The sequence below is a fragment of the Myiozetetes cayanensis genome, unplaced genomic scaffold, assembly GCF_022539395.1.
Source record: "Myiozetetes cayanensis isolate MyiCay16 unplaced genomic scaffold, myiCay2020 scf22, whole genome shotgun sequence".
NCBI lineage: Eukaryota > Metazoa > Chordata > Aves > Passeriformes > Tyrannidae > Myiozetetes > Myiozetetes cayanensis.
Window position 1 is genome coordinate 61,996 of NW_026087434.1, and position 430,312 is coordinate 492,307.

At 52.5% G+C, this 430,312-nt stretch overlaps 40 protein-coding genes across 93 annotated transcripts; 22 read left to right on the plus strand and 18 right to left on the minus strand.

Moving 5' to 3' along the window:
- The first annotated feature begins 867 nt into the window (after positions 1-867).
- Positions 868-35,171, plus strand: CCDC57 (coiled-coil domain containing 57). 7 transcript variants are annotated; one of them, XM_050319412.1, is made up of 11 exons: positions 868-939; positions 5,724-5,830; positions 5,997-6,051; positions 8,405-8,564; positions 13,146-13,323; positions 14,155-14,255; positions 17,755-17,983; positions 18,436-18,572; positions 24,672-24,791; positions 25,006-25,228; positions 32,175-35,171. In XM_050319412.1, the coding sequence occupies exons 4-11, from the start codon at positions 8,460-8,462 to the stop codon at positions 32,396-32,398; spliced, it is 1,317 nt and encodes a 438-aa protein (XP_050175369.1). In that variant the 5' UTR covers positions 868-939; positions 5,724-5,830; positions 5,997-6,051; positions 8,405-8,459; the 3' UTR covers positions 32,399-35,171. The 7 variants fall into 7 exon arrangements, with proteins under 7 accessions (XP_050175369.1, XP_050175368.1, XP_050175367.1 ...); XM_050319409.1 differs by lacking the exon at positions 5,997-6,051 and adding an exon at positions 1,972-2,016 and having other exon boundaries at positions 937-1,001; XM_050319406.1 differs by lacking the exons at positions 868-939; positions 5,997-6,051 and adding exons at positions 941-1,269; positions 1,972-2,016.
- Positions 35,172-36,164: 993 nt separating this feature from the next.
- On the plus strand, positions 36,165-81,051 carry FASN (fatty acid synthase). Its single transcript, XM_050318948.1, has 43 exons — positions 36,165-36,330; positions 42,324-42,470; positions 43,537-43,689; positions 45,228-45,401; positions 46,266-46,466; positions 46,899-47,021; positions 47,716-47,831; positions 48,073-48,207; positions 50,498-50,957; positions 51,642-51,829; positions 52,437-52,626; positions 54,658-54,752; positions 55,151-55,285; positions 55,565-55,768; positions 57,298-57,413; positions 57,872-58,047; positions 58,400-58,591; positions 58,871-58,951; positions 59,049-59,234; positions 59,546-59,725; positions 59,944-60,147; positions 61,388-61,698; positions 61,843-62,232; positions 64,015-64,179; positions 64,381-64,499; positions 64,607-64,761; positions 65,097-65,300; positions 66,488-66,638; positions 67,102-67,280; positions 67,860-67,979; positions 68,125-68,247; positions 69,056-69,279; positions 69,557-69,758; positions 72,233-72,384; positions 72,890-72,981; positions 73,131-73,282; positions 73,571-73,813; positions 75,456-75,644; positions 76,164-76,391; positions 76,798-77,018; positions 77,544-77,642; positions 77,844-78,095; positions 79,172-81,051. Exons 2-43 carry the CDS (start codon positions 42,344-42,346, stop codon positions 79,307-79,309), a joined length of 7,545 nt encoding a protein of 2,514 aa, XP_050174905.1. The 5' UTR covers positions 36,165-36,330; positions 42,324-42,343; the 3' UTR covers positions 79,310-81,051.
- Positions 81,052-83,616: 2,565 nt separating this feature from the next.
- DUS1L (dihydrouridine synthase 1 like) lies at positions 83,617-98,458 on the plus strand. 3 transcript variants are annotated; one of them, XM_050319595.1, is made up of 13 exons: positions 83,617-83,972; positions 87,264-87,372; positions 88,282-88,332; positions 89,996-90,108; positions 90,821-90,903; positions 91,067-91,170; positions 92,549-92,693; positions 93,285-93,381; positions 93,731-93,819; positions 94,593-94,759; positions 95,305-95,342; positions 97,731-97,806; positions 98,126-98,458. In XM_050319595.1, the coding sequence occupies exons 1-13, from the start codon at positions 83,736-83,738 to the stop codon at positions 98,275-98,277; spliced, it is 1,461 nt and encodes a 486-aa protein (XP_050175552.1). In that variant the 5' UTR covers positions 83,617-83,735; the 3' UTR covers positions 98,278-98,458. The 3 variants fall into 3 exon arrangements, with proteins under 3 accessions (XP_050175552.1, XP_050175553.1, XP_050175554.1); XM_050319596.1 differs by having other exon boundaries at positions 83,721-83,972; positions 90,056-90,108; XM_050319597.1 differs by lacking the exon at positions 83,617-83,972 and having other exon boundaries at positions 87,372-87,516.
- Positions 98,459-101,654: 3,196 nt separating this feature from the next.
- GPS1 (G protein pathway suppressor 1) lies at positions 101,655-112,075 on the minus strand. 3 transcript variants are annotated; one of them, XM_050319591.1, is made up of 14 exons: positions 111,968-112,075; positions 109,753-109,845; positions 109,228-109,409; positions 108,264-108,428; positions 107,944-108,079; positions 107,715-107,792; positions 107,287-107,347; positions 106,817-106,902; positions 106,256-106,350; positions 105,034-105,139; positions 104,596-104,676; positions 104,330-104,467; positions 103,944-104,078; positions 101,655-103,207 (listed from the first exon to the last, which is right to left on the minus strand). In XM_050319591.1, exons 1-14 carry the CDS (start codon positions 111,998-112,000, stop codon positions 103,133-103,135), a joined length of 1,464 nt encoding a protein of 487 aa, XP_050175548.1. In that variant the 5' UTR covers positions 112,001-112,075; the 3' UTR covers positions 101,655-103,132. The 3 variants fall into 3 exon arrangements, with proteins under 3 accessions (XP_050175548.1, XP_050175550.1, XP_050175551.1); XM_050319593.1 differs by having other exon boundaries at positions 111,983-112,015; XM_050319594.1 differs by lacking the exon at positions 111,968-112,075 and adding an exon at positions 111,571-111,587.
- Positions 112,076-112,248: 173 nt separating this feature from the next.
- On the plus strand, positions 112,249-120,253 carry RFNG (RFNG O-fucosylpeptide 3-beta-N-acetylglucosaminyltransferase). Its single transcript, XM_050319598.1, has 8 exons — positions 112,249-112,626; positions 113,409-113,457; positions 113,957-114,059; positions 114,435-114,588; positions 115,616-115,704; positions 115,795-115,960; positions 117,385-117,470; positions 117,699-120,253. The coding sequence occupies exons 1-8, from the start codon at positions 112,249-112,251 to the stop codon at positions 117,763-117,765; spliced, it is 1,092 nt and encodes a 363-aa protein (XP_050175555.1). The 3' UTR covers positions 117,766-120,253.
- Positions 120,254-120,626: 373 nt separating this feature from the next.
- DCXR (dicarbonyl and L-xylulose reductase) lies at positions 120,627-124,070 on the plus strand. Its single transcript, XM_050319599.1, has 8 exons — positions 120,627-120,813; positions 120,891-120,988; positions 121,083-121,237; positions 122,457-122,499; positions 122,769-122,868; positions 123,041-123,105; positions 123,195-123,312; positions 123,780-124,070. The coding sequence occupies exons 1-8, from the start codon at positions 120,627-120,629 to the stop codon at positions 123,881-123,883; spliced, it is 870 nt and encodes a 289-aa protein (XP_050175556.1). The 3' UTR covers positions 123,884-124,070.
- Positions 124,061-129,157, minus strand: RAC3 (Rac family small GTPase 3). Its single transcript, XM_050319600.1, has 6 exons — positions 128,990-129,157; positions 127,003-127,074; positions 126,628-126,745; positions 125,923-125,985; positions 125,269-125,428; positions 124,061-125,167 (listed from the first exon to the last, which is right to left on the minus strand). The coding sequence occupies exons 1-6, from the start codon at positions 129,022-129,024 to the stop codon at positions 125,037-125,039; spliced, it is 579 nt and encodes a 192-aa protein (XP_050175557.1). The 5' UTR covers positions 129,025-129,157; the 3' UTR covers positions 124,061-125,036.
- Positions 129,158-129,699: 542 nt separating this feature from the next.
- LRRC45 (leucine rich repeat containing 45) lies at positions 129,700-140,823 on the minus strand. Of its 4 annotated transcripts, none has more exons than XM_050319322.1 (17): positions 140,598-140,823; positions 139,957-140,018; positions 139,023-139,093; positions 138,522-138,700; positions 137,896-138,024; positions 137,213-137,325; positions 136,599-136,657; positions 136,419-136,496; positions 135,373-135,508; positions 134,995-135,072; positions 134,711-134,822; positions 134,468-134,538; positions 133,478-133,570; positions 132,807-132,899; positions 131,737-131,907; positions 131,497-131,644; positions 129,700-131,101 (listed from the first exon to the last, which is right to left on the minus strand). In XM_050319322.1, the coding sequence occupies exons 1-17, from the start codon at positions 140,821-140,823 to the stop codon at positions 130,905-130,907; spliced, it is 2,016 nt and encodes a 671-aa protein (XP_050175279.1). In that variant the 3' UTR covers positions 129,700-130,904. The 4 variants fall into 4 exon arrangements, with proteins under 4 accessions (XP_050175279.1, XP_050175278.1, XP_050175281.1 ...); XM_050319321.1 differs by having other exon boundaries at positions 131,737-131,910; XM_050319324.1 differs by lacking the exon at positions 140,598-140,823 and adding an exon at positions 139,289-139,383 and having other exon boundaries at positions 131,737-131,910; positions 139,957-139,993.
- Positions 140,824-140,885: 62 nt separating this feature from the next.
- CENPX (centromere protein X) lies at positions 140,886-142,334 on the plus strand. Its single transcript, XM_050319404.1, has 5 exons — positions 140,886-140,981; positions 141,077-141,128; positions 141,215-141,268; positions 141,547-141,635; positions 141,771-142,334. The coding sequence occupies exons 1-5, from the start codon at positions 140,943-140,945 to the stop codon at positions 141,783-141,785; spliced, it is 249 nt and encodes an 82-aa protein (XP_050175361.1). The 5' UTR covers positions 140,886-140,942; the 3' UTR covers positions 141,786-142,334.
- Positions 142,335-144,096: 1,762 nt separating this feature from the next.
- On the minus strand, positions 144,097-188,208 carry ASPSCR1 (ASPSCR1 tether for SLC2A4, UBX domain containing). 4 transcript variants are annotated; one of them, XM_050319384.1, is made up of 16 exons: positions 188,133-188,208; positions 181,171-181,226; positions 180,443-180,554; positions 176,653-176,753; positions 170,259-170,316; positions 169,367-169,440; positions 168,162-168,600; positions 162,824-162,963; positions 161,324-161,405; positions 160,460-160,526; positions 159,522-159,584; positions 159,167-159,219; positions 148,414-148,465; positions 147,617-147,686; positions 147,100-147,287; positions 144,097-145,770 (listed from the first exon to the last, which is right to left on the minus strand). In XM_050319384.1, exons 3-16 carry the CDS (start codon positions 180,479-180,481, stop codon positions 145,757-145,759), a joined length of 1,440 nt encoding a protein of 479 aa, XP_050175341.1. In that variant the 5' UTR covers positions 180,482-180,554; positions 181,171-181,226; positions 188,133-188,208; the 3' UTR covers positions 144,097-145,756. The 4 variants fall into 4 exon arrangements, 3 of the variants coding, with proteins under 3 accessions (XP_050175341.1, XP_050175339.1, XP_050175340.1); XM_050319382.1 differs by lacking the exon at positions 188,133-188,208 and adding an exon at positions 181,887-186,160; XM_050319383.1 differs by lacking the exon at positions 188,133-188,208 and adding an exon at positions 181,298-181,407.
- Positions 187,493-194,288, plus strand: NOTUM (notum, palmitoleoyl-protein carboxylesterase). Its single transcript, XM_050319385.1, has 11 exons — positions 187,493-187,818; positions 188,126-188,178; positions 188,330-188,425; positions 188,929-188,989; positions 189,849-189,907; positions 190,952-191,054; positions 191,825-192,016; positions 192,358-192,458; positions 192,556-192,703; positions 192,953-193,000; positions 193,111-194,288. Exons 1-11 carry the CDS (start codon positions 187,508-187,510, stop codon positions 193,415-193,417), a joined length of 1,479 nt encoding a protein of 492 aa, XP_050175342.1. The 5' UTR covers positions 187,493-187,507; the 3' UTR covers positions 193,418-194,288.
- Positions 194,289-194,503: 215 nt separating this feature from the next.
- MYADML2 (myeloid associated differentiation marker like 2) lies at positions 194,504-201,123 on the plus strand. The gene is made up of 3 exons (XM_050319393.1): positions 194,504-195,846; positions 196,270-196,395; positions 196,782-201,123. The coding sequence occupies exon 3, from the start codon at positions 197,186-197,188 to the stop codon at positions 198,092-198,094; it is 909 nt and encodes a 302-aa protein (XP_050175350.1). The 5' UTR covers positions 194,504-195,846; positions 196,270-196,395; positions 196,782-197,185; the 3' UTR covers positions 198,095-201,123.
- Positions 201,124-202,193: 1,070 nt separating this feature from the next.
- Positions 202,194-205,293, plus strand: PYCR1 (pyrroline-5-carboxylate reductase 1). The gene is made up of 7 exons (XM_050319392.1): positions 202,194-202,315; positions 202,477-202,547; positions 202,641-202,820; positions 203,414-203,635; positions 204,096-204,188; positions 204,571-204,734; positions 204,831-205,293. The coding sequence occupies exons 1-7, from the start codon at positions 202,249-202,251 to the stop codon at positions 204,979-204,981; spliced, it is 948 nt and encodes a 315-aa protein (XP_050175349.1). The 5' UTR covers positions 202,194-202,248; the 3' UTR covers positions 204,982-205,293.
- A 725-nt stretch (positions 205,294-206,018) lies between these two features.
- On the plus strand, positions 206,019-211,282 carry MAFG (MAF bZIP transcription factor G). Of its 3 annotated transcripts, none has more exons than XM_050319399.1 (3): positions 206,019-206,160; positions 209,692-209,753; positions 209,842-211,282. In XM_050319399.1, the coding sequence occupies exons 2-3, from the start codon at positions 209,718-209,720 to the stop codon at positions 210,292-210,294; spliced, it is 489 nt and encodes a 162-aa protein (XP_050175356.1). In that variant the 5' UTR covers positions 206,019-206,160; positions 209,692-209,717; the 3' UTR covers positions 210,295-211,282. The 3 variants fall into 3 exon arrangements, with proteins under 3 accessions (XP_050175356.1, XP_050175357.1, XP_050175358.1); XM_050319400.1 differs by lacking the exon at positions 206,019-206,160 and adding an exon at positions 206,584-206,777; XM_050319401.1 differs by lacking the exon at positions 206,019-206,160 and adding an exon at positions 208,040-209,536.
- A 146-nt stretch (positions 211,283-211,428) lies between these two features.
- SIRT7 (sirtuin 7) lies at positions 211,429-217,433 on the plus strand. Of its 2 annotated transcripts, XM_050319394.1 has the most exons (10): positions 211,429-213,992; positions 214,069-214,206; positions 214,692-214,796; positions 215,454-215,524; positions 215,629-215,701; positions 216,135-216,233; positions 216,682-216,918; positions 217,004-217,077; positions 217,162-217,242; positions 217,367-217,423. In XM_050319394.1, exons 1-9 carry the CDS (start codon positions 213,897-213,899, stop codon positions 217,166-217,168), a joined length of 900 nt encoding a protein of 299 aa, XP_050175351.1. In that variant the 5' UTR covers positions 211,429-213,896; the 3' UTR covers positions 217,169-217,242; positions 217,367-217,423. The 2 variants fall into 2 exon arrangements, with proteins under 2 accessions (XP_050175351.1, XP_050175352.1); XM_050319395.1 differs by having other exon boundaries at positions 217,004-217,242; positions 217,367-217,433.
- Positions 217,434-217,592: 159 nt separating this feature from the next.
- Positions 217,593-228,635, plus strand: PCYT2 (phosphate cytidylyltransferase 2, ethanolamine). Of its 2 annotated transcripts, XM_050319391.1 has the most exons (13): positions 217,593-217,610; positions 218,342-218,430; positions 219,222-219,383; positions 221,211-221,277; positions 221,771-221,855; positions 222,915-222,959; positions 224,171-224,309; positions 224,928-225,010; positions 225,193-225,270; positions 225,878-225,943; positions 226,196-226,261; positions 226,694-226,782; positions 227,426-228,635. In XM_050319391.1, exons 2-13 carry the CDS (start codon positions 218,349-218,351, stop codon positions 227,514-227,516), a joined length of 1,053 nt encoding a protein of 350 aa, XP_050175348.1. In that variant the 5' UTR covers positions 217,593-217,610; positions 218,342-218,348; the 3' UTR covers positions 227,517-228,635. The 2 variants fall into 2 exon arrangements, with proteins under 2 accessions (XP_050175348.1, XP_050175347.1); XM_050319390.1 differs by lacking the exons at positions 217,593-217,610; positions 222,915-222,959 and adding an exon at positions 217,802-217,912.
- Positions 228,636-230,233: 1,598 nt separating this feature from the next.
- ANAPC11 (anaphase promoting complex subunit 11) lies at positions 230,234-230,855 on the minus strand. Of its 2 annotated transcripts, none has more exons than XM_050319403.1 (2): positions 230,678-230,855; positions 230,234-230,604 (listed from the first exon to the last, which is right to left on the minus strand). In XM_050319403.1, exons 1-2 carry the CDS (start codon positions 230,784-230,786, stop codon positions 230,459-230,461), a joined length of 255 nt encoding a protein of 84 aa, XP_050175360.1. In that variant the 5' UTR covers positions 230,787-230,855; the 3' UTR covers positions 230,234-230,458. The 2 variants fall into 2 exon arrangements, with proteins under 2 accessions (XP_050175360.1, XP_050175359.1); XM_050319402.1 differs by having other exon boundaries at positions 230,234-230,512; positions 230,605-230,855.
- Positions 230,856-230,906: 51 nt separating this feature from the next.
- On the plus strand, positions 230,907-234,668 carry ALYREF (Aly/REF export factor). The gene is made up of 6 exons (XM_050319396.1): positions 230,907-231,176; positions 231,336-231,467; positions 232,964-233,111; positions 233,272-233,335; positions 233,457-233,634; positions 234,392-234,668. Exons 1-6 carry the CDS (start codon positions 230,949-230,951, stop codon positions 234,404-234,406), a joined length of 765 nt encoding a protein of 254 aa, XP_050175353.1. The 5' UTR covers positions 230,907-230,948; the 3' UTR covers positions 234,407-234,668.
- Positions 234,669-234,962: 294 nt separating this feature from the next.
- ARHGDIA (Rho GDP dissociation inhibitor alpha) lies at positions 234,963-242,006 on the plus strand. The gene is made up of 6 exons (XM_050319397.1): positions 234,963-235,081; positions 238,492-238,701; positions 239,035-239,118; positions 239,604-239,680; positions 239,845-239,908; positions 240,338-242,006. The coding sequence occupies exons 2-6, from the start codon at positions 238,512-238,514 to the stop codon at positions 240,535-240,537; spliced, it is 615 nt and encodes a 204-aa protein (XP_050175354.1). The 5' UTR covers positions 234,963-235,081; positions 238,492-238,511; the 3' UTR covers positions 240,538-242,006.
- Positions 242,007-244,544: 2,538 nt separating this feature from the next.
- On the plus strand, positions 244,545-252,245 carry P4HB (prolyl 4-hydroxylase subunit beta). Of its 3 annotated transcripts, none has more exons than XM_050319389.1 (11): positions 244,545-244,732; positions 244,938-245,144; positions 245,920-246,053; positions 246,248-246,385; positions 248,626-248,730; positions 249,003-249,128; positions 249,354-249,554; positions 249,738-249,858; positions 250,068-250,249; positions 250,682-250,768; positions 251,239-252,245. In XM_050319389.1, the coding sequence occupies exons 1-11, from the start codon at positions 244,570-244,572 to the stop codon at positions 251,323-251,325; spliced, it is 1,551 nt and encodes a 516-aa protein (XP_050175346.1). In that variant the 5' UTR covers positions 244,545-244,569; the 3' UTR covers positions 251,326-252,245. The 3 variants fall into 3 exon arrangements, with proteins under 3 accessions (XP_050175346.1, XP_050175344.1, XP_050175345.1); XM_050319387.1 differs by having other exon boundaries at positions 251,151-251,403; XM_050319388.1 differs by having other exon boundaries at positions 251,154-251,403.
- A 2,425-nt stretch (positions 252,246-254,670) lies between these two features.
- On the plus strand, positions 254,671-256,479 carry PPP1R27 (protein phosphatase 1 regulatory subunit 27). Its single transcript, XM_050319280.1, has 3 exons — positions 254,671-254,887; positions 255,892-256,042; positions 256,234-256,479. Exons 1-3 carry the CDS (start codon positions 254,671-254,673, stop codon positions 256,355-256,357), a joined length of 492 nt encoding a protein of 163 aa, XP_050175237.1. The 3' UTR covers positions 256,358-256,479.
- Positions 256,480-256,857: 378 nt separating this feature from the next.
- MCRIP1 (MAPK regulated corepressor interacting protein 1) lies at positions 256,858-258,696 on the plus strand. Of its 2 annotated transcripts, none has more exons than XM_050319514.1 (4): positions 256,858-257,016; positions 257,088-257,206; positions 257,293-257,391; positions 257,479-258,696. In XM_050319514.1, the coding sequence occupies exons 1-4, from the start codon at positions 257,009-257,011 to the stop codon at positions 257,505-257,507; spliced, it is 255 nt and encodes an 84-aa protein (XP_050175471.1). In that variant the 5' UTR covers positions 256,858-257,008; the 3' UTR covers positions 257,508-258,696. The 2 variants fall into 2 exon arrangements, with proteins under 2 accessions (XP_050175471.1, XP_050175470.1); XM_050319513.1 differs by having other exon boundaries at positions 257,501-258,696.
- A 4,017-nt stretch (positions 258,697-262,713) lies between these two features.
- On the minus strand, positions 262,714-272,362 carry GCGR (glucagon receptor). Of its 3 annotated transcripts, none has more exons than XM_050319110.1 (14): positions 272,231-272,362; positions 265,963-266,121; positions 265,574-265,670; positions 265,270-265,377; positions 264,998-265,119; positions 264,804-264,910; positions 264,560-264,713; positions 264,274-264,433; positions 264,137-264,197; positions 263,868-263,937; positions 263,629-263,717; positions 263,411-263,549; positions 263,262-263,303; positions 262,714-263,195 (listed from the first exon to the last, which is right to left on the minus strand). In XM_050319110.1, exons 2-14 carry the CDS (start codon positions 266,011-266,013, stop codon positions 262,902-262,904), a joined length of 1,494 nt encoding a protein of 497 aa, XP_050175067.1. In that variant the 5' UTR covers positions 266,014-266,121; positions 272,231-272,362; the 3' UTR covers positions 262,714-262,901. The 3 variants fall into 3 exon arrangements, with proteins under 3 accessions (XP_050175067.1, XP_050175069.1, XP_050175068.1); XM_050319112.1 differs by having other exon boundaries at positions 265,574-265,655; positions 272,231-272,361; XM_050319111.1 differs by having other exon boundaries at positions 265,963-266,104; positions 272,231-272,355.
- A 1,994-nt stretch (positions 272,363-274,356) lies between these two features.
- SLC25A10 (solute carrier family 25 member 10) lies at positions 274,357-281,241 on the minus strand. The gene is made up of 11 exons (XM_050319126.1): positions 281,097-281,241; positions 278,143-278,262; positions 277,895-278,009; positions 277,767-277,815; positions 277,412-277,453; positions 277,065-277,108; positions 276,498-276,568; positions 276,325-276,417; positions 276,030-276,107; positions 275,865-275,921; positions 274,357-275,394 (listed from the first exon to the last, which is right to left on the minus strand). Exons 1-11 carry the CDS (start codon positions 281,184-281,186, stop codon positions 275,293-275,295), a joined length of 861 nt encoding a protein of 286 aa, XP_050175083.1. The 5' UTR covers positions 281,187-281,241; the 3' UTR covers positions 274,357-275,292.
- An 874-nt stretch (positions 281,242-282,115) lies between these two features.
- Positions 282,116-285,734, minus strand: MRPL12 (mitochondrial ribosomal protein L12). The gene is made up of 4 exons (XM_050319616.1): positions 285,327-285,734; positions 285,161-285,241; positions 284,904-285,035; positions 282,116-282,413 (listed from the first exon to the last, which is right to left on the minus strand). Exons 1-4 carry the CDS (start codon positions 285,732-285,734, stop codon positions 282,297-282,299), a joined length of 738 nt encoding a protein of 245 aa, XP_050175573.1. The 3' UTR covers positions 282,116-282,296.
- Positions 285,735-285,767: 33 nt separating this feature from the next.
- Positions 285,768-295,198, minus strand: HGS (hepatocyte growth factor-regulated tyrosine kinase substrate). Of its 4 annotated transcripts, none has more exons than XM_050319125.1 (21): positions 295,126-295,198; positions 294,703-294,787; positions 294,238-294,313; positions 293,717-293,809; positions 291,737-291,860; positions 290,785-290,837; positions 290,264-290,332; positions 289,932-290,056; positions 289,614-289,692; positions 289,428-289,526; positions 289,147-289,242; positions 288,766-288,804; positions 288,538-288,681; positions 288,187-288,397; positions 287,838-288,010; positions 287,559-287,699; positions 287,303-287,480; positions 287,093-287,226; positions 286,730-286,846; positions 286,470-286,565; positions 285,768-286,363 (listed from the first exon to the last, which is right to left on the minus strand). In XM_050319125.1, exons 1-21 carry the CDS (start codon positions 295,160-295,162, stop codon positions 286,241-286,243), a joined length of 2,292 nt encoding a protein of 763 aa, XP_050175082.1. In that variant the 5' UTR covers positions 295,163-295,198; the 3' UTR covers positions 285,768-286,240. The 4 variants fall into 4 exon arrangements, with proteins under 4 accessions (XP_050175082.1, XP_050175080.1, XP_050175079.1 ...); XM_050319123.1 differs by having other exon boundaries at positions 288,187-288,400; XM_050319122.1 differs by having other exon boundaries at positions 289,428-289,692.
- Positions 295,163-296,439, plus strand: ARL16 (ADP ribosylation factor like GTPase 16). Its single transcript, XM_050319127.1, is given in 6 exon segments — positions 295,163-295,317; positions 295,320-295,433; positions 295,436-295,530; positions 295,610-295,723; positions 295,833-295,948; positions 296,097-296,439. Coding segments are annotated over 6 exon segments (645 nt in total). The 5' UTR covers positions 295,163-295,283; the 3' UTR covers positions 296,269-296,439.
- Positions 296,440-296,699: 260 nt separating this feature from the next.
- On the minus strand, positions 296,700-304,282 carry TMC6 (transmembrane channel like 6). 10 transcript variants are annotated; one of them, XM_050319372.1, is made up of 20 exons: positions 303,868-304,280; positions 303,671-303,789; positions 303,242-303,364; positions 302,969-303,127; positions 302,748-302,853; positions 302,553-302,649; positions 302,211-302,480; positions 301,758-301,948; positions 301,539-301,677; positions 301,232-301,387; positions 300,873-301,048; positions 300,642-300,723; positions 300,222-300,319; positions 299,981-300,070; positions 299,756-299,831; positions 299,368-299,501; positions 298,842-299,018; positions 298,585-298,714; positions 298,377-298,455; positions 296,700-297,287 (listed from the first exon to the last, which is right to left on the minus strand). In XM_050319372.1, exons 1-19 carry the CDS (start codon positions 303,921-303,923, stop codon positions 298,384-298,386), a joined length of 2,451 nt encoding a protein of 816 aa, XP_050175329.1. In that variant the 5' UTR covers positions 303,924-304,280; the 3' UTR covers positions 296,700-297,287; positions 298,377-298,383. The 10 variants fall into 10 exon arrangements, 8 of the variants coding, with proteins under 8 accessions (XP_050175329.1, XP_050175328.1, XP_050175330.1 ...); XM_050319371.1 differs by having other exon boundaries at positions 296,700-297,292; XM_050319373.1 differs by lacking the exon at positions 296,700-297,287 and having other exon boundaries at positions 297,912-298,455; positions 302,211-302,465; positions 303,868-304,229.
- Positions 304,283-304,875: 593 nt separating this feature from the next.
- On the plus strand, positions 304,876-307,024 carry SYNGR2 (synaptogyrin 2). Its single transcript, XM_050319380.1, has 4 exons — positions 304,876-305,012; positions 305,190-305,427; positions 305,655-305,794; positions 305,896-307,024. Exons 1-4 carry the CDS (start codon positions 304,908-304,910, stop codon positions 306,091-306,093), a joined length of 681 nt encoding a protein of 226 aa, XP_050175337.1. The 5' UTR covers positions 304,876-304,907; the 3' UTR covers positions 306,094-307,024.
- Positions 307,025-307,341: 317 nt separating this feature from the next.
- On the minus strand, positions 307,342-310,214 carry TK1 (thymidine kinase 1). 2 transcript variants are annotated; one of them, XM_050319139.1, is made up of 7 exons: positions 310,139-310,214; positions 309,923-309,954; positions 309,718-309,831; positions 309,544-309,637; positions 309,122-309,211; positions 308,918-309,037; positions 307,342-308,806 (listed from the first exon to the last, which is right to left on the minus strand). In XM_050319139.1, exons 1-7 carry the CDS (start codon positions 310,202-310,204, stop codon positions 308,651-308,653), a joined length of 672 nt encoding a protein of 223 aa, XP_050175096.1. In that variant the 5' UTR covers positions 310,205-310,214; the 3' UTR covers positions 307,342-308,650. The 2 variants fall into 2 exon arrangements, with proteins under 2 accessions (XP_050175096.1, XP_050175095.1); XM_050319138.1 differs by having other exon boundaries at positions 307,342-309,037.
- Positions 310,215-310,503: 289 nt separating this feature from the next.
- Positions 310,504-313,231, plus strand: AFMID (arylformamidase). Of its 2 annotated transcripts, none has more exons than XM_050319456.1 (11): positions 310,504-310,618; positions 310,707-310,797; positions 310,876-310,980; positions 311,064-311,112; positions 311,264-311,349; positions 311,428-311,500; positions 311,774-311,871; positions 312,043-312,121; positions 312,284-312,413; positions 312,626-312,730; positions 312,967-313,231. In XM_050319456.1, the coding sequence occupies exons 1-11, from the start codon at positions 310,589-310,591 to the stop codon at positions 313,072-313,074; spliced, it is 954 nt and encodes a 317-aa protein (XP_050175413.1). In that variant the 5' UTR covers positions 310,504-310,588; the 3' UTR covers positions 313,075-313,231. The 2 variants fall into 2 exon arrangements, with proteins under 2 accessions (XP_050175413.1, XP_050175414.1); XM_050319457.1 differs by having other exon boundaries at positions 310,505-310,618; positions 312,845-313,107.
- Positions 313,232-313,576: 345 nt separating this feature from the next.
- LOC126642107 (uncharacterized) lies at positions 313,577-316,243 on the minus strand. 6 transcript variants are annotated; one of them, XM_050319455.1, is made up of 7 exons: positions 316,095-316,243; positions 315,911-315,994; positions 315,533-315,621; positions 315,088-315,273; positions 314,792-314,929; positions 314,446-314,638; positions 313,577-314,123 (listed from the first exon to the last, which is right to left on the minus strand). In XM_050319455.1, the coding sequence occupies exons 1-7, from the start codon at positions 316,159-316,161 to the stop codon at positions 313,786-313,788; spliced, it is 1,095 nt and encodes a 364-aa protein (XP_050175412.1). In that variant the 5' UTR covers positions 316,162-316,243; the 3' UTR covers positions 313,577-313,785. The 6 variants fall into 6 exon arrangements, with proteins under 6 accessions (XP_050175412.1, XP_050175411.1, XP_050175409.1 ...); XM_050319454.1 differs by having other exon boundaries at positions 314,756-314,929; XM_050319452.1 differs by having other exon boundaries at positions 313,577-313,666; positions 313,757-314,123; positions 314,756-314,929; positions 315,088-315,621; positions 315,911-316,237.
- Positions 316,244-327,667: 11,424 nt separating this feature from the next.
- On the minus strand, positions 327,668-330,214 carry SOCS3 (suppressor of cytokine signaling 3). The gene is made up of 2 exons (XM_050319512.1): positions 330,103-330,214; positions 327,668-329,518 (listed from the first exon to the last, which is right to left on the minus strand). Exon 2 carries the CDS (start codon positions 329,449-329,451, stop codon positions 328,822-328,824), a length of 630 nt encoding a protein of 209 aa, XP_050175469.1. The 5' UTR covers positions 329,452-329,518; positions 330,103-330,214; the 3' UTR covers positions 327,668-328,821.
- Positions 330,215-331,420: 1,206 nt separating this feature from the next.
- On the plus strand, positions 331,421-347,712 carry PGS1 (phosphatidylglycerophosphate synthase 1). Of its 3 annotated transcripts, XM_050319076.1 has the most exons (10): positions 331,511-331,861; positions 335,349-335,538; positions 335,883-335,960; positions 336,831-336,930; positions 337,596-337,785; positions 338,108-338,286; positions 339,183-339,716; positions 343,199-343,347; positions 345,379-345,521; positions 347,246-347,712. In XM_050319076.1, the coding sequence occupies exons 1-9, from the start codon at positions 331,686-331,688 to the stop codon at positions 345,496-345,498; spliced, it is 1,716 nt and encodes a 571-aa protein (XP_050175033.1). In that variant the 5' UTR covers positions 331,511-331,685; the 3' UTR covers positions 345,499-345,521; positions 347,246-347,712. The 3 variants fall into 3 exon arrangements, 2 of the variants coding, with proteins under 2 accessions (XP_050175034.1, XP_050175033.1); XR_007629314.1 differs by lacking the exons at positions 345,379-345,521; positions 347,246-347,712 and adding an exon at positions 341,207-342,598 and having other exon boundaries at positions 331,421-331,861; positions 343,199-343,329; XM_050319077.1 differs by lacking the exons at positions 345,379-345,521; positions 347,246-347,712 and having other exon boundaries at positions 331,421-331,861; positions 341,207-343,327.
- DNAH17 (dynein axonemal heavy chain 17) lies at positions 346,966-379,758 on the minus strand. Of its 2 annotated transcripts, XM_050319075.1 has the most exons (80): positions 379,414-379,758; positions 378,510-378,703; positions 378,056-378,248; positions 377,864-377,963; positions 377,704-377,789; positions 377,441-377,566; positions 377,050-377,205; positions 376,887-376,970; positions 376,378-376,545; positions 376,006-376,122; positions 375,631-375,899; positions 375,313-375,508; positions 375,043-375,189; positions 374,660-374,768; positions 374,419-374,522; positions 374,175-374,315; positions 373,902-374,045; positions 373,527-373,709; positions 373,161-373,421; positions 372,884-373,053; positions 372,415-372,637; positions 372,219-372,335; positions 372,014-372,100; positions 371,634-371,786; positions 371,022-371,270; positions 370,685-370,807; positions 370,113-370,460; positions 369,941-370,032; positions 369,673-369,799; positions 369,321-369,473; positions 368,816-368,941; positions 368,553-368,660; positions 368,301-368,432; positions 367,848-368,008; positions 367,602-367,758; positions 367,233-367,337; positions 366,652-366,809; positions 366,075-366,213; positions 365,330-365,557; positions 365,040-365,177; positions 364,348-364,480; positions 364,047-364,174; positions 363,807-363,955; positions 363,245-363,527; positions 362,983-363,156; positions 362,159-362,366; positions 361,898-362,063; positions 361,712-361,814; positions 361,416-361,563; positions 361,199-361,290; positions 360,858-361,019; positions 360,588-360,752; positions 360,256-360,447; positions 359,577-359,843; positions 358,943-359,104; positions 358,207-358,440; positions 357,850-358,014; positions 357,660-357,755; positions 357,351-357,568; positions 356,919-357,126; positions 356,591-356,706; positions 356,123-356,315; positions 355,775-356,010; positions 355,366-355,482; positions 354,690-354,894; positions 354,213-354,377; positions 353,957-354,097; positions 353,647-353,817; positions 353,367-353,489; positions 353,034-353,227; positions 352,770-352,918; positions 352,511-352,638; positions 352,022-352,249; positions 351,316-351,507; positions 350,557-350,736; positions 350,061-350,243; positions 349,215-349,397; positions 348,863-349,006; positions 348,123-348,348; positions 346,966-347,427 (listed from the first exon to the last, which is right to left on the minus strand). In XM_050319075.1, the coding sequence occupies exons 1-80, from the start codon at positions 379,756-379,758 to the stop codon at positions 347,180-347,182; spliced, it is 13,392 nt and encodes a 4,463-aa protein (XP_050175032.1). In that variant the 3' UTR covers positions 346,966-347,179. The 2 variants fall into 2 exon arrangements, with proteins under 2 accessions (XP_050175032.1, XP_050175031.1); XM_050319074.1 differs by lacking the exons at positions 366,652-366,809; positions 367,233-367,337; positions 367,602-367,758; ... (32 more) ...; positions 378,510-378,703; positions 379,414-379,758 and adding an exon at positions 366,312-366,491.
- A 1,413-nt stretch (positions 379,759-381,171) lies between these two features.
- On the minus strand, positions 381,172-397,225 carry CYTH1 (cytohesin 1). Of its 2 annotated transcripts, none has more exons than XM_050319209.1 (13): positions 397,140-397,225; positions 388,655-388,737; positions 387,828-387,892; positions 387,108-387,174; positions 386,812-386,930; positions 386,417-386,497; positions 386,198-386,310; positions 385,979-386,127; positions 385,753-385,865; positions 383,247-383,325; positions 383,077-383,148; positions 382,573-382,727; positions 381,172-382,352 (listed from the first exon to the last, which is right to left on the minus strand). In XM_050319209.1, the coding sequence occupies exons 1-13, from the start codon at positions 397,165-397,167 to the stop codon at positions 382,274-382,276; spliced, it is 1,203 nt and encodes a 400-aa protein (XP_050175166.1). In that variant the 5' UTR covers positions 397,168-397,225; the 3' UTR covers positions 381,172-382,273. The 2 variants fall into 2 exon arrangements, with proteins under 2 accessions (XP_050175166.1, XP_050175165.1); XM_050319208.1 differs by lacking the exon at positions 397,140-397,225 and adding an exon at positions 393,324-393,479 and having other exon boundaries at positions 383,247-383,323; positions 385,754-385,865.
- Positions 397,226-397,305: 80 nt separating this feature from the next.
- On the minus strand, positions 397,306-407,829 carry USP36 (ubiquitin specific peptidase 36). 4 transcript variants are annotated; one of them, XM_050319414.1, is made up of 20 exons: positions 407,590-407,829; positions 406,971-407,259; positions 406,659-406,883; positions 405,843-405,953; positions 405,484-405,586; positions 404,778-404,845; positions 404,359-404,429; positions 403,907-403,989; positions 403,462-403,582; positions 403,059-403,199; positions 402,657-402,757; positions 402,224-402,362; positions 401,354-402,016; positions 400,674-400,759; positions 399,553-400,083; positions 399,173-399,312; positions 398,615-398,779; positions 398,218-398,333; positions 397,996-398,128; positions 397,306-397,909 (listed from the first exon to the last, which is right to left on the minus strand). In XM_050319414.1, the coding sequence occupies exons 1-20, from the start codon at positions 407,590-407,592 to the stop codon at positions 397,905-397,907; spliced, it is 3,294 nt and encodes a 1,097-aa protein (XP_050175371.1). In that variant the 5' UTR covers positions 407,593-407,829; the 3' UTR covers positions 397,306-397,904. The 4 variants fall into 4 exon arrangements, with proteins under 4 accessions (XP_050175371.1, XP_050175370.1, XP_050175373.1 ...); XM_050319413.1 differs by having other exon boundaries at positions 399,553-400,224; XM_050319416.1 differs by lacking the exons at positions 406,659-406,883; positions 406,971-407,259; positions 407,590-407,829 and adding an exon at positions 406,201-406,555 and having other exon boundaries at positions 397,308-397,909; positions 399,553-400,224.
- A 437-nt stretch (positions 407,830-408,266) lies between these two features.
- On the minus strand, positions 408,267-417,126 carry TIMP2 (TIMP metallopeptidase inhibitor 2). The gene is made up of 5 exons (XM_050319318.1): positions 416,783-417,126; positions 410,724-410,824; positions 410,533-410,641; positions 410,072-410,196; positions 408,267-409,668 (listed from the first exon to the last, which is right to left on the minus strand). Exons 1-5 carry the CDS (start codon positions 416,907-416,909, stop codon positions 409,468-409,470), a joined length of 663 nt encoding a protein of 220 aa, XP_050175275.1. The 5' UTR covers positions 416,910-417,126; the 3' UTR covers positions 408,267-409,467.
- A 3,232-nt stretch (positions 417,127-420,358) lies between these two features.
- Positions 420,359-424,035, minus strand: CANT1 (calcium activated nucleotidase 1). The gene is made up of 4 exons (XM_050319509.1): positions 423,925-424,035; positions 421,761-422,400; positions 421,306-421,509; positions 420,359-420,886 (listed from the first exon to the last, which is right to left on the minus strand). Exons 2-4 carry the CDS (start codon positions 422,377-422,379, stop codon positions 420,516-420,518), a joined length of 1,194 nt encoding a protein of 397 aa, XP_050175466.1. The 5' UTR covers positions 422,380-422,400; positions 423,925-424,035; the 3' UTR covers positions 420,359-420,515.
- A 709-nt stretch (positions 424,036-424,744) lies between these two features.
- C1QTNF1 (C1q and TNF related 1) lies at positions 424,745-429,804 on the plus strand. 2 transcript variants are annotated; one of them, XM_050319504.1, is made up of 5 exons: positions 424,745-424,882; positions 427,334-427,472; positions 427,705-427,878; positions 427,996-428,123; positions 428,461-429,804. In XM_050319504.1, exons 3-5 carry the CDS (start codon positions 427,739-427,741, stop codon positions 429,009-429,011), a joined length of 819 nt encoding a protein of 272 aa, XP_050175461.1. In that variant the 5' UTR covers positions 424,745-424,882; positions 427,334-427,472; positions 427,705-427,738; the 3' UTR covers positions 429,012-429,804. The 2 variants fall into 2 exon arrangements, with proteins under 2 accessions (XP_050175461.1, XP_050175460.1); XM_050319503.1 differs by having other exon boundaries at positions 427,725-427,878.
- Positions 429,805-430,312: the final 508 nt, after the last annotated feature.

A 430,312-nucleotide genomic window follows, 5' to 3' on the forward strand; every position in this document is an offset into this window, starting at 1 on the left:
CTCTATCTTCTTTAAATTAGTACTTCAGATATAATATGGATGCAACATTCAGATTTCTGAAAAGTCCTCAGGCAAATCTTTATATAATCTAGAAAAACAGAAAAGTGAGAGAGTATTACAGGAAGTTTGCATCATGACTTCCAGACAAGCAAGTCATCTAAGTGACTAATGGAAAATCATGCTTTAGGTCCAGCTCATGTTTTACGTCTCCATCTGTCTCACGTGGTTTGGTTGATGGATACATTTTTTAATAATTAAATGCCTTGATAGCAAATTGTATTTATCTGTGCTGCATGACATCATGTTGCAGTTGGCCTGAGCTTGTTATACAATCTTTTTAAAGTTTTTCACATAATGCAGTGGAAGTTCAGAAGATGGGAAGTTTGTTCCCATCCCTAACAGCTGTACTGTAAGGGGCCAAGAATCTCCTTTCTGATCTGCACTATGGAGAAATTGTTTAATACTAAACAGTCTGATAAACGAAATGTGTGGGAAGTCAAGTGAACAAGAGAGTGAGATCTGAGAGTATAATACAAATATTATTTGTGTTTTGGGGAAAGGGGGTGTTACTAAAAGAGGCTGGGGCTGCAGAGGAGCGTGCCCATCCTCACACGATGCAGAGGAGGAGCTGCTGTGCGAGAGTAGCGAGGATGGAACGGGGAGAATGTGAGGAAGAGAATATGCTACCGGCTGCCTGGAAGTGAACGCAGCACGAGTAGCCGAGAAGCGCCGGCTGGTTGATCAGGAAGGGAGGCAGAAGGGGAACTGGTAACGCCTCCCGGAGCGAGGGCCGAGAGGAGGTGGCTCGGCTGAGAGCAAGGGGAGGAGCAGGCCCCCCCGCGAGGGATGACGGTGGGCGGTGTCCCCCAGGGACACGGGCCCGCCCCTCCCCGCCGCGGCTCCCGGGAGACGCGTCGACGTCCGTGAGCGGAGGGACGGGTAGGTTCGTGCCGGGAGGAGCCGAGCTGCGGCTGGTCGCACAGCATTTCGTCGTGCCGCAGGTGTTCTTTCGGAGCTCCCGACGCGTCGCTTGTGCATCTCGCGTCCTTTTCTTTCTCTGGGCACACCGTCTTTTTGCACCCCTCCTGCTAAGTACCCTCCGTGTGCAGTCCCTGAGTCCAAAGCATTATCTTGTGCTTCTCTCTACTGCCTTCCTCTAAGGAACTTGACCTCCACAGTCTGCCTTCCATCTGCTCTTCTGCCTCAGAACATCTGACCCTCTGGGCCTTCAATGGAACCTTCCTTCTGGGATCTGCTTCCTGTCTGCAGGTTCTGTTGGCAGTGTTTTCTCTTGCCCCTACTCAGTTGTCTTTTTCTCCCTTTCTGCTCTGCAGGTGTGCAGACCTCTAGTCCTGGAGAGTACTTGATCCCTGCCTTGCCAATAGCATTCCCATCCTCCATCTGTGTGGCTGTCCCTTCCTGTCATCCCTGGGCATATTTACCCTAGGGACTCAGTGCTCCTCATAGTGTGTTACCCTCTATTACATTCCTTGGACACTCCCTAGAATATGTAACCATGTCTCAGTCCTAGAAGCAATTGTTTCTTCTCACCATACCTTGCAGCCCATTATGCCTCCTAGTCTTCTATCTGCCCTGCGGAATGGGCCTGACATCATACCCCATGTAGGGTGCAATGTACCCTGCAACATAGCCCACCACATACTCTGCCCAAGTTATGTCCCTGCTACCAGGTTTCTTTTGTTTGTTGTTGGGTCTTTATCCTATCCCTCAGCTTCTGCTGTATTTTATCTATTTCGATCATATTGTATAATGCATGATGTATATTTGCTGTTTCATATATCTGACCTTACTTGAAAGGTAAATGGCAAACCTGCCTCCAAGGAGTAAAGAAAGAGACAACACACAAGTGATGCTAACTTGTATCAGTGATGGTCATAATTTTTTCGAGGACCTATATTGACTGGAGGTCACAAATCAGTGTCTATGCTGACTGCTTGTTTCATCTTGCAGCACGCTGTGAAACAGCTAGATATAAGGATAGCAAGGAAGAGAGAAGTGAGTTCAGTTTCTTTATACTTTGAAGAAAATTGTAAAGCTTTACACTTCTTTGACAAATAGGGGTTGTATGGAAGTCTGAAGGTTCTCAAGAATTACTCTGTTCTTCAGCATCACCTTGCTCTTATTTGATTGAAAGATGACTAGCTCAAACATGGCATTTTAGTAGAAGCAATTGCAAAGTCTCCACTGAATCAGATATGCCAACCACACTCCGTTGTGTGTGATTTGCAGCCAAGTTTGTGAGGGGGGGTGATTTTGTTTTGGTTTGGGTGTTTGTTTCTTTTGTTTTGGTTTGGTTTGGTTTTTTTTTTTTTTGGTTGGAGCTTTTGGTTTATTGGTTGTTTTTTTGATTTCTTTCTTTTTTTTTTTGAAGAAACTGACATAAGTCCCGTTAGGCCCTTATGAGAGTGAGCAGAGTACCTATCAATCTCCTCTTTCTGTATATGCTGAAGTAAATGGTTGGATTGCAATGGGTAATTTTGCTGGTTAGGTTGTAGGGGTAAACTGTGCTTGTTATAATATGTTCTTTCTTACGTGAATGCTGTTTCCTGAGTCATCTTTTGCTATCACCATATTTTGGTTTACTGTTCTTCTTGTGACTACAAGACATCCAGGCAATTGGTGCAATTTATATTTAAAATTACACTGTTATTTACATAATGGTCGTTATTGAAACCAACTTGCAATTATAAATATTGCTGCTCTCAAAGGCAAAATGCCCTTTTTGTCCGCATTACATTGCATTTCTAAGAAATACTGTTCTTTGTGATGGAAAACAATGTTTTAAAATTACAAGAAGGGTCATTAATTTATATTTTTATAGGGAATTAATGATTCCTATGTTATATGGAACCCAAACTTGCCTCAGAATACCTCTTTCAGTTTAGCATTAATTCGAGCTATGGAGATTGAGAGGAAGATTGTTTTTATAGGAAATGGTGTGATGCTTTTTAATTTTAGGATAATTTTAGAGAAAGATTGTAAAAGAAGTATCGTTTTTCTTAATCACCTCTTTCCAAGAAAAATTGTGACTTTAGTTGGATAATTTCAAGGAAGCAATGGGCTGGAGCTGTGGTGTTGTTTTTCATTCCTTGTGCAAAGGTCGTGTCTAATAACGTATTGTTAATTTTAACTAATAAAACATACATCAGGTTTTTAAAAGGCACTTGTAAAAGTGTTTTGATGCCTTAGTGGGTATAAACTGAGTATAGTATCTTTCACTGCCTGATGTCCAGAAAGCATCGCATAAGCATTTTTTATCTTTAATGTCTTTATGATCATGGTGGAGGGAGGAAGTCAGATTTAGTTAATCTTTTTAACTGTGGTAGCCATCAGATGGATTTGGAGCAACTGTAGCTGAAAGGATGAGACAGAAAGAACATATCTTTCTTAGTGTTGCATGTTATAGGAAGGGAGACATGAATATCCACAACAGTGACTTTTAAAAAAAACATTTATTTCTCCTTACCCAAAGGAAGAAGATATTACTTATACTATTTGTACATGGTAGCATGATTTGACCATTGCCAACAACATGCAGAATATGAAGAGAAAACATAATTTTATTTTAATTGTCTTGGGGAGAAATGTGAAATCTAGGCTGGCAGAATTGAAAGGCCACCAGATCATTGTGTCCTTTAGCAGGGTTTGTTACTCAGTGTATGTACTTGGGAAAAGCAAGTTGAATTCTTTTATACTTATCACGTCCAATGATCAGAGACTAATTTTTTTATCCTAGATAATTAGAATTGTTTGTTTGTGAAAAAAATGTTATTTAAGTTGTGGCATCCTTTAGCAGAGAGATACTGCATTATATTTGCTGATCTGAAAATCTCTCATTTAAAGAGATTAAAGAGCCACTGTTTGAAAGGCATACTTGTCCGATTTGTTTTGTGCATCCTGTGTTTATCCAGAAGGGATTATCTATAACCACTGACACAGAGTAATACTGCACAGTGAGAGAAGCTATATTGACTCCAGAGATTTTCCCAAATCTCTGGAGAGATCTGAGCAGAAATTACCATTTTTTAAACTTTTTTTTTAACCAATCATAGTGCTTAGAGATAATGTGGAGTTTTTTTCTTCTGCAGAATTTACAATTAGATACGAGACAAATATGGAGAAAAAACAACAGAAAGAGATGGAAGTGAAGCAAGTAAAAGGTTTTGCCAATAACAGCACAGGCTCCCTGTTGTTTATTTTCTTTTTAGTTTTAAAACTAGGAGAAAACAAATGGGACGTGGCAGTTAATATTGCTGATAAAAAAGAAGGCTGGACTGTGACTTGACTCATCATAAATGTCTTGAAGAAAAGAGAAATAAGTGTGCAGTTTGTAGGGTGGAGGGAATAAACACTGTTCTTTCGTTTTGTCTGCAGATCATTCTTTATTAATGTAACTAATGTCTTCAGTTGTAACGGTATCTTTGGGATTATTCTCAGCTTAAAATGGTAAACTGCTGTAAAGTGTTGTAAACCGTTTTGGGTCAAACTACATTTATAATGTAGAGGTGGCTGGGTAAGTTTTAAATAACTTTTTTTAGTTATTGTGAGTGATCTGGGCAAGACTCTGGAATTTGTCAAAGGTCACTAAATGATGTTACTGTGGTTCTGGAATATATGCAAATTCATTTAAAGCCAGTTCGGGAATTTTTCCCAGAGCATATCCTTTGGGAATGGAAGGAGGAGCTTGAGTCTTTTAGACCCAGCATTGCCTCTTTGCCAGGCTGAGCTGAATACTGATCACTGAGCAATACAACAATTATTCTTCTGATCTGCCTTGCCCTGAAGAGTTTTGGGATGAACAAGGGAGTTGTAAAAGTACCTGTCTAGACTACACTGAGACAGCATTTCTTATAGATTTTATTTGTATGCATAAGTGTTGACTATAGCATTCAGCTTAATTCAGGTGAAGTGTAAATTTAAAAGCAAAATCTAGCAGAATAGGAAAGTGAATATCCATTTAGATATTTGTGACTCTCCTGTTCTAGTTCACAGTTCTGTCTATGTATTTATATGATCAATCTTATCTCACCAAATGCAGTGGTCATTCAGCTACATAAAATAACTGTAATATCGAGTTGAAAGTAACCAGAAGGTTGCAGAACAGCATGATATCAATAAATCTTGAGGGATGATATCAATAAGTCTTGCAGGGATGAATACATAACTTGAAAAGGTTCAGTGTATCATTACTAGTCACATAAAGTATTAGTAGCAGCTCTTCGAATTTGTGTGAAATCCTGACCTTACTGGTATTCTTCCACTGTATCTCAGAGAAACTTTTTTTTCATAGCAAATAAAAATACTGTAGGAGGATAGGAAAAGATGTGGAGTTGTATCTAAATGTATCTAAAAGATCAGATTTCTGCTGGTCAGCTCTTGTTTTGCAGTTTCTTCTTATGTAACTGAAATTTTTGGGTGCAAGAGGAACTCCATTATACTTAAGCAGAAGTCCTGCACTACTTTTCAGCAGATCCTCCATATTTTGTATGCAACTTCTGAAGCATTGTTTTGGGATATAACATATACTGTTATAATTGGTTTCAGCTGATGAGAAAGAGATGTTACGGTGACTCTTTCTTTAGGAAATTATAGCATCTTGTCTTTATAATTATGTGTTATTGTTAAAAAAATTTACATATGGATGCCTCATTAGTTCACCAGAGATGCTTTTTAATGTAAATTTGTTTTATTTTTGTTTATAGCTCTAGGAATAGTTACAGAGGTCATCAGCATGAGGAGTATGTGAACCTGAAACTTCACATGGAGCAAAAATTCAAGAACTGGAAGGAGAGATTGATGTCAGAAATGGGTATAAGAATGTTGGAGAAACAATATTGTATTGCTGCACTGCCATTTAGAAATCCTTTTTTTAATTTTATATTTTTTAATTAGCTTGTTCTGGTTTAACATTGCTATAGTCATATAAGCTTTTTTTCCTATTTCTTTCTAAAAATTGATTATATTTATGATTACAGATTATGCCCTGCTTGTGTAGCAGCTGCTGCTTTGCTTGTCGGACAGCTGCCCCTTGTAAGGAACTGCTGAGAATGTGTTTAGTAATCTGAGATTGTGTAAGATTATTTTATGTAGACAGCCCACTGCTAAATTCGTTAACCTTGAATTTGCAGGAAAGGTCAGCATCTAGAAATCAGAGGTAGACTTAGGCAAGATGGGTAAATATACATTTTTTATCATACTCCTAATTACAAGGGTTTTTTTTCCCTTCTACCTCTTATATTCCTGTCATTTCACCATAAAAGGATCATCTGACTAACAGTGAAATTTGACCTTCAACTGTGATACTCTAGGGCAGAATTATACAACCTCTCTATATATTACAAACTTTAAAGAGCAACAAAACCTCCCTTCTTAGTTTTTTTATAAAAATGTGTTTGATACTGAAATCACTTTTACATATTTACATATGAATGTGTTTAATTGTTAGAACTAGAATAGTTAATTTTTGACCTGTCAACCAAACCAATATATAATATAAATGAAATGGTATTGTTGGACAGTTGTGTCTTGCAGGCAGCACCTGCTGATCCACATCTCGCTGCCCTCAGTCCTGCTAAAATAACATAGCTTCATCCAGGGCTCTCTTGCCCGTTGGTTCTCCAGAGGCAATTTATGAACGTACCCAAAGAAGTATGGGCACTGCTCACCTGAGCAATACTTGAGAGCTGGCTTGGTTTGGAAGTTATTGTTGTGCATTGTGCGGTTGAACTGTAACGATAAAGCTAATTAGCTGCTCTCTGCAAGCACAAGGGTACAGCATCTCATACACACAATTTTTCTTACTCCACTGGAGGAGGACAAAAGTTATCTCCATTGTTTATGCCTTACAACTAAAGAAGCATTGCCATTGGATCTCCTTGCAGTCATTCCTTTTAATCTAACACATGATGTAGTATCAATTAGCAAAAATCCCTTGTGATCTCATCCTCTTGTTTTCAAATTTCAGTTGTGACTTATCAACTGAACTTGTCAAAGTAGTATCTCTCAAACACTTTTTTCATTACCTTATCAGTTTAGCCACCTGAATGGCAGCTCACTGCAAGAGTTTAGTTTTCTGGAAAATCCGTGCCTTCTTTATGAATAGTTTTTCATACACTTACAAGACATAGGTGGTGTGAAGCATAAGTGTCACAATTTCTCAGTGGTGTCTTTACTGGTGTTTCCATGTGTCAGAATAACTTGCAGTATTACTTCGGAGGAATTTCACGGCAGAATGACCATTATGTAGTATTGTTCTTAGTTGGGATTGAAATGTAAAGTCCTTTAACAGCAGATTTTTGTTTTCCCAAAAATGACAAACCACATGACTGTTTTGATTCTTTTCATTTAAATTGAAATTCAGGGAACAAGTTGGGGAGGGAGGGAAGAAGTTTTTCCCATAGCTTCCTGTCTCCCAGCAGCCCCCTTGTCACTTTGTTTCTAGAGTAGAAAACATGGTAGTATTTTTCTAACAACTTTTCAGTAATGCTTTATTTTTCTAACTCTTTAGTAGTTCTGCAAGTATACAATTTAAAAGCCTCTTGAATGCAGCCAAAATTTTCCTTTCTAATTCTAGTGAATAGTTTTGCTTACCTTAAACAAAAAGCTTAGACTAGTGAACACAAGTCTCTACAGTGTACCTTTAAATTTTTTTCGTGAGATTTGTTAGTGACCACTTTTTGCACTGTTTCTATTGTCGTCCTGCAAAACCAGAGGGAAACAGTTAAATGTTTATCAGCACTACTTCCATATATATATGCATGTATGCATAAGAAGATGGATGTTCTAGCTGCTTGTAGTAGATTGTACATAGTAAACAATATCCCTTCATTCGTATGCTTATAATCTAAATTTAACTTCTGTTAAGATTTTTTATCTTATGTTTAAAATTTTTCTTTGAACTGTGGCAAAAAAAAGCTGAAATAATTTCATTTGGTTTCTTTTTGTATATCTCAAGACTGTTCTGCCCCATTTGCTGAATGAAGTGTCCAGTTTAAAAAAATAAAGAAGTGGAAAATACCCACAACTTTTAGCACTGGAGAGAGATAGCACTTTTCTGCACCTCTAAAAGTTAAAATGAAGATCAGTTATTTCTGTAATGCCTAGTCTTTGACGTATTACAGATACTCAGATGGCTGTAAAGGAATTGAACTTTTAATGTCTATAAGATGGTGGGGTTTTTTTGTAAAATTAACTTCTTTTTTTTCCTCTCTCTGTGATGGTTATTGAATCAGATCTTATTTTGCAAAGGATACGGTTTGGCTGACGTGTTTCTTTAAATTCCCCTGTGCTGTACCTACCACATTAGGGTATGTCAAAAAACACCGCAAAACGTCCTTAGTTATTTATTCTGCTGAAATCAACAGCTTTGCTCTTGGTATCATAGATATAAGCAACTGCCTCTAGCAGCTGATCAAGAATGGATTCTAGAACAGAGTAAAATGCAAACAGAACTAAACTGGCAACAGCTCTGTGAGAATGCTGAACATAATCGGTATCAGAAATCAGAGGATCTAACACAAAGCCTGTCTTCGTCAAGAGAGGAGGTGAGAGTTTCAAATTAACACTGTTTAAGAATCATCTGTTGCAGAGAGACCTATGGAGTTTTTTCCACCATGGTGTTTCTTGGGGAAGTATGATTTTGGTCTTCTTTCAAAAATATGTAAAATAGCAATTCTGTATGGAGCACAGTAGTTCACCACACATATCTGATCAGAGACTAGATTAATTTTCATGAACAATCTGTAATAGTGGCCTTTTCTCCCTTTTCATGAAATCAAGTCATCTTGAGAGATGTCACTGCTTTTGTCTTGCCATTTTAGCAAAAGAAGAAAGATCTCTCTTAGAGCAGCCCCAGGCCAAAAAGAATTTCAGGTCACAGTACCACTTGAATTCTGTCAAGGGAACCTGAGAAACTGAGTATTTTTGTATGGGGGAAAAAATCTATTTTGTGTAGTGTACCAGCTTCTGTTTCTGAAAAATTAAATGCATTTAATTAAATACATTTTTATTGTTTAGAGACTATTACACAATGGGCTATCAGCTCTTCATGCCAGATTGCCTAGTAAACTCATGGGTACAGAGGAAACACTTGTTTATGAAGTTTAGAATGCAGGCATTTACTCTGGTGTTATTTTATCATTGTCTTTCAAAAATGATTCATAGGCATCAATAGCTGCAGCACAGGAACACGTGAGAGATGAATCAGCATTGTCCATTTCACATAAAGATGAGACAATGAAGCTAAATTATTTGTCTGTGAAGGCGGTTTTTGACAGAGCCAAAAGGGATGTGCTTAAGTCCCTGTGCTATGATTTAAAATATCTTTTGATCTTTTTCTTTTTTTATTTCCTTTTTTCCTTTTCTTCTCCCTTTCCCTTCCTTTCTTTGCCTTTTTCTTTTCTCCATCCCTTTGTCCTTGAGCTACTGGCATTCTCTGCTTTTTGTCTTTTCCCTCTTTCCTGGGTTGAAGCTGATCTACAGAAAACAGACTGCAGGTTGCATAAAGTGAAGACTGTTCTTTCTGCTTTGGCTGCTGAGAAAGAACAGACAGTACAAGCGTCATTTAATCAGTATTTTACCTGAAGGGGAGAAACAGATTAGACAACACTTAGCGTTAGACACTAGTGCAGACATTCTGAGATGTCAACTTTATGAGCCTTGATTCCACTGGATTTACTGTAAGCAGTTCATCTGTTTCATATATTTTATTCAAAAGATAGACATATCTAGCCTGGAATGCACATAGATTAGATGTCACAGGCTCAATTATGGCTCTCATTTATTAGTCACTGGCAAAAGGCGCAAGCTGGATGTAGACAGTTACTCCAAAACACGACAATGTAGTGTACCATCGTGGCACATCAGAATGGGAAGAATTAATTTCTGGAATGTTCCTGAGGTTCTATGTCAGTTGCAGTTCAAGGTAGATTTTAAGTTGTAAAGTTAAAATTTTAAGGCAAAGCTTCGAAATACTAATATGCCAGCGGTATAAAATAATGTCTTATATTTCAGTATCACTGTTTTTCCTTTCATTGCTACCTATTAAAATCCATATATTTTAAATATGCATTCAGAATTGCAAGCGTAACGCTGGTTTGAAGCCATGCTGAAGGATAATGCATTATAAGTAGAAAATTGTCTTTTGTAAATAAATGAAAGTAAAGAGTGCGCTGCAGTGCACTCTACTGGGCAGCTACAGGTGCTCAACAGTGAGCAGTTCAGAGCATGTTACCAGAGCTTAAAGAAAGAAAGAAAAAGAAGAAGTAAGAAAAAGTAGTGTTAAGCAAGCCTAGTAGTTCCTGAATGCAGGAGTGTTGTATTCAGAAAGATACTTTCTGAATTTTTATCAGACAAAAGTAGACTGCTAGCATAAAAAACTTGCTATGGAGCAAGTTGTTTTTCCAATTTCATTTCAGACTGTACTGGTCTGTGAATTGATCGTTGAGATACTGAAGGAAGCAAGGTTGGGCAGGGGTTTTTTAGCTGTTCACATTTGCTGTTGTCTTCAACTGTTGTTGACAAGACTTTTGTTTTCATTGTCACACTTTTCTTTCTGTTGTTAAAATACTCTTGTTTTTGCACTTTTGGCCTGTAGGATAAGCAGTACCCATCTCAGCAAAGACTTTTTTGGTCTCTGATTTATGGGAAGGGCCAGTGTTTAAAAAACTAAATAACAAAAAAAAGTCTACTATTCTGAACTAGAACCTTTTCCTGTAATTTTTCTATACAAAGTGAAGTGTAGTAGTCATTCTCAGCCTTTAATTAAGCAACAGAGATGTGAAACACAGCAGTCTGGAAAATCTTGCTTATAACTGATTTTTTTAGTATGACTTAGGTCATATTTGTCTAACTAGACCATGCTGATAATACCATAGGATTGCATAGATAAGGAAAGATTACTTACAGTAATTCTGGATAATTATGTGGTGTTCTCCCTGGACCCTTTTCCACTTACAAAAATCTGGAACAGCTGTATTTCTGGTTGAAACTGTGATGGTTCATGTTTTTGTTGCAAGTTGAGATGAAGTCCAGGGCCCCAAAATTCAGAACACATCTGGGTGATGTATTGGTACCTCCTGGTGCCTTTCCCCTCCTCACCTTAACAACCTTGGAGAGACTGTAAAAGCAGAATAGACTATCCTCATCTTCTACGTACCATGTACTGTTAGGGCAGAAAGAGCCCCAAGAGAAAGAAACTCTAGGGCAGACATTGCCTTTATGATAGGGAAATTAATTTGAAGGCTATTAGCATTTCAGGTCACACTCACAGAACAGCCTTATGACTGGGGAAATAAGGGGACTGAAGGAAAGAGGGAATAATGGAGAAGATGGAAAGGGAGTAGTGTTTGAGGCTGTACAAGGCATAAATGTTGAGACTGAAGTAATTTGCTCACACGTGTTTTACATACAGTGCCTCATGAATTGCCATGCCCTCTGAAGAGGCAGAATTGCTGCTTTGCAATGATTTAAGGTTAGGGTTGAATTCAAAGAAACATTTAAAATTAGCAACATTTAATACAAATGCTCCAAACACATTTCATAGTCTTTTTGTTTTCAAAAACATTTGATCTGGGTGGTCTATGAATTAGGATTTCTTTAGTGACTGGAGAAATGTATATTCTGCTGTTGCAGAGCTTTCCAATACTCCTGTACCAAATAGTATCTGCATTTCTTAGATGGATGATGACAAATGTTTCTATGTCAGTGAGAGAGGATTTTACATGAGTGGAAACTAAAGTATGCATTCTCTGTTTTGATAAAACCACAGTTAAAATACACCGCCACTAGTCTAATGTAACTTCTTTAAAAATGTTTGCAGACACACTTTGAATGAAGAAACAGCAAAAGTAAATACTGTCAAGACCCTAATATCATGGTCCTTATATCCCAGTGATCCTACTAGATTTTTTTTCCCTGAAGATTGTGCTGGAATTTCAAGTGAACAGAAGACGTGTTTTCCAATCAATATCTGTGTGTTTTAGTTTTTGAGTTATTTTTGTTTTCCTTTCTTTTCCATCACCAAAAGCTGCAAATTTGGAAATTGAGGAGGCATGTAAGAGGAAGGAAGCATTTTGGTATTTGTCCTTTTTCCTAAACATATGTGGCTGACTATTGTTTGGAGCTAGCAACCTTTGGTAGAACAGACTAAAGCAGTTCTTCTGGCTTGTGATCCAGAGCATCTCACATTTTTGCCCTGATTAAGCCATTACTTTATGCACATAGGGCTAGATTTCCAAACTAAACTCTCCAAGATAATCTTTAAGACTATATGTGGCCCATGAAGAAAAGGGAGCAATTCTCCATCAAAAATTTTTGAAATAGAGTGATTCTGTGATATATTACTCTGTAAGCAAGCTGCTCATATTTTACTTATATAAATAAGGTCTTCTATAGTAAAAGGCAACCTTGGCAATCTGGGGTTTGTCAGCCTCTTCAGTTCTGGAAGTCTATTGCTTATCCATTCAAACTTCCACCAAGTATTATTAAGAGAAGACAGGCTTCAAGGCCTTTATGAAGGTAGAGGTTCGATCATTATCTGACAAATGTTCCTTTTACAATGCTTGTTGTTAGCTTATCTAACATGCAATGGAAGGGCATTGCTACTTACTTTAAATTGAAATGCTTGGAGGTTTTCTAGATACCGTCAACTGTCCAAGTTATCTGGCTGTAATCCATACACTCCTTCCCCTTTTTCTGTTTAGCAAAGAACATCCAGCCTCTTTATGTTACTGTGAACAGATGATCTCCAATGACACTTTCAAGAATTTGACAGGTCAGAAAGGAGACTGCTGGTGAGCCAGTAAGCTCTTTAAGGAGATGGGTCCATGGAAGAGACAGAGAGAGCACAGTTACAGAACAACAGTGACAAGACAGAGCCACCTCTGTGCCCATGGTCCTCCCCAGTTATGCCGCCTCCTATGATGTTCTCAGCATAGCACCTTTTTCCCTGGAAAATCCTCAATAACCAGATCTATTTCTTTTTCTCCTATGGTTCTTTTCTCCCACGTATGTTCATGGGTTGTAAGTTTTAGGATCTGTGTGTGTGGTGTGTAAAGACAATATGGGTTGCTTATCAATGAAGGGTTTTTATTGTGTTGTACTTTTTTTTTTTCTGGGTGTTTCAGTATGATGATAAAACTTCCCTGTGCAAAGATATTCCTACCTTGGAAATAAAAAAGCTGCAGAAGCAGAATGCCAGCCTTCGTGCTGCTATTGCACAAATGAGGAAAGAAATGGAGAGTCTTGATGAGCAGATGTTGTCCTCTCTTCCTCTGACAGAAAACAGACAACTTGTAGAGCAAGGTAACAACTCTTGCCAAAGACCTTTAAATTCTGTAAGGAAGTGTAGCAGTCACGGTCACAACCTATGAGGGCTATCCAGCCCTTGGGTGTGTAAAACTCGTTGCTGTGGGGTTCTCAAGATTGCACAGTACATAAGTACACAGCTATCTGAGATTCTTCATTACAAATTACTACAAAACTATTATTAGTAAAAACAAATGCACACACACACTATAAGTCACTACAAAATTACCACTAGAAAAGCAAATGTATATATATATTACATGAGTAAAGCAAATACATGTATATTACAGGTTATGACAGAGTTCCTGCTAGTGAAGCAACAGAATGGTTTGTGTTGGAAGGGACCTTTAGAGATCTCCTAGTCCAAACCTCCCTCCCATGGGGTTTACAGTATATCTACTGAAGTGGTGTACAAAAGGAGGCTCGGGGGGACCTTACCACTCTACAGCTACCGAGGTTGTTGTGAGGTGGGATCTGTCTCTTCTCCCAAGTAATAGGCAACAGGACAAGAGAAATGACCTCAAGTTATGCTAGTGCAGGTTTAGATTGGATATTAGGAAAAAGTTTCTTTTCGGAAAGGGTTATTCAAGCATTGGTGCTAGCTGCCGAGGAAAATGGTTGAGTCACCATCCCTCTAGGGCACTTCAAAGACATGTAGATGTGGCACTTGATAACATGCTTTAGCAGTCAACTTAGCAGTGTCCTATTAATGGTTTGACTTGATGATCTTAAAGGTCTTTTCCAACATAAATGATGCTATGATTCTAAGCATGTATATTCATGAGACAATGTTCTAAAGCAGCTGTTGCTTTTATACTCCTCTTTTAGGTTCGGTGAGCACAAACAAAATTTCAACTGCAACCACTTTGAGCAACATCAAAGTCAGCTCAACTAAGCTGGACTGTATAGTAAACCCAGACACAGAAAAGGTATGAAGAGGTTTAAACTACCTGAAATATCTCTATGTGTGTGTGTGTGTAATTAAATGCAAAGCACATTATTTTTATTTGAATGCATACTATAAACTGAAGTAATATATGCTTATATGGCCAGTTAGATGAGAGCCAGCAAAGATTTTTTTCAACCGAATTTTTGCTCATTCTTTCTAGGCAATAAATTTTGACGAGTCACTCCTTGGCCCAAGTCACTCTTGATCTTTCAAGCTTGTCTTGATTTTTTTTTCCTCCCCCTTTCAAATGCTTAAGCTACTGTGTATCACCTCCTAAAGTTTTCCATTGTAAATCCATTCTTGTAAATCTAAATGTGACCCAGTATGAACAGGAGAAAGTACCAAGCCTCACTGCTGTCTTGGAGCGCTCACCACCCATGAAGGAAAAACCCACTGGCTCTGGGAGTATGTTTTGCTCAGTTCAAGGGTTTGCAAATGTCATTCCCACTGTGTTATTTGAAGAGTAGCAAAAATATCAACATTAATGTATGACAGTGGCATCTCTTGAGAAAAATTAATAATGGAATTGAAAACTGGGACAAATATCTAATACTATGTAAGGAGTAGGTCACTGTATGTTCTCCTCTTCCTGTCTCCCAGCAAATTCATGGTGCAGTAAACAGTCTGAAGTAAGATAGTTTAAAATACAATTCAAAAATAATGGGTTTCTAATTGTCATAAAATCTAACAATATCTGTTTCATGCTTTAATCTTATTGTTAAGACTCACCAGTAACCATCTAAGTTCAAGAAAACTGAAATAATAGATAAGTAATAAATAAGCATGAGAGGTGCTGTTTACATTAAAAACTAAGAGCTTAAAAAACTGAAACAATATCAATGTTTAAATAAAACTTTGGAGCCCTGGGAACCTTGTGTGGAAAAAATGCAAAACCTACCAGGATCATGCTTAATCTTTGCTGAACATAGAAGGGGATTTGTTTGTTCATGCTGTCAAATCATATTTTGAAAATCATTGTGTGCCAGTATAGACAGCACAGATTTATTTTTTCTCTTTGGCCACTTCCAGAACTAGGTGAAAACTGAATTTTATACTGATTATTCTTTTCTTGTTGCAGAAAATGTTTTACAAACTACTCTCCAAGACACATTCTCATTTTCTTTGTGTTTCTTTAAGTCGGGAAAGAGCCTTCAAAGAAAAGTAGAGAGTGACTTTGCCTTGGAGACTGTAAAATAGGAAATTAACATTTTCTGTTCCAGAGGTTAATCCTTTGCTTCATTATGCTAAACTATAATAGAATGCTTATGGCCGAATATGAGAACAGGAACATTTTTCAGGCAGATGTGCACCTTCAGCATGAAATGCTGAATTAATTGTGCTTTGTATGTATGGACACGTGCTAAATAGTAAATGTGCAGGCCAAAACTTCAAGTGAATAAAATGCTGGATTTGTACTTAATGCTGTCGTCACTGAAGTTGACCTATTGTTTCCTGGCTATTTCTGCTGTCTGTTGCATTTTTTTCTTTCTTAGCGCATAATAAGCCTTCTTAGACAGGGAGCTGGCATAAGCCTGACATAGACTGGGAGCTGGAAAGAGTTCTGAAAATATCTTAAAAATAATGGGCAAAACTTCATTAGAATTTCTTACTGGATTCTAGAAGTGCTTATCTTTAACTTTCTTCTATACTGTTTCTGTACTTCTTATGTTTATTAATTGCATGCTAAGGATGTACTTAAGGCCATGAAGAAATATAGGCAAAAATATTTCTACCTCAGGGAGTCCAGAATCTGTTGAGCAATAATGGTAACTAAACAGGGGTGTGCAGATGTGAAGAGAACCATAGCAATGGTTTTCTTTTTTCCACTTAATATAACAGAGGTTCTGTGACCATAATCTAGAAATTATAGACTCCAGGGCTAAAGAGGAAAGTTTATTGTGGAAACTAGTAAAATAGGCATGTAAACTTCTGTGTGTATATTTTTCTTTTGTATCAGCTCTGAGAAGAGTTTTTCCTCCCCCTCTTTTTTAGTACTCACTTTATCAGTGTTTTCTCTCTTTTGTACTGTGGAGTATTGCTCTGGAAACAGATCTAAAAGTAAAAAGATCTGAGTTCCAATCCTAACTCTACAGTTTACAGTCTGTCACTTGACAAAAAAATTTCCGTGTAATGCTTTTGAATGTTTTTCTGAAAAGTTCAGGAAAAAGAGAAGTTTAAGCAAATGGTATTCCTTGCCCCAGCCATGTGATGTGCTTTTGCCTTTTGGTCTGGTGAAGATGGCACAGTGTGACAACCAGTGGGGCTGTAATGAGTCATTACCTTCACCTCTCTTTATGCTGAGCCTTGCTTGTTAATTTCACTGTTCGTATGATGAAGGAGAATGTAATAATTTGGGGCTACTTATATTGATTTCTTTTATATAAATTGCCAAATGTGTCTCAGTGATGTTCCTTTTTATTTTTTACTTTGTTGTCTTTCTTAGTATTTTTAGATTCTAGTCCTGCACTAATTTCTCTACCATTTTCCCCCACAGAGTTTGTAGAACTGTGTGCTTTCCATGTACGTTCTCAAGAGCCTTCCCTTTTATGGTAAAACTCTCCAAAGGAATTAGGAAAAGGGAATTGCATGGCATGCTAAGGCAATGGCGGTTGTTTTTTTTTTGCCAGTATGAATAATAGCTTTCAATGTGTACTTCTTGAATCGTACTGTACAGGGTGATTTACTTGAAAACTAATTGGGGTTGTACAGTTAGTGTAGTACACTTGTAACTAGTTTATGTATAAAAGAGTAAACATACAGTTGAGCAAGAGTTTTGTTAAATGATTTTAATGCATGGGATATATTTAGATACTTGTGGCAATGTGTGAAATTTAAAATGTCTGTAGGGAGATGATTTGTTCAGTGAATGGTGAGTATTTAAATGGATATCAAAAAATGCCCTTTGTGGCGGCTGCAAGAGGCAAGTATATAGCTCTTGAAAACCAAGGATGTTATCTTTTGAGTAAGTACTTTTATCGTTATGTATATGTGCAGGTGGACTCAGTTTTGCAGAGACAAAACAGACTGTATAATCTTTGCTTTTCTTTGGCAGCCTTTTCTCTTTAAAACAGTATTTTAAGTCAGATCTACCCCCTATGTGTGTATGTACACGATGATTAAACAAAGAAAAGTTTGTGCTAGATTGCTATTTGCTATAAAGTGGGTTTTTCCCACATTTTATCTTAAAATTAACTGCTCTTTTGTTTACAGTTATGTGGTGTTTATCCTGTCTGTATTATTTTATACTCACAATTAACAGTATTTGTGAGGATGTCTCAGTCTGTTATAGTGTTTTGCTCCACAGTTTCATTTGCCATATATTGCTAACAAAATCTTGGAAATTGACCCTAAAAAATGGGTGGTAGACTTAACTTTACACTTCTTCTTCAACTGGATTCTAATGCGTGTTTGTACAAATCTCTCAACCTGCAGACCACACTTTCAAAATATTCATTACAAACACTATCTGTTTTATTCAGGGACCAGAACCCACAGTTCTTGAAGAAGAGATAGTAGATCTTGGACAAGAGTTGCCTGATGTAGGTCCCGGAGTTGAGCTTCAATATGGTGTCAGACATAATCTGCAGGGAATGGAAAATAAACTGAAGGAAGCAGCAAGAAAAATCTCAGTCCTAAACCAAGAGAGGTGGCAGTTGATTGAAATGGGAAACAGACTCAGGGCAGAACTTGGAATGATGTTAAAGGAAGGTAAATTTATTCTACAGAAGAGTGCTAACATATATTTAGAATAAAATCTGGGAATCCTTTGAGCTGGGGAGAACTGGGCTTTAATATGAAAACAAAGTGCTGGACCTGACTGATCCTTGATCTGCATAGTTTGTGTGAGACTGTGGTGCTAATTGTTGCAAGTAAGATTATCCTGTGATAGGCGATGCTAATATAGAACAATGAGAGTCTGTATGTAGTAACTTTTGTTGATTAACATTGTAGATATTTATGTTCCATGTACAGTTTCTCTGGCAATGAAGCAAAGGAGAAAACCATGAGGCCCATTTCTGCATAGCATTGAAACCATCTGCAGTGAGAAGGCCTGTGTTCTGTGGTTCATCCCTATCTGCTGTAAACACTTGCTGGGAATGTAATACTGATACAAAATAACAACCAAGAATGCGTTCCTTGGTATTTTCTCTCCTTTATAGGACTTTGGCATCCTGTTGGCTCTAAACGCTGCACAGTTTGTATTGCCTCTGGTAGTCTGCTTCCAAGAGAACTTGTCAAAAGAACACAGTGTCAGCTATCAGCTCTAAAACATCTACAGCACAGACTCACAATGCAGGTAATTATATAATTAAAATTTAGTGATAATGATCCATTAAGCCAGTTCGAATTTCATGAATGTAACTTTCCTTAAAATTCCACATTTAAAGGACTCTTTCTGACTTTAGCTCAAATCTATCTTTGGAAGATTTCATAGAATCATAGCATATCCAGAGCTGGAAGGGACCCATGAGGATCTTTGAATCCTGATGCCAGACAGGACAACCTAGAAGTTAAACCATGTATCTAAGGGCATTGTCCCAAATTTTTCTTGAACACAGACAGGCTTGGGGCCATGACTGCTCTCTGGAGAGCTTGTTCCACTGCTTGACCACCCTCTCAGGGAAGAACTTCTTTCTAATATTCAGTCTGAATTTCCCCTGATGCAGCTTTAAGCCATTGCCCTGCATCCTATCACTGGACACCAAAAAGAAGAGATCAGCACCTCCTACACTGCTCCCTATCTTGAGGAAGTTATAGACAGCAAGGAGGTCATTCCTCAGTCTCATCATTTTTAAGCTGAACAAGCCAAGTATCCTCAGCCAGTCCTCAGAAATCTAGCCCTCTGGTCCTTTCACCATCTTTGTTGCTCTTCTTTGGGCACATTCTAGTATTTCTATATCCTTCTCATATTATGGAGCCCAAAACTGCACACAAGACTCAAGGTGAGGCCACACCAATGCTGAGCATAGTGGGACAGTCACTTTTTTGGTCGTTCAGCTGTGCTGTGCTTAACGCACTGTGGACACAGTTGGCATTTTTGACCACCAGGACACACGTGTTGACTCACGCTGAGCTTGCCAGCAACCAAACTCCCCAGATAACTTTCTTCAGGGATACACTTCAGCCTCTTGTCCCCCAGTGGATACAGACCTCCAGCATTACACTGTCCTGGGTACAGAATCCATAATTTTTGCTCTTATTAATTTTCATGCAGTTGGTGATTGCAAAGTGTTCCATTCTATCAAAATCTCTCTGTAAGGTCTCTCTACCCTCAAGGAAATCAGTGAGTCCTCCTAATTTAGTATCATCAGCAAACTTTCTTAGTGTGGACTCAAGTTGTATGTCCAAGTCATTGATAGAAAGAGTGAAGAGAACTAACCTTAAAATTGAGCCCTGGGGAAAACCACTAGTGACTGGCTGCCAGCCAGATGGGGTTTCCCCAGGTGCTTAAAGAGTTTGGGACTTCAAAAGTAATATTTTTAAACATGATCTTCAACCAAGGTATTTTAGAAACACTTGCAGCAACAAATGCAATACTAAATTGTGAGTTTTATAAAGCTTAGTTATAAGTAAGTGAGGAAAGGCAATTTGACATATTTGCAGTATGTCCTAAGATAAATGTTAAAATTATTAATCAGTGAGAATATTTTCAAACATTCACAATGGTGGGATTCTAAAGCACCCATGTCCAAATTATTGTAATTGCACCTTTCCCATATATGAAAGCAGGATATATAGATAACCTGTCTCTTTTCTTTTGTAATTGATATACAACGTTTAATGGTTAAATTGAAGCTTTCATCAGAGAGACAAATGGATAAATCCTGGCTCCCCTAGTAGTTAGTGGCAAACCTCCCAGTAACTTGGATAGTCAGGATTTCACTATGTACTTTACTTAATTGATCAGCGGATTTGTTCCTGTGAGGATTGAGTCAGAGCAGCTGATTGTCGTCGTAATTTTGAGGGCAGTAAACAGTGTTCTTTCAGAAAGGATGAGGTTGTTGCTCCAAGGTATAAAACTCCAGTAGAATTATTAACCAAGTTCAGTTGGGGAAATACTTCTTTGGGAACAGCTCCGGGCAAGTTGTTCCAGTGTTTGGTCACCCTCCCAATAAAAACACTAGCATTTGGTTGAGGTTTTTTGCCTTCCTTACACTTCAGCAGGGTGTCCTGTACTTCTTTGTGCCCATTGCCTTGCTCTTCCACTGTATAACACTGGGAAGAGTCTAGCTCAGTCATCTTTATATCCTTCCACCATCCTCATCAGATGCTCTGAAAAGATCACTCCTGACCTATCTCTTCTGGAGACCAGCAAGGCCAGCTGCCCCGACCTCTCTCTGATGTAAAATATTCCAATTTGCTGGTCATCTGTGCGGCTGTTTGCTGTTTGTGGTTGTTGCGGTATGTCTATGTCTTTCTTGTCCCGGGGAGCCCAAAAGTGGACACAGTACTCTAAATGTGGTTGCACCAGTGCTTGGTAGAGGGAAATAATCACCTCCTGTGACCTGCTGGCAGTGCTTTTCTTGGTGCAGTCAGGATGCTGTTTGCCAAAGGCTTCACAAATGTGCTGCTGCCTCATGTTCAACTTCTAGTCCACCAGGTTTCTTGTTTCTTTTCTGCTGAGCTGCTTTCCAAACAGTCAGCCTCCAGCATATTAGATTGAAACTGTTATCTCCTCTGCCTTTTGGGTTAAAAATCAGCTGAATTTAAGCTAACGTCCTCTGTAGGATCCTGTTTATTTTTAATTCTCCCTTTATGTATTCTTACTTGTCTTAACTGAAATCAAGAAAAGATTTGAGAACCCTTTTGTGGATTATTAAAGTTCATCCATGAATATGTAGGAGGTTGAAATTAAATGTTTATCTTTTTACATACTAAGATCTCTAGTATTATCTCTAGATAATATGAAACTACACAGAAGATATTACTATCATGTTGTCAGGTTACACTAAGAAATCACAAATTTAAGTAACTTTCTTGAAAATTTTTACCATCTGAATACATTCTAAAAATGTCTTAAACATTTTTACACCAGACACATTCTAAAAAGATAAGATGGAATAACTACACATTCATGGTGAGCATGCCATCCTGCCGGGGTTTTAGCCTGAAATCATCACTAATTCTTCAGATGTTACCTAGTTGGCCTAGGTATAATACAAAGTATATGAACGATCTGGTCAGACAGTTTGAATGACAAAGGTGAGTTTCTTGAGAAAGAGCCACTGGAAGTAAATTCTAATTAATATTATATTTTCTTACAGTTAAGAGTGGTGCAGAAAAAAAAAAAAAACAAAGCATATTAACCTATGTAGTTGCTTAGAATAAGTACTACAAATTACATAAATGAAGGTTAAGTGACTCAGCTGATCCAATCTTTTTGGCAATTTAGTTATGCTGAAAACAGATATATCTTTTTTCCTGAGAAGTAAAACAGCACTGCAGATTGTACCCATGAGAGATATTATCTGGACTAATTACAAAAACATCTGGGTTAGTAAATCTAAGAAAATACTGTAAAAGTTTGAAATGCAAAGATCATCCAGCAATTAAATCTGAGAACAAGTACTGACAGGGTCAAGTTCTGTGTTTGGCTATCAGGTCTTTAGGCAGACAGGCAGCTTCTGCACAGGATTGCTATTACCTTGGGTAAAGAATAGTAGTAAAACCAGGTAGTACTTATTTGAAGGGCTCAAACATTTGAGTATGAAAAGAAAAGGATCTCCAAGCATCTAAAGTATGCAGCAGTATTTCAAACAGAAAAGGCATATTATTTGGTGAAAAAAACAAATATGTATGTTTCTTGGCTAAGGTGAATTTGTCAGATTGAATCTATGGCAACATTTTGGAATATGTTCTAAGGGAACCTGTCAGGGAAGAACTCTGCATTTGGACATCTTGTCCCAGGTATTTGCATTTCTCTTAGCTTCTTCCTAGCAGAAGGTATCCAACAAGAGGGGCTCTCTGGTCCGGTAGAGGAAGGTTGCCTGAAGTTCAAAGGGCTATGCTGTTAATAGTTGATTAGAACCAAATTTGACAGGTTGCTTGAGTGAAAATAAGTCCCTGTTCTTCTTTACTGCCCATTAGTCAATGAAGAAGGTATAAAGGTTGCAGTGTGAACAAACATTGTAGACCATTGATCTGACAGTGGTAAACTGAGAATGCCATCTGCTGTACCATTCCAGAGCTAATGGAGACTTTTTCTCCTTCAGTTATAGCAGATAGTCTAGACAACAGAAATTGGGAACTGTAAGAGGTCAGCCAGGTAAGCACAATGTGTGCTGGAGAATCTGGCATATTTTAGCAAATTTATCTAATCAAGTTTTGAAGTCAAAAGTACTAGTGAGGGCATGAAAAATACGATTTGAGACATAACATAGTGAAAGCCATCTGGGTTTTGAGCTGGGAAGATTCAAATTACTTGAGCTCTGTGAGAACACATCTGGTAATGCAGCACTGTTTTTCAACTCTTCATTGACAGTCTGAGGGCCTGATCAAGAGCTGTCACAACAGCATTGCCACAAGTATTAGCATCTTGTTGTAGCGCAAGGAGGGTCCTCAGAGAAAAGAACTGAGCATCAAATAAATAGCCTTGCCGACATATCAATGACACATCTTATGGGACAGTGGTATGAGCTACTTCTGGAGCAGGAAATCTTTAATTTCTTGTAAAACTCCAAGGTGGAAAGTTCAGATCTGGTCCTCCGTAACAGTCCTGAGCATAGGATTCTGATCTTTCTCTGTGACTTTCAGAAGGGAATAGGTGAGGCAGCTGTTACGGTGTGCAGAATGCCTGGAATGTGGTCTGCCAACAGAAGAACTTACTGTGGAATGCCTCAGCATGCTTGTGGATGGATCATTTGTTTAGGATGCTTGTGAACATCTTATTAACTTGAAGTCACAAGCTTGGCATCCTTTGTTCACTTGAACTTTCAGTTCACCGTTTCAAAAATAGTGATCTTAAACTCTTAACACTGAAAATAATTTTTACATGGGAAATTAGGGTACAGCAAGCATTTGAGTAGACCTCTTGTAACCTGTTTTTTCCATCTGTGCACTGCTGGGATTGAGTCTGAAAAAGACTAGCTAAATGCTTACACTAGCTAAAGGTGATTTCCAGATCTGTGCAAAATTCTCACAATTCAAACCCATGTTTTTTACAACTTTTTTTTATTCAACTCTTTAATTTTTCTTTCTTTCACAGCTCATCTTAGAATTTAACTGACTCTTAAATTAAGACCAATGAATTCTCATTGCCCATTCATCCCAGTCTTCTGTGGTTTTATTTTTAATGAGCTAGATACTGTGTTTGTATTTTTCTACACATCTTGTGTCTCAGGTGTTCTGTTAAAAATCATTAAAGATCATTCTTACTTTTGTAAGAATAAATAGATATTAAAAATACAGTATGTCCATGGCACTTGGAGAGGTAGCATTTGACTGTGAGTTTCCAGCTGGTGTGCTAAACTCTGGGAGTAGTTGTTCAGTCTCTTCAGCTGGTGGCTTGCTTGGAGTGGCTGTCACTGAGGATCTTTCCACCTCAGGAACATTTGAAAACGTGATTTGTCCAGACTAGAAAGTATAGCCCTTCTTATATCCAAGCTATTCAGTACTCTAATTCCGGGCTGCTCTTTACCCAGAACATACCTGCTGAGGCTTCAGCTCCTGCACTGAAGCTGAGCTCCAGGCTGACCTTCAAAAACTACTGTTATTCTAGGCTGGGTATTTTTATTCTAGCTGATCACTCTTACTAGCCAGGCTACATTTGCTCCTGTGTTCAAAATCATCATCCTTACCAAAAACTGAGAGAATTTATTACTGTCGTAGCTACAGGAATTTCACTGTCAGTTATTTTATATAATGGGCTCACATTTTGTTTCTTTAGCCTTAAATATATAGCAAAAGACTTCGATGTTTATTTTCATCTCCTTTGACAGGGCTGAAGCAGTTTGCTTTTCATCAAACCTCACTTTAATTGCTACATGTTGAAAGTTGGTGAAACTTTGTGGGGTAAATTAGTTTTTTTTAGTTGCTGACAAATTACTTTTCCATAGCTGCCTTATTTTAATTGGGGTTTTTGGTATTCTTTAGGACTTTTTCTTCTGTAATTTAATTATGGGAAAAGACAAAAGTGAAGAATGATCCTGACAATATGAACCTGAGTAACAAGCAGAGTGATAGTAAAAGCATCAGGAAATACAGATTTTGAACAGATTTAATACAAGGTTTATTAGGAGGGTAGTTTGGCCCTGTTGATCTGAAGGGAACGTAATTTTGTTCAATATTATTTGTAACTGATTATTTTAAATCTAGCAGTGTAACAGCAAACTGAACTATAAAGGTATTATTTTTAGAGACCATGAGTTATTTGTGTAAATGTAATATTTCATATTAGAAGCTGCAACATGCAAGGCAACAGCATCCCTCGAGGTTCTCTTCTCTAGTGGCCTGCCCTGGCTTAAAGGAAGAAGCTCCAAGCAGCTGTGGGGAAGAAATGGAATTGCCATCTGCTGAGGTACAGTGCAGTTTTATCATCAGTGTAATCACCTTAAGTTGGATTTTTCAATTGAAATTGCTCAATATCTCCTGGAAGACTTAAAAATCAATGTATTTTTTAAATTATTAATTTTTCCTGTACAAAATAGCATTTGTTAACACTAAATAAACTAGGGTTTCTCAATCACTGTCATGATATTGTAGTTAATTTTGTACAACCTTTCAAAAAACAGGTTCAGCTAGATTTCTCTATTGGAAATCACGGGCCAGAGCAACAAAAGGCAAATGCATCCTCAAAGATTGTTCAAAGTGAGCTGCTCAGGCAGAGTCCTAGTCAAGTCCAGCAGGTCCAGCCTTCTTCATCTAGAGCACCTAATTTCTACCAAGGTGTTTGGCAAACATTAGAAATGGGATCAAGCCTTTCTATTCTCAGTCCTCAAAAGAACAGCAACCAAGGTAAGCCCACTTTGTAAAGTAGTCACAGTATTTGACTCTTCTTGAAGAGTGGAAGTATGGTAGTGGAATTGTGTCCCCTTCCACTAATTATTTTACATGACTGCTGCTGTTGTTACAGTCCTATCATCAGAATCTGAATGAGTCACTTGAAGGGAATTCCACTTTGCCAGCAGAAGTAAGAATTAAGAGGAATGTCTATACAGCTCTTTGGTTTTAATGCCATTGTTCCAAATACTTCTCCATTTTTATTAAGTACTCCTGGAGAATGCAAATTCTGTTTTTACATAGTCTAAAACTTAGCTGGGACAGATAGGAAAGTGTCTGTTTGAGAACTGCACACTTTATGTATTGCCAGATAATTAAATCCTTGCTTAATTGTTATTTTTGTAGCAGGTTAATTGCTACAATACTGCTTAATGTGCTAAGACCTAAAAGCCAAAAGTGACATCACGGGCATAATATGGTATATGCTGTGGGCACACAGTGAACTAGGCATTGATATTCATTAGAGTTTTATAGTCCAGTGCAACAAATTGGAAGAGAAAAAAATAAAAGTAGACACACATTCTTATATTTGAGACAGCATTCAGACCTTACATGTGAGACAGCATCAGGGTTAGGATGAGAGGCGAAAGTAAAACCTAGGTCATAGACTGAACATTAATCAGTGTTATACTTCTACAGGAAGCACCATGTTTTTGGAATATTTGGCAAGAGCACCATTTGTAAGATGTGTGCAGTAAAGTGGAGCTTCTTAACAGGCAAATTGTAAAGGAACTTTTTAGTGGTAGCTATTATGTTGAGCAGTGTATTGCAGATTAATGTTACGTCTCCCAAACTGTTGGCCTGTACATGGAGTAATCCTTCATCAGCAAAACTTTGGGAAACTGTTCTAACACCTATTGTGGATCGGACAAAAAGTAACAGACTTACAAACTTCAGGGATAGCTTAACAGCAAGATGGCTAATAGCAGACTGTTCCCTAGAGAGATTGTAGACTCTTCTTTATTTAAGGTCTTTATAAGTAGACAGACAAACATTTCTCCAGAATGTTCCAAGTAAAGGTGATCATCATTATTCCTGAGATCTGACAGCATCTGTGGAATAATATGACAGCTATTTAGCCTTTTCAAACGAGCTTTATATTGGCAATGACCTGTTACCATTACATAGATACTCATGTGCCATTAACCACATATAAGACTACAGGAACAAGAATGCAACCACTGAGTTAAGGGATTTGTTCACTTCTATTTGCTACTTGTGAGGCCACATCTAGAGACAGCATCCAGCTTTGGATCCTCTGGTACAAAGGATTGACAAACTGGAGTCCAGTGCAGAGTCACTAAATTGCTGGGGCACAGGAACACACTGCATGAGAAGAGGTTGAGGGAGCTGTATTGTTCAGCATGGAAAAGAGTCAGTGAGTAGTGTGATTGCTGCTTTTTTTACTACTCAGAGAGGGATTTTGGAGAAGACAGAAGAAGAGCCTTAGAGGTGCACAGCGAAAAGAAAAGAGGCAATGGACACAAATTGTGTCAAGGTATATTCTGAGTGGGGAGTGATAAGCACTGTGACATTTCACCCAGAAGTCCTTTCCAGCCTATGTTACATCTACTTTTAAATCAGTAGATGGATGCAATGAACCATCTTTAGCAGCTCACAAGAAAAAATAATATTTTAAAGGGCTTTCAAAATGAGGAGTGGATTATAAGTGTATTTACTCACAATAGCAGTGCACTGCAAGGACAAAGTAATGTGCATTGATAGACCTGTAGGACTGGAATGGACACAGTGCTTTCACGTGCTTTTTTTGTGAGGCTAGGACTGAAATAGGAAGAGTTATTTCAGGTCAGGCCTATATTGACAGGATAAGCAAAAGGATGTCTTTGAAACATTACTGATAGTGCCATGCAGTTTCGTGCTGTTGTATGTGTGATGCAACAGCTCTGGCAACCTTACAAGGACATCAGTTTCTTAATGTCTAGAAATTTCCAACCACTGTTGCAAAACTTAATGTAGATTTTTGGGGATCTAGAGAATAGCAAAAGGGAAAGATGGTACTGCCAACGTGAAACATTAGTAAAGGCTGATATTTTCCTGAGAACAACTTTAATTTTATCTCTGGATCCAGATTTATATGAAGAACACCAGAGTGGAACTTCTAACTCAAACATGAAGGCCCTGAAATACTGCATTGCAAGAATAAGATTTTTAAATGCTCTTTTTTGCTGCCTAGCTTTCTCTTCCAGGAAACCAACCAAAAGGTGTCCTTAATTCTACTAGAGTGAATTCTGCATTTCAAAAAGATTGTGAAATAAAGATTGTGAAAGCAAAATTTTTCCTTTTTGGAAGAACATCCCCTTAGAAGCAAAATATACTAAATTTTCAAGTTCTGATTTTTAGCAGAGGCTTGCATTATTTTTCATGCATGAACTATGAAAAATTATTTCAGTCTTTCCTGTTTAATTCCACTCACTTGAATTTAGTACATTCATCAAACACATGGTTAGATAAAACTGTCATTAAGATAAAGTGACTCAGAACTGGGCTTTCAGGTACAAGTGACACGCACAGAGACTTGGAAGCTCAGTAACAAGAACGATTTGCTACAGAGCAAGCAAGTTAGTTTGCTTATTCAAACTTTTTTATTCCCTTTTTTATTCTGAGTTCACTCTGTTCAAATTGATTCTACCAGTAGCTATGTTTTAGGGACATTTCTGGTGAAACAGAGAAAGGTAGCATGAAAATTATTTTTCTGAACCTGTTAAACAGTTTGATTCATTTTTTTCATATACAGAACAGCCTATTGGCACTCAAAATGGTTGGCATGTCAAGTAAGCCCTTTGATTTGCTCTGTTTCCAGCATATGACACAATGCAATGACTCAGTGCTCAATGTGTTTTGAAGTGTTAGACTACATCTTAATACTGTTACAGACTTTATTCATTTCACCATCAAATTCAGAACTTGTGTAAACTTCCAAGCAAGTCAAAACGCTATATTTTAATTTTCTGTCTCTTTACTCTGCTTGCTAGTTTTCAGTTTGTACTGGAGAAATGAGATGGATTTAATAGCTTGTATGTTAATTCTGTAGATAACTAGAGAGCAGGTGTTTAGAAGGAACATAGGTTCCTGCTGATGGTGTTTTTCTTGTTCCATATTATTAAAAGGAAAAACCTGCTACAGAGGTAGACAGGTACAAGCCATGATGATATTAAAAGGCTACATAAGATACATAGGCTGTACTAGTAAGAAATACGCTTCTGTATTTCTTTGCTTTCTAAATGCTCTATACCAGAGGCTGAGAGCAGGTGAAAGATTTTGGTTGGTGATCCACATCATGTGTGCCTTGAATGCTGATGACAAGCCACCCTCAAAGGAAAGTTGCTTATCAGAATAGTTGTCTGCTTTCCTCTGAAAATCATGGCACACATGTAGAGCCAGGTGATCAGGTGATATATGTCTGCTGGAAGTTTTCTCCATTCACCAGTGGGCTATCGGGCCTTTTTAGATTTCAGAGTAATTGGTAGGCAGGAGGATGTTCTAAATGTTTGTAAAACATTTAGAAAACTGAAATTTATTTTCTTTGAGTAATTTAGCTTAATAAAGTTATTACTTGCTGTTGGAGACACTAGTTTTTTGGGGAAAAAAAGGCAAACATCACTATTAAAGTTCAACTCTAGGACTGCATTTAGCATAAAGCCTGTATTGTTAAGGGCCCTGTGTGGTACCATGTGAACAGATCAGTATCAGCTGTATCTCCTGGGATCAGCAAAGGCTAGGGTCAGTGCAGAGGGAATAAGGGCATAAGGCAAGCTGTGTTCTCATTAGTCACTGGATTTATATATGTTTGGAGTAGATGAAACTTTGTGTTTTCATGTCCCACTCCACATTTTAAGAAACCGCACCTCCACAGGTACTCAGTACGTGTCCTGGGTTTACTCATTGGCATTTACATTGTAGTTTAACAAAGAATAGGAATGAGTTGCTTTGAGCAAAGTAACTTTTCTGGTTTACTACTTGAGCTTAGGGGAGTTTCTTCTACTATAATTCTCATTGTTACTTGCAAAGCTCTGTGGTCTGAAATGCTACACTTTATGGATCAAAAGTTATCTTAAGTGTTTCCACACAAGACAGAATTTCAACAGCGTTGACATCACTGACAGTTCTAAGAGCAATCCATGGGGGTAAAAAGCTGGCCAGAGAAAGAATCTGGTGAAATATTAACAAACAGAAAGAGTGCTCTGGCTCTGGCTTCATTCCGGCTCCAATCAGAGAAAGACTCATGATCTCTTTTCTGCGTTACATAAAACTTCATCTTTGAAGTGTTTCACAAATATTAACTAATCTCCAAGTTACATTTTCTTCACTTACATGTTCTTCTCCTGAATAGGAACTTGTTTGAGTTCGTGTTCCTTCAGAAACACTGTTAGCCATAAGCAAATATCTAGTGACAAATTTATTAAATGAAATTTTCCATCTGGGGAAATTTCAGTTTGCTCATAGAACATGTCTACATATATCTCTTTCATCCTGAGAAAAAAAAAATCTGTGAATATTAATCTGACTGAAGTTAACACACATCAAGTTGAGGAGATGTTAAGCATTTCAATACACTAAACATTTACTTCCATTTCCAAAAGCAGGTTAGGTGCTTAACTATGATCTTGCTAGCTCTGGTTGCCAAGGTCACTTCTGAAAGTAAGTTTCAGGCTTGTAAATTAGGTGTGTTTTTTCATTGGTGTGAAAACCAAGCTACTGCATTCAGATTTTACTGTACAGTGCATATTCATGCTGATCTTATTCAAGGTTCCTCACAGATGTGAACAGTCCCAAGCAGAACCAGCAATACAGTAAGGTCTTTATTCAGTATTCTCGTAGGATATTTCACTTTAAATAGCATTTGTCACTCTTGGGTATTGATTCTTCATCTTTTTCCATTTTTGGAAATAACTGTACAAGTTTGCAATGGTTGGTTTTAAATTTCTGTGTTAGCACACATTTTTGGCAGTTCAGAATAGCCTTATAGAATGCTTATGTCCTGTGTTTTTGTTCCAAACACCTAAATTAGCCTCTACTAGTTACATCTGTAGTTTCTTGATGAATGACAGGAGACAAGCATACAGAAGTCGTCAGAGGAAGGGATGCATGGTGATGCATTGGTGCATGGTTACTTTTCCTTTGGATTTACAGGATTAGGGCCTCCCACATTAACTTCTGAAAATCAACCCCTTTACTGAATGCAAAAGACCCTTGAAAACGGAGTATTTAAAAAACCAGACTGTCTGTAGGCAGTGTTAAGTGTGTGCTATTTATGGATCTGCTCATTGCTGTTATTTAGACCACAAGCACAAACTAATATCATTCTGCTGCTGTTCCTGTTCAGGAAGATAATCCTTGAAGCAGTACCTTTCAGACACAGCTGCCTGTACTGTTCTAAACGGTTGATGTTGTGATGTTCTGCATTATTATCTGTCAGATGTGGTAGAGGTACTATAATGAATAAAGTCCATTTGCCAGGTAGGAAAATACACCCAAAGATCTTCCATGGGTTCAAGCATGCTTCTCCATACCTTCTATATCTGTAGGAAGCCACTAGGTGGCAAGCTGGACAACAGGATTTCACATCCACAGTGCAAGAGCCCACTGAGCCTTTGACAGCTGTGATAACAAATGCCACTAAGCCGACTCAGTGCAGTGATGACACACACGAGTGAACAGCTGGTTCAAGCTAAGCCTGAATATAAAAATTATTTTGAAAAATGTCATGTTTTGACACTAGCTACAGTGTCATGCTTTGCATAGAGCTATAAACCTTCAATAGATCAATTCATTCCAGAATTCAGGAACATTTTTTATTTCCTTCCATGCTGAGTTTTGTTTGAACTTTTTACCATGTCCAATTGACTTTGAAAATGTATCTTTTTCTACTAATAACTTTTCTTTGTCAATTATTTGTGTGCCTTTTTTTCTTGCTCTGTGATTGAATAGTCTCTGGGACTGCAGCCTGTGGTGCTCATAATTTAAATTAGTATAGAATGCTGTAGTGTGTGTTATCCCAAGTTTATTATGACTACTCCTCCTGTCTCCTTTGGCTCTTCATAGAAAAAGTGAAGTCTTAGTGCCTTGAAAAATAAGGATTAAGTGGCTGGAGCCAAACACCTGTAAATATTACCTATAGCTTACAGTGAATATTTTGATTGACCAGTTACACTTAGGTTACCTAATGAAACCTGTGACAAGACTAAAGTTCAGTTAGTTAGAGATAATGGTTTTCAGAGAATTATGTGAGAAGCTGCAGGATGGACTCCAGCTGATATTAGGACGGGTCCCACTGCTTCCCATCCAAAGATATTATTTTTTTAGTTAGTTCTCTCTATTACAGACAAGATATTTTAGTCTACAAAATCACAGATTTCCTCGGTAAATGCCTTCCTCTGTGAGAGAAGATTGAAAAAAAGCCCCAAAAGGTAATGGTAGTACTGCAGCTTTGTCAAGCCAACAGAATTGCCTCTGAGCCTTTTGTATCATGCATTTCCAAACATATTCTCTCACAGTGGAGAGAAGGGTAAACTTGTAAAAGGTGATGTTGAAAAACAGCCGAACAGATAGGTAGTGCTTAACTTCAACAGCCACACCAACCTCCCAGCTGTCTTCCTCTCTTAAGCAGTCTGATGCTAATGGAGATGAGCAGCTACAGATGGAGCGAGGATTTGAGCAGGAGATGCTGATGTGTTACACCATCAGTAGAGCAAACCTTAATGGACAGTTCTGGGCCTCCTATGTACAGAAATTATTCTGTTAATATAAGATTGTCACAATATGGCACTGTGGCAGCAGTGTATTTAGGGGAAAAGAGTAAATCAGTTCTCTTCATCTATCCAGTCTCATTATTAAATACAAACACAACTACAAAGTATTTTTCTGTCCATTTTTTGAGCAGTGGAATTGGAAGTTATACATTCAACCAAGCAATCTGAAGAATCTCAGCAAAATGTTAAAGCCAAGGATAAACTTGAAGTGCCAGCTGGAGATCTGACAGTGAGAGGAACAAGATTGGAAGTTCAGCAGAAGTTAAAATCCAGGAATTTATCTTGTACTCATCCATTAAAACCAAAAATCTCTTCTAACATGGCAAAAATCCGCAACTATAATATTAAAGACTGATTGTTATGTTGGCAGCAGGTTCCAGGTCCACGGTTGCTATTAATTTACTTTGAAATTTCTAAATGAGATCTAAGTATTTGCTTCATTTTTGTATGTTGAGTTATTTGCAGCCAAAAGAGAGAACAAATACCCCGTTTCACACAGCGAACCCTAAAATAAAGAGTTAATGTGTTTACATTATGAGATTACAGTCTTCACTGTTAATACCGATTTATTTTAATTATATGTGTTAAATTTCGCTTGCATCATGGATTTAGAAATGCCCAGTTAACACATAGGTAAAGCCTTGTGCCTTCAGGCAGGGCTTCCAGGTCTTTAGCAGATTTTTTGTTGAGAAACTGTAGATGTGATTTAAGCTTAGCAGTGGGATGCCTCAACCTACTTGTTTTCTTATAATTAACAATGCAACCGTTAATCCTGTGCAGCTATCTTTCTACTTGAAAGAAAAGGGGTTGAAAAGATTACACCTGAGTCTGTATTGTTTCTCATCTTCTGTAGCTCCTCCCACTTGTTCAGACATAATGAAAGAGTATAAAATTAAATTTCTATTGTCACACCAGTAATTATATTTTTCCTTGACATGAGATTGCATGGACTTTAAAGCAGTGAAAAACACTGCTAATGAGTTAGATTCATACCCTCAGAATCATACCAGATGCATTGTAAGATATAAGTCTTAAAACATGAAACTAAAAGGAAACTTGAATTAGGTGGGATGTAAGAAAGGATTTCTCTGTAGTAATGAACACACCAGGACATTGAAACAAGTGATGAGTGTATTTTTGTAACATTTCCGGTAATGCTGAGTTGTCTTGGGATATTACAGTGATGAACTTTATGTAAAGGAAATACACATGAAGAATTCTATAAAAAACTTTTTTTATGGAGTCTCTGTCTATGGAGATAATCAAAACCCAAATAGATGTGGTCCTGGACAGCCTGTTCCAGATGAGCCTGGAGCTGAGGGTTTGGACTAGGTTATCCCAAGAGGTACCTTCCAACGTAAGAGATTCTTTGAGTCTGTGAGTGGTATCACTGAAGTGAATAATACTTCTCAGTTGCTGCTAAACATATAAAATCCAAACAGGATAAATGAAGGAAGAGAGCCTCTTACCCATGAGCATCTTTTTTTTTTTCTGTAGCACTTTTCTTTTTAGAAATGCTTTCCTGGTACCCTTGCAAACAGGTGCTCTCCTTGGCATCTGACAGTGTGGTAGAAATTAGTTTGAGAATTTGAATAATTTTTTCTACTACCTGTTGAAAATGTTTTGCTTTAGTGCAAAGGTGCGATGATATTATAATCAGATGCTAAATCTGCAATAAATTTCATGAGATGTTACCAAGCCAATATAAGGCCTGAGAGACCTTGTGAGTGTCTTTCTAAGTCTTTTTGTTACTCAAAAATCCTGTCGTTGGATTCAACATTGTTCATGAGCCAGAACAACATGATGCATTCCCTTGAACCAGGCCCTGAATAAGCTCTTTCTGTAGCTCAAAGCATAGTGGTTTCTAACAAGCAGAGGAATTTTGGCCCTGACCATACCAGTTAAAAGACTTACTGGTTATTTTTAGAACTCACTGTATAAATTCTGAAGTTTTGAATAGCTGTACATTAGCCTGAAAAATTATTTATTATTTCCATGTTTAATAACTGTAGAGGTGCACAACAGTTCAGTTGTAGGAGATTCTGTGCATTTACAGGTGTTAAAAGCAGTGTAAAAGAACAGTTTGTTCCTTAATCTTTGTAACACTGCATGTGGGCCTGGAAAACACTACTCTTTATTCCTTACATCGATGATACAAGCTGCAGACTTCAGAAATGCTTTTGTGTAGGTTTCTATGCAGGTTTTTTTCTTTGTTCTCTTGTTTGAGGGTTTTCTGAGTGTTTTTTTTTCTTTTTTCTTTTTTTTGTGTTTTTGTTTGTTTGTTTGGTTTGGTTTGGTTTTTTGGTGGTGGTGGTGGTTGTGGTTGTTTGGTGGTATGCCCCCCTTCCCCTGACCCCAGTATGTCACCTGGCATGCCTGGTCATGCAGACCTCTTGCCAGAAATGCATCTTTAATATATTCAGTTTCCCTGAGAAACAGGTTTCCTTAAGTCAACTGTAGGTAAGTGAAGATGATAGCTCTCAGGTCGTTAATTTTATTTTACTTGTGATAGAAAAAAAAAAAAGCTGTTCAGTCATTGTACGTTTGTTTCAGAGTAACTGTAAGAACATAGTGTGTAAGTATGCTGAAAATTAACAAAGTATGCATAATAATAAATAACATGACCACATTGCTTGGATCCTGCATGGGGAGGTTGTGCTAAGGGTGTACTGAATACAGCAGGAAAAGTCTCATATATTTCTCTTGTGATCAAAATATTTAATAAATTGGGCGTTGATTCTTAAGAACCAGATGAGAAGAATGGAAACAAGGTACTACTGTGGATAATATTGAATTGTACAAAGAAAGGAGCGCCTACAAAAAAAGAGAGTTCAGGCTGATCACAGAGTACTGAAAAGGTAAAAGAGTAAATTATTGATTATTGTTCTTATCGAGCGGCTAAAAACCTGTGATGCTGAGGAATATATGGATAAAGGCAAAAGGTCTGCCCCGAGAAGGTCGGAATGGAGCTGTATTGCGAAGTGGCAGCGCAGGCGCCACTGGGAGCGGGGCCTGTGCCCGGAGCCAGATCTCCCCCTGGACTACTAGGGGTGAGGCGGGGGCTTTCGGCGTCTCGGTGCTCGGGCCCGCGTTTGCTGACCGAAAGGCAGGAAGGCTTTTTTTGTGTTGGAGCGGCAGTCGTAGACAATAAAGAAGAAAATTGGAATTCGTTGACTGTTTGGCTTTATTTGAAGGAGTGTAAGTTACTGGGAAAGTGGATGAAAGGTGCCCGCACGCCGAGCGATCCGCCCCGTTCCGTCGGAAGAAGAGGGGCGTACCGAGGATTCGGCGGGTAGGGAGCCCCTGGCCCGCCCGCCGCCTCCGGACGCGCTCCGCTGCCGCCAGTGAGGGCGGCGCGGCGGTCCTGGGCACGGGGCAGAGCATCCCCAGCCGGCGTGCCGGCTGCCCTGTGGTAACCCCGGCACCGCGCTCCGCCGGGGTGAACGACCGCCGCTGCCGGAGAGCAGCGGGCGCTGCTCACTCTGGCGGCGGCCCCGAACGCCCCTCCACCGTCACCACATCGCCTTATCGCCTATAGCAACGCCGCGCGGGCGCCGCGATTGGCAGGGCCGCGCCCCCGCCCCCGCGTCCCCGCCCCCGCATTGGGTGCCGGCCCGGGATTGCGCGTTCGGCCCCGCGTTTCTTTGTGCGGGCGCCGCGCGATCCGGCCGCGCTTGGACTGGCGCCCGCCGAGCCTCCGCGTCAATCGCCGAGTCACGGTGCCGGCGCGGCCGTACCCCCGTCACAGTGTGCACACCCGCGGGGAGGTGGGAGAGGGACACGAAGAGGTCCGCGCTCGCGGTAGGTCGGCACTGCCTCGCCCCCGGCCAGCCCGGCTCGAAGCCAGGCACCCCCGCAGCGCCCAGCCTTTCACGACCTCCAATGCGGGGCGGGGCGCGACAGCTTGGCCCAGTGCCGCGGGCACGGGGACCCGCCTGTGTCCGACTCGAGAGCTGGTCAGGGTCCCCTTCTCCCGTGGAGTGACTCCGGCGGGCAGGGGTTGGCATCACCCCGGGTCCGACTCGGGGCGGCCCTGCCCCGGCTCTCATTGGACTGCGGCGAGGAGTAAACTGTCAGCCCATGTGGCGTGGCCGCTGGAGGTGGCGACTGCTTAAATAGCGGTGGGAGCTAGAGGGAGACAGTGAGAAGAGCGCGGAGTATCGGCCGTGCGCAGCTCGTCACCGGCCGCCGCAGCGTCTGCCCGCAGAGCCAGCCCCGCAGCATCCCGACCGCTCTCTGAGCTGACGCCAGAGTCTTACCGACACGAAGCCTTCCGCCCCGGTGCAGGTACTGGCGGGACGGTCGGCGGCGTGGTCGGGAAAGCGGCAGCCTCTGCTCCCGCCTCCGCGGGCCGCTGCGCCCGGCGGGTGCGCCGGGAAGGCTCCATCTTGCCCCCGACACCGGGCGGGCGGTGAGGGTCCGCGGGCTCGGATGGGGTCCGCGGGCTCAGTCCGCGCGACCGGAAGGTTCTGCTCCCCGGCGTCGGGGTCGCCGCGCCCTGTTGCTCCGGCCGCTTTCCCCGGACCCAGCGCGGCAGCGCCGAGGAGAGTCCCCCGGCTCAGTGGCTGGTACCGCGCAGCAGCCTCCCGCTCCGCCCGCCCGGCGAGGTGGCTGCATTGTGGTGCTGGCGCTCGGCCATCTTGGTGGCGGGCGGGGACCGTGCCACCGCCGCGACCCCTTGCCGCCGGGCCGGGAGGGATCGGGGACGCGGCCGAGCCCCGCTGCCCGCAGCCCTCGTGCGCACTCGGCGGCAGCGCGAGGGGCCGCGCCTGGCGCGGAGCTGGGCCGCCGACCCCGCGCTGCCGCATTTCAAGCCCAGTACTGCCCCGAGCGGGCGTCGGGGCTGCACGGGCCGCGCGGCGGCAGCGCTTCGTTCTCTGCGAAGGCACGGCCGTGGCAGGCTGAGCTCGCTCACACGGGAGGAGATCGGCGTTCGGTATTGCGAAAGGACACTCGTCAGTAGGTACTGGGAATCGAATCGCAAAAGAGGTGCCAAGGGTATGCTAAACTATTTTTTTACCACTTCGGTTCAAAACAGTCGCCCACACGAAATAACTCGATGATCGTACGCCAGTGTGGATCTGATTATGTGATTCTGTCAGGAACGTCATGATCGTCTTTTCTCTTCTGCTGTTTTTGCACCTCTTTGGTTTTTATTCCACATTCCTTCCCTGGCATACGGCCCTTTGCGATACTGAATGCATATATTCCTAGCAAAGCTGTATTTGGATGCTTAAATATAAACAGGTGGTATTAAGGCTGTGTAAGTTAACTTGCATACTCCATCAGACCACCGTTGGGAGCGTTTCTTATCTTAAAAAAAGGGAGAAAAGACCTCAAGCCCCAAGAGCAAATTGTTCACCTTTTCCTGAAGCCTCTGCCCTTCTTGAAACAAAGTGAAAATAATAGAACATTGTGAAAGGCTGCATTTAGTAGGTGAATTGAGAGGATGAGGGCAATTACAAACAGATGTTTTGCAAACATGGAACCAAGATTTTTAACCAAATCATTTTTGTTTCAATGATTCCCTATCATGCTTGGGAATCAGCCAAGCTGTGTTGATTGTATGAGCAAAATTAACTTTTCTGCAGTAACAGCTTTGAACCATATTGCATTTCCCACTAAGTAGTAGCATTTTAAATACGAATGCACACTACCGTTTTTCGTTTGTCTTGTGGTCAACAGGACAAATACAGCATTGAAACAGACATTTGAAAAGTCTTCGTTAGATTGAAGCTATAGCACACAGTGATAGTAGCAAAATGCTTTCAAAAAATGAAAAGCAAACTGTGTTTGCCTCTATTTTGTGAAGGGTTTCTTCACTTGTAAAGAGCATTACAGCTCTTTACAAGTGAAGTTCCTATGTAAGGACAGTTTTTATTACAGATTTTAGAAATTATAGAGATGAGGAAACCAGGGTTATGATGTAATCATACTGAGAAACAAAGAAAGCAATCCTTTTGTCAATATCTGTGCTGAAGAAAGCTATGAAGGAGTCATGAGTATTTCATTTTACAATAATAGGAGCTCCAAAAAAGAGGGAGATTTGGACTGTCTAGAAACAGTAGTTGAGTTGGCTTTAATGATTCTGTCCCACTGTGATGACAGCATCAAAATACAAGTGAAATAAACACTGTACTCTTGTCTAGGAAAAGGAACTGTGTGCATCAGGCAACACAAGATTTGGGTTTTATTTGTTGTTTCTTTGCAAACAGCTGTTTCTTCCCTCCCTCTCCCCTTCCTTTCCTCACCAAATCCTATGTAAACAAGTTAGAGCAGAATAAGTTGTCTTTGGTGGTTGGCAAGTCAGGTATGAGCAGGAAGAAATCAGGTTTTACCTTCACTTTTTTATTTTCCTTGTATTTTGTTCTCTTTTCCCTTATAAGCTTGCAAGCTTAATGGTCACAGAGTTATTTCTGTAGGGAAACAGTAGATAAAATTATTATTAAAAAGTTGTACAGCTGCCAGGCATGGTGGAAAACCCTGATTAATACTTATTTTGATTGATTTTTGGTGCTGAATTAGGGAGGGACTGAAAAACAAATGTTTGGATGCAATAGAGAACAGTATTTCAACTTAAGAGTAGCTTTGATAATAGTATTATGATAACATGATGCCAATAGTTATTCAATACATAGAGAACCAGGTTAAGAAGGTATAACATGATTGGAGAAAGGAACTGACACCACTAAACAAACCAACCTTGTCCAAAAGCTAATGTGGGAGGTAAACCAGAGCACAGGTATAAAGTGATGAAAGTTGTTACTAGTCAGTAATACCAAAAGGGATTGTTAGTTATTACCAGTCACAAACTGAATGAGTCAGCAACACCATATAATTGCTAAAAACTGTTGTGTAAATCCAGTGAGATGGTAACTTATGCTTTACTGAGGTGTCTCCTGGACTGATATTTTGGCGATGGGGTGGGTTGTGGTGTGTATTTGCTTCTCTCCCCTCAGTTAAAAATGCTAGCTGTCTGAGGAGAATTCAAGGAACTGAGTTTAAGCAAAAGCAGGGATAAACTGAGGAAAAAGGATGTTAGATGTCTAGTTGGATTCAGCAAAATACAGCCTTAAAAAATAGGCAACTCCTGTTTATCCCTTTGTATCTTCTTTGTCTTCTGTTTTAATCTGTTGCTTTTGAAAACCTTGCTCATCCAAGGTAGCAGGAGCAGTGTCTTCTGTATGTTTGCTGTAGTCTAATATCCTTTAGAGCAGCTGTAGAAATAGCTTGCTTTCTTAATCTATGCTGTGTCCTGTACTTGAGAATCTGTCTGTGTAGTGTGCTACTGTGTATAGTCTAAAAATGCTCTACAGCAAAAGTCTCTAATATGGTAGAACAACACAATACACCATTTCAGGGCAAAGGCAATCAACTTTAACTTGGTTTAGCTGCTTATTATCTGTCAAGGAAGACCGAAGACGTTGGTAGCTATAACAGCTATTTAATAACTGTTTAATCAGAGATGACTTAATATTCATGATTTTTCTTCTTACCACTCTTTGTTTTCCAACAGCAGATCATCCCTTCTGTCTGCTACTAAATCTGTACTTTGTATCTTATCTTAGATGTACACGTCCAGAGCTCTTAGTGGCAAGTTTAAGTGTTTCTGGTTCTTTGTGTATTAAAATCTTTAAGTTGTGGCTCTTCTTACCCATTCACCCTGCTAAAATTAACTTCTTGGCTCTTGTTCTTCTGATTTTGATTACTACAGCATCTTTTTCTCCACCTTTGACACAGTCTTGCTCAATTACATTCATAACATGTTGGGCAGAATTGCTTTGCTTATGAATTCCATTACTTCACTGTCTCAGAGGAACATTTTGTCAATTGACCATACCTGGATGGAGTTTTTCTGATATTCTAGGGAAAGATGTGGGATGGGAAGTAACAATCCCAGAAGTGTTCTCTCAGTTCCCTGAAATAGAAATTATATTTATCTCCCTAGAGATCATCACCCAAAGAGCTGAGGTATAAAATTTAATTGTAATTAAATTTTCATTCTGTATATTACTTGTCTTAAGCTTGAATTGTAAGCTTTGGGCATGAGATCTGTTCATTCCCTGCCCCTAGCACAGAAATTCCAAATGTGTAGCAGAGTTATTGCACTTGATTGGGTTTTACAGGTGCAATGTTAAGGTCAGTAATACAAATCACTGACTTGTTTTGTGTGAGTGGGGCTTCTCTTCAGCACAAAGTGGACTGAGTCTGTTACTACCAACTTAAGTTTTGGGGACTAGTTTCTCAGTAAGGGCCTTGCTCAATTTGACCCTTAGTGTTTCCCTTTTTAAACAAACAACAAGAGTGGAATGAAATTTCTTTTGTTTGGGTGTTTAGCACAGGACCTAGAAATCCCAGATGTCCTTTTGGGAGCACTTCTGTTTCTGCTCCCAGAAGGAATGGACTGGGTGAGGTAATAACCATCCCTTCTGCTTCAGTGTTAGATGTTGCATAATTCCACAGTTACTCCACAAATCTGAATCAAGATAATTGCTGAAGGAAAGAAGAAGGGTGAAAGAAATCAGGCGGCCTCTGTGGTGGTGTATTCTGGCAGAGCCAGAGCTCAGCTGAGCAGAGTGCTTTGCTTTCCCTCTGCACACCCCAGCAGTCTCTTCCAGCTACAGGAAGGCGTTACATTTCCTGAGCAATGTAATGTGTGGATGGAAGAGAGGCCCATTTCTTGCTCAAAAGCATCAGAAACTCCTGGAAGAGCTGCAAAACAATGCCCAAATGAAACATCTTGGGTTGGAAAAACAGTTATGAAGTGCTCAACAGAGAATACCCATTAGTGCTGTATTTTGGAGAAGATGATCAAGCCCCAGCAGCTCTTTAGCAAGGTGTCTGCATGGCACCATGAAGCATAATATCTTGTGGAAGTCAAACTTCAGGTCACTCATAGCAAACTTTTCCGTTCAAAGTTAAGACAGACTTGTAGGTGTTTAAATACATAGTTTTCTTTGTGGTTGTTACTTGGTTAAAATTCTACACATTAAAGAATATTTTGCCTCTACTTACCAAAAGGATTATTTAAGGAAGTACTGTGAATGCTTACTACCGCTTTGGTTCCTGCAACGACACTTTTATTTATTTTTATATTAAAAAAACCCCATATATATGGTTATTTCCTCCTTCCTCCCCTGCTATAATTTGTCTACATAGGATCTAAAATTATAATTTGAATTTAACTGAAACATCAGGTTAACTTACCTTCTCTCTGCGTAGTTGTTAATATATTTTTAGTGTAATAGAATATAATGGAGTGTAATATATGAACTATCATTTGGTATTGTGGTCTGGTATAGGTACCCTGCCATTCTGTGTTATGCAGCATGATGCTCTTTTGTGGTGTTTGAGGTTGGGGTCTTTGAACACAAATTTCTTGGGACAGCAGCTGAGCTTTTTCATCCCATCTGTAATCCAGACCTGTTCTGCCAAGCTCTACCTTAAAGCACCGCCCTCTGTCATATGTAGTCAGTGCCACATTCCCAGTCCTCTAAATGTGCAGTGTGGCAGTGCAGGGTCTAATTAGCAAACACTTTACATCTAAACTTACTTCTTTGGTTTGGGCATTTAAAATTATGCTAAATTGTGCTGTAGTCTTTCTGCTCTGTGTTGGGTTTTCTCCTCTCTGTGTGGGCTTTTTCTTTTTGGTTGGTTGGGGTTTTTTTCTGGCCTTTTTTTTGTTCTGTTTTTGATGGGGTTTTTTTGTTTGCTTGGTGTTTTTGGGGTGGTTGTTTAAGGTTGTGTTGTTTATTTTTTGGGAATTTTTTATTTTTGTTTGTTTGAAGTTTCTTTTCCCCCCTCCAACAGATCTTGTGAGTATTGATTCTTAAGTTAGCATTTACCTTTGGAATGATTGTAGAACTTGTTTTGCTACCTGTTAGGTTTGCCTTGTAATTATGTATTTTATTATGTACATTTCATAATTTCTCCACCCACCTCTGCTCCAGCATGTTAATCTTTTTTCTCTGCTGACTTCATAGAGACTCTGCATTTAGTAGAGGTAGACTTATTCATTTTCTGGTTGTCATGTAGAAGCTGATGGTTCTCAGAGAGCCTGATATTCCTTCAGGATCTCAATCTCGTGGATCTTACAGTCTGTTTGATTAGTTGGGGTTTGTTTGTTTGTTTGTTTTTAATAGTAGAGACTCCATGGGCTGTTCCTGTGTGGGTGTTTCTCCTGCAAATACACTTGTTTGTCACAACATGTTAGGAACACTAGACACATATACTTTGCTCTGTGTGAAATCTTACTAGTCTTACTGCTTTGTGCATATCAGCAACAGGGAGAAGTTAAGCGATGGAGGACGTGGTGATTGCAGGCATAGCAGGAAAGCTGCCAGAATCTGAGAACTTGCAAGAGTTTTGGGAAAACCTGCTTAATGGAGTTGATATGGTCACAGAGGATGATCGAAGGTGGAAACCAGGTGAGTGCTTATTGTCCCTCCTTTGGGAACCCTGGGTTCTGAGTGTTTTAGAGGAATTATCCTATGAAAAAAAAGGATTTATGAGATGCAAAACCCTACCAGAGCTGAACTAACTTCTGATATATCATCAAGAAATTCAAGAACAGAACACTTTAGTGAAGGTCTCACACAATCTGTTTTATAATGTCATGTCCAGTGCAGTAGTACCATACTCTGACAGAGCAGCTAGGCAACGTGAATCCTATACCTGCTGTTGATAGCTGTGACAGTAAGACGACTCCGGAGCCCCTGGTGGTCTAGTGGTAAGGGCGCGGCGCTGTCACCGGGGAGGCCCGGGTTCGATTCCCGGTCAGGGCCACTCCCGGGCTGATGGAGCTCGTTAACCCTTAAATAGGCAATCCATCTACATCCTAAGGACCTCGCTGCCACCGTCCAAGCTCGCTTGGCCCCGGCAGATGAGCTTTAGGATTAAAGGGTGGGCTCAGTTCCACGCACACTGTGTCTCACCTAAAAAATCCAATGCGCAGGCTGGAAGGTGTAAAGTCCTTCCCCAGATCTTTGCTCGCGAAGACTGGCCATTATAAGACGACTCTGACATTTTTCTAGTTTCAGAAGTAGCACAGGGACTCCAGTGCTGTGATTTATGGCTTTTCACAGTGTTGTATTTTGTGTGAATGTCTTTTTGAAGTGTTTGGCACATGTCTACCCAATTCAAGCTAATGATTTACAGAAGTCAGAAACAGCTTTTGTTTTTCCTCTAACTGGGGACTGACTGGAACCACTGATTTGAACGCTATATGTACTTGGTACAACTTGCCAAAGCAAAAGTATTTAAACTAGATAGATGTCTTTTGCTGCTATATGCAGGAGAGCCTTAAAAATTACAATTGGTTTTGTTAATGCAGCATTCTCATTTCCAGATGAGGTGGGTTGGTAGGTGCTCATGCAGCACTCTGACTACTGCACAGGGCAGTGAGGTTTCCTGTGTAATCAAGAAGCAACGGTGGTCATTCTGTACTGTCTCTCAGCTGTATTCTGTGGCTCAGTGTTGAATTTTTCTTCTCAGGAATTTATGGACTGCCCAAGAGAAATGGAAAGCTCAAGGACATAAGCAAATTTGATGCATCTTTTTTTGGGGTTCATCCCAAACAAGCTCATACAATGGATCCTCAACTTCGCTTGCTGTTGGAAGTTTCGTATGAAGCTATTTTGGATGGAGGTGAGAAGATGAATGACTGAAGAGGGAGAATTGTGCTGTATTGTCTCTGTGCAACAGGTGTAGACATGCAACTGTATGATGAAAACACTAACAAGAGAAAGCTATCACATTAACGAGGAGACCAAAGACCTGGTATGGGGGCTAGAACAAAGCTGTTTTCTCTGGAATGCAAACCAGGAAATCTGTACTGACTGCCAGCAAATCTGTACCAGCATTGTGGTGCGATACAACCAGTATGACAGAATCACTTAAACAGTCAACAGTTCTAGAGCTTTTCTGTGTTCTGCTCTACCCTAGTATTCCATAAGAATTCCTCTGTAAGAGGCAAATTTGTAGTGCAAAAGGAAGGTTACTTGGTTAGTATTTACATCCATGGTTTAAAAGAATGACAGATGGCCTGATGTATTCCTATCTTTTGGCCAGGTTCATCTGTTTCTATAGAAGGTTTTCCCAGGAAGTGTGCTTTCCGAAATAGCAACCTCTCTTAAAACACTGGCAGTAATAGAAGAGCTTTTGAGTTACTTATCCACAGAGCCAAGAAGTTTATTCTTCCTGTTAATCGGTTTCACGTCAGAACATAAGAAGCACATGGGGGGAAAAGTTGGAACCACCACACTAGTACTGACTATTGATGGGTACAAATTGAAAGAGGGAGAATTTAGATTAGATATCAGAAAGAAATTCTTTCCCGTGAGGTTGGTGAGATACTGAAACAAGTTGTCCAGGGAGGTTGTGAATGCCCCAACCCTGGCAGTGTTCAAAGCTGAGTTGGATAAGGCCTTGAGCAACCTGATCTAGTGGGAGGTGTCCCTGCCCATGGCAGGGGGGTTGAGACTAGGTGATCTTTAAGGTCCTTTCCAACCCTTGACATCCTATGATTCTATGACTTGTTAAAATTAACTCTTCCTCCTATGCTGCTGAGCCTCAGTCTGGAGATTGAATATTCTGTTTGTCTTCAGGACTCCTGAAGTACAGAGAAGAAACAACAGAGATTTCTGCTAGTTGAGCTTGCTATGTGGGTTTTTTTTAAGCAAAGTTGTTTCTTGTTCTGGTTGTTGGCTTTTTTTGTCTTTTTGTCATATACTCCAGATCTGGGCGTTGTCTGGCTAGAGGTAGATATTGATGTGCTCACATGACATTCCAAGTGGTGTAATTTTTCTCCCCTTCATTCTCCTTTTCTCTGTATTGGAAGTCGGCTGTTAGCGTCTCTCCATCATCATTTTTGCCTTTCATAGTCTATACGCTTTTTTCCACAAGATTCTGGCACTGCCCAGTTGGGCTGAAAAGCTTTGTCAGGGCACAATATGTTCTGATCAAAAGCCAGTACCGAAGTTCTGATGGACTCCGAAGTAAGACTTCTAAGGTCTGCAGTTGAAATGGGTGAAAAGTTACTAAAGGTAGGGAACAATGCTGCAGGCCTACTGGAAAGGGACAATAAGTAGTATTTGGTGAACTGGTGCCAGTGTACCTGATATCTCCCCACTTTTCCCCTCATTATAAATTTGTTTACTGTAATCTACCTTCCAATGTCCCCATAGGTATTAATCCGGCCACCCTCCGTGGCACAGACACAGGTGTATGGATTGGTGCCAGTGGGTCAGAAGCTGCTGAGGCCCTTAGCCAAGATCCAGAAGAGCTTTTGGGATACAGTATGACTGGCTGCCAGCGTGCTATGCTTGCCAACAGGATTTCCTACTTCTATGACTTAACAGGTTAGTGCCCCCCAAACCTGTTGATGCTGATCAGCAGTTACAATTTCAACATGATTGTACCACAGTTGCTGTAGAGGAGTGGGATGGGTATGATTGCATAGACCCTTTTGGAAAGAGAAAGTAGCATGTAACTATTGTAAGGAGGCATATGAGAAATAAAAAAATATATTGTATCTGTAAGATAAGACTCATTGTAAGGCCTTGTAACTCAGCTACTGCTGCTGGGCATAGCTGGTGTTCACCTGAAAGACAGTCATGTCAGGAGGCCTTCATAAAAAGATCTAGGTCATTTCTGACCTTTAGACTGCTATTTGGTATCAAGGTATGTAGAAGTCAGCTAGTCCAGAGACAAACTGACTGTAGCAGTTGACTCCTTTTGAGTAAAGTGGAAGAAGTAGGAGAGCCATCAGAATGATGTGATTGAAAACGTAGATATGGCTCAATCCATGTATAGTTTTGAAGAGAGTGGAGGGATGGGAGTTGATTGGAAAAGCAGCAGAGAACAGAGATGATGGCAAGGGTAGCACCAGGAATAGCAAGAGCTTTGTATTGTGAGAATGGGGAATTAGATGAGAGACCTGCCTGTGAAGCTAAGATTTAGTTTTGATGGAGAGACAGAATTTTTAAAAATACCCTTAAGGCCAATCTGTTCATGATTTTCTCCCACCTTTCTCACACGTTACCTAGTAAGCAGGCAACGATGGTGGTTCTTGTCTCCCATTGCATCAGGTGTACCTGTTATATTCTGAAGCAACTCTTATTTAACTTTATTTTAATACGTTTCTCTTGTGATCACATCCTGTAGTCTTTGGAGAACAATCTAGAAAATTAAGTGGGTTTTTTTTCCCTTTTCTGTTCCTTAAGGACCAAGCTTAACTATTGACACAGCCTGCTCCTCTAGTCTTGTTGCTCTGGAAAATGCTTATAAGGCAATTCATCATGGACGGTGCAGTGCAGCCCTAGTAGGTGGTGTCAACCTCCTGCTGAAACCCAACACATCTGTGCAGTTCATGAAACTGGGTATGCTTAGTCCTGATGGTGCGTGCAAGGCTTTTGATGTTTCAGGTAAGGCATTAGTACACAAGCTTGTCACACTGTATGAGAGAAACTTATTCTGGAGTCTTTGACTAGCTACTCTTTCAGTACAGAGTTGACCTCATAGTTGTTCTGAGGTGCCCTGTTTGGGACATACCCTGGGCCTGATCTGTGTTACATGTGGAGAAGAAACCGACACCGTATGGTTCATTCCTCTGCCACTGGGGAGAAGAAATAGCTGTCTGTTGATGGAAACTTTCTACTACCATTTGTGATGAGCCCTGTGCCTTTTTTCTAGGGACATGAAATTTTTTTTAAAAAATAAATAGATATGTCATATTCTCAAAGGAGTCTATTGTAAGCGGTAGCTTAGGAACGAGATAATCTTACTGCAATAGTGTTTTGCAACATTTTACAAAGCAGAGCAGACTTAGAGACTCATTCTTCTCTCTCTGCTCTCAGGAAATGGATACTGTCGCTCTGAAGCTGCTGTCGTTGTTCTTTTGACCAAAAGATCTATGGCTAAGCGGATCTATGCCACAATAGTAAATGCTGGAATTAACACTGATGGCTTTAAGGAGCAAGGTAGGTCTTGAGCTGCTGAAAAAGTAAGATACCAAGAGAACTGTTCAGTTGGGAGTCTTTGTCATCCAAAATAGGCGGTTGTAGGGTTCTCCTTTAGATGTGTAAATGTTTTTTAGTGTTTGTACGCTTTTTTCTTTTTCTGTTTTGATACTGCAAAGTTTGGGGCCCTATTTTGTAAAGAAGTTGAAGAAGAAAAGTGGTAGTTTCTACTGTATGAAGTAACAACAATGTTCTGTTGCTAGGTTAACCTTCCTCAGGACATGTCTATAGTAACTTATGCACTGATGGTAGAAATTTAGGTAGATAAGAGCTTTACAGTTGTGACTGTAAAACTCTTATCCTACTGTTGTCCAACTTCTCTCCAGTTACGGAGACACCAAGGTTCGCATGTTTTGCTTAATCTACACATCTCCTAGTATTCTGTTAGACTAGGGTGGAAAGATACTGGTTAAGGTTTTTTTTGGTCATTGCTTTAGGTTTATTTCTGGCTCCTCTACTCTTCTTACAAAGAGCCTGAGAGGCTTATTGTGTTTGGTGTTAAGGACATGATGTAAATTCTGAAAAAGTCTTTGTAGTTGTTTTTTGGTTGTTTTTTTTTTTTTGGACATGGTAACCCCAAGCAATTGAAAAGGTGCTAAAATCAGAACAGGAAGTACCTGATAGAGGGAGGAATTGATGGCAGTTTTGATCCTAGGTGTGACATTCCCATCTGGAGAGATGCAGCAGCAGCTGGTCAGATCTTTGTACACGGAATGCGGTGTCAGACCTGAAGAAGTGGAGTATGTTGAAGCTCATGGGACAGGGACCAAGGTCAGCATGGCTGTGCTTGGGTTTGCCGTGTTTTCTTCCCTTGCATCACTTGCCACACTTTTCCATTTAATTATTCATTGTTTTCCCAGAATGAAATCATTTTCCCTTCTACCAGTTTGTAGAATACGTTCTGTTTCACCACTTTTGGATTTCACCCAAACACCATAATCTTTCCGATTTCTCTTTTGTGGTATGTTTTGGAAGTGCTACCTAATAGCCATTCTGATTCTTTTCATACTAGGTTGGAGATCCACAGGAAGTAAATGGCATTGTGGATGTCTTCTGTCAATGTGAGAGGGAGCCACTGTTGATTGGATCAACGAAGTCAAACATGGGTCATCCAGAGCCTGCCTCTGGGCTTGCAGCATTAGCCAAGGTAACAGGGGGCTTGAGAAAGAAAATATGGAAGAAACAGTGTGGGGGGTTTTAAGGTTTTTTGGTTTATGGAAAATTTGCAGTGATTCAGGCTAAAATACTCACTTGTGATGATAGGAACTTGAGTGTTTCTTATTAACTACTTGTTCCACATGCCAATACTTCCAAAAGCTCAGGTGGCTATTCTGCAAACCATGAATGCCCAGGTGGCCCTCTGCTGTGTGCACACACACTTCAGTTCCCCCTTCCTACTGAATTCTACAGGAGCATAACTGCTCAGTACAAAGGCTTTGGGATCCCTTTGCTAATCCTTATTTATGATTCATTTATCCTTACACTGGACCTTCCAACGGAACTCTACTGTGAGTCATTTGGGTTTGAGGCGCATACAGGTAGAGAACATTGGATGTTTGGAGTAGTTGACAGTGACCAAAGATGAGAGGCAGTGTGAGCTTTCAGTGCCAAAAGAGCAGCTGATCCTTCTGGCTTTTTGCTGGGGTTGTGTCATTTCTTCCTCTTCTCTCTTAGGTTGGCATGAAGCCAGATGAGTTCTTTGGGATGAGGCTACCAGCTTGAATAACTGTCTATCTTAGCAACCAGCCTGCTATCTACTGCTCTAGGCAGACAGTCATCTATTCGCTCTGGCTGCTAAACTGCTTAGCAGAGAGCTAACTAATGTTCACACTTGTTTGTAAACCTATTACCACAGAACCACGCAAACTGAAGTCACGTACACTGCCACTGCTACAATTTTAGGCTCTTCAAAGTGGTTACTGTGACCTGAATACATACAACTTCCTGTGAGTAGCCTCATCTGCAATGATGGAGACAGCAGTGTCTGTCTCTCTGTAGAGGGAAGTTAACTTTTTTTTTTTTTTAGCACCTTTATCTCTGACTGACACATTCTTCATAGAAGGAATAATAACTGAGTCATAAAATAAACTTTTCAATCCATACTGTTGTATGTTATAAACAGTTTGTTTAGTGTGTTCCTGTGATCTGTCAGGACAGGATAAGTTTGAGATACTGTTTCCCTCACCTCTACACCACAAGCCCAGTGTCTCTTAGACAGTAACTGTCTTGGGAAGTCTGCAGTTTCTTTAAATGTTTTCTTCTAGAATTCTATAAAATGCTCCTATGTGAAATGTCAGGAAAATAGATCTTGAAAGTATCTGATTTCAGACTTGAAGAGAATCCATTAATTATATGGATAGGTAGGAATGAAACTAGGGCTTGCCAAGGCTGCTTCAGTCAAATTCTGTTAAAGGAGGAAAAACTCACTGTACTGTACTTTCAAACTTACATAGAAACCACGGCAGACTTAAAAGTAAAAATATGTGTGCGGTGTAAAGCAACAGCAAGTTCAAAATGCATAAGATTGTAAGTATAGGACAGTATGCATGAAAACACTTAGACTGCAGCTTTAACCACCATGGCTGGAGTTGAAATGGTATATTTATGCTGGTTTTCTCCCAGGTAAACTGCCATGTCTGATAGTCAACCTGGAAGTCAGTTCCCAAACCAGAATCTCTTTCTCTTACCATTTTGGGGTGATGAAGGAACTGCCAAATATACAGAGCACAGAGTAGTATTTGGAGCTGACCTTGTAGCCTGTGACTTGCTGGTCCTGTGCCACAGAGGAGTATGGGCTTGGTGTCATGGGCTGTATGTAGAGATGCTGATGAGAGAAGGGAGCTCTTGCTTTTTTGGCACAGATACTCTGTTCTTTATGCTGTTTCTGTACCTACCTTTTGCTCTGCCAGTTCTGACCAGTCTGCTGTTCCTGCTTTTTTGGATTGAGAAGACAACAAATGATTGTAAAGCACCATGCAAATTCCTTTACCGGTGCTTCAGTTTGATTCTTTTGCAGCAAAGGCAGAAATAGAAGTACTTCATTGTGATAAGGAAGAGCATTTGTGACTGTGTGTGACTGGGGAGGGATGAAGTGGAATGTGATGAAGGAATGGGATCTGAAAGGGGAAAATTAGTACCCAGGCTGCTTTTCCGGCAAGACTGCATGGCTTTCCAGTTAAAAAAGGGTCTGGAAGCTAAACTGAAAGCTACTATGCTCATCTTCCCTGCTGATTTCCTGCATGGACTTAAAATGTGCCTGGGTGGAGCAGGTACTACCGTAACAACATCAATAATGCTATTGTCTGAAATGTCTCTTTATCCGAACATAGAGAACTGCTTTAGTGTATGCTACATGGTCATCTGTAGGAAAACAATAACAACAAAAGAATGTTTGTCATAAGACAGTGTGGAGCACAGAACTCTGTTTTTCCTTTCAGGTCATTCTCTCTCTGGAACATGGGCTGTGGGCTCCAAATCTTCATTTCAGTATCCCAAATCCAGATATTCCTGCCTTACAAGATGGCACTTTGGAGGTAGTTTGTAAACCAACACCAGTGAAAGGTGGCCTTGTCAGTATCAACTCCTTTGGCTTTGGAGGTGCTAATGCTCATGTCATTCTGAGGCCAAATAAGAACAAACACCAGCCTCTGGAGAGTTGTGACATGCCAAGACTGGTTCAAATTTCTGGCAGAACCCAGGAAGCTGTGGAAATACTAATTCAAGAGAGCAGAAAACATGGAGGATGCAGCCCATTTGTAAGCCTTCTTAGTGATATCTCTGCAGTTCCAGTGTCCTCCATGCCCTACAGGGGCTACACGCTGGTTGGCACTGAGAGTGACATCAAAGAGATTCAGCAAGTTCAAGCATCTGGTAGACCACTCTGGTACATCTGCTCAGGTAGGTGTGCAGTACTGCATCCAGACTTCTTTCCTCTGTAGATCTGAGGCTTGAGCAGCCGTATTCTGTGCTCTAATGTTGTTTTCCACTGGGGCATGAGGAAATATTTTGCAGCTCTATGATGTAGCTGGGAGACTTGTGTTTCCTGTATTTTATCAAAACTTTACAACTTAACTATCTTCTGATGATAGCAAAGTCTAGAAAAAATAATAAGCTGTGCATAATGTGGAGGATATTAGAAATGTGCAATGTTTTGCTCTTGGAGTTCTTTAATAATAATAAATAATGGCCAGTCTTCGCGAGCGAAGATCTGGGGAAGGTCTTTACACCTTCCAGCCTGCGCATTGGATTTTTTTAGGTGAGACACAGTGTGCGCGGAACTGAGCCCACCCTTTAATCCTAAGGTTCATCTGCCGGGGCCAAGCGAGCTTGGACGGTGGCAGCGAGGTCCTTAGGACGTAGATGGGTTGCCTTTAAGGGCTAACGAGCCCCACCTGCCCGCTCCACCTGCCCGGGAGTGGCCCTGACCGGGAATCGAACCCGGGCCTCGGCAGTGATAGCGCCGCGCCTTTACCACTAGACCACCAGGGGCTCCAGGAGTTCTTTAACTGCCGCGGCAAATGTGTGATGTCTGCTCCTGTTACAGTGTTACTAACGCTCACTTTCTCCATGCCGCTCCTGCAGGCATGGGAACACAGTGGAAAGGCATGGGCCTCAGCCTTATGAAGTTGGATTTGTTCCACCAGTCTATACTGCGCTCAGATGAGGCTTTGAAGAACACAGGCCTGAAGGTCTCAGACCTGCTTCTGCAAGCGGATGAGAGCACTTTTGATGACACTGTCCATGCATTTGTTGGACTAGCTGCTATTCAGGCAAGACTCAAACGGCTAGTGGAAGGGGGTCATGGACTCAATCCACATATCCATGTTCTGCTGATGTGTCTTTCTGGCTGGTAACACATTATACCAATTAATGGAAGCTTGTTTTGTGTAATCAGCAAATGGGAGCTGTTAGAAATATCTCTGACAGTTTCAGGCTCTGCCATTTGCAAGATACTTGGGCTAATATAGATCTGAACTGATTTGCATGTGTATCTGTGTATATGTAGTGCAGTTTCTTCTTTTAAGAGACTAAGGGATGTCTTTAAGTTTTATGTAAATGTTTGTGCCAAGGAGCAGTGTTCCATTAAATGTCGTCTAAAATTTGTTCTGCAAATTAACTAAGTGATGCTTAACGAAGTCTCTTTTTAATTCTGAGTGTTCAAACAATAGTGGAGCTGCATAACGATTCTTGGGATTACTTTGAAAGTAGGATGGAGCTACAGTTGGGGGGGAGGGGGCAGTGGGAGGGAAGGCAGTGAGGCCAAGAATGTCTGTACCAAAAAGCCGTTTTGTTATGTACTTGCTACTGCCGTGTGCCCTTGAGACCTGACACCTGCTTACTCTGGCATGGAATCAGTAATCCTACTTTTCTTTGCAGATTGCTCAGATTGATATGCTGAAAGCTGCAGGTCTGCAACCTGATGGGATTTTGGGCCACTCAGTGGGAGAACTAGCTTGTGGCTATGCAGACAATTCCTTAAGTCATGAAGAAGCCATCCTCGCTGCTTACTGGCGGGGACGATGCGTCAAAGAGGCCAAATTGCCCCCAGGAGGAATGGCTGCTGTTGGTAGGTATCCCCTTACCACCACAGTGATATGGGAAAGTGCATCTTTTTTCTGTATGGCATTGGGATAAAATTGGTCTCTCAAATGTGTTGATGGAAACTATAGTTTCTGTAAAATTTTGGGCACTGTTGCCTCTTCTTTGTTTTCTTTTGATGCAGAACAGGTCATTAAATATTTAAGTTGGTACAATGGTAGTGATTTGTGTCCTGGAATACATCAGAATTTTGGTAATCCGTCCAAAATTTAAGTGGAAATGGAGGGATTCATTGTCAGGTGACCAATGAAAGGTCATCATTAAAAGGTGAAAATCTAAAGCACTGGTGGTTTTGGCTCTTGGTAGACATATATATCATGCACAAACAGCTGTGTGCATATATGTATTCTATTGCATTTAAAAAAAATATATTTCTGCTTTTCTGCAAGAGGTAATGAGATGTGAAGCTAGTAAACCACTATTATGTAGTGGGCAGCTGTCTAGTGGAACTTACTAAAACCACTTTGGGCCTAATAACACTTAGGCATAAGCTTTCTCCTGAATAAGCTTTGCCTAGTATTTCTATAAGTCATATAGTTTTGCCCGCTGCTGGGTGAAATTTTTTACACAGTAGTTTGCATTTTGGTTTCATAGTGACTTACATGTTTAAAAGTAAAATTATTATTGGTAGCACTGTTGTTGTTCTGTTTCTTATTGAACATAGCTGTATGTTAAAAACTGAAACACTTAGGAGAAAAGCTTTTGCCGGTATGATGCAGTATGTATGTTGGACTAGCTCACTTGTTACAATCCTAGATTTCCTAATTTAAGTAATACTGCAAAGGACTAAGTAAATTACACTCTTACCAAAGAACTTACCTCGGAGTCCTGCATATAATACGTTTTTCATAATCTGATGTTAAGTTCAGGAAGCTGAACATGAGCCAGCAGTGTGCCCAGGTGGCCAAGAAGGCCAATGGCATCCTGGTCTGCATCAAGAACAGTGTGGCCAGCAGGAGCAGGGAAGTGATCCTTCCCCTGTACTCTGCGTTGGTGAGGCCGCACCTTGAGTATTGTGTTCAGTTCTGGGCCCCTCAGTTCAGGAAGGATATTGAGGTGCTGGAGCGGGTGCAGAGAAGAGCAACCAGGCTGGTGAAGGGACTTGAGCACAAGTCCTATGAGGAGAGGCTGAGGGAGCTGGGGTTGTTTAGTCTAGAGAAGAGAAGGCTTAGGGGTGACCTCATCACTCTCTTCAACTACCTGAAGGGAAGTTATAACCAGGTGGGGGTTGGTCTCTTCTCCCAGGCAACCAACAACAGGACAAGGGGACATGGCCTCAAGCTCTGCCAGGGGAAGTTTAGGTTAGATGTTAGGAAGAAATTCTTTACAGGGAGGGGGATCAGGCATTGGAACGGCCTGCCCAGAGAGGTGGTGGATTCACCATCCCTGGAGGTTTTTAAAAAGAGATTGGACATGGCCCTTAGTGCCATGATATTGTAATTACAGTTGGATCAGGGGTTGGACTTGATGATCTTGGAGGTCTTTTCCAACCCAATCGATTCTATGATTCTATGATTCTTTCTGTGACTTGTGTCCATGTACTGTATGACCAGGTGCTACATGTGTTAAACTAGCATGCTAGTAGAGTTGTTGATTTCTGTGGATATTTTGTGGGTCTCAGCAATGCAAGCTAGAAGAGGGGAGAGAACATGTGAGCTTGACTCCTAGAAACTAAGGGCAACATGAGATAAAACAACCAATTCTGTAGCTTCTTTGAAAGTGTGAGTGTTACCCCCCCATCCATTCATTAATGGGATGGTACAAAGATTTGGCCTTCTGTCCGTGTGTTCAACATCACTGTGATAGATGTCATGTTAAAGCTCTAGGATAAATATCCTTGGCTTTTGCAGCATTGCTTTTGGGGAAGGAGAGGATGCTTGTCCTTCCCAGTTTTACAAAGTACTGGATCGACCACAGTGACTGTGCAGTTTAAAGTTACCTCCCTCATGAAGCGCAGAGCTAGAAATACTTTTGTTGTCCTGTGGTCTTCCTTCTGCAGGTCTGACATGGGAGGAATGTAAGCAACGCTGTCCTCCAAACGTGGTACCAGCCTGTCACAACTCTGAAGATACTGTCACTGTTTCAGGGCCTCTGGTGAGCATGGAACTGATACAGTGCATACTGGGATTGTGATTGGGATCTGTGAAGTTGAGGCCTGAAGAAAGTGTGAAGCTCAGTTAGAGCTCAGCTGTTCGTAAAGGGGAGCTGGAGTGAAGTGATGGAGAGGACATGGTGCTTTGTGTAAACTTGCACACTCAAATACTCTGAGAGGAAGTGATGTTAGTGCCTCAGGAAGCTAGTAATAAAACATCTCTTATAACCATGGACGTAGTGGGTGATAAATTGTAAGACTGAGAAGGGCAATAACCTCATCCCAGCTATGACTCCCCCTTAAGTGACAAGTGATGAAGGGCGTGGGCGGAGTACAGGGACTCATACAGATCCCAACGTTGCGTGCTTTTCTCTTATTTCACTTATATTCCTCTTCTTAGACCTCTGTGAATGAGTTTGTAGCCAGACTGAAGCAGGATGGTGTGTTTGCAAAGGAGGTTCGCAGTGCTGGCGTCGCATTCCACTCCTATTACATGGCCTCCATTGCCCCCGTGCTGCTCGGTGCCCTGAGAAAGGTAACGTTGCCAAACGGGCTCACAGAGCTTGTGCTTGGGCACCTGGGCTGAGTGTAGGTGGTGTTGAGCTTAAGGGGATTTCTTTCTTCAGGAGGAGGAGAAAATCTCTTGAAGAGCAGGTAGACCTCTCTGAGACCTAATGTTTGAAATCCTGTGGACCCAAGGAGACGGATGTCCTAAGCAATCAAGTGGGAAAAATGACCTGCAAAAAGGAGGAGCTACTTGCTTTTGCTTGTCTTACTGTTCTCTATTCTGTTCCCCTTTCTTGTCTGTCTGTAGGTCATTCCACACCCTAAACCTCGCTCAGCACGATGGATCAGTACATCTATCCCTGAATCTCAGTGGCAGAGTGATCTGGCCAGGAATTCCTCTGCAGAATACCACGTGAACAACCTAGTGAATCCAGTGCTATTCCATGAAGGTTTGAAGCATATTCCAGAGAACGCCGTTGTAGTAGAAATTGCTCCACATGCTCTTTTACAGGTATTGTATTTGATTGTGTCAGTACAATACTACATTGATATGGTGCTGCAAGAAGGAGTTTGGGGATCTGACGACTAGGGAATACTGCTGCTTTTCTCTTTTTTTCCCCTCTAGTTCTGAGAATGCTTTCTTCCTTCAGCAGTACTTTTGAGCCTTTCCTAGTTTTAAAATTTTTTGTTATGTTTGTTTCTTTGGGGTTTTTTAGGGGGTGGTATATGTTAATATTTTTTTAAAAAATTAAAAAATCCCTAACACACTACACTTCCTCATCTAGATATTCACATTACTACTTTATTCATTGCTATGCATTTCAGATAGCTGATAGCTTTCTAAACTGCACAGTGAGTAAGAAAAGCATTTCATTGTTTGGATCTAATGGAGAGTTGTATGTGAAAATTGGGGTAGAGTGAGACATTCAAGACTTAACAGATTTTTTCATAGAGAAGACCTGTTACCATCTGTAAACTGAATTTGGTTGGACGTTCCTGTCTTACAGGGTGGTGACTGGTTAATGGTGTTTTCCCCTCTTCTCCTAGACCGAGTAGTGTGAGACCACAGGAGCTTGCCTTCTTCTAAACTCCTTTCTCTAATGAGCTGTGATCATTATTCCTTCCTCCCCAACAAATAAGAATTGATTCTTGTGGAATTATCTCCATAGCAGAGAATGCAGAACATGAGGTGCATTAGGATGTACTTGCTCCACAGAATCAGTGGTGTGGTCTTATGCCTGTCCCTTAAGTCTTAAGGACTGGTCTTTTTTATTTGGTCTGTGGCAAGCAAGAGGAGAAAAGTCTTAAGAAGAATAATAGTTACTTGTGAATCAATATTAATAGTTATACAATACTTTTGAGTTTCACTCCAGTGTATATTTACTATGTCATGTTATTTATGCTTTGAAAGTGACTTGAAGCAAGAATTGGAGCAGAGTTTTTAAATTGGACTGATATTTTTCTCTATGAAGAGACTATTTACTTCGTGTTAAAATCATTGAACAATTTTGGACTCTAATGCAAGTGACTGAGATTTCATCAGCTGGGTTTGAAAGTGTTCTGGTTTTCTCTTCCCTTTTTTTTCATTTCTCATGTAAAAATCATGGGATCAATTGAAGAGGAGATAGAAATTGGATCAGGTGTTCAAGGCTGCATTTTTTGGTCTAATGGCTTTTGTTTGGAAAATGCTTCAGACTACAAAGTGCTGCTCCTGGGAAAGGAGTGTGTGCGAGTGGGAGGAATGAGAAGTTGACTATGCAGTTCTTCAAGTGCAGCTTTTCATGTCACTTGACAAACTGCTTGGGAAAAAGATATTTGTGTTTTGGCAGAATTACATTAATATTATATAGGTTCTGCTTTACCAGATGTGCGGCAGCTTGGGTTGCTGGAAGGGCACTCTTCCCCGTTGCAGTGGTTTAGCAGCTAGCACAGAACTCTTGGCACAGAAACATAAGTGGTTTGAGATCTGTAGAGAAAAATTCAGAGACAAAGTAATAAGTAATGCCTTCCACTGGTGATTTATGGACTCTACTTGACCAGGCTATCTTGAGGAGAACTTTGAAACCAACTTGCACCATTCTACCTTTGATGAAGAAAGAGCACAAAAATAATTTGGAGTTCTTCCTAACACAGATTGGAAAGATTCATTTAACTGGGTAAGGAGACTAAGGGAGGAGGGTGAGTGGGATAATGGAAGGCAATTCAGGTCTCTTCTCTAGCATGCATGTCTTCACAAGGATTAAAATACTCCTTCAAGAAACCTGGGGAAAAAATGGGGTGTACATTTGTGCTTTACATGTTCACTTATGAAGTGTTCCTTTGGGTTAGAGACTGCTTGGGCTGGGAAGGTGCTTTTTAAGTCCCATTTAAAGGCCTAGGAAATCTGGAACTAGCTCTTGGAAATAAACTTCGCATCTTGTAGACTATTAAAATTACAAATGTGGCTGCAGTAAGTGTTCATGGTACTCTTGGAGACATCTCAGACTTGGAGTCCAAGACCAATTACTGCTTGACCTCTAAGTATTGTGTTCAATTTTTTTTCCCTACTTTTTCTCCCCATCCCTTCTCCCTGCCCTCCCTTCCCACATTGCCTTGATTCTTTTTGTCTTCCTAGGATAAATGTTTTTGGAAATAAGTTGTTCCCGTCTGTGGAATACCCTGTCCCTGTGGGAACACCCCTTATTTCTCCATACATCAAATGGGACCATAGCCAGGACTGGGATGTTCCAAAAGCTGAAGACTTTCCAGCAGGTTCCAAAGGCTCTGCATCTGCTTCAGTCTACAATATTGGTGTGTTTGTCTATTTGGGGTGGTGGTTTTTGTTTGTCGTTTTGGTTTTTCTTTTTTTTTTTTTTTTTTTTGGTAAAACTAAGAAAAGGATACTCAAAGCAGCATCCTTGAAGCCATTATCTGAAGTTTAATGTTTGGTTTGGATTGAAAAAAAAAATAGATCTACTTCTGAAATAGAATGAAAGAACATGAACAGAGCAGAATCTGAATCAGACTAAGGGCGGTTTTGAGGGCTGCATTTGTCAGGCAGGATAGTTGGGCAAACACCTAGAACCTGTTGTAGACACTGAGGGGAAAAGATGTCTTTATTAATGTTTTTATTATTTTTATTCTGCTCTTTTTTCTTTGACAGATGTGAGTCCTGACTCTCCTGACCACTACTTGGTTGGTCACTGCATTGATGGCAGAGTTCTGTACCCAGCAACTGGGTACCTGGTGCTGGCTTGGCGAACACTGGCACGATCTCTCAGCATGGCCATGGAGCAAATGGCTGTGATGTTTGAAGATGTCACAATTCATCAGGCAACTATCCTTCCCAAAAAGGGTGAGTGAGAAGTGCTGGCACAATTGTGCCAAAACTGTGTAATGAATATGAAAGGAGTGGGAGGAAAGGAACACATGGGAAAAGTGAGGAGGAATGCAGGAAAGAGACTATAAAGAAGAGGGCAGCATGACTGAACAAAGAAGTGAATTTCTACAGTCAAGTAGTTTGCATTATAGTCACCTTTATTACATGTTGTGAACTGGGAGTCTGGAGATAGTGAAAGGGAGTTCTGAGTGTAGTAGCAGTCTCTCACAGTCTTGTCTTCAACGTTTCTTGCAGGATCAGTGCAGCTGGAAGTAAGACTCATGCCTGCATCCCACTGTTTTGAGGTGTCAGGAAATGGGAATCTGGCTGTGAGTGGTAAGTGAAGGAAGCAGAAGTGTATACACTGTCTTAGTAAAATCCATTATTTATGAACAACGATAATGATTGTTATTCTTGTTACTGTGCCCATCAGGGAAGATTTCCCTCCTAGAAAATACTGCTCTGAAGAACTTCCTTAACCAACCAGATGACTTTCGGACTCAAGTAGACATGAGCTCAAAGTCTGGGCTCTTGAAAGAAGATGTTTATCAAGAGCTGCATCTGCGTGGATATAACTATGGGCCAACTTTCCAGGGTGTTCTAGAATGCAACAGTGAAGGTGAAGTTACTTTCAAAAGAAGCACGATGAGCATGGATATTGTAATGATGACTACTTGATCTCTTAGTTCCATTTGTGCTAACAGTTCACCTGACTGTGCTTTGTGTGATAATTACGCTTTTTGTGATAATGGAGAACAACCAGGAATTCTGATAACAGTTTTTCCAGTGCTCTGTTTCCAATGTAGAACTGACTGTTGGAGTTTACAGGGGAAGCTGGGTACATACACCAGACTTGGCATGTAATAAGCAGTGACATTTTGGCATCTGTTGAATGACCACATAGTGAGGCTTTCTATTCCTCTTCTGCAGCAAGTGCAGGGAAGGTTCTGTGGAATGGGAACTGGGTGACCTTCCTCGACACTCTGCTACATGTGCTGATCTTAGCTGAGCCTGGCCGCAGTCTGCGCTTACCCACCAGGATTCGCTCAGTCTGCATTGACCCAGTGCTGCATCAAGAGCAGGTGTGCCAATACCAGGACAATATAGAAGGTAACATCTCATGCTTGAGTTTTGCTTGTTGTTTTGACTGCCGTGTGGGTGAATGGATAAATTCCTAGGTAGTAGGATGGACTTTAAAGGGCCCTCTTGGTCTCCAAGCTATTCTGCAGTTCTGTAAGCATATAACAGCCTGACATAGCACTGTTCATCAGATCACTTGGAACAAAATACTTGTGTTTTCAAACTTACATTTCTTTCCTGACTTTCAGCTTTTGAAGTTGTTGTGGACCGCTGTCTCGACAGCCTTAAGGCAGGAGGTGTTCAGATCAATGGCCTTCATGCTTCTGTGGCACCACGCCGACAACAGGAACGGACACCTCCCACCCTGGAAAAATTCTGCTTTGTGCCCTACACCGAGAGTAACTGTTTGTCTTCCAGTGCCCATCTTCATGCCTATCTGGAGCACTGCAAAGGTAGAGTGAGACTGGTTTCTTGTCACACTAGGGAAATCCTCCAGCCTGACAGAAGTGGCTGAGAGGAGCTGTTCATACTACGTGAGAACATCCAAGAAATGAGTGTTGGTCTCTGTAGAAGACTTCGGCAGGGGTCTTGTTTCTGTACGCGTGCTAGAAGCTAGAAACTAGTTCTGCCTGAGATATCTAGATGTCGGTAGGAGTAAAAAGCTGTGAGGAGAGACATCTTACCTTGTATAACAGTCATGGTGTCAGATGGCACAACCCCCTCTGCAAGTAGAGAGACACATCCAGCCTAGGAGAAATCCAGCCTAGCTGCTTCAAACACTGACAGGAGAGCTTACTTCAAGTCCTTAACGTTGTTTTGGTTTTCCCTGTGAACTGCCAAGATAGGTAAGGTGACATGTTTGTTCCCCTTTGATTGTGGGCACAAGAGCATATCCAAACAGAGAAAGTGATTTAGTGAAGCATGCCCAAAAAAATTGTTTGCTATTAGAGTAGAATAGGAGCAGTTCAGTCTGTTGTGAAACTGGTAGCTAAATCCAGTGCTTTTGGATGGGGAGACACCCACTCAGCTCATCACTTTAAATGCTCTTTCATCAAAGGGAAAAAAACCCACTTTTTAAAAAAAGTTTTTAATCTAGTGATGAATTTTGCTTTATCTTGAGACAGTAATTTTGTCATTCAATGTTGGTAAAGTGTCTTCATGTTTTTTCTTAGATTTGGCAATAGATTTTAAAGATTTTCCTTTTTTTTTCCCTTAGTTTCTCCTGCAGTGTCCAAATACTGTCCCAAAAGTTTTTTTACATATGCTGTGGTAGAAATATTTTATTTTTTGTAATCCTGTTCCTGATCTTAGTCAGGATGAGCTATTTCCCATTGATTTATAAAGCAAAAAAACATTTTAGTATTTTTATATCTGCAGAAACCTAAAATTTCCCTCCGCAGGCTCCCTAAGTCAATCAGAAGTTTTCTGTTAGTGGCCCTCTTACCACAGGTAACTTTAGTGGTTTAGTTTTCTTGCCACAAAGCCTACTTGTTTGGGGCCTGCCACTACTGCACAATACATAACCATATGAATGTCCAGAGGCTGCACTGTACCTGTGTGACTGGGCTGATGATGAGGAGGATGCTGTAACTTGTGGTGCTGATCAACTGGTGTAGCAAATAGAGGCAAAGAGGAAAAGAAAAATTCTTTGAAAATCTGACTCCTCCTTTCGTTTCCTGTTCTATTCCATAGGTCTGATTCAGAACTTACAGTCTAAGGTGGCAGTGCATGGGGTCAAACTAGTCATCCCTGGACTAGACACTGCAGTGGCTGCTACAGTGTCCTCACCCAAACAGAAGGGCCTTCAGCATATCCTTGCTGAAATCTGCCGTCTGGAACTGAATGGGAACCTCCATTCTGAGCTGGAACAGGTTGTGACTCGAGAGAAAATGCACTTCCAGGATGACCCTCTTCTCAGCGGATTGCTCGATTCTGCAGAGTTGAAGACTTGCCTGGATGTGGCAGTGGAGAACATGATCAGTCATAGGATAAAGATTGTAGAGGTTAGTTAGAAGCCTGGCATAGGACAGTAGCTAGTGCTTCTAGGCCTTCCAGTAACCTGATTGCGTGCTTCCGTTCTGGATATCATTCAGGTAACATTCAGGTTTTGACTTGGTTTCTCCTTTACCTTCCTCTTTTTCTCACAGGCTATTGCAGGAAATGGACAGCTGTTCTCTCGTGTCAAAAGTATTCTGAATACTCAGCCCCTGTTGCAGGTGGACTACATTGCCACCGACCGTGTCCTGGAAAACCTTTCAGCTAACGAAAAAGAGCTACAAGATGCTGGTGTTCTCTCTAGCCAGTGGGATCCATCTAACCTTCCCTCTGGAAATCTGACCAATGCTGACTTGGTGGTGTACAACTGTTCAACAAGTGTTCTAGGGAACACCCCTGAAATCCTCTCTAATTTGGCAGCTGCAGTGAAAGAAGGAGGGTTTGTTTTGCTACACACCCTTCTTAAAGGAGAAACTCTTGGGGAAGTTGTCGGTTTCCTTACAAGCCCGGATCTGCAGCAGAAACACAGCTTCCTGAGTGAGGTAAGCCTCCTGGGAGGGTAAACACTTCCTTGGTGGGTAGCCTGGAGTCCCCTGCCTTCAGAGGCACTGGCGGTGAATGTTGAGTAGGTGTCACTTCCATACTTTCCATTGAGGCCTTCTGCAGAAATACCTAATAAAAACTTGTTCAGAAGACAGGACTTGTGAATTACTACATATTAGGTTGAGAGAGTAAACTGTTGGTTCAGTCAGGAAAGCTTTTCTTAATGCACTGAACATTATTTGTTGTCATTGTTTTTCTGTCTAATCTATGTGAAAACACTGGCCACGACAATTCCTTTTTAGTTAAAATACTGTGCTGCATTGTTGGGTGGGGTACAGCGTTATCACTGTAGGATCCTAAAATGCTTCAGGATCAGAATATCCCTCCTCCTTTTGATATCGCTGCTAGGAGTGAGACTTTACAAACTAGTTAAGTTTTTCTAACATTAAAGTGCTCCCAGAAGGAAGACTTTTCTCTTGTACTCTTCTTTTCATCTTTTCTTCCCTTCCTCCTTCTCACTTTATCTGATTCCATAATGAGATACAGTAAAATAAACCCTGAGAAGTTCGGAGAGGGGAAGCAGGGTGTCTGTGTTATATCTTCAAACCAGTATATTATGCAGATTAAGTAGTGGTAAAGCTGGCACAAGAGGGAGGAGAGTGAATGGCAAGAGTAAGGGTGGACAGTGGGACATCACCTTCTCTTGGCAGCTGTTAAACCAAGCAGTAATGGGGAATTGTTCCTCTGCTAAACTTTCCTATTATTGCTGATTTGAGGGCATGTAGCTTCTAATAGTTTAAGTTTTTGTTTATAATTCTGGAGTGGGGCAGTTGGATTTTGAATTTTTCAATTATATGGATTCTAGCCCTTCACTTTCTGCGAAGGTTTTTTTAAGGGGATTTGAGAAGAAAGGGTCATCCTTTGCTTTGCAACTTTCCCAGTAAAGGAGGTAAAAAGACCCTGAGATGCTACTGAAGATGAAAACATAAAACATAGATCTGTCATAAATGTCAGTAGCCTGGTGTTAGCAAATCCCTCAGATAAGACATGTGAGTTGAATGCACCTTCCCTAAAGAAAATTATACAAAACAGGCAAGAGTAGGCAGGACTTAATATAGTTTTCTAGGTACAAATGCTATCCATAGCCCTTGATATAAGGGATCATACTTCTGCTGGTTTGTGCCTAGCATATGAAAAGCAAATGGATGCTTTCCTGAGAACCTGCAGTCATATTTCTTTCATTCACATAGTAGAGCCTGAAGTGTTTCTGGATATGCCATACATGCATTTTCATTCTTTTTTTCTGAAATACCATTTCAGTGTAACTTAGGTATATAGGTGCTTCTTCCCTGCTAGTGTTTGGTTGCTTTTCCCCATCTCCTTGCAGACAGGGCTTATGTGACATAGACTAGACACAGTCAAATACCCTGTGGGATTTGGACGGCATGGTCACCGCTCTGGGTTTTGCGTACCTGGTAGTGCTAAGACTAGTTCCCTAGCAAGGGCTTTGATATATTTGTACTCTTGCTTTTTGGAGATCCTTTAGGGACGAAGGAGTAGTCTAGATGTGGAAAATATACTGTTATGTTAATTAAACATATATTTGTATCAAGACAATACAGAACAGATGCCAAGTTTTCAAGCAATAGGAAGAAAGAGGTGGACACCTCTTGTTTCTGGTGAAGTTGTCTTTGAGTCTCGATGTGAAGTATAGATGGGACTTGTAGTTTTAATTGACTCTTGACTTTGCTCTTAATTTGTTATTTTGCTTGACTTAACAGGCACAGTGGGAGGACTTATTCAGCAAAGCCTCACTGAATCTAGTTGCCATGAAGAAGTCATTCTTTGGCTCAGTTATTTTCCTGTGTCGCCGGCAAGCCCCTGCCAAAATACCCATTTTTCTGCCAATAGATGAGACTAATTATAAGTGGGTTGAATCCTTAAAGGTAAGAATTCCTGTGTCCTATGTATCTGAATTTCCAAATCATTATACTTTCTAAATGAGATATTTAGTAGTGTTAAAACAGGAGTGTGTGTGTGTGTGTTCAGTTGCTTTTAATAAAATAGAAGTTACTCATCTCTGCCAAGGATATGAGGGCTGTTTTCTTTGTGGTTCCTGGTAAAACAGTTTGGGGTTTGTCCTGTAGGAGGTCTTGACTGACCCATCAGAGCAGCCTGTGTGGTTGACTGCCACCAGTTGTGGGAACTCAGGAATTTTGGGAATGGTGAACTGCCTCCGCCTTGAAGCAGAAGGCCACCGAATCAGGTATGTAAGCATGCCTTTGAGCTTCATTTGGGGGATGAGGTATTTCTGTGTTTGTTTCTTTCTAGGCCTTTACCAAAATAAACAAAATGACAACTCATGTCTTCCAGGTGTGTGTTCATTTCCAACTTGAACTCTTCATCAGCTGTCCCACCCACAAGTCTTTCTTCCCTGGAGATGCAGAAGATTGTTCAGAAGGACCTGGTGATGAATGTGTATCGTGATGGAAAGTGGGGCTCCTTCAGGCATCTGCCATTGCAGCAAGGTAACTCCTTTAAGGTCCAAGGATCGCTTGCAAGGTCTTGAATCTAAATGAACTTCGAGTAGGAAATGAGTAGCTATTGTTCCTACAGTTACCTTTTATTATTATTTTAATGGCTAATTTTGAATTCCTCTGCTGCAGCACAGAGCAAACAGTAGCACACTGATATCAGGAGGAGGGATAGGCTATTTAGAGTATCAGTAGTATTGCAGAGTAAGAAAGAGCATTCTGCAGAGCAAATGGAGGAGGAGGTCGCAGTTACACAAGAAATTTTCTCATTCTGGAAAGCACATACCTGTGTTAATGTATGTAAGTTCTTATTGTTCCTTCTTCTGCAGCACAACCTCAGGAGTTGACAGAATACGCCTATGTAAATGTGCTGACTCGTGGAGACCTCTCCTCTCTTCACTGGATTGTCTCTCCACTTCGACACTTCCACACAACTAATCCCAATATTTTACTTTGCAAAGTCTATTATGCATCTCTCAACTTCCGGGACATTATGCTGGCCACAGGGAAGCTTTCTCCAGATGCTATCCCTGGTGAGTTAAAATTACACTGGAAGGAAATGTATTCACATATTGTTAGTTTGGAATTAATTCACATAATCTCTTGAATGTTAGTTTGGTACTGAACTAAAGTGTTATGTCACTTTAGCAAGAAGGCATGCTTTTGAGAAGGACATACAGCCCTGTTGCAAAACTCCCAAGTTGTACTTCCAGTTACAGTTCCATTTTTTTCATATGGCACAATTGACATGCTCTGAGGCAATGTTACTGAAATCATTGCATAGATACCAAGTGTGAGGTAAAACAACTTGATGGAGGTTCCAGAGATGGACATCATATATACCAAGGTGAGAATGCTGAAGTTTGATGCTGCTGAACATGCTTGGCTTTTAAGGAAGAAAAATGCTCAATGAAATCATTGCCTGGCAGCAAAATGGAGGTGATGTTACCTTGCTTCATAGAAGTTAAGAATTAATGTAATGTCTATGAAATGGTTTTAAAAATCTATTTCAAAGAGAGGGGGTAGAACATGTAAAAATTTAGTTAATTGAGAGATTCTTATGGGTGACTTGAGTAGGGATGGGTTCCCCTTAACGACTGAGCAACCTGGCCTGATTTGAAGGGTGTCCCTGCCCATGGCAGAAGGTTGGAACTGGATGGTCTTTAATGTCCCTTCCAGCCCAAACCATTCTGTGATTCTGTGGGTGACATAAATGTCTACCTCAAATATGAATTTACAAAAATTCAGGTTTTGCAGTATATATTTGCTGTGATCACCCTTTCTAGTTTGTTTCATTCTTTGTCAGAGGAACAAAGTTGCCTCTGAAACAAGATGTTTTTATGAGATTTCTCAAATGAAAACTGGAAACTAAAGCAGTCATCATCATGGCTAGGCTTCGCGAACGAAGATTTGAGAAGGGCTCTACCCACGCTTGCTACAAGCACGCTGATGGCTAAAAAGGCCAATGCGAGATAGACAAGTCCGGTTGCAACTAAAGCAGTATCAGCAAGGGTAAAAACTTAAGGTTTAATGAGACAAAGTCCTTTCCTGCTACTCTTGGAGCGAGACGTTAATTGTGGGGACTTATGAATTGTGTACATAGTAGATGACTCCTAGCACTCTTTCTGTCTCTGGGGTTCTGACTTTCAGGGACTGCTGTTGTAGTAAAGGGATTTTAGAAGATAAATTTCCTTTATAAAAGGTACTAATGTTTTTTCAGGTAACTGGGCTTTGCAGCAATGCATGCTGGGCATGGAGTTCTCAGGACGGGACCTGGATGGAAGAAGAGTGATGGGATTGCTGCCAGCAAAAGGGCTGGCCACAGTGGTAGACTGTGACAAGAAGTTTCTATGGGAGGTGCCTGAAAACTGGTAGGTCAACTTCTGTTTTCTGGTTAAGGTTTGCCTTCCTGCCTGAGGCTGATCAAACCCAAGTGCTGCACAATTGGAGGTGATAACAGGGCTATAGTGTTTGGAGCAACTGTAGGATTTTGGTTCAGATTCAGTGCAGGAGTTCAGTTCTAGTTTTTGTACAGTGGGTGGGTGGCTTGCATAAGGTTCTCATTTCTTTCTCGAGCTCTTAGCTTTGTGTTTCAGAATACACTGGGCTTTCAGTGTTGGTTATGTTACTGGTTAGTTACTGAAATATTTTTGTAGAATGATGAATCTTGGCTGTGCTTTGAAGCTGTGGTAGTCTGCCCTATGATAGATCAGAAAGTATAAGTGGTTGTCAATCTCAACAGCTTAACTTTCCATTGCAGAAAGGCAGATTTCATCAGGAGACTCTACTAGTCTTTTCTCAGGCTAAAGATACCTCTTTCACTTTGCTCTTTAGGACTCTAGAAGAAGCCGCTTCAGTGCCTGTGGTTTATGCCACTGCTTATTATGCTTTGGTGGTTCGAGGTGGTATGAAGAAGGGCGAGAGTATCCTTATTCACTCTGGCTCAGGAGGTGTGGGCCAAGCAGCCATTGCCATTGCCCTGAGCATGGGCTGCCGTGTCTTTGCTACTGTAGGTGAGTACTGGGGACCCAAAGTTATGGGGAAAAATACAGAGTTATAAATAATAAATAGAGAAAGCATGTGTGTGCACGTGTGTGTGCACACATGCATGCATATGTAAGTATACACCTTTGTAGGTATATACTTATTCCCCGCAATATGACCTGGTGTAGGTTTTATCTACTTGCCAGGCTGAGAACTGGATACATTATAAATACAGTTACTGACTGTGTGCTTAAAGCTTCCACAACACAGTTCAAATTTATCTACCCCTGCACGCTATATAATCAAAAGTACGGAAAAAGATCAAGGCTTGCTCCTTTTGATTCGGTAATATAAATCCAATGCCTATGCATTGAAAGCTTTTGGTCTGTTTCTGGTCCTTGCTCTACCTTATTATAAATGAGCAGTACCAACCAGACAGCCTTTGTCTTAAGGTTTGACATCTTGAGAGACTGAGAGCTTTGAAACAAGTGATTGATGGCTGCTCACACTTCGGGAAAAGATGTGCAGAGGAAAATGGGCTGTTTCATCTTAAAAAAAGAAATTAGCATAAGAATACTGACTTCTTTCAACCTATTTTCTACTTCCAGGCTCCACTGAGAAACGTGAGTATCTCCAAGCAAGATTCCCACAGCTGGATGCTAATAGCTTTGCCAGCTCCAGAGATACTACCTTTGAGCAACATATACTGCGAGTTACCAATGGAAAAGGTGAAGTTCAAGAAACATTTTTCCTTTTTTTGTTAGCTGTACCACATTATGCAGTTGGACATTCTAAAGACAATATGAGTCACTAGAAGACAGGGTTAGGCTCTTGGCAGAATTTATTAAGTAGTTGCTTCTCCTTTCATTGCAGGTGTCAATCTTGTGTTAAATTCCTTGGCGGAAGAGAAGCTCCAAGCCAGTTTGCGTTGTCTTGCTCGACATGGGCGCTTCTTGGAAATAGGCAAATTCGATCTGTCTAACAACAGTCAGCTTGGTAAGATGGGCACCAGGAAGTACATTTCATTAGGTTTTAGCTACTGACCTATACCCCCAGATCCCTCTCTGCAGGGCTGGTCTCCAGCCAATCCCAGTTTGTACCTGTGTCTCACATTACTTGGTCTCAGGTGCACAATCTGGCATTTGTTAAATTTTATATAATTGATGATTGCCCAATGTTCGGGTCTATCCAACCCCTCTGCAAGACCTGTTGTCCCTAAAGGCAGTCAGTGGCGTCTGCCAGTTTTTGAAGGCACAGGGGCAAGATTAACCTGATTTCTCTCGGTTGGAAAACAAATTTTTGAATGTTATAATGTGATGTGTTAGTGAAAAATTGCAAGAATGTTCTCCTGTTGTAGAATGATTGCATATAGCAAGTGTTGAAAGTCTGCTTCCTTGTTCTAATTAAATTTCAAAATTATCATCTTAGAAAACCTTGCTGTGAGAAAGAGTCTCTTGTGGAGATTGACAGGATGCATTAGGATTCCAGCTCCTCTGTGACTCTAACTCAGCTGTCACTGGACAAAAAAATGTCCTTTTTAATATCAGACTGACCATGATATAGCTTGTCCTCTCAACACACAATTTTTGTGAGTGGAATTTCTGTTAAACTGGTCTGCTTATAAGAGAACAACCCAATGCATATAGCATTTGGAGAGTGTATGCAAGAATGAGTTTGGAAAATGTACAATTCAAGCATCTGAGTGCATTACTCCTGTGACTTACACAGAAATGTTTCTGAAGCAGAAGATAGATTGTTTTGAAATGTCAACAGCATCAGATCACAACCAGGTTGCTTTTTCTAGGAATGGCTCTCTTCCTCAAGAATGTGGCATTTCACGGGATCCTATTAGATTCAATATTTGATGAGGGAAACGAAGAGTGGGAAGTAGTATCAGAATTGTTGAAGAAAGGCATAAAAGACGGTGTAGTAAAGCCCCTGAAGAGTACAGTCTTCGGCAAAGAAGATGTAGAAGCTGCATTCAGGTTCATGGCACAAGGAAAACATATTGGCAAAGTTATGATCAAGGTAACGAGATAATGACTTTGATTCTCTGATGCATCTGGCATCCTCTGTAGGTGACTGTATTGGATATTTTGATCCGTTTTGAGTTGAAATTGTATAACTAGGACAGCGCACGGTCAGTTTTTACTGCTGACACTGTAACAAATTTAGCTGTCAAGTCTCCATGCTGATTTCCCATTGACTGAAGGAGTATAGCGTGGAAAGATAAGTGTATTGTGTATCTGATTGTAACGACTGTTTTGTTTGTTTTGGTTTTTTCCTTTGCGGGGCTGGGGGGTAGGTCCAAGAAGAGGAAAAGGAATATCCTTTAAGAAAGCTTGAACCAGTGAAAATCTCTGCAATCTCTCGTACTTCCTGTCCACCCACCAAGTCTTACATCATCACAGGGGGCTTAGGAGGATTTGGGCTTGAGTTGGCACAGTGGCTGGTTGAGAGAGGAGCCCAGAAGCTCATACTGACATCTCGTTCTGGCATACGAACTGGTAAGCAAAAATTGTAAGGGAACAGGTAAACTGACTGACTTTCAACAGACCTCAGTTTGTAGTTTCTCTCCGTTTTTAAACCTTCTGTTGGCAGATAATAATGTCTTGATTTCTTTTCCCTTTTCTCTATGTATTATCTCACTTCAAACAAACTGTTGTCCCCTTTATTCTAAAGGATTTTTTTTAACTGGATCTTTTTTCCAACTACTACTTTCCCCTTTTTATGCTTCCTAATTCTATCAACCCATTTTCTCCCTCGCACAAATTTTTATGCAGCTTTATTTACCTTTACTTCCTCTGCAAAGTCTGTATCTGGCTACCTCACTGACTTGTCCAGTGGCTGTAGCATGTTGGATCACATGCCACAAGGAGGGGCCTATAAACTCCTTTCTAAAGATACTCTCTCTCTCAAATTACATGTGTGGATGCTTGCTTTTGCTCCTTAGATAGCACATTTGTAAAGATGGACGCTTACTATCTGATAACATCTGTAAGCGTTTTTACTCAGTTTTAAGGTGTTAGTTTGATTACAGTTGCAAGTGTTGAGATTTCTTATCAGTGATAGTCTTCAGTATTTCCTCATACGATCTCTGTCTCTACAGGTTTCTTCTTTCTTTTGGCAAGCTCACAATTGCACAACTTGCGCAAACACGTTGATAAAATATTTCTCAAGTTCAGGCTATGCTCTGTAATCTATTGCCTTGCTCTAATCTAGGCATTCTTTCCTGCCCCAGTACCTGCATTCTTGTTCATTTCCCTTCATGGTTGAACTTTTTCTTCCTTCCCGTACCACCACCCCAACCTTATCACAGAATCATGGAATATACCTAGTTGGAAGGGACCCACAAGGATCATCAAGTCCTATTCCTAGTGCTGCACCCATTCCCAAGAGTCACACCATGTGCTTGAGAGTATCGTCCAAATGCTTCTTACACTCCGTCAGCCTTGGTGCTGTGACCACTTGCCTGGGGAGCCTATTCCAGCATCTAGCCACTCTCTCAGTGAAGAACCTCTTTCTAATATCCAACCTAAACTCCCCTGACAGAACTTTAGGCCATTCTCTCAGGTCCTGTCACTGGTCACAACAGAGTAGAGCTCAGGGCCTGCCCCTCCTCTTCCCCTCACAAGGAAGTTGTAAATGCAGTGAGGTCTCCCCTCAGTTCTCCTCCAGCTGAACACACCAAGTGCCCTCAGCCACTGCTCACACGGCTTCCCCTCAAGTCCCTTCCCCATTTTTGTTACCCTCCTTTGGATGCTCTCTGGACACTTAATATCTTCCTTACACTGCAGTGCCCAAAACTGCCACAGTATTGCAGGTGAGGCCGCCCCAAGTCAGAGCAGAGAGGACAATCCCCTCCCTGGCCCGGCCGGCAGTGCTGGGCCCGATGCCCCCCAGGGCATGGTTGGCCCTCCTGGCTGCCAGGGCACTGCTGTCTCATGGCCAACTGGCCACCAACAAGGCTCTTTCCTAGCACTGCTTTCCAGCATCTCGTTCCCCAGTCTGTACATACACCCAGGGTTGCCCCATCCCAGGGGCAGAATCTTGCACTTTCCCTTCTTGAACTTCATACAGTTGGTGATTCCCAGCCCTGTGATCTGTCAAGGTCTCTCTGCAGGGCCTCCCTGCCTTTGAGGGAGTCAACAGCTCCTCCCAGTTTTGCATCATCTGCAAGCTTTTGTGGTGTCTCTTCCAGTCCCCATGTCCAAGTCATTTCTGAAGATATTGAAGAGCACAGGGCCCAAGACAGAGCCCCGTGGAATCCCACTAGTGACAGGTTAGGGTTACCTCATCCACTGTCATTCTCTGTGCTCAACCTGAGAGCCAGTTGCTCACCCACCGCATGATGTGTTTATCCAGCTCTGGACCGGACAGTTTGTCCAGAAGGATACAGTGAGAGACAGTATTGAAAGCTTTACTGAAATCCAAAAAGATTACATCAGCTGGCTTCCCTTGATCAACCAGGTGGGTTACCTTGCCATAAAAGGAAATTAGGTTGGATAAGCAGGGCCTTCCTCTCATGAAACCGTGCTGGCTGTGACCAACAATTGCATTGTCTTTCGGGTGTTTTTCAGTGCCTCCCAGAATAATTTTCTCCATAACTTTACCTGGCATTGAAGTGAGATTGACAGGCTTGTAGTTTTGGGGTCCTCCTTCTTAACCTTCTTGAAAATCATAACAGTGTTTGCCAGCTTCCAGTCAGCTGGGACCTCTCCGCATTTCCAAGTCTGCTCAAAAATCGTTGAGAGAGGTTTTACTGACTCTGTTCTCCACTTGATCTATTTAGAATATTTCTGAAACTCAAGTGATTTCTACCTATGGTTTAAGTTTTGGCCAATTTTTCTCTTGTAGCTGAATCAGGAATTATTTAGCTATTCAGTCCTTATCTAGTCAGAAAAGAATAAGGAGCAGGTTAACCAAAGCCTTATGGTTTGGATGCTTCATCTCAGGCACGGTCTACCTTTATTTTTTGTAGGCTACCAGGCTAAACGTGTTAAAGAGTGGAAGGCACTGGGAATCCAAGTGTTGGTATCTACCAGTGATATTGGAACACTAGAAGGAACACAGCTCTTGATAGAAGAAGCTTTGCAGCTTGGACCAGTTGGAGGCATCTTTAATTTGGCTGTGGTAAGTAAGAAAAATGCTCAAGACTTGTAAGAAACAGCATCCATTCAAGTGACTTTTTTACTAAAGGCAGGCAGGCTTCATACAGTTTTAGTTTGGTTCTCTGTGTTTCAAAGGACACACCCTGCTTTGGTTTTACCTGGTGACTAAAGGCTTTTGGGTCTGGCCCCTTGACCTGAGAAGCAACAGTATTTGTCCAGCAAGTTCAGTTTTGTGGTAAAACAAATGTTGTCCAAGATCTCTGGAGACATGAAAAATCTCATTTAGAACTTGCCAAAATTGTTGCAGTGGCAATTCTGAAAATATACTGAAAAAAAGCAGACTTAGCAAAAGCCATGTTGTCATATTTGGGGATATCAGAATATGTCTGTACTGCAAAGTTACAAAAATACATTGTATGGAGATATCCTCTTATATCTGAAGCCTTGTGCCATATTTAAACAGAGAAACTGGAGATACTGAACCTGCACCTTCTTTTTTTAATCCCTCCTCCCACCCCCCGCCATAGGTCCTTAGAGATGGCATGATTGAAAATCAAACCCCCGAATTATTCTGGGAGGTCAACAAGCCCAAGTATTCAGGCACCCTTCATTTGGATTGGTAAGTGTCTGTAGAAGGGACAAATAATAACTGCTGTTATGGTCACAGAAGTGATCAAACTTCGTCGTTTTAGTCTTGCACTAGCCTTCCTCAGTAACATAGTTAGCAAGTTTTTCTGATGAGGTTTCTCTCTCCTGCTCTGCTCCAAGGGTGACTCGTAAGAAGTGTCCAGACCTGGACTATTTTGTTGTGTTCTCCTCTGTAAGCTGCGGAAGAGGTAACGCTGGGCAAAGTAATTATGGCTTTGCCAATTCTACCATGGAGCGTATCTGTGAGCAGCGACATCACGATGGACTCCCAGGTAAGATGACTTTACTCATTGCGCAGAATAATCTCTCTCACCAAACATCCAGATGAGAACCATTTCACTAGAGACTTGTGCACTTACCTGGAGCGATAATAAATGTTGAAGGCTGTTTTCCCCTCCCAGCTGTTATCCTGAATCATTCAAATGTGAATGAACACTGACCATTTAACAGCACAAAGGAAATGCAGGCCTTAGCTTAGCTGGTTCTTAACTCTGTTTTGTTGCTGTCATGCGCTTTAGTTAGAAGGCTTAGTGTGTTGTTTGTTCTCTTTTCTCCTCCAGGCCTGGCAATCCAGTGGGGAGCCATTGGTGATGTGGGTATCTTGCTGAAGACAATGGGAAACAAAGACATTGTGGTGGGGGGAACGATTCCCCAGCAAATCAGCTCATGCCTGGAGGTTCTCGATATCTTCCTGAATCAACCTCATCCTGTCATGTCCAGTTTTGTCCTAGCAGAGAAAGTCTCTGTGAAAGCTGAAGGAGGCAGTCAGCGGGATCTTGTAGAAGCTGTTGCTCACATCCTGGGTAAGTGCTTTCATTCAATCACTGCTGAGCAGTGTCTGCCATCCGACTGCTTTTGGAAAGCAGTGGTGCTGCTGTAGGTGCTCTATTCAACATCTCCTCCTGATTTCCTGTGGTGTGGGTCTGTTGCTGTTGTAGGACTGTTTGCTTTTTTTTTTTTTCTTTTTTCATTTACACTGCTTCTCCTCTCCAGTTATCACTTGGTTTCTTGTATGGGCTTTTCTCCCTTACTGTGTTTACACACAGATGCACATATACTCCAATGTCTTGAGTTTTATTTAAAGTGGACTGGGACTTCTCTCCAATGGGGAATCAACAGAAACAGCCCCCAAAAGCAGACAGCACATAATAGGGCAAATACATGACTTACTTTCTGAGTACTGTTCCAGCTTTCAAACATTCATCTTGGGATGTCCCCATGCTGCAGAAAGTGCCTTTTCTGTACTAAGTGGCGGACCAGTAGTGTATTCACTAACCAGCTGTCTGTCATCCTATGTGAACATCTAGTAACCACAATTTAAATATGTGTTACAGTTGCTGCGTCTTCCTGTCTGTATTGAACCTGCTTCCTTTTACCATTGTGTCTCCTATTTCTGTGTTGAAAGGGAATAATCTCTGTCAACTCCATCTACTGTGTCCCTCTTCAGTTATCTCTTTTGCAGACAGAAGTGTGTATTGATCCTTTGTTTTCTACCAAAAGAGGTACTGATAAATGAAAGACAGTCTCTTGAGTGGTATTTAAAGAATTGTGTGCAGTTCACTGACAGCACATCTGGCCTCTGAGAGCAGACATGGCTTTTATAACCAGCTGTAGGGTTAGTTTGGAAGGAGAAAGTGTGAAGACAACAAAGAGAGAAGCTAATAATAAAGCCTAATGGTGGGAAGGGTGGCATCATGGGGCAGCACAAGGGGGACAACAGAGCAAAGAGCTGTAGGTGCAGGTGTTAGTCTAAGAGGCTTTTTACAGGTAAGGCCTGTATTATGAGAGACCTTTTGCAACTGGACTTGTCTATCTCGCGTTGGCCTTTTTAGCCATCAGCGCGCTTGTAGCAAGCGTGGGTAGAGCCCTTCTCAAATCTTCATTCGCAAAGCCTAGCCACGATGATGATGAGAGGCCTTTTACAGTTAGGAAAGGGTGAGAGATTGAACAGTGTGAAAATTGAAGAGGAAAAGGCAATGAAGGTTAGAGGAATCATGTCGTCCTCCAGTGTGAAAGACATTGTGTTGCAATCACCCATCATTGACACTGATAACTTTCATCTCATGTTGTAGATCAGGATTGGTTGCATTAAGTTTAGGACTGCAGTTTCAGTTAGAGCCCCCAGTATGTGACATTTGTCTAGCTGACTGACTGCTCAGGACTTGGTCTAGAGCTGATGTGAAAATGTTCAGAGCTATTTTTCTGGGACTGATGTATCCCTTGTCATAAATCTGAGCACATTTAATGTGTACTCTAAAGACTAAATCCCATATGACAAGATGTGGGTAGCAGAAGAGGTGACTTGTGAAAGTATTAGATGATCCTGAAAGGTAATTCTCTGTAGCTGCAGTTTATTGAGATTTTAGGAGAAAAAAGGAAGTGGAAAAGGCTGCTAGAGAGGCCTAGAGCTGAAAAGAAACTGCTAGCATGCTTTTTTGTTCTCAGGTGTCCGTGATGTGAGTAGTCTGAATGCTGACAGTTCCTTGGCTGACTTGGGCTTGGATTCCTTGATGGGAGTGGAGGTGCGCCAGACACTGGAGAGAGACTATGACATCGTTATGACCATGAGAGAAATTCGACTCCTTACAATCAACAAACTGCGTGAACTTTCTTCCAAGTCCAAGACAGCAGAGGGTACAGTGTCTGGATTAGAGTTGCTATCAGTCACCCGAATCCAAATAATTAAGCTTGCAATCCGTTGCTTTAATTTCTAGTGGCATAAACCTCAATCAGATCATGAAATAAGGTTATAGCTGAATGGCTTTCAAGTGACAGACATGTCACAGGAGTGTATTGACCACTGGGTCAGGCCCATCATTCCTGGGGGCAGAGTGTCAGAGCAAATGTGAAAGCTGCTTTCTTGCGTGGCTAGCATCTGCATGCACAAATACTCTTATGTGGCTGTGTGCACGATGCAATTTGAGACCTTTTAGTTCTCTGGGGGATAAACAATGTAAGTTCATACTTACAGTAAGCTAAAAAGCATGTGCTGCAGAGAAACTGACAGTAGGAAGATCCTTATGTCTGTGTCCTGATGATGTGCTGAGCCAATGGGCTAATCTTGAGCAGCCCTGAGGTTCTCCTTTAGGACTATGGCTACGTGACCAAGACTGATCCTGAAGCCAATTCTGTTTGGTGTGCTTTCCTTCAAAGATCTGAAGTCATCCCCACTGACGAAGACAGGCCTAGGCGAACCTCCAAAACTAGATTTGAACAACTTGTTGGTGAACCCAGAAGGGCCAACGATCACCCGTCTCAATGATGTTCAGAGCACAGAGCGCCCTCTTTTCCTTGTTCACCCCATTGAAGGATCCATTGCAGTTTTCTACACTCTTGCCTCCAGACTTCACATACCCTGCTATGGACTCCAGTGCACAAAAGGTATCTCAGTTTTTTTTATATTCAGCATTTTGAATTTGCAAACTTAACATTCTGAACTGTACAGAGAGGGCTTTGTTTCTAGACTGTTAAACTCTCAGGGACAAGTATCAGGGCCTATTAGTCTGCATAGGGTCATGTCAAGCATCCCCAGGTATCAAGAGGAATAATAGGTTAGATTGGAGAGCTTATGTGTGGGAAAAACAAGGCATGCTATTCCACCCATCCTTGGAAAGCAGGAGTATTACTATTGCTTGTCCAAAACACAAGTTTTTAACCATAATTTAGTAATTTTTCTGCACAATAACCTGAATGTTTCCAACAGGGTTGTTTTTGAGTGCACGAAAACATATTTGTCTCTGACAGTGTCTTTTCACCAGTCTGTTTCTAACTCACTTCTGTGTTCTAGCTGCTCCCTTGGACAGCATCCAGAGCCTGGCAGCCTATTACATTGACTGCATGAAGCAGATCCAGCCTGAAGGGCCTTACCGCATTGCTGGATACTCCTTCGGTGCCTGTGTAGCCTTTGAAATGTGCTCCCAACTGCAAGCACAACAAAATGCTTCCCATGCACTCAACAGTTTATTCCTCTTTGATGGGTCTCATTCCTTTGTGGCAGCATATACTCAGGTAAGGGGCACAGAGAAAATCTTCTGTTTGGGGACCATCCTCTCTCATCAGGACTCACATTCTTGGAGCTAAGTATTCTAGATATGAGCAATCTGAAAAGCTGACAGCCTTCTTTGACAGGGAGGTTGGGAGACAGCTGTAGACGGTGGATGCTTTAGAGATGTCTGAAAGGTAGAAGCATATGGTGGGTGGTCTTCATTAAATGGCAAGAGCTGAGGCACAAGTGTTGCTCTTGCTATGATAAATCATAATATTAGTCTTCTGGAAGATTCTGGTGTCCGCAAGTCAAGATCCTTGTGTAGTGGTGCTAGGAAACCTTGCTTAAGGCTTCCCTTCCATTTGCGTTGCACTTTCTAGAGAATACTTGGCTCTTGGCAATTGCCACCCCGGATTTGCTTTCTAATCTCTCCTCAAGGGACTCTCCCCCTCCCTTTTTTCCCCAGTTCACACCCTTTGTTCTTAATTGCTTTTATTGGACTTTCAGGATCAGGTTTCACGTTCGCATTGTGTTCTTTTCTTTTCCAGAGCTACAGAGCCAAACTGACCCAAGGAAATGAGGCTGCGTTGGAGACTGAAGCATTATGTGTCTTTGTTCAGCAATTTACAGGCACTGAATACAATAAGGTAATCTTTCTTATTTTTTTTATATATGTGTGAGTGTGTATTTATTTTTATCTTAAAAAGTGTGCATGTATAAATATATATATAAAAAAGTAGATACATGCATTTCTTAATATTGCACAAGAGAGGTGTGGTTTGTTGGCTAATGGAGATGGATTCTCAGCTATTGAGACTAATGTAAAAAGAAAATGTTAATATTTCCAGCTGCTGGAGGTTCTTCTGCCCCTGAAAGATCTGGAGGCTCGTGTGAATGCTGCTGTAGACCTGATAACTGAGATTCATACAAACATCGATCGTGAAGCACTCAGCTTCGCTGCAACTTCATTTTACCATAAACTGAAGGCTGCTGACAAGTATATACCAGACTCCAAGTATCATGGGAATGTGACACTGATGCGGGCAAAGTCTCACAATGAATATGAAGAAGGTCTGGGTAGAGACTACAAACTCTCAGAGGTCAGTGTCAGGCCCACTGGTGACTGTTAAGTTTCTTCTGATATTTGGGGGATCCAAAGGAAAACATGGAAAATCGTCATCCTTGCTGAGGAAAAATGGACAAAACCAACCAGAAAGAAATTATTACTCTGCAGCTATTGCATTCTAACAAAAATTAGAAGTCCCCAAAAGCAAATGCATTGGTTGGTTCCAGGTATTTTCTGTGGATAATGACGGTCAGAAGGTTAAGGCTCTATAGTGGATAATGTTTTCTACAGCTGATTCTTGCACCCTCTAGAATTACTTTGGATAATAAAGATGTTAAAAGAGAGTAACTTTTAGTCTTCTTTCACTATAGGTCCAAATTTTAGTTTGGACCTGTAATGGGGGAAGCCTCCTAAAGAGCAAGTGTCAGCCTTCTGACAATAAAGGCGGCTTTTTCTCAGTTGCCTTTTCTAGACCACTTATTAGTTAGCAGCGGGTTTCTTGTGGGCTTAAAAAAGTAGAGTTGTGGCCTGTAGTGCAGGTCACTATTCTATAGCGCCTACTCACATACAAGGCTTAAGTGTCTTATATTATGGTGCAAATACCAGGGAAAAAGAAGTGATTTTCAGAATTCTCTTCCTGTTTCTGGCATCTCCTATCCTTTCAGACTTCTAACTTAGTCATTCCAGACTAATTTACATGTTATTAAGGTTACATAATGACCTTAAAGGAAGACTTACGGTCGTGGGAGAAAGACAGTGGGGAAGGGGGGTGTTTATTTGGTTTTCTTAAGGGCTTGGAAGTAGTTACTTTATTCTTTGATATTGTAGATAAATTATTCTTTTGGTACCAGATTGGTTAATTTCCTGCCCAGATTATATTTGAGTGGAGTGCCTGCCAGGCTGTCACACTACTGTGCTTTAAAACACTGGTTCCTAACAGTGCCCTGCAGCCAATCTATGAAAATGTGTCAGGTAAAAATGGTGCTGTTTTTAACTGAATTTAGTAGAGACAGTGGGGTAAACTGTGAGTAACTTAAAAGACTGACAAACCCAAACCAGCTAGATGACCAACTGGTGGTAAACTGTGAATGAATTCTTGTATCTCTGCAGGTATGTGATGGGAAAGTATCTGTCCACATTGTTGAAGGGGATCACCGCACCTTGCTGGAGGGAGTTGGCGCTGAATCAATTATTGGGATCATCCACAGCTCACTGGCAGAGCCACGTGTCAGTGTCAGGGAGGGTTAACTTCTGCTTACTCACTGTCAGTGAAGAAAATGCCAACAACATTCCTAGTTATGACAGACCCCAAGGAACTCTTCCTGGTTCAACATCTCATCTGCTCTGCTGCCAGAACTGGGAAGTCCAGCTGTACTCAATTGGTCTTTTTCTTTCTCTTTCTTGCTTATCTTTTCCCAACTTTTACGGGATTTATATCTCTTTCCTTTCCTATGCTGTTTTCCCCCTAGTAACCTTGTCCATGTTACTGTAGTGCTGTGACTCCGTCACTGTGCACTACTATGAGGGTTCCCCCCGATGGTTGCTTCCTACACCCTTGGCAGTATGAAAAACAAATCTAGGAGTAGATTTCTTGTGCTCTATATTGTTTTTGTCTTAACAGTATTCCAAAGGGTATGTGATAGCACTTGTTGACCAAGCCTAGTGAGCAGAGAGAGGAATGGAGCTGCAGCTGATTTTGGAGATACTTTTTATCTGTGAAGAATCTGTCTGCAGTTTAGATCAGAAAGAGAATTCCATTGAGGGTTTTGTAACTATATTTTTTAATTTGCTATATTCTAAGTATTTATTGTGTCAAACCAGAGACTTCTTACTTGGTTTTAATTTATCATGGGTTATAAGAGAAAAGAAACATCCCTTTTTGGAAGGGAAGATTTATCCTAAAAGGGAGACTTGCCCATTTGTTAAACAAAAGTGCATCTTTGGAATAGTCTGGTTTCTTGTTTGGTTTGTTCTTTTTTCTCCCACTGCCCTGCCCTGCCCTGTTCAGAAAGGAAAAGGTAGAAGGAAAGATTCTTGTCATCACCCACTCTTCTGAGGAGAGAAGGGCCTGGGGGTATAGGGTGGATGGTTTGACAGATACCCCTGTATTGAACAGCCTTAACTTGGGCATGATAAAAACAGGCAGAGGTGTTCCTAGGCCAGTACTTTGTTTATATTTGTGCAAGGTTCTGTGCCCTCCTGTATCAGAACCTTAGTAAAAAATTATTGCTTTACCTTATTTCCTCCCACCTCCAGTCTCACCACCCAACCAAACATTTGGAATGTGGGGGCAGGGAATAGAATTCCTTAACAACTGAATTAATCCCCCACCCCTGCTCTCATATAACCAAAGCTCAGGCAAACATACAAGTATCTAAGAAGCCCCTGTATATTTTATTTAGCACAGGCCTTGTATATTCATTTTCCTTTCAGTAATGAGACTGGAGATCCCACATAAGTTAGCCAAGTAATCAGTTTGATGGTATGATTTTAAAACATAGTTCCTTTTTAAAGGAAACTTGCATAAAATTCAGTTGAAAAATTTTTTTTCTTTGCTATGGTGAATCTGTCCTTTCCGAAATCAGTAAATCCTTGCTACACTTATGATACAGAGGAGACCTGGCTAGCAACAAAGCACCAACTAGGAGGAGCCTCTCAGAACTGCTGTAAAACCCCAGTTTGCTCCATCTTCATCCCCCAGTGAAGCATCTTGGTAGTACAGGAACATTCCAGTGACAGGAACAGATGGCTCTTCACTGCAGGCTCTGACCTAGTGTCTTTTGCTTATACCACCCTCTGTTGATAGTGGCTGGGTTAACTGGTTTTAGTTTTATAAAGTATTTCTTTTGTGAAATCTGAAATAAAACAACATAATGTCAGCTTAAACCATTTTGAAATGTTCTTTTTTTTCTTTTAATTAATACTTTTTGGTCTGAAGAGTGTCTTTTTCTCTTTGGCTTTCCTGGTATTAAACAGAATTGATCACTGGTTGGCTTTTTGTCTTATTTCTACCACCATTTCTTAAATTTGTGTTTCACCTTGAATCTCATTTCTTGGTATCAAGGAAAAACTGCTGCTGGCATATCTGATTTGGAGTCTAGAGAAATAATAATAAGGAGTATACTGGAGTATGCTTTTTGGGGCCATGATTTTGGCACCTTAGATACAATTAATATACAACCACACTATTGAAGTGAAAACTCTCAGCCTCTAATTCTGGCTCCTGTCGTATTGGACAAGCCATAAATGCTCCTGCCTCGGTTTCCTAATCTGTAAAATGGGACAACAGCATCTACCCCAGGGTCAGTGAGAGGGTTAGACAGGCAATCGGTATAAATGCTGTCAAGTTTTAGGTGTGAGGACTAGGTGTTAGTAGCAGAATGGGGACGTGCCTTACAGCTGCAAAAAATCCAGTGCTGGAGTGGCTATGAACTGTGTGCATTCTATGGGGCTTCATCAGATCTCCACTACCGTCTCTGCATATACTGGCACAGGGGACTACATAAAACAGATGGGGACTGATTGATTTGGTTTAACTACGGGCAGTTGTAGTGAGCCTGAAAAAAAGGAGTTGAAAGAATCTCACTTGTCTTGGTTGTATTGAAAACCTAGAAGGAAAAATAAAGGAGTAATTAAACTTTGGGCGAACAGGTACAATATTTCTCTACTAAAGTCTTTAATGTCTCTGAATGAGTTGTTTGGAGGGAGAAAGGACTAATGGTGTCCCATCCGTTGCAGCAGGATTTGGACAAGTTCTCTGTATAAATGTGCACAGTTTCATCTAAGCAGAGCTTGAAGATACTGGTTTAGTCACAGAGGATCAAGAATTACTTATGGCTTATATGCTCTCAGTGTTCTTGTGGTTGTTATTTGAAAAGCAGAAGGTTGGTTGGTTGGGTTTTTTCCCATAACTGTCTAGTTATGAGCTGCTGCCCTGTTAAACCATTATATAATTGGCTGCTGAATTCAGTGTGCCAAAAAATAAAAACTTTATGAGTGCTGGTACTGCCTGTTGTTTTTCAGTAGTCCATCAGACAGACAGATATTATTCTGATAATAATATCAGAATGCAAAATCCAATACTGCAGTTGCTTGTTTAGAGAAGACAAGGGCAGAAGTCTTTCACACCTGCTCTTCTCTGTGAACGTGAAGTGGGGACTCTTGTCAGCTGATACATTCCATCTTCCTTTTCAGCTACCGTCTCAAAGGTGAAGACCATGCTGTTGTTAATCTCAAGACTGAAGAACAGTCGTCTGACCCTATACACTTATTTAGGCTCACAAACTTACACTGTCTTTCTGAAATGATGGGCCATATATCTTAAATCTGCAATAGGAAGAGTAAGAATGTATGGCACATAGCATATGTTGTCATCGGTATTAAAGCTATTCTTTTCTATCACCTTCCTGAAGGCAAAGAAATACACCTCTCTTGCTGAAGATAGTAGTTTAAAAAAAAAAATGCAAGAAAGGGTCATAGTTCAATAGAACTCGTGAGCCTTTAAATAGCACTAGACAGAAGAAGTAGAGAAGTTTTCTGGTGCTGAGATGGAGGGCAAGTAAAACCCAAAAGATTTAAGGTAGAATAGTGATAAAGGAAGTAGGTGTTTTGTTTCTCCTGCGTTTAGTTACCATAACTGAAGATCAGACATCGTGCCAGCATATTGGGGTCAAACGAAAGAAAAAATATCCCTGGAGCAGCTGCATGAGAGGCAGCTGCTGAAGGAAGGCTGGAGAGGCTGTGTATTGAAAATAGCAGAACTGGTTGTTTATACTGCTGAGGGCAACAAAAGATGGTAGAGAAAAATTAGAAGCTTGCAACTTAATTATTTCTTGCAGCAAGTTCACCATAGCCACGAGTGCTAGAAAGTTAGGGACAGAGAAAAGCGTAGGCTTTGACAGGGAACTTTGAACTGTAAAAGGCTGTGAATGGACAGACTCTAACAAACTTACTGAGCAATTGGAGTGTACCTGTTTTCTTACAGTATAATGATTTTGAGTTTTTCCCTTTTGAAGAAAGAAAGCCCTGTGACTCAAGTTACATTGATGTTTTGACTGGAGTAGAGATGCAGCATTTTTGATGTTCTGGAAGGTATTAGCTGAGAAAAGTGGAAATCCTCCACTGTGCTCGTCCTGGTGATGGTCAGTAGCTTTATAAAATGATGCAGAATGAGCGGTTTTGTCGTGATTGCTGTTATATTTGGTTCAGCCGGTTCGATCATTTCCACCTCTCTGCCCTGGACACCAACAACAGGGCAAGCCCCTCACTCAGTGACGGCCCTTTCCCTCGGTTCCTGCTGGGGCAGGGGCCGAAGGGCCCAAAGAAACCGCCCTCGGGGCCTCACGCTCTGCGGAGGCGGCCTCAGGGACAGGGGACGGCGGGTTCCTGCGGGGCTCACGGTACCGCGAGGAAGCCGCCCCTCAGGGGCCGCCGGGGCGCCGCAGCCGGGCCTCTTCGTGCGCGGCCCCTGCTGCCAGCGCCGCGGTTTCCGGAGGGGACGGCGCGCGGCTGCACCGCTGCGCTGGCCGGAGCGGGATGGCGGTGGTACCGTCCGGCAGCGCTGGGGCCCGGCCCGGGCCCAGCGGTCGCGGAGCCCGCGGGCCTCAGGCCGAGCCCCGGGGCGGCGGCGCGGGGCGGCGGCGGCCGCAGCGCTGCACGGGCGGCTGCGCGGGAGATGCCGAAGCTGCGCGGGGAGGCCTTCTGGAGGGAGACGCTGCGGAGCGCCCATTACGTGGTGGCGCCCATGGTGGACCAGAGCGAGCTGGCCTGGAGGCTGCTGAGCCGCCGCCACGGCGCCCAGCTCTGCTACACGCCGATGCTGCACGCCCAGGTCTTCCTCAGGGACGCCAACTACCGTCGCGAGAACCTCTACGGCGAGGCCTGTCCCGAGGACCGCCCGCTCATCGTGCAGGTGAGCGCGGCCCCCGCTCCGGCTGCCGGAGGAGCCGCCCCGGGCTCACCGTGACATGCTGCTCTTGGGCAACGCAGCGAACGCAAATCAGCATTGCCAAAGGCGCCCGCGCCTTCCTTCCTGCTCGTGTTAACAAATCCAGGCGTTTTCCAAAAGTGCGTGAGTTGAAGCTAGTCAGGTTCATTCAGATTTTAACGTGGTTGTGTAGGACGACAGAAATCTCATTTCTTCACCTAAATACCCCTGACAGTACTTAGTTCACAAAGGTGTGTGTTTTTCTCTTTATCTCATGTGTACGAGAGGATTTGGTGTCTTAACCACAGGGACCTGGAGCACCGGACTTCTCACAGGGTTTCAGTCCCCTGCACCTCATTTTTAGAGAGAGATTACAACTGGTCTTGTAGAGTCGAGTTGTGCCCCAGATTTGATACCACTCAGGGAGGATCACAGTTTTTTGAGTAGTTCTCTGAAACCCCAAGCTCGGTTCTTAGCTGCAGAGGAAGGATGCAAGGAAGATAGGAAGGCTTAAAGGAAGCATGTTTTGCTTCTGCTTCCTGAGTACTATGTGATGTTCAGGTACTTCACTCTGTCCCAAAGAGGGAGAATGGATTGTGGAGCTGGAGAATAATGCAGGGAAAGACAGTTGTCATGAACAGAGGAATGGCTGATTTCCAGATGTGGAACAGTTAAATGGGTCACCGTGGAAGAGATGAGAGAAGTCAGTGGGAGTATTACTGGCTTGAAGATGACACATGGGAAACAAGTAAGTGTAGTGATAAACTGCAGAATTCATTACTGGATTCTGAAATATTACATGAGTTTAGAAAGTAAATGAAGGAAAATAGTTGAGGGTCTTTAGGTGCAGCAAACACACCTGCTTTCAGAGTTCTTAAAGACACTTTTCAGCTTCTGCTGTTGCCATCTGTTTTTGACCTTTATAAGAGCAGGATGAGGTGGACCTTTGATCTGTCTCAGTACAGCTTTCACAGAATGACATAATACTCTGAGTTGGCAGGGACCTACAGGGATCATCAAGTCTGTCTTTTAAGTGAATTGCAGGGATTGAACCCACAATCTTGGTGTTATTCACACCACGCTCTGACCAACTGAGCTAATCTCAGGGTCTGGTGTATTATTCATGTGTGGGAAGTTTCTTTTGCCACAGAAAAATACGAGAAATTCAAGTCATCTTAGAAAGCTGTAAGTCACAGATCTTCAGCTTAGTAAACTGTGTGTTCCAGGGGCGACTGCCTGAAGAGGGTGACTTACTATGAGCTTGCTGTGTTATCTTTCTTCCCACTGGCCACTATTGGACATAAAGTACAGAACTAAGCAGAGTAATCTTTGGATTGACCTAGTGCAGTAATCCTTACAGATTTGGTCACAGACTCTTGGGATTAGATTAGGCAGAGGTACAGCTGAGCTCAGCCTGCTCTGTAGGCTTCGTTGATATTGTAAACATCCCCACTATGTGGCTTGAGTTGGAGGCTTTCCATTGTTTCAGTCATCTCAGAGAAAGCGTGTTTTTTTTTTTGTTTTGGTTGGTGTCAGCCATAATTTATGTAGTGCTATAGGTTTAAGTAACACCTTCTGCTCAGAAGTGTTTGAGTTCAAATTTTGTTTCTATTTTATTTAAAGATGTGATGGCTTTGATTTTTGTTAATAATGAATTTTAGAAAATCTGTTTGAAAGCACAAATGAGAAGAATAGTCTGGCTCTGTCCTCTTCAACACAGCAGTTTCAAATTAATCTATTTTCTCTTAATAATTTCATTTTTGCACTGTGCTTTAAATGTAGTGTTAATTATATTTAAGACTGAGCATTTGACTAATAGTCCATGTGTCTGTTTCACATTCCACACTAGTGGGAATTCGGTTTAGACGCAGTAGTGCTTATTGGTATCTACAAAGTTTGAGTTGTCTGAAGACCCAGGGACACTACAGGTAACTCTTTTCCTCTGCACCACCTTGATGTAATAAAATGCTGCAGCTGTTTGTTCTACAGGGAATTTTAAGAGTTATTCCGGCTTATTCTAGAGTACCACATGTAAAATATTCATCCAATATTTCTTTGCCTCTTGAATGCTCATTTTTCGCACTTTGTCATTTGAAGGTTGAGGATCTTTAGCTGGTAAGTGTCACAGGTTTGGTCTGGTTTTTTTTTTCATAGAATACCCTGAGTTGGAAGGGACCCACTAGGATTATCAAAGTCTAACTCCTGGCCCTGAACAGGACACTTCCAGCAATCCCACCCTGTGCCTGACAGCATTGTCCAAATGCTACTTGAGCTCTGGCAGCCTTGGGGCTGTGACCACTGCCCTGGGGAGCCTGTTCAGTGCCCAACCACCTTCTGGGGGAAGAACCTTTTCCTGAGATCCAACCTAAACCTCCCCTGACACAGCTCCAGCTGTTCCTTGTCACTGATCACCAGAGCAGAGATCAATGCTGTCCCTCTGCTGTCCCTCTGCTGCTCCTCGTGAGGAAGTTTTGGACTGCTGTGGAGTCTCCCCTCAGTCTCCTCTGGGCTGAACAAACCCCTACAGGCCCTTCACTGTCTTCGTAGCCTCCTTTGGACTCTCTTTAATCTTGTTTATACTGTGGCACCCAAACTGCCCCCAGGACACGGCTGGCTCTCCTGGCTGCCAGGGCACTGCTGACTCATGTCCAACTGGCCACTGACCAGGATCCCCAGGTCCTTTTCCTGTTCTCCAGCATCTTGTTCCCCAGTCTGTCTGTACATGCAGCATCACCTCATCCAGGTACAGGATCTGGCATTTGTCTTTGTTAAACTTCATATGACTGGTGATTGCCCAGCCCTCTGATTTGTCAAGGTCTCTCTGCAGGGCCTCTCTGCCTTTGAGGGAGTCTGTAGCTCCTCCCAGTTTAGTATCACCGGCAAAGTTACAAGTCATTTATGAAGATGTGGAAGAGCTCTGGCCTGAGGATGGAGCCCTGCAGAACCCCAGTAGTGACCAGTTGCCAGCCTGATGTCACCCCATTCACTGTAGCCCTTTGCACCTGACCTGTGGGGCCAGTTGCTCACCCATCACATGATGTGTTTATCCAGCTGTGGGTTGTGAGAAACAGCGTCAAGTGCATTACTGAAATCTGAAAAGACTGTATCAAATGGCTTCCCTTGATCATTTTGAGAAATGATGTTTGCTGTTATTCACTGTGCATATTATGCCTGTTTTATGTAGCCGATAGTTGCTTCATAACTACATCACAATGTGTTGTCAGTACCTGAAGAAAGCTATTGCCTGATTATTCCGCTTTTCTTTGGTTTTCACAGTTCTGTGCCAATGATCCTGAAGTGTTTGTTCAAGCAGCGCTGTTGGCTCAGGATTACTGCGATGCCATAGACCTAAATTTGGGTTGCCCCCAAATGATTGCAAAGAGAGGTACGTGCAAACCTGAACCCCGAATAAACAGAGAAATGGCATGTTCCAAATGTGAACATTGGCAGTAAAACATGAAGAGGGACAAGCCTTGGGGAGGAGCTGCAGAACTGCTGAAGTCAGACTTAGTTACACCCACTATACCAGGTAATGCTTTGTAGTACCTAAAGCAAAATTTAGATATACTAATAATTAATTCCTATTTCTTTTAAGTGCTAGCTCCTGTGTCTAGAATATTCTTCACAAAAAGTGTTCTTAGTGAGAGCTCGATTTTCTTTCTGATTTCAGTTGCTCAAACAGCCTAATTTTGAAAAACTACATTTAAAATTACATCATGCAGGCACTTAGCATCTCCTATTTCCTTGATACTTGCACAGAGTTTATTCACAGTAGTGTAGAAGAGGACACCTGCTGAATCCCTTAGAGACACTGCATGTTTGAAAACCAAAGTCTGTGTTTGGAAATTTGGGATCAGTTAGGATGTTGAGGAAGATGTGTTCAGTAAATGCCCATTCCTCTTCTAAAATGTCTTTCAAACACTAGTAGGAAATGATCAGTGGTGTACAGAGCAAATAGATCTTTCAGTCTTACCAGCTTTTATCCTGACTGGATTTTTTTTAAACATCTGATATAAACCCCTGAAAATTGGACTTTGAGCTGCCCATGTCAACACACCAGCCCTAGGGAGTACAAGTGAAAGCAGGGTGTGGGGATTCCTTGTTTACCCTGTAAATCTAGTGTGGCTGGGGGAACAGAATGATCCAACTTCCTGTTGGGGCGGGACAGAGCAACCCTGTTTCTGCCAGTGAGGCATGTGAGTGTCTGGATCTTTGTATGCCAGTGTTTATGAAAGCTGTGTGCTTTAGGATCTTACTCCTCTGCACAGGTCTGTCTTATGCTATTTTATCATAGGTCACTATGGAGCATTTCTGCAAGAAGAGTGGGATCTTCTTCAGAGAATGAGTAAGTATTTAGAGAGGGAATCAGAAGAACACATCATTGAGAGGAGCTTTAGGGATTTTTGGGGAAAGGAGGTTTCTTTGGGGAGGGTTCTATTTAGGTTTTGTGAGGTTTTTTGCATTTTTTTTTTTCTTTCTTTCTTGCTGTAATACAGTGGCACCCTCAAGATACTTGGTGGTATCCCACTGCAAACTCATACTAGATCTGTTAAAAGACTTAAGTACTTGAAACAGATTTCAGGTGAAAGTGAGTCAATTAAGTTCCAGTCTCATAAGAGGGCTCAGTGGCTCTCCAACTCTAGAAACAGCAGAACTCCCAGTGCCTTACTTTTTCACTTTGAAGTTCTCAAGTGCCAAGAGACAGGTTTCTGCTTGAAGTCACAATTGCCCTTTTCTGATCAATTCAGTGTACTCCTTCTGTCCACAGCATAGCAAATTATGCCTTTCTTCTCCTAATTTGTGTAGGTTGTTTTCAGGCTCTCAGTAGCTATTGTGAACAGTATCATATTTTTTTAAGAAAAATGTTTGTAATTGATGTAAAAAGCAAGGTTTTGGTCACTGTGTAGAACTGAGAATGTGCGTCCACTTCCCTGGAAGCAAGTGTCTAAACTATGAAGTTAGAGAGTCATTTCTGTTTGCATTCTCTGTGATCTGGGGAATCCTGAGTGCTGTTTGGCACAAAGAAACTGCCGAGAACCTGGGAAGAGAGACGAGGCTTCCTTGTCCAGCATGTAATGTGGCTGTTGTGAAATATGCAAATCAGAATAGGCTTAAGATGTGAAGAAAACCTAGGTCATCTAGTTGGGTGGGAACCCAGAAGAGTTATCTTACACTGTGGTCTTCTTTGTCGTTCCCCCAGCTGCCTTTAAAATCTTGGAGTTCTCTTTTCTACCTGAACCAATATACACCTTGCTTGTCTGCTCCTTTGAAAGGGTGATAAGGAAGTACTTATCACTATAGCTTGTAGGATTTGGGTTAGAAGACAGCAAGTGACTTCTTACATTGTACATCCAAACTCTGGAAGAGAAGAGAATTTCAGAGATACCCTTACTCAGTGTTTTCCTATTGGGCCTCTTTTTTACTATTTTTGTGATTCCATGCACTGTGTAAGGATTATGGGAGTTTAACATCTTCTAGATTTCACCTTGACTCTGTGATCTGCATTTCTACTTAATTGGGTCCACAGTCTACCTCAGTTGATAGGCCTCTGCTTGCCATGGACAAGACTCTACTTGTCAAGATTATTTGAGTGATAATTTGCAAAGAAGCAAAGCGCCTTTCATAGGAAAGGTGGACAAGCATGTGTTAACATTGGAGGAGTACAATAGCATGTGATAATAATAAACTTGTATCAGTAATTAAGTTTTGAGGGGATGGTCATTGAAAGTGAAGGTTTGATGTGGTGGAAACATTAGGGCTATTAAATGGTGACTATTTTATGCCACCTTGTTAGAATGCAGATTTTGTGCTTTATGTTTTACTGTTACTTGATTAACCTATGCAATAAAGATTGCAGAGGACACTGCTGATTTTCTAAGCTGTGAGAACTACACAGCATGAACTTCTCAGGCTTTTTCCATACCTCACGTGGTATCAGATCTTGAGGAGAGTAGACAGTTTTCATAGCATTGTGCAGCCCACTTACCTGTCCTTTCAATCTTTCTCAGTTTTACTGGCTAACGAGAAGCTCTCTGTTCCCATCACATGCAAAATCCGCGTTTTCCCAGACATTGACAAGACAGTGAAGTATGCACAGATGCTGGAGAAAGCTGGCTGCCAGGTAAGGAGGCAGCTGCTCCCTGTATTCTTGCATTGGACATGTGTTTGTGTCAAGTATCTGATGACCAGTTTTTCATGTACTGTGGAGATGAATAGGCAGAGATACTGTTTTGCAGACAGAGCAAACAGGATACAGTGAGTATGTGTTTTTGCAATGCCAGGCAGCAGGTCAGTAACATGATACAGGAGACATGATGATTTCGGTCTGTTGTAATCTCTGCATCCTTTATTGTGCTTGAGCATCTCAGTTTTTACAGTGATGCAGGAGGCAGTGTAGGACTGTAGAAAAAAAGGATATCAAAGATGACCATCACTGCTGAAGAAAGAGGCAGCCTTCTAGGCTGGAAGAGATGGTCTGTAGTTAGAGCCAGTAGTGACAGTATTTGGACCTTCTGCTGATGAGAAAGCTAGATCAATATATCACAAATTCCAAAGCGAATCACAAATGGAATCCACTGCAAAAGGAAATCTGTAGGTTCTCCCATGATACAATCTTGTCATGCCATGGAATAGCACACTGAAAGGAGCCCAAGACCATGCCATGCCAGGTGAGCTGCTGACATCTTTCTGTGATGCTAAACTCCCTGCACTGTTGAAATAGCAGTGGGAATTCAGCGCTTTCATGAAGTGTATGGGGTGAAAGGAAATTTTTGTCAGTGGATTTGTTCCAGTGTTTCATACCTGTGAAAAGTAAATGTAGTTTTGTGTTCCAGCTGCTGACTGTGCATGGCCGTACTAAGGAACAGAAAGGACCACTTGCTGGCGTGGCGTCTTGGGAGCACATTCAAGCTGTCAGGTTAGTGAGCAGTACCAGTTTTACTGGATTCCTGCTAACACACTGGATTTTAAGCAGAGGGTGCAGTGGCATTGAAGAGCAAACAAATTTGTGTGACAGGAGAAGAATTTGTAGGTTGACTCAAATTCTCAGTTTTATGCATCTCTTTTATTCACTGCTATAGAAAAGCTGTAAACATTCCTGTATTCGCAAATGGAAACATCCAGTGTCTCAGTGATGTGGAAGAATGTATCCGTAAGACAGGAGTACATGGCGTCATGACTGCAGGTAAAGAAAATGAACTTTTACTCGTAACAGATGAGAATACAAACTGTTTCTTGTTCTCTTAGCAGCCTCATATACATTTATTAAAAGCTTATGTCAGATTGACTTGGTAAACAGCTTTGATTGACAGCTGAGTGGCCATTCTCTCTCCTCTTATATTGGCCATCTCTTACCAGGACCAGGAATCACTTAAGATCTGTAAGAATTGTTATCCTGGATTTGCAGTACTGGACAGCTCAAATCTAATTACTTGGCAAAGGCATATGGGACTCCTGTTTTCCTGGAATATTTTCATGACATTTGTTAGTCAATGGAGCAATTTTTGAATTGTTCTTAATTAACTAAGTGGGTCTGTGGATTAATATTCTGCAGATGGTTCATGTTGGGTTGGGACAAGAAAGAATTGACATAACTTCCTATAGGAAGAACTAGGATAGGCATCAGAAAGAGATTCCAATCACTCACACATTTACAGCAATGAAGGATATTTTCTGGGGGGTTGTAGAATCTTGGTTTTAGAAAATAGTTGTTAACGAAAGGCTTGTGAAGCCAGTAGAGAAGCACAGTAAGAAGCTATATCTGTAAACTTAAGCCAGACAAATGTCAATGCAGACATAAGGTAAGACTTGTTGTTTAAGTATTTAACCATTGGGCAACAAAAGCAATGATTTCTCTATTTATTAAATTTTTTACTGTTTTTGTGTCAAGATTAGATGCCTTTCTAGAAACTGTGCTTTAATTAGATTGTAAGGTAAAACGTACGCAGGTATTCTTCCCAAAAATGCCAAGACAGTTGAAGGATTAAAAAAAATTTCAAATGCAAGGACCACTTCTTAACGATGCTGCACACACCGGGACCCCTGGAAAAAAAAGGCAACGCCCCGCCTTCTTCAAGGCTTTTTGTATCTTCTCTCTTTCCTCCTCCTCCTCCACGCTCTCTGGCCTGAGGAGGCCTTGTACATGTATGCAGACATGTTATCTCTCTGCATACTAGGGAGAAAGACAGATTGCTCACAGCTTCTTCCTGCAACTTTGTCTGACATGGAGAAGGAAGAAACAAAATATCTAACCCGTTTGAGAGGGTATTTTGCATCTTCCTGAGCGGAACAAGTTCTAGCTTTCTGTTACAATTTCTTGCACAATTGCACCTATCCCGACATAGATATGAGCAGTTTGGCTCAATTAAGAATTGTATAGTGAAATATAGTGTCCTGAGGTGAGGCTAGAGTTTTACGGATCTTGTGTCCCTCTTGTGAGTACACGGGTGATGTGTCTGTGACTGGCTGGTAGAATTACAACAGATAGAGCTGATCAATCCGCAGATTTTGTTTTTTGTCTAAATCCTGAAATGAAAGTTTGAGTATTTCTTTTTATTCCCTAGAAGGTAATCTTCATAATCCAGCTTTGTTTGAAGGCCGAAACCCCTTGGTGTGGGAGATGGCTGAGGAGTATCTGGAGATAGTGCAGAAGTACCCTTGTCCATTGTCTTATGTTAGGGCTCATCTCTTCAAGCTCTGGCATCACACGTGAGTATCTGCAGAGAACTCTTAATGTTTTTAGGGCTCATCCTGCTTATCAAGTGTCTAGGTTTTCTGGGCAAGGATTTGTTTGGCCAGAGTGAGTCTTCTGCAAGGTTTTCTTTCCTGGACCTGGCTGGAGAGGATGTGGGCTGAGGCCTTTACCCATCATATCATATCTGGGAAACAGGACATGGGGAATGAACAAGCTGCCCCAAGACAAGCTGGGGTGTGAACTCACAGCACAGCAGCTGCCATGTGCACATATGCCCTTCATGGCAAGCATGAGTTAACTCACTTCATGTTTACTGTGAAGCAAAGTGCTCTTGCGTTTGTTGTGAAGCAAAAGCATGACCACGGCCAGTTACTCAGTAGCAGCTGATGCACTATACATTCATGTGAACTTATCTCAAAGTACCTTGGTTGTATTCCAAGTATTTATCTGGAAAAGAGGTATGTGTGCTTCTCTGGACTTACAGGGAAGAACATAAGCTTTTACCAAAGGCAAGTGCACTAGGAAAAATCTATAAAAAGCTTTTATAAAGATATTTTTAGTTGATCTCAGTCTAAATATGACTTGATGTTTGGGATTTGCCTCAGGCTTCAAGTTTACCAGCAACTGCGTGAAGAATTAGCAAAAGTGAAGACGCTAGAGGGGATTGTAGATGTCAACAGGGAGCTGAAACTGCGATGCCAGGTACCAAGATGGGCCCCAATCTCCCAGAACTGTCAGCACTTGGTGGGAATCTACCACATGTCATGCAGTTGACACCCATTAGTCACTTTTTCTGGAACTTTGTGGCTTTACCAACCCTGATACTGGTAGTCTACTGCAGTAGCATCCCCTTAAGCCTGAACAACTTTACATAGGATAAAGCTGATTTAGGAGTTACAAGTATGCTTCAATTCACCTGTCTTAGTACAGGGTTTTTTTGTTTGTAACTGTCAATAATTGTTAGCTTGTTTGTGATTTCCTGGAGTTTGAAGTGTTATTTAGCATATTGCCTGAGAACTCCAGGAAAAGTGACTGTAACTCTATGCTGCAGGAAGAAATAGCTAATCAGAAAGAAGGAGAAAAGCCAAAAGAAGGGTTGCCTTTTTTCCACTGGATCTGTCAGCCATACATCAGGCCAGGGTGAGTCATCTATTCTGATACTTGGAGGTATTCATAGACCTTTCACACCCATTCCATCAGTTATCAGCCACTAATTCTGTTCTAGAAGCTTACATTCATTGAAAAAAAATGAAGACTTCGAATTATTTTTATTCTGTTTCTGTTTTTTCGTGGTTATTATTTTGTTCCTGGGGATGTTGCTCATTGTTTGCATCTTCTTTAGATCCTCCTCAAATTTCTCTCTCTCTCTGGAAAGTAAAAACCATGAATTCCACTGTAGCTCAAAAAGAGAACCTGATGTGCAGCAAATATGCTACCTGACAGTGCTTTATTGTTATATGCAGCAGAGATGTTGCTGGTAACTACCATGGTAGCAAAGATGGAACTAAATTGCATTCTATAAAGGATGCTTGTAGTGTATGGACACTTTTCAGATAGGTTATTCCCTTTCTGCTGAAAGTTGGGCTGAAGAAGAGAACGAAGAGTGTCAAGATTAATACTTAAATAAATACTTAAATAAATGCTTAAGTAAAACCTGTGAAGCATAGGCTAACAGGTGCCTAATTTAACTGGCCAACTTTAATTGACTTTCCAACTGATACATCTGACAGTGTGTTTGTTATTAACTAAACAAAAGGTAGGTTTTTCTCTTCCACTTTTAAGGGTAATGACACTTTCTTGTAGCCATGGTAGAAAGGTTTACAGTTTACCCAGATTTCAGTAAAGCATAATAGTGACCAGGGAACAGCTACTTCTTCCCTCCAACCAACTTATGATGGAATTCACTATTTCAGGCCAAAGGAGAGGTGCAAGGAGAATGGAGCCAGTGGAACTGAAAAAGGTGTGCGAGGGAAGCGAACTCTGGAAGAGGAGGAGGATGGAAATTCTGAGCTTCTGTCAAAGAATAAACAAAAAAAGAAGTTAAGAAATCCAAATAAAAGTTTTGATCCATCTTTAAAACGTAAGTTCCATTTTTTTAAATAAATGCATGGACAGTTGCTGATATCACCTGTGACATAATTGCCACTATTTATTTTCCTTGCTTGTGAAGTTGTAGAAACTTTAAAAAGAGGGGGAATTGTTGGGAAATTTCAGTAACAGGCAATGTGATTCAAATTATGTTAATTAATAAAGAAAACAAGGATCAAAATAGCAGGTCACTGATTCACTATAAGCATCTTTTTAAGATCGAAATGCTTTGCAAACTGAATTGTAGCTGTAACTAGTATTTGAAATAGAAATTTTGTTTGCATTTCAGGCAGATGTCCTCCTGTCTTAAGCTTGACTTGAGGATTAGAATTTTCTGTGTTTAGATTTAGCTTAGAGGCACTTAAAAATTCAAAGTATCTTTACCTTGGCACTGTTATTTGAAGTACTGTATTTTTATTTCAAAAAGAGTCCGCGACTAGAAAAGCAACGAACTTTGTCTGATCCTGATTTTTTTTTAACTTACTTTTTCCACATAAAAATGCCATTGCTGAAATCAGCTCTCTCTCATCTTTCCAGCCAAATATGCAAAATGTGATCAATGTGGAAACCCTAAGGTAAGTCAGTACGAGTGTTCCTTAAATGGAAATTAAATGACCATGTAATGGTCAGTGGCACAAAGTCTGGACGGAGATCAGTGATACATGGTGTCCCTCGGGGGTCTGTACTGGAGCCAGCACTGTTTAATGTCCTCACCAGTGATGTGGACAGCGGGATGGAGGGCAGCCTCAGCAGGTTTGTAGAGACATCAGGCTGAGGGTGCAGTGACACACACCTGAGGGATGGGGCCATCCAGAAGGACCTGGACAAGGTTGAGCAGTGGCCCATGGGAACCTCTGAGGTTTAACAAAGCCAAGTGCTGGTGCTGCACCTGGGTCAGGGCAGACCTCAGTATGCATCCAGATTCAGACTAGATGTAAGGAAGTAATTTTTTTATGCTGAGGGTGGTGAAACACTGGCCCCAGAGAGGTTGTGGATGCCCCAGTCCTGGAATTATTCAAGGTCAGGTTGGACAGGGCTCTGAGCAACCTGATCTAGTTGAAAATGTCTCTTCTTTTTGTGGGGTGTTGGACCAGATGATCTTCCAACCCAAATTATTCTATAGTTCTATTCTGCCATTTGAAATCCTGAGGCAGGTCTGTGCCAGTGCCCAGTAGTGCAGGAGCATGCCAAGTCGTGCTGATATGTGGGGGCAAAAGTCCATACTCAGGAAAAAACCTCTCAACCGTTAACTAAGCAATCTGGGCTTGATGGTGCTACACAAAAATAACTAATGTGTATAAGTTCTTTGAGATAGTTTGCTTTCCTGTCCAAAAAAGTGTATTCTTACTGCTTCTGAGGATATTTACTGCTAAGCGAGTTGAGTTAGATGAACTTCCCAAGATCTCTTGGATTTGAATCACCAAACTTCCAGTAATGACACATGTACATTTTACTGTGAAATTAAAAACAAAACCCCCTCTTACTATATTTGGTGGTGATGGAGTTTTTCTGCAAAGTGAGAATTTGAATTTGCAGAGTGTGGTTTTTAGTGTACTAATACAAATACTTTAAATGTCATCACAGTACAGCCTGTAGTGAGTCAGGCAGCACCTGCAGCTCTGGTTCTTGTTGGATTTGGATCTAAACCCTTATCAAAACAAGCAGCTCTGTGCTTGTAGCAGATTAACATTGGCTTTCACCATTAACAATGTGAAACAAGGCAGCTGTTTTCCACGTTGTGCATTGAAACTTCAAATATTTGATATTTGCAAAGGTCTGTTTTGCTTTTATTTACCCTTGGGGAACATGGCTGTTTCCTTGACAGGGAGGTATTGCTGAGCTGAGTGAGCAGAGTGCATTTATTGCTTCTAATATACTTGTAAAGCAGCATGTAAAATGCAAGACATAATTTTCTGTTCTTGCTTAAAAATTAGCATTACACCTCAGAGGTAGGGGAGGGCCTGGAACACAAGTATGTGATGTTGCTTACTATTGAAACAGTTACCACAGCAAAAGCAGCCAGATGGGGCTCAATTTGGAGCTGCAGCTACTGAAGAAAATGTTTTTCTTGCTGTGTTCACTATTGGGTAAACATTGAGCATTGGTCTGGCCTGCTTTTAAAGCCATCCTGTTTCATAGCTAATCCTGGTGACATTGCTTGGTGTGTCAGCAAGGATTGGTGGCAGCTGGGCTTAGGCTCACTTCTGTTTTGCTCTTGCATCACTGTAATGTTGCAGGCAGCGCTTGAAATCTTATGAGTGGACCTCTTTGGGGTTTTTTTCCCCTCTAGATCATGTGTTTCTGAACTATGTCATGAAATTTGGGGGAGGGGGGTGGGGTGGGCAGGGGGGCAGTGGGACAGGGAGAGAGGGGGGGAAAAAGGGACTCAACCAAGGCCTCCCTAAACCTGAAGGGATTTTTAGCTGGGGTGGAGGGAACAAAGCACCCCAGACACTCAAGCTGGCATAGCCACATTATCAGTTAGCCAGGATTCAGCTGCTGCTGTCCCCTAAGGGTCATACATTATATTTTAATAAATACACAGATATATTTTAAGCTGCATATAGGGAAGTAATTCTTTGGTAACATGTATTTTAGGCATAGCTACAGATGGTACCAAGTATGTCAGGCACTATGTTTCAGGGTGTTGCAGAGAACTGCAGCAAACTCACCTGCATGAAATGGGCTCATGCTTGTTACAGAGGGCTTATGGCAACTGCCTGCATGTGGTGGATAACTCAGGCTGCCCAACAGGTTACTGGGGTTGCATAAGTTGAATGTGAAGCTTTTATTTGTTTACTATTTATGTTGATAACCAATATGACATCAACGGTGTAATTTCACTAGGCTTTTTTTTTTCCAAAGATCTGGATGTCCAGAGCTGTATTATTGCTTATTATAGTAAACAGTAATAATTTTCTTTTCACTTACACAAGCTTCTTTACACTCCCATCCCAACCCAGGGCAATAAATGTGTGTTTAACATGTGCCGAGGATGCTGTAAGAAAAGAGCATTCAAGGAGACAGCAGACTGTCCAGGTAATTGCACCTGGCCTTACCAGACACCAAGCAAACATTTCATCTCCCATGTATATTCATTACTTCAGTCTTTGGGTTATGGGTTGTGGGTGGGTGTTAAAATCTACATACATAGCTATCTAAAAGTTTATAGTATAATTTTAAAAGCCTGCTCTTCCTTTATGTATGTTACTTCTTCTGCTTTCAAAGCCTTGGAATGCAGTTTCCAGACTTTAAGGACACGTTCCTTATAAGGAATGAGGTGTTCCATTTACCTGTGCAGTCATCTCATTTCAGGTTGTTGGTTTGGGTTTTTTCTGTCCCTTCCTTTCTTCTTCAGGTCATGGATTACTTTTTAAAACCAAGTATGAAAAATCCCTTTCATGGCAGCACAGTCAAAGAGGAATTCAAAGCCCAGAGATGAGTCAGAGAGGAGTGGCAGAGGTGGGGGAGGCTGTGGTGCTGAAAGAGGATGGTGACAGTGCAGTGTGAAGCTTTGGAAAGGAACAGTCCAAGAGCTCCTGCCAGGCCGCTGCTTCCCTGGGCCAAAGAACCATCAGCTGTGTGAACTTGTTCCTCATGATTCAGTTTTGGAAAAGTTTTATTTAAGTAAAAAAATGCTTACTCAGGGAATTATCCTGCATTTGAAATAAAAAGGATGCAATTAACGGTCTCATGCTGTGTTTTAAAGACTGAAAATGCTGCATTTTTGGGTGGAGGGCAACCTGTATAAGCTGCCCTAACACTGCCTCTTCTGTGTTCATTAACCCTTCATGCCCAGTTTTTAATAGTGGGAAATAAATTTATTTTAGTAGAACAGCCTTCTGGCATACTAAAAATAACATCAGTGACTTCCTCACTAACAGAAAATGTGTCACATCTATCTGTGTTTTAGCAGGCCACGCTTTCAATGCAGAAAGGAATGCATTCGGAAACGTGAACATAAAACTGTAAGATGTTGCTATAACCACATTAACAATTATTAGTTTCTTATGGTATGATAAAACGTAAGTCTTCCATAAGCCAAAGGTTGGAGGAAGATATAATCTTTTACCAGAACAAGTTGTCTTAAAATTATGTGGTAAGTTGGAACCGAGTTTGTGAACTTCCCTGCTCAAAGTCTCATATTTAATTACATGATCATTGTTTCTCCTTCCTGCCTGATAAATTCTGAGGAAGTGTGTCAAAACCAGGTCTACACATGACTTTTTTAAAGACAGGAACTTGAAACCACCTCTCCTACCATCTTGGGGAAACAGTCCACCTCTTCCCTCAGACACATATAAAGCTGTCAGGTATTTTGAGTTTCCTGGTCTATTCCCCCTGAGAAGAAGTAAAAAAAGCTAAATGTTCATTATGCCTGTATTTCAAATGGCTTAAATGACCCCTTCCCATTTACAGTTTCCCAGAAACATCAGAAAGTTATCATTCACCTCCTCCCTGTGCCAGAGAAAATTTATGAAGTCTGGAAAGACGATTGCATGCAAAACCACCAGTTTAGCACAGGAGGACTGGGTTGGGAGAGAGGTTCTGTCATCATGCACACATTTTTAGAACACATCTCTCACAAATACAGTCCCATCACAGAATCACTTACCAGCGCAAAGGAACGATCAAGTTGGTTTCAGACTCCTAAATTCAGGAAGTGCCTTATACCTGAGAATACTAATTGGAGACATTTCTATACAGAATTAGTATTTAAAGTAAGTTTGTGCCAACCTCTCTCCCAAGGCATTTCTTAACAGGTACAAGGGAGAAATGCAGACCTGTCCTGTGGCAGGGCTGGAGAGCTGCTCAGCTCAGCACTGCAACACAGATCTCCCTCTGTGCATCCAGCTACAAATCACAAGGCTAATGGAAAAAAGTTTCACCTGAACTTTCAACAGCCATTCTGGAAGATGCCAACCTTACAGTTACCAAGGCAAAACTGTCCAGGTGGCCCCCCGGGTCACTGACCAGTGCTTGTGAACTCAGAGGCCCAGTTACAAAATGAGCAAAGTCAGGTGGGTTCCCATTCACACCAGATACACCTGCACCTGCACTAACAAGGGATTACTTTCAGACAAGGCAATACACTAATTATCCTGTTTAATAAAAAAATTGTAGTCTGCCAACTCAGTAAGGTAATGGCCTATTTCGTTTCTATTTCAAAGGTCCTTAAGAAGATATACACTTTTTAATGGAGTAGGGGAAGGAAAAGGCAGTGCTCTGCATGTAGAATGATGCTGAAAATGCTGCTCAGTCTTCAGGTTTGAGGGAAATTGGATTTTCATATCTAAATCTATTTTCAGAGGCACACAAGAAAATGTAATTAGTTCACCTGACAAAAAGAAAGCCAACTGCCTTTATTTGGCAAACAGTTTATGAGAAAATTTTTTTTTAAAAAGAAGACAAAAAGTGCATCAAAACAAAGACTGAAACCCCCATATCTTAGCATGTATTTATAGGGTACAAACTATATGCACACAGAGGCTTTACAATTACATAAACTACAGGCACTGGGAGTACAACAGTCAAAGCTAGAGCTGCAGAACATTTAGAGAACTGAAACCGGTATCTGTGGGGCCAGGGACAAGAAGATTACCCATCCTGATCTATCATCTAAGACAGATTTTCAGGTCTTGCCACTTGAGTTCCTGTTTGAATTAGACCATCTCTTGCTAATGCAGCTGCCCTTCAGTCTGTAGTTTTTAATAGGCCTGCTGAAGCTTGAATTATTTCTTTGCTGTCAAGAAACTTACTTGCATTACGAATTTACCAAACTTCTAATTACTGAATCTTGAACATTTTTATTACAGCTTGACATACCCTATTAGCCATTTTCTGTTCCCATTCAAATTAATTTAGCCTGATCAAGTTATCCTTTGAGGTGGTCTAAAGCTACAACAGCAACCCCATAAGATGTTGAATCGAATTCAGAGATCCATAGGAACACAGAAGCCAAAATAGTTGAAGTACAAAGCTCATTTGAAAAGCAGATAGTAATCCTTTCCCTATTCCCTAACAGCATCAGAGGAAGCAGAAGTCAGTTCCGTAGCAGTTTGGTACTTTTCACCCCACTGCAAATTCAGTTGATGGACTACCAGAAAAGTGAAACACTGACTTGTCTCAGCCTCAGTCCTCACCAGCAGATGGTGTAGGGAAATACTAAGAGCACTGTCCTGTGGAGCACACTGCTCCCCCACTGCCATCTGCTTCATAGAATAACAAAGAAAATGGCTTAAGAATCTTGAACAGTCAAATTAAATTCACTGAGACTTTAATCTTAAAAAATAAAAAAAAAAAAATCAGTGCTTGACAAGCACTTACTAGCTATGCATGATGGGTCTTTTTCAGAGGCATTGTTGCTATTATTAAAGTTTCCTCATTTATTTCTTCTGAAAGTTTATATTGCATTCCAGGTATCAGAACTAATACCTTCTTCAGCAACAGTTTTAGGAGCTGTCCAGAGGATGGTACAATGTTGAAATTTCAAACTGGACAGCAGACACTCCAGCCAGCTCACGACATCACTGACCACCGAGGAGCCCTGCAGCAGAAAGCTTCCAGGGAGGGACAGTAAAAGTACAGAGAGCCCCCTGACATGATGCACTTCACCGAGATGCAAAACAATCTTTTCAAGAACAGAGCATAAGATCTTCTCGTTAATAAATATCAGTGGCCCATCTGGGGAAGAAAGCAAGAATGTTTAAGCAGCATTATAGGCCTGCAAGGTTTACCTTCTGCATGAACAGAAGGTATTGCAGTAGATTCCCTGCTCTTCTTTAAGGATTTAGAGCAATTTACCCGAGGACTCAACTTGCCTTTCTCACAAAACTGGCCATCAGTGATGCCCAATGCAAAGGTCTCCCCTCACTCACAGGAAAATCTTTCCATGGTAAAATGGAAGACATTTAATCAAAGACCTTACAGGAACTACTGCTTCCATTTTCAGCACCTAAGTAATAAAAAGCATGGAAAGCCTAGAGAGAACACTTTCCCACAGGAATTTTGCTGTTTGAACATTCCTTCACAGTTCATCCAAGCTACATCTCCAACCAGATGAGAAAGCAAGACATAATGGCCTACAAAATATCATGACATTTAGCAAAAATCAATGGCTTGAGAACAAAATACCCGAAACTCAACTTTAACACAGAATTTCAAATACTCAGAAGCTTTGTAATCCTGCTGTTTAATGCACTAGATATAGCAACTTATTAAAAAAAAAAACAAACCAACCAACCAAACAAGCATGAACGCATTAACAGTAATGTCTGTAGTCAGTTGCCAGACCACTCAGGGCTGGATCAAAATTCTCAGTTTGTCTTATGGATTAGATGTATACAAGGCTGCAGTGACTTCAGAAAATTCAGTGCATAACTCCTTTCATGAACACAGGATGAACACACACACACACACACACTCCGGGCTGCCACTTTTAACCCCTTTATAAAAGGAAAAGCAGAATAAATGCATCTGGAGACTGGAATACTCAGACTGACTGTTTTCAGCACTTCCACAAGACTTGAGTCGTGTTTTATGGCATTTATCCATGCTACCCGAAACAACAGTTGCATATGTGGGGAAACCATCACACGCTATGGCAGTAAGACTGGACAAGCAGCAATATTTGCATGAAGTAGAGATTTACTGCTATGGGAACACTGGACACCAAAGCCAGGCCACACACAAGTGGAAAATGCATCAGGAAACAGGTCTTTGAAAACACAGACCAGAGAGAGAGAACCTGGATGCAGGTAAACATAAAACCCTAAAATAAAGGCCTGTGAATACCTGAATACATGGAAGTGATGCCACGTTTTCTGGTGCAGGTGAAAATTCACTCCGTTTCTCAAAAAAAAATTTCTCCCATCAGAACTCTAGCTCCATAACTGAGAGCAATGCATTTGTAAGTTTATCTGGAAAACAGAAAACTCAGCATTGCTCAAAATCAAGGCAACACTTTCAGGTCAGCAAAATTCATCTTATACATGCCTGTCCATTCAACTAACTATTTTTGCAGCTTTGAAATAAGAAAACTAATAGCAGCTGAAAAACTCTCAACTCAGCATCTGTATGAATAACCTGACAGCTCTTTATGGAGTGGTGGAAGGCAAATGGAGGAAGATGTTCTACCAAAACTGAAATGATGACCCATTGCAGGGATGCATTTTTTAGACAGAATTTCTTTTCAAGGAGAATTGAAGTTATTGGAATATTCGTATTATCCACCATCAGCCCTGACCCTCTCAATCTGAGCAAGAAGTGAGGGAGACAGGGACAGTTTCTGAAGCTCAGCAGTTAGTGGGTGAGACACTGGGTACAGTCCTGAGGGACCATTTCTGTTGGTAGTGCATGAAGTTTTTCACATATTGGTGCTCATCCTGGATTGGCTGTTAGCTGGAGTGAGCTCTCCTTGGCTACCTTCTCTCGGAGGAGACTGCAACAAGACCAAAACACATCCTAATGAGTGATGTGCAAATATCCCACACCCTGGTTCCTGAGAGACAAAAGGAAGCACAGGTGAAGCACAGCAGGATGGTAGCAGGGGGAGAGCATACCCCCAGTTTATAAATAACGACCGCTTTGTGTTTACAACTTCTACAGTTCACAAGAACTTTTCCTAAATAAGTCGAACTAGAACTTTTAAGCCATTAGTATTTACTATAGACAAGGTGCTGCTGGCCCCAGTTTAATCCTATCTGCCATTTAGTTATCACAGGGATTAATATACTATAAAAATGAAAACATTCTGTGCAGACGACCTATCCTTCCTAAGGGCATCCTTTTGGAACTGCAACCTGGAAGCAATGCTCCTAAAAATGAATGCATTTTTTACTTCATCTGCAAATAAAGTTACTTGAAATTGTTGATAAGATAAAAAGTATGTCTATCAAGAATTAGACAAAAGGAATTAGTCAGAATTAAGCCAACCGTATAAACTTCAAAGGACATTTTGAGTTGTACAAGAGGTTAATGTATTGGTTAGAAATACTTGTTCCTTATGTATTTCCTTAAATATTTAGTATTTACTATTTTAAGAATTTATCCAATTATGAACACAAAAAATTCATTCCCCTCCAGATTCTTCAATTAATCAACTTTTATATTTTTAGTCAAAAAAAAAAATTAAAACCTTAACACTGTCTCTAAGTGCCCTTTTGACACAGCCATACCTTGACGTGTATCTGGTTGCGCAGGACGGCAGCGCGCAGGATCATGGCCTTGGCACGGCGCTGGAACTCTTTGCCCATTAGTAAGGACTTCTCAAAAGTTGTGCTGCGCTGATCAACATCTCGAGCATAAAGAATCTGTAACCAACACTGAGAACTGTACACGGGAGCTGTGTGAGGGTTCCACAGCAGGAAGCTCTCTTTGTACCAGGGAACCCAGCTCAGGCATTATGGAGCCTGAGTTCGCACACAGCTCACCCCTGCTGAACACACCAGTCCTGACACATGAATGCCCCTTCCAAGTGTCCCAGTAATGGCGAGTTTCTAATCTTAGTAAATAGTAGTAATAACACATCTCAGTCCATAACACGTGACTGAAATGCACTCACCTTACTGTGTGAGTCTATTCTGGCATTGATCAGTCCCTCCAGAATCAGCTGAGTGAGTTCATCTTCCAGAGCAGCCACTGTGGTGTTAAAAGCAGTGGCCATCTTGCGCATGTCTGCCGACACATAGGGACTGAAGTACTAAGAAGAAGAAAATACTCAGTTGCCAAGAGTACTCTCCATCCTCTGAAAAACTGGGTGGGAAAAAAATGCAAAGAGATGGCCTATCTCCCTGTTCATCCACCTCTTGGGATAACAGGAACAATTACCTGGATAAGGGCACGATTTCGAATCTGGGTATAAAGTGTCCTGACATGAGGTGCAAGGTACATATCCAGCAGCAGGTTGTCCTGTGCAAAACAATAAAACACATCAGAAGTTGAGAAGCAACCTGGAAAAATGTACTATTCTCATTTTCTGTAACATTTATGTGTATATACTTAAACCTTAAGGATATTACACTACTACAAAGCAAAACGATAAAAGAAGAATGAATAAAAGAACTAGCAATATATTTAGAACCTTTATCATTTCTCCCACCCTCTACCAGCAAACTGCTCCCAATTTCCATTCACCATGTCAGGAGACAGAAGACACAGAAGAGCTGAACACTTTAAGTAGTTACTTTTGACAATCACCGCTTCTCACAAAAGGCTAGGCAAACAGAACTTTTAGGGTCTGTTCTACACTGCTCTCCTACAACTCACCTTCATCTCATCCAGCATCTTCAGGCATGAAGCATATTTAGATTCATAAAACTTGAAAATGATGTCACGAACCTGTGGCTCCAGCTCCAAAAACAGTTTGAAGGAGCTACAGATAAAGATGGCAGTGATCAGACATTGAAACTCATCACTTTAATACCCCATAACCTCATCAAATCAAGTTGCAAGGTTACAAACTCTCACTATCATTTTAAGATTGCAATAATTTGCTCTCTAATGGACCAGAGAGCCCAATTTCAGCACAGTTGGGCGCCTGCAACACAGAGAAAGGCAGCACAGCATCAGAGCTGTGGTGAAGGAAGGCAAGAGACTTCTGTCAAACTAAGTAGTAGAAGTGTTCATCCACACAAACCAAAAACAATGAGTAGGAATAGATCAAAATCAGGATACATCACCAGAAAACAAATAGGTCACATCTGTGTATACACTGTAGTCTGTACTGGTCAGTTTTGTGTTCCCTTTCAAAGCACAGCCTCTGTTAAGTACAGCATGCCAAAGGCAGGTCAAGCACACCACCATCTCAGAGAAATAACCCATCGTGAGTGTGGCAGATCTTTGGGATGCACGCTCTTTCTCAGCACATTCCCAGTTTTCCATCACAGATTTCTGAACTTTGGGATCTCACCCTATAAATCAATCCATAGAAAAGGGTAACAACCCCTTTTCCACATTAATTTAAATTTACTGCTTCCATACACCTTGCTGGCAGGAATTCAGTGCCATTGCAATTCAATCTATGACACCCAAATATCCACTCTCTTGCAAAGACCACAACTCTCTTAACCTAGCATATAGCATAGTTAATTACAATGCAAGGTGTTCTAACAGTTACTAAATTGTTTTAACAATTAACATACACCAGAACAAGGGGCAACATGAAGGAAATTATCTTAACAGCTGCCTCTGAAAAAGGGTTGTGTCCCTCTGATTTAATATCTGATATGGACCACTGATGGAGACAGACAACTGGGCTGTGCAGATGCTGGATCTGACCTGAGTTGGAAACTTATACTACGAAAATTTCAGCTGTGATCAACCACTGTGTTTTAGACAGTGAAACACCACTTAATGCTAAAACCAAACTAAGGCTCAGTGATTCTTTCTCCCCTGTATAAGAAAGCTATTCTGCTGCCAGAATTCCCTCTCAACCAAAGTCCCATATCCTAAAAGATGTCCAGTACATACAAACATCATCCAAGCTTACCTACTGGAGATAACATTTCGTTGCAGTTCCTGACGGTCAAAGGTAGCAAGGGCACAGAGCCCACCATACACAGCCACATTGCTGGGAGATAACAGCTATGGGGAGAGGAAGAGACAGAGAGAGCTGTCACTCACTACTAAAATGGTGTAAGGTTGGCATTAAGTATTCTATCCCAGGCCTTTCCTTCACACAGTGACAGGATTAGTCCTTGTCAAATGCAGTGGAACCACTCAGCTTGCTCTCACCCAGTGTGTGGGGTAAGAGGGCCTGAGCAGTGACACTGCTAAGAGAGTAGACATCAATTCCAACAGCTTTTTGACTGAGCTACACAAAAATACAAATCTCACAGGTAATTCCTATGCGATCTACAGTAGAGCATTTAGAGAACCCAAGAACAGAGACTTTTTGTTAAACAAACCAACCAACCAGCAAGGTGCACTGCACCACCAAACTATACAGGAGTGCTGCAAGGATAACTACAATACCTGAATTTTACAACCTAATACTTAGAAAAGTTACATCCCCTCCAAGACCTGCACAGAGCTCCCTCTTAGTCCTCACCTCAGGGAAATCACAGTGATCAAATGATGCCAACAAGAAGCACTTTGCTGCCTGTTTGTACTTCCGGGCAGCTAGTTCGGCCAAGCCTAGGAACCAGAAAAAGTTAGTCCTTTGTTTATGATAGTATACAAATCAGGAGAAATTGCAAAATCTGGGAATTAGGAGAGGTCCCCATATGGTTGCTACTGCCTTCACTATGAAGTAAAACAAGATCCTCAGACTCTATCAAGCATCCCTTGACCTACATTGACTCACACTTCTATCCTCTCTGAAGAAAGAGAAGGCAAAAAACAGCCAGCAGTTCTATCTCATCAGCTTCATTACATTTTACATGTCTAGTGCAGAAATAAAAAGTCCATCAAACTGAAAGAAAAAATAAGCCAAGCACACACTGTTGCCCAAGGGGCCTATGGACAGCTAACAAGCAGAAAGACAGGTAAACCATCCAGGAAGTTGAAGGACTCACTCACCTGCTGCACATTTCAGTTTGGTGAGAATTGCTTGTGTCTGGCTGTCTCTTTCTCCTCTTTGCTAAAGCATAAAACAAAGCAGTAGTGAGCAAGCAGTAAAAAAACTATTTTTCTTACAAGTGTCCTCAGGATATTTCATCCTAATAATTAACTTGCAAATCTCAATGCCAAGATAACTTCATTGTATTTGTCTAGGAAACATGGCAAGAACTGAGAATGGGAAATATCTGTTTTTACCACGAGTCAGACTTTGTACACATATATCATGGGAGAAAAGCAACAATTACCTCAAAAGGAATAGTATAGCAGCTGAGAAGGAAGTCTTATATGGAGCAAGTCATAAAGGGGAAAAGGAAGAAATTGCTTTATAAATTTTAGACACAGAAAACAAAGGGAAAACTCATGCAAGCTAAAAAGCAGGAACTTACTTCTGCAATTTCTGGTGTAGACTCAGCCTTGCTTACGTAGCTCAGAACATGAGACCAGTTCTGGAGGTAGACACTGACCTGTAAAGAGCCAGAAACAACGTGGGGTAGCCATGGATAAACAGTGTTCCTTAGATAAGCCTCGTCATTGCAGACACAGGACCAAAGTACAGGGGGATATCGCAGCAGGTATCAGAAAGAACCAAATACCATTTCCTGCAAACCCTCCTACCTTGATGACATTGAGACACATGTTGATGACATGTTTAGCACTGGTGCAGTAATCACGGGCTCGTGAATAACACTTGAGAGCGTTGCTGAGGTCCCCACAATCCAGGTAATGATCACCTAAGTCATCATGGCCTCTCCTGGAGCACAGGAATTAAAACATCAATGAACTGGGTGCTCAGAAAGGGACGAAGTCAGTTTGTTCCAATCAAGTAACTCAACACACTGACCTAATGCACTGAATGCCTTAGTTAACATTCTATGTTAAGTGCATGGAGGAGAAAAATGCTCTTTCTTGTTCCAGCAGAGCCTTCCGCATCTCACCTGATACTCTCCTTGATGGAGTTCCCTTTGTAATTTTTCAGATCTGTGTCAAGTTTCTCCAGTTTAAGAAGAGCTTTTTTGCGTGTAGCTTCGACCCAAGCTGTGTCAAGAGGAGGGGGTTCAACTCCACCATCGGGGACAGCATCCGGTGTATTCTGAAGTTCTCTGAAAGCATTTGAACGGAGCTTAATATTAGGCTGCAAACTTTTCAAAACAGAGGTCTACTAAGTGCCTGGCCCTGCAACCCTAACAAACACTACTGCATACACAAAATAGATCAAAGAGAAAACAAGGATAGTGAGGAAAAAAGAAAAAGATTGATAAGATTTCCAGTACAGACAGTAACATAAGCATCACAGACATTTACAAATACTTCTCAAAATTATCCTATGATCTTAGGATGAACATACTATCACACACATATGCTAAAGATTCCCAGGGCAAACCAGATGAAATCATCAAATAGGTATAGCAACGAAAATAATGCAAAGATGAGAAATACAGATGGATAAGTCAGGTGTCAATGGCTATTCTCAAGAGCAAACCTCTTGTTAGAGAGGGAAAATGCTAAAAACAAACCAAACCAAGGTAAAGAGTTAGGTTAGGTTTAACTTATGACCGCAAAAGCATCTAGAAGAGGTTTTGTCACCATAATCTACCGAGGGAAAAACAACTATGGTCAATAATATTTGAAGCAGTTGCAACAACTAAACGCAACTCAGTATCTACCTGCAGCTTTTAAAAACACTATGATTTCTGAATTAGATAATGTCTTCTGTGCTTTATCTTTTAGAAAAGCATGAGAATCTTAGGCCTGAACACACATTCCACTGCTATTAAATTCTAAGGGCAAAGACAACTTCCATTAGGAACATTCTGGTATTACATGCAAAGTCTTCCACTGTGGCACATCAGTTTAAACTCTTTCAGGAAAGCTCCCCATATTCCCATGATCTGTCAGTACCTGGTGGCCTCAGACAGCTTTCTGTGGATTTCTTCATACACATCAACATTGAAAGTTCTCTGGACAAATGACAGAGCCATCTTGAGAGCTTCCACCCTCAGCTGTGGACAGTGATCAGCAATGAACTGCAGCCGCTCGATTCGCATCAGCCCGCTGTAGCTGGATGCATACTGCTCCAAATCCTGCCAACAAAGCCTGGTCTCAGAAGGTGGAGATGGACACACCATATCAGGCTACTGCACTGTGACCTGCACAGGTTTTCCTGCAGACTTGACTCCGTCAAGGAGGGCAACATGACTCAGACAAATAAAAAAAATCAGGTAAGATTAGTCCATGTCTGCTTTCTTCGAATATTAGTAATATCCTCAGAAATATGCAGTACACTACAATTTACCTTTTCTAAACTTCAGTTTTCTGTTAAGATTAATCAGCTTTAACATTTTTCAAATGGGATTTTTTTCTAAATCCTTAAAGGAAGAGGTCACACTCAAGAAATGCACTCACAGCCCTCAGCAGAGCACATACCAGTGTCGGGTTTTCCACCACATAGTTGATATCAGGTGAATTTTGCTGATCTTCTTGTGGATCTACGTCAATCTGCATGGGCTCCACTGCACCCTAGAACAGCAAAAGGAAGTCAAAAGTAGCTTATTACATTTGAGCAGGAAACAACTGTGTGATTCAATCTATTAAAGACCTGTTTAAATACATGTAAAGTTTTAAAAATGAAAAAGCACTCCTCAGTCTTTCAATATATTTAGGATTTTTCTCTAGCAACCCACTGGTCAGCACAGCTCAGTGTTCACAAAGAACCCTTTATTTGTCTTGCCAGATTATCAAGCAACAAAGTGAAGGGGTCAATAAATCTGATTCTACAAAGTATCTCAGGTATGTATGCCAAATTCCAAGTGACATTCCATTTCTCCTCCTTGAGCAAGAGCAGGCATTAACACTCAGTTCAAGAAGTTTCAAAAATCAAAATATACCAACTCACCAGAACCTTTCAAAACTGCTTTAATGTTTAAAAGTAATATTTTTTGGGAGAAAAAGGGCAACAATTGTTACACTTTTAAGAAAACTAAAAAAAGTAAAGAGCAGAAGGCAGACTGGCAATTTTACAGTTTCCAACAAATACTGAGGAATAATTTGTCTGCACTGCAGAGATCTGCCATCAGCTGAACTATCCTGTTGTAGTGTCTGAGTACATCTGCCTAGGTAGAGCCTCTTTCTCAGAAACACCTTAATTTCATTCTCCCAGTATATCCTGCTTTGAACACCCTGAGGACTCACAGCAGTGCAGTGACCTCAGCACAGCAGCACCGTTACAGCCCCTATGTGTGTGTACCACGTAAGACCAGCCACCCCGTGCCACAAACAAAACTGGTTTGGTGGCAGTAAATTCTTTGCCTCCTCCTAGTTGAAGTATGTTGAACCTTTCCTCCTAGGAATTACCCATTTAAATTGAGGAAAACCAAGCTAAATGTCTTACGAAGTGCTGATTTTGTCCAGATATTATACCAGCAACACTTGACTTGGTGTAAATTACACAACTGGATCTCAGAAAAGACAGAAATGCTCCCATCAACACCAAATGGTTTCCATGTTTTTATTGATTTTGCTGTCTGCTAAGAAATCAAAAACTTTTTTTTTTATTGGACTGATGCTTTTTTTGTTTGCAGGTTTTTTTGTGAGAAGGAACAGGGCAGATCCAGATTTCCTAAGTCTAAAAATTACATTCACCCACAGCCTGTTTATTCTTTCACAAACTGGTATGTACCAAATGCATGCACATCTCAACACTGATGTGGAATTGCCCAAAATCTGAAGTAAAAGAAAGTGAAACATATAAAAGTTTGTTTCCTAGTACAGTAATCTTTCCATGAAGGAAAAGGAAAGAGGGTGCAAAGAAGAGTTTTATTGTCCAGATCACAACTCAGGAAAAATGTGCATAAAAACAGTTAAGTCGCCATAAATTGAGACCATTACTTTTTCCATTTGTATCTCCCTTATCTTTTTTCTCATGTAAACACTAAGTTCCAGGGCTGCTTTGTTTAGGCTGTGTATGCCTACCATGGTAGGCACCCTGTTGAAGGCACCTCCCCAGGCTTCTCACAGGCTGATAAACTGGCACTTGAGCTGAAGTCTCCTGCTGTACTCCGGAGGAAGAATGACCTATTGCTGGAGGGGGGCTCAGTACAGACCTGTCACTGACGAAGGGGCAGAGCTGGAAGCTGAACTGTCCCTCATCCTATGCCTCACTTCCCATAAGCCCATGCCCTGACAGAGAACTTGCTACTGCTGAAACCCGCAAAGGACCGCCTGCGCAGGTACCGTGTCACCGACCCCTCGGGGCTCCCAGGGCTCTCCCCTGCACTGCAGACTCTCAAATTCTCCTCATCGGCAGCCTCACCGCGCCCTCCTCGAGCGCCCCGGCCCTGCCTACGGCGCGCACAGCGCGGGTCCCGACCGCGAGGCCGCGGCGGGGACCGGATGACGCTCGGCTGAGCGTTGCTCGTCGCGAACGGCGGCGGAAGCGACACAGCCGGACCCGACGGAAGGGCGAGTGAGGGCCCAGGGCCTGCCGACAGCGGCCCCTTCCCGCGGAGCCCACAGGGAAGGCCATAGCGCGCCCACGGAGGCCGCGGCCGGGCCAGGGTGCCGGCCCTTGCGCGGAAGGTGCGCGGGACGCGGCGAGGCCGGGCCGGGCAGGTACGAGCCGGGGGCGCGGCTGCCCCGTTACCTGCAAGTTAAAGACCTGGACGGGCAGCGGCATCGTCCCCTCGGCCGCCGCTTCCGGCTCCGGCTCCGGCCCCGCCTTCCCCGCTCCGCTTCCGCTTCCGGGCCGCGCGCCGCCGCCGCGCCGCGTCTGGCAGGTGAAATTCTTAAAGGGGCCGCGGCCCCGCTGAGCCCCTTCGGGCGCTCCCTGCACGGGCCCGCCGCCACCCCCCGGAGCGCGAGGCCGCCCAGCCGCGGGGCCATGAGGCGGCCGCGCCGTGCGGCGGGGGCCGGCGGGGCTGCAGCATGAGCGGTCCCTGCCTGGGGCTGCGCAGGGCCGGGGTCCTGCTGTCCCTGGGCGCCGCCGCCCTCCTGCTGCTGCTGCTGCCGCGGGGGCAGCGCCCGCCCGTGCCCCGTGCCCCGCCCGCCGCCGGGCCCAGCGCAGCCCCGCCGGACCGGCCGGGCCCTGCAGGCTCTGGCGGGCCCGGCGCGGGCGGCCGTGGCCGAGGCCTCGCGGGCAGCCCGCAGCCTGCGCGGAGGGGCCGCCCCGGCGCTCCCGCGGGCCCCGCCAGGGAGGCGCTGGAGCTGAAGGATATCTTCATCGCGGTGAAGACTACGAGGAAGTACCACAAGAGTCGGCTGGATTTGCTGCTCCAAACCTGGATCTCCCAGGCGCGGGGACAGGTGAGGCCTCGCGGCGGGCGGGGACGGGAGCCTCGGCCTTGTGTGTCCCGGGGCGGCTGCTGCACTTTTTCACCGGGTATTAAAAAGCGTGTGTTAAAAGCAGATTTCCTTTCAGGACTGAGGAGCCCCGTCTAAACGATTCTTCCTCTAAACAGACGCTGTTGATTAAGCTACTTAGCTGCAGTCTGGCATCGGTGGTCCAAGCAGACATAATTTGCTGATTTTTGTATGACTGAAAAATGCTACACAAGAGTGAAAGAACCCTAGTGCTGATGCATCTAAGCCACTATTTTGGACCAAGAAGTTCAGCCGCTTATGTTTTTCTACAAAACAACATAAAATTAGTTCCCTTGTGTCAGAATTTCAGCCCATTCAAGCATAGTAAGGGAATTTTATCTAGCAGTTGGGACAGGACAGCATTGCCGCCTGCCACTTACCACACTGACTTGCATTCTTTCCTTTTGACCTATTTGACAGTTGTGGATGACTCCCAGCCAGAGAGAAGAGGTACTACCAAAAATGACCAAAGTCATTTCTATCTGGAAATTGGTTATCTGTACCCTGAGACTAGAAGAGTAAATTGTAGGATGCTGTATTGAAATGACACTTTTCTGGCTTGCAGTGAAAAAACGAACAAGGCAGGGGTTGAAGTTGCTGAAGTGGCTACCGTAAAACAAGCCAACAAGACAGACATAACGTTCTGAATTCTGAATGAACTGAACAAATTTTAAATTAGTTTCTGAAGTTCTCAAATGTGGACACACCCTTTTTGTCTCCCACAGACATTTATATTCACAGACTGGGAGGATCAGGAGCTACGCCTGAAAGCAGGTGAGCTGTGTAGCCTAGTTGCGTGTTATCTGTTGTAACTGAGTTTTGTTTCTTTCATGCTTTTCCTTATTTCATACTGTACAAGCAGTTAGGGAAGTTAAGATGGAGAAAACAGAGAAAACTTGTCTCTGCTTACCGCCTGAACAAGATGCCTGGAACATCCTGAGTACTGGGTTCACCTTTGCATCCACTTTCTTCTTGTTAGTAAGCTTCAGTCTATGTGGTCCAGAGTTATACTAGGTATTTCCTTTGCACACAGTCTCCTACCGCTGTTTATATACCCTCATTTTTATGCACTCACACAATTTTATGACCTCTGCAGCTTGCACGCCAGATGCATAGACCTGTGAGCCCTGCCTTTCCTGGAGTTTGCTCTCCATGTATGCATCATGTGCACCTCAGATGTACAGGATTAGTGCCAAATGTGCACTTCTTTTGTAGTCCTTTTTGTATGACACATGTCTCGCAAACCTGGAAGGGCTGGTCTTTATTTTTCCAGGGGATCATATGATCAACACCAACTGTTCTGCTGTCCATACTCGGCAAGCTCTCTGCTGCAAGATGTCTGTGGAATATGATAAATTCCTGGAATCGGGGCAAAAGTAGGTGAAACACATTGTTCTGATTGACTTTGTTTCTTCCAGTACTGTGTTCACAGGAAACTTGAGTAACCATCTCTGCTCCAGTAAGGAATGCAGACTTAGCTAAAATGTGGGGATGAGTGCATGGAAGGGAGCACAGCATAAAGCAGTGCTTATAAACAAGCGTCCTTTGGAAGGTGGGAAGGATTATGATCTAAAAGGGGTTATTCTTTTCAGCCTCTTTACAAAATTAGCATCTGTGGGTGCTTTTGGCTTTCCAAATCTGTAATTTTGGGCAATAAGAAAGACTTCCTGCTCCAAAGCCTGAAAGACTCAGTTGTAAACCTATAACTCATTTCTTTATCCCTGTAACTTCTTGTTCTGTTTTGTGTGAAGATGGTTTTGCCATGTGGACGATGACAACTATGTGAACCCTCGAACTCTCCTACATCTCCTGTCTGCCTTCTCACACAGCCAGGATGTCTATGTGGGGCGACCGAGTCTAGACCATCCCATCGAAGCAGCTGACCATGTCCAAAGTGATGGATCGGTAAGCAAACAGTTTGTCTGAGAGACATCCTGAATTTCTAAACCTTTTAAACGTTGACAGTTCATGGGATTCCTCCGTAAACCCAAGTGATTTAATCTGTGAGAAGTGAACCTTGCACTGGTCTTTTTCAGAGGCAGGGTGCTGAGTTAAAGGAACCTTTGCTCTGATGTTGTATACATATGTACAGCGGAGTTTGTCTCCTGGGTGGGTGTCTGTTTCTGTTCCTTTACTCATGCATGTTGTGATATCACTCGCACTAAGCTTAGTATGGCCTCCCCACCTTGACTCTTCCTTTTCCTTTGGGTTATGGGGGCAGTGTTCCTTGTTTTAGGGCTTGGGAGTTTGGGTTGGAGTTGAGGGGGGGTTTTATTTCTTTGTTTTGAGTGCGGTGTCACATTGTCATCATCTTGAACCAACCTCAGATGGGTGGCAAAGGCTTTCTAGATAAATAAAGCATTTTTAGTTCCAAGTGGTTACTAGGTTTCCAAGAACTGGAAGCAAACATATCTCAATCACAAGATACACGTGCTAAAGGACAAGTCCTAACCAGGCCACCTGTACTGACAGGTCTAAAGATAAATGAATCCATTAACCAGAAATTCAGTTATAAAATAGCTTGTTAGGAAAGACTGCACAACCAAATAGTCTCCTTGGACATGGAACCAAGTGTATAATTGACTACCTTTGATATCCTCAGGAGCACTGAGCTGGCTGTGACCCTTGGCTAGAATGACCAGGGGACAGATGGAACTGGGTAGGAGTGGGACTGTAGTTTTCCATTTCATATGTGCTACCTCCATTATGTTAATTTGATGGTTCACCTGCTGTGTGTTCCAAGATAGAGTTTCGTTTGAGAGAACAGGTAGCTAGGCTTTCAGCAGCCTAAACAAATAGGGATTCATCTGTAGCCTTGTTCTAAGTGCAGTATGTGATATCCAATAGAATTTCAAGTTCCCTTCCCTGCCCAGCCAAATGCAAAAAGTTGATTATCATTACCTACTGTGTGTTTTTTCTTGTTGCTCTTCAGAAGACAACCGTGAAATTCTGGTTTGCCACAGGTGGAGCAGGGTTCTGTATCAGCAGAGGTCTTGCCTTGAAGATGAGTCCCTGGGCCAGGTAAGCAATGTTCCTAGCTGAGCTCCATTGATACATGTTTGGGCGGCTTTAAAATACATTTTCTCTTGTCTCCCGCACTCTGTCTCACAGCCTGGGCAACTTCATCAGTACGGCAGAAAGGGTGCGTCTTCCTGACGACTGCACCATTGGCTATATCATTGAAGGGCTGCTGGAGGTAAAGCTGCTGCACAGCCCATTGTTCCATTCCCACCTGGAAAATCTGCAGAGACTGCAAGGCGAGTCTGTGCTGCAGCAGGTAGGGCTATGCCTCATGTCTTATCCTTATAATTATACCTCAGTCTGATCAGAAAGAGTATTCTGCATAGATGTAGCACTCTTCAGCAAAGAAGGATGTCTACAGACTCACTCAGAGCTGTGTTCTGCCCGAGTCCTTCATTTAGGTAAAAAGCATGCTTTCATCCTAGCCAACTAGGTCATATGGCTGTCCCCTCGTTTGGGGACACATTATGCTACATGAAGTCCAAATAGAGTATTTCCCATCTCCTTCTAAGCCCTGACTTTCTGTAAGTGGCAGTAGCAGTAAGTGTAGAAGGAGGCAATATTTAGTTTGCTAAACAGTCTTCCTGGTTTTGCCTAACAAAGTCTCAGTCTTAATTCGTGCTGTTTAAAAATGTAGCTATAGCAAGTACTTCTTCGATAGCTAAGACTATTAATGTTCAATCATTTTTAAGAATAATTTGTCTGAATCTCAAGAAATTTAATGTTTCTTAGGAAAAATTAAGTAGTTTTATAATTGCTGAGATATGTTTTTCCTCCTGGGCAGCAGATGGAGCCAAAAGGCCATCCATCAGCTTTGCTTGCCTCCTGCTGCTTGGCACCATGAGAAAACGGGAGTACTTTTTTGCCCCTGCAAGCTGCTTGGTTATATTTTCCTGGCAATTGTATTAGGCAGCAGAAATGTGCACTTGGGGCCAAATTCCACTGTGATGTAATCTCCTTCACGTTAGTGGGTTGGACTGTAGGCTTAATACTGTGTTTCATTGGTGATCGATGGCTTCCTGAGATGGTAACAGCTAACCCAAAATCTGTAACCATCTCTGCTCCAGTAAGGAATCCAGTCTTAGCTAAAATGTGGGGATGAGTGCACGGAAGGGAGCACAACATAAAGCAGCACAAGATGTCCAATTAGAAAGAAAACATAAGTCTTCTTGTACCTGGCACCTGAAAATTTCTTAATACAGTGCTTGTGTGGAAGAATAGCACTGAACTGAGGTTCCAGAGATCTAAATTGTGTTCCAGGTTTTTCACATGACAGTCCTTTGTGTGCCATTTAACCTGCAGATGTTTCTGTTTTCCCTCTATACTAAAGCATCGCTATTACAGACTTCAGGCAATGGCTGGTGAGGATGAACATGTGTTATTTAGTGAAGGTACAGACAGGAGCAGGATTAATGTCCTCACAAAGCTTACAATGGGAACTCATCCTTAAGGGCAATGCAACTTTCACATCCTCTGTGTATTCTCCCACATTGCCTTTAGTGCCATTCAGTGCCAATATTGTTTATGTCACAACTAACCACTGTCCTCCAAATGTGGTCCATGTTCAGATTAATCAGCATCCTTGGAGACTTTCTTGGTATCTCGCTAATAACCCTGCTACCTCCACTCTGTTTTTCTGTATTAGTGTTACCATTTTGTAATATTTATTTGTTTTTACAGGTAACCTTGAGTTATGGGGACCCTGAGAACAAACACAATGTTGTGAGTGTGGGAGGAGTGTTTGGCCTTCAGCAAGATCCAACCCGGTGAGTGTCCACTTCCAAAACAAGATCTCCATACCTTGTTCATGTTTATCATCTGTCAGATGATCAAACCCACTAATGGGGTTATTTTCTCTTGTCAGCTCTTGTTGCTGTGGTAGAAGTGGGTAGACCCACCCTCTCTGCTCCGTCAGACTGCTGCACACTCAATGCTAGTATGTTCCATGTATGGAGAATTCCAATCTAATACTGTCTTTTTTTTGCCCCCCTTAGGTTTAAATCTGTCCATTGTCTGCTTTATCCTGACACTATCTGGTGCCCTGCTAAGAAGATGTCATAACTCTTGACCAGCCACTGACACCTGTATATTACCTAGTTTGCATAAGGCAGGAGTTGTGGTGGACTTTTTGGTGGTTTTATTCTTCTTCTGGGAGACAACCAGTGTTACCTACAAAGGAGATAGACAGACTATTTAGAAAAGCAATAAGGTGTGGTTTGTTCAGCTGCAGCATGGAACATTCCAGAAAGAATCTTTGTTCTTTCCTTTGGTGGCTTTTCATAAGATGACCACAGTGCTGTGTGTACGAGTCACTTTACACTTTCTTCTGATGTCATGTGAACCTCTGCTTGGGCACATCTGAGGGAAATGCAGTACTGGGAGTGAGACTGTTCGTACTGCCCTTAGAGGCTTTTAGAAGCCGTTGTCTTGAAGCTGGAGTGCTAGAGCAGTCTGTAGTCCCCATGGTGACGAGAGGGGAAGTTTTCGCTCATCTTTCTTGGGAACAGAATTATTTAAGAGCTTCATTGGCCTGCCAGATTAAAACTCCGCCCTTGGGCCAGAATAGGGTCTGTTCTTAGATACAGAAATCCTGGAATCACTAGGGTGAACAAGGCTGAAGGCCCCTGTAATGAGAAAACTGTGTAAGGGTAAGCTTACTCAGGACTGGATAAGAGTTGCTTACAGTGCACATCCTCCCCTGTTGTCCACGTGTACCTCCTGTGGAGGTGATTGTCAGACCTGGCTCGCCTGCCAACTGAACTGCAGTGGCTGATGATTATGATGGTGGTCTGCCAGGTGCGAGACTATTCCCTTGATGTTTACAGTGAAGAAATATTTGCCAGACAAGATGATAATCTTTTTTGCCGCATTGGCTGTAGTCGGTCGCATGAGCTGGCACAGCTTGGGCTGCCAAAACACACCCTGTTTCTGAAGCTGTCTGAGGGAGGAGAAATGCTAGATAGCTGCAATGTGCTGCAGAAGGTCTTGATGGTGTCATTTGAGAACCTTTAATTGTATGACCACAGTTACTCCAGCTTCTTCAGATAATCTTCCAATTAACATAAGGTCAAGATCAGTGCTTATTTTTTTTTATTTATTCCTTAATGTTTTGATAAATAGTTCATTTAGTCACTTAAAAGAGCACATTATGAATGTGGTCATTCACACAGAGGCAGAAGTTCAGTGCTGTAGCAGTATCATCTGCTACTGCTTTTTAAAGAAAGTAAACAGTTTTGAAAGTGCAAGGAATGGGGCTCCATATGTTTACTTTTCTGTTAGCCCAGACTTTGGCCATGTGCAATCCCCACCTGACCTGAGGAACAGCATGAAATATGACTTTGCGAAACCACTGTTCATTCTTTCAAACTCTTCAAAAAATACTTGCTGGTTTAGTGCTAGAGTCTGAGGCTGAATTAGGGGGAGAATAATGGAATTACAGTGTGTGATTGGAACTATGATTGCTGGCTAGAATGTGGACCTAGCAGAAGTTTCAGATTTCTAAACAGCTGTGCTCAGCTGTACTGTGGACTTCAGCTACTTACTTAACTTCCTGGCAAATGCCTGCAGTGTATTCTAGGATGCCACTTTGCAAAGGTGTCAGCCTTCTGAAATACACTGTTTCCTGCATTCTGCTTTTAACACAAAACTTTCAGCATTTACCTCAGTACATTGTCCTCTTTGCATGATTTTAGTTAGTTCTACTGAGGAACAAACAAGTTGACTTCTGTTACAGTCCTGCAGTTCATTTTTATATTTCTCCTTTCTGTCATATGTCCTAAGGTGACTGTGAGGTATGGGAGTAAGAATACTGCAGGGAATTGGCTCAAAGTCAAGCCAAGCACAGTTGAACAGTGACTGTTCCATAACAGGGTTTCAGTGTTGTAGGTGTGCCTGGCACAGAAAACAGAGGAGGACTCGAGGAACAGTAGGTTCTGCCTCCTTATTACATCTTCTGCTAACTAGAACTGAGGCACCCTGTGGTTTAATGATTGATCATTAATAGCTCTGGAAATTCCTGGTATGTCTATAATTTTTAAAAAGCACTTGTTAGGTTCTTGGTTTTAACATCCTGCAGAAGAAAAATGAAACTTCGTGACCTCTTGAGGCAATTTTGTCTTCGAGCACTGATTCTGAACTCTTCTGTTGGAGCTTTTCTTCCCCTTCCGCTGGAAGCAGCCTTTTCTAAGATAACACAGACAGCATGGACTGGGCAGCAATTGTATGGCAAACTGCAGTTAAAAAATTACAACGCTTCATATTGATGGCACCAAAACTACGTAGAAGCTTCACATTGTGCTCACTGGTCAACCTAAAATAAGTGTGCCAAAGAGGCGGTGCCCTCAAAGTGGGGAGGGTGTTAAAAAGGACCATGTTCTCCTGCAAGGCAACAGGGAACTAACTAACTGTTGGGTGTGTTCAGGCTCCTTCCATGGTTTCCTGTGTTGAGAATACAGTAAGCTGTGTGGATCGATCAGGATGCAGCTTTTTAATAAAACTTTTTCATACATAAAGTGATTCTACAAAAATAAATATTTAAATATGCAAATGTCATGTTTCTTCACGTGTGTTCTATACCAAAAATAGACCATAAACCCTCTAATCCAGAAATCTACAGCCTTCTGTCAGGCTCATGTGATACCAGTGGCCAAAAGCAGGTGAGATAAATGACTTGGATGTGTGGGAGAGCAAATAGGGATGAGAAGAATCCTTCCAGATGATAATTAACAAAGCCAAAGAATTGAGATAAGGAGGACATTAGTTGTCATCTTCATCAGCAAATTCGAATGGGTGGAGTAGGCAGGTCTTTTTCATCAGCCGCTAAAAAGCCCGGTTTGCTGTGGACGCTCAAGGTGATACTTTAGTGAGACTCAGTCAAGAAGCTTCAGCTCTGCGAGCCTGTCTCTTACTGGGTGAGCCCCGAGATGGCTCCGCGCTTCGTTCCGCCGGGGCAGCGCGGACGGACCCCGCTGCCTGGCCCGGCCCTATCGGTCCGCCCGCTCCTGGGCTCCTCCTCGGTCGCGGGCCCGCCCCGGGCACAGTCCGCCCGCAACATGGAGCCATATCCCAGCTTCCGCGGCCGGCGGGCCCTGGTCACTGGGGCCGGCAAAGGTGGCCAGGGCTGGGGGCCGGGGGTCGGGGCGGGCCGGGGTCCGGGCAGAGCCGGGTATGACGCCGTGTCCCCGCAGGGATCGGACGCGCCGTGGCCGTGGCGCTGAGCAGGGCCGGGGCCCGCGTGACCGCGCTGAGCCGAACCGCGGCGGACCTGGAGAGCCTCGCGCGGGAGGTACGGGCCACCCCCCTGTCCCGCCCGGGATAAGCCTCCCCGGGCCCCCTGGCTGCCACGCGGCCTCCCACCCACGCGGCCGCCCTCGCCGCAGTGCCCGGGCATCGAGCCCCTCTGCCTGGACCTGGCGGACTGGGACGCGGCGGAGGCGGCGGTGGCCACGGCGGGGCCCTTCGAGCTGCTGGTGAACAACGCGGCGGTGGCGGAGCTGCAACCCTTCCTGGAGGTGACGCGGGAGGCCTTGCAGCGGTGAGTGCCTGGCCCCGGCCTCCCCGGCGGCTCCACGGGAGGCTCTGGGACCGAATCTGCCCCCCCTCCAAGGCGTCACACAGCTGTGAACGTCAAAAACGGTGGCAGGACTTTTCAGAAAGGGGGATCTTGAGAGGGGAAGCAACAAGAAAGGACAGCAGCTGGTGCACAGACACCAGACAGGCTGACATGTACACTTTTAGAAATGCCGATTGTTGCTTGATTGTTACTCCGTATGCTCTACGTCCTTTTTCTTTACTGTCTGTTCATTCCTTACATAATCACCTTTCCCCCTGTAAATAGCAAAAGGAAACCAAGCACTGGGTATTACACCTGTTTCTCAGTAGCCAAAACCTGCAGTGTCACCTCCGGAATGGTGGGATGCACCTGCCATCCCGTGGGCACGAGAGGAGAGTGCCTTTGCTGCTCATGAAGCTCAGAGCTTCCAGTCTAGTTCCAACTCGGCCCCCGTGAAACTGAAAGGCAGTCATCACTAAGACAATTCAGAAATAGAGAAGACAAAGGCAGGTAAGGGAGCATAAAACAGTCATGGTGGGAAATTAAATTTGCTTACTACAATAACATGATGTTTTTTCTCTGAAAAGCTCCATAGTCTGGGAGCGAGCTTTAGGATACAGGCTATGTGTGAGTCCACGTCATTCTGAGAGGATGGGTCATGCTTTGTCCCTATGTTAAAAATGTCTTGAGAGTCTCTAATAAAGGATTCGTTTGCGACTAGAACATAAAAAGCGTGGATTCTGCTGAGACTATTCGGTGGAACTGACCTGACAAAGGACGGACAACGTGGCAAACAGAAGAAACGCTGCCTCTACCTGCCTTACAGCAGATTTGCTCTTTAGAGCTGGGTGAAAGATTTGCTTGACCTAAGAGTTGCCACTGGCTGAGCCTCAAGGGCTTAGTGTTTAAACTTTGTCAGAGGAAACTCCATTAGGCTTATGAAGGACAGAGTCCTGAGGGAAACGTACCAGTGCACAACTGCACCTCCCTCAGCAGCGTCTTGCCTGCGGCTGATGGACTGTTCACTGCCGAGAGCAGACCTGAACATCCTGGCTTGCCCGACAGCTTGGAATTTCTGTGTCTTAGAGCATCACCAGTGTTTCCAAGAGACCAGCAGCATTTGTCCTCTGCTGCCTCTCAAAACAGCTGTCTGGTTGGGCCTACAACACTCTGTAACTTTTAAATTTGATTTTATTTGTAGGTCTCTTGATGTGAACTTTGGGGCTGTTCTTCACGTTTCCCAGGTGAGGAAGAATTGCCACTGCAGCTGTCTCCATGAATAGCAGTGACTGCTGTACATAGCACAGACAGTTGTCCACTATGAGGACTAAAGGGAAGCAATCCAAAGTCACCCTGACAGCCTGCATGTACAGACCCTTCACGCTTTGACTCTCCTGTAAGCAGGAGTCAGGGAGGACTTACTTCCTTCACATGGTTTTGCTCTTTTGGCTACTGTAGATTTCTCCTTAAGATTCTGGCATTCCTTTTTTTTACCTCTTCTTCCCCCTCCCAGATCGTTGCTCGGCAGATGATCAAGCAGGGAGTGGCAGGGGCTATTGTGAATGTCTCCAGCCAGGCCTCGAAGCGTGCCCTGAGGGATCACGCTGTTTACTGTAAGTATGCACGCAGCTTCACACGTGTCCCTCTTGAGCTTTTACCAGCTGAAGACCCACAGCCACCAAGCTGCCAGCTCCCAGTTCGGGGCAGTGAAATGTCCCAGTGTGTTCCAGAGCAGGTGCTTTTTTAGGCGCTTAAAAAGGCTCCTGTTCTTCCCTTCCCTTAAAGGTTCCACAAAAAGTGCTTTGGATATGCTGACCAAGGTAATGGCAATGGAACTGGGACCCCACAAGGTAGGAGTCTATGAGAGAAAGTGCGAAAGCTGAACCTGAGCGTTTCCTCAGAGGAGCTTGCTTAGATTGACTGTTGCTTCTGGTCTCAGATTAGGGTGAACACTGTGAACCCCACCGTGGTTATGACTGACATGGGGAGAATTAACTGGAGTGACCCTCAGAAATCTGCTGCCATGATTAATCGGATTCCCCTGGGAAAGTTTGCAGGTCAGTGGGATAGGTCTGTTCCCAGGCTGGGCTCTTGTGTTGTCTCAAAGCCTTCCCTCTCACTGACGTTTAACAGCCAGAGTTACTTTGCTGCTTTTTTGGGCAAAGTCACAGCTCTGCTGAATGCCTTTTGGCTGAACTCCTGAAGTATTCGACGAGGACAGGGTGAGAATCAACCTTCTCTTCCCCGCTTCTACAGCCTCATCTTGGGACAAGTGAAATGAACTTACTCTATTGTTCATAAATCTGACTGGGTGTTTGCTGTGAACTAGGCATCTTTGATCACAAGGACTTTTTAATGTCCAGCTCTCAGCTACACTGTCCTGGGCACTGCATCAAGCACACTTTGGAAGCAGAAATACCTCCCTGCTCTAATCACATGTAGAGGTCAAAGGCAGACCTCTTTGGGTGCTTGTTTTTCTGGTACAATTTGAGGTGTGCATTAGATGTTCTCTGTTTGATTGCAGAGGTGGATGATGTGGTAAACAGCGTTCTCTTCCTGCTGAGTGGCAAGAGTGCTATGACAACTGGCAGCTCACTGATGGTTGATGGGGGCTTCCTTGTCTCCTGAGATGGCAACTGCATTTCACCCCAGCCTTAATTTTCATACTGGTACTGCATAGATGTAAGCTGGATAGAAAACAATAACACAGACATAGTCTCGCTAGAGGGGCAGCAGGGCTGGAGCCTGTAGGAGAAGTGAGGCAGAAAATAACCTTTGGAAGGCTGGTATATAATAAAGCTCAAATACGTCGTCATGGAGAATGTTTATTGCACCAAATAAGGTTTTATCTTGTCACTCTACATGATGATTAGAAATTGGACCTCTCTTCCAACCCTCTTCCCCCCCCACAACCCTTCAGAAGCTCTCCCTGTTCCATCCAAAACCATAGAGCCTGTCTGCACTTTCAGTGGGAAGGGAAAGAAGTTAGCAGGCTCCTCATTGCTTCCTTTCCTGTCTTTAGTAGAAAAAAACCAAAATAGAGGCAAGAACCCCAGCCCTGCTCTGCAGAGACTGGATTTTGGGGGGAGGCCTGGCTAAAGACTGATGGGGGGGAGCAGCACCATGCTGTCCTAGGGTGTGCACACACAAAAAGGCAAATGCATTGATTGCACAGAGCTGTTTCACTCACAGAGTTTGGCTAGTACCCAGTAAAGCACCTAATGATTAGTTCTTCAGCTTCTCTTTTACTTTGACCCCTTTCAGGGCTGGTTATGATTTTTTTTTAACAGTCTCAGGCACGTTCTGCTAGAGCACCAGTTTGTTAACTGTTGGCCACAGCAGGCTGGGCAAGGAGACCCTACCACCCTCCCAGCTGCTCTTGTCTTTCAGCACCATTGAAATCAGCTCCCTCCCCACTCCCACCAGGATATTCACCACCTGTTTTACCTGCAGGTTTAAAACAGGTGTTTCCAGGACAGGATAGATGTCTCAGGCCTTTCAGCTTAGAGTTCAGGACAGCCAAAACAGCCTGCTGCCCAAAGGGGCTACCTTGCCTTCCCCACTGTACCTTCCCTGGGGGCTGTACACCCCCCAGTTGGTCTCCTGCCCCCACTGCCCCTTCACATCAACACGGACGTTAACTCAAAGAGACATTTAAAAAACACTGACTTCGTACATGATGAAGGGCCCTACACCTTCCAGCCCCCTCCAGAAACACCCAGCTAATATGCAATCTGTCAGAGGACAACAACATGCTGAGCCAGCACCGAGGCCACAGCCCTCAAAACACGGTGCACTTTTTGCCAGGCTTCTTCACGGGCGGTGGGCAGAGCACAGCCCGGATGGCTTCATCAAAGACCGTCTTCAAGCCCCTCTGTGTCAGGGCAGAGCACTCAAGGTACTTTACTGACCCTGGGGAAAGAGAGCTCCAGTTCAACCACTCTGGTTCTACCACCACACACTGTCCCTCAACCCCTCAATGCCACAGAGCTCTGCCAGCACATGAGACTCACCGATCTCCCGAGCCATGGCCAAGCCTTGGGGGTAGGTGATAGGAGCCAGTTTCTTATCACGTAACCTTTCAATGGTGTCCTTATCATCTCTCAAGTCCAGCTTGGTGCCCACCAGGATAATAGGTGTATTTGGGCAATGGTGTCGGACCTCAGGGTACCACTGAAACAGAGAGGCATGACAAGAAAAGTAGCTACAGCAGTGGCCACATGAAGATGTGTTCCTACGATTGGGAATGAGGGGTTTACTACTAGCTGACATGGTGTCAACACTTGCAGACGATACTGCTGCCTATAGTCCTGAATATGCTCTGCAGAAAGAGATTGGTGCAGATGTAATAATGAACACACTGAGACACAGAATCATGACAGACAGCACCCATCAGTTCTGCACACAGTACATCCCTTAACAGCATTTTAGTTTCTAGGACACAGTTTCTAGGACGTCCATTAAGATGCAGATTCAAAAAGGCAGTAACTTAGCCAAAGATGTCATGAATAAAAAGCAGGCCCCACTTAAAACCTGCAGACTATGACCTTCCCTCACTGAGACATGACTGCTTGAAATTTTTGGCTTGTAAGTGTGGTGCTAGGTGGGGCACGGGACCTCACTTGTGCTTCCCTTCCAGTGTTTCACCCAGGAGGAGAATACTTTACCTTAGCTCTGACATTCTCAAAGGAGGCTGGACTCACAAGGGAGAAGCAGATCAAGAAAACATCCTGTGCAGAAACAAAAAGGGTCAGCTGTGCAGAAACAAACAGCTAAAGAGAATGGAGGGAGAAGGGAGAGGGATCCTGAGAGAAGACAACCTCCTCTCACAAGCAAGGACTGTGGCTTTAAGAAATTCTTGCCCATTAAGGGTGTTAAACTAATTCAGAGAGGAAAGGAATGGACCTTGAGTGTATGACTACATCTTCTTTCACAATGCTGAGCTCTGCATGTTAAAAGCATGCAGGCACAAACATCTTAACAGTGCTAAGGGCTTCACCCCAGCAGCATGGCTACGTAGGAACTACTACACCCAGGAAAATATTTCTAGTGCAGCACAACAGTGAGCCATCCTGCCAAGGGAGAGTGGGAATATGGAACTGGCTCAGCTGCACAGCAGTCTCATGCCATTCCTTTCACCTGAGCCTCCCTGGGGCACCCATAAACTGTTCAAAGACCATTACAAAGCAGGGACTAGAACAGGACAATCTCTTTGGAGAAAATCAGCTGTGATACTTCTTAAACCACCAGAATTATGGATGCAGCTGCAGCAACTTAGACTTTCCTCAATGGAAAGAAGCACGCCTGTCCTTGGGAGGCCCCCCCATCTCCAAGAGGGAGCAGTTACAAGCCAGTCCAAGCCCAGCACTCACCGTCTGTGGATAGGAAAGAGGCCGCAGTCGGTCATAGTCCTCTTGCCCTGCTGTATCCCAGAGGCCCAGGTTCACTGGTTTTCCATCTACCATCACATTGGCAGAATAGTTATCAAACCTGTCAAGGAGGAGTCCCTCATCAGTGACAATTTTGTGGTGACCTTCACGTCTCTATACGAAATCCAAGGGGGCAGTGAATCAGGAAAGGGTACTGCAGCACAGTTCCAGTGGGGACAGTCTGCCTTCCTTACGTACACAGCCACACCCCCAGCATCATCACAGTCTGATTTGGGACAGCTACCTCCTCACTTAAAAAACACCTTTTACACACGCATACAGATCAAAAAGCAACTGAAGCCCAAGGTTATTACTCACACAGTGGGGATGTATTCTCCAGGAAAGGCATTTGTGGTGTAACTGATGAGCAAGCAGGTCTTCCCAACAGCTCTGCAGAGGATAAGAGTGAGGAGAATAAAGAAGGGTACAGCAGGGAGCACTGAGACAGTAAAACTCACCCTTCTGCCCCACTCCAAAACACAACGTTAGGTACGAAGTTACTGTGTGAGAAAGCAAACCTGTGGCAGGCTGGAATTCCCTACTTGTCAGGGGCCAGGCCTGAACTCTTAACGTGCACCCTGCCTGAGCACTCACTGACCCTGCTCTCTCCCATTCCTTTTCCCCACCCATTCAGCCTCAGCAAGACACCAGGCAAAACAGAGTTGTTCCAGGAACCAAGAGAAGGAATAAATTAAGGCTGTGTGCTGGGCTCAACAGATCCATAATGGTCTAGCAAAATGGGTAAACAGGTGAAAAAAGGGTAAACAGGTGAAAAAACATGCAACAACACAGAACTCTACAAGCTCCTCAGATACAGGAATTTAGTATCAATACAAAGGAAAAACAATAAGTATCCATAAACAAAAATGAACTTTAAAATTGACCACTGTCAGTTTGGAAAGAGATCAATTTAGAGGGCTGAAATATCAGCTCAGGGCTTTGCTGAAGGCTGGTAGCAAGGGTCAGGCCTGGCTGGCAAGAGCATAAGCATACAGACTTTAGCCATCCCTCTACATTTCCTAAGGGAAAGCTTTGTTGTCAGAATGGAGGAGTACCAGCAACGTGAACAACTTCTTTATCACTGAGAAAGTTGTGAACTGCAGACAACCTTCCAGAAAAGGCATGAGTGCCAGGGAAAGCTGGTTGTGAAGAACCTGAAAGAAGATGAATAGCCAGCAGAGTTGCATATCCCCTACCCAATTCTGTAATCAGAGTGGCATAAGGAAAGACTTCAGGAGTAAGGGAGAGACTCTAGCAGAGTACACAGTCCTTTGGATGCACCAGGATGACTTAGTCTACACTGTCGATTTGGTCTTAAAACACAAGACAGCAAACCTTCAGCTGAAGTCCATTTACAACATCCTGTGCTCCCAGTTGTTACTCTCTCCTCCACAAGAAGGCTGTGCTGTTTTGGTGGTTGGCTTTCTCCCGCTCCCCTCTTTAGGCCCCACAGACTGGAACCTGGAAGGCCTCACCCCAAATGTGTATTTGAGGTGGCAACATGTCTGGGAAAGGGGAAAGACCTGTCCCTGCCTAAGACCAGTTCACATTTAAGTCTCAGTACCTCAACTCTGTGCTTCCTGTGGTGATCAGAAAAGTAAACTGAAAATGTGAGAAAAAATATGCAGAACGAGATAGGAAAGCTACAAAGCACCATAAATCTAGTGCATGCCTGCATCTTGCACACAGATGTGTTTTAAGAAAAAGGAATTAAGGAAGAGCCTAAAGAAAAGAGCAAAAAGGGTGACAAGGGGCACATGATGAAATCAGAAACAGCAACACACTTCACCTCGGAACAAACAACAAAAGTACACATGAGGGGAACCTGCTAAGATTTTCGGGAGGACTCTGTGATGAATCAAACATGTACAATGAAAAACAGCGAACTACAGGCACCTAAAATACGAGGAGATAGACGTAAAACCCAAGAGAAGACGGTGTTCGTTATCCAGGCAGACCGATGAGGCTGGGGAGCGCCTGGGGACCGAGATTCAAGTTCATCAACTAAGTAGGGAGCGGGGCAGGAATGCGCGGGCCGCCGCAAGGCCCCTATCTCCCGCCGGGACACAACGGCGGCTCGGCCCGCCCCGCCGGCCCCAGCCCCGCCCGAGCCAGGCCCGCGGCGATTCAGGCCGGGTCGGGCCTCGCCGCCCGGTGCGGGGCCTCCCGCAGCCGGAGCGGCTCTCCCGAGCAGCGGGGCGGAGCCGAGCGGCCCTCCCTTCCATCCTCCCTCCCTCCATGCCGCCAGGCCCGGGCCCGCTTCGTGCGGGGCTGCGCGGGCCGGGGCAGCCCCGCCCGCACTCACCCGTCGCCCACCACAACACACTTGATCGCCTGCATCTGCCCGCGATGGCGGCGCCGCGACTGCGCCGCAGTGACCGCCCGCGGGGCGGGGAGGGGCGAGCCGAGCGGGGCCAGCCGAGTCCAGCCGAGCCGCGCCGAGTCCAGCCGAGCCGCGCCGAGTCCAGCCGAGCCGAGCCGAGCCCGCACCGCCCAATGGCCCCGCCCCCTCCCCCGGGGCTCCGCCGCGGGCGGGGGGAGGCAGAAGCGGCGGTCCCGGGCCCCGCCCTGTGGAACACGCAGCGGGGCTTGCTCGGGGCCGCCTCCCGCACCGGGGGCCACCGGCTTAAGGACGAAGCTTTGATAGCTGGTTACGGTGTAGATTTCACTGTCACCCACCAGGAGCTGCAGCTAAAGTTCTGCAGGAAGACGGCTTTTGGCTTCCTCCGCCTCGAACGGAGGTGCCCACTGTCGTGGCCCTGTCTTAGAACAACAGGCTTTGCTTTTCCCTTACAGATGATGTAGCTCTCACTACAGACTCGCTCTTTGTGATTAGGGAATGCCTTCCCAGCTTCTTTGCTTTTACCTTAGTCCAGAACCAAAATCTTACCCAGCTCATCCACCTGTAACAGACTTTTAGCTCCAGGAGAGGCTGGCAGGGTTTTCAGGAGAGTAACACAGCAGACGGCCCCGCCCTCCACATCAGCCAAACATCCAGCTCATCATTGTCCAATCTTATGGCAAAATGCAAAAGCTCTTTATTAGAAAAGCAGAGCAAAATCCAATATAAAAAATCATAAACACAAACCAACCAGTCCACACATAAACGCTCATTTTCCATTTGTCTCCTAAAATATGTACTGCAAGATCACTGCTCCTGCCCCAGACTCATTGAAGGAACGCACAGAAGGTTCTCAAGACTGCTGGCCCCTTTCTCCAATTCAGACTCCCGCAACCCTTCCCTTTCTCCAGGTCATGCAAGGACTCGTGCTGTCAGGAGAGGAACCACCTTCTCTGCCTTTGTGCTCTTAGAAGCGACTCCTCTGTTTTGAGACAGAAGCACTGCTCCTCTCCAGGGTAAGGCCACAGCACTCAGCTTCAGGGGCCTGAGAAGCCATGAGGACAGTTTTGCCATTTGTCACAGTGAAATCAAATCCTGTTGCATATTGGCTGCAACATCTTCAGCCAAGGGCTGCAGTTCACAGTGAAGAAGCACAGATGCTGATCCCTAACCACCCACTGGCCCCTCCCCTGCCAGTCGGTGTTGTAGAAGTTGAACCACAGCCAAAGCCCAGCTGTCCCACAAGGACATGAACAGCATTGCACCGCAGCCCCTCTAAACAGCTGTTTCTGTCTATGCTGAACGCAAATCTACTGCCCACCAATACAGCCAGAGCCACAGCATGGAGGGTAAATGAGCCAGAGAGGGCCCAGTCAGACTTTGCTTCCATCTGTAAGCACTGGGTGAAAAAGAATGGATGCATAATATATGGTGTTTCCAGAAGTTTCAGGACCCCATGAACAAAGTGTGAACTGCTGTCGCCTTTTAACAGGTTTCACTGTGAACAGCCATGGCATCCAAACAAATGCTGCAGAAGAACTCTGCCAGGGAACATACAAACCACCCCCTCCAGTAGCAACAGGGTGTGCTGACAGGCTGGTGCTGTGTAAAAGGACACAGAAAATACTTTAAACACTGTGGCAGCTCAGTGGAAGGGCTCCACATCATGCACTCAGACCCACGAGCCTTGATGGTTGCTCCCTCCTTCCCTTTATGTGGTCAGGAGGAAGATTTACGAAGAGCGAGAACAATTTTCTGTGTTTGCAAGCCTTTGTGTCATCCCGCTCTGATAAAACTGTCCCATCTAGGAAGAAGGAGCTGTATCTGAGTTGCTCACCCTCTTCTGACAGCAGGTATTTGGATCCTTTAAGCCATGCTCTCATTTCCTAGAACTCTGGGTTCCAAAGGGGGGTCCCTGCACATATGCCATGATGGCATTTTGCAAGAAACTTGCTCGCTGGGCCTCCTCTTCCCTCACCCTGGAGATCTCAGCCTCTTTCATTCTCAGCTTCTCCAGCAGCAGAGAGATCTCACCCTCTTTGTCCAGCAGTGCTTCACGGTGATTATTTGATAAGGCTGTAAAAGAGCAGCATTAGTAAACAAAAGTAAGGTGTCCCCAGAATAAATAAGAACATGTTACAGGCACAGCCACAGGCAACTGAAGTGGGATGGTCAACAAGAACGTGAGAGAAGCTGCATGAAAGGTTTTGCAGAGACAGCATGTTACACTTCATTGCGCAGGAAACCCAAACAGTTTGCTTGCTGTGCAGCTTTGGGTAGTTATCTGAGTCTTGGTCTCTATAAAATGAGGACAAGAATCCCTGCAAATACACCAGCATGGAGAGTACAACTCACAGGTGTACGCACAGGCAGGAAGCGCAGGTGTTACTACCTATAAGCACAGCTCAGTTCCAGGCCCAGTGCAGGGTAACTCAGCATTATCATTTGAGAAGCATGAAAGGATCCATCACCTTTCAGCTGTCTTTCCAGAGCTGCAATCTTCTCTCTCAGTCCATCCTGTGCTGTGCGTTCAGCTTCCAGGTGCCCAATCTGCTCCTGTAATTCCACCTTCACCTTATTCACTTCTGTCACTTTCTCCTCTTCCTTACTGTTCAGGTCCTGACACACAAAGACAAATCCATGAACAACCAAATAGCTTTAGCAGCTTGTTCTGTCCCTGTGGTGACCATCTCTACTGCACTCCAAATTACCTGCTGAAGTTCCTCCAGCCGCCTTCTGAGTCCATCAGCATGCAGGCTCAACTGTTTGGCTCTGGCCTGGGCTTCAGCAGCCATTTCTTTTTGCTTAAGGTAGCAGTTCTGAGCTTCATCCCGTGACTCAGTCATCAGCTGCAGCTTCTCTTTTAGGTGTTCTAGTCGTTGCTGCTGTAAGACACAAAGGAAAATGAAAACATCAGTCTCACTCCAGTCCTGTGAAGGGATTCTCCCCTTTTTGTTCCTAACACAGTGAACCCTTGGCTGAGTCAACTGGCACTGAAGAAGCCCGGGACTTGGCCATAAGACACAGCCCTGCTCCTCTGCAGTCAGGAATGACCCCAAGGTGTTGCTTCTTGCCAGGGAGGACACTGATGGAGACTCTGAAACACCCAACTGACTCACTGAGAAAGAGGCAGGTCCTGGGCAGAAGCACTCGACGCCACCACCAGTCTTCATAACCAATGCTCTCCCTTCACTTCCTTCATACCCCAGACGGCTCTGAAGCACCACTGTGTGCAGCTAAGCAACTGCTGGGTCCCACACATCAGCTTTTCTAAGTCTGTAACTCAGTGAAGCGTTTTCTTTTGTGATGTTATGTATAAGTAATATTCTGATAGTTTTTTTGTGTTTTCTTCATTCCTTGTTCTCTTTCACAGGATATTAACTTCATTGCCATTTTCACTAAGTTCAATTCAAACAGTGACCTTTTTTTTTTTTTTCTGTCCAGCAGCAGTAGCCACCTGAAATTTTTCTGAGTCCAGAGAAACAGGAGCACCCCATGAAAGCTGCCATTAAACGGAAGGATCGACATCTGGCTGTTGGCTTCAGAAGCTGGCAACTTAAATGAAATCGGCTTTGACAATATCCACATCAGTTCTGCTCCTACTGGAGACAATTCAAATCAGACTTTTCAGGGCTCCTTCTTCAGTAATCACACCATTTGCAGGCCAGTGAAACCCAGAGAGGGGAGTTACACAGCAGTTCCCTGAGACTAAATCATAGGCTAGGCAGCCAGATCGCTTCTTTCGCACAGCAGCAGGGCTACACACAGGTCTTATCCTCACCTCCTCCAAGCGCGCCTGATTCCGGGCTTTTATTAACTCCTCCTCTGCTTGGCCTCGCTCAGCAAGTGCAGCTGCTTTGACTTGGCTCAGCTCCTGCCACAGAAGCATGGAAAATGATTCCAGACAGAGAAGCTGCATCACTGCAACACTGACCAGAAAACATTAGCAGCTTCCAGTCGCAGGCTACAACATGACAGATCTTCCTCTCACTCATGGGCAGTGAAAGCAAGCCAAGATGACAAACCTTTTCTTCCCCCAAGATTACCATCACAGTTCAATGAGAATTTCAGTTATATGAGGGCAAGTCATAGGTAAAGCTTTCCACAGCAAGGTAATGTAGCTGGGAAAACAGATACAGAGAAATATGCTACACTTCTTGAGATCACTTCTGACTCATGAAGTCAAATCTTGGTAAAACTCTCACTGTGTTAATGGAATCCTTATTTCTGTTCAATCTGAATTTAGAAGTTTCTCCTTGTAACTTTCTCCTTTCTTAGTCCAAAGTGGTAAAAATAATTTTAAATGGTATACTGCTCTTTTCTGTTCCTCTCTAGACCACATGACAATCTTTACAGAGGTCAGCAATGGAAGACTCCACAAAGCTCCCCTGGCAGCCTGCTCTTTGCACTGCTACATGAGTGTTCAAACATGCCTGCAGCATCCTTTCTCACCTCCTCCAGAGATATCCTGATGGTCTCCAGCTTCTGGATCCTGTCCTGCATGGAACGTTCACTGGCCTCGATGTGCTGTGTCATATGATCCACCTGCAAAGCAGTAGAAACCATTTAAGCAAGTGCTAGAAAACTATTCCCATTTCCAGGTGTATCAGCAGGGCCATCTCTCATGAGAGAGAAGCATCCTCCCAGTGACCCACCCACCACCTAAGAAAAACTCTTACCTCTCTAGAGCTCCCTTAGGAAACTGTAATACAGATACAATCTGCCATCTAGAAACTGGGAACTTTTAGGCAGAGATCCCTCCCAGACCACGACAAAAGATACAGAGGCCAAGTTCTCATTGTCAAGCGGTACAAAACACCACAGATTCATTTTCCAGCTATAGTGAGGCTAAAATCTTCTTGGCATGTGTCTTTTCTTAGAAGATTTCAAAATCTTCAGAGAAATCTATTGGTGTAGTTTTATTTTTGAGAGATTTCACGCCTCAATAAACACTGCAAAGAGAATTGATCATAGTCTCTTGTCCTGTCCACACTCAGAAACAACCCCCCTTGACATAACAGGGAAAGAACTGGCATGCTGAGCCCCGTTAGAGGATTGTTGTGTACAGCATGTATGTCTCAATTTCCTCCATCAAAGCATCTGTATTTCAGAAGAAGGACAACACTGCTTATTCATAACTACCTCTGTGGGTAGCAAGACTAACACAAGGGCCAGCTCCCAGCCTCTTTTGGAGCATCACATGCCACTCTGGCCCATACTCCTGCAAGCTACAAAATCTTACTAGCTGGCAGAATGTCTTGTGACCTCTTAAGGCAGGCTTTGCTTGAAGAAATGGCCCATTATTCCCACAGTAACTCTGAGTTCACTAACTTGTCAACCTTTTTAAAAGCACCTGACAGCAAACAATGACCTCCAGTGGTGCTTGTATGTCAGGACCAAAGAAAGACTAACCTTGGGATGCTGCAGAAACCCCATCCTTACCTCTTTTACCCGAAGGGATTCCATGTCTTCAAGGCTTTGTTTAAATCTTCTCTTCTCCATTTCCAGACGTTCTGCACATTAAAAGCAGGTGTATCACAATTCTGGCACTCCTGCCATGCAGGCTGTATTCATACTTTATCACACACTCTGCTGCCCTTCCTCTGTGACTGTCCTGTGCCACTGACTCATGGACAGTGATCCCAACCATAGGTATCCACTAGCTGTTTCTGTTCCTCTACTCACCCTCAGCCTGCACAGCCCGAAGCTTCAGCTCTGCAGTTGTGTTGGCCAAGTCTTGTTTTACCTGGAACAGCTGATCCTGCTGAACTTTGCACTTCCTCTCCAACTCATCCACCTACAAGAAAATGACCACCAAAAAGGATTTTCTTTTCCTATTAGCAGAGAAAGTTGGCTGTACAGGACGATGAATAGAGACAGAACCAGGGATCAAAGCACAAAACATATAGACAGAGAAGAAGTTACATTTGTCCAAGTTCCCCTCCTCAGCCTTGGACTTAGTTTCCTACCTGGTTTCTCAGCAGCAGATTTTTCTCACTGGCAGCAGACAAGTCATGCAAAAGCTTGCCTTCCCGATCAGCACTTTCCTGCAAACAAAATCAAAATAAAAACCTGTACTCACCTTAGTTCCTGCACCATCAACCTATGCCAACCAACACCACACCCAGTCAAATCCAACCTACCCCATAAACACCAGGGCTCCTCTTCACACCAAGCACTCGCCTATCTAATTTACACAAGAATTTATGTCATGGTGGCTTGAGTTAACCCATGAGTAGTAAAAAAAATCACACTTCTCTATCCCTTGCAGCATCTCCCAAATCTACACAAACCACTTATGACCTGGAGCCTTGCCCTCAAACCTAACTAGAACTTCTTCATCTCACCTGCTTTTGTTGCTGGAGCTCCCTAAAGTGGCACTCAGCCACACTGGTTTGTTCCTGTTTCATGGCATTCAGCAGCTCTCCCAAGTTGTGCACCTTCTGCTCAGACAGAGCCAGGGCAGCTTCAGTCATCTGCAGCCTATAAAGAGAAACACTTTCTGGAGTCTTTTCCAAGGCAGACACTGCAGAGAGCTCTCCACGCCATCTGGTACAAGGTGCTAGCATCTATCTGGCAGTGGATGAAATCATGCTAAGGCAATTTTTGCCCCTAGAAAAAGGACACCACTGACCTCTGTACTCAGCAGCGTCTGCAAAAAGTGACCTGGGACTTCTCAGGGCGCAGTGTTCTGGTGCCCATTCCATTTTCCCTGTGTTGTTTTCTATGAGCCATTTTCCCTGCCCCGAGCACTCCAGAATTTGCTCACTCTCACAGAACAAAGCTGGCTATTTTATACCACTGCAACATTGTTTAAAATTAGGGACAGAATTGTAAACGCGAGTAGCAAAAGCAATTTGCTTATTCTGTCCATGAGAGGGACATGTCCACACCAGGGCATGGCATAATAAAACTGCCTATACCTGGCATAAGTGAATTAGCCCGGCTCAGGAGAGTTTGAAGTCTAACCCCTGTCATGGGCATGACTCTGCACAACCTAGCAATGCTTTCGGGAAGCTCCACCCCACTGTTCCTCCACATCTGCAGTGGTTCTCAGAGAATGCTGCCAGGGGAAGCAGGCATAGCCTCCTGCCAGGCTGTAAACCACGCAAGGAACAAGCCCCCATCCCATCCGCACAATCATTTTTCTTCCTTTTCACCCTCTGTAATTCACTTGCTCGTACGCCAATGCACTGTAATTTTACTTAAAAGCTGGCTAAGTATCTAAAGTGGCCAACTCAAAGGCGTGATCTGACCCTAATTTCTGGATATTACTGCAGAATTAAGCAAAACAGTAAACCAGCTACTCTACAGAATTATCCCCCTTCTTAGCAGCTCTGCTCAGTATTGTGCATATAGCATAGACAAGGGGAAAGGTTTTCCTCCTCCATACTTGGCTTTCAGTGAATTTATAATGGAGTGCTGCTCATCCAATGCTTCCTGCAGTTGGCTGACTCGTGCTGCGGACATTCTGCATTTCAGAGACAAAAAAAAGAAAGAAAAAAAAAAAGGTGGGTAATTTCTCCCAGGAAATTACCATCAAAGAGAGAAAGCATTTAGAAATCCAACCCACCTCTCACTCTTGGCTTTTTCTTCTTTCTGCTTGTCTACAGTGTCCATTAAATCCAAGAACTGTGAACAGGGCAAAATTCAGTGAGAACACGAACTGCATCAGCTTAAAACATACACTTCTCATGCTTCTCTTCCCAGAAACAGCTGAAGACAGCTCAAGCTACTATTGGAAGCAAACTGGAGGTATGATGCATTTATTAGCACATCTGAATGAGATTATCAGCTATAGGGACTCTGCACCCTGTGGTGCCAGAAGGAAAACAGACTCAGATCTCTAGGTTTATACTACTAGGAAAATATCAAAGTAGAAGCAAAAGAACTGAAATTATGAATTATAGGTAAAAAAAAGTCACCAAAACTCCTGCAGAATCCAGAGTGAATATGTTCAGCAGGGGTGTGTCCACACCCATACTGCTATTTGATTTGATTCCTGGTCAACCTAGCTCAGAGGAAGGACATGATGTACTCAACCATGCTGTGTGCCTGCCCATAAAGATGCACGTGCAACTTCAGATGCACAATAATACTGTCACTGAGTGTTCTGTGGGGGCTACAAGGGGAAAGCAAAGGATTCCAGCTGCCCTATTTGAACTGCCAACACGTAAGGTTGCTAACCTGCTTGTTCTTCTCATCCTTCAGATTCAAAACCTCTTTGTTGAGGATGTACACTCGGTTCTGGGCCTCACTCAGGATAGCCTCACGGTCTTGATTGTGATCCAAGGCTTGTTCTGATGCAGAGAGCAGGAGAGCATGCACAAGTTTCTAAAGCGACAGAACAGCAAACACTGCTGGAAGAAACAGCACTCAGGATGACACCTGGCTATAAGAAGCACCAGGACAGCTTCCCTTCTCAGGCCAGCCCCTATAGAGACCTCTCACCTTACACCAAAAGGTGGGATGAGATCTAAGAGAGCAGTGTGTATTGGGTAATCAATACTCCAAGAATAGGAAAGCTGTTCAACTCTGCTGTGGGCAGGACAACAACACACGATGTGCTGCACAAGCCACATCAAAACTTGGCTACTCAGAGGCAAACTAATCTCAAGTTCTCTCACATTCACAGGGCACACTAACTCAACCCAAATTATTTTTTTGCTCTTGCTGGTGAAAGTGACACTTCCCATTTGACCAGCTCTCACTAAGGGACAAGAGGAAGTGATGTAGGGTACTGTAGAAATGCTGTTGAGAAAGGGAGGAGAGGAGGAATAGCTCTCTTCTGGAGCAGCAAGTGCCTTATATCTCTCAAGTGCTGAAGTGGGGAGTTAGTGATTCATTACTGTACAACACATCATACTTACCCACAGCTTTCAGGATGTCACCAGGAACGTTGTTCCCTGCCAGCTCTAGCCTCTTCAGCGTCTTGTTTCTGTGCAGGCAGTTCAGCAAAGCTCGACCACCCAGAAGCCCAATATTGTTCCATCGCAAATCTACACACAAAGCAAACTTTCACCTTTGTAGTCACACATCTGCTGAAAAGCAAAAGGCCCAAGAGAACCCATGCTCTTTTTACATCTACAAACATGGCTAACTAATCCCAGATGGTCTTAGCATAAACACAGGTGAATACTGTCTCCCCTTTCAAGATGAATGAGAGGGAGGGAAAGTAACAGACAAAGCAGGAAAGGCAGATATATCATTTTTAAAGTGCAGAAAGCCACTACAGTTCAAAATTTACATAAGTCTGCCTCTTGCAAGCCTTCCTTCTACAGCCAAAATCTGTGGATGAGAAAGAACTTTCAACAAAAGCCATGGTCTCCTGAAGGAAATTCCACCAAAGTTCCATATAAGGACAAAGCAGGTGTGAAGTAAGTCTCCGAGTCTGTCATGAGGCATGCCAACAGCATCTACAGATAGGACCGAACACACTCCCTCCTCTGCTAAGGACTGTGTGCATGTGTAATGTACGTGGGCAAAGAACTCTTACCCAGCTCCTGAAGACATGCGTTTTGTGTCAGTGCCACGGCCAGCTCTCCAGCCCCTTGATGGTTAATCTGGTTATTGCGCAGATCCAGCCGCTGGAGAAAGTTGTTTGCTGCCAGTCCTTGGCAGAAAAAGGAGAAGCCTTCCTCCCACATGCCAAGGCTGTTCCACTCTAAGGTTAGGCTAGGGAAATCAGACAGGATTAGAGTTCGTGGAGTAAATGAACAGCCGCATGAGCTTGAATGATATGTGGATCACAGTACCCAGTCAAACACCCAGTTCCACGAACAGACTTGGTTTCAGAGAGCAAGATGCTGCCAGGACCCAGCATCCTTCAAAAGGGCACCTCCAGTTCTCACTCCTTCACCTCTCCCACCCCTCACAAGAAATTGTACCACTTGACGTTCCTCCTACCCCAACAAAAACCACCCTCAGCCTTTTTCAACTGTTGTGCTCCATCTAACAGGAATAACACAAAGAGAGGTAGATACATTTTTTTTTTTACCTCCGGATGGATTTGTTCTGCCTAAGAAGTTTTCCCAAAGCCTCAGCTCCCATGCTTCGTAGGTTATTTCCCTGAAACAGAAGTCCCAGGTTATGAGTAGGCTACACCTGTCCCAGTCCACCTACCCCATCAAACACCACTAGGTACACCCCAGTTGTAATGCCGATTTCAGCTGGACAAAGATGGTCCAACCACCATTTGTTTCACGTATCAGTCAGCTTTCCACAAAATTAAAAGCCCTCGAGGAACAGGGGATGCGTACACACCTCTGGTCTTGTGAGGCACCATGACTGAGAGCTTGCAAAATTCACAGGATAGCACAGGATCATCATGGGCCACAATGGGACAGAAAATGGTGATTCTAGATAAGCAGAACCATTTCAATATACTTCAATAAAAAGGGCTCAGTTAGGACTAGCATAAATGAGAAAGGTGCAACTGTATATTCAAGAGGATAGCTGTATGTCAGAGGAATACAGACAGAAAGCCACTCTCAGTAGAGTGACCATCACATCTAAAGGCAGATGCCTAGTGCCAAGCTCAGGCTAGCTGAAAGGCATTGGCAAGCTGGATAAATTCTACAGAAGCACAAGTCAAACAGTAACTCACTGATCAATACAGAGACCCAAAGAAACCCTTATATATGCCTCATCTGACCAAGCAGCAACGGACAAAAGATATATAGCTGTAACTTCCTACCAAAACAGACTAACCAAATAAAATTGGATAAAGGTGATCTGCAAAGTAACTTTGGAATGTTCTGACATGGTGTTAAGGACACAAGGAACAAATCACTCGAGAACAAAATCCTTACAGAAGTATGCATCTTTCTGAACAATCCTGCACCAGGACTGTCAAGTTCTAACTCTGACTAAGCCCGTGCTCCTTTTTCCTTGTCCACCACTTTGTCCTAATTCTATTCGAACAGACTCACCTTCAGATCCAAAGATTTGACTGTGGTGTTGGAGCAAAGACCATGCAACAGAAGTTTTACACCTGAGTGGGAAAAAAAAAAGTTGTTCATTTCATTCGTGGAGCCCTTTGCCCAAGCCGGGAGTGTATCGTCCTGTCAAACAGCCAGCTCAGGAGACGTGGCTGCAAGAAACGAATAACTTGGTAAACGACCACTGCTGCTGGAAAGCGTGAGCCTGAGTTTTTGGGGCAGGAGACTGTTTGCACATTCTCAAAGAGGTGTCCGGGCAGAGCTCTCTGCACGTCAGCTTGTGCACCTGCCTGACCCAGCCCTGAGATCAGCCCACATCTGGAGAGGCCCCACAGCCACGACTGTGCTGCCCCCGGAGCGCCTTCGCTGCCGGCTGCTTTAACCAGCCGGATTGTCCCGTCCGTCCACGGCCAACAGAGAGCAGAGCCGCCTTCGAAGAGGGATGGAACCGAGGGGTGCTTGACCACCCACACTGTCGCAGAGCAGACACCCTCACCGCCCTGAGACAGGAGCGACCTCCCGCCCCGCCGCCCGGTCCCGCTCGCCGCCGGCAGAGCGCGGAGCCGGGCCCGTCCCGCCAGCCCGGCTTGAGGGGGCGGCGGGGGCGCCCCCGGCCCGAGCCCGGCGCTCACCTTCCTCGCTCAGGCCGCAGTCGCCGAGCGCCAGCGCGGCGAAGGGCGCGGCACCGGGCAACAGCCGGCCCAGCGCGCCGCACGTCTGCAGCGACAGGCTCTGCGCCGTCAGGTCCAGGCGGGCCCGGGCCCCGCCGGGCTCCCGCAGCCGCCGCAGCACGGCCTCCTGCGGGGCCGCGCCCGCCGCCGCGCACAGCCGCGCGTACTCCCGGCGGAACCGCTCCATGGCCGCGGCCGCCCCGGAACCGCTCCGTGGCCGCGCGTACTCCCCCCGGCACCGCTCCATGGCCGCGGCCCCGCCCGCCGCGCCGGCCTGCGGGAGGCGGGGCCGGTGGCGCGCGAGACATGGAGGAGCGGGACGGCCGCGCCGGCGGCTTCAGGAAGGTGCGGCGGTTCAGGGTGGGGCGGGGGGTCAGTCCCGAACTCGGCCGCGGCCGGGGGGGGTTCGGCCCTGCTCATCCCGTCCTCTCTCCGCGCAGGACACCGTGGACCGGCTGCTCCGTCTCCATTTCCGGGACGGGAGGACACGAGGTACCGGGGCAGCGGCGGGCGGTACCGGGAGGGCCCGGGTGCGGCTAGCTGGGCCCCCGCCTGCCGTAAGCGCCTTGTCGTTGCAGTGAACGGCGACGCGCAGCTGCTGATGGCCGAGATGCTGAACGTCTTCGTCCGAGGTGAGCGCACGGGGTCAGCCCGAGCCGCCCTTTGGGCCCGTTACCGACCTGCGGGCCGCCCCCCGCCCCAGCCTCCTCCCCGAGCACCCAGCACTTAGTCTCATCCCGTGCTGCGCCAGCTCAGCTGTCTCCTGTGCAGCCAAAGCCCAGACACCGCTTCCTGCACTCCTCCGGGCCACCTCCCTCCCAAGCAACCAGCTCCGGCCCCCCGGGCGGGACCCCCTCCCTAGCAGCTCCCAGATCCCTCTCACTGCCCTCGGCTTTCCCTTGTCCGGTAGAAGCGGCAGCACGGGCAGCGCGGCAGGCTCAGACAGAGGACCTGGAGAAGGTGGATATTGAGCATCTGGAGAAAGTGTTACCGCAGCTGGTATGTAACTGTGGGCTTGAAGTGCACGGGAGCAGGATGAGGATGTGAGCTGAAAGACCTTAATGCTCTTCCCCCTGGGAGATGTTTCAGAAATCTGGCCTATGTGCTGACTGGCTTGCTGCTCTCTCCTTACAGCTTCTGGATTTCTAGAGGCCTCCTGAAGCACATTCTGCCTGCCAGCAGATGGTCCTGACCTGACAGCAAACATCTGTCTCAGCCTCCGAGTCTAGCTCTGGGAAAAACAGTTTCAACTTTTTTTTCCTCTGTTGTTTTGCTTTTGTTTCCCCTCTCTTTACCAAGCACAGTACAGCCCATAGCAATGATGCTGTCAGATACTATTTTTGAGAAGAGGCTGTCAAAGGCTTGTTTTGTTCAGCTGAGAATGTAACTGGTTTCCATCTTGCTGCTTTACTCCTGTAACAGGGGCATGTACTTCACAGCATGGTAAGATGCTCTTGCTTTCTCAGCTAATGTGAGAAACAGGTGCTGCTTCACAGAGATACATGGAAAGACTTAATGACTGGAAATACCATCCAGCCTTCAGGCTCTCCTTGCCTCAGCAGGCAGCTGTGACAGCAACTCTAGGTCCAGCTCCAAGCCTGTCTAATGAATAGGTTGTTAACAGGAGTTCAGTCACAGGCTCTTGCCAAGAGCAGGTAACTGATCTTTATTTTATAAATAAACAGTGTTTGTCTCTCACTACCTTCCAGTATTTCTCTAGGGCTGTGACATCAAAGAGTACTTGGAACCTTTTAACCACTTGATATTCTCAGAAGCTGCTTCCCCTCTGCTATAAATTTGTTCTCACAAACATCAGTAAGTTAAAAACCCGTCTCCCTCCCTTTGCTGTAATTAATCATCAAAAGTCAAGTTGCTTCAAAGACTTGAAGAGTTTCCCCCTCACTCACCCTCTTCTCTAAGTCTTTGTAGGACGAAAGGAAAAAATAACACACAGCATGTGTGAGAATCCCACATCACGGGACAGCCTGGCTCCTCTGGCAGTGGGGGGAAGGAAAGGGGGGAGCAGGGGGGTGCTATGAAATAAGAAACCTTACACATGTGGGCAGGACCCACACAACCCAACTGGCTTTGTTGCGAAATGCATGGCCCCTGCAGGAGCACCACTGATGGGCCATGGCTTGGGGCCTGTGCTCCTGCTGTGGGATCAGCAACTAGCAGTCCTGTTCCCAGGGACAGCTGTGGCAGGCAGAGGCTCGGTAAGTCCCTGTACTCTTTTCAGCCAGGAGCTATCAGGGTCATCTCTCAGGACAGCAGCCACTTGGAAACTTCATTAAAACCTCAATTTAAATACACATTCTTAAGACAGTACCAGCTTAAGCAGTCCCCAGCAGCCCTCTGCCACTCGGCCAAGACAACTGTTTGTGCAGCTGTACAGTGCACCCTATGAAGGAACTGACCTAGTTCAGCCTTCAGCCCCACAACCATTGGTAAAAAAAAAAGCAAGAGCAAAAAAATGCAACTAATGCTACCTTTGAATGCCCCAAAACCCCAGGGATGAGTTCAGCTGTTATAGCAGAAGTGATACTGAAACAAAACCAGCTCATCCGGTACCTGCAGGTACTGTTCTGCAGTAGGACCGGAATCCTTGTAGCAAGCAGCTTAGTGAAGAGCCTGCAGTTTTAAATGTCAGGGCATCTCGTTCCCCTTAAAGAATGCAATCCTACTTTCTTGCCTTTTCCAGATTTCAGATCTTCATCTCTCCCTCCTCTCTGACTCCTACTGACACAGGTCCCACAGCTGCTGCTGTAAAAAAGGGTCAAGTTCCCTTCGCTGACACACACAAGCATTGACTCAAGAGAATTGCTGATGTGGACATTGGTAGTAAAGCAGCATTTTAATAGCAGCAACAGCTAAAACTAACTCTTCTTTGCATAGGGAAGAGGAAAAAGACCTCTGATCTAGCTGTTAAAGGTACTGATTTTTCATTCTTGTGCTTATACTGGGTTAGACAGCAATATGAAGTCTAGTCCTCATCCCTGCATCCCCTTGATCCATGAAACTGCCCCAGGAATACTGATATTGCTGCTTGTATCCCTAAACTTCTTCTGTTTTCCCATCTCGGGTAGTTGCAGGTGACTAACAGTTAAGAGTGCTTGCTCTTTATGAACCTGGCAGAATCAGAACAGCTAAGCAAATTGGCACTATTTGACGTCTCCTGTGCTCTTCAAAAGATAAGGACAAGTACGCCTGAAGGCACACTGCAACTTCTTCCAACTACACTGCTGCTGCTTATTCTAACCCTGGGAACTGCAAGTATTCCCCCACCTATCATTAGCAATGGCTTCTAGTTTCCCCCCAGTATATCCTGCATAAATTCAGCAAAGCAGCTCCAGCTGCAATCTGCCTCTGGCTTGTGTGACATGAATAAGCCTGACACAGCACCTGATACAGACAGTCCTGTGGAGGGTAGGCTCAGTCCACACTTAATCCACTAGAGCAATAAAGTTTAAACATTATTTTAATGTTTTTTTGCGTTGCTGTGGTATGCGTTTTATAGCCTGTCAAGGGCCAGACGGGCTTGCTTTCCACAGGGAGGATTTAGAGCAGCAGCCGTACATAGTGCTCTCACATTCCCCACTGCCAGTGGCCGCACACATTCCTGTTTACGTTTGGGTGTCATATAAGAATCAACTTTTTTGGTAAAGCATTTTGCTCCCTCTGCTTTGAGTCTCCTTTTTCCTCTTCCACCTTTCTTTCATGCCTCTCCCTCCAAGTTTCTTCAAAGCATCTAGGAGCATTTGGAAATAATTAGACCTGAAGGGAAATGTTGGCCAGGCTGGGAGACAATGACAAGTGCCAGGAACCCTGGGTGCCCTTTCTAGCCACTTTGAAGTTCATTCAGATGGTACAAAGCTCCGTTTTGCTTTGTTGAAAAACATGGGAGGAAGGGAATGAGGCATGACAGGCCCATTGAAAAGGGAGCAGGTTCCTGTGAACTGACAGAGACCAAGTGCTGGGGCAAGAAACATTATCAAAGGGACCGACTAAAACGGCTCCCACGGCCACTCTGCTTTATTACATATACAAATTGTGCAGATGTGCATGTAGTGCAGGGAGGAAACAAGGAAAACAGGAAGCATGGTATTACCATACCATGGAACCCCAGCTCTGCATAGGTCACTGATCCATGGAGAAAACTCCAAACAGAATCCAGCACCATGGCTGCCGTGGCACTACAGAGTTCATCTCCAGTGTAATGGCAATTCTAACCAACAACATTCATCCCCACATGATGTCTGCAGAAGGCAACAACCCAGACTGGGGCTTTCCCCCAGTACAAGCTGTGGTGCAGGGCACGGCCACCCTGTTCCAGGAACACTCAAACCACCAACCAACTGGCATGGGAAGAGACCCTTTAACTGGATGGCTTTTTCCTTGTTGTAATTACTGGTGTTAATTATACAAAGTGAAAATAGAACTAGAGCTTAGGGCAGAAATAATCTCAAGAGGCATTCCATGAACAGATACCTGTGTTCTTTGTTAGTAAGATTCTGGCAACTGAACACAATACAAGTGCAGCAGCCCAATAGGTTCACAGGAAAGGCTAATTGAACTGGTTTAAGTAACCTAAGGGCTTCCTCTTCATTTGCTTTCCAGGCACCTATATCCAGAATTATCAGCAGCACTAGCCCCACCCAGCAAGAAGCAGAGAGAAGTCTTGTTTTAGGCATCACTTAACAATAGTTAAAGCTGAACTAGATCGTATCTTGCTGCTAGAATCCAGGCAGATAGACTCAAGTGATCTCTGAAGGTAGAATTGGGAAGACTGAATTTAAAAATATGGACAGAAACAAAGTTCTTCACAGAAAGTATATAGAAATTATGTCCCCCTTATTTCTCTATGTTATTATTTGCATGCAAGAAACCTTAAATTTAACTTCTAACTTCTAACCTTGCTTCTGTAGTCACAAAGACCATATATAAGCCTTCCACTTCTCCACCAGGTGCAACTGGCATCTGAAATAGCAATTCTCTTTTTATAACTAATGTTCATACAGATGAGCTCTCCAGAGCCACCAACAATTTCTTATGCATTCTGAGTAAGATCATCAAGACAGGGGCCCAGCTGATTGCTCACTGATCCAGCAGCCCAGGATGCTTCATCTCTTTCCACCTACAAAAAAACCCACAGGAGCATTAAAACACTTAACATGTAATTTGCACTGTCTCATTTCTCAATAATATGATCTGGTGGTTGAGGGTTCTGGACACTGCTGTGCTCAGGCAGCATTGGGGATCACATGGGAGCACTTAGGGAGATGGAATGGTATATACATCATAACTTTTGGAGCAGGGAACTTCATCCTTCATGTTATTAATATGCATGTTAGAGCATATTATTAACCTTTCATACTAGCTGTTAAATGGGAAACCTGCATGGGTAGGTGAGATGATATTTTGTACTTTGTCCAGATAATCTTTACTTGGGAAAGAAAACTCTACAGTGCAATGCTTCAAACATACTGGAAACAGGAAACAGTGAAGATCTTGTTTCCCACTGCATCAGTATCTCAGCACCAATCTACACCAGAACAGCCACAGCAGTGAATATACCAACCCACTGTTGGCAGCCTTCAGAACTTATGGTCTACTTGCTGGAGCTGAGGGCCCCACAGTATCCTCCAGAAACAAATGCTAAAATTCTCATCCACAAAGTTAATATTTGGCATTATTAGCCAGGGATTTCCATATAAGCATTACTAGTTTTGATGCTGTTAAGGGGGCTGATTTAATGTGGTTTTTTTTTTCCCCCTTGATTTCCTCTCTCCCTCTTGTCTTTGCCACTGAATCAAAAAGTGAATACTCCCGACTGTTTAATTCAGGAATCCTTCTTCTAATTACGTCATATTTTGTATAAATTCACACATAAGTTATTTTTCTGGGACTAAAAGAAAAACTGCAGTTTTCTGATGAGGATAAACCAAGAAAAAATTAGTAATGGAAACTTGGTTGCAATCTTAATTATGGAAAACCACTACTGGTTTGCAGTGAAGATTTAAAACAGGAAGACCAGCTAAAAAAAAAATTCAAGAGAAAGAAAAGTACTAAAACAGACTACAGAAGCAGAAGGGAAAATAATGCCAGAGATTTAACAGATGACATTGGCCTTTGGTATGTAGTATGTCCTGCCTATTAATATCTGAACAACACTGGCAGAGTTAAGAGCTCAGTACATCAAACCAAAAACACAGTTAAGAATGCTGCAAGCATATGGATTAGGCATCAGACTCCCCAGTGTTCAGAGCCTGCACTTAGATACTTCTCCAGTGAAGGCTGAGGTTCAAGTCACAAACCAATGCGTGACCAAGCAGTGAACCAAGTTCCTGCAAGCACAAACTGACATCTGCAACAATACTGTTAACATCCAACATACTTGGCAGAGAGGAGCCTGCCTTTTGGGGCAGTTTAGAGTGAACAGAGCTCTCCTCTGATTTCATGATACCTGGCAGCTTCAGCCATTTGGGGACTTTCCCAGGGGTCCTTCTCAAGCCCTGCGGAGCTCCCTGTGTGGTGGCTGCTTCCGGAGACCCACTGGTCTTTTTGTCACTTCGGGCTTCTGGTTCAGATAGGGTTGGAGCTCCTGATGCTACAGATGATGAGGCAGAAGGAATTAATGATCTGGAAAAACACCTGAGAAAGAAAATAAGCAAGAATTAACCTTTATTTTTCATAATAACCCCCGTACCACCACCTTTAAATTTTTTTAAATTTTTCAGATTGAAAAGGTTCTTCTTTTTCCACAATAGAAGCACTAGGATTTACTTGATTTGGTCACTGAAATCCTACTTTGCAAATGACTCACAAAGCTATTAAGTTGAGTATGACAGTATGACTGTTTCTGGAGAGCAGGAAGCCCTAGCATCTTCAAAGAACCCTTCTTTGTAGTAAGATGAGCTCATTTCATGCTTCCCATCCCTGAAATACTCAGGCATTTGCAGCTCTATTCGGTTCCAACATACCTGGCTACTAATAAATCAGCTGCAGAAGGGGAAACTGCAGAGCTCAGCAGGTCCGATTTCAGGTAACAAGCTGTTTAAAAATGAAACCAAATCACTCGTTTTGTAACATAATCAATGCAACATCAATCACCATAGTATCACATAGCTCTCAGCTCAACAAATACCTGCTGTATACTACAGTAGATCTCCATCACCCTTGCCCCAAATGACACAGGACACTTTTTAACTATGAAAGTTTTCTTTCACAACTCAGAGGTGTCCTATTTCATCATTCAAACCTTGAGATCTTGACATTTCCTTTCAGTGCTCACTGCATCTCAGAAACTTTTCTGTGAAGCCAGAGCTTGTTGTTTTGATCTCTGGCAGAAACAGGGATTCTAAGCATAAACCAGAGATGTCAAAGAACCAAAGATTCAGATCTGTTCTACCATCTTCAGCCAATCCACTACCACAGGAATGTTGCAAAAGTGTTTCATAGTAATTTGTCTAGTTAACATTTTGAACAACAGGATTTTTTTCTACAGAGCCATTCTTCTATCATTATTGCTCTCGTGGCAGACAACGCCTACTCCCTAGCCTAATGAATCCCATAAAAAAGGTACTATGTCTACATTTGTGCTCAAGCTAACTGACCAAGCCAGCTCTGAAGAGCTTCAGCTAGTTGGAATGAGGACATTCATGAGTATTCTCAAGGACTGCAGTACCTTTCGTCAGAAGGACTCTGATAATAAGGATGTAATTCTGGGTCTACTACAAGAGCTATACAGTCAGCTGAAGGAGAGAGGCAATGCACTCACCCCTGCACTCCTCAGATCCAAAATGAATTACAGCAGTTGGAAAGAGTTTAGCCTACAGCAAAAGGGGAAAAGAAGGTATCACTGAATGTAATGCTTTCACAGTTCACAGCGAACATTAGACAGGTACAGACAAACTCATGGAGTTCAAGCCAAGGTCACTGAACCATCTATAATTCAGAAAAAGTTAGACTTGTGCAGAGCACAAGTTGGAGTACAACATGAAGCAAAATTTTATGATCTGTTCTACCACACACAGGTGATGAGACCTGTACAACATGAGCTCACTGTGCCAGTGTCGTGTCCTGCCATTCCTTCTCCTCTGTCCCCATGTCTCCTGCCATTGTATTGTACACACATTCTCCACTGCTAAGCAGATAACACAAGAAGAATCTTCTAAGACCTGAGTGACTGATAGCAAGAGAAGAAAAATCTAGCTATGCCCTCCAAAATCTATTCTAGATCATTTTATTACATTTACACCCTAGGGTATCTATGTCTATGGTCGAAATTTGTCACTGAAATTTCACCAGCTTTCCAGGGTGCAGTATTTCCTTTTATAAATCCAGCCTGAATTCCTAGTTTCTACTTGTCAGAATAATCGCTATATTTGAACACTTTTTCAATCTAGTGGGTTTGGTTGCTATTTTTTTCCCTTATTTCAAAGGTAGTTCATGTGATTGGTATCCCATTTCCTCTTTTCTTTCACTGGGCACCGCTGGGAAGTCTGGCCCATCTCCCTTACTGTTCCTCATCTCTTTCATTGCATACATTGACAAGCCCCCTAGAGCTTCTCTTTTCCAGGCTGAACAACCCTGACTCTCTCTGCCTCTCCCCATGTGTCAGACGCATTGGTCCCCCATTATCTTTTGGTCCTTTGCTGGGCACCGGAGAAACTGTAAAACTGGACTCACAGTCCCCTAGTTCAACTAAAGAATCACAAATGCACCTGTAGGTAAAGGAGGGACCTACCTATGGAGGTTGCTCTGCCATCTCCAGTGACCACAGTGTCACACCACACCTTCATAAAACCCAGTGCTGGAACTAAGCAGTACATTATGTAGCACTACCCCACCATGTCCAGATGGTGTACCCAAGTGTTCCCAAGGGAAACAGAGGGCACCAAAGTCAAAATTACTGAACTTTGAACTAGAAACAGACACTGCTGCAAGCACAGGCTTGGATTTTTAAAAGGGCTTGAAGGTGATATGCAGAAGATTAATATGATATGGTATAACCAGCTGTACCAGAAAGGATTCTGAAAGAAAAATACTGTATTTATTACCTGCATCACATGTCAGTATAATACCACATAAAGAAAAACTAGCTGAAACAATTCTGTTAAGCTTTTAGGAAGCCTTGTACTAAGAAACAGGTAAATAAACCAAATCAGAGTGTAAACCAGATAAAAGCAACCCACTGCCTCACTTGGTATCACTCATGTGTACTTGGAAACCGTGCAGGGCAGACTGCCTGCTCTAAAGTTTTCCTGAGCCTCTGTTGCCACCATCAGCCCAGTCTGGATACTGGAATGACAGCCCTTGGACCTAATCCAGAACAGCAGTTACTAGAACTGTAGAAGAAGTAGAAGATCAGCGGAACCCTGATCTTCACAGAGGACACTGTGGACTGCTGCCCTATGCAGAGACTAATAAAACTGTATTAACTTAAGGCAAAATGAAACAGCTTCGCCCATCTTCCTGCCTACAAGCTTTAGATATGCATGTGGTATTACACGTTTTTTTGACATTAATCCAAAGGCTGTGGGAGACTGTCTCACACAGCATGGCCGACATCACACTAGACTGAAGCAGGAGACATTCGTTAGCCTACTCCAAGTCTCAACTCCTGATAAAGCATCCAGGAAATTTCATATCCTTAAACTGACATTTTAGCAAAAATAATTATTTATTAGGTCTTTTAACATTTCATTCCTCAATCAACAGGGCCTAAGGTTGCCTGCTCCAGTCACAAAGACGGCTCTCCATAAACTTTTTTAATTAAAAAGTACCAGACATGGTTTAAAACCCCAGAGAAAACTCTCACCAGAGCTTTGATGTTTTTGCTGCATTCGTCTATTTAGGAAATGGGTGCCTTAAAAAGGGCCCCCCCAACACACATACACTCAAGCCCTTTTACGCACAACATCCTTTTCATGCCAGCTGCAAGTTGGAAAATGAGGTTTTTGTAGTGTGTTAGTGTTGGAATTTTTTAATAACCTCCCCTCTCTTTTTTTCACCTCCTGCCCAATTATCTTGGTAAATAATTAACATTCTGAAGGAGATAAGTAAGCACAGCATCTCAGAGCTCAAAGCCCTTTAGTTCAAAGCCCTGCCCTTTTCTCTTAGTTTCCCTGCTGCCGCCACTGAAACTTCCTTGTCAATCAAGCTCTGGGCACACACATCAAAGCCTCGTGTGGGAATGGCCCCAAGGGGTCAGAGAAAATTCATGGCAAGGCCTGTGTGAGGCACAAAGAGAGAAAGAGAGTGAGAAACACAGAGCTAGACACACACTCAACCAACAAACACAGACAGACTGTGCCCCAATATAAACCTCTACCCTATTTACTCACAGGTTGTCAAATAACCATAGTTCTCAGTTTCAGGATCCACGTCCACAGCCATTTCCCACTGCTGGCAAAACATCAGTCCAAATGTTTCAGTTCAAAATCTTAATTGAAAGAAACTCAGAGGAGCTAGACAGCAGCCCACAAGTACACAGAACGCAACCTCCTTCCCATGGCTCCTTTCTCTGCATCCCTATCCCTTCCTAGGGGTCAGCCAACACAGTCCCCTCTTGCCAAACTTCTATCCAGTAAGTTCTTTTTCTTCAATTCAAACAGACTATTGGCTCATGCACAGAACCCTTGGTTCAGCTTCCTTTGTGTGGAATTCTCAGGTACCAATCCCAGCACTTCCTGAAGGCTCAGTACAGAAGGCAACTGCACCTCACTTCTCACCCCAGGAATTCTCTAGCCAGTCACTGGCAGGACATAATGCTGTCCCAGAGTTTCCTGAAAAACAGAAGTATTTAAATCAGCAGCAATTTTACTTTAAAAACAAGCAGGCCAGTGGAATGATCCCACTCTCCAAGGGCTGTCTTGGCACAAAGAAGAGAAGGCTTCAGTAGATGCCATGCAGGAAAACATGCAAGCCCAAAGTCAAAACCTCTAACATTTTCTAACACAGCTAAGAATGTAAGGATCACACACTGGCTGTTCTAATGGTTGCAGTTGTTCTAAGGCATCTGTCAATGTTTCTATAGGAACAACTCTGCAGTTCTTAACCTCACTTCATAGGATCCTTTTAAGATTATCTGTGAATCAGAACAGATTTTGAAAACTCTTAGAATCACACTAAGCCTGTCAGATTGAGTAAAAGAATCAAAGGCTGTCCAAAACAATTAAGTCAAAAAGCTCCATTCACTTATATGCGGAGAATTACCACAACAGGACTGAGCCAAGAGCCAGTTACTACACTCAAACACCCAGCATTTATTTTCCTTGCTGCTTTGATTTCCAAAGAAACAATGCCATTCTGACTGGGGAAACAGATGCTATTATCTATTGAATTATAATGTTCAAATCACACTGTGCAAGACATACTTACAAGATACAGTCAGATTTATTGTACCAACACCTAGAAATCGAACTGAAAATGGTGTTTCACTGTGCAATTGTATAGATGCAATATAGATGCAATTGTACAGCAACATGCAATATAAATAAAAATGCTTTGTGCTTGTGGGTTGGGCTTTTTTGTTGATTTTTTGGGCAGATAAAAAACTGAGACCTAATGAAATTAAATAACTTATTCAAGGTCAACAGGATGGCAGTAGATGAAATGAGAACTAAGTATGCGAGTCTCTAGAGCCCCATCCAAGGCCATAATCACAGGACAGCTTCTTCTGAAAGGATTAGAAAGCCACTGAGGTAAGGAGAGAAGGAAGTCAGTGTCCTGCGTATTGCTCGTCCTGTTTAGGAAGTATCATTCCAAGTGACCAACTTCTCAGATTTTAAAAAGATCTAACACAGCTTCATCCATTTGCTTAGTTAGAGTTGCAAAAGTTTAAATGAATGCTTTCCATTTCAGAGATCTGAAGACCAGCCTGTTACTCATAAGGCCACATTTAGTCTGAAACTATGCAGCTGAGTAACTTCAGTTTTACTCAAGAGAGGCAGCAAACAGTTACTTGGACACTGCAATGGTGAGCGCGGTTTGTGACAGCACGGCATCCTGGCACAGTGGGGCTGCTGCATCTTGCATTCTGTGATAAAAATATACACACTAGAACAACATTCCTGGGTGAATCCAGCTGTGATACAGCAGAGAAACATTTCTGCTTTGTTTCAGTGCATGTTTTAGGAACTTGTTCTCTGGAACACAGAAAATATTTCAGGCAGAACCCTCCCCAAATAATGCCTCAATACTTCCTCCTTCACAGACATACACATGCAAAAAAAAAAATCCTAGAACAGAGCACTGCAGACAATGTACATTATTCCCAGCAGTTGTTCTATTCTCTGACAGAGCAATGCTGTCAGACCAGGCAGGGGCTGCTGTCGAAGGGAACTCACAGCTGCCAGAAGGAGCAGCATTCTTTCCGTTACATGATCTGAGAGGATCTGCCACAGGTCTGCTGCTAGTTTGATGTTAGAAGATGAATAAGAAAATAAGCACTTCAAAGGAACACGCGAATGGAAGGAGAAACCCAAGCTACCAACATGAAATACTGCATAGTACACACACCCCAAACACATAAACTAGCTCTTGGAAAATTCAACTGGAAAGTCAGTGGATCAAAAGTTTCTCCAGCAAGACTGCACAGCATCGCTGAAACAGAAATAAACACCACAGCTATGGTGAAAGTGGCAGACCAAGTGGTTCATGTTTATAAGCTGAGAACAAAGCTGCCCAATGTAGACAGCAACTGCCAAAAAGGAGGTGGATATCCTGCAGCCACCACAGAGGAGTCTGATCCAGCTAAGACAGGGGACCTTTAAAATTCATAAGGCAAAGATAAGATTTGAAAACAGTTTTGAGAAGGCTACTTAATAAGGAATCCAGGTATAAAGACTATTCATTGAGCCCCTGAGCTGAGATCAGAAAGATCTGGCCTCCAGACCTGACAGTAGTAGTGAACATTTTGGGCAGGATTTGCACTCTGAATTCAGTTGTCCAAGGAAGCTCTCACTGGGACCAAAGCACCCAGCCATACTTGAAGCCAGCATCATGAAGCAAGCATGGACAGCCTCTGTGAGCGTGGGTAACAGGCCTCACCACAAACAGGAGGTGAGATTGCTAGTACATGCAGTCAGATGAGAAAATCCTGAATGGAGAAGTAACGGGCTAAGACTTTTAGGTGAATACCATTACCTGTGCTGGATGAATTTCAGTATTAACTGCAATTCTCTTTGCTAGTGAGTGCAATAATCAAAAGGCCTGCCACTGGAAGTGCCTCTAACAGACTTAACTCTGATGAAGTAATTTTTTCTGAACTTGCATTCAGACTTTTGCCAATAGAGAAGGCTTCGCACTGACCGTAGTTGGCTTCACTGAACAGGCATGCCAGATGTACTGCCCAAAGTGGTATTAACAAATAGGATATGGAAACCGAACCAAAGGCAAAGAAAGGAACAAACAGCTCGTCTGGATTTTCTGTCTCATGGTACGTGCCAGAGGAAACATTCAGTGCACTCTAAGATCTGATTAGAAGACCTAAATACTTATGTGGAAGCCTGTGGATTCCTTTAGCATCTCTGAAGACAGAGGATGGACTCCTGCCCTCTCTGCTGCCTTGACTTTTCCAGTGGTTGGTACTCCTACATTCTGCTAATTCTTTCCTAGTATTAACTCAGCAATCAACGATTTTTTTTTCCACTAACCCACCATAGATACGCACTACACAAGTGCCTGTTTCTGGAAGGAGAAAGAAGTTAAGAAGCAACTTTGAAAAGCTCAGACACAAACAAGCCAATAGAGCTATAAGGAATGCAAAGACAAGTGCTACAACAGGGAAGCCTGTGGTTGATCAGCTCTGGAGAGCAGAGTATTATAAAAGACTTCAAGGGACATGAGAAGAAAGCGGCCAGCAAAAACAGCAACAACAAAAAATCAAAGCAATGCCTTGAAGTCTTTATGGGTTCCAAAAACTCCATGTTGCTGCCAATCTGTGTGTTCACTGTACTGTAAATACACACAGATTTGGGGAGAATTCACTTCAGACAGTTCTTTCAATCCAAATATCTTGGCAAACAAGTCGACAACATTTATCTTGCTTCTTGGTTTTGCTTCCAGCGCAAAGGTTCTCCCTTCTCACTGTAAGTGACCAAATTAAATGAATGTGGTGTCAATCTTATCGGCTTGAATGGAACGAGAGGGTGGAGAGATCAGAAGTATGGATAATACGGTACTCCACCATCTGTAGTCACTCCTGTTACTGGCTCTGGAGCAAACTTGAGTAATTTATAAGTATCTGAATGCTCAAATGTGGTCACATTACTGCCTCAGACACCATCCCCTCCTCCTTACAGACAGCATCAAGATAATCTGTAGAGTGGAGGATAGCCCACTGCTAACTTAGGACCTGGGATAACGTGAAAATTAAATGTTGGAAAAAAATCCAGAATGGCTAGATACACCATGGTAGTACCCACTTTGGAAAAATCAAGAGTCAGGTTATGCACAGGTATCTCTGCAAGGGAACCACATTACATGCCAAGCATCCCACAGATGGCACTTTGGGCAAAAGCAGCAAATTTTGGCAGTTACATGATACAACCTGACAACCTTAAAGAGATGTACTACTGATAAAGACAAACTTCCTCCTGAGCCTTTCACACATCCTCCAAATACAACAAAAGCTCGAGCAATTAGCCATTCCGTGACTTTACTCATGGTTCCCTTTTCCCTGTGATGTCTGAAAGAACTGTGCACTCCACAGCACTTCATTCACGTTCGCACCCTATATACCATAACACTGTTATTCCAGAACAACCTTTCTCACTGCAGGGGTGCTGGGTACTGTCAGGTTACCTTAGAGCAAAAGCCCCTCTTCTCCCAGCCCCAAAGCCACATATTTTACAAAGCACCTTAACCACCTGCCTACTATCTTTACAGAACAGCTTTTTCTTTTCATCTCCCTCCTTCCACATAACGGAACAGAAGGGGAGCTCTGACTAAAGTCCAAAACCTTTCCCTTCCATGGATCACAGGATGCCTGAAAGGGAAAAGGTCTCCACTGAACCCCTCTGCACAGAGCCCAACCCCATCTGGGGCAAGGCCAGGACCCACAGGCTTCTCTGCAGCCCCCAGCCCTGTGGGGACTCTGGCCCATGCAAACCTCTTCGCAACCTGAAGATTTCTCAGCTTGGAAGGCCATAACATCAGGTGAGAAGCAATGAGCAGGTCCCCATCCCCAGCACTGCCCCAACACCACACACATCCCCTCTCTCTCTCCTGGTCCAGGTCAGGGTTTTTTTTAACAAGAGCCCTGAGGCTCAGGCAGTGCAGCCTGACTGGGAACAGACACCTCTACAAAGGGCATCCAACAGTGACACAGTGGGCATGGACACAACAGCCAGAGTGATTTCCGCACTTGTTTCCGCCCAGAGAAGAAAGGCCCTTCAGTCACTGCCAGGCACCCAGATTCCAGCAGAAGGGAAAGCCTACCTGAGCAGGAGACATTATAGCAGAGGGTCTGCACTGACATGGTGAAAGTTAAAGGGGAGAAAGGATTTACACCTGCAGCAGGAGCAAAGCTTCACGCAGAATCACCCAATCCAAACTGAATGGCATGACAAATCTCAGCAGGAACCGATTATTTCCTGTTTGATGCTCGATCCAAGTAAAATGTTGATAAACACACAGAAGCATTCCTTCCATAACAAGCCATGACCTGAAAGGGACACAGGCTACATGTTCACTGGCATTAAACACAGTTCTTCCAAGGACAGAAGAACCATAGGCAGAGCCAAGTCCATTCAATCCAGCCAGTATCCTAACAGTGAAGAACAACCAGATACACAGAGAAGAGTAATCTTGTTTATATGTGACACTTTCCCCTAATAATATTAGTTAGCAATGACTTTCAGTTCAGAAGCTTCCTGAGATGGTTTCTATATATTAAGACACTCTCGCTAAACATCTTTCTTGAACTTGTCCAAATTTGTCTCAAACCAGTATACACTTTTAGTATATAGCACCCTGTGACAAGGAATTCTACACTTCAGTTTTCTGATGCACAAACAACTGCCTTCTTCCATCTATTCCAACTCCTGCTTGCCCCACTTGATGCCACTTACTCATACGAGAGAGAAGAACTCAATCCATTCCAGCTTCTCCTTGGTCTGTTACTCCTTTTCCAGTCACATCTTTGGCAGACTGACCAGTTTTAGCCTACTCAGTCTTTCTTTGGACAGGAGACATAGAGACCTCTGATGATCCTTACTGTCATCCTCTGCAGCTTCACCACTTACTTTTGAAGATGCAAGACCAGTTCTGCACAAGTTATTCACGCAAACCCTGGGTCTATACACAGTGATGCTCTCTATTTTGTTCTGAATACTTTGCTTTTGGGAAGGAGACTTTTGTCTTAGTTTGACTACTATTCAGTAATGAGCTGATGATTTCATCACCTTAAGACTTTGCTCCACAATGGTGGAGTAAAGAAAAAAATCAACACAAGAGCTCACTGAGCCATGTATGATGCTCTAATTATTGTTCCTGTACATGCATCCCATTTACCTATGCTGAGCCAGCTGGGTAAGCCAAAAATGCCAAGTCATGTAACTGTTAACTAATGTGATAATAATCTCCTTACAGTGTCATGTTACAATCCCTAAAAAATATTCTAAGCATAAGATTTTACTTGCTTTCCACATTTTGTAAGTAATTGTAATGATTTTGTGTCATTAAGACTGTGCTTAAAAACTTCATTTTTACTTTAATTATATTCAAATTCTCAACGTAACCACTTCCTAATTAGTTTGACCATGCTGTGATCATATGTGGCATGAATAAAAACGTTATCTTAAATCAACTTTGGATATTATACCCTTTATCTTAGTTGGACACTATTCATCTTTCATACTGAGAGGATATGAGAAATAAGAAAATATCCTTCCTTAAAACAGGCAATTTGCAAATAATTTTCAGCTTTCAAGTACAGTATCTCTAACAGTCCCAGTTGTGTACCAATGTCAAGGCTTCGCACTGCAGTCCAAGGAAAGCCACTACACCTGGAGATGCCTGACATCAAAATCAACCAGGTTCTTCACCAAGTTGTGATTTCTAATGTAGTCCCTAAGACTGGGCTGTAAGGCAGCTCCAAGTCTTTACAGAGCACTAATTTAACATATTTTTATGTTTCAGGGAGCTGCCACGAGGACCGAATTCCACAGTAAATGTCACAATTAAGAAACTGGGAAATTGCCACATATATAACAAGCACCAGTAATGGTGCCAGGTACGGAACAAAGGCTTTAACCCAGCAAATTAAATAAAATTCCTGCCATAAGGTTTCTTATTTCAAAGACAAGAAGGTGTAATTATTCCTGCGGTGTTTCAATGCACAAGTCATGTTTCAGAAGACATCCAGAGAAACATGAGATGTGCACTGAGAAGGAGAAAATAAAAGAACAGTACTGCAGGGTGGGGGAGGCAGGGAAGGGGTAAATAGAGGTAAGCAGAGGATTGCAAACTTTTTAGAAGACAGATCAAAGCTAACAAGGCACACTATAGCCAGCACCAGGGACTGGATGAACAGGAGGCAGATATACAGGCCTGAACATTCAATCGTCTAAAAGCAGCTGCACGTGTATCTCTTCCACATGGCCTGGTCAGGAAGTTGTGGAATTGGAAAGCTCCACTGCAAACAACTTCAGAGGCATGCTAATTCCTACCTAATTCACCATGCTGCCTGAAAAGTCTCTTTCTCTATTTCTTTCCCCATTCCAGCCCTTCTGCTCCCCTGGGTTATCTAGCAAGAATTCTCACTGCCACTGCGTGAGCCTTTATTCTGCAGGATCTCTGATGCATCAGTCTGGAAAGGTCCATGGAATTCTGAATAACAGAACATTTTAAACATGGTGAGTTTGGGGCAGTCACTGGCAAAATCACTCGATCACTCTCTTAACATCTGTGATTTACACAGCCAAGAGTCTCTGGCCAGAGACTTCAAGGCCAATTTATCTGACCCTTGTAAAAAATCTCCAGGAATCTGAATTTGAAAACCTGTACTTCAGCCCTTGAGAAAAATTACACACAGAGACTCTATATTCCTCAGTGTACACACTGACTTAAAATAAATTCTCACATAGTGATTTCAAAAAGGTCAGCTTTTTGTCTAATATAGGCTCTAGCTCCTGCTGTAGAAATTGAAAACAGTTCCCTTTCCACATCCAGTCTCAAATCTCTTACTATCCTAGCCCAGTTACAGATAGAGCAAACTCAGCTCAGCTCTTGCAATACCAGTTCCAGGTTAAATACAGCTCCGACTCCATGTGGTACAGAGTGTGTGTACAAAACAATGCGACCCCCCACCCCTGCCCCAATGTGCCCGTGCCTATTGCTGCACAAGGTGGACCTCTTCTGGTGAAGAGTTTGTGCTCCAAAACACCTGGTTCCATTAGCCTTGGCTGAGCAGAAGCCTATGGGGATCACAGCATTACACAGCTTCTTTTGAAACTAAAGCCTGGGGCAGGGTTAAGGGGAGCACAAGCCAGAGAGAATCACAGAGCACATGTGTGACTCCTTACCTCAAACAGCGTCAGGCTTTCATCGTTCAAGATGATTCTGGGAGGTGCAACAACTGAAGTTAAAAAACAAGTTACAAACCAGGACCACCCAGCAATCAGAACAGCAAACAGAGCAGGTATGGGAAGCATCCCCAGTCTCTGAAGGGATGATATGTTCATGTGCCCACAGAGGCTGCTTCATAGACAGAAGCATAACATGGCTAAGGGAATAGGTTATACCTTCTTTGCTTCCTAAACACAGCCTCAGAGTGCAATTCCTCCCCCGGTCCCATCTCAGGCATCAACAGATCCCATACATACTACAGCTAGGAACAGGTTTTGTAAAGTAAGGCCAAATATTACCAACAGCACTCACATAAGTAAAATGGCAACTCTGCATCGGCAAGGTGGCTTCTTACAAAGTCTCTCAAAATGCCAACTGTGGAAAAAGGAGAGAGAGGTTTGCTGAATTTCACTTGTTTCTTCAAATATTGGACAAAAAGGCTGAACTGTAACAGCAGAACTGCCCTCTATAATGTACGGAGATTGCCTTTTCCTCCAAAGTACACTGTTGCTATTACAAATCTCTTGGAGAAAAAACAAACCAACCAACCAACCAAACAAACAAACCACTTGGAAATGCTGGTCCCTTATCAAAATCTAGGAAATCCAATAGCAGCTACAGAGAGCAGCCAAGTGAGACTCTGGTAACTACTTATTAGTTAGTGTTCCACGGAAAATTATCCAAAAACTTGTGCAGGTAACCAAGGCTGCCACCTGAGAGTAAGATCTCCAGTAATAACAGTAAGAGCTACTTGGTGCATGGCCTAATCGTCTTCTGTGAACTGACAGAACCAGAAAGGTTCATCCCCTCTTAGTACAGTAGCTAACGCTTATTTTTCTTCTTTCTGCTTTTTAGGGCTTGTTTTGGATTGGGGAAGGGGGTGTTGTTTTTCCCCCAAAACATTAACACAGAGGAAGTGTGCAAATGCATCCCAGTAACACACTTGCTATCCACCTTGTTTGGGCACAAACACGGTGGATAGCAAGTGGGACGGCTTCCTAAGCACAAATATTTTGTCATGAAGCAGCTTGACAGTCTCCATCAAGTAGCCCTTAACTAAGTGAATTAGCCCAAACGCTTTTCTTATTCCATTCAGGGGCCCTACAAGGACAGTGTAACTGCCTACTGCTGCTTTTTCAGAGCAGTTTTACTTCCCTGGACAGCAGAAACACCTGTCCAGAGGCCTCTCTCCTGTCATAGTGAGAGCCATGAGCTGCATCTGCACAGTCTGAGGGGGTGATCGGTCTTACCGGTTTCACTGGGATGGAAGAATCCCTGTAGAACATGGCGGTCTGGAAAATGAACTCTCAGCACCACCTAAACCAGAGGCAAAGCACGTTAGGTCAGTGGTTTATCGCTGCTCTGTAACGCCTGTCCTTGGCTTAGAATCTGTAAGTTGGTGGGTTTGGGTTTGTTGTTCGGGTTTTTTTTAATGGCTAATGGTGCTGTGCAACTCCTTGGGGAACAGGGGCTGTCTGGCTTTCAAAGCGGGCAAGGAGCTCATCTATCAAAGCACTGTGATGTACAATGAAGCAGCACTCACTCAGACAGTAGGAGCTCCCTGTGCTAAACAGTGCACAAACAACATGGACAGTCCCTCTTGGACAGGTACAGACAGTGTATCAGCATCCTAAAGTGTCCACAGCAGCAGGAATCCTCCTGCCATACCTCTGAAGTAACTCAGACCATTTCAGCATTGGTCAGAAAGCACTTAACTTGGGAACTGCATTAGGATCATGTTCACAGAATAAAATAAATCCACTTGTAACATCAAATCATTTAACTTTCAATGAGACACTAACAAAATATCTACAGAGGAGAGGTAGGCAGGAAAGCTCAGTCATACAGACTGATGTGTGCACAACAGAAAGGTTTTGAAACATCTGGAACAGAACAGAAGGAGCTATACTGCCTGTCACTCAACCATGTGATTACAGGATAGCTGAATTCACAGGGCACAACTGTTATGCAAGTCCCACAAACAATCAACAGGGACAGGAATTTAAAAAGTCTTCCTATAAGCAGCTTAAGAGCCTGTTGATCCCAACTGAATCCCAAAGTTACTCCAACTCCAAGTCTGGAGTAGCCAGAGAGGGAAAAAAAACAAATATTACCTTTGGGTAACGCTCCAACTTCTCCTTCAGCTGAGATTCCCTCAAAGATTTTGTCATTAGTGGAGCCTCTTCCAGGCGTTTCCTAGAGACATGGGAAGAAGACAAGTTGTCACTTCTGTAATTTTATGACATATTTTTATTTTATTAAGATAGTGTTCTTAAGGTCCAAGCAGGGCTGATGAGAACTGCTCAACTGTTCCATGCATCTCTCATAGCATTTTCCCCACCTCCTGTGGTTCTTATCCCAAAATCTCATATATGAAACTATTGAGCACCAGCACCAATACTGAATAAAATTACTTTTACTGTACAAGTTTGAAAATAAGTTCACCACAACAGCTGCCAGAAAAGATCTTAAGAAGAGGAGGGGAAAGTTTGTTTAGACTACTCAAGAAGAGATTAATCAAATAAAGCAGAGAATAAGGTTGGACACGATTATTCCAGGGAGGGAGAAGAACTACTGAAGCTGAAAAACAATACTGGCACAAGAAATTAATACATATTACTTAGCAACAGGGAAACAAAATAAAAATGAGAAGTTTCATTCAAGAAGATCCTTCAAAAACTGGCATGTAGACTGGTGCGTTAAAAGAAATAGTGGGTGCAAAATAAAAGTCTACCTGTATTTAAGATGAAACTAAGAAAATAATTACGTATTTTCCTGTAAGTAATGAAATTAGCTTAGACCCAACAGATCTCATGTTCAGCTTTAGTTCCTTCTCTTTGCACTTAATTCTGAATAACCAGTGTGTAATCTGCCTTTATTTTTATCGCTGGTTGTAAGGGGAAAAGGGATTACAAGCATCAGCATATGTGGAAATTAGGTGTTTTTTTGAGGGGCCTGTATTCCAGCAACCCCCAACCAAACTGACTCTACATTTGTACCATTAAATACTCCAGAACCACAAGCAGCAGAGCAATTTCCAGGCCAATCGATATACTCGCGTGGATTTCAGTGGCCTATGGGAAAAAATGTCAGCTTCAAGTAAAAAGTTCAACTCAGACTAGGTTACAGTGTAAAGAAGACTGTTCAAAGTCTGTTTAAAGGAATGCTATGACCCACTTTAAATACATTCATTAATTTCTTTAAGGAACATATAGACGGCAAAATGCTGCTGTAACTGGAAGGCCAGTTTATCTTAATCTGAGTTTTTACCAAACTGGAGTTCAATAAAGTAAAACCATGAACATTTGAAAGCAAGCTACTTGAACAGTGAGATACACAGTCAGTCAGCTTCCTATACTTCCTCTGTGTGTATGTTTCTGTTCCAAACATTTTCAGGTCTTGACTTGTGGCTAAGTCTGATTTTGCTTTATTTCTTTTTAGGTAATGTCTCAAAGTTGGTCTTTCTGATGAGGTCTAATCAATGGTTAATTCTGTTACTTAAAATACAGGGTCCTTCTTACTGGCAAAAAATGCAACAAGCTCTGCTGGTCACTGTTGCTCTGCTCAACAACAAGACACAGCACAATCTCATTCACAACAGAAAGGGAACTTGCCTCTCACTCTGCAGCTCTGCCAAACGTTTCCGTACATCATCCACTGTGACTTCAAAGAATTCATCAGGAAGCTCTTCTGGGCCATCAGGAAGTTGTTCCAGTAGGTCTAGGTGACACACAAGGGGCTCTCGTTCTACAAGCTATAGAATAAAAATGAGCTTAAATTAGTTTAAAATGCATTATTTTGCACATCCTATAAGGTACCTGAAAAAGAGTAAAAGGACAGTATTTGCAAACTGAAATACAATCACCAGTGTGGAGTTCCTGGCACTCAGATCAGACAGATAGAGGAGTTGTCAGCATTGTCATTCTTTACAGATGATACAGCCCCGACAGCAGCAGGAATCCCTATTGTCAGGTGACCAACTGGCTGCTCTCCACTGTCCATACAGGAAACTCAGAGTAATAACCTCAGCAGTCGCCTAAGGTACGGAGAGAGAACCCTTTCCCAGGAAGTGCCTGTGGAATCTCTTCACCTACAATACAACGGTACTCTGTGGCCAAACCACACTTCTAGCAAGTTACAAGCACTCAGAAATTACTCCTATCCCAAAACCCTACCTGACCTTTCTGCTCTAATCCAAACCTCTCCCAGTACGTAACCACTTCCTTACCACTCTACAGGCAGCACGCAACTTACACAGGTGCTATCCTTCCTTCTATGGACTATAGTGCCCTTTGAAGCTTTTCCATCCACCACGCACTCCTGGCTTGCATTGTGTCTTGTGTTCTCTTTGCTTCACATTCTCTTGCCATAGAGCCAACAGCACTGGTTCCCATCCAGCGCCCACTCCTTTTCTCCTTACTCTGGAGAACAATCCTTTGCTTTGGTAAGACAGTTTTTGACCTGTTCAGCTCTCTGAACTAAACCACTGCACGGATCCGTTGCATACCTTTCAAATTTTTACCCTGGTGTCTGCTGTGCAGAAGGGTCCCCTAAACAGTAAACCCCCCTTTTGTTTTGCACTTACAAAGTACTTAGCACTGAGATCAGCCTTTGGTGCAGCCAGAGCACACAGATGAGAGGGGAGCAGTTGTCTGTAGGCATCACCTGCAATAAAGGTACTTAATACTGGTAACTTTCCCTCCAGCCCAGAGGATCCATGCCACACAGACACCCCTCTCCCCTGCCCAGCAGAGCACAGGTAGCCTGGCTGCCTGCTCCCCCGGCCTCCAGAGCCCAGAGCTGGGTGTCATGATGGCAAACCTTCCAGCAAAACTATGGCCTGGCCTAGGACTGTGGCTGCTATGAAGAAAACAAAACAAAATTAAAAAAAGCCAACACCAAGACCCACAACACCACAACAAACCAAATGAAAGCCCCAGCCACTTAGACTAAGGTGTCCTATTTGCCATCTCTGCAGGCAGCAGGACATTAAGGATCCCTCCACAGCAAAGGTTACGTGCTTGCTCCTCTTCTCTCTTATGCCCAAAGGAGCAGCTGTGCCTGTGTTTGAATACAAACCACAACCAGAGTCAAGCACACAAGAAGCAGTTACACCTCCTGGCTCTCACACAAGTCAAGTTTTTTAAATTCCAAAGTGATTTAAAGGCACAAACATACAGAACGGCACACTGAAGGCTACAGGAGATGAAGGGAGGACACAGCCCGTGGCTGAAGAGGCCCAAAGGAACAAAAACTTGGGTAGTTAATCCAACATTTCTTCCCAGTCAGCTGTCAGCCTAACATGGTTGTAGGCTCTGTGAATGAACCCACTGCCCATTTCTTCTCCCCTCATTCCCTCATACACTCTTTCCAATCCTAATTAACACTCAGATGTCCTCCATCCATCCACTCTCCCTTCCCCCAGGCCCCTTGGGAACAGGAGTCTTCTCAATTGTCAAAAGCACAACACAAATTACAAGGCAATGTTCGCTCTACTTGTGGGCACTAAAGGGTAATTTGAGAAATTAAAAGAGTGAGGTTGTGTGGGTGGGACTCTTGGCTACTTTTAGAAAGTTGAGCAGGGTCAGCCCTAACCAGTGGGTAAAGGAGCCTGATTGCAGCTTTCCCGGGGCCTGGGGTAGGGGAGGTGCCCAGTGCTGCAGAAGCGACGCCAAGCGCCCAGGACCACCCTCTAGGAAGCAGCCTTGCTGTCCCATGATCCAGTGAGGGTACATCTACATCAGAGGCCAGGGAATTAATCAGGCCTCCCCAGTAATCAGGTATACTTTAATCTCATCAAACAGGTTTAAGTTTCATTCTAAACACCTCCTGAAACCGGACTTCTCCCCAAAAAAAAACCCAAACTCAAAAGACTGAGGAGGCATATCCTACGGCATGTTGTGAAGGGTGCTGGGATATGATGGAGAGAACTCCCAAAATCTCCATTAACAAATTCTAAAGTTACTGTTTAGTAACGGTTCTAACAAGCTCTTTAGCAAATCCCAACAGCAGTAAGTATCCACAAGGAAAAGGCCAGCCCCTGCTCAAACCATGGTGACAGCTAAAGACTGCCACCAAGGCATAGACAATCATGCCATGGCCGAGGGCAGACATACATTCCAGTCCTAAGTGTTCACTCCTCTTCCTTGCTGTGGGCTCCAAAAGTCCTAAAGTGCAGAGAGAATCCAAAAACTAACTTCCCACAACGATTACAAAAGAGGTTCCAGGAACACCAAGCCACTTCCCAGCCCACTGCAGAGCCAATGTTTTCTGCAACCATAACGAGAGGTGAGCATTTCCTGTAACAATAAATGGCCACCACATGGATGTTCTACCTTCCATTATGTAACCTGGAAGAAAGCAAGCTGTGTCCTTTGCTGTTGTATCTTTGTCAGAGATCCCTTCCAAGAGCCAAAGATGCTGCGTTAAGGTTTGGCAACTTCCTTCTTCAAAGTTTATACTTCTCCTACCAAAGCTGAGATGTCAGGTGCTTTTCATGACAAGGCTGAAAGCCATACATTCACAGCAGTGTCAATGTAAGTGCAGTCTACAAAACAAAACCAGGAAGAATGCAATTCTCTCTGTAGTCACCACTCTGGACCCAAGGAAGCACGCAAGCTGAGGAAAAGTTTTATTTCATTTTTGATGAAGTAGTGGCTATAATGCTTCCCACAGCAGCAAGCTCTCCCCAGCGACCCACCTCCTCCCCACCACCTCTGGGAGCCCTAATCTCACAGGGAATCTGGTGTAAAGTTACTTTCTAATAATTAACGTTCTGACATCAAAGTCAGCACGCAGCTGTCTGTAAACCATCTTTAGCCCAAGAAACGAAGGGATGTCGGCACAGATTTTATCCAGCCTCTCTCTTCAGCTTCAAAAACCACACACAGGCAAGCATTAATGGGAAGATTCCTTTATAAAAATGGCCCTTTGATGTTTAAAAATAATTTGTTTTGTTTTGGGTTTTTTCCTCGGGACTGAAAAGGGACAAAAAGCAGATGCCATGTGGCTTGCCCTGCTCGACTGTTGCCGCTGAGAGCAAGGAGAGCAGAGGATGGCAGGAATGGAGGAGGGAACAAAATGTAATCAATCAGCAGCAAAAGCACAAGAGATCAAAGGGCTTGAAAGCAGCCGTCAAAATCACATGCTGTTCAACACAAGGACAGAAACCTCCCCCCACAAGAATCCGCAGCTGCTTCCAAAGCTGTTTTCTGACTGGAAGGGCAGCTGGCTCCAGAAGTGCCTCCGAGTGGTTTGAACTGGACTATGATTCTGAGAAAGACACCAGTTCATCAGAGTCCTTCAACCACCAGCACTCAGCCCGTGCCCAACACCACAGCTCCACGTCAGGCTGTGAAGTCAGTGAAATGATGGAGGGAGTTCTGCCCCTCCAACCAGCGTGCAGAGAACCATGGGCAACAAGACTGGTGAAGTATACCACCACAAACCCTCACATTCCTCCCTCTCCTCCCAGACACAATGGAAACTCCTCCTTTACAAATCCCTCATAGGTGAGAGTAACACTGAAGCAAGCAACATGAGACTGGACAAACCACCCAGCCTACTGTTTAGTTTTCCAAGCTCAGGCTCTGTTCTAAAATGTTAAATAACACTGATTAGACGGACCCAAACATGTTTCTAATATACCGAAATATTCACCACTGGGTTGGCGAGGCCTCTTTCTGTTACTTGTGCAGTTTGTAACTGCTCCAGAGTCCTTCTAGGGTCTGGCTTCTATTCCTAAACAATTCAGAACTCATCAAGAATGAACTGCAACCACAAAGAAGTCAACCAAGGTGGAGTCTTTATCAACAAGAAAGCATCCACCGTCTTGCTAAATTGCTCTGGGACTGAGCTCCCTTTGAAGCTCCCCAGGCATCCTTTATTTCTACTTACAGCTTTTCACTGTTCGATCCTGGCTGGAGCAGAACCAGAGAAGAATTCAAACCTCCAACTCTACAAGGTACCAAAGAGGCAGAAACAAGGAAGGGGATCTCCGAAGACAAAAGTAGCCACAGGAACGATGTGTACAGTGAAGGAGCAAGGAAAGGACTGGTCACTGAGAATCCAGAATGTGAAACTCATAGTGCACAATAACGAGGAGTAAGTTATTAACTGAATGGCTCCTGTGCTTAATTTTATGTTACTTTCCAGACATATCCAACCTTGCTGAAGGCATTCAATTCCATACAGCTGCCCTACAGAAAGCACACCTCACATCATTCCCAGGTCACCTTGGGATGGTATCACAGCACTCTTCAGCTATCAGTTCTGGTATCTCTTCACGGGCTCAAGCATTTTAGTTTTCAGAAACACAGTTTTACTTCAGAGACATCAACAACAGAGGTATGTTCAATTTGTCTTTCTGGGAAAAGGGTTAAAGAGAGGTAGACTTCATATTTAAGAAGCAGGATATTTTAGATCACGACAGAAAACACTTCTATAAGCAAGCAGAAATACAGAAGGAAAAGGATGAAAGGATGCTTCATGTGCAATATTAAGAAAATTAAATTGAAGACCAAACTCTGCTCATCTTTAGCAAAACTACACATCAGATTTTTAAGAGACAAACAAGTACCTAGGGCTCAGGTGACAAAGTGGGCGTTTGTTCATGAAATCTGCATGAAGTTCAAGGCATAGAGGTGTAGGCTCTCCTGGACTGTGATTTAATGCAGCTGCGTTGTTTCTATTTGAACCACTCATCAAGGATACCTAAAGGTTCAAAGTTCTGCCTGCCTCTGGACAGCAAATTCTTAAGCTCACATTCTTCCTATTTCCTACTTCCTTACTGAACTAAGGTAGAACTGCATGTCATCAAGGCACCTAACCCTATGACATGGGGAAAAAAGTCTTAATTCTAGAAACATCTTTTTCCTCATGCAGCTCAGTCTCAGGCAAGGCAGGGTAAAGAAAAGCCCTCATTGCTCAGATTGCAAACACGTTTTCCCTTACCTGTTCTCGCTCCTTTTGAAATTCTTGGTTGTTCTTAGACTTCTTTGGCTTAGAAGGGCCTCCAGGGCTGGAAAAAGTTGTTGGCATCTTTGAAGATGGCATATCTAACCCAAAAGATGGTGCAGCTACAGAAGAGTCCCCCAGACGCTCTCCATCTCCAAAAAAAGGAACAAATGGGGTATGTTCGGGCTCTGAGGAAGGCCACAGCTCCTCCAAGCTAGCATGAGTTTCTTTAGTCGAGTCTTGCTTGTGTGTGATGCTGTTTAAAGACATGGCCACATCCCTGTGGTCCAAGTCCTTAGGGAATGTGGTTGCTTGAGGTAGGAGCACATCCTCTGCTCCTTCCATAGAGCATGGCCTCACTGCTGGCTCATTACAAGGCACCACGGCACCCACATCTTCCTCCTGACCAGATGAACTGCATTTCTTCATGAGAACTCTTTAAGAAGACACCAACAGGAATAAAAATAAAATCACAATTCCAAGAGTATTGCCCTCCCCATTCTCAATGTGATGACACAAAGGCAACAGCTGACTCAAATGCACCCCTGATTTAACAATTTGCTTCTTCCAGATACAGAGCACAACCTCCAGTTGCTGTGAAGGGAAGAGTAGGGGGCCAGGGGGTTGCGCAACAAAACAGAACAGGAACCTGCTCCACCAGAAGAAAACTGCCTTCCAGGGAAAAACACCAGTCAGTTGTAAAGCACAGCTTCTAATCACTCCTGCCTTCTGTAAATATTGCAAGGAGCTGGCCAGGAGATCGTAGAAAGGTTGCCCCTGTCCCCACCTCACCCCCCCAACACACAGCAGGCACTGTAGGGGCTGGGAGGTCAGTGCCTGAGATCCAGAGCAGGGAAGAATGAAATGGTAGCTGACTGCCCTCTCAGAAAGACTTTTAACTTTGAATTGTCTGTTCCACTCATAGGAGGAAAAAAAAAAAAAGAAGGAAAAAAAAAAAAAAGAAGAGAAACAAACAAGCTCTTTTAATCTGCACATGACTAGTCAGTGCCAGCATCTGCAGCTGTGGGAAGCACATCTGGGTAGCAGTTTGAGATAAACAGGCAAATGCAATAATTACTGAATGCCACAATGTTTGTAGTTTTCAAATTTTTTTGCCCCTTTTTTTTGGTATTTGAAACAAAATAAATTCACCACCAGAATGGAAAGAAAAAATAACGAGGCCAAACTTTGCTCCTCCCAACCTGACAATGGCACTGCCTCCAGTCAGGCCAAGCGACTTCAGTGTTGTCTTCTCCAAGGCATCTTTTCCTGATATCTGCAACGAAACCAGAGGAGAGTAATTGTGGCCACTGCTTGCCCAGAAGAGCACACATAGTGCTCTTTCTAGAAAGAAGCCTGTATCAAAAGCAGCACAACACAGCACCAGAAACAGATCAAAACTCATTCTGTCTACAGTTCTAAAGCAGACCTGAATCTATATTCACCTATACTGTTTTACCAAATTCACAGCTTATTAAGTGACCTCAAGGGAAGATGACCTATGTATATTTTTGTCCCATACGCACACCCAAATGGGATAAAACTTTACTTTAAAAGCATTACTTTTATGTCAGAAGTCAAACGAGAGGCAGCACCTCAGAGCTGCGAGACAGCCGACTCCCTTACATACACCTCTCATCTGCCTGCAATGATCTGTTCCAGAATAAAGACAAACTGTCCACAGAGGTCAGTAGGAAGTGAAGGGGACAGCCAGGGAGAGCAAATTCCATAATACGCACATACAAAATATTAAACAAAACTTTAATAGCAGAAGATCAAAACACAGAGAAAAGCAAATATTTATTAAAATGAAACCACTGTTTTGACTCAAGCTTTAAAAGAAGTTGGAAAGAAAAACACAAACACAGCATTGAGCTCATTTTATGGGCTCAGAGATCTCAACGGCCCAGGGTTCTGTTCCAAGAGAGCTTTTTTCCATAGAGACACGTCATGCTTTGAAAAGACCAACATTTTTCTACCTCCCCTCTCAAGAAAGTTCAAAAGAAACACTTTCCAGGTTGGAAAGCAGAGCTAAGTTGTTGGGTTTTTTTATTTTTTTTAGAGTGGACAGTTGAGAGGCCTTTGCTGCCTTACCTCATCTCGCATGTAAATACAGACTGGAGAGAATTCACCATGCTGTTCCATCAACTCCCTGCAAGAAAGAGCAAAACACTGCAGCATCTGGACAACAGCCCACCCCCTCCAAAACCAGTGCAGAGTAACAGCACAAAGTGAAATCAGCTGGCAACACTCTCGTCCGTTTTCCTCCAGCAATAACCATTACATAGTTCACAGGATCTCTCTTAGACATTAGGTAAAGAATTTTCTCCAATGCATTCACTTTTCCTTAAACACAGCCTAAAAGTTTAAAAACAAAGCAGAAATAATTAAAGTTAATTCATAAATTAGTTGATCTTACTAGATAAATTTGAGCTCATCATTCTTCGTGTGCCTCATTACCAAATCTGGACGTGACTCAATTACACTTGCTCTTTTTAATCCCTTATCTAAGTTAAAGACTTCAATACTGTTTACACTGAACTTTCCCTGGGGAGAGGTCCATTTCTTTCCACATATGCACAGCAAAAAACAGAATTAAATACTGCTCAAAAGCAAATAAACTGTGGACAAAGAATTTGCCTTAGTGTCAGTTTAAAAAAGAAAAAAGAAAGTAAACGAACAAAAAAGGAACAGCAGAAACTTTCAGATTCTGGAGACCATGGAGAAAATAAAAGCAAAGGAAAGGCTGCCACTCTAGACAAAGTGAAAATCAACCCATATTTAAGCATTTCAGTGACACAGGACAAATATTAGCAGCAATGCAAACTCCTGACATGCCATCTGCAGAGGAAGACATAAGCGAAGATCACCATTAAAATGGGGAAAAACCAGTAAGATGCTGCTCTTTCCATTTTCCTCCAGATAACAATTCCAGGCATGAGGCACTCCAGTAAAAGAGAAGCCTTATTGCATATTCACTTGATCAGACACAGAAGATGGACAGGGAAAAGACAATCACTGCCTTTCAAAGCAAGTCTCAGTTCTCATCTAGCCAAGATGATCTGATTTCAAAAGGAAGAAAAAAGGATTGGCACTTTCAGCAAGAAAACCTCGTGTGCCTGTAGAAATGTAAAACGAACCTGAAAGAATTAACCGGTACATTATGCTGAGACACAGAAATCAGTGAGAGTATTAGATCCAACATCAGAAGAAACTCTCTTTCGTGTTGGTCTCCACTTCAGCAAAGTGAAACTCAAACTGAAATCAGCCAAGAACATGGTAAATCATGACATTAAGGAGAATACTTTGCTTCTCACTCCAAACATACCAATGGTAAAAGGTGACTAGGAAAACACTGTCCACCCCGAGACAGTGGTGGTTTGGAAAGAGATTTGGCTGAATTCTCACAAGCATTTTTTCAGAAGCTTCAGATTCAGACATTTCAACCTAGCTCAGCCTAGGTAACTACAAAAGGTGAGAATGTTGCCCCTAGATATTCTGTATCAACACAGTGAGAACTGATGAGGTTTATCCTTCTCCTTACACCCTACCAGCTCTTGTTAGCACATTCTGTCCCAAGCTCCCTGTCCTTGTAGTTACACCAGGATATCCCTTGGTAAGAAGCGGTATGTACCATCTGCACTGCAACAGCTAGTTTATCATCAAACTCCAAAACACCTGAAATTCCTCCTCTTGGTAAATTTCCCTTGGTCTTACTGATCTCTGCAGTCCAGTCTCAGGGAGGGAATGGCTTTCCACTCAGTCCACCAGGAAACCATCACCCATCATGTGTGACTTGAAGAGAAACCACCTCTCTGCAAAGTAGCTGAGGAAAGTCCCCTGACAGCCCAGGTACATTATACATCCTTGCTCAGCTCCTGAGGCCTCCGGAGCCAGTTCCTGAGGTCAGCTTGCCATTTTATGCTTGACTACACCAATGTTTGTTACTGAACACCTGAGGAGCTCTGCAAATGACTGACAGGGTTATGTGAACACTTCCACTTAGCTTCCTCTTCAGCTGCCAGATTCTAAACTTTGCAGTGAACTTCACAAGAAAAAACAAAACCTGCAGGACCCTGGCAGCCTGAAAAAGAATCCAGTATTTTTCACCGAAAATTAGAAGTTTTGAAAAGATATTTCTACTTCAAACATTACTCTGCACTGTTAGTAATTCCCCAGTAGCAGTAATAGCCACACCTTCTCCTAAATATATCTGCAAAACATTGATCAACTTGGCATTCAAGTGTCAAAAACTGAAGCAGGAACTCAGACTGCTTGTATCTAGTGCATCACTTACACCTATACTTGTACCTTCAGGGTATATTCTCTATCTTGTGCTTAAATTTGTGAGCACTGTACCTGGGGGATGGAACAGGGAATAACTGCATGAACAGGATATCAGTGATCAAGGTTGACTTCATCCCGAGTTTTCCCAAAAGGAGTTTAATTAACAGAATCCCACTACTTAAAACATTCTGCCTTCAGCATCATGTAATTTAAACATGTATTTTGAGATGCAGTATTACCAGACACAAAGTTATCTCAGGGGTTTATGTCAGAAAAGGATCCCTTAGGAACAGTCAAAATCCAAGCAGTCCATGAGGCGTCTAGTTCTGAAGTGACTGTACATTCCATGGTCTGTGCTGTGGCCACACTGACTGCTGCTGTTAGGCTTCTGCTTCATAGTTGGGAACTCCACAAACAGGCATGTAATAAACCCAACCATTAGGGAAAGACCACCTCAGGACAGGGATAACATTTTCTGTTCAGGTAACAAGGAAATAACCCTTCCCACTTCAGCAACCTGCTTGCCCAGCAGAAGACCAGAGTCTGCATAGCCCAACACATCTTACTGCTCTCAGTGCAGTGCTTTCAAGAACCTTAAGTATCACCGTAATGTTCAGTTACTTAACAACAACAGCTTTGTCAATATTGTATCACTTAGTCTTTCTACTTCACAAAGAAGCTGATTAAAAGAATATATATATATACAATCGATGTCTTACACTGTATTGGCACACAGATCTATTTAGCCCAGCGCAAAGTGACAAATGAAACTGAATGGGGAAGGAGTCAACCAGCCTACAGAGCAGAAAATGAAGGGAAGTAGCCATTAAATTCCATGAAAATTCATCAAAGACATTTACACTTAGATTCAATACTCAGCTGCAATAATATATAAGTGAAACAGCTGGAACCAGAAGTCACTCAGGACCGAAAGAACCACTGCAAAAGTATGATACCCAATCCTTGAGTAACTCTCAAGAGCAAAAGAAGATCAAAGATTTCCACATGAGGGAGCAAACCTGTTAAGCACAGACCAGAACTAAGACTTCTGTTTGGTTTAATTGTAGCAGTCTATATGCCATTTTAATCAAAAGGTTAAAACTTAAAAGCTTGCAACACCATGGTGGTATGGGACAAGGTGAGTCACAAAGAAACCCAGAGGTAGCAAATCCAAACTGAGCAACCTGCAAAACCAGTCCTGAGGGTCAGATCTAGTTTAGGAAAGTCAGGGGCTGAGAATACTTCCACGCCAGCTGCAACACATCCCAAGGAGTTTATAGTCCCAAGGCACCAGTCTTTCAAAACAGTTCTCCCAGCCACAACAACAAATTCTATTGTGCAGAAAGTGACAGATGCACCAGTGCATCCAAACTACTATATTCAAGCTTCAGACTATGAAACACAGTCAACTCTCCAACTCAAGGTGAACAACCAAACCAACACTAGAATAGGTCTGCCTCCATTTGTGGTTCCACAATTAGTTATTCTCTGTCAGGGACAGAAAGCCTTATGCAATGCTACGCTCGAATCAAGAAATTAAGTTTCTTATACAAAGGAGCACAACATAATGATTCAAGACTCAGGCTCCAACCTCCCTCTCTCCTCTGGCAGCAGTACCCGAGTAAGTTCCCAAGGTCGATGCTTGATGATGAAAGGCAGAAAAAAAATCTTGTCTTGATTGGAAAATTGGAACAAAAGATCACCAAAGAGACTGGCCTTTAGCACACCATAGCAGGCTACTGTGCTCAGAGTTCTCCAGACAACCCAGGAGAGATACTCATCTCTACCTTATTTTCAATGGGTTTTGCTTCCAGTTAGGATCAGCTGTATACCTACAGGAATCCTCAATAACTGTGCACAAAAGATAAAGGACTACTGAAACACGGAGAAACAGTACAGAATCACAGAAAAGGCAGACAGCACAGTCCAGAGGAAAAAAGCTTGAACCTCAAGCTGCCTATCAGGAAAGGCGCATGATCACCATTCAGGAGAAAAGAACCTGAGGCACAATGGAACACACCTTACCAAAGACCCATAGGAGAGCAAGCCAGTTTGACTTACAGAATCTAGTTTCATTCATTTTTCCAAAAACTGCTTTCCACTTCAATCCAAAATACTCTTTGAAGAGTCTTCTAAAAATGTATGGAAAATATCTAAACCTAATGAATGGCACCACAGAATTAGTGAAGAGTCACAATTACTATCAAAGATGTCTCTGAGTGTCCAGAGCGCAACCGCTCCCGCATACAAGAGCCCCCAAAGCTGCTGAAGCTGCCAGGCATGCAAGAGTGGGAGACAGAAAGGCAGCAGCTTTCCCAGGCCTCACGCTCAAAGAGCAGACAACACTGTGCACTCAACCAGCCTCTGCAGCACAGACTCAAGAAGATCCCCCGAGACTTGTTTTTGTCTAACTCTTGGAAGCTCCTCCTCCAGCTGCTGCTAATCCATTACATGCACCCATGAGGGGAAGCACACACATCAAACACACTGTCCTCTCTTTGATGTGCTCCTCTTCAGAAGGGGAACGGCAAGCAGATTAGATTCCTTCATGTAGTGATCTGACAGGGCCTGTAAACATCTTGTGCAAGGACTGCTGCACACTGAGAGGAGGAGCAACCCTACAATAGCTTCCAGACCTTCTTCAGATCCAATTAGCCAAGATGGACACTGGAAACCCAGGGGAAATTCCAGTGGATTTAGAATACTTCCCCTCACGCACTGAGAGCAGCTGAGCATTCCAGGAAAATGTCTCCAGTTGGAAAGTCCAAGGAAGGATTCAGCAAACGTCGACAATTAGCTGACTAGTCAGTCTAAGTGAATCCAAACACACTGAACAGCAGCTCAGCCCATGAAATCCATAAAGACGGCTGTAGATCCAGCTTGTTCTGTGTCTAAGTCACACACAGCACCTTTGCTGCTTGTTGAACTTAATCAAAAGTCTGCAAAGTCCATCCAAACATCTCAGCTCAGCTTCAAGAGGGCAGAAAACAGCAGCTGTGTTCTGAACTGGTTAGGAATGCACAGCACACTGCAGCAGTTAGAAGCTTAAGAGCAGTATGTATATTAACTAGTAGTATTACAATAACATGCAAACAATAAAACCACTTCAAAAGAGCAAAATTATATAAAAAGCTCAAAATTTAAACCGAATAAATAGTCAACTAATGTGTGAGAAAGCCACATAAAGGCTGTTTGTCACTGTCAGTTATTAACACTCCACCAGTCTAGCAGTCCCCAAACTGCAACAGGTACTCCTCTCCTCCAAGAGGGCAAAAAGGATGTAGTAAGGGACAAGAGGGGACTTAAAACACTTCGGAAAATCATACCTGTGTTTTATGGCCTACCTCTTTCCTCAATTAAAAGAATTCTTTTCTCTCTAGCATTTACATGAAAACTGTTCCTTTTGACTTTTACTCATAAGTCACAATGTAGACCTAGTCCCTGACTATTAGAAACAGAATGGCCATCACAACTTCAAGGCTTCATCTTCCAAGCCGTGAGAAAAGAACTGTCTTTCTTTGAGAAAAGTTTATCAGCTTGACATTTCAAAACAATACAGTGTTTTTAATTCAAAACTGAAGACAAGAGATAACACTGAATGTAGACTGAACTCAAATAATAAGATTTCTAATCCATGTACATACTCAATAAATGTAGAACCAGAAATTCTTCCATTTAAGCAGGATCTAATCGGTCTTTTGAGGATTCCACATTAGCCTGCTGAGAGCTCCAGATTTCCCTGAAGAACTTGCACAACAGCAAGCCTCAAAAGCAACAGCACCTCATTTAAGAACCACCTGTACTACAGGGAACCACAGCACACAAATACGGGGGATTAAGATCATCCAGGCTGGCACCTCACCTCTGGCAGTAACTTAACTTCAAACACGTTTGTGTAAAAGGCAGGTGGGGCAACATGTCCCAGTTTGGCATAGTTGCTTCACAGCCTTAGGAGTTTGTTACCAGTTTATGCCCCGAATCAGGAGTGCTACTGCAGAATTAAAAAATAATAATAAAACCATAGAGTGTCAAATCTGAAAGAGCAAGGAAAAGGCAAACATATCTGTTATAAAGGAGAAACCACAGTCAAATAATGCAAACTCTACAAATCTGAAGGATTTAGGTGGATCACCATAACAACAAGCAACTACTGCCATGCAGAGATCCATCCAAACAAGAATTTTCTCACTGCACTGCTCACCTGATTTTTGCAAAATGATTGAGAAGTTCCCACAGAGTCTGTTGGCAGAGGAAAGTGTCTTGCAAACGGGAGCCATCATCTAGTTGTAATGCTATCCGAACCTATCGGAAAAACACAATGAATTCATCTGACAATTGAATGAAATCTTTTTTTTTCTTCACAACTTTTTAAAGTATTTCAGTGCTCCTTGTCCATATGTGCAGGCATTCTGGCCTCAGTTCCAGTTTGTTGGGATGGACTTCTCCTGAGCATAGGGGAGACCATCCTGGAAAACTAACCAGCTTTCAGGGGCCCCTCTTCCCTGCCATATCTTGAACTGGAACGTATTCAGAGAAAAGCCAATGCAAACATCCCAAATAATGTGTCACCATGAGCAACTAAGATGTTCTGTTTTACACCAGATGAAACTTTACAGAAAGGTTCTTCACACCTACATAAAACAAATACCAGTAACGCAGAAAGGACTGATGCAGCTGCACAACTTAAAACGCCAACACAGAGCTCTGTCCACTTCAGCATCAGTTTGCAGAATAACTTCCCTGGGGCAAAACAGAGTACTTGCACATCCACAGAGAGAAACGATGAACACAGTCCCCATCGACCCCTGAATTATTGAAAATCTAAACAACAGTTACCAGTCCAACAAAACAATGTTTGCAACTCATTAATGCTTCCTAACCACCAAATTTTGACATGCAATACAAGAGCAAAGTAGCAAAAAAATCTCAAAAATAATTCTGCACGGTCAGTTATCAAGTCCTTGAACACCTGCAGAAAAAGGCAAGGGCCAACTAGCTGCCTATTTTAACAGGCTTTCTCCAACCTGGAATGTGAACATCCATGTTCATTAGCAGAGAACTGCTTCCCCACTTCTCTCAAAAAAAAACCAAAAACTAAATATTTCTAAAATCAACACATGCTGGGTTCAGTCCTGAAAAACTTCAAACTCCTGACTGTCCCAAGGGAAAAGTCTAGCAGCTGAGCAAGACATGGAGAATGGTAGTGCACTTCAAGTGCTTTTTTTTCTTTTTTTTTTCTTTACTTTTTAGAGAATACTCAACCTTATCCAGAATGTCTAACTCTTAGGTTTTCCCAATTAGCTCATTTGCCTAAAGAAAAATCCTAAAAAACTCCATAGCTGCTAGATGGAACCTGGTTTCTCTAGTCAGCTGAAGTCCACAGAAACTGGCCTTATTCCAAAGCCTGAGAAGGACACTAGCCCAGGACACTTTCTTTCATTCTGTGTTTTCATGTGTCCCTACCAACACTTTCAGTCAGCCTTGCTGTGAGTACAAGATGTGTGTGCCAGCAGGAGGGCAGGGGGGGAGAGAAAGAGAGGGAGTGGGAAAACAGACACCACACACTCCAGCAATCGACTTATTTCCACGGAGGAATATGTTTGTCATCTGCCTCAGCTCCCACCAATCCTCACAAGACTGCAAATGTTGATCTGCTGGAGACAGGAATTTTCCTACATAAAGGAAACAGTGGCATCATTAACAATGAGCCAACAGAACAATGTCGTTTCATCCCACCACTAACACAACCTCCTGCCTTCTCCTACGTGGGAGACAAGCCTTAGATTATTCTCAGCTACAGCAGAGTGATGACAGCTGACATCACCATTCTGGAAGAATCCAGCCCAGAAATTGAGACTACCAGTTGCATCAATTCTTGAGCCACAGTTCAAAGCTAAACATGTCACAAGAGTCCCATTCAGTCAATTAGAAAAGTCTCTTTAAAGACTCCAAGCGCTACTTAAAATAATAGAGACCAGTGCCAATCATCACCTAAGTTTACAAACATTTAAACAAAAAGCTGACAACTTTAACACAAGAGCTTTACTCAAGGTCACCTGCCATCACAAGGGGAATTTGCTCCATTTCTCAATAAAGAACTGTCTTATGGGAAACAATGTTTTCTATATGCAAAGGCAAATCCAAAAGCTTTCCATTTTTAAAATATCAAATTTGCTGAACAAACTCATAATTTATCAAAACCTGTATTCTGTCTCCAGGGTAACTGCTGTCACCAGAGGGAAGCACACCTCCTTCCATGCACATTATCTTAATAGGAGATACAATAATAGAAAACACAGAATCAGATTCATCCCAGTATTACTGTAGCCAGCCAGAATGACCAACTCTGCATCTCAACTGATACCACTGGCCTGTCACAGCCACCTGGCTGTTTTAAATTCCTTAGTCTTTGACACATAATCCCTGTGACAGAGAATTCTTTCAGTCAGTTGTTCTGTACCAAGTCTTTTCTTATACTGTGAAATTCTCCCAAGTGAAATCTCTGCTCAAGTTTGTGGGACAGTGACTCTGTTCAGGCTCCATCCTTCACACACGCATTCGCTGCATCCTCTCACCTCCAGAACAAAGCAATGAGCGCTCCGAGAGAAGACTCAGTTCTGTAGATTCTTCTGCTGAACTACAACTAAATAGTAACAACTTACACTTCTGTTAGCTCTTCTCTTTTGGGACTTAAAGCAGTGATTCCATGCTATAACCCCTCTCCTACAGTGCACTGTCTTTCTTATCCTTTCTCATAATATAACTTCAGGGGGGGGGAAATAAAATCACTGTGTTCCTTCAGTACCTCCCAACCTTCCAAACTGGACGCAAATGTCAGATAAAGTCATCACTGCACTATTTCAACAGAAACACCTTCCTCTGGAAGACAAACTCCATTCCATCAAACCTTTCACTGAAAATGTTAAGCAGATGCTCCCAGTTTGTGGTATTTTTTTAAGTAAAGACGTCATTTGAAGCACAAACTTCTTTCTACCACAAAGTCAGAAAGAAGGCATTAGTACCAAAACAAAGAACATAGAGGTTTGACAGAGAAAAACATCAACACCAGTGACCCCTAAAACTACATTGCACACACACAGTGAACTAGAGCAGAGATTCCAAAGCCACCTCACAACACAAAGTTCACTTTTCAACATATCAGTTTCTCTCTGTGACAGCAAGAGCAACTTCCTACAACAAAAACCACTAACTTGTCAGTTTGGCTGACAGACGTTAAGAAATCAGTACCAATAGACCTGAAACTTTCATAAAAATTGAGAAACTCCCCCTGAGGAAGTCAGCAAGAAGAGTGATGATTTGTCAGCAATAGACAAATTTTCATTCATTCCTAGGGTACTTAAATAAGACATCATTTTTATAACATAAAAAGTTCATGCTCATTAACACCTATAGGTCGCTTTAACAGTTATGCCTCCAGCCCTTACAGTGACACGTACAGATTTTTACACTCCTAAATGTGGCAATAATTCCTAGAGAACACAGCATCCATAAGCTCTTTTCAAATCATACTAAATAGGGACATTTGGTAACAAAAGACTCTAAAGCTGTGTGAACACACTGTGAACAGCAATGCTGGGAAAGCAGCAAAAGAGAATTCTGTAAGAATTTGAGATTTAGTCAAAATCCTGAGGCAGACTACAGCAACTGAAACTGAAATTAGGAAAGGGAATTGAGTTAGTCATCAGTGATGCTTAAGTTCCTAGGTATCCACGACTACTAGTTTTCCAGTTCCCCAAATGATCCCACTCTCCTCCAGCACACAGTTGGCACCACATGCTCATGTAGAACATAAGCAGAGACCTTCAACTACTAAATCACCACTTTCCACTGCGTTCCAACCTATCTTCAGCTGGTCTCCAGCACGGGTATTGGCCACACTGAACTCTGCTCTTGCTCACTAGATCTGATGGGATCATAGCAGCAGAACTGGTAACTGAACAAATCAGGTCATACTGCATATACAAACATACCGTGGCTCCAGCTTCTGCTCTGTTACTGACCGGCACCATCTCCAGCTTGGCATTGTTGGGCAGCCTGGCAAACCTCCACTGCAAAGACAGGTCCAAAACACTCCTCTGAAACCTGAAGGAGAACATAGCCTGAGAACAATACAAAGTCCAGGTACTGAGCAAGAGAATCCCCAAAGGCTGACTAGAAGCCATGGAACATGGACAACTGGTAATTCAGAAAGCAATCATCAACAAAAGCTATTTTGTTCACCAAAACAGCTGCATTTTGCAGAGGTCACAGAGAAGATACCCAAACGTATGTTTCTTCTCAGGTCTTAAAGAGACAAATAACAACTGACTAAATAACCAAGCCTAGTAAATACCAAGATATTCTTATTTTAGCGCCACTCAGAGAAATGGCCTCTCGATTACGACACCATAAAGGCAGAGGGTCAAACCCCCAGGTAAGAAGGGAGACAGGTGCTGCCACTGTGTAAGCTAGGTGAGGTGCATGCGTGGGGCCGTGTCCGTGGCAGTGACACGGGGCCTCGCCGCCTGTCAGCGGAACGTGGCACGGGGACATCGGGAGGCCCTGACCTGCCCGCCACCGCCCGCCGAGAGTCTGCCGGGGCCGGGACACCCCCGGGCGGGCCGCTGGCTCCAGCAGCACCAGGCCCGGCCCGGCGGGCGGGGCCTCTCGCAGGACCGCAGGCAGCCGGGCCCGGCCCCCCCTCCACGACGAGACTCACTTCAGGCCGTACTCGCCAGGACTGCCGCCCTGTTTCCTGCACACCTCCTCGAGGACCTGCGGAGAGAAAAGAGGCGTCACGGCCGGCCCGCGGCCCCCCTCCCCTCCCCGCCCCGTGGCGGACCCACCTGGAGCAGGACCGTGCCGGGCCCCACCCGCACCGTGACCCGCCGCCCGCTGGGCGCCAGCACCGACACGGCGGCACCGCCCCCACCCGCCGCCGCCATCTTCCGCCAGCGCCGGACCCGCGCGGCCGGGGCGGAGCCGGCCCGGGGCCGGCCTGCTGTGGGCCCGCCCCGCCGCGCGCGGACCACGGCCGAGGGAGGCGAGCGGGGGTACCAGCCCGGTCGGGCGGCTGTGGAAGCGTGTCCCGGGCGAGTCCCGGTCCGGCTGAACCGGCCGGCGGCGGCACGGGCAGGCGGCTCTGGAGCCGGGGCCGGAGCGGAGCCGTTCGCCCGCGACGGGCGGCGGTTCCCGGAGCGCGAGGGGCTCGCAGCAGCGGCCCCTGGGCAGCGCAGACACGGGGCGGCTCGGGCCGCTCTCCCGGCGGGGGGCGGGGGCGACCCTCGGCCCTGCCCGCTGGGCCGTGGGGGGAGCGGCTCCGGGACCGCCGCCGTCCCGCAGCTCCGCGGGGAGCGGGAGCAGAGCAGCCGCACGTCCCGCCGTGGCTGACGGCGCTGTGTTGCCCCTTGGTTTTCCAACGTCGGGATCAGTCACCTGCTCCGAGGAAATAAAACACTTCCTCGTTGTACCGGGCCCACCCCCCGGCAGCGTAGGGGGCGACCCCGGACCGAGAGCACCGGCCCTGCCAGCCCCGCGACCACCGCAGGCAGCGCCGGCCGCTCCGGCCCGGGCACCGCTGCTGGCCAGAACTGCCTTGGGCTGATGGATTCCTGGCTGTCTCCCGAGCAGTGATACCGAAAATCCCTGCGCGTACAAAAAAGGTTCTCCTGTGCCAAGTAACAGGCCTGGCGAACCCCGCATGTCAGAGGGGAGCGTCCTTTAGGATGCACTGCCAGTGCCACGGAAGTGTCCGGGCAGTGTCACAATCAGGGCATCGCTGGTCGCACAAAGCACTGCATCCTGCTGCCCTCGAAAGCCATTTCTTCTCGCCAAAAAAAAGAGAAAAAAGTTGTTTGGAAATCTTATGGCCAGTGCTGCAAACTCATCTGGTCAAGTGAGATGGCTGTAGCCAAGGAACTAAAATTATAATACATTTTACAATACAACATTTCCCAGAGACTTTATTTTATTTATGTACTTCCCCTTCGCTCTCAGCATGGCCTTCTCCAGTCAAAGGCACTGTCAGATTCAATGACAGTCTGTTTTGTTTACTATCATTAAAAACCCCCAACCTTTTAGTTTGAGTAACCACTGGAATTTATTTAGCCTAAGTTGTAACCACATGCCAAATACTTTCTGTACTTCTATATTTATCATATATGTTAAGCTTAAGTCCCTACTGCTACCCCCAGCACTCAGAAAAATGTCTGCTTTGCTTGGCTTATAAAAGAAAAAGATCCCTTTTAAGGAAAGACACTTTTGTAAGATATAACCCTTGCTTGTTTTTACCATATCAGCAGTGTGGGAGAAAGGAGAAGAGTGGATGGGAATTTTAATGATGGAGAGACATGCCCTTTCTTATGCAAGTGGATTTCTAAGTCCGCCCAACACTGTAACTGTTCAGTGAGACACAGCAACAGTAATAAAGGATGCCCAGGTCTATAATGTTTAAAACAACACTTTAAAATGTCTTTACTTTTGTTCTTTCCATTCCATTGGGCAGCATCACTGCCACAGCACTTATAAAGTGTTCAGGACATATTATATGATTCCCTATCTTTTCAACTGTTTTTTGCTTAAAACACATGAAGACTTAAGGGCAAAATTGTTCTGAAAGTTGACATACTTTTGCCTAAAAAATGTTCAAGTCCTTCTTAGTCTTTAAAACAGGGCAGAGATCCAAAGCTCTTTTAGCATCTCACACACAATGAAGATATCCTGTCCTTCCACTAATTAATACTTTTATAGAAGGTATGAAGGAGAAGAAGAAAATAAGATGGCTCTGTTAACTGCAGTGATTATCTTGCTGCTCAGGCAGAGCAGCCATTCCATTTTAAAATAAGCATTTTGGGTTACATATCCCAAAACACTGGTCTCATTTCTGGGTGGGGGTAGCTCCTATTTGATGTCTAAAGCAGGCAGCTGTTTCCTATTTTGCATTTGGAAGTGACACATCCCTTAAAGAAATGTTGCTCCTGTTAAAAAGATACCAATGTAATTTGAGCTGAACACTTCCAAGTTGCGGGTTTAGAGGTGCTCTGGTTATTAATGGCATGGCAGAAAGTTGCATGGAGGTGAAGGGTCACATTTCATACCCAGAGCCACTTTTAATCTCAAATATTTCTCTGAAATTAGAAGCATCAGGAGAGAAAGAAGAGGGAGGTAACTACAACCTGGAGTTCATTAAAGTGCCACAAAGAAAGAGGAACTCATTAGGGAATGGCTGAAAACACCCTTAATTCAGATTTCTGCCACTGGCTGAAGGATGCCTGCAAATCTATCAGGTGAGCGCCAGCCAAACAACGTCCTCAAAAAACTTCTCATAAATTGCATTTCTTTGGTAATTAGAGTGGACACACCACAGAATGACCTTCCTTAATCCCACCTTTCAGGCAGCTGGTGCTTTGCATTCAATATGTAGCCCTGGCACTGTCTCCTTCTGCATTCAGTCACAGGCACACAGGGAGAAACACACATTTGCTTCTTCATAAAGCAGCAAAACCTCCCCCACACTTTTTTTTCTTTCTTCTTTCAAAAGGAATAGGAAATTAGCTGTGAACATCTAGAAACATGTAGTAACCAGCTCCAAAAGAGGATGCAGAACAAGCTACTTATCACAGTAACAATGATTCTGCAATGTGTTTCCTGCTGCCTGTACAAACGTCACTGACCGCGCAGAGTCCTGGAGACGTTCAATGCTCGTTTCTCACCCGAGCATTGCCCAGCACGTCACACTTGTACCCAGGCTATGAGTGAGCTCTGCTGCTCTCCCAGAGTTCTTTACACCTCCCAGCCCCAGGGTCAGAGGAGGCAGCAGTAGCATGACTGTGCAAAACTGCAGAATTGTTCCTGTTGGGGAGTATTGTTCTATGGGGTAATGGACACCACACACACACACACACACACACACTTCTGATCAACACAAGACCCAAGAAACAAACCAGAGAACTTCCACTGAGCCAGGCTGCAGAGTGGCTCAAATGAGGCATTGAGATCTGGGCTACAAAGAGGAACCATACCCATGGCATGAGGCCTTACACAGGACTCCAGGTGTAACCCTCTTGATTCCAGACAGGGTAAACACCCAAAGGGCAAGTGCTCGGCCTGCCTTGGTCCTGACAGCGTATGAGGAAACTCAGAACCGTCTCATAAGCTTTTGCACAGCACAGTCCAATATACTGAACATATAGAACTATCTTGAGACATAGTGGAATACATTATGCAGGACATTTCACTTTGGAAGGTATTAAATGAAAACAGCATCTCCCTTAACGTTATTCCCAATCATTAAAAGTTTCTTGCTTGCCTCTTACATGCCTCACTCCTACCAATAAAAATGCCCAATCTTCAGTGCCTGGAGCAGGACTCCAATTTTTTCAGCTTTCTCTGAGCTTCCTTTGGTCTGAGCCTCATCTATTCAATGGAGGCAGTCTCTAATAAAAAGATTAAAACTCACTGAAACCCTCATGCTGAAGGAGAGTGTTCTAACATTCTCTAAAATCTGTATTACTTTGATGTTCTTTCAAGTTTAGTATGTCAAGGAGTTGAATGGTACCAGATTTAAATGTCTAGAAGTCAAAGTCTGTGATGCCAGACCCTCCTACAGCCTTACACTCTTCCTCACAGCCCCTTGCTCTGCCATGACAGGTAATAAAACATTTTACTGGGCTTTGGAAGGATAACAAGAGTGCTCTGAAAGATCCCTCCTAAGTGACCTGAACCAGAGCTAATAAAGCTGAGGTGGGCTCATTAAGGACAAGCCAGGCAAAATTTAAATTTTTTTGCATCACCTCTTGGGACAAAGATCTGCAACTTTAACACACATTCCTCTCCACCCCTAGGTTCTTCTCTGGTGCATGATACTTAGTCACCTCTTAATGCACCCACTGGTACAAGGCCTTATGGAGTGCAGGGATTCAGCCCTCCCCAGAGAGAAGGATCACAGGCACCAGAAGGAACACAAGCTCAGCATCAGGAGGCACGGCAGTTTTTCTCTGACGGATGGAGTTCAGCAGTCTTATCCCTCCCAGTTTCTTGCTGTAGCTATTGGACTATGAGGTCCTAGAGTTGTTTATAACAACTGTTCCAGTGATCCCGGAACACTCTGAGGACTTACTGCTCTATCTGTTCATATTTTGCACCAACAGAGCAGTTTCCACCTGCGGCTATACTCAGGCTGACCAACGAGCTCTGCAACTTGCGGCACCTAGTCCCAGTGATCCATTGCTCAGACCTGGCATGGCCAGTGAGGAAAGGATATTTAGGTCAGCGAAAGGAAAGAGATGATAATACAGGAATGTACTAGGACCAAACACCTATCAGGGAGCGAATGTAGTGCATTTGTGGAGGGGTATGGTCAATGTAATGGCTATTCCTGGCTACAAAGTTACCAAACTTTCAGATGTTTACATGAAACATCTGAAGGTAAAAATCTGAGTGAGGACAGAGCAAGAACTTAGAGTGGGTAAGAGTAATTGAAAGATAAAAACCCCAACGTGGCAAGCAAACCAAAACAACATGTAGGAAAATCAGAGCTGAGGACATACTCAGAAAGTCCAGACATGATAAGGTAAAAAAATGTAGTTGCAGCAGCTGAACAGCCCTAACTTCCGCTTGACAAAAAGCCCTTCAATGTACTATTTTAAGATTGTACTATTTCAAGATTGTACTATTTCCACCTTTTCTGATCCCAGATAGATTATATTTCCCAGTAAAGACAGCATCCCTGCTCCTTTCTGGAGGGCTGTTGGAAGAGCATGAGCTGTCCCATTTTGTATCTACATTAATAACTCAAAGCATAGCATTATCTCTGTTTTTCCTCGGTTTTCAATTCCAAGGTCGGAGATAGAGGCAGCATTTTCGTGGATTCCCTCTCTCAGATGACCGGCACTCTGGTGACAACAGGGCTTTTTCTCCAGGATTCTTCCTGCAATCACTGGAATCTTTCGGGACCCCGGGAACAAGCGGGGAGAGCTGCCAGCGGTAAACCTCGTGAGTTGCCGAGAGCACCAAGGCGAAGCCTCGGCGGTGAGGAAACTCCGGCCCCCGGGAAAGCCGCGCCGCCGGCCGGGGGCTGCAGGGGGCCCGGGCCCCCCCGCCTTGGGCCTGCCGCCCCCCGGCCTCCCTGGGGCCTCTGCATCCCCTCCCGCTCTCGGCAGCAGCATCCTCCGGTCGGGGGCGATCCGCCGCCCGCCCAGGTCACCGGCGGGAGCTACGCGCAGGAGACGCCGATGTCTGGGGCCAAATGACCGGCCTCCCGCTGCGCCCTGCGAAGCGAGGCAAGGCCGGAGCCCAGCTCCGCGGCCCACCCCCGGGCCGCCGCGGAGGGCCCCACACCAGGGGAGCCAGGGGGCGCGGGGCCGAGCCCCGCCGGCGGCGGCGGCACGTCCCGGGGCGGGGCAGGCAGTGCCGCCCACGCGGAGCCGGGGAGGAGCTGCCGTCGAGGCCGCGGGGAGAAGGGGGGAGGGGGAAAATGGGGGGCGCTGCCGTGGGGGCTGCCACGTGCGGGGCCACGCTCCCAGGCGGCCCGACCTCCCCCCCGGCTCCGACGAGAAGCCGCCCCGGGCCCCCGCCGCCCAGCGGGTGAGGCTGGCGGCCGCTGCCACCACCGCGGCCCCGGCGCCGGTAGGGGCGGCGATGGCGTCGCCGTCGGGCTCGGGGCGCGCCCCGACGGAGCGGCCCGCCGCACCGGTGCGGCGCGCCGCAGACCCCCCGCTCCCTCCGCCTCGCTCCGAGGGGGCGGAGGGCAGGGCAGGGCGGGGGCTGGCCGGCTGCTGCCCCACGCGGCGCCCGGGCTGGCGGCGCCCCCGGCGCGCTCCCCGCGCACTCCGTGCCCCTCTGTCATGCTCGCCGCCTGGGAGCGGGCGGCGGGCTCCTGTGCCGGCAGCCGCGCCTCCGAGCCCGCGCCGCCGGCGCTGCCCTCGCCGCCCGCCGCCGACCCCCGTCCTCGCGGGTGGCGCGGCGGGGCGCGGCGGAGCGCGGGCGGCGCTGCCCGCCGCCGAGGGCTGGCTGCTGCTGCTGCCGCCGCGGCAAGCGGCGGGTGGCGGCGGGCGGCGATGGGCACGGCGGCCGTGCACCTCCTGCTGCTGCTGGGACTGCTGCACGCCGGGCCCGGCGGCGAGGGCAGGAAGGGCTGGCGGCGGCGAGGCCCGGCGACCCGCGAGCGCGGCGAGGCGGCGGCGGCGGCCGCCGAGAGCTTCCCGTTGGACTTCACCGCCGTGGAGGGCAACATGGACAGCTTCATGGCGCAGGTCAAGAGCCTGGCGCAATCGCTGTACCCCTGCTCGGCCCAGGCACTGCCGCACGACCTGCGCCTGCATCTCCTGCACAACTCCTCGGTCACCTGCAACGACGGCAGCCCGGCTGGGTGAGTCCCCGAGCCGCGCCGGCCCCTCCGCGCGCCCCGGGGCTGCCCCGCGCGGCCGCCGGCGCTCCCCGCGGCCCCGGCCCCGAGGGCTGCGGCGCCACCGCGCGGCCGCGCGCGGCACCGCCGGCGACAGGTGCAACGAGCGCCTCCCGGGCGGCGGGCCCGGCGCCTTCCCCGGCCGGGCGCGACCGGCGCCGGTGCCTCCGCGGCTCCCGCCGCCTCGGCGCGGCTCCGGCCCGGGCGGCACCAGAGCGCTGCGGCCGGGCCCGGTTCCCGCTCAGGCGCCCCTCTTTGTCTGTGCCCGCAGGTACTACCTGAAGGAATCCAAGGGCAGCCGGCGGTGGCTGCTGTTCCTGGAAGGTGAGCGCCGGCGTCCCGTCCCCCGCAACGGCGACCGCGAGCGGGGCGGCGGCCCGAGGCTGCTCTCGGTGCCCCGACCCCCGCGGGCTGCCGTCCCGCGGCCATGGGCCCCCGGCCCCTCGGGGCCGCCTGACCCCTGTCCCCTCGCCAGGAGGGTGGTACTGCTTCAACAGAGAGAACTGCGACACCCGCTACGACACCATGCGACGGCTGATGAGCTCCTGGGAGTGGCCCGCGACCCGCGTGGGTGAGTCGCTCCGAGAAGCAGCCCTGAGGGACCGGGGCCGGGCCTCGGCAGGTGCCCGGTCGCTGCCCCGTGATGCTCCCACGCCACGGGCACGGGCAGGCATTTGGGTGCACAGGTATCGCCGGTACTGAGTGCTGTTCTCTTCACTCTCTCTGCTTGTGCTCCAGCCACCTGGATACTCAAAAACAGATCGCTTAATTGCATGTAATGGAATTCACTTGCTATCATTTGTTTTTTCGGGAAGTATTTAAGTAGGCATCACAGGTCTTTTCTGTACTGTAAGAAGCTTCTAGACAGGCTTCATCTGTGGCACGAATCAAATTCTCAATGTCACATCTGCCTAAGGGCAAATTTAGAAATGTTCTTTCCACTTCCCTTACTGATGTTTTTCATCATGAATGTTTGTTTCCTGTGTGGTCAGAGGAGTTGCATGAGGCTGATACGGTTCCTCTGAAGTCACAGACTAATCTGTACGTTTCTTGTTTCTTTGTGCCCATCTGCAGGAACTGGGATCCTGTCCTCGCAACCAGAAGAAAATCCCCACTGGTGGAATGCAAACATGGTGTAAGAAGGGACAACGGAGGGAAGTAGCTTTATACTTAAGCAGCATCTCCTGCCTTTTAGGCTGGTAAAAATGCTGCAGAGATGGGTTAAAATTAATACTTGGGAGAGGAAACTGTGTGTTTCCTCATTTGATGTAGTTCAGCTCTCTAACAAATAGGGCTGCAAGGTCCAGAGAAACTTAAGTTCAGTCTCCTTAGGGTTGTGGGGTGATCTAATGGAGAAAAACTGGGGATATCCTATAGAGCCTTCTCAAATGGCTGCAGTGGCAAATCTGTCACAAGTGGTGGGCTGATTGTGTGTTACACATCTGCCAATTTGAGAGGAATGTGGAGCAGCTCTCTTAGTTCAAAGAGAAATGAGAGAGACCAGTTTGTATATGCATCTGTACAGAAGGGATGTTAATTTGTGTCCTGCAAGACGGGGAGACAAAAGTGGGAAGCTAATTCCTTCAAAAACTTTCAGTGGTTGCAGTCAGAATTTATACTGCACTGACAAGAGTCTTCTCATTTTCCATGTGAAAAACTGAAGCATAGAGAGTTTCCCTGTGGCAGACCATCCACCATGGGATAGCTGAGAGAAAAATCATGGCCCATCATTCTGTCTCCTGAGCTCAGTGCTTCAATTAAATTGATAAGAGACATTTATTGGTTTAACTCAGTAAAACTAGTAGTATTCAGCAGAAAATTCAAGGCAGTTGCAAATGTCACTTGTTTTACGGGAAGGTAAGTTGTCAAACTGGACAGAAACTCTTCCCTTTTCCTCTTCCCAAGGTTTAATTTTCTTCCAGTTAGGTGACCCCATCCTCACCCCACTGTGCCTGTCGGAGGCACAGCAGGACTCACACAGCTCTCTCTTACAGATTCATCCCATATTGCTCCAGTGATGTTTGGAGCGGTGCCTCCTCCAAGTCTGAGAAAAGTGAGTGTTGCTGATGGGCTGTTGCTGCCCCAGACATCACACATTAAAGGATGTGGCCAAACTTCTGTGGAACCACATGGATGAAGAACAGGCTTTTTCTTGCTGAAGGGCAGGAAAGAATATCAAGCTACTTCCAGATAAAACATCCTGATCTCTTTAGCTCAGGCTGTGTTGACATAGTTCAGAGCCACTGCTTGCAGAGATGTTACACTGATCCAGTATGCGAGGATTAGAAGAACAAAATTCCTTTTAGATGAATCTCCAGGTTCTAGCACGCAGCAAATTAATTGGTGTAGCTGAATGACCGTGGCCTGTTGCATGTGACTTTGGTGTGGCTTACCTGAGAGGAGGGACTGTGAATTTAGTATCAGACTTTAATCAGGAGGATATTTGGCCTTAGATAGGAGCCCTTGTGTGTCAGGCTAAAGCTGTCTGCAGGTTTCTTGGGAATCAGAGAATAGTTCATATTCATACATGCATTGCCATTGGCTGTCATTCTGTTGATGTCACAGGTACCTTTTCACTTCATCCTAGTTCCTTGGAGCTGTTCCCATGGAGCAGTTACACATCAGTAACCATGGCTGCTGGTGGTACCTAGGAAGTGGTGTCTGTGTAGGTGTAACACTTAGTGAAGCATTGCTTGTCTGAATTGGCTTGATGAATGGGGAAAAAGGGGAAGCAGTGAGTTGGAACTGAGATTCCAGGTGGTAGAAAGGTGTGTGTGTTCCTCCTGTATGGAGATAGGGTCCCAGCACCTTCTTTCTTGTTTGCCTTCTCTGAGTTTACTCATTTCTAAGCACTGTTGTAGGAAGGTACTTGTGTAATTGTGTGTTCAGATCACTCTATTCACTTTCTTTCAGGGAAGCAAGTTTTTTACGGGGCAGGGAGAGTCTCTTGTTAGGTGTAGTTGGTACAGGTGGATAAAGTGAACCTGGGTTTTGGTTCACAATCCCTTTGTAAAGTTTTTAAGCATTTTTGGGGAGGAAGTAAAAGTCTGAGCCTGGACAGAAAACAATTTTGTTGACACTGATCTGTCTCTTCCAGATGAATATGCCTTCATGGGAGCACTGATCATTCAGGAGGTTATAAAGGAGCTGGTAGGAAAAGGTCTGAGCACTGCAAAAGTGTTGCTGCTAGCGGGGAGCAGGTGGGTATCCACAAGATTCTCTCTGGTGAGGACAGGAGATTTTCACAGTAGAAATTTGTTAGGAAAAGTTGCTTCTAGGACTACAGTAAGAGTAACATAGCAAACCCTGTATCTCTTCTCAGTTTTCTCCTCTAAGGGGTACAACAGGGGATGATACAATATTATTTCCACAGCTTCTGGTCCAGATAGAACCAGAATAGTAATAGAAATTAGTAACAGATAAAAGAGTAACAAGGCAAAAGCTTGCAAGATAACGAGATAAAACCTTTGTGTTCTCTGCATCAAGAATGCTGGTTCCTGCTGGCACACATGATGAGACACACCCCTGCTGCAAATTGATTCAGGACACCAAATTCAAAATCAGACTTGCCTCACATAGGTGCGCTAGATCGTCCTGTGTTGCTCTGGTACACTCAGCATATGTTACACAGGAGTATAATAGAGAAGCTGCAAAAGGTGAATTTGTCTCACTTCAGAGTCTTTCAGTTTTTGAGCAGCCAGTGCAAATGATACAGAGCACGTGTATCTGCCAGAAGAGAGAATTACAACAGGACGTGGTTTCTGAGGTATCAGATTGTTACTCAGCACAGTTACTTTATTTGTGAGTGTTTTGCAAAGCAAGGAAATAACGTGGTGACTACCAACTTCGTGGTGAATGGTTGGGTAGCTCTGCTGTGGGTAAGTGAAGGTGTTTATAGTATGTCACTGCTGGCTAGGTGTGTAACACCTGTGTGTGCCTCATGACTGCAGTGTTGATGTTGCTGTTGCAGTGCTGGAGGGACAGGAGTGCTCCTGAACGTGGACCGAGTGGCAGAGCAACTGGAGGAGATGGGTTATCAAGGGATTCAGGTTCGAGGCTTGGCAGACTCTGGATGGTTCTTGGATAACAAACAGTATCGCAGAACTGACTGTATCGATACCATAACGTGTGCTCCAACAGAGGCCATCAGAAGAGGAATAAGGTACAGTCAGATACTCTAAAGTACACTGCTGTAGGAGGCTGGATTGTGGAGAAGATGTTCTCCTTCTCTATCTTCTTTCATTTTGATACTTAAAGAGTATTTATCCTCTACATCAGTGGTTTTTCAGTAACTTTATTGAAAAAGACAATAATGTAAAATCTAGACATGTAAAAGAACACATGCAGTTGTAGGTGCTCTAAAATGTGTTGATGGGACAATGTAGCCAAGAGAGAGGTGTGCTATCAGTTGGAACTCTAATCAGAACAGAAATAGATGGCCCAGGAGAGGCAGTTGTTAGGATTGCCCTGTGCCTCTCATTCTGTTATTGCTTTGTTTCCTAGATACTGGAATGGCATTGTTCCTGAACGCTGTAAGCTGCAGTTTAAAGAGGGAGAGGAATGGAATTGTTTTTTTGGATATAAGATTTACCCCACTCTTCGATGTAAGTTTCAGAGGAGAGATATAAAATGGATTCTGAAGTTTCCTCTGTATCCACAACTATCTTGGAGCAATCTTTTTCAAATTTTTTGTCTTCCTAGGTCCAGTCTTTGTTGTCCAGTGGCTCTTTGATGAGGCCCAGCTTACTGTAGACAATGTACACCTCACTGGCCAGCCTGTTCAGGAAGGGCAGTGGCTCTACATCCAGAATCTGGGTAGGGAGCTGAGAAACACCTTGAAGGATGTGACGTAAGTGTTTCATTGAGGAAAATATGGCACATCTGTTTCTAAGGGACATTCTTATCCAGTGTCCTGGTATTGTTTCTCAGATGTCTGCTGCAAAAAGAATGTTGTAAGTTTGGTAACTGTTAGCACATCCGCATCAAGCATCTTTCATTTCTGGGTAAAATTCCATCTTCTCCCTAGTCCAGAATATTCTGTTCAGCAGGAGTTGCTTTGTCCTTCAAGATGTAATCCATGTTTCCTTTCTTTCTTTAGTGCAAGCTTTGCTCCTGCCTGTTTGTCCCATGAGATCATCACACGCAAGTGAGTTCTTGTGCAGATCCTCTGAGAGGTGAACAGGGACGTGGCTGGGGAACGAGCCCATCCTGGCATCCTCACCCCTCTGATGAGACCTGTGTGGTTTGTCTTTTCAGTCACTGGACTGACATCCAGGTGAAGGGGACGTCGTTACCCCGTGCCTTGCACTGCTGGGATCGGAGCCTGCATGAGAGCAACAAAAATGGGAAGGCCCCTCTGAAAGGCTGCCCAATTCACCTGATTGATAGCTGTCCATGGCCTCACTGCAACCCCTCATGCCCCACAATCAGGGACCAGTTCACAGGGCAGGAGATGAATGTGATCCAGTTCCTCATGCATATGGGGTTCGATGTTCAGAAGATGGCACAGCAGCAGGGCCTGGAGCCCAGTAAACTCCTGGGGATGCTCAGCAGTGATAACTAGGAAGGGCTTGTCATAGAGGCGGGGCAGAGATTAGATCAGGAGGAGAGAGACTCTCAGCCCTTCTCCCACACTTTCTAATCTTCTTCCTTGCACTCCTGCAGGCAGATGCACGCTCACATCCATGCACGCTCACACCTGTGCACACCCATGTGCTCCCACACTCTTGCACACTTTAGGGTGTGTCAAGAACAAAACAAACAAAAAAGCAGTTTCTTGCTTACACTGGCCGGAACTCGTTCCCTCCAAACTCCAGGGTTGAGTTTCAGCCAGTCACATCCTCTTCCTGTGTTACACAAGGCAATTGGATACAGGGAGTAGCAAAGCCATAAATAGCAGCGATGAGAACCTTTCCCAGATCTGAGACGTCTTCCCTTGCCATGAATTTTACATCATAGACTTTATACAAGTGGTGTAAAAAGCAAGCACTGGATTTCTTCTGTCCAACTAGAAGTGAAGGAGTGATTACATGGTTTCCTGGAGGTCAGCATCTCGTGCTGAGTCACAGTATACAGACCCAGGACACGTGCTAGGGATGGACACTCTTGTACTCAATTTATTCGTATTATTTTATAAAATGACTTTTTTATTACTTTTTTTTAACTAAACAAGAAATATAAATGATATTGTTTTGTAACATATTTTTTTTTAAATAATGAAGAAACCTCTTGCTACTTTGGCAACGTGGACATATTTATTTTAATGTGTAAAATGCTATTTATAAGGGCTGACCAGAGAACCATACCTATGTCTTTGTAAAGTTGTATATGCTGCTCATTTGGATGGGTTATCCTGATGGTCACTTGTACCTGGGAGAGGGCTAAGGGTGGTGTTGACAATTTTTTATTAATTAGATTTCTGTGTTCCCCTTGCAGTGTTCCTTGTCATTGTTTCTCTGATGAAGAGTTGTAACATGAGGTTTAAATACAGAGACTTTCACCCAGCAGACTTCCACAGCGTTTTTGGCTTGGCTGTGATTTCCCAGGTACTCCAGGGCACTCCACTGGATGGTGCAGGGAGATCTGGCTTTGCAGTAAAGACCTGTCTTCCAGTGAGGGAAATATTTGATCAGACTGTCAAAAGCATTTGGAACAGCAAAGACAGCACAAGACAAGCATCAACATATTTCTCTTCTTGTAGTCATTTGGGAACACACCCACTTCAGCACAGAGAATCCCCTTTGATGACAGGGGGAGGAGAGCAAGAGAGGGATTGGGAATTTGTAGAGGAGACCATTCCTGGGGTGGGAGTTTCCCCCTGCAGCACAGGGTGTGGGGAGACTTGCATGAGGAGTATGCCTTACTCCCTGCTGCAGGAGGTTCTGGGACCAACTGTGTGTGGTTACACAGTGTGTAGGCTACAAAGAATTTGGGCCTTTTTTTAGAAAAATTCCCTGCGCTTTCAAGATGGACCTTACAAGGTTAGAACGGTGGTGTTGTTCGTGAGATCCCTTGTCTTGGGTGAGTAAACCCCAAGAATGAACCAAACTGTAGGCCTTTGGTTCCTTTTCATGGACTTCAGGAAAAGTCGGTCAGGAACACAGAGGGAATCAGCTGTCCTGCTATGCGTGATGGGATTAGCACATATTGAAGATAAAAAAGTAGCTAAAGAGAAAATGACTGGTACTGCCAGCAGAACTGAAAAACAGGAAAACATCATTGGAGTTTCCCTATGATCAGTTGGGTGATTACTGATATCCTTTATGTTTTAATGACTTGGGTATAAAAGTAAAATTATCCTGATTATGTTTTTCATCTGTTTTCTGCTGTGCAGAAGCCACTGACAAAAGGGCAAGGCTGGAAGAATTTGGTACCATGTGTTAGTGCTCTAAGATCTTGCAACTAGATGAGATTTTTTTGTCTCAGAGGGAAAGTGCCTGTGGTCCATTTGGTGCACTGCTCTGCTGGTGTGATTTTGGGGACCTTTGCCTTCTGCCAGCACTGCCTTCAGCACTGAGGGCTCTCCAGAGGGCACCACTTCCCATGGCATAGCAGAACCTGAGCAGCAGGACCAGCTCTGCCCCCTGAGCCCAGTGTCACCGATTGGTCACGGAGTGCAGGGCAAGGGGGGATGTGTCCTCAGGTGGGCTGTGACATGGAGTGATCCTGTGCTCTCTGCTGGTCCCTGGGCAGGTAGTAAGTGATGACCAGGATATGCCACAGTACAGTCAGTAGCACACTGGCAATGAGGCCTGGAAAACTTCTAGAGGTGAAGAGAGAGTCAGGAAGGGCAAGACTTTTCAGGGGAGAACCTCATCACCTGGAGCTCCTCTGCTGTCCTGCTGCATTTCCTGGTTGTTGTGATGTTAATTGTGCAACTTCCATCCCAAATGAATACAGGTTTTGTACTTTTAGCACCAGAGGTCTTAAGGAAAATTGGAGGGACTTGAATGAAAGAGACGCTGAGGTTACAAGACAGTGTCAAAACTGAAGGTAGGCACATTTTATCCTAAGAGCCACAAAAACTGTACTGTTCTTAGGTGAACTATTCCATAAAGTTACCCTGCTTCCACACTGGGATAGGCACTGAAGGTGAGGAGTCAGCAATGCTGCTGTGGGGTAAGGGAGGAATTTTTCTACTCTGTTGTAGTTTTCGTTTTTCCCATTCTGAAACTACATCAGAAATCTTCTTCTGGCCTTTTAGAGTTAGAATTAAGAGACTTCTAGGTAGAGTCAAAGTTTTGGGCATTGTATACCAGGCACGGCTCCCTGTGGAAGCTTTGATCCCACAGGAGGGAGGGTTTGACTCTATATATTGAAATCTGTATTCCAAAACAGAGCTAAGAATATCAAAGCAACTTTTTTTTTTTTTTTTTTTTTTTTTTTTTTAACAACTGTATTTGTTGTGGCATTCAGAGATACAAGAATAACTGGTCTCCACAGAAGTAAAACAGAGACAGGGATGAGTTTAAGGAAACAGCAAGGACTGGCGCGGTAAACCTTCACAGCCACAAGCTCTCACTAAGGCTCAAAGCACAGCAGGTAAATGTATCACTGCTCCAGATCTACTGCAGCAAAGTGAGTCAGCTTTTATCCAGCCTCTGGCCTAAATCCTTTCTTTTGTAGGGTTTGTGCTGCCTTTGGGCTTGTGCCCCGACTCTTGGGTCTGCAGGACTGAGCTCCTGTTCCTGCAGTGTGGCTGGATCACAGCCTACTGCCAGTCAGCCCCCTCCCTTCAGTGCGGGGGTTGCGGGGGGGGTGGAACGGCAGCGTTCCAGTGACCCCAGAGTTTCTAGAACAGCAGAAGGATAATCAAGAGCCTCTGATGGAGCTCGCAGCTTCAGTGTTAAATAACACCGGCTCCCAACAGCTGAGGGGGGGCAGGACTCATTCCAGAACTATTAATAAAGCCCCTATTTATACTCCAGGTTCCTGCAAACGATGCAGCAGAAAACTACAGCTGCGGAGCTAAAATGGAATAAATGTCAGCCTCCAGGGAAAGCACCATCCTGACTGAGGGAGAGGAGACCACAAAAGGACAGGACAGGGGCAGGTTTCAGACCTGAGGAAGCAGACTGAGCAGACGGCAGCACCCTGAGCTCACAACCAGTGGGCAGAGCCAGCCAGTCACCTCCCTGCAGCTGCAGGTCCGTGCAGAAAGCTGACAGAGACGTGGCGTCAGAGGCAGCTCCCACTGATGCCGGCAGAGACCAGCAAGATTTGAGCTGCCACTCCACTGAGTTGGGACCAGGTGTGACTCGGGGCAAAGGAGCAAAAACCTGAAAAGACATTTGAGGGGGCTTTTGCCTGCATTGTCTGCTGGACTGGAAAGATGATGGAGAGCACAGGAGGGCCATATCTAAACACAGCTGCAGTGACCTCTCCCGTTGGAATAGCTCGATTGCTGCAGATGACCTTTGGATGCACCACGTTCAGCCTGGTCGCCCACCAAGGTGGGTTCAGCGCTGCATACGGCACCTTCTGCATGTTTGTCTGGACCTTCTGCTTTGCAATCACCGTGTTCATCATCACCTGTGAGTTCACACACCTGCACAGCTGCCTGAGTCTTTCCTGGGGAAACTTCACTGCTGCTTTTGCTATGCTCGCCACGCTCATGTCCGTCACGGCCGCAGTGATCTACCCACTCTACTTCGTCCAGGTGGGCTGTTACCCCATCGGCTGCGAGGTGAGAGACTTCCGCATCGCAGCCAGTGTCTTTGCAGGCCTCCTGTTTGTCACGTACGCTGCCGAGGTGTTCTTGACCAGGGCCAAACCGGGACAAGTCACCAGCTACATGGCCACCGTCTCCGGGCTCCTGAAAATCGTTCAGGCCTTTGTGGCCTGCATCATCTTTGGGGCGCTGGTGAACGATAGCCAATATGGCAAATATGTGGCGACGCAATGGTGTGTAGCTGTCTACAGCTTTTGCTTTGTGGTGACGGTGGTGGTAGTGGCCTTCAGTGTCACAGGTAAGACTGCCTTGCTGTGGTTCCCCTTTGAGCGCTCTGTGGTCATCTACACCTTTGGGGCCGTGCTGCTTTACGTGAGCGCTGCGGTCATCTGGCCAGTGTTTTGCTTTGACAGCAAGTACGGCTCCCCGCAACGCCCCAGCCTCTGTGCCAAGGGCAAGTGCCCCTGGGACAGCCAGCTGGTGATCGCCATCTTCACCTATGTTAACCTGCTGCTCTACGTCCTAGACCTGGCGTACTCCCAGCGCATCCGCTTTGTCTCACACCTCTGAAACGGGTCAGAGCTGTCCCAGCGCTGTGGAGCCGCTGCGGTTGCAGAGGGATGGGCCGTGAAGCAGGGAGGCACTGGGCAAAACCATCAGCCAAACTTCAAGGTTAAGACTGACTGCATTAACGAGTCAATGACCTGGAGTGGGTGGGCTGCAGCTGACACTAGGCACAGTCCACCTCCCCCAGGGTTCTGCCCCACCTGCCTGGTGCCAGCACGAAGGAATGACGCAGCTCCACGTGCATCTGCCGACAGCAGGAATGCTTGCAGCCAGGGCTACAGGCTACCAGATTACTGATCCAAATATTAGGAAAGACACCAAGGATTTTGAAACTGCTACCAGCACTTAACAGGAACCAACTGACTACCCGGGAACTGGGAAAGTTAAAAGCTGCATCAAGGAACACCAGTCCTGGAGATGAAAACCAATCCCTTGGAGTTTGGGTTAGTTTGGGCAGTGTGGTGAGACATGGAATGCCTGCAAGTGTGAGCAGTCCCAGTCGGGCCGTTTATGAGAAGAACATCATAGCTGTAATAGTATTTTGAACGTTACCAGTCCTTACCCTTCCTCTCCTTCACTGTCTAGCACAGAAAAGGAGTAAACTCAAGCATGTACCTTGGAGGAGGCCTGGGTATTATTTAGCAAACACTAAGTCACTACAGAAATTAAAATTTGCAAAGCTGGGGCTCTGCTGCTGAGAATCAAGGTGCAGAGCAGAGCCAATCTGCAAAGTGACTGCGTGTGACCTGCTGTCCTTGCTCCAGCAGCACAGAAGGTACCTTAGCACATGCTCTGTGTTGGTTCATGGGCTGCTGTTTCTTTATACTGATGTCAAGATTCTTTTTTTCTGGAAGCTTAAAGATAAATTCTGGGGAGATAGGAAAAGGAAGGCAGAGATTTATTGATCTCATAGTGCTGCACAAGAGACCAAATTGGGCAGGGAGGGGGCATGGACAGGACAGGACGTGACAGAACTTGCACACAGTGGTAACAGATTGGGACCACTGCCCCAGAGCAGCTCAGGTGCAGGATTCCCAAGCCCTCTGCATCACTGAGGAGCCACATGTCTTGGACCCATTCCTGACAAAACACTCACTTTGAAGTCTAACACTGTTCAGCTCGGATTTCAGGCTCAATAGGAATCTTCATTTGTTCCAGGGAGAAGCCAGAATGTCCGAGTGCTTGTGCAGCACATGCAGACTCAGTGCTTTGATTAAAATCTCCAGTAGCTGCCTGTGAGAAGCAAGATTTATTTTTTAACCAAATTAAAATAAAGCTGAATGGCAGATGTACACATCTCCTGAGATCTGTATGCTGTCACCCTGCTCTCCACACTCCCATTGCAGCAGAGCCCCTCTGCTTTCTGCCCAAAAGCAGCGCTCGATTTATTTTGGTGTATGAAGCCTGAACACAGACCAAGAAAGTACAGACATGGGACAGCTGAGACCTCTGAGTGGATTCTTTGCAGCAGAGTCACTCAGGAAAAAGGAAGGAAACTTACTTTTTATCAGTGCTTTGTGTGGGGTTTGAAAAGCAAAAAGGGAAAACTTGTTGGGACAGATTATGTTAGATAATTCTGTAGTGAGCAAGGACCAAGCTTAGCAGTGGGAAGCATTAGTCAGGAAACAGGGCAAGAATTGGGATCCAGTAAAAAGGGAATGCATGGAAGAGCCTTCCAAGGGGGTTTTCCCTTCTGCAAGTCCCCATGAAGGGCAGGCAGTCTGGAAGATGTGGTCCAACAGGAGGCTGCTAAGGCAAGACCCAAGACTATCTGCTATAGATATAAATCAGGAGCTTTATTTCTTGCCACCCAAAAGACTTACAGGTGGTACAAGTACAAAATGCTGATTTGGGAGAGGAAATTCACTCGTGTTGGAGGAGGCAGTTTACAAAGAACCACTGCACACGAAGGGACCTCAAGCCTTTACAATGTATTCCTGTTAAACCCACCAATGTGAACAAATTAAGCTGTGTCGCTCTTTAAAATTACTTGTTTTTTGTTATTACAGAGCACTAAAAGCCAAACAGATGCCTGTGAAGCACCATGGCTTCTGTTATAAAATTCAACCCTGCAAGCCCAGGCAGGTTGCTTAAGGAAAGCCCTGTCCTACAGGCTCTGGTGTGGCTCAGGAGGCTGGGAGGGCCAGGGAGAGGGTCCCCAGCAGTCAGTGCCTGCAGGCTGGGGGTGCTTGGCCCCAGATGTGACATTGCCAGTCGCTAAGGCAATGGCAACTGTTGGAAAGCCCCTTGGCTGGTAGCTGTGGTTCAGCCAGGCACTGCTGGCTTCTTGCTGGGAAGACTTTACACCAAGTAGGAGCAGGAGCAGCAACATGATAAAATCTGACAATGACATGGAGTTGATGTAACTTACACTGAGCCAGGGACAAAGAAAGGCCAGAGAGAAACAGGTAAGTAGGAAACAACGGGGATAAAATTGAATGCCTTCACAATGAGGAGAAAATAGAATTTAACATGGAAATCACGATCCCACTGACTGGAAGAGTGAAAGACAAGTCATTGCCAAGAACAGCGTGTTCAGATTTAGCTTTCTCATCTGCCAGCCAAAGACCGAGCAAAAAATGTGAGCATGGTCAAAATGGCAAAAAAAGATTGTGTGGACAACAATCCTTTATTTTAGGAGAAAAAAAAATAATAAAAAAAAATCAAAACCTCATGCTTTAGTGGTTAAAACACTCCCCAACCACTGGAAACTATGAGATTGCCCAATCCAGGGCAGAGGACATCCAGTATTTGCTCAGCAGGATTTACCAATCAGCTGTGTCATGATTCAGTTCATCAAACCCCCTTCATTTCCAGAGTGTATCTACCCCCTTAATTAATAGATAAGGATCAAGTAGGTCACCGTGAACGGGGCTTCAGGATACATCAACCATCCCCAAGGTTTTTTGGTAAGCTGATGCCAGGATGTATGCGCGTTCATTGAGCATTACAGACTTGTGTTTGCAGCCAATCTCTACAGCGCCCAGAGGATTCCAGCCTGGACAGATTGATATAAAAATCTGAATCGCTAACACGTTGGGTTTGGTTTGGTTTTTCCCTTCTCCTTCTGAAGCCTTTTGGTTCCGTATGGCCAAAAGACAGTGTTTAGGAACATTCACTTGCAGGAAAAACACTGAGATTTATTTCTGTCAATCAAGGAGCAAGAAAAAAGCCATAAAAAAAGAAACCAATGTGGTAAGATGACATTCAGGAAAAAAACCACTGCCCGTTGCCTGGGATTTACAGAGACACTTCACACCGTTCCGGTTTCTCCACAGCCCAGGGCCGCGGGGCTCTGGGCGCGGCCACCCCCGGTGCTCGGGGCAGACCCCGAGGTCACACTGCCCCGGGTCCGGCTGGGAATCGGGCGACGGAAACTGCCCCGCACCTCACGTGGAGGGAAATCCCTCGGGAAACCTGCAGGCAACTCCCAGAGCACGAGGTGCCGCCGCTCCGGGACCAGCGGCCGCCGGGCCGCTCCCGCAGGGCCGCGTCCCGGCCGAGGCGGGTGGCGGGGAGGGGGGAACCTTTGGGGTACGGAGCGGAGGGAGTGCACGGGAAGCCCAGAGCCGCTTCTCGTGCCAGCTGCGCCCCGGCCCCGCGGGGAGGGCGGGCCAGGCCGGGGGGCGGTGCTGGCGCGGCAGCCCCGGGAGCGGGGGGGTCGGGCCGGAGGGCGGGGCTGGCGGGACAGAGCGGGGGTCGGGCCGGAGGGCGGGGCTGGCGGGACAGAGCGGGGGGGTCGGGCCGGAGGGCGGTGCCGGCGGGACAGAGCGGGGGGGTCGGGCCGGAGGGCGGTGCCGGCGGGACAGAGCGGGAGGGTCGGGCCGGAGGGCGGGGCTGGCGGGACAGAGCGGGGGGGTCGGGCCGGCCCCGCCGGACGCTCCCGCGAGGCTACGGCGGGCGCACAGCGCCACCTGGCGGTAGGGCGCGTGCCCGCGGGCGGCGAATGATGCAACACCCGGGTCCGGTTGCCCCAATAGCGGGCGAGGGCTGCGCCTTTGGCCCCGCCCCTTACCGCTGAGTGGCCGCAGGGCCGGCGTGGCCCCGCCCCGCCCCCCGCCGATTGGCTACGCCCCGCCACCGAGCCTGGCGATCCCGCCTCCCTGCGCGCGCGGCCACGTGGACGGCGGCGGGGCCGTGTCCGCATCGCACCGATCATGAGCGTGGGCTTCATCGGCGCGGGGCAGCTCGCCTTCGCCCTGGCCCGGGGCTTCACGGCGGCAGGTGGGCGCGGGGCAGCTCGCCTTTGCCACGGCCGGGGGCTTCGGGGCGGCAGGTGGGCGCGGGGCAACTCGCCTTTGCCATGGCCGGGGGCTTCGGGGCGGCAGGTGGGCGCGGAGCGGGTGGCGCCGATCCTCCGCGCTGATGATCGGTGCCGTTCGCAGGAGTTCTGGCTGCGCACAAGATCACAGCGAGCTCCCCGGACACCGACCTGCCCACTGTGAGCGGGCTGCGGGTGAGTGCGGACGGGTGACGAAGTCCCGGTTGCGGGGCCGCCCCGCGGGCCGCCCCGGACCTCAGCGGTCCCGTTTCTCTCCAACCGGTGCAGAAAATGGGCGTGAACTTCACGGTGAGCAACAAGGACACGGTGAAGAGCAGCGATGTCCTCTTCCTGGCCGTGAAGCCGCCCATTATCCCCTTCATCCTGGAGGAGGTGGGCCCCGACATCGAGGCCCGGCATATCGTGGTCTCCTGCGCAGCCGGCGTCACCATCAGCTCCATCGAGAAGGTGAGGGGGGGCCGGGCCGTGCGAGGCCGTCCTTGAGCTGGCCCCACTTCTCTAGCCTCCAGGAACCGATGCAAGGGACAGGCATTACCTGTGCTCAGGACTAAAGTCACGCAGCAGGAGCCAACTGGTTGCTTTTGGTCACCTTTGCCTGTCCTCATTAGAAAACGCTATTAGAGGTTTTGTCCAACTCTTCCTGCACGTGAGGTGCTGTCTGGTCATGTTTCTCTCAACAGCAGTGGTCATTACCCCTGAATTTCTGCCGACTTTATGCTAAGTGTCTGGAGGAGCTGTTTTGGAGACCTGTGGGTTGATGTGGGAATGAGGCCTTCGGGATACTGTTCCCAACGTGGCTCTGCCCAGCTCCCTCTTCGCTGGTACTTCCGAAGGCTTCACGTTCACATATGGGCTGCTGTGGCTCAAAGCACGGTCTTTAGGATACCCAAGTCTCTCTTTTCCCTTTGCTTGTGTTGTTCTCGCCCGTGGGGGGTTCTTTCTAGGACAACCTGTTGATGCTAAATAGGCACTAAAGCTAATTTTTTTCCCCTTCTTTCTTTTTTTCTTACTTTCTATATGCAATTATTTTCTGCCTTAAGAAACTATGTACCTTCTGCCCCACACCAAAAGTGATCAGGTGCATGACCAACACCCCTGTGATTGTCCGGGAAGGTGCTACAGTCTATGCTACTGGAACTCATGCAGATGTGGAGGATGGGAAGCTCTTGGAACAACTGATGGCCAGTGTGGGTTTCTGCACCGAGGTGGAAGAGGACCTGATCGATGCTGTAACAGGGCTCAGTGGCAGTGGCCCTGCGTATGTATGTGCTGTTTACTCAACTTGTGACAGTCTCGGGCAGAGCAGTTGGCTTTGCCCACTGTAAAGCCTGTGAAAATTCAGCTTCTTATTTCTTGGTTTTCTTATCACTCACATTTGCAATGGGACATGTAGTCTGGGTATCCAGTTTACAACCATTTTGGGTCAACTAGAAAGGTCTGTTACCAGTCAGATGAGTCTGAAGTCCATAGCCACTGGGCAGTGTCCGTGTTGCAAAACATCGGCCTGTAGTTAGCATGATGCAGAAGCTGAACTTCTCCCATTCCCCCCCAGTGGGAGGGAAGGCTGACATGGCACCCATGCAGTAAAGGGGGAGGCTTTTGTCAGGTCTGTAAGTGGTAGGAGTCATAATATGATCCTGGAGCTCTGGATTCTCTCCTGCCTGAGACTATGAGTCCCAGAGCAGAGGATTTCAGTCATCTTCTTCCTCTGTCTGGTCTTAGGCATTCACTGCCCTGGATGCTCTTGCAGATGGGGGAGTGAAGATGGGCCTTCCCCGCAGGCTGGCTGTTCGACTCGGAGCACAGGCTTTGCTGGTCAGTATTTCCTCCAGAACAAATATGAGTCTGTGCTTGCTCTGTGCAGAGGATTCTGCATGTCACAGTTTGAAATTATCTCAGTCCCCTCACTGAATCTGCGTTAAAGAACGTGTTTGGTTTGACTGCACACAGGTTCCTGGTGAGGGACCATAGGAAGTGTCCGCAGCAATCTGCTGGCACTGGTGGTGATGTGGGAGCTGGGGCCTGGGAAACTGCAGCTCCTCTGCAGGCTTCTTCAGCTCTGAAAAGTGTTTTGGCAGCCTGCAGGAGCCAAATTTTGCCTATGTGAATGTTGGTGCTGCTCTGTGCAGTGGAAAATAGGAGCGTGTGACAGTGGCTTCCTCAGTCAGAGCTCTGCCAGGTGTTTTCCTTGCTACAGGGTGCTGCCAAAATGCTGTTAGAGTCTGAGCAGCATCCTGGTCAGCTGAAAGACAATGTCTGCTCACCTGGGGGAGCCACTATCCATGCCCTGCACTTCCTGGAGAGTGGTGGCTTTCGCTCACTCCTCATCAATGCTGTGGAGGCTTCCTGCATCCGGACAAGGTGGGCACCTAGGAAGTCCCAAACAGCCTTAAAAACTTGCCCCCCACCCTCCCCACGTTCCTTTTACTGTCTTCTTCTCCCACCACCCCATTGCAGAGAGCTTCAGCATTTGGCAGACCAAGAGAAGATCTCCCCGGCAGCCATAAAGAAAACTTTGCTGGACAAGGTGAAGCTGGAATCTCCTTCTCTGTCTGTGGCATCTGCTAGCAAAGTCAGTCTATTTACGAACAAGAGCAAGAAGAACTGACCAGGCTGCTGTAGTCTGGCAGTGCTGAACATCAAGGTGCTGGCTCTGGCCAGGGCAGGGTTAATTTTTGCGGTAGCCAGGAGGGGCACGGCCAGGACCCGAAGGTTCTATACCACCTCAATACATTGTGCAGGGGTGGGGGGAGGGACAGAAAGGTCCCTTTTGGTGGTAGCCTGAAGCGAGCGGTAATTTCACATGGTAAAAAATCATGTGTGGATCGTTCGCTTCTCCTGTACACTCTATTAAATGTTGTTGCTGTTGCTGTTTGTTTCTTATCTCACTGCTGTTTCTAGTAAATTTTTCTTATCTCAACCCATGATCTTTACGTTTTGTGCCGCCAATTCTCTTCAGCATACTGCAGCGGGTGGAGGGAGGAGTAAGTAGTGTGTGGTTTGGAGTGCTTAAGCGGAACACTAAATTGGGGAGTAGCATTACTAAACAGTAACAGTCAGTCTCCTCCATGCTATTTCTCTTTTGTCTTAGAAAAAATGCTTACTCTGAATGTTGCTGTCCCCAGTACCAGACTTGTGGCTCGCAGCAGCTGTGGGGCAGCGCTGTAGCAGAGGGTCTTTAGCCTATAGTGGGGTTGGTGCAGACTGTCTATGGCATTGCTGTTCTCTTGGGCAGGGGTGATACTCTGATCAGAGCTTTGTCGTTTGTCCAGAAGCCTCCCGGGACTCAGTGTTCGTGGTGTCCAATGCAGAAATGGTTTCTAACAGGATTTTTAAAGATGTTTCAGAACTTTTGGTTTCGAAGGTTTGAAGGGATCCACCCTCTTTCCCCGTCCCGCACCTGCTGTCAGAGCTTGTGTCTTGTCTCCGTCGTTATTGGCTGCAGCAGCCGCTGCCCCACAAACCGCGCCCTATGGGTGCCTCGGGGGCTCGGCCCCACTCGCCCCTCGGGCGGGGCGGGGCGTGGCCAGGCGGGGCGTGGCGGGGCGGGGCCAGGCGGGGCGGGGCCAGGCGTGGCCAGGCGCACCTCCCCCCGCCCCCCCGGGCGCGCGGCCCCCTTAAGGCCCGGGGCGGTTGCGCCGGGCGCTTCATGAATGGAGCCACGTGACCCAAATATCACGTGACGCGTCCGTGAGCGGCGGCGGCGGCGGCTCGCGCGTCCCGGTCCCTCCCAGCGCGGCCTCCCCGCCCCGCCCGGCCCGGCCCGGCCCGGCGGCCCCGGCAGGAGGTGAGCGCCACCGGCGGCGGGCGCGGCCCTGGGGCGGGGCGGGGCGGCGGGCCGGTCCCGGGGCGGGCCGGGGCGGGGCGGGCGCGGCGGGCCCAGGATGGCGGGCGTGGCGGGCGCGGCGGGCCCAGGAAGGCGGCCGGGGCCGCCGCGTGTCGGCAGGTACCTCGCGGGGCCGCTACCGCTGACTCACGGCGGGGTTTCGGGGCCGCGCCCGCCTGGCGCCTCCCGCCCCCAATCCCCCCGCCCGGGCCCCGCTCCGCGGCCGAGCAACAGGTGCGCGGGGCCGCTGGCCCAGGGCCTGTCCCCTGCCCCACCCGCCCGCTCCCGGGGCCACCCGCGGACATCCCTGGCGCGTCCCACCCCTCCTGCTGCCGGCCCCGGTCATCTTGCGGACCGGCTCTCCTCAGGCTGAACCTGTCCCTCCGGTGCGGGTGCGACCTGGTCCCCGGGCGCCCTCTCCCCGAGCCGCACCCGCCGCGGCTGCTCTCCGTGGTCGGTGATTCTCCTGCCAGGGAGGGCAGGTCCGGGAATGTGAGGAACCACCGAGTCGTCTCGTCCCGTTCCCGGAGCAGGGGCTGGGCCACAGGCAGAACAGTCCCCATCCCTGCGTTTGGCTGGTAGGTTCTGGCTCCTGTTCCGTGGAGGCTGCCCGGTGCTGCAGCGTTCCCGGAGGGAAGCGGGTTTCCTCTCCCGTGGGAAGCAAGCCGCTCCTGTGGGACTGCAATTCCTTATCGACACGGAGGGTCCCGTGGTGTGTGTGCATGGGTCCAGAGCTGGGGACATCTCTGGTGGCCCGGGATACCTGAAGTTCGGGCTACTTGATCGATGAGGGTACTGTCATGGGCTGGAAGGGGTCTCTCAGAGCTGGCTTTCCTTTACTTGTGTGAGCAGAGTTAAAGTCAGCTGCATGGGCAGGTCCCTTGAGGGAAGAATTGTTGTTAAAGTGCCCAGGGTTGGATAAGATTGCCAGGGGCCCCCAGTGAGTGGGGGACACGGGAGAGGCACTGTCCTGACTTCATAGGTGATTGGGGGAGTCATCGAAGGAGACTATGTGAGCTAATTTGCCAGAAAGTCAATAAGCGGAGTATGAGATCTACCCTGCGAGAGAGCATTGCCGTGTGCTGTGCCTGCCTGGTGCCGTAGAGCCCATGGAGGCACAGCCCTCGCTCAGCCCACGGGCCTCCTGCCTGTGCTGGAGCGGTGACGTCGCCGTGTTTACAGGGGCTCGTGGCAGGTTCCGCATCAGGAATGTGGAGAAGGCTCTGCGTTGAACCGTGCGTGGTGCTGTCAGCTCCCGTGTGCAGCCGCTGATCTGAGGGGAGAATTGGCTGCACTTGTGCTGAGTTCAGGCTTTTTGAGCTTGGGAGAAATGTGTCGAGACTGCAGTTTCTTCATTGCAGTCATAGTGTTTGGCACTTTTCAGCGTGATTTTTCTTCAGGAAGCTATGCTGAACCATCAGCAGTCTGGAGAGTTATGCCAAGTTTGGTCCCTGCTGTGGTGCCAGTTCTCTCTGTGACCTGCCAAACAGCCCAGTTCAAATGGGACCTGGGAAATAGCCAACAACTCTCTGGATTGTTCTTCCTATTCTTCTGATTGTCTCATATGTTGCTGCATCCCATTTTGCTCCCCTTGGGAAGTGGGATAAGGAGAAGTGAGGTCACTGGGTGCTTTTGGGGACAGTCCTATTGGAGCTCTGATGGCTGTTGTGGGAAGCTCCTGCCCGAGAGGGTCTTGCATTAAGAGTGCAGAGGCAGGAATGAGTCGCTGCCTCTGCTGTGTCCGGCTCTGCCATTTCCCAGCTTGCTAAGGAGCTCTCTTCCCAGTGCCCTGCCTGATGCATCATACGTGTGCCCTGTTTATTTTGGGTCTGCTGTAACGAAGGCAGGGTGACTGCTTGCCAGGCAGCTGGAAATTCCTTAGTGCCACAAGGCAAACAAATTCCCATGGTCCTGCTGACCGCACCTGCCCTCAGCTCCTGCTGATCAGAGGATGGTCTCCCCAGCTATTCCCTTCCTTCTCCCCTTTTCCCAGCAGCTGTATTGTTTACCAGGTAGGAACAGAGGAAAGAAACACAGCAATCTGAGAAAGAGGGAAGAATTGATTTCTATGTTGCTTGTATGCTGCCCATCCTGCCTCTTTGCAGCTGGCTTCCCTGGGTGGCAAAGTGACCCTGCCTGTGCTGGTGTGGTCGGGTGCAGCGGATATCTCATGGAAGGAGCATTGTCCTCTGGCTATAAATAGCCTGGCTCCTAGCAGGCCACAGGCTTTGGGAATAACTCTGCTGGTGTCCTGGGGACTTCTGGCCCTGCTCGCCTCCCATAGGTAGAAGATGCACTGTGGGGTGCCTGTGCCACTGCTGCTGGAAGAGCACAAAGTCTTATTTGCTGATTTGTACATCTGGTTCTGGGCTGTAACTGGACATCAGCGCTGCTGACAGCAAGGCAGGGGCAAACCATTGTTTTTTGACACCTGAGAGATGAAAGGAACAGAGGCATCTGTAGGCTGCACAGGAACACTGGCCAGGCCTAAGGGTGTGAGGGGTGCAGTCTGGGCTGCTGAAGGCACAGCCATGTCTGTCAAATAGTATCTGTATGGATCAGTTCCTTGGTAGAGTGTAGTAGCACTCTGAACTAAAAAGCCTAAGGGGAGGAGGTATGTGGGGAAGAAGCAGGAGCCCGGGTATAAGTCTGTGTAAAATCAGCCTTGGGAATTGCTCTTACCTGTTCTGGAGTCCTGTATTCCGTAGCAGGGAAGGAGTCTACTTTCATCTGTTTTTGTCACCTTTATCTTTGTTTTCTTGTGAGCACACCTTGGCTCTGAAGATAAGGAGGGAGAAGGTTGTTCTGGGCCCTGGCACTGCTAGGGACCAACAGGGACTTTCTCACAGAAAAGACTAACAGCTAGAGACAGCTTTGAATGACTGGGAGAGGTGAAGGCTGCTGAGGCATCGGCCCAAATTTATGATGGGACTCTAGCGTGTCCAAGGCTTCCCCCTGCCCAGGGCCAAGTCTTTTTGAACCATACTGATTGCATTCTGGGTGACAGCTGGAGTCTGGTAGGACTGAGGAACTTCTGAGCTGTGGTTAAGAACCTGTTGGAAGGGCGTGCTTGGGTGACAAGGATGAGGCTGGGAGCAAGTGGTGCGGAGTGCCAACCTGCTGAGTCAGCGTGACTGGCCTGGAGCAGCCGTGCTCTGGACCCTGCCTGCTGCCTGCCAGGCTATTTTTAAAAACGTAGCTTCCGTGTATTCTGACTCCTCCTAGTTTTTTAATTTCCCCCACCACAAGCGGAAAAACTATCATTGCCACAAAGTCTCTGTGGGAGCAGGGGTGTGGAAGGGCAGCAGTTTCTGCTCAGGAACAGAGTCTGCTGCTCGTGAGTCCAACTCAGCTGGCTTCTTGTCAAGTGTCGTGCGGGGAGGGGGAAGCAGGATGTGCAGCAGCGTGGGCCATTGCTGATGGACCCTGCCAGAGGAATGCCGTGGGCTCTGTTGTGTCCCGGGGGCTAACCTGACCTTCCTTCCCTTCCAGAACCCGACTGTCAAGGCTGTCGTGTTATGACGACCCCCAATAAAGGAAACAAGGCCTTGAAGGTAATACAGCGGGTGGAGGAAAGGGGTGTGCGGGCAGGTGTAGGCATCTGCCCCAAGTGTCACAAGTGTGTGCTGCTTTCTCTCCCAGGTGAAGCGGGAGCCAGGCGAGAATGGGACCAGCTTGACAGATGAGGAGCTGGTGACCATGTCCGTGAGGGAGCTGAACCAGCATCTACGGGGCCTGTCAAAGGAGGAGATCATCCAGCTGAAGCAGCGTCGGCGCACGCTGAAGAACCGGGGCTACGCAGCCAGCTGCAGAGTCAAGCGTGTTACCCAGAAGGAGGAACTGGAGAAGCAGAAGGCAGAGCTGCAGCAAGAAGTGGAGAAGCTGGCCTCTGAGAACGCTAGCATGAAAATGGAACTCGATGCTCTCCGCTCCAAATACGAGGCTCTCCAGAACTTCGCCAGAACCGTGGCCCGGAGCCCCGTGACCCCTGCGCGGGGGCCTCTCACCTCCAGTATGGGGCCCCTCGTCCCTGGCAAGGTTGCTACTACTAGTGTCATCACAATAGTGAAATCCAAAACGGACGCCCGGTCTTAGTGAAACGAGTGCTGCCTGAGCTTGTCTGTGCAGGGCAATTAGGCACAAAACCAGCCTGGAATCCCCAAAGCACAAACCCTCTCCACATGGGTCCGGGTTCCTTCGACTTGGCCCAGGACTGGCCCGCTGATAGCTCCAGTTTATTTTGTTGTGTCCAGATTGGTATGAGCAGTGGTGATGCGTCCCTTGTCCTGTGCAGACAGAGCCTTCACCCAGCCGTCTGTAGCCCTCGGGTGCCCTGGGGACAGACTCTGCGAATTTGGTTTTCTACCCAAAGAAAGTCTGTGCAGCATGGCTAAAGGAAGGGCGGGGAGCAGCCCAAGGGAGGCTTTCTTCCTGGGGGCCAGGAACCCTAATTTTGGTCACTTCCAAAGGCTTTATTTCATGACTATTCTGGGTGGTGCATCTCGGCACATGAACCTGCTGCTTTTGTCTCCTTTGGTACCCGTAGTTGCAGTCGGGGTGTTCTGTGTCATAGGTTTTTAGTCCTTTCTAGGTGTGCCTCTGTGCCCTAACCGTGGGTTTCCCTCAGATGTCTGTGGCGTTAGCTGTGTAAACTGGCAGTGGTGGGAAGGATGACACTGCCGTGCTCTGCAGCTGCAGCCCCAGCGCCGGGCCCGAGCAGGGCCCAGCACCCTGGGGAGGGAGGGACGGTACCGTGTGGACTGCAGGCCGGTTTTGTGCCTAATGTGTTGCACTGAACAAGACCAAAATCACTAGTTGTTCCCGTGTTTTGAGGGTATCAAGTGTCTCTAGTGTGATGGTTTACACAACCAGTTTATGTGGTTAAATAGCCCTTTATTTAAAGAGAGAAACATCATTTTAAGAGTTATTAAATTATCTAAGTTTAAAATTGGACAGAAGAAAGAGCATATTTATAGTCAGCTTTTTTTACCTGAGAAGGAGAGAATATTTGACCATATGAATGGGGAAATATTCTCGGAGACTTTGCTAGTTAAAAGTTAATAAATAAATAATTTTAAAGTTTCTCATGAACCTCCCGCAAACTGTTTGTGGCTCTGAGGTTAGTTTTTATAAAGAGTTCTCAGACTTTATTTATAAAACTTAGAAAAAGACAAAAAAAGAGGCAAGTCCTGTTTGATATCTTTTTGCAATTGTACCAAAAGTGACTTATTCTTGACCTTGCTGGCTTCTGTCATGTCCCCTCATGTTGGGTGCTCTGCTTCCTGAGCTCTCTGCAGCACTGTGCTGGTGCCGGTGCCTTTGCCGTGTGCTGTCGTTTCACACTGTTTTCCTTAAACTCGACTGAGAGATTGAGTTGGAATCTCTCCGAATTCTGCAGAAGGATTCTGGTGCACAGGCAAAGGTGCTGCTGGTTTTGAAAGCAAGACTGGCTGGCTGGTGCAGCGATGCCTTCCCAGAGGTGTGCAGTGGGAGCATGGGCAGCTCCTGCTGAGCAGCCGACACCAGGTAACTTGGTTACCTGGATAGGGAAACGCTGCACTTTTCTTCCTGTAGCAAAGCTGGCAGAGGAGTAACGTGGGGGAGATTTGTCCAGGTTTAGAAGACTGATGAGATCTATCTCTGGAATTAGATCCTGTGGTCAGAACTTTTGTTGCTCTGGTGGCTCCCCTGAACAAGAGAGGCAGGTCTTCCCACTGGGCAGCACGGGACTGGCTGGTCCCTGGTGTCTGTGCATTGCTGGCCAGTGAGCTGTGGCAGGATCACTGTCCTTCTGGGGCAGCTTCTGCCTGGGGGTTGGGAGAGTGCTCAGACTCACAGCTGTGACATGGCTGAGAAGCTGTTTGTGGCAAGGCTCCATTTCCACAAATACTTTGACCCCCTTTTCCCCTTCCCAAAGATTTGGGCTGATGTACTGAGTTTTAGAGAAACAGGACATGAGGGTGAAGCCCATGTGATCTCCTGGCTGCTGAGGGTCATCTGAGGGGAGGGGACAGACTGAGATGGCACAAGTGAAGCTGCAGTCTTGCGGGGAGGCACAGCCATACCAGGTGGGTTTTGGGGATGTTTCTCATGTTGCTGAACTGATACTGCTGTCCCCTGGGCCGAGGAGCAGGTCAGCCTGAGAAAAGCTGCAGTGTGGCAAGAGAGGAGCAGGTAGTTGGCGGGGATTTCCTGCTGGAGGAGGAGATCAGCTTTGCTCTGAATGAGTGGGAGTTCAGGGAGTTGTTTGGGATTCTTTCCCAGTGAACTTCCCAAATGGGGAGCAGGTTAGAACATTGCCTCCAGACTTCCCCCTTCCAGCCCTGGACTTTCTTTTCTCTGAGCTGAAGTATCTGACATGCCACTTCCAGCTGCACCACAGGGGCCATGCGTTGTGCAGCACTCAGCACGGAGCTTTGGGCTCTGGCCTATGTCTTCCCGCTGGTGGTGCAGTGCCTGGAAGAAGTGAGATTTTCCAAAACACCATTTTGGAAAAAAATAGTCCTGGGTTGTCAGTCCCAACCCTCTCCCTCCTGGACCCGGTCCGGGACTGAATCGGCCAGAGCGCACTTCAGAACCTCAGCTGAGGCCAGCTGAGCTGGCTGGGCTGAGTGAGCAGCCAAGGTGTGTGAGGCTGGTTCAGAGCTGAGCTCCACAGCTGGAGCCTCTGGTGTGAGGAGGGCCCCATCAACACAGCAGGCAATGATGGGCAGCCCTGAGCCATGGAGGGCTTGCTCTCTTTGTGCTCTGCGGCAGGGAGCGGATCCGGTCCTTCCCTGTGGTGCTGCTCTGCTCTGAGGCAGGGCAGGACAGGGCTGGCAGCAGCGCTGACTGCATCAGATGTTAATGCCATTGTTCCTCCTCCCCTGCACTGTCCTTGCTTGCTTGGAGCCCCAGCCTGCTCCAAGTGGGCCCGTGTGTTCGATGAGGACTCGCCACGTGGGGAGGAGCTGGTGAAGGCCATGGCTGAAGGGTCTGGGTGTGGTAAACAAGCTCTGTGGTGCTGGGCTGGATGTCAGCGAGGCCATGGTCCCCTCTTGAGTGCTGCTTCCCTATGGTTTTGCTTTTGATCTCAGTGAAGTGTAGGACCCTGAGTGCTGTATTTCTGCAGTGTCAAAGAAGTCTCCAGTCCCCTGCCAGCTGGCTTTCTGTGCCCGTGGGAGGCGGCCCTTGCCCAAGCCGTCATGCTGACTTCTCTCGTATATAGTGTTCTGGAGTGTGACAATTCTTGTTCCTGAGGTGCTAGTCCGTTTGGTTTCCTGCTGTGAAGGCTGTCGTGTTTTCTTTCTTTTCCTGGTGCTGTTCCGGGGGGTTGGGGAAGGGTCCTGATCCTGCCCCAGCCGGCCCAGGGAGCGCCCCAGGCACCCCCGGGATTTGTGTATCTTGTGAATTGTGTACAGTCGCTCCCGGCCGGGGCTGGCGGACGGCGGGTTCAACCCGGAGGGCCCCGGGCTCGGTGCAGGCGGTATTTATTGCTAAGTTATTGGCGTTATTTATTCTGTACAGTGTCCGCCGCCTTTGTACGCGACAATAAACCGCTTCAACAGCCGCGCCTGCGCGTCCTTTGGGGGCCGCCCGGCGCCAGGGGGCGCTGCGGCGCGCGGGGGCGGTGAAGGAGGCGGCGCGGGGCGCTCTGGCCGGAAGGCGGAAGCGGCGGAGCCGAGCCCGGTAGCGGCAGAGGCGGCGGCTCCGGGGCGATGGCGGCAGGCGGCAGCCTGAGCCGCTCCGAGCGGAAAGCGGCGGCGCGCGCCGAGATCCTGCAGCAGGAGGAGCAGCGGGACCGGCGGAGACAGGTATAGTGCGGCCCGGCGCGGCCCGGCGCGGGCCGCCGGCGCGGGCCGCCGTGAACCACCTGTGTGTACCGGGCAGGTGTCCCGCATCTGGAGGAAGCCGCCGGCGGAGCGGAGCCCCGAGGAGTGCCAAGTGCTGAGCGAGAGCGAGGATATCGTCCGGGAGCTGGAGCGGCGCCGCAAGCGGCGCGAGCGGCTGCGGCGGCGGCAGGAGGAGGTGGGCGGCGGGCCCGAGGGCCCGGGGTGGCGGTGGCGGGGAGCGGCCCCGGCCGCGGAGAGGAGCCCTGCGCTCTGGGCGGGGCGGCAGCCGCCGGGCTGGCCATTGCGAGGGAGCTCTGCAGCCGCAGCGGGCCTCGGTGAACAACTGCCGTGCCCCAGTACCGGGAACGCGGCTGCCCTCCCGGGGCTGCCCTGCGTTTGTCTCCGGTCATCCGTGCTCCAGCGGCTGCCAAGAGTGTGGCTGTGTGGGCGCGTCCCCCGGAGGGTGGATCAGCAGGTCCTGCTCTCCAGGAAGCTTTTTCCCATGATCCTCCATGAAAAACACCCATGTCCTTTTCATTTGGAAATCACTGCTGATCACGTTTTGTTGCTTTTCCCGGGCCAAGCCCACCTTCAAACGTCCAGGGATATCCCTGTTCCCTCTGCTTCAGTAGTGCAGTGTATCTCCGAACCATGGGGACTTGCTCAGGTATGTTTTTTCAGGTGTGTGACGAACCTGAGGAGCTGAGGAGAAAGGCAGCTGAGCTGGCGGCAGCTGTGCGGAGCGCCAGGCACCTCGTCATCTACACAGGTGCCGGGATCAGCACGGTGGGTTTTGGGGGGAGCGGCCGGAGCCCCTTTGGGCCGCAGTGTTGTCTGGACTGTTCTGTGGTTCCTGAATGGTCACTGAGCAGATGTCTGTGACGAGCCAGGGATGCTGCGTGAGTCTGGGGCCAGCACAGTGCCCAGGCTGCATCCTGGGTCATTCCTGCTGTCCAGGAGATCCTACTGTGTGCAGTACATGTGGCCTGAGCAAGAGGACACTGGTCATGCCTCACTCAAGTCCCTTCAGTGACTTTTGGTATAAAACCTCCAGCCAGTTAGCTCAGGAACATTGTGTGTTATCAGACATGCAGGGACAGCTGGGGGGTTATCGGAACTTAAAAACAGCAGTTTGAGAATCGTTTGGTTTCAGTGGCCCAGGGGAAAGCAGAAGTTTGGTTCTGCCTCTTCTAATGTCACATCTGTCACCTTTGTGTGAGCTGTGAAACTCCAGACGTGCAAATGAGAATTGTAAGGTAGAAGAGAGAGAGAAAACACATGAAAAGGTTTTCTTGTGATTAGGGAACCACTCTGCTGGAATGAATGAAAAAGCAGCCATAGATGAGGTGTCTGTGGTTGTCCTGGGTGGGCCCAGGTTGGTTGTGTTTGTGTACAAGAGCTGTGACCCCCTCCATCAGGCCTTGTGTTCTCTCCTGGTGACAGGCAGCTTCGATCCCAGACTACAGAGGCCCCAATGGCATTTGGACACTGCTGCAGAAGGGCAGGAGCATCAGGTGAGGAGCCAAATTCTGAGCTGTGTGGCAGAAAACTGAGACTGGAAGAGGTTAATGGCAATTCCAACTTTTTGTTTTTATTTTTTCCCCTTGCTTCTTGTCAGGGCTGCAGACCTGAGCGAGGCAGAGCCCACGCTCACCCATATGAGCATTGCTTGCCTGCACAAGCACAACCTGGTAAGATATTTTTTCCTCACCTCCTTCATGTTCCTCTGCCTAGGAATGATAAAGCAGGGAAGAAAAATCTATTCAGGAGATTGCCTGACTATGGTTTGACTCAAGTGTAGTGTACACATCCATATAGGAAAATGTCTGAGTCTTCCTTAGCGAGCTCCAGGCTGCAGCTCTGGCAGTTTTTTCCCCGGTGCCTTTTCTTTAACGTTTTATTTGTACCTGGTGAGGCTGGTCTGGCCACAAACCAGCCAGCCCTAGAAAAGCTCTGTTTAGCAGGAGGAGGCTTTCCACTTAGGTTTCACAAAGGTCTGTTCTCCACTCTCTTATCCTGTGGGTCCCGCTCTGATGTACAGGCTGTTGGTGTGATTTGGGACAGCACATCACCCCGCAGACACCTGCAGGGTCTGTGTGAGCTCAGCATTTTGTTCCTTTCAAGGTGCAGCATGTGGTGTCTCAGAATTGTGACGGGCTGCACCTGCGGAGCGGGTTACCCCGAGCTGCAATATCTGAGCTTCACGGGAACATGTACATAGAGGTGAGTGGCCAGAGCAGGACGAAGTCACTGTTCAGTGGCCTAACAAGAAGAGGATGTAAACTCTTGATCCGTCACTAGCTCAAGAGGAATTAGTACAAGGGCTTAGCTTCTGCACAGTTCCCATCTTCAGGCCATCAGGTTTGGAGTGAACTAGTTAGTTAGCAAGCACCAAACCCATCTCTGTAGCTCTTTCTCTGTACTCACTGGAGCCTTCTGTTTCTGACTCCTCTTCCTCAACCTTTCTCAGCATGTAGCCAAAGGCAGCCTGCGGCTCCACGTGCTAGCTGAGGTTTTCCAAGTTGGCATCTGATCCCTGATGATCCCATCTACAGCTTCCAGCATGCTGTCCCCAAAAGTGCTTTTCTTTCGAGAGAAGTGGCTGGCTCCTGGCCTCTCGTTAGAGGGATGCTGATGATGTGATGGGTTTTCTGCTTTCATCCTGCACCAGGTCTGCACTTCCTGTACACCCAACAGAGAATACGTGCGAGTGTTCGATGTGACGGAGCGCACAGCCCTGCACAGACATCACACGGGCAGGATGTGCCACAAGTGTGGGGCACAGTTGAGAGATACAATCGTCCACTTTGGGGAGAAGGGGACATTGAGACAGCCCCTGAACTGGGAAGCAGCAACAGAAGCTGCAAGCAAAGCAGATGTGATTCTTTGTCTGGGTTCCAGCTTAAAGGTAACTTTAGAGACTCGGTGAAGATTGTTAGCAGCATTCCCTCTTGGTGACACACCTTGGTGCTGAGCGGTTTCCTCCCAAACAGACAACTGTAAACTCTGGTGTCAGGATTCGCCCACCATCTGTGATAGTCTCTCTTCCTCCCTCTTTCCCCTCCTGGTAATACATTCCTTTTCCTCTCGCTGATACGGTTCACAGTTGCGTGTGCCTGTGGCTGTGCTGATCTTCTCTGCTTTATGGCAGGTTTTGAAAAAATACCCCCGTCTGTGGTGCATGAGCAAGCCCCCACCACGTCGGCCCAAGCTATATATTGTGAACCTGCAGGTGAGAGAGAGCCCTTGGCACTGGCCATGAGCTGTGTGAGGCCGAGCCCCTGCCTGGCCCCGGGCAGAAGCCCCCACTGCTGCCCCGGGGAGCTGCCTGCAGCCGTCTCTACTATGGTCCACAGTGGACCCCGAAGGACGACCTGGCTGCCCTGAAGCTGCACGGCCGCTGTGACGATGTGATGCGGCTGCTGATGGCAGAGCTCGGGCTGGAGATCCCGCGCTACGACCGGTGAGCGGCCCGGGCCCTGCGCGGCGGGAGCGCCTGCCGGGGCCGCCGGCAGCGCCCACCGCCGCCCTCTCTCTCCCTCCGCAGGGCACGGGACCCCATCTTCGCGCTGGCAGAGCCGCTGCGCCCCGGGGAGGAAGGCACGCACTCGCGGAAGCCGGTGGCGCCGCCGCGGGAGGAGGCGCGGGAGGAGCCCCGCGAGCAGCCCCGGGAGCGGGAGGAGGCGGCGGGCGGGCGCACCGGGGGGTGGCTCGGCCGCGGCTGCGCCAAGGGCGCCCGGCGCAGGAAGAGCCGCTGAGCGCGGGGCGGGGCGAGGCGGGGCCGCCGGTGACGGGGCCGCCGGTGACAGCGCGGCCATGCTGCGCAACGGGGCGGCGGGCGGCGGCGGGGCCGCGGCGGGCGGCGGCAGCCACCGGCCCGTGCGCGTCTGGTGCGACGGATGGTGAGTGGGGCGGGCGCGGGCCCGGCGCTGTCGCGGAGCCGCAGAAATAAACCGTGTTGGCTGCACTGGTGCCTCCGGCTCCTCTGTCACCGCGGCGGGACGGGAACGGAGCCGAGCCCGCGAGAGAGCGGCGCCCTCCCCGCCGAGCTGCCCTGAAGCGCCGGGCGAGCGGCAGCCGCCGGGAGCGCCCTCGGGCTCTGGCGCCGCACGGGCCTCGTTGGGCCGGGCCGGTTGCCCCGGGTCGCAGCCGGTACCTGCCGGGCAGGTCACTGCGGCGGGAGGGAGCGCTGCCGCGGCCCCCGTGACCGGGCGGTATCGGCGCAGCCCAACCCGACAGCAGAGAGACCTTCAGCCCCGGGGCAGGTTGCCCGCGGGCCCCAGCGATGTGCTCCCGGTGTGCCCGGGCTGACCCGGCCCTTTTCGTTCCAGCTATGACATGGTGCACTATGGCCACTCGAACCAGCTGCGCCAGGCACGGGCCATGGGCGATTACTTGATCGTTGGGGTCCATACAGATGGTAAGAGGTTTTGCCAGGTTTCACCCTGTGAAGCCCCTCAAATCACCCAGCAGCGTTAGCCCTGAGAGAACTGAGAGCTGATGTGGTCAAGTTTCTTCCTACATCTGTTCCAGGAGCAGCAGTGTCCAGTAGAAAAATGTCCCTTCCCTGGGTGAGGGAGTAGAGTAACCCCTCTCATGCTTTCAGAGTGAGGGTTAGGTAGGTCGGAGCTTGCAGGTTCTGAGGGGTCATCTGCGTTCCATGCTGTAAAAACAATTAAACCAGTTGAAAATCAGTCTGGTTTGGCTGGTATTAGCTGCAAAATTGATGTTCCAAAAGAAGCTGCTGTGTGGAGAAAACTCATTTCAAGCCCATCTGGAATTTAAGTGACAGGAACAAATTCTTGCACGTGAAGATGTATTTTAAATGGGTTTATGGATGCAGAATTTCTAACATGAACTAAGCATTGTATGAAACTACTATTTAAGAGGGGAAATTCCCCTGGAGGGATGCCAGGATGCCCAGCTCATCCACCCAAGAGGAAGTATGTGGGTACTGCAAAGCACTAAGACTTTTGCCCTCCAAGTAAATTCCAGGGCCCTTGTTACACGTTTAGGAAATGCAACTAAATCAAAGTCTTTTCTGATCTATCTGAGGTTTCCTTGTTACCAGAGACCAATCCCAAGCTGAGGATAAGCCTGCAGTGAAGTTCACTTGCCCATGGAATGAGTGAAGCTGCTGTGGCTGAGAGTCTCTGTAGCTGCAGCACATGCTTCTAACTGGATTTTAACTGGATTTTTTTTCTCCCCCAGAGGAGATTGCCAAGCACAAGGGCCCCCCCGTCTTTACGCAGGAGGAGAGGTACAAAATGGTGCAAGCCATCAAGTGGGTGGATGAGATTGCTCCCGGAGCTCCCTATGTCACCACGCTGGAAACCCTGGACAAGTACAGCTGTGACTTCTGTGTGCACGGGGGTGAGTGGTGTTCGAGGCAGTGGCTGTGCTGACGTGGGCCCTCAGGGTGCCTTGTTGCGAACCAAGTGACATCCCAGCCGGTACTGGGGTTTGGGGGTACCCGGAGTGTGCAAAGCTCTACCTTCCCAACACCTGCACTGGGCAGCACAGCTGCTCCTGGCCTGGTGATCTGGACAAACATGTTGGTGTGCTCAGATCTTGAGAGTGGCCAGAACCCTTGGTTTTAACCAGCCCTTTCACTTACCAAGGTGAAATATGTTGTTTGGCAATTATCTTGAGGTTGCCCTTAGCACCAGCAGAAATTTGTGCAAAGGGGAAAGCCATTTACAAAACTTAAATGTGGAAACACTTGAAAAGGTAAGCGTGCAGAAATACAGTGATGTTTATATCTACTTATCCTGGGATGAGATCAGATTTGAAAAGCTTCTCTCTTTATCTGGTTAACAAGCTGTTCAGGGGCTTAGCCAACTGTGTGGCCAGAGACCTAGTTCTTACTGTGAACACTTCTGGTGTACAGTTGCTGGAGACAACCAGAGTTCTGAGGAAACATTCTTGCTGTGGGACTCTGTCCCTTCCTGTGCTGCTGCTGACGCTCATTCAGCCTCAGCCCCTCCTTCTTGTCCCTCTGAAGGAATTTTGTTAGTTTGGCCAGGAGTAATCTTTGACTCATTTTGTATATCTCTCATCTGATCCCAGCCACCTGCTATCAATTAGCTAAGTGTTTCATTAAATGTAAATAAATCCTTAATCTTTACAAGATAGATATGCTTTTTCACGTGGGCAGGGTGGTTATAAAATTCATCATTAACTTCATTGTGTGCTCTGAACGTGTCTGCGGTACGTGACCCCTTCCAGGGCTTGGTGAGGGGTTGTGGCAGTAAAGGAGTGCTCATGGTCTCTACTCCAGCTGCCCTTATTCGTCCCCTCTGCCAAATCATTCCATGTTTCTCCCTGACCAATACCCTTGCTCCTGCAGTTTTGCCAGTTGTGTTTGTGCAAAAGCTGAGTTTGGAAACAGCTGAGCTTACCTGGGAAAGTGACAGCATCCCCACTGTTTGTGCTTCTCTCCTGGCACTCTGACCTGTGCTGGCAGTGCGTTCCCTCCTGTCTCTGTGCCCTGAGGGGAGGGTGTGGGGTTTTAGGGGAACTGAGCAGGACTGAGCCACCTGACTGTGTGGGAGCACTTGTGGGCTGCCAGTGCCTGCTCTGCCCTCCAGCTGTTTTGGCAAAGGGAAGCCAGCTTAGCTTTCACTTGTGAAGGTTTTGTACCATCACCAAAGTAGGTGAAAGGTGTTTCTGCAGAGGAAGTTAGGAGCCATATACCAGAGATGAAACAGAATTACCTCTGTGGAAGGGTCACAGAATGTCACTGGAAGTGCCATCATTGAGGGGCAGAATTTTCTGTTGGATGATTGTTTCATTGACTGAAAACTTGTAACATGAAGGCTAAAACTAGTCCTAGAGGAGCTGAAAGGCGCTTTTTAGCACCAAGGCGGATGGCGCCTGTTTATTGTCATTCAGACAAAAATCAACTGTGCCTGCTGCTGGAACAGTGCAAGGGCACCTGGCTCACATTTTCTGGACTCTCTAAAAAGCAGTGGGCCAGATGGGTAACGGCATTTAACATCCAGGAATATCCTTATCTCCACAGACACAGTAGTCTTACAAACCCCTGGCATTTCTGTGGGGCACAGGATGTGTCCCTAGTGTATACACAGGGATTTGGATTGCAGAGTTCTAGTCTGGCTCATATGTGGGACGTGCTCAGCTTCTGCTTTTGTGCAGGAGGGCTTGGGGCACAGTTCTGTGGCTTTTCTCTCTCTGTAGATGACATCACCTTAACTATTGATGGCAAGGACACCTATGAGGAAGTGAAGACGGCAGGGCGATACAGGTAACCTATTGCTGCTTCCCTTCTTATCCTGGTTTGGGCAGAGTTTCTGGGATTTCGTGGCTTGGAGGGAAGTCAGATGAAACACAGCTGTCTTCAGGTCACACCTGAACTTGGCTACATGTGTCAGAGCTTCAGTTGCTCTGAGCATTTTGGCTTCAGGGAAGTGGGGCAGACAGCCCTGCCAGAGGGGGCCGTCCAGTTCCTGGCAGATGCTGGTTCTGGTTTTGAAGCCTCACCAGGACTTGGCTCTGTTGGGAAGTCTGGCCAAGGGAAGTGTTCCTGACATGAGCAGCTGCCATGGCGTGAAGGGAATGCAGATGCTCAGCAAATGAATGCTATACTTGATACTAGGAGCAGGGAGAAAGAAGGCTTTCTCAGGACAGCCCCTGGTTTGGATTATCAAGTGTCATAAGTGTTCCTGTGGTAATGCTGGGAAGACAGAGGCATACACTATCCCGTGGCTTCTGCTTCATCCTTTGCTTGTCTCCTGCAGGGAATGCAAACGCACCCAAGGTGTGTCCACCACCGACCTCGTTGGCCGCATGCTGCTCATGACTAAAGCTCACCACAGCAACATAGTGAGTCAGAGGGCTTTGGATGGGAGGTGGAGTCCAGGGCATGTGCCAGCTCTTCCCTTTTGCTGACCCAAACAGCAGTAGAGCTCCTGGGCCTGGCTCCCAGGTGCATGGAGAATGGGCAAGCTGATTATGGGCAGTGGCAGCAAAACAACCTGCTTGTGTTTGCTTAAGCCTGTCTGAGATCACAGTGTGATCCCAGCACGTGCTGCTTTGGGAAGGTGTGGCAAGATAAAGACTGTGATGCCTCGTGATCGGTGTGGGCTTTGGGAACGTGAGGGGAACTGCAGGCTCGCCGATGGCCTCTCCCAGCGTGAAACAACACAGTGCAGCCACATTGATCTGTCAGCCTGGTGCTGCCAGAGTTGGAAACTCCTCTCCCTTCCCACTGAGCTTCATCCTTCTGCCTTCTGCTGTCTCTAGTCTGATCAGACCTTTCTTGAGTCTTGTCAGCTCACTCTCTAGTTGGGCCCAACCTAACCAGGGGAAAGTAAAGGAAGTGGTTTTATGTTGGTTAATGAGTCGATTTACTGAGTAATGAAGCAATCCATGAATGGAGTCACCTGGATAACTGCAGGGACAAGATGAGGGACCCACAAGAGAATTCAGGGGCAGAGGGAGATGTTTTGGCGTGCTGAGCTGTTAGATTGGCTTAGCTGTAACGTGAATTCGCACCGAGATCTATCGAGTGCTGCTGGCTGCTGCAGAGACCCAAGCCTGGCACTTGTGAGGGTCTTCGGCAGGAGGAGGGATGCTGTCCTGTCAGGGGCTCTCCTGGCTGAGGGAGGATGCAGGTGTGCAGCACTGTTGGGCTGAAGGCCAGGCAAGAACCACCTTTGCTGGTGGTACCAGGCTGAGATCATATAAGGACACATTTTCTCTGACTCATGCTGGGACACGACTCTGGTTTAGGTATTAACCAGTTTGTCAGCGAATTCAGTGCCACGAATCCATGGGGTACAGTTTGAGCCTGGCCTTCCCAGCGCTTCCCACACACAAGCATATCTTGGTTGGATGAGCTGTGTGAGTGCTTAAACATTTTGACTCTTTATCTCCCTTCAGGATGAGGACCTAGACTATCGGAAGCACACTGACAACTTTGGGAAGGTAATGTGAGTTTTGGTTGTGGACGTCTGGTTGTTGTCCTGCCTGAGAAGGATTTCCAATGTGCTTTCTGGCCTATTGCAGGCTTGTTTGTTCCTCCACATGAAGCAGTAATGTCTTGGTGAATGTCTGCTGCCCCCATAAGGCAGCACCTGCCGTGGGTGCGATGGGCAGGTGTGGCACAGGGCAGCACCTGAGCTGTCCTTCAGCAGGACCTGCTGAGCCTGTGCTGGGTTCTTTCCTTGCTTGTCAATTCCTTTCTGCCGCTTCTCCTGGGACCCATGTGCCCGAGGTTCCAGCCCAGGGACAGCCTCTGTGGATGCTTTTTCCAGTGGTCGTGTTGTTTTGGAGGTGTTGCCTTGGGTTGACCACGCTGTGCTGCAGAGCTCCAGGGTCCAGCTCTGGACTCACAGTGCCTCTAAAGAGCCATCAGCCCAGTTTGTTACCCTGGAGGCTGGATTGTCCCTGGTTAACGAGCTGCACCTGCAGCTTGCGGCAGTCTTTTTTACTCACAGGGTGTATGCTGGCCTGGCTGAATCATCCTTGGTTCCCCACCACATTAGGTTCTTTGAGCAGGTAGTATGGGGCTTGTTGCTCCAGTATGGCCATTTCCTGGGACTTGGATTTGGGGAGAATGGATCAGGGCACTGGGTACCCTGAATGACCCTGAGAGCTGAGCTGTCTGCATGCTGCCCTTTGCACGGCCTGCCCTGGCCTTGGCTGCAATGTCTGCATCCTGCCAAATCCCGTGGAGTAGCTCTGGGGAGCAGAGAGGGTGACTTCAGTGGCTGTTTGCACAACTGCCATGTGGTGGGGACCGAGCTCCATCCTCGGAGCTGAGGTGGTCCCCTCGCAGCCTGGCCCGACAGGTGTCCTGGGACTTGGCAGAGCGTAGGTAGGTCGTGTGTGTTTCCTGAGCATGCCTTGCCTCTCCTGAAAATTCAAGCCTGCCCTGTTGCCTTCCTCCTTCCTGAGCTTTCTTCTCAGCACCTCCTTTAGCTGGCTGCTGAGGGGATGATTTAGTCAGAGCATAAAGGGCTTTTGTGAGATTGCCTAAATATTTGATGCCAGGAATGTAGAAAGTCCAAGCCGCTGGGAGCTGTGACAGTTGCCAGAAACTCCAGGCGAGCAGATAGCCCGGTGCTGCGCTCTCAGTTTTCCAAGCCCCCTCATGGAGACCGAAAAGAAACCATGTCTGGTGTGTGTTTCCACAGGGGCCCAAAGGTCACAGTCCTTGGACTGGCGTCTCACAGTTCCTGCAGACGTCCCAGAAGATCATCCAGTTTGCGTCGGGGAAGGAGCCACAGCCAGGAGACACCATCATCTACGTGGCTGGAGCCTTCGACCTGTTCCGTATCCTTGACTCTGTTTTGTTGCGGCATTGGTCTGTCTTTGATGCTTTCATGTTAGGAGGCACCTGCCTGGATATTTGCCTTTTTTTTTTTTTCCCCTTTTCTGTAGCTGTATGTGAGGGGGAAAAGGCAGGAGGGAATTCCTTCTGGCAGTTTCTTAGTCACAGGACTCTGAGAAAGGAGCTATAGCTCTTCTCTGGAGAGATCTGTGGCTATTGGAGGATTTCAGGATGGCAGTTGGGTACTCTCTGTGCTCTAGTGATTGTGGTGAGGACTGGCTGCCATAGACAAAGGCACTGCAACAGGGCACATGGAGCTGACACTCCATCCCTGGGACAAGCTTTGAGGCTTTGTGTCAGAACATCTGGAACAGGTAGAAATTCTGGACAGAGGCAAAGCTGAATCTATGTAAGGTGGAGCTGGAAAGATCTCTGGGTTTTGCCCAGAATCCATGGAGCCTGTGGAGAGAGGTGGCAGCTGTTCTTAGGACATAGGCAATGAGTAGTGCAAGAGTTAAATCCTTGGCATTCCTGTCTCCCACTGTCATTTTGCCCTGACTGTTTCTGTCTTCCTCTCCTTATTTTCCATGTGAGCTTCAACTCCTTAAACAGATCTACAGATGTTGGGCATGTAGATTTCCTGGAGAAGGTTCACCAGCTGGCAGAGAAACCCTACATCATTGCTGGGCTGCACTTCGATCAGGTTTGTGTAGAGCCTGTCCAAAGGCAGAGCAGCTTGGCCCTGTTCTCTGAGCCAGGCAGGCTGTGCTCTGGGAGACAGGACAGGGATGTATTGGCCAGTACAGGAATTTCATTTTGGGAGAGAGCGAGAGGGAAGGGTGTTGCTCTCTCTCTCTTCTGACTATGCCTGGTGCTTTGCCACAGGAGGTGAATCGCTACAAAGGGAAGAACTATCCCATCATGAACATCCACGAGCGAACCCTCAGTGTCCTGGCCTGCAGGGTGAGTGGGTGCCTCTGTGCTGTCCCAGAAATTCCCTGGAGCTCAGCGGTGTTCACTTGTGCCCAGTAATCTCACATGAGTTCCTTGGCGTGCACTGAGAAGGCGCGTCTGTCGTGGGTCATTTGAGGCTGCCAGAGGTACTGATGAGCTCTTGGGGAGGCTCTGCTGAAATCCTGTGCTGTCCTGGCTGACCTGAGTTTGTGACCTGCCTGGTTGCTCTGCCAGGGCAGCAGAGGCTGCATGGCTCCTTGCAGATAGACATGCTGGTAGAAAACTCTGCTCCCTGCAGCAGGGGAGAAAATTCCTGAGACAGAAACATGGGGAGCCCCAGAAATGTGTGCCCTGAGCAATTAGCTTTTTGGATTTGCTCTACAGACATGGAGAGGACATTTTTTAGGGGAACAAAAAGCTGCTGAGTGACAAGCAGTGCCTGCTGAACCTACTTTCCTGTTCCCTTATTTGAGTTCCTGACTGTATAGCAGGTGACCTGCTCAGGTCTCTTTAGGAAGCAGGTGGCCTCTGGCTTGTGCTTGGGTTTTTTTGTTTGGTTTTTTTTTTGTTTGATTGGGTTGTTTTCAAATCTGGATTCTACCTGGTTCCTTTCTAGTACGTCTCGGAAGTGGTGATTGGAGCTCCCTACGCTGTCACTGCTGATCTGCTGGATCACTTCAGGGTGAGTCCTTGCATACAGATGGACATGAAGATGCTGGTGTGTGATGTCTTGGGGAGGTAAAGTGATGCAGGACAACACAGGGGTGTAAGAGGGAGGTGTCCTGCTCAGTGGGTTACAGGGAGCTCCAGAGGCACTGCCAGGCTGGTGCAGGAGGGTGGCTTTGCTGGTCTCCAGGCTGCGTTTAGTGGGAGCAGTGGCAGGGAACGTCCCTGTCATCTTTTGGATCTTGTCAGCAACTTTGTCTTTCTCCAGGTAACACTTGTGTGTCATGGGATGACTGAGGTGGTGCCAGACAAGGACGGTTCTGATCCGTACGAGGTAAGGTACCAGCTGCTTTGTCAGCATTTGGTAGACCCAGGCTGGCCCTGGTTGAGTTCCTGGGCTGAGAAGGTGCATTGCAGAGGATGCTGCTTGGGCAGGGCTGTGGCAGATGATGCTGGTTTTTATCCACCCCTGAGGGCAGCTAGTTGGAGCAGTGTGTAAATCATTCCCGACATCTCCACTCTTACAGGCACTGTTTTGCTCTACTTGTTTCTGATGCCTTCATGGCAGGGTGAGAAAATCTGTGTGCTTTGCTCTGTGCCAGACCTGGGCAGCTTCCATGTACATGTTCTGCCTCTAAGGAGATCACTGTGCATCCTGCCTGGCTAGGCACTGCAGGACCTGCCACGGCTCGGCTCAGCTGTCACTGCTGAGCTTCACACCCAGGTCCCACGTGCTTTCCCAGCCCAGTGCTTTGTCTGTTCACAGGAACCGAAGCGACGTGGCATTTTCCAGCTGGTGGATAGTGGCAGCAATCTCACCACAGATCTAATTGTGCAAAGAATCATAAAGAACAGGTTGGATGTCTTTGTCTCCCAGTTCTGTCACATACTGTTCTGTCCAGAGTGTCTGGAGATTGATTAATGGGATCAAACAGGGAGAGAAGGGGTTATCTAAAGGCACAGAGTCAGCGAACTGGTCCTTCCTCTCGGGCAGGCTTTAAGTGTGGATATACCAGTCTGTACAGGGAAAGGAACAGCTGAACTCTGCTGTGTCAGAATGTGCTGAACAGCACATTTTTTGGTTTTTCTTCTTTATTAATGATAAATTTCCTTGCTGTATCCTGCAGAAAAGAGCATGTTGCTTCTTTCAGAGCTTTGCTCTTTTAGGCCTGAGCCCTTCACCTTCAGCAACCTTGGCTCAGATCAGTGGTAAACTTGATTTTGGTGTTACAGCACTATTTGAGATGTCTCAGGACAGACCAAGAACAGAATAGCAGCTTTTTCCACTGAGGGAGAAGTAGTGTGGGAGCCCAGGACTACAGAGTCATAGGAAGCTCTGGGAGAGGCTGTGGAAGACTCTGGGTGCACCAGGAGGGTTTCTGAAGTGCTCTCAGAACAGAGCAGCATAGGAAAAGGCAGTGCTCTCCTGCTCCAGGTGCTTTTGTCTACAAGAGGTGTGGATGGATGGGAATCTCACGGCATTGTGTGGTTGATGCAGGCTGGAGTTTGAAGCTCGGAACCAGAAGAAGGAAGCGAAAGAGCTGGCTGTACTGGAGGCCATGAGGAGGCTGGAGGAGGAGAAGCACTAGGCTGCAGAGGGTGGATGTGTGGGCCACAGAGTGCTGCAGCCTCACCCTCTGCGGGAGCAACAGCTCTTCAGGAAGGGACCCCTGAGGGGGAGCAGCGCTGCCAGCACACAGGATGTGCTGTCCTACCCTCTACTGTCCTAGCTCCTCCTGCACTAACTGTGCAGACGAGTTGGGATCCCGCTGCCTAGTTCTATCTCTCTTAATCAGCCCCCATTCCCTTTCCCAGGAGAAGATTTGACAAAAAAAAAAAATGGTTTTAATTATAACTAATGTTTTAACATGTTGATGTGCTTTTACCTTCTGCCATTTCTGGCTCTTAGTAGGAGGGAAGTGGAGCAGTTGCCCAGGCCCCCTGCCCTGCCAGACTTGGCTGTCCTGACTGGGGTCTGCATTCCAAAGCAGCCCCTTGGGCAGGGGTGGGGGCAGCCTGACAGACAGTGAGAGTGGCCTCTGGTTGGGGGGATGTGGCCCCCACAGTCCCTCCTGCAGCTTTTACTTAGAGCCATGGGGCCGTCAGTGCTGGCTGCTGGAGGTGTTTCTGGACTCTGGGGTCCACTGTGCTGCCTCTCCTCAGCTCCTGCCCCTGTGCAGACCCAGAGTTGCTCCAGGTTGAGCTGGGTAAAGGCAGATCATTTGCTGCTTCAGTGACGGGCAGGGGGTGGTAGCTGCTGAGGGGGCAGGTGGTGCAAGGACCCTCCATTGAGGCATTTCTCCATGTGAAAGCAGGGAACCCTGGGAGCTTCTCCCAAAGGCTCTTCCATTTGCGAGGCAGCAGGACCTGGTGCCTTGTGTGGACTGTGCTCAGAGCCCCCCTTGTTGCTGCTGCCAGAGTCCACCTTGTGCCTGAGGGGTTACATGAAGGTGGGACCTGGCCAGGTGAAGTTTCGGGGTGGTTTTCTGAGGGCTGATGTGCAGCATGTGTGCCCCGGTGGTGAGATGCAGGGCCTGAGGGGGATAGATGCTGGGCTGAGCCTCTTCTGCCTCTTACATTCCAGGGTGCTGTGGTGGGTGTCCTGAGCTGCTCCCTGCACTGGGCCAGACAGTCCTGCCAGGCTGGGTCTGGGTGTCCTCACTGTTGTAAACTTTTGTTGCTGATCATTAATAAAATGTTGAAGAGTTGTGCACTGGTCTCTTTAGGGATTGAGCCCAGGTAGCAGAAAGGGGGTACAGGGGATGTGTGCTAGGACCCCACAGTGCTGGGACTGAGTGTGTTCCCTGCATGGCAGCTCCCGGTCCCGGGGCTGGCACAGCAGCTCCTCACCCCGCAGCAGCTCTGACTCTGAGCTGTCGGGCCCTTCTGGTGGTCTGCCAGCTGTGGAACGCCCAAATTCGCCCTCTGCAGCGCATGGCCCCCTCCTAAGGGCACGGCAGAGGAGTTTGCCCTTAAGGACAAACAGCTCAGCCCAGGTTTGCCCCGGCCGAGCAAACGCTGAGCCCCCCCTGGAACAAGGCAGGTACTGCTGGGATTAAAAAATGACAGAAGCATTGAATTGCTGCTGTTGCCGGGTGGGTGCTGCAGGGGTAACTCATTTGTTGGGGACATCAACCCCACTGGCTCAGCTGGAGCTGCTGCTGAGTTTACTTTGAAAATTTTTGACATATGATGTCCCTTCCCCCAAGTGCCTCTGGGCTCTTCTGCTGAGCTGCTTACTGACAGCCCCTGAGTCCCAGGGGCACAACTGAATATGGAGTTAAAATTGGAGAGGGGGTACAGGAAAATAGCCTGAATTCCAAGTTTGTGACTTTCTTTTCTGTGGCTGGTTGTGGGGGTTTTTTGTTTTGATTTGTGGGGTTCCCCCCACGGCCCCCAGGTGCAGATCAAGACTCTGGTTCCTGCACTCATCCCTAGGCAGCCCCCCTTGGATGCAGATCGCAGAGAGTGTTCCCTGTAGGCAGTGCCTGTAAGCACAGCCCTGACCCTGCTGAGTGGAGCAGCAGCTTCGGCCCAGACCCCCCCAAGCAAGACTGCAGATCAGCCCAGGGTCTGCACGTGGGGGACTCCAGGCAGGAGCTCAGCACTGGAGTTGAGTCAGTGTGTTATGGCAGAGCTCAGCAGCAGTGCCATGCTGACCCCTGGGGGTCTCTGGGCCATAACCCACCGCGCTGGCCTCCCCCTGGTGCCCACCAAGGTTCCTGCACAGGTGCAGCACCAGCAGCCTCACCTGGGCTGGACTGTGCCAAGGATGGTACAGCAGCTCAGGGCCTTGGTGTGTCAGGTCTGCAGCGAAAGGGGGAACTCCTTGGCTCTGTTCCTAATGAGCATGGTGGCCACTGGGGTCAGCATGGCCCTGGGCACCCTCCCAGGGCTGGGGACTGTGGCCAGATTGGGTGCTCTGCTCCTGGCCTCACCCCGGGGGAGGAGGTGCCCACTCTGCTGGGGGGCTGCTGCCACCCCCCTCTCATCACCGAGCCCATGTGTTGTTGCTGGAGGTGCCCCAGGATCTCCTGCAGCAAAGGGTCAGCAGGGACAGGAGTGCCATGCCTGTGGTCACTCCCTGTCCAGCCCAGCTCCTGTCCCCACACTGTGCCCTGCGGCCCCCAAGGCCTCGGGCTGCCCTCAGGGCTCAGGGATTTTGTTCTGCCGGGTGTTTGAGCAGCCTCGGCACCGCCAGAGGGACCGGGCGTGGGGGGCTCAGCAGCCCAGAGCTCCCCAGATCCGGGTGGGCTCCCCATACCGCACAGCACCTCCCTGCCCTGCAGGACAGATATGACAGAGCCAGCCCAAGCATGTTTATTGTTTCCCCAGAGCCACCAGTGCCAGCTCAGTCCCCCGCGCGCTCCACGGGGTCCCAGGACACGCTCACATCCGCACCCGGTGCGGCGGCGCCGCCGCCCCTGCAGCCCCGGGACGGCGCACACGGCCACGCGAGCGGCGGCAGGGCGGTTGTTAGGCGGGCCCGCGGGGGGCCGGGACCGGGGCCCCCCCGTTCCCGGTGCCGCCGTCACTCGCGGAACTTCCACTCCTGGCGGCACATGGGGCAGTGCTGCTGCACCTGCTGCGAGTTCAGCCACTTCAAGATGCAGTGCATGTGGAAGCAGTGCGAGCACTGCCCCCACACCAGCGGGCAGTCGTCGCCGGGCACTTTACCTGCAGCAGGGACACACCGTCAGCCCCGCCCGGTGCGCGGTGCGCGCTGCGCGGTGCCCGGTGCCGCACTCACAGTCGGGGCAGCAGCCGTTGAAGGCCATCCGGCAGATGCCGCAGTTCTCGTCGTTCGCCACCCAAAGCCAGGACGCGACCCCGTGCCAGCTGCGCACGCGGACCCGCATGGCGGGCCCAGCCCGGTCCCGGTCCCGGTCCCGGCCCCGCCGGAAGTGCCGCCCCCCCTCAGCGCACCGAGAGCCCGCCGGGCCGCGCGGCCGCCCCGCCCCTTCCGCTTCCGGCGCGGGCGCAGCGCGGCCGGAAGTGCGGGCGGGAGCGGAGCCGCCATCATGGCCGACAAGATGGACATGTCCCTGGACGACATCATTAAGCTGAACCGGAGCCAGCGCGGGGCCGGCCGGGGCGGCCGGGGAGGCCGGGGCCGGGGCGGTGCCGCCCGCGGGGGCGGGCCAGGCCGGGGCGGCGTGGGCGGCGGGCGCGCAGGCGGCGGCCCCGTGCGGAACCGGCCGGTGATGGCTCGGGGCGGCGGCAGAAACCGGCCTGCGCCCTACAGCCGGGTACGGATCGGGCGGCCGGGGCTCGGGCCGGGGAGGCGAGACGGGACGGGACGGCGGGTCCACGCGAGGCGGCGGCGCGGGTGGCCCTTTGTCCGCTCCCGGCGCGGCTGGGGGGCTGCGGCCCCGGCGCCGGTCAGCGAGGTCCCGGTCTTGTTGCAGCCGAAGCAGCTCCCCGAGAAGTGGCAGCACGACCTGTTTGACAGCGGCTTCGGGGCGGGGGCCGGCGTGGAGACCGGCGGGAAGTTGCTTGTCTCCAACCTGGACTTCGGCGTCTCGGATGCGGACATCCAGGTGGGGCTCGGGGCGGCGCCGCAGGGGTCCCAGGAGTTTCATTCATTCCATCGGGGTCGGGTGCCCGCGGGAGCCCCGCCGGCTCTGCTCCCTCCTGCAGCCGGGGCCGAGGATTGCCGGGTGCTTCCCCTGTGACGGGGTTTGTGCCGCGGGTGCCTGCCTTGGCGCGGACCCGCTGCTCCCGAGAGGGGCTGGAACAGCCTGTTTATAGATCCTTTGTGAGGGGCTGAGCCGTGGCACATGCGGGAACGTGGCACACGATGCTGCACCTCGGCTGGATCGAGCCGAGACTGGAGAATTCCCTGTGAGCTCTGAGCTCCTCTCTGTGCAGCTGCAGCCGTCCCTGAGGCGCCGTGTGCTCATCCAGGGCTCTGCTGCTGTGCCGGATCGTGTCCTGCTGGGTTCCTTGGATCCGTGGGTGGGGTGGCCGGGGAGGTGTCCCGGGGCTGTGTCCCGGTCAGAGCCCGCCGTGCCCGCGTGCCTCTGCCCTGGGCGGGGGGAACACATGGCCCCGCGGGCCCTGAGCTGGTCAGGAACTGGGTGCCAGGTGTGTACCCCGGGGGCTCCTGGCCTGGGTACACTGCAGGGCACAGCCATCACCATGGGCTCTTGGCCTCGTGTCCTCACCAGGGAAAACAAAACCCCTGCTGTCAAACCTCCCTCATCCCTCAGTCTGGTCCCTCCAGCACCGCTCTGGCTGTGCCTGGGGAATGAAGGGAGGGGATGAAGGTTGGGTCACCGAGGAGCATGCTAGATACCACTCTTTTCTGTGTTTCCATTCCATTCCTGCAGACTGAGTGTAAATAAGTCCCTGCTGGGAGCACCGTGCCTTGGGCATGGGTTGGCACGGGCAGGGCTGGGCAGTAATGCCCAGCAGCAACTCCCCACGGGACAGCCCTGGTGGGAAAATCACCATGGTGAGTTGTCCTTGTTGACTTCCCAAATCTAGCACCTGGGAAGTAAAATTGGTGGCTTCATTGCTGCCTTTTCCAACCTTTCTGGCAGCAAAGGACAGACCTCAGCAGGGGACTTTGCTGGTCTCAGTTTCTGGGGTATGTTCCCAATGGGCACAATAAAGCACAGTGCAACTGCCATCATCTTGTGGATTCCTGTGCTCACACGGGCCATGCCCTGTGGGAAGGGTGTCTGGCATCTGGAGTATTTTCAATAGTCGCCCCTTTGACTCGGCCTCAACAAACACCCTCAGTTTCTCTGGGGAAAGAAACAGGTTGGCATCCCTCGACTGGCTGTAAACGTGCTCCTTCAGGAGGTGAATGCAGAGCCCTGTTTGGTTTTGCCACCTGTGGCAACTGCTGGAAACCCCCCGGTGGGCTGTGCTGCCCTCTGCCATTGGCATGTACCCAAGCTGGCTGTGGTGGTTGAAGAGGCACCGGTGCTCCCCAGTCGTGGCTGTGTGGGGAGATGCTGTGTTGGCAGCGCTGACAGACGGGCACGGTGCTGACGGACAGGCACGCTCCTCTCTCTGTTGTTCTCAGGAGCTCTTTGCGGAGTTTGGGACCTTGAAGAAGGCAGCTGTGCACTACGACAGATCCGGTCGCAGCCTAGGGACGGCAGACGTGCATTTTGAGAGGAAGGCCGATGCTCTGAAGGCGATGAAGCAGTACAATGGGGTCCCCTTGGATGGTGAGTCTGTGTGCCGTCTCCATGGCCTGTTTCTGTGGCTGGAGTGAAGCAGCTGGCACACTTGTCCCTTCCTCCCTCCGCCCTTCCCTCCCTCCCTCCCCCCCTCCCTCTCTTCCAGCCACATCCTGCACAGGCTCACAGGTGCTCTCCCTCCCTCCAGGGCGCCCCATGAACATCCAGCTGGTGACATCACAGATCGACACTCAGCGGAGACCAGCACAGAGGTGGGGGAGCCCCTGCCCCAGGCACAGGGTGGGGACGTGCTGGGCCCCTCCCCAGTGGGGAGCGTGGGTCCTGTTTGAGTTCACTGAATGCACTAAAACAATTGCTTTTTAAAACTCACAGTGTAAACAGAGGTGGCATGACCAGAAACCGTGGGATCTCGGGGGGATTTGGAGGTGGAGGCAACAGGCGAGGGACTCGTGGCGGGAACAGAGGGAGAGGCAGAGGAGCTGGAAGAACTTCCAAACAGCAGCTCTCTGCAGAAGAACTAGATGCACAGCTGGATGCTTACAATGCCAGGGTAAGTGCTACTCAGGCACTGTCACAGGCTCTCTGCAGCGTCTCATCCTCGTCCTGGGCAGCACTGGCAGCCTGGAGCTGGCAGGAAAGGGAAAGTGTTTTCAGGACCTTGGACTGAAGCAGTCTCTGAAGCTGAGCTGTGCCTCGGCCCAGGCCTTGGCTTCGCTTTCCATACCCATTGTTACCTGGTGTTGCTGATGGCTAAAGAACAGCCTCTGCTCCTGCCAGGCTAGGGCATCTCCTCCAGAGCCAGAACAGCTGCAGAACAAAACCCGCAGAGCTGAGAGGTGCAGGAGTGGGAAAGCAGAAAGGAAAATCCCATGTGGAAGAACTGTGTGGGGTGCTGCCAGAGGAAGGCTGCAGTGCTGGTGGCAGAAGTGAGCCCCAGTGTAGGGGGGCTTACCTGCTTACCTGTGCCTGCTTACCAGGCACAGCCTTCAGACCTCGCTCAGCCACCTGTGCCTGGCCGGGTCAGAATCCCAACAGGGCCAAGGCGAGGCCACCACGACAGCACAGTCGGTGCTGGGTGGGACAAACCAGGGTGAGAGCGTGAAAGGAGTGGGATGGCCAGGATTCCAGAGGCAGCCATGGGGCAGCGCAGGGTGCTGGGGCACGGGGGGACTGCCAGGGGCACTCGAGCCTGCCCTCCCCGTCCTGCAACACTGGGCTGCACCAGGGCCAGGTGGGCTGCATGCAGGGGATGCTGGGGTGGTACAGGGGGTGCTGTAGCACGTGATGATGGTTCCCTCTCTCTCCAGATGGACACTAGCTAAAGCAGCAGTGGCAGGCGCAGGGAAGGACTCCGATCTCGCTCCACACTCCCGGCAGGGGCTGCGGCTGTGGCTACTACTACCGAGGATGGGATTTGTTTTACTTTTATGTTCTGGGATAGGTTTTAACTCCTGTAAAGGTTTTTTTTAATTCTGAGCAGACCTGTTTTGTACCGAGTTATTTTTGGGATAAATTTTTCTGGTTGCCTGTTGGGCCGAGGTGGCTTTTTCACCTTTGCCATAATAAAATAGAACTGTGTCTAGAGCTGTGGCTGCTGCCTTGCCGCATCGTGCTGGACCCTGTGTCTTCCACCCACCACCGCGCTCTGCGCCGTCTCAGTCTCACCCTGCCAGTCCCGGTCCCGTTCTGCTCTGCGCCATTCCCGTTCTGTTCGCTCCCCGGTCCTGCCCTGCCCCATTCCCGCTCCTGTCCCGCTATGCCCCGGTGCCGCCCCCTTCCTGCCCCACGCGGGTTCTGCCGTTCCGCTGTCCCGTCCCGTTCCGTTCCCGCCCCGGTCCCGCCGTGCCGCGGCCCCGCCCCGCGCGCGCCCCCGGGCCAATGGGCGCGTGCCGAGGCGGTGGGTCCCGGGCGCGCCGGGCGTGTCCCGGAAGTGCGGGGGCGCGCGGGCCTGGGCGGATCCGCGGCGGTGTCGGCGCAGCGCGGAGCGAGCGGGGCCGGTACGGCGGGGCCGGGCGGGCGGGGGCGGCGGGGCGGGCCGAGCTGGGGGCTCGGGCCGCGGGAAGGGCCGTGCCGGGCGCGCCGCGCTGGCTCCGGCCCACGGGAAGGGTCGGGCGCGGCCGAGGGTCGGGCGCGGGGCCCCGCGTGCCCTTGCGCGACCTTCCGAGGCCCGGGGGAGCCGCCGCCCCCGGCGGGGCCGGGCCGGAGCCGAGCGCGCGGAGCTCGGGCCCGCGGCGAGGGCTCCGAGGGGCCGCGGCGGCTCCGAGTCCCCCTGGGCTTCCGCCGGTGCCCGGGCCTCGGGGCGGGGGGGACATTGCCGGCCCTCCGCCTGCCGGGGCCGGCGGGGCCTCTGGCGCACGCGGGTTGTCCATAAATGGCCGCTCGGTACGAAATGAGGAACCGGGAGCGCTGTCTCTGGTGGGGCCGCTCCGATCGGGGCAGGGCAGGGCCCTCCCACCCCTGGGGGGGTTCCCGCACGGCCCGGCAGCCCCAGAACCGCGCCCGCCGCCGGTGCCGGTGAGAGGAGCCCCCGGCCGTGCCCGGGAGGGTTTCAGGTCCGCGCCGTTGCTCCAGCTCTCCGAGCGATCTCCCAGTACGGGGGATCTTGTCCCGTGGCTGCGGGGCTGCTGCGGGTTCGGTGCCGGCCCTGCGGTCCATGGAGCCGGTTTGCATCCCGGGTGCAGCACTGCCGGAGGCTTTTCTGCTTCTGGAGTTGTTTGTGGGCGCGTGGAGCTTCTCGCACCCTCGGTCTATCTCTGCACAGCTCACCGTGTAGGTGAACTGCAGGTCGGGGTTATGTCAGAGCAAAATGGAAAAAGAAAAATCCTCCGTGCTCGGACTGCTGAGTCCCCACGGCACAGCAGCGCATCCCCGTGCTCCTGGAGTTCTTCCTGCCAGGGGCGGGGATCAGGTGGGGTGAGAGGTCCCTGGGATACTTTTATGAAGCGACTGGTGCAGCAGAGGCACCTGGACGCGCCGAAATTCCGTGCAAAGTCCCGAGGGCAGCGCCCAGCTTCAGAAAGTGTTGGCGAGGCTCCCTTCCCTCCTGTGCGGGTGTGTCTCCCTGCTCCGCTGTACTGCCCTGGGAGCCATCCGAGCTGTCCCTGTGGAGCAGCCGGGACGGGCCGTTCTGGCTCCCAGTCCTGACAGAGCGAACTGGGATAGGGCCCTGCAGAAATGATTATTGCTGGATTGCATTCCAGCCAAGTTCTCCGGGTAGCTGTGCAGGCTTTCCCTGCGCCGCGGGGGAAGAAGGAAGGGTGGGGACCGCTGGAATTGGCACTGCTGCGTGTCCACGGCTGCGCCGAGGCCCGATGGACATCGGAGCTGATTAGCTCATCTGAAGAGACTCTGACTAACACTGCATTCGCTGGGGCCGTGGGATTGGGATCCTGGGGTTCCCACCGTCTGCCTGGACTCAAGCAGGGATATTCCCTGAAGTTTTCCTGCCTGGCAGGAGGCGGGGCTCCTGCGTGCACTGCTGCAGCTTCTCTGTCCTGCGCAAAACATGCTGAGAATACGGGAGGAATTGCTGGCTTGAGGGAGTAGTGAAGGCAGAGTGAAAATTTCCAGGTGGGAAGAGATTCGGCCTCCTACTGCCTCCTGCAGGCTCCTGTGACCCTAGGGATCCACAAGGTGGAGGGTGTCTGTGGATGCTCACCCACGGGAGGGTACCCAGCACGCCTGGGGATACATGTGTGGATGCTGGTGGATCCTCTGACAGGTGTGTGGTTAGTGTGGGCTGTTGGGGCTCACTTCTGTAAAGCTGTAAGTCCATCCCTTTCACTTCCTGGAAGCTGCAGGTGTCCTCTGAGCAAGGTGTGGGAGTTACAATGACCTGTGGTGCCTGGGAGGCGGAATCTAGCCCAGAGGAGAGCCCAAGGACACCAGGAGGGGATGGATGGAGCAGCGCAGGGTGTGTGAATGAGTGTTTGCCTAACAGCTGTTTGGGAGAAGTGCTTGAGGGAAGGGACTGGATCTGATATGGAGACACCGGGGTGAAATCAGTTGTTCATGTGTGACATGAAATTAAATGTCCTTTTGAAGACAAACTTCCACAACATTCAGTGCGAGGATGTTGGAGGATGCCATGTGGAAGGGCCAGCTCTTTGCTGTTCTGTGCAGGGGTGTTGCCAGTGGCTGTGGGAGCTGCAGCTGCACAGGTACAGCAGGACAAGTTCCTGGCACAGACGCTTGTGCTGTGCAGGGCCAGAGCCCTGGTACAGCTCCCTGGTGTCCCACTGTCCCCCAGTGCCTTTGTAAAACTGTGCCAGACTGTTCTGCGTCTTTAGAAAGTCCAAGTTGATATTTGCCATAGAGTGACCCTTCAGACAGTGTGCCCTATGGAACACCAGGAATTCCTGAGGGTGTCACTGGTTTTTACCGAGGATTTCAATGGGGTGTTGGCATCACCTTTTCCCTACCCCTCAGTGGGAGCCCCTGGTGGTCTAGTGGTCAAGGGCGCGGCGCTGTCACTGCCGAGGCCCGGGTTCGATTCCCGGTCAGGGACACTCCCCGGGCAGATGGAGCTCGTTAGCCCTGTAAAAGGCAACCCATCTACGTCCTGAGGACCTCGCTGCCACCGTCCAAGCTCGCTTGGCCCCGGCAGATGAACCCTAGGATTAAAGGGTGGGCTCAGTTCCGCGCACACTGTGTCTCACCTAAAAAGTCCAATGCGCAGGCTGGAAGGCGTAAAGACCTTCCCCGGATCTTCGCTCGTGAAGACTGGCCATTATTATTATTATTATTATTATTATTATTATTACCCCTCAGTACAACCGGGCATTTCCTGGGCAGAGTCCTGGGCAGCTGAGCCAGGTTCTGCACCTTGTTTGCTCCACTGCCTGTTGCCCTGGTCGTGTGTGCCACAGATCCTTGGAAAGGGCTGAGCCAGGTGTCTCATCCTACTCCACTGAGGCACCTGGCACAGAGCACTGATTGAATTACAAACTGTGAGTGCCAGATCCCAGCAGAGGCTCCAGCATTCATGCCGGTGATGGGACAGGGGCCTATTCTTAGCTGGAATCTTGTGTTGTGGAGAGCATAACTGGGTTTATTCTGGAGTTGGGTTTATTTTGGGCTTGGGTTTATTCTGGAGTTGGGTTTATTTTGGGCTCAGGTTTATTCCGGGCTCAGGTTTATTCCAAGTGAAAGCCTCACCTGATGGATCTTGTGGAGGAGAGGGTTTTTCCTATGGCTTTGGGGTATTTACCTGTTCCAGCTTACAAGCAAAGCAGAGAGATTGAATTTTTCCTCTCTCTTGCCTGGGCCTCCATGAGCTGAAGACGAGGCTTGGCCTCTGGAGGGTTCTGCAGGTGCTGGAGGCCCCTGGCAGGGTTGCATACTCCTGGGGACAGCGGGAGCCTGTGGAGGGCGGTTGGGGCAGTCACACCTCTCCTCCTCCCTTCAGTGTGGGTTGTGCGTTTGAGGATGGCAGAGCAGGAGCCGACAGCAGAGCAGCTGGCCCAGATTGCAGCTGAGAATGAGGAGGATGAACACTCTGTCAACTATAAGCCACCTGCCCAGAAGAGCATCCAGGAAATCCAGGAGCTGGACAAGGATGATGAGAGCCTGCGCAAGTACAAGGAGGCGCTCCTGGGAGCCGTCACCGTGAGCGCAGGTGAGCCCTGGGACGTGCTGGTCCCCTCCAGCCTTGTTCCTGCTCCCACCTGGGAGCTGTTCTCTCAGCTCTGTGTTTGGGCAGGAGCACAGCCGGGAGCACAAAGCTGTCTTGCTCCCCGTGCCCATCAGTGGCTCCCTCCCAGAATGGGACTGAGGGGTGGGGGTGGCACTGCCTTCAGGGGCACTGTGGGCTGGGCCTGGTGCAGCAGGAGCCCTGACCCTCACAGAGTGGGAGGTTGTTCTCCCACTTCCAAGAAGTGCCCTGGAAGGAGAAGGAGCCCTGTTGGATGGTGTAAGGACGGGTGTTTAACAGCCTTTTCACTTGTCTTAGATCCCAATGCTCCAAACGTGGTGGTGACCAAACTGACCCTGGTCTGCGCTACTGCTCCAGGCCCCCTGGAGCTGGACCTGACAGGTGAGCTGGGAAGGAATTCCAGCCCTGCTCCCGGGCAGAGCTGGCAGGAGCACTGCTGGCAAGGTGGGTGAGCCTTCCTGTGTCAGAATTGTGTGTGCTGGAGGCAGAGCAGAGCAAGGTGCCTGGGCCCTGGGGCGTTCTGCACCTGGAACCTGGCAGTGGTACCACAGCACCCGGGTGTTTTGTAGAGGTGTGAGGGGCTGGATGGGGCAGGCCGGTTCCTCCAGCCTGCACAGTGGCAGCTTTGAGATGGTGGCAGCCTCGGGGTAAATGTCTGCAAAGGAACACTCTGGAATTGACTGAATGGTTGTGCTACAGTGTCCTGTTGCAGGGCATTGCTCACCTGGCTCCAGCAGCGTGGAGGGCCCTGCAGCAAAGGCCACTCCCTGCTCCTGCCACTCCTGCCCTGGCTGCCTCATGCTGCAGAAATCCATCCCAAAACACAGCACAGAGGGGTTCTGAGCAACCTTCTCCCTTCTTCACAGGTGACCTAGAGAGTTACAAGAAACAGGCGTTTGTGCTGAAGGAGGGTGTGGAATACCGGATAAAAATCTCCTTTAGGGTAAGGATTCCAATCAGGGAACCGACCGAGCGGATCACCGGATCCCAGCCCGGGGAGCACCTGCACCCCAAAAGGGATGTGCTGGGGGAATGGGCTCCTTCTGTGGGCAAGGTGGGCAGTGTGAATGGAGATGTCCTGCACAGCCCCTGCTCCTCTCTCTGCAGGTGAACAGGGAGATTGTGTCAGGGTTGAAGTACATCCAGCACACGTTCCGGAAAGGCGTGAAAAGTAAGTGCTTCTCTGTGACTTGGTGGTGCCTGGGGTGAGTGAGGGCTTCCTGCACGTCCCACTGGTGGGACAGGGGCTGCCTGGCCCCGTTTCTCACGGGAGGAGACAGCCCTTGGTGCTGCTGGGCCCATGGAGCTCTGTGGAGGTCTGTGGTCCTGCAGTGGCAGGGCAGCTCATGGTCCTGGCTGCATGACGTGGGATCCCCCCTGAGCACAGCAGGGAGGAGGTCACAGCTGACAGTGGTGCCAGCGCTGGGGGTTCGCTACCCACAGGAGGGGTTGTCCTGGAAGGAATGGATCTCTGAACATGTTCTCACAGCTGTTCTATGGATTGTCGTGGCAGTAACAGACCTTTGCTTTGCTTTAGCCTTGCCCTAGATGCAAGGGAGGCTCCTGAACAGCCTCCATACACCTCTTTTTCTCCTTCTAGTTGACAAGACTGAATACATGGTTGGGAGCTACGGCCCCCGAGCAGAGGAGTACGAGTTTCTGACCCCCATGGAAGAGGCCCCAAAGGGCATGCTGGCCCGGGGCAGCTACAACATCAAATCCAAGTTCACAGATGATGATAAGACTGACCACCTGTCCTGGGAGTGGAACCTGACCATCAAGAAGGATTGGAAGGACTAGCCCTTCCTGAGGCCAAACCCCAGAGAGCGTGAATCAGACAGTGGCTACCGTAGAATTCCCCCCTGTACCAAAGTGCTGACATTGGAACCCTCTTACCTGTCATCCCCTTTATCACTTGACCAGAGCTCAGTTTTGTACGTGCCCCCTCCCCAGAGAATCGCCGAGTGCATTGACCAAACCATGCTGTCTGCATCTGGTCTCCAGCTGCCCGTCCTGGGGCTGTGCTGCCCCAGCACCAAGGGGAGCGCCCGCTCCCTCGCCAGGTCCTTTCTTCTTCTCACCTTCTTTTGCCCAGAAGGTGCCAAAGGGGAGGGGCTTCTGTTAGGATCCCTTGCTTGGCTTTCCTGTGCACAGCTCAGGGTAGCTACTGCCTCCAAGTAGCTGAAGAATTTTGGTGCCAGGCAGCTGTCGAATCGGTTTATTGGCTTAAGTCATGTCTGCCTGCCCTTCTGCTCTGTCAGAGTCCTGGGAGCACTGGCAGCTTCATTTGTGGATTTCCCCTGTAACCATGATGCCTTAAATGTGTAACACGTATCCTCTAGGGAGGGGGCCCTGCCCCAGTTACACTTTTTAAATGCCACCCGCCCTTCCCATCCGTTGGCATGGGCTCAGCTTGGTCATGCCTCTCATGGGTTATTAGGAAAGATTCATAACTTCCCGCTTTGCTGCTGGTCCGTTCCTCACCCGAGACGGGACATCTCCAGAGGGGAGGGGGTGTGACATCCTGTGTGACACCTGGCCACCCCTCCCAGCACCCTGAGCAATGGCCTGGCCTGACCCTGGCCCAGCCTGTGCAGAGTCCTGAGCTCTCTGGGTGCTCCCATGGCATGGAGGGGGCTGCAGGGAGGGGGGTTGGGGGTCACCAGTGTTGCCATCACCTCACACTTCTCATTGCAGCCCAGGCAGCTGCAAAGCACTGAAATTCCAGGACAGCACCTGCCCTCCTGGCTGTTTTGGGCTGAGGGTGGACGAGTCTCTCTGCAGCTGCTCCTGACGCGATCAGCAAAGAGCTTGCGATGGACAAGTGTTCCAAAGCGGTTAATGCCTTATGTATCTGTTCTGCCTTTAAAATCTGTGCCTGGCCTGTCAGTAGTTATTGCCTTGACACTCGGCTCCCCGTGCCTGCTGCAGACCTGCCAGCCTCCACCCTGGCTGCACGGCCACAGCGCTCGGGGCAAAGGAGCCCCCGGGGCCCCGCGAGTCCTGGGGAGCTGGGCAGGCACACGCCAGCTCCGCAGCCTTCTGATTTGGATCTACCACATTGAGGTCATATTAGAACTGGGACCAAGTACATGTGGCTTTCTCGTAGCTACATCTTTGCCTCTAACTCCCCTCACCCTGCCCCTAGAGAGGTTTTTGTTAATTTGATTTGGTGCGTATTGTCTGTAAGTCCTAGACCCAGGTTAACAGGTTTGGATTCATCGTCTGCTTCTCCTTTTATGACAGTTAAATAAAATCTTTGAACTGACTGTGTGCTGTCCATGCTGGGTCTTTGGCAGAAAGTGGCCAAATGGGATTTCTGCAAACACCTGGAGCTGGAGAAGAGCACGACCCCTGGGCTTGAGGGAGGAGGGGCCCTGTGGCATGTGTGTGCAGGATCTGTCCCTTGCTGTTTGCCCTGTTCTGCATTGCTCACAGTGCGAGGATTGAGGATGGGAGTGTGAGGGGCTGTGAAAACAGGGGGCTCTGAGCGGGTCTGTTGCCAGCAGAGCAGCAGGCAGGCTCTGTGGCCTGTTGGCATTGTGCCTGCTCTAGCTGCAGGAATGAAGAGAAATCCCTGTGCAGTCACAGGAATGAGGGAGGTGTTTGGGAGAACACAATCCAGGGGAGGCGGTGTGATAAGAACCTGCGGATGTTTGCAGAGCATGTGGCATGTTTGCGTTAAGGATAAGAACAGTGAAGCCACGAAAAGCCCTTTACAGAATGCATGGTGTGAGAGAAGCTGCAGGAGGGGGCTTGGCCCTGCTCCTGGTCAAAGACTCAAAAAGGTAACTGAGAACTCTGCAGGCTCTGTCTTGTCTTGGGAGTTCACAGCACAAGGCCTTTGCCTGGGCCCAGGAAAGCTGCTAAAGGAGATGGTGGGACTGGGAACAGGCAAGGGCTGAAGGCAGCAGCTTGGGCTGGGTAGGAGCTGGTGTGTGGCCAGTGCCCAGTCCAGCAGACACTGCTCGTGGCACTCCCTGCAACCAATGGTGCCCGTGCGCGTCCTCCGGGCCCTCCCTGTGGCGTGGGGCCACGGAGGGCAGCACGGGAGTTGGAGCAGGAAGAAGGGAACTGACCCCCTCAGCATGTCAGTCCGAGCGAGCCCAGATGTGCCAGTAGCAGGAACAAGGGCCCCCTGCGCTGGCCCCCAACAGCCGCTCTGTGGGCAGCTCAGGGGGAGCGCCAGGCTGACGCAACCCCAGTGCTTTGGCAAGAATTTCCACACCCTGGGTCTCAGGGCTTCTGTTGGACCGTTTGTGCCATGGTGAGAGGCCTGGAGGGGCAGAACAGCTGTGCCATGCTCTACCTCTGGGGATTCTCTGCCTGTGTGTTCCCTGGCATGTTGTCCCTGCTGTGGGGTGACAGCCGGGCTCTCCTGCCTGTCATGAACCCACAAATGTGGCTCCAGTCACAGGCTGGGTGGGATGGATGATCACCTAAATCGTGGTGCCCAAAGTAAAGCCTCGTTCTCTTCCAGGTGACACACCCCACAAACCTCGGCCAGAGGAGCAGCCTGGGCTGTTCCCATTGTCCAGTGCTGCAGCAGCTGCCTCTGACACCGCAGCAGCTTCCACTTGTGTCTCCCCAGGGCAACCAGGAAAACCAGGGCCAGGGACAATTTGTGAAATAACGTCTTGCAGAGCTGGAGGGTCCCGGCTGAGCGCCTGGGCCTGCTGTGCTGGTGGCTGTGGGGGTGACCCCCTGCCCCAGCTGACAGCCCCCAACCAGAGATCAGAGCCGTGCTGGCACCACGGTGGGCAGGCTCTGCTGCACAGTGATGTTTAGGGGGATTTTAAGAAAACCGGAGCCCAGCGTGGTGTCCATAGGGTGTCAGAGGGCAGGCAGGGGGACACTGAGGGATCCCCAGCCAGCACCAAAAGCAGCCACAAGGGAGTTCAGCACCTGCACGGCACCAGCTGTGCCACAGCCCCGTGGCGGGCACTGATGCCCCCACCCGTGTGACCCGGCCAGAGCTCCCAGCCCCGAGCGCCAGGAACGTCCTGGCAGTGGGCTGTGCCCCTTCCCCCGGGCGCGGGCTGAACGCGCCTCGCCCAGCGTGTCAGGGCAGGGCTCGGGCCAGAAGCTCCCCGGGGCAGAGCCATCGGGCAGAGCCCGGGGCGCGGCCCCTGCGCGGGGCAAAGAGCGGCGACTCCGCAGCAGCTCCGGGCGGGCGGAGCCCGGGGCGAGGCCGCAACCGGAGCGGCCCCGCTGCGGCACTCGGGGGGTCACCGTGCGCGGGAGCCGCCGGTGCCCGGCACAGGCAGCGCCCCGGGGACCTCCCTGCCCCGATGAGCCCGAGCGGCTGCCGGGGCGGCCCTGTCGGGGTCGCTCACGGGGGAGGCCGAGGGGGGACCGGGACCGGACGAGGGCAGGGCCCGGGCCGGGCCTCGCGCGCCCGCCGGTCACGTGTCCCGAGCCCCGCCCGCCGGCGGGTCACGTGGAGCGCGCGGCCCAGTCAGGATCCACCACGCGCTTGCGGCCGCGCGCACGCGCAATGCCACAGCCGGCGCTTCCCGAGTGCCACGTTCGAGGGCCGCGACCGCGCGAGACGGCGGGGTCGCCCAATCGCCGGTGGCGCCGCGGGCACAGCGGCCAATGGCGGCCCGGGGGCGGGGCGCGGGGCCAGCCACCAACCCGCGGCGCCGGGTGGGGGCCCAGCCCGCCCCGCCGGCCAATGGGAGGCGCGCGGCGGCGCGGGCGGTGGCGCCAGCCAATGGCGGGCGGTGACCCCGGCCAATGGCGCGCGGCCGCCGGCGGGGCGGGTTTATAAGCGGAGGCGGCGCCGCGGCCGCGAGTCTGTCCCGTCCGGGCCCAGCGCCGCCATCAGCCATGGCGGGGCTGCGCGCGCTGCTCCCGCTGCTCCCGCTGGCCCTGCTGCTGCCCGCCCGACCCGCCGCCGCCCAGGACGAGGAGGAGGACGGCGTGCTGGTGCTGCGTGCCAGCTCCTTCGAGCGGGCACTGGCCGACCACCGATATCTGCTCGTCGAGTTCTGTGAGCGCGGCAGGGCCCGGCCGGGGGGAGCGGGCGGGTGGCGGCCCTGGAGGCCGAGGGCGCGGCCGGGGGGCGGAGAGGTCGAGGCCTGGAGAGGGGCCGAGTGAGCGGCTCCCCCGGGCGGGGGTGGGGCCGGGGCGCGGGGCCTGCGGGGCTCCGGGAGCGGGGCGGCGGTCCCGGCTGGCACTGACGCCCCGTCCCGCAGACGCCCCGTGGTGCGGGCACTGCAAAGCGCTGGCGCCCGAGTACGCGAAGGCGGCGGCGAAGCTGAAGGCGGAGGGCTCGGAGATCCGGCTGGCCAAGGTGGACGCCACGGAGGAGTCGGAGCTGGCGCAGCAGTTCGGCGTGCGCGGGTACCCCACCATCAAGTTCTTCAAGAACGGCGACAAGGCCGCGCCCAAGGAGTACACGGGTGAGCGGGGGGGCAGGCCGGGCCGGGGGGCAGGCTCCGGCCAGCCGCGTGCCACCCGGGTGCAGAGGGCAGCGACGTGGCACCGGGTCCCTGCACCTGGCCCCGTGCTCGGGCTGTGCTGCTGTGGCTGGACAAGGTCCACTGTGACAGCGACCCGGGAGCAGCGCTGGGCTGTTGAGGAACGGGCCAACCTTTCATGGGCTCCCTCACCCGAACCTGGGGAGATCCCTAATGCCAGCTAGAGCAGATGGAATTGCTTTTGCACGGAAACCAAAGCGATCTGAGTTTGTTTTATTGCGTGGCTTGACTTGATTCAAGCAATGTGGAGCCCAGAACTGGAAACATGGCTCGGCCATTGGGTGAGGGGGCAAATGTGGAGTGTGAGAGAGCTGCAAGGAAGGCCACAACAGAATTCACCTGAGCCAGGCCAGTGCTGGGCACTGAGGGTAACATCCAGAATAGTAATCAGGGAAGGTAAAGGTGATGTATTTGCGTGAGTAATACTAAGGTGAAGTGCTGCGTTACTGGTCAAAGTTTAAGGACTCGGGCTAGAGGTGAGAGAAGAATGAATTCCTGGGAGGCCCTTGTACCTTGACTTATCAATTATGGATTAGTTTAATTACACCAGGAGTGAAAGGGAAAGGTTGCGTAAACGATATCTCAATTCCTGCTGACCTCTCGACCATCTGCTGAAAGGTCTCTGAAAACCTGAGAGTTCTGTGGTTTTGAACTCGGTCAGCAGGGGAAAGTGACTTGCTGTTATCTCCTGGTGTAGCTGGCAGGGAAGCAGATGACATTGTCAGCTGGCTGAAGAAACGCACGGGCCCGGCTGCTGCCACCCTGAGCGATGCGGCTGCGGCGGCGGAGCTGGTGGACTCCAGTGAAGTGGTGGTGATTGGCTTCTTCAAGGTAGAGTTTGTGCTTCCCTTGGAGACACTCTTGCATGTGTCGAGGGCCTTCCTGCTGGCTGAGGAAGGCCCTGTGCCTTGTGCAACACTTGCTGTGCTGCCTTACTTGATCTTCCAGTTCTCTGGGCTGAGCCCTGAGATGTGAATGCTTCAGGTGATGTTGGCCTGTGTGAGACACCTTTCTTTACTCTCCAGGATTTGACATCAGAGGCTGCAAAGGAGTTCCTGTTGGCAGCAGAAGCCGTGGATGATATTCCTTTTGGGATTTCTTCTAGTGCTGATGTCTTCTCCAAGTACCAGCTTAGCAAGGATGGCGTTGTCCTCTTCAAGAAGGTACTGGCTGGTGCCAAGCCCGAGCACCACACTGGGGTCTGCTGCCTCTTTCCTTCTTTCTAATCAGTCAGACTCAGACAAGAGCAGCCCTAGACAAAACAGCAAAGGACTTGTGCTGTCATTGTGGCTGTGTTCCCACACCTCAGAGCCTGGGGGGAAGAGCAGAGCCTTGGCCCGTAGGATGGGAGAGCGACAGGGACCTGAAGAGTGCAACCTTGTCGATCTCCCAGGCCTGTGCTGCCCTCCCAGAGCTGCTGGGCTTTGGGTCCAGGCTGTTCCCTCACTCGCTTCCCTGTTCCTCAGCTCCCTGCAGTGCAGCAATAGCCACACAGTGTTTAAAGCACTTGTGGCTGTAACTGAGGAGGCCCCTGGGACTTGCACAGGCCCAAGAGAACGGCAGCTGAGCCTTCTGGCTGCTGTGGTGCTGTTTGGTTGTGGCTCAGGGTTGCTTTTCCCTGCTCCCTGTTGGCCTCTGCCATCAGTTCCCGCTGTGTCCGGGAGCTGCTCGGTGACAGCGCAGGGACTCCAGAGAAACTCCTGAGGTGATCTGCAGTTCCAGCTGACTGGACTGGGGCAGTGTATTATGTGTAGAGGGATGCTGACTACCTAGAGAATCACAAATAAATGTACTTATGAAGGCACGGAGATCCAGTCACTGGGATGAAATTCCAGGTTTGAGCAGACAAGGAGAGGCTTGGTGGCTCTGCACCCTTGGGTGCTGTGAGGCAGGACAAAGCTGCTTTGGGTTCAGGCTTACTAAACCTGTAATCTCATCAGTCATTACTCTACCCAGCATGACCTAGGACAGCATCAAGACTTTCATTCTTTATTCAGTTGAAATAGTGTTTTATTCCACTACATCTCTGGCACTGTAGTTATTTTTACGAGGCTGGAAGCTTGTAGACTTAAATTCTGAGTCAGAGGCCCCTTGGGTCACTGTGGCTGAGGATGCAGGTAATTCATCTGACTAATGAGCTCAAAATGCATAGCAAAGCCAGGAGGGAAGGGAGCAGTGTATTGTTCTTGGCTCACTTGGTATCTGTGCCTTGCTTCTGTCATGTGAGTAGCTTTGTGTGCCCCACTCTGGGTAGTGCTGGGCTGGGCAGAGCTTTGGGCCTGGCACCCCTTCAGGCGTGTTGGGAGCAGGAGTGACTGTGCTGGGCTGGGCTGGGATGGGGCAGGAGTGCTGGGCTCTAGGGAAGGAGCAGCTGTGGCGATTCCTTCCTGCTCCAGTGCAGTGGCAGAGCAGTGCCATGGGAGCTCTTGGACATGTCCACTCCCAACCAAGGAGAAAAAGAGCACCCACCAAACTGGGGCAGAAGAACCTGATGGCTCATTTTGTCAACTGTGTTGTTTCTGGGCTTGGGCTCAGCTCCCTACAATCAGTTGGGTCTGAACTGAGAGGATTTGGCTCGTTGTTACTCCGTGTGACTTGTCCAGACTCACACAGGTCTCTTGCAGCTGTCCTAAAGGCCCTGAGGTGACCTGCAATGCTCCTCAAAGTGTTTGCAAAGTTATTTTCCAATGCTAAGTGTTGTCCTCAGCTTTTCTGCTGAGGCTGGTGTGCTTTCCTTAACAGAAAGTTATCTGAGTCCCCTCTCCTGCCAGCAACCCAAGCGTGGCCCTGCCAGTGCCCTCCTGCCCATCCTCTTTCTAACCTTGATGGGCCTCTACAGCTGTTCCTGTTCCAGGCTGCCAGAGGGTTCTGAGAATCCTGGTCAGGGATGTGGGTGATGGCCCTGTATAAAACAGGACCTGGCGCCTCTGGTATGATGTGCAACATGTGCTGTTGCTTGTAACAGAGACTGGAATGACCTCCCAGAGCTGAGGAAGTCACTGTTTGCTGCAGGCTTTGCTGGCAGATGTTCCCAGCACTGTCTGGCTGCAGTGTCTGCTCTGACACCACTGATTCCTGTGCAGCAGAGGCTGCCTGTGCTGCAGGGCTGGAGGAGGCTGCTCAGGGTCCTTCTTGGTGACCTGCTCCATCAGTGGTGGTGCAGAGCAAGGCTGAGATCAGAGTTGGCTGTTGTTGCTGCTCACCTCCTGCTGGGGGGTGATTTAAGGCTTTGCTTGCCAGGAAGGTTGACACCTTAATCCAAACTTTATATGGATATGTGGTGACCTTGTTGAGATGGAAGTCTGAATGAGTGCAGCTGATATTCCTTGGGGCAGTGACTGGTGTGAAGACTTTGAGAGATTTGTATGGGAAGTGTTCTAATAAAGGATTTCTGTTCTCGCAGTTTGATGAAGGCCGAAACAACTTCGAAGGGGATCTCACAAAAGATAATCTACTGAACTTCATCAAGTCTAATTCATTGCCTCTGGTCATAGAGTTCACTGAGCAGGTGGGTCTTCAGATACCTGGTAAGGCTTTTGCCGTGGCTGCTGCAAGAATATACAAAGCTCCAGTTGTAGGTTCCATGGGCATGTTTTGTTGTGGAGTATTGAGGGTATGGAGAAGTGGGAAGGACGCAAAATAAAGGAGGTGTGAGCTTGCTGTGCAGAGCTTTCTGCAGTTTTAGAGGCTCCTGTGGGTTGCTCAGAATAACAGAGTCAAACTGGTCTGGACACTGATTTGCCTCTCTTCCAAAAATAAATTTCATTTTCCACTCCTCAGACTGCTCCTAAAATCTTTGGAGGAGAGATCAAGACTCATATTCTGCTCTTCTTACCAAAAAGTGTGTCTGACTATCAAGGGAAGCTGGACAACTTCAAGAATGCAGCTGGGAACTTCAAAGGGAAGGTGAGATGGATTTCTTACATCGTGAGCTGAGACTGCCTTCTGCAGAGGAGTGTAGCCCTGTCTGCACAGGGAGCAGCTGTGGAGGGGACTTGCAGCTAGTTCTCTCTGCTGGGACAGGGCAGGAAGAGAACCCCATTCAACTACATTTGTGTGACTGCATGTGTGAAGTGTGGTAGCCATGAGGTACTTGTGTTCACCTCCTGCCTTTCACTTTTTCCTCCCAAGATCCTGTTCATCTTCATAGACAGTGACCACAGTGACAACCAGAGGATTTTGGAGTTCTTTGGCCTAAAGAAGGAAGAGTGTCCAGCTGTACGTCTGATCACCCTGGAGGAAGAGATGACCAAATACAAACCTGAATCTGATGAGCTGACAGCAGACAAGATCAAGGAGTTCTGTAACAAGTTCCTGGAGGGCAAGATCAAGGTATGTGCATAAATGGTGCCAGTGGTGAATGGGCTGGCTGAGAAGGAACAGAAACGCTCTCTGGTTGCTCACAGGCTGTGACAGAGGCACCAGGGGGGTGGTTAAACCTGGGTTTTCCAGGATATGTGATCACATGTTCAGTCCAAGCAGCAAACAATCTCTGAATTTCACTTCTTATTCTAGCCCCACCTGATGAGTCAGGATCTTCCTGAAGACTGGGATAAGCAGCCTGTCAAAGTTCTGGTTGGGAAGAACTTTGAAGAAGTAGCTTTTGATGAGAATAAGAATGTCTTTGTAGAGTTCTGTAAGTATCTTCCTACAGCTGATTCCAAGTAACTGGTGTGTGAAAGGAGTGCCAAAATGCTGTGTGACCATGATTAGGGAGAAAGCCTTTTGCAGAGTCTAGGCCCCAAAGGCAATGCCTTGGTTGCAAGGATGTGGGTGAACTGTCTGGCTAGGAAGGGGTGGTACCTCATTAGTTTGTTGGTACAGCTCTGTCTCTGTAATTAACAGATGCCCCATGGTGTGGTCACTGCAAGCAGCTGGCTCCAATCTGGGACAAGCTGGGAGAGACCTACAGGGACCATGAGAACATTGTCATTGCCAAGATGGACTCCACAGCTAATGAAGTGGAGGCGGTGAAAATCCACAGCTTCCCCACACTCAAGTTCTTCCCTGCAGGCTCTGGCAGAAATGTAAGCAGGAACCACGGTTGGTGTAGCCAGGGAGCACGGGAATACTCAGCTGCCTGCTCGAGTTGTGTCTTGGACAAGGCCTTTGGGAGGGCTCTGCATTCTGCTGGGATAGGACATCGAGTCTACAGGACACCTGAGACCCTTTCTGGGGGGCTGTGCTGTAGGAAAGATTTTGGGGTGGGGTGGGAAGTGGGAATGGGGAGAAGAGGGAGCATAGAGGACAGTGTGCTCATCTGCAGGCTATTTTTTCCTCGCAGTGATCTCTGAAGTCTAGTGGCTGAGCTGTTTTCCTTCGTCTCATATGGGTGAAGGTGAATTTTTAAATTCCCTTTTGCTTGGCATGTTCACTGTTGCTCAGAAAGAGAATTCTCCTCTCCAGGGGTGTGGGTCAGTAGTGCCCATAACCAGTATCCTCATGTTTTCCCTCTGTAGGTCATTGACTATAACGGGGAGAGGACATTAGAAGGCTTCAAAAAATTCCTGGAGAGCGGAGGTCAGGATGGGGCAGCAGCTGATGATGTGAGTAATGTGAATGGAGCACTCTGGTCTTGGGAACACTGAGCATGGGTCAGATCTGGTGCTGTGCCTGAATCCTCAGTCCTAACTAAGATCCTGGGTTGTTATGTGACAGGAGAGGATATTACTGGTGAACAAAAGTGCCCACAGTGTGATCTGTTCAGGTGCTGCTGGGCTGGCTGTGAGCCTGCAATGGGCTCCTTTTCCAGAGAGCATCCAGTGGGTGTGTGAAGCAGCAGTGCTGTGGTTGTGCACTGCTGGGGCACTGAGGCCTTGTTCCCTAGGGAACTCCTGCTCAGCACCTGGAACTGGGCTGTGGGATCAGTGCTATACACCTGTGTATCTAGCTGGAAGCTCCTCACTGGATGTTTTGTTAACATGGCAGCAGAGAGCAGTGACCAGCTGTGGCTCTGTGCTTGGTTCTGGATCTGCCTCATGTGCCAGAAACCAGGAGCTGTCTGTAACCTCAACAGGATCTGGAGGACCTGGAGACAGATGAAGAGACAGACCTTGAGGAAGGTGATGAGGATGAGCAGAAACTCCAGAAGGATGAATTGTAAAGAGAAGACTGATCTACATCACCCAAAAAATCAGACACTAAATTGGCTGCTGTGATGCAGCCAGGGAGTCAGAAACCCATTAAGATTTAAAGCAGAAGGTGAATGACTGGAAATCCAGGGATTGGCTTTTAAAGTAACACTTTACCCTCACTTGTCTGTACACTTGACTTTTCTTTCTTTTGGCTTTTGAGAAGGGAGCTGTCACTAGGGAGCCAGCCCAGCCAGCTGGGCTCTTTTTTTATTGTGATGTACTTTTTTGTACACAGCTTTTGTCTGTAGTATTCTGTTCTTCTGGGCAGCAGGAGGTTGTGAGGTGTTAGCAGGAGTTCAGTGGCCTGACAGTCTGGAGCCTTGCCACTAACATCTTCCAAGAAAGCTTTTTTCTTTTTCTCTTAAAACTAAAGCCCATAATTGATATCTGCACCTGGCAGGGTCCTTAATGGCCTCAGCTGTTCTTTCCTGGGATAGGCCTTCAGCATATGTAGGGGCAGAGGGCTGATGGCTTCCCGGGGAAAGATGGATGTGAAAGTGGCCAGATGTTCCTTTCTCCTCTGCTTTAAGACACTTGGAGATGACAGTTCCAAATACCTGGAAGGTGGAATACTGTATGCACTGGCTGTGGCAGGCTTTGGGGTGGATGTGGCCACTGGCTCACCAGCATTGTCTCCATCCTTTTGATCAAATGCAAGACTTGCAATCCCTTTCCATGAATTATTTTGGGTGGGTTGACGTGGCAGGTGGGTGGTGGGGGAGGGCCTGATAAACAGATCAACCAGGACATTAGCAATTATTGGGGTTTGGGAACATGACTGGGGGAGTGCCTCAAAGGCCTGAGCTGCATCAGCCTGGTTCTTAGCATTCTGCTACAACAACATTGGTACTGAATTTGATGGCCAAATAAAGTTGAAATTTTAATACTATTATGTCTCAGTCTTTATCAAAGCATAGAATATTTGAACGTGGCTTGCAAAGGGATCAGAGTTGTAGGATGAGTCTTGAGGGACTCTCCTACAATGGGGTGTGGGTCAGCTTTCTCCACATAATTCATAAAGGAAAAAAAAAACAACTTGCCCAAGCCCCGTCCGGATTCCATGGTCTTGTGCAGGTGCTCTGTTAGGGGTGACTTGGCTCTGGGAGCGTGTGGCCCCTGGGCCAGCTGGCTGGCATGAGAGGATCTTGCTCTGGACCAGTGAACCAGGGCATGCTGGGGCTGCTGTGGCTCTGCCAGCTGAGCTCACATGACCCTGTGAGCCACACTGCTATTTCCAAACATGCTACTTGCTGCTGAAGGTATTTTGGTTTGAAAATATTCTATAAATGTTACAGGGGAGGGCACAGTAAGGTTAGAGGGCAACTGGGAGAGCTGTTGGTACCTGTGACTGAGGAGGAGTGTGCTGAGGCGGTGGCACAGACAGGGGTGTTGGACAACACTTGTCTCTCTGTCTCCAGCTCTAGCCTCCTCCCGTGGCTCCCCAGGAGCTGAGCCCTGGCAGAGTCCTGTGTGGTGTCCCCAAGCCTTGGGCACAGCAGCACCAGGGCTGGGGCTGAGCGGGTACCTGCTGACTGAGGGATCAGGAAGGGTGGTCCCTGAGACAACAGCCAGGTGTGTGTGTGACCTGTACCTGTGGTTAGGGCCAGGAGGAACTTTGAAGACACCTCCCTCCTGGGCTGTGACCCTGCATGATTGAACCTGGGCAGGGCCCAGCTGCCAGTGCTGCACCCCAACAGAGCAGGGAGTGCTGGGGGCCTGGGCTGGTTGGTGACAGATGCCTTGTGTTTTGGGGTGGGGAGGAAAGGAGCCCCACTAGCAAGAAGTTCCACTGGAAGGTGCTGTCTTAGGACTCAGCTCATAAAGGTCCGTTTTGTGAAGCCAGTTGAAGTGTAACCAGGGCTGAGCTCTGCAGTGATTCTCTCCTGTTCCTGGACTGAGACTTGCCATGCTCAGCTAAGAGGAGGGGGCTCTTCTAACGCAAAGCTCCTTGTGGCAGAGCGGGACTTCATCAACCATCTCGTGTATGTGGCTAATTGCTGTTCCAAGAAAGCAGGCTGGAAGTGTTCTGTCCCCAGTGCTGTGTTCTGGCTGATGTAACCCCGAGCAGACGTTTGGCCAAGAGATCGATGTGTTTGCCAGCAGATAAACAAGGGCAGGAGTTCTCAGGTGCGTGGCTCACCAGGCTGCTGGGGTTGAGGCAAGGGTCTGCTGCGGAGGGGCAGAGTGAAATCCCTGACTCCTAAATCAGCCCAGGGATTTTTTCTGACATATCTGCCTGGGCAATCCCCATTAGCACAAACCAGAGAACAAAATGCTTGTGTGTCTGACATGCCCAAACTTTAATGGGTAAAAGCAGTAGTTGCTTGAATGCTTGATGGACCTAAGTGATTTGTCTGTGGCAGATGGTTTGTTTTGGGCCTGTGACAGTGTAGCTGGAGAGTACTGGAGGCAGGAATTGTCTGACGGTGGTGCTGTTCTTCCACTGTTCCTCTGAGGCTGCTCAAAGCAGCCTGTCCTCACCAGCAGCTGTTTCCCAGTCTGAAGTAGGACATGGAACACCAGGGACCAGCAGTGCAGGCTTCTGGTTCTGCAGCTGCCTCGGGAGCATCAGCAGTACCTCTGTCCTCACTAGAGCACAGAGGACACCTGATTCACTGGTCACATTCTCCATGCTGGGCTGTGTGCTGTTGCAGTCATGCTGGGCAATGCTCCTCTTGCTTCTTTCAAGTCGTCCTATGCAGGTACAGAAGGGCGAACAGCTCTGGATGCTTTTGGCACCATAGCCCTGGCCTGTCCGCACTGCACTGGCCGGTCAGGACACGAGCAGCCAGTTCCCTGTGTTGGCAATCGTGCCTGTGCCCCTTCTCCCAGGAGGGCTTGTTGCTGGGAAGTTTCTTCCAGGGTTCCCTGAAGGGCTATCCATGCAAGAGTAGATTTGACCCCTTGGATGGGCACATCAACAGGTGGGTGTAAGATGAGACACCAACTTCTGCCCAGAAGTGGGAGGCTGTGGGCCTGGGCGGCTCAATTACGAAGCATCATGGCAAATAGCATGAGCTGCATGTCCCCAAAATAGCCCAGGGGAGCCTTTATAACACGGTGCTCCAGAGAACCATCAGTCCTGGGCCAAGGGCCTGTGGGTGAGCTGCAAGTGCCAGGTGCCACCTCCTGCATGCGGCTTGGGAGTGTAGGAGGGCACGGCGGCTGCCACTTCCCTGCGGTGAGGGGACACGGACACAGCAGGCGCACAGCAGTGGGGGGAACAGCACAGCTCCAAAGGAAGGAGAGCCCTGAGAGGCAGAAAAGGAGAGAGCAGGGCAGCAAGGGGCTGGGCCGAGCGCTAAGCAACCCCGATGCCACTGTGCCTGAAGGCTGCTGTCAGCATGAGGGACTGCTGCCCCGTGTCGGTGCCCCCGTACGGGCGGTACACCCCGCGCCTGAGGGCCTCGCGCACCGTGCGCTTCCCCAACGACGTCGTTTTTCAGGACCACATCAAGCAGGGGGACCTGGAACAGGTGGGCAGGTTCATACGAGCCAGGAAGGTGACGCTGGACACCATCTACCCCTCCGGTGAGTGCTGCTGGGGTTGGCAGAGCTGGGGCAGAGTGGCGGCACAGCTTGGTGGGGCCCCGAGGGGAAATGGGTGCCAGGCCGTGGGCCACCTTCAGCAGAGCTGCAGTGAGTTGGGTCCCTCCCTAGTGAGGAGCAGTGCCCTCAGCATGGCCCAAGAGCCAGGACCCCAACATCTCCCCTCAACAGCACAGTCAGCGCACACTGTGGGAAGGGGGGAGCTTGGCCCCAAGGTCCCTCCAAAGCATCTGCAGTGTGATGAGACTTCGAAGAGCAGCAGCGAGCAGAGTCTGGTCTGTGAGCTCTGGGCAGGACTTTGGCTCCTGCCTTCACCCCAGCTTGAGGATGAGCAGGGAAAGACTCTGCATTTGTTCCTGGCTCTGCCCATTTCTCACAGAAACTGCTCCCTCTTGCATGTCTGGCTTCAGGGACTCATGGGGAGGGCTTTGAGTTCTGTTTGCACCCAACCTCAACAGCAACTGTTTATGGAATGCCTTGATCCATATGGGCTGGTGCAGAGCCCAGATTTGTCCTTTTCGTGTGCTTGGCTTCAGCTTCTGCTGTCACATGGCCACAGAGAAGCCTGGGCTCAAATGACCCCAGGCTTCCTCCCGTCCACACTGATTCTTAATTAGTGAAGACCTTCTCAAACGCCAGCAAAGCAGGACCACAGAGACTCTTCTTGCGCCTGTGTGTGAGTCTCAGCCAGGACTCAGGGCAGTTGCTCTGAGTACAGGGCAACTCCTTCTCCCTCCCTCTGTCCTGCCTGGCCAGGGCAGTGGGTGCTGCACCATCCCAGACAGGGTGTTTATATTGCAGAAGGGGAACAGGAATCTGCAGCAGCTCCTCTGGCTTCCTCAGTCTTTTGTTTCTTTCCCTAGAGTCTTTTCTCTGAGCAGGAGGGTTCCTGGCACCCCTTTCCTGGGCTGTGCACAACGTGCACTTGTGAGCTCAGCATGGACAACCCTTCCCCAGGCCAGGGCTAACACCTCCTGTCCCTCCAGGCATGGCAGCTCTCCACGAGGCCGTGCTGACAGGAAACCTGGACTGTGTCAAGCTCCTGGTGAAGTACGGCGCCGACATCCACCAGAGAGATGAGAACGGCTGGACACCCCTGCACATGGCCTGCAGCGACGGCTACGCTGACATAGCCAGGTGAGGGGCTGCGAGGGTCCCCGGTGCTGCAGAGCTCCAGAACCGACAGCGCCGGGATGGAGCAGGGTCTGGGCGGCTCCTCGGGGGTGTGCCTGGTCCCTGCACTGTCCCCAGGACTGCTCGGGCCATGCTGTTCCCGGGGCTGCGGGCCCGGGGATGCCCGGCCCGGCGGTCAGCTCCGTGTCCTGCAGGTACCTCCTGTCCCTCGGGGCCAGCCTGGAGGCCACCACCGATGACGGGGAGAAGCCCTCGGACCTCATCGATCCCGAGTACGAGGACCTGGTGCAGCTTTTCGGAGCCACCGCGCTGCGCTGAAGCGGGCGCGGTGAGGAGCGGCCTGGAGGGCCGGGGCGGCGGGGCTGCGCCCGCCCGAGGGCCGGGGCTGGGCCCGGGCTGGGCCTGGGCGGCGGCCGGGCAGCGGCGCTCGGTACCGCGAATCGGGAACCACTTTGTATTTTTCCAATAAAGCATCTCGGTCACCGCATCCGCAGGGCCTTGCGCCGGGCATGGGCCGGGGCGGGGTGGGGCCTGCACCGGGGCTCGTTCGGAGCGGTACCGGTACCAGGACTGGGCGGGGCGGGGCCGATACCGGGGTTGGGCGGGGCCTGTACCGGGGCTCGTTCGGAGCAGTACCGGTACCAGGACTGGGCGGGGCAGGGCCGATACCGGGGCTGGGCGGGGCCTGTACCGGGGCTCGGTCGGAGCGGTACCGGCACTGGGCGGGGCCGGTACCGGGGCCCAGGCGGGGCGGGGCCCGGACGCGGGGGGCGGGGCCGCGCCTGCGCGCTGCGGCGCTTCCGTGCGGTGTCGCAGGCGGGCCCGGTGCGGGCCGCGCGTTGCCCGGCGACAGGCGGGGCCCCGCGGCCTATCCCGGCCTGGCGCCTCGCCTTCCTCCCGCAGCCCCGCCGAGCGCCGCCGCACCCGCCGAGTGCCGCCCGGCCCCGCCGAGCGCCGCCGAGCGCCGCCATGGCCAGGTGAGCCCCGCCCGGCCCCGGGCCCAGCGCGGCCCCGGGCCCGGCTCAGCCCCTTCGCGCTCCGCCCGCAGCTCCCCTGTGTCCCGAGTGGTGTACAACGGGAAGCGGAGCGGCGGCCCGCGCTCCCCCGGCGCCGGCAGCGAGATCTTCACGCCGGCCCACGAGGAGAACGTGCGCTTCATCTACGAGGGTGAGCGGGGCGGGGGCCGCGGGGCGGAGGGGGCGCGGGGGGCGCGGCGCGGCCGAGGCGAGACGCCACTGTCCCTGTCTCCTCAGCCTGGCAGTGCGTGGAGCGCGACCTGCGCAGCCAGATGGGCTCCGAGCGCGGCCTGGTCGAGGAGTACGTGGAGAAGATGCCGAACCCCAGCCTGAAAGGTGCGGGGGCTGGGGTCACCGCCCCGGCTGTGACGGCCCGGGGGCTGCGCGGGCTGGGCGGGGGCTACACTACCTCCGCCGCCAAAGTCTCTTCCTGTCTCCCTTGCAGCGTTTAAACCCGTCGACCTGGGTGATCTGAAGAGGAGGAACACACAGGATGCAAAGAAGTCCTAAGGCGTGTTCTCCCTGTAGATCGGCTACTCTCCTAAGGTCCTCAAGCAGATTTAAGTTGAAATTTTGTGTTGATTTCCTCCTCTGGTCTGTGCTCCCAAAAGCCCATGTGAGAGCCAGTCAGCTTTGGGGCTGGCTTTGAAGCTGCCTGAGGTCAACGATGCTCAGTGGCTTACCAAGGCTGCCCAGAGCCTGTTGCAAAGGATTCCAGCCCCCTACTCATAGCTTTCTCTGGCCTCAAACTGTCCTTCCTCCCTTCATACCGAGCTTCCCGGTCTCCTGTTCCCCTCCTGCTGCTGCCCTGAGCGCTGGGCAGGGCTGGGCCGAGCGGATGGGCAGCACCAGGTCTGTGCACCGAGGCCCTGCAGCTGCTGGGGCGGGATGTGGGCAGAAGAGACAGTTGGGTCTGTCTCTGTGCCTCATCCAGCCTGCCTGTGCAGCTGAGGGATGGGCAGGCTGCAGCCAGGTTGCTCCTAGCTCCATTGTGGCAGCAAGTTGCTGCCTGGGCTGCCAGAGCACACGAGCCACATCCGAGGTTGGATTTTCCATGTGCTTAGAGCAGGCCAAGATCCCTGTGGTGCTTGAGGGGTATTGTTCCCCTCCCTGCAGATGGAAAGGGGTGGGGTTCCCCACCCCAGGTGCCTGAGAGGTGCTCAGAGGGGCCCGAGCTCCCCCTGCGTGGAGCGAGGCTCGGGGCCCTGGCCCAGCAGCGCCGGGGTTTTGTACCAGCGTTCTCCAGACACACCTTGGAGAGACCTGGCTCCACAGCCCCCCTGGGGCCCGCGGGTGGTGGGACCGTGCGGGGGGCCCTTCCTTGAGCCCCTCGCTCCTGGCAGGGCTCGTGTCGTTCCTGCACCATCACCTGAGGCGGGGAGAGCGACTGTGCCACCCTTGCCTGCCTGAGCCGCGGGGCCACTCCCTGGGGAGGTGGCAGCCCCCTGCTTGCCCATGCTCCAGACCAGTGGGGATGGGGCTGCCGGGCCTGCCCGGTGCCAACAGCTGCAGGAGGGCTGCAGGGACTGGGGGCTGCCAGTACCTTTCCTTTGTTGAGTCTTTGAGCTGTGCTGTTCCCTTTCCTTTCTCTCTGTGGTCTGTCACTTGAGGAGTGTTGTAAATAAACGCTGGTGTCCTTTTGGGGCTGCCTCGGTGTGGTGCTGTGGCCTGGCCCTGCTCCCTGTGCTGGGGATGGGGTGCAGAGAGCAGGAGCTACCTCTGTTCTGTGTTTATTTTCCGCAAAGGAGCCCTGGCCTCGCACTTGCTGGGGCTGTTGATTTCCCCATGGGCAGGTGCAGCGGGCACTGCGTGCTGGCAGCACAATGCCCTTGGGCTCAGGCAACACTCCAGGCACCCAGCATCCCAGGAGCTGTTGCTGCACCCAGGATTTAAATGTTGAGACTATTAATACCCTTGTATCCTCTTCCCTCTCCTGCTTTAATGGCATTTAAGCTATACTTAGCTTAATTGCTAGAATTTCTGCTCACGTGCATCTCGACACTTGCCATGACCCTGTTTACCTCCCATCACCAAAACATTCCCGGGACGCGCTGCCCGATTCCAGCGCGGCAGGATGAGAACTCAGCCCCTGCTGCCACTGAAGCTGCCTCAGGCACTGCCTCCCTGCAGCCACGGACAGCGAGGTCGGGAGGTGACGGTTGTCACTCTCGTGACCCCTCTCCACCTGTTCTGGTGAGGTACCCTGTGTTTGGGGAGCCTGACAGGACAGCAGAGCCCTGCGTGTGTCCAGAGCCATGTCCATGTGTCCCGAGGGGATGGGAAGGGGGACCCATCCCAACTGAGTGTGGTGCCCACCCCTGGGCCAGGCAGGCTACTGTCCATCTGCTACAGAGCCCAGCACCACCCTTTGTCTGGGCACTCACCTGAGGCTGTCCTAGGGGCTGCAGTGGGGCCCCAGGGGCATGTGTGGGTCCTGCAGCCTTACCAGCCTCTGCCTTGTTTTCCTCTCAGCTCAAGCACAGTGAAGCCAGAGGCGAAGCAGCTGCTTGAGCTCTAATGACATGTACAACACTCATTCTATAAACAGGAGATTTTTATAAAGACTGATACCAAACACAGGGTGAGGGCAGTGACAGTTGGGGGAGGTGGCGGGGGTGTCCCTGCAAGGGGTGAGGCCGCAGGCCAGAGAAATCAGGCTGTTTACCTATAAAAATCAACCTCGGCAGGGTTTATTTCCCTGTGCCTTGGACATGGTGCTCTTCATTAGATTAAAGGGTGGGAGGAGGAGAGGAACGTGTTTGTCATTGAATTAGGCAGTGGGAAGAGGCCCGGCAGCAGGCAGAATCGACTTTGGAGACCAATTTGTGGTGCTCAATTCCCTTGATAAAGTGGGTTTTCCTGTGAGGCACCGTGCCCTGGGGTGCCCAGTTGGGGTGGGGGGCACTGCCTGGGGTGCCCGTCTGTTCCAGGGGGGTAATGGCTGGGGTGGCAGTGCCTGGTTCGTTGGCTCAGGGGCGAGGAACTCCTCTGGCCCTGATCGTTGCCCTGGGCTGAGCCTCACAGGCAGGGACTGGCACTGTCGCCGTGTGGTCTCTGGAGGAGTCTGCACTGAGGGTGGTGAGGCAGGGGCATGGGCTGCCCGGAGAGACGGTGGATGCCCCATCCCTGGAAACAGCACCAGGCTGGACAGGGCTCTGAGCAACCTGCTCTGCTGCAGGTGTTTGTGCTCACCGTGGGTGCCGGACCAGAGGACCTTTAAAGGTCCTCTCGTGCCCAGGTTGTACCCTGAGGGGGGGAAGCCCCTTGGTGCTGTCAGGGTGGACATAGGTGACACTGCTGTGGGCACTGCCAGGCCATGGCAGGGAGGGGTCCTGTTCCAGAAGTGATGAGAAAGGACACTGTCACAGTCCTGTGGGAGCTGGGTCCTTGGGCTGGGACTGGACCCACTCCTAGGGGGATCCTGGGAGCGGGGCTGCCTCCCAACCCAGCAGTCATGAGGGGTCTGTGGATACTGGGAAGCTGCTGGCCAAGTCATACGGTTCTGTGGGAGGTGGTGGGTGACCAGGGCACAGGGCTGCAGGCTCAGCCTGCAGAGGCAGTGCCTGGCTGTGGGGCACAACTGGCTGGTGCAGGTGCTGTGGGATGTGCCCTGGCTCAGGCAGACATTGGGTGCTTGCACCAGGCTCCCAGCCACCAGCAGACACTGTCCCTGCTCAGGGCTGATGGGCACCGGGCACCGTGGGACACGGGGCAGTATGTCATGGGACATGGGGCTGTCCCTCAGCACCAGGGGACACAGGACACCCCATAGGCTGGGGCTGGCTTGGGGTCATTAGAGGGTCCCATCATTGTGTAGCACATGTGGAACCACCCTTCCTGGGCAGGGTCTGGAGGTCCCCCTGTCCCCAGTGTTGTGGGATGAGCCTGGTCCCAGTAGGGCACTGGGGGTGGACAGCAGGGTGTTGCCACAGCAACGCTGGAGCAACAGGCGCAGGGCCCGGCACTGCGCCATGGCCATATTTACCTTCCCAGAAACCGCTTCGTGCTCCAGCAATTTGCCTCAATTAGGCTCGTTACCACATCAGGAGGCCGCAGTGACTGCAGTGGCCATTGGGGCCAGTGGCTCCACGGGGGCTGCTCTGGCCACTCTGGCACAATGTCTCTGAGCAGGGTGGTCACTGTCCCCCTCTCCATCGCTGTCCCCATCCCTGTACCTGGTGGCCCAGGCAGACCCCAGCTCCTGTGTTGCCCTCACCCTGCTCACTTCTCTACGGCCCCTGTGTCCTCACTGCCCCACAGTGCTACTGCCGCCCTCCAGCCCCACAGCCCAGCCCCTCTGCCACCATCCCTGCTGTGCACATTCCCACTGCCAGTGCTGCAGCGGCCCCCAGGCGCCGGGTCCCGTTCAGCTGGGACAGACAGTGAGTTGTCGAGTAAACAGAGGAAAATTACTGCGTCCTGGGCTGGGTGCTGCCGCTGGAGCCAAGTGCTGCGTGGCCCGGGCCACGGCTGCCCTCCTCATGTCCCACCAGCCCCAATGACGCCTTGCTGTGGACTGGGACCCCCGCCACTCCCCGCAGACAGTGTGGCTCCTGCTGTTCCTCGTGCTGGCTGGCGTGGGCGGCACTGCCGTGGCCATAGGGTATGGGTGATGCTGAGACAGGGTGGGACTTAGCGAGAGGGCAGCCGCCCACCCAGAGCTGCTGTTTACTGTGTGAGGCTGCTGAGGCTGCCACGGCACAACTCCAACTCTCACCCGCCACTCAGCATATCCCCTGCACCGGGGCTGCGTGTGGGGCCTGGAACCACAACACACTCGGGGCCAGGTGAAGCAGTGTCATGGGTGATGGCCAGTGCCCGTGCCCAGGGCCGTGGGCAGTGAGGGTCACAGAAAGGTCACGCAGTTGTCCATCCCACTGCCACCCTCAGGCACAGTGACCCAATCAAGGGAGCAGCACCTGCCTAATCCCCACACACCAGGCGATTGTGGTGCCCAAAGCTGTGGCATCCGGGCTTAGTGCTCATATGCACGGCACAAGCCTCTTAGGGCACCACTGTGCCCCTTCCCTGCCCTGGCCAACCCAGCCCACTGGCACAAGGGTCCCTCAGCCCCACACTCCGCTGCTGCTCAGGGCACTCAGTGCTGCCGGTGGCTGCTGCCCGGCCGTGGGCTGGGCTGGCTCGAAGGAGAGGGGGGGGTGCCGTGGGCAGAGCCAAATGATTTAATTAAGGGCTCCTGGCAGCGAGAGGACAGAGCCGATTAGCGGCCAGAGGAGAGCGCGTGCTGGGGGAGCTGGAGCCTCGGCCGGCAGCACTGAAGTGGCTGCTGCTGCGTCTGCCCTGCTCATCTGTGCAGGGTCGTGGGGCAGGCAGTGGGGCTGGAGGGCAAGCAGCGGGGCATGCAGTGGGTCTGTCTTCTGGTGCAGCTCATCCCTGCCACGTGGCCCAGCTCCCATGGCTGTGTCCTCACCCGTGGATGCTAGTGGGAGCATGGCTGCAATGTGTCTGATGTCCCTGGAGTCCCCACACCCCACACCCCACACCCCACAGAGAGGCACACGCGGAGCTGGCCCTGCAGCCCGGCACGGGCCCACACCTATTTACAGACAGGACAGATAAATTACAGCACTGTGCACAGGGACTCAAAGGCGCACGAGGGCAGCACCACAGGACAAACTCCCACCCCCAGCCCTCCCAGCCCCACAGATCCCACCCCAGAGGTCCAGGTCCCACTCGCCTTCCTCATTGTGTCCATTGTCCATGCGCTCAGCGCAGCACCCGCACTAAGGCGGCAGGTCCCAGTGCCTGCCAGCGCCCGGGGAGGACAGGGCAGGGGATGGCGGCACTCCAGTGGCTCAGCACGGCCCTCCAGCCTGGCCGTGGGCTCAGAAGTGGCTCTCGGCTGTGGTCTCAGGAAACTCGTAGCAGTGGTGGCGATCTCCCAGGGCGAGGTGCTCAGCGGTGCTGTGCCCGCTTCTCTCGGGGCGGTGGGAGCCGGGGTGGGGGGCTGGGCTGTGCCCCAGCCCGTTGGTGCAGCCGCTCACCAGCTGGTGCTTCTCGTAGGCACTGCCAGCGCCATTACGGGCGCTGGGTGCGTGGCTGTAGGTGTGCCTGTACTCCTCAGCCAGGTCCCTCCCCAGCTTCCAGCGCTGCCACCGCTTCAACAGCTCTGCCTGCACCTGCGGGTAGAGGCCATCAGCGTAACCCAGCGCCCCTGCTGCCCCTGCTCCCGCTGTCCCACTCACCTCCTTGTTGACAAAGCAGTAGAGAATGGCCACCAGCATCCCCTGGGTGGAGGGAGAAGAGGTGTGAGGCACACAGCCAGACCCCAATCTGGTTCCTACCGAGAGCAAGAGTCCCCACAGGGGGCTGGTCCTGCAAGGGCTGGGCTCACCTGGAAGGAGCTCAGGAAGAGGTCGAAGAAGAGCTTGACATAGCGCAGCGTGCCTTGGGCGTGCTCGTCCGTGACAAAGGCGAAGACCACCTCGTGGATGCCCAGCAGCGGGATCAGCGTCAGCGTGGACTTGGCCAGCCTGCGGGACAGAGGTCACGGGGTGGACGCACACGCGTGTGTGCTGTGGGCATGCGGGGCGGGCCGTGCCCAGCACCCACCTGAACTTGTAGTCAGTGTAGCGCATCTGGTGCGCGCGGAGCTTGGAGACGAGGATCTGGATGATGCGGATGAAGATGAAGAAGTTGATCTGCAACGGAATGGAGTGGGCCATGAGGGGTAGGGGCAGGGGCAGGCAGGACAGCTCTGCCCCTCTGCCCTGGGCAGCCCCTCTCACATCTGTCTCAGGGCTTGCAAAAGAGATGCTGAGATGCCAAGCGAGAGGCTGCAGTGGGCTCACCAGGATAGCCAGGAACACGGGGAAGCGAAGGATCCACCAGAAGCCCATGTTGTTGTTAGTGGACCAGCACCTACAGAGGGGAGGGATGGGGACTACCAGTAAACCCCTTGACCAAGTGGCTGCTGGAGTCTGCCTGCTGGGCAGGCACCCTGCCCTTGGCATGGGCAGTGGTGTGGAGCCTCTCCGGGGCCATCACAACATCCCCACAGTCCCACACACATCCACTGTGCCCTGTGTCCCCTCAGCCAGTAGCAGGTGCTGATACTCACTGGATGTTTTCGTAGAGGAACTTCACAACGACCCACGGGATGAGGAACAGCACAGGTGCCCCTGAGGGGAGGTGGGCAGGTGGCAGGTGAGGCATGGCAGGGGACAGGGTCAGGGGGGCCAGGCCACACAAACTCACCCCAGCCAATGCACAGGTAGAGGGTGAAGTAGCTCCTTTCAGAGAAGACAGCCACCACGAGCAGATTGTGCAGGTAGATGCCCTCCACCAGCAGCCAGCAGTAGTTGGCCACAATGCCGTACTGCATGAAAACTGTGGCTGCCCTGCAGCCTGCGGCTGCCTGTGGACAAAGGTCAGGGCTGCATAACTGCCTGTGCATGTGCCTGTGCCCCCAGCCTCACCAGTGCCACGAGTCCCCAGCCCCACCAGCACCACCGGCCCCCACCCCTGCCCTACCGGTACTGACCTCGTCACTCAGCCAAACTTGCACACTGTAGCCGTCGATCTTGTCGCTGTAGTGGGTCTTGAGCAGGGCGTCAATGACCAGCACGGAGACACCCTTCAGGATGAAGGAGGCGAAGAGGTTCATGTGGATGTAGTTCCTCATGCAGTGCAGCTTGCTGTGGATGCAAGGACTGCTGTCAGTGCCCATGCACAGACCCCCAGTCTCCACCTGCACATGCTGCAGGTAGCCGTGCCCACATCCCCACCTGAAGCCCAGCAGCAGGGCCAGGGCGAGCAGCAGCGCGCACAGGGACATGGAGTAACCCACGGTGTACATCATCTTGAAGCTGCCATAGGTCTTTGCAAATTTTTCCTAGAAGAGGAGGGAGGCAAGTAAGGGCAAGGGCAGGCAGGGGGGCAGGCAGGGATGCCTGCACCCCTGCTGCCCAGCTCTGCCCACCTGCGCATTTATCTCCTCATCATCCTGCTGGCACTGTGTGGCATCGCGTAGGGACTGTCCCCGTGGCCCCGTCACCCACTGCCCGTCTGGCCCGCAGGTCTTGAAGACGTGTCTGTGCTTCACTGTGAGGGCAGGGGGTGGTGGGGTGTGCTGGCCCCAGATCCCCCACGAGCACCGTGCACCAGCACATCCATGAGCACCTGCAGCAGCACGTGCACACACGTCTGTGCACACACCTGTGCACACGGGAGCACGTGCCTGCCAGCTCTTACCTTTGTGGTACCAGGGCAGGAACCAGGGGCAGGGCACACTGGCCGTGCTGTTGGGCGCGGTGTCAGGCCAGCACGAGAACTTGTCGAAGGTGCGGTTACAGACCAGCTCTGCACAAGGACAGGAGACGGCGGCACCTTGGCCTCAGCCTCCCTGGGTGCCAGGATCCCCCATAGCCCCCTGCTCTGTCCCTGTCCTGCTAGAACCCTCTGCTGCCTCTTCTGCTCCATCCCCATCTAAGAGGGACGCCCTGTCAGTCTCTGTCCCCATCCCACCAGAACCTTCCTGGCCCCCGTAGGCACTGACCTGTGGGCGCAGGCAGGAGACTCATGTTGTGCTGGCACTCCTCTCTGTACTCCGTCCATTTCTCAAAGAGAATATCTGTGATCTGAGCAGAGGGACCCTGGGGGCACCAGGAAGTGTCACCTGTCACCCGCATCCTGCCCACAGGACCTGCCTTGCTGTGACAGGCAGCGACCCCAGCTTTGGGACAGCTACACATGAGTGCAGGCTAACAATTTGTGCCATGCCACATCACGTCATGTGGATGGCAGGGCAGGCAGGAAAGGGCATCAGCTGCAGTACACGCCATGGCGAGGGGCTGCAGTGGGCAGGGATGGATCAGTGGTGGCCCGGGGTGGGCAGCGAGCTGGGCACGGAGCAGAGCGCTGCTGTGTGGGACAACCCATCCTTACCTGGCAGCAGAGCAGCAGCAGCGGGAGGGTGAGGAGACGTGGCTGGGACATCCCTCCTCTGGGCCACGCGCATGGGGTGCAGTGCGGGGTGCCTGGCTTCCTACCAGCCCTCAGCAGCTTCTCCACCCTGGTGGTGATGGCCCTGGCACGTGGGTGATCCTGTGTGAGACACCTGGTCACAGGGACTCTCAGGGTAGAGCTGGGGGACATGGGTCTGGGGGCATGCAGGGTGGGAGGAGGCCACACTGGCACAGAGCTGGCCCAGCCACGGCCCTATGCCTCTTCCCAGTCCTCGCCTGACCCTGTCTGGCATTCACATTCAGCTGCTTGTTCCTGCATTTTCCCGCCAAGTACCTGTTTTTTCCCTCCCCAGGATGGCACTGGGACTGTGACTATGTTGACTCTCTGTTCATCAAGCCAACCCCAACCCCTGTGCAGTCAAAGTGCAGCCACATGCAGGACATCACAACCTCTGAGCAGGGCAGACCCTCATGCCCCTTGGCGGCACTGCCTCCCGACCCCCAGGGGTGACCTGGGCTGGTGCCACCCCACACTGGAGCTGGTGCCACCCCACACTGGAGCTGGTGCCACCCCACACTAGAGTTGGTGCCCAGCTGTACATCGGTGCTAAGCTCTTAGAGTGCAGGACACCTGTGGCAGAAGGACCCCTCCTCACACCTGAGCATGCTCTCAGGTGGGGGCCAGCACCTGGGATCCCCCCTTCCCATTGACTCTCGTGCTGCAAGGCGGCCCTCAGGGCACTCAGCCATGGCCTTGCAGCAGCACCTGTCTGGGATGGAGGTGGGCAGGGAGCCACCAACAGCACGGGCCAGGTGGGGATGGGGACAAAGGTTGGCTGTTAACCCACAGGGACCCTGGCTTGTGGGGCTGCCTTTGCTCTGAGACCAGCTCAGCTGGGCTGTGCCACTCTGCCTTCATCACCCCCAGCTCCTGCCAGCGATGTAGGGCCTTGTCTGACACAGCGCCCAAGTGCTCTGCCCAGACCCCGGCTCACGAGGTGCTGTAATTCCCTCCATCCCCCTAAGCCGGTTATGGGGCTCCTGAGCGTTATTTCAGCTCTTCCCACAAGGGGCCATTCTGGCAGCATCCCCACGGCACGGCACGGCTTTGTGGTGGGAGGGCAGCTGAGCTGTGGGGGACGGAAGAGACAGCAGTGCTGGTGCCACCACAGACAATCCGGCATTGCCCGTGGCCCCTGTGCTCCCCCTGGGCACCAGCCAGAGCATCACGCTCCCCGACCAGCCCTGCTCCCAGGGCTCGCCGCTCTGCCTGTGCCTATTTTTATCCCTGGGAAAGTCGTGTTTCCTCCATCAGGGCAGACCCACTCGCCATGTCGCAAGTGGTTGCTGGAGCAGCTCATTAATCAGCACATGGAGCTCCAGATGAGGCTTGGGGAGCAGAACCTGCAATGGCCTTATTTAGCCAGTCCCAGGACAGAGGGAACTGTCTCCTGGGACAGTCCTCACTGGGTGGCCTCTGGGAACAGTGACCTTTGGTGGGTGCCCACTGGGCACCTGACCATGTCAGCATCCCTGTCCTTGTGTCATCCCCCTCAGCCCCTACCCACCAATCCTGTCCCCACACCAGCATCCCTGTCCCAGTCCTCCTCCCATCCCCACCCTGGAATCTCTGTCCCTTTTCCCCGTGCCAGCATCCCTGTCCTTGTCCCACCCTCAGCCCCACAACATCAAGCCCACCTACCCCATCCCACCACTGCTCACGTGCCGACCCCATGGGACGGTCCTGGTGCCCGTCCTTGGCCGAGCATCCATCCCTGCCCTGGTTTGGAACGCTTCTCCAGGCGCGTGGGTTACAGCAACTTGCTGCCAGCCCCTCTGTGTGGCGGGGGAGCAGCTTTGGGGCAGAGGTGTCGCTATTTTTAGCTGCTGCAGTGGGATTTAGCAGCAGGGAGGCCTCTGCCCTGGACTCCCCCAGCTGGCAGCCACTCCCCAGCCCCCAGCCCTGCTACGGCCAAGCCGGGCAGACTGCACTGGGTGAGGGGTCCTGGCACGAGGGCCGGTCACGCTCCTCTCTGTGGCACGGGGCTCCCCCCTCACCCTGCCCAGGCCCTTTGCCCCAGCTGCCCACAGCACTGTGCAGCCACAGCACTGTGCTGGATCCCCACTCCCCATAGGGTGGGGAGCCCCCACAGCTCCACTGCCTTGTGGGGAGCACAGACAGGGGCTCTTTCCAGCAGAGACATAGGTGTGCATGGACTAGCTGTCCCTGGTGCTGTGTGGTGTGGCAGGGAGGGAGCAGTGGCTCTATGTGGTAGAACAGCAGGGTGTACAGAGGCCAGGAGCACTGGCAGCACCTCCTGGGAACTGGTACTGCCCAGCAGCAGAATGCACAGTGCTCGGAGCAGTGGCTCTGCCAACTGCACATGCCATTGCTGCCACTGCCAGAGGTTCCTCTCAGTGACCTCCTGGGTGCCAGAGGTAGCACCACAGGAGTGACCTGGCCCCACATCACCCACCACTTTCCCTCATCCTGCCATGCCCAGCTGGCTCTCAGCACCACATTCCCTGCCTTGGTACCGTGTTCCCAGCCAGGGCCAGGCTTTGGGGAACCCCCACCACAGTGGGCCATGGGTACTGGGTGGAGGGTACATGCCATGGGAGTGGGTGCCTCTGAGGGGCTGAAGTGCATGACAGTGTGTGTGCAAGGGACTTCCACCCCACACTGGTGTTGGACAATGTGGCGTGTTCCCGTGTCACAGCTCTGTGGCTGCTGACCCCCGTAGAGCCTGGGCTGCAAACACCCAGCACAGCTCCACCGCTGCAGCCACAGAGGAGAGATCTGGTGCTTGCAATGGCAGAGCAGGAACAAGGAGCCAACACCGGGAAGGCTGAGCGCAGGCAGGGGAGGGGCTGTGCTGGCAGCCCCAGTGCTGGGGGCCAGAGGGGTCAAACATAGGCATCATCATCTGCCCTCAGGGTAGGGGGAGTGGGGCTGTCAGTGGTGTCTGTGTTTGTGCACTGAGCCCTTCCCCTGTCAGTGGTGCCAACCTCTGCAGTTGCAGGGACAAAGCAAAGACCCCCTTTCCATTTAACTGGTCTCCCTGTGATCCCTGGCTGACCTGTGGCTCATGGTGGCCACCATTGGCCCTGGGGTGCTCAAGAGGCAGGGGCCAGGGCATGCAGCCTGGGCAGGTTAAGGGGCGAGTGGAGGACCTAGGTGCACTACTGCCATGACATTGCACTAAGACAGGGAGCGGATGGGAAAAGGGGATTTTGCTCCCTGCTGGTGGATGTAAAGCCCCCGTGCTGCCCTGCAGAAGCTCTGTATCACCATGGACCCCTACAGCAAGTTGAGTGCCCAGACCTGCCTGGGGAGAGACTCTCTTCTCATCCCACCCTGTCAGCTTCCCCTGGGATTTTGCCCCCCAGTCCCTCCAGCACTGCTGCTATGGCACGTGTGAGGGAACGAGCTCCACATCTGGGATCATTGTCACATGGATCAGCGGCTCGGTGAACCCCCGTGGGACACTCATGGGCATTTGCAACGTGACCCGGGAGCACCTTGGCACAGCCACGGCCCTGCACAAGCGCTGTGAGGCTGGCACAGCCCCACAGAGCCTGGTCCCCCCCAGTGGAATGCCTCCTCACGAGCGCAGCCCCGCACCCGGCACAGCCCCGCTGGCTCGGAGGCAGCGGTGGAGGGGGGTTGTGTGCCCTCTGAACACAGGGATTAGCCCCCCATGCGCTAATGCAGTGCTTTCCACGGCTGGCTTGGCTTTGAGCTTGGGAGCTACACGCCAGCACGGCAGGGGCTTTGGCACTTGGCAGGGGAGGGGACGGTGCTGGGCCAGAGCTGATGCAATGCCAGCACAGCCTGGTCCTGCAGATGCTGCTCCACTTTCCACCCAAGACCATGGCAAGCAGGGTAAGGGTGGGGGGAGACAGCCAGGCCGGGGAGGCCCAGGAGGTCTGGTCTGCACTGTCCCTACCTGTGTCCCTGCCCCAAGCTAGGGGATGTCTCCCACTCCTCTGCTACAGTCCTTCTCTGAGAACTGAGCACCAGGAACTTTGGCTGCAGAGGAGCAGTTGAGCTGCCCAGAGCAGCCCTTGTGCTGCAAGAGCATGGCTTGTTTGCACAGAGCTACATGATTGTGGAAGCCCTGAGCAGCGGCACATGGAGAGAGCCAATGTCACCAGGCACCAGCGATGTCGGATTCTGTGTCATCTTGGACCAAGAAAACCCAAACCAGCCCTGACAGTATTTTCATCAACAGCAGTACAGGATGCAAACAGGACAGATACTCTTTGCATCACCTCCACAACCCCCCGGCTGCCTCTAGGCATGGTCAGGGGCTCCTGCACAGCTACCCATTACCAAAGAGGGCCTGTGGTCTTCAGGCACAGAAGGGCAGTGGCCAAATGACCTTGCTGCCCAGCTGGCTCTGGCAAGTGGATGCTGAGCCACACAACAGTTTGTCCCTGGCTCAGGGAAAGGGGTGGTTTTGTTCATCACGTTGCACGAAAACCCACGAAACACAAAAGAAAAGCATGAGAGGCATGGTGTGACACGTGTGCTTAGCGTGTCACAGGGGAGGCACAGGGCTGGGAAAAGCCTAGGAAAAGGTCAGTGCAGACAGGGAGAGGCACACGTTCCCCTGCACTGGGAGCTCCACATCCACCTTCCCAGACCAGTTTGTGGCATGAATGGACATTGTAGCTGCTGTGGACCTGGGGACAACTTCCCAGCACCTCTCCAAAGAGTGAGCTCAAACCCTGCACTGTTGAAGTGCAGATGCACAAGACACATCGCAGCCCATCTGGAAAGGTGTCCCAGCAGAGTCTGTCCCTGTCCTGAGACATCTGCAACCCTGGGTGCAGTCGGTCACCAGCCCCAGTGAGCCAGGGGTGTGGTGAGGGGCACATGTGCCCAGCCATCCGCTGGTGCCTGTTGTGCACAGCCGTGTGCCCCAGGCCCCAGGGGCCATGGGGGAAGCAGGACAGAGCAGGATGCAGTGGAGGAGCACAGGGGGATGGAGCTGAGCTGCCATCCCATCTCCCCTGTGTCTGGCTTCCCCTGTCCCTGCCCCTGCCTGGCACAGCGAGGTGCACGGAGAGGCTGTGCCCGGTGGCTGGGATCAGCGCTGTGCTGTGGATCAAGGCTTGCGGTCACATTTTTTCATTAACTATTTTTAATCCACATTTTGCCTATTCTCTGTTCAGCCTTTTATCTTCTCCCCTCTCCAGGCAACAGAACACAAAAAAAATCTGCACCACAGTGTGCGGAAAGAAGCGGGATTGGTGGGAAGCACAGTAGCTGGCAGCCGGGGCAGCACTAACACGCCGAGGAGGGGTCCTGCGGGCCCTAAATTTTCCTGCTGATGCACAGACAAAATCATAGGAGCAATCACTGAATTTGGCGTGGGTCAGGACACACGGTGCAGGCGCTGCATGGGGCATGGTCTGCGCTGCGGGGTGCACGGCAAGGGTTGGGCAGAGCGGATGCTCTGTCCTCTGCCTGTCCAGCACGAGGGGAGCCAGGCTGAGCCCCGCAGTCTCTGTTCCCCTCACTGCCCCGAGGGAAGAGCAGCGCCGGGCAGATGGGACCCGCAGAAGCTTTGGAGATGCACTTGCAACCAGGAGGACGGCAAGGTCACATACCCGACATGTCCTGGTTAAACAAAGCCATTTACCAACACCGTGTTGACACAGCAGAGCTCGGGACAGAGTCACAAAGGGCACTCACACCGGGCCCCTGCAACACCCAGAGAGCTTGGGGAGAGCTGGAAAGGGTCAAAAGTGTCCCCTGCTTCTGCCTCTCGACGAGAGACCCACGGGCACTCTTGTGCCCGCGGCGGTGAGACCCCGTGGGTCCCACCATGGCAAGGGGCTGCTCTGGGAGATACTCCCTGCGCGTCGGAGCCTGGCTGGTATGGTTGACCGGGGGCTCACCGCAGTCAGGGCAGCGTCCAGGGGTGCCGTGAGCCCGACAGCAGCGCCTCTGCACAGGGACGCCAGCAGCAGCGGCTCGGGCGGGGAGCAGGCGCAGCCCTGCTGAGACCCCCGGTCCAGGACACCCCTCGCCGAGGGACTCTTCCCCCCCGGGGCCGGCGCCTAGCACCGGGGCAGCTCTGGGACCTGCTGCTCTGGTCTTCCGAGGCTCAATTCGTGGCCCCGGGGATGCGCAGCCGTCACCCGAGTCCACATCCACGCGACGGGGCGTGCGGCATCCCAAACCCCCGAACCCGCAGGGATGGGCGCTCCCCGCCCTCCTCCCCCCTTTCCCGTACCTCTCGGGGCTGGGCTCGCGGCGGCTCCCGGACGCATCTCGGAGCCGGCGAGGACCGAGACCGGCGCGCTCGGTTGCTCCGGCGAAAACTTTTGCCGGAGCCTCGGCGGTGGCGGCTGTGGCGGCTCGGGGGGAGGGACCGGGGCGGGGGGAGGGACCGGGGGCGCGGAGTCGCGTCCCAGCGCCCCGCTCCTCCTGCTGGCACAAGGGGGGCGCAGCCCGGTGCCCCCGCCCCGCCCGAGTGCTCGGCGCTGCCCGTCGCATCACCGACGGCCGCTCCCGGGAGCTGCGGGGACGCCGCCGCTTGTCGCCGCCACCAGTCCCCCGCCGGCTACTCCGCCCAGCCCCGCTCCCGGGCACCGGCTCGGCTCGGCGTCGGATACGGGCGCAGTGGTGGGGGCAGCTGGACCGTTCCGACCCTGGGGGAGTGGGCCGGGGATCCGTCCCCCGGGACCTTTCCCCAGTCCCAGCGCGCCCCCGGTCCTGCGGTGCCCCGAGCTGGTGGCCCCGGCGCGGGATCGCGGGCTGCTCGGCCCCTTGGGGACCTGGACGGATCTCGGCCGTGCCGCCGGGGAGCCGCCTGGACACCCGCGCTCCGGCCGCCGCCGGCGGTGACGGGTCGCTCGCCGCCGCTGTCCCGCTGCAGGTAAACAGAGCCCAGGCAGAGCAACGCCCCGGGACCTCCTGGCTAGGTCTGGGGAGGGGCCCGGGGGAGGCCCCGGACCGGGGGTGCCAGCGGTCTACCCTGCCCCGGCCCCCCGGCACAAACACATTTACCTTGGGCCATGCAGGACGCGGTGGCCATGCCAGCTGTGGCACCACAGGTACACGGAGTGTGTCCCCCCGTAGCCCACCCAGCCCAAACCCAGCTCCCTGGAGTCCCCAGAGCTGCCTCTGCCGGGGTCCTGCTTTGTGAGACTTCCATTGGCAGGAAGGCCTCGTTGGTGTGAGCAGAGCAGCCCGAGCCCATGCTGGGTCCTGCAGGTGCTTTGACAGTGCCAGGGGGTCAGACCCATGGCTGCCCCCCTGGAGATGGCCCTGGCACCCATCCAGGCCAGGAGGGGACTGTGGGGGAGAGGACCAGCAGCCCCCATCCCTGCCTAAGGTCAGGGCAAAGAAGTGCCCTGGGGAAACCCCTGCAGGCAGCTGCCCAGGCCCTGGTACAGGGCAGGGTGGGACCAGGGGGTGGCCAGTTCTGACACGGTGGCCACAGGCTGCTGCCAGCCCTGCGCTCTTCGATGCTCAAGACATAAGCAGTGCCAGTGCTCAGAGATAAGCAGTGCCAGCGCGCTGCAGCTGTGGGCACTGTGCTTCAGGCTGTGTCTGGCACACACTGTCCTGCCAGTGTGGCTGCAGCACAGCTCGGTTGCCACAAGTATTGTGGGGACAGGGCATACATGTGCTGGGAGCACGGGGCAGGTGCAGCTGGTGGGACCGCAACCCAGCAGGAACATCCCTGCCATTGGCTGGCATGGGCCTGAGAAGGACTCTGTGCTGCTGGGGGACCACGGGGGCTCTATTGTTCCCCTGCTCCACATTGGCCCCTTTGTGGCACAGAGCAGGGCCTGCCGGCCGTGGGAGCAGTGCTGGGCTGGCCGGGGTATGAGACACCATAACCTGTCCTGCAGCCCCCAGCCCCTCACCAGGAGAGAGCCCAGCTGCCCCTGTGCTCACCTGCCCACGGCCTCTGTTGGGACGGGGCACAGGCCCAGAGTGGTAATGCCAGCCAGCATCATTAGGCCTTGTTAAGGTGACGAGCTTTCACTGCTCTGCTGTGCCAGGCTGCCTCTGTTCCGCCTGCCAGAGCCCAATTAGTGTCACATCCAGGAGGCAGCTCTGGTGGAGGCGATGGGCGCCCTTGGCGTGGCCCTGCCCCAGAGCTGTTGCACAGATGAGACCGGGCACAACTTGGCCCAAGACTGGCCAGAGACCCTGCCCACAGCTCCCCTTGCACAGGTCTGGGGGTGCTGGGCAGAGCAAGGTGAAGATCCCCTGTTTGGCACGGAGCCAGGGGCCATGCCTTGTTCCCCTCCCTCCATTGTGGGAGGCTGAGCTCACAGCCCAAGCTCTCAGAAGCAGAAAGGGGGTGCAGCATCCCCCTCTGCAAAAGCAGGACAGCAGGCCCTGTGCACGTTCACCTTTATTATACATTAAGGTCACGGATATTCCAGTTCTTTGATCCCTCAGGGCCAGCACACACAGCGCATGGCAGAGGGGCTGGTGCCCACAGCCCCTGCACACAGGGTGGTGCAGGGCCAGGGGGCTGTGAGGGGCAGGGGGTTGCTCAGCCCCGGGGCAAGTGAGGCCACCGAGCAGCTTGGAGGGACGCTCCCACAGAGGCTGGGTCTGACGAGGGCACACTGTGGGTGAGCGAGTACTGGGTCTCCGAGCAGGCATTGCTGGGCCCTGCCAGAGCCGGAGCTGGCTGGGGCGCATTCCCCGCCGCCCTCATTGGTATGAGGCACAATCCCTGAAGAGCCCAGCGGCCAGCGGCGCTGGGGAGTTTTGGCCAAGCAGAAGGAGGGTGTGGGAGGCCAGGAGCAGGGCAGGGGGGCCAGGCTGAGCTGGTGTTGGTGGAGAGCATGGGGGCCAGAGGCACTGAGGGAGGACAGGGCCTCACACCCACTGCCCTGAGCCCAAGCACCACAGCCACAGGGGCACAAGCCTCCTCAGCCCCATGGGTTCTGCGACGAGGTACAGAGCCAGGCAGCCAATCCCACTCCTCCCCCGGACAGCACAGTCCTGTTCCTGGTGCACATGAGGGACAGGGCTGAGGGGGGCAAGGACAGAACTCAAGGCTAGAAGTAGGGCAATAGGAAGACAGCAAGAAAAACCCGCAAGAAACCCAAAACCAGTAGTGCAGAGGTAATGGAGATACTGAGAATGGGGGTGAGAGGAGAGGGGAGTCTGGGGGGTTGGCCACAGGTGCTGGCAAGGCACAGGAATGGGGCCAAAAGGAGGGAGAATGGTGCTGGCCCCAGAGAGCAGAGAGAGGTTCTGGGATCTTGAGGGTGACCCACATGCTCACCCCCCTGGGGTGAGGCAGGGTCCCATCCGTCTGACTCAGGTGGTCACTTTGATCCCAAAATATTTGCGCAGCTGTTCCAGGAAGAGAAAGGTGAGAACAGTTTGAGGAACGAGCCGGACAGCAGCAGGAACAAAGCCCTGGAAGGGGACAGCAAAGAAAGGGGAGAGTCAGTGCGTGCCTGGCCCTGGTGCTCCCAGCAGCAGCATGAGTGGGCAGGCACAGGGCAGTGCTGGCTGGGCATGAAACACAGGCTGCAGAGCAGGGACTGCTGCACCGTGGTCACCGCAGGGCACACAGGTCTCAGCATCACATGCCAACCCCTCTGTTCTACACATGGGTGCTGGCACCTGCCCTCCCATTTGGGAGCCTGATGGGTGCAACAGGGCCATGGCTGCAGTGCCTGAGCCCAGGGTGAGTCCCGGCGAGGCCAGGCCTTGTGTTACCCTGGGGCCAAGCCTGGGCCAGGTGGATGAGGGCCTGGCGCAGGAAGCAGCCAAGCCACCACAGCAGAGCCTGGAAGGCCCCTGTCCCAGGACTGTTCTGGACGGCAACCTCTCCTCCTAGCCTGGTCCAGCCTGCCCCACCCCACACATCCCCAGCTACATACCTTGTAGAAGGCGAGGGGTCCGAGCTTGGCAGTTTCCATGGCACAGTGGACAACACCCTGGGGAGAGAGGGTGAGAGACAAGGTGGGAGGGGCTGGGAGGCAGAGGCCCTGTGCGTAGAGAGGGGAGGATGGGCAGCAGTGAGATGGGCAGGGTGGGTGACTCACCTGGTACTCCCCATGGGAGTTCATGAGGCGGGTCTTGAGCACATCCAGGGGCTGGCACAGGAACGTGGCACACCCGCCCTGCAGAGAGTCAGTGAGGAATCAGGAGACCCCGGTGCCACTGACTGCTGCAGTCATTGAAGAGACCCAGAGCCATGCCTGGGCCCAACCCCAGGCCAAGAGCCTCTCAGAGCCACTGTGCCCAGCCCTGCTCAGTCCAAGCCCAGAGTGGTGGCTCTGACAGCAGCCTGGCTGCAGGCAAACCAAGCCCCAACCCTGCCCCCCCAGCCCTGCTCACGGCAATGAAGCTGGACAGGAAATGAGTGACAACGTTGTCTGACAGCAACCCAGTGGCGAGAACCAGTTGTTTGGCCTGATCATAACAGGAGAGCTGCAAAGATACTGTGAATCAGTGATATGTTCCCCTTCCTCATCACACCAGGCACCTACTGCCCAGAAGAGCTGTCCTACCTGCCCAATGGTAACAAGGGCCCCACGGAAGGATGCCACAGTAGCTCCTGAGAAGAGTTTCTTCAGGCCCTCTGTGGACAGACAGATGGGGATCAGCATAGTCCTGGGCCATCACTCACACCCTATTCCACCTGGAGGCTTCTTCCCTGCCCAGGCTATGTCCCAAACTCCTTGCACAGCCCTCCTTAAAACACACCACAGCAAATAGGCTGCAGGATAGGGGAATCCTTCAAAATGGCCCAACCTCCTCCCTGCCTCTGTTCATCCCCTGTCCCACCTGCTCCATCCTCCTGCTCCTTTTCATTGCACCTCCTGGCAGGTTTCGATTTCCCACTGAGCACAGGCAGGCTGCCAGGCCCTACCAGACCCGGCCTGGCCCCTGCCCCTGCCAGACAGTGTGGTGGTGCCAGGCCCTGCATGCCCCTGGGCTCCCCAGCCCCAAGGGCATCCCCCCGGCCCCTCTCCCTGCCCTGACTGAGCGAACTCCCCAGGTCAGCCTTGCTCTGGCTCCCCGGTGCCTGTGAGGACACCGGAGCGGGCTCACCCACCCGGCTGGCACGGCCTCACCTTCCCGGAGGACACGGTACATGCCGTCCAGGGCATGGGAATAGCTGGAAGGAGCGAGAGGGGAAGGGGTCAGGACTCGAGGCTCCCCAGCACGGCGGCAGCCTCGCCGCTCTCCGCGGGCACCGGTGGCTCCCGGAGCGGCGCCCCGGCCCAGACCCCGCCGCCCCCGGTGCCGGTGCCTGATGCGGTGCTGCCACCCCGCGGCCACGGGGACCCCCGGCCCCGGGAGCGCCGGTCCCTGCCGACCACCTCCCTGCTGTCCGAGCCCTCACGGCCCCACAACAACCCAACCCTCTGCCTCAGCTCCTCCGGGAGCCACGGCCCCCCCGCCTCAGGCCCCCACTCACTTGCGCCGCTGAGCCGGCGGCTGCTTCACGTCGTTCTGCATCCTGCAAGGCAGAGCACCGCAGGTGAGGGAGGGCCGGTGCCTCACTATCCCCCAGCACCAGAGACTCCTGCCCGGGGCAGTGGGATTGTGTTGCCCATTTGCAAATGGTTAAGAGTGCTGCCTCCAGCCCCACTCCCTCCAGGGGGCTGTCATCAAACAGCAGAACAGCTCCAGTCATCCTGAGCACAGAGCTTCTGGGCCACTGACAGCTGGTCAGGCTGGCCAGGAGAGATGACGGGAGCACCCAGCACCTCCCACCATTCCAACCACTGTCGTGCACCGGCCACAACCCCTGTCACACAGACAGAACCGACCTGACGTTCACCATATCAGCCGGGGTCCCCACGAACCCACCAGTGAAACCTGTGGCAAAAGAAGAGCTGGGTGAGGGGAGCGTCCAGCCTGAGGGAGCTGGAGCTGAGGGCCCCATTGCCTGGCTCACCTCCTGCTGCAGCCATCAGCACTTTCTGGTAGAAGGGGGGAGGCCCCTGGCTGCCCTGGCCCAGGTGTTTCTTTGCGGTCTCATAGATGCCAAAGCGAGTCAAGGAATACGTCATCTGGAGGAGAGGGAAATGAGCGGCTGTGCCCCTGGTAGAGGGCAGCCTGTCAGCTCCAGGGACTCTGCAGCATGGCAGGGGCTCTGTGCTGGCCTTGGGGGCCCACGGGCCAGCAGGGCACAGTGGCACTCACCTGCCGGCACAGCGAGGCACTGAGCCCATTGTAGAGAGCAAAGAAGCCGTCGGTGCGGATCACATGCATTGCCATCCCCATCATCCGCATCTTCACCTCCTGCTGTGTCTGCAGGTGGACCTGGGGCAGAACGCAGCAGCGTCAGCTCAGCGCCGGGCTGGGCAGGGATTGGGAGCGCAACGGGCAGCAGAGCAGGCACGAATGTGAGCACATCAGGCTAACATGTCAACACTGCCCAGGAGCCAACAGCAACAGCTCTGGGCTTCCCACACCTGAACAGGACTTGGAGACTGGCCCAGCCTGACACCAGAGAGCTGGAGGCAGTGAGGGAAGGGGAGTGCCCAGGCACCTGCCCACAGCCCTTCCCAGGCCCTGCCCTCAACATTAGGTTCCAAGATGAGAGGTGGTGCCTGCTCCTCCCAGAAGAACCCTGGACCACCTCAGGGTGGGCTGGTCCAGCAGCACCTGAGCAAGTGAGTAACCAGTATGGGTTTGCTCAGAGGGATGCAATCGGGCCAGTAAAGTCATGGCCACGCAGGGTGGCAGGCCTCCAGAGCCACTTCCTCTCCTCCCCAGTGCAGGAATCGCAGAGGCAGGAAGAGAACCCCACAGCTGGCCAGATGCTCTCCTTCCCTCTTGCAGCAGCCCAATGCTTCCCACCATCACCAGGCACAATGCATGGCAGTGGGAATTGTGGGGGGCTGGCCAGGACACACGGGAGCTGTGTCAGCTGGTTCCAGAGCATGCTCTGAGTGCTGCGGAGACATGTGTAGGTCAAAGGCCCCAGGAGATAAGGAGAGCAAAGGGCTGCTGTCGGGGGACCAGGCCTGGCTCCTGATTCAGAAGCCCCAGCACAGCTGGGCCGTGGGACACACCACAGGATGCTGGGAACAGCTGCTGTCTCCCACGTAGGGCATCAGCAGGGGTGCAGGGGCCTGCCTTCAATGCTGGCAGGTGGATTTTGGATGTCAGGGACCAGAGCTCGTGGCGTGTTGGGCAGCCAGCTTCAGGCAGCCTGGGGCACAGGAAACAGGCAGGCAAGTCAGGCAGAGCCATGCTGGGATGCACTCCGCTGCCTGCAGTCCCAGGGCTGCAGGAAGGGCAGGCAGGCAGGCAGGGGAAGGGCTGCCCAGGCCGTGGGTGGCTGGTGGCTGCAGAGAGCCGGCCTAAGGGCACAAGCACTGTCCAGGCTGGCTGGCTGCGGCCTCCTGCTGAGGCTAAGGTCCAGAGCGGCAGTGAAGTGCCCTTCGTACTCTGCCCTGCCGGACCCTGAGGCCTCCTGTGCCTCACCAGGCCTGGTGCCAGCCCCTGCTGCAGGGGAGCTCTGGGCCAAAGGCAGGTCTGTGATCAATATTCAGATGTGAACCCTCTGGTGAAACCTAGCAGTGGGCTGGACTGCTCACAGCCCTGCATACTCAGGGGCTGCACATCTGCAGGGGACAGCAAGGGGACGTGACCCAAATGTCACACCCGTCACACTGGCTCAGAGACAGACCGAGAGGCATGTATCAGACTAATTCCCTTTCTTAGCGCCTTGCCAGGGCATCCCACACGAGTTCCCATGGGCTGTCAGCCACCTCTGCTGGGCAGACAGGGCCAACCAGGCACAGCAACAGGCTGAACAGGCGGCATCCCCTTGTCAGGGCTGGCTGCTCTCCTGTGCCGAGTACATCTTCCCCTCCCTCCATGTCATGGGGTGGGAAGGGGCTGTCTGTCCCAGCCTCCCCATGGGCACAGCCCTGGGCAGGGTAGGCCCTGGCCTGGGCTGGCTCTCCCACTGCCCCTCCGCAGCCTGCCCGGCTGCCAGGCCCATCGCCGCTTGGCTGGCGCACAAGGCTCCAGGCAGCGCTGGCACTCGCCCCGTCCGTGGGTGCTGGCAGTGCAGGGCTGCGTGCGGCGCCCTTTGTGCGGCAGCGGGGATGCCAGGTCATCCGCGGCGCCTAGGTGACATCTTGGCCGGAGGGCTCAGAGCCCAGTGGGACAGTGTCCAACACCGCCAGCCCCGGAGTTATTGCCGTGCCCGGGCAGGGCAGGGCAGGGCAGGCCAAGGCGTCCTCCACAGCCCACAGGGGGGACACCCCGAGTAGCCCAGACCCCTCAGCCCCACACATCTGCCCCTGCCCCTGGGCTGGGTCTGTGACCCCTCAGCCCTGTCCCAAGTGCCAGCTCCCTCCTCCCTGAGCCCAGGCCCACATACCTGCACAGCCTCAAACCTGAATCAGCCCCTCAGAACCGATCCCAGCAGCTGTTTCCCTGGTGCTCTGCAGCTGTCCTCTGGCCTCGCAGTCACCCTGGGACCCTCACAACTGTTCTCCCTCATTCCTGCCCACCTTCCCCGCAGCCAGGTCCCTCACAGCCAGTCCTGCTGCTGCTCCAGGACCCTCAGACCTGCTCCTCGTCCCCTCACAGCCTCTCCAGGACTTTCACAGTCACTCTCAGTCCACTCAGAGCCACCTCCCCTCCCCTGGTGTCACTCTGGGACCCTCAGACTCGCTCCCCAGATCGGCTCCCCATCCCCTCGCAACCTCTCATGGACCCTCACAGCCTCTTCCAGCCGCCCAGAGCCATCCCCTGAGTCCTCACAGCCGCCCTGAAGCCCCCAGACCCGCTCTCTGTCCCCTCGCAGCCGCCCCCCGTCCCGCAGCCCAGACCCTCAGACCCGCTCCCCGTCCCGCCGCGACCTCTCCGGGACCCCCACAGCCACTCCCAACTCCCCCTAACCCCTTCCCCAACTCCTCGCAGCCGCTCCGGGACCCTCAGAACCACTACCAGCCCCGATAACCGTCCCCCAACCCCTCCCAGCCGCACCAACCGTCTCCCCATCCCCTCGCAGCACCCCCCACACCACCGCAGCCATTCACAGCCGCTCCGCGCTCCTCAAACCCGCTCCCTCGTCCCCTAAGCCGCCTCTCACGCGCCGTCAGAGCCGCCCCCCGGGCGTGTCCCCCCCTCACCTTCAGCAGGTCCAAGGGGTGGGTGCAGCAGGCGGCCCCGGACGACGCGAGGCCGCCGAAATACCAGCGCGAAACGCGCTGCTCCGCCATGGGCTCCGTGTCTGCCGCGAGCCACGCCCTCTTCCGTTAAGCCACGCCCCTCCCGTTAAGCCACGCCCCTCCCGGTACCGGCACCCGGGAGGGGGCGGACCCGGCCGTCGCATCCCCCGGCCCAGGAGCGGAGCGGAACCCCCCAGCCTCTCGGGCGGGGGCTGCCAAGGCGACCCCAGGCTCCAGAATCCTCCTTCCCCTGCCACACGCATCTCCACAGCCTGTGCGAGTGGCTTCTTCCCGGTAATAATTAACGGGGATTCACTAACGGGGAGGTGAAGGCATCTGCAAAAAAGCGACGTGAACAGGTGGGGGGTGCGCGGGTACAAACAGCAGCATTACCAGTGCACACACGCAGAGCGCGGGGAGAATCAGCAGCTCCAGAACACTCATTCCCAACCTACGCACATCTCCACAGCCCGTGGAAGTAGGTTCTTCCCGTTAACAACTAACAGGGAGGTGAGACTATCAGCAAAAGGCAGCGTTAAGAGGGGGGTGATGTCACGAGGAGGGGTGTGATATGCTAGTACAAACTTCAGTACCTGAAGGGAGCCTACAAGAAAGATGGAGAGAGGCTATTTAGGAGAGCCTTGAGTGACAGGACAAGAGGGAATGGCTTCACACTGAGACGGTAGCTTTAGGTTAGATAATAGGAAGAAATTCTTCCCTGTGAGGGTGGTGAGGCCCTGGCACAGGTTGCCCAGAGAAACTGTGGCCGCCCCATCCCTGGAAGTGTCCAAGGCCAGGCTGGAGGGGCTTTGGAGCAATCTGGGATAGTGGAAGGTGTCCCTGCTCATGGCAGGGGATGGAATGAGATGATCTTTAGGGTCCCTTCCAACTCAAACCATTCCATGATTCTATGAAATGGTGACGTTACCAGTGTGCACACACAGAGCATGGGGATAATCAGAGCTGATTTGGGAGAGATGAACGGTTTTACATGGTGTTTTTTATATTTATAAGGTAGAGTTCATGGTGATAGAGGAAGGAGGCAGCAGCTCTGCCAAACCACAGTGTTTTTCAGGAGAGCACTCCCACCACGCCACGCACTTGGAAAGGTCCAGGCCCGGCTTGGGCAGCAGCCGTTGTGCCAGTCCCTCTGGGGTGAGACTATTCCAGAACAACAGTCCCTCCTGCTGCCTCCAGTGCCGCTTTGATCTTCTCTGCTTCCTCCTTGGAGGCGTTTGCCTTGATCTCCTGCGGAAGGGACTCCACCAGCTTCTTGGCCTGTGGGAGGGACAAAGTACGAGGCCCGTAAAGTGTCTTTCACTAACCGGATTATTGGATTTAGAGCCATGAGCCTGACCTCTGTTTAAGATCACCAGGGAAACTCACTGACCAGCACAAACCCCAAGACTTTCACTTGAACTGCAGCACATCCCACCGGAAGGCGGCTAAACCTGACCGTGAGTGGCAGTACATCCACAGGGAAACCTTTTCCAGGGATTTGCTGCTCCTAAATTCTTCCCAGCATGTGCGTGGTGCTCCCAGATGTGCACCCCTGGCCTGTGCAGGAGTGGGGGCAGGCAGAGGCCCAGGCAGTGGCTGCCTGGCGCTGGGCCAGCCCTGTTCAGTGTCAGTGTTTTGGTTCACATACTTGTGCCAGCAGGAGGGGAGGCCAGCGCAGAGTTTGGATACAGCTGCACTGGGTAAAACAGAGCTCCAGCACAGACTAGACTTGGTAACACCTTATTTTGACATTTTAGGGACTTTTTAAGCAAAACTACTGGTACTAGGCAGCAGTGCAATACTTAAGGAAAGCTGAAAAGCTGCTGAGCTGATTTAAGGACTTACGACGGTGCTGCTGTAGAGAGGGAAGAGAGTCTGGGGGGACAAGACCCTGCTGTGGTCAGACTCTCCTGCTCTTACACCCAGCACCAGTGAAGCTATTTGGTTCCTTGAAACAAACCCCGGCTGGTTCCCAGGTGAGAAGCCACGGCTCCCTGCTGTGGCTCAGTGGGGCTTTAGTACCCACTGGACTTGCTGCTGCTGTCAAAAAGGTTTTGTCCTTTTGATTCCTGCTGGGCACAGTAACAACATATCTGTGGTGGGAAAAAACGCCTTTTTTTTGCTGCGGTGAGCAGGCACAGCCAGTGTTCGGTAGGACAGGAATGCCTTCACTCACCAGGACAGGGGTCAGACAGGAGCCTGTTCTGTCTTGCTGCGATGAGAACAGGCAACACAACCCAGGTTATTCATTTCAGAACCCTGCTCACCAAGGCGTGACTCCATTCTAAAGCAGCCCTGGTTGAGGGAAGCAGCTGTTCCTGGCGCCTGGCGGGAGGAAGAGCAGGGCCCGAGCCAAGCAGTATCCACACAGCAGCAGTCATGAGGCAGAGGCAGTACATTCCCAACCCAGTCAGGCCTGGGACTGGCAGTGATGCAGTGTCTGCTGGGAGGCTCTCAATGAGCTTCCTGAGCCGAGGATGGCCTCAGTCTGGTGTGTGCTGACCACACACCTGTCTCATCATGCAGTTGTTGCCGCAAGACTGACCTGTTTGGGCCCCACCAGCACCCAGAGTCCTCACTAGCCACGCTCTCCTATAAACAATCAGGTCACAAGCAAGATCCCCTGCAAACCTCATTAGAACACCTCAACTGGATGGCCATAAAATTTACAACAGAAGTGCATCAGCTCTACTTTGAACATAACCTCTGCAGGCAGAACGCCTGCAAGCAGCCAATTGTTTTGTGTGCGTGTTTTAACCAAAGTGCCAGGCCGGGTACATCACACTGGAGTTTGCCTGCGATAGCCGGCACCTACAAACAGCTCGTCCGATAGGTGCCACATGCTAAGCCAAGCTCATTTAGCATCAGCTCTCCAGTTAATTATCTGCTGATTGCATCCATTACAGGGTTTGGTATTTTCATGTTTGCTTTGGACCAATAATGGACGAGCAATTTCCAGAGGAACCAGGCTGACAGTCAGGTAATTATCCCTGTGGGGGAGCCAAACTTGCACCTGTGCCACCGAGTTTCTCTGTTGGCTTTGCAACAAGAACAGAAGATTGTTTGCAAACCTCCCTGCTATTCCAGATTACAATAGGAGCAGACTCTGCAATGCTCAATGCTTCAGCTGGATAAATGGAAAGTGCTCCTATTAAACCCCGAGATGTGGTAGAATCACCCACTGGAGAACTGCAGTGTGTTAAATACTTTGGTAAGTAGCAGCTTCATCACCCCTGCTGAGCCCAACCCCAGCTCAAGGGCATGAGCTCAGATGCTCTCCAGGGCTGTGAGACTGCTGCCAGTCTCCTCCCAGGAAAGAAAAAGCAGCATCACCTACAAAATAAAGAGCCCTGAAAAGACATGGAAGCCTGGACTGAAAGGTGTGTGAATTAGAGAAACTCATCTAAATTCAGAAATACACGGGATTTGGGAAAGGCAAGCCAAACCGAGCTGAGTGAGGGACTCCTGTGCTCTGCAGGAAAGCTCACAGCAGCTCTCAGGTTTGGAGAAGCTGACACTGGTATGAAGGACTCTGAGATCTTTGTTCTGGGTCTCCTCCTTCATCCTCCCACTTCTGCCAGGGGAAAACACCAAAGACACAACCAAATCTTGCTCCCCACTTTGTCCATGTCTCTGCACTGAGGTGGACACAGGTAGACTGTGCTCCTGCACACGGAATCCAGGCTCCCTTTGGACAGAGAGCCAAGGCTGCTGGACCCATCTGGGCCTGGGGGCAATATGCTGGAACCTGGGGCAGCCTCTGCTCACCTGCACGAGGTTCACTCCTGGCACGAAGTTCTTCACCTCCTTGATCAGCTTCACCTTGTCAGCGGGTTTCAGCTCTGTCAGCCGGACGGTGAAATGTGTTTTCTCTTTCTTGAGCGGGACCTCCTCCTCCTCCTGGAAGCAGCAGGAGAGCGGTGAAGCCCCGCGGCCAAGCCCACCAGCCCCGCCCGCTGCCCGCGCGTGGGGCCCTCGGGGCCGACACGGAGCCCCCGGGGCCTCATTCCCGCCCCTCTCCGTACCTGTGGAGCCGCCTGGGCTGGCACGGCGGAGGCGGCGGCCGCCGCGGGCATCACCCCCACGTCAGGGATCTTCAGCGTCTCCTGCGGGAAGAGCAGCGGCACCGGCGGCCGGTCAGGCGGCGCACGCGGCCGGGCCGGGATGAGCCGGGTCGCCCCCCGCACCCACCTTGAGCAGCGCGTTGAGATCGGCCACCTCCAGCAGCGTGAGCCCCGCGATGTCCCGCACCAGCTGCCGCACTTTGGGCGAGTACTCCTTGGCGGCCGTGTCCAGCGGCGCCCCTGCCAAGGCCTCCGAGCGCCGCGCGGGGCCGGTGCCGAGGGCCCGCAGCCCGGCGGTGGCGGGCGCGGTGCGGGGCGCGGGGCGCGGCAGGCGCGGCCGCAGCAGCGCCCGGCGGGCGGCGGGGAGCGCGGCGGGGAGCACCGCGGGCAGCACCGCGGGCAGCATGGCGGCCCCGAGGACACCGAGCACTCCGCCCCGCGCTCCCGGCGGGCCCCGCGCCGCTCCGGCCGGGCACAGCCGAGAGGTGGAGCAAAGCAATCTGCCCTGGGAGATGTAGGCGAAGTCTGGTAGCATCGCCCCCTCCCGCCCAGCACACGAGGCCGCAGCTCGTTCCAACGCTTTATTGTCACCGTTCGCGCTCTGTGTCCCCCGCGAGGGGTGGGGAGGGGACGGGCTCGGCCCGGCGAGGGGCACCGGGCCCAGGAGGGCACTGCGGGGAGCGGGACTCAGCGGGGAGAGGGCGAAGCTGGCGCCGGGGACCGGGCAGGGCTAGAGCGCTGCTCCTTCGGGGCCCGCGGCCACAAGCCCCGGGGCAACGGCAAGGACCGGGCGAGCTCCTGCCCGGCCCTGGGGGCCGCCGGCTGCCAAGGGGGAGTGGAAGGTGGGTGGGTGTGCCGGGGGCAGGAACCCCGGGCAGTTGGGGGCAGGGGGCTGTGCCCCTGCTGCTTGGTCTCCAGAGCCTGCGATGGAAGCCTGCGGCACCACTGCCTCCGGACGTGGGGCCAGGGGACAGGAGGAGCAGTCGAAGTACAGAGTGATTCTGGATGAAGAGTAGTGTTACACAGGACCTCCAGGGTCCCCTATGCCCTGTGGTCTTGATCAGTCAAATGAGATGAGCTGGGCCTCTCCGCTGCCCGGGGGCTGCTGCCCAGGGGCTGGTGCCGGTGGAGGCTGCTGCTGGGGGGTCCCCCGGCTGGGGCCACCTGGAACAGACACAGTGGTTTCATTAGCACGTGGCTTTATCAGCACACATGCCCCACTGGGTCCTGATCCCCTGGGACCCTGACCCCCTGGGCTGGTGGCACTTACCTGTTGGTAGAGGGGCTGTTGCCCAGGCATGTAGGACTGCTGGGCTGGAAGGCTGCTCAGAGCTGCATCCTGGCCTGGGAGGGCAGACATGAGACCCTGTGGGAGCAAGGGGGTGGGTGTCAGAGGGGCCAGGGGACACGCAGCGCCCGTGGGGCGGTGGTGACAGACCCCAGCCTCTGCCAGGCCTTCTCCAGGATGGGTCCATAGGCTGGAGCCCACCCACACCTCATACCCCCCAAGCCCAAGCAGGGAGCACTCACCTGCATGCCATAGGGCTGGTAGCCCATAGAGACCGACTGGCTGCCCATGTAGCCCATGGCACCCGACTGGGGGGCCTGGGAGATGGCTGGGATGCTCTGCGACTGCGAGGCCACGCTCTGTGGGGAGAGGCTGGTGAGAGGTGGTATAGGCAGCGATGGCTCGTAGCCCCAGCCAAGACACCACAGCCCAGAACTGGCTCTGACCCCAGCCCACTCCCACAGTGAGAGCAGCAGATCTGGAGGTCTGGCACCAACCAGCCTGTCCTCCCTCCTGCTCAGGGATCCCATTGATGAGATGGGGTACATTGCTCCAGGCCCCCAGCCCTCACCCCAGCCAGCCACAGGCTGTGCTGCCTCACTTGCCTGGTAGCCCTGTGTGGGCGTGGGCTGGTAGGATGAGTATGCTGGGGTGGTGGTGGGCACTGCTGTCCCCTGCTGAGCCCCCTGCCCGCTGCCGGCCCCTGGTTGGTACATGTAGGCATTCACCATGCTGGGATCTGGGCAGAGAGGGCAGAGGTTGGAGCAACCACCTTGGCTCACCCCTACCCCTGTGGGATGAGCTGCCTGACGTACCAGTCCCGGTGACAGGCATGGCGGTGTATGGCCCGGTGCCTCCCTGTGCAGCCTGGTTCATGTACACGCTGTGCATGGGAGAGCCCTCCACAGAGCCGGCTGGGCTGAAGGTGCCAGGGAAGCTGGTGGGCCCAGAGGGCTGGTATATCACCCCACTGGCTGCAGGCATGGCCTGGAGCTGGTGGGAGAAGGAAAACCAGCCTTAGGCTGCAGGCCCTGGGACCTGGCAGGAGGGTTCCTGGCCCAGCAGCTGTACCTGGGCATAGGGCAATGAGAAGGCTGGCATCTGGGCTCTCATCTGGATGGTCTGCTTCTGCTGCTCCAGGCGCAGCTGCCTCTCCTTTTCCTGCTCCTGCAGTCGCTGGATGGCCAACTGACGCTGCATCTCCAGGTACTCCTACGGGAACAGGACTGTGATGGCTCGGAGCCAGTACACTACAGACCCCCTCCCGCTAGGACAGCTGCCCCTGCCAGCCCTGGGCTGATCCATGGTGCAGGCAGGCCTGGAATTCCTGGACACGCTTCTCTGTCTCACCTGCTTCTTCTGCCTCATGATCTCCAGCTTCTGGGCCAGCTGGATCTGGCGCTGCCGCTCTGCCTCCTCTGCTGCGCGGCGCAGCTTCTCCTGGTGCTCCTCCCGCAGTGCGTTCAGAGCCCCACGTGCATCCCGGATCTGGGCCAGTTTGTCCTGCAGGCCTTCGTAGTACACTGAGGAGGGAAGGGACAGCCTCAGGAACATGGGGACAGAGCACTGGACCACCCCTGCACTCCTCACTAGTCTCTGGAGAGGCTGTGTCACAGGAATGCCAAATGCTGGCACTGGGGAAGCCCTGGCAGCTGCCCGCCCAAGCCCAGGGCCAGCAGCTCCCCCAGCTCCCACGCACGCCTGCGCTCGTCCAGCTGGTTGAGCAGCTCCAGCAGCTGCGGGTGCATGTTGTTGATGGACTGGAAAAGGGACAACACAGCGGAGTCATTGGTGATGCTGCGGCCTCGCATGTGGTTGCTCTTCATGCGGTTGACAAACGTGGTGACCGCGTTCTGCAGCGCCTTCAGGAACTGCTCGTGGTTCTCCTCGGACTCGCCATTCTGGTACTGCTGCTGGAAGGAAGGACGGGGCAGCCAATCAGCCGTGACCCTCCCCGTGCCAAGAGCTGGCAGCCAGCCTGTGGAGCCAAGGAGTCTGGTGCTTCTTGCCCCTTGGCAGGTGCTAGACCCAGGTCTGGGCCCTCTCTTACCTCAACCACCCCGAGTGGGGCGGGGTGGGCTTCCCCAGGCTGCGCAGTTGGCTCTGTCAGGGACAGGGGTGCTGATGGTGTGGGGCTCTTGCGAACCTCCTCTTGTTTCTTCTCCCAGTAGTTGCGGTTCAGGTACCGAGCCAGCTGTCAGGAAGAGAAGGAAGATGAGCATTGCTGCCTTTGTGGAAGCAAGCCTGTGCCACAGACTAACAGGGCTGGAATCCTTACCTCTGGGTCAATGTCCTCAGCCAAGGGAGCAGAGGAATTCTGGAAAGAGCAAAACAGGGAAATGCAGTTCAGAGAAACCAGAGACCCCCCTGGTCCCACAGAGATGTCTGGATCAGACCTGTCCATGTACGACCACCAGTGCTGAGCACCAGCAAGAGCCTCAAAGTGGACACACACTGCAGCTCTGGGAAGCAGCAGAGGCACCTAAATGCCATCTAGGAACAAACTTTCTTGCTCAAAACACAGCGAAGGAGCAAGGGATTAAATGGGGCAACTATTTTCCCTCAGAATGGGATTAAACTGGACACAAGCAGGGCAGACTCGGGCTCAGGAAGTGGCCTCTGTCCAGCCTCTTCAGGCCCAGGGCTCCCACGGACGTACCACAGGCGGGGAGTAGAGTGTGCTGACCGGGGGAGCTGATGACGTGACAGGTGTGGGCTCAGCCTTAGGGTACATGGAGTAGGTTGTTTTCTGCCTCTGCAAAAGAAAAAATTGCCAACTCAGGGACTGTCCAGACTCCTCCAAACCAACTGCAACACAGCCCATGCCTGGCTCTGCTTTCACCCTCTCATTCCACAGGCCCTGCACCTCGCTCATACCAGGATATGCCCAGAGATCTGAAGAGTAATGTAACCCCTCCCAGATCCCTGCAGTGCACAAACCATTCTCTCCTTCTCCTCAGCCTCTGACTGAGACAAGGCAATAGCCAGCTGGAGCTCCTCTTCCTCTTGTAGAGCTGTCTCGTCACGCTTTGGAGGCAGCTGGAAGTGAAAAGATGAGGAGGTAGTTGATAATGGGATCAACAAACAGGTCAGGATCACCAGATCACCCATGTGGCAGCCACTCACCTGGGACTGCTGAGAAAGGGGGCTGGTCAGGTACTCAGGGGGCAGTTCGGAGGTGGCAGCAGCTTTGCCCTCAGCCTTCCTGCAATGAGAGGTGACAGTGTGGACTGAACGCTCCCTCCTCTGCACCAGAGCCCCAGCTCTGCACAGTGTTTCAGTGGCAAACCTGCTCCTGGGAAGGAAGGAGGCCCAGCCCAGCCCAGCCTGCACAGCCTGGGAAGCACCCTCGCCCTGCTCTACAGGGAACTGGCTCCAGACCATGCTTCCCCCCTCACAGTCCCAGCTCTCGCAAGCAAAGAAACCACCACAAAGGGTACTGACTTGTTGAGATGCTCATAGCAGGGCTCACAGACTCTCACTTCCTTCTCAATCCCGAACTTGGGGATAGTGGAATACTTGGAGGAGCATTTCCCACAGAAGATCTGCCCACAGGCCCGGCAGTGATGCTGTGAAGGATGGGAGACATCAGTGTAGTGGCAAGACACTCCTTCTCCATTAGACAACACACTCAGATACTCCCAGCATTTCTCTGCCAGCGGCCAGGGTACACGGTCTGTCCCCAACACATTTCCATACGGAGTCCTACAGGCAGCTCTGCCAGTCTGAGGGCTGTGTGGGGCCAAGAAACCCAAAGGGGCAGGAGCAGCACCCACCTTCCGTGTCACGACACCAAACTGCACTCGGCACCTGTGACACTCCTCAGCGTCCACCCAGTCCGGAGCCTGTCAGGGTCAAGGGAAATCGTGTAAGGAGGGAGCAGAGCCTCAAGGAGAGTGTCTGCACTGGGCCTTTCAGGAGCTCCAGTGGCTAACAGGGCTCTTGTGCACAGGGGAGAATGGAGGCACTTGCAACTCAACAGGAAATATTAATCCCCACAAGCTACCCTCGTGTTCCTTAGAGACTGTGACACTTTCCCAGTTAGCACAAGACTCTCTAGGAACATGTCTGCATAGTGATCACTTCAGCAATGCTCTCCCACATTCAGCCTGCCAAGATGACTCAAGGCTACCAAGAAAGGGGAATGATGGGACTGACTCCCTGTCCCCGTCAGTTCTCCCAGCAAGGTCTCCAGTCCGCATGAAAAGGAGAAATGCAAGACCTGCAGGTTTGGCAGGGAGGGGATGGGAGGGCAGGTCTGTCCTGCAGTGCCAGCTCCTCCCACCACACAGCTCACCCTCTCGGCAGCGAACATGGCATCGCTCTCCTTGAACTCCGGGAAGACGTGACCTGCAGGAAAAGCAGAGTCCCCTTGTGAGAGGAATCCTCTGGCACAGGGAGGCCTTGGTGCCTGCAGTCTCATGCTGCAGGTGCCAGGACAAACACCAGATCCAACTCAGCACCACCTCCTGCCCTGACTGGTATCTTGCTCTGACACACCAGCATCAGCCTCCCCTCAGCCTCACTCTCAAGACAATCCCTGATGGTTTTCCTTACACACTCATAAGAGACATTAGGAACCTCTGGATAAAGCTTCATGTTTCTCAAGACCTTGAACCGAGCATGGGGGGATAAAAAGCCCATTGGGTGGGCAGGTAGGGCTGTGAGTCTCAGGCCTCGAATGGCCAGAGTGTGTCAACACCAGCTGGGGAGGGGGACTGGCCCTCCAGGCTCTGCCACTGCCCACAGAGGTTCTGGTGCACAGGAGGCAAAGGCAGCAGCATGTCCCTGCCCTTAAAGAAGACACTGCTGTCCTGGGACAGGAGGAAAAGTGTTGCACCAATACTCTGTCAGAAAGGGGGAGCATAGACCCATCCTGGGAGCAGGAATGAAAGCCTGGGAGGAAGGAACTGCCTCAAAGCAAATCCCACCCCAGAGGACACAGTGACTTTCTGTCAGTCTCCCCAGGAACATTTGCACCTCCTGCTGTTCAGGTCTTCTTGCCAGCCCTGAACTTCTGGTTGGGTTGGAGGCCCAGAGCAAGGCAGCCCCTATCCTGGGACCACAGGACTGTCCCATCTCTGCAGTGGGATTCAGTTACTGCGAGAGGTTTGTTGGGTATCAGGCACCAAGGAAAAACTCAGTGCTGCAAGTCCAGATTTTGCTCACGTCAGGCAGGTCCTGCCAAGGCTCCTGCACAGCAGAGCTGCTTGGCTAGGTGTCCCCCAACCTGTGCCCACGGTCCTCACCTTCAACCTTCATTATCTGATAGGTGTCCTGCACCACCTTGTACTTGGGCTCGTTGCGGAAGGCGTGAGCCCAGGCCTGGATGAGGTACAGGATCTTACTGCGGACACTTGTCTCCACTTGCCTCTGCACAGGAAGGGAAAAGAAAACAACATCTGAGAAAAACCTCCTGAAACCCAAAGGATGGTGTGAAACCCCCAAAGAGAAGCCAGAAATACCAGTCAGGAAAGAGAGACTTTAAAGTACTCATGAGGAACAAGAGCTGTCAGAAACCCACAGTGAGGACGATGCACACACAAATGACAGACGCCTTCAGCTGCCCCACTGCCCCCCTTCAGCACAAACAACAAAATGTCCTTCAGAACAGCACAGACCAACTGAACAGGTCTGTGGCCTTGATGCTTTGAGCAAATGCCCAGGGCCAGGAGCAGGGGCTCTGGAGCCTGCAGCAGCCCAGCCCACCCAGCAGCTCCCCTCAAGAGCTGCTCATCCCATACTCGGAACACAGCGGGACCTTCAACTGCCCAGAACAGCACAGCCTGCCTTGCCCAGGCACTGATGGTGCTGGGGTGCCTGGAGGGTGTCAGCACCTCCAGCCCAGGAATGCTCAAAGCCATCTTAGAATGTGACACAGTGAAGACAGCTGGGTTGCCTGCCCTTTGGAGGCAGGGGCAACTGTATCACAGTTTCAGGAGCTGGAGGAAACTTGGCAAGCCTATTCTGACCTCAGCCAGCCTCGGAGGTGCCCTGTCCTCAGCTGCCCAAGTCATCACATCCACATGACGGGCTGCTCTAGAAATCCCCCAGGAAGCACAGGAGCACTGTCAAGCTCCAATTTCAGCCAAGTGCTCAGTCCACACAGTGTGACTTACTGACAATCCCTGGAGGTCCAACTTTCAGAAGATTTGGCAAAATCCTGCATTCCACACGTCACAGCCCTGAACTTCACCAGAACTTGAATTGCTTTACCAGCACTGGGCATTCACAAGCATCAAAGTTCCAAGTGTGGGAGGAAAATGGGGCAGTTGTGAAACTCCCGAGGCAGGCAAGGACTGAAAGAGCCACAAAATCCCTGGATCTGATCCGATCTCTTCAGCCCTTGGAGAGGCTGCGCTACCACACCTGGCTGTCCCACTAAGGTAGTGTTTCCTCCTCAGGGAGGAGATCCTGCACGGAGACTGAGTCAGCCCTAACAGGAAGGTGACAGGAGAGACACCCTGCTGGGTGATAGGGCTCATGCAGCTCATCCTGCAAGGATCTGGGTCATCTAGCTGTTTATTTCTGGTGGAAGACAGGAGCTGTAAGGAAGGAACAGCACGACGCTAACAAGCTCTTGTCTGCGCATTGCTGTTCTGAGCTGGGAGCGGGAGACAGGAGTTCTCATTTCTTCACTCATGGAATTCTCCAGTCCAAGGACACGCAGAGCTCCTGCAGGTATCAGACTGGTGGTAGCCTGTGACAACATCTTGTCAGTGCCAGCAGCCAGGGTCACATCATGCAGAACTCCTGAACAATTCCACAGGCCGGTGAAATGGCCACGACACAGAGGAAGCTCCTGTTGCTTTCTCCTTTACTGCTTTACCTGCCTGTCTCACACTGTTCTATGGGAGGAGATTCACCTCACCACTGCCCAGGTCCTCAATGCAGGTGCCAGGCCGTCACCTGGTTTCCTTTGCTGTCCCAAGCCAAGTGGTGCATCCAGGAGCATTTAGCATGGAATGGCCCAGGCCTCTGCAGCACATTCTTGCCAGTTCACAGCACAGCCAAACCTCTCCTTCCACCACATCTCTTCTTCCCAGAGACTCTCCTTTGCTCCCTACACTCACCCCTTCACACCACATGATAGTTTGCTCTTTTCTGGAGTGCACTCCCAGTTTCCCTTCTGTTCCTTACCCAAAAGGAATGCAGGAGAGGACACACACATTTCCTCTTGCTGCTGGTGCTTTTCCAGAAAAAAATGATAGAAAAATAAATCAATTTACCTTGAGTATCTCCTTCAGCTCCTCCATGGTCTGTTTATTGGCCACCTCGTCATGAACTGTTTGCCCACAGTTTTTAACCACTGACTCCATGACCTGCAACGGCCAAGAGCAACATCAGCCCTGGTTTCCTGCCTCCTCTGCAACCCATGGTGGTGCCAGCACACTGTACAGGCTGAACACAGGGCACTATTTTAGCAACGAGGCACGTTGGGCCTGTGTCAATCCATACGCAGTGCTGGGAACCCGCTGCCCTTCATCTCCACAGGGGCCTGGGGGGCCTCTGTTCTGTGGAGACTGACCCCAGGGACAGTGGCCCAAGTCCCAGCTTTGCCTGTTACAAAGCCAAGACAGACCTAAAGCATGAAGACCCAGGCCTGATCATCCCAAAATCTCTGTGCCACAGCCAGGAGGAGGCTGGCTCCAAGCCGTGCCACAGGCAGGGAAGCTGTGCAGCCTGAAGGCAGGACAGTGAGGGGGGATGTTCCCCAGGCCCCCGTGGTGCTCCTGTCTGGTGCTGTTACCTCCAGTGCATACAGGGCCACATGGGGATTCTTGTCATTCACTTTCTTCTTGATGGCATTGACGGCGTATTTCGCTCTGGGTAGGAAAGAGAGGACACATCCTCAGGGGATCAAGGATCTGAGGGGAGATCCCACCTGCTGCTGACAACCTGCCAACCCCCCCTCTGGCATGAGGGCACAGTTAGCCCAGGGGTACGCAATTCCTTGGGGGAATCTGGGAGCGAATAAGCACATTCAAGCTTGAGTTTCCCTGAGGATTTCAGGCCAGGGGTAACCTACAGCCCCTGAGGCCTGGGAAGCATGTCAGCACATTGAGGTGTGCTGTACTGCCCTTCCAAAGCCCCTCAGTGACATCTCAATGAGACGTGTGCTCCCGCGGGCCGGCAGGTCCAAGACCCCCGAAGGGTCAGACAGGAGAGCTGTGCCCTGCGCCCACAGCGTGTCCGAAAGCCCAGGAGCACTCACTGGGTGTCTCCCTGCCGGATCATGTCGCAGATCTGCAGGATGGATTCCCAGTCCGTCTCCAGTAGAAGCTGGCTCGTGGCCTTATCTGCAAGGAATAAATCCACGGGGGTGCCGTGAGCGGCCGCTCCCCGCGGCTCCGCTCCGCCACCGACGTGTCGCGGGAGTGCCCCGGGTGCGGCGCTGCCCCGAGCCTCGGGGATAAACCTCCCATGTCTCCCGGAAGGCTCCAGCCCTCCCTCCCCTTTAAGACATCCCCGGACGCTCGGTAACCTCGGCCCCCCCGCTCCCGCTCCTCCCGGTCAGCATCGGGCTGCGGCACCGAGCCCCGGCCCGGGCAGCGCCGCGTCCCGGGCCCGCCCTCTCCCTGCTGGGGACTCCCAGCCCGGCCCCCCGCCCCGCCCGCCGAGGGGGCCCCGCCGGTACCGAGGAGCCGCTCGAAGGTGCCGCCGCCGCGCCCCATGGTGTCCGCCCGCCGCCGGCCCAGCCCCACCGCTCCGGCCCGTCCGTCCCCCGCCCCTCCGCGGCCCTTCCGCTTCCGCCTTCCGCCGGGGCGGCGCCGGTTCCGCCGGGGCGGGGCCGCCATGGCCGCGGCTCGGCCCCCGCCCACGGTGCTGCTGCTGGGGCGGCGGGCGGCGGCAAGAGCCTTCTGGTGCGGCGGCTGCGCCATATCCGCGGGGCGCGGGGGCACCGGGGCACTGGGGCCGGCGGGCCGGCGGGCGGCTGTCCGGGCAGCCCCTTCCTCTCCTCAAGGCGAGTCCTTAACGCGCGGCACAGCTGAGCGTCGGGGAGCCCGTGGAGCTGGGCGAGCCCCCGGCCACGCTGCCCACGGTAGGCGAGGCCCGGCGAGGCCGAGGGGCGGCGGGGGGCGGCGGGCACGGCCGCACCCAGCCCGGCGCCTGTCCCGCAGGTGGGCACCAACCTGACCGACCTGCGGCTGCCGCGGAAGGTGACGGTGCGGGAGCTGGGCGGCTGCATGGGCCCCATCTGGCCCAGCTACTACAGCGACTGCAGCACTCTCCTGGTGAGCGGCACCGGCACCCCGTGAGATCTCCCTTCTCCGTGCCCTGCTTAGCCCGGCCCGGGGCTGCCCTCGGCACACCCGCACTCCGCTTTCCCTTCTCCCCCTGCAGTTCGTGGTCGATGCCTCCAACCCCACCCAGGTCTCCTCATCCTGCATCCAGTTGCTCTCTGTCCTTTCGGCAGCGCCGCTCGCCTCTGTGCCCGTCCTGGTGCTCTTCAACAAGATGTGAGGAGGGGGATCAGCCCGAAAGGCTGTCCGGGGGCAGCAGCTGCACTTTGCTGCACTTCTTGGGCTGGAGACCCCCAAGCTGGTGCTGGACCGGGGAGGGGAGCTGTTGTGGTGGGCTAATGCAGCCCCCCTGTCCCCACTGCAGTGACCTGCCCTGCTACATGTCGCCGGTAGAGATGAAGTCGCTGTTCCGCATGCAGGACATCGTGTCCTGTGCCACGCAGCCCATCACGATGCTGGAGACCAGCGCCCGCGACGGGACCGGCCTGGCCGACGTCCTGCAGTGGCTTCGGGCCACCCTTGGAGACCCCCATTGACCCCAACCCTGCCAGGTGCCTGCAACAGCCCAGGACAATCCTGTCACCAAAGGAGGTGGCCAGGGAGCAGCTGCCTTGCATGGGGCTGGGAGCAGGGCCTGGGACAGTGTCATAGGCTGGTGACAGACTGTATCCCCATGGGACTTCATATAAAATTCCTACCAAACCATCCAGGCTGGTGGCTGCCCTGTGCTTGGAAGGAAACCCCAGGCTTTTGGGGAAGGGATGAGCAGAAGGCTCAGAGGCCAGACTGTGCTGGCACCTCTGGGCACAGGAGGAGTTGCTGCAGTGGGGCTGGGGGCTGTGGCAGCATCTGAGCTGGGCTAAGCAGGGCAGGGGCTGGTAAGGCTGCCCAGGTTGGAGACTGAATGCATATGTGGCTCCTGCTGGCAGCTCTGGCCCTACAGGCATCATGCCAGTCCAGCCACAGTGGGGTGACCTGGGGAAAGGTGTGGAATAACTGGGGAACCTGGGTGGGTGTCAGGAGCTGGGGTAGGCCCAGTGACAGGGATGCCTCAGCCAGAGATGTCTCACAAATTGTAGCAAGTTCGAGCCTGTGGCTGCCCCCCAGCACTCACTTGAGCTCAGAGAATCTCAGAATGGGTCAAGTTAGAAGGGACCACAGAGGGTTGTCTGGTTCAACCTCCATGCTCAAGCAGCATCATCCCACAGCACATGGCACAGGATTGCATCCAGATAGTTCTGGAATATCTCCAGTGAGGGAGACTCCACAATCTCTCTAGGTAGCCTGTTCTGGTGTGTGGTCACTGCAGAGGAAAGAAGTTCTTTCTCACAGAATATCATAGAATATGCTGAGTTGGAAGGGGCCCATCAGGATTATATTCAAGTGGAATTTCCTGCACATCCGTTTCTGCCTGTTGCCTCTTGTCCTATTGCTTGGCATCCTTGAGCAGAGTCTGGTCCATCCTCTGGCACCTCCCTGCAGATACTGACAGACACTGACGAGGTCCCCTCTCAGACATCTCTTCTTGAGGCTGAACAGGCCCAAATCCTTCAACCTGACCTTGTAAGAGATACTCGAGTCCCTTAATCATTTCTGTAGCCTCTTGACCTTCTCCAGGAGCTCCATGTCCTTCCTGTCCTAAGGAGCCCACAACTGGACACAGCACTCCAGATGAGGCTTCACTAGGGCTCAGCAGAGGGGCAGGATCACCTCTCTGACCCACTGGAAATGGGTTCTTAATGCATCCCAAGAAGGGCTGGGGCTGTGTGCAGGACCCACCCCATGCCCACACCGATAACCAGTGTCTGTCCATGACAATAACCCGCCCTGTGCCAGCGCTGACAGCCCGGCCTGGCCCGGCCGCCTCACCCAGCGGCGCCAGTGCCAAGTCACGGGGTACTGGTGGCTGCCTGTGCCTGGCACACACCACGGCACAACCTGCCCTGGGCCTGTCAGTGCTGTGGCACCAGGGCAGCTGCTGTCCCAGGGCCTGGGGCTGCCAGGGCGTGCCATGGAGGGGAGCAGCTCTCGGCACTGGGGCTGCAGACACTGCCCGAGGTGGCTTACGGCTCATGGGGCAGCAGTGGCCCTCGCTCCAGCGGTGTGGGCTGAGCTGTGCTCTGCCCTAGGCAGCTGGATGGGCAAGCAGGTGGTGCCGAGGAGCTCGAGCACACCCTGATGCAACTGCTGAGTCACCACCACAACCAGCCCTGAGGCGCTAACCCCACCTGCCTGTTTCCAGCCCAACAGGTCCAGACACCAGCCAGAGCCCTCCTGTGCAGCAGCACTTTAATGGGCCAGGTCAGCCTGAGCCTGCAGGGTCCCTGCCCAGCCCAGCACTCAGCACCATGGTGGTTCTTCTGAGTCCATCTTGCCAGCTGGTGCAGTGTGTGTAGGGCTGCTGGGGTGGCCTGGAGGCCTTGCTCATGGGACAGGGATCAAACAGCTGCTCTCCTAGCGAGCCAGGCACAGGGCTGGAGCTGGGTCAGTGCCTGGCAGTTCTGTGCCACGGCATTCCTATTGATGTGCCTCAATGGGTCCTCGGCCACAGCAAGGAGAGAGAATCTTCCCCAGCATCCTGTGTTCCCGCAGCTTCCAGTGCAGTATTGTGATGGACAGATCCAGCCCTTCATGCCAGCCTTACCTGGGTCTCAGGCACGTCTCTCTCGCTGCTCATAAACGGAGTGAAGCTTCTGTATGAGAAATACCTTATCTTCCCCTTCCTGCAACAACAGAGCCGTGGAGCAGCTGAGTGGCAGTGCTACCAGGGCCAGAGCCTGAAGAGGCAGTCCTAGGGCTGGACCAGGCCATGGAGCAGCCGGGAGGGGCAGGGACATGGAGCGCTCACGCACCTTGGCGATCTGCTCCCTGAGCAGGCAGATGACCCTCTGCTGGCCTCTCACCACTTGGATGTAGAAGTAGATCACAGCTCTGCAACAACAGGACAGGATGGTGGCAGGCAGGCTGAGGAACTCCGGGCTCCTGGCACCGGGATGGGGCACAGGGCTTTGGATTGACACCCTGGCTCCCAGCCCTGCTTAGGGCCATGACAGTGGGACCCTCAAAGCAAGGGCCCAGGGTTCAGCCTTGGGCTTGGGTCCATACTCACAGCAGGGCCACAGACGTGAAGAATAGGAGGAAGGTGTTCTCCACCAGGTGCTGGTGGACCCAGGTGAACAACGTGATGCTGGGGTTGGACTTCTGCAGCACTAGCACCCAGCTCTTCCCTGATTTGTAGACGGTTTCCAGCCCCCGGAAGGGTCCGCACGTTTCTGATGGCTGTACCCTGAGCAGACAGATCGATGGGGTGGTCAGAGCAATGGGCAGCCCAGCAGTCGCTGCCCCCAGCCCAGGGCACTGCCTGTCTCAGACACCCAGCCCTCCTGGGACCCAGCCTCCCTGTCCCCAGCATCTTCAGGGATCTTCATCCTTGTGTCCTGCACCAGGAACACCCGGGAATAGCTGGAGGAAGTGGGCACAAGCCAGTGGCTGGGTAGCACCTGCCGGCCTGGGGCAGCACTGCACAGCCTGGTGCTGGGGGATGTTGGGGTTGGGGGGCATGGTGTCTCCAGGCCCCTCCATCTCCAGACAGCCAAGGGTCCTGTGCCCCAAGCCATGGCCTGGTGGGTACTCACGACCAGATGGTGTAGGAGAGGAAGATGGTTGCACCCAGGAAGAAGGGGAAGCACAGCAGGGTGATGAAAATGGTGCTCATGTGCGATGCTTGCCAGGGCTTGCTGGGGGACTGGCAGTTTCGCATCAGGCTGGTCTGTGAACAGGGAGCAGCATCCTGTGGGCTGCCGGCTCCTGAAGAGTGGCCCACGCCCTGCTGTCCTCTCCCTCCTACCCACTGGGAGCCGAGCGAGCCTGAGGACACCCTCTCCCCAGCAACCTCTGCTCAGTGCCACCAGGACAGGGCTGCTCCGTGCAGCACCGCTGCTGCAGCAGAGGTTGGCAGTGGCAGAGCAGAGTGTCACCGCTCTGTCACCAGTGGGGAACTGCAGGGGGCAGGGAGAATCACACCTTTTTGATGTAGAACAGCAGCAGCAGCTTCAGCATCTGCACGGCCGGCAGGAGTGGAACGAAGAGAATGCCCAGCCTGCGAGTGGGGGGGAAGACAGGCTCGCCTGGATCTAAGCCCCAAGGGAGCCAGTGGTGGGCACAGCTGTGGCACACCCACAGGGCTCTTGGGGAACACAAGGTATTTGCCAGCAGAGGAAGGAGCCGCACCAGGCAGAGACGTCTCACCAGGTCAGGGTCTGCCCGTAGATCAGCTCCAGCACATTTCGGGCAATGTCAAACTCGGGCCTCTGCCTCAGCCTCTTCTCCAGGATCAGCCTGGAGAGGAGCAGAGCTCTGCTCCCACACTGCCCAGGGGACCCTCGCACCCACCTTCCCACTCCAATGTGGCAGAGCCTGGGCACACCAGAGAGCTGGGGCCGTGCGGGGACACCACACGGAGGGGGACACACATCCTGGGGCACGTTACCTCCACAACAGCTCCCCAAAGAGTGTGTCCAGCAAGGTGAATATGAAATCCATCACCACAAAGCGATAAAGGTCCTGCCCCACACATGTCTCCCAGCACTAGGGATACGAGCAAGGGTGGCATACAATCACAGAGTGGTTTGGGTTAAAGGAACCCTAAAGCTCATCTCATTCCACCCTCCTGCTGTGGGCAGGGACACCATCTGCTAGACTAAGTTGCTCCAAGACCTGTCCAACCTGGATTTGAACGCTTCCAGGGATGGGGCAGCCACAGCTGCTCTAGGCAAACCTGTGCCCAGTGCCTCACCACCCTCACAAAGAAGAATTTCTTCCCAGTATCTAGTAAGGAAGAAACCACCAGTTCCTTCCCTGGCCCCATGCTGAGTCTGGCCCCTCACAGCCCCGGGGCAGCAGTGCTGACCTCCTCTGTTGAGCAGACAATGCTCCGGCTGAGCCACTGGAAACACAGCAGGCTGAGGACCACCATCTTCAGAATGAGGTTCCTGGAGAACAGAAGCAGGGCCAGGAGCCCCTGAGCCCAGGGGATGGAGGGGCCAAGCCCCATAGACAGGGTGCCTGGCCCCAAAGCATCCCCCCATGCCACAGGTGGGGGCACAGGACTCTCCCTCCACCATAGCCCCAGCCAGCCCACCTGAAGATTGCCACGTAGACCTGTGTCACAGGGGAGTCATGCTTCTCCCACACTGCCAGCAAGTTGTACAGGTGGGGCATCAGCGCATTGAGGAGGGACACCACAAAGGGCAGGACCAGCAGGATGGCTTCCTGCTGCCACCTGCCACTGCCCCGCACTCGCTGCTCCTGCTGAACCTGGTGAGCAGGTACTGGGGTGAGCACACAGATTTGGGCAGCCAGGCATCCTTAGGGAGGGCAGCAAACATCCAGGCCAGGACAAGAGCTGCAACGGGGCTGCCCCCACCTCCCTCCTCGGTACCCCTGCCATGTCGCTCCAACCCCAGGGCAGGGGATCCCAGGGCGAGGGCTGGCACTCACCACATGCATGTACTTAGAGAAGTGGTGCACAGCCAGTGTGCAGCCCAGCACTGAGCCCAGTGTCAGGGTCCAGGCCAGCAGCACCACGATGCAGTGCCTCAGGCGCTGGTAGAGGCTCTGGGAGTGGGAGCGGGAGCGCTGCTCTGCCAGCAGCTCCTGGAAGAGAGCAGTGCCAGAGCTGCCAAACCTGCTCCACGCCTGGAGCCAGGGTCTGTCCCGCTGCACCGTGGCAGGACCCAGAGGGATGATGGACAAAGCACTGAGGCAAGGATGGGATTGGGGGTGTTTGTATCACCCAGCTCCTCACCTTCAGCTGGGTGCAGAAGTTCTCACACCGTAGTTTCACTGAGCGCCTCTGGATCACCTTGAAGTCCCAGGCACAGAAGACTTTAATGGCCAGGTCCCCCACGGAGCTTCCCACACTCTCCCGAAAAGAGCAGAACACGCTGCATGAGGGAGAGGGCATCAGGGATCAGGGCTGAGTGAAGGGGGAAGGCTGGCAGTGTCACAGGTGCTGCTGACCCACCAGTACATCAGCAGGATGCAGGTGACAAGGAAGGAGGCCCCAACGCTGAACAGGTAGGCCAGTGGCATGTTGTACGGGAACGAGGGGGCTGTGAGGGGGCACGTGCTGCCCTTGAGGCCAGGGCTGCAGGGCTCATTGAGGGTGATGTTGCTGTAGTAGCCATAGTACAGCAGTGAGTGTGTGAAGTAACCCTGGTGGAAAACACATGATGTGGCCCATGGTGACCTCAGCGGTGCCTGCAGTTCCCTGCCCAGCCTGGCACCTCACAGAGTCCTAGGCTGGGGCAGCACCAGGCACCCCGTTTGCACCCACGGCACTGGCAGTCCTGGGGCCCAGGCCGTGCAAGGGCAGGGACTGGGGCATCACTGTGGTGGGGATATGGGACTGCAGCCCAGGCCTGGAGCAGCCCCTGTCCTGGGGATGCCCAGGCCCTGGTGCGTGGGCTTTGCTTACCGCTCCTGTGAGGAGCTCGAGGCCGGTGAAGGGTGGGGGGCTGGCCGAGGTAGGGGGATATACAGCCTGCAGGGCCACCACGAAGGCCAGGAGGATGAGAAATGAGAAGAAGTTGAACATAAGGAGTGTCTTGAGAAAAAGGAAGTAGGAGAGGACACTGGAACCAAAGCGGCCACTGATTTGCTTCAAGGTGTAGTGCCAAGGCTGTGCGGTGCGGAGCAGGGAGAGGAGCCTGTACCAGAGACCTCGGCAGCTCTGGGGAGAGAGAACCTGTGGAGAGCACCAGAGCCAGAGCCTGCACTGGAGCCCCTGCATAGCTGTGCAGAACCCACCCTGACTTACGAGGCTGATGTAGACAGTGGACCACCCACAGGGCGAGGAGGGGGCCCAGTGCTGGGCACGCTGCCTCAGGATGCCCCTCTGCCTGTTGACCTGCCGCCTGTCCAACAGAGATGAACGTCAGAGGGTACCACAGGTCCCAGGATGGCTCTGGCTGTGGGAGCTCTGCCTGATTGGGCCTGGCACAAGGGGACCTACCGGAGGGTGCGTTTCTCTGCCAGGCTGATGGGCAAAGTGAGCAGCATCTGGCTGCGCTGGTAGGGCGAGAGGCTCAGCAGCTCCTTCACCAGCAGGCTCCGCTTGTCTGGGGCACAGGGGGCTCAGTGGGACACAGCTAGCCAGGTCACGGCATGCCCTTTCCAAACCCAGTGTAGGGACAGTGCCTGGCACTGCCTGTTCCCGCTCCAGGGGACCCTCACCTTCCAGCGTGGTGCTGGCGGGGTCGGTCTCCAGGTCGTACTGCCGCAGGCTGGGCCGCGCCGCACGGCACAGCTGCTGCAGGGGTGGGCGGCTGCTCCGGCGCCGCAGCCGGGCCGTACGGTTGCAGTACTGGGAGATGATGGCCCCGAGGCTGCGTCCTGCAGGCCAGAGCAAGGCAGGGTTTGGGTGGCCATGGGAGAGCAAGGTAGGTGGGAGAGCTCTCTGAGAGGCTCTGGGGCCTGGAGAAGGGCAGGAGGGCAGGTGGCACCTACCGATGGTGCGGCTGGGCATGCTGGCCAGGATCTGCAGGGAGGTGGAGGAGTAGCCAGGGCACTGCCCTGGCTCTGCCCAGGCTGCAGCACAGGCGTCTGGGGGAGCCAGGCAGGCCGGGGACTCTAGGAGGGGGAAGGCAGGATGCAGAATACCCAAGGCTCATCCCTGTGTTCCCACTGCTCTGCTCCAGCACAGAGGACAGGTGTGTGTCCTGGTGTGTGCTTCTCCCTTCTCCAGGGGCACTCCCTATGTCCCCAAGAGCTGGTCTGCTCTGCTCTGCCCTGTACCAGCCAAGGCATCAGCGGGCTCCTTCAAGGCTCTAGCCACAGCCTTGACATGTACCCCAGCTGGCCCAAGCAGAGTCAGGGTTGGTGGATGGCCCTGGGCACACACATTATCCTCAGCCTGCCTCGGCTGCAGTCCTTTACCTCTGTCCCTCTCCTCCATCTCGAGCTCCAGACCTGCCTCGATCAAGCTGCTCTGCTCCAGGATAAGCTGGTGGAAGGAGGTGTGCAGGGCTCTCTCGTTGTCCGGGCTTGGCTCCTGGCTGCAGGGACACAGGGACACCATGCCACTGGGGTGCAAGAGCTAGGGCACGGTGAGGCAGCAGGAGGGTCACACTCACCCATCGCTCTCGGTGCCCTCGAGGACGTGGAGGGTGATGGAGGGCGGCTGGGACATCCTGCAGGCCCGAGCGGGTCCCTCCGACACGCGCCCTGCCGCGGCGAGCGGACGGGAGTCAGTGGCCCCGGCCCCCGGTTCCCCCGCGCACTGCCGGCCCGCTGAACGAGGACGGAGCCGGAGCCACTGCGTGTGGGGTCCGGGGCAGGCGGGAGCGCGGGGCCTGTGGGCCTAAACCGGGGACTAACCCCGGGCCCAACCCGGCAGCAGGAGGAAGGAAGAACGGGCGGATAGGGCGGCGCCGCCGTCGAGCGGGTCCCGCGGGGGAGGAGCTCGCCCGCCCGTCGTCCCGGGACCCTCAGGGGCAGAGACGGAGCCTCCAAGCACCAACCCCAGCGCACGGCTCGGGAGGGGTCCGAACTGTCCCCAGGAGGACACATCGGAGCACAGATCCCCCCTCACGCCGTGTCCCCCCGTCCGCTCCCGCCAGTGCCCAGCGCCGTCTCCTTCCTCCCTTCCTCCACCAAGCCTCGGGCTCCGCAACTCCCTCGCCCCCGGAGCGGGCTAAGGCAGACGGGAGCTCCGGAGCTCCTGGGCAGCTCCCCCCCGCCCCGATACCGGGAACCGACGAGACGCCCCGCCGGGGCTCCCGCCGCCTCCGCCGGGGCCGTGGGTCGGCGTGGGTGCGGATCCGCGGGGAGGGCGAGGAGCACCGAGCCCTCCCCGCCCTGTCGTTCCTGCCGTGTCCCGGTACAGGGCGGGGGCGGCGGGAGCCCCTCAAAGCCCCTGTTTCCCCTGGGCCGCACTCACCGGGAGCCGCCGCCGGCCGGGCCGTGGGGGCAGTGCTCCCCGTCCCCGTTACACCGGGGCGGAGGCAGGGACGGAGCGGGGCACCGGGGTGCAGGGCGGGACGAGCGCAACTCTCTGTGCCCGGGCGGTGGAGTCCCGGTCCCGCCGGCCCCAGCCCGCCCCGCCCCAGCGCCACGGGACCGCCCGGGCCGGCCCTCCCGGGGCGGTGCCGCGCAGGAGCGGCAGCGGAACGCGATGGAGGGCGGCGGCGGCGCCTACGGGGCGGCGAAGGCTGGCGGCGCCTTCGACCTGGTCCGTTTCCTACAGCAGCCGCAGGTGCTGGCGCGGATCGTCAGTGCGGTGAGTCGGGACGGGACGGGACAGGAGAGCCCCGTCGGGACGGGCCGCGGACGGGACGGGCCCTCCCCTGGAGCCCGTCCGAGCCCGCCTCCCCTCCGCCCTGGCTGGTGCCCCCGGCCCGTCGGGCACGGGCAGCCGTCTCGGTGCCGCCCATCGGACACCGGCTCCGCCCCACAGATCTTCGCCCTGATCGTGTTCGCCTGCCTGGTCGGCGATGGCTACATGAATCTGCCCGAGGAGTCCCATCTCTTCTGCGTCTTCAACCACAATGAGGACGCCTGTCGCTACGGCATCGGCATCGGCGTCCTCGCCTTCCTCGCCTGCATCTTCTTCTTTATGGTGGACGTCTACTTCCCCCAGATCAGCAACACCACCGACCGCAAGTACTTGGTCCTGGCCGACCTCGGCTTCTCAGGTACCGTGGGCGCGGGGCAGGGCTGTGCCTCCCGCCGCTGCACAATGGCCGCCTTGTCCCGTGACGTGGCTGCCGGTGCCTGGCAAAGGGAGTCGCTCCCTGGCACGCTGCCCGTCGGCCACGAGCTGCTGCTGCTGCTGGGCACCCCGAGGAGTGGCTGCCCCCGGCCGGGTGCCTGCGCCAGCCCGCACGGTTGAGCAGGGTCTTCATGCTGCTTGCCCCCACAGGTCTCTGGACCTTCCTGTGGTTCATCGGGTTCTGTTTCTTGACCAACCAGTGGTCCTGGACACGGGCCGAGGACGTGTACATCGTGGCAGACTCTGCCCGTGCTGCCATCACCTTCAGTTTCTTCTCCATCTTCTCCTGGGTGAGTGAACCACCCTGCCCTGGTTGAGGAGAGCGTGGAGGGGCCCCTTGTACCGCACAGCCCAGGACAGCCCTGACGCTGCCGCCCCCTCCTCTCTGCAGGGCCTCCTGCTGACCTTCGCTTACAAGAGGTACAAAATGGGGGTGGAGGACTTTGCTCAAAGCTATGTCGACCCCACCCCAGAGGTTTCGACTCCCTACTCCAGCTACCCCAACATCAGCCATGAGAGCTACCAGCAGCCGCCCTTCACCCAAACGGCAGAGGCCCCGGAGGGGTACCAGCCCCCGCCGGTGTACTGAGTCCCGGCTGGTGCCCACGGGATGGCTGTACCATTGCAATTCCTTCTGTGGGGTGGGAGGGAGGGGCCTGTGACTTAGAGGGGTGGGAGGGTGACAGCTGCTTCGTGTGAAGGTGACTGGGCCTTGGTGTGGGGCGCAGGAGGGGCCTAGTCCCAATGCTGGAGCCAAGCTCTCTGATGAGGGGTCGAGAGCCCCATGTGTGGTGGGTAATTTGGCGCATGGTAGTGATTTGAAGCTGCTGGGTGAGCCCTGTGGCTGTGGCAGGGTGGGTGTGTGGGCAGCCCTGGCACAGCTGAGCCTCTGCCCTCGCTGTGGTGCCCTGGTGGAGTGTGTGGTTCACCCTCCCCTGACCCTGCCCCAGCTCTGCCCCTGTGACTGCTGCCCTGGCCTGTCCTGGCCCCAGTGCCTTTCAGCCCTGCTGGCTGCATCCCCCCGAGTGCTGTCTCTTGCTGCCATAGCACAGCCAGGCCCAGCTCCTGCCTGTGCCAGCTTTCCGTGCCTTCCCTGCTCGGCTGCTGCTGGGTGAGCTGTTGCCAAAGCCCCCCTTGTCTTCCACTGATGCCACACTGTGCCTTCCCCCAGCCTGCACTAGAGCTGCGAGTGCTCACGCAGTTTTGGGATCTGTGGGAGCAGCGAGCATTGGGATCCCTCAGCAGGACCAGGGCTGCTCCAGCTGAGGAGGGTCCTGCAGTGCTTTCTGTCTCTTGCTTGCCTCCCCCGTAAGTGCTGCCTCTGCTAACGTGAGGCTGTGCTGCCATGCCCTGCCCACGGCTCCCACCTGCACTCTGGGTGCCGCAGGGCTGCTGTCTCAGGTTGTGTTCGCTGCTGTGCTATGGTGAAGCTGTTCCCGGTGGCCCTGTGCAGGCTGTTGCTGCTGGGGCTGGTGTTCAAGTAGTTGTCACTGTAAGGTTTGAATAAACTTTTTCACCGAGCCACCGTGTGCCTTTTGTCTCTGGGGAAGAAGGGGTTACTGCCCTCTCCCCCTGAGGGATGGGGGTGCCAAGCAAGGCAGTGGCAGCACAGCCCCTGCCAACTGCTGCGCTGTGCACTCACGCTGGTGGCTATTTTTAGGCCACCCTCCTCCTGCTTCTCAATCCGAGCAGAGCTCCAGTGCCAGCCCTGTGAGCAGCCCTCCCGCCCTGTGACCACTCCAGTGACCAGCCCAAGCTGTCTCACTGGTCACAACCAGGAAGCTTCCACAGAGCACTCCGGTAGAAAACACACACAGAGGTTCATTAAGTTATTTATTAACCTAAAACAGCCGCAGCAGTCCCTTCCCCAGCCCTGAGAGAAAAACTCAGGCCTGGCACTCACGTACTTGTGAGTACAGTTGTGCCCACTAGTAACATGGGTGCAACAGAGGGAGTTCATGTGGCTCTTAGAGCCTTCCAGGGCACAAGCAAACAGTGACCCTGCGCTCACACACGGAGATCTGGCCTGGCCAGAACCAAGAGCTACTGCTTGGAGCCTGTGGCTCTCTTGCAGGGAAAAGCACTTTTGCAAGGAGTAAGGAACAAAGCCAACAACCTTCCAGAAGCCGAATCAAGCAAAGTAGGAAGAGGATGCCTCAGTCAGCTTAGAGCAGAGGAACAGTCAGCCTTGAGAATTTTGGAAGGTTCAGGAGGGAGCAAGAGACACAACTAAAGAACCAGCCCTTCATATCAGAGCCCCTTTGCCAGGTAGCTGGACCTTCACAGGAACAGTTGCCCAAATCTGGCTGGATGAAACCCTGAGCCTCCAAATCCCTCACAGTTAATGCAGCACCAAAACGGCAGCACCAACCTTGAACCTGAGAAAAACTGCCCTGAATTTGGAGGAGGCTCTTCCTGGGGCCAGTTTTTCCAAAGGACTCTGTCACAGCCTGCTAGACCACCACCAGCCCTTACAGTTCAATGGCTCAGAAGAGCCTGCTGCCAGGCTGAGTTGGGCCTTCCTTTCCCCTCTTCTGTTTCACCAAGAATTGACAAAGCAATAATAAAAGTGAGCATCAGCAGTCAGAGAGGCCAAGGCCCTGCCCAGGGCTGGGTTGTCGCGTGTGTCAGTTTAAAAGTTGTGCCACAGCTCTGTGACAAGGAACAACTTACCTCAGACTGTTAAAAAAGGAAGTGGGCTCAAAATATTAATGACTGTACATTGTCATTAGAAACCTGGAATTTAGCAAGAGTGCACCAGAGAGAAGGGCTGCGTTCACAGGCACCAGAGCCAGCCTGAGTACACACAGAGCACGGGGAGAGCTGGCCAGGGCCATGGCAAGCAGCGGGAGCCCTGCAGCCTAGGTCATCATGGAGTGAGCCAGGGTCTGTGTGTGGTAACATCACTGACTACATCCGTCCCTGTGTTCTGAGACTGGAACTCACTCTTATCAGGCTCTCTCTTCAGCTCTCCCCAGCATCAGGCCTGGTGGATCCTCCTTGGCTGTGGTGCTCAGTGTGGGGAGGCAGTGGAGGTTGGGTAGGGAGGGCTGAGGCACTGAACAGTTCACTAAAAGCAGGGGGAGGCAGATCCCATGCCCATGAGCCATGGTACTGAGCTCCCTTCTCCTCCATTTTCCCAGCAGTCAAGTGAAGATCTTGCGAATGGCAGCTGCCTCTTGCTGCCTCAACGCCAGGGGCACATTCTCCTTGTTCTCCAGCCCAGGCTGCTGGGGCCGCTTGCGGAAGTAGCAGGCTCGGCACACGGAGTGGTACTTGTCGGCTCCTCCAATCACTTCAACCTGGCAGGGAAATTCGGAGGGTGACTCTGCAGAGTCCAGCTTCCCTGAGGGGATCCCTCTGGACCAGCAGGACTGGAAAGGTGAAGCAGTTTCTGTTCCGAGGGAACTCACCTCCCGCTCTGCTCCCAGCCTCTTGGTGTAGGAGGCCTCCCGGAAGCACTCCATGCACACGGCGTTCAGCTTCACCACGCTCTCCGCCAGCGGCACGAGGTTCAGGATGCTCCCGAAGGCCTGTGCGAGACAGCAGAGGAGGTGCTGCTGGGCGGGTTCTGTGAGGATCCCAAGGCAGCTGCTGTGCCAAGATGAGTGTTTTACCTTCCTCTGGAAAGTCCCATCCAGAGCAGCAACGATGACGGTTTTCCCGGTGTTGGCCATTGTCTCGCAGAACTCCACGATGTCTGGGAACTGGATGGGGTACAGGCACAGCGTCAGGAGGGAGGAGGGGCAGCACTTGGCTCTGGATCCTGCAGCAATCTCTGCATGCCCAGACAGCAGCACCACGAACAAGGAAAATCAGAGCCACGTGCCCTGTCTGTAGAATGGGTTGCAGTCCTATGCTATCAGGGACTACAGGGAAGGAGGGTTTGACTACAAACACAGTCCAGCTGGATCAAACCGCCCCAGGGCACTTCTTCCCATCTCTTCCTACAGATGATTTAGGCCTTGGTCTTCACAGAGTGTTCTGGGGAGCCTGTGTTCCCCAGAGCCCCCCGAACCCACCCGAGCCGTGCACTTACGAACTGGCCCTCGTCGATGCCGATGACGGCGGCGCCCAGCGCCTCCTGGTACACGTCCTGGAGGAGCTCGGCGGGCACAGCCTCCATGGTGCTCCTGCGGGCAGGGAGGGGGTGAGCCGGGCGGGCCGGGGAGCCCCGTGGAGGGGGGGTGGTCCTCCTGCCCCAGGGACTCACTTGTCGTGTGTGGACACCCCACAGGAGCTGTAGCGCGTGTCCTTGGCGTACTTCACCAGCAGGCACCGGTACTGGGCAAGCTGGAAGCGCCGCACCCGCCGCATGAGCTCCGTGCTACGAGACACTGTGTCAGAGGGCACCGGCACCAACCCTCCCCTCAGCCCCCGCCCCGGGCCCTGCCCCGCGCCCCCCGTCCCGGGCCTACCTCTTCCCGGAGAACATCGGCCCGAAGATCACCTGGGGGCAGAACGGCGGGTCATCGGACAGCTCCGGCTCCGCCCGGTGCCGGTGCGGCCCCGGCCTCGCAGCCTTCCCAGCGCAGCGCCCTGGGGCGGTACCGTCCCCGTCCGTGCCCCTAGCCCGGTGCCTCGGGATGGTACCTGTCCGCGCCCCCCAGGGCGGTGGCCGGGAGGTGCCGTACCTGTATCTGCCCGCGGGGCCGGCTGGGCGAGCCGGGGTGGACGCCGGGCACGGTCAGGCAGTTCATGGCGGACTGACTGCCCGAGCCCGCGCGCGCCGCTCCGCCGCGCCGGTGCCGGCCAATCGGGTGAGGCCCCGCTCCAACGCGCCGCCGGGCCAGCCAGTCGCGGGAGGGCTCGCGCCGGCGCTCCGCGGCGCTGACCAATGGGAGCGCGGGCGCCAAAATTCTTATTTTGCCCTGAGCGTCGGCACCGCCTTCCCGGGCAGGCGGGACGGGACGGACACGCCCCCGTCCCTGGCCCCGCCCCCGGGCTCCGGCCTCGCCTCCAGGGTGGCCAATGGGAGTGAGGCGGCCCCGCCCACGGACTCTGGCCCCGCCCACGGACTCTGGCCCCGGGATCGGGACGGGACCGGGACCGGGACCGGGACCGGGACCGGGACCGGGCGCGACATGGGCGGGTGGCGGGATATGTCCCCTGAGGTGGGGCCCGGGGCGGGTAGCGCGCGGTTCTCTCCCGGACGGCGGGGTCTCTCCCGGACCCCGCTGCAGCCCCGTTACCTCCCCGCAGGCGCTGGAGGACCAGTACTCCCCCAGCCGCTGGTCCCCCCGCCTCGACCGGGACACCATCATCGACGCCCACCTCGCGGTGACCGCAGCAGGTGAGGAGCGGGGGACGCCGGGAGTGGGGGCTGCGCTCGGTGTCACGGCCCCGTGCCCCACCGCCTCCTGTCCTGCAGGAACCGAGCGGGCCCGAGCCAGCGCCCAGACCTCGTTGCACGTCCCCTACGGCAAAGGGGACGGGGAGAAGCTGGACATCTATTTCCCCACGGACCATGCTGGGAGTAAGTGACAGTGAGGTGAGGACAGTGAGGACGGGGGTGGGCAGGGGTCGGACCCTCTGCTTACCCCCCACTGCACTGTGCAGCCTTCCCGGTCCTGGTCTACATCCATGGCGGATACTGGCAGTGCCTGAGGTGAGGTGGGGTCCCTTCCCAAGGGTGCCCACCCTTACTGACCCCCTTCTCCTGACACTGAGACTCCCTAGGTACGTGGGGTCTGACCAGTCCACAGCTGGCCCCTGCAGCCCCTGGCCCCCACAGCCTGTCAGTGTCTCTCTTCCCCCAGCAAGGACGAGTCGGGATTCGCAGCCCCCCCGCTGGTGTCGCAGGGGGTGGCAGTGGTGGCGGTGGGGTATGACACAGCCCCCAAAGGTAGGTGTTGCCCTGCAGAGGCTGTGGCCACATGCATGGCCCAGTGCCATCTGACCCTGCCCTCTGCCCTCTGCCCAGGTCACATGGACACCATGGTTCTGCAGGTGCGCCGGTGCATTGCCTTCCTGGTGGAGCAGTACCCTGGGATCAGGTGGGCAACTCCCGGGGGGGCTGGTGTGTGAGCGTGGTTGGGCAAACGAGCCCTGCACCAGGACAAAGACTCCAGCCCCTCAGCCCAAGTGCTGGGCAGCACCTGCGGCTGCGATCCTATCAATGCACGAGGCAGCAGCTGACGGATTAGGAAACATCCAAAGTGCTGTGTTCAGGCGTGCTGCCCCCTCCGCATGGAGCAGGATGTCCCTAAGCATCCCCAGGTGTCCCTGCCAGTCACTCCCTGAACTGGCTCATGGCTCTCTCCTTCCAGAGGCATTTACCTGTGTGGGCACTCAGCAGGGGCCCACCTGGCAGCCATGGTGCTGTTCACGGACTGGACGGAATTCTGCGTGGTGCCAGATATCAAAGGTAGGGTTGGCGTATCCCAGTACGGAGGCTGGAGGAGAACTGGCCTCTGCACCTGGGACACAGCTGCGGGGCTGTGGAGCTGAGAGGATGAGCTGCCCAATGATGAGGTCCCCAGGGTTGTGGGAGCCACCTAAGCTATGGCCCCTCACTTGTTGGTGCCTCTGCCTTCAGGAGCGGTGCTGGTGAGTGGCGTGTACGATCTGGAGCCCATCCTGCACACCTATGTGAACGATGCTCTGAACATGAGCTGGTGAGCCCACACGCTGCAGGGACAGGGCACAGGCAGGCAGACATCAGTGGCCCTGTGGCCGCTCTGCCCCTGTGCCAGCCCCTGGTCGATGAACCCAGCCAAGGACATGGCTGTTCTTGGAGCAAGGGGCTGTGTCAGCTGCCACTGGGGTGACTCCTGCAGGGAGGTGGCCCAGAGGAATAGTCCCATGCGACACGTTGCCCCAGCGGTGCCAGCGGCCTGTGAGGTGCTTGTGGTTGTGGCCCAGCACGACTCCCCGGAGTTTCGCAGGCAGTCAAAGGAGTACAGCCAGGTGAGCTCCAGCAGCACCCAGCCCCAATAGAGCGCTGCTCCAGCTGGCCCTCGCCAGCCTGTCCAACTGCAATGAAGAGCTCGTGTGCTGGATCAGAGTGGTGTTTCTAGCTCAGGGAAGGATGCCAGTCCTTGCCAAGCTGTCATTCCTGCTGCCCTGTGCAGGGCAGGTGGGGACTGGGGTCCCTCCTGCCAGCACCACTCTCTCCGCAGGTCCTGCGCGCAGCCGGCTGGTCTGTCTCCCTGCTGGATCTGGCTGGTAGGGATCACTTTGATGTCATTGAGAAGCTGTCAGAGAACAGCTACATTCTCACTCAGGTAGGCAGGAGGGCTGTGCTGAGACAGATCAGGTGGGTGCAGGGCTGGCTGTCACCTCCCTGTGGGGAGGAGTGGGGCCAGCTCCTGCTCAAAGGGCTTGGTTCCTCATCCCAGGTCATTCTGAACATGATTTCAAGAGCATGATGGCATGTTGAGAGCAAATAGACAGGGACCATGGCCCTGTGTAGTGGCACCAGGCAGCCAGTGTCCCCCTGCCCACTGCCTCCTTGCTCCAGCACAGGGTGGCCACTGCCTCAGACCCCACCGGCCCCTTCTGCTCTGCCCAGCCTAGGCTGGTGCCCCTTCCCTGGGATATTCCTGCCTGCTGGAGCATGAAGGCCTGAGGGCTGCAAGGCTCTGTCTGGACAACTGGTTGATGAAGATCATTCCCTCAGTGTCCTTTAAACTGCATGTTGTTGATACAAAATAAACCAGGAATTACTGCTGCCTGGGGTAGCTGCTTCCCAGGGAGCCGGTGAGTGCACACCCACTGTGATTACTGCTGAGGGAATCCCTTCTTCCAGCACCCAGTTCTGGGCTGGGGACTCGCTGACCCAGAACATAGCAGAGAAGCCTGGGGAGCCCACATGCTGCTGCAGGACTGGCATGACACAAGCCTCTGGGAATGGGGGTGACAGAGCCATCCAAGCCAGGCTGGGCTCATACTCCTGGGACAGTCCTGGCCAGACACAAACCTTGGTGCTGCTGTGCAGTGACTCTGGTCCTGTGGATGAGATGCTTCCATGTCCTCAGAAGCATTTGTCCCTTCCTGGAGACCTTGGCTGAAATGTCCCTGCTGCAGAGGCAAGAGAGCCAAGCACACTTAAAACACCCTGCACAGTCACAGTACTGCCAGAAAACATTTATTTTATGCACTGACCACCCCAAGGACTGGGGTCTCCCCCAGGCTGGGCTCACCCTGGTTTGTCAGTGTGCCTGTTGGGACAGGTGATGTGTTGCAGTCAGCTGGGAACACACAGGGGCTGGTCCCAGTAGTCCCAGCCCCTGCACTGTGGGCTGGCCTACCTCCTTCAGCTGGGGGGCTGGGAGGAAGCTCAGGCTTCCCCTGTGCCCGGAGGAGTCGGACGCAATCCCAGGACCAGCTTCTCCTGGCACTTCCTGGCAACAAACTCCAGCTTGCTCCTTGCGAGCTCAGTGTCGCGGACCGAGATGTCGCGGTGCCAGACGGCACGCACGGTGTGCGCCGACCAGGGGAGCAGCAGGACGCTAACAGCCTCCCCGGTCTCAGCCACCTCCTCCTCGCTGGTGGCACGCAGGTGATCGCAGAGTTCAGCAGGGGATGGCCAGGCCCCCCGGACATTTACCATTACAATGTTGGTCTCCACTGCTGCCAGGTTAACAGAGCAGAGAGGCGAGTCCAGCATGTGGATGCCTGTGGGAGGCCTGGGTGGTGGGTGCAAGCCCAGTGTCTGCCTACCTGGGAGAGGCTACCTGCCCCAGCCCTGCCCCAGGTCCTGGCTGAAGGGGAGCCCTTTACCCCCCTGTGTGGTACCGGGGTCATTGTGGGCACCACAGGGATGGTCATAGAATCATCCCAGCACTCCAGCCAGATGAGGATCCCAGCAGCACCCGCACCTGGCTGGAGACCCAGCATGGCCACTGGGGGATGGTGCCTGAGCCAGCATTACCCCAGCAGTACCTGGCGGTGCTGGGCATGCCATGACCTCCTGGCACACCAAGGGGCCCTGAGGTACCTTCTGCAAAGCGCCGGGCATTGTCGTGGTCTCTGTGCAGCGTGGCCTCTGCGTGCTGCAGCCCGAGGAGCGCAGCGGCCGCCAGCACTCCCGCCTGCCGCATCCCCCCGCCCAGCAGCTTCCGCACGCGCCAGGCCTCGGCGATGAACTCCCTGCGCCCTGCCAGCACCGCGCCGGCCGGGGCACCCAGGCCCTGCGGAGCCACCAGCGGGGTCACCCCAGCTGCCCCTCCTAGGGACGCGCCCAGCCTGCCAGGTGTGTTAGCACAACACCTGCAAACAAGGGCCAAGCTCCAGCTTGCACTGCCTACCGCCAGCCCCAGAGACTCCTCTCCACACAAGCACACCTTGGAGAAGCAGAGGGACACGGAGTCACAGTGCTGGGTGATCTGAGCAGGCTCCACGCCCTGGGCCACGGCCGCATTCATCAGCCGTGCGCCATCCATGTGCACCTGCAGCCCGTAGCGGTCAGCGAGCTCACGGACCTGGGGGGCAAAGGGGTAGCTGGTCTGGGATGGACCCCGAGGGCGTCTTGTCTACCATAAGCCTCACTGTGAGCTCCAGCATCCCCACAGTGTCAGTGTGCTGGGTCCAGCTGCCCATGTCAGGCAGGATTGTGCCAGCACTGTCCATGGGCTCCCACCTGCCTGAGGTAGGTGAGGGGCAGCACCCGGCCTCCCGCCGAGCTGTGTGTGTTCTCCAGGCAGATGAGCTCAGGGCGTGGGTGGTACCGGCTGCCATGGGCCTCGCGGATGGTCAGCTCCAGCTGGTCCAGGTCAAAGGTGCCATCTGGCAGATCTGGCAGGGCTTGGGAATGGACACCGGCAACCTGCACCCAGGATGGTAAGAGCATAGAGCCGACAGGGGACAGTGGTGGCACAGGGGGGATCTGGTCCTTTGCCCCTCTGTTCCCTCCATCGGGTGTGCTCAGCCTGTACTCATGTGGTTTCGAACAATCTGGGTGATGCTGTGGCAGTGGGTCCTCTGCCTGGCCCAGTCCTGGCCGCCAGAGGAGGGCAGCACACGGCCGCCCTCCTGCCCCTGCCTGCACTGCCACCAGTGCCACCGTGCCTGCCCTCGGTACGCACCTGTGCGGCCCCACCATGCTCATAGAGGTGCAGGTGGGCATTCTGGCCCAGGAACAGCTGAGCTCCCCTTTGCCGGCAGTGGCACATCACTAGGGGAAGAGAGGTTGTGAAGGAGGGGTGCCAAGGGCAGCACCCCACAGCTCTGCCCTACCGCCCTCCCACTACCTCCCCGGCAGCAGTGGGGTTCTCCCTCGGGGAAAGAAGAGCTTCTATGGGGACCCTGGCCCCAGCAACGCTCTCCCGGGGGAACGGGGCTCTGGGGACACGGGAGGCGCAGGGCTGTCCCGGCCCTCCGCATGTCCCACGGGACGGGGGCACCACTTGCCCCCGGAACGGGCCTGGGGGCGCGGGGCGCAGTGGGTGCAGCCCCGGACTCACCAGCAATAAGGTTGGCCATGGTGGCGGTGGGCACGAACAGAGCCGCCTCCGTCCCCAAGGTCCCAGAAGCTCGGCGCTGCAGCTCTGCGGAGGGACATGGGACTCCTGGAGGGCTGGCGCTGGGGGTCCCGGGGCGTCGGGAATCCCCCAGGGACCTCACGGAAAGTCCGTCCCCTCCGCCCACCGTTCACCGCCGGGTCCTCCCCGTAGTCGTCGTCGCCCACGGCGGCGCGGGCCATGGCGCGGCGCATCCCCGCGCACGGCCGGGTTACCGTGTCGCTCCGCAGGTCCACGGGGCGGGGGAGCTCCTGCGGCTGCGACCCCCCAGTCACCCCCCTGCGCCCCGGCAGCCACCCCTGTCGCAGCACCGCCCGCATCGCCAGGACCGCCCCCCGCAAGGGCTCCCGGGCGGGGGCGGGATCTCCCGGCCCCCGCCCCGGGAATGGGGTAGGGACACGGGACTGTTGGCAGCAGTTCCTGCGTGGGCACTACAGAGCCATCCCTCCATTCCTTCACACCCCCCCCACCACTGTCCGCTCACCTCAGCCACAGTGGCGCTGGGTGACACGGGTGGGGGCCGCCCCAGCCCCGCAGTTTCCCGCGGCCCCTCGCTCTGCCAGGAGCCCCATCCTGGGGGCCAGGGGGGATCCACGAGTCTTTCCATGGCTGAGAGAGGGTAGCTCCGACTCCCACCACGTTGTGCCGCTGCCAACAGGCTGGCACGGGGTCACCAGGCTGCTGGGAACTGGCTGCAGCTCTGGCTGTGTCTGCCCTGGTAGCAGCCGACGCATCACCCGGTGGCACCGAAGGTGGGTTGGCACTGCACCGGTGCTGTAGGGTCTGTGGGCAGCTCTGCAGTTCTCAGCACTACCTGCCTGCTCTGGGGGGACCAACAGGCCTCTTGGCAGAACTCTGCACTGCCCCGGAGCAGGAGGGCATGTGCCCAGTGCAGCAACGAGACCCCCCCACCTTTCACTGTCAGGCTGGACCAGCTGGGCTGTGCCTGCCTCATGCTGTCAGTGGGGAGGGGGGCACAGCTCTGCAGAACCTGACACCTTCTCCTTGGCACTTGCAGGGCATCAGCAGGGCAGGTGCATTCAGGTCCCCCCTTCCCCTCAGGGGCCCGTGCTGCCCAGCCCTGCCCACCTGTGAATGTGCCACATTCCAGCCACCTGCACCATGGCTCCTGCCATGCTGATGCCTTCTATCTCCCTCCGTCCCGCCACAACCTTGGCCCTCCCTAGATCCCACATCCTGAGCCTTGCAGCTGCCCCGCTGGCTGCCCTGCCTCTGCCTGCACCCCTGCCCATGGGGCCTCCTCCCTCATTGCCCCCCTCGCTGTCAACCCCGCAGATGAGTGAGCCATAAACAGTCCTTCACAAGACGTTTTTCACACACAGGGCCACATGTTAACAGTTTTTCTTTATTTACTGCCTCCATTTCCTCTTTGTTCCAGGAACTTGTCCTCCAACTTCAAGCTGCTCATGATTAGGCAAAAAGGCCTCTAATCTCCCCGATCTGATTTACCGTCACTGAGAGCAGACGCTTCCCGTTACTGGCCCTGGACCTGGGAGCACGGACAGCTGAGCTGTGCCGGCTGCTGAGCCCAGCCGAGCCTCCCCAAAGCTGCCCCGCTGCACACACCGCCTTCCCGGCAGCTTCCTCTTCCAGTAAGAGCTGGGCAGCACAGCCGGTCACGTCACAGGTGAAGGGCTGGGGGGAAGAGCAGCTGTGGGGCCCTGAGCCAAGGACCCCTCCCCATGCCTGGGATGGCTGCCCTAGGGCAAGGCGGGCTTTGGAGCTGCTTTCTCTACTTGGAAGGGCTGGGTGGCTGGAGCATCCCTCAGCATGGCCTTCCCAGCCACTCACCCATCCACTCTTACAGCACCTGGTGGGGTGATTGGTGGCCCTGGGGTGCCCACAGTGGGGAGAGCTCCCATCCATCCTGGCTGTCCCTGTACGTGGCCCCAGCAAATGCTGAGGGTTGAGAGAGCTGAGGGGCAGCTCAAGGCTCTGTGCTGTGCAGCCCCTCCAGCCCAGGCAGGATCTGCAGCCAAGCAGGGGCTCCACTGGGAGGTGGCCACATCCTCTGCAGGACCATGCAGCGTGGCTGGGTCTCCTCCACAGAGCCCCTTGTCCTTCAGCCCCATACCTTTCTCTGGGTCTCTGGGCTGGGACCTCTCTCGGGGTTCTCCCCTCACTCTGAGCACCCACAGAGAGCTTCCCCATCTGCATGGGGTGCAGTAGGGCCACGGTGGGACTTGGTGGCCATATGTGGGGCAGCCAAGCTGAGGACTCAGCACTGTGGGCAGGGGGTGGGCAGTGCCAATGCCTGGCCAGTGGCTTGGCTGGCAGCTGGGGGCTTGCTGGGGGCTTGCCCAGGACCACACTGCACTGTGGCTCTGCAGCCACCACCTGCCCACGCCAGCTCCTGTGGTGGGCTGAGCCTCTCCTCCAGCCGTGCCTCCCCCGGGCTAAAATTAGCAGCTGAGGCCTGGCTGGGGAGCCGGGAGTGGAGCCCAGACCCCACCGCGGAGGATCAGGTTTCCCCCCCTCCCTGCCACAGGCCTGGCAGCCACTGGGGCTGATTCCCGGAGCTGGGCCCCCCCTGCCACCGGCCCCACCGGCAGCCCTGTCCCAGCCCTGCCAGACCCAGCTGCTTTGCCCTGCGCTGCAGGAGGCTCAAGAGGGGTTGTGGGGGGGCACAGTGCTGTACCTAACCAGACTGGGGCCAAGATCTCTGCCCCTGGCATACATGGCTACCCTGGAACAGGCTGGCAGTGAGCTCTATTCCCAGCCTCCCAGTAGAGCTGGTGGCTGCAAGGGGGGCCCTGTGGGGATGGGGCTGTCGGTGGCTCGGGTGGTGTCCTGGGGGTCTTGTGCCAGGTGCCCAGGGCTGGCTGAGGGCTGGGTAGTGACCCTGACATTCTCACCATGAACATCTGAATGGTCCCGGTCCCACTGGGGCCGGGGCAGCCGCCATCCATCACCCCTGAGGGGCCGGAGCTGCAGAGCCGAGCGGTTTCCCGTTACTGGGAATGGCAGGGCGATGCCCGGGAGCGCCGGTTCCAGGTTCGGCCGGGCCAGGTCGTGCCCCCACCCGCCGCAGTCCCGGTGTCGGTGACGTGTCCCGAGCTGCAGCCACCGTTCGCACACAGCACCGGCCAAGGTTCGGCCCGGGACAGAGCCCCGACGGGCAGAGTCCCGGGGCTGCCACGGCCATACCCGGTGCGGGAGCCGCGGGCCGCCTCGGGGAGACTGCGGAGCCCCGCGTGGTCCGGTGCCGGAGCCGGGGCCCGGTGGCCGCGCGGTCCCGGCCGGTGCCCCGTCCCCAGCCCGCGGGGCCGCGGGTGCCCCCCCTCTGCCGGCAGCGACTTTTCCAGTAAAACCGCCGCAGAGATCCCGGCTTCCCGACAGGCCCGGCCTCCGCGCCGGGGGGGCGCCGGCCGCCCTTAACCCTTCCCGGCCCGGCCGGCCCCGCGCTGCCCGCCCGACTGCGGGCCCGGGACCCGGGGCGGCTGCGCCCGCCCGGCCCGACCCGGCGGCTCCGGGGACCTGCGGGGGACTCTGTCCGCCGAGTCCGGGGCGGCGATGACCCCGCTCCCGACAAACAGGGGGCCCAGTGGTCCTGGTGGTCCCGGAGGCTCCAGTGCCGAGGCAGCCTGACCCGCGGCACCGGGAGCCGGTGGGAGACACCCGACCCCTGCTCCGGGGGTCTTTCGTCCTCAGTCCCGGCGGGGTCCGGCTGTACCGGGAAGGGCCCCCTTAGCCCCCCATGACCCCAAACAGAGGGTTTCCCTTCTCAGGGTGCAGCTGAACAGGGTCTGGACCCCTCCGCAGGGCAGAGGGACCATCCCAAGGGCCGAAGAGCTGGAGAAGCGACAGGAAAAAAAGCCCCTCTGTGCTGTACCCCAGCGCGGGCTGGGGATGGGCGCTGTGGGGATGGGGCGGCCGTGGGGTCCCTGGGAGAGCCCGGGTGCTGGGGCAGCTCTGGGGGTACTCTGGGAGAGTGCTGGTGGCAATGACGGCTCAGGGCTAGTGGCTGTGCCAGCTCCACAGCCCTGCCCAGCACTCCGTGGAGACACTCCGGACGGGTGGGCAGAGCTGGGGCTGCCCGGGCAGCGAGGGTCCATGCTGAGAGCTGTGCAGAGCAGTCCCCGCTGTGCCCTGCCTGCCGCCAGCTGCTGCACTGGCTGAGCCAGGGCTGAGGTAAGTGCTGTAATTGTTTTCTCTGTGGCCCGAAATGAATAATTGAGAGGTCTTTGAGGAGAATTAATTAGCCCGTTTATTGGCAGTAAATGCTTTTCTCCAGATGAGGAAATAGATCCTGAGCCACACGTGGGGCAGGCGGATGCAGGTCGTTGAGGCTGCTCCGGAGCTTGTGGGTGCCAGTCCGCAGGCCAGGCGTGCCGGTGCCCTGTGCCCACTGTGGGCTCCCATGGCCTCCCTGCAGTCCTGCATGCCCAGAGCTCACTGCACGCACGGCCAGCGGAACCCAGTGTGGGTGGGAGCAAGGGGCATGAAGGGGTGAGGAGGGTCTTGTGGCATTGTGGGAGCCCTCTGCCTCTATCGTGCCCATGTGGCTTCCTGCTCCCCCCCAGCTCACATCCCATGCTAGGGGCTCCCTCCCTGTGCAGACCCTGCTGTGTCCCCTTGTGTCTCCTTCCTTGTGGCTGCCAGTGTGGTGCAAGCTTGGGGCTTGTGACCTGCACCTCCTCCTCCTCCTCACCTCCTCTTTCTCCTCCTCCCCTGGGCATGAGGTGAAGGGCCCTGGATAGCCAGAAATGCTTAAACAAGGATTTCCTTGTTGCTGCACGAGCTGTTTGCCTTCTCCCAGGCCAGCCGTTAATGAGGTTTGGCAGGAGGCACTGTCAGCCCCAGCCATTGGATTTCTATAAATCAGCCTGGAGCTGATGCTTGCGGCTAGGATGGAACTACTTGGCTTCAGTGCATGGGACTGCAGCCTGTGGGTCGTGGGAGACCCTCTGGGAGTGGAACATCCTGGCAGGGTGGAGAGGGGCAGAGGCTGAGGGGGCCAAAGAGGACAAGGGGGCTGTGGCTGCTTCCCAGCAGACAGGTCAGAGTGTCTGCTTCCAGGAATGGTGGAAAATGTAAAGCAAAAAACAAAGCAGCTTCCCACAGCTGAGGTGCTGCTGTGTCCTGATCTTTCCCACATTCCCACCTCCCTTCCCCAGACCCGGAGAGGCTGTTGGGTGGTCAGAACTGGGATGGGAATGGCTTTGCCCCCCTGCCTGCCCTGCCTTGGAGTGGGGAGAATGGCTGTGGCCACGCGTCCCTGGGCAGCCTTAGATGTGCAAAGTGGGGCAGGCAAATCACCCATCCCCCAGGAAGCATCGCTGCAGCTGGGGCTGGTGGTCTCTGCTGCAGCTGGCCCCTACCGGGAAGCAATGCTATAGTGGCAGGGCTGGCATGGGGGCCCTTTGCACTGAAGCTGCCATGGCAGATGCGCTGGCTGCTGTTGGTACAGGGACACTGCCAGGGCTGCAGGTCCTGTGGAGTGCCAGGCTACTGCTTCCCACAGGGACACAGGCTGTTCCCAGGCAGGAGTCTTGCTGGGATGTCTGGAGTGGGGCAGGGAGCAGGTTCCCATCAAGAAGGGCCTCCTGGGAACGGATGCTCAGGCATTCTGCTCCCGGCAGTCCTGCATACAGGAAAGGAGGCTCTGGGAAGCAGGACCCTTATCTCTGGTTTTCCACAGCCATGCGTTCCCCTCGCTGTCGCGGGGCCGTGGGCAGCTGGGCTTTGCTCTCCTCACCAGTGGGACGGTTTGCTTGGGAACTGGCACAGCCTGTCTGTGCTGTGCCAGGCTGGGGGGAGCAGCAATTCTCAAAGGTGACGTTTTAGTTCCTGCTCTGATTGTGCTTCCCCTATATTCAGAAACCCCTCTGCTCTTGCTTGGAAAGAGAGTTTCTGCAGTGTGTGGAAAACAAGAGAACCCCCAGCCCCAGCATGGCTCCAAGTCACCGCTGGCTGCTGGAAAAGCTTCAGCCTCCCCCCTAGTAGCCTGGCCAATGGTGGGGCAGCCTCCAGGTCAGCGGTGTCCCTCCAGGTCAGCAGTTTCCCCACACAGTGACCCCACAGCAGGACAGCACCAGGATAATGGTGGGGGCAGTGAGCAGGGCTTGGCAGGAGCTGTTCCTCTGTCTGCAGCTGCACACCTCCACTCTGCTCTCGTTAGCCTGGGCTACTGCCAGGCCTACCTGGGGTGGGATGTGTCCAGTCAGAGGAGAGGGAAGATGCTGCTAAGTCAGAGCCCCTGTTGTGACTGGAATCTGCCACTTCCCCTCTGTCTGAACCCATCTGTGGGTGCGAGTGCAGCTGGAGGCTCTGAACGGCAGCCGATCCCCACAGCAGCAGCAGTGTGGTGCTGGGCATGGGCAGCACTGGGGAGCCCTCAGTCCCCCAGGGACCCACTCATGGCTGGGGCAGTTGTGGGTGGCACCCGAGTGCACAGCTCTGTGAGAGGGCACCTGCACCACGCTGGGAACCCGGGTTGGTTCTGGCTCTTTCACTGCTCTGTCAGCCCCAGGGCCCTGCTCCATGCTGTGGGCAGGGTCTCTCTGTGCCAAGGTGCCTGTGCCCACACCCCTCGGCAGCTGCTGCAGCTGCAAGGCTGGGGCTGGGAACAGGAACCCCGGCGGGAGGTTGTGCAAGGAGGGGGGACCCGGGAGGGCACGGCCAGTGTTGAAATTCCACACTCTTACAGAAAAGCCCCCGAGCAGAATTCCTGACAGGGGTGATTCATCCCCCACTGGAAGTGATGACTTTGCCTCTCCAGTAAACACTCCTCAGCCCAGCAGGGTGCCACTGCGCCCTCCTGTCACCCAGCTGTGGGATGACCCTGCTGAGGAGGGCTGAGGTGGTGGGTGGGTGGGAACCTCTGGGCAGCAGAGAGATGGGTGCTGAGGGCAGAACTGAATCCCTGGCTCCCTGCCCCAGCTGCTGTCAAACCTGGTGCAGACCAGTGCTGCTGCCAGGTGCTTTGGGGGGCCCGTCCCCTGCCGGTGAGGGCACACGGGACAGCCCTTTCCAGGAAGCGCGTGAGGGCAGACAGGCTGCGGAGTTCCCGACAGCAGCTCTGGTTTTAATAACAGCAAATCAATGGATGCCCGATTCCGGCCAGAGCAAACTCTTGTGCTTCCTCCCTGGCTTCCCCCACTGGCGGCTTCCCTGCAGGGCAGAATGACCCAGGTGGGAGCCCCAACCTTGGCCATGGCACGTGGGGCTCCAAACGCTGATGGCCTGTGCCTGCCCGTGCTGCCTGCTGCACCCTGTCCAAGTGTGCTGCCCCCGCCCAACCTCACTGTAGGGAGGGGAGGTTGGGGGTCCTCGGTGCCCCTGCCCGCCCTGCTGTGTCCAAGCCCCATGGAGGTGCTGCCTGTGGGGCTGCTCTGTGGCCGGGCATTCCCAGCTGCTCCAGCCACTCACTTCCCCAGCCCCGCGCTGTGATTCCGCCTCCTCCCCATGGGTTTGCACAAATCTCCCGCTCGCTTTGTGCTTGTTTTGAGAACAGATTAGTCATGGCTCTGAGCTGGCTTCCAGCAAATGCACAACAGCACCATGGAAAAACGAGAACAGCAAAGTGATGACTCAGCAGGGCTCCTGCTCCGTCCCTGGGGTGCCAACTGTCCCTGCTCCCGATGGCCTCGGGCATTGGTGAGACCACCCAGGGATGTGGCAGCCTGGCCAGGGTGGGTGGTCAATGGCGGGAAAGAGTCAGGGCAGCGCCTGCCTGGAAGCTGCGATGGTGGTGTCAGGGTGGGACATCAGGTCCCTGGGGGTGACCTCCTCCCCTTCCCCTGCCCCCTCCTGCACCCAGTGGGTGGGGGCTCCCCTCTGGCCTGCCGGCACCTTGCTGCCCTGAACCCCCACTGCACAGGTGGCCAGAGCATCGCGCTGCTGGCAGCTCCAGCTCGGTGCCCAGCAAGGCTGGTGGGTGCTGCAGCTGCTGCAAGGATGGGTGGCTGCCAGGACCCCGCGACAGACTGGGGATCCCTGGCTGTGTGGGCTCAGCAGTCAACCCTGGGCACCGGGCCCTCCCATCCAGCACCTGCACGCCAGGGCAGTGCTAGTGACGGGAACTCCCGGGGCGGGCCCTTACCGTACCTCACACCTCGCTCTGCAGCCCTTCCCTGCCCTGCCTTGGCCGGCTGCCTGGCAGCACAGAGTGCTGCCAAGCCTCCCTGCCAGGTGGCTTATTGTGATCCCATGGCGCTGGACACCAACTGGTGTTGGCTGCCAAGGATGAACAATGTAATTGCTAGAATTACTGTAAAGTGCTCCTATTCCCACTCATTAAATGCTGAGACAGGGCCCCTGGGTCCTTCTAGGGAACATCTGCTCCAGCTGTGCCCTCCACCAGCCACACTCCCCATCCTCACCCACGTAGCACTACTGGCGTGGGCTGGGGTTGTTCTCTGCTGATGGCCCCTGGAGCCATGGGACAGGCAGAGCCCACCAGGCTGGTGGGGACATTCAAGCCCCCCAGCACTGTGCACTGGAGAGAAGGTGGCAGGTGAGGAAGGCAGGGCTGGACTGCAGACACGGGGTCCCACATCTGGGAGCTCCATCCCCAGCCACGCGTGTGGCACTGCCATCACCGGTTCCTGTGCTGGGGCTGAGGCCAGGGCTGATGTGAGGCCAAGGGATGGTCCAGGGCTGGGGTTTGGCACCTGCCCATAGCTGTTCTGCTGGGGTCATCTGAGAACTCTGCGCTGTGCTGGGCAAGCACACCCCAGGCAGCTGGCAGCCTGCTGCCAGCGCACCCATGGGGCTCCCATGACGTGCCACGTGCTCAGCAGTGACCGCAGTCAGAGGTCGGCACCTCCCCGCTCCCTGTGAGTGCGGGGGAAGAGCAGTGAGGCTCTGGGCCCGAGTCCCTGCCGGGCAGCGCAGACCTGGGGCTTGGGGGCCCCGGGCAGCACAGCTCACGGAGCTGCTGATGGAAGGAGTGAGGAATCCACAGCTGCTGGCTCTCTAGTGCTGGTTGTGTGTCTGGCTGGGGAAGCAGCAACAAAGCGGAGTTTCCATGGGGATGTACACAGCCTGCTGGGCTCGACTGAATCCTGAAATACTCCCAGGCCTGGACACGGGGTCCTGCTGCTGCCCCCTGCTCCCCATCTGCTCTCAGCTCTGTCTGGCCCTGGGAGAGTCAGGGTCTGGCCAGCCCCCAGGACTCCCCCAGCCACCAAAGCTCTGGGGCAGGTCACCATCAGCTGAGCTGCTGCCAGGACAGGTACTTAGAGCAGCACAGTGTCTGGGCAGAGGCCCAAGAGGAGGGCCAGTTGTGGAACTGCAGGGCTCCAGGAACATCAGGCTGCAGCCCTGCTCCTCCTCCAGCCCAAACAGTTGTTACCTGTCCCAAGCCCACAGCTGGGGCCACCAGTGCCGGCCCCGGGCTGTGCCGTAGGGGCCATGCTTGTTCTTCCCAGCAGCAAGACAGCAGTAGATGTCCCAGTCCATGTTCCCAACCACCCCTGTGGCCCTGGCCTGTGGAGGAATTGCCACGTAAGGAGCAGGTGGTGCCATTTACAGTAAGTCCTCAGCTGCTGCACAGCCCTTTCCTGCATCCTACTGGGAAACGTGGCAGTAGATGTGGGAATATCCTGGTGCTGTGGAGCCAAGCAGGAGGAAGTGCATGAGGGGAGTGCTGCGAGGTCTGGGTGTTTGTGGTGACCTCCCTGCCTGGCTCTGCTGCCCTAGTGCTCACCAGTGTTGCTGCCCACTGCTGCCTTCCTCGGGGTCCCAGTGCAGGGCTGGGGAGTCCTCGAGAGTCTGTCCTGCTTCCCTGTGCCTGGCTGGGTTTTGCCTCATGGCTGGGGTGCTGGCAACAGAGCCGTGGTGTCGGCTGAGCCCTCCAATGCTGCACTGCCTGCCATGCCGGGACCGGCTGCCCATGGCAACCGCTGGCTGTGGTGGTTTCCTGTTTTGGATCTGCAGAGGCTGGTACACACCAGAGCAGGTTTCCTGCACCCCTGACCCCATAGGGTTCAGGTTCACCATTCCAGTGTATACTTCCTTTTTGTCAGTAATGAGACAGTGGTGTGATGGGAAGCATCAGTGGCTGCCCAGCACCCCATGGGGAGGCCAGGCTGAGGCAGGATAGGGGGTTGCAGAGGTTGTGGGGCAGCTGCCTGTCCCTTCCTGACCACTTTCCTCGTCAGGCTCTCACTGAGTTCTGCAGCTCTAAGAGAGACCCAGGATGTGGGGATCTACAGGACCCTGATATCCCAGCCCTGCTTCTGGAGCCCTGCCCAATTCCCATCTGGCTCCTGGCACTGTCACACAGTGACAGGGTCTGATCACCCTGTGAACACTTTCCCCATCCAGAAACCCTCCCAGGGGTGAGCTCAGCTGTGCCAGCCGTGCTGCGGGGCAGAGGGGAACTGGCTGTGGGACACACTTGATCAGCTGCTTACGAAATGTGGGACCAAGTCCGCTTGGCTGCTCCGGAGCAGGCGAGAGGTTTGTGAAACCTTGGGCAGGGATTTGCCCGACGGCTGCCATGTCACTCCTACCGCGAGCTTGGCTTTATTCCAAGAAACCCGTGGGGCTGGGCTTCCCGGACTCTCAACGTGGTTGCAGCACCGTGAGGGAAGCGGCCCTTGGATGGGGGTACCAGGGCCCTTCTGGGAAGTGGAGAAGCCAGGGCTGTTCCCACAGGGATGGGAAGGCTGGGGTCTGGCTGGAGGTCCTGGGCAGGGGCACTGTGGGCAGCCTGGCTGCCCTCTCTAGGGTCAGCTTCCTACTGCCCCACCATGGGGTTCTGTGAAGCCCTTGCCTGCTGGAGGAGCTGAGGGTGCCCATAACCTCCCAGGGCCCTGGTTCCCCCTCCCCTTCTGCACCTTGTGCTGTCCAGGAGCAGTGATGCTCCTGCTGGTTGGGGGCTGCTGTGCCCACAGTGCTGCTCCCACCCTGTCCCTGGCGCAGGGCTGGGAGTCACCGGTGCTACTGGGAGCCCTGACATCGGGGATGTGCCTCATGGGGGATGTGCCTCAGCAGGGCCTGGCGGGCAGCCACCTGTGTGCGTGGACATTCCTCACATAGTTGCAGCGGGTGGCCAGGCAGGCCATGGCACTTCCTGGCAGCCTGTGTGCCATGCTCCTGCAGAGCAGCACCAAAATAGTCACTGGGACTGTGCCATGCCCACAGCCTGAGGCGGCACACTCACCATCCCTCTGCTCTGGGGTGATCCCTAAGGAAAGCCTTTTCCCAGCAGCTGGGGTTCCCCAGAGGGAGAGCACAGTGCACGATGCCAGGCATGATGCCCACAGTGCAGGCCTGTGGGTGCCAGAGGGGCCGGGAAGCACAGGGCGCCTGGGCACAGCCTGCTTGTCACAGCCGGGGGCTCTGGGAAGGTTGTGACGGGCTGACCCCCTCCCAGGGGATCGCTCACATCCGTGGATGCAGCTCCCCAGCTGGGCACTGCGCTGCACACCAGTGAAATGGAGCTGCAGGTTTATTCCCATCGGCTGTGTCGTGCCACCAAGGGACTGTTTGTGGTTACACCACGTGCGCGAGCCAGGAGTGGATCCCGTCCCCGCGGCTCGGCTCAGACATACCTGAGTGCTGGGGCAGTGCTTACGCAGACAGAGGGGCTGAGTCACTGTGGCGGGATCACCCGGCACGGACAGCGGCTCCAGGAAACGGCGCTTACGTGGTGTAAACACATCCCGGCATTGTGCCGGGGCCGAGTGGCCCCAGGGGTGCAAGAGAAAAATCAAACCAGATCTGAGGTTTTTCATTAAAAAATAGTGCTCTTTATTATAAATTATGGAAACATTTCCTTTCTAAATATAAATATAAATATGTGCAAAGTTTCATCTGAGTTTGGTTTTGGTTGAATTTTCAAGCATGGTTTTGCTCAGCCCTCAAGGCTGGAGGTGAAGATGGAATCTTTATAAAAGACAGTGATTCACGTTGGCCTGTAAACATCCCTTCAGTTAAAAAAAATAATAAAAATTAAAAAAAAAAAAGCGAGAAAAACCCAACCACTTCTCTGGGTGGATGCAGAAAAGCACTCATGAGACGACATGCTCCAGGGGATCCTCCCACCACGTTCCTGTGGGAATCAGTGCCCCATGGAGCAGCGTGGCTGGGGTCTGTGGGAGCGCTGAGCAGAGGTGGGGTGCAGCTCCTGGTAGTAAGGGCCCGGGGTCCCCAGGGTGCTCCTTGCAGACACGGTTGTGTGGGACTCAGCAGCGTTGGGATGTGCCACTTCCCCTCTGGCTTCACAGCACATCAGCAGGACTTTCATCACGCAGCGCCACCAAATGATGTGCAGTAACCCAGATTGCGGGACAGGGAGAATATTAAGGCTTAGTCCCCTGGGAAATGGCAACGAGGGAACAAAGGCAGCAACCTCCAAGTCTGGGGCCTGGTGTGAAAAGAGCTTCCACCCACAAGGAGGCAGTAAGAGGTAAAGTACAGTATGGGCAAAAAACACCTTCCCCTTAAAACCGAGGAAAAGCGATCAGGCACTCCTGGGCTCCAGTGCTTTCAGTTCCTGGGGGCGGAAGGAGCTCTCACCAGGACACCACCAGGATGGGGCTGCCGAAGTGCTCATTCCTCTGTGTCACGGGAGCCATCCTGGCTGCCCGGGCCCACAGGAGCTTTGCCAATGGGCTCACTGTAACATCCACAGTCCGTCTGGAGCCATCCCCCTTCCCTGTGGAGAGGAGGTGTCGTGCTTCCTCGGGGGTCCCCCCAGCACCAAAGGTGGCCAGCTGTGCTGGCCACAGCCCTGGGCCCACGGCGGCTTTCCCCAGTCCCCCTCATCTCCTTCCCAGAGGGGGAGGCTCAGCGTGCCCTGTGAGCTCCCACACTGGTGGGGCATTGTGCCTGTCCCTTGCTCTTGTGCTTGTAGCGTGTGACCTTGCTCTGCCGGCCCCTTAAAGGGGAGCATCATACTGGTCCAGGAACTCCTTGATGGGGGCCGGCAGCTGAGTCATCTTTTCATAGGAGTCCAGGTGCCCGTTGACAGTCTTGCGGCAGAGGTGCTGCAGGGTGGAGACGCTAGAGGAGAGCGGGCGGCTCAGCACCAGGGGGATCTTTTCGCCACCTGAGTAGATGTAGTAGGTGCGCTTGGGGTGCAGGGCCCCCCCTGACTGCTCAGGGACAGTGCAGGGCGCGGGTGGCATGTAGTGATGGACCAGCTTGAGCACACAGTCAAAGCGGGGCACGGGCTGGCTGCTGTGGGGGTCGCTCTGCAGAGAGAAGCTGCCACCCTCACACTGGATGCGCAGGTTCTTGGTGCCTGACTCCGTCTTGACGCTGAGGGTGAAGAAGTGCCGCTGGTCTGAGCTGTCCCTGATGAGGAAGGTGCCGGCTGGCTCGGTGCTCAGCAGTAGGTTGGCCTCGCCACCCGTCACTGTGCTCCAGTAGAAGCCACTCTCCTGCAGCTTGCGCACGGTGTTCACCACCAGCTGGTACTCGCTCTTGGAGCTGAACGTCTTGAGGCGCAGGCTGGTGTCGAGGGGGTGGCTCATCCCGGCAGCGGGGAACTTGCTGTGGGTGACCATGGCGCAGGGAGCCAGCTTCGCGTGCTTGGGGTGCTGCTGCCAGCAGCAGCCGCTGCTACACCATCACCTGCGGCAGAGACAGCGGTGAGCCACGGCACCTCCGTCCCCGACTCTCTCTTCCCTGGAACGTATGCACCCTCGGTCCCTGGCTCTTGTCCCCCGGCATCTCCGATTCTACCTTTCCACGACACCGGCACCACCGATCCCCGTCTCTCCCTTCCCGCGGGCACCGGCAGCTCCCGTCCCCGTCTCTCCCTTCCCGGGGAAGCCGGCAGCTCCCATCCTCGGCTCTCCGCTAGCCGGGGGCACCCCTTCTGCCGGTCTTCTGCTCTCACTCTCCGGGGGACATCGCTACCTCCGGCCACCAGCTATCGCCCCGCTGGGGCGCCAGCATCCCCGGTGATCCCCTTCTCTGGGCAGCAGCGGCAACCCCGGTCCCCGGCTGCCCGTTCCCAGCAGCACAGGCATCCCCGGCCCCGGCTGTTACCCCGCCGGAGCGCCAGCATCCCCTGCTATCCCCCTTCCCTGGGCAGAACCGGCATCCCTGGTCCCCGGCGATCGCCTCCCCGGAGGTACCGGCTTCCCCGGTGGCGGGCTGTCCCCCCTCCTTCTCCAGGACCCTGTCCCTGTCCCGTCCTCCCGGGGACGTACCTGGGGCGCGGGAGCCGGTCCGGCGGCGGAGCGAGGCCGGTGCGCGGCGGCAGAGCTGCTGGGGCGGCCCGGGGCGGCCTCTTATAGAGGGCGCAGCGCCCGCCCTCGGGTTCCTGGAACTGCGCGGCTTCTTGTAACGCGGCGGCACCGCCCGCGCCCCGCCTGGCCCGGCCCGGCCCCCCGGCGCCCCGCCAGCCCCTGCTCCGCCAGCCCGGCCTCGCCGGCCCCCGGCCCGGCCCCGCCAGCCCATTCCGGGCAGGGCGGCCGCCCCCGCCCCTCCGCGCCCTGCTCTGCGGAGAAAGGGAGAGCCCCGGCCCGCCTGCCCTCCCCCGGGGGCCCCCGCTACCCCCCGCCTCTTCTGGGGCGCCAGGACCCCGGTCCCGGAGAGGGGTTTGGGTTCGGCTGACGGGGGGTACACCGGATGGGGATACAGGGGAGGGGGTGGGTGACCCCGGGGGGTGAGTTCAGCGAGGGGAGACACCGGAACGGGAGCTGCCGCCGTGCTGTGGGGCAGCGGGTCCCACATCCCCACGTCGCCAGCCCTCATTCCCAGGCCAACGTGCCGGGCTGGCGCCAGCGTCGGCCGCGCTCCCCGGGGGACCCGCGGGGCAACACGGGGAAATCCGCTCCCGGGACTGTGCGGGGGCTCCCGGCTCCGCCGCGGTTCGGCCATCGCGCTCGAACCCTGCTCCGTGCGGCGGCTTCGAGAGCCCCGCGACGCTTCGTGGGGTCGGTGCTTTGGCCGGCCTGGGGGGCCATGTGGGCTGGTGTGGAGCCCGGTGGGACCGAGACCCCCCTGATCCTCGCTGCCCCCTCGGGGCTCTGTCCGAGGGGGTCCCTCGCCCCTCCTCCCTGCCCCCCGGTGGGTGGAGCGGGACCGGGGTTCCCCTCCCCACCCGATTTCTCTGCATTTGGCATTGGTTACGACCTCGCACACAGACCGGTCTCGGTCCGTGGGTTTATTTTAAATAGTTTAATTTTCCCCGGAGGAGCTGCCGGTGCCCGGCAGGGACCAACCCAGCGCTGCAGTTCTGGGAAGCGCCTGCGGCGAACGGGCTGCTCCGAAATGCAAACGAGCCCCGGAGCGCTGCCGGGGCGGGCAGGGGACACCGGGGGCGGGCCGGGGCGGCTCCGGGGCCCCAGGGTGGGAGCGGGCGGGGGGACCTGCGGTCCCTGGGCTCCGCCTCGCCCTGCCCGCTGTGGGGGGACACGAATCCGACGGGGGGTGGGGGTAGGGGGGGTGCGGGCGCTCCCCTCCACCATCGTCCCGAGGGGCGGCGAGCGCCGGTTCCGCCGCGGGCAGGAGCCGGGTCCGTCCTTTCGGAGCCCCTCGGCCGGGCCGGGGCTCGCCCCGGGGGGAGGAGAAGGGAGACCTGAGTGTGACACGGATCGGGCCGTGCGTGAGCCCGTCCCACCTATACGGGGACCAGGGGAGCCTCGTCCCGGCCCCGCCGGATACCGAGCCCTTCCCGAGCGCCCCCTGGCCCCGTGCCTGGGCCGGGATCCCCCGGCAGGCGCGGGCCGGGCCCGGGCGGGGCGGGCGCAGCCCGGCGGCGGCAGAGGAAGCGGAAGGTGGTGTCGCCATGGCAGCGCGGAAGCGGAAGGCGCGGGCGATGGCGGCGGGCGGCGTGGTGCTGTGGCGGCGGCTCTCGGCCTGGCTGCCTCCGGCTTGGCTGCCCCGCGGCCGCCTCGGCCTGTCCGCGCTGCTCGGCCGCCTCTCTGACCGCCTCTCCCGCGGCCGCGACCGCCGCGCCCGCAGGTAAGGACCGGCCGGGCCCCGCCGGCTGCCCCGACTGGCCCCGGGGCCGGGAGGTGTCGCGTTACCGGGGCTTCCCCGCTCGCCGCTTCCCTTTTCTGGTCCGGCCGAACCTCTTGGAAGTGCTGCGGATGGGGAAGGGGGCGGCCCGGCTCCACCTGCCCGGAGTCGGGTCCGGCTCTGCTCCGCAGCCCCCTTTAGCCCACCCCACTGTCCGATCGCCCTTAGGGCGACAGGTGAGTTTCATTTCTCCGTCAGTTCCTGTTTTCTGTCGCTCGGGCGCTGGCCGGGGCCAGGCTCCCCTCGGCTGTCATAGGGGCAGCACAACCCGCGCGGGCCGGGGGGTCGAGGAGGGCGAGACCCCCCCGCGGAAGGGACCGAGAAGAGGTGTCGGTCCCGGCCGTGCCAGGCAGAGAGGGCTGAGGGGCAGGGGACGCTCTGCCTGGCGGTGTCACCACGGTGGTGGAGTAGATGGATCATCAGTATGCTCTGTGTTCTTGGTTAAACCAAGGAAATTCTTCCCACACCTCTCTTGGTCTCATCAGTATTTTTAGTATATTTAGATAAATGAGACTGAGCCCTGGAAAGCGACTACTGAGTTCGAAGAGCAACAGTGCAGATCCCCATGTGTGCGTGGGTGAAAGGACAGCGCCGTGTCCCACAGTTTCACTTCACCTCTGGCTCTGCAGATGGGGTTTGATGGTGAATAAGAGTTTCAGCTCCGTTGTGGGTGTCTGTACGAAAGCCATGTCTTTAAAAATAGAACACGCACCAAAAAATCCCTCATTTCTATTTTGGGTCAGCTTTTTATGCAGAAGTGGTCTGAGGTGGTTCCTTTTGGTTCCGTTTTCTCTTTTCGGTTTCCTCAGTGATGTGGAGCAGGGATGGGAAGGGCTCCCCCACCCCATTTTCTGTTCTTCTGAAACCTGGTTTGTCACAGTTTGGAATTTTGATGATTTCTTCATAATGTTATGTGGTTTCTGACAGTTGTGTATGCAGGGTTGGAGGGACTGCTGGTACTTGGGTACTGAGCTGATGTCAGTCACCAGCGGGTAGAAGCTGCTGCTTTGGGAGCTGGTTGCTGTGCCAGTGGTTCTGTGGCTGGAGCAAAATACAGATTTATCTGATAATTCTAGAAGAGAGTAGGCTCCCAACACTGAATAAGGTGTAAATTTCAGTATTGGGTTAAAAAATCAAACAGTGTAGACACATTGTAAATTCTGTAGGCACAAAAAATATCTGGAGGATGGAATTAGTGGCGATCAACTGAATTGCACAGAATTAATCTGAAGGCTCAAACCTTCAGAAACACAAAAACAGTGGTGGTGCTGCTGGTTGGTGTTCCTCCAAATGCTCCAATCAGAGCCCAAACGCTCCAAGCACAGCCTGCAGCCCCCAGAGCTGCCCCAGGCAAGGCAGGCAGGTGCAGGGAGGCAGGTGTAGTCGGACTCGCAATTCCAGTAGTCCTTGCCAGAAGATGGCTTCTGGGAATCACGTTTCTGGAAAGCGTCTGCTTGGTTACTGGTCTGGCTTCTGAAAGTGTAATTCGATTGGCCAGTGGCATAATGTCTACAGTATTCATCTCTGTTGATTTTTATTGTAAAATACATAAAATTTACCACTGCTTCCTTACTGGGAATAATTCCAGAGGATGTTGTTTGTGACCCACGGGGCCAGGTTAGAACCTGACTGTGCCACTGCTCTGTGGGCCAAGCATTCGGTGCATTTAAAAAACCCATATTTCTGGATCCAGTGTGAATCCCTGTAGTTCTGTGTGCTGTGCTGCCTCGTGATGGTGGAGCAGTGGAAATCTGTTCCCTGTTTGTGGCCTGTGAGATGTGACATGAGCAAAGGTCCTACTCAAGTTCTGTAGAGGCTGACGAGAATGTGTCTGAAAAATGGTATTTCTTGTGTTTCTGTTCTGCTTTGATATTTCTGGCACCTTTTAGGGGATATTTGCATTGTTTTTAAAATCTTGTGCTGGTGATCTGTGTCACTTCTGGGTGTGCAGGCTGAGGCCAGTCCACATGATCTGTTGAAACCCGCCATCCCAGGAATTCCTGCGCAGATTGACTCAGATTTTGGTGGCGATGAATAGTTAGTGACAAACTCGTGGATTTTCCAGGAAACACCACTGCAAGTTGGTTTCCTTGTAAGGGTGTTTGGAAATCTTGTGAAGATCCAGGGTTGTATCATGAACCAGATGAGTGAAATCATCTTCCTGGAATCTGTGGTCATTTGGGCTCTGGACTGTGGTAAAACCCAAAAGTTCCTTGTAACAAATTCTGGTAAAGGTTGTAATCAAGTTTCTTCGTGGTGTGTGGTGGCAGTGGAATCATAAGGATGTGCCACAGGATGGTGGCTGCCTGCTGTTCCTCGGGTCAGACCAGCCACTCCAATCCCGTCCCCACAGCCCGGCTCCCGCAAGCAGGGTTTGCAGACTGGAACGATTCCTGTCGGGTCTGGGGATGCAGTTCAGTCCCTTGCTCATGGATTCCTGGATCTCATGGGAAGTGCTGCTGCTAATTGTGTTGAAATGTGGTTTTGTCATGTGGACAGAGTCCTGCTGGGGGTTCTTGTATGACTGGATGAATTTGTATGTGTGAAACCTCTGGAGAGAAAAAGTTGCCACTTGCTTCCTGTCACCCCCAGCATGACGCTGGCAGCAAGCTGTTTTTCTCCTGGAGTGATTTCAAGGGAATTAAATTTGTTCTGAAGTGTCTTTTTGAAGAATGAGCTTTCTGCTGTTTCCCTCACAGTTTTGTGAGGTTTGCAAGGGAAGTCGTGATCCTCTCCTGTACCTGTGTGGAATGCTGGCAGCATTGATGGAGAGGGATGGATCCCTGTGGTGGTTCGTGGCGTGTTACTGCTGAGATGCACTTGCTCCTTTCGTGGGTCATTCTTGAGGTGTGACTGCCCTGTCTTTGCTGGGGCTTGTGCTGGGGCATCTTGTGTGCTGCAGTTCTATTTTTGGATAAAATTAAGGGATTGAGGCATTTTATACTTTAGAGCAGTGTGTTCTTTAAACATCTTTACCTCAAACAGGAACAACTTCAGTCCAGCTGGGAATGAAGCTGGACATGAGGGGAGTGTTGGCCATGGCCAAGCTGATGCATGTGTAATTCAGAAGTGGCTGATTACAGGTACAGGTGGTACCACTGTAGCACCCACACCCTCAGTTTCTGCAGCTCCCAGGCTCCTTCCTTTCCTATGTTGTCCTGAAGAAGGAGTTGTTTCTCCTCATCTCTCTACCAGCTTGGGGAAAGAGTTGGTGATGTTCAGATCTGTTCTGCCATCTTTTGCTTGTGTTTCTGTTTCTACATTTGGCTTTGGTGATCCAGCTGGGATTACAGAAAGGGAAAGGCATTCTTGCCACTGTGGATCCCTGCCATGTATTGGCCCTGGCTGTGGCTCTTTCTTTACCTCCTTGGAGGCTTTGTGGGAAGCAAAGCCTCCACCATAAAGAATTTCTCCATCTTTCTTTCCACAGATCATCATGGCTCCTTCTAGCCCCGCTGCTCAGCCCTCCTGTTCCAGTGATCACAGCCCCACCATGTTCACTCTGTCCAGAAGGAGCACACAGGTTCCAGTGGATCAGGAATCTGGTCCCAGAGTTTGGGATCTCCAGCTCACACGTCAAGGTGCTTTCGTCCCCTTCAGAATTCTATGAACTCCTGAAGGTAAGGCTCCAAGTTATGGGAATGGTTTTGATACAGTCCCAGTGTTGCAGCTGCTACCAAGTAACTGCTCTTTTAGGGAATAGTTTTAGCTGCAGGGAATGAGTTCCTCAGTTTCCCAGGAAGCACTGATTTCTTCCTTGAATTTTGGATGCAGCAGTGGTGCTGCTGTGGCTCTGCAGAGCCCTGTGTTTCATCCCTATCCTTGTGTCACCCTTTCCTCCCTCAAGGCCGGGGAACCAGTGTGGAGATGTGGCTGAAGTGATCCTCCTGGGGCACCGCTGGGCCTAGGCTGATGGCTCCTGGGGACCCAGCGTGAAACTGAACTTGTTTTCTGCTACTCCCAGGTGCAGATCAAAGCAGCCAAGCAGCGGGTGGTGATGGCCTCACTGTACCTGGGAACAGGGCTCCTTGAGCAGGAGTTGGTGAGTGTGGAAGGGTTTGGGAAGGGCAGGAAGGGAGTGCAGGGGAGGGATGTGGGAGGGAGGCACTGGGCATTTCTGGTTTAGACCTGGTACAGAGCCAGGGAACTGCTGCACTTCTTCAGGGGATGGTGAGCCTGGGCCTGTTAGAGGGGACCGGCCTGGTGTTCACAGTGCTCAGGGGGCTTTTCAGAACCTGTGTCATAGGAATCTGTTTTTCCTTGGCATTTTCTTGAACATGATTCAAACTGTAGGTGTAGAGTGCTGTGTTGGGTGCTCCAGGTGCAGAACACAATTCAGGATTGTCTTTCTGCATGAGACCAAGGTCAGCTTTGCATTTTCTGTTCTTCCCTCTGGAAACAAATCATTGTTGCCAGGGGCTTTAGGGAGAAACCTGGCCTTGGTCAGGTTCTGGTGTTAGGATGCAAATTCTCTGGCAGTGCAAAGGTGGACAGAGCCTGCACAGAATTTGTGCCCAGCTTTGTCTGCGCTTGCACACAGGATTTGAATTTGCATGTGACAAACAGCCTTGTAGTTAAAGAATAAAACAGCCTCTGCAGTGAACTCCTACGAAGGTTTGTCTTTGGTGATGCAATCTGTGATTTGGGAATGATGTTGGGATTTTTTCTGCTAACATTAATTGCTCTTGGGAGGCCTGAAGAATGTGGGCAAGTAAAACTGAGGCCTTTTGATCTGTGGCTTTAGGCTGACTGAAGCTGCCAGGCTCGCAGAGGCTGAACCGGCTGTGTTTGGCACAAGAAGGAAGGACTCACACCAGGCCGTGGGAGCTGTCCTGGCCACAACCTCCTGCTGCTGAGCACTTCTCTTGGAAAGCTTTATTTGCTTTTGTAATGAGGAGAACTCTCTCTGCAGGTGGATTGCTTAGAAGAAACGCTGGAGAAATCGCTGGAAGCAAAAGGCTCACCTGACCTCAGAGTTTCCATTCTCCTGGACTATACCAGGGGCTCCCGGGGTAGGAATTGTGCTTTGCTTTTGTCAGAGCCTGATTTTACTGTTAGGCTGGAGGAACTGTTTTTTCATAGAGGCTGTCTTGGCCAATTGGACATACTTGCTTAAATCATGCACCTTTCAGTATTTGCCTTTTGCATTCTAGAACTGCATATTCCCAGAAAATCTTCAATCTTAGCAGCTTTTCTTCCAAAAATAGGTGATAGGAGCAAGAAGGGCCAAACTCCTCTGTTCAGCTTATGTGTTCTTGCTTGGTTCACTTGTCAGTGCATTTGCCCTTATACCTCATGCTCACTAACATTTCCATTTTGAAAGGAGAGTGGGAATTGTTGGAAGCAGCACGCCGGAACCTCTGCAGTGACTCTTGCAGATGTGTTACCAGTGCTGATGAGGCATGATTAAGAAGCTTGAAAGGTGTCAGACCTGCTCTGTGACTGATTCCAAGGCCCATTCATCCATGAAGTTCTGGATGTTGGTTGCAGTATTGATGTAGTGCAAATGAAAGTGATTTGGAAAAAAAACAAAGAAAAAAGGGAAAACCAGTGAAGTGCCAGTGAATGGGATGGGATGGGTTGGGCGCTCACCTTGTAACTGTAACTGTAACATGGAGGTGTGAAATGATGTGTCCCATCTGTGTGATCCTTGTATGAAACTCCCTTTCTCTCCCAGGCAGGAAGAATTCTCGGACAATGCTGATCCCGTTGCTGCAGCGATTTCCTGAGAAAGTCCGTGTGTCCCTCTTCCACACCCCAAACTTGCGTGGACTCCTCCGGCTCCTGATTCCAGAGCGTTTCAATGAGACCATAGGGCTGCAGCACATCAAGGTGTATCTCTTTGATGACAATGTGATCCTGAGTGGGTGAGTCCTGCTGCCGTCTGCTGGCATGGTTCCTTTTGCTGGGATTTGGGCAGGGTGTCTGTGCTGCCAGAGTTATCTGAACACCTGGACTTTCCACCGGGATCCTATTATTGCTCTTTGGAGATGGGAGAGCAACTGCAGCTCTTGTTTATGAGATTCTCAGATGGAAGAGAGTCTTTCTCAAAGGGAAAAAAGAAAGATCTCTTGGGATTCCAAAGGAAACGGACAATTTGTGCTTTAGTGCGGTTATCGCAAAGTAAGGCTGGGGGGTTGAGGATTCCTGTGCCCACACTCTGAACTCGGTTCTTCCCTTTCTCTCCAGTGCAAACCTGAGTGATCTGTACTTCACCAATCGGCAGGACCGCTATGTCCTGCTGCAGGACTCTCCAGAGATTGCAGACTTCTTCACGGAGCTTGTGGATGCGATTGGAGACGTGTCCCTGCAGTTACAGAGGGATGATACAGTCCAGATGATGGAGGGGATGGTACACCCATACCGAGGTAGGAGAGAGCTGTCTCACCTGGTTGAGTGATGGTATCCAGGGGAAGGGAGTGACAGCTGGGATTTAAGGATGACTTGAATTCCATCCACTTGGGAATTTCTGGGTGCCTGACCGTTGTTCAGATTGTGGGGTTTCCTGTTTTGTGCCATCCAGTATTAAAATCAAGTTTGCTCAAATTTCAAGACTGGGTCTGTCGGAGTTTTCCCAGCACAGTGGCTGTCACAGGCTAATCCAGCAGGGCACACAGAGGCTGGAAGTAACTCTGCAACTGTCTCAGTGCTTCCTCATAAATGTGCTGCTTTTAGCCTTAAACAAGAACTTTAATACCTTGAGAGGTTTTTCTGATATTAGCAGCTGCAGTTTCGGGTGTTCTGGGTGAGTGCGTGAGCGGTTCATGAATGTGGTACTATTGTTGGCAGTTAATATTTTGTAGTAGAGTTTGTTCCTGGAATCAAATGGGAATTGGATCAGGAAGACCGGGAACAAGCACAGAAGTGGGCAGAGAAGGGCAGCCATGTGCCAGGCTGATTGCGTCATCAGGTTTTGTCCTGGCCTTGCACTGCTGGGTGATGTAAGCGTATTCTGGGGGTGGGGGTTTCTTTGTGTGTTCCAGCTCATTCTTTGTTGCCAGTTTAGCCTTGTCCTGATCCTTTCCTTTCTCAAAGGATTTTTCAGGCTGCTACCAGTTGCTGAATATTTCTCTTCTGTGACGTAGCTCTGCCAACCTTGAAACAGCTGTTTTGGGCCTCAGGACAGAGAGTCGTGTCCGCTCTGCGTTGGCTCCTGTTTGTTCCCATATAGGTGTCCTGACAGTGTTTTTCCTGGTATGTAATAGGTGAAACATAGCTCTGTGCCTGTAGGTCTCAGACATCATCTCTTGGCATTTTCCTGCAGGAGACAAGGTTGCTTACTGTGAGATTGCCAACCGGAGGGTCATGGAGGTCATCAACTCTGCCCGGACACGGCAAGAGCTCCTTCATACCAAGACTTTCCACAACAACCATGCAGGCAGCTCCCTGTTATCCCAGCAAGGCTCTCAAGCATCTGGGGGTCTGAAACCAGAACCTGACACCTGGATCTATCCATTAATCCAAATGAAACCTTTTGGTATTCAAATAGATGAGATGGTCACAGAGACACTGCTGACCGAGGCTGAGCGGGATGCCAGGATATACCTCACCACTGGCTACTTCAACCTGACTCAGGCCTACATGGACCTCATCCTGGGCACGAGGGCCGAGTACCGGATCCTCCTGGCCTCGCCAGAGGTCAATGGGTTTTTTGGTGCCAAGGGGGTAGCAGGTGCCATCCCTGCTGCCTACGTTTACATTGAACACCAGTTTTTCAGCGAGGTCTGCTACCTGCAGCAGCAGGAGAGGGTGCAGCTGCAGGAGTACTCCCGGCCCGGGTGGATGTTCCATGCCAAAGGTAAGATGTTATTGCAACGGGACTTACTCAGAGGTATGTCAGAGCTGTGTGTTTGGATTGTGCAAGGAGAAAGGGTCTGGCTGAGTGCCAGTCTGGGCTTAACCTTCAAAACACTCCTTCAAGGTTTGAACAACTTGGTTGCGTAAACCTGAAGGATTTGAATTGCTTGGGGGACAACTGTGCAGTTGTACCTTGCCTCTGGATTTCTGGTTTGATACAGCCCCAGGGATGATGCAAGAGCTGTCCCTGTGTGGCATGGAGGCACTGCCTGGATGAGAAACATGATGCAAAGAGAAGGAAGCATTTGGATGTGTTTATGATGCAGTCAGGGCTGTGGCCTGTTTCTCATGTCCTGTGGTCTGGTTTCAGCAGTCAGGAGTGCAGGCTCTGCTGGGGACCCTGGAGCAGGATCTGGGACAGGGGAAGGAGGGGACCTGCTCCTGAGGCCACCCCGGCAGCCCTGGCCGCCGTGTTCCCTTGGCAGCAGGTCTGGGGGATTTGTTGCAGCTCCTGTGCATGGCACACAGGGGTGTGGTGTGTGAGGAACCGCGGAGTGTACATCTGAGAGTCAGGGCAACCAGAGGGGAAGGGGCTAAGGAAGGAACATGGAGTGACAGATGCAGTGAGTTAATGAATGATGTCCTCGGGGTCTTCTGTAGGAGACCCCACATTCCTGCTGGATACAGTGTGCCCAGCTCTCACAGGATCATCACAGTGCTCGATTGGAGTGTTTGGCTGTGAACTGGAGCATTTGAGTTGGGATAAGAGCATTTTGGCTATGATTGGCTGTCACTGGAGAGGTTCCTCTTTTGGAGAGCAGCTCTTAATGGTTGTGAGAATGCCTTCATGTCCCTGCTTCCCACATGGATACTCAGAGGAAGGAAGGTTCAGAGGTAGTGGGGAGGGAAAGCTGCTGAGTCGGCCTTCTCTTGACTTGAAAATCCACAGGTGTTACCGGCTGCCTCTGTGTTGAAACCACAAACAGATCTCAGGGTGTCGTGCTCCTCCTCAGTGCTATCGGGAACTCAGCACAAGGAAGCCCTTATCTCAGGCAGGGCAACCCAAGGGAGGTGCCTGCCCACCTGCCTGGGGTGTCCTGTGTCCTCCAGGAAGAACTTGTTCGAGCAGTGTGTGGTTGCATGTTTTCTTGGCATCGCTGACTGCCAGTGGGATGTGATTTGGCATGGATTGAGGTTGGAAGCGTGGGCTGCTTTTCTCAGCTACCAAAGAGCATGTGGCCATCGGTCCTGTTTGGACCAGCTGTCCCTCCTGGGGTAGTGCTTTGGGCTCTCTCTGGTGTGTGGTGTTCGCTGGGAGAGGGATGCAGGGCTGGGAGTTCAGCGGCTCCAGTGCCTGGCAGGGTGACAGTTGGAGACATTTGCTCCATGTTTTCGTTCCTCTTCAGAGTGCTAGAAGGATCAGTGTGTAGCTCCTTCTCTGGCATGCTCTGCACTTGGCAAATGCTTTATTCACTGGGTTTCCTTCTGCAGGAGTCTCATGGTGTGTGTGGCAGAGAGGACAAGGATGGAAGAAGGAAGGCAGAAACCTTGGAGATATGAAGAGCAGGTGTACATGGAGCACATGGAACCTGGCTTCTGGCCGAGGACATGAGATCCCCAGCAGCCAGTAGTGCCCACTGGTGCTTTCTCTGTGGGCTGAGACATGAGGCACCCTTTAGTCTCCCACAGGATCTGGCTGACATACCTTAAACCCTGTAGCTTTGCTGCAGACCCCTCCTGCTCCCCTTAAAGCATTTACATCTGCACAGACAGCATCAAGTGGTGTGTCCCCAGGGATGCCTGTCCTCAGGGATGACTGTCCTGGGTGTGTTTGGTGCTGTGCAGGTGTAGCAGAGCACAGCACAGGTGTGACAGCACCGTACAGGTGTAGAAGAGCTCTGCACAGCCATGGTGCACGTGTGAGCAGGACTGCCAGCAGCTGTCGTGGTGTGACACCCTGAAGCCTACCTGTGCTCTGCTGTGTTCCCAGGCGTGGTGGTATGAGTGACATGGGTATGTCCCTTGGGTTCAGAGTCTCTTCCAGGCAAGTGCTGGTGGCAGGGTGCTGGGCATGTGGCTCTGTGCTGAGAGATAAACCCTGTTACTGCTATTGACTGGTGCTGGGAAACTGCACTTCCCCTTTCTGGAAAGGTGAGTCACTGTTTGAGCAGATCCTGCCAGGTGGCCATAAAAACAGTGCCACAGGACACTTGGGAAGGTGAGGAACCTGTTCCTTGTAGTTACTGCCTGGGCAGAGGTCTGACCAGCAGCTGGTCAGGCACTGAACAGCTCCTGGCAGGGTCCTGTTTGGTGACAGAACATGCCAAATCTCTGTGCCACACGGGTGCTCCCCTGGGCTCCCAGAGCCCACGATGGGCTCTCTGGCCCCTCTGTGGTGGGGTGAGCCCGTAGGGGCCGGAGATGCTGTGGCCTTAGGGCAGTGCCAGCTCCGTGAGTGTGTGCTGTGGGGGCGGGGAGGAGGTTACAGGAACTGGCGGTGAATCGGCAGCGTCTTACTCAAGGCATTCTTGGAACTGCTCTGGGGCTGAGTTAGGAAACTTGCTGCTATTTTAAGGCTGAGGTGGTTTTTATGCTACGGGTTCTTTGTTGCAGTTTGTGACTGGCCATGGGGATAAGCCTCTACCAGGGACCCACCCAGGGCTGTGCTGAGGAGAGCAAATGCTTCCTGTCTCCATTTGTGCACAGAGTGGCCATGCAGCCTCTTCTTGGCAGCAGTCCCGGCTCTCCTGTGGCTGTTCCTTCCTGCCCTGCTGCAGTGGTGTGTTTGGGAATAATGTGTTGTTTCCATCTTTGCCTTGAAAATCCATCCTGGGCTGTGTCCTGACTGCTCTCTGTGCGGGCAGAGCTGTGGGAGCTGTGATGGTGAGTGGCTGCAGGGACCAGGTGCCCTGGGAAGAGTCTGATCTCATCCCGAGTGGCTCCTCAGGAAGTGAGGGAGTGAAATAATTTGCACTTCTCTTCTGAGTCTCTATTTCATATGAATTCACCTGTCAGAGCAGCCTCTGCATGTTACAGTCCCAGGAAAGCAGTTGGTCTCTGGGACAGGCTGGACAGGCCTGTTTGCCTGGGGCTCTGGGGCTGGTTCCTTCACTGAAATTCCGTTTATCTTCTTTCAGTGTTTCTGAGATTTACCATGGTGCAAAACAGCCTCTAACGCAGTGACAGGGACTTGTCCTGAGTTGTTTTGGGGCAGTGTGTCCTTGGGGTTCTCTTGAGGGTGCTGCCCCCCTGGTCAGGCACTCCTGGGTACAGGGTTTGGGTCGTGCCTTGGCATCCCATGGGTCACATGCAGTGTCACAGCCCTGTGGGCTCTGCTGGTCTGCCTGCTGCTCTCAGGGTCCTGTACAGAATCTGTAATCCACATTTAATGGTTTAATTCCCTTTGAGTGAAGGGACAGTGTGAGCCCACCTCGGCCATCCCCTCAGGCTGCCACGCTGCCTCTCCTCTCGTTTTTCCCACAGGCCTCTGGCTGTACCTGGCTGGGAGTGACCTGCCCTGCCTGACCCTGATTGGCTCTCCAAATTTTGGATATCGATCAGTTCATCGTGATTTGGAAGCCCAGGTTGCGATAGTGACAGAAAATAAAGCCTTGCAGCAGCAGCTCCATCAGGTAAGCAGTGGATTCTGGGGAGGCAATGGGGATGTTGTGCTTCTGGGTTACACAGGGAATGCTGATGACGCAGTGGCAATAAAAACATCCAGCTGTAATAACTCAAAAGCTGCTGGAGCATGAGGAGTCCTGAGGAGCTGTCAGTGAAGTGACTATTGATGAGCTGCCTGCTGTGAGTGCCCAGTGCTGGGAAATGAGGCTGTAACAGGAAGGAACGTGTGTCCCCAGTGACCTCGGATACCGGGAGTGCTCAGGGCTAGATGTGCAGAGAGTGTTCAGGGTCTGCTGGCTCCTCTGCTCACCGACCACACTGCACCTTCTGGGCCTTAATCCCAGCATTTGGGCATTGCCAAGGCTGTGCTGTGCTCTGGGGTAATGAGGCCAGACCTTGGAATGGTTGAACTTGGACTAGAAGAGGATTTCTGAGCTAGTTGGGTTGCCCAGGAAGTTCTATGACATAATTCATATCTTGAATAATAATATGACATTATATAATATTGAGACGATAATTTTTCAGTGGTTTGATGTTCAGTGTCCCAGGGCTTTTCTGTGCTGTTTTTGATTTAATTAGGAAACTTGGAGTGCTCAGCAGTTCTGCTCCTGCTCCAAGTCCTGCCTAGTTCTGTAACTGTCTAGACTCCGAATCTTCTGCTAGAACTGACTGTCCCAAGTTGTTTCTCCTGTAGTGCTCTGCAACAAAGCAGATCGGTTTGGTGCCTCTGTGTGACTTGGGGACCTTAGAAACGCACTCTGTGAGGCAGGTCCTGGCAGAGTTGTCTGCAAGATCAATGGGAATTGCCCTCTTGCATCAGGGCTCTTCCCCAGGATGAGTCAGAGTGTATCTAATCAAAAACAATTCTATTACTGGAAGAGTTGCTTGAATATTTCAATTCATATCTTGCCTCTGCTTGTTTCTAATGGAAGGGGAGAATCAATGGAAATGTGACACAAAGGAATTTTCTCATACAGGGCTGCAGTGATCTCATTCAAAGGGCTTTAAACCATTCCCGATTGCTGGAAGCTGATTCTGAGATGGACTGGGTGTTTACTTTCTGTGGTCTTTTTTAGAAGACAATCCGTTCCTGGGATGCTGCCACGAAATCACTTTGTCTGTGTAACATTTAGTTCCATTTTAAAAATGTGTGCTGAGATTTGGGAAGAAATGTGAGTGGTCTAGGTGCCTGGATGCTCCTCTGAATGGACTGAGCTTGATTCAGGGAACTGGCCTTGCCTCCAGCGCTCAATCCTCACTGTATTGCGTGGCCGTGGAGCAGGGCTGACTATAGCTCTTGGAGCATTTGAGGGCTCTAAAATTAGGGTGAATTAGCACATGAATGTCTTCCTTCTGTTGTTGGTTCATCTTTTTGGTGTTGCTTTGCAGTACTTGGTTCCTGCTTACCTGTTCCACCCTGAATTTAAGTAGTGCAGAGTATTTTCTACTGTTTGTGACAGCTTCACTAATGAGAAGAGACGATGAACAGACTTCCAGGACCTGTTCTGCTCCTCGTTAGCCTGCAGATCCTGAAACCTGACTGGCTGTGCTTACAAACCCACTTACCTGTGATCAAAGTGCTTCTCTCACGTGCTGTGAGCGTGTGTTATCAGCAGGGTGGTTCATTTCCTCCCTTAGCAGTCGGGTACACGCTGCGGGGGCCCGAGTGTTTCTGGTAATTTAGCTGAGATCACGACTGCACATTCATCTGAAAACGCGGCGCCTGAGCTGTGTCTAGAAAGAGCCGCGTAAGCCGGTCCCAGGAGGTTTGGGTGAGGTTTCCTTTTCTGGCAATTACAGCCAGGAATTGAGGAGTTTTCTGAAACAGAAGCTCAGCTCTTGCAACTGTGGAGCACAGAAAGGCCAAACCCTCTGCCCTTACTCTCTGTAGAGTTTAAATTGCTAATTCTTGAGGAGAAATGATGCAGCCTTTTGGCAGGATCCCTGGCCAGCTCTGTGTGAGAATTCACTTCTCTTAAAGACCGTTATATAATATAACACTTGGGATTTACTGCGATGATGTTTCTTTCCCTGTTTAGGAGCAGGAGCAGCTTTACCTCTGCTCAGGTGTGGTCTCAACATCAACGTTTGAGCAGCCAAATCGTTATGTGAAGCTGTGGGTGAAGCTGGTGACACCTCTGATCAAGAATTTCTTTTGAAAGAGGAAAAACTGCTGCTTTGGGTGAGTTTGTTGCCATTATGGGGAATTTATATTGTGCTGACTGCAGTGAATAGCTGTAGTGCTCTGTCACATGGAAGAAAGAGACAATGGACACACAGATGATGTGGGGGAAACCAGGCACATCTCTTTTCCTCTGAGATACTGACTGCCATGGACTGGGATGTGCTCAGTCCAGATTGAGTTTCATCTGCTAAAACTTCTGGATGGGTCACTGACAGAGAACCCATACAGAGTTATTTCCCACGACCCATACAGGGCTATTTTCCATGCATGGAAATAAACCTCCCATTTCTGAAGTGTGCCTTTCAGAGTTTTGTGGAGAAGGACTGTGTTTGTTTTATCTTGACCAGCCAATAGAAAATGTTGCCGGAATACCTAAAATGTTTTGTCGTATCCAGTCAGAGCTTTGCTTTGCCCCTGTAGGTGTTGGTTGACAAGGGCAGTTGGTTTTGCTTTTCTGCTTTGTGGTATCCTAGGTTTCCTGGCTGTTTGACTGCCCCATGACTCGAGCCCTTCTGAGCTTCAGAACATTGCTCTTGGACTGTTCCTGTGCATTTGGCACTGGTGTGTGTGCCCAGGATGCTGTGTGTTCCTGTTTTATTAACCTAACTGTGGCCTCCCCCTCAGCCAGAAGTCAGGAGTGCCTGACTCCTTTACGTTCAGATGTGTTAAAAGTGTCTTTCATGAGTTGTGGAGGGGCAAGAGAAGACTTTTGGTGCTGATGTGGGTTTAGGGTGTTACTGAAAATGGGAGGCTTGAATCTTAACATCCTGAAAAGAAAGTGGTTGGAAGCCAGGTAAAAACATGTGAGAGCGCAGGCTGGGGCTGCTCTGTGTCACTGGTGGGGTGTGAGCAGGGGGTTCTGATCTGATAGTGCCACAAACAGAATTTTTGGCACCTAAGAAAGGCTGAGGGTAAGTGTGAAGCTCGGTAGTAACTGATGATAAATGCTGCTACTCTATAAAGAAAGGAGCAGCTCTCTTTGCCTGCTCTTTGGGCTTCTCTGACCATGAGCTATGAGGGAAGCTTTAGGCAACTGTATTTTAGTACTAATTGTTCAAATATTTCACAGGGTGGGATTTTGGTGAATTGATTTATGCTAAAGGGACAGGCCTTGGCCCTAACATGTGTTACTGTTGATACAAATGATTTGTTGTAAAGAAAGGACAGAGTAGGTTCTATACCCTAGAAACAGAAATAATGTACCTCAGAGAGTGACCTGTTTTCAGCTGGACCTTCTCCGGGTTGTGGAGGTGGAGTGTGAGTGAACTGGGCTAAATCTGCACCTTTCTCCTCCTGTCTGCTCCAGCCAGACACGTGCTCTGTGCCAGGAGTGTGAGGAGTTTCTACTCACTTTGCACTGAGCCATCACACAAAGAGCTGTGGGAAGACAGAGAGCCAGGAGAGGGAAAAGAGTCGGCCACTTATGTGCAGTTGTTCCGTTTGGCTTCCCACGGTGGTCTGGCTCCCCACCAGCACCACATCAGAAACCACCAGTGGAAAACCAGTATCCGCCCCGAGAACCCCGTGTGCTGCAAGAGCAGGGTCCACACGGCAGCGCTGCCAGCATTGGTTTTATTGATACTTTGCTAAAATGGTTCTGAACTACACAACTTTTACAAGTAAAAACATTTGCTGTCTTCCATTGACATTAAAATTCAGGCCTCTAGGAGCAGAGCCACACCAGCCAGGACCCACTTGGCAGCTTTTTCTTTTGTCTTCAGGTTGAAGGTCCAGACGTAGGTGGGCCCTCGCATCCGTGTCTTATAGACGGGACATTCATAGATGTTGGTGGTGTCCACGCGGTCCACAGGGATGGCTCTGAGCAAGATGACTGGCATCGTGGGCGTCAGCTCCTTCAGCAGCGCGTCCGCAATCGACCCTGAGGCCACATCCCAGCGCGCACCTGCAACGTGACAGCGGCGTCACGACCCTCACAGCTGCCCGGGGTTCTCCCTGCAGGGGCTTTGTTCGGAACTACTGATGGGTGGGAGCTGGAAGGTGAAGGTTGGGTAGAGCGGCTCGGTAGTGGTTAGGGCTGACGTGTCCTCAACTCACTGTGACCCAGGACTGCATTTGCCTTACTGTGTGTGGGATGTCTGAATAAATTCTGTCCCCACCCCTCCCTTCAGCTCGGCTTTGCATGGGAATTGCAGAGCTGAAGGTGAACTAGCTGTGGTGGGATCTACCACATGCTGTCCTGTGTGCTCTGTGCTCTTGTCCAAGCAGACCCTTCAGCTCCTCTGCTGAACTGCCTCCTTCCCCCTCATTGCAGTAGTAATTATTATAGGTTTGAGTTTTCCAATTTGTCTTACTCGTACATCAAATAAGAATGTGACATATTTAATCATTACAGCCCTGGGGCTGCAACCACTCCAACCCTGGGGCTCATGAGCTGCAGCCTGAATTGCCAAACACAAGTTTCTGGTTTGTAAAGGCTGCGTGGTCCCCGGACAGTGCTGCCCTCAGCTGGTGTCTGAGTCTGGAGCCAGGGCAGGGCAGATTGGCCAGCAAGTGCCACCACCTGCTCAGCTGCAGGAGGGAGAAGGACTGAGCTGGTCCTGCCCTATGTCTGAAACATCTCAAAGGTGCAGTTTTTACCTTCCATGAACAGCCCGTGCACATAGGAGCCTTCTCTGGGTGGAAATGTTATGTCCTCCCGGGTTTTCTTGGTCACGTCTGTCGCCAGACACATCTTATCCAGTGGCCACTGCTTCTTCCTGGCTGTGGACTGCATGATGGCTGTGAGGAAGGACTGGGGGTTGAAGAATCCGGCCAGCCACACTGTTGCAGGCAGCACAAAGTCTGTTGCCCAGACTTCCAGTTCCTGGAAAATAAACCAGCGGAGTCCTTCAGGGAGGAGGGTGGGCTGTGAAGTGCCAGAGACTGCACCAGGAACAGTGTGATAGAGCTGACGCTTCACTGTGCCTAACCTGAGCTACAGGTAATCTTGCAGAGTAGGGGACTGGCTGGGGGTGGTGTGGGATGAATAAACAGCAGATTCCCCTGCAGCAATGAAGCTGAATGTGCAGTGCAGGAGATACCACTGTTATTTTTTAACAAAGCCAGTTTTATTAAATATTTTTTTTCTGGGACACCCAGAGTTGTGATGGGGGGAGCTGATACTCTTTTGCTACTGTGATACACTGTAATGGGAACCCTGCTCAGATTTATGGTCTCATCCCTGGAGGAACAGCCCCTTTCAGGTACTTCAGGCTGCTTAAAGTGATACTGAGAAATAAACCAGTTACCAATAAACCAGTGCACTGGTGGGGAGAGTTCTGGTGTCAGAGGGACCCACTCATGCCCTAAGCTCTGACTGTCACATGAACTCTGCTCACCCTGATCCGCAGGAGCAGGTCTGCATACCAGGTTCCCAAGCTGAGGAGGGAGGGATAAGCATGACGTGTCCAGGATTCTGGAATGCTGTCATAGAAGAGAGCATTTGCCAGCTCTTCCATCTCTGATGTAATTGTCAGCTCTCCCTTTGAAAAAGAGAAAAACCTGAGCAGTGGCACCTGCAGCCAGTGGTGGGACAGGCAGAGGGATGTGCGTGGGCTCAGACTGAAGCGGAGCAGGAGCCTGAGGCCACCTGGCCACACCCACCCCAGTGCTGTAGGTAAGAGCTCCAGCAAGGGCACACAGTACACTGGAAATGCTGGGGAATGGTCTAAGCAGCTGCCTGCTCCATACCTGCAGTCCCAGGTCCAGCTCCTTCAGCGAGCGCCTGATCTCATGGGTCAGGATGTTCATCCTCTCACATTCCTGGAGGGCAACAACTGTGTACGGAGTTTTTTCCTTTGCCTTCGCCATCAGCTCCTCCATATTGAACGGCTCTGGCAGCTGCCCAATGATCTCATCCAGGACTGACTTCACCTGGAAGGAGAATGCCATAAACTGCCCTTATGCAGGGAAAAATGCTGCAGGTTTATGGTTAATTAGGTTGGTAAGAATTTTTTTTTTCTGCCTTGGTGTTTCTCTGTGCTTCCTCCTCTGTTACTAATGCTCCACTCTGTTTCTAACTGCTCTTGGCTCTTAAAAAGCTGTAGCTCTTTTTTGATAGCCAAGAAAGTCAGAGCTGAGGCCATGGAGACTGTGTCACATGTAAGGTCCAGGCAGTCAGGAAGAAGCTTTTTTTTTTTTTTTTTTTTAAATTTTATTTTATATTTTAAATTTGTATTTTTAGTAGTTGCCATCATGAATGGAGCTTCCTCAGCTTTCTCCACCTGCTAAGTCCCACATAAGCCACATGTTGCCAGTGGCACATCTCAACCCCATCAGAGCAGGACCTTCCTGACCACACTGCCGTATGTGCCACCATCCCCAGGGTGACAGCTGGGCTGGAATCGCCTCCTTCTGCTATCCCTTCCTGATTGTTATGAGTCCTGCTCTGTTGTCTCTGGGCCTGCATCTGTCCCCTACCCCCTGGCCTCTCAGCTGTGACCATTCAGAGGTTTTTTTTGTAATTAAAAATAACCACAGATTAAAAAAAAAAAAAATCAGTTAATTTCTGCTGTAAAGAGACAGGACTTGACTTGCCTGTTCCTCCCGGGAGCCACCTGCGCCTCCGCCAGCCTCAGATTCCTTGGGCTGCAGTTCCAGGACCGTGCGGAAGAGCCTGTCCGAGGTGACGGTCAGGAAGCCCATCTCTGCGTTGGGGTGCAGGCCGTACAGGTGGGGGCTCTCGCCTGGCAGGTTGTCGTCGATGTACTGGTGGTAGTCCTGAGCGCAGGACAGGGCCAGTGTTGGCTCAGCAGGTACGGGCAAAGGAGCCCAAACTCCCCTGCAGCTTTGAAAAGCCATCACTGTCCTCGGGGGCCCTTTGCAGCACCTGCCTGTGCTCATGCAGGCTATTCTTTTTACTCATGTCCCACCCTCCTGCCCCAGTCACAGGAATTATTTTCACAGCAATCCTAGTTCCAGGGGATTGACACTCTCTGTCCCTACATCCCCCTTAGTGAATGTGGGGGAACTTGGACTCGTGCATTAATGCAGAGCAGAGGTTTTCCATAGCAAATTAAAATGTCTTTCTTACCTGGTAATCCAAGCGGGGCGGGACTGCAAACCCTGGAGCCAAGAACACCTCCCCTTCCAGCATCTCCGGCTGGACGTACTCGCTCAGGTATGTGCGGCACAGCCGGCGGTCCCAGTCATCAGTGATGTGCCCTCCATACATGATCTCGCCAAAGAGGTACCGGAGATCATCCCATGGTACCTGTGGGGAGAGGCTTGAGCTGGAGCTCCTGTGCAGCTTCCCAGGAGTCCCCCATGCAGCTGAAGGGCAGCAGAGCGATGGCTCCAGGATTGACCTGTCCAGTGTGCAGGGAGCTGACAGAGCTCACAGAGGCTCAAGGACAGTGAAGAGGATCCCATCTAGAGTGTCTCTTGTTCACCCACAGATTCCTCCCTGTCTCATGGACACAGCTTTGAATCCCATCATCCCATCTTTATTCCAGCCAGTACTGAATGTGTCTGTGAGCACAGGTCTAAGGGCGAGACTTCAGCCCTGCTCACCGTACCTGCATTCTCTGGGCAGCAGGCACCAAGACACCAAGTGTCTGCCCAAGGCCAGGGCAGACACTTGTCCCAGCTGGTGCCTGATGCCTCTTCCCACTCAGCTCAGTAGGACCAAGGACTCAGCCCCTTCCCCTGCCTGTGTGGGGACCAGGGCTTCTGCTGGCCCCGGGCTCCTTCATGAGACAGCGTTTGTGCTGCAAACTGGTGAAGGTTTTAAGAAAGGCTGATTGTTGCAGTGTGTGCTATGCTGTAGAGTGGTCACCTGGTCATCCCTCACCTTGGCGTTGGCCTCCAGGTAGTTGTGCAGGACGTTAACAGAGACGGTCAGGTCGCCGCTGTTGAAGGGGTATGGCCTGTTCCAGCCCTGGGTGCCAAACCTGCGCCGCTCGGCCACCGCTGCGTGGAAGTAGCAGAGTGCAAACAGGATGCACCTGAACTCGGTCTCCTTGCTGCACTGCTCCAGTGTTTCCTGCGGAGGAACAGTGATGGGGGTTTGCAGGTGAATATCGCTGTCAGATGCCCCTGTAGTTAAGAACGTTCATAGGCAAAGGACAACTGAAGGTGTTTAGGTGGAAAAAAAAAAGGGCATAAAATTGTATTTTAATGCTTTGCTAATTGGTAATTTTTGCACTCATTTGTTTATGGAAGAATTAGGACTCCACACCCCGATGCCCTGCTGACAGCTGAGGCTTCTTGTTCATGGTAAAACTACAGCAGCTCCAGGTTCAGTCTCAGGAAAGGCATTGGCAATCAGGAGCCCTCGAGCAGCTCTGGTTACCCCTAAACCCCTGGCGAATGGGGGTTCTGGGCACTACAGGAGGATGTCCTGGGGTGGGGGCTGGCTTGGGGTGCAGTGTTTCTGGCTTCAGTGACACTCTCAAAGATGCTCAGCCTGTGGAATCCTGGGAGGGGATGAGCCAGACACACTGGCCTGAATGGTCCCGAGGAGGCAGTGGAAAGGTGGGGGGTGGTTTGGGGGGTACCTGGGAGAAGAGGTCGAGGGCCCTGTGCAGGTTGGCACGCATGCCTGTCGGCGGCTCGCTGGTGATTTTGATGGAGTTTTCCAGCAGCCCCTGCGGGATGATGTGCGACTCGGGACTGGGGGCTGGCTCGGCGCTCATGAACAGTCGGTACTCGGGGTGGCTGTCCATGCTGTGCTGCTCCACCAACTTGTCCAGTGTGTCCAGCCACCGGGCCACCAGATGGATGTTCTGCAAAAGGAACAGCCTGTACCTCGTGAATCTCACCTCCCCCCCACCAAATTCCTACTGTGGCTCCACAGGGAGAAGGTGCAGCATGACAGGATGCCACTTGGGCTGGACACACCCAGCTGGCCCAGGCAGTGCCACTGCCATCACCAGTGGGGTGACCATGTCCTGTGTGACTGGATGCTGGCAGGACCGGGTGCCCGCTGTGCCCGGTTGCCGTCAGGGTTGTGTGCCCCGTGGTGCACCGCAGTGCCCCCCACCCACCTGTAGGATGACCCAGTGGCCCTGCTCAGCAGCCACCTCCATGGCCTGTTCTGCCACGACCTCCTGGCCCTGCCCCAGTGACACGTTGTGGATCTTCCCGTTGTCAATGGTGAAGTTCAGCCTCGTGCCTGGGAGGGGAGTGTATGCCAGATTTATCGGTGTGGGTACTGAGCTAGGGTTGTGCAGTTCCAGCTGCTTGGCCCCGCACCAGCTCATGACTGTTGGGGCTGCTGCCAGCCTGAGGCGGGCAGTGGCTCACCCAGCGCCTCTACATCTTTCAGCGGATCCACGCCAGGGGAGAGGATGAAGAACAGGGGTGTGGAAGGGCTGCTCTCCTTGTACACCTCGGAGAGGTCAATGCTCCTTCCTTCCACATACTTCCTCCCCATCTTCTCTTCCACAAATTTCCTACAAAAAAATAGAACCATCCAGTGAGTCAGAAGAGATGCAGTTGCTGGACACAGCTGGCGTGATGACACCACAGGGCTCTTGCAGGAGGGCCCTGTGCGGGGCACCAGCTCACTTGATGGCATAGGTCATCCTGTCGGGGCGCAGGCACCGCAGCACACACAGCTTCTGCAGGGCTGACTTGTTCTTCCAGTCCATGGGGAGCACCTCCTTTTCTGGTGCCTCCATCTCCACAAACCTTTTCCATCGTTTTGCCGAGTTCTCTATGTCACTGTCCAGGTTCCTGAACTCTTCCATGTCTGAGAGAGCCTTCAAGTTCCGCAGAGAAGGACTAAATCATTCCTGGGCTCTGGGTTCCTCAGGGAACCCATACAGGTGACTCTGGACCCACTGTGCCAGGGGCCATGCTGGCATTGCCTTGGCACAGCAGGTGACCACACGGACCCACCTTGACAGCACCCCAGCCCTGGGTCTGCAGGAAGTCCACGGGAGATGTGACGCCGGCCTTGGAAGGGAAGCGCAGGAGAAAGTCCAGCTCTGCTGGGTTCACTTCTTTCTTGATGGTCAGGACCTGGAAGTTGGGAGTGCAGCGTGACAGCCACCTGGTACCCCCTGCCCAGGTGCGAGGCTTTGAGCATCCAGCAGCAGCACAGGAGTGAGAACAACCTGTCTAAAGCCACGCAAGCAGCTGCTGTACAGCAGGAGCCCCAGACATTCACAGGGATTACCTGGAAGGCAACCTGGGCCAGGAAGATGAGTTTGTCTCTCTCAAAGAGGCCCTGTGCAGTGTACATATAGACTGAGTAGGTGATCTGGTCTGTCAGGTTGATCACCCTTTGCTTGGTGTCCTGGCTGGGGGCTGCACGCTGGATGGCTTTCTCGAAAACTCCATTGAAGGCCTGAAGAAGATCCCGGTAGGCATCAGTGTTGGGCTGCTGGGAGCTTGTCAGTAGCATGAACACTAAAACTCTGAATCTCCATACTCCCCCAGCCTCGTCCCACCTTCACACACCAGCTCCCTCCTCACTCCCTGTCTACCTTGAGAGAGAACTGGTAGATGGGGTTGATCTTGCCGAGGTCGCTCAGGATGAAGTACAGCAGGGATGCGCGCTCTGCCGCTGGGCGGTAGTTCTCTCTTGCGACGTTTATTTGTACTTCGGTGACTTTAGCTTCTTTCACCTGGAGGTACACGGGGGTGGGTGTTACCAGAACCAAGGCACAGGCTGAAGCAGTGCCTGCCCTCCAGCTGGGTGCCCAGCTGCCTGCGGCACCAGGGCCAGGGCAGCGTGTTTACTTTTTCCTCGATTTCCTTGGCTGTGCGCTTTGTTGTTTCCAGGTTTTCCACCAGAGCTGTGTCCCGCAGGAAGTCTCCCCCAGCAGCCGACAGCCGGGCGAGCAGTGAGTCCTCCAGCTCCTTCAGCTTGATCTTGAACTCGTTCTGGCTCTTGGTTAGGTTTGCCTGTGGCAGAACCCAGGGGTACGTCACTCGAGAGATCATGACCGAGTGCTGGCACCAGGCACTCTGTCAAACAGCCCCGATGTGCTGGTGCAAGGGGAGGGTGGGCACAGACCCTGCTGGGACCCACCATCACCCACCAGGGCAGTGCTGGCTGCGGGGAACAATGGGGGACCTGCAGGGTCTGGTTGGGACTCGTTTGGCTCTTGACAAACAGCAGGGAGCACACAGAGGGGAGCTCTTCTGCTCCCTGCCCCAAAACCTCCGCAGTGCCCCAGCCTCTCCCACCCCTCCATCCAGCAGCTGGGTCTGTACCTTCAGGGTCTCCAGGTCCGGCCGCTCTCGGGCCACCACCGCAGCCAGAAGCTGGTCCTCCAGGCCCTCCCGTGTCACCAAGAAGTTGATGAGAGTGCACTGAGCCTGCACCTCCGGCTTGTAGTGCGGGTTGAAACAACGGGTGTGCAGGATCAAGCGGAACTGCTGGTTATACTCCACTTCTTTATCTCCAATCCTAATGTATCTGTTCAGTTAATTAAACAAATTAGTCCCCACACCAGTCCACTCATCACAGACAGATGCGATCAGCTGCTCGGAATGGATTTCTTTGGTTGGGAAAAAGCTCAGCAAGGGCAGAAGTGCAAAACCAGCCCTGGCAGGGCAAGGGTGGAGGAGCAGGAGCTGGAGGTTGCCCGGTTGCAGCCCCCCATGGCTTCTGGGGTGTTTCTCCCCTTCCAGCTTATCACCTGCTTATGGCAGGTGCCCCAGGGGATGTGTCCTTAAATCACTAAATGAGCTGGGTGCTGCAGATGAGAACAGCCTAAAAGGCCACATCAGTAGAGTGGGACATACTGGAGAACACTGGGGGATGTGGCCAAAACCAAGGAAGGATCAGGCCCTCAGCTGCTGGCAGTAAAGGGGCATCGACCAGCATTTTGGGGCAGCAGTGGTTGCTCAGGGCAGGTGAAACCGCTCGGCACTGGGGTGTACTGACTTGCCCAAGATGGTCTTGCCCAGCAGTGGGTCCAGCACCGCCTCCACCGTCTCACCAATGTCCTCGATCAGCAGGGTCTGTCCTTCAGAGACTGCCTGTGCGATTGTGTCCAGGTACCTGAGTGGAGAGGGGGAGGTGCACGTGGCAAGCCTGTACACTGTGGGGGGCTTGAGCATGCTGGGGGGGCTTATGGGGTGCCTTCCAGCCACTGTGCCCTGTTGGGACCCTGCTGTGCTCTGCCAGCCCTGGCCCCCGCAGAACCTGTGGAACTGCTGCCCTCGGGTGCCCTGAAGTCTGATGGGGATGTTGCCCTGGCTCACAGCACCCTGCACCCTGCACCCTTTGATGGCAGGGAACTGGGGGCCAGTGCAGCCCAAGCCTGTGCCCAACTCTGCAGCCCCTGGCCCACCTCCGCTGGCCCAGGCGGACGACCTGCAGCTCCTCCCCGTATTTGTTCTTGATCCACTTGCTGCCCTGGAGCTGGGCGTCCACGAGCAGTGGCCACCGCTGGGTGCTGCAGAGAATGGCAGCATTCTCAGTGGAAGTGCGGTCGCTGGGCAGCCCCTGGTTGTTCCAGGCAGCCACATCGGCAGAGTCCGTGAGGAGGCTGAGGGGGTCCAGGCCTGGGGTGATGGGGATGGGCACCTGCAGGGAGAGGCTGTTGGGTGCCTACTGCAGAGGGGTGGGATCCCCCAGTGCTGGGGGGCAGGGGTGAAGGAGCTCTGGGCACTCTGGGATGGAATCTGTGGCCTCTCACCGTCAGCCCATTGAGGAAGGGGATCCAGTGCTGCTCCAGCAGCTCGGCCCTGTACTTCTTGGTGAAATACCCGACGTAGGACACAAAGGCGGACACCAGCAGCACGTCCCCGCACAGCGTCTTCTCCTGCTCTCTGAGCTGGTCCACTGACTCAGCCCAGCGGACGTTTTCGGATGCCAGACCCCCGACAAGCCTGGGGGGTCAGAGGGGATGGTGGCTGCTGTGGTCCTGGTGCTCCCAGTGCTGTGACCCAGTGGGGGAGCAGGGATGACTCAGCCACGATGCCCCAGGGTGTCATCACAAAATGGCTTCATGGCTGTATACCCTCCATGAATTTTTGGCCCAGTTTATCTCAGGAGTTTTTAATTTGGGGAGGGTATGGGGGGCTTTGTTGCTCCCACAGCCCCTGAGCAATGCCAGGTGGCATCAGCCTGCCCCAGTGCTTTGGAACCAGCATTTGCATGGTACCTGTTTGCCAAGGTGATGACTTTGTTGGTTTCATCGGCCTCCTGCTGGCATTTGATCTTTTCTGCTGTGGCTTTCTCAAACTGAGCAGTGAGAGTCGCCAGATTGGCATTCAGGGTCTTTGGAAGAGAACAGCTCCACAGTTATTCCCTACTTGGACAGGTGGCTCCATGATCCCGGAGCTCTGCAGTGGCCCTGTCCCAGCAGTGTTTGGCCTGGGCCCCGGGTTCATGGAGTTATAGAAACCTCTCTTGCTCGTTTGGTGGCTGAGAGGGTCGTGGCAGGTGCTGGCGGCTGGCCCTGCCTGGGGGCTGTGGGGACACACACTTACCACAATTTTGCTCTTAATGCGACTGAGCCTCTGTTGCGCCTCCGCCAGCTCGGCATCAGCATCAGCCACCGCCTGCCTCTTGGGCTTCACCTCGCAGTGCACCTCATAGTAGCGGACCATGTTGAGGCACCAGGAGCACAGCCCTGCTGCAGCTGTTGATTTGGACTTGATGAACTCAGGATCAAACCCAGGGTCTGACCGGTACGGCCTGGAATGGGAGTACATGCCATGCTGTGGCACCATGCCATGGCTACCAGCAACCCTTCCCACTCCTCCTGGGGCTTGGGCTGCCGGTGGGCAGCAGGGTGGGAGAGCAGGGTCCACACCTGGATCCCACTTCTGCCCCCAAACTCTGCTGGGCTCCCAGGTGAGGGTCCCCCTGGCCACCCTGCCCAAGGGCTGAGAAGGGGCAGGAACCAGACGGAGACTCACTGAAATGCCTTGAGACAGGGCTCAGGGATGTTTTCCCCATCGTAGTTTTGTAAGCTTGAAAGGAAAGTGTCTGCTTTTCCTATCTTGACTTTTGCTGCTGTCCAGCTCTTGTCCTTCGGAATCTTGCCGTTTTCGGCCGTCAGAATCAGCACAGCTGCCATCACGTTCACCACTTCTGGGGGCGGAGCCCCGAAGGACTTCAGCTCTGTCAGGTTGTACTGGGAAGGGACCGCAGGGCCACTGAGCATCCCCCTGGTGTGGGGCCGCCAGCACTAGCTGGGCACCTGCTCCCACTGAGAGCTCGCCCACCTTGTTGAGTGTATTGAGGGCCTCGCGGGCAGCAGAGAGCACCACCTCTGCTTCTGCCAGGTCACTTGCGCAGGCTCGTTGCTTCTCAGCCACGACCTGGGGAGGGAGGGCGCGGGATGGGGTGAGCGGCCGTAGCCACAGACCTCACACTGCCCTGTCCCACGCTGGGCACTGGCTCAGCGCCACGCACCTTGTTAATGGCCTCGACCTTCAGCTCCTCCTCATCAGCAATGGCTTTCTCCTTGGTGACCTTCTCTGTCTCAACACCCACCACGTGGATCAGTTTATCCGTGTCCTCGTTCTTCTGCTTCAGCTCTGCCTCCTGGATTGCCAGCATGGCTTTCAGGTCGTCCACCTCAACAAGCAGAGAAACAGAGCAGATCAGAGGGCCGATACTGCCAAGCCCTGCCTGGCCTCAGAGCAGTGGCTTGGTATGACTCAGGCACCTTGTGGCCACCTTGACCACTCTGCAGGGACATGCCTGCTCTCTCCCCCCATGCCGGACCCACAGCAGGTACAGTGCAGGAGCGAGGCTGTAGACAGGCACCTGTGATGCTGTGCTCTGCAGCTTCATCAACCCCTTCTCCAGCCTCTCGATGTTGGCAGAGAGCTTGCTCCTTTTACTCGCCAGCAGGCTTTGGTAGAGCTTTATCTGCTCCAAGAAGGTCTTTGGCGTGGTGTAATTATAGCGCCTCTCCACGGCCAGGTAGGTCTTGGACATCTCCTTGGCGCTCGTGTGGACATAGGACATGAACTGGCTGATGGAGACTTTGACCTCTGGCTGCACAGGGAGCACAGACAGGGAGCTGCTGCAGTGGGTGCCTGCAGTGATGTGCAGGGCTGCCCTGAGCCCTCCTGCAGTGTTGGCTCCGTGTCCAGCCGCAGAGGCCAGAGAAAAGTGACCCTTTTCATTAACAGGACAGTGCAGGGCTGAGACATGCTGGTAGTCATGGCACTGGCACCGGTCCCTATGCCCAGCTCTGAGTCCCTGACTCAACCCTGCACTGGAGAAGCTGCTGTCCCTAGTCTGTTACCTGAGGAGATGTTTTAAGGACAGAAGAAAATGAGGGAAGGTTCATCCTCACAAACATAGTGCAGGGCTGCAGGCTCTGACCCCAGAACCAGCTGTGAGCCTATCCCAGACCTATTCCCAGCTTGCTGCCCCTCGCCCCCTTGGTCACACCAGACCCCTATCCCTGGGCACATTAAACAAGGAGAGCAGCAAAGGTGCAGGGATCCCCAGTGCCCCAGGACAGCAGCTGTGCTATCACAGCCCAGCTCACCTCAATGTCCTCCGTTTCCTCCAGGAACCTGCTGCTGACAGACACGAGAGCGTCCTCTGGCCACTCGTGGAACCAGTCGATGGCCGTGCAGTTGACCACGGCAGGGAACCTCCTGGCCCGCACACGCAGGGTTGAGCCCACGGGGGAGAAGCAGAGGACGACCTGGGGCAGAGCAGCACTGCTGAGCGGGGTGTCCCCGCTGTTGGGGTGGCGGGAACGTTACCAGGAACTCTGCATGACTGCAAGGCTTCTGCTGCAGACCAGGGCTTTGCTGCCCTCCCAGTAACTCCCAGTACATGGGAGGTGGTCTGTGGTTGTGCACCCTGTGTTGCTCACCAGGGCTGGAATTGTGCCCCTTTGGTGGCTGCATTCAGTAGCTGAGCACAGTCAGCGTCCCTGTGAGTGCCCAGCATGGCCCACGGCCATGGAGGCTGCTGCTCTGCCCCCAGGGAGGTCAATACAGGGGTGTTCTGTCCTGCACCCCTGGGGCTGGGGGCATCTGGGGAGTCTCTGAAAACACCTTTTGCCCAAACCCACCAGCCTGGGATGAAACTTCAGGGTGCCCTGTTGCAAAGAGGTTTTGGATCAGGTAAGTCAGGGGCATGGACAAACCACCCTGGGAGCACACACCCACCTTTAACTGGCGGCGGACTTTTTCTATAAAGAATTTCCAGCAGTTTTCCTTTGTATCCTCCAATCCAAGGGACTTCACTTGGGGTCTCATGGCACCAATGATGGTTTCCAGGTCAGAATCCTGAAAGAGACCTGGCACTTCCCCAGACGCCAAGAAATCATTGATTAGAACCAGGAACGATTCTTCAGCCACCTGGGAGTCCGTCATCAGGAACACGGTGGGGATGTTCTTCACGGCTGCCTTGATGTACTGGGAGGCGAGGTCCAGCTGGGGCAGAGAGAAACTGTCACCCCCCGCTTCAACCTCCATGAGGTGCTCTCCAAAGTGTTTGGAGCAGCCCTGGGGAGCCAGGGGGGAGCCTTTGGGAAGGATCCTTTGGGAAGGTGCCAGCTGCTCAGCCCAGACACGGATGCAGCATCAGGGCTGCCTGCACTGCACCTGCCCTCCTCAGCAGTGGCTACTGCCTGTCCCTGGCTGGGGAAATGCTGTGGCCCCTTGGGGCAGGACCCTTGGGTGTCACCTGTGAGCAGATCCTGGTGTGCAAATGCACTGATGTGAGGAGAGCAGAGCCCTATGAGCCCACCCTAGGCACCAGCACTGCAGGTGCTGCCCAGGTCCTGCTCCTCAGGACCTTTCCCTGAGCAGGCAGCACTGGCCCAGGGCCCAAAGCTGCTCCCACCTTCAGGTCCGCGTTGCTGTAGCCTTTCCTCAGTGTGATCTGGAACACGCTCAGGTTGCTGATGTGAGCTGCCAGCCGTGCCAGGCTCTGCTTCCCGCTGCCTCCCACCCCCACCAGTAGCGCATTGCCCCGAGGAGACTCCAGGATCCTGCTAATTCTGCAAATGTGAGACACTGCATCTTCGAAGAGCACCTGAAGAAAACAGGAGGGGAAGGTTCAGTGTTCTGGATCAGTGCAGGGAAGTAGCAAGTGCCCCATAATGCACTGACCCAAGCAGTGGGATGCCACAGTCACATCTTTTCAGGGCGGCACTGCCCACCATGGGCACTCACCAGGTTCATTGCTGCGTTCACCTCATTATAGCTGTCCAGGGCTTCCCCCAGCAGGTCACTCAGAGTTGCCCAGCTTGGCACTGGCATGTACTTGGGCTCATCAAAGCCCTGGGCGAAGTGGCAGTAGATGTTGGGCTTGGCAAACACCATGTCTTCGCTGAGGTCCTGGGAAAGGCAATTCCAGCTGTGGATTTCAGCTATGGAATTCGGCCATGGGGTACCCAGGCAGTGCCACCAGGCTGGAGCCCTGTCCTTTTCAGCACAACTTACTTGAAAGGCAGCTTTGCAGGTGTCCACCAGCAGCTTCCTGAAGCTGTCCTGATCCCCTTCCTCAACGAGCTTGTCTCCGTACACCCTCTCTGCTTCATGAAGCCAGAGACGCACCAAGTCCACAGGGCTTTTCAGGCACTCAGGGGTGGAGAAGAGCAGCCCCTGGCAAACATACAAACCTCTCAGCCCTCAGGATTATTTTAGTGCCACTCAGAGCCGAGTGTAAAGGTTGGCTCTGGGAAGAGGCCAAGGCCTGTTTCAGGAAAAAGGGATGCTGCATGGCTGTAGGATGAGGAAAGGGAGAAATAAGGATGTTTTACAACAAGCAACCCTCAAACTACCTGAAATATGTTGGAGAGGTCCCGCAGGTTGAAGAGGTAGTGGAACTTGATTGCTGTTGGCAGAAAGGTGGAGGAAACCTTCTGGTGCAGGGCTGTCGGGAGGAGAGGGGGGTGAGGGGGTGCCAGGTCCCCAGAGATCCCTGAGCCTGGCTCCCCAGCAGCAGATTCTCCAGAGGCCAATGCTGGCATGTCCCACCCCAGTGTGGCAGGGGCTTACCCAGTGCTGCTGCTACCAGCTGGGGCTGCATCTTCTGAAGAGCTTGTGGCATCTGCTGCCGGGCCAGGTGCTGCTCCAGGATGGTGCCATACACGGTGTGCAGAGCCTCCCGGCTGGGAAAGCTCACAGCAAGGACGCAGAAGTGGCGCTGCAGGAAAGGACAGAAATTGAGATGGGCGCTGCGTCCAGTGGGGGCTGATGCAGCCAGACGACACCTCGGGGCCCCCTTCCTCACCCCACCCTCTGGGCTTTGGCCCAAGGGGAACAACACAGCCTGGCCCCTGGATCCCGCGCACCTGCAGCCGTGAGTCGATGGTGAAGGACCCCGCGGTTGGGTTCATGCAGGCCACGTACTGGCAGTTGCGAATGTCCTTCAGGGTCAGTTTGGTCCTGTCGTACCTGTGCAGGGATCAGCACTGTGATGTTTTCCCTGGGGATGGGGACAGGTTCCCCCCATCATGCTGTGCCCCTCTGGCACCCACCAGTGCCCATGGTCCAGGTGCTGCCGGATGAGCGTGTGCGGTGCCACGGTGCCGTACTTGTCCACCTCTGGCATGTTCATGTCATCAATAAAGTAGACCAGCCTTCTGGAGCCGGGTGGGCCGTAGATTCTTCCCGATTTCTTCTCCAGGGGCTTCTCAAGGACGGCTGCAGCAAGAGGAGCAGGTGGGTGGTGGGTCAGCACTGCAGGACGCTGTGGCACAGCCTGGCATGAGGTCAGCTGCTGACTCTGACAGCCTCACCCTGCAGCATGGCTGAGGTGGTGTAGAAGTTGAGGGGCACAGACTGCACCAGATATTCGTCTGTGCCAAGTGCTTCCAGCTTGTCCCACATTAGGACTGACTTTCCCGTCCCTGCGTTCCCCACCAGCATCACTGGCTGCCGCTTCTCCATCAGCAGGTCCAGGAAGTAGCGCAGGCGGATGGTCTCTGTGGTGTGCACCATGGCAGCCTGGGGAGAGGGGTTGTCAGTCCTTGTGCTTGCCCTGGCACTGGCAGATGTGGGATGGAGCATGGGGCAGCATGCCAGACCCCTGCATGTTGTTCATGGCAGCTCCAGTGGACGATGCTCTCTGCGTACAAACCTGCTCCCTCTCTAAACCTACAGGTCTTGGGTACTCAACTACTCTAGTCAGAACTACGTTCTGACTAAAACTGAGTTATTACACAAAACAAAATGGACAGTTCCTGAAACCTCTGGTGTCTGCTCAGCCCACGGCCAAACCCAGTTGCAGTTCCTCAGCCTTGCCCTGACAGCTTTGATAACCCCCCTCCGGACAACATTGCAGGAGACACAAATCAAGTGCTAACGGAAATTTTGCACTCAGGCAATAGTCGCAGTTATTTCATGAGACTCTATGAAGCTGCAGGTTAATCTGAAGTTAAAAAGGAGGTGGAACTTGTAGCCCTTGCTGGGGTTTCTGCAGGGCAAAAATAACCACAGGAAGCCATTGGTTTTGCTGGATGCCCCCAGCCCAAATCCTGCTGAGACTCCAGGCACTGTTGAGAGGAAGACTGTAGAATAGTAATCAAATAAGCTATATAAACATAGAACTCATGGGAAATACCTGTAAGGGGACTTCAGGGTCAAGCTCGAACTGTGGCACTCTTTCATCCCACGGTTTGAATTTCTTTGTTTCCGGATCAATGTAATAGTCAAAAATTGTCCCCTCGTTAGGAAACTTGATGGCTTTAAAATCTGTCAGCCACCACTTGCTGAACTGCTGCCGGTGATCCACCAGCTGGGGACAAAACAGAGACACTCAGACACCAGCCACGCGATGGGACACAGCAAGGGGTGGCAGGTGCTGGGTGGTCCCATGGCTGTACCTGGTCCTGGAACAAGGCCCCACCAAAGGCCCAGGTACAGGCGAAGACAAAGTAGAGCTCATATTGCTCCCGGGGAGAGTCTGGCGGGACATTCTTTGGTGTCAGGAGACATTCCAGCAGGGACAGCACTGTCTGTATGGCTGTGACCTCGGGGACAGGGGTGATTGTCTTGAACCCAGACTTGAGCTTCTCCAGGCACGGTGGCAGGTACTTGTCAAAGAGGATCATCAGAACAGCCTTCTCAGACTTTACTGTCCTGGTCTCAATCCAGCTGGTCACAATGCTGTGGGAGGGACAAGCAGGGCTGCAGTGAGCATGTGGGGGCCAGTGCCCACCCCATCCATCTCACCCCATCCAATCTCATTCCCTCATCCCATTTTGTCCCATCCTGTCCCATCCCATCAGATCCCAGCCCATTCTGTCCCATTCCATCCCAACCCATCCCATCAAATCCCATCTTGTCCCATCTTGTCCCATCCCATCCCATCCCATCAGATCCCATCTTGTCTCATCCTGTCCATCTGATCCCTTCCCACCCCCTCCTTCTCCCTTGCTGGCTCACGGGTTCCAGCCAAGGTCTGTGGGGTTGATGTAGAGGATTCCAGCCCGGGACACGGTGGCTGGCGTGGCTGTCCGCAGATGGCTGATCTCAAAGATGAGCCGCATGGTGGGGGTGAGGGGGATACGCTCGTTGCTGGCCAAGGTGAGAACCTGGGAGAAGCAGCTTGTTGTGAGGGATGCCCAGAGCTGATCCTCCTGAGTTAACGAGCAAGCAAAGCCCCTAGAGTGTGACAGCACCAACCTTATTGTCATCCATGACTGTGTTCAGGGACTCAATCCACATGGGATCAATGTCTCCATCGAGGATGATCCACTTGGGCCCGTCATGTGTGATGTTGGCCAGGTCACGCATCGCTGTGGAGAACAGACCTGCCCCACAGAGGGACACGGATTGGTCTGGTCGTTTGCTGGGAGACACTCAGGACTGGTGCTCCCACGAAGGACATTCCTCCTCCCTCCCGCCCCAGGAGAAAGCCCCATGGAAAGGTCTTCCCTTTCCATCTCACATCCCATAAACAGAGCTCACAGCATTGGTGTCTCACCATCCTTCCACTCCCGTGTGGCCGGATGAATGACCCCGAACAGTTCATTGCAGGTCACAGCCTTGGGGTCGAGGTCCACGGTGACCGGCCTCCGCTGCAGCCTTTGGTACGTTTTGTTGAGTGACTTCAGCACCTGTGGAGAGGGGATGGTGCAGTTGCATCATCACAGTGCAGCATCAGGTGCTGCTCCTACCGGGGTGTCCACAGCCTTCGGCAGCATCTGCTCGCAGCAGAGGGCCTGGAGTCCTGCTCTTCCGTGGGCTGCTGCTGGGAATGCACCTGACCTCCCTCTGCAGAGCCAGCTCCTGGCTGGGCTGTTGGGGGAGCCCTGATCCCACCAGCCAGCATTGTCCTGTCGTGCTGCCAGTACCCCAGCATGCACAGCATTGTGAGAGCGTGTCTCTGCCTGCTCCCTACATTGTCCCTGCTCCACTGTCCCTCCTCAGCTGTCATGAGGAGCCCCTGAGTTGTGCATCCCAAACCTGCTCAGCTCCATGGGCTCAGTCTGGCACACACAGTGCTGGAGGGCCTGACATGGTCATGGCTGCACTGCAGTCCCCTCCCCAAATGCTGTTGTGGCAGAGCCAGGGTCTGCATGGCTGGCTGAGGCTGTGGCCATGCCCTCACCAAGAGCTGTGGGAGGCCATGGGATGTGCTTGGGCCCCATGTCCTCAGGATGGTTTGGCTGCTACCTGGGACTTGCCGCAGCCAGCATTGCCGACGACGAAGACAGAGTGTCGCACTTGCAGCAGCTCCTCCAGCTGCACCACCTTCAGCACGAAGTTCTCCTCTGCCTGCAGCTTCAGCTCCAGCACGGACTCACGGATGACCTGGGAGGGAGAGCAGGTGCTGACCACTGGTAGCCTTGGTCAGACCCTGGAGACGAGCCAGCCACTCCCAAAAGTGCTGAATGGACCATCAGCCTCTGAACCCTGCCAGGGCTGAGACGTCTCCAGTGCTGGTGCTACGCCTGGGCTTGCACCTTCTCAAAGTTGAGGTCCCTCTTCCTGGGGACGTCCAGCGCTGGGAACAGGTCTCCAATCAGCCCCATGAACACCGGCAAGTCATCTGTCACGATCTTGGGGATGTTGAAGTCTCGTAAAGCTCTCATCAGAACCTGGTCCTCGGCACAGCCGGGGTCCCCCCTCTTCAAGGAGCCCGCCACCACCAGCACGGACTTGATGGCCCGCAGCCCCCAGTCATAGTGGTCCTGTGACAGGCAGCAAAGAATTACCATTTCACTTTGGTGAGTGAGAACAGCTTCAAACAGCACCATGGAGGAACACTCTGTCTATCGCCCCACAGACAGGTCACCTACACAGTGTGTGGTCCAGCCCCCAGCGGGCTGGACCTAAACTGAGCTTGTTTACAGGAGAAGCCTTCATCAGTCACAGGGGAACAGGAATCCAGCTTCCTTCTTGGAGACATATTTCAGGTGTGAAACACCTCTGCTAAGATGAATATCTAGAAGCTCTCACCTTAACTGGCTCAATTCTAATTCTCATTCTAATTCTAATTCCATGTTATTCTACTTTTGGCCTTCTTGATTCCTTCCCTAAGGCAGAAAGATACCATATTATGCACCAGATGGAAGTGGAACTTGTCCTGCCATAGACCTGAGCTGTGCAGAACATCACCCCATGCATCACCACCAGCAATCCCACTACAGTGTTTCAGGTCCGAAGTTCAGATGGACTCTTACAGCACTGTGTGATATTGTTAATTACCTGTTTCGACAACAGCTCTTTGCAGAGCGTGTACAGAGTGATGAACTTTCTTGCCAGGAGCCTGGCATCGAGAAACCCCTCTGCCACAAGCATGATTTCACAGATGAGTTCAAAATCAGGGACCACCATGGCGCAGGGTCTGCAGGAGAGCAGCGGAGGTTGGCAGGGCTGCACACCATGTCTTCACCCTCCCATAGCCCCCAAGGTTTGTCCCCAAATTTCCAGTAGAAATCTTACCCTGCTGCAGTTACGCTGCTGGGGTGTTCTGCCCAGCCTCCTGCTCCAAGTGGGGCTCATGTCCCAGCTGGATCAGGGCACTGGGCCCTTCTGCACTCACAGTTTGAGTTCCTCCAAGGACAGGGATCCCACAGCAACCCTGTGCCTCCCCTTCCAGCAATCCACCACCTTTTTGTCTTATTGTCAATTGGATTTTTAGCTGGGGTGGCAATCAGACCCCCTGAGCCAAGGGCTCCCTGACAAAAGGGCTGCCATTGCACACAAACACCCTCAGCTTAGGATGGATGTGACCCATGAGTGCCACCACACACAGGTGAGCGCTGTGATGACACCAACCCACCTGAACAGAGCCTTTAGATTCTCAGGCAGCTCTGTGCGCCCGGCGTAGCCAGGGTTCATGGTGATGAACAGCCCAACTGACGGCACCAGGGAGATGGTCTCTCCAAGGAAGTTGAATGTTTTCTTCTTGGCACGGATTGCATCTTGAATACATTTCACCTGTCAGGTGAGCAGAGGTGTTGGTGCTAGCAGCTCCCAGCTCCTTGCCCCATGCTCTGGTTCACCTCCACCACCCCTCAAAGTGCCAGGAATAGCACTGAATTCTTACTGAAGCCACATCAGCAGGAGAGCTGGCCTTAAACCAGCTCCTTCCCCATCACCCCAACTCCCTGTCCTGGGCAATGGTTGAGCTGGGGGGTGACAGGTTACTGGGATGGGACACAGCTGGGCTGTGTGGTTCAACTGTGCCCAAATCGCCAGCACTGCTCTGCTTCCACCCACCACCCTGTCCAAACAGGACACAGTGGTGAGAACAGCAGTAAGCTGTCCCATGAGTCACGTTTAGCTGGGACAGCATCCAGGATGTGAGCTGGAGAGTCTCTTTGGCACCCAGTGCCGCAGGGTTGCGGGAACAGTACGCACCTGCACCGCGATGACAGACAGGACCTCCACCAAAATGCGATTGAACTCGTCAAAGCAGCCCCAGGCGCCTGTCTGAGCCAGTCCCTTGTAGATGTTCCCACAGGACTGGAGAGAAACAGGGCATCATGGGGTTCGGGTGCTGTAACCCTGCATGGCAACTGCGATGCAGGTTTGGTGACAAAGCTCAAGTGCTGAAAGCTGCTCGTGCTTTATGGATTGTGCCCTTCCCTAAGGAAATGCCCCAGAGCAATATGGTCCCCTGCCCCTGGGCTCCCCTGTGCTCCCAGAGACCAAAACCAGGGCCCCCCTTGTCTCGGACACCCCATGGTTCTCACCTCGGTGCCACCACCCTGTTGCCCCATCCCCTACCTTGTAGTCCATCTGCTCAGAGCAGTTGAACACGTAGACCATCATGCCCACTGCCCGGCCCAGGTCCTTGGTAGTCTCTGTCTTCCCAGTGCCTGCAGGGCCTGCGGGGGCCCCGCCCATATAGAGGTGGAGGGACTGTGTCAGGGTGATGTAGCACCTGTGAAGGGGGGACACTGGGGCTGAGCGGGGCCAGTGGTGCAGCGTGGCCACAGAGCTGCAGGCAGCAGGAAGTGTGGGAGTCCCAACCTGTCTGTCAGGGGGGTGATGACCAGCCGGGGGGTGTTGCCCAGGTACTCGTAGGCGTACTGGAGCTGAGCGTCGCAGATGTTGGCATAGCAGTGCTTCTTCCCCTCGTCCCAGCGGTGCCGGAGCTGGGACTGCCAGGCGAACGCCTGGTCGCTCTCCACCTGCGGAGCAGCCAGCTGTGGAAGGCAGGTGGGCACTGGCACTGCCCACCCCAGCCCGCTGGGACAGCACATTCGTGCCCTGGGACCCATTCACCACCTCCCAACACAAGGACAGTGTGCAAAGGGGTTCCAGTGCCATGCTGGGGAGGTGAGGACCATCACTCCTCGTGGCCCAGCTCAGCCCACACCTGTCAACCGCAGTGCCCAGCCCAAAAGTTAAATAATGACAGGAAATCCGTGCCCAGAAGTGTTGAGAGACGGTGCAGTAAAAATACCCTCTTGTACCAAATACCTTTGTTTGGATCATTTTGGCCACAACGTCCCTGGAGTGGACATCAATGGTACAGATTGTCATAATCTTCATCCTGTCTCCAGCGCTCAGGTTCCCAAGGAGCAGGGAAATGAGGGCATTCAGCCGAGCGATCTGGGGAAGCAAAGAAATGATGCACATAGAGATGATGCCCTCATTTTCCCACCTCCTGGTGACCCCCAGCCTGCCAGAGGGGCTTGGGCCAGCTCCAGGTCAGGTGCAGATGATGCCAACCTGCTTTTTGTTATAGTCCTTCAGGGCGTTCTCGTAGCCTTTCTGCAGACTTGAAAAGGCAACACCGACCTCTGAGGTCCATGAGATCTGGGTGCACGTCAGGGCGACCTGCAGCAAACCATGAGGACAACGTGGCCATTGAGGGGAACACATTGCCCACACTGTGGCTCAGGGCAGCTGCCTGCAGCTCCCAGGGATCTCTGTCTCCTCCTCCTCTTCCTCTCAGACCCTGGCTCAGCCTGGCCCCATGCAGCAGCACCCACCTGTGCTGGGTAGTCGAACACCCACTGCTCCCGTGGCTTTGCCTCGTAGGTGACCAGGGCCTGGGGGAGGAGCTGTCGCAGTGTCGAGCGCATGCGCTCCAGCACCCGGTTCAGCCAGATCTCAACCTGGAGAGTCACATCCAGCAGAGCTGAGCGACTGGCTCCCAGCCTGTGTCCCCTCAGACTGCTCTCCCCGTGCAACAAGCTGCTGGAGAGACCCTGGTGCTGGCCCCGCGGGGCACATCCCACGGGAAATAACGGAGGGTGGTCTGAGGGTGAACAGCAGAGGGGAAACCACCTTGTAACCCCCAAGGGGCTGTGAGGTTGTGCAGCTTCACAACCTGTAAGGCAGGTCCCATTTCTGGTTTTTTTTTTGCCAAAAAGCTTTGTGATTACATTTTTAAACTCCTGCCAAACTGTTAGTGCACAACCAGCAAAAGGTAAATCCCATCCTCAACCTGCCCCACCATCCCAGCACGTGGAGGCTCCACAAAGCTCAGCTGACCTGGCCGGACAGGTCACAGTCTGCGTCAAAGGGCACGTACTCCCCGTCCCGGCTGAACATCCCCTGGGCCACCTTCAGGGGCTTCTTGTCTGAGCTCAGCTGGAACTTCAGCTTGGCCACACTGTCGAACAGCTTTGTCAGGTGCCGGGACACCTGAGAGCAGAGGCACACGCGCGAAGGTGTGATCAGCACTTGGATCTACCTCCAGGTGCTCCCTAGGCACTGCACCCCTGGGAAGGGGGATCAGGGATGGTGTTCTACCCATTAGGGTGAAAAATGTTCTAAAACTGCTCAAATCAGTTAGCAGGGAAGAGGCAGAGGACTCACCCCCGTGTTCACACATAACCTATACCTCAAGGGGCTCTGTCCCCTTCGATAAAATATCCAGCAGGTCTGCAGAGGAGACAAAGTAGAACCGGGGAAAAGCCAGTCTTTTGGTCTCGAGGTATTCAGCCAAGGCCTTCTCACAGACCTCCAGCCTGGAAGAAAATGGAAAAACCTGCTGTCAACCCCACATATGCATTTTACTCTTTGCTCAGTCCTTGTCGGTGCTACTTTGGGGGAATCAACCCCTTCCTTTGGCCTCCTCAGATGGTCCACTGAGATATCTCAACACTCACCTGTCCTGCAGCGCTTCCAGCCGGTCGTGCAGCCTGGGCTTGTTGGTGCATTCGATCACGTTGGGAGTTTTTTCTGCGTCAGCCATTAGCTCCTGAAGAGGAAAAACACTTAAGTCCACCTGAAGTGGCAGCAAGCCATGGGGTGAACGTGGAGTGGGAATGGGCTTCGCACTCGGAAATCTTGGTCGATGGTATCGAACTTCTTTGACTCCTCTGGCAATTGGTTGCGGGTGTCTTCAGAGGCGATGAATATTGTTTCCAGGTGACCCCACTTCCTCTGCACCTCAAACCAGGTGCTGATAACGGCGTCAGCTGTTGACAGTTTCTGCTGCCAGTCCTGTGCCTCCCGGAGGAAGAAGGCTCGGTACTTGGAGGCTAACACATTCTGCAGCTGCACTTGGTTGTCCTCCAGCGTCTCGATGAGCAACTCATCTGCCTTGAGCAGTGGGAGCCCAGTCCTGCTGTGGGGCTCGTACTCAAACTGCATTGCTGCCCAGGTAGTATCCAGGGTATTCAGCACCTGCAGTTGGGGCATGAGGATGAGCTGGGCGCCATGGTGCCGGGTCCAGCCCCTGCGGGAAGGCAGGGCGCCAGAGGAACACCTGCTCCAGGCAGCGGCTCCATGAGCTCCCTGCTGCCTGTGGACTCCAGTGCCAGGAGCCAGAACACGAGTGCTCAGCAGCCACAGAGTCACGTTGGCACTGGGCTTTCAGCAAAGCAGGGGAGGAGCCAAGCCCTGTTTACCTTCTCCATCCCTGCCTCCTTTGTGGCTTTGTCCACGATGCCACGAACCTCCTCCTCGAACTTGTGCAGGTTCAGCTGCAGCAGATCTGCAAGGGTGGTGTCCTCAGACATGGTGAAGTTCACCTGGAGAGGAACAGGCACGGTCGGGCCACAGATTCCCCTCTGGGGAGAGGCAGTCCTGTGGCTCAGATGAACTCATTAACACCTGCATTTGAAGACCCTACACAAATATTTGCATGTGGCCACATTTAAACCCAATCCGTTGCTGAGTGCGGATCTCAGGAGCCTCCTGGACCAGGGGCTGGAGCCAGGGATGGGTGGGAAGACTTGGGAGCACCTTAGTTGCTTGCACAAGCTCCTGCCAGTGCCGGTCCCTGATGGCTGGGTTCTGCAGCTCGCTCACGGCACGCAGAGATGTGATCATGTTCTTCATGTTGCTGTCCAGCCCTGTGAATGCGTCCCAGCTCTTCACCTCCTTATCCAAGCTCCGGATGTCTTTAGCAAATTTCTTGCACTCAATATCCATATCCTCAACATTGAGCTCACTCCACTTGGTTGTCTTCCAGGTGTCAATGCTCATGTTCACCTGGACCCCGGAGACATTTTCAGACGTGATTAGCAGAAGCATTCCTGCCCAGAATGAAGAGCAGCATACCCCGTGCCCACATGCCCCACAGGTGCACACACCACGCTGGGGTGCGCAGCCCCTGCACCTGCAGACCTTCCCCCCGTCTCATCCTCCCTCTGACAGCAATGACCCCTCTAAGGAGCCACTACAGCTCTGCATCTTTGTCTGGCAATGCCTGGCTGGCGCTGGGTGCCCATGCTGGATGCCCGTGCCAGGTGCATGTGCCAGCTGCCCGTGCCAGCCAAGAGCAGCCTGCTGTCCAGCCCTTGCCTGGAGGCAGTGTTGTGCATTGTGTCCTGGCTCCCAGATCGTGGCACATACCAGGCTGACCATGTCCCAGAGCTCCTTCAGCAGACGCAGCTCCCTGCGACACGCTTTGAGCTGTTTGTACTCTGGGACTGACACCTCAAACAGGGCAGCTGAGGTGGCCAGGGCAGCCATGTCCTTCTCCATGGCCGCGACGCTCTTCTGTTGCTGGATGGAGAAAAGGAGAAGGTTTCAGCCAGAAACTGTGTGCCAGGGACATGTCTCCTACTCCAGTGCTGGCTCCATCCCTGCTGCAGGGCCAGATCCTCCCTGCAGGGCTGGGAGCTGGAGCCAAAACCAGAGCAAGTGCCCCACCCCAGCATCCAATGCCAGGGATGGTCATGCAGTTCCAGGGGGGATACCAGTGGCCCTTGTGTCCTCTTCCACTTTCTTACCCTGTTCAGTGATTTGTAGGGGTTTGGATCCGTGTATGAAAAAGGGGCTTTTCCCTGGAAAGTCTCCCGGAAGGCGTGCTGCTGGATCTGTGTGGGAGGATGGGGCTCAGGGGGACAGCTGGGACCCGGCAGTCAGGAAGAGCAGCAGAGTCTTCCTGAAGCTGCTGAAGAGCTGCCCATGTGCCCCCAGCCCCCAGGCAGGCACCTCGAACTCCTGGCACTTCTCGCGGAGGATGGCAGCCTCGCTGGCCTGCAGGGGTGCCGCGCTGTCCGCAACTCGCAGGCACAGCCTCTTGTTGTTGTCCCAGCGCTCGGGCAGGTTCTGCAGTGGGCACCATGTGGGGTCACCAGCCAGGCCACAGGGAGCCTCTGCCCATCCCCCCGCACCCTGAGCAGCCTACGTTAAGCTGCAGGTGGATCTGCTCCGGCATCTCATCCCCGTAAGACTGCAGCAGGGCAACTGTTTCCTTCAAGGGCTCAAACATGACGTCGGTCGCTGCCTGCCTCTCCTTGACCCTTGCCAGATGTCCCATCACTTCCACCAGTCCATCATAGTCTCCCTCCTCCAGAGGTTTACTCAAGCCGGCAGTAGACTCTTGGATGAAATCCTCCAGCTCCTGGAGACTGGGAGGACAAACTGGTACTCACCAGGCATCCCTGACGGGGCTCAGGGCTCACTCTGCAGGGCCAGGGCACGGCACCCCATGGACTTGCCCCTGAAGGTGCTTGGAACCTTCACCTACACCTCCACAACTCTGTCCCCTGCAGCCAGCCCTGCCCTGGCACACAGAGGTGCCTGTGCCACAGCCCAGCTGAGCTCCAGTTGATGGGAGCTCCACATGCCCATGCCAGGGCTCACCAGGCCCTTACCTGGAGGTGACGTGGTGGGCGAGGTAGTGGCGGAGCACCAGGCTCTGGCCCTTGACGGCGTCCAGCAGTGCTTTCTTGAAGAGGCGACAGTCGCTCTGCAGCCACCCCCCAAACACTGTGGTGTCAGCAAACCCCAACACTTCTTCATGTAGCGCCTCGAGTTCATCGATCTGAGGACAAGAGCAGGTCACAGCTCATGGTTGGCACCTCCCTGGGCACTTTGTGTCCTTCAGGGCAACCCAAGCACCCAGCACATGCCCAGGAACCCATCCCACACCTCCTGCTTAAAGAGCTGGAGGGATGGGATCCCACAGGTCGCAGGCTCTTCTGGATGTGGTTCCGGCTGCGTCTCCTCAGGCTTGGGGGCAGTGCCCAAGGTGAGGAAGCGCTGAAGGAACTCCTCAGGGGTCTCCTGCCACAGGTGTGAGTGCTCCTCAAAGCTGGCGCTGAACTCCTCGCCCTCTGCCATGGTGCTGACCACCAGCGACACCACCTTCTCCCGCATCCTCCCAAGGTCTGGCTGCTCCTCCAGCGCCATCTGAAGGGATGGGCAGAGCTTGGGGACCAGCTGGGGGCACTGGGCACCTCGCCCACCTCCCGCTGAGCCAGGAGTTGGTGCCGGAGTTGGTGGCCACAGACCCACCTTGTAGCTGACTTCCCCCTCCAGGAGCCGCGGCATGGAGGCCACTGCTGCCTCGGTGTCCCCGAGCAGCCCCTCCACCAGCGTCAAGAAGCTGTCGCCAGCCCCCACCTCCAGTGAAGGCTGGTACCGCACCCGGCCCTCGCACAGCTCCATCTGCACCTCGAACAGCGGGGCCACCTGGGCCTGAAACAGGGCAGTGCCTGGCATGGGGCTTCATGTCCCACAGCCCCCAGCCCTGCAAGTGATGGGGACAACGGGGGACACCAGCACTGCTGGGAGCACTGCAACAGGCACGTTTGGCCACTAAGCAAGCTGACAGTGAGCGCTGGGATGCCCCAAGCCCACCACACCCACTGCAGGCACACTGGGACCTACATCAGGGTCCATGTTGCTGAGCAGTATTTGCAGGGATTTCTGGACAAATCTGCAGAGCCCATCCAGCACGATTCTGTCTATGTGTTCCACATAGTCCAGCCATATCAGTGAGGACTTGTCAGCCTTAAACAGAGTTGCATTCTCCTGCCATGGGAAAACCAGCTAGTGTTTGTCAGTGAACATCCAGCAAAGGTACTGGCTCGTGGCACAGTGGACAAATCCTTCCTTGTGGCCCCTGTGGGCCCATCCGACACTCCATCCCATGGGCCTCACCTCCACCATCCCCTGGATCCTCGTGCCCGTGTTCTCGATGACAGTGCGGCGCTCAGTTAAGGCGTTTTCTCTGCCATCCAGGTCCAGCAGAGCAGCTGCCTTGTTGTCCTTCCTTCTAAACAAGGGAGTGGCGGAGCAGTCCTGCAGGGAGGACAGAATGGGGCTGCTCTGCTGAGGCAGGGAAGGGAAAATCCCAGCTGGACGTGTCCCAGAAAGATGCTTGTGAAGCACCATCCAACATTACCTCCATCAGCTGGGTGATATTCTTCAGGTTCAACTTTACTCTCTGGACCCGTCTCTGCAGGTCTTGCAGGGTGTCCCTTATCTCCTGGATGTATTCCATGACACCTGGGAGAAAGATGCACACACAAACAGGTTGTGCTTTTGCAGATGCCTCCAGGGCAGCAGGAAGCCAGACAGTGTTGGGACCCCCCCAAACGCAGAGAGGATCCCCAGCCTTGGATGGCCGATGTGGGGGTTTGTACCTTCGTGGTTCCAGAACAGGGACTGCTCAGCGCTGGCCAGGTGGCCATCCAGGGCCTCCAGCTCCCCTGCCACCAGCGGCTGCTCCACTGGCAGCATCCGCTGCTTCACCTGGGGCCAACACATCCAGAGGTGAGTGCCCAGGTGGAGCAGGGACCCTGCTGCAGCTGAACGCTGAGGAACAGGGTCCCCATCCCTCCAGCACAGAACTGAGGGGCGGGAGGAGGAGGACAGCAGCAGCCACAGCTTGGCCTACCCACAGGATGGGCAGGGACCTGAGGTGCCAGTGATGTGTCTGTGGTGCTGCAACCCCCCAGCCCCTCTCAGCCTGTCTGGGGCTCAGGGCATGGAAAAGCAGCAGGATTGTCTCCCTTTCAGAACTTACCTCATTGTACCAGCCCACGATGAGCGCCAGGTTGTCCCCAAGCTTTTGGAAAGTCTCATTTTGGGCAAAGAGCCGCTCAGCACTCTCCGGGATGTCCTGCTGCTGCTGGATGTTCAGGTACTTCACCTCCCGCAGGACGGCAGTGAGCTGTGAGACGCCACCGTCAGGAAGGGGTTTATGGCAAAACCCACCACGCCTCAGGCAGCCCTTGACACTGCAGGTTTCACACTGGGGTGAGAGATGGCTGGTGTTCCCAGTGCCAGCACTGACCTCTTTGCTGAAGTTCACACTGAGGAGGGCAGAGTCGGGGTCCCTGCGGAGCAGTGGCTGCTCCAGGCTGAAGTGGCATTCCTTGCCGGCTCCACTTGCCCACTCCCCGTAGACTTTCTTGCTGTAACCTTGCAGCAGCGCCATCATTTCCTCATATTTCCCAGTTGCCAGCTCAGCCTCAGGACCCACCATGGCACTGTCAGGGTCACAATAAAGCAGCAGCTGCTGCACACAACATGGGAGGGGACCCAGGCCAGGCTGGATCCTGCCCAGCTGCCACCCCGTGTCCCCATGAGGTGACGGGGGACCTGCACATACGGGTGGTCGATGGCCAGCAAGTCCCTGCGTGGCCCCTCCAGCCTCTGCTGCAGCTCCAGAGCCCACTTCATCTGCCCAGCCACCGGTGGCATGTTCTTGTGGACGGATGGGGCTCCCCCGGGGGGTGGCAGGGACACAGTCTGGGTGTCGTACAGCATCTTCACGCTCTCCAGCTCAGCCTCGAACATTCCCAGCATGGCCAGGTAGCAGGGGGAAGCCTCAGCTCTGATCAAGGGTCGCTCCAGCACGGAGGCAAACATGTGCACCAGCTGTGGGAGAAAGAGGTGCTGGCTTCTGTGCCCTGGAGCACCCCTGGGAGGGGTGGTGACCCCCAGTCCCTGCAGGTGCCAGGCTGCCAAGCTGGGGCACAGGTACCTTCACGGCAGCTGACAGGTGGTTGCAGTCATCAAAGCCCTGGCAGAAGACAGCAGCCAGCTGCCTGTTCGCATCCTGAACCTTCTTCTGGAACTCTGCAAAATCTCTGTTCCATTGCTGCCAGCAAGAGCGAAATGATTTAAACTGGCACAGTCCCTGTGCCTGCTTCCCAAATCCTTCCTGAAGTGTTTGCTAAACTTGGAGGGCCCAGAGCCCCATGACCTGCCCCAGAGCCAGCCCTGTGCTGCTGTGGGACAATCCCATGGACTGCTCTGCAGCGTGTTCTGGCAAGAGACTCTTTTCTTCTCACTTAGCAAATGCTTACACCTCCATCCCAGCATCCATTACATTTCCATCCCCACATCTGCTCACCTCTTCACTGGGATCCAAGGGATCATATTTGCAATCAGCAAAACTCTTGGTGACTTCACAGATCTCTTCAGAGATCCGCAACACCCAGTTCCCAAGGAAGTTTCCTCGCACTCCTCCCAGAACTGTCTTCTCCAGCTTCAGGAAGTCAATGGCTGCCTGGAACAGCTCCTGGCAAGCACAATCCCCCATTTCACTTGGCTCCCCTGTCCCAGGCTGCAGGTGCAGGAGCTGCAGCATTGGCACAGGGCTGCATCCTGCCAGTTCACCATTCCTGAGGAGCATTCTCTCAGGGATGCTCCCTGGCCTGGCTGGGGGGTGCCTGTCTTGTCCTGGGGGCTCAGGGCCAGGAGGGCTGTGCCAAGAAGAGTGCCACTGTGCTCCCAGCGATGTCCCATTGCATCAGCAGCCCCAGCCCACCCTGTGCTGCTCTCAGGGACCACCCCAGCATCCCCAGGGCAGGGAAGGCACAGCTGCAGCTGGCACTGTGTCCCAAAATGCTGTGCTGTCACCTCGATGGTCTTCAGCCTGTGCAAGAAGGCTTCCATCCTTCTGAAGGTGCGGGTGGGGGGTAACTCGCAAAGCTGTGGCTCTTCCTGGGAGGGGAGAGGGTCTGTCAGTCAATGGGGCGGGCGTGGAGGGGGCCGGGTGCTTGCACACTGTCCCTACACTCACCGGGAACAACGTGGGCATCAGGTTGCAGCAGTAAGTGCTGTAGGACTGGAAGAACTTCTCTATGGTGGAGATGCTCAGTTTGATTCCCTCCAGGGTCTCCTGGGGTTCTCCTTGCAGCCCCTTCAGCACGTCCTCAGGGCTCAGGAACTTCTGGGTCTGGGACAGAGATGCAGGCAGGGACTATTGTCAGGAGGGTGTGAAGGCTCCTCATGTCCCCTTCATCCCCACAGGCTTGCTGGTGGCCACCTGCAGCCCATGCCTGCCCCAGGCCCCCCCAGCCCTCATGAGGACTCCTGCTGTTCCCTTGTCTGGGGTGTGCCTGTGTCACCGCAGCTGGACTCCCCACACCTGTCCCAGGGGGGCAGCTGGAGGGTCGGTGCTGGGGCTGTACCATGGCGATGAGGAGGTTGCAGATCTCCTGCAGGACACGGGCTATGTGGGTAGGTGAGTGGTAGAGCTGGCAGTGAACCCGGAGCAGGCAGACAGTGCAGAGCACCTTGGGCACAAAGGGCTGCAGCTGTGGGAGCAGAGCCCCATCAGTGTGGGGACGTGGCAGAGCTGGGGGCATGAGCCTCCCCGCAGCCTCTGGGGCTCCATGCCGCCACCCAGATGAGGCAGCCAGGCTGTGCCTGGTTATTTTGCCACATTACTTACCTGGGAATAATCTGATTGTTCCATCTCCTCCAGTAGCACCTGCAGCGGTTGCAGATGGAGGCTGACATCTTTGGCTTCCTCCAGGCCTGGTACAGGGAGAAAACTGTCAGGATGGGGACACCTTGTCAGAGGCAGCCACCACCACATCACAGGGCCTCACCAGCACTGACGGCCCTGAACATGTTCTGCAGCGGTGGCCAGTAGCAGCTGTTGGCCTTCTCCAGCGTCTTGGCCAGCACTGTCACTTGGGGCGAGAGCAGCTGGCACAGGAGAGGGGGCAGGCTCAGCATGGGGGGCTCAGTAGGGGGAGGCTTAGCACAGGGACATGCAGCCACCACGGGTGGGGCAGTACCTGGTCATTGATACACTGCAGGTTGGTCATCCTCATCTGCCAGAACTCGAACTCGACCCTGGGCAGGGGGTGCAGGCCCTCCAGCAGTAGCCGTGCTGAGTCCTGGCTCAAGATCTCTTCAATCTGCTGGGACCACTCAATGATGATGGTCTCGATGGAGTGCAGCACTGGACCATCTACAGGCCCCACCAGGCTGAAAGGCAGCCAGGTTATGCCCCATGGGAGCCATGAACTGCCCAGGGGAATCCCAAAGAGCCCCGGGGGGAGCCCCTTGTGCCTGTTTTATGTGGAGGTCTGGTATGGGCCCCTCAAACCTTCTCTGCTGCAGGGGTGGCTGTACCCAGGGGTGTGCAGGGGCTAAGCTAGTGTTCCAGTCCCTGTCCCTCCCTGAGGGACTTGTGCTACCTGGGCCCCTTTCCCTTTTCTGGCACCAAGTGATGCCAGCAGCACCCACCAGTCCAGGGCGGCGCCAGAGTCATCCCAGCTGATCAGGTGCTCGGGAAGTGGGAGCAGCGGCTTCCCCTGGATCTTCCCGCCCATCATGAACATCTTGCTCTGCAGCTGGTGGGTCTGTTGCACAACATCCTCCACCACTATCCTGGGCCAGCCCAGCCCCTGCTCCTCACTCAGAAGCAATGGGGACACGACCTGGAGGACAAGGCTGGGTTGGGTGCTCTCTCAGGCACTCTCGTGCTCGGGGCAGTGGGCAGTCATGCTGCCCATCCCACTGTCCCTCTTGCTGCCCATCACAGCATGGTCTCAGCCCAGCTACAGCTCCAGCAGTCACCAATGGGTTTTGTTGATGTTTCTGTCAGCAGTGTGACTAGGAGTCCCCTTGGTCTGGGTTTCCAGCTCTTATGGGCTGGGAAGTGTTGGGACCCAGCGGGGTCAGAGGCTGGAACACAAGCAAAAGCCTCCAACACATAAGGGGAATTGTGGGGGCTCCTGGGGCCAATGCAGTTTTTGGGTACTCTGGGCTGGCAGTGGGAATATTCATGGGAAGTTTGAGAGAAATCCACTCAGACATTTCCCAGATGTGGGACAAGGGGGAGGGGGCATTGCAATGAGTTTCTAAAACCACAGGGAGGAAGTGATCTAGTTGGGCCCAGGAGAAAACTGGGCTGGTGACCTTTCCCCAGCTCCTATCCTGGTGGGGCTCATTCAGCCTAGCACAGGAGCTGCCGAAGCTCAGGGCCAGTCGCCTGGGGCAAGTTTTTTCTATAAATGTCAGTTTCTTTTGGAGCCCACCTGGAATTTTGGCTTTAGCAACCTGCATGAGGCACCCCGGCATAGCATTGTGCCCGGGGAGCTCAGCTCACCCCACGTGCCCCAAGCCTGTGCCTGTGCAGGCCACCCACCTCCAGCAGCACGGTGATGAGCTGCTCCACAGGCGAGGGGCCAACGTCTCCCACCAGAAGACCGCTCTGGCAGTTCTCCTGGGTGATGTTCTCCCCCGTCTTCTTCACAAAGTAGATGCCCTTGCCCTTTAGGGCAGATGGGAAGCCCATAGTGGGCAGGAGCTGCCCAGAGGGGTTCAGCCCCAACACCAGCTCCAGTGCATCCTGCTGCTTGAAGAACTTGTCCAGCATGGTTGTGACCTCCTCGCTGCTCACGAACTTGCTCCACTTGTCCGTCGAGATGCGCAGCAACGCCGTGACCAAGCTCTCCATGAAACCAAGCCGTGGGTCCTGCCCAGCTGACATTGTGCCTGCAGCAGGCTCGGCTGTGGCTCCTGAGGGGATCTGGCGTCCAGCGGGCGGAGCTCCACTCAGATAGAGGCTGCACACCAACCCCCCCGACCCCCCCTCCTGCCCATCCCATCCCTCCACTGCCCGTCCCACCCCTCCGCTGCCCTCAGCCTTCCCTCTGCAGTCTCATGGGGAACTGCCAGTCCCATTCCTGCCTGGCCTCATCACCCCCAGTCCCATCAGCCACCGACCTGCTCTATCCCTGCCAGGCCTCATTACCCCCAGTCCCATCGCCCCACAACCTGCCCCACCCCTGCCTGGCCCTATCACCTCAGGCCCATTGCCTCTAGCCTGACCTATCCCTGGGCGTCCCTCTTGCCCTCCGATCTGCCCCACCCCTGCCTGGCCCCACTGCCCTCCTGGCTCATCCCAATCCTACCTGGTTCTACTGCTCTCCTGCCCTGCCGCAGCCCTCAACCCTCCAACAGCCTCCAGCCACCGTCTGCACCCCAACTGACACCACCTGCAGTTCAACCGACACAGCCTGCGCCCCAACTGCCCCCAGCACCAGCCCAACCGGCGCCGGCACCAGCCCCGCTGCAGGGCTGCCCTCTGCCCCCCCACATCCTCATCCCTCAGCAAGGGCTGGTGCCCACCCTGGCCCCACTCAGGCCACAGTGCCACTGGCTGCCCCATCTGAGGCACAGGGAGGGCAGAGACCACGGCAGAGAATGCCCCTGGCTCTGTCAGGGAATGCCCTTGCAGACCCCCACCACGGCACAAGTGCACAAGGCTGGACCAGCCCCCCCCCAGCCCTGGTGGCAGCAGCACAGCCGGCACAGGCTCTGCACTCCTGGCTTGCCCTCAGCCTCAACCTGGCTTTGATCCCATTCACAGCAGGTACCACCTGGGTATGAATCCCCCAGCCCCACTGCAGAACGAGGTACCTGAGTGGATGCCCCACCACTCCTGTTGTCCCAGGCCCTTTGCACAGTGCAGTGACTACCACTGTGGTGAGCAACCACTCACCTGCCCAGCCAAACTTGGTGCCAGCCCCACTGCCCAGCAGGATGCAGGAGCAGGAATTGTCCCAGCCCAGCACAGCCACCCACGCCCTGTGGCAAGGTCCCCAAGGCACTGTCCTAGCCAGGGGAGGCTGGTGAGGGCACAAGGCTCACAAACACCCCCAGCACACCAAGAAATATGGGGCTTTGAAGCGGAGCAGGCAGAGGTTCAAAACAAGACCTGCACTGGCCCCAGCGCTGCCACTTCATCCAACATGGCATCGCTGCGGTGCCGGTACCGAGACCTCGGGCTGAGAGGAGCATGAGCCTGCTTCAAGGCCAGGCACAGGGCAGGAGCTGGCAGTGGGGGGGGGCATGGGACTCCCACCCACGCCAAGCTGCACACAGAGCACAGGAGGCCAAGTGGAGCGCAGTGCAGTGTTTATTTGCTGTCAATCCTCAGCACTAGTTTACAAGGCCATGGCAAAAAAAAAAAAAAAAGTTAGAATAAAAAATCCTGCCCCCCCGCCCCGCGAGGCCTCTGCACTGAACCACCCACGTACAAAATAATCTACAAGGAGAAAACTATACAGGAGTATTTACATCTCTGATAAATAGACTAATACTGATCCAGGCATCTCCAGACCATGCGCAGGGACAGGACTTGACATGGGCGGATTGTGAGGCAGAGAGTGAGGGGCTGCAGCCCCCACCTATCCAGACCCCCGCCACAGCCATTCTCAGGACAGGCTCCAGATCTGGGCATGTCCCACCATGGCACCATGCCCCTGGCATGAGGGGGCTGTGCTGCAAGGATGTGCCAGGGGCAATGCCACCCAGTGCCACCTCATCCAAGTCACAACCCCCATGGCTGGACGAGGGCATGTCTGCGCCCTGTGTGGCACCACTGCAGACTGTGATGGTGACAGTCCCTGACCTTTGGCACTCCTGTGCCCATGGGGACCATTCCTGATGCAGGGGGCAGCTGTGAGGGTCTGAGGCAGCAGCGTGGGGACACCCAGGACAGACCCAGGCCCGCTACAACGAGGGTCGGGAGCTGCGTCTCTGTGGGGCCTCCCTGGGTCTGATGCCCTGCACCCCAGCACCTGGGGCACCCCAAAACTGCCAGCTACTCACTAACAGCTGCTCATCCTCTCGACAGGGCACCCCAAGTGTGTCTGGACACGGGTGTTGGGGGGATGCAGCGCCACGTGCAGCCACAGGGTTGCTGGGGGTCAGGAGCAGGGAGGGTGCCTGTGGTGCTGAGGCTGGAGCTCCCAGGGGTGCTGTGTCCCAGCTTGAGCCCATGAAGACACTGTCCTGGTGATGAGGCAGTGATGGAGGGCCAGAGGCACTGAGATGCCTGTGTCCCCTCCCTCCCCCCACAGAAAAGAAACAATGAAGCTGAAGTTGGGCCCTGGACCCTGAGGGCCAGGCTGCAGCACAGCCCCCACCACACAGACCCCCGGCCAGGGGGACGCTTGGGCTGCCGAGGGCATGCTGGCCTCACAAGGCCAATCTGGCTGCTAGTGCCTCTTGGTGGAGGAGACCTTCTTCTTCCTGGCAGCCAGCATCTCATAGAAGGGGTCCCGGCTGATGGCTGCCCTGGCAGGGGAACAAAGGCTGGGTCAGGCCAAACTACTGCAGGGCTGGGTGCGATCTGCCTGGCAGGGCCTTGGGCACATCCCTTTATGTCCCTGGGAAAGCTCACTCCCCCTGTCCTCACAGCATGCCCCAGGAAGCACTGTCTCCTTCAAGGGCAGCAGGCAAGTCCCCGCTGTGCCCCTGCCCAGCACCATGCCCCCCCCCTCCTCTGGGCACTCACTTGATGCACTTGATCCACTCCTCCTTCTCCTCAGGTGTGGGGGCAGAAATGCGGTACACAGTATGGTTCCCTTCCACCACACGCCCATCTGCCTCTGTCTTGCAGGCCTTGATCACCTGGTCCTTGTTGTCAGGGATGTAGAGCTCAAAGCAGTTCTGGGAGGGAAAGACCGCTCAGAAGTAGCTCCCTCCCCTTCCAAAGGGGACCCCAGGCTGGGAGGGACGAGGCAGAGTTGTGCTCTCCCAGTACAACCACCCCAGCATGGCAGAGGGATGGACATGCTGTGCTCATCACCCCATGGCCCTGCACAAGCTCTGCCACCAGTCCTGCTCACTGCAGTGACTGGCCCCAGGTCTGCACCTGGCCGCTGTGACAGTGGAAGAAGTGACCACTGTGGGGTCACCCACCTCTCCTAGGGGCATCCCGGGGGGCTGCAACACCTCCCAGCTTTCCCCGCCCGAGCCAAAGCACCAAAGCCCCAGAGGACACTGCTGCAGCACTCACGGGCTTCTTCGAGTCCTCCACCTCACGGATGCTCAGGTTCTCCAGGGGGATGATGCCACGGGGCTCCTTATCCTGGTGCAGCCAAGCAGAGGTTTAGCTGTGGGATGGACACTCCCAATCCAGCCCCTTCCCTGCCCCAGCTTGGCTCGCCCCACGCAGAGCCCACTCACCGTTGTATACTCGAAGTAGTAAAGGCAGTTGTCGGTCAAGATGAACCAGCGCCGCTTCCACGTCTTCACCCTGCCTCCTGAGAGCAGAGAGGGAAGGTTGGGCACAGCCCTGCAGGGCGCAGCCGGGCACGTGGCACACGGCAGCGAGGGAGCCAGGCCGACACACACGGCTCCAGCAGCACAGGGCCCGGGCGGACACACAGAGCCAAGCAGAGCCAGGCAGCGGCGGGCAGCAGCAGCAGGCAGCACACACCGCACCGAGCCGGAGCGGGAAGCGGACGGATGAGGATGGAGGCGAGGGTGGGGTGCCGGGCCGGGAGTGCTGAGCCCGTTCCCACCCAAAAACGAATTCAGCACAGCTAAATGATACAGCCAGGCAGCTCCCCGGGGGACACAGGGACTTTCTGTCCACACTGACCATGACCCACCTCATCCCAGTGCTGAGCCATGGCCAAGCTCTGCAGCCACCACCACAGTGGGAGAAGCCACTCCCTGGGCACAGGGGCCACTCACCCCTGGGCTCAGCTCCCCTCCACCGCGGCCACTGCAGCAGTGCTACATGTGGGATGACCACCCACCCTCGAGGACTGGGTCTGGTATAGACACAGGGAGCCACGGTGCGCACTGTGCCCCTGTTCCCCCATGCCAGCTGGGTGCCCACTCCAGTCCCTGCCCCACAGTAGTTCCGAGGGCCAGCACCAGTGCCCTGACACGCTGGGGTGCAGGTGCTGGAGCCGGGACAGCACCGGTGCTCGCACAGGGACTGCTGCGAGCCCTTGGCACAGCACAGGGCACCATGCAGATGGCTCTTGCCTGCTTCCATCCAGCTCCAGGCGCTTGGCACCCCTGAGCATCGCGCGCACAGCCCTTGCTGAGGACACACCAAACCCATCCCCATCCCTCGTGGCACCAGATGTGAAGACACACTGAGCTCAGGGTTGAGCTGCCTGCGGACACAGCGTAGCACGGCTGGGCGGGTCACCCTGGCCAGCAGCTGGGCAAGGAGCCACTGTGGCCCTGTCCTCCCCCAGGGTGGTAGAGGAGGTCGCAGGCCTTGAGGAGAGCGTGGCATCGGTGGGGTCACACCCCAGTCCCTGCCTGGTGGCGGAGCAGTGCTGTCCCGCGGCAGGCGAGGTCCCCGGGCGGTGCGGGGTTAGCAGCAGCAGCAGCAGCAATGAGACTCATCACCAGCAATTAAAAACGCAAAGGAAACGAAGCCCCAGCAGTGTGAGCAGAGCACAGGAGAGGGGTACGTACCTCCTGGAGTTGGGGGGCAGGGAAAGGAAGAGCCAAAATCATGGAAACATATAAATGAGGGAGAAAAGAAAATTAAAAAAAAAAAGGGAAAAAAAATAAAAAGAGGAATCCCAAAGCCCCCCCTTGCCCTGCAGGTCAGTAGGGCCAGGCTGCAGCAGGGAAGCTGTGAGGGGTCAGGCTGGTGGCATGGCCATGGGGGCCGACTGCCCTGGCTCACTGTGGCTCTGTGGGATGGGGGTCCTCAGCTGCTGGGCACAGAGCCTGGCACCCTCCACCCCATGGCTGACCCACAGGGTCTCTCCCTTCCCCACAAGTGAGCTGGGGTCCACAGCCACTCTGCTGCCTCTCTGCCCTCCTGTCCACCGACAGTGGCAGTACCAACCTGAACCTGTGTGCTCCAGGCCCCTCCACCTGCTGGGCGCTGGGCTTGTCAGAGATGGGAGAGCCTGGAGCTGTTCCCCGAGTCCCCTACCCCAGGATGGGGAGCAGGTGGCTCTTGCTCATCCCCTGGGCCAGCAATAAGGCCCCACCCCCTCCCAAGGGGATGGTCATACATCAGGAATCCTGACCCGAGCCAGAACCCCAGGGAAAGGCCCCACTGGACCCCGATCCTGCCAGCACCCATCCCCCCGCCACTGGACCCATGCAGAGGATTCCCCAGAGGTGCTGAGAAGAGAAGCCACAGGAGCCAGGGCGCGGAGGGCTCCGGCTGCAGGAGCCGGGCGGTGCAGCAGGGATGCCATGCACGCTGCCTGCATGTGGAGCTGGGATGCAGAGGTGATAATGCTGTGGGAAGGTGAGGCAGGGGCTTGTCTGTGGCACGGAGGGGGGACACACGCAGCCTGGGGCAGCTCACCGCTCACTCCCAGGAGCCTGTTCTGACACACCCTGCTGTGACTCGGTGACCTGAAGGGCCTCAAGGTCTCTATGTTTCAACACTGGACCTTGGTACCAGGTCTGCACCCTGGGGGTTTGCCCAACCTAGAGGCAGAATCCCCTGGGATACCCACCCTGCCACTCTGCAGGGCCTCCTCAGCTCTGAGTTCATTCCTGCTGCCCAGTCAAGGGAAGATGGAGGGCTGCTGGATGTATGGATGCCTTTCCCGAGGGCGCTGTGCCTCCCTCTGCAACCTCCTCAAGCTCCGAAGAGCCAGGGCAGCAGGAGAAGTGTGGGAAGCCCAGAGGCATTGCACCCATGTCCCAGGTCTGTCCCTAGGGACAGCATGCCCTTCCTGGCCACCAGCACTCACCAAGCTTCAGGAGCCAGCCCTCACGGTCAGGGTTGAAGAAGGTGTGCGTGAGGTCGTTGCCATCATCCTCGGGGATTTTGAAGGGCTCATTCTTGATGCTCTCGTAGAGATTCTGGTACAATGACACATGGTGTCAACTCTGCTCTGCCCCGGAGCCCTGTGGCAGGCCCTGCTCCAGGTCAGCTCTGCAGCCTGGCCCTGGCCCCTCCATGCTCTGGCCCTCACCCGGAGCAGCTCCTCAGGCAGATCTCCCCCGTCATTGATGCCGCGGTTCATGGCGATGAACCGCTCCGCCGTGGGCTTGTCCTTCACATTGGGGTTGTGCAGACTCGTGTTCAGCATGATGATGGCAAAGGAGAGCACGTAGCACGTGTCTGTGGGGGCAGAAGAGAAAGTTAGCTGCGGGGCAGGATGCCAGGGAGAGGGTCTGGGGCAGGCACTCACCTGTGGACTGGAAGACACCGGGGTTGCACTGGCAGTACCGCTGCGCAAAGGCCTCCATCATCCGGTCGATCTTCTGCGCCTCCCCGGGCAGCCGGAAACTCCACAGGAACTGCCTATGGAGAGCAAGTTGTGGCGCTGATTTGGGGGCTCCATGGTCCCTCGGCCCATCGTGGTCCCCCGCACAGATGGGCCACACTTTGCTCCTGGCCCCTTGCTCACCGCAGGGCCTGCACAAGGTTGAGGTCGGTGAACTCGTGCAGCTCCACGAAGGCATGCAGGACTTGGATGTTGAACTCATCCCTGTGGGAACAAAGCCAGAGCACGAGGGATGCATGATCAGCAATCCTGTGACTGCCGAGCAGCCCCACTGTTCCTGTCCTGCTCCAAACTCTACTCATTCATGGGGGGAAGCTGCAGCTACCCTCAGTTCGTGTCCTGGGCTCATCTGCACACACCAGCTGCTTGCAAGTGCCAGCCAAGGACTGAACACCCCCAACTGCCCCCAGCACACCGGGTACCCCCACTTGGCTGCCCTGTGAGCTCAGAGCTGCAGTGTCCCATCTCTCAGGCAGCAGGAACCCAGAACGTCCCCAGGAGACCCGAGGCCAGCACACCTCTCGCCCAGGTAGTCACCGATGGCTGTCTTGTTGAGGCCTTCTCCCTTGTACAGGAACTGAGCGATGTCCTCGCACGTGTTCTTCAGCAGGTCATTCTCGATCAGGAACTGGATGCCCTGCAGCAGTGCAAGAGGTGCTATTCAGAGGTCTGCTGCTGCCTCCACCAGCCTGCCTGATGACCCGAGCCCCTGCCCACGGGCTCTGCCCTGGCTCAGGCATCCAGACTGGGAGGTGGCAGAGCCCAGCACAGTCTCAGAGGCTGCTGACCAGCCCTGCTCCCCACCCCAAAGTACCTTCTTGGGATCCATGTTGAATTTCTTCCTGCCCATCGCCACCTGCTTGTTCCTCTGCATGTTTTTCCTGCAAGGCACGAAGCAGCTCTGAGCATCCAGATGGGACCTGCTGCCTCTGCTCGGCCCCTGGGGCAGTGCACTGCAGCGAGGGTCAGTCCGGACCGGCGGGAACCAGGCCCTCACGCTGGTTCCTCGCAGGGTGAAGCCGACACACTGCTCTGCGTCTGCCCCGTGCTGCTCTTGGCCAGCCGGGCCCCAGAGTAGAGTGGAGCTGCCGTACCCACTCTTGGGGTCACCCTGAACCGAGGGGGTGCAGGTACAACACCTGTCAGGTCAGTTGTGCATGGGGAGGCTTGGGTAAGCTGGCTGCAGGCTCTGGGGAGAGCAGTGAGGCTGGCCGGAGGGGACAGCCTTCATGCCCCAGTGGGTGATTGGGAATGGCGCTGGGAGTCGGCTCCCGCCGGCTGCTGGGATCATCCTGGCTGGCACCGTCTGCACCAGCTCAGAATAACAAAGGTCCACAGCGGCTGTGTCAGACAGAGGGGCTGGGGTTTAGACAAACAGACCTGGGAGCAGCAATTGAGGCTGGGATCCTGTTCCCAGGAGCCCAGAGCACCTGGGAAAGCCACCCACACCAGGACTCATGGGCCAGGTCTCAGCTGTCCTCAGCTCCCACAGGGCACCATAGAGGGCTCAGTGGGGCTCTGGGCCGGGACTCACCTCTCTTCCGTGGAGCCCAGGTTCTCGATCTCATTTGTCACTTCTGCTATCTCATCCTTCAGGCGCTGTGGGGAGAGGGTACTTTGGAGGGGCCTCCACCCCAGCCCTCCAGCCCTCAGCCCTGGAGCCAGCCCCATTCCTCCAGAAAGCCCCGCAGACCCTCCTTTCTTTCTTCCTTCTCTCCATCCCCCTCCCACCCTAAAGCACTGCCCTGGGGCTGAACCAGCTCAGGGGGCACTGTCAGTGGGGATGGCTGCCCCCCCTCCTCCCCCCGCTGCTAATCCCTGCAGCATCACAATGCTCCCAGCATGCAGGAAGGAAGAGATTCGGAGGTTAACAAAATTACCCCTAATCCCTTCAGATCATGCCCAGCATATGGCAGTAATTAGCCTCTGCTGCCTTAATCGGGGACAGGACTGACAGTGTCCCAGATGAGCTCTGACCTCGCAGGCGCCTGCCAGGGCAGTGGCCTGGCCCAGAGACATGGTCCCTGCCCGTGCCAGGCAGGGGCTGGCACAGACACCAGTGCCCCGGGGCATGGCACAACTGCACAGCCTGGAGCTCTGCAGGGCACAGGAAAAGCCATGGCTGCCTCGGCAGGGCAGAGCAGAGCAGCCTGGCTGCCACCTGGGATCACGTCCCTGCTGGGAGCCTCTCCCTGTCCCCAGGCCGCCTTGGAGGCAGCGCTGTGAGGCAGTGGGGTAAGGGACCCTGGATAGGGCTGCAGGAACCCTGCCAGTGACATGAGCAGGGAGATCATCCTCTGCCTCCCAGGCTGTTCTCTGAGACAGGGGGATTGTGTGGGTGTCAGCCCTCAGCATTCAGACCTGTATGTCAGCCAGCAGCTCCTGCTTGCGGCGGCGGATGTTCTCCAGCTCCTGGCACTCCTCTGGGGTCAAGTCACTGGGCACTGAGCAGAGATACGGTCAGGTCAGCACGTGTGGCCCTGGGAATCAGCCCTAACAGGCTCCTGGCACAGCCTGTGCTCTCAGCTGGCAGTCCTGGGCCTGGATGGAACCAGAACATGGAGCTGCCAGCTGCCCAGAGGAGCCGGGCTGATGAACAGAGTCCCCAGTCCTGCGGAGTAGCCAAGTGGCACTGACGGCATGCAAGGAATGCGAGGGTCAGGGCATCGCCCTGCTGGGCAGCGGCTACAACAGGGAGCTAGGCACCACCGGGTCCTGCTGATTCAGCCCATGGCAGCTGCACAGTGAGGACCAGCACAGCCCCCAGACCAGCTCCAGCGCTGCTCCCGCCAGCCCCAGCCCTGATGCCCCTCCATGTCCCATTTCACTCTGCTCTACCCCAGCTGGGCTGGTGTGGGTACCCATTCTGGGCCCTTCCCTGGCTGGGCAGCTCTGTTGTGCCCCATGGCACAGGCTCCATGCAGACCTGGAGCCCCACAGGTTGTTCTGCCATACTGAGCCAGCCGCAAACATAAACCAACTCCTAGCCACCCCTGCAGCCCACTCTGCACTGGATCCATCATTCCAGGGCAGGGCCTGGAGTTGGCACACCCTCCTGCACACCATGATGTCTACACCTCCCTGTCACCCCGGAGAGCCAGGCACTCCCTCCCCAGCAACATCAGAGGCTCAAGCACAGGGCTGGCGCATGCCCCCCCTTGCTCCCAGAACATTCTTAGTGCTCCCTGCTGTGTGACCTCCTGAGTCAGGGTGACAAGGTATGCCATTCCTGTTCCCTCCAGTTGCCAAGGCCACCTGCTCCTCCAGCAGCGCTCCCAGCCCTCCTCCTATGCCCGTGTCTCCCACCTCTGCCAGAGGGTTCCACACATTGCAGCAAAGTCGCCCGCAAGGACACCAAACCACCATCCCTACAGAGCACAGTCCCCAGGAAAGGTGGCAGCAGCACCCACAGGCTCAGCTCTCGTGTCATCCCCACCTCCCACCCCGGGGTTCTGGGGACAAGCACCAGTGGGCTGTCACATCCTCCCCTGCCCCAAGCGTTACCCTCCATCCTGCTGATGTCCCGTGTGCCACCACATGCATGGGCACCAGGCCACCGCTGCTGCCAGCCAAGACTCACCGGAGCATCCACAGCACAGTCACTGCCCTGTGCCAGCGCCCAGGGACACCATGTGCCTTTGCACTGGCACCATCCTCAACCGCACACTGCTTGTCCCCGCGCCGCCTCCGAGGGAGCCTCCCTGGGGTGACCGTGACCCCACACCCTGAATCTCTGAGCTCAGCACTTCCCTAGCCCTGCTCCGGTTTCTGATGAGCTTCCTCCTTCGCAAACCCCTCTGCCAAGGCTGAGGCGCCTCAGCTTGCGACACCGCGTCTCAGACCTCCCAATGCTTTCAGTTTCCCATGTCAGGAAGCCTGAACCAGATAAGTTGGCTCGTGGCACTACGTTAAAAGTTACTTAAACTTCTAATGACAGAGCTGTGTCGATGCATCCGAGCACCTTCCACATGTCCCAGTGCTGCTGCCACCAGCACCAGCCCCCCCCCCGCCCCAGCTCATCAAGCCCAGGCTCACTGCAGGAGGGATGAGCTGTGTTGTCAGACACAGAAACCCCCAAATCCCTGGGCTGCTGCGTGTGCTGCAGAACCCTTTCCCCTGGCTGCAGGACCCTCCTGTCTGGCTGCAGGGAAGGTCAAATTCAGTGCCAGGGCTGGAGCTGGGCCAAGGCGAGTGCTCAGCACTGCCTTCCCCTGCCCACCTGGGAGCGGTCGGGGGTCTCGGCGGGGCTCTCGGCGGCCCCAGAGCAGGCACGGCGCAGGATGAGACGCTGCAAGGCAGCGGGGATGTCAGGGCTGTGCTGGAGCCCCAGAAGGTCCCTCCCAAGCGGAGGCTGAGCACTCGTGACAGCGGCCCAGCCATGTCAGCAGCAGCCAGAGGAAGAGAAACCCCAGACGCAGGAGCTTTTCTAGGGAAGGAAGAAGGCATTAACCCTTCCCTGGCCCTGCACCTTGGGGAGCCCCAACAGGCCTGGCTGCGAGCAGAGCAATGTTGACGGATGGGGAGGCTGGAGCACACACTTCCCCCAGCCTCAGCCTGGCAGGAGTCGCACAGTGACCCACCAGACGTGGGATTCCAAGCAGTATTACACTCCCCATCAGACAGGGGACCAGGGGCTCCCACACCTCCTGCTGCTGGCAGCTGAGCCTGAGGACCCTGTCCAGGAGCAGTAAGGGCCACCGGCAGGATTTGTCCACCTGTCTTAGACTCCGGGTTCGCCATGGCCTGCAGTGCCCTGGAGCGGCAGCCACAGCTCATGTCCCCTCCCCACTGCGGCCAAAGCAAAGCCCTGTGGCACAGGGGCTGTGCTCAACCCGTGCTCTGTCCTGTCCACTGCCTCGAGGCCCTCGGGCAGGGCTGGGGGCAGGGGAGCGGGGCAGACACGGAGCCACTCACACCCCTCGCCCACACACCCCAGCTCACCACTGCCCTCCGCCCTGAGCACCATCGCGGCAGGGCCTCACACTGGCCCTGCTGGCTGTGCCTGCGCTGCCGATGGTTCTGCAGAGGCAGTTCCACAGAGCTGCTGCCATGCCAGGTGCGGGCACCTGCCGCCTCTGTGCCTCCACGGTGACTCAGGGCCACGGCACCAATAAGCTCCAGGGCCGCCCTGGCGTCATCCCGGCCTTGCGGGAGCCAGCACCACCAACACCCTTTTCCTGCCGTCATGAGCCAGAGCTGCCAGCACCTTAACTCCTCTGCTCCCGGTTGGACAGCAAAACAGGGTGCCACGGCCCTGCTGCCTCTCCTTGGCCCAGGGCCGGAGGACTCGATGTGCTGGGGTCCCAGACAGACAGGTCCCGGGGCTGGCCCGGCCCTTCCTTCCTCGGGGGCTGCCAGGACAGTCACCCCAACACACCTAGAGATAACTGTGCAATGAAGGGCCCCCTCTCTTCCCCTCTGCCAGCTGGGTCTCCCCACCCCAAAAGACCCCCAGCGCTGCCCTGCAGCTCCCCCTTGTCTCTGCTAGACCCCCCCACTTCAGGTCCAGGTCCTGTGCAAGCCGTGGGGACCACTGGTCCACAGGTTCCATGACAGCTCTCTTGCTCCAGGGTGCCTGTAGGGACCCCACTGCTCCATGCAGGACCCCTTTGCAGCAAATCCAGGCCCTGTGGTGCCGTGGCTGCAGCGGAAGAGAACCCAGCCTGTCCCTGCTCCTGTCAGCTGCCTGCAGAGGCTGCATCAGCCTCGGTTGCCTTGACTCAGCTAAATCCTGCTCAGCAGCATGAGATGGAGACACAGTACAGCACCAGGAATGCCAGTTATGGAGTGAGAGAAGTGCAAGTTTCAGAAGCCTCAGGATGTCCTTTGGCCCCCTGAGCCACAGCACCAGCCAGCTGTGCTGCTGGTCCACGCTGTGCCACACCAGAGAGGCAACAGCCTCGGGGTCAAACAGACTATGGAGACAAGCCCAGGGTCTGTGTGTGCTGCTCTGGGTGCTGCTGCCCACCATGCCCCTTGGTGAGGTCCCATGGGGCCCCCAGGAACTTCCTGCCCGTCTCCCTGAACCACATCCTGTTTTCACTGTGCTGCGTGCACACCCCGTTTTGCATCAGCCCCATCCTTCCCCACTGACAGCCAAGGTGCGTCAGAAGGGTTTCAGAACACGCAGCTTCAAGAAAGACCGTCCAAAGTTGCTGGATCCTGTGCCCAGGGCCCTTGTCCTGCTTTTGTGCAGGCCTGCCCAGCACTCCCGCTAAATGACCCAGAGGCCAGCAGGAAACCCCTGTCCACAGCCATTGCCTCACTCCTAGTGGCTCCAGGCTCTAGCACTCCCCCACACAAACCCCTGGCACGGCCAGGTGAGCACTGGCTCAGCCATGTCAACGTGCATCGCGCACTGTGCAGGTGCCAAGAGTGCAGCCAGCCACGCGCCTCATCTGCTGTCGGCACCACTCATGGTGCCAGGCCTTGGGAGGAGCAGAGCCCGCTGCTGCTCAGCCACAGGGCTGACCAAGGAGGTCCCGCAGCCCCCTGCCCCACCACGTAGCACTCTAGTCCCACAGCCAGGCAGGAACCTGCAGACAGCAGCAGCTCACACAGGCAGCCAGCCCTCAGCACATCCCCAGTGTGGCAGGCACTGGGTTTTCCCACACAGAATTCCCTTTGGACAGTGCCACCCCAAGGTGCCCTCGCAGCCACAGGCACTCGCCGTGGTAAGGGCAGCCAAGCGCTCACACATCGCAGGGCAGCGGTGAGGGTGAGGGGCTGGGGCAGGACCCGCCGTGGCTGTGCCACACTCCCTGTGACCATCCAGTTGCCACCGCGGGGCAACATCAGGCAAGGGGTCCATGCCTGTCTGTCTTGCTGGGGCTCGGTGCTTGCAGAGGACCGAGCCTGGGGAGGTTGGCAAAGGAAGGAGGCAGCAAGACGGCGAGGACACTGTGTGCCGCTGTCAGCAGGAGCCATATGGAGCTAGAGCCATATGGAGCTGGAGCCACGGGCACCACCGTGTCTGCTGGGGGATGGGGACCCCGCAGCACAGAGGGGAGGGGGGGCACGCAGCGCCTACCTGCCTTGGCAGCCACCGAGGGGCAGAGAAAGGCCTGGAAACTGGAGGCGCAGAGCTCGCTGACCGTCCCCATGCTTCAGGGGTCCCACACAGGATGCCACCAGTTCCGGGGGGCAAGGCAGGCGCAGGCAGAGGTCCGGTAGCAGCAAGCAGAGGCCAAGCAGCAGCAGGCAGAGGCCAGGCAGGTGCACGTGGCCGAGCAGCGGGCTCCCTGGTGCCAGGGCCCCAGGGCAGGGTGCAGGCAGGGGAGCCAGAGCACTCCCGGCTCCGGCTGGAGCTGGCTCTGGCAGGGGAGCTCCAGCCGCAGGAGCCCACGCGCCGGTCCCAGCCAATCCCCGCCGCACCGGCACACCAGCCCGTGCCGCTGCCGGAGCCCCGGCCGGCGGCTCAAAGCCACTTAGAGGGCGAGGAGTTTGGGAAGTCCCCGGCAGCCTCTGCGCCCAGGCCGCCTGCCCCCCAGCAGCCCCCTTGCCCCCGCAGGGGGCCGGCAGCGGGGTATTTTTAGAGCGGTTTTATCCCTCCGTATTAGAGCATTAAGCATCGGGAGCCGGCGGTCGCGTAGCAACGAGTGCTGCATGGAGGAAGGTGCACCCGGAGACAGCGCGGCAGCCTGAGCGTGGGGGTGCACCACAACCCCCGCTCCCGGGGCGCAGGGCCCGGGCTCCGACCCTGGCACAGCCTGACAGGTTCAGCCAGCCCTGTGTGCAGACATGGGCAGGTGCCGAGCCCCAGTCACACCCCAGAGGTGCTGCCCACTCTGCTCTGATCCTAGGTTGTGGGGGGCCTTCTGCAGCACGAACTGGGGGGTCTTGCCCTGGGATCCCAGCCTGAGGCAGAGCTGTGAAGCAAGGGAAAGGTGCAGCCCTTCTGCCCTCCTACCCTCCAAACACTGAGCAAACACAAACCGGACTGACAGCTCCTTCCCTCAAAGCAGAAGCGATCTCAAGCACAAGGCACACCATGAGTAACAAACCCTAGGGCCTGTTGGGGCAGGAACAGCCCAGTAGCTCTGCTCATCTGCCCCAACAATCACTGGGATTGCTGAGCCAGGAGTAACCCAAGTGGGGCAGGCAGGAGCCCAGAAGGGGTGGGCGGTGGGGAAGGGCACCCTGGCAGGCAGGAGCAGTCCCTGTTCCTGGGAGCACTGTGACTGCAAACCAGAGAGACAGTAGAAAAGGGCAGCTGCTGGAGCTGCGAGGGCAGCCAGGCACTCACCATTGACATGACTGACCTCCTGCTTTCAGCATCACTTCCCCTTTCCCAGCCAGAGCGGTGGTTGCCCCATCACAGGGAGGCAAAAGGGCAGGCGAAGGGAGCCGGGGACACAGCGGGGCTGAGTTGGGCAAGTGCTGTGGCAAATGCCTGCCCAGACCCTGGACTGGCATCTGGAAAAAAACCCATAGGGCACACGGGTGCTTTGGCCAGGATGAGGCAGGGCCAGGTAGCATCTCCCATGCAGAGTGATCCAGATGCCTGGTTTGGTCCTTGCACCCTGCCTGGGTGAGGTGGGGTGCTTACAAACACCTCGGGGTCACAATAACCACGGTTGTGGCCCCAGTGTGTGATTGTGAGCATCAGCAGTGGGACTCATCATTTTCTACTCCAAACATCTCAGGAGAAGAACCAGCCAACTGCCTCTGCCCGAGACCCCAGCTCTGCTCTCTGAGCCCACTGCTACCCCTGCACTGTTCCTGCACCTTCAACCTGGGAGCCCCCAACTGAGGGCCCAGTGACTCGCCCTGGCTCACCCCACATCATGCCAAGGAAGGAATTGGGGCATCATTGGCAGCTTCCCCAGCAGCATTCCCTGGTGCAGAGGGGCATGCCACGGTCCCAGGATTCCTCTGAAACTGCTGAGCCTGTGCCAAGAAGCTGCCAGCGCCCACTGGCAAAACAGGGCTGTGCAGGCTGGCAACGAGGAAGACAGGGATTCCCTGGGTGGGGAAGCCCCTGGCCTGCTGGGAGAAGTGGCAGCCCACCCTCCTTTGCAGATTGCCCACACCTTGCCCATCCTGCCTCCACGCATCCATCCTGCCCCAGACAGCGAGGCCCCCCAGGCACAAGCCGCTTTGCTGGAGGCTGCATCAACCCTGCTTAGAGAAATCCCTTAATCCCCAGGCCAGAGTGAGCAGTAATCCCTTGAGTGCAGCAGGATTACCAGCACTGCCCAATCCCCCTCACCCTGGGCCATGATGGGGCCCAGCTCAGGACAAGGTGCTGGGACCAGACCGTACTCCCCACTTCCTTTTGCTGATGCTGCAGCTCGATGGGGTAGGAGCAGCTGGGATGCTCCCTAGTAGGACACCGCTGCCCCACGGTCCAGAGGCGTTTGACCCACGCTATGACGCTCGCTCAGCTACGGTGAGGTATAGGATGGGTTTGGTCTCACCGCCATCCCATGGGGAGATGCTGGGAAGGGGATGGGAGTGCAGCCCTGCGCTCTGGCAGGAGTGTGGGGAGCCCACATCTGTGCCACCAGCTGCTTGCTCCAGGATTTGCTCTCTGCTGAAGCAGATAGGCTGAAGAGGGGCTGTGAGCTGTGGGGCAGACACTGGCATCAGCAAAATCCCACCAGCAAGAGTCTCCCTGTCGGCTTCCACCATGCCGTGGCCTCAGCAGAATGTCCTCTGCTAAACCAACTCAGCTCAGGGGCTTCAGGGCAGCTGCGGGGTTCTGTTGCCCCTGGACAGCGGCGAGGGTTGGAGGTGGCTGTGCTGCTCCCTGGGGGTGGGGTGAGCGGGACACTTCTGATGCTGATAGATGACCCGGGACATCTTCCAGGTAATTCCGGGAAGCTGTGAGAGGCTGCTCGCTGAATCGCTCCCCGCGGCGCTCTCCCGCTAACGGGTTGTCTCTGACAACGCCCGAGCCAGGCCGCAGCACGGCCGGGCGCTGGCACCTTATCTCGCACTGTGAAGTCCTCGCAGCCAAGCACAGTCACTTCTGGGGTGGAACAGCAGTTCCTAATCGGCTGTGCCGCACAGCTGCGCGGGGCAGGAAGGCGGCCCGCGAACCGGCACCGCCGGCAGCAGCACTTCCCCGGCACCGGCTGCTCCCGCGGGAAGAACGGCCACCAGCACGGCTGCCCCACCGGGGCCATGGGCTCACATCTCACCCAGACCCCCGCCTCCCCCTCAGCAAGGTCCCTACTCAAGGCAAAATCACCTGCCGACCACAGGAACCTGCCTGGAGGGGCCCGGCACAGGCAGACCGGGCACTCCCCTGCCCGGTCCCGGTCCTCAGCACCGGGACGGAAAGCTCGGCAGGCACCGAGCAGAGAGGGAAGCGAGAGGCAACTGCGTGGGCATGAGAGAGGGAACCTGCAGTCCCTGAGCCGCCGCTGCCCGGCCTGGAGCGTGTCCCGAGCCGAGGGGGTTTGTGACAGGCAGCCGCCATCGAGGCGAACCTGCCCTGAACTCTGCGGGGTCGGGACGCAGCAGCTCCGCGGGGGCACCTGGGGGCCAAGTGCAGCAGCAGGTCCCGGAGCTGCCGGCGCAGTGCGGGGCGCGCAGGGGGGGCAGCCCCGCGGCTCGCCCGCCCCCCGTGCCGGCGGCGGGAACTGGGTGCCGGCTCCTTCCGCCACCCGCGGCCCCGCCCGCCCGAAGGCCGCGGCCACTCTGACACCGGGTCCCGCCGCCCCCCCGTCCCGCACCTGGGAACGGCCCGGCCCGGCCCAACCGCGCCCGCCCGGGAGAGCCGCTTCCGCCCCAGCGCGGACGACCGAGAACCCCGGCGCTTCACCCCGGCCCGGGCGCGCCCTAAGCCCGAGCCCTCCGCCCCGTCCCCCGGGTGCCGGGACCCCCGGCCCGCACTGACCGCAGCCGCCGCCCTCCTCCTCCTCCATCCCGCCGCCGCTCCGGCCCCGCCCGCGTGACGAGCGCGCCGCGGCCGCCACGGCCTGCGTCACGTGGGCCCGGGGGCGGAGCCACCCCGGCCCCGCCCCTTTCCCCCATCCCGAGCGGGCCGATGGACAAAACCGGGATTTATTCCTTTAAACCCAGTCCTTCAGTGCCCGCGGCCCCGCCGGCAGCGCCCCATCCCCGCGGCGAGCGGGCCGATGGGCACACACCGGGATTTATTCCGTTCAATCCAGTCCTTCAATGCCCGCGGCCCCGCCCCATCCCCGCGGCGAGCCCACCGATGTCCCCCGCGCCAGCGCGGGGCCGGGACAAGCGGAGGGGAGGCTTTCAATGCGGCTTGCGCAGGGAATGGGAGTCAGGGAGTGCCGGAGGGGGTATCGGGGAAGGTGAAGGGCGGCAGGAGGCACGTTGACACAGAGCAACAGGGACGGTCTTGAGGCACTTGCCAGGAGCCCCCGCAGGTATGGGCTGGGGAAAGGAGGGGAAGAGGCACGGAGAAGTGAGGAGGAGCCTGGCCAAGGCATGTTTGGAGGCGCGGCAGCATGGGCAGGCTCCTTCACAGGTGGAAAAGAGGCTTCCAGAAGGGGAAGGCACGACCCCAGGACAGGGGCCGCATTCCCTCCTCTCTGAGTAGGGTCTACCAACAGCTCCCAGGACAATGCTGCCTGCCCCTGGTCCTTCACCTGGGACTGCTTCGTGAGCTGTCTGGGGGATGCAGATCTCAACCTGTGAGACAAGAAGCAGCATCAGCCCCTGCCAGGCTGCCACCCCCTTCCTCTCCCTGGACTCACTGTGCCCCCCAGCTCACTCACCTGAGAGCCGGTGGCCCAGGCTGGCCATCTTGGCAGGATGCGACATCAACCAGAAGTTGCGCTTGTTCTGCAGCTTCTGGAAGGGATTTGAGTCTCTCTTCCGCTCCTGCTTCATCTTTTTCATTTTCTTTATCTGTGCACAGGCAGGCAGGCTCTCAGGTCAGAGGGCAGAGTCCCCAGCCTCCTCCCACTGCCCCAGCCCAGCACACGGTCAGCACCCACCTTTCCTTTGTCGAACTCCTGGTCCCACTCATCCATGATGGTCTCACTCCGGGCTGATGCCGTGTCCCGAATGGCATCCTGGCTGATGGCGGAAATCTCACCCTGCCAGGTCAAGACTGCAGAGCTGCATGGTCAGCAGGAGCAAAGGGCTGTGTCCCGCTGCACCTGCCTGCACTGTTCCCCCACCAGGCCCGAGGCTGGAGCCCCTTGCTTCAGACCCCCACCCTGTGCCAGCCCTGACAGCCCCCAGGTGGGTTCACCTGCCTGGTTCCAGGAGCCCCATTACTGCCTGTGCTGGAGCAGGGGGAGCTCAGACCCTGGCAGAGCCTGCCTGTAAGCAGGGCTTGGGGCAGGGGGGCTGTGCGGCTGCTTGCCCACCCAGGCGATCCAGGATTACCTTGTTTGCCGTAAGCCTTGTCCAATGAGTCCTGGAGCAGCTCGTCCACCACGCTGGACTCCTGGCCCCCAGGGGCTGTGCTAGCCCAACTGCTGACTGCAGGGCTGAGGGCAGCCAAGGGGTGTCTCTCATCTCCAGTCTGGCTGTCCTTGGCACACGCTGCCACTACAGAAACAGGCGGGGTGAGGACGTGCTGGGGGAGCTTGGGGAGTTCCTGCATCCCTCCCTCTCCAAGGCAGATCTTACCCCAGGAGACACTGATGGCAGAGGGTGTTTGGGAACACCGGGACCTATGCTCAGGGCAAACTGTCACCCCTCAAGGAGCCTGTCCCCACCCCTCCTCCAGAGCACAGCTGGGAGCTCCTGGGCTATCCCACAGGAGAAGCAGACAGGTCTGGGGCAGGGCAGCCCAGGATGGGGGGCAGGATGACGAGCACTGACAGGCAACTGTGGGACCAGCAAGCACTGGGAAATGCACAGCAGTGCTCTGAGGGGCCCGCAGGCAGGTGAGTGGCTGGCTCAGCCCTGCCAGGCACCACACAGGGCACACAGGCACACCTGGGGGGGTGGTGGTGGCAGGGACAGCGTTGGCAGCCGGGCTGCTGAGGCTTTCCATCCACTTGCGCTTGTGGTGCTTGCGCTCTCCAGCCTCCACGCTCCGATGTGTCTCACGAGGCTCCAGCTCAGCCCTCCTGGAGCTGGGGAAGGCAGCAGGGTCAGCTTGCTCCGGCCAGACCAGAGCAGGGGAGAGTCTGTGAGCATTGCAGGGCAGTGGGGTTCAGGGACACCCGCACTGCACTTGGGGAGGGGTGAGCCCACCCCAAGGAAGTGGGTGCTACCGCTGGATCCATGCCAAGGCACATCCCATCCTCAGGAAGATGAGAAGCCCCTAACCATGGCCCAGGGGGCCTGACCTCAGGCTCTCATGTGCCCCTCACCTGTCCAGTGACAGCAACCCAGAGCAGCACTCTTCCGTCTTCTCCAATGGCCTGTCTTTGATCCTGTTTTTCTTTTTCTTCTTCTTCCTCTTTAGTGAGAAGGTTGGCTCTATGCCCAAGTCAATACTGGGCTCTGGCATGTGTTGCTTGGGCCCACTCTCCATGTCCTCACAGCCCAGACCCCCCAGGCCATCACCAGGACCCTCGCCTTCTGTCTCTTTCCCCACAGCAGATACGAAACCCTCCAGAGAGACAATTCTCTTCTTCCTTGGGGGCCTGGAGTCTTTATCCATGAAGTCCTTCTGAGACCCAATGCTCTCCTTCTTGGAGGACATGCAGTCTTTGTTTTTGAAGCCCTCTGAAGGGACAAATCTCCCCTTTTTAGATGGACTGGAGACTTCATCCATGTCACAGCCACATCCACCCACAGCCACAGCACAGGAGTTCCTGTCTGTGCTACGATGCTTCCTCTTTCGACGCTTCTTTTTCCAGGAACCCTCTGTTTCCAGCTGGCTGGATCCTTTCTCCCTGCTGCCGGAAGGAAGGTGGTGTGAAGGGTGGGCAGTGGAATCGTGGGTCGGGGGGCAGGCTAAGAGCCAAGCATCCAAGCTGAGCACAAAGCTGAAGGAAGACTTTTCAGGACTTGGTTGTTTGAGAGCAGATGAGGGTAGGCTGAAGGACAGGGAAAGAGGCTGATCTGAAAGCCCAGAAGCTCCTCTCCTGTGCCACCCTGACTGCTGCCATCTTGGCCATGAAATCAGAAATCAGACACTGATCCACAAGTGCTCACAGAGAACATGCACCACTGTCCCCCAGCAGACAGGGCAAGAGTGAGCGCTGCTGCAGCACATACTGCTGCTGAAAGCTGGAGCAAGATCTAGACCAGGCTGGTGCCTCCTGATCCCATGGGACACTAGTCCAGGGTCAGGGCCCGCAAAGCTCCCTCCCACCCTGTGCTGACAGTCAGAGACTGCCCTGCTTATTGGATTCGGAGCAAGCCCTGTCAGCCCTGGAGAACAGGAAAGCCAGCTGAGAGGCCACACAGATGCCCCACGGAGCACACCGAGGCTGCCATTGGCCTTGCTGACATGCAGGAGCCTGGGAGCGATGGCACTGCTTACCTGGACTTGCCCAGAGGCCCAGGAGTGGAGTCAGGGTGGGACAGTGCGTGGCAGTCACTCCTGCTCACCTTCTGTGAGGGTTTGCCCTGCAGTTATTGACATAAATAAAAACTTGGTGGTCTAAAGCAGAGGGGTTTCCATGAGCCAAGAGAAAAAGGGGAGCCCAGAGAAGGGGAGGGGAACAGACACAGACAGGGGGAGGGAAGTAGGGGGTGGAAGAATCAGAAGTGTTTTCAGTTAGAAGAACAAAGGAAAAAAGAAAGGAAAGAAATTTAAAGACCCGGAACCCCAGCACACTGTCTTGAGGCCTGACTGCTCTGCAGCCCCGAGGGCCGGTCCCACGCCCTGCCTGGGGAGAGGGCACCCCCACACCCTCCTGCAGCGGCATCACTGCTGCCACTCACCCCAGGGAACGTGACCCCAAGAAGGTGCCGAGGCCACCCCTCCATCCCACGAAAGGGGCAGGAGCCATCCTCCCACATCCCTTAGGGATGTGAACAACAGCAGGCCCTGGCACATCCTGACCCAGAGGGAGGGCAGAGCACCCACCACTGCCCTGGGGGGCTCTTCCCACCCACCCCCAACTCAGCAGGTGCCCAGCAGTAGCTCTATACTTCCTCCAACACAATCTCAGGTCAGAAGGTGTTGAGTGGAGTCTCTGGGCAGAAGCTCAGACTCACCTTTTTGGCAGAAAGTGACGGTTTCTTGGCCAGTGGTGGTGATGTGGTGCTGCCCTGCTCCTGAACGGCACTGCACAGTGGGGAGGGTTTCACAGTGACTGTCCTGGAGTTTTTGGGGGCAGCCAGATCAGAGTCTTTGGGGACAGCCGGCTTGGTGCCAGGGCCAGTGGGGAGGTGGGTGTCAAAGTTCCTTCCCTGAGAACTGCAGAAGCTGCTGGAATTGCTCTTGGCCTTGTGGGTCTCCTTGGCCAGCTGCCCCACTGCGCTGCCATGGGAATCCTTCAGGGTCCCGGCCATTGCCCCACGGCCACCAGGCTCCTGGTTGGACTTCAGCAGCTTGGATGAGGTAGGAGGCTTCTCTCTGTCTGTCCCCTCTGGGGGCAGCCCCACTTTGGCCCCACTCACAGTGCTGGTGACATGGAAGCCTGCTCTGGGCATGGTAGGTGTCTGTGGCTTCTTGGGCCTCTGGAATACATCATGGGGCAGTGGTATGGCCTTGTGGGTGGCTTTGTGGGGCAGTTTGGGTGATGGGATCTGAGAGGGCAGCTTTGATTGAGCAATTCCATTCGTCAGCTTCAGCCCCACGCCAGAAGTGCTGCGGGACACAGGGACTCCGACATCATCTGGGCCGAGCAGCCCCTTCCCCGGCAGCTTGTCTTGTTTCTAGGCAAGGAGAAAGAGGAGTTCAGTGAGGAGAGAGTCAAGGCGCCACAGACACAGGAATACCGCCCTCCAGGATCCCTGGGCTCAGTAGGATCAGGATCACACACTCTCCTCCCACATTCCTGTCTCCCAGTGTGGCTGCAGACCCCAGTGTCTGCAGAGCAGCAGCTCCCGGGAGCACCGGCCGGGAGCGCCTTCAGGACTCACCGGGCCCACTGGCGGTGCGGGCAAGGTCCCATTAGTCTCGGTTTTCTTCACCTGACTGAAGTCGCCACCAATGTGGCTGGACAGGTCGGAGGCAGCCTTGGCCACAGGCTCTGCTGAGCTCTTCCTTGGGCTGGAGAGCCTGGGGAAGGCAAAGTGCAGGTGTCAGCGGTGGGGTGCGAGCGATCGTAAGTCTTGGCAGACATACCCAGGGAACAGGAGCCAGGCACTCTGGGGAGGTGAGGTGCTACCAGCAAAGCCATGATAAGAAGCTGGACACCTCCCTGCCACCTCCCACCCTGAGCCAGCACACACACACAAGCATTGGGGTTGCTTGGGCCAAGCTCCCTCCCCCAGCCAGGCAGGTGCTGCCATCTCTGTCCCCGATGCTGGGAGCAGGGGTAGAGGGGCTGGGAGGCACAGGGTGCTCTCTCACCTCAGGTAGAACAGAACGTAGGCCTGCTGGTTGAGGACCACCTTGATGTTGCTGGGGTAGACCTCGTGGTCATTCATTCGATACCACTGCCCATTGCTGGCCTGCAGAAGAAGAGGGAACAGGATCAGGCTGTGGCCAGAGACACTCCTGGCCTGCAGAGCAGCAGGAACGGTACCCGTCAGCAGAGCTCTCCCCAAAACACACAGATGACCCAGGGCAGGCCAGGGAACTCTGCCAGAGCAGAACTTCACATTTCCTGCAGCAGACTACAGCCTGCATCCCCTACAGTGTTTAACACCACTCTCTCTGCCGAGCACCCTCCTCTCTGCACCCTACAAGGACCCACAAGCACCCACCAGTCCCCAGCCCAGGCAGGGTGCCAAAAGAGCACCCCAGGCTCACCTTCACATAGCAGAAGTAATGCCCCGCATTGCAGCTGTACCCAGAGTGCACCAGCACTGCATAGAGTCCGTATGTGACCGGATCACCCTTGGGCTCAGACATGTAAGGGCGGATATCCAAGAACTCAGGGTATCCCACATCCTGCAGAAAGAGAATGTCTCAGGAGGTTGCACAGCAGATGGCTTTCTTGCCAGATCAAGACTGGCTCTGCTGTCCTATGAGTCTTGTCTCCCGAGGCAGCAGACACGCTCTCCCCAGGCAAGAGATCGTGGTGAGGAAGATGCCAGAATGAGCCCAACTTCCACCATGCAGTGGGGAATGGCTGCAGGCCTGTACCAGGACCACCTCCTGCCCTGCCCTTGGACCAGGACACAGCCCCTGCTCTGGATTGCTGAGCACTCACCTTGGTGATTTTCCTTCCACCTGAAGAGCCGCAGCTGCCAAAGCGCTTCAGTGAGATCGTGAGAACGTTGGAGGCTCGGTGGATGGTGAAACGTTTGCTGGCTGCCACTTTCTTCCTGCACCTGCCCAGGAAAACCTTGAGCTATTCAAGCTGTTCCACCACCCAGACGACTGCCTGCCCTGGCCATGGGAATGGCAAACCCCATGGGAATGACCATGCTGACACCAGGCACTGCTCCAGGCACCTGCCTGCGGCCACGTCTGCTGGCCCAGGTCCTCCTCATGAGCAGAGGGAGCTGAGGAGCAGCAGGATTCATCATAGGCTTTTGTGGCTCTGTACCTCACAGTTTAACTGTGGAGCAGGTACAGAAGCCCTCCCATATTGTGGCAGCCTTCCCACTGTCACACCCGTGGGCCCCATCCTGCCTGCAGCCCCCCACACTCACATGCTACACCTGTAGGCGTTGTCCCCCCCCAGCTGCTCCGGCTTCACGAACAGCTCCAATGCCCGCACGATGTTTGCGGCTCGCTGCAAAGACAAAGTGGAAGTCAGGGCACGAGGGGCCTGCTCACACCACAGCTGTGCTCCGTGCTGAGACGCTGGGTCCAGCAGAGAGCACACCGTACAGGGCCACAGGCTGCCCCAAAGCCGTGAGCCTGCCCCCAGCACACCAAGGGGGTGGCTGCTCTGCACACAGCACCGCCAAGCCTCCACGGAGCAGTCGTGGCTCATCCTCAGGCAACGGGTGCTGCTCTGCCACACCGAGAAGGCAGTGGAACAGCAGGAGCTGCTTCCCTCCTGCTGGCACCATGCCTGCACACTGGCAGGTTAAGGAGCCTCAGAGCAGGAACATCCTCCCGAGGGCAGAACCCCCCAACCCTAACCCTGCCTCACTACCTCGACCTCCAGTGTCACATCCAGGTAAGGGTCATAGGTGTCCGAGACAGTCTTGCACTCCAAGCATTTCACTGCAAAAGGAAGAGCCATGAGCACACCCCAACAAACACAACACCTGCACCTGCCACCCCCAGCCTGGGTTTGGGCTCTGGGATGTGAACAGGATTCACAGCCTGGCAGGGAGAAAGGCTGGTGATTCCATTTTGTCCTAGGAAAGCAAATGTTGCTGGATAGCTGGGAGGATGGATCCTTTTGCTAGTGGCACACAGCCAGCAGCTTTTCCCATCACCACAACTGGGGTCACAACCCTCAGGTACCGCAGGACCAACTGACTGTGGCTCTGGATAAGATACACATGCTTAGCCTTTTTCCCAAAGAGTTCTACTGCCCAAACCCCGGCCCTGGCAGCTGGCACTCACCACGGGACCGCAGGTAACCGCCAAAGATCTGGTGAACCAGGGTTGTGGCCTGGGTCTGGCGATCCAACCTACATAGAGACAGCAGCACCAGATCTCACACCACCCCTCTGCAAAAGCCACTCCTGTGGGACCCCTGTGTCATCAGGACAGCCCCACTCCATGCTCTGGGCAGTGGCTGGGCTGTGGAGCTCCAGAAGCAGCAGGAAATCACAGCCCCCACCGGCCTGCTCTCCCCGTGTCACAGCCAAGGGATGGCACCAGGCTCCAACATGCACCCTCCTCTCGAAGGAGCAGAGGCTCCTGGCTGAAGGTCAGAGCTGGCTGCTGCAGGCAAAGGCAGTGCTTCCTGGGATAGAGGGCCTCAGGGAAGCTGCACTCCCACAGCCACAGAACTGGGGCTGAGCTAGCAAGCATGCCTGGATCCCTTGGCAATTGGGATGGGATCCCACCCCATAGCAGCTTCAGGATTTTGGGACAGGACTGCAGCTGTGCCGGGGTGAAGGAGTCAGAAGGCAAACAACAGCCCAGAGCCACATCCCTGAGGGCCAGAGAGCTGGACCCCACACACGAGGCCCCTGAAGTCACGACCTCCCCAAAATAAGGCCAACCTGGGGGACACGTTCACCCCACAGTCCCCCCCCCATGAGCCCAGGGGACCAGGGAGGGATCAGCAAAGAGCAGCAACAGGCCATGAGGCCCCACGTACTTGGTGTAGCCATTCAGGCAGGCCTTCTGCATGGCATCAATGGTGTAACGCAGGAACTCATGTGCATCCTCCTGCCTGCCGAAGCGCAAATTATGGGAAATCTCTACAAGAGACGGAGGAATTAGCATGTGCTGCAACAGATACTGGCCGTCCCTTCCTCCCCTGGGGCAGGAACTCTGGGGTTCAAGCCCCCTCAATCCAAACCAGACATCAGACTCATGCCAGCCAGGGGGCAAGTCCCAGGCAGCCCCCTGGCAGGCTCTGTGAGTTGTCTCAGTGGAGCCATCTGGCCAAATGTGCCCCAATCCCAACAGTTCTGCTTCCACTTTAGTTATGGGGGGAAGGGCAGCCATCCTTACTCTTGAGATCTCGGATGATGGACAGTGGCTTTATCGCATTGCCGCTGTTGGCAAAAGCCTGGATCGTGTGGTTCTGCATAGTACACATCATGCAGAAGCTTCCGTGGGCACCTGGAGCAGGAGAGACGATGGGATGTTGGGGGCAAACTCGGGAGAGATGGAGGCAGCACAGGGGATTACAGCCACACACTCAGTTCTCCCTTCGAGCCCTGTGCTTCAAGACAGCTCTGGGGCATCCCAGAGACATGAGAACCAGCACACGCCACACCGACCAGCAGAGCCCATCACAGGACCAGCCATGGGAGCCCCCTGGTGAGAGAGCATCCACACGGATGGAAAACAGGTCCCAGGTACTCACTGGATGAGCCCACAGGTCGGCTCTGAGGGGTAGATCCCACCGGAGTCGTACAGACAGGGTTCTGTGTTCCCCAGGGTGACAGCTTGGAGCAGGGCCTGCCACACTGCCTTCATGCAGTCCCCACAGGCAGGGGCTATTTGGAACCCCTCAGCTCAGCCCCCAAGAAGCCAGCAAGTCTGTTGGGCCTATCTTAGTCCTGGCTACACTCAGCAGAGACAAAGTCTCCCCAGAGGCAGAGATGCTGAGCTTGGGAACACTGCTATCACCAGGAAACATGAGTTGGACCCAGGAACAGCCTCTTGATGGAGAAACAGGCAGAAGGGAGCAGAGAAGGTGCAACCCAACACCCACACCCCCTCACCAGAGCCAGGCGCAGAGGTGCTGAGCACAGCACTGCGAGCAGGACCGGCAGACGCTGCTCCTCCCTCCCGGCCCCCCGAACTGGGGTCCCCACTCACAGGTGCGTCCGTGCTCGCGGGAGAGCAGGTAGTTGGTGAGTGGTGGCGTGTAGGTCAGGCACTGCAGCGCGGAGTTCAGGAAGCAGGTGTTCCCCAGATTACTCAGCCCGGCACCCACACGGTGGACACGCTCCCACTTCATGGAGAGGCGCTGGGCTGGGAAGAGCACCTTCTGGGGCGCAGGGATCCCGTCACCCATGGGCCTCGGGGATGCTGGGCTGCAGCCTGTGGGGAACGGGTGGTCAGTCCGAGGGGGCAAAGGGGGAGCAGGGCACGGGAGCACGCGGGTGTGCCCGCACCCTCTCCACTCACCCTGGGGGTTCTGTGGCCGCTCCGGAGGGCTGCCGGCGATGCCGAGAGGGCGGCCAAGGGCCTCGGCCCCGATGTGCTCGTACTTGTCCCGCAGGCGCTCCAGCTGCCCGGCCAGGCCGCGCCGGGCGGGCGCGAACTCGATGCGCTGCTGCAGCACGGAGCGGGCGGCGGCGGCCAGAGGCCGGCCCAGCTCCGCCGCCGCCTCCCGCCGCACCGGCTCCAGCGCCTCCCGCAGCTTCTCCGCGATCATCGCCGTGGGCGGCCGGCTCGGTGGGCCCGGCGGCCGCGGCTGCGGAGAAGGAGAGGGGGCGGCTGAGCGGGTGGCCCCTCCCGTCCCGCTCCGGCTCTCAGAGCCACTGGCCGCGGCCCGGACCCGCCGCCGCCCGCCGCGCTCCACACCGAGGGTCCCCGGCCGCCGCGGGCACCGCGCCCCCGCCCGCCGCCCCCGCGCGCCACCGCCGCGCCGCCCCGGCCCGCCCGCCGCCATGTGCGGCCCGCCCGGTCCCGCCGCTCCGCTGCCCACGGGCGGCCCTGCTGGCAGGGCAGGAGAGCGCGGCGGGAGCGGAGCGCAGACCCCGGCGCCCCCGGGCCCGTCCCGCCCGATCCCGGCAGCGCTCACCATCCGGGTCCCGCCGCACGCACGTGTCACCGCAACGCCTCTCGCCCGCCGCCGCCACAAGCTCCTTCCGCGCCGGCCCCGCGGGGCGGCTCCGCTCCGCCTCTGCGCGGCCGCGGCGCCTGCTCGGCACAGCCCAGGGCCGGGCACGCTCCGCCCGCTCGCTCGGAACAGCCAACGGAGAGACGAGGCCGGGCCGCGGCCGCCACCGCCCCACGCGGGACCGGACGCGGGGCTCTGCGCGTGGCGTGGCCCGGCCCAGCCCCGTCACACCCCGGGCCCGCCCCCTCCGGCACAGACCGCGCCCCTTTACAGCCCCAGCCCCGCCCCTCCCCGGTCCTGGTCCCGGTCCCGGCCCCGGCGGACCCCGCGCTCAGCGCTGCCGCCGGTATCTGAAGGTGGCCCTGCAGCAGCTCTTCCCCTCGCCTTCTCGTTCCTTGTCCTCCGGCGGCCCCGCGTGGATCCCTCCTCTCCGCGGCTGAGGAGGACCGGGGGGCCCAGGGGTGTTCGGTTGGATCCGGAGGGTGGCGGGAGCCGGCGAGGTCCTGGCCGAGCCACCGCAGGGACCCCGCCCATCGCCTCCCCTCCCCGGGAGCTCCCGGCACGGACCCCCCCGCCGGTACCGGGGCGGTTCCAGCGCCGGATGAGGAGACGGAAATCACGGCACAGGGACCACAGAGCCGGCGGCAAAACAAGTGGCGATATTGAAGTCAAAGACAGAGGAGCAGCAGCGACAGGAGCACAGCGGGTATAGCCATACAGAGCGCCTGGGATGCGCGGTCGGGACTGAGTAAAGGTTGGGTGGTTTTTTTTTTTTTCTTTTTCCTTCTTTTTAATTTTTCTCTTTAATATGTTGCAATTGCCCAGACTGGTCCAGTATGACATCTCAAACCTTGCAGGGACACACAGCATGAAAACGCCCCCGACGCAGGGCCACAGGGAGCATTCCTGGCATGCTCCCAAAGCCGTGGGTGTACATGCCGGTGCCACGGGCATTGCAGCGGGGCAGCTCTGCGGCACACGCCAGCACTGCTGCAGCGTGGAGGTGGCTCAGAGAATGTGGGGCTGAGGGTGCAGGGGGTTCACTGGAGGGGACAGGTTTTCCTGCAGCTGCCCTGCCACCAGTGGGTCTCAACTGGTCCAACGGTGGCAGCTGCAGAAGGATCTGCAGGAGGTTGCAGGGGAATGGAACCCACTGGAGAGAGGAACATGTGGAGAGAGGGGCAGCAGTGCCTGGGTGCATGTGGGGATCACCCCTGATATGCTAACGTGCCCCTCCAGCTTTTTCGGACAAGGCACCTGCTCGAGTCCTCTGGCCCTGTGAAAGGCCTGGAGCCTCTTGCACTCAGCTGGGGGCTCTGCTGCATGGTAAAGCCCTCAGGAGCCCCTGCCCAGAGAGGTACCCTTCCTGCACCCCGAGGGGACGGATGGGCAATGGGTGGGGAGGGGGACGGGGCGGTCTCTGGGCACTGTGGTGGGGAGGGCTGCCTGGCCAGAGCTGCGGGGGCGGCTCCCGCGGCGGGGGCACTGGTAGACCTGCTACGCAGCTGGGGCAGCTCCCGCCACTCAAAAGGGCTCGATTCCTTCACAGCTGCCAGGGCAGGGCCAAGCATGGCTGGGGAGTCATGACGCTGGCAGGGGGACCGGACCCCACACCCTGCTCAGCCCTGCACAAACCCAAGTTGCCAGTGTGGCCCTGGACTGCCAGGTGCCTGCGACGAAGTGGGTCCCCGTCCCTGCCCCCCGCATGCACGTGGCAGCCTCCAGTGACCCCCGCGGCCGAGCAGATTTTCATGCTGTCTCCAGGGTTTGATATCAGCATGGACCAGTCTAACATCTCGCAAGTTTTTTCTACTGGCTACTGGAATGCGCTTGTTTGGCTTAGGGGTCCTCGATGTCGAGAAACTCTTGCTTGGGGGGGGCCATGCCACGGTACCAGGCACATGAGCCGTCGCTCCTCTTGATGCAGGCGTAGTGCTTGGCCTGCCGCCCGTCCACGTTGTTCTTCTCCATCGCCCAGTCTGTCCAAAGACACTCGTCCGAGGAGGAGACGAAGCAAGGGATGGAGAGGCAGCGCGAGATCTGTGCACGACAGAGACTGTCACCCATCACCCCGACGGGGGACACTGGGCTGGGAAGAAGCAGTGTGGGGCAGCTGGGCTGGGGGTCCTGCACAGCTCTGCTTCATCCACTCCCCCATCTCTTAACACAGATTCCAGGCTGACTCTGCACTGTGAGGCATGGTGGGGACATGACCCTGATGTAGGGGGACTGAGGGACACTCCCTGGGTGCCAGTCTGAGGGCTGGCCTCGGTTCCCAGTCAGAGGGAGCCAGAGGCTCAGTCACCCTTCCTGTCTACCTGGCAATCTGCTGTCTCTGCACAACTTCATCCTTGCAGGACAGGGAAGAGCGTCTCCCCACGGGACCTGCCGCTCCCTGGGGGCTGCAGATCCCCCTGGTGTGGGGGACAGCCTGGTCACTCACCTTGCACTCGCAGCCCATCTGGTACCGCTGGTTTAGGCTCTTCTTCTGGGTCGGGGTCAGCGAGTCCCAAGTGGAGACCAAGTCGCAGAGTGTGATGTGCATCTTGCCATTGCCCTCTGACTTACCTGGAGAGAGGCCAGACAGACCACTCAGGGGGTCCCCCCAGTGCCCCAGGACCCCAGATTGATTGGGATGCCTGGGTCCCCTCACTGTGCACTGTCTCTGGTGACCCCCCAGGGAGCAGAGGTTCATCCCCGAGCTGCACCTGCCACAGCCGGGGCTGCCGAGTGTAGCTAGGGCACAGCTGGGGGGTCACCTAAGGGCGATTGGTAGGAGCTTGAGGGACAGGGGGGAACATGCCCAGGGAGCAGGCACACACATCGGGTGTCTCCAGGGGTGGGTGAGGCAGGAGGGTCAGCACTGTCCTGGCACCCCTTGAGCGCCCTCCCCTCGGTGCCCACCTGCGATGAGATACTCCTTCTTCCCGCCGGTGTCCAGCAGCCGGCCGCACACGGCAGTCGACGGAGCCGTGTAGATGAACTCTATGTCCTGGTCGGGACCCTTGAACATCTGGGGAGCAGAGGCAGGAGTGAGTGGCTGGTGCAGGGGTGCCCCTTCCCCCTCAGCCTCCTGCCCTGATATGCCCTGTTACCTTGATCTGCTTGATTTCATACTGGATGCGTTTGATTGGATTCCCGTATATATCGTTCCCTGAATCCACCTCTTTCGCAGAGACGGCCTTGGCTCGGATCACTGCAAGGGAAAGGTGAGGTAAGTGAAGGTGACCAGTCCCGCTCAGCCCCTGCCTCCCACAGTGATTCTCACACCCGTAGGGGGCTACTGCCCACAGCAGACCCCACTGCCCTCCCCGCAGATGCTCAGCTGTCCACAGAGCCAACTGTCCCCTGCTGTCCCCAAAGGGACGGGGCTCTGGCACATGCATGACAGTGACTGGCAGCATTGCAACAGCACCCTCCAGGTGGGTGATAAGGAAAGGTCATCTCAGGATTGCCCAGCCCTGCTGCCACCACCTGTGCCGGACCATTCACCCTTGGCTGGTGCTGGCTCGGTCTCTGATGGATTCCTGGGTGCAGGCTGGCCCTGTCCGAACTTGTGCCCATCACCCAGATGGCACAGAGAGTTAAAATCGGCCTGCAGTGTCCTGGGAGCACTGCGGTGTTTGTTCCACTGTCATTAATTAAACCAGTCCCTGATAAGGGCCCCGTCCAGGTGCCCGAGTGGCCTGGCCAGGCCAGAGGAGGGAAGGGCAGAGGCAGTGATTTGGACAATCATCTTCAGGTAAGAATCACCTTACAGAGGGTAGCAGAGCCATGTCCCCGTGGCCAAGGCTAATGTGGGCACCAGCACTGCCACCAAACACCAGCACCTCTTGCTGGAGTCCCCAGCCTCACCAGACCCTTGCTAGCCTCTCTGCACCCAATGCTGGGAGAGCAAGGGTCCCAGGACAAGGCTGCCCTTGTACCCTGGAGCACAGTGTGCCTGTCCCACCACAGTGGGGTCCCAGCTGTGCCAGGGCAATGCTCCAGCTGCTGGTTCCTGCCTCACACAGAGCATCGTGCTGTGCAGGCACAGAACCCGCATCCTCCCAGGGCTGGGGCCACAGGTGTTGCTTCCTGCCCTTGCTGCCTGAAAAACAATCCGGGACACTGAGAGCTGTGGCAATGGGAAAACATGTCCTGTTGAGAGGAGGCAATGAGGGCCCAGCCAGCAGCCTCGAGCAGCCTGGCCAAAGGCAACAGTCCTCCCAGCGCTGGTGGCCCTGCGGCGGTCCCAGCACTGAGTGCTGAAGGACAAGGTTGGGAGCCCCAGGGTTGGAGAGGTGTGGCACCCTGAGCCTGGGGATAGCTCTGGCATGGCAGGGTCCCTGCGGTCATGCTGCCCACACAGCCCAGGATACACGATCCAGCATGTGAGCGCTCAGCACGTGGCAGTGACCCACAGGGCACCGGGCGGGCAGGGCAGGCAGCCAGCTCACCCTTACTCACCAGCTGGGACATGGGGCTGGCTTGGTGCTCTGCTGTGCAGGTTGCCTGGGTCCCCATGCTGAGACCTGCAGCCCCCAGCCCTGCCTGCCTCCCTCCACTGGTAGGAGACCTGGCTGCAGGGGATGGGCTGGCAGGACTCTCCACTCTGCTGGGGTACCTCCATTCCATGGGAAGGTCAACCCCCTCTCCTGCAGGGCTCCCTGGTGCCCTCCCACCCTTGTGTGTGTGCTGTGGGGGGGGGGGACAGGGAGCTGGGCACTCTCACAGAGTTCATCCTGGCTCGTGTCCCCACCAAAAATGTACCGAGCTGGGAGCAGCCAGGGACGTGTGGGGGTCACCCACAGCTTGGCACAGATGAGCTTCTCCCACCTGGCATGGCCAGGAGAGGGGAATCTGACCATGGTCTATAAATACTGCTGGGCATGGGGGCACGTGGATGGGCTATTTCAGCTGAAGGTCAGGGAGGCACAGCCACACTTGGGCACCAGCAGAGCTTACTCTGGAAATGTGAGGGTGGTGCCAGTGTGAGCAGGGACCAGAGAAGAGGCTTCCTGAAACAGCTGTCCCCTGTCAAGGGAAGCACTCGCTCTGTGCGGGGCTGGGGTATGCAAGGTCTGGCCGCTGGTACCAGGGCTGCACTGGAAGCTTTCCCAGCCATTCTCCCATCCCTTGGGAAGGGCTGGGCTGTCCAGGCACACTGGCAGCATCTCAGCTGTGCCTGGGGACAGCGCCCGCTCCTCCATCAGCAGTGTGCTGGGGCACTGCAGGCACGGGCCACCCCTTGTCTCTCAGCCCTGCGGCTGCTGTGTCCATGTGTGCCAGGCCCCGCGTGTCGGCGGCGTAACTTGGGTGCAAGCAGTGCTGGCCCCATGGCTCCTGTGTGGGGAATGGTTACTGGTTCAGTGGGCTCCAGCCTTTTCCATTCACGTGCTGATGAATCACTTGACAAAAATGCAGCCCAATTCTGGGCGGATTTGTTCTGAACAGTGCAGCTTTGTGGAGGGGATGGCCGCGCTGTGCTTTCCCTGCCAAGACCCCACGGCGCAGCCAAACTGCTCCACGCCCGCCAGGAACCAGGGTAGCAGGGAGGGTGGCCACAGGGATGGTGGAGAGAGCCCTGAGGAGAGCCTGGGACAAGGAGACTGGGTGAGGGATGGAGGAGACCCCTGGGCGCATAGGGACCAGCAGTTAGACCTCCTCAAATGCCAGTGCCCCCATTGGCCACGTCACCCACCCCTCCTGCTGCCAGTCTGGGCAGCCACCAGCTCCAGGAGCAAAGCTGGGGACACACAGTCACTCAGTGCCACAAACCCACCAGGATGTCTCTCCAGCCTTGCCAGCTGTGAGATTTATCCTCCCTGGCCCCCACACAGGGTGCTCCAGCTCAGGGCACTGCTGTGCCCACACGTGCCCCATGGGCAGAGGGGGCAGCACAAGGACCCTTAGCCCCAGGCCCCCTCCTCCCAGCCTAGGGCGTCCTGACTGGCTGCCCCTTCCTCCACCATCCCACCTCAAACCCCTCCAAGCTGCCCTGCCCACACCTGCCCGGGAAGCACCGGTGCCCATGGACCTTGGAGGCTGCATCCAGGAGGCTGCTGCTAGGCTGGATGCCCAGGGGACAAAGCTCTCTTCTCAGAGCAGAAGGGTCGGCTGCCAGTGCCAGCACTGTCTGCTGCCCACCCGGCACTGCCCGCCCAGGCACCCGTCTCCGTAGTGAAGGTAGCCCCGGGGTCATTCCAGCCCGGCAGAGCTGCAGAGCCGGCAAACCACCCCCGGCAGGGACTCCTGCATCCCAGCTCTGCCTGGCACACGAGCAACAACCGCCCCACAAGCGCCGGCCTGCGCTCCAGCGCCTGCCCGCACCCCAGCAGCCGCAGGGGCGGCCGGGTGGGTGCCCCCGCCCCGGCACAGCGGTTTAGAGATGCTGAGGCTGGGGATGCGGGGCGGTCCCGCAGTGGGGAGGCCGCGGGGGCTCCCCGGTGCCCGCGGGTCTGCCATGGCCGCGTGCGTCATCCCGGCCGTGACGGGAGCGCGGGAGCCCAATCAGCGCGGTGCCCGCGGCCCCTCCGCACGGAAGGGCTCCGGCAGCTGCCGGGCCCCGCAAGGCTCGGCGGGGTCTGCAGGCAGCCGCACACTTCCCCGGCACGGACGGCTCTCACCACTCCCACCAAACCTCCTCCTCTGCGCGGTCCCTACTGGCTGCTGGCAGCCCCCCCACTTCCTGTGCCCCCTCCCGAGGAACCAGGCACTGGGATGACTGGAATCGGCACAATACCAACAAGGACCGCAGCCCAGGTGCCCCCACCCCAGGCAGCACCGAGCACCCACTCTCCCCTGCCCCATCGGCCTCTCCGGGAGTGGCGCTGCCACACAGGGCCAAAGCCACGGCCATGCCCAAAAGGGCTGAGCATCACGCCCCTCACCCTCCACATCCCCACGCTGCTCCAGAAGAGACAGAGCAGAAGCCAGGTTTCCTGCTGTGGCCCCTGGCCTGGCTGTGGCCCCACCGGGCAGCTGAGCATCTCCTGCAGTGGAGTGGCCCTGCCAGAGCACCTCCAGTCCCCACTGCCCAAGCATGGCTCCAGTAAGGGATGGTGGATAGGGCAGCCCCAAGTCCTTGGGCCCTGCAGAAACCCCCTGCACATCTCACTGGCCCGGATGTGCAAGCGTAGGCTGGCAGGTCACTTGTTGCAAGTCACCAGCTCAGTGACACAACATCCAGCCCCTTCATGACCCCGAGTCCCTCAAGCACCTCATGTCCAATGCAGAGTCGCATGGGCCTTCCCCTGTACTGCCTGGAAGTGCAGCCCTGGGCTGCAGCTGCTCCAGCCCTGCTCCAGGGCAGAGCAATTGCAGGGGCAGGTGCAAAGGCAAAGGGGCCATGGGGAGGCACAGAGGGATATGGCAGGTGCTCTCCATGCTATGGAGCAGGGATGCCAACTCCCAGGACCAAGACCCCCCAATGCACCCACCCTGACCACCTCTACTGAGGGCTGAGTGTGAGCCTTGGGGCCCACAGGCTGCCTTGGGTGCACCCACCCAGCACCACAGAACATCAGCCATCCCCACACCACCACATCTCTGTCAAGGGCCCAGCCTGGACATGGGCCCCTCCAGTCACGGCAGCTGGGAAGAGTCCCGGCAGCACCAAGGGCCTCAGACTCTCCCTGGGCTCTGCACACCTGCAGGGATGGAGCTGTCTGAGGAGCATCCCAGCTCCAGAGAGCATCCAGGGGGAAAATGAGAAGCAGCAAAAGGCTGGGGATCACAGGATCATCCCAGGACATGCCCAGCTCCATCATGAAAATCAGCACTGTCTCCACTTGGACCCACACAAGGCATGACTGACATATGAGCGGCACAGGGCACCTGGGCTGGGAGCCAAAAGGTGCCAGCACTGCCGGCAGCACAGATGGGAGGAGGCTGCCTTGGCAGGATGTGCTCCAGGCACCCGCAGGACAGGCACCTGCTGAGGGTAGTGGGGCAGCAGGAGACCAAAGCCCAAGCAGGCTGTGCTCTCCCAGGGGATTGTGGAGACAGCTGGGGCTGCCAAGACAGACGGTGACTCAGCAGCTGAGTCAGGGCTGAGCCGGCACCCCACGACAGGCAGTGAGTCACAAGTGCCCCGAAAGCTGATCCTGACAGGAGTGTGATGGGAAGCCACAGCCGTGCTGCCAGAGCAGGCACAGGGCATCCTGTGGGCCAGGGACATGAGCTCCAGCAGCACCTCCAAAAATCCAGTGCTCCATTTTGTCTCAAAGCCTCCCTGTCCCCAGCGTGCCTCACTGTGAGGCCGGGCAGAGCCGGGCATGTGGAGCAGCAGCCAAGTGCTGCAGGAGTTGCCCTCTTGAGGAGAAAGGCTAAGAGTGGGTTCTGGAAGGCACTCTGAAAGCCTGGGAATCTGTCAGGAGCATCCTGGCTCTGGAGCAACGGACAGGGCAGGGCCATCCAGAGGTTGGGGCTGCCTCAGTGTTTGGGAATGTTACCTCTCCAGCTGAGCCTGGGAACGGCCCCGGGAAGGGAAGCGCCGGGAACTGGGGCCGGCCTGTTTGGTTCATATGTTAAAATTTAATAAGGGCATTATTCATAGAAAGAGGAATCCAGATCTCGGCGCTGCCAAGCCCTCCCTTTCAGCAGCATCCAAGCCGAACAAAGTGGGACGGGGGAAAGGAAATGCCTGGAAATAAGGAGTGGACGGGGCTGACCAAGCCCGTGGCGGTGGCTCCCGGGACCGGGGGCTCCTCCGGGCTCCGGGCCGGTGCCGTAGCTATGCTTGGAGGGCCCCAGCAGCCCCCAGGCCCCAGCCCCGCGCTGCCACGTACCTCCGCGGTGTCATCAGAGTCGGGGGAGGCCGGGCCCACCCGTGTCACTCACCGGGGAGGCGGCCAGTGGGGACCGGCCTCGGCGGAGCCGTGCTCCGGCCGCCCCCTGGAGGGATGCCGGGCGCAGGGGTCCCCCCGAGACGGCGGGAGGCGCGGGGAGCGTCGGGCACAGCCCGGACGGAGGGACCGCGCCCGGCCGCGCATCCGCGCCCGCCGACACACCCCCGGGCCGGCCGGGCCGGGGCTGCGGGCAGGTGCCGGGAGTCGGGGGGCTCTGCCCGCTCCCTGCCCGCCCCGCACCAACTTTCCGCCCCTTCCCCCGCTGGGAAGTTGGCGCGGGCCGGGCCGGGCGGGGCTCGGGGCGGGGGTCCCGCGGGGCTCACCTACGTCGGCGTTGCAGAAGGCCTGCTGCGGGTGGATGGGCGAGCAGCTGCAGGCGTCGGCCGGGCGGGCCCTGCCGAGCAGCAGCACCGCCAGCCAGGCCAGCAGGCTGGGCAGCGCGGCGGGCATGGTGCGGGGCTGCGGGCTCGGCCACCGGCCCCGATCCCGCACCCAGCGCCGGGCCCGGCCGAGCCGCTGCCGGGAACTTAGCTCCGGCCGGGGCGGGCGCTCTGCGGCCGCCGCTCCGTTGCCTCCACAGAGCCGTTCGCTTCCTCCCCGCCGCGCTCGGCCTCGCTCTTTAACGTGCTCCGGGGATCTGCTGCTCCTCCTCCGCGTGGCGCGGGGCCAGCCCGGCTGCGCCCGCCCTCCGCGGGATGCGGCTCCGCCGCGACCGCCGCCCCCGCCCCGGCACGGCCCCGCCGCGGGCACCGGCCGCCCCCGCCCCAGCGCAACCCGGCCGCCCCCGGCCCCGCCGCTCCCGGCCCCACCACCCACGGACCCGCCACCCCTGCTCCGGAGCTGCCCGCGCCGATGTCGGCGCAGGCTACGGTCCTGGTCGTGCCCGAGCATTTCTCCCCACCTCGGCCCCTCCAGCCCAGCTCGTCCTACCCCCGAGTCCCCTCGCCCACTCCCCACTCCTACCGGAGGTCCTGCACCACAGCGACCTTCCCGAGGCCTCAGGCCTCTCCCCCTGGACAGCAGCTCCTGCCCTCTGGCACAGCTCCAAAAATCCACCTTGTCCCTGTCCTGGCTGTGTGTCAGGGTTTAATCCTGGTGGGCAGCTCAGCCCCCACAGCCTGACTCCCCCCAGCATTTGTCCAAACTATCACACTTGGGAAAGACAAATGGCCTTAATTCCTAATGTTCCCCCTTCCTCCAGCTCTATATACTGAGCATGATGCCATACAGTATGGAATATCCCCTTGGGTCAGCTGGGGTCACTGTCCTGGCTGTGCTCCCTCCCACTGCCTTGTGTCCCCGTTGCCCCTCACTGGTGGGATGAAGAGCAGAAAAGGCCTTGAGCTGCACAAGTGCTCAGTAGTAATAAAAATATGCGTGTTACCAACACTTTTCCCAGCACCACTCCCAAACACCAATCCCCACACCAGCTACTATGTAAAGACACGACTCTATCCCCATCAAAATCCCCACTGTGTCACTGCAGAGGTGTTGGGGTGCTGCTGCTGTCACCGGACCTGTACTCTGTGCCCGGCTGGCTGCGCTCCATCTCCCCTGCAGTGCCTCTGTCCCAGCGGAGCGGGCAGGGAGTCCTGCCTCTGGGAGGGACACAGCTTCCAAGCACAGCCTGGCCGGGTGTCACGGGCACATGTTAGCAGGGACAGTTGCCACTGTGGCCATGACTGCTCCCAAGCCAGCCTCTTGCCATGGCACTCCCACAGCTGCTCATGGTGGAAGGAGGTGTTGGAGCTGCTTGGCGTTTGGGACAAGAAGAAACGGTGGAACTGTGGGCAGCCAGACCTTGTCCCATCCCTGCCTGAGGCTTCAGGAAACATGCGGGAGGTGACAGCATTGATAGTGCCAGGATGCTGGATGACACCTGGAGATGGAGCTCCAGGTCCCCAGCTCTACTGCAACCCTCATGGTCTACAGAGGCTCCAGCATCAGCAGGATTCCTGCCAGCCTGGCTGCCCAAGGCACCGGTGCTGCTGCTCCAAGGGCACCACAGGGCTGAGGTCTGGAGCCCAGGGATGCTTCAGCCCAGGGGACAAACAGGGGTCATGTGGCAGGGACAGCCACCAGCACAGCCACCGGCGCAGCAAACAGGTGCTACTGAGCTGTCAGCCCTGAGCCAGGAGGGTGAGTAAGGCCAGGAGAGGCTGTGCCAAGCAAAGTGCAGGCAATGGCTGAGTGGCCATTGTGGCCCAGGGCCAGCTGGCACTGATCATGGGCCGGGAACGGGCCCTGGATGCCCTGGGCTGGGTGCTGCACAGCCCCGAGGCCACATGAAGGGGCTGAAGCCAGGTCTGCCTGCGGCACTGGGGACAGGTCCATGTCCAGAGGAGACAAGCGAGTCCGCTCCCAGCCCAGCACCGGCTGAGTCATCGTCTGGGCTAAACGAAAACACGTGTCTGGCCTCGTCCGCGCTCCGCACGGCTCGCAAAGGTGCCGACAGTGTAAACAGGGATGAGGCAGAGAGAGCCTGTCTGGGCTCCTGGGAGGGCTCCGTCCTCTGCAGGTCCTTCCACCCAACTACAGCCAGGTCACTGTACCAACAGGTCCTTCCCTCCCCGAGCACTGCTGGACCCCCTGCAGGACAGTGCCAGGGCACGACAAAGGGGCACGGTGGGCCCAAGGCCCCCCCAAACCAGCTGGGCCAGTACGCAGGCCCAGCTCGCTGAAGCCTTGCCTGCTGGCAGAGTTGCTCCAGGGGCAGGGTGTTAAGGGGAACCAAACCAGGAACAGTACCCTACCAAACACTGGCCCTGGTGTGAGGATGTGCTGCCCTGTGACCTGGGGCAGGGCAGGGCTGAGCCGGGGAGCGTGGGCAGGCCACGAGACACAGCCCCCACAGTCAGAGGGGTCAGAAGGGCTCTGGGGCCAGCAGATGCCCCTTTGACACTTCTGGCTCCTGAAACTGCGCAAATTCCTGCCAGAGGCCACAGGCTGCGGATGTGATTTCACAACATTCTGGAGAAGGCTCCCTGGCCAAAGCCTCGGGCTGCTACGAATGCTTCCCAGCTGCTGTCAGCCCTGAGAAGCTGAGCTGGCGCTTCTGGCTCTGCTTCCGCGCTGAGCACGGCAGCCCTTGGACAGCATGGCCATGCCACCACCAGCTCCCAGCAGCTCCTGTCCAGGGCTCAGCTCTTCCTAGAGCTGATAGCTCTGGGGCTGGAGCCACCTCTGGGGCTGGGGCTGTGTGCAGCCAGGCCTAGGAGACACAGCCAGCACACACACGGCTCACAGGGGGTGGGCTGGGAACGGCACTGGGATGGGCCCACATTACACCTGGCCATGGCTGGTGGCCCCATCAGTCGCTTGGGACCACCTGTTGCCCCTCCCCCACAAGCACTGCCACTGTGCTGGTACCACAGCACCAGGAGCGGCAGTGGAACCGGTGCTACCAGTGGTGCTGGAACTGCTGCACCCCCTGTGGTGACAGGGGCAGAGGGACACAGCAACTGCCCCCTCCCACGTGTGACTTTTCCCAGAAACAGGCCACCTGTCACCCCAGCCATCACCTCACTCAGCTTATAGGAAAAGGCAAGGAAAACCAGCTTCTGGGGAAAAAGCCTGATCTGGGTCTGACCCGCTTCAGTTGCACACCCCCTCCTCTGCCTGGGGAGCCCCACAGCACACAAGGCAAAGCTGCAGAGCTGGGGCTCAGCTGCTACTCAGCTGCAAACCCAGAGCCCGGATGTCACCGGATGTCACCACAGTCGCTGACCCACCGCAGAGGGGTCTGTCGCAATTCGGGGCTGGGCACTAAGGACTGCAGTGGGGCCTGCCCGGGAACCGGTGCTCCGGGATGTGGCCACTGCCACCGGGGCCGGAAGCACCCTGTGGTGGTGCTCCCTTGCCACCAGGTGCCACTGTCGAAACACTCGCACCACGCCTGCTGCAGCACAGCCAATGCTTTACCGGAGAGGCCACGGCCAAGAACAGAGCCAGGAGTGCTGCCTGGCATCCCTCACAGAGCCCAGGTTGAAAGAAGGTTGGCAGGGACCACCCATGCCCCTCGGCCGCCCGCACCCCTCTACTCGGTCCAAAAGTCTGTTAAATAAACTCAATGCCCTCGTACTTCACACTCCCGATCCTGGTCTCGGGCAGGAGTAAGCGCCCATCCAGCGTGAAGGCCATGATGTAGCTGGAGATCTTGCCGTTGTCCTCTTCTGATTTCAACGCCACGATGATCTGGTCATCCGTGTCTGGAATGAACTTGAAGGAGGAGAAGCCGTGGGTGGGAACCACCTCGCCCACACGGCCTACTGTCACGTCCCCGAAGTCCTGGGTGGAGCTCAGCAGCAGGTTGGTGCCTCGCCGCTCGTCCGCCCTCTCGCTGTAGCGCTCGTGGCTGGCGCGGCGCGGCAGGAAGAACCAGCGCTGCAGCGTGTCGCTCCAGGAGGCCGACTCGTGGATCAGGTACCCTGCGGCAGGAAGCGGAGTGTGAACGCATGGGGCACGTGGGCACTGGCCGGGCCCCTCCAAAACACTTCACAGGTTGCAGCCCCTGTGAACATTTCTGCCTCCTCCTGCCCCACTGCCCAACAGCAACATCTCAGTCCCTTCCAGAGCCAGACAGGGGCACCTGGCACATCCTGCTCTGCCCAGGGGACTGCCAGCCCCGTGTCAGCTGAGCCACCCCAGCTGCTCGTGGCACACTCAGGAGACGGAAATGGCCAGGGCAGGGGAAAGCTCTGGCCTCTGTGCCAGGACACAGGGAGGTCTCTGACTGTCAATGGCCTTTAAATCTCACCCAGTCTCAGTATCCCTAGGGAGGGTGACCAGCCCTGGAGCCGTCAAAGTGTGGGATATGGGGTGGCAGGAGGTTGCACCCGCTCCATACCTGGGGGTCGGATTCCTGCTGCAGCCCTCAGGGCATTGTAGTTTGCCACCCAGTTCTCGTGGCTCACGTCGCCCTTGTAGCCGATGACCTTCACCCACAGGGGGTTCTCGTTCACCACCTCCCCCGTCGTGGTGGTCCACTCCTTGCCCAGTCCCCCCACATACAGGTGCTCGTCTTTCACTGCCAGCCACTCTGCCTTGAAGCCTGTGGTGGAGAGAACGGCTTGAGAGGGGCTTGGCCAGCACAAGGGCATCAGACTGGCCCCACACCCTGAACGCCACACCCCAGAGCCTGGCACTGGGCACAGGAGGCCCCACACAGCTGGTCCCTGGACAGGAATTGTCCCCATCCTGGCCAGGCACAGGGGTCACAGGTACACCCCACCCCAACAAGCCAAAAAGAGCCAAGCTCGCTGCTTCGCTGCTCTGCATCCACAGGGCAGGACGGGAGCTCACCTTTCCCCACAGTGCCATCCCCATCTGGGAGGATCACCCAGGGCACCACCTTGTTGCCCTCGATCTGGTAGACCACACCAGTCCGGTCATCCACAGTGTACAGCTTCCCGTTGAAAACCACCAGCTCAGAGAGCTCCATGCCCCGGCCCTTCTCAGCCAGGTGGGACTGCAGCATGCTCTCGTCCTTGTCCCACTCCACTGTCACGCTGTCCCCACTGTCCGACAGCACCAGGTAACCCTTCTTCAGGTAACTGAACCAGGTGTGCTCCTGGGAGCCCCGGGACTGCGTGTCCAGGTCCGCGATGACACCGATGCGGTAGCGCACACCCTCGGGGTTTCTCTGGGGGGGGGACAGCGGGTAGGTGTCATTGTAGCGGTCCCCTGCCCGCAGGCTGAGCTGCCAGGTGTGAGGGCTGGGGGGGCCATGTCGTGCCGGGGAGGAGCGGTGCAGGCAGAGGAGCAGCAGCACAAACCCCACGCAGGCTGAGGACAGCACGATGGCCTTCCAGCGCAGTCGGAAGCGGGGATCAGCACCCTTGGTCATGGACGCGAGGACAGGCAGACCACCCACGCTGATCCGGAGGGGGCTCATAGACTCATGGCAGGGCGAGACTGGCATTAGAGTGGGGGCAAGGAGAACCTAGTGGAAAGATGGGAGGGAGAAGGTCAGATTGCTGGAGTTGGCACCAACTGAGCTTTCGGGGGGCAGCAGGACACAACCCTGAGGGGCCCCATCCCCTCTCCTGTAGCAGGAAAAGGTACTCCCACCTCATGCAGGTAGGAGCCAGCACACCCAGGGGCTGTTTGCTGCTGGAACCACTCTCAGCCCCTCTCACCTAGCCCCCCTGTGCCCTCCCTAAACAGAAAGAGCCCTAGTGCACTGGCAGGAACACACGACCTGCCCAGCACCTTTACCTGGCCCAGGGTCACTGTAGCCCAGGTAGTGAGCCAAAGTACCCGGCTCAGTGCAAGCCCGGTATTGGGGTGTCCTGGGACATGTTCCTACACAGCCCCAGGAGCAAGCAGGTTCCCCTCTGGGAGTGAGGATGACCTTTGCTGCCTCCGGGGAGGCTGGTCGGCTTGGCCCAGCTCCCGCAGCCCTGGGAACAGGCCCCACTGGTGAGGGGTGAATGTGTCCCCAGGCTCCACAGGGACACCGTGAGACACGTGGCAGCTCCACCCGAGCAGGATGCCAACACCTGAGCAGGAAGCACGGCACAGGGCACACACCCCGACATGCTCAGCCTTAAGAGACACAGCAGACCCCCACCCCTGCACATGCTCACAGTGTATATTCGTCTGGGCATGTGGGCACTGCAAGCCCACCCCAGGCTGTGTCCACCCGCGGGGCCAGAGCGTCGGCAGTTCTCCTCGCTGCCACCTCCCTCCCTGCTGCACAGTGGACGTGGCAGTGGCCTGGACTCCCACAGAGGGGCACCCCGTGCTGGTCAGGGGGCAAGAAACCCCCAGGACCGGACCCATGCTTGTTCCACGCCATGCAGCCTGGGGCAGAGAACCCCAGCTCACGGCAGCGAAAGGGGTCCCCAGCTGCCATCCCAGGGCTGTCCCCAAAGGGCCCGTGTCCCCGCGCTGGGCTCGAGTCGTGCTCCCCGCAGGGTCTCAATGTGCCTTTCAGCAGCCCGAGCGGCGAACAGAGCCGGCATTGAGCGTGGGGGGCCGACCCTGGGCAGGGAGGCTCCGGCGCGGCGGGGACACGGAGAGCCCGCGGGGCTGCTCGGCCCGGGACCCCGCTGGGGCGGACTGGGGAGCGCCCCTCGCCCCGCCGGGACCCTGGAGCATCGCCCTCGGCAGGTGCCAGGGCACCCCTCCTTGGGTGTACTAACTCCCACCGCGGCTGTAGAGACCCCAGTACGGCCTCGGGGACCCCCAAAACCCCGGGCCACGGTCACAGGCACCCTCCCGGGCATGGACACGGGGACCCCCCCATCCCCGCCGGGCGCGCCCTTGGGGACCCCCGCGCCTCTTCCCGGGAAAGCCACTGGACTGAGCGGGGCCCTGAGGTCCCCCGCGCCCCCCGCGCGGTGCACAGCCCCGGAGACCCTGCCGTTCCCGCCCGGGCAGGGTGCTCGGAGCCCGCGGTGCCAGCGCCGGGTGGAGACCCCCGGCTGCCGGCCCGGCGCCCCCCGCCCGTGTCCCCGCTCACCGCGGCGCCGCCGCTCCCCCGCCGCGCGCAGCCGCCGCCTACAGCTCCCGGCGGCCCCGCTCACCGCGACCGGGAGCGACCAGAGCTCCGCGTCCCGGAGAACTACAACTCCCAGCAGCCCCAGGAAGCACTGCCCGCCCGCCGCGGGGATGCCGGGAGCTGCAGTCCGCGCCGGGCGGGCCCCGCCCGGGTAGGGATTCGCACACGGGCGGGCGGAGGAGCCGGACCTGCGGGGTGGGCACAGCCCTGCTGTCCGGAGGACATGACCTCGCTGCAGGTCCCGGTGCAACCCGACCCTAGCCTGCAGCAGATTCTGTCGCTGTGCCGGCTGTCCCCCGTGTCCCTCTGCCACTGGGGGTGTGGGGAGCGGGACAGATCCAGCCGTGCGGTGCGGGACCCGTGTGCGTGTCCGGCCACCAAAAGCTGGTTCCCGCTGGGGCTCTGCTGGCCCCGGTATCCTCGGGGCAGCGAACGGCCGGCGGCGTTCCCGATGTGGGGCAGGGTCCTGCATCGGGGCCAGCGGCACCCGCCGGGGGCCCGCTCGTGACCGTGGCGGGGCCGGCCCCGGGAGCACACACAGTTAATTCTGCCGGCCCCGGGAGCACACACGGTTAATTCGGCCGGCCCCGGGAGCACACACAGTTAATTCTGCCGGCCCCGGGAGCACACACGGTTAATTCGGCCGGCCCCGGGAGCACACACGGTTAATTCGGCCGGCCCCGGGACCACACATGGTTAAGGCGGCCGCGGGCGCACATCTGGCGGGGGAGGGCTGCGAGCCTCGTCCCGCGCCTCGCTGCCTCCTGCGCTTCCAAAAAGTGCATTTCCGCCCGGGCCGAGCGAGGAGAAGGCTCCGAAGCGGGAGACACCGATCGGCCACGGGCAGGCTCTGCCCCGGCCTGGGGGATGCTCTAGGGCAGCAAAGGCAGCGCAGGGAGGGAGCAGCCCTGCCCCAGAGGTATGTGGGGGGCAGGTTTTGGGGGGCCCTGCAGGCCTGGGCACCGGGCCCAGAGCTGCACCGTGTTATGCTCCCATCTGTAGCTGCTGCGGCATCCCTGCGGAGTCACCCGAAGGCGGCTCGCCTCGCCAGGATCTCGGGTGCCCTGGGGCAGGTCCAGCGAGGGGCACCGGTCCGTGTGCCCCTCTGCCCAGTGAGGCCCCTCTCCTGCCTGTGAAGGGGTGGGGTGGTGGACATCACAGGGCCGAGCCTCACAGTCTTCTGAGGGCACAGCCCGACCCACCATGGCTCAGGGAGGACACAGATCCTTCCCAGCCCTGCCCTCGCTATGGTCCCAAAAAATCTGTCCCTACAAACACATCAAACTCAGGCTGGGCCCCCCCAGCACCTCTGTAGGGGACACATTGGCTGTTGGGGTCCCCTGCACAATATCTTACTGGTGCTGCTGGAGCTGGTAGGCTGCAACCACCCTGTGCAGGCCCCACCCTGCTGCCAGCCAGGTCTGCGCTGCTCCAGGAGGGAAAAAAGAGCTCTGCAACCATTCTAGCTGCTGCAGCAGAACGTGGGTGTCCTGTCCCACCAGCACGATCCCAGAGGCATCCCAGCTCCAGCTGCTGTGGAGCAGGGAAGTCTGTATCCACCACCCTGAGTGGAGGGAAAAGCAGGGGGTGCAGGTCCTGCTGCCTACACACCACCCTGAGACCCTTGTTCCTCCCCCAGGCTTTGTTCTGTTTCATCCTGGTCTTTATCTCTATCTGGAATGTATTTTGGGATGTTTTGACTTGCAGTCCCAAGGCTTCTGCAGCTGCTGAGTTTAAATCTCCAGGTTCCTGGAGAGCATCCAATCCTGACAGGAAAAACCGCGTCCCTCGGCAGGGCTGTGTGTGCCCACACGCATGTGAGCACCTCCCACCCGGCACACCTATGGGGTACAGGGGGCACATGCTGGGGGTCCTGAGAGCCCCACGTGCCCTGTGTGTGCCACATGCTCGCTCCATTCCCGGCAGCCTGGGAAACACTGTCTTCTGCAGTGGGAACTTCCTGGTGAGGTTTTCTCCTCGTGGAGCAGCTCCCTGGGACACTGCGTTTTCCCCAGGGCTGAGCCTGCTCTGGGTCCCGGGGGAATGTCTGATTTCATGGTCTCAGAGCTGAGAAAATCCACAGGCTTCCCATGCTCCCGCCATGCTCCATGCCGTGCTCAGTGGCTCAAGGCCAGGCAGGGTGAGCAGAGCCAGGACCAAGGCTGGCCCTGGGTGATACCTGCTCACAAGCCCCTACTTGACCTTCTCCATGCTTTGATCCATGAGTCTGCCTCTCCCCTGCCTCAGAGCTGAGTGCCCACAGCCCTGCCTCTCCCCACACCTGGCAGCACCGAGACATGGGCCAAGATAGTGGAGTAAGAGCTGGTGGGACAGAGGGGCCCAGGAACCATGCAAAGGGACCAGGCACTTAGCAGAGGGTGCAAGCAGTGGGAAAAGCCCTTTGGAGCTTTTCCCCATTCCTTCGCCCCTTCCCGGTTCCAGTGACTCATGATCCAGTCATCTGCCTGGCCTCGAATGCCCTCTGCACCCGTTGCAGGAGCACACACAGTCCCTGGACCCCTTTCTTGGGAACAAGAGTAACAGTCACCCAATACTGACTGAGGGCCCCAGTGCTCCGAGAACAGGCATTCACCAAAACAACAGGATTCTGCCCCAAAATCCCTCCTGGCCTCGCCCACCGCCAGGACACAGGGCAGGGCAGGGCTGTACAGGCCCTTTGCCCCTTGGGCCGTGCTCTAGGATGCTGTCAGCGCTGTGGAGCACGGCCGGGTGGTGAGGCTGCCTGGGAGGGGAGAACAGCAAAGGCCGCACCCAGTCCCAACCCAGGGAGGCGCCTGGCTAAGACGCCTTGGACGCCTAAGTCTCCTGGCTGGGGAGCAGCCAACCCCATCCCAACCCGGCACCACCTCGGACCCTGCTGCCGCGGGATGCCGAGCGCTGGGCAGTGCCACACGCCTGTTTGGCCAAGGCTATCCTGGTGCCTCGGGGTCAAAGGACGAGGTGCTGCGTGCCCAGCCTCACGTCTCCAGCAGATATGGCTGCGATAAGGCAGGGAAGGGCCATGGAGGGCCCGGGCTGGGCCACGGGGCCACCACCACTGCAAATATTAGTTTTGGCCCCACACAGGATGTGGTCTCCTAAGAAGGTTTCTCCCTGTGGTAGCTCTGAGTTGGGGTTGCCAGCCCACATCCATGTCTCTGAAAAAGACGGTCTTGTGCCCTTGCAAACCCTTTGGCTAGCAGCCCCTGGGGCACAGGAGCCCCCTGCAGAGCCTGTGCAGCCTGTGCTGCATCCTTTCAGGAGTGAGGACGGAGATATGCTCCCCAGACAGGGCTGGAGTCCCACACACAGGCAGGGCTGCACCCTGACATTTGCCTTATGGCATCTGGAGCTGCCTGTAATTTTTCAGGTGCTGACATCTTAAGTTGCTGCTCTTGGGCATTCATGGGACGCAGCTGAAACCAGGCTGAACAGGAGCAGCAGCACTCGTCCCAGGACTTGGCTGGTCATCCAGAGCCTGCTGCTCCACTCCACCCTCAGCTCTCCAGGTAATCCCCTCTGCTGTATCAGGACTTGGGAGACTACATGGCCCTGGCCCACCTGTTGGTGAGCCCAGAGCCTCCACACTGCCCCAGTGTGGGTCTCCCCAGGTGCTCACTGGGGTGACACCGTGTCCCACAGCCCAGCCAGAAGCCTAGGGGTGTGCAGTGCACAGGTCCTGTCCCAGGACAGTACAGGGTATGGCTGGGCTGGGCATTTCCACACTCCTGTCCCCCTCAGCTGTCCCTGGCACCTCACAGGGCACTACCAAGGCATGGAGGGGCTGTGGGCACATGGTGTCCTGCTGCTCTGCCTGCTGCTGTCCTGCCCTGTGGGGAGCCAGACTGGACCCCACCCCAACCAGCAGCGGTGGACAGATGCTGAAGAGGCCCCGTCTCAGCACCATGCTGCCAGGTGAGGGGACCCCAGGGCCAGGGCACTGCAAAATGGGAGCCAAAGCAGCCTTGGTGCTGCAGAGGGCCCCTGCTCCCCCTGTAGCTCCCTGTTGGGCTTTGCTTTCTGCCTTGCCAGGGCCACATGGGAGCAGAAGGCTGATGGTGCCCAGGAGGGGCTGCCCCCACAGCCCCGCTGTGTCCGCTGCTGCCCCCCGCCCGACCAGTACCAGCCTCTGCCTCAGATCAACATGACCATCCTGAAAGGTGAGGGCTGGCAGGACCCCACTCTGTGTGCCAGCATCTGTTGCCCCACAACCAGTGCCACTCTGGGTTCCAGTGCCAGCTCTTGCACAGACTGGGAGCAAGAAGCTGGGGTGGTACCTGTGGTTCAGTGCCCTGCATGAGCAGAGGGCAGGAGCCACACCAGAGTGTGAGCAGCCCCTGCTCTGGTGGCCTCTGGGCAGCAGCACCAGAGCCTGGGGAGGGGGCAGGGGCATCCCTGCTGCCTCCATCCTTCTCTGTCAGGCAAACGGGCCTTCAGGATATGGGTTCAGTGCTGGCCCCCGCCTGACAGTCCAGCTCTCCCTCCTGCTCTGCCCAGGGGAGAAGGGGGACCGTGGCGAGCGCGGCATCCAGGGCAAGTTTGGCAAGACAGGGGTGGCCGGCAGCAGGGGCCACGCGGGGCCCAAGGGACAGAAGGGCAGCGTGGGAGCCCCGGGGGAGCGCTGCAAGAACCACTACGCCGCCTTCTCAGTGGGCCGCAAGAAACCCCTGCACAGCAATGACTACTACCAGACCCTCATCTTCGACACGGAGTTTGTCAACCTCTACAGCCACTTCAACATGTTCACGGGCAAGTTTTACTGCTATGTCCCTGGGATCTACTACTTCAGCCTCAATGTGCACACCTGGAACCAGAAGGAGACATACCTGCACATCATGCACAATGGGGCAGAGGTGGTGATCCTCTACGCCCAGGTGAGTGACCGCAGCATCATGCAGAGCCAGAGTGTCATGCTGGAGTTGCAGGAGCAGGACGAGGTCTGGGTGCGGCTCTACAAGGGCGAGCGTGAGAATGCCATCTTCAGCGATGAGTATGACACTTACATCACCTTCACTGGCCACCTCATCAAGTACAGTGGAGACCCCTGAACACCAGGCCCCCACTGCCCCCACTCCTCGTACACTGGGCCGGGTGGCCGAGGAGCCCCTGTGCCCTCTCATCCTGGGCATGCCACCCCCATTATGCTGTTATCCACCCACCCTACTGCCACTACCCTCAGCAGCTGCCTCAGTATGTGAATTCCCCCACTCCAGCTTCTTGAGACCGATCAGACACACCTGGAGGAGTTGGAGCCATTTCCAGCCCCTGCCACATTTGTGACTGGGAAGCAGTTGCTCACCTGGGGTGGGCAGGGAGCTCCCTCCCTGCCCCCTACACCTGCTCCATAGCTGGGTTTGCTGGGCACAGCCCACTGTGGCCCCGGCTGAGCTGGTGGCACCAGGGGAACAGTGTGACTGCTCGTGTCCTGGTGCAAGCCAGCTCAGGCACGTGCACCGTGTTCCTCCTCCATGCACCATGCTGTGTTCCCTGCCTCGAATGGGCAGAAGGTGCTCAGCGCCATCAGGGAAGGCAATAAACCACTAAGGGCCCCCTTTCCTTCTGCAGAGCTGGGGGCCAGTGGGGCGGGCGTTGCAGCATACCTGTGATGGGAACAGATTGTGTCAGTTCCCTCTGTGGGTCCCTCACTGCTCACCACAGCCTCTACTTGGGAGGGGCTGGCTCCCCACCGGCAGCCCTGAGCACAGAGCCTTCAGCCTCAGCCACTTCCTCTTCCGCTGGATTATCTGCTGGCCAGGCTTCTTGTTAGTGTAGATGCTGCAACGGTGTGGGGCAGCATTCTGACCTCCCTGTATAGCTCGTGCTACATTAAACACCCCACGTTTCCAGCCTTGCTCACACCCTCAGTTTCCTCTTGCTTTGTATGTATGAAGGCTCCAAAGGGCTCCCAACATGTTTCTGCTCCTGGGGTGCTGGGACTTCCCGAGAGCCATGGGCTGGTACCATGCTGTCGAGCTGGGAGTGGAGAGGGAAGGTCAGACTGTCCCTGGAGAGGCAGGGGTCCTGTCCTGGGTCTGCAGGAGGGCCAGCTGCATCCTGAGGGTTGGGAGCTAAGCACAGTGACAGAACTGTCAGCCTGGGAACAGGGCAGGCTGGGGAGGGCTGCCAAGAGTCCAAGTCATCCGGCACATCCACAGAGAAGAGGCAGGTCTGAGGTGAAGCTGGGGGTCAGGGTCTGGAATGGTAGGTCCGTGGCTGGGCTGAGCAGGGCTGCAGCTGGAGACCAGCATCCCAAACACATCAGAGAAAGGACTAGGGGCTCAGGCTGAACTTACACAGAGCCCTGGCCCCACAGGTGGGGAGGTGGGGAATGGAGGATGTCCAGGTGAGG

Coding starts and splice junctions, on each gene's coding strand:
- MYADML2 (XM_050319393.1), top strand. CDS start 197,186: ATGATGGAGAGCACAGGAGGGCCATATCTAAACACAGCTGCAGTGACC.
- AFMID (XM_050319456.1), top strand. CDS start 310,589: ATGGGCGGGTGGCGGGATATGTCCCCTGAG. Junction 310,798..310,875: donor CCTCGCGGTGACCGCAGCAG/GTGAGGAGCGGG, acceptor CCTGTCCTGCAG/GAACCGAGCGGGCCCGAGCC. Junction 311,501..311,773: donor GAGCAGTACCCTGGGATCAG/GTGGGCAACTCC, acceptor CTCTCCTTCCAG/AGGCATTTACCTGTGTGGGC.
- HGS (XM_050319121.1), bottom strand. CDS start 295,162: ATGGGGCGCGGCGGCGGCACCTTCGAGCGGCTCCTCG. Junction 289,243..289,427: donor CTGAGGAGAAGGAGAGAATG/GTTTGTGCACTG, acceptor TTTCTTTTGCAG/AGGCAGAAAACAACCTACTC. Junction 287,481..287,558: donor TCTCATTGCCCTATGCCCAG/GTACAGCTGCTG, acceptor TTCTCCCACCAG/CTCCAGGCCATGCCTGCAGC.
- CANT1 (XM_050319509.1), bottom strand. CDS start 422,379: ATGCCAGTCTCGCCCTGCCATGAGTCTATGAGCCCCCTCCGGATCAGC. Junction 421,510..421,760: donor GGATGGCACTGTGGGGAAAG/GTGAGCTCCCGT, acceptor TCTCCACCACAG/GCTTCAAGGCAGAGTGGCTG. Junction 420,887..421,305: donor AGCAGGAATCCGACCCCCAG/GTATGGAGCGGG, acceptor TTCCTGCCGCAG/GGTACCTGATCCACGAGTCG.
- DCXR (XM_050319599.1), top strand. CDS start 120,627: ATGGCTCCGCGCTTCGTTCCGCCGGGGCAGCGCGGACGGACCCCGCTG. Junction 120,814..120,890: donor GGTCACTGGGGCCGGCAAAG/GTGGCCAGGGCT, acceptor GTGTCCCCGCAG/GGATCGGACGCGCCGTGGCC. Junction 121,238..122,456: donor ACGCGGGAGGCCTTGCAGCG/GTGAGTGCCTGG, acceptor TTTTATTTGTAG/GTCTCTTGATGTGAACTTTG.
- PCYT2 (XM_050319390.1), top strand. CDS start 217,827: ATGCTGCGCAACGGGGCGGCGGGCGGCGGCGGGGCCGCGGCGGGCGGC. Junction 224,310..224,927: donor TGGAGCCTTCGACCTGTTCC/GTATCCTTGACT, acceptor ACAGATCTACAG/ATGTTGGGCATGTAGATTTC. Junction 226,783..227,425: donor CAAAGAATCATAAAGAACAG/GTTGGATGTCTT, acceptor TGGTTGATGCAG/GCTGGAGTTTGAAGCTCGGA.
- TIMP2 (XM_050319318.1), bottom strand. CDS start 416,909: ATGCCCGCCGCGCTGCCCAGCCTGCTGGCCTGGCTGGCGGTGCTGCTG. Junction 410,197..410,532: donor GAAGGAGTATCTCATCGCAG/GTGGGCACCGAG, acceptor GCCTCTCTCCAG/GTAAGTCAGAGGGCAATGGC. Junction 409,669..410,071: donor AGATGGGCTGCGAGTGCAAG/GTGAGTGACCAG, acceptor TGTCGTGCACAG/ATCTCGCGCTGCCTCTCCAT.
- SOCS3 (XM_050319512.1), bottom strand. CDS start 329,451: ATGGTCACCCACAGCAAGTTCCCCGCTGCCGGGATGAGCCACCCCCTC.
- CENPX (XM_050319404.1), top strand. CDS start 140,943: ATGGAGGAGCGGGACGGCCGCGCCGGCGGCTTCAGGAAG. Junction 141,129..141,214: donor CCGGGACGGGAGGACACGAG/GTACCGGGGCAG, acceptor TTGTCGTTGCAG/TGAACGGCGACGCGCAGCTG. Junction 141,269..141,546: donor GCTGAACGTCTTCGTCCGAG/GTGAGCGCACGG, acceptor CTTGTCCGGTAG/AAGCGGCAGCACGGGCAGCG.
- ARHGDIA (XM_050319397.1), top strand. CDS start 238,512: ATGGCAGAGCAGGAGCCGACAGCAGAGCAGCTGGCCCAGATTGCAGCT. Junction 239,681..239,844: donor GGATAAAAATCTCCTTTAGG/GTAAGGATTCCA, acceptor CTCTCTCTGCAG/GTGAACAGGGAGATTGTGTC. Junction 239,909..240,337: donor GTTCCGGAAAGGCGTGAAAA/GTAAGTGCTTCT, acceptor TTCTCCTTCTAG/TTGACAAGACTGAATACATG.
- P4HB (XM_050319387.1), top strand. CDS start 244,570: ATGGCGGGGCTGCGCGCGCTGCTCCCGCTGCTCCCGCTGGCCCTGCTG. Junction 248,731..249,002: donor TCATAGAGTTCACTGAGCAG/GTGGGTCTTCAG, acceptor TCCACTCCTCAG/ACTGCTCCTAAAATCTTTGG. Junction 249,859..250,067: donor GAATGTCTTTGTAGAGTTCT/GTAAGTATCTTC, acceptor TGTAATTAACAG/ATGCCCCATGGTGTGGTCAC.
- LOC126642107 (XM_050319452.1), bottom strand. CDS start 315,573: ATGCCCACCTGCACCTCTATGAGCATGGTGGGGCCGCACAGGTGCGTA. Junction 314,639..314,755: donor AGGAGTCTCTGGGGCTGGCG/GTAGGCAGTGCA, acceptor GTGGCTCCGCAG/GGCCTGGGTGCCCCGGCCGG. Junction 314,124..314,445: donor TGCCCGGCGCTTTGCAGAAG/GTACCTCAGGGC, acceptor GGCCTCCCACAG/GCATCCACATGCTGGACTCG.
- NOTUM (XM_050319385.1), top strand. CDS start 187,508: ATGGGCACGGCGGCCGTGCACCTCCTGCTGCTGCTGGGACTGCTGCAC. Junction 189,908..190,951: donor CTCCTCCAAGTCTGAGAAAA/GTGAGTGTTGCT, acceptor TGTCTCTTCCAG/ATGAATATGCCTTCATGGGA. Junction 192,459..192,555: donor GATTTACCCCACTCTTCGAT/GTAAGTTTCAGA, acceptor TTGTCTTCCTAG/GTCCAGTCTTTGTTGTCCAG.
- DNAH17 (XM_050319075.1), bottom strand. CDS start 379,758: ATGTCAGCTGGGCAGGACCCACGGCTTGGTTTCATGGAGAGCTTGGTC. Junction 377,206..377,440: donor GCAACCTCCTCATCGCCATG/GTACAGCCCCAG, acceptor TCTCTGTCCCAG/ACCCAGAAGTTCCTGAGCCC. Junction 356,316..356,590: donor GTCATCACCTTGGCAAACAG/GTACCATGCAAA, acceptor CTGACCCCCCAG/GCTTGTCGGGGGTCTGGCAT.
- FASN (XM_050318948.1), top strand. CDS start 42,344: ATGGAGGACGTGGTGATTGCAGGCATAGCAGGAAAGCTGCCAGAATCT. Junction 59,235..59,545: donor TCTAGAATGCAACAGTGAAG/GTGAAGTTACTT, acceptor CCTCTTCTGCAG/CAAGTGCAGGGAAGGTTCTG. Junction 77,643..77,843: donor CAGGCACTGAATACAATAAG/GTAATCTTTCTT, acceptor TAATATTTCCAG/CTGCTGGAGGTTCTTCTGCC.
- SYNGR2 (XM_050319380.1), top strand. CDS start 304,908: ATGGAGGGCGGCGGCGGCGCCTACGGGGCGGCGAAGGCTGGCGGCGCC. Junction 305,013..305,189: donor TGGCGCGGATCGTCAGTGCG/GTGAGTCGGGAC, acceptor TCCGCCCCACAG/ATCTTCGCCCTGATCGTGTT. Junction 305,428..305,654: donor GGCCGACCTCGGCTTCTCAG/GTACCGTGGGCG, acceptor TTGCCCCCACAG/GTCTCTGGACCTTCCTGTGG.
- USP36 (XM_050319413.1), bottom strand. Junction 403,583..403,906: donor AACGCCTACAGGTGTAGCAT/GTGAGTGTGGGG, acceptor TTTCCTGGGCAG/GTGCAGGAAGAAAGTGGCAG. Junction 400,760..401,353: donor CGTCACTTTCTGCCAAAAAG/GTGAGTCTGAGC, acceptor CAATAACTGCAG/GGCAAACCCTCACAGAAGGT.
- MCRIP1 (XM_050319513.1), top strand. Junction 257,207..257,292: donor CGTGCGCTTCATCTACGAGG/GTGAGCGGGGCG, acceptor CTGTCTCCTCAG/CCTGGCAGTGCGTGGAGCGC. Junction 257,392..257,500: donor GCCGAACCCCAGCCTGAAAG/GTGCGGGGGCTG, acceptor TCTCCCTTGCAG/CGTTTAAACCCGTCGACCTG.
- PGS1 (XM_050319076.1), top strand. CDS start 331,686: ATGGCAGCGCGGAAGCGGAAGGCGCGGGCGATGGCGGCGGGCGGCGTG. Junction 335,539..335,882: donor AATTCTATGAACTCCTGAAG/GTAAGGCTCCAA, acceptor TGCTACTCCCAG/GTGCAGATCAAAGCAGCCAA. Junction 335,961..336,830: donor GGCTCCTTGAGCAGGAGTTG/GTGAGTGTGGAA, acceptor CTCTCTCTGCAG/GTGGATTGCTTAGAAGAAAC.
- PYCR1 (XM_050319392.1), top strand. CDS start 202,249: ATGAGCGTGGGCTTCATCGGCGCGGGGCAGCTCGCCTTCGCCCTGGCC. Junction 202,821..203,413: donor CCATCAGCTCCATCGAGAAG/GTGAGGGGGGGC, acceptor TTCTGCCTTAAG/AAACTATGTACCTTCTGCCC. Junction 204,189..204,570: donor TCGGAGCACAGGCTTTGCTG/GTCAGTATTTCC, acceptor TCCTTGCTACAG/GGTGCTGCCAAAATGCTGTT.
- MRPL12 (XM_050319616.1), bottom strand. CDS start 285,734: ATGCTACCAGACTTCGCCTACATCTCCCAGGGCAGATTGCTTTGCTCC. Junction 285,036..285,160: donor CAGCCCAGGCGGCTCCACAG/GTACGGAGAGGG, acceptor TGCTGCTTCCAG/GAGGAGGAGGAGGTCCCGCT. Junction 282,414..284,903: donor CAGGAGTGAACCTCGTGCAG/GTGAGCAGAGGC, acceptor TCCCTCCCACAG/GCCAAGAAGCTGGTGGAGTC.
- RFNG (XM_050319598.1), top strand. CDS start 112,249: ATGAGCGGTCCCTGCCTGGGGCTGCGCAGGGCCGGGGTCCTGCTGTCC. Junction 112,627..113,408: donor TCTCCCAGGCGCGGGGACAG/GTGAGGCCTCGC, acceptor TGTCTCCCACAG/ACATTTATATTCACAGACTG. Junction 115,705..115,794: donor AAGATGAGTCCCTGGGCCAG/GTAAGCAATGTT, acceptor TCTGTCTCACAG/CCTGGGCAACTTCATCAGTA.
- RAC3 (XM_050319600.1), bottom strand. CDS start 129,024: ATGCAGGCGATCAAGTGTGTTGTGGTGGGCGACGG. Junction 125,986..126,627: donor CTCTTTCCTATCCACAGACG/GTGAGTGCTGGG, acceptor GTTTCTGCACAG/GATGTTTTCTTGATCTGCTT. Junction 125,429..125,922: donor TTGAGAATGTCAGAGCTAAG/GTAAAGTATTCT, acceptor TCTCTGTTTCAG/TGGTACCCTGAGGTCCGACA.
- GCGR (XM_050319110.1), bottom strand. CDS start 266,013: ATGTCCCAGCCACGTCTCCTCACCCTCCCGCTGCTGCTGCTCTGCTGC. Junction 264,198..264,273: donor CTACCTGTGCATTGGCTGGG/GTGAGTTTGTGT, acceptor ACCTCCCCTCAG/GGGCACCTGTGCTGTTCCTC. Junction 263,550..263,628: donor TACACTGACTACAAGTTCAG/GTGGGTGCTGGG, acceptor TCTGTCCCGCAG/GCTGGCCAAGTCCACGCTGA.
- ALYREF (XM_050319396.1), top strand. CDS start 230,949: ATGGCCGACAAGATGGACATGTCCCTGGACGACATCATTAAGCTGAAC. Junction 233,112..233,271: donor CAATGGGGTCCCCTTGGATG/GTGAGTCTGTGT, acceptor CCCTCCCTCCAG/GGCGCCCCATGAACATCCAG. Junction 233,336..233,456: donor CAGCGGAGACCAGCACAGAG/GTGGGGGAGCCC, acceptor TAAAACTCACAG/TGTAAACAGAGGTGGCATGA.
- DUS1L (XM_050319595.1), top strand. CDS start 83,736: ATGCCGAAGCTGCGCGGGGAGGCCTTCTGGAGGGAGACGCTGCGGAGC. Junction 90,109..90,820: donor TGGAGAAAGCTGGCTGCCAG/GTAAGGAGGCAG, acceptor TTTGTGTTCCAG/CTGCTGACTGTGCATGGCCG. Junction 95,343..97,730: donor ATCAATGTGGAAACCCTAAG/GTAAGTCAGTAC, acceptor ATCCCAACCCAG/GGCAATAAATGTGTGTTTAA.
- GPS1 (XM_050319591.1), bottom strand. CDS start 112,000: ATGCCGCTGCCCGTCCAGGTCTTTAACTTGCAG. Junction 107,348..107,714: donor CTACACCAGAAATTGCAGAA/GTAAGTTCCTGC, acceptor TTTATGCTTTAG/CAAAGAGGAGAAAGAGACAG. Junction 105,140..106,255: donor CGAAATGTTATCTCCAGTAG/GTAAGCTTGGAT, acceptor CTTTATCTGTAG/CTCCTTCAAACTGTTTTTGG.
- PPP1R27 (XM_050319280.1), top strand. CDS start 254,671: ATGCCACTGTGCCTGAAGGCTGCTGTCAGCATGAGGGACTGCTGCCCC. Junction 254,888..255,891: donor GGACACCATCTACCCCTCCG/GTGAGTGCTGCT, acceptor CTGTCCCTCCAG/GCATGGCAGCTCTCCACGAG. Junction 256,043..256,233: donor GGCTACGCTGACATAGCCAG/GTGAGGGGCTGC, acceptor CGTGTCCTGCAG/GTACCTCCTGTCCCTCGGGG.
- ANAPC11 (XM_050319402.1), bottom strand. CDS start 230,786: ATGCGGGTCCGCGTGCGCAGCTGGCACGGGGTCGCGTCCTGGCTTTGG. Junction 230,513..230,604: donor ACGGTGTGTCCCTGCTGCAG/GTAAAGTGCCCG, acceptor CTGAACTCGCAG/CAGGTGCAGCAGCACTGCCC.
- TMC6 (XM_050319372.1), bottom strand. CDS start 303,923: ATGTCCCAGCCGCCCTCCATCACCCTCCACGTCCTCGAGGGCACCGAG. Junction 301,678..301,757: donor TGCATCCTGCTGATGTACTG/GTGGGTCAGCAG, acceptor TCCCTCATGCAG/CGTGTTCTGCTCTTTTCGGG. Junction 300,320..300,641: donor TTGTCTGCTCAACAGAGGAG/GTCAGCACTGCT, acceptor TCGTATCCCTAG/TGCTGGGAGACATGTGTGGG.
- MAFG (XM_050319399.1), top strand. CDS start 209,718: ATGACGACCCCCAATAAAGGAAACAAGGCCTTGAAG. Junction 209,754..209,841: donor AAGGAAACAAGGCCTTGAAG/GTAATACAGCGG, acceptor TTTCTCTCCCAG/GTGAAGCGGGAGCCAGGCGA.
- C1QTNF1 (XM_050319504.1), top strand. CDS start 427,739: ATGGAGGGGCTGTGGGCACATGGTGTCCTGCTGCTCTGCCTGCTGCTG. Junction 427,879..427,995: donor TCTCAGCACCATGCTGCCAG/GTGAGGGGACCC, acceptor CTGCCTTGCCAG/GGCCACATGGGAGCAGAAGG. Junction 428,124..428,460: donor CAACATGACCATCCTGAAAG/GTGAGGGCTGGC, acceptor TGCTCTGCCCAG/GGGAGAAGGGGGACCGTGGC.
- LRRC45 (XM_050319321.1), bottom strand. CDS start 140,823: ATGGAGCGGTTCCGCCGGGAGTACGCGCGGCTGTGCGCGGCGGCGGGC. Junction 138,025..138,521: donor CGCATGTCTTCAGGAGCTGG/GTAAGAGTTCTT, acceptor CTTTGTGTGTAG/ATTTGCGATGGAACAATATT. Junction 131,645..131,736: donor GGCTGGAGGAACTTCAGCAG/GTAATTTGGAGT, acceptor TTTGTGTGTCAG/GACCTGAACAGTAAGGAAGA.
- SIRT7 (XM_050319394.1), top strand. CDS start 213,897: ATGGCGGCAGGCGGCAGCCTGAGCCGCTCCGAGCGGAAAGCGGCGGCG. Junction 215,525..215,628: donor CAGAAGGGCAGGAGCATCAG/GTGAGGAGCCAA, acceptor GCTTCTTGTCAG/GGCTGCAGACCTGAGCGAGG. Junction 216,234..216,681: donor ACGGGAACATGTACATAGAG/GTGAGTGGCCAG, acceptor ATCCTGCACCAG/GTCTGCACTTCCTGTACACC.
- CYTH1 (XM_050319208.1), bottom strand. CDS start 393,396: ATGGGGACGGTCAGCGAGCTCTGCGCCTCCAGTTTCCAGGCCTTTCTC. Junction 386,128..386,197: donor CGGTGTCTTCCAGTCCACAG/GTGAGTGCCTGC, acceptor CTGCCCCCACAG/ACACGTGCTACGTGCTCTCC. Junction 383,149..383,246: donor ACTACTTCGAGTATACAACG/GTGAGTGGGCTC, acceptor TGGCTGCACCAG/GATAAGGAGCCCCGTGGCAT.
- ASPSCR1 (XM_050319382.1), bottom strand. CDS start 182,153: ATGCGGGGTTCGCCAGGCCTGTTACTTGGCACAGGAGAACCTTTTTTG. Junction 170,317..176,652: donor AATCATTTTGCAAAAATCAG/GTGAGCAGTGCA, acceptor TCTTTCTTGCAG/GGAGTTGATGGAACAGCATG. Junction 159,585..160,459: donor CTTCCATCCCAGTGAAACCG/GTAAGACCGATC, acceptor CTTTTTCCACAG/TTGGCATTTTGAGAGACTTT.
- CCDC57 (XM_050319405.1), top strand. CDS start 1,232: ATGGAACCTTCCTTCTGGGATCTGCTTCCTGTCTGCAG. Junction 17,984..18,435: donor TGGAATGATGTTAAAGGAAG/GTAAATTTATTC, acceptor TCTCCTTTATAG/GACTTTGGCATCCTGTTGGC. Junction 24,792..25,005: donor TGGAATTGCCATCTGCTGAG/GTACAGTGCAGT, acceptor TTCAAAAAACAG/GTTCAGCTAGATTTCTCTAT.
- TK1 (XM_050319138.1), bottom strand. CDS start 310,204: ATGAACTGCCTGACCGTGCCCGGCGTCCACCCCGGCTCGCCCAGCCGG. Junction 309,955..310,138: donor GGCCCCGCGGGCAGATACAG/GTACGGCACCTC, acceptor TTCTGCCCCCAG/GTGATCTTCGGGCCGATGTT. Junction 309,212..309,543: donor GCATCGACGAGGGCCAGTTC/GTAAGTGCACGG, acceptor TACCCCATCCAG/TTCCCAGACATCGTGGAGTT.
- SLC25A10 (XM_050319126.1), bottom strand. CDS start 281,186: ATGGCGGAGCAGCGCGTTTCGCGCTGGTATTTCGGCGGCCTCGCGTCG. Junction 277,109..277,411: donor CCGCCGGCTCAGCGGCGCAA/GTGAGTGGGGGC, acceptor CGCTCCTTCCAG/CTATTCCCATGCCCTGGACG. Junction 275,922..276,029: donor ACTCCCATGGGGAGTACCAG/GTGAGTCACCCA, acceptor CTCTCTCCCCAG/GGTGTTGTCCACTGTGCCAT.